The 521,477-nt window shown below is 40.9% G+C and overlaps 1 protein-coding gene and 2 long non-coding RNA genes across 14 annotated transcripts; 1 reads left to right on the top strand and 2 right to left on the bottom strand.

Moving 5' to 3' along the window:
* Nucleotides 1-48,818: 48,818 nt before the first annotated feature.
* On the bottom strand, nt 48,819-426,752 carry NFIA (nuclear factor I A). Of its 12 annotated transcripts, none has more exons than XM_045477608.1 (12): nt 426,629-426,752; nt 415,374-415,905; nt 232,602-232,667; nt 178,345-178,419; nt 160,943-161,060; nt 154,094-154,221; nt 129,690-129,818; nt 127,365-127,418; nt 107,943-108,121; nt 105,477-105,642; nt 86,983-87,074; nt 48,819-56,360 (listed from the first exon to the last, which is right to left on the bottom strand). In XM_045477608.1, the coding sequence occupies exons 1-12, from the start codon at nt 426,629-426,631 to the stop codon at nt 56,343-56,345; spliced, it is 1,560 nt and encodes a 519-aa protein (XP_045333564.1). In that variant the 5' UTR covers nt 426,632-426,752; the 3' UTR covers nt 48,819-56,342. The 12 variants fall into 12 exon arrangements, with proteins under 12 accessions (XP_045333564.1, XP_045333562.1, XP_045333563.1 ...); XM_045477606.1 differs by lacking the exon at nt 426,629-426,752 and adding an exon at nt 421,367-421,794; XM_045477607.1 differs by lacking the exon at nt 426,629-426,752 and adding an exon at nt 421,367-421,794 and having other exon boundaries at nt 107,958-108,121.
* LOC123597985 lies at nt 421,903-423,802 on the top strand. Its single transcript, XR_006712343.1, has 3 exons — nt 421,903-422,129; nt 422,291-422,341; nt 423,561-423,802. It is a non-coding gene; the product is annotated as an uncharacterized LOC123597985 (long non-coding RNA).
* An 88,765-nt stretch (nt 426,753-515,517) lies between the features above and the next one.
* Nucleotides 515,518-516,980, bottom strand: LOC123597984. Its single transcript, XR_006712342.1, has 2 exons — nt 516,606-516,980; nt 515,518-515,785 (listed from the first exon to the last, which is right to left on the bottom strand). It is a non-coding gene; the product is annotated as an uncharacterized LOC123597984 (long non-coding RNA).
* Nucleotides 516,981-521,477: the final 4,497 nt, after the last annotated feature.

The raw sequence follows: 521,477 nt of genomic DNA, 5'->3' as shown, positions 1-521,477 counted from the left end.
AAAAATACCAGTATTAATACCATTGCTACTAATAATACTAACATCAACTAGCAAACACTTCTGAAGGGCTCACTGTTTGTCAGTCACTGTTCTAAACATTTTATGTATAGTAAGTACCTCATTTCATTCTCACAGAAACTCCGTGAGAGGGGTATGATGATCGTCCTCATCTTACAGAAGAGGAAATTGAAGCTTAGACAGATTCAGTAACATGCCCAAGGTAACATAGGTAGTAATGATGAAGGCAGGACTCATACCCAGGCAGCCTGACTCCAAAGTCAATTTTCTTGACGATTCTGCTTATCAGCTGTTCATCTTGGACAATTCATTTAAGATTTTTTGAGTTGAAGTTCCCTCCGTTGTAAAATGGGGATTTGAGAGGGTTATTCTGAGGAATCAAATAGCAGTTATGCAAGAAAATAATTAGAAAACTGTAGTGAAAAGAATCCTGAACTAAAATATATCATAACAGTTTTTTAAATTGAAGTAGGGTTGGCATATGATGTTATACTAGTTTCAAGTGTACAACATGGGATTTGGCAAATCTATACATTATGCAATGCTTACAATAATAAGTGTCGCCATCTGTCACCATACAAAATTATTACAATGCTATTGACTATATTCCCTATGCCATAGCTTTCATCTTCACGACTATTTATTTTCTCATTCGAAGTTTGTACTTCTTGATTCCCCTCACCTATTTCAGCCACCCCCCTAACTCCCTTCTCTTTGGCAACCACTAGTTTGTTCTTTATATTTATGAGTCTGTTTTGTTGTTGTTGTTTGTTTCTGTTCATTTGTCTCATAACAGTATTTGTTTTTAATTTTTTATTTAATTTATTCGTAACGGTATTTTTAAAAGTTTATTTATTTTGAGAGAGAGAAAGGGAGAGAGAGAGAACAGGCGCAAGGGAGGGGCAGAGAGAAAGGGAGAGAGAGAATCCCAAGCAGGCTCCGTGCTGTCAGTACAGAGCCTGATGCAGGGCTTGATCCCACGAACTGTGAGATCATGACCAGAGCCAAAACCAAGAGTCAGATACTTAACCGATTGAGCCACCCAGGTGCCCCAATAGTGTTTGATTGTAAGAAACAGAAACTTATGCACTCACTGAGGCAAAAATGGGATTTATTGAAGTGATATACAACATTTTGTGGACCTCCCAGAAAACCATCTCTCAGATGGAGATGTTTCTGCAGGACGTTCCCTGGAGAACGCTCTTGGCAACAAAACCCACAAGGGAGTGAGCAAAGCAGGATTGGGCAGATGGAAAAGTTGAACTCGATCCCATAAGAATGGCCTTTCAGAACTATCCCAAGAGAGTCCACGCCAGGGAGGGTGCATAACCTTGGGCGAGAACACCCATGAGCAATGGGCAATTCTTGGATGAGACTTATCTGTGGCTGTCAGTAAGCAACACTTCTGGGAGCTGAGGGAATGAGTGCTTCAGTCCTGAGGGGGTAGCTGGACATTGCACCAAAGTAGCCACTGTGGGAAGTAATGCACAGAATTGAAGTCAATCTAAACGCTCAAGCTTGAGAATGGAAGTGGCTCGGCTGCACTGGGGAAGTAAGGTAGCAGGAATACAAGGACCGTCTTTCTGGAGTCATGATGCCACTCTGCTGGGTTCTTTCATGTGAATGTCACATTCCAGGCAGAGAGCACCTGGAGGGGTCTACTGCCTGGAGAGTTTACCTGCTGACCAGGATGGGTGGAGTCTTTGATGAAAAGTTCTACCAAGACTGGATTCAGAGTAAATTGTAGTGGAATTAAAAGAAGAAGTGGAAATAGATGGTAGGGGGACAAATAGCAGGTATCTATAATACTGAAAATCAGGAGACTTGGGGAGAATTCTTGGTAGAGTTAGGGTTGGATAGTTGGCAAAAAAATCCCTATTATTTCCATCCTTGTAGTCTGACCCCTAGAAGTGTGACATTAAAGCTCCTCCCACTAGGAGACGGAGACATTCCCCGCTCCTTGAATCCATGCTAGCTTTGTCACTTGCTTTGACTAATAAATAGGATGCAGCGTTGTAGTACCAATTCTGATACTAGACCCAAGAGGTACTTCCGTTCTTCCATGGAATCCTACTCACCCTCCATGTAAATAAGCTCAGACTACTCTGCTGGAGGATGACAGATCACGTGGAGCAGGGATGAATCATCTTAACTGAGGCCATCATGGGCCAGCCAATCCCTAGCACACCCTGCATCTAACTGCACATGCATGAATGAGCCCTGTCAGGGCCACATGAGCCCAGCCCCCAAATCCTGATCCACAGAACAATGAGCTAAATATATGACCACTGCCACTAAGTTTTGGGGTGGTTGGTACTTGGCAAATGCTAACTGATGCATGTCACAAATATGTTGTGTGACATTAAATAAGGGGTTCCCTGCCTGAGGAATGAAGGGTTTGTACACACGAGGATCACATAGTTCATGAATCTGAGAAGGGTCAGAAGTGGGGGTAGACTACCCAAAAGCAGAGCATGAAGCTAACATATACCTTGAGTTGCCACTTACCTAGTGGAGAGGGGCCTCTGAGCTGAGATCTCTTCAGGATCTTTGATGAGTCATGAAATATCATCAGGTGAGGGTGGGAAAGTGACAGTGTGCTGATGTGGTTATTTTTGATGATCAGTGAAACATAGGCTAAAGACCACACCACAGTCCATAGAAGGCAAGGACACACAACCATCCCCCTCTTCCTGTGACCATGATAACCTTCTGCACCGCTCTGTTTGCTGGGGATGGGGATTATGAATGCTTTCTTCCAGCCCTGGTGTTGTCATTCAAATTGGTACCTCCTTTCCTGTACATCTGCTTTTCCTTAACTGAAGGCAAGGGTGCAGTTAATCTCAGATTCCTTGCCACATCCAAATCCAAACCAGCCGTTATTTTTCAGATGAAGCCTGTGGCCCAGCATGAGCTGGTATGTGTGCGTGCATGTGGTTTTTTAGTTAGTTAATTAGTTGACTTTTTCAGTTTTCCAAGTCTTAGTAATAATTTTTTAGTTCTTGCAACATTTATTGAAAGCATGTTATGCACCATGCATTATTATCAGTTGTTTTCATGCGTATTACCTTATGATGATCCCCATTTTCCAAATGAGGAGAAGGAGGCTCAGAGAAAGTATGTAACTTTTCCAAGGCCATAGAACTAGCAAGTGGCAGAGCTGGAACCAGCATGAAGGTTTTTGGTGTCTAATTTAAGTATTTTTTTGTCAACCCAATTGACGAAGCCAGGGGCTTCTGCCTGGGCTGTGGGACCACTCCTATTGAAAGATGTGGGTTTTGAGCCCACCAAGTAGAAGCAAGGATCCCTAAAATGAGAGTGAGCTTATCTTTAAGCGAAATCTGAGATAATGACATTGTTATAGAATGGAAACATAACTTGTGTTTCACAATACATGTAGTTGATTTCATGTGGAAAATAAAGCTTTGTATTTCATCAGGTCCCTAAACGTTATGTATACTCATCTGATTCAGCCTCGAAGGGACATAGATTTCCTGAAGCCTGTTGCCAAATTCAAGTGAATTCAGGGCTAATGGTTAGGGGGCAGGTACCAGAATAGGTATATTGGTTGTCAAATGTGGCAATAATTCCATCCTTGGCAGCATGTTCCTGCTCTGAGCCTTCAGAATACTCTCACACCCCTCCCTGACTCAGCAATCCTGTTCCCTCCCCTGGGACCCTTCACCCCACCTCCCCATGATCCAGCAACTAAAGGGTTAACAGCTGGCACAGTAGGGCCTCTGGTAGCTGACTCTCTCCCTGCTGTGGGGCACTCTCTGTTAGCCCTCCACCCTAAGTGCTTGTATTTCCCTGGTATCACTCTTCTCTGCTTGATAAAACTTGGCACTTTAGAAAGATCTCTGATGCGGCTAGAGTTGAGGATGGGCTTGGGGTGGCAGAGATAGTGCAGCTGGAATTCTGCGTTCTGGAACTTCCCCCATCCTTTACCATGACCCTCAAAACCTATCTGTCTCATGCCTTATCCACTTAGGGCTCGTACTGTTCTTTCCATGGGGAAAGGACCCATCACCTTCAAAACATTAGTCTCCTGAAATGTCCTCTGAATAAAAAGGTTCTGTGGTCTTGGGAGTTGATGAATGCTTTGTACTATACCCTCATTTTAGAGCTTCACATGTATACATAGTAAAGGCTCTGAAAATACCTTCAGTACAGAAATCTACCTTGTTTAATCCAGCATTTCCTAACCAGGGGCAGAGAAGCATCTGCCCCACCCCCATTAGCCCACTGAATTTCTACTTTACCGTATGAGAGACCAGGGATGTATAATGGCCTTGAAGGAGGGCAAATGAGGGGTAAAGGGAGGGAAAGGAAGCTGGAAAAATGCTGCTGACATTGTACCTCATGAACCAGAAAGGGATAGGAGGGAAGGTAGGGAGGGTGGAGGTGGGAGAGAAAAGTGTTCAGGGGAGCATGTCACTGGCTCTCCTGCATCATAGGCATCACCCTGCTCTGAATCCTGGGCAAGCTCAGAGAAAGAAGAGGGCCAGCCAGCAGCTGGGAGTCTCCCCAGCAAATCTGGAAGAGCTCCAGGCAGATTCCAGTCTGCTGGTTGAGAGCTGGGTTCTTGTTCCAGCTCGGTAATTTTCCAGCTGTGTAACTTTGAGCATGTTATTTAAATTCCCTGGACCTCTCTTTCTCCAGTTCTAAAGATTAAATTAGACAAATACATGTAAAGGATCTCAAACTTGAACGTGCATGGGAATCAACTTGTTAATCAGACTTGTTAAAACACAGAATGCTGGCCTCCCCCCGCCCCACCCCACCCCAGGGTTTGATTAAGTAGGTCTGGAGTGGGCTGGTGAATTCACACTTCGGACTAGTTTCGGGTTCAGCTGCTGCTGGGACCACACTCTGAGGGGCATGGATAGAAGAAGTTGAAGTGCTTTGTAATTTGTAAAGTATACGTCTTAATTGATTTAAATTAATTCATCCATTCTGTGTTAACATAATGATGTGATCATGGGATAAGTTTTATCTCTTACTACCTGTGTGCTTTTGGGAGGAAATGCTTTTATTTCTCTGCCAGAGGAGCAGTTCCCATGATACAAGTTTTAGGAAAGCATCTGGGCCCCCGGAAGCCTCTGTGACACTTTACGGGCAGGCATCTGCTCTGGCTATGTCAGTCCCCCAGACATTCCCCTGACAGGACAGAGGTCATCTGTCATCTCCAGAAAGCACATACTGATGGACACACCCCTTGGCGAGTATATTTTGTGGAACTCTTGTCCCTTAAGATGTCCTATGGAAAAACTTTTCTATGGTTATACCCCCTTGGATATGTTCTATTTCCTCTTTGTGCTTCACAATACTTACCAATGCATAAAGGCTCTGTCAAGTCCTGCAGGAAAGAAAGCTAGTCAACTTTCCTACAGCGGGGTAGTGGTTAGAAGTACAGAGCCTGGATCTGGACAGCCCAAGACCGTTGCCACTAGCTACGTGTGGATATTTCAATTTAAGTAGTTAAGTGTACATAAAATAAAAAATTCTGTTCCAGGGCACCTGGGTGGCTCAGTTGGTTAAGTATCCAACTTCAGCTCAGGTCATGATCTCACGGCTTTCTGCTGTCAGCATGGAGCTGGGAGCCTGCTTTCAATTCTGTCTCCCTCTCTCTCTGCTCCTTCTCCGTTCATGCTGTCTCTGTCTTTCTCTCAAAAATAAATAAACATTTTAAAAAAATTTATTTAAAAAAGTTCAGTTCCATAGGCCTAGTAGCCACATTTCAAGTATTCAAAGGCCCCATGTGGTTAGTGTCTACCATTTGTATAGCACAGATACAGCATATTTTCTTCATTGCAGAAAGTTATATTGGGCCCAGAGGCAAGACTTTAAAACCCAGCTCTACTGCTTATCACCTGCATGAATTTGGACAAGTTCCTTAAATTTTTGGTCCCTTAGTTTTCTCATCTGTAAAATGGGCCTAGTAGATGGTACATACTTCAAAGTGTCATTGCCAGAATTAAACAACTTGGGGCTCTTGGGTGGTTCAGTCGGTTAGGCATCCAACTTCAGCTCAGGTCATGACCTCACGGTTCCCGATTCAAGCTCTGCATCAGGCTCTCTGCTGTTAGCATGGAGCTGGCTTCAGATCCTCTGTCTCTCTTGCCCTGCTAGTGCACTCTCTCTCAAAAATAAAAAAAATAGAGGGGAAAATGGGTGATGGGCATGGAGGAGGACACCTGTTGGGATGAGCACTAGGAGTTGTATGGAAACCAATTTGCCAATAAATTACATATAAAAAATAAATAAAAAATAAAAATAAAATAAACTTTTTAAAAGAAAGAATTAAACAACTTACATATGTAAAGTATTTAGAATAGTGTTTGGCACATAGCAAGCCCTCCGTAAATTGTGCCTATTATAATTTGTTTAATTTACTGTTCTTAAACCAATTTTGGAATCCTTTATCTATATAATACTATTCGTTTCATGGAACTAGTGTTCTATGGGAACACAATTTGGAAAACATTGCCCTGAATTTAAAAGCAGGTTTCAAGAAAAAGGGAGGTTCTTTACACTGTAGTTCTAAACACAGTCACAAAAAATCCCAAGGAAGAAGAACATGGCTCCCTAAAAGCTAGTTGAGACTCTTAAGATGGCAAGAAAGAGAGCCCACTGAAACAGACTTCAAATAAAAAAGGAATTTTTTTGGAAGGACTCATTGGTATCTCAGGGAGCCCAAGGAAAAGCTGAACACCTACAACTCATGCAGGGAAAGAATGGTAACTCTAGGATTATAACAGTAGGAATTGGAGGCCTTTTGTTCTAGAGTTCTTCCAACGACAATTCTCAGCCCAACTCCAGGTTCTGTCCTTCAGGTATATTTTCTATAGAAAGAATCTCCAACTCTAGTCCAGTCAACCATGGCTGAGGCTTAGTCTCATGACAGAAATAGTACTCCATCTATGTGATGGGGAGCAGGGATGTTTCCAGAGAAAGGGTGTCATCAAGCAACTCAGAGAAGTGACTTGCTCAAGACTTCCCAGCTCTCTCTGACACTAAAAGCCCTCACTCTTAATTCCTGGGAATACTCCCCGGACTAGAAGATTCACATCTGGGATTCATCCTGGCTTTCAAGCAGCATAATCCACAAACAATGAGCCTCTTTTATTGCTTTACAGGGTGCTCATCTATCTTTGGAATATCAAGCAAGGCCACAGAAATCAGAAGGAGTATAAGCAGATTGGAGGGGACCATAATAACCCTGCACAATGTTCCACGATTTATAGACCTTTAAAGTGAGACATGTGCATTGCTTCATCAGAGCCTCGCACCAACTCTTAAGGTAAGTAAGATGGTAGTTGTGATTCCCATTCCACCCATGGACAAATTGAGGCACAGAAAGGATGGGTTCATTGGTAGAGAAACTCAAGTTTTTTAACATGCTTCAGCTCTCACAGACCTTCACCTCTCGAGGAATGATCATTGTTAACTTTTTCCATGAATATCTCAATAGTCCTGCATTGTAGGAATGATGGAGATTATTATCTCACTTTTCCTGATGTGATGGCATTTTGGAGCAGGAAGAGACCAAGTAGCCCAACCTTTTTATTTCATGGATAAGAAAATCAAAGGTCAGAAAGAAGGAGATTTCTCAAAATCATAGTCACCGTACATACGTTCATTCACTGGGAGAGAAAGTTTGCTTGAAATGTATGTCTAAAGCTGTAATTGTTATGAGGGTAAGTTCACTTGACAAATATTTATTGAAGAATAGCTATGTGCCAGGCACAGCAGATACAATACCACCCTACCTCTCATATTCCACTAGTCCCCACCCCTTGCTCTCTCTGTTAGCCTCTGCTATGCCTCAAACAGCCCGTTGAGATCACACAGTGGGGCTTTACTCAGGTCCTCCTTTCTGTCTGGAAGACTTTCCCCAGATATTTGCTTGGTGCGCTCTCTCACCTTCTACACCTCTGCTCAGATTGGACCTTTTCAGTGAAACCAACCTTGACTGCCTTATTTATTATTGCAACGTAGACCACCTCCCCTTCTCTCTCCTGAGTTCTTCATCCCAACTTACTGTCCAGCTGAGCCCCTCTTAGCATATGTCCCGTGCTTTCTTAATATTTACTTGAAATGCTACCTTCTGTTATCCTACCTTTGATAAGAGCCAAGCATGGAGAAAGGGGTGAGCATGTGCTAGAAAGGAGATAGGGATAGAAAAGAAAATAGCACACCCTGCCACATATTCTGCTCCTTTAGGCTGTTATAAGCCTGGCATATTGGAAGAATTCCGTGTGACCAGGGCATGGAGTACAGAGGACAAAGGGGAAAGGATGGGCTTGGAGGGGGAGATCATCAAGAGCCTTACAAACCATACCAGGAAACTTAGACTCACCTTGAGGAGACTGGGTGTCACTGGAGGGTGCTAACTGCACAAGGGCGTGGTTAGATCTACATTTTAGAAGAACATTCTTTGGTTGTGCTATGGAGACTAGATTTGGAGCTACAGGGAAATCTGCAAACTCTGGATTCAGGGAGGCCCATTAGGAGGCTGGGTAAGAAATGATGGTGGGTGCCAGTGGAGTCAGAGAGAAATGGCCACATTTAAGAGCTACAAAAGAGATAACACTGTCAGGACTTGGGGCGTATTGGATGTTGAGGGTGCAAGAGTGGAAGATTTGGCGGGGGGGAGAGTGTTGTTAATATATTTTTTTAATAAATAGAAACCATGTCACTTCATTTGTTATAGCAAATAATAAATGGAGGGAAGTAATTCAAGAAGGATCGGAAAATTTTTCCATCCACAGAAGAACAGAAAGGATAAGCACCTTTACCACCCAAGTTTTGGGTTCATTGTTTTCTATTCTCTGCCCCCCACAGCAGCAGGCTGTTTCCAGAATGGAACTCTGCCTTCAAATTTTATACTAGCTGGGAGGCTGATCCATCATATGAGTCAAGAGAGGATGATGAGCTCAGTTTTTGGGCTGAGGGTCAGTGGGACATTCAATGGAAATATCCAGGAAGCAACTGGATATACAGGGCTTGATGTCCCAACACTGACTTCTCCATACTTTGTCATGGATGGGGTGGGGAAGAGTCAGAGAGTTTACAGTGGTTCTCATATATGTCCTCCTCCCACCAGGGGACACTTGACAGTGTCTGGAGACATTGGGGAAGGTCCAGTGTCTCTAGTGGTCAGGAATGCTTCTAAACACTTCTACAGTGCACAGAACAGGTTTCCACAGTAAAGAATTATCTGACCCAAAATGTCAGTGATGCTGAGGTTGAGAACCCCTAGAGTAGAAGTAGCTGGAGCCCCAGCTGTGTAGTTGTCACAAAGAGCACAAGCTGGAGTCTAAGAGTCAAGGTTTGAACTCTGGCCCATATGGCTCACTAGCCACATAACCATTGGAGTTATGGAGCCTCAGTTTCCTCAATTATATGGTGGGGTGGTAATATCACACAGGTAGAGTAACCCAGTTCCTGGCTCATAGAGAGCACTTAGCTCATAATAACTACACTGCTTGCGGCAGACCAAGAGTCCATTTATTCAGTAAAGAATTGTTGAGGCTGTGCTCTGTGCTATACATTGTGTCAAGCCCAGGGACACAATGGTGAATAAAGTGTAGTCATGGTCTTCATGGTTTCCACACCAAAAATTGCGCGCGTGCACACACACACACACACACACACATCATCATCATCATCATCATCCCAACCTCTATCAGGAAACATAATAGCCCTTGCTTGGCTCCTTCTCCTGGATCCAGTTGACAAACAACATCGTCTCTTCATCCCTCTCTCCCAGCTGAGTGTTTGTTTTCAGGAAAGAGAGAACGATGTTGGTATTTTGGCCACAGGCAGCCTAGGACTTCAAGGCGCTTTCTTTCCTGTACCTCCACCTTTGTCCCATTCTCAGAGTCCCCATGGGCATTACTAGCTGGCACCTATCTTCCCTCTCGTGACCTCTACTGGTTTAGGGGAGCTTGCTCAATTTTGAGACTTTAGTTGTGAAACTCTAAGGGGAAAGGAGCCTCAGACTTCTTCTTCTTGTGGGGATGTAACTGAGGGCTTCCTTGAGACAGGGCTTTCTACATGTGATCATTTAGCCATGGGGCCCAGAAACCTTCAAAGAGATCTAAACACTCACTGTATCCTTTAGTGGGAGCATTGAGTATCTACCAGCTGGGAATATTCTTCAACCTCAGTCTCTGTGGCCTTATCTGAAAAAAAAAAAGATAATATATACCTTATAGTGTTGTCATGAGATTAAATGGCATAGGGCACAGTGTCTAGAACATGGGATGTGCTCATTTATTAATTCAAATATTTATCAAGTTTCTTCTCAGTATCAGGCACTGCTCTAGCAACTGGAGATCAACAGTCTATAAACTGAACTAAAATCTCTCCCCTCATGGGGTTTATGTTTTATTGCTTAAGATTTGTGGCAGTTTGGTACTATTTAATAGGCTTTATACTCCAATTTTATCTATCTAACCATCTATCTACACACACGCACATTATGTATGTGGTATATGGATATACTTATATTTATATCCTGTTAATTGCTACTATTCCCTTTTATTTAGATCAAGAAATTGAGATTCAGAGGAATGAAGTAAATTATTCAGATTCACAGAGTCAGAAAGCGGGGGAGCTAGAACTGAAGTCCAAGTCTGTCTGCCTCTAAGCAGGCACTCTTTCAGTTACGCTACAGTCAGATACAATCAGACCCACTAAAACCTCAGACAGTGGCAGCAATGATCTGGAGACGAATGGTATTTTCCTTTTTCATTTCAGCGGCCCTTGCTGCACAAACTTTCTTTAAAAGGAGTATTAGAGACACTGACTTGAATGCTGCAATGATCGCTACAGAGCCCTACCGTGTGGGCCATAATTAATAGAGATGCCAAGTGCCAACTAACCAGAAAAACTCCAGCATCGTAAATCTGTCCCCTGGCTTCTCAAGAGAACTGATGGATGAGGAATTTAGCTTAAATATTTAACAATCAATAATTCAAATACCTATCCAACCATTTGCAAGTTGGCATGTTTATAAATATGAGGGCCATACTTTCTTGAATTTTACATGAAACTTACCTGGAGTTGAATGGAGGGGGTAGAAACCACCCCCTATTTTATGGGAAAGAATCTGGGAGAGGAGATGGAAATATCCTCCAGTCTTGGCTCCACTCGAATCTGCGAAAAACATCCAGCTACAATCTTGTACCATTGTTCACGCCCTCATGTTGCTGGTGAGCAAATCAACCACAAATAATGTGTTGGAAGGCCCAGTTGTGCAGCTGGAGTAAGATGCCAGAGACTGATTTCCTTTCCATCAGCAGCTCCTGGGATGAAACCTAACACACAGCCTACAGGACAATGAATTATTCACTTTGAACTTCCATGATCTCTCTGTCACTAGAATGGGTCATCTCTCAGGCTGTAATTCAACCTCTTACCTCTTTCCCCACTTCCCAGCAGAGGGCCAGGAATGAAGCCCGACTCTGGGAAGATATTCTAGCCCAGTGGGTGGGGGCCGTGAGCCGCGTGTGTCTGGATGCTGAAGAGGAGTATTGCTGTTTGAATTTAACTCTTTTGAATGAATAAAGTCTAAGTCAGCATTGACAGCTGTGATTTATCTGCACTTCACAATTATTGAATTTAGATGCTCCATCCACTTGCTGATTTATTAAACTGCTCTCCCCTTGGAGGGAGAATCAAAGCACCTCCTTTGGCCCTAATGGATAGACACTTGGGAGGCACTTAGGGAAGCCATTGTTGACAAGACTTACTACCTCAAAGAGTACCCTGTCTCATGTTGTCTCTGCATGGCAACAGCCTCCATTATTCCTACATTATTTCTTCACAGGCAATAACTCACCATTTCCAAAGAAGGGTGGGGCAATTGGCAAAGGCTTCTGATACTGTAGGGGTTGGAGTATCAGGCCTGAGCAATGAGCTGCCTGCCACATTTCATCCACATTTCCCGGTTGTGTCTCCTCCCAGCTGTGTAGCCCAAGGTCCCCCAGGGTTGAAGGAAGGTTTTGGGCACCAGCTGCCTATACTCTCTGTTCACAGTTTCTACCTTCCCTTGGCTGCTTCTAGAAATAATCCCAGCCAGTATCTGGACCATTATGAGCCCCTTTTCAAAACAGTGCAGATTCGGAAACCCAGAGGTGGAGATAGAAGAGAGGGGGACATGAGATGAATTCAGGCCTGGTAGGCTCACTGCCTTCAGAACTGGGAGGGACTGTGGCTTCTCTGCACCACCAGTAATTGATGAATCCTAGCGGTGGATGGCCTGTTAATGATATGAATCCCAGGCAGCAGCATATCTGGTGTGGAATTTTGGCTCTACCGTGGGAAAACAAAACTAGCTGGTAGGGGGAAAAGGACAGAGCAAAAAAAGCCAAATTCTCCTTGCAAAGACACCAGTTATAAGTCTGTCTTGATGTCGGTTTCAAGGGCTCTAGAGGAATAGATGAGGTGTACATCAGCTATGTTTGAAAGGAGGCGAAGGAAAAGCAAGTCTGGTCTAGGCCAATGATGAATGCATGTGAGAAAGTATGATATGTAGAATTTCTGGAAACTTGTATAAAAGACACAATAATAGTAACTAACTTGTGAACAGCATGTGAGAAATTCAGAGCATATTCACAATTGTTTTCATTGAGTCGGGGCAGGACTGATCAGAAGGAGAATCTGGAGGACTCTGTTATGGGAGGAGGAGAAGACATAAAATGTACTTATTAGAAGCAAAGTACATTATTAATACATTTAGGGGAAAGTGGACTAGTCACTAAGCCCTTATGGAGAACATCTGGGGACTGTGGACCTGTGGTTTCTCTCACTGACAGGAAGAAGTCAGCATGGATCATAAATCTTATGGCTGCACATCCAAGTTTTTGGTCTGTTTTTTCACCCATTGGTGTTGCTGCCTAGAAGGAGCCTCAGGCAGAAATTCCTTCTCACCTGTGTACCTTGGCTTGGGTTGAGAGCAATTGTAATGGCTGCTCTTTTATTCTTGCCCAGGAAAATGAGCCTGCTTGGAGCAGAGTAATTGAAATACAACGAGGAGCCAGGCTTTTCCTGTGAGGCTCATAATCATTCCAGGAAGTAAATATTATTGGTTCTATCTTTAAAACAAGCAAACAGAGGCAAAGAGGGGTTGAGCACTCTTCTCGATGTCACACATTCATATCATTTCTTGCAGAGCAGAGAGTTTAGTCTATGTGTTTCAATCTCCGCCCCCCCCCACACACACACCCATACCCTTCTCTTTTCTTCTACAAAGAAGAGAATCAGGAGCTGGGGTGGGGTGGGGGGAAGAAGGCCAGATAGGTGGGACCCAGGGCTCCTGCCTCTAAATTAACCAGAACATTCTCCTCTCTTTCACACATGACAGTCCACATGCAATATTAGAGAAAAGACCTTGGGCCACTAAAACACATTGAAGACCATTATAAAAGACAAGTTAATTTTCCTTTCACTGGCAACTGGATATAAAGATGACATGAAAAATCTGAATGCTAGCTGAAGACCTGGTTCTTTTATATTAGCCATTTTCCACGTAAATAATGCTTTTCACTAACCTAATACTACCATAAACCGGAACATCTGGCTGAAGCCGACTACTGAATTTCGTGCATGGTAGAGTTTCAAAAGTATTGAGTAAATTGAATTGAAAGTCTCAAATACATTGGCAAGTGTAGTTCACGAGTGAAGGCCTGCTTGCCTCTCTCAGGGTCAACAAAGGCCAGGCACTTACCTGGAATTCAAGATGAGACAACAAAGGGTCAGGTATAGACTGTTACTTCTCGAAGGACAAAAACCTTTCAACATTTTGGCAATTATTGAGAAACCACCCAGGGAGAAGGTAGTTTTAAACACAATTAGGATTCTATTTTAAGGAGAAATTCAGAAACTGCCCACTTAACGCTAATGTTTGATCTTCTGTGAAAGGGAGAAGGGAGAAGCTATTACAAATTTGCTAATACCATCAAAACTTATAAAGTGATAAAATGAAGCTGCATGAAGAAAAGGCAGTCATCCCAAGCATGCATGAGGCATGCTAATAGCTGTGAATATATACGAGAGCAGAGAATTATTCTGAAAATCAGTGAATAGATCAGGCTGTTTTATGGGCACGCAGCATGGTGACCAGAGGAGACTCCTGGTTCTTGACCTGTTAGAATGATCTACAAAGTGGAGACACGTACAAGGATTAGAACTTCTATTTGCATTTATTTTTATTTCTTCTATTAAAAATGACTGTTTTGTGTGATTTTTTTATAATGTCCATAATACCTTAGTACAGAAGTACATGAATATAATTTAAAATAAATAGATCTTTACTGTCTTTACTACCCAAACTCTTGTTATCTGAACACAAGAGTCGAATCAATTCAGCTAAATTTTAGGATGAATTTTCTGCTGTCCAAACTCAGACTACTTGCTGTTGGAAACTCAGGAACCCAAATAGATTTGGATAAGCTTGTATTCCTCACTATCCAAATATGGTATCCCAAGCCAGGAACCAAGATTTGGATAATGAAGGATAGTCGTGTGTAATCACAGAGCTGCCAGATTTTGGTTTTAGACTAAGATTCACTATGAAAAGAGTTTAGGAGACCACCACAGCGGAGGACCATGTCGATACGTTTGACTTTAAGTCACAGGGCTCACAAAATCCTGAGGTGATCTCTGCTAACCTCAGACCAGGCAAAATGCTCCTGTATAGAATGAAGCTGTATGTTTCTTGGGGACTAGGTTTTTTTTTTTTTTTTAATTTTTTAATGTTTATTTATATATTTTTGAGAAGAGAGAGTGGGTGTGTAAGCCTGTGAGAGTGTGGGGGAGGGGTAGAGAGAGGGAGACAGAACATCTGAAGGAGACTGCACTATCAATGCAGAGTCCAATGCAGGGCTGGAACTCATGAACCATGAGATCATGACCTAAGCCAAAATTTGAGGTTTAGTCAATTGAGCCACCCAGGCGCCCCTCAAGGACTAGGTTCTGATATCAGTGTATAGTGTAAAAACTTCATATAATCCAAATATGTTTTGGAAGTTGATGTACCTGCTGTTAGTAAGTCTGATGTGGTCAGGTTTTGCTTCAGTTTGAGGGTGGGGAATCACTATTTCTTAACTGAATCCCAGTGAAGATGCTGAGTTACACTTTGTGACCATGTGGTACCAGAAAGTCCTATCTTTAAATACTAGAATCAAATTCAGTGCAGCTACACACTCTGTGAGAGGCTGTGGAGAAGAGAGGTCCTTGAGAATGAGCCAACTCCAGGCCCCCTTCCTACACTCCCCCCGGGGCTAGCTGTGTTGAGCACAATGACTAGAATCTCCTCTACTACTGCAATGGAAGTCAACTGAGTGTAGTGATGGTTGCCTAACTCTGTGACTACACTAAAAACCATTAAATTGTATACTTTCAATGAGTGAATTGCACATATGTAAATTATATCTCAATAAAGCTGTTAGTTCAAAAAAGGCATACATCCCTCATTTCTGAACGAGTGCCACACTTTAGAGGTCTCTTTCTTTGGCCTTCCTAGGGCTGCATCCTCCCCACCGACTGAGTGTCCATAGGGCTAAAGGGACCTGCTCACCAGTCCCTCACTACCCCTTATAACTCATGTTATTGGTTCTAGGCTCCCTGGAATTCCTTCTCAACAGGCCCCAAAATGCTTTCCTGGCTTGTATAGTCTATTCACCTGTCCATTTCCCAAAGGCACTGGCAGATTTTGTCACAGGTATGTATACTCTTAATTTTGAGGGGGTAGACTGGAGCTTCTCTTTGCATTTGGGTGAGAGTATAGACAGAGCTTAGCTATTCAGGTTGGGATGTTCAAGCGTGTGCACAGGGCTCCTCAGAGTGCAGGGCTGAGTTGAGGGTAGTAAAAAGAAAGGGCTACCCTTGAGCCAGCAGCCCATCTATGTATGCTTGCTCCAGAACCCTCAAATATTGGAACATATCAGCCATGATGGAACAAGGTCTAAAATCAGAATAAGCATCAACCTACCCTGGTACTTTCTAATATAAACACATCTCTTCTTTATCAGAAATTCAAAAACAGTGATGGCTAACAGTATTAAATCTCCTAGGCTCTCTTTTATGAATTTAAATCTTACATTGAAGTGGATGCTGTTATCACCTCAACTTCTCCAATGAGAACACCAAAGCTTGTAGTGGTTAAGGAAATTGTTGAGTCAGAATTTGGTAACAGGACAATCTGACAAAATCCCACTGAGCCATACTGCCTCCCTGGGAATGCCTGGCTCAAAGATAAGATTGTGTTAGCAAGAAACAGGCTTCTTTTTAGCTTCTAACAATTCTGAGAGCGATTTGAAAGGAAAAAGAGAAAAAAAATGTGTGTCTTCCAACAGAATAGTTGACTAAGTTCCTTTCATTTGGACAAGACCGGATAGCACAGAATGTGCATAAGCATTGTAATATGAATCACCTTTGTAGAGGACACATTCATTTTCTCCACAGCCTGAAGCAAAGGGTTGTCAGTTATTCCTTCTAAGATTAATCTTTCTGCATCAGAGATGTGGAGATTAAGTGTTCAGGGTGTGATGACTTATGCACACATGAATATGATTTTCTATATGTTACTAAAAATTTGGTTCACAAAGCATTCCTTCCCTCTGAAATCTCAGTTCCATGGTTGCTTGAAACTTATTGGTGTGCCTAGATGTGGTTTTCTCAAGGTTGCAAGCCGGACCTCCAAATGTACCATCCTAAACTGGTTTTATAACAGCTGACTCAATTCTAGCATGGATTCCATTCAAACCAATTTATAATAAATGAATATTTGTGAGCATGTCCCATTATCAGGTGGCACTTCCATTCTACAAATGGGAAAATCAAGTCTCAAAGAAGTTGTGGAAATTGTCCAAAGTGGTAAGTAGGGTCAAATAATCAAATCAGTCTCAGGAGGCCACATGGCTTGTTGGAATGTGGCGTTTTTACAGGTATAAGGCACTGCCATTTTCATAATCTCATACGACTTTTATTTATTTTTTTTTTTTAATTTTTTTTTCAACGTTTATTTATTTTTGGGACAGAGAGAGACAGAGCATGAACGGGGGAGGGGCAGAGAGAGAGGGAGACACAGAATCGAAAACAGGCTCCAGGCTCTGAGCCATCAGCCCAGAGCCCGACGCGGGGCTCGAACTCACGGACCACGAGATCGTGACCTGGCTGAAGTCGGACGCTTAACCGACTGCGCCACCCAGGCGCCCCTCATATGACTTTTAAATTAACCTAGACAGTTGTGTAGGAATAGGGGCCATTTGGTGTGTGCTTCCCCAGCCCCCATTTTTCCACCTTTTTCTCCCAGAAAATGCACCTATGTCTTCATCTGGAGGGAAGTCTCTTCCTAGGCTTAGCTCCCCAATGTGGAGGGGATGCCATCTACTTCATCTCAGATGGGGGTTTGGTTGGCTTAGGTTGTTCAGCTCAGCCCACTCTGGGCCACAAGGGTTTCTCAGGATGGATATGGGACCCAGTTTGGCTGCTGAGGTGTGAGGAAATAGCTCTTGGGACTTCTAGGAAAGACGTTTCCTCTTTCATCCACGGTAACTACTGGAGGAGGCAAGTCTTCTTCCTTTGGAACATAGACTGTATGGAAGAGGGGTCTGACTGTCATTTTTTTGCTACCATAAGTGGAAGCACACCTGAACATGTCATTTTGCTTAATTTTGATTGAGTTGATACAGTAAGGAATATCTTTCTCAATTTTGCACATAAGAAACTGAGGGTCAGTAGGTTAAAGAACTTCTCAGTCTCCCACAGCTAGAGAGCCACATCTAGGATGGAAATACATGTTCCTTCACTTCAAGCTTGGGGCTTCCTCAGTGTTTTCAAAGATGCTTTCCCCACACTTGGGTCAGAGCAATACTTTTTCTCTTTACCCAGGAAAAATAAGCAAACACCCACTCCATAGAAGATTTATGGAGACAAGGCCAGAGGAATTGAGAAGAACAATAAAGCCATTGTAACAGAAAAAGTTGTACCAAAGCCAATAGAACCAAGAGAATTGGAAATAGCCAATCTTGGGCATTCAGAACAAGCTCTATTAAAAATGTTGACTGATTTATGAGAAACCAGGGAGGCCATTAAAAATTTTTATAATTAGTAAGAACCTCAAAATAGTGCTATTAAGATGCCAAAATTTGTGGAGCAAATAAGAAATGTAATAAAAAATAAATTAAAGCATAAAATATTAACTTTAGAATAGACCTTATACATCATTTCATCCTACCTCCCACTAGTGGAGAATTGCTTTCTACTATATCTCTAACAGGTAGTCATCCTACCTCTATTTGATTACCTCCATTGATGGAGATCTCACTATCTCATAAGGCAGACAATTTTGTTTTTAAATTATACTGTAATCTGATCTAATTAATGAAAAAATAAAAAAGATAAGCACAGACAGTAATGTTGTAGAATATTTTATATTATTATCTTAACTTATTATTTATTATGCTTTATTTTTATTTTTTTGCTTTTCAGTATTTCCTGTTATTCTAAAAACCTTCCCCTGATTTGGCAAACAGCTTGTATGTTCTGTATTTTCTGCCTTGGAAGAGGGAAGGTCACACAGAATGCAGAGAAGAAAGGAAAGTCAGGGCATAAGTAATAGATTCAGGAATATAGATGTAAAGCCAGACCATCCAGCCAACAACAACAACAACAACAACAACAAGAGATTCTCCAGGTGAAGAGGTCAGAAAGTCACAGGAGAAGCATGGAGGGGTTGGACACAGTGGGGTGTTGAGAAATGTATCCTACGTCACACTCCACCTTCAGTCAGGTCCTAGAAGAAAGGAGACACAGATATTCCAGACAGGTTTGAGGAAGTCAAGAGTCCTCTTTCCTTTCCTAAGGAGAGTCTGTGAAAGGAGGAAATACACCAGAGTAGAAATAGCCACCTGTATTGTCTAGGAAAACAGATCCATCATGTCCCCTCAGACTTTCCCGTAGCACCGCGTGATGGTGGGTGGAGGGACGTTTCCCAAACACAGAGAGAGAGGATGGAGCACAGAGCTCTTCTTGGTGGGAGGAGGTGGATTCCGTGGAACCTGCATGGACTCATGACATAAAGTCACATACAAGTAGCAGCATCTCTGTGAGTTGATGGAGGTGACTAATGACCAAGGATCAGGGTGTCCCTATCCCCCTGCCTCGCCCTGCCAATGTTATGCCATGTAACATCCCTGAAGAGAAGCCCCACCCCACAGCACTGATCCTTTTTCATTTTTTGGCTTCTCAAAACCAAACCCTTTCTGAGATTTTGGTAGAAGTCTTAAGTGGAAGTATTCCCTCTTTCCATCACCCTCTTCCCCACTAGAGGGAGGGCATGTGACCTATGGTCACTAAGTACTTCTACCCAGATGTTTGACTCTTCAGTGAGTGAAGCAAAGGCAGAGGGAAGAGGAGACCAACCACAGGGTGGCTGATGTAACTGGTTGTGACCACATCCTCGCCGATTTTTCTTGCTGCCTAGCTTTGCTTGGTTCCTGACAATTTTCCAGACCTGTGAGGTACCCAATACCTTCCAATGAATTCTTCTTTTGTGAAATGTAGTTAGAATCTGTTTCTGTTCCCTGAAATTTTCGGATACAGGAACGTGTATGTGCCACAGTCTCTTCAAGTCAGAAGAGCTGTAGGGTAGAAATTTCAGATTGATTATGTTGCCTCAATGGGGAGTTGATGGCGATGATCACTTTTATCTTTTTTTTTTTTTAGGATTCAGAGATAAGAACCTGGAAGCCCATGGTTCACAGGAGCAAAGCATCTTAATCATTACCTGTGGTGATTTGTTTTTGAAGGGCTCATGAAAAGCAAGTTTCAAAATCCCCCTAACCACTGTCATGGGACATTATAAAACACAGAAGGAGTTCGAAGACTGTGGGATGGGCTGGCTGCTTCTACTGGTCCTGGTTAGTCGATTAAAAGAGAATGATAGATTTAAATCCTGGAATTCTCAGTTTAAGGCATATATTAACATCCAGAAACTTACTATGACTGGGCCAAATGGATTTCCAACCTCTAAAAGCCACACAGCTGAGAGAATGGGGAAAAACTTTAAGTTGGATTCTGAGGTTTCTAGAATTATATCAGTTAAGTTCTCAGCCTTGTTATCCTCTTAGGAGAAAGTTAAAGCATGGATAGGATAAGACTTGAAATGAGGGTATATGGGACGGCCCAGAGAACTCACTAACCCTTCCATGCCAGCCAAAGCCTCCCTCCTCCCTTGACTGTTGACCCTTTTTATTTTTTGCCCAAAGGTACTATAACTTCCTTACCCTAAAGAGTTACACTGAAAGGAAGAGTCTCTTTTTAATGATCTGCAATGCAGCAACCTTCCTTTGTCTTCAGGATCAGACCAGAATACCCATGGGGGAGGTGGGTAGTAAAAAATCAAACCTGGGAGCAGAAGGCATATATAACACGTAATTTGCAAAACTTTACTAATTTGCACCTTCAAAGATCTGGGGAATATGTGTGGGAATGAATCCTGTAGGCTCTTGACTAAAGATGAGAAGAATATCATTTAGACCAAGTTGAAGTCCTTGACATGGATTCACTTAGCATAGACCCCAGATTCTGATGCAAGTTCCAGCAGCTGGGAGTAGACACCGTTGTTTGTTCAATTGGTTGACAGAAGTCTGGACTCAGTGGTGGCCAACACTAAACAGATTTGAGATGTCATAAATTCCTTGATATCAAGTAAAGGAAAGAATCCAAAGACTCTGAGAGATAGGAATGCTGGAGTGAATTTATCATGTGCAACTGACCCTATCACTCCCTGACTATGTCTCCCAGGGGAGTGCAGAGGACATCCTCCTTGCCAAAGTCTTGAGAAATACCTTGAGGAGGGGAACACCAATGTCTTCACCATGGCCACTGTTATCTGGAGGCTGGAGATTCCGATGGAAGCTGCAGTTGACATGGGGTTTCTGGGTTCAGTAGGGATGGGAGGAACGCGGGGCAGCCAAGGACACATCGTAGCTTTTCAAAGGCAGAGATGGGAACTGAAGGGGGATTCCTTCCTGTCCCCTCCCTGGGAACACGTGGCTTTAATTCAGCCACTGAGATTTTCCAACCCTCTGAATCTTTTATCAGGTGTTTCTTTTGCAAATATTTTCTCCCAGTCTATGGCTCACCTTCTCATTCTTTTGACATTGTCTTTTACAGAGCTGAAGTTTTTAATTTTAATGAAGCCCAGCTTATCAATTATTTCTTTCATGGATCATGACTTTGGTGGTTGTATTTAAAGAGTCATCATCAATACCAAGGTCACCTAGATTTTCTCCTATGTTATCTTCTGGGAGTTACATAGTTTTGCATTTTACACTGAAGTTTATGATTCGCTTTGGGTTAATTTTTGTGAAGGGTGTGAGGTCTGTGTAGAGATTCATCTGTGTTTGCATGTAGATGTCCAGTTGTTCCCACGCTATTTGTTGAAGAAACTATCTTTGCTCCATTGTTTTGCCTTTGAGCCTTTGTCAAAGGTCAGCTGACTATATTTATATGAGTCTATATCTGGGCTCTCTGTTCTGTTACATTTATATCTATTTGCCTACTCTTTTGCCAAGACCAGGCTGTCTTGGTTACTGTGGCTTTATAGTTATATCTTGAATTCAGGTGGTGCCAATCCTCCAACTTTGTTCTTCAAGAGTCAGCTTCTTGAGCAAGTAAAACAAAAATCCGGGTGGTGAGATTGTATTGGGGGACTTAAGGATATAGACCCAACCTAATCTCTGATAGTCAACCCTACCTAATTTGACTTTTGATTTTTTACAAAGCTCACTATGAGCAAAGTCTTAACTTATCTTCCATTTTCACCTGCTCCATTCTCCCACTGGTCTCCAACCACATTGGCCTTCTTCCCGTTCCTTAAACTTGTCTGGACTTCCCTTTCCCTACATCTTTCACACATGCTGTTTCCTTTGCTCAAAATATTTTTGTTCCAACTCTGCCCTGGCTAACTTCACTCATCCTTGCAGCTACAGGTAAAATAGATCTTTCTTAGTACACCTTTCCTCTTACATTCTCTTAGATATTTTCCTCTATTGCTCTTATCAGGATGTTAATTTTCTTTTAATTTGCATGCATTTTCTGTAATGTTTGTCTGTTCATGATCCTTTAGACCTGCTTTGTTCTTTGCTGTGTCTGTTGCTGCTAACCTCTAACAGTAGCCTAACAGAGATGGTGGTCAAAAATTATTTGCTAAATTGATGCTTTATTTATGCTATCTTGATAATTTTTCCTCCATTGTGTAATGGGAACATCTCATGTCAATAAATATAGCCAATAAAGTCATTTTTAACGGAACCATAGTGTTCTACAATAGGAATTATGATGATGATAATAGTAATAGCTATCTTTATTTATCATTACTATCTGCCAGGCCCTTTTGTAAGGGCTGAACATATGTTAATAATTTAAGCTTCCCAAACTTATGGGGTAGACGCTTGTATTATTCCTATTTTATAAATGTGTACACTGAGGCATGGAAAAATTAAGTAACCTTTCTTAGCATCTCAGAAACAGTATTTTATGCAGCCAGGATTTGAATCTGGGCATTTTGACTGTGACTTCTGTGCTCTTAATCTGACTGTTGCGTTGCATATAAAATTCTATTTCATGGGGCACCTGGCTGGCTCAGTCAGTAGAGCATGCATCTCTTCACCATGAATTTGAGCCCCATGTTGGGTGTAGAGCCTACTTAAAAACAATAAAATAATATAAAAAATTCCATTTCATTTAACCAATCCCCTTATTGGTATACATTTAAATTGTTTTTAACTTTGAGCCATTGCAAATATAAGAATTAATTCTCATTATCTTTGTACAGTTACCTAATTATGTTTGAAAATATTTGCTGACTTGTCCACCACATCAAACATATTTTCCATCAACAGCTTGAGCAGGCTCTTACTCCACATCCTTTGTGCTTTTTAGTACTGACAAATTTAACAGAAGACGTAGGGCTACCTGATTTAGCAAATAAAAATACAGGATGCCAGTTAAATTTGGATTTCAGGTAAATAAAAAATAATTTTTTGTGTAAGTATGTCCCATAAAATATTTGAGACACATGCTGTTTAGTGTAAGTGTGTCCCATGTAATATTTGGGATGTGTTTCCAAAATTTTTTTTGTTCTTAACTAAAATTCAAAATTAAATTCAAATTCCAATTTAGCTGGGTGTCCTGTGTCTATCTGATAATTGTAAGGAGGAAAGAAGTATTTAATTTAAAGTTGTCTACCTTTAGCAACCAATCACTACAAAATGTATTTATTACAATAGCCAAATTAGAAGCAAATTAGCAAATTAGAAGCAGCCCAAGTGAATGGATAAGAAGATATAGCATATATATAGATAAATGCATATGCAATGGAATATTATCCAGCCATAAAAAGAATGAAATCTTGCCATTTGCATTGACATGCACGGAGCTAGAAAGTATAATACTAAGTGAAATAAGTCAGAGACAGACAAATATCATATGATTTCACTCATGTGTAGAATTTGATAAACAAAACAAATGAGCAAAGGCGGGGGGAAGGGAGAGGCAGACCAAGAAATAGACTTTTAACTATAAAGAAAAAAATTGATGGTCACTAGAGGGGAGGTGGGGGGGGGATGGGTGAAATAGGTGATGGGAATTAAGGACAGCGCTTGTGATGAGCACTGGGTGATGTATGAAGTGTTGAATCACTATATTGTACACCTGCCACTAATAAAACACTGTATGTTACCTGTACTGGAATTACAATACAATACAATACATACAACAGTACAATACAATGAATGCATTTATAAAGCAGTAGCTAAGTGCTGGATGCTTTGACTATAAATAAGAATATTAGTGCACTGTCTAGTGAGGAAAAGACACATAGTTAAATCTAATACCAGGTCATAAGCATAGTGATAGAGATACAGACAGGGGTGTCCATGAGTGACACCTAAAACCAGATGGGTAGGCAGAAAAGAATTGTTAATAGACTCTTGAAGGTTTAGCTACCCTAAGGGGTAGTGGAGTATTTTAGGCAGAGAGGAGTATATAATCTAAAGCAAAAGCCAGCAAGCAGCAGGAGTGTGTAGGCGATACAGCAGTTGATGTTGCTGGAGCCAAAGGCGTGAGGCAGAGAGCGACAAGGAATGAGTGTGGGGATTGGAGTAGGAGGTGAATCGTGAATGTGGCTCATTGTATATACCATGTTACTGAATGGAACAAGATTTTAAGTAGGACAGTGGCAGGGACATCCTCTCTCTTTTCCTGACTAGCTGCTGCCTGCTTCTAAGGCTCATTTCTGGTGCTAGCTTCTCCATGAACCTTTTCCACGAACCTTTTCTCCATGACCTTTTCCTTACGGCTTAGGGTCCTCTCCTCCAGGCTGTTCTGGGGATAGATACTAACCACATCGTGTCCCAAATGCCTATTCACTATCTTCCTTGTGGGACTTCCTGAGGGCAGGAATCATGGGTTTTTTTTTTGTTCGTTTGTTTAGTTTTTGGCACCTCTGTACCCTCATCCTCCAATTTCATGTTGGTTTTCCTGAATCCTAAATATTTGCCAGAGTGGGTGCCGCATCAGTGACCTAGAGCTAAAGCACATTCTCTCTACTGCTAAATTGTAATCTGTCTGCCAGTAGTCTCCAATGTCCTAACCCTGCTGTCAGTACTTTCCCAGTATTGGGATCTCTCAGCCAATTCTACAGCTTGGAAATGAACTTCCTTTCCTAATTCTTTGTCATGGTCCCCACCAGTCTTCCTGCAACACAATGACTTCTGCTTTAGAGAATGTCCAGTGAGAATGACTTCTGTTAGTGATGTCCCACAGCAGCTGCAGGTGGCCGACAGTGCCCTGCTCACCCCAAGGAAACTCTGGTTGAGATATCCCGTGACCACCAACTTTGATTTTCTATCACCCCTTATTGTCCTTCCAGAGGTTCGTCCTTTCTCAGAACATTAGGTCTCGGACATATATTTGTTAGACCTTTGAACTTGCTCTGATTTAAGTTGGGGCTGTTGCTGTGTTATAGTTTAACTCTCAAGGACCAGCCTTACTTGCCTCATTGTCAATTTGTGTGTGTGGGGGGAGGGTACTTTTCTAACATTGCCATATGGCAAGGATATAGTAGTCCACCTTCAAGTATGCCTGACTGCTGATGTTGCTGTGACCTTTCTGTAGCAGGAATAAGTTCTCCAACTTCGCTCCTGTCCCAATCCAAGCCCTACCTTGCACCCTAATGGGCCCCACCCTCTGTTCTTTGCTTGCCTCCTCATCAGCTCTGGCTGCTTTGGCACGCTGCCTTGGCCTCTATGTCTCTCCAGGGTCTTGAGTTTCTATGGTTCAGTTATGAGAGCTCTGGAATCCGAGGAACCCAGCTTCGACTTTCATTTCATTATGCAATTTAACCTGCCCAAGAATACTACCATGACTGTATTATCATCTTCTGTTGACAGATAAAAAACAAAAACATATGGTATCTGTCTTTCTCTGTATGACTTATTTCACTTAGCATAACACTCTCCAGTTCCATCCATGTTGCTACAAAAGGCCGTATTTCATTCTTTCTCACTGCCAAATAGTATTCCATTGTGTATATAAACCACAATTTCTTTATCCATTCATCAGTTGATGGACATTTAGGCTCTTTCCATCATTTGGCTATTGTTGACAATGCTGCTATAAACATTGGGGTACAAGTGCCCCTGTGCCTCAGCACTCCTGTATCCCTTGGGTAAATTCCTAGCAGTGTTATTGCTGGGTCATAAGGTAGATCTATTTTTAATTTTTTGAGGAACCTCCACACTTTTTCAGAGAGGCTGCACCAGTTTGTATTCCCACCAACAGTGCAAAAGGGTTCCCATTTCTCCACATCCTCTCCAGCATCTATAGTCTCCTGATTTGTTCATTTTAGCCACTCTGACTGGCATGAGGTGGTATCTCAGTGTGGTTTTGATTTGTATTTCCCTGATGAGGAGCGACGTTGAGCATCTTTTCATGTGTCTCTTGGCCATATGGATATCTTCTTTAGAGAAGTGTCTATTCCTGTTTTCTGCCCATTTCTTCACTGGATTATTTGTTTTTCAGGTGTGGAGTTTGGTGAGTGCTTTATAGATTTTGGATACTAGCTTTTTGTCTGATATGTCATTTGCAAATATCTTTTCCCATTCTGTTGGTTGTCTTTTAGTTTTGTTGATTGTTTCCTTTGCAGTGCAGAAGTTTTTATCTTCATGAGGTCTCAATAGTTCATTTTTGCTTTTAATTCCCTTGGTTTTGGAGATGTGTCAAGTAAGAAATTGCTGTGGCTGAGGTCAGAGAGGTTTTTTTCCCTGCTTTCTCCTCGAGGGTTTGATGGTTTCCTGTCTCACATTCAGGTCCTTTATCCATTTTGAGTTTATTTTTGTGAATGGTGTAAGAAAGTGGTCTAGTTTCATTCTTCTGCATGTTGCTGTCCAGTTCTTCCAGCACCATTTGTTAAAGAGACTTTTTTCCATTGGATATTCTTTCCTGCCTTGTCAAAGATTAGTTGGCCAGACTTTTGTGGGTCCAATTCTGGAGTCTCTATTCTATTCCATTGGTCTATGTGTCTGTTTTTGTGTCAATACCATGCTGTCTTGATGATGATAGCTTTGTAGTAGAGGCTAAAATCTGGGATTGTGATGCCTCCCCCTTTGGTCAGAGAAAGACAGATACTATATGTTTTCACTCTTATGTGGATCCTGAGAAACTTAACAGAAGACCATGGGGGAGGGGAAGAAAAAAAAAAAGAGAGAAGGAGGGAGTCAAACCATAAGAGACTCTTAAATACTGAGAACAAACTGAGGGTTGATGGGGGTTGGGGGAGAGGGGAAAGTGGGTGATGGGCATTGAGGAGGGCACCTGTTGGGATGAGCACTGTGTTGTATGGAAACCAATTTGCCAATAAATTTCATATTAAAAAAGATAAAGACAATTTATACAAAAATAAAAAAAATAAATAAATTAAGTAAAAATAATTACTGGCTCAAAGTAGTAGATTAATAGGTAGTTTAGTCTTTAAAATATATTTGAGAGGCACCTGGGTGGCTTAGTTGGTTAAGACTCTGACTTGAGCTCAGGTCATGGCCTCACAGTTCGTGGGTTCGAGCCCCGCATCAGGCTCTGTGCTGACAGCTCACAGCCTGGAGCCTGCCTCAGATTCTGTGTCTCCCTCTCTCTCTGCCTCTCCTGGACTCGTGCTCTGTCTCTCTCTATCTCTCTCAAAAATGAATAAACATTAAAAAATATACTCAAAATATATGTGATACTGTTTTATATTAGAAGAGAAGTTATAGTTTGAGAAAGAGCAAGGGACATAAAGAATTACATATTTAAAGCTGAGTAAAAGAACCATAGCTTGGTTCTTCAGTTTCTTTGTGAGGGGGAAAAAAATGCTGATCTTGAAGATAAATGTTAAAAGATTTTGGTCAGGGTGGCGCCTGGTGGCTCATTAAGTTAAGCGTCTGACTCTTGATTTCTGCTCGGGTCATTATCTCACAGTTTCTGGGATTGAGCCCACGTGCACTGTCAGTGCAGAGACTGCTTGGGATTCTCTCTCTCTCTCTTTCTCTCTGTCCCTCATTTGATCACACTCTATCTCAAAATAAATAAATATTAAAAAACAAACAAAAAACTGTGGGCATAGAAAAGTTAAAAAAATTTTTTTTAAAGTTACCCAGATAGTGAGTGGCACACCTGGGGTTCAAATTCTTGCTCCACAACCCACATTTTCCCCGTCACATGGTCTCCATACAAGCAGAATGCACCGGCCCAGGGCAAGGCACTTCAGTTCATGAGTTTCGGCTTCCTCCTCTCCAAAACAGAGTTAATAATAGGTTAATGAGAACTACCTCTCAAGATTGGTGTAGAGATTAAAAGGAATTATGTAAATTAGGCACCCAGCCCAGAGCCTGACAACAACGGAGCAAGAAATATTTCCTTCCCTCCTTGCTGTGTCCATCTGGGTAGACTTTTCCATTGTCTTAGCAAGGGAGCAGCTCTGAGGAAATATCAACTTGTTAGCCTAGACGGCCCGGGAGGAGCTGCTTTCCAGAAACACAGGTGAATGAAGGCTCTGAAAACAAAACATGCGTAGGAGTCCCCATGGGCACCCAGAAAACACCCTGTCACAGATCAGGAGGCGTTTGCATCCAGCGGGATGGCCTGGGACGTGCCCCCAGCACCTGGGAGGCCAAGTTTCCACCAACCTGTGGCATCCCAGAAAGAGGTGACTGATAATGGGCTCGGCAGTGTTTTGGGAGAAATGCTCTTTTGGATAAAGCTGCTTTTTGGTATTTCCTATCTCCCCACCCCATCTGAGCATGCCCACAGCCGTGCTCTGAGTTACGAGCACATAAATCTCCATCACAAATTTATTGCCATCATTTATCAGCTCCTATCGCTCAATGGCCAAGCAGTTAATTTTAAAATGAAGTGGGGCTGTTTTCATTAATACCCGTGCGCTAACTACCTATCAAAACACTCAAAGACAATTAATACCATGTTGCTGAAGTACTGAACCAATAAATATCTTCAGTCTTGGCGTGTCTCTGGCAGATAAAAGACATTAGACTCATCCCCTGTTTCAGTAATATTCTTCCATTCTCTTCCTCTCCATAGCATCAGAAACATTTACATTTAAGAACGGGATTAAATAGCCAGACCAGCCCATAACATGAATTTAAAAGGCTGTTGTTTCATGACATCTAAGTAATGCCTTCAGGGTATAATGGTAATGACAACGTGGCTGAAAAGAAGATGGAACATTTCTGAGGAAGATACATCATCAATACCAAAGCCTTCTGGCCTCAGAGGCTTTCTGGAAAGCAAATGCCTCGCCTCTGATGGGGGCTGGAATCCAGTTTGATCAGCAGTCTGAGCGGTGGGTGGGAGTTGGAATCCACACTCTCGCAGGCTCAAAACCTTTAGAGACAGAATATTCTAGATTTTGACAACTCTGGAGCCACATCAGGGACTAACGGCATGTGGTCATTTGTTATTTACTAAGGCATGACTTTACACACCTCACATGGAGGCTGCTGTGCAAGTGATTTTCTCACTTGGGAGGCCTAGCAACCTTTTCTTCCACCAGCACCTTATTCGATCATTTTTCCTAACCGGTTATTTGTGGGTCCAATGTGTGCAAAATGCTGTCCTAGGGATGCTGCAGAACATCTCAGTCTTCAGGGAGCACATTCCTATCTCCTTTATCATTTTCCATGAGTCAGCATCATTTACACAACAACGCTCAAGTAATAAAAATTGGTGTCTTTTTTAGAAAATAGCCCTGAAAAGAAATACAGGTGTTGCATTAAAATAAAACATTTTAGGGGTGCCTGAGTGGCTCAGTCGGTTAAGTGTCCAACTTCAGCTCAGGTCATGATCTCACAGTTTGTGGGTTCAAACCCCGCATCGGGCTCTGTGCTGACAGCTCAGAGCCTGGAGCCCGCTTCAGATTCTGTGTCACCCTCTGTCTGCCCCTCCCCTGCTTGCACCCTGTCTCTCGCTCTGTCTCAAAAATAAGCATTTAATAAATAAATAAATAAATAAATAAAATATTTTATTGCTCCCCCCTCTACCCCATATTGCTTAACTAATGTGTTCTCCATGGCAAAAATTAGAAACTATAGGTGAGCAAAAAGAAAATAATTAGCTCCCTAAATCCTACCACCCGGAGATAACCATGGCTAACCTTTGCCTAGCACACACAGGGGCTCTCTTTCCTCTTTTATATATCTACTGCCTTTTTAAAAGCATGATTATTCTTTGTATAATTGTCTGCCCCTCATCTCCTCATATAAGGCTATACTGTCCCCATCATTCTGTCTTAATAAGCACACTTGTATTAAGTAGCGGCTGCAGACACTCTGAGAGTCCTACTGTTGTTTTTGTTTCATTTTCAGAACGTACCCTAGGGGCGCCTTGGTGGCTCAGTCGGTTAAGCGTCCGACTTCAGCTCAGGTCACAGTCTTGCGGTCCGTGAGTTCGAGCCCCGCGTCAGGCTCTGGGCTGATGGCTCAGAGCCTGGAGCCTGCTTCCGATTCTGTGTCTCCCTCTCTCTCTGCCCCTCCCCCGTTCATGCTCTGTCTCTCTCTGTCTCAAAAATAAATAAACGTTAAAAAAATTAAAAAAAAAAAAAAAAAGAACGTACTCTAGTTTGTCTATTCCTCCCTGTTTGGCTATTGAGGTCATTTTCTGCCCTTTTTAAGTTATAAACAACCCTGTGGTTCTGTTTGACTAGTCATTATTACTAGGTCCTGGTGCACACCCCGAATTATTTCCTTGGGATCAATTCATTGAATTGGAGTTTCTAGCTCAATTTATAGGCATATTTTTTTTTTTAATTTTTTTTCAAGGTTTATTTATTTTTGGGACAGAGAGAGACAGAGCATGAACGGGGGAGGGGCAGAGAGAGAGGGAGACACAGAATCGGAAACAGGATCCAGGCTCTGAACCATCAGCCCAGAGCCTGACGCGGGGCTCGAACTCACGGACTGTGAGATCGTGACCTGGCTGAAGTCGGACGCCTAACCGACTGCGCCACCCAGGCGCCCCTTTATAGGCATATTTTTAAGGCTTTTGACTTATGTGGTCAGACTGCCCTCAAAATGGTTCCAGTTTATGCTCCCAGACCTGCTTGTCCTCTGCCACGCCAGCAGTCTCCAGTTTCTCCCAGTACAGTATGGGGGAGGCAGAGGTCTCCCTTTGCCCACGGCTCCTTTCACCCGGGGCTCGGCTTCCTACCCCTTTGTCGGCCTCAGGGCTTTTCCTCTATCAGTGGTAGTCTCTTTCTCTGAGCTCTTTCTACAGCACTTAAAAATACTGTCTCTTCTCTTAACTGCAGAGAACAAAGTGAGAGTTGCTGGAGGGGAGGTGGGCGGGGGTATGGGTTAAATGTGTGACACGCATTAAGGAGGGCACTTGTTGGGATGAGCACTGGGTGTCATATGTAAGAGATGAATCACTGGAAGCCATGACAACACTGTATGTTAACTAACTTGAACTTAAATTAAAAAAAAAAAAAAGGAAAGAGTTTTATCACACACAAAATAATCCTGCTTCTTGTGTATTAAAAGAAAAAAAAATGTCCCTGACCTCTGTCATGGGCTGAATTGTCCCCCCTCTCCTCCCCCCCAACTCATAGTTGAATCCATAACCCTCGGTACAGCAGAATGTGAGCACATTTGGAGACAGGGCCTTTAAAGAGGTGATTCACTTAACATGAAGACTTTAAGGTAGACCACAATCCAGTCTGACTGGTGTCCTTATAAGAAGAGGAAATTTGGCTGCACGGTGTGTGAGGTGTATGGGCACACGGGAAAGACCATGTGGGGACGTAATGAGAAGGTCGTCATCAAGTCCAGGGGAGAGGCCACCAAAAACCCAAAACCTGCTGAGCCCTGATCTCAGACTTCTAGCCTATAGGACTGTGAGAAAACACATTTCCGTTACTTAAGCCCCCGGTCTGTGGTACTTTGTTACCCCCAGCAAACCAATGCATCCTCGTTATAGAAAACCTTTCCTAGGGCTGCCCTTGTAAAACCAAATTCTTGAACAAATTTGCTCTTACCCTTTATTCTCTTGTCCCATCTCACCATCTGGTTTCTACCCCCAATTTGAGAGACAGCTCCTACCAAAGTTATAGACCATCTCCACATTACCAACCCGATGAACACCATGCCTGGCATATATAGACAACTCACTCATAGGAGTTGCTGTTCTAATTATTTGAGTAAGAGATGCCAGCTCAGCCTGCCAAATTAGAGTGCAGGATAATAAATATGTCCATATTATTTCTTTACAAAATGTGCATTGGCCATTCCCCCTACCTAGCCCTAAAGGAGCCAGAAGCAGCAGGAAAAGGGTAGGGGAAAGGCCTTTTAATGCCTGAAAAGGAGTGGTAATTATGGAGAACATGTTCATAACAGGAAAGCTAAGGCATCTTTCCAAAATATCATAGGGGCGGGGAAGGGAGAGTCAACAGAATATGTTTAAAGGGAGTTATCGGTCAAAAGTAAGCCATTTTCTTTTCGAACCCCATCAATTTCAGATTGTTCCATTAAAAAAGGAATCAAAACACACACACACACACACAAATGGACGTTTGTTTTCATTTAATACTATATCATGAATATTTCTCATGGCATTAAATATTCCTCTACATCAAAAGAAGTGTGCATTGGTAGTTTTCCAAATATGGGCAGAAGAAGTATACCAGTTATAGACTTATTTGGAAAATAGAGTAGGCATACACATTCTAGACTATTTGGGACATACACTGTGCTATGTGGGTCAGTTTCCTCCAGATGTTTTTGTTGTTGTTGTTGTTGTTTGTTTGTTTGTTTTCTCTACGCAGAGTTGTTTGCATGCTAGAGTCTGCCACATGTTATCCTGAGATTATTTTGATTATTTTGTGTCCGCCTCTCTTCCTTTTTAGGTGACATTATAACTACACCTCCTCCAGCTATAGTCAGGTTATTAAAGAGGAGAAGGTAGCTAGTTCAGGGATCCTCCTTGCCCTCCTTTCAGTTTCTAAGAGTCAGGTTTGGGGAGGTTTCTGGTAGTGCTTTGGCCTCCACAAAAATTAAAAGCAAGTAGCTATCAAGAAGCAGCCTTAGGACTGTGAGCCTGGTGCATGCCTCTCCTCTCCCCGTCTGCTCCCAGATGTCTAGGTGTGTGACCGAGTGCTCCTCAGGATGACCGAGTGCTCCTCAGGATCACTTGGCAATGATGCCAAATGCCTTTCAGAAAGAAGGGTGAGCCAGGCAAGGGCTCTTGTATCCGGCACCTGGCCTGGGCCAGGGCTTTGCTTGCCAGGGGGATGTTTCTTTCATCAGCCGGGCTGTTCACCTCTGGAAGGAGAGACTTTAAGCGATCTTCCACAGACCCGGAGAGAGGTGGCTCAAAGCACTTGAAAGCACAGAATTTATGGCCTCATGGTACAGAGACTCCCTGGTTTGCGCCAGCAGAGTAGACCCAGTTCCGATGGGAAAAGAGGCAAGAATTTGGATCCTACCTTAGGGCATGGGTTGTTGACACCACATCCCCATGGGCACGCAGGGCCAGCGTGCAGGAGGCTGGGGTGGTAGGAGGTGGAGGGGTTTACCTAACCATCCGTCAAACTGTGACGCAGAGAACCAGACCCCAGAAGCGAGAGGGCAGTCTTGGACCCCGTAACGCCAACCTCCTCTTTGAATCCTCGCCTATGTTCCCAGTGTCACTCCTTCCTCATGCCTCTCCAGCTGGTTCCTTGGAGGGACATCTCTCCCTTAGCACATCCTGCCCACGTTCCCAGGCTCACCTGCTTTTCCATTGTGCCTTAAGCCCGAACAGATTCTTCCCTTAGCTTCCTGCCATTTGACACGGTCACCAATAGTTCAATAGCTTGTTTGCAGAATGTCTTTTCTAAGGATACAGAAATGTTCCCTGCCCTTAGAGGGGGAAAGACAGATATATACACTGAAAATGCCATTATTAATGGGGAGAGTGCTGCAGTGGAGGGAAGCACAGAGTTCTGTGGGGTTCAAGCCTCTGAAGACAGTCAGTCTTTAAACCCAACCAACATGCCAGAGTCCCCAGTTTCGGTCTCTAGCTTATTTGGTTTTCCCTCTGCTTCCAACGTTTAACAAGTGACTGCCTCCTAGACTTCAATGCCTCACATGCATCTGTGGCTTAAAATTGAGCTCCTAACCCCCCCACACACCCTAAAGTAGCACGAGCAGTAATACTCAAGCCCCTGTTACTTGTACAGGCATGAAGATCTCCAACCTCTGCCTGCTGGGCTGCCTCAGATTATTAAATGCTTCCACTATCTTCTCAGTTTCTGCCGTGTTTCTAAAACCTAAGATCTCTCTTTCTTCCTTGCAAGCTGGGCCATGCGATTCACTTTAAAAATTTTCAGATTGATCAGTATCTCTAGTTGTAGAAGATGTGTCAATTTTTTACACAGGTAGGGTGCTCTGCCCTGAGGGCCTTCATTGTATTAATTTTTTAACTTATGAAATATACCCCAAATACAGATAAGTGCACAAAATAAAGATCTATACTGCAGTGATTTATCCCAAGCAAACCTTCTCCTTTATTCTGTGGGTATGGTAAAGGACTTTGAGTTTGGGATGCTAAGGTAACCTTGCATTACTGGAATAAAACCAAGCTGCGTGTACTGTATGGCCTTTAACCATCAGGCTGGATTCGGTGTTAACATTTTGTTTACAGTTTTTGCGCCTCTGTTCGTGAATAAGATTGGCCTGTAACTTTCCCCCCCTATAATATCCTTGTCAAGTGTCAGCATCAAGGTGAAATAGATGGGTTTCTCTTCTATTTTCTAAAAGAGTAACAAACTGTTAGCATCCTTCCTTCTTTATATGTTTGGTAGAAGTCCCTGTTGGAGATATTAGGGCCAGGAGTTTTCTTGGTGGGAAGGTTTGTAATTTCTTTCATTTTGATAAGACCGTTCAGATTTCGATTTTGTCTAGTGTTAGTATCTTTAAGGAATTTGTTCAACATCAATTTGGCCAATATTTTCTAGTCCGTTGGGATAAAACTATTTTAAGAAACTTTTCTTATTATATTATTTTAATGACTACTTTAGCTACAGTTATATCCTTCTTCTCATTCCTGACATTGCTTAATGTGTATTTAAGCTGCACTTTTATGGGTCATTCTCCTCAAAGTATTCAATTTTACTGTTTGTTTCAAAGTGCCAATTTATGGCTTTGTTGACCTCTATTGTATGTTTGCTTTGTCTTTCATTATTTATCTTTCTGTTTATCTTTCTCTTCTTTCTACTTTCTTCAGGCATAATTTAGTGGTTAAAAAATATTCGTAAGTTGGATCCTTGGTCCACTGATTTCATCCTTTTCTATTTGCTATAAAATGTTATGTGCATATGGTCTAGCTAAATCTCTTGAGTTTTTTAATTTTTTTTTTTTTTTCAACGTTTATTTATTTTGGGGACAGAGAGAGACAGAGCATGAACGGGGGAGGGGCAGAGAGAGAGGGAGACACAGAATCAGAAACAGGCTCCAGGCTCTGAGCCATCAGCCCAGAGCCCGACGCGGGGCTCGAACTCACGGACCGCGAGATCGTGACCTGGCTGAAGTCGGACGCTTAACCGACTGCGCCACCCAGGCGCCCCTCTTGAGTTTTTTTAAAATTTATTTTTAGTTTACTTATAGTAAAATTAACTGTTCTTTGCTGGTGAAATGTCTGTTCAAATATTTTTCCTATTTTTAATTGGGTTGTTTGTTTTATTATTGTTGATTTTTGAAAGTTCTTTACATATTTTGGACATAAGTTCCTTGCCAGATATACTCTTTGAACATATTTTCCTCAGTCTGTGGTGTTTCTTTTCCTTCTCTTAACAGTGTCTTTTGACAAGCAAAATATTTTCATTTGAATAAAGGCAAATGTATTTTTTGAATGGGTCGTGCTTTTTGCTGTTGTATCTAAGAACTCTTGGCCAAACTCAAGGTCACAAAGATTTTCTAGTATATTTTATTCTAGAAGTTTTATAAATTTAGGTTGCACATTTAGTTCTGTGTTTCATTTTGAGTTCAATTTTGTACAAAGTGTGAAGTATACGTTGAGGTTGTTCTCTCCCTCCTCCTTCTTTTTGGCGTGTGAATATTCAATTTACTAGCATCATGTGTTGAAAAGACTATACTTTTTCATTGGGTTGCCTTTGCACCATTGCCAAAAATCAGGTTACTGTATTTGTATGAATCTATTTCTGGACTGTATTCTGTTCCATTGTATCTATTCTTTTACCAGTAAGCCTTGAAATCAGATAGTGTGAAACCTCCCATTTGTTCCTCTCTTTCAAAATTGTTTTGCCTTTTCTAGTCACTTCTCCTTTCCATAAAAAAAATTGAAGTCAGATTGTTGATATCTACGACATTGTGCTGTGATTTTTGTTGACATCGAATTGACTCTACAGATTAACATGAAGAGATTTAACACTTTACAACATTGAGGCTTTCGATCCAAGGGTGTGGTGTATCTCTGCATTTATTAAGATGTTATCTAATCTATTCACCAGTGTTTTTTGGTTTTCAGTATAGACATTTTGAATGTATCTGGTTAGATTTATACCTAAATATTTTGGGGGAGAAATAGTAAATGGTGTTTTTTTCATGAAAATATTTTTAAAAATATTTATTGTTGAGAGAGAGACAGACAGAACATGAGTGGGGGAGGGCAGAGACAGAGGGAGACACAGAATCCAAAGTAGGCTCCGGGCTCTGAGCTGTCAGCACAGTACAGCTCTGACCCACAAACTGTGAGATCGTGACCTGAGCCGAAGTCGGCTGCTTAACCAACTGAGCCACCCAGGTGCCCCCGTAAATGGTGTTTTAAAAATCGAATTCCAATAGTTCATTACTATTACATAGAAATATAATTGATTTTTGTATATTGACCACATATCCTGTGACTTTGTTGTTACGGACTGAATGTTTGTGTCCCCACCCTCCCCTGCCCAGTTCATATGTTGAAGCCTTAATACCCAATGTGATGGTATTTGGAGATGGGCCTTCATGGGCTTTCTGGTTAAATGAGGTCATGAGAGTGGGGCCCTCGTGATGATATTGGTGCCCTAATAGCAACAAGAGATACCAGACAGCTTCTTCTGTCTCAAGCCTGCAAAAAGAGGAGGTCATGCGTGCACACAGAGAGAATGCAGCTGCCTTCAAGCCGAGAAGAGAGACCTCAGAATGAAACCCACTTTGCTGGAAACTTGGTCGTGGACTTCTTAGCCTCTAGAGCTGTGAGAACTAAACTTCTGCTATTTCAGCCCCCCAGTCTGTGGTGTTTTGTTATAGCAGCCTGAGCGGATTAATATACTTGCTGATCTCATTTCTTAGAGAAAATTCTTAAATTTCTTTTTTTTTTTTTAATTTTTTTTAACGTTTTATTTATTTTTGAGACAGGGAGAGACAGAGCATGAACGGGGGAGGGTCAGAGAGAGGGAGACACAGAATCTGAAACAGGCTCCAGGCTCTGAGCTGTCAGCACAGAGCCCGACGTGGGGCTCGAACTCACGGACCACGAGATCATGACCTAAGCCAAAGTCGCCTGCCTAACCGACTGAGCCACCCAGATGCCCCAAGAAAATTCTTAAATTTCTTAAAAAAAATTTTTTTGTAGACTTTCTGGATTTACCTTATAGACAATAGTGCAGCCTGTGAATACAGATAATTTTCTTTCTCCTTTAAGATCAGTAACGGTGACATGCTGAGCCATACTGTAGCCTAGGACAAAAAGAAAAATCAGTAATATGGACTCTGTCTTTATTGAAAATTGTGATATTTTGTTCATCATGACTATCTTGTCTTCATTTATTTCTTTTTTCAAAATGAATTTTATTTATTTTGAGAGAAAGAAAGAGTGTGCCAGCAGGGGAGGGGCAGAGAGAAAGAGAGAGAGAGAGAATCCCAAGAAGGCTCTGTGCTGTCAGCAAAGAGCCCAACACAATCTTCCATCTCAGGAACTGCGAGATCATGACCTGAGCCGAAGTCGAGAATCGGACGCTTAACTGACTGAGCCATCCAGGCGCCCCTGCATTAATTTTTATTGAAAAAAATATTGCACCAAAATATTATTTATCTTGATTACTGAGTTTTTTGGCACCCTCTTAAAGTTTGCACCTTAGCAAGTACCCAACTTGCCGTGCCTGCGCCCCGACCCTTGGTCTACTCTGTCAATTAGGAGCCTGAGTGCAGGGGTCTGTTTGTCAGAAGGGCAGAGTGAGGAGATGGGGCCATCCTTACATTAGGAATCTCATACCCCCGTGCCCCTGGTCTCCAGCCATGACCTTTGCTCTCTCTGTAGTTGATATGGACTCTGAGCTCTGGGCCCTTCCTAGGAAAGAACAATCGACTGGCATGATGTGTGCCCTCACCCACACCGCACAGAACCACACCTCTGTTGTGATGCAGGCAGCATTTGCACTGGTTCAATAAATAGCATTGGTAAATGACTGGCACACCATTCTCCATTTTGGTAATCATACTTGTTATTACCTTTGTTGTTTTTACAGGACAGTTCACTCAGATATTATTCGTGGTTTGTCCTTGCTGTTACAGGAAAGTCGAAACCATGAGAAGTTTTTGTTTGTTTTTCTTCTCCCATCCCACGAAGTCAGTCCGCCTCCGAGTTCCGGCCCTGGCTCCCTGGACTCCTGCTCACCAGCAGCCCTGGACAGCCTGCGACTTCGCAGTTCTCATTTAGGCATGGAAAACATGTAATTGTCTTTCACTTCTGATTCTTAACTTCTAAGCTTTCAGCAGGCAACTCAATTTAGACACCTTGGGGTAAATTCAGGCACATCAGTGATTTCTGTTAACTTTAGAATGATCAGAGCCACAACCAGTTTAAAATCATTTCTGGTTTCTTCTCTGCCCTGCTCTGGTGTCTGTTCCAACGCCAGGGGCACTGGGGCAACCACAGCTGAGCAAAAGTGGAAAAAAGGGAGGGGCATCATGTTCCAGTCTCTCTTGTGTCTCGTTCGTATGTTGCCAGAGATGCTGCCGTCCCCACAGTCTCACCTCTCGTCACAGATACTGCCTCGGGGATGCTGTGTCCAGGGCACCTTTGGTTCCCTGGTACGAGTGATTCCCATGGAGGACACCTCTTTCTCCCTCACTCCCACAACCCATTGATGGGCATCTCTGTTGTGCATCCTTTCTGCCCCAGCAGGTAGTTTCCTGTAGATGGCACACAGGACCACTCTCCCAGGGTCCATGTCTCCAACAGGGTAGCCTGGGGTGGCCGCTCTCAAATTATGTCCCCTCTTCCCTTAGGACTTTCTTGTATTCATTGCCCTTCTTCCCCTCCCTCTCCAACAGCCTCTCCCCCTACCTTGCAAGACGAAGGGGGACATGAGATGGGCAAATGCTCATCACTGCTTGTCTCTCTTCTAAAACTGTTTCTACCTCCCGTTTTCCAGAGCCCATTTACCATTTCTTCCCTGGACAAGGGAAGAAGATAGTTTGGGTCTCTTCAGAAGGGTGTACAAATTAGTTAAATCAGACAATGGGGACGGTGCCCTTTGAGCTTTATGTATAAAAGACCAGGTCTTAGCTTTGGTCACAGGTTCTGTTCATAGCAATCAATTCACTTCCAGCAGAACATATGGATGTTTCTTTGGGTGTTGGTGGGGAGTGGGGAGTGACAAGCAACGAGTGGCCCCAAGGGAGCCGATGGGAGCACGTATCATTAATATTTCTGTGGCATCTCTTAGGAGGCACGGGTTATTTTATTATCTTCAATTCAAATGAGATAATACTTGCAAAGGAAGCCCTTAGCACACCACTTGGCATTTGGTCTTCATGAATGGGGCTAATTTACAGAAATAGTAAGTTGAAGTTTACTCTCATTACTATGTCAGGTCTGGAAATAAGGAAGATATTTTTGGTTCTCTCATTCCAAGAAGCTAGCAGACCCTCCATGATTTGAGCTCCTTTCCCTCAGAGAGTCATTACTCTCTTTTACGCTTCAAGGCCAAGTAACACAGTTGCTAGGGACCTGGAAAAAGCCCTCCACTCGACTAATTATTGGGAATCTGGCCTTAATAAGATACGATAAGGCAGGAAGTTGAGGAGGCGGAAGGGGCAAGGTAACCTTTTGTTCTATTACACTTGGGTCTTTTGCACAGAACTGGTAAGATGGGGAAATAAAGGGGGCTGGACCCCGCATCACAGCTCTGAAGCTTAAGCGAAAAAGCCCCAGGCCCAGGCTGGCTTAGAAACAACAGAGCTAACTACTTTCTGGAGGGACTCTCGGGCTTGGCCAGTTCATATCTCAGTAGAAGTGAGCCAGATATACCAAAGGGCAGGAGACCCTTTCTTGGGTTTTCTGGACTGAGTGTGCCGTGTCATTAGATGGGAGTGGGGAGTGAGGACCCTAATGACATCTTTCCCCTTGGCAGAGCCTGATCCAGGGATGCCATCTTTTTGCTTCATTTCTCACAGCCCTTAAAATCCATTTGTCAACTTCTTAGGGCCTTCCTTTGTTTACCAAGGACTTTTCACACCTTCGAGAAGGCTTTATTTCACAAAGGAGGGGTGCTGCGATTCAGAGATGCGGTGGCCAAGATGAGTGAGCCTCTGAGAGCAACAGAGGAGACATTCACCCCCAGGCCTCCTGAGCCGGGTGGTAGCTGTTGACTACCCCTCAGCTCTGAACTGGACCTTAAGTTCAGATCCTGTGTGTTTTCGGTTCCAGGACGACATGAGGCTCAGTCACTCAAAGGGCGGTGGGCCAGGGAGTGCAAATCTTGACTTCCTGTTGCTGTGCATTGGTGAGCCCCCGGCTTTCTGTGCCATGACTGAGGACTCTCCCTGGGCTTACCTTCTAGAGCTTTTGAAGATTAGGACTCCACTCATCCTTGTAATAGTCATGCCATGTGTCCTCAGGAGTCATGCTCCCCACTCAGCCCACTGCAGACCCATACTTCCTGTAAATGGTGCTCAGGGTAACCAGCGATTTCCTTGTTGGTTCACATACTAACCACCCACTGTCAAAAACACGAATTGTTCAACAAGAATTTAGCACACTTGAGTGGTGCTAAAATTATTCAGATCTCTCCTTAATTATTTCACTTTGTTTTATTTTTTAATGTTTTATTTATTTTTGAGCGAGGGCCAGCAGGGGAGGGACAGAGACAGAGGGACCAAGGATCTGAAGCAAGCCCTACACTGACAGCAGCAAGGGCTTGAACTTGAGAACCGTGAGATCATGACCTGAGTAGATGCCACTCGACCGACTGAGCCACCCCCACTTGCCCCTCTCTTTGATGATTTTGAAAAAAGTTAAGGGCTGTGAGGTGCCTCCAAGTCCTAATTAGGAGCGCTTTTGGGGTATAAATATTCCATAGTATTAGTTGGTACTTCTCTTTGTTGAAACAGATTTTACTCAGGTCTCAGGGCTCGGAGGTGAATCTCATGGTTCCTGCTCACTAGCTGGGTGATTTTTTTTTTTTTTTTAACGTTTATTTATTTTTGAGACAGAGAGAGACAGAGCATGAACGGGGCAGGGTCAGAGAGAGGGAGACACAGAACCCGAAACAGGCTCCAGGCTCTGAGCGGTCAGCACAGAGCCCGACACGGGGCTCGAACTCACGGACCGCGTGAGATCATGACTTGAGCCAAAGTCGGCCGCTCAACCGACTGAGCCACCCAGGTGCCCCTAGCTGGGTGATTTTGATCTTGCTGCGCCTTATCATATTTTCACTTACCAAATGGGACAAATCGCATCTACCTTGCTGGGTTCCTGGGAGGATTCAATGTGAAATGGGACTGAGCCAATGACAAAAGCCGGGCACCTGCTCCAGTGTTGACTCTGGGGTTTCACAGCTGTGTGTCTAGTTGAAGTAGGACTAAGTAAGGGCCGGTACAGCAGTCATTTATGCCTTCATGGGAACAAGGCAAAGGCCTCTTGTGAGTATGTTTACCAATCTAGGAACGAGGAAAACAAAGCATATCAGGTTGGAGAACACTTTAAAGATCTAGATACATGCTTTAAAATATGGAATTGGGATTGTGTGTGTGTGTGTGTGCATCGGAGTTTGGGGAGAAACTCTGAAATTCGGTAAAATTTATTTTTAAGCAATGGTCTGTGGGATCTGCGGTTTATCAGATCCTGGGGTGTATTTCTGGTCCTCGTTCCTGGCTGGCTCAGCTCAAGTCCAGTGAAAGCCCAGCCGGGTGGAGACTGATGAAGGGAAGCAGCAGAGGCCTGAAGGCTAATAGCAGGTTTCTGTTTACAAAGCAGCCGGTTTGTCAGAGCCGGTAAGTACCAGCAGATCGGCACCCTCCAGAATTCAGGGTCAGGATAACAGGCGGGGATAAATGGCCAAGCGGATAAATATATCAAAGGAGACGAAGAATCCCCCGTCACTCCTGTCAGGAACCCAGTCCGTGGTCTTTCAGCGGACGTTTGGAGTCCATCCCCTCCCCTGAGCAAACTCTTAGATCTCATTCTTGCAGAAGTTTGCTATGGCGTAGTGTTCTAGAATGTCCAGGTTGATGACCTGAGACTAGCATGGGCAGATGATCTGCTTTCATTGATCTGCACTTTGGAGCCAGAGAAGGGTAAAGACAATTTAATGCACATTTTCAAAGAATGAAGGATCTTTTGTTCAGTTCTTGCCAGGGAGCAAGACAAAGGCAACGGGCTTCACCTGTAATGGGAGGGGTCCGTGTCAGACAGGAGGGAGATTTATCAGGCAGGGAGTATGAAGACACTAAAATGAGTTATGGTATCTCCTTACCTGGAGATCTTCAAAGTAAGATATACTTCCCTCTGACAGGAGCAGTTGGGGGTGGTGGTGGGGAGGTGGGATTCCTAGCTGGAGGCAGGGAAATGGACTTCAGCGACCTTTGAAGGTTGAGTCCAGCCATCTGAATCTAGGATAAACTAAGATGGGAAAATTTATGGTTTTGACATCTATCAGGTGAATAAATCTGAGCCTCTGCTGGAATTTGAGGAGAAAGAAGTTTCCAGAAGCCTGCTCTGGCTTGACCACTCTATCAGGGTTCCAACAGGACACAGACAACACATTCAACTCAAGATCATTTGAGAGGGGTTTAATAAAGAGACTATTTACAAAGGTGTGGGTAAGATGTAGAGAAATTATAAAAGATGGTAACTCAAAGCTCTTAATATCTCCATGCCTAAAGGGGTGAGGAGTGGGAGGGGGCTGTTATCAGAACACGGAAGGAGAAATTAAGGTATGGAGAGCCATGTTGAGAGGAGCTTTGACCTTCCTTTGAGGAGGAATGTCACCAGCCAGAGAGGACCCAGGTAGAGAGCCAGGAGAATAAATACCCTGACATCACTGTCCTCCCTCCCAACAATCCACTACCAGTGTTTCTGACTGGCTCATCCCAGCTGGTAAGCCCAGGCCAAGAAAGCCCATTGACATGGTCCATATAGGTCAGCCTTCTGAGCACAGGGCAGTTTGGAGGAGGGTGGAGAGTAGATCTGAAGTGGCAAATAAAAGCTGACTGACCCAACCGTGGCTTGTCCTCTGAGAGTACAAAGTGCCTTTTAGGTACTGAGCATGATTCCAGGCACTTGGAAGAGGACGGTGAACCAGACTTACATTTGGACTAATTGTGATTTAGAAATGTTATCTATCCCTTAAGCCCGTTAACATTAAGGCGCCACACAGGTAGTTACTAACATAAGTAAGGCAAGTTACTGAAACTCTCTGTGCCTCACTATCTGCATCTGTAAAATGGGAATAACAATTATTTCTCTTTCATGGGGTTAGCTTATATGTGCTTGTGCATGTGAAGCCCTTGGAACCATGCGTGGTGTGAGGGGCTCACTCAGTACATGCTAGGTGTCATTACTATTAGCATATCTAATGCTATTTGTATCTTCTAGCCAGTCTCTAGAACTCTTGCTCATCCTTGAAGACCTAGATTGTACATCTCCTCCCCATGACTCTCGTTCCCTTGGGAATAGTTGGTCCCCCAGATTATGTGATGCCTTCCTGGCTTTTATAAGGCCATGATTTGATTTGCACGTCTGTTTTCTCTGCTAGACTCTGTACTCTTCTGGGCTGATCTCAGATTCATCACCGTTGCCAGCCCCAAGTTCTGGCACATGGGAGGTATTCAATAATGTTGGTCCCGTTTGCTTTGGATGAGATTTTGTACTTGCATGGAGAAGAGTGTGGCTCAGGCCAGTGTTCAGAGGCCATGATGGTGGTAGTGTAAATAACAGATGAGCTAGATGAAGTGATCTGCGGGCTCCAAAGATTGTTCCATAGAGCCTGATTCTCCATGCCCTGGGACTGACTTCTGCCCCCGAAGCCACACAATCACAAGGGAAGAGAATGCTTGTTGCACAAGGAGGCAAGAGCAGAAAGACTTTTACCAACCAGAATTATTTGTCTTGTTCCCCTTTAAGGTGGAAGCTGGCTTTTTTTTTTTTTTTCTTCTTTTTTTTTTTAAGGTCATTCAGGTAGACTCTCCCTTGCTTCTATGGTTCCTGGCAGAGAAAAAAGCTAGCTAGGGATGGAGTTGGTGAACAGCTCCTGGAGCATTTTTCACTTTGGTTCAGTTATTTTGTCTACAGCTTCCAGAGTTGGGCCACAAACACAAGGTGAATTCTTTGGTCCATTCCATGACAGTGTGTGAGGCAGTCTTGGGATTGCATCCCATGGATCAACTCCCAAGGTCACGAACATGCTTCCAATTTAACGGTAGAATGTGTTTATGCCACAGGGATGCAATTCACAAAACTGAGATGGAAAAACTCTTCAGGATAAATAACCCAGTTTCTTCAGCAAATAACTGCAAGGGAAATAAAAGGAAGGGGATGCTATAGATTTAAAGATTTAAGATACATAAAAATCAGTTACTGTATGCACTATAATTATTTGAATTCTTATTTGGAAAACTATTAAAAACATTGTGAGACAGTTGAAAATATTTGAACACTAATTGGTTATTTGATGATTTTAAGGAATTATTGTTAATATTTTGGGGTATGAAACAGTATTTTGAATATGTTTTATGAAAGAGTCTTTGGCTTTTAGAGATGTAGTCTAGAAATTACAGATGAAATATATGATACCTGAGATTTGCTTCAAAACAATATGGGGTGGTCAAGAAGTGGATGGGGTATAGAGGGGGTAGGAGTTAATTGTAAGTGATGAGTAAAAGGTACATGGGAATTCATTAATCAATTCTAGTTTGTACATACATGGTATTTTTCCATAATAAAAATTTAAATGTGACAGTAGAAATAAATTTACTTTTCATTTGTTTTACCAGGGCTCCCTGTAATGAACCTGAAATCCAAACTGAATGTGCCAGATGGAAACCAATGTAGCTTATGTGAGGGGCGCTTGAATGACTCAGTTGGTGAAGCGTCCAACTTCAGCTCAGGTCATGATCTCATGGTCTGTGAGTTTGAGCCCCGCGTCAGGCTCTCTGCTGACAGCTCAGAGCCTGGAGCCTGCTTCTGATTCAGTGTCTTCCTCTCTCTCTGCCCCTCCCCCATTCTCTCTCTCGCTCTCAAAAATAAATAAACATTAAAAAACACTAAAAAAAAGAATGGGCTTATGTGTTTCAGGGAGAATAGAAAGAAGCTAGTTCATTCCTCATAGGTCAAGGAAAGCCTGGTTTCTCCCTAAAGGTCAATAAGACCTCTATACTTTGGCCATGTTCTTTCACCAAAGAGCCAGGACTTGAAGGGTTAAAATGATGACTAGGTACCACTTCCCTTGGCCAATTTTCCCTGAGTGATGAGAATGGATTTCCCTGGCATTTAACACCATTGAGGGACATAGGAACCAGAGCCAGATGGGACCCTCCAGCTGGGTTCTAGTCAACACAGCCTAGTGCCTGGTGCTTGGAATTGTGCTTCCCTGCACATCCTCATCTGTATTCATTGAGCCATTTGGGCCTTTCTCTCAGTTGTAACTCAGGGAGAGGTATAATAACTTATTAATATCATACCAATAAATGGTGGAAGGGCTACTCACACCTGAGTCCTCTGGTTTCAAGCCCAAGCCTCTTTCCACTATATAGTATTACCCTCCCAGGTACCAGAGTTCTTCTCCTCAGGGATGCACCAACCCAGGGTTGCAAATAATAATAGTTGTTAGGTGGTTGATACTGTGTCAGAGGGCCTACGTACATTAACTCTTGTAACCCTCTTAACGGTCTCAGAAGGTAGGTACTATCCTTATTCCCATTTTGTAGACAGAAAACCTGAGGTCCCAAATGTCAAGATTTTAAACCCAACTGTGTCTGTCCTCAAACCTTTGACTACATTTTTTAAGCTACGTCTTGCTACTTAGTTGAGGCAGATGTTGAATGACAGTTTTTTCAGGATTTGCTCAAATAGAGGCCTGGAAATGACGAGGAAGAGGGCTTTATGCCATCAGTGCACTGAAAGAACGCCTTATGGCCACATTTTGGAACCACTTCTTTATCGTTGTAGTTACAGCATTCGATATAGCATTCACGATGTGCCAGGCCACACGACTCACCCCTTTATGAATGTTAACTCATCAAATACAGCAGCCTTGTGAGGTGGGTAGGGGCTGATTTTATTATTCCCATCTTACCAATGGGGAAACAGAGACACCTGCCAACATCACAGAGCTAGTAAGATGCAGGGCCAAGATTCAGCCCAGTCACTCCTGTGCCTGGGCCTGTGTCTTTGACCTCTACATTGCCTTCACCCCAAGCCCTGTACCTACTCTCGACCTGTCAACAAGAGTTGCTAAATGACTTTAATTCCAGTTTCGTAACTCTGAATAATAAAGACCAAAGTGTCTTCTATTGGCTGGAGTCGTCACTGAAAGGTAATGACTGATTCCATCCGACTTAAACTCCAAGCCATGCGTGTGTGAAATTGCTCTATTCACTTGAGTCCGAAATGTGTTTTGAGGACTGACTATACCTTTTTGAGAGCTGCAATAATAAGAGAGAAAATATGAAATTTAATGGGATAAATCACATTAAAGAGCTCAATACCCTGTAGCCATTAATATCCTTATTACCTTCTCTGATCTGTCCGCCCCACCAGAGGTACCACAGCCCGGGTGACCGTCCTGTCCTCTCTCTCGCTGGCCTTCTCTGCTCTGTACCTCCCCCTCCTCTCCTCAAGCTATAATCTATAAGAGTTCCCAGCTGCAAACTGATGGTTTCCGGCGGGGAGGTGGGGAGGGGGATGGGTGAAACAGGTGAAGGGGATTAAGAGTACACTTATCATGATGAGCACTGAGTAATGTATAGAATGGTTGAATCACAATATACACCTGAAACTGATATAACACTAAATGGTAACTGCACTAAAAAAAAAAAAAAAAAAAAAAAAGGGTTCTCTAACCCTCCCTCAGGGAGGATTCTCTCCTTCCTGGTCCTGTTGAACTGAGGCATGGTCACATGACATGCTCTGGCCAATGAAATGAGAGGGGCAGTGGTGTGTGTCAATTCCAGACAGAATCGTTAAAAGCCAGGCGGTGCCTTGCCATGCTCCATTTTCCTCATGCTAACACATCCAGCAATGGTTGAGATGGTAGCTGCTTTTCACCCTGGGTCCTAGAGTGCATCAAGACCCCCACACAACCCTTGATGGACACGCAAAATAAGATGCAAATCTTTACTGTTGTAAGCCACTGAGGTTCTGTACTTGTTTGCATCACAGCATAGATCCAGCCTAATCTGACTGACACGTGTTTTAGGATGCTCTCAGGGGATAGGACAAAAGTCCCTAATATGCCTGGAAGGCCTTGCAATATCTTGACTTAAATGTCAGGCTTCATCTTCTAACATATTTCCTCTCCTTTTCTTCTCTTCATCCAGACGGGCCATCCTTCCCTCCCTCAAAGGTGCCAAACTCCATCCACCACAGGCTGTTTGCACATGCTGTTCCCTCTGCCCAGAGCATTCTTCTTCCTGCCTGCCCCCTTTGCCAGTTAACATCTGTCTGTCCTACTACATCTCGATGGGCTTTCACAGCACTGTATATCCTTTATAAACCTCGTCACAACTACAAGCTTACCTTTGTTGCTATGTTTATTTGGATAATGCTTATTTTGCCCACTAGACTGTATACTTTATAAGAACAGTTGCTCAGTTTTTATTTACTTACCGTCCCTAGCCCCTGGCATAGTCTCTGGCACATAATGGGTACTAGAATAATTTTTATTGAATAGTTGAGTTGATATATTGTAGTGACTGTGGGATGGAAGTTGGAAGCCGACTTCTTGGATTTGAATCCCACCTGCTACTTAGTTGTTGTATGACCTTGGGTGACTTATTGAATCTCTTTCTGCCTTAGTTTCCCCATCTGTAAATGGGGATGAAAACAGTGGTCTGTCTTTGAGGTGTCTGTGAGAATTAAATGGATTGAGATATACGTGCTGCTTGTGCACTTTCTGTGTCTGGTCTGCAAGCTCACCTCTCTATACTCTGTTCTGGGCAGGGCGGGGGGGGGGGGGCGCTGGTAGTTTCCTTCCTACCTTTTCCGTACTCTCCTCCCAGATGGCGAGGCTTAGATCAAGCCAGAGACATTGGCGAAGTCTTAGAATACGAGGGAAGGGAGAGAGGGGATTTCTTTCCGGTTTCAGCTCCAGCCCACATGTGACAGCAGCAGAGGAGGCATTCGCCAAGAGCCTCCGCCTCCTTTCAGCTCTCCCAGCACCCACCGTGCCTCGCCTCCTCAGAAGTACTGATACTGTTGGTTGCTTCCCCCTCAGCGATCCTAGCACCAGCCACCCCACGTCCCCTCAGGAGTCTGTGACCATGCATGTGGTGCGTCCCACCTTCATGGCGCCCCCTCTCAGTAAAGACCCAAGTACTGGCTGCGTGGATTTCCTCCTTGGAATGCCTAGGTTCCGCTAGCCCAACTTTTCCTTTTTGTGTCCCCAGCTCCAGGGCTGGTGGCTGTAAGCCTACAATTATTTCTCTGTAGGCTACCGCAGAGCCCCCTCTTGGAACACCTACCAGACCCTATTCCTGATTCCTGACTGGGCCCTCACTGATACAATATCTAAAGCACTTAGAAGAGTATCAGGCACAGAGGAAGCACGGGGTAAACGCCGCATTTGTCTAAGCAGGTGAGAAAACCAACAGCGCCCATCAGACCTCTGTGGAGGGCGCGACGTGCTCGCCATTTATCCAGGATAATGCCAACTCCCCGGTGCAGAAGGACCCGTCCATTCTCTTCCCCACTCTTCCCCGTTACTCACACGAGCACCCAGGTGTGATTTAAGGCAAATGAGGACACAGCTTCCATAGCATTAGCAATTTTTTATTTTTCCTTTTTTGTTGCATAGGAAATGCAGTACTTGCTTCCAGTAATTGTATTGTAATGTGAGAAGGTGGTAGCACTAATGGTTGAATACAAGAGTTAAACTAATCCACACCAGCTCAAAAAACCTGTGGAGATTTAGTTGAATAAGAATGGACGCCCACAGTGATTCTCAACCAATTACAAATTTTCACAGAACACAGTAAAACTAAAAGGGTAGCTATGAGAGTCAATACAAGTATACTAGAGGCACAGGGGGCCCGGCTCATAAAAACAAATGTCAAACCAAGTTATTAACACGGGGGGGTGTTTAGTTTCACAACAGATCTCTTTTCATCTCTGGAAGTGTTCGGTCCCCTACCCCCCAACCATTTAAAATGAAAAAAAAAAAAAAAAACCAAAAAACCGAGGTATCTTGAGTGGACAGATTTCCAAGGGTGGTGGGAAAGGTCCCCAGAGAACTTTGTTCTGCATTAAGAGGTCAAGGGTGTAGGGAAGGAGAATCACGTGTTTGCCTTTGAAAGTCTTTACTAAGGCCCTCCTAGAACCTGACAAAGCTCCAGCTCTAGGCTGAGTTAGTATCTCAGTGGTGACTCTACCAAACGCCTTCACAGTGCAGACAGGCTGGTCTGAGACCAGGGAGAAAAAAATGGGAGCCGACCGCTCTCTCAAACCTCCACCCCAACATAGCCAGCGGCCTTGTGGCCTTCGACTGAGATGTTAAAACAAAACAAAACAAAACAAAACAAAAAACATGCTGATGTATAGACTAGTACTAAAAAAAATAAAAATAAAATAAAAAATTAAAAAAAATTGAAAATAAGAATAACACAAATAGAATAAAGGGGGAAAAGCTTCTGTCATTTTGAGAAGTCGAGCAGAAAACAGCAGGAAAAATAGCCCAGTTCATTGGGCAGCTATTTGCCCTTAAAAGCACTGTGCAGATACAAAAGTTCACCGGGCGTGACCTGGTCAGTGTTTCCTCTCCCCCCGCAGGTGCTCTGGTTGGATTAGAGGGGGCACTCCCACCATACAGTCCTGTGGTCCTGTGGACACACTTGGGAAATTGTGTTTTTTGAATTAAAACGCATAAGGAGCCCACATGTGAAACTCACGATGCCTGGCACACAGGCGAGGTCCTGCCCCCGCATGCTGCGGCCTCCCCGTTCTGGAGCTCAACTGCAGGTGATCCCCTATCTTCCTGAGCATTTCCGGCATCTACACCCCATCTCCCCATTCCCCTCATCTGGTTATGTGACCCTTTTGGGCAGAAAAGGCAGATGGGTGCTGGTTTAGGGTGGAGGAAAGGTGAGATGAAACATTTAATTTGGGAAGCAAGTAGTTTCAAATTTAGACCCAAAAAAAAGTATATTTAAAAAAAATCCCGTGTTAATAGCAAACTTCTTTTTCTTATGAATCGGGCCCAAAGTTTGTACAGAGTTTTATTTCTGAAGAAAATATTGCAACTGTGCATGAAACTAAATAGCCATGTGATTTCTTAAAGATTTTTTTCAATTTTTTTTTTCTTTTCATATGAGGAAGTCTGGTGTGAAGACGGATCAAGCATGGGTACCTGGCTGAACATTGTCCATTAAGAAAATGCTCCAGGGTCGGCATAGCTTCAGTCGAGGGTCAAGGAAAATGTCCCTCGCTTGGAAATGTTCTCAGAGTGTCTTCGTAGCACAGTTCTTGAAATACAAATGGTCGTTTTGAGACAAAAGTCTTGCCAGGGACTGATTTCTGAAATCAACCACCCATGCTTGTCCCCTAGGAAGAAGAAAACAAAAAACAAAAACGAAAACAAAAACACAAGTAATACTGAATTTAAGTAAATGTATACCTCCAAAATACTGAAAACAGCCGAAATCAAGAAAGACAGAATTTGCGTTCTCAGTGAAATACCTTAAACCTAGCTGACAAGAACCAAGTCAGAAAAAAAAAAAAAAAAAAGACTAACATAACTTTGAGTAATATTCATACAGTTCACTAAGCATTATGGAATAGCATGCATTAATATTGTACGGTTATTTTACATCACCTATACCAGAAGGTCCTGACTGACAGCAAAGGCTACCGGTGTAGAAAAATCTTACTTCAGAAGAGCAATATAATACAGATTTCACAGGCACTACATTTTAATATATCAGGTATTATGCTGGTTTTCTTATAATTCTTTCTGTCCTAAAGCTGGCATTATAACAATGACCAAAAAGGCAAGGATTGAAGTAAACGGAAAGTAGATACCAAAGTTGATATAGTTTTTTTTTTTTTTCTTCAGATAGATTAGTGCATAGTTCTCATGCAGATAAACACTGCTATGCATTTACACTGTTGGAAAGCAGAGTGAATTGAGCCCAAGTTGTCACATTGGTGTAAATCATTTTGTCAGCCTGTTATAGCACCATGTAATGGATTTGCATTAAACATTAAATTGATTTCAGAATTGGTGACACAGTATTCACTACAGTTAAGTGCTATGGAACAGCTTCAATGTTACCTGCTATCTATCAAAGCAATTTTCATCCCACTGCTTTTTTATTGGAAAAAAAATAAAAGGAAAACATACGCGACACTAATTAGGCAAATGCACAGCCTTGGACGTGGAGAAGGCAGAGCGGGTTTACCGTCAGACAGTAAATACATGCATTGACTTCAGGACGAAATTGGCCTCGGAAGCCGATTTGAATGAAAGCCCTGCCTGTGGGCAGTGCAGCTTTCTGAGACGAGACTGTCCTGGGACAGATCTCGGGGTTGTGGGGGGGGGGGTGGTGAGGCGCCACTGAAGCTCTCCTTACACTATCATGCCAGTGGTGTTTTGAATTTGTTCTATGGAGGCCTGCTACCGGGAAAAAAAAAAAAAAAAAACCTGACAGAAAGATAGAAGGAAAGAAAGAAATATGGGAGAGAGACAGAGACAGAGAGAGAGAGAGAGAGACCACCACCATTATGGACAAAAAGATATTTCCAGAGACATGATGCAAAGTACATTAAACGACATTCTTAGAAATCCCTCCCCTCCCACCCCCCCCCCCAAAAAAAAAATCACAAGGGAAAGAATGTTTTTCTTAATCCAGATTTTGTAAATACTTGATGATGCTGTAACTACAGAATTCAAGGTGTAGGGGGATAAGGGTTTGAAAAGCAAAAGACAAGCTTTTTGAGGGATGGGTTTTGCATATTGCTGTGGGCTGAATGAACACCATGACTCTGGAAAGTCGGGGTTCTCTTACACTTGGGCTGTCAGAGAATGAAGGATGCAAGCTTGGGGAGGTGTACTTTCTTGTTGTCGTGGGCTTGCAGGGGTGGGGGCGGGGAGGAGCTGACACCAATAGAGGCCATGCCAGGATGTGAAGAAACAGAAAAGTTTGCCCGAACCTCAAAGCAAAGTGAAAGGCTCTGGGATGGATAGAGTGGCATTAGGGAGAGGGCCTCTGCCTGTGAATGATCAGAAAAGGAGCATTTTAGTGGCAGGGGATGGGCCAGAAAAAAAAAAAAAAAGCATATAGAAAAATGATCAGATTTAGTGTTTGTGCCTCTGACTTCAGTTCCCAAAGAAAAAAACGTGGAGAGTGATTTGAGGGACTTCTCTTTGCCAATATTGTTAATGCCATTTGATGGGAGAGAAAAAATTCCAATGTGTCTCAGAATCAAGGGCGGGGCCTTTCCACTGGGCCAGCCCTCAGCCTGTCAGTCTACACACCCCAGGTAGCAAAGTCTTCCTCAAACATCTTCGCTTGGCTTTCATCTAAAAGGTAAACACTCAGCTTGTTGGTGTTTCTTTTTTCCTGCTTGATCACAACTGAACTAGTTTCCTGCTGCTTTCTGGACAATGAAACATGAACAAAAATGTAACTTAGTGTATTTAATACTTAACCCCTGTTCGTTATCACCCTAGACTGCCTCCTTAATGTTTTAAAGCCTTTAAAACATTTTTTTTTCCTGCAAATCTGTTCAGAGTTCCCTAATTTTAGCTTCATCAAACTGAATACAACAAAATACCTTCAAAAATACAGCATACCTGTAACGTCCATTTACAATGGTTTTTCAGTAGACCTATACTTCTCAAGCATAGGAATATGCTATACCATTGAGAGAAAAAAAAAAATAACTGTATTTAAATACTTACAAAAAAAAAAAAAGGAAACAGGAAAGTTTTAAACTTAAATCCAGTTCCCGAGGGGGGGGGGGGGAGGAGGGCGGGGGGCGGGAAAGAAAGAAAAGCAATTCTATGAACGCTGCCTTTATAATGGACAATCAGAAATTTCACTAGGCTAATTTGACAGAAATGTTTCCTCATTTAAACAACATTACAAAAGTCCTGCGTTATAAAATAGGGTAGAATAAATCAGTGTAATCAATAAAACTATACAACAATACAAATTACATATCTTCTGAGCGGGCAGTTTATCCTCTCTCTTTGCAGTCATGACTACAACATGCTCACTAGAAACAACTAAAACTGCCCAAACTATTGCTTAGTTTGTTTTGTTTTAAAAAAAGGGTGCAATTTTATTGTATATACAACCAATTTACTGGTAATACCTTGGCTTATAGCAAAGGTTCTGACAAAATGTTTGTCTAGGCTTTTTTTCCCTTCACTGTGAAGCACTGAAAGCTGCTATTTTTTTTTTCTTTTTTTTTTCTTTTTTCTTTTTTTTAGTGCACATATGTCATAAGAAAGTAATGCCCAGCTAAGTGCTATCGGGGAAGGCGAATTATGCTGGCTGGCTATAGGAAGTGACACCATATACTGACAACCACACCACACAAGAGCGTCAAACGACTATTCAACCACTTATCAGACACATATGAAAATCCAAAATGTTTTATTTTATTTTTTTTTCCTTAAATAGAGATAACCAGTAAACAATTTTCAGAACTTGGAAGTTTAAAAACGTGCATATAAAAATGGGCATTATATCCTTTTTATTGAATGTGGATTGACTGCGGTCTGCTAAGAAAAATGGGGTGTGGGAGCTGAAGAAAAAGGAAGTTGTCTTTTTTTTTTTTTTAAGGCTTGCTTGTGAAAGGAACAGTTGTAAAAACAAAATTGCTTGAAGCAGGGTCAGCTTAGTGCTTCACAGTTTGACTGCTTCTCTAAGAGGAGCCCTTCCTGCGCACGTGCATTCAAAAATCACAAAAAAAGTACAAAGACAAACACCTAAAACACACTGCGTCAAGTGCAGCACCGACTTTGGTCAAATAAAAAAAATAAAAGAAAAATTAATAATCGCTAAGCTTTTCTACACGATATAAGCAGGTATTGCATATTTTCATATATCTGGGGGGAAAATAAAGGAAGACTCCAAATAAATTGTAAAATGCAGCAACATCCAAAATACTGATATTCTAAGCCATCTACAGATCTCAGAATAGCACTGCCACTGACCACAGAGGACAATAAAGACTACTCCTATCTGCGGAACAACTAACTTTCTATTTAGTTCTAGATGTTGAAACTGACGATGGCTGACATAAAAGTCACATTTACAAAAAGTGTCTCCAAATGCTTGACTAGGGAAAAACCCCTTTCAATAGAGGAGCATATGTGCAACAATTCCACAAATAATCGCTATCCAGGGCAAGGCACATTGATATGGAATTTTTGTTTTCGTGCAAATTAAGGAAAAAAAACAAAACAAAACAACATTGTTTCGGGGGAAAGATGAGGAGCAAAGTGTCTTCCCAAGAATTTCAGTTACTTGATTGTATAGGACAGTAGTAGAACCCTTCTGAAGGGCTGAAAAACATAGTTTAAAGGCAAGTGCCTAGAGTAGGGATTACAATATTGTGTCTTAATGCACTCTACTTTATCCTACATTAACTATATAAAAATTAGTTACTAACACTAGAACATGCAGAGACTTTCTCTGATCAGCAGGGCTTGCCAACCAGAACGTATATATATGTATAGTATAGGAAACCTTCTTGAAGTTGCATGGGAAGCAAAGGGGTGCTTCGCTGTCTGGTAGAAAAATCACTTGCACTTTTTTTTGTATATTTTTTTGTTGTTTTTTTTTGTGTTTGTGTGTGCGTGCGTGTGTGTGTGTGTGTGTTTACATAAGATACAGGACATTTGGGGGTGCAAACTTTTTTTTTTCCCTAACAGGTACCCTTGATCTGAATGGGCACCAGCATTTGTGTCAGTATTGGTTTTATCATCATCATTATTATTATTATTTTCCCATAGCCCAGTTCAGGGGCGCAAAGGTCTTTAAAAGTTCTGGACAATCTCTGGTACAATGAAGTGTCTGATAACTGATAAATCCTATGTTGCTGGATACATGTAAAAATTTTCAGAATTGGCATAATCCATTATAGTGACTTCTAGCTTATAAAATTAACAGATACCATGATTTCATTTTAGTTATGTGCTTTGATAACAGAAAATAATTAATTAGCATTTAATGTAGTTAACATATCGTGGTAAAAGCACCATTAGATTTGTTTTTTGTTTTTTTTTTTTAATTTTCCTTCAGTTTTTAAAGGGATACAAGTTTAACAATAAAAAACATAAAAAGCAAAAATAGCTCCCCTTTTTCTTGCAAGGCTGTTTTTTTACCCCAATAATTTAGAGTCCTGGGGTGGAAGGACTTGAAAAACAAAAATAGAATTTTCAACAATCTCTATCTTACAAAGATATTTAGCTATCCAATGAAATTGCACTTTACTCATTTCAAAATTCGATTGTTTTGATTGATTCCTGTCAGTTTCTGTCAAAACAGACCATCTTCCCCATTTCCACGTGAATTTGTGTGTCATTGTTGAAATTGTTGAAAAAATGTTTTTTTTTTTTAAATGTAAGTGCAGCATTTCACAACTTTTAAAAAACTGAATAGTAGTAGTAGTTTGTCATTTCGGAATTGTTCTGCAACGTGAGTGGATTCACTGTCCTTGTGGGCCATGTTATATATTTAACTGCTGACTGCTGAACCAAAACCAAACTAAAAGAAAAAATAAAAAAGGAACATAACTGCATTTTCTTTCTCCAATATGTTACAGAAAAACATTGCCCTTTGACTGTCCCGTAAGTTATATATTGCAGATCTCAGCTACTACAAAAGATTTAGTTCTCCATGTGCCTCCCGATGACTCAAAGAGGCTCACACCTGTGTGGGTAAATTCATGAAATACTGTGAAACAGCCAGGCTCCGTAAGGAAAGTGTGTTACAACGGGAAGTCAGTGAGCAAGGGTAGACCTCCGCTAGCCACATCACCTAATGCTCACGCTACCACGGGAACACTCCACGTGTTACAAAGCCCAACCATTTCCAGCACCATATGAGAAAATTACAACAGTCCCTAAAGTATTTAAAAAAAAAATCCCAAAAGGTTATGGCCTTTGCTGTTTGACCATAATGCTCGCTGTTTCCATGTACAAGTTGATTTGATTCTCCCCTTCCACTGACAGTGAAGTTGTAACCGCGCTGGGTTGAGGATGCGTCCATGTTACAGAGTTGAGAAGGGGTCAGGTGGTCTGTCTGGTGGATGGTGGGACGCTGCGACTTTTATCCCAGGTACCAGGACTGGAAGACAAAAGGAAGAGAGTGATTAGAGGTACAATTTGGAAAGTAACGTATTTTAGAAGTTGCCCTTCCAACCAAGAAATTGGGATCTGTATCAGGAATGAAGGGGAGGAAGGGGGGTGGAATTTTCTGGGGAGGTAGAGGTTGACAAACAGTAGTAAATATTGAGTCACTGAAGCTGATCTTATTCCTCTGAAGTTAAAACTCAATGTCTTCATTGAGGTTTGCCAACATTCTGAATGTGTCTTAAAAATAAAGTATTTGTGTGCCATATATATATATATATATATATATATATATATATATATATACACATATGGCAGTCTACAGGAGGGCACGGAGCTCAATCACCTGGTCACTGAGTCTTCAGTGCCCAGCAGTGCCTGCAGTAGAAGGTTCTCAACAAAAAAGTGTTCAATGAATGGACAATGGGTGAGGGGAGAGGTTTCACGGGTTGATCAAGGTCTATTTTGATGATTTTCACATCTTTTTTTTTTTTTAATATTCCCTCTTTTTAGTTATTTACGTTTTATTTTAATCACCTGGTACTCATCATGACAGGTGCACTCCTTAATCCCCATCACCTATTTCTTCCATTCCTACCCACCTCCCCTCTGGTAACTATCAGTTTATTCTCTAGTTCAGAGTCTGCTTCTGGGTTTGTCTCTCTCTTTTTTCCCCCCCTTTGCTTGTTTGCTTTGCTTCTTTTTTTTTTTTTTTTAATTTTTTTTTTTTTCAACGTTTATTTATTTTCGGGACAGAGAGAGACAGAGCATGAACGGGGGAGGGGCAGAGAGAGAGGGAGACACAGAATCGGAAACAAGCTCCAGGCTCTGAGCCATCAGCCCAGAGCCCGACGCGGGGCTCGAACTCACGGACCGCGAGATCGTGACCTGGCTGAAGCCGGACGCTCAACCGACTGCGCCACCCAGGCGCCCCTGCTTTGCTTCTTAAATTCCACACACGAGTGAAATCATATAGTACTTGTCTCTCACTTATTTCACTTAGCATTATACTTTCTAGCTCCATCCATGTCATTGCAAATGGAAGATTTCATTCTTTTTAATGGCTGAATAGTATTTCAGTGTGTGTGTGTGTGTGTGTGTGTGTGTGTGTGTGCACGCATATACACACATTCTTCATTCATTCATCAAGCGATGGACAGTTGGGCTGCTCCTATATTTTGGCTATTGTAAATAATGCTGCTATAAACATAGGGGAGCATGTATCCCTTTGATGCAGAGTTTTTGTACATTTTGGGTAAATACCCAGTAGTGCGATAGCTGGATCCCAGGGTAGTTCTAGCACATCTCCTTTTCAATGAGATGTAGGCACTAAAGATGGTATTGTGACATTCTTTTAACAGGTACAGATGGTCAATAGTGATACAAAAATAAGTGGAGGTGAATTAGAAAAAGTGGCGTACCAAGAGTCCTGCGTATTTTAGGCAAGTCACAGCACCTCTTTTATACCCCGTCTCCTTATATGTGCATGAGGTAGATTTTATGACACAAAATGCTTTCAGCTCACTATTTCTAAAATAATATTTTCAAAAATGACAGATAACAATCAAATGATATCAAGACCGCACCCTATTAGCTGCCATGAGGTCCAAGTGACAAAAACGAGGCCACTGCATAGCCTGTGTTCATGCTTTTGCTCATTCAGCATTTATTTAGAGCCTTCCATATGCCTGCTGGGCCCTGTTACCAGTTACCTTTCCAAAAATCCTCAGGTGATGAGCTTTGGACAACAGTCTGGTGATACATCACTTTATATGCTGGGGTTTCTTTCTCTGTTGCCTACACAAAGTGACCAGTTATGGTCTAATATCAGAGTCAGTTTCTCAAGTGAAATACAGAAGCACGTGGCTTTCGCCAACTTTTCTCTGGTGATACCCTGACAAGTTCACCATATTCATCATCATTCACAGCAAAATCATCAACTTCCAGCAACAGTGAATGCCTGTGAAAATCACTGAGTTGGCACTCTCAGAAAGGGGGTACATTTGAGTTGATTCAGTCCAATGAAGGTTCATCGGTGCCCAGGAGATTCAATTAGGTGAATTAAGGACTCTGATACCAGGGATAAATGGCAAAGTGATAGCTACATGGAGGTGGGTATGAGATTTCCTGGTCACACAAGCTACCTTTGATTTCCAGAGGACTTGAAACACCTAAGCCTAAACCGTAAAACGACTCATCTTGGGTACTTTTCGATGTTCTTCTTTGACCACATGCTTTGAGGGAACACAATATAGCCTCTTGTGTCCCGAAAGGAAATCATCCTGGCAAATACACGGCCTAAATCCAACTGGACAAAAGGAAGAAGAGGGGGGAAAGAGAAGAGAGGGCAGGCGAGCCCCCAAACCGTATTTTTAGTAGGCCTCTCCTAGTAGCTGATGGACTCACGCTGCAGCTGCATTCTCTCGTCAACAAAACAGTCTCAAAGTTTGGGTGCGTCAAATCACGCTTACAGATTTTCTGTTCTCACACTTTCTAAGTCAGTTGTGAAATCCCAGCCTTCTTCAATCTGACACTGCATAGTAGCTCTTGAAGCAAACATTGGGGACCCAGGGAGTCAGCAGGGGGAGCAGTTTTCCATACCACGGTTTCTGGACACAACCTCAGAGTGCTACAAAAATCTGCAATGCCTCTGCACTTCTCTTAAAAAGCAAAGCAAAAAAAAAAAAAAAAAAAAGTTTCTTCACACATCTTACTATTCAGTGTGTGCCTTGCCGACAAGGTTACCCCAGAGCAGCTCTGTAATCCTTCACTGAAATAGGCTTTATTGATTGCTCTGGTCTATTGTTCTCTTTTCAAGTCCCCCAAGTTCAAGTTCATCCTGGTGTTACATCATGTCTGGTTGCTAAGAGCAACCAGACAGACCCAGACGTGACTATCATTAGCAAGAAACCCTCCGTTCTCCTCCCACCAACCTTCCAGTGGCTCTGACGTAGCAGGCCCACTGCAAACACATTGAAGTATTTATTCTGCCTAATTTATGACCTACACAGCAAGCAAAGACCCCCACTCCAAAAACCAACACTGTTGTATATTTAATTAATCTGTCTTTCTCTGGCACTTGGGAAAGTTAGACAAAGGACTAATTATTGTGTTTCACTCTCCATACTTTTCTTTGGTGGGGGTGTGTGTGTGTGTGAATATTTGCATGGGAAAGAAAACTACAAGGCCTAGCATTGCCCCCCCCCCCACTTTTTCTTTTTGCCCTATTGACATTTCATGAAATACTTTAGCTGCTTAAGGGAATTAGAAAAAAAAAATGTGATGTGAATGTTACTCCTTCTGAGTTGGTATTCAGTAACACAAATCAACTCATGACATGTTTAAATTTAAATGCTAACCACACACTCTCAGAGTTACTTTAAAGGTTAGTTTTTAATCAATAGAAGTTGCTGACTCCGGGTTTTTGAGCTGCGCACTGCAGCTCTTGGGCTTTTGTCTAACGTTAGAGCTTTCAAACTTTTTTTTTTCCTTGAGATGATTTTAGCAATGATTTTCAGACACAGAAGGCTATTGTGCTCTGACCAGCAACATGTCAATAGAGAAGCGAGTTGCCCTGTGGTGTGGTGTCAATATGACTCCTGAAGACATGGGTTGGGGGTCTTTAATAACCCGTGAAAAAAACTTAATTAACCCTTTCAGGCCCAAACCAAAACCTATTCTTAAACTTTTTCACTCCTGTAATTTGACCATTAGTACTTATTTCAACATCACACTAATCTTCATGACAATGAACCCAGCTACTTGACCAAGGCTTTCCCCAAATGGGAAGTCAATCCTTTAGGGGAGCCATACAGGGAATTTGTTTTTTGTTATTTTTTTGGTTTTTGAAGTTCTTGTTGGGCGGGGGGGGGGGGGGGGGGGGGGGAGGGCGGAAATGAGGTCTCTTTGATTAAATCATTCCTTTGCAGAGATAGCAGATAAACAGTTATAATCATAATCAAAAAACGTATCCATTTCACCGAATTATTTTCTCATGATCTGTTTGTAACTGAGACATTCCTAATTCCTTTATGGGGAATGTTATAGCTGCACATGTATAAGCCGCTTGATTTTTAGAGACTTCCATGAACTACTACTAACATCAAATGGACAAGATAGTGTGTGGAAAAGCCTGCTTTTCTCTTCTTGCGATATTTTGTTAGCAAATCTATTACGCAAGCAGTGCCAGTTTCAAAATATCACTTGAAGAATGACTCTGTGCATTTTCTTCTTGGGTCGTACAAGCAAAATATAAAAAACAGTCTGAGGTTGTTAAATTGTTGGGGTTGGGTAGCAAAAAATCACCAGGAAAATGGTGCCACACTAAACAAAGTTCATTGATGGAGAGTCAAAAAATGGTCTTCAGATATGCACTGATGCAAGCTTATATTTTATATGGTTTCTGCCTTCATACTTTATATGCCCTTAATCTAACCTACTGTATCCAGATGGACTACAAAGGAATCTCTCTGTCCCTTATCTGCAGCGAGTTCCAATATTACAATACAATATAGGATGATGTTATCTTGATACATTTACATTAAGGAAGTAAACACAGAGCTTTGATCTATTTTTTCCTCAGGGACTTTCAGCTCTAGTTGTTTTGGAGGTCCGTAAATCCACAACTCCCACAGAGGCGCTAGTTAAGTAAAATTACCCTGCTACACTCACAATTTCTACAGTTTGGGATGTGTTGGGGCGGGGGGGGGGGGGGGCGAAATGGCGGGGGAGGGTAATTGTCCTCTCTCAGTGTTCAAGGTGAAACATCAAAAGAAACCTGCAGTCCAGGACCGGAGCTCAGCTTTCCTTTTCTCCAGTCAAATGAAGAAGTAATCTCATCAGGTTGGAAAGTGCTGACTAAGGATTTAATAAAGTGCCTGCAGATGTGGCGTCTCTAAGGTATTCAACTCATGTAATGCAAAACAGCTCCACGCTGAATGTGCTTATAAAATTTCATTTAACCATTGCAGCGCGAAAAAAAAAAAATTTTTTTTTCAGCGTTCTCTAAGGAGTTTTATCACACTTCCCGCCCCTTAATTTACAGCTCCATGAAAGTTGGAATCCCATTCTGCTGGGATTCTGGAATACTCACAGTAGTCAGGTTTTATGAGCCATAAACAATATCTATCCGGCTGCATCCTAAACAGGAAGGCTGAAATAGCAGTTGGCACCCTCTGGCAGTGCCAGGCTCTCTCCTTCCTTATGCCCCACGGGGAGCAATTAGGAAACTCTTCCAAACTTTGGTCATGAGGTGGCCCGAGACATGGTTGAAGAAGACTCAACTCCTTAGTGAACGACACACATTCTAATGTGAATAACAACTTTTTTTTAAAGGCCTTTTATAGACTCTTCTCACTAAGAGGGCAGGATGTATATCTTAACAACAAAAGGAAATACAAGTCTCTTTGAGATAGCTAATATTTTACTTTAACCAAAAAAAAAAAAAAAAAAACCAACAAGAAAAGGGAGGGTGCAGGGGGTGTGGATGGGGAGGGTGGAACAGACTGTGACGCAGCAGAATCTGTTTTTCAAATTAAAAAGTTAAACAAAAGGCCTCAAGGGCAAAGTTGAACACTGCGGAAGGAGGCTGTTAATGTGGAATCCAGAACTGGGTGTGACGCCTCGTTTTCTTCTCCACACAAGGTGGGTTATTTAAGGACATTCACACACATAAAAAGGAGACATGCAGATACAGGGGGGCCTCTGTCCCCGCCCCGCGGGCAGGCCCACCTGTTCATCAGCCCTAAAGAGGACGCTACCAACCAGGACCACATGAGTTGTGGTCACCATTTTGACTCTTCTCTTGAGGAAATGCTGTATCTCTGCGGGGTCACACTCATCCAGTTAGTCATTTTTGGCTTCCTGCTCTTGTTTGGAGGAGCAAAAAGCCCAAGGTTTAGCCCAAATGAGTTGCCCTTGGCAAATCAGCCAAAAGCCCGGTAGCTCCCCCGCCTCCTTTCAAGACAACAGAAATGGACCACCTTCTGAGTTTCTCACATCAGTAGACACCATTTTGGAGCACTTCTTCCCCCAATCCACAAGCACTAGTGGCCTAATGTGTGCTCGGTGCTATGTACACTAGGCTCTGGGGGGAGACTCCTTGAGTCGTTGTGCAGAAAGAAGGCACTGAATTGCAGCGTTCTATAGCTTTCACTGCTGTTCTCACAGTAGGATCTTTATCAACTTAATATCAACGGATGAGGCTGAGCATCCAATGTCCCAGGGACCCAGGATTGAGTCCTACTTTTTCCCTTTACTAGCTGTGGGATTTGAAGTAAGCTGGTCTCTGTCCTCGGGCCCCCAGAGGGTTGCTGTGAGGGCCATTCTGCATTACAGGAGAGGAAGGCAGATTTTCACACTGGTTTCTTCTGAAAAAGGTGCCATGCTGTACACAGGTGTCAGTTATTGGTATCGCCAGCCATGGGCTTTGATCCCTGCCGTCATTTTTCTTGTCTGATTTTGTTAATTAAAGAAAACCTGTTTTCAATAACGCTAAACCAAGACTTGTTTATTGTACAGGAAACTGTTAAAACATTAATGGGCCATGATTGGCCCCACTTACCTTTGTGGCCTTATCTTTTCGCTGCTTGTACTCAACACTTGTGCTGTGTTAAACTTCTTCCAGATCCCCCAAAGCCAAATGCTTTCTCCCTGCTGGGCCTTGGCACAGGCTGTCCCCCTCTCCTTGGCTTGGCTAACACTTGCTAGCTCTTGCCTTCTCAGATTAGCATCCCTTCTTCCAAGGGGTCTTTCTCGAGGCCTTTCGTCCCGGGGTTTACCTCTGTCATAGTCACTGAGCTTTAATTACCTGTTTTCTCCCCAAGAAAATGGATACATTCTTGAGTGCGGCATCCCCAGTGTCTTGCCCAGTGGCTGGCACAGAGTAGGCACTTACTAAATACTGTCAAGGAAAGAAGGAAGGAAGGAAGGAAGGAAGGAAGGAAGGAAGGAAGGAAGGAAGGAAGGAAGGAAAGGGCGAGCTATCTTAGAGGTTCTGGAAGCCTGGTATCAGTTACTCCAACAGGGCATTTAGATGGATAACTTCTAGCATGGCTGTGCCATATCCGTGCTCACGTCACATGGCCATGCCTCCCCAAATGACAGGCGCTCTCCCGAGAGAGAGGAACAGGTCTCCACACACCGCCCCAGGCAGTTCTGACTAAAGAGCTGCTGCAGTGGGACCAACTGTGGCCAACTGCGTCAGTAGCATGTGCAATAGTTTTGTAACATGGACTGCTGCCTACTTACTACAAGCACAGAGGAGTTGTCCAAACCACCGCTCCCTGGAGAGTGACCGTGCTGCTCCCGGCCAAGACCTCTGTTTGGTTCAAACCTCAAGACGGGAAAACACTAATCTTTTTACCCAATGAGCCATCCGGCACCTCCAAACCTTGAGAGTACGTACACAATCCAGTTATTCCGACCGTTGTTCCAAAGTCTAACTCTTTCGCTGTATTCCAACTTGCCCTGGTGTTTGCCTCACCATCAAGTAATGTTTTTTGTTTTTGTTTTTGCCCCCCCCCTTTACATTTACATTTTCATCTGAGGAACCTTTTACCTCACGAGACCAGAGACTTCTGAATTAACAACGGCACTTGGGCCCACTCACATTTGCTCTGCAGACTTCCTGGAGGGCTGTCCGCATTGCGGTAGAGCTGGGGCCCTGGAGGCCGAGTTAGCAGAACCTCATCATTTAACTAGTATGCACCATTATGTACTAGTTAAATCATCTTAGGCGAGTTAGCATTCCCCAATCTTGGTTTTAGACTCCATGAAATGGAGATAACAACTTTATCAGTTTTTATGGGGATTAGATGAGCTAATGCCTGGACAGAGGCAAGCACAGAAAACCAGAACGCCAGGGTAACTGGATTCTCTAACTGTAGCATGTGGACAGGCCCTAAGGTCCACGTGAGACGCAAGGAGGACCGGTTCCCTTGGAAAGTCATGGCCCGACAAGGCGTTTTTCTCTCATTTAATGATATAATTTCTTAGTTAAAAGTAGCAGCTGCATCAGTTCCATTTCCCCAGTTGCAAGAGAAAGTTCTTGAGAAAATAAAAATCTGTCTTTAATTGCGGTATTAAAATCAGAACAGCGAAACCAACCACACAAAAGGAATTGGCTCAAGTTTATGAAAGGCATTTGGGCCCTTGCCTTGCAAGGCTCAACTGCACGCCTTGGAAGTTGGGGGTGAGCGGGGGAGAGGGGAGGCGGGGAGGGAGGGAGTAGTCAGGCAACCAAGTGGGACAGAAACAATCCTATTTTGGTTTTTGTTAGCGAACGGCATACTACATAGATCAGAGACTTCTTATAAAATACAAACCCCCACTGTACACAAAGCACAGGAAAATGTGAGGAAAAAAGGGAAAAACTAAAAGCAGCTTAGGGTGTGTTAACGCTGCTATTCTGTCAGCTTAAAGAGTATTTTATGCTTGATCAACAGCTCTTTTTTATTGTGCTTTTCTTTCATTCATTCAAGACATCAAAGCCGGGCACCACCAGTGTACCTGCCTTCTGGAGCCGCTTGTGAGGGGGTTCTAATGAAGCACGACTCTGGGAGCCGGAGACCCCCGTGGACACGGCAGTTCAAAGGGAATATTTCAACAATGATTACATTTTGTAAATCTTTTTATGAAAGAGACAGCTTATTTCCTGCTTTTTCATGAAAAATAGATTCTATCCATTAAAGTGAGCCCGCGCCACGGAAGCTGCTTGAGATCTGAGGTGCAGCGTGGAGATTAAGGGGACAACGACCCGATGAAATCGTCCAGAGTTCCTATCTGTTTGGCTGGGTTAGCACCGCCGGATTTTCTGGGTGGAGCCCAGACAGTGCCCGGATGGATGGCTCTGCCTCGGAAACGCAGTGACAAGGGCGCTTCGCGGTTTATTTTCAGGAGGGCCTGGCGTTTACTGTTTGTTCTTTTCTCTTTTTTTTCTTTCCTTCCTTCCTTCCTTCCTTCCTTCCTTCCTTCCCTCCTTCCTTCCTCTCTCTTTCTTTCTCTTTTCTTCCTTCCTTCCTCTTTCTTTCTTTTTCTCCTTCCTTCCTTCCTTCCCTCCTTCCTTCCTTCCTTCCTTCCTCTCTTTCTTTCTTTCTCCTTCCTTCCTTCCTTCCATTCTTTCATTCTTTCTTTCGTTTTTTGAGTCTACGAAGTCCAACCCAAATATCAGAAAGAATTAAGGCAAGCCCTTTTACCGCACAGAGGAAAGATGAAAGATTTTAGTTACAGATTCATTAAACGTTGTGTTTTAATGCCCTGAAATGGGACAAACCCTTTTGCATGTGGGAAGTTTGCCATTAAAAAACTGGCTCTGGTTTGAAGATACAATACAGGCTTTATTATTGGCTAATGTCTGCCCCAAAGGCCAAAATAGAGAAGGCAAGCTACCCTTTCGTGATTTTTGATTTTCAGTTTTAAGATCATCTTTCCTCTAGTCTTTTTTTTTCCTTTTTTTTTCTTTTCTTTTCTTCTTTTTTTTTATTTTTTGTTGTTTGGTGGCAGAGAGAGTTGAGTACAGTAGGGATGGCAGAGAGAATATGATTTCCTAGGGAGCTATGAAATGAAAAAAATGTATGTTTTCTACACATCAGATTCCAACTTTAATTAAATGCCTGTTGTCTAACAAGCACAGACAGTCACACTTGGGGCTGGCCCAATGGTGGCCGGGGGAGGTAACCTTTCTTGTTTAAAAAGAGAGGCGTGGGAGTGGAGGTCAGAGCTCAGCAGAGCGTGGCCACATTGTAATAATCATTCCACCCAGTGCTTCTCTGCTCCTGCTCTTCCCCCAGAGCGGAAAAGACCTTCCCAAACACCGCTCAGGTTCACAGCGCATCTATCATGTAGATTTGGTGTTGGGATTGTGCAGGTAGAGAAAGTCTGGAAAGGGGAAAAATAACATTAAAGCGAAAAGTAGTCCAGTTATTACAAAAATTCTCGCAGAGCTATCCTGCAATAGGATGACAGAGGATCTGGTTCTTTGCCAGGAACGAATTCCCAAACTAACCTTTTCAGCCAAGAAGCCCCTTTTAGGCACTGGATGGCATCTGCCACCTTTGCACCTTTCCACCCCAGCTGGCACCAACTGCGAAGGCCCAGAGCACAGGTCTTTGCTTCCTACCCCTTTTAGGCGCCCTCCGTTCACGGTCCAGGCTCCTTCCTCCCGTCCTTTCCAGCCTGGTTTCCGGCCCCCTTCCCACCCCTCCAGCCAGTCTCTTTCTCTCCCTCTCCACCTGCGTTTGAGCCCCCCACAGGAATGAGGGCAGACCCCTCCTCTCCCAAAGTCCACACAAACCAACAGTCCTTCCTACTCCATTCACTGGATTAAGAAAGGCCTCGAAGAAGAGCTCAGTCAGCTGCAACCACGACCACCCCGCCTGGCAGCTGGAGTGGAGGGCTTCTGGAGTGAGCCAAAGAAACGAGGCTCAGAAGCAGATTTGGGACAGAAGGTGGAGGAGGCTGGGGCATCTTAGTTCTCTCATTCACGAGGAAAGAGAGGCTGGGGAGATACACCTCCTCACTCACGGGACTGTGAATCGGGAACCCCCCCCCCCCCACTGCAGTCGCTGGTTGCCCTGGGACCTAGGCACACAAGGAGGCCGCTCTGATCATACTCACAAAAATCCCATTCCTAAACTTTCTTTACCTTCCAGGAACACCTGCGTTTCGATTTCACTAGTTCCAGGACTTATCTTTTCCTCGTTCACAGTGTGGATGGGATGCTGGGGTAAAACTGCTCATGTCCCTCATTGAGGCTGGAGTGAGCTTGGCCATGGAAAATGCCAGAGACTTAACTTCCAGCCTCTGTGACTTAGGGGGTCCAACTTAACTTATCTGCAAAACAGGCCTGGGTATACCAGTTATCTCAGCATTTGGGGCAGGAAATAACAAACATAAAAAGACAAAACTTTGAAATACTGGCCTAAATGACTTTGAAATGCCGGCCCCAAGCGCAAGCAGCAGCATCACGGGAGGCGTTGCTGGGATCTGGATGGCATGGGGTGGGGTCAAGGCTTCCTCTGGGCCAACTACCCTCCATAGAAATGGAATGGTTTCCCCGAGCCCAGTCAAAGCTCCATGTGGTATCCCCGAAAGCACACACCAGGGATCAGTGAACAATGCTTTCCTCCTCCTTCTGAAAATGTGGTGGGATTTAGGGTTTTATGGCAACACAACTTGTCTTTGTTAAGACGTGACTTGCAAAACAAACCCACATGGGGGAGTTGGCAGTTTCAAATGACAGTACTTTTTTTTTTTTTTTTAATGCTGAAACAGCAAATGCTTTTTATGTTCAGATTTATTTCCTTCTAAATTTGTAGATTAAATTTACAACTGAGCAATATTCATTACTACAAACAATTCGATTCTTCCTGAATATTTCTCAGGGAGGTGAGTGGGAAGCCTCTTGGTGGGGCTGGGGTGGGAGGGGGGTTGTTGAACAAAGTCCCACAACGTTAATACTCTGTGTGAAGGGTCTTTTCAATGGCTTGGACATAGACATGATATATATGACTGGCAGTGCTACCTGGCTTCCCTGTCAGGAGTCTATGCTTCTTAGAGAGAGGTAATATTATACTAACATAGAAAAATTGGATTCATTTTTATCTTTTTAGTCATGACTTTAGAGAGGGTGGAGATCTCCCAAGCAAAGATTACTGAAGACAGATTTAAGCATGTGTTTATACAATCAAGCCATGGAAACAAAATCACCTACTTTGCGTTCAGATAAATTCTACCTGGTAGGGCTCGTCCAGTAACTGACACTCAGGAACAAACCCACAACTTATGCACACAGTGCTAATCAAGAACAGCTATACATTCCACTATCATTTTATTAAATTTTAATGAAAGCAATTACACATTGGAGTGTTCTATGTTCATTGGCTTTTTTTTAACTTTTTTTTTTTTTTTAACATTTATTTATTATTGAGAGACAGAGAGACACAGAGCGTGAGCAGAGGAGGGGCAGAGAGAGGGGGAAACACAGAATCCGAAGCAGACTCCAGGCTCTGAGCTGTCAGCACAGAGCCCAACGCGGGGCTTGAACTCACAAACTGCGAGCCGAAGTCGGTCACCCAACCAACTGAGCCACCTAGGCGCTCCTGTGTTCATTGGCTCTCTAAATATCCTTTTTTTTCTTGCTAAATCACTATACAGATAGGAGATCCTATCGTTCATTTTGCATGAATGGTGGTAGTTTCAAGGGATACCTACTAGCTTTTGCTGGATTCTACAATCACAAAAATCTTGCAGCTAATACCACGTTAGCTACCTTAAAGGCACTGAGTTAAAAAATAGAAGATTTTTCTTTCTTTTAGAGAAGTGAATTGTCTGAGCTAAAATATGGCTTCCCGTCGTACTCCATCAGCCTCTCGGTGTTGTTCTTCAGGAACACGTTTAGGAGTTCAAGTTCAGGTTTGAACTAAATAAAACACTCCTCAGGAGTTTATAAGTGAGCCTCATTTACATGTGCTCCCTCTGAGCTCTGCCAGCCTCAGTACACCAGTTTCCAAGGCTTGGTGAAGGAATGTTTTACAGTTGGAATCTGTACTGCTTTCTCAGGCATTTCAGACTCTGAGACTGGGCAGCACAGCGTTAGCGAGTATTAAAAGTTTCCTCGGATCTGTTATAAAGTCAAAGAAAGAGAGAAAGAAAGACAACAAGACAGGGGCCGGGAGAACTAACTGTATCCTCTTAATTTCCTCTATAAGGCTTTCAAGTTAACGTTCCAGTTAAAAACTAAGTAACAGATTCTAGATGTATGTTCTAGAATGCCATAGCCATGGCTTCGAATTTCTTGGCGATCATTTTCAGCATTCTCAATGCATGTGTATTCCCTTCAAATATAAAAACTAGGGTTTGCTTAAACTGTTTTTCTGCCTTGAAAATGAAGATAAAGAGTGTTATGAAGATAAATGTGCCAGCCCAGAAGGGGCTTTTCAGGTCAAAAAGATCTCGGGAATTTTTCAGGCAATAAAGGTACACTAGAGAGGAAGAAATAGCTCTTTTGGGTTTGGAACCAGGAGGAGTTGAAGTGGGGATTCTAAATGCTATCATATGGAACCGACCTGGAGAGAGCTGATTTCGTGACTCAGTGGCGTCAAGGTTAAGTCCAGGAGTTCAGAGAAAGCAGCCATGGTCTTCATGGGCAGAAATGAAAAGAGAACCGGAGAAACAGCACCATGGACTCTGCCACTGAACTTCTCTCTGAATTTATCTAGCAAGAAAGTAGGTATAGGACCAATACACCAATGATGCAGGGCCTCAGGGTTACTTTACAGCATCTCTTTACACTGGAATGCTTCTTTCTTGACAGGTGAGCACATCCAGTGTCACTGCAGGTCCTGGTGTCCCCAGCTTCAGCAGCTGCCTCCCTGCAGAGTGGTACGTGAGGAGTCAAACAGTTCAAGGGTGAGCGCTGCTGGGGGGAGGTGGTGGTTAGAGAAGAATCTACCTGGCTGAGGGGGCATGGCCTAAGAGTCCACGATGAGTCTGTGTCTCAGTTTGTGCCTTGTGAAAAAAAGAATTAAGACCACCTTCCTGGCATGTGGTTGTGAGAATAAAATGAAATACTATATGAAAGTGCTGTGTGTCTTAACTAGACTATGCAGAACCGATGCTTTTTTTTTATGGCATTCTTTCCTGACATGGGGAAGACAGAAACCTCATCTTTATATGCCAGGCCACTGCTCCGCTTGGCCTAGTACAATGATGGGTAGTCGTTTTTCTTGAATAAATACGGTAATAGCATGAGTATGCTAGCCATATACTCTTTTCCCTCAATCTCCTGAACTTAGACTAGGTCGAATGCTGAGAAACATTAAGGATTTTCTAAAACCACATTAAATGTGAGTAAGCTTCTAAATAAAACTCTTTGCTATGAAAATAAGAAGTTTCTTCTTTTGGATAAGCACATAAATAAGAGTGGAATCATGTAGATGATAGTCTGAAGAAATGGATGGTAAAAGTAGTGTGCTTTCGGGCAGCGGTTTACTTATGGTGACTGAGTGGAACCTGGGCTTACAACCTTGAGAGTTTTTTCAGACGTTGGCCAGGAAAGACTGGCCAATTTGCAGAAAGATGATAATTTGCATCTGAGACAGTCTCCACTAATCTCATCGGTCAGTCAACCACAGATTACTGAGAATCATGCTCTTTCTTTTGCCTAGTTTTTTGTTTCTTTTTCCTTTTTTATAAGTATCTAATTTTGACTCACTCTACACTGCCCTTTGCATTCTGCTGTTCGAGGTCTCTATAGGAAACAAATTAAGCACAATTGCTAATGTCACTGGTGTGTGTGTGTGTTTTGTTTTTTGTTTTTTTAAGTTACTCTGGCAACATGGTGGATGGGAGGAATTTTAAACTCAAGATGGTGTGCAGATTTTCCTGAGGATTTAATTTACCAATGTGGACCTTAATTGTTTTGAAGATAAAATAATTTGATAGTTGACTTGATCGTTCAAACGGCTGTACATTCATTAGTGTGTCTGTAGGTGGATGCAAAGGTAATGTTTTTGAATGGATGCTGAATCCATGTTTTGATGCATATCCAATGCTTTGAATGGACGCTGGTAAAGGAGTAGCCTTATTCTTCTACAGTTTTCTTTAAGAAACAGAGAGCAAGCCGCAGTTCTTGGTCTACAAAGGTCATTGTGATGCAAGGCCCAGGGGAAGAGCCAGGCGGAACAGCCTTCCTGGAAGATGGTGGGGGTTGGGAAAGGGGAAGAGTGATGTGTTTAGGAGGGTGGGGTGAAGAGAACCTGGTACATCTTTAGACTTCAACAGGAAAAAATATTTGGGAAGAGGCCAACTGTGAGATACAGCATGGCCCTCGCTGGATGGTAATGATGTAACAAATAGCAACATTCAGAGCTATCCAGATACCAGAGAGAACAACTGGCAGATATTAAAATCATTATAAGATGTGAAATTATACCTCTCACTGCTTCATTATCTCTATATTTCATAATATTTGTCTAGAAAGGCACACAAAGCCTATCAGGTTAAATTAATCCTAATGATCAATTTTACTTTTATTCTAATTAAACAATTTCAATTTAATTAATGCGAGCACAGAAATTAGTCAAAATTACAAATGTAAATGTTGAACTTTAAATCAAAGGTCCTCCCTACTCTGCCTCCCGCGGAAGCACTTTAAAGTGTTTGCCTGTGAAGGTAGATGGGAATTTTAACCTTTGTCTCTACTGTGAAGGACAAAAGTTAGAAAAATGTGCAAGCAAAAGCAATCCAGGAGCACAGACAGAAATGCAGGTTTAATGCCCACCCACCCTCACCCACGTACGCACAATACACACACACATGGCGGTCTATGAAGACACATTCCGTGAGGTAGACTTTTGAACCGCGTGCTTTTGTTCCTGATGATTCCAACGCACTTGGGTCAGTTTAACGGATGTTGGGCTTTTATAAAACACCTTTGTAAAAGAGGAACCGTGTACCCATTTCCTAAGGCACATGTTAAACTACCAGTCCCTTTTCTCCCTGGTGTCAGATACCCTGCATCTCAGTTCCACTTTGCCTCTGATTGGCCATGTGCCCTTGGAAGTATTTCCACCTCCCTGGGCTTTGGGTCTCTTATTTGGAGGTGCCGTTTGATCACAATGATACACACTTTATTCCAAAATGCACTTAAAGTTGTATCTGGAAAATGAGGGCATCTAGAGTAGATCATCTTTAAGAAAATTACCAGCTTCCATATGCTATATTTCTATGACTTCGAAAGATACTGGCATCTTAAAACGGATTTGAAAATGGTATGGGGTATAGGTGTCTGAGTCATTCTCTCAAGATATTCAAATAACTTTTCTTCTTGCTTAATAAAAACCCAAAGTGGATGGAGCCCAGACTTCTAAAAATGTGAGGTTTCAAGGAAATGATGTGACAAATGAATTGTTTTTTCCTAAAAAGAAAAAAAAAAAAAAAGGCAGACAGGGTAGCAGCACATGCAAAAATGTGAAATAGAAAAGTTACACATGATAAAAAGAAATGCATTTCATGTTTTGTATTTAAAACTTTCTGTTCTGGTGAAGCATACTTAATAACGGGTCTGCAATGTCACAGATTCTCGGTCTTAGAAGAGTGTTATATGCAGCATAAGATTCTATGTTGTCACTCTTATATCCATAAAATAGCCACAACTTCTTTTCCCACAGGGAAGCCTTCATACATGATCTTCCATCCTGACTTGTTCACAACTGCATATGCGAATTATTTGATAGCAATCAATCCACTATCACTGTTCAGGGACATTATAGGAGAACAGCAGAGTAATTTAACAATATAGTTGATTAGTGTAATAATTATCATTAAATGTAGTAATGATAGTGGGATTCCCCTTACCTTGGTTAATGACCATGGACAATTCATTTCTTGACTGCCAGTGGTAGAAATGGTTTTTGAAATATTAACTTCTGCCCCATGGGAATGACACTTAGCCCACCACATTTAATTTTTGACCTTCACTGAACAGCATGATCCTAATCCCTTGATTTTATAATCTTAACTAGGAAACATTAAAATATGGATTGACTCCAGTTGGCAGGAATCTTTATGTTCTTTTCACTAAAAAAGCTATAAATCCAATGGTTGACCTTTTATTTCCAGGTCACAAATGACACCCACTCACTTTTGTCCATTCACCTAGGATTTATGTTAGGGTCTACAGGTATAAGCCATGAAAGTTGAACTTTAATGAAATGTCTTTCAAAGATGTGCACTTAGCCAAAAATTTTCCCACAAAAAATCAGCAGATAGCCTTTAAAAAATAGCTATTATATCTTCAGGTTTATGGTTGGCCTCAACTACCTCTATTTTTCACTTGTAGTAAGTTTTCTCTCGTACTATTATTTTTGTGAGGGTAAAAATTAGGCGTGTGTTTGGGATGATAATAGTACTTTAGTTCCCAATTTGGATTTCTAAACTGAAAGATTTCTGAAATGTTCTCTTTTGCCATCACGGTAATTCATCTATCTCCAGCTGAAAAATGTTCCCTGTCCTTTTTCAACAAAATCAATTGTATTGATGGGAGGCGTTCTGTGTTGTCAATCAGGGAAATGTGAGTTGATGGGACCCCAAAGCAGCGAGATAAGGGAAGGAATACCAAACCTGCTCAGGTCCACACCATCTGAATGAGATCAATGCTTTCCCATAATACTCTTCCTGTCATGTAGCACCCTAACTGTCACAATTAATAATGTAGAAGGGGCTGATTAATTTAAGTAAAGTGCTCTCTGCTGTGTAAACACATAAAGATCTATGAGGCAAAAAAGAAAAAAGAAAGAAAGAAAAGGAAAAAAAAAAAAAAAGCAAAAAAAGCAAAGGGGGGCAGGAAAGAACAAAACGTCATTTTTATTTTTCATGTGGATGTGTTCTCACTTTCCATTCTTCTCTTGTAACAATTACTGTACCAGCCACTCTGACAGAGTCAATAAATTGATCTGGGTCTTATGCAGCAGCAAAGCAGACTGATCTGATACACCATTATCTGCAGGGGAGCGTGGAGGTAGGGGGTTGGGGTGTGCTTGGGTGGCAGAGGGCAAGGGAGAGAAGTCAGCAAAGGCAAGTCAGCGTTGTTCTGGATAGGTAATTAGTGCTCTATGTGGAGTTTCTGGAAGACATAAATGCATACACGGTGTGCCTGTGTGCATGTGCGTGTGCATGTGTGTGTGCGTGCATGTGCGTGTTGAGAAGGGACAGAAAAAGAAGCCTTCAACTTGGCTAAAGGATGCAGCCTAAGTAATACCGTATGCACGACTTATTTAGGTCCCTGCGGTATTTCAGTCACTCACACGGATCTGCAATTCAATGAGGATCACCACCCCATTAGAACTAATCATGTCAGCTGTGTATCTGACAAAATAAACATTCAGAAACTGTGCTCCTAGGTTCATAACTTGTTTTTGCACTGGGATTTTTTTTTTCTTCTCTCCCTCATCCAGCATAAAGTTTAATAGTTTTTTAATATGAAATTGTAACATACAAAGAAATTCTCTGTATGCATTCCTCCGCGTATTTTGCCTCCCAACCAGAAACTGCAGCTGTTAGCTGAGCTTTAACTTGCTCCTTGGGAGTATGCTAAGTATGTTCTTAATAAATAAATATCATTCCACTAGCTAATGAGAGAATTAATGGCACAACTTATGGAAAACGGACGTAGAAGGATGGGGCAGGGGGAGAAGAAACTCAGCTTAGGGGGAAAATGACCAGATTACCTCTGGGAGTTTTGCCATATTAACATTTCTGGGTTTCTACTGGCAATCACAGGTCCCGGGTCCTAAAGATGAATGAGATGCATCCTGCCTGACCTCTGGTGCTGAGAGAGGTTCAGTTCTAAGGGGTGAATATGCAGCAACAGCACATATCAGCTTTCTGTGTGCCAGGGGGGTACTGGGGGGTCTTACAATCTAACCATATTGAATCTTCATAAAACTCTAAGTGGAATGCAGGAAGCAATTTATAATTTTATAAATGTGACATGTAAGGTTCAGAAAGGCTAAAAACTACCCCAAAATCACTATACTAGTCTCAGACTGCTATAACAAAATATCATAAACTGGGTGGCTTTATTTTCTCATGCTTCTGGAGGCTGAGAAGTCCAGCATCAAGGTTCCAGCTGATCTGTACCTGATTTGTACCTAAGGGTCCTCCTTCTGGCTTGCAGATGGCTGCCTTCTCACTGAGCTCTTGGGTGGCAGAAAGAGAGCAAACTCTCTTCTTACACCGGCATTAATCCCATCGTGACACCCCACTCTCATCTAAACCTACCTCCCAAAGTCCCCACCTTCAAAAAACCATTGCAGTGGGGCCCAGGGTTTCAACCTATGAACTTTGGCAGGGAAGGGGTAGGGGTGGGAGGAAAGGGGGAACGACACAATTCAGCTCAACAGCAGTCACGTACGGAGATAAATCAATATCAAGTCTGTCTGGCTCCAAAGCTGATGTCTTCTCTACTGTATGATACTGCCCAGGAGAGGAGGGTACCTCCTGATCATGGGTCTTCAAACTACTATGATCTGTAAAATCCTGTACCTAATGAGTGTTAAAGCAATCTAGGTTAACGTTTCTTCACATGCAGAGATCCCACTGTGTCCTTCACCTGCTTCCTACCGTCCACAGAATGAAGTCCAGTTGCCTTACCATTGTTTGAAGTTATGTATTTATTCATGACCAGATCCTAACTTCCCAGCCTCATTATTCAACATTCTCTGCCACTTACATGGACAGGTATGCCAAACAGAGTAAAGTTCTCCAAACACACACTACTACTCTTTTGCATGTGCCTGGAATGGAATGTTGTACCTACCAGGTATGTCTGTCTCCTTCAAAACCATGTGTCACCTCCTTTAGAATAGCTTCCACGACTCCCCTGCTTCTCTCCAGAGTTAATAACCTACTCTGTGTACTCCTTACGGATCATACATACTTCAACTTTTTCATTTATCATACTTTACTATAGTTTGTTTACTTTTCTCCCTAGACGTCTGTGAGCAAGGTGTGGAAGGGACTGGACACACACACACACATGTGCGCGCGCATCTCAATGGCCCTCTTCAAGCCTAGTGTGGTACCAAGAATATAGTAGGTGCTCAGTAAATTCTGAGTTTTTTTCCCCCGTCCCCAAGATTAATCACATGCTCATGAATGGGGGAGATAAGCTAGGCATCCAAGTATTTTGACTCCTAGTCTACCAAGATGCACAGGTCCCTACTAGACAGTTCCCTTACTAGAATTTTCTATCATACGGTCCTTCCATCTCCCCAGTACCACTCCTTCCCCACCCCCCACCCCCACCCCATAATGGCCAGGGATCCATGGAAGGGGGAATTGTACATGAGAGAGGCAGGAGCTGTGTGCCATGAGAGCTGGCCTTAATTTCCCCCAACTACTCAAGGCAACAGGACAGACACATTCACTTGGCCTATCCTGCCTTGGAAGGGAGCACTGAGCACGTTCTACTTCATTAAGGCAGCACTGTGGGGGGCTGAGGTTGCTCTTCAAGTTCATGCCTGGGCTGCAGCTCCGTTATCCCAACACATTCAGACTCCGGGAAGGGAGGGCGTGAGGGCAAGGAACACAGGGCTAGGACAGCCTGTCCTAACCCAGTGTCCCAGCCTCAACACAGGGCTCCAGCTTATCACAGGCTCCTGTGATTCATTAGTTAATGTGTAAAGCATTTGGAAAGTGGAAAGCTAATTAGAAGTGCTAAGTTATTTCATCTCTGCTGTAAAGGAAGCAATGTGAAGCCTAAGGAAAAATTCTCATGCAAATATTTTGGGGAGGCGTGTGCGGTGGAATGTAGCTCAGTGAATAGCCTCCATTGAAAGGCTAGATCTCAAAAAGAGAGGCCACTGATAAAAGAATGTGCCTCCATCCTCAATAAACAAACAGGAAGGTAAACAAGTGGGTGTGAGAAAAGTGGACAGGAAGAATCACTGAGGACTCACTTGAGATCTTTGAAAATCTCACTTTAGACAATAGGCTACCGGCCTTAAGGCTGTGTATGTCAGTGGGACCTTCAAGGTCTCAGGCTCATTAGAGAGCCTGGGAAAGCCTGTGTCCAAAAGGAACCCCTCCTAAATGTGAAAGCCTATTTTTTAGAGCTCAGAAACATTTGGTAAAGCAAATTCCTGGGGCATGGGAGTTTTCGCATGCAGCGGCTTTGGGGAAAGGGGGCAAAACCACCTGTATTGCCTTCTCGCCTCACAGTTCACGTAGCAGGGCCAATCAACTCATTTTCCTGTTCTCTGAACTCTGTTGACTCAAGCTCAGCAAAACCAGGCTCTTTTCTTTTGCAAAGGAAGCATCTGGTTCCAAGTCATAAAAGAGAAACCCAGAACCCATTGCTGACTGTTTGATAAGCACCTGGGAGGGCACATGGAGGGCACTGTTTCACAGAGTTCCCTTGCAATTACAAAGGCACATGTCCTCCAACTCAGTCTTTGCAGAATTCTAGTTTACCGGGAGAAAGTTGACCCAGCCCGTGGGAGCTGGTCTGCACAAAACTCCAGTATGTCTGCATGAATCCTGGACTCAGACAGATGGCTAAAATGACATGATCACTACTCTCTCTCTCTCTCTCTCTCTCTCTCACACACACACAGACACTTACACAGTATATATGTTTCTTACACACATGGGGAGCAAGTATAGAGGAAAGGCCCCGTAAAAAGACAAGCATCAAGATATGAAGGGAGTCAAGTGCAACAACAGGAGTTAAAAGCACATGAAACCCAGCAGAGAGTAGGAAAAAGGAATATGTCAAATACTGTTAACGGTTTACCTATTATTGATGGCCCCTTCCTTCTTGAGGCAGTTTTGTTTAGGGAGGACAATGTAACCAGCCCACGGCAACAGATCATGATTTTAGCCGATCAAGATAATTCTGTGCTAGCTTTCCCAGCATTCTGTGCTGCTAAAGATTAAAATGGAATCCAATTTTAGTCAGACCTGAACAGAAATTTGCTAACAGGAAACAGGGGAGGAGTATGGCAGGACCATTGTTTCCCTGATGTCAGAGGAATAGTGGAGAAGGATATGGGCATAATATCTGGAGCCGCAGCAGCCATTCTGCAACCAGAGGCACCAGGCACGAGGATGAATGGACAACATGCTGAGGATGGTGTAGTAGAATCTCTGAAAGAGCATGGGCTCCCGCTGGCATCATACAGCAGATGAAATAAGGCCAACAGCCACTCAGAATTTCACGTCAGGAAAATAACTCCAGTTGGCTTAGGCCACGCTCAAGTGAGTTTTTTTCTAGGAGGTAGAGGGCACTGCCTTCATTGCATAGATGAAGGCACTGAATTTTAAAGGCTAATGTCCAAGATCACGCTGATGAATGGCATAGCCAGGATGTGAAAATAGGTCTATCCTCCTCTTTAATTCATATTCTTTTCCCCTTTCGCCCCCACAAAGAAATCAGGCCATGAGTACCAAATATGTTTCCCTTGGTATCTTGGAACTTCTGCCGATCAGAAGCATCATCATCAAGAGCCATCTAAAGACTGGGAATTTTGACAGCAATTCTGCAACCAAAACTAGGGTTTCCTGGCTTCGTTGAAAGGCTATCATCAAATTCAGACCTCACTCCTCTCAATTCTCTGTACAAATTCTCACCTTCTGTTTTCTAGCTTTCCTCCCACCTCATTTTTTGGGCCCCCTTTTCCCACGATCCCAAGGCTAATTTAACGGATACCAGATTTTTTACCCTTCTTCTTCCGTAAAATCGAATTATTTCCTATGCAGGCTCCCTCTTATCATACCCTTCTCCGTGGCCACTGATCTCGTTTTAATACTGAGAAGAGGCAAGTGAGGAAGGAGCCAGTATTTATTGAGCACCTATTGTGTGCCAAATCCCAAGTAGGCACCTAATTCTTTCAATAATCATCCATTTGCTGTAACTAAGAAGCTTCCCCAAATCTTTCTGGAGCAAGGCAAAAACCAACCAAACAAAAAAGACTAACACCGCACGAACACACAGAGTTAAAGGTAATGGGATTACAGAAGCATAAGAATGGAGGGAGAAAAGGAGACCAGTATCTAGAACTGATGCCCTTACTTTGTCCAGAAGTGAAGTGTGTGGCTGAGGACATCTCAAAGGTGCTGCTAAATTAAAAACTGAAAGACTGTATAATGGGGGTAACAACAATAATGGGTCTGCCTACTTAATGGTTGCTCTTAAGATCAAATGAGAAAATAGTTTGTAATCCAGAAAATAAAATATGAGTTTAGTTAGGGGCGCCTGGGTGGCTCAGTCTATTGGGCAACTGACTTCAGCTCAGGTCATGATCTCACGGTTTGTGGGTTCGAGCCCCGCGTTGGGCTCTGTGATGACAGCTCAGAGCCTGGAGGCTGTTTCGGATTCTGTGTCTCCCTCTCTCTCTCTGCCTCTCCCCCACTCACGCTCTGTCTCCGTGTCTCTCTCAAAAATGAACGTTAAAAAAAATATATAAATATGAATTCAGTTATCAACCAAACAATAAAAGCTATCATTTGTTGAATGCTTAGTTGGAGTCAAGCATTTACTTTCTCTACACCAACAGAACTAAGACTTAAAACAACCATTAGAGATCACATAATCATCATTCTACAGTTAATAAACCAGACTAGAAAAAATTGAATTACCAAGAAAAAAGAAAAAAAAAATAACCAAAAAATGAAAACATATACTGCTTCTAACTGAACGAATAAAGTTCTACCCAAGTTCTGAAAAGGAAGCCCACAATCTCAGCTGCTCTGCTATCTGGTCTCTGGGCAGAGTCTAGCTGTTCTCACAGATGTGGACCAACATCATTAGTAAAGGTCTTTTTCCCAGACAGGATGACAGAATGAGCCTAGTCTTATTTTACAGATGCATGAACTACTAGGAAACTGGTCTTCAGAAAGACCAAGTGAGGCATCGGTCCTCACACGATTCCTAGGCTTCTGATTCCTTGATGTAAGAGGAGGAGTCAATCTTAGGCCATCTTAAAGAGAAAATGGTCAATAACTTTTCACTAACAGTAAGTAAGCATGCAGATGGCATTTGGGAAAGAGAAGTTTGAGAGACAAACCGGTTCAAATCCTGGCTACCTCAATGGCCTGGGACGAAGGTACTCTTCTGAAACGCCAGTTTCCTCATCTGTAAAATGGGGATAACAGCACCAATCTCAGACGACTCTGAGTCCGGTAGCAAGTTCAGGCACAGAACCTGGCACATGTGGGTACTTAAGACACAGTATTCATTTGACCAGTAAGTCTTCTTAACTTCGTCCAAAGTCACAAGGAAATGAAATTTTGTCTGTCATTGTATGGGCTTGTAACTGAAATGCTCAAATTCAATTCTAACTAGAAAGGGGAAGCTACTTTTTTTTTTTTTTTTTTGCCTCTAAGAAATCTTAGTTTCCTGCCTTTGCAGCTCTCTGACTGCTCCCTGAACTTCTGTGGGTACCCAACCTCCTACAGGCAGAAAGCACGGGGCACGTTGGGGAGGAGGCAGAGAAGGCTTCAGCTAACTTGAGTGTAATCTCAGGCGACCTTGGTGCCCTGGGCAAGGGCATTACACAAGGAGGGGGAGTTTCTTGGAAATGAAGGGTGACGGAGCTATAGGACATGACTGCGTATCTGGTTGGTCCAGAGAAGACAGAACTCAATAAACATGTTGCTCTTCCTAGGAGGGGCGAAATAAAGCCTTATCTACCAGCTCATGCATAGCATAAATGGGCAAAAATTAAAGGTAGGGGGGTAAAAAAAAGGGTGAATTACATGAAAACCAGAATCATATCATCACATCAAAATTAGATATGGGTAGAAAAATGGTTTAGCCTTTCTGCCCCCTTCCACTCTTTGAAAAGTTCTTATACTATGGTCTCAAAGCCTCTTAGGCAAATTAGGCAAATCTTATTGTAACTGGCATCACGCTGCATTATTAATGTTGTTGTTGTCATTACTATTATTATTATTTTAAATGTCTATTCATTTTTGGGGGGGGGCAGAGAGAGAGGGAGACAGAGGATCTGAAGCAGGCTGTGCACTGACAGCAATGAGCCCTATGTGGGGTTCGACCTCACAAACCGTGATATTATGACCTGAGCTGAAGTCGGACGCTCAACCGACTGAGCCACCCAGGCACCCCACTATTATTGTTTTTTTAAACATCTGTGTCTTCTACTAGTCTCTGAACAACTTGAGGAGAATTGTTACATCCTACATTCTGTAGGTGTTGGGAATACTATAAGAAATGGTGAGTAAGCAAAGAAAGGAACTTATGAAGAGTTTTGTGGATTGCCTATGCTTTTGTCTCTCAAGCAGAACTTCAGGAATATGACACAGAATGTCAACAGATGGAAATGCTCTCCATATTCGCTGCCTCCCCACGTTCCTTATGCATCCCCACCAGAGGCAGACAATGGGTGACATGCCCATAATTTAGCCATGCAGGGACCTCTCTAGATCAGGGGGTTTCCAGCACAGTGAAGTGTGTGGCTTGTGCCTACGTTTATAAATTTCATGAAGCAAAGGCAGTGAAGTCACACTGCTCGCAGGCCGAGCAGCTAAATGATTTATTAAGCAAAGGTTACAGCACCTGTGCCTTTTTGTCAACAAATCAGGCCCATGCCATGCCAAGCGATTCTTCTAATAACCCAAATGGTAATTTGGTTTTAAATAGCATTTCAGATACCACAATTCTGTTGATGCAGAACAGTGATAGATTTGGGTGGCAGGGAAGAAATGCCTGTTTTTAATATTGTTTGCACTCATTTTTCATCTTAAAGAATTAGTTCTCATTGGAGTTCTGCAGGTTAAGCATTTTATTTGAACATTCTGATTAAACTAGAACCTGAATCAAAATGAGTTCTTTGCTCAGTCCTTCTGTGTGGGAATTGGTATTTCTATTTATTACCTGATGATGAAATATTAACTTTTTCCTCTAAATAAATGCATCCTCTTAATGGCTCTCGTTTTCAGGGATCAGATTAAATTATGGGATGCAATTGAAATAGCCATTGGCTTTCTGCTATTTGAGATGAGAGCATGTTCTCTATTATATTATATCATTCAGTGGGCGTGCAGGGGACATTAATAGTGTCCAAAGTGAAGTAAAAACTCTATGCCCCAGAGACTTCTCTATACATTAATATCAACTGTTCCTAGGACAAATTTGAAAAATAAGAGATTTGGGGTGGGACCAAGCGGTCATGGTGTCTCAAAACAGACGGATGTTCTGAAAGCTGTAGGGAGATGGCCACCCCTATTTTAATGAGTTACGAAGTGGGGGATGCAGAGGGATACGAGTCAAATAATGATAGTAGCAGAGGTAGCAGGCAAGTGAGGCAGAAGAATGGGACAGATAACTTGGCAGGAATGTTCGAACGCAGCCACGAGCTGCGGTGAAATGTACAATGCAATTGCAAGATGGTTTGAAAGAAAACTAGCTCAAGGCAAGGCTAAAAAGAAGGCGATTCCATCTCAGTGAAGGGAGGAATTCACTGGAGGAAAAAAAAAAACAGACTGGAAGGGAAGGAGGAGAAAAAATGGCTTTCAATTATCCACGTTATCTTTCCCTACCAATCATTACAGATGATGAATTGGTGCAATAAAAGCCAATATTCAATTTTTCCAATTTACATGGAAAGAAGGCCATAATATATTGTTAAAGGGAAGAAACAGCAAGTTATCAAACGGGGTATGTAATATGATCTCATTTTTGCAATATACTTGTATGCATAGAAACAGTCTGCATGGATTTATATGGAAATGTTAACAGTAGGACTACAAGTGATTTTTATTATTTTTCCCATCTGTATTTTCCACAATTAACATGCATCATGACTGTAATGAGAGAAAGTCATTATTTTTAAACTTTCTTATGAATCATTTAGATTCAAGCAATGTATGCTGACTACCCACTATGTGCTGGGCATGAGAATCGGTACTTTGAGAGAGGTCAGCACACAATTACTGTGGATTTTGTTGATAAACTGCCTACTTTTCCTATTTGCTTTACAGAATTTCACGCTCTTCAGAGGTGAAAGGGCCATCGGAGTTTATCGAACGATTACATTTTAAAAGTTGTGGTGAAACACACATAACATAAACTGGACTGTCTTAAACTAATTTTAAGTGGACAGTTTAGTGTTATTCAGTACGGTCACGCTGCTGCGCAGTCATCACCACCAACCATCTCCAGAACTCTTTTCATCTTGCAAAATGGAAACTCCATACCCTTTAAACAACAACTCTCCATCCCGCCATCCTCCCATCCCGCAGCCACCCTTCTATTTTCTCTATGAGTCTGACTCCTTCAGGAACCTCACATACATGGGATCATATAGTATTTGTCCCTTCAGGACTGGCATCTTTCACTTAGCATGACATCGTCAAGGTTCATCCGTGTAGCATACGGCAGAATTTCCTTCATTTTTAAGGCCAGATCATATGCACTATACCACATTAAAATGGTGTAGGCACAACAAAATGTATATGCCATATTTTGTTTATCCTATGTGTCTGTGGATGGAGACCTGGGTTGCTTCCACCTTTTGTCTATTGTGAATAATGCCAAGTACGTGGGCGTACCAATACCTCTTCAAGACCTTGCTTTCCATCTCTTGGATATATACTGGTGATTAGATTTTAATACGGTCTCAGATTTAAAAGCAGGGAGCATGCTCATAGTATTCCAGAGCTGAGCATCAGTCAGTGTGGCTCACCAACATGTGAGGCCTTCGTGAAGCACAATGGTTAGAGAAAACAGGCCTTGCAGTCAGCAAACTGGGTACAAATTCTTCCTCTACTTCTCACTGCTTATGGCCATGGGAGAATGAATAATCTCTTTAGGTCTCAGTTTCCACATATAGAGTGGAGATAATTGTAGCTACCCTATTGGGGTGGCTGCAAAGATTAGCTGGGAAATGTACCTAAGGTACTTAGTACACAGAAAATGCTCAATGAATAGAAGCTCTATATAATTAAAGAATACTTTTTTAAAAGTTGTTGTTGGTTTTTTAAGATTTATTTTGAGAGAGAAAGAGAGAGAGAGCTGGGGAAGGGCAGAGAAAGAGAGGGAGAGAGAATCACAAGCAGGCTCTGCATGGTCAGCACAGAGTCTGATGTGGGGCTCAGACTCACGAACGGCAAGATCATGACCTGAGCCAAAACCAAGAGTTGGACGCTTAACCGACTGCGCCACCCAAGTGCCCCAAGAGTACTTTTTATAAACAAAGTTCCTACTTTCTTTATAAACTGCAAGCTGCCTATTTAAAAGGTCTACACAGTCGTTCAAGTTCTATCTGCTACAAAACAACAGAGACCATATCTAATCTGTCTCCTATAAGTCAATGCTTCAGTTATGTTGAAGAGATTTCCACTGGGAACTGGTCTTTTGGAGAAAGGGACACCATTTGACCTTGCGTTTGTTCATGCATTTGTGTACCTCTTCTGCATTTGTAAAGGTCAAGTACCTGCTTGGTTGACCCTTCAATTTTACTTCTCTAAAGGTAGAAAGCAAAATGTCGTCTCTCCAGAAAACTTTTCTATAATTCAGTTAATACACATTTCATGCCTCATCAACAAAAGCATCAAAGGTAGAAAAAAATGCAAGCTTGTGTAGAAAATTACTAATCTGCAGGCCATGTTCAAATTAGGTCTTAAAAAATTCCTGTAAAAAAAGAAAAACCAGACTCACTTCTGAACTAATGTCTTCTCAAAAAGGAGATTATTTTTTAAGAATATGACCATTTTTATCTACACCTATACATGTCTAACACTTTAAATGGTTCCGGAAAGTAGTTCCTTTTTTTTTTTTTTTTTTAAAGAGTTAACATATACTCCTTAAAATTAAAAGATTTTGAGCATAGGGGCACCTGGGTGGCTCAGTCAGTTAAACCAAGCGACCCTTGGTTTTGGCTCAGATCATGCTCTCACAGTTTGTGAGTTTGAGCTCTGCACCGGGCTGGGTTCTGCACTGACAGCTAGGAACCTATTTGGGATTCTTTCTCCCTCTCTCCCTGCCCCTCCTCTGCTTGCGCTCTCTCTCTCTCTCTCTCTCTCTCTCTCTCAAAATAAATAAATAAATAAATAAAAATTAAAAAAAAAAGATTTTGAGCGTATCATTTTTACCTTAGGATATATACACACACATTTTTTTTTTTTTAAATGACAACTCCATTAGTACAGTTTCTCATAAGACAATTGGGATGGTTTTCTTCAAGATGAATGTGGCAGGTGTAACTGTGGTAAGAAACATTTAAGCTGTTGTCCCTATGATGCCAAATATTTAACAGACACCAAAAAAAATTCAGTTCCAGATGCCAAAATTGGGTCTAAATGACATCATTCATCCAGATGCGTGGAGAATCTGGATTTTTAAGAATTGAATTTTTGCGGTCAACATCATGAAGACTCAGTTTCTGGGTTAAATAAGGCATTTGTGAAACAAAGCCTTTTGGAATATAACACGTTTTGATTATAGAGAAACAAATTGAAAGGAACACAGGGTACCATTTCAGTGCTATGAATCACAGATTGTATAAAAAAATACTATGTAAAGTACAAACAGGACATTTCCAAACTGCATATTTGAGGTTCTTAATGAAGTAACCCAAGCACTCTGGGGCTTCAAGAAAAGCAATCATTCAATATAGAGCCACTGTCCCCGGTTCCCCCCTCTCACTGAACTTGAACACATGAGCCAAAAGTACAAAATCAAATTTTAATGCATCTGAGGTAATTATTCAACTTCCAATTCACCAGTTAGGCATTTGAAGGTGTAGGAAAATAAGCAATAAACCGGAACAATTTTATGGCAGGTCCAGAGTAGATGTTAATCCCAGAAGCCAAGGATATGCCCGCTTCAGGAGGAACAGCAGAAGTGGGAAATTCAAGAGTTAACCTGCTGCCTCCCCTTTTTGCTCCCCTTCCCCTCCCAGCTGCCTCCTCTGAGGATGTACTTTCTGTGACCCCGCTTTGGCGTAAGGAAGGCTTCAGATGCAATGTAGTTTCACCTGCACTGTCGACACAGCAATAAACTAACATCCTTTACAGAGTGAGCAAATGGACCCAGGAAGGCAAATCTATCCCGTTGATAAGCATCTGGTCATATTCTTATAAACAAAGATGAGTAGTTACAAATTTGGCATCTGGAGATTACACACCCAGGCATATGCACAAAATATCCCAGGGAATTTTTTCAAACAACATGCTGAGAACCTCACAAAGAACATACTTTATGTCAATTATGATAGTATATAGTTCCATTCTAATTAGGAAATCAGAGAGTAGTTCCTTTCCAAACTTTAACCTAATTCTATTTCACAAACTTCAAATATCTCTACATCTACTACCTTTGAACTCCAAAAGCCTCTCACTGTTTCTTAATGAACAGCAGCCATTTCAAAACTTTTAAAAGGGATTTCTTCTCCTTGACCTATACTAGGACAAAACACAACTGTCTACTGAAAAACAAGCTCTAGATGTCGTCGTACACTCTTTTCTCAATCACCTACCTCAACATATGACATTATAGTCGCATATGTCCCCTCCCACCCCGCTGCACCTTGCTCTCTAGTGGCCAGCGTAACCAGTAACAAATATCACCTATTTCTGCACCAACACCAGCAACTTAATAGGACTCAGAAACCCTCTCTTTTCTTTTCTTTTTTCAGAAAGTTTGCCAGGTTCCTGGGGACCCTATAGTGAATACGGAAGAGTGGCTGGTTCCCCCATTCCCTGGATGCACTCTGATTTTAACAGCAACCAGAGTGGACTTTTCCGGGTAGAGGTATACTTCCATCTGCTTGCATGCAGAGAGACCAGAATTCCTAGACAAGGAAACACGCTATCTAGCACTGGGAAACCTTTCTCGCCACCGCAAAAGGAGTTCTGGCACAGAAGCCTTCCTCTTCTACCCTCGATACGAGAAACGAAAAATCGCAGACAGCGTTTTCCACGATTTCTGAGAACACAGGGAAATGTGGCTGTAGGGCCAGGAAGGTTGGGGTCAGGAGGAAAGGGGACCAAACAGGGGCTGGGAAATGCAGCCTGTTGTGCCAAAAGACGAATTACAATGCACCTGATGAATAAAACAAGCTGCACCACATACAGAAAAGATGAGAGCGGCCCACCTGTGTCTGTTGAGGGATATTTACAAAGCTTGGATCCCGTGGTCCAACACTGACGAATCGGTTTGCGGGGGAGGTGCTGGGTGTCGAGTAGGCTGTGAAGGGAAGGGACACATGCGTTCAGGAAGCAGCACGAGATTGCACACACAAACAACACCAAAACACACAGTCTCTGAGCCTACGCAGCTGATTAACAAGGAAATGTGCAAACACTGTAGCTAGCAAAAGGGATCTGGCTAGCAAGGGCATTTGAGACAGTCATAAAAGGGAAGGGGTGTTGGCTTCTAAAGACTGTTGGAGTAAAACGATGTCAAATTGGTGCTCAGATGAGTTCTTTTCTCCTTCCGTCATACAAATTAGAACATGCAGGACATTTTTGCAAACTATACTTTCTGAGTTAAACATGAGCTCAGGAGTCAGAAAGAGATATCCTAGTCCTTACGGCACAGGGAGAGAGAAATTAGGTAGAAAGGAGGAGGAAAGCAGTTCATTTTACAACCTTGCTTTTCACACTATTGCATTCCCCAAAATCATGAGACATTCCTGTGCCTCTATAGCTAAATACTGAAGAGGAGTCTTTATAGAAGAAATTAATGGGTTCTCCAGAAAGGAGGTGGAAAACCATTTAGAACCAGCTGTCTTTATAGGTCCCAGGAGAGTGTCTAGAATCTCTATGATGCACGAAATGTGCTTAAAATATTAATATTTGGGGGTGCCTGAGTAGCTCAGTCGGTTAAGTGTCCGACTTCAGCTCAGGTCATGATCTCACAGCTCGTGGGTTTGAGCCCTGCGTTGGGCTCTATGTTGACAGCTCAGAGCCTAGAACCTGCTTTGGATTCTGTGTCTCCCTCTCTCTCTGCCCTCCCCCCTCTCAAATATAAATAAATATTTAAAAAACATTAACATCTAGTCTTCCGAGCCTAGAACCTTTCTGTTAAAGGTACAAACTATCAAGATCCTGTGTAAACCAAGCTATCACCCTGGAACCACACTTCAGTTTCCTATCCTTTCACAGTAAAGTTTTGTTGTTGGTTTTTATATATACAGAACTGTATATATATTTTGGGTTTTACATTTATATTTGAGAGCTTCACTCTAGTTTAGTGAGAAAAAAACTCAGAGGCTTTGGTGTTTTGTTGGCTTATAAATCCAAATGTGCATTGGTGTCCTGCAATACCCTTCTCTATCACAAACTCCCAATATTTATTCGCATTCTTTCTTTGTACTAGAACTTTCAGATAGACTCTTGTTTCATTTCAAATCTGTTAACAATGCTTGTAAAAGGGGCCAAATTTTTCGAACGAACTCTAGACACACACCATCTAAAAGATGAAAAGGGTCTTCAATTTTGAAAAAGCACAGATAACTGAGGGAATCATACCAAATCCCTTTGCCAGATTTCTTTTTTCCTTTTTGGCATCATCTGCTTTGTTTTTGATTTTCTGTTTTACAGAAAACCGCTCAGACTTCTTGTTTCTTTTGTGAAGCACAAAAGATATCTAAAGATAAAATTTCCACCAGTTTGGCCCAAGTCCTGTTGGTCATCTTTGGTAAGAGCTAAGTCACCCCCACCGATCTGTGATGGTCGCATGGTGTGGCTGTGTTAAACCAGCATGGAACAGTGGATGGACATGAGGATCCTCTGATGTCTAGTAATAAGAAAGTTTTGTTGTAGTATTTGTTTTAGAAGGATTTGTCCAGTAATAGCTTTATATAAAACAATCTAGATGTATGATATGTTATACTGTCTAGTCATGTGAATCTACTGATTTCCTTCCCAGCCCATCCAACGTTAGACTAAATTGAACACAATGGAAAAATACCTGTCGATGTAGCCTTTCTGTATGTACCTCTCACTCACTGGTATGGCAGAAATTTAAGTTTTTAAAAGTTCAGTAAAAGAATTTTTGTTAATTGCTTTATTCAGCCTAGTGCTTTGCTTCGAGATGGTTTAAGAAGTTTCCATAGAAAATTATTATTGAAAATGATGGACTATAATTACCTGGTAGTGAATTTACCTGCTCCTAGGGCATAAAGAGGATGTGGGAGAGATAAGGAGGAAGCTAGTAGATGAAATAACCTGTCAAACCTCTCAGTGGTTGGTTGGGGGGGGGGGCGGGGGGAGTGTTCCTTCACACGTGAATAGAATGGGAGGGTGAGAAGGAACAATAAAAGTATGAGGAGTATGCAAAAGGTACGAGACTAAGTGATTGATGACAGACGCAGAGATCTGAATCCTAGAGAACTGTGTGTGCAGGTCTGCACTGGTCACAACAGACACACCACAGGATTTCCTATGATGCTTTTGCCGCACTGGTGACTTCAGAAACAAGCACGCTGACTGATCCCAGGATTCATGTTTTGTTTGTTTGTTTGTTTGTAAGTTTGTTTGTTTGCTTTTACTAAACCCGGAAAGGCTTGCACTCCATTCCATTCTCTATTGTTTGCCAGACCTAAATGGTGCCATTTGGAAGGTTTAGCATACAAATAATTTAGCCACTCAAAACTGCTAACAACTGGCTACTTTTTCTTCTTCAGGCATAGAGACAAACTTTGAATTCTCAATTTCAAAATATCCCAGAAGGCCTTTAATGCTTTCATAGGCATCCTAAAACTGTTTCAAAGTTTAGTCTGGTCTTTAAAACAAGAGCAACAGTGAGAGAGGTGGTAGTGTGTTAGCATTAAAAAAAAAAAAAAAAAAAAAGAGAGAGAAGGAAAAGAAAAGGAAAAAAAAAAAAAGGATATTACAACTACAAAAACCTGGGAATCTCTGAGTACCCAACTCATCAAATGGAAGAAATGGTGCCCAGGGAAATTTATTCTATAGAAATGTAGCTTCTGGGAAAACTCAAGGACACAGGGAAAACAAGGGAAGGAAGAAAGAAAGTCTGACTCATCTTCCATTATGGTAGTTACAATAGCCAGCGTGTTCACCTACAACAGGATGTAGTTCCAGAAATGAGGTGACATTAGTTAAATTTGATTTTTCCAAAGAAAAAGTGGAATAAGGGAGTTATACTATTGAATAAAAACCTCAATTGCAACTTTTTATTAAAACAACCACATATACCATAGCAAATCAATTATACATGCATAGTTAAGAGCTTTCAACATGAATATAAAATCAAGTAAAGGGGGCAATGTGGTAATTAATTATATACAACTGTATTTATTATGCTATTATATCACATTCATATCTTTCTTAATTATAATTCGGGCGTTATTTACAGCAGCAATAATCAAATGCTGCAGAAAGAGCTTCAGGGAATCATGAAATCCAGAAAATAATTTTCTGGGAAGATTATTATAGGCATTTTTTTGAGGATTCTGGAGGGATGATTCAGGGGCATTTGACAATTTTCTGATAAAGTCAATCAGGAAAGGGAAATCAATTTGCTTATATAATCTCATTGTAAAAGTCCTCATGGCAAAGATGACTATTAGAAATCAAATTATTGATTATTTGCTTCTGAAGCAGAAGCTTTGTTTGTTGTTGTTGTTGTTTTTGCTTTTTTTTTTTAAGCAAGTCTTCTTACCCACATGAGCAGTATCATCATGGACTATTTTCCTAATGTTATGGATGAACATTCCTATGAGAAGCTTTCACCATTTTATTGGCACTAATAAGATCATATTTTTCCTCTTTCTACTGTATTTCTTCCCATTATCCAATAGTCTTACTTTGGCCTTAGCCATAGTGATAAGTATCAAAATCCTAGACCAGAATTTGATCCTATATCCAGAAAATCCCATTCTTCTGCGTTACCCACTTACCATACACGTTGCTAATTATATTATCCTTCACTTAGTGCAAATCCTGTCTTAGTATGGTCAGTTGGAAGGATGGCTCAAGAACTGTTCATTCTTTATAAGTAATACTTTTACAAGGCCTCTTGAGGATGCCAGAATCTATCTCTAGCGGGGACTATGAGGCGGGCATGAGGCAGTGGGCAGGACAGTGGCAGAGATTGCCCTTTAAATCTGCTCTTTACCACTGTGCAGGTAGGTGTTCCCTGGGAGAACTTAGCCTTTTTGTCTTCAGAAATGATGTAACTGACTGCCTGCAAGCCTAAAAGAATTCCTACGTTTATTGTTCCCAAGGTGTAAGGCTTTGTTTTGTTTTGTTTCTTTTTCTCAATGAGAAGATGTAAGGGATGTGTCCAGATAAAGAAATCATGATATTTCCACATAAATCCATTTTGAGTCTGCAATGGCCTTCACCTATAAAATCAAATCTGACCACGGTGTTAACAAGGTGGTCAAACTGTCTTGAACAAAGATGCTTGGAGCCTTCCTTGTTTTTGGGGAAAAAAAAATATGACCGAAGAAAAAGATATTAAAATATTTGTACCATTGTCAGTTGACATTTCCTTAAGTTAAAAACTGTATCATTAAAATCACCCAAATCTGACAAACGAGAAAATTAAAAGGAGGCAGACAGAATCAAGGTCTAGTTCAAATTTAGCAACCACTAAAATATGTGTAATCACTGAAAGGGCAAAAAGGGAGAACATTTAGACAGATGTCTTTGCGGGGAGTGAGTGTAAAGGGAGAGCTGCCTTTTGGTTGAAGCCTCATCAGGACTCCCACAGGGAGGGAGTGCCCACAGGGAGTGCCCACAGGGAGGCTGAGGGGCTGATTCCCCTCTAGCTGAACTACCTGAGGGGAGCGATGGCCAGCCCCCCTGCCCTGACTAGGGGGAAGTGACACAGTGAGGCACGTTGGCAGAAAAGAAAATGTAAGAGACCTGGTGAGCTTTGAGGCTCTGTATTTGCTTCCACACACAGGAAGCAATGAAGTCCCCTAAACCTTGGTAGCCTGGCCTACAAACTGGCACGGAGTTTGCAGAGAGATCTGGGTTCTGTTTCATCAGACTCCAACTCTACAGAAGGAGTGAACATCCCCTTTTTCATTCCCTTAAACTCTACCAAGTCTAACCTCTAGAGTGCCACAAAGAGAGATATTTTAATATATTTAAATATTCATATTCATTCTCCCTCTCCATCTGTCTCTCTGTCTCTCTGTCTGTCTCTCATGAACACCTGCTCTGTGCCAGGCTCTGTACTGAGCACTATGGGAAAGCCAAAGATGAGCAAGACACAGTGCTATCTGAGAATGCTAGCATCTAGTGGTGAGAGAGGAGTGTAAAAAATGAAAATATGGTATTAAAGGTGATACAAATAAAACTCGGTGAGATGTAAAAGGACAGAAAAGGGACACACAGGAAAAGCTGTGCAGAGGAAATAGGGATGGCTTTTGCGACATGCTGTAAAAGATGGCGTGGGCTGACAGGTTCAGATGGATGGGGGGAGAGGGTCCCACAGGAAGCAGCATGGGCAGAGGCGTGGAAGCAGGAACTGGAGGCAGGAATCCGAGGATCAATCACAGAGGGAAAGGAGAAAAGACAGGACAGTGCAAACCACGTTTTGCCATTTAGCTCAGGAAGGTAACATGTTAAGAATCAGAAACCTGAACTATTTGAAAACGGAGGGGAAAAAGTCCATTGAAATTGTTTTTCTTTTAAGAAGAAGAATAAATAATTCATAAAATGAACAAAGTTATCAACTTCCCATTCTGAACACCACTAAGATCGCTTGACCTCCCCACACTCGAAACTTTTCCCTTCATATCTCAAATATCAATAGGCACGTCACATGTTCCCTCGTTTTCAGAAACTCAGACATACTCACATGTGGGGATTTCCCTCCAAAAAATACCTAGTCAAAAATTCAATTTCATAGACTTTAATGTGACTCTACCACCTGCCCAGGAATGTGCTCGTTATTGGACAGAGGTAATCAAAGCAAGTTCAGGAATGCAGACTTGAACAGATCCCTGTGTATTCAAGTTGCAATTTTATTAAATGTTTATCAGTGACACCTGACAGTGAAGAAAAAGTGCATGAGACAGCGTTCAGTGGCAAACTTGAAACAGTGAGATGATTAAGCACCTAACTGAAATAGTTTCTAGAATCTTAACTGCACTATTACATTATTAAAAAAAAAAAAAAAGAGAGAAGCCCCGTGAGAAAACTTTCATTTCTTAAAAAAAAAAAATGCAGTAACTATCAGGAAATAGATTGGCTAATTTCTAAATGAAACCCATTACAGTTTAACTCATTTAGGAACTTGAACAGCACTATTTCTTGCAAGGTCACAAAGAAATGCTGGAGGATATTGGCGTGTTTTTCCTTTAAAGAAATCTATTGGTATCGACAACTTTACAGGGCCTGGGTTAGCATTATTCATATCATTATATAGCCCAGGAAACACATACAGCTTTTCCTACACATGATCCAGTATTCAGAGATTTAGAAATTCCCACATGATTGGCTGGATATTGTAGTTGTCATCCAGATGTTTGGAATCTAGAAGATAACCACACTGAATTTCCAGTATTTTGATCACATCTGTGCAGTTACCTCCTTCTATTATCTCTGTAAATCTTTTGTCTGCACAAACAAGTTACCAACAACAACAACAAAAAAGACACAGCCCTCAGGGCATGAAATTAAAACCTACTTATTGCTAGTAAATTATTACAGAACAACACACCCATAATCTTTGTTCCTGAAAAGCTAATGAATTCGAACTTTAATATATTAGCATTACTTAACATGTATGGGAACAATTTGCATGACATGTCTAATGTGCCAGTAGTTCACAAAAATCTTGAGAAGAAGCAATTTAGCCAGATGGTTTTGCTCTGCTGGCATTTCTATTTGTATTAAGGATCCTCACAGGGAGGCAGGGGCTCTAGCTACATCATGATTTGGGGTAAAATATGCAGAAAGGAAGGTATAAGACCATTCATGTGTTTACACAGACAGAAGGGGATCAGAACACGTAAACCGGAGACGCTTTGACCTTCTGCTACCCAAATCTGTGTCATAAGCAGGCGCTTTATACTATTTCTTATATGCAGTCTATTTAAACTGCCTAGAACACTGTTTTTCATAATAGCTGTAAAGGATAAGAATACAGACTTGTTTCAGTTAATTTAAATTTACTTCTGGTGGCTAATCTAAATTCGAAAACTGTCATTTATTTTTATGTATACGCTGTGTGCTGTCCAATTGATAGAACATATATATTGATCTGAAGCAACAATGTACATGAGGAGGCACAGGTGAAAGTTATATTAAATAGCCATAGGGAATAAACTGGATTCAACTGGGGTTTACTAAAAAAAGAAACTTAGATCAATATATTGGATTGCTCCCTTTTGAAAGGCTTCTGCAGCCTCTCCAAAGGCAGTGTAACTCTGGAAACCTACTTCTGGGAATTTATCCTCAAAAAATACTTAAAGGTACAGATAAAGATGTTCATTACAGTATTACTTATAAAGAGGAACAAATTGGAACCACCTTATATGTTAGTGCTTCACTCATATGTTGAAGTATTTTGCAGTCATTAAACACATTTTAAAATAACAATGGCATCATGACATGTTTATAATAGGAGATAAAACGAATAAAACCGGTTTACCAAATGGTATATGTATACATATAGACACACATATGCACACACACATATATCATGATCAATTATGTTTAAAATATGCACAGAAAATGACTGGGAGATAAGCACAGAAAGCGGTTATCTCTGAAGAACGGCATTGTAAATGATTTTTAAATAATGTCCAGTAGTTTTTAATCTTAAATAAACATAAACAGAACCTGAAAACCCAAGTAACACTTTTGTTTTTCCAGCAGTGCAAGGTAGGTAGAAAATGAATTTTAGAACCAGAAAATCCTGGATTGAATGCATTCAATCTCTTCCTTGAAATGTGATCTTGGCAAGCCAATTAACCTCTCTCAGCTCCTACATATAAAGACTCCAGCATAATAAATATCATTTACTCACACAGGCATGGCCCTTTAAGGCGTCATCCCTCTGCGTATATCTAATGGGTTACATTTTCTACAGAAGCCATTCAGAAAGTAATCCCTAAGACAGGCTTAGCCAGCAAGATGGGAAATCTCCCAAATTCCATTATACTGAATATTAAAAGGATTGAAGAAAAATGCCAAAGGCATCCAATCGGGGACTATTGATTCCAATATCTGATTAAGGGTATTACACTCTGAGACATCTGCCTTCTAACACTTAAAATAAAAAATCCAATCAAGGGTTAATGTTATGATCAGACTCATAAGTAACTTATAAATCGGTACAACCCAGCTGATTGGTGATGTATACCAAAATGAATAGTCACACTGTTGGTACTAGTGATTCCAATTGTAGCAATCTATCCTAATGAAATTATTAAAGTTGGGGACAAAACGTATTTTCAAAAATATGCAGGAACCTATTTCATAGATTGGGACAAAAGTTAATGTTCTAGAGCAGAGGAATAAGTACAAATTGTTTAAAATCACATTTTCTAATTTTTTTATGAAATAAGAAAGGTGTAAAATACTAATTAATAGCATACAGAATATTATATTCAGCATGGTAGCAATCATCTTATGTATGTGTGTGTACATCTACATACAAATACACACATCAACATGCATTAAGGAGAAAATGCACCAAAATGTTAATAGTAGTTGATTATAGGAGAATATAATTTTATTTTTATTTATATGCTACCATATATATTAATTTTCTGAAGAGTATCTTAAAACTCATTTGTCATTTCTGTCATCTGAAAAAGTAAAAAGCTGAGGCAAAAGCAAGACTTGAACGGGTTATGAAAACCTAAATGAAGGGAACGACCTATTGCCTGTTCTCTCTGGTCACTCTTTCTTGACAACGTCCATCTCTTACTCCACTCTTGTTCCTCGACTTTTCACCAATTCAGTGTATGCAAGAGTCTGTTATTCTTGTAATAATATAAAAGTTCCTTATGGAGTGTCTTAGGGTTTTCAGAGGACAGATGTAGGTACAGTATTTTATCTCTAAACAAGGTATATATCCGCGTAGGGTAAGTACGAAGCATCAGAGTCCAACAGACCTGAGTTTGAAGCCCAGCTTCATCTCAGTTTCCTCTTTTTAAAAAGAGGACTAACAATCCCAATTTTGCAGATTTATAATCATAATCAAATGAAACTAAGGTAATGCTTATGAAAATACCTATCAAAGCACCTGCTTTCCAACAGTTATTTTTCCTTTGCATATTTAAACATGGTAAAATTACACTGTACACAGAAGAGGAATATTTTGCAAAAAGCATTTATGAAAAATTATGATTTAAGTAGTATGTGCCCATTTGTATTCAATGGGTTCCTAAACCAGAAATAGTGGCCAAATAATGGCAATGGAGAATGCAAATGCTAACCTTACACTTAACTCCCTGCTATAGGTGAGGGAAAAAGAATCCCTTCACCAGAAAGATCACACATTTTTTGCTATCATATCCAAAGTGCCGGTTAATATAGCTAAAATCTAGATGTATAAAAATTGCCAAGATTTTTATGGGATACCCCTCCCCACCCTGAGTTTTGGTCGCTGTAGTGATTAAGGTAGAAAGAAGAATTTCTGGATCATTAGACAAATATTTTTGAAAATAAAAAAACAATCATATTTGCTATAAAAGGGGGATTAAAAACTCAGTAATATCATTCTCTTTGGATAAGGTACCAAAGAGGTATCCTATGACAAACCAGTTTCTGTCTTTCAACACACAAGCAAATGTGTATATACATCTCCTCCCTATATGGTAGTATTCTGTACACACTTCTTAGCATTCTCCTTTGCTGACTTAACACAACCCCAAGATTATTCCATGAATTCATATAGATTTGTCTCTTTGTTTTTAAAGGGTTCCTAATGTATATAATGTTTGTAGATATTTAGGTTATTACTAATCTTCTATTATAATCAATGTTGCAATGAATACTTATACATCTGTGTTCAGGTCCAACTATGTTTGTCATTTACATTTAACATTTATGTACGTAAAGATATGTATGACTCACATATACTTTCATATACATGAAAAATTTAATTGTCTTCTGAAGTGGTTGAACCAATTTACAGTCCTCTAACAGTGCAAAAGACTGCCTATCTTCCACACACTTGCCAAGACTGTGGAAGATACTTTTTGATCTTTGCTGATCTGACGGGTAGAAATACCACCCAAGTCTTAATTTGTATTGTTCTTATGCTACATGAATGAGCCATCTTTCAAATGTTTTCCATTTCTCTATGTTTATACCGTTTCTTGGTCTTTCTATTGGACTGTTGGTGTTTACATAATTTAACCCTTTGTCACATGTGTGGCAAATATTTTTCCCACTTTCATTTTTGTCTTTTTGTTTGTTATTTTTTTCCATGCATAAATTTTTGATACTCTTAAAGTAGAATTTATCAGTCTTTCCTTTCATGGATTTTGGGTTTTATTTGTGTGTGTTATTTAGAAAGGCCTTCCCACCTCCAATATTATTTTAAAAATTGTTCTATATTTTCATGTGGCACTTAAGGCTTAACCTTTGTATGTTTGTTTTTTTACTCCAGCTAGAATTTATTTTGGTGTAAGGAATTTATTTTTTTTCCTGGACAAGTTACCCAGTTGTCTGGGTAACTTTATTGAATAATACTCTCCTTCCTCTCATATGAAATGCCACTATCATCAAATATTAAAATATTGCATATTATATAGGTCTCTTTCTAATTCAGAAGAATATAAAAAATTGAAATGTAACGGAGATAGCAGCAGAACTGGTAGAGAAATTAAAACCAGTGTGGAAAAACAAAACAAAACAAAACAAAAAATGATAGCAATGTGGAAATGGATTGCAATCAAGTTCCCTGGCACTAAATAACCTCAGACATTGAATTAAAAGTAGGTAAGAAAAAGAAGGAAGTTTTGGGATTGTTCTCTATCCTATCTGTAGAATTGGTTGCAAGAATCTATAATATAAAAACTTGTGGAAGTTTACAGCAAAGAATGGATTTTATTGAATGTAATTTAAAAAATTTAAAGGCAAAGAATAATGGAACAGTTCAGGCGTCACTAATGAAAAAGTGTTTTGTGAAAGGAAGCCACTAACTTATTTTTTCCCCCATTTTCTCTTGCAATTATCCATTGGTTTTTCTCTGAAAGAGGAAACAGTCCTTATGTCACCTAAAAATTGTGAAAATATGACATATCATTCACTAGCTTGTTCTGAATCCAATTATTGATTACAACAGTGTGTTATACATTTTAAGGAAAAGTGTTGGTGAAAAGGAGAGGGGTCATTATTTGGGTGGTAACTCAGAAAATAATTCTTCAAAGCACTCATCAACAGTCCAAGTTCTCGGGAGTCGTGGAGAATAAAGGAAATCTGCCTTGATCAACATCTCCTATTTTTCGTCTTTTTGCTGTTTTTGTTTGATCTCCTTCCAAATCTTCTGCTCTCTTCCTTTCCCTGATAACAAGAGTTACTCTCAGAAACAGAGACCAATTCATACTGCAGTATAAATGGCCAACTAACATCTTCTTCTATATTTTTCCCATAGGGTTTTCACTGCAAAAAAACACAGAAGCTTTGGACTAACGCAAAGATACCCCATAGGATGCTATGGCCAAGCATATGAACCACAGGGTCAAGGTGGCTGGGTGTGAATCATGACGCCGCTATACCTGGCTAAGAAACCCTTAATTAGGGTAACAGAAGTATTTACTTCATAGGATTATTGTGAAAATTAAAATAAGACAACACATACAAAAATACTTTTAAGGTGCGTGGCACATGAGTAAAAAGCTCAATACTTTGTTGTGCTGTGATTAATTTCAGATAAGCAGGCAGTTGTGGCTTAATAGCAACCAGAAATCATGTCATATTGCTCTGTAATTTGTACGAGGTATGTATGAGATAGTAGAAAGAGCATAGGAAGGCCTGCATTTGAGTCCAGTCCGGGTGACTATGGGAGTACGAGCTTGTAAAGTAATATGCACTTTTTTTTTTTTTAAGTTTATTTATTTATTTTGAGAGAGACCAAGGCAGCACAAGTGGGGGAGGGGCAGAGAGAGAGAGAGAGAGAGAGAGAGAGAGAGATTGAGAATCCCAAGCACGCTCTACGGTGCTAGCACAGAGTCCAAGGCGGGGTGGAGGGGTGGGGCTCAAAATCATGAAACTGAGAGATTTTGACCTGAGCCGAAACCAAGAGTCAGATGCTTAGCTGACTGAGCCACCCGGGAGCCCCAGTAATCTGCACTTTTTAATCTCATCTTCCTTGTCTATAAAATCCTGACCAACCAGGACTCTTAGGAAGACAGAACAAGATAACGTATTTGTGTACAGAGTGTTGCTAACCAAAAAGCATTGAACATACGTTAATTATTATACTGCAAAATTTCCATCCCCATCATAGATTATTGTTATATTCTTGGTTAACAGGTTCATACTCATTCGCATAATGAATGTATGTAAGATTCACTGTAGATATAAAAATAAATAATAAAGGAAACTTGTTATTGCATGCTTCTTCTTTAATAGAATTCTAGTTTTAAAAAAACCAAAAGTTCATGGCTAAGAAGGCATGGAGAAAAATGTTATGAGTCTTTTATGCATTCTTAAATTGAGTTTTTGTGTTCCTAATTAATTAAAAAAAAGAAAATATGCATGTTTTATCTTCCATCATAATCCAAAAGCATTTTTTTTTCCCTGTTATAATTCTAGGCTATGATGCCAATCTGCAATTTCTTTTCTGGATAAGTCCATTTTTATAGTATGATCTTGGTACTAACCTATTATATAAAAATTGGATGTTACAATACAATTAAGAAAAAGAATACTGCATTTGGAATCATCATATCACAAACAGACCCAAATGTAATGAGGTATTTCTCCTATTCTTCAACTGTTGTCCTCAAGACTCTGAGGACTATCCATTCAATGTATGGCATGTTTGAACAGGAATCCCTTCCCAATTAATGGATGATGCACATGGAAAAACTCAGTTAACTGCAAAGAGCTTTCATAGGTATCATGCTACTATAATTTGTACCAACTGGTAAGATACCTAATAGACATGTCAAACATAATTTGGTCAAACCAAACTCTGGTCCCTACCCCTCACCCAGAATGACTCTTCCTGCAATGTTCCCCTCTCAGTTCAGGGCAACTCCATCTTTCCAGTGGCCCAGGTAAAAAACCTAAGTCATTGTTGATTTCCTCTCATTTTCCCCCCCTCAACCCAATATCTAAGGTGTCAGCAAATCCTATCAGCTCTCCCTTCAAATAATTCTCACCACACCTCCTGCCCCGTGTTAGTTCCTGGATTCTGCAACAGGGTGCCACCTCCCCTCCCTATTTTAGTTTTCTCCATTAGACCTTATGGTCCCTAGGTTGCTAATTTACTTATACTTTGATTATTGTTTGTCCACAGGGAAGGAGACTGTTTTGTTCACTTTTGCATCCCTTGTGCCTAAAATAGCAGCTGCAGGTTGAAGACACTCATTATATTGATTAAAAAAAAAACAAACAAACAGCCTCTTAACTGGTCCCCCTGCTTTAATTCTTGCCCCCTACAATCTATTTTCAACAAAGCCTTCAAAGTGTTTCTGTTGAAAACTAGGTAGTTATCACTTCTCTACTTCCTGTCTCGGTCAGAGTAAATGCCCAAGTCTTTACAAGGGCCTACAAGAGCCTACATTATTTACCTCACTCCCAGCTCCCAGACTCATCCACCTTACCTTTGACCTTGCCTTCTACTTTTGCTTCCTCATTCTGTTCTCACAACCTCACCACCCTGGCCAGGTGTACTGGCTGTTCTTTCTGCTTGAAAAGCTCTTCCCCCTACAGCCTCATGGCTCATCTTCTCACTTCCGTCAGCTCTTTGCTCAAATGTCCCCTTCTCAGACAGGCCTTCTCTGCCCACCCTGACAGTCGTCCCCTACCTCCACCACTCCTGACCCCTACGTATGCCGACAGACAACCGACTTACATCACCCTACCTTTTATACTCACTATTTTTATTGACTTTCTTCCCTTCTGTAATCTGAGCTCCACAAGATCAGGGAATTTTTAAAATCTCTTTCATTTCCTGTTCAATCCTAGCACCTAGAACACTACTTGGCAAATAGGTGATGGTCAATTACTATTTATTGAATGAACGAAAGAAGCAATATTCTCTCAGTAGGTATCTAAACCCACCAAAGGTAGTTAGCGGGAACAGAACACACCCATTGTGAATGACTCTTACGGGTTATCCGTATTTGTTATGGTATCTGAAAAAGATCTGACATAGTAGTACATCAATCTTTCTCCAAATAACTGTTAACTCTACTCCCACGCCCCTGGTTTTGTTTGTTCTGTTTTGTTTTAGGGCACTAGTAAGGATTTCTCCCATTAAAGTGTATTTATTTCATAGGCAAATTTTTTCCCAAATCTGCCTTACCCATGTTTTTCTGGCCACAGCTGCAAAGTTGAATATTTGATGCCAGAGGCAACTGATTAGGTTAAAATACATACTCTGCTTTAGGCTGGCATCCATTTGTATTTCATTATAAGATGATATTAAAAATTATGCCTTGGACTCTTAACTGTCTACGGCACGGCACATCTGTCACCCCAGTTTGTCCTGTCAATCTGCCTAAGAGAGTGGGTATAGCAGCCAGTGATACTCCCATTAGCAGATAAGGGAGTTTGAAGCCCAGAAAAGTTGGTAATATAGGAGACCCTTGGCATGATTTCCTACTTGTATTTTGAAAATTTTATCTTACTGGAAGTCATCTCAAACGCCAGGTAGAAAAGGCTGTCCTGGATCATAAAATTAGTGTTTTTGAAAAAAGCCTCAATTTCCAACATGGTATTGGGATCTCGAACATCTGTACTTAATACCTTGTCATGATATTTCTTCTTGCTAATGTTGAGCTCTAATAAACTGGCAAAGATAAACAGGATCCAACCACCCTGTGATTTTAATTTCTAAGAAGGTACATAATTTATGAAACTATATTTTTTGCCCTAAATTTTTATTCAGTGGTAATCTAATTTTAGACATCCCCTCCCCCCACCAGGCTGGTTTCTGAAGAAAAGTGCTACCTTCCTCCTCAGATTTAAAATACCAGACTATTATCCCTACTAAATAGAAGTTACCCTCTCCAAAATCATCTTTAGCTAAGACTCTGTGCCTAGACCAAACTCCCTCCCAAGTGCTCCTGTAGAACCCAAGCCTTTGTCCCAGCGTTGTCTCCTGGGAACTGCCCATTTGCCAGCTGTCTCCTTCCAGAGGATCCTACATTTCGGTAGAGCAAGGATTAACCATCTCTGTATTCCAAGCAGCTAACATAGTCCTTGGCACATGATAAGTGCTCGCTATATGAAGGCTGAATGAGTGAATGAAAGAAGGTAGTCATCAAGATGCATGCTGAGAGAGGGGGAAGCGATTTTACTCAGATATTTGTTCCCTTCTATATCTTTGTGGCCTCTTTCCCTCTGATCACTTTCTATTTTCTAGACTGTAGAGTTTAGAAGTAAAAACCAGACATGACTTGTCCTGCTCCTTTCTCTTAGGAAGACAGGGGCTGGTAGGCAACATGCAGCCACCTGGACCTCCAAGCTATCAGCTCTAAACAGGAGGGCAGACCCTGCTTGGGAAGGCCTGTGGTGGTCAGACATTGCCAGCCACTAGAGATCGGTCTGTGTAACTCAGGGGTTCAGCATTAGGAAGCACATTTGCTTACAGTTATCAACTAAATTCTCTGATAGTAGAAGTGATAGTCTGGTCTTCTTTATGATTTTTTCTTGTATTTTATTTACCAATTGGTTCAGAAATCAGGGCATGGAAGAGGAGTTTGTGCGTGTGCCTGTGGTGGCGGGGGGTGGGGGGGGAGGTGTTCCTTAAATGTCTTCCCAGTGTGGACCAGCAGGCTTTGAGATTTTTAATTTGAAAGGCTCCCCTATGCTATAAATTACATGTCCTCCAGCCTATCAACTGTCTTATCAATAAAGGAGAAGATGGTAAGGCGAGCTATTGCTGTGAAACAACACATTCTTGTGAATTCAGCAAACCCCAGAAAAGCCCAGAAGCAAGTCATGATGATAAAAGCCTTTCTATGCCACCAGTAGAACATGTTATTTTGCCTACATTCCTAGAATCATATGGTTCAAAAGTATTAAATTACCTATGTCAAACTTTTGGGCTCCCTCTCCTGATATCCTCCTTTCCCCCCAAATCTTTAAACCCTGTTCTAATGGGCATGCAACCATATGAATTAGATCCGCCAGGACCCCATCCACGCTTCTTCACATAATGTTGAAGGAATGCTTGAGGCTGGGCATGAGAAGATGACAGATACCTTCCTATACAAGCCATTTGATTTAATCCATGGTGTGGAATCCAGAAGTATGGACCCAAAGGCATCAGCCTGATTTCGGGTTGAGTAGCTATATGTGTCCTACAGACATACTTCATCCTTACCCAAGCCTGGAAACTGTACTAAGAGTTTTGGCAGATAATAAAAGACTTCAACAATTTATTTCACGGTGGCGCTTATCAGGGCAGGTTTCACACAACCCTGCCAGGCAGGTATCATCATCCACATCCTACAGATGAGGAAACAGATTTGAAGAGACACACAGCCAGTAATTTAAAAGGTGGGGGGATTTGAGACCTTATCTTCCAGACTTCAGTAACTGCACATGGTATTCTGATTCTTCCACAGGGCCACAGGGGTCCCCTCCCATTACTGGAAAATGTACTGTGAATGCACGGGACACTGACAGTGGAGAGGAATATGTGTTTAAATGAAGAGGAAGAGTATTACTGGTAGGCTTTTAAAGGACCGTGTCATTGTCCCGTGCAGAGAGGGAGAGGGTGAACAGAAAAGTGGTACACGGAGGGATGTACGGGGCACAGTAATTATGTGACTACCAGTCTGTAGGCCGTTATCCCCCCGTGACTAGATTTAAATAGAGTTTGGGGATGGTGATTTCTCTAACTTGTCTGAAGACATTACGTTAATATACAATAAACAGGACACACCTATGAGCCTCTGCTTCTCAGAAGCTTATTTTCGAAGCTGAGCTTCCAAGATCTGTGGAACAGGCCTCGTTTGTTTCCTATGTCACTAGACACTCTGGGTTTTCTCCTTTGTTGACAAGGGTTGAACCACCTCTTATCAAGGGAAGTCGGTCTCCACAAAATTGCCCCTGGGCCCCCAATCTTTTTGCTGTAATATCAGAATCCATATAAAATGCCACTCACTTCTACAGGTGTTATCAGAATAAATAAATACTCAATAACCCAAAGTTCACCCTCAGACACATGTCCATGAGGAATTCCAGACATTTTGGAATCAGGGTCCCCAGAATTAAATCCAGTGACATAGTGTCAACATAGGCTTATTTTTCCTCTCTGGCCCTTTCCCTCCTGCACCCAATATCATTATGTCCCCCAAACTGAAAGTTAAGAACCTAGGAGGTCTAGAGTCATCCTTTGTTACACTCATTGCTGAGGTCTACAAAATATCCCTCCTCATGCTCCTGTCCATTCAACTTCTGTAACTGCTGCTCAAGTTCTCGATCTTAACATTTCTTTCCTGGTCTCCTCTCATGTTTTCCTCAATGGATTCCTTGCCTCCAGTCTCACCTTTGAAGACCTCCTTGAAGACCTGCTCTCCTTAGCATTAGTGTCACAATTCCTATCCTTTCTTACACTTTGATCCCTCAGTAAAGGTTTAAGGAGGTGCTCATCGCATCATCTGTCAAGGTTAGGTTGTCCATCCAACACCTCAGAACTCTGTCTCCGGCCATCACTCTTTTTTGACATCGTTCCAGGTACTAACAAAAGACAAATTCATGTGATCGAGCTATTCCTATCCCCTTGCCATCTTTAAAATATCAGGAAGTATCCCTCTAATTCAGCAACTAATCATTCCTATCATCTAAAAAGGTTTTTATCATCTGATCACATGTTCCCATACTATTCAGAGAAGAGCCAAGAGTTTCTTTTCTTTTTCCATCCCATTATACTTTCTATCACCTCCCCCTGCGACACCTGACCATGCACCACAGTTATCAGCTCTGATCTTCTGCCAGGCTCTTGCTCTTGGTGAGTGGTCAAGGTACACACCTTTGAACTGTTACTTTGATTCAAACCTTTTTTTCCTGTGTGATGTATGAGGTGCACAGCTCATCAAATGCATTTCTCTTGGACTGTAAGTTGCTGGAAGGCAGGCCTACACAAAAGCAAAAGGAGCTTTTTGCTAATAAGAATGTATGCAAGTAGATGCTGTCTGATGATCTCTGTGTTTGAGAGCGCTCACAGCTACTGAAATAATATGCAAAATTTAAGAGTCATATCTTGCTCTCAGTCTTGGGCATATCGTTGCACCACGTTATCCGCCCAAACACCCAGTCACTTCCACATCTGGTGTAGTTGACGGTACCCGAGAGCGGTGTTCGCTGTGATCTTGTCTCGGCCCTGCAAACCCATGCTACAACCGTCGCTGGGGATGAGTGCCTATCACTACAGCCTGTGCAGTTGGGACGAAACTTTAAATGAGGATTCAAGTACACAGAGCTTTATCAGTGACCGGCGCCTCGTCTCAGCCGTACTTACTGGGTGAGGTCGGGGAGGCTGCACCTCCTTCTGTTGATGTGGTTGGAGGCTTTGTGTCTGGCACCGGCAGAGGCACAGGCCTGGCCATCGGTGGTGGCGGCGGCGGTGGCAACATTGGGGTGGGAAGGAATGGGTTGTGCACTTTGCCTTGGCTACTCCCGTTGGGCTGTGAGGGCGGGAACAAAACAAACACGCAGAAGGAAAAGAAGAAACACATACCGACCATTAGCGGCTTCTGCAAGTGAAACATGCATTAGTCCATCTTTTTATGTAAAATTACGAAGTATTCTAGCTGCTTGAGTTCTTGCATAAGAGCATATGGATTAAAAAACTGTTGGGTTGTCCTTAAGGCATTCCGCAAAAGTGTAGTCTTAGGCACACATGCTCAACGTAGCCTCAACTTATCTCTCGAATTACTTTGGCCTTCTTTACATCCTGCTTCTGTAAAACGACCTGCCAACTTGTGCTTGGAATGTTTCACTTCTGTATGAACTGCTACCTTCATCATCATTCCCACGAGTATTATTTATTTCATATGTAAGTGTTTTATAGGTTGTGGAATTATTCCGTCATGTCTATTTACACAGATACAATAAGGTTTCCCAAATATGCGTCGGAAATTAAAAATAATATTTTATTTTCACTCTTCAAAGTTGATATTATATAACATTTAATAAATATGTTAAGTGAACATGAAAAATTTCTTTCACATATTGTATAACATCAGGCACAGAAACTTTAGAATTGAGCTGTCAAAATTCTGCTAGGGAAAAATATCACTTCTAATTTTGATTTAAATTATATAAGCATATGCCATAAAAGTCATATTTATTTGGCTGCCTGATGTTAGAACAACCAAATAACAGCTCTTTAACAAAAGAAAGTTCCCCTCTGAAGAAAGCAATAAGATCCATTTTATTTTCAAGTTTTTCAAAATAGTCCCACGAACAGACCTGCCTTAAACCCTATAAAATATTGATCAAACCACAAAACCAGGAGTTTGATACTTATATACGATAATGTCATGACTATTTTTAAAAAGTTAGAAATTTGAAAGTGAGATTCTTGATGCTGGTGGTCACTTCAGACTTTTCATGGTCTCTCAGGTGGCCTTTCTGACTCCAGACTTCAGTGATACTGTGCAACCAATAATAACACCTGGTATTTAGGCTATAGTCCCGAATCAAAATTCAGCTGAGGGAGATCCAGTTGTCCCAGGCTTTTGAGCGTAAGCTTAATAATTCTGCAGACGCAGCCTCAGTTAGACCCTCATCTACACTCTCTTATATATTTGGTATTGTTCCTCAAAGATATCTTGTCTGACAATCAGAATGCTGTGCTTTCTTGCTAGCAAACTTGTCCGTGTGTTATTTCTGAGTGGGCTGAAAGTCCATAAGTGAATGCTTTGGAATAAGCCAAGCAAATGAATACACAAGCAAAAAGAAAAAAGGCCCCATATTGATTTGTTGTCTAGACAGAAATGTATCTGCTAACACATCACCAGACATTAGTCAAAGCTGCCTGTTCTGTCTCAGATATGCAGAATCAGGTATTTCTGCACGGGAGGAAAATCAGTGACAGGGCCGTGTGATATAATATTCTAAATTAGGCAATAATAATTACGGCTCATCTGCGGCTTCGTGTGCAGCTATTAGGAGAAAAGGAAAATCACATGTAGCTTTCTGTTGGTCATTATTTACTATTCATTATTATTATTATTATTATTATTATGATTGGCTTTGGGATGCAGCTATCCAATTGTAAACATTTAGTTCCATTTTGAAACAAAATTTGTGATTTTCTTAAAATCACTTTTACATCTGGAATATTATTTCAAATCGTGATTATTTGGTTGCTTAGAGAAAAAACGAAAATATTCATTTGAAGCTGCCGAATACTGTTTAGCTTTATACAAAGATAAGTGGGAAAGATAACCTACTTGCAGAAATAACAAACCATAATAAACTGTACTTCGAGCATCTTGAGTTCAAGTACTGGTCAACTTGATCTAAAGTGTTAGAAGACTGTATTTTTAAAAAATATCAACTTAGCTGATCTGAAACATCTGTGCCCCCTTCATCCCCCTACCCCTCCCTTCCCCTCCAAATCATTATTTAAAATTATTTGGTCTTTCTATTTTGTTAACTGTGTGAGCTCGAGGGTTAGTGTGCGTGAGGTGGAATTATCAGCCCACAGACCTTAGAAGGTTATACAGTTCACCCTTGAGATGATTTATATCCATAAACTTGACAGTTGCGAACTTAACACAAACACTTTTTAAACCCTGGCCAATCACTCTTAGAGCAAGTTAACTTTCCCACAATCTAGAATAAATATGACATTTGCCTGCAGTCCATCAGCACAACATTAGAGCACAATGTCACATGGTCATAAGGTCTCCCCTTGTTATTTTTACATTCGGTTAATATTTCTAAAGAAATTGGAAAAAAAAGGAGGTCTCCTTACATTGAGGAACCCCACCTGTCCAGCCTGCTGACCAGCATCAGGGCAGACAAGTTGGACAAACTCTTTCAGCGTCTCCTGAGGGTGATAGCGGATGGCTGGGTGAGAGAAGTAAGGTCCAGGCTGCTGGATAATGGGCGACGTCGGAAAATGAAGAGTCGACGGTGTTGCATGCGGGCTTGCTGTAGGAAAAGAAAGCGTCAGAGTCACGAAGAGACAGACCCGCTCTGCCACAGCTCCTAAGCCCGGTCCAGCTTCCTTTTTCTTTCTTTCCTGACCCAACTCATACCACTGCTCATGTGGCTGAATTTAACACTGGGTACGTCTGATAGATTTTCTTCCTCAAGGCTCTAAGACAAACATGGAGGTTAGATTAGGGTAGAGTTTCAGGCTGTCTTTCCATTTTCAGTGGACATGAGTTATAAAGGCATTAATAATCCTTGGTGAAGCTGAAGATTATTCATTACCTTAAGAGCCTTTTTAATGAAGCAAGCAATAAAAAATGTATTTGGTAGATTAGACCTGATTTAACTGACATTACATATGACAAATTCTAGTTTGCACATATGGATCCTCTTCCATGCTGAGCTAACCCATAGACAATAATTCATTGTTAAAGCTCTTATACCCCTTTCAAGGAAATTTCTAGGGACTAATACAGGATGAAATTTTTTTGAAGTATGTAGTAAATGATCACTTAATGAACCTGTGTAATTTGGATGCCTCACTTTACATGGAAGGTTCACGTAGCCTTTTTTTTTCTTTTTCTTTTCTCTCTCTCTCTCTTTTTTTTTTTTTTTTTTTTTTTTTTTTTGGCCAATTCAAAGCCAAAGTCAGAAATGCATAAATGTTAGACAGGGGAACCCACAGGCTGAGTGGGCAGTGACCCCTGCTGAACTGTGGGCCTTCTGCCCATAAAAATTGATACAAGATCTCACACAACTATTACTCCTTTTTATTTGAGCCCTGCTAAATTTTATTTGTACAAGAAGATTACATTAGATTAAAAAACTTATGTGAACCGCTTGATAATGTTCCTGAGAGAACTTCTCCCCTTGAATTCGAAGGGTGATTGATAAAATCTGCTGGAGAATAAAAGCAGCACACAGGGAGGGTCGGAGATACTCAAACCAAGTGACGCCAAAGCAGCAGCTTTCCTCAGGGAGGGCCAGAGAAACAGCCCCCAAATAAAAGCAGGGGAGAGTGTTTATCCTGCCTTACTCTTTGCAATTTAAGTCTTCAAACTCTGGGAGTCCCCGCAAAGACCAAACAAAGGGATGCCCCAATGTCTGGGGAATAAGATTTTCCTAATACCGAGAGGGACTCATAAAAGTGTGGAACAAACGAAGCAAGACAGGCCACACTTTCTTCCACTACCCCGTAAGCATGGCTGAAGACTGTAAAAATCATACATCGCCATTGACCACTGGCCATGGGTTCTTTGTTCTTTACTGGGATATCTTTAGTATTGGGGTGCTTTGTAATAATTGAAATGGCTAAGGACTTGGGGGTTCAGAATAGCATCTGTAGCTTGCAAAGAGTGCAAATGGGGGTTTGGAGTAGAAGCGATAGTCTTAATCCACGTCTTGCAGATGATCTGAGGGGACCCTTCATTCATGCAACCTTTAATCTATCCCATAAACACTGATGGGGCTGCTACTATGGGCATGGGATACAGAAGGGTGCCAGCACACGAAGTTTCATCTTCAGTCATGCAATCGAGGGCATCTTGAACATAGCCTATTGAAACTAGAATTCTTGTGATCTTCTACCCTTTATACGTGCTCTTCTTCCAGTCTTTCCCATCTGAGTAAATAGCTATTTCTATTTACTTGTTCACTGTCAGATCCCCAGAACAGTGTCTGGCCCTCCATAAATACTAGTTGAACGTACAACCAGCGATTGCATACAAGAGTGGTACAGAAACCAAGAACCATACAGATAGACTTAAAACTTTGGTTTTTTCCCCACCTGGAAAAAAAGCCAGGGGGGTTATAGAAAAACTAGTAAAACTTAGGACTTCCCAAAATAAATGATAAATCTGGTGATGCATTACTGCCTCTGAGCTTAAACCCACAGGCTAAAACGTTAAATGGCTCTGGTCATCTCTTACTTGGCCAATTGTGCTTTAAAGAGCCAAAGGAGTTTTGTCTAACCTAACCATACCATCTGATATGGTATGGTTGTCTCTACTGGTAGCGAGAAGATGTGACCCAGCATCACATCCGACCAAATAGTTTCTAGTCAGGGGCAGAATGTAGTATTTCCCAAACAAGGCTGGGAACGTAGTAAGCACAAAAAAATGATAGGCTCGGTTTCTGCAGCACGTCAAACACAAACGTGGGAACTTCGTTGTCAAGAGTCCCGGGGAAGCAGACTTTAATGATAAAGCGGCAATGCTTCAGGTGCTCGAAGGAAAGTGATAAATGATTGTTCAATTATGAAATTGTAGTGGCCAACAGAGAATGCTGCCCAAGGCAAAAAATCACTTGAGTAAATACCAGGTGGATAAAAGTTAAAGAAACTTGACAGAGGGAATCATTCAACTCATCTTGGGATCCCTCCGTTAATGTTAATAAACATCCCTGCCCTTTTTGTTATTGTTGTTAAATGCGTAAAAGAACATCGTTAGCAACTTAAATTTAGATCTTAGTTTACTGTATTTTCCTAAAACAATTTCCCTTGTGGCCCCAAGTTTAACAGAAACCTAAGAACACATGGTACTACATGAAATTAATTCTACAATGACTGACTTATAAGGACCAATTAATCCTTAATTAGCACCAGGAAATCATTTAACCTGTAGTTTCAAATTAAGCAATTGCTGAGTCTGCATTTCAGAGGGTTATCCTTCACAACCCTTACTTTCTCATGCCTTGGACCTTCTGGTTCAGCCATTAGTTCACTGTGAAACTGGGTATAAATCATTCAAGATCCTGAGCTTTGATTTCTTCAAACAGAAAATAGTTGTGTTATAGACATCGCACAGCTCTCTTAAATATTATTAAATACATGCTATTTCTTTAGATAAACTGCTAGTATTACTCTTACTGGATGAGACCCTTGCTCTTCCGTTCTCTAAAGCTCAGCCTTCAGCAACATCTAAATTTGTATTTTCTTCTCTCTTATTTCTTGTCTTCTCTCCTTTCTCTTGGATTAGATGTTTTCAGTGTGCCTATATGTTTATGTCTAAGTAGTCTCAAATCATTTTAGCAAGTGTCATTGGGGTTAAACCAATCAATCGCCCAATCAGTGAAATTCATTAAAGGTACATTGAGATCTTCCAGTCAGGGATCCTACAGAGAGAAAGAAACTACCATTATGAATCTGGTGTGGTGCTAACGTAATGCACAAAGAATGATAAAAGTCCAGATTTTTGACAGAGGAAAACATCTCTTATGGACGTATGTGTGTGTGTGTGTGTGTGTGTGTGTGAGTAGTTGACACAATAATATAGCACATTATGTAAATGCATATTTAGGTCCTTTAAAATGTGCATTATTTACTTGAGAGTCAATAAAGGCTTTTCTCAAGTGGTTACAGTTTATTGCAGTGCATCCGTCTGTATCCATGTTGATGTTAATACAATTTTGTGTATTAAAAGGCACTACAAAATTGGCTGCTTCTGGGGTCTAATACTCTTAGTACCCTAGGCCAGGAGCAGCAGAGAGTGTCAGAAACACCCTGCTCTGGGTGGATCTCACTACCGGTTTAAACTTTAACCAGAGGCCAGACTTATTTAAAACAACTGCTAGGCTTTTCACAAACAATACGAGTAAGAAGGAAGGAAATTTGATCAGGTTTTCTTTGGCCAGAATAGCACTGCCTACACATTCTGAACAAAGTAGCCACAATTCAAAAAAACAGGGAGCCAGAATTTTCCAAAGGGTGTAGAGCTCAGTTATTTATTACAAAATGATCATATTACTAGATACTTATAAAAGAGAAAGCAGGTCAGACAGGTTGGTTTACTTGTTTGTACTCCATTCCCCTCCCCTCACCCCGCTTCTTTAAAAGATTTTCTTGGTTTTAGTTTGAAAGAGAAAAAGCTAAAAATTTGACACTATATATGTAAGTTAAAGATGCTTTCTCCTTTATTTTTTTTTAATGTTTATTTATTTTTGAGAGAGAGACAGAACGTGAGCGGGGGTGAGGGGGGTGGGGGGTGCAGAGAGAGAGGGAGCCACAGAATCCGAAGCAGGCTCCAGGCACTGAGCTGTCAGCGTAGAGCCCGACGTGGGGCTTGAATCCACGAACTGCGAGATCATGACCTGAGCTGAAGTCGGATGCCTAACAGACTGAGCCACCCAGGTGCCCCAAGATATTTTCTTCTTTAAAGCAGATTTAGAACTGGAGACAGAAAAGGTCAAGGTCATTACTAGGTTATTATGTATGTTGAGAGACTTTTTTGATCCAAGTGACTCTTGGTCTATGAGTCCTCCATAGCGGGAAGGCCTTATAGACACATATTCTAGCTCAAAATAAGATGACGTCAGGGAGGCATAGCCAGGTAAGTTTGGAAACTTGTATTTCATTCTTTTATAAATCTTGAGGAAACAAAAAAAAGAGAAGAAAGTAATCCCTCCTCACCATTTTTAGTTTTGCCCAAACTCATAGAACCTTCCCACATTTTTCTTCCAACCAAAATTTTATGGGTGAAATATGTTCTTGTATTTAACCTGACACAGGATTAATTGCTTTACTCCTCGTCCACAAACTGTCACAGATTCTCACAGATTGGACAGGGACTTGGATTCTTTTCACATTAGCATTGGCTTTCGAGACTCCAAAGAAAAGCTATCAAGAGAGCAGCGCAAACAATAAAACAATAAAACCTAATCCCCCTTCAGGTGTGTGCTTTTAAGACCGTGTTACACGCGGCCTTCTTCCCTCACAGAAGGAATGATCACTCCCAAGCCTTGGCATTTGTAAAACTTCACAGTCTTACCATTAATCAACACTGAGTCAGTGGCAACAGGTGAGAGTCCAAACTGTTTCTGTGTTAGCACCATTACCAGAAAAAGCCACTCATCTCTCTTCAGTAGTAAGATGTTCTTTACACAAAAATAACCATTTCCATCAAGCAATGGGTGGCATTAAGAACTCCTGACTACTCATGTTTAAGAAGTAAAGGTTTTAATAAGGCAGAACTTTAAAAGAGGAAAGTGGAAGAAAAAAAAAAATACTGCATTAAAGAAAAAAAAAAAAGCCTTCCACAAAGGCAAATGGAATTTGAATTATTTGGGTTGTCAACTACTATGTACTTGGCTTCCTCAGAAATTCAAAACCACAGTGTATAACACCACTGTAGCCTGCCCTAAAGCTGAGAAATCTATCTTAATGGTCCATAGCTGCAATTTATAAATCATGCATGATCAGACCTGCCACTTATGAAAGCCCAGGAGTTTGGAGTTATGGGATTTATTTTAACGGAGACGCAAGGAAAGGGGAATTAGCAATGGTTTTTAAACCATTAGGAGGTGGAGCCTTTTCTAAATCATAAACCTTTAAGTTGAGGCAAGCCAAGGTTTTCAAAACACACAGTACATACCTTTAACGTCGCCGAGATGCATGTGAAAGACCTGGGTGTCATATGAGAGAAACATGACCTTGCGTGATGATGGGGAAAGCACCAGTATTTTTATATTGCTGCTACCAGAGTAAACTTGATTCTATGCTACATTTCTAAAAAAATTTTTTTTTTTCAACGTTTATTTATTTTTGGGACAGAGAGAGACAGAGCATGAACGGGGGACGGGCAGAGAGAGAGGGAGACACAGAATCGGAAACAGGCTCCAGGCTCTGAGCCATCAGCCCAGAGCCCGACGCGGGGCTCGAACTCACGGACCGCGAGATCGTGACCTGGCTGAAGTCGGACGCTTAACCGACTGCGCCACCCAGGTGCCCCGATTCTATGCTACATTTCTAAGATGATTGGTGTATTCTGCTCCATTTTAATTAAGGGGATCTTCAGGTTGGAGACCGAATTCTAACATCTTCTGCAAAAGCAGACAGAAAGGGGGGCGGGGGGAACAGGTGAAGTTCTTTTAAAATTTTTATTTAGATCAATTTTACCTAAAGACTCTTCTTGCTCTGAGGCCCTGGCTGATAACCTCGGCCAGGGGTGGGCAAACGTTTTTTGTAAAGGCCAGAGAGTGAAGGGGTTAGGCCTCGTAGGCTGCACGGTCTCTGTTGCAATTACTCAATTCGGCAGCTATGCTTCCAAAGCGGCCACAGATATTACATAAACAGATGAGTGTGGCCCTGTGCCAATTACATTTTTATTTTCAAAAACAGGCTGAAGACTCTATTTAACTTGTGGGCCCCAGTTTGCTGGCCCCTGGTGTAGACCCACATAATTCCTGTTCACTCTCCAAACACTTGCTATGCTCTGCTCATGGGTTGAGCACCTGACAATCACTTTCATCTCTTCCCCATCAGACCCTGTTCTTGTCCTGATCAGCCTTTCTGCTGAAGCCTCACCTTTCGGAAGCTTTCAAAGTAATCAGCTTGCCTTCTGTATTTCTACTAACTACCCATCGCCACTCTTCTTTTCTATGCTGGGAGCTTGTACCTTCTGACCACCTATACCCACTCCTCCCATCCCCCACTGTAGCTCTTTGCTATCTCTCTTCACCATTATTTAACCTGCTTTGGTCTGTGCTAGTTTCCCACACCTGTGTGCGTATAATTTCAAGTTAAACATATGAGTAAAAAAAAAAAAAAAGGGAAAGGTATAATATGAGGACCATGGGCTTTAGAGCCAGATAGGTATAGATTCAAATTCTAGATCTTCCACTTAAACCAGTTATGCCTTAAGTTTCTGAGCTTCTCTATGACTCAGTATTGCCATCTGTATAATGGGGCTAATAATATCTCATAGATTTGTTGTTGGGATCAAATGAGACAAAGTGTATAAGGCACATGGTGTAGTTCTTGACCATGTGCGTAAGTGATCAATCAATAGCTTCTTTTATTGGTTATACTATCATAGGGATGGAGATGAGGATGGGAGATGAATAAATTGAAATTTGTTCCCATTTTCTAAGACCTGTTTGGATCACAGAATACACAAGGGAAAGAAAAGTAAGAATAAGAGGTACCTTCTGTTTACCTGTCTCTTGGACAAATAAATACATAAATATTGATGAAAGAGTATGTACTATCAAGTTGGACATGACATAAGCATCTTGAAAAGAAATCTCTAGATGACAAAATGCAAAACAAAACAACAGTAGCAACAACTTTGGTCTAATAGTCATAGATACCATAGATACAATGACTAGGTCATTGAAGACTCTTTTTGACCGAATATGCTTTGAATCTGTACCTTTGCTTAGATCTCAAACTTTTCGACACTTACCCTAGAAACTTACAACTATCTCCCTCTAGACTCTATTTTTCATTTACATCTACAATCCGTGAGTGTCCATACTGAACTCGCCTTTACCACGTAGACCCCTGCTATCCAAGCACACTTCAGAGCTAACCAGAGTCTACCCATGTCTTCCTCCTGGACTTCCCAAACCCGAATACAATAGAAATTTCTATCATTCCCTTGAAAGGGCCACCACGTCGGTTTTGGGGAATTGTTTATTGGAGATCTAATACATGTTAAATCTAAAAAAAAAAGTTTTTAAAGAAGATCTAGAGTACTTTTAAGAAAAATTTATTATTACTATTTTTTTTTTTTTGAAAATTTTCTAACTAGATTAAGGGACTTTTAGTTTTGTTTCTGCCACTACTTGGCTTATGAATATAGGCAACTTCTGGGTGCTTGGGTGGCTCAGTCAGTTAAGCATCTGACGTCAGCTTAGGTCATGATCTCGCAGTTTGTGGTTCAAGCCCCACATCGGGTTCTGTGCTAACAGCTCAGAGTCTGGAGCCTGCTTTGTATTCTGTGTCTCCTTCTCTCTCTGCCCCTTCCCTGCTCATGCTCTGTCTCTCTCTCTCTCTCTCAAAAATAAATAAACATTAAAATTTAAAAAAATTTTTAATAAATATAGGCAACTTCTTTCTCTTCCAGTTCTCTCCTCTGCAAAATGAAGAGTTTGAACCCAATTGCTGAGGCTCACCTAGCTTTACATTCCAGTGGAATCTCGTCTCTGGAATTACACACAAATACTGAGTACAACTGGTCCCTAGTGAGAACACGGAAATCTAAAACATCTGAAACAAGGGAGCACATGCCCTTTGAAAGAAATTATTTTTCAAATGTTTCTGAGATATCAAGGTATAGAGTATTTCTGGACTCAGTCTCTAAGACACCCTGACTTTGGGAAGGCTGTAATATTTAGAGCTTTAAGACCTCTGAGTGTGTTTGTTCAAGCTCTGTATGATAGTGCCCCAGCCTTTGGATCCTGACCACCTTCTCTCTAACACGTGGTATTTGTGCACTATTTGCCTAGGCTGCCATGATGGCTAAGGTGAGATGCGTTCAAACACCACACAACAGTGATGATTACTGGAAATATGAAGAGGGACTGTTGAGTGAGCAGAGTTGAAAAGAATCCTATTCCATGAAGGGAACGTGAGCTTTTTTAAAAAAAAAAAATTTTTTTAACGTTTATTCATCTTTGAGAGACAGAGAGAGACAGAGCATGAGTGGGGAAGGGTCAGAGAAAGAGGGAGACACAGAATTCAAAGCAGGCTCCAGGCTCTGAGCCATCAGCACAGAGCCTGACGCGGGGCTCGAACTCACAAACTGCGAGATCATGATCTGAGCCGAAGTCGGAGGCTCAACTGACTGAGCCACCCAGGTGCCCCAGGAATGTGAGCTTCTACGTAATATGTAAGCAATCCTACAAAATGAGAGATGAGGAATAAGAAACATGGCAAAACACTGGAGAAAAAAGCAACCTCACAGAATGGACAAGCATGGAGGTTAATGGAAATAGGCAGGGAGTCCTCTAACAACCGGCTGGACATGCACTGGAATTACAAACTGCAGTTCTGCAAAGGAGAATTTCCCAAGTAAAATCTGCAGGGGTGCTCCAGCCTCTTGGAGGATTACCAAGGGATGGGGCCTGGGTGGTCTGCAAGTGGTCTGCTGACATGGGGGGAAAAAAGGCAAAAAAAACAAGCAAATAAACAACAACAAAAGCCATGATAAACACACAAGTGTGGGCTGATTTGCGGCATCTCCCTCACCAAACTGTCAGGTTTACATTGGAGTTTAAGCCCCTATTTCTGGGAGATATGTTACTTTCAAAGTGTCCTCCTGAATGCCAAGTATCTTCCTGAATACACCCCGGAGGACTGAAGGGTTTATTCCTACTGTGGTAGACTGCACACACACAGGGAGGAAGTGTGAGAAGAGTCAGTCCGGTGTCTGAAGTCAGGGGTTCACGTTTTGATCCCTGGTTGGGTACCAACCAGCTCTGTGTCAGCCTCCTGGCTTCTTTTACTGCAAGATGGAAACTGTATGGCATGTGTGGGTTTTACAGCTCAACCACCCTGGGCTTGAAATCACCACTCCCTTTCCTAATCTGGGGAAAATTACTGAACATTTCTGAGCCCACCTTTCTTTATCTATAAATTGGATAAAATAGCACAGAAGAAAAGATCTGAGACTAGAATTAATTCTAGTACATAGTGGGGCTCACTCACTTAAAAAGTATGTGTTGAGGGGCGCCTGGGTGGCTTGGTTGGTTAAGCATCCAACTTCAGCTCAGGTCATGATCTCACGGTCCGTGAGTTCAAGCCCCGAGTCGAGCTCTGTGCTGACAGCTCAGAGCCTGGAGCCTGTTTCAGATTCTGTGTCTCCCTCTCTCTCTGCCCTCCCCTGTTCATTCTCTGTCTCTCTCTGTCTCAAAAATAAATAAATGTTAAAAAAAAAAATTAAAAAAAAAGTATGTGTTGAGAATCAGCTCTGTGCTAGATAGTGTATTAGACTGTGGGTTATTCATTCTTAGCATTGTTTTTTTTTTTTTTTTTTTTTAGAATAAATTAGGATACGTGAGAAATAATCAGGATCATACAATGCAATGTAGCAACATGAGATAACTGGGAATCAAGAGTTGAACTGTGTTCAACTGTTTTCATGGACCCGGAGTTTCATGGCATGGGCTAATAGTCACTTTCTAGGACCTGACCTTACCTGTGCTCTGCAAGTCCTAACTGCAGGAGTAAGTCACTTTGGCTGGTAAGAAAGTCTGGAAACAGAGCTCTTATGGTTTTTATTTTGGGGGAGGGGATACCTATCCTTCCCTCAGCCTCAGTCTATGTAGAGTGGCCTTAACCCTACCCCCTGGCTCCACAGGTAAGCATGCAACTCAGGCTACGCCAATAAGAAACCCCTTTATCTTTTAAACATAAGGATTGTTCCAAAAGTGACCCAAGCGAATGACCCAAACCGGGACAAACAGAGCCATAAGCATCCAGGAGTAGAACCTTTCCTAGATCTATTGTGAAAAGGCTGTTCTCTTTCCCTTGGGATTGTTAAATTGGTGAGAATTAAGCCTGGAGCTGCTCACATCATTAATGCCACAGTCCGAAGAGATTCAGCCTAAGAATGAAGTTCACACAGAAGACAGCAGAGCTGAGGGGAGAGAACAACATACAGATTTCTGAAGGTATCACCTGAGTGAGCTTCTGGATCCAGCTCTACCTGAAGCCAAAAACCCCTAGACTTTCTGGTTACAGGCACCACCAGTCCGTGATTTTCTTTCAGAGCAGTAGAGGGATGGTTAAGGAAGTTGGATGTGTTTCTCTCACTGACGAGAATATTTCACGTGAAAGAGTCTATATTAACATATCTTCAAAGCCATTCATTACAGGGTATGCAGTAATTCTGCAACTTTTCATGGTGTTCAGGAACTTGGATTTGGGAAGATCTGGAGATATCCCTCAGGGATGCCAAGGTTTTCTAAATTCATATTGCATGCCAATAGAAGGGACCCCCACAAATACTTTACATACCTGTGCTATATTATCGCTTTCTTGAATTCCCCTCTCATTAATCTCATCACACTAATAGTAATCTGTTTCATATCTGTCTGTTTTATTAGACTGCAGGCACAGGACTTGTCTGGTTTGCTCATCAGGGCCTAGCACACTGCTTGGTGGATGGGAAGTGCTCAATAATTATATGCTGAGTTGATTCCTATCAACAACAGACTCTTGCGAACAAAAACGGTGCTTCACTTTACCAAGAGCCATGCCTGAATGAAGACATGCCAAAGTGAAGTCCCTACCATGGCTGAAGGGCTACCCATCCCGGGAGGGAGCTATTTATTGCCCCACTGGGGAGATTCCCCTATTCTCCCAGTGTGACGGGGTAACCAGGCTGGTGCACTTCCCTGGGACCACATCTCCTGGTCTGGGCACATGAGGCTCCTCCCGGAGAGGACCCATGAGAGCAGGTAGAAGACAACTGGGGAGGAGGAATGGGGAATGAAGGAAGTAAGGACCCTCTCAAGAGAACCACATTCAAAGTGAGGATAAAAGACATCCCAGAGGTGGTGAACATTTAGTGACATCCTTGTGACAGTACCCAGCACTTTCCATATGTCATTTCACTTCCTCCTCCTCCTCCTCCTCCTCCTCCTCATGCTTTAAAGTTCTGTACGGGTGGGAAAACAAAAGGCAGGCAGAAGACAGGTGACTAGTTCAAGCACACGCGGATCCCAAGTGGCCAGCCAGGATCCGAATTCTATTCTGGCCGACTCTACGGCCCATGCACTTTTCACTGCACTCCGCTGCTCCCACTTGAATTATTTTTTGGAGGTCAACCGGTTTATTTCCTTTCAGCAGTGTTTGTTCTCGGGTCCCTTATTATTGTATTGCAACCTGGCAACTCTGATGTTGCTCATGGGTGTTTTGCACATAAGAAAAAGGAAGCGTTTGATGGGGGGGAAAAGGCAACCGCCATTTAATATGAAGAAATGGCACATGTCAAATGTAAATTTACTGTGGAAATATACATTTTAAAAACCATTCTATACGCGTGATTAAGTACACTAATTTCAACACTACAAAGGGTGCAGCATGAAATAGGTGATTTCTGTGATACTGCAACCACATTAATAGGGCCGTACATTCCCATTTCAAATATCAGTGCTCACCCCCCTCTGCCTACATGGATGATAAGCTGATACTACATAAACATTGTTAAAGCCACAGTTCCATGCTACAGTAATTCACTTAACTTTAACATGATTTATGGTTCTGTCAATAGGGGAGGTTGAAAACCGTGCACGGAAGCTTCAATGTGAGCTTCATATTTAAAACAGCAATTGTGTGCGTGTGTGCGTGGGTGTGTGTGTGACAGAAGAAAACATTCCACATAAAGAGGAGATACGAGTCCAATATTGACTTTGTTACTCTACTCCGAAAAAAAGGAAAATAAAGGAGTCCAAAACATGGAATCAACGTTACATTAAGCTACACCAAGAAGAAAGAACTGATAGGGAATCAGCTGATTACGTGATTTATAGTTCAAGCGATACCAGGAAGTCTTATCAATGAGAGGATTTCAAAGCAACCTTGCTCAGAACCACTGCCTTCACCATGTGTGCACATGTGGGTCTATGGTGGGGGTGCGGGTGGGGGGAGGTAGAGAGGGAGGGAAAGATGGAGAGAGCGATGGAGACAGGTGGAGAGAAAGGGGCAAACAATCCCAAGGGAGGGCAGCTTCACGATGAGTTTAAATCTAGGCCCACGTGGTTAATCACCCTACTTTTCTCTCTGGCACTCCACCTGGGGGCCTTTTGCCTCTTTAAGAGATTAAGGAGTCAACTGGTCTTTCTCCTGTGTCCTCCTTGGGACCACATATTAGCAGGATTCCCCTACAGAAGAGCTCTCTTTAGAAGTTTGCTGCCGGGATGACAAATTAACCCAGCAGGGTGTCCCACACATCTATCTCGGTACAAATTATTAGTGTAATAGAGCTTTTAGTTATGCATTTATCTAGTAATTATTGAATGGCGACACAGAACCAAGCTGAGCAGCCATGGCCTTTTATGAGGTTCGCTCGGTGGGTGGCCTTACAGTTAATTTAGGATAGTTTTCCACTAAGCAGTTCACTTGCAGACAAATTAGCTAAACAGCCTTCTCCTTTAAATATTTTCCATGTCATAGTGAAACTCTTTACAATACAATAAAGGTACAGTTTTAATTACACGCTTCCTGACTTTTGTTTAGTTGTAGTTTTAAAACATTTGCTGGCACTGTTTTTTCCTTCGGCTGGGCAGTAATAGCTGGTTGTAAGTATCTGGCTAATGAATTTAATAATTTCCTGAACTGGGACTTAAAGGGCCTTTGCTAAAAAGCTGCTTTTCCTCCTTACCTTCCAGATCCTTCAAATCCCACCGGCAGTGTTTCCCACTGGGCTGGACACCAGCACTTGAGCTTAACCTTGACCAGTGTTCACAAGCCCTCTTGTCTTTCAGTGCACTTCAGAGGTAGTGTTCTTAGGCCCATGATGCCTCCATTTGAAAATCAATTCTGGCAATTCCTATTGTACAGTGACAATGTAATGTCTTCTCAAATGGCATACTCCACTAATAAATAAACACCTTGCATCTGTTGGCAGATTATTTCAGCACCTTGTTAGCAACAGGTACTTAATTGCTTCTCGTTTCCCTGAGATGATTCAATTGCACTAAGCCAGGAGAGGCAAATTAGATTCAGGTCCTTTGAAAGGAGCACCGTTCTACAACTAAGTTAAAAGCTTTCCTAAGAGGCAAAGAAGTTTGCAGACCACTTAGGTACTGGGGGGGGGGGGGGGGGGGGAGGGGGCTATGCCAAGGGACAGGTCCCACGGTTATGGTGGTGATAAAGGGGGTATGTCTTCTTGTGGGTCCTTTACTTGAACAAAGAGAAACTGTAACCTTACAGCAGATAATCATTTTGAGCTCAGTATTCCTCTTAATGCTCATCAAGTAGAAGCTCTGCATGAAGACAAAGCAAATATATATTGAGCATTTATTCACTATGTAATGCATCTCCCTAAATGCTACCAAATACATGCTCTTGAATATTCTATCATTATTACACATGGGGGATGGAAAGGACTGTTATTCCCAAAATTTCTGTGTGCCTTCAATCAAATCCATGCAATCACTCATTTATTCAACAAATATTTGTTGAGTGTCTTCCTTACGCCAGGCACGAGGCTGAGGGACACAGATAGGAAGAATAAAGCCATAGTTCCTGCTCTAATGGGCCCTGCCATCTAGTGATAAGTGTTGCCTTCATATTTTACCTCTCCTTCCTTCCTCCTCTATTATTGTCTATGGATCTACACTCCTCCAACCTTTCCTGGTGACCTCAGCTTCCTGGAAGGTGATCTGAATTCTCATAATTCTCTGCAGTATGTTTTTCTTGGCCACACTGGGAGATATCGTTAACTGCAGACCCTCAGACATTTCATCACTGAGAGCAGGATCCCTGCTTGAATCATGAGGATCATGGACTTAGAGAGGTTTATAGAGCATATATGCTTCTGCCTACCTCTCCAAACCAAAACTGGCATGACTCTTTGAAAGCCGCACGATAAATCTTTGGTTTATACGGCTATTGTTTTAGCACATCTTATGTATATTTTCGGTACTAGGGCAATTTTTTAAATGTTTATTTATTTTGAGAGGGAGAGAGAGAGCAAGAGAGTGCACAAGTAGGGGAGAAGCAGAGGGAGGGGGGACAGAGGATACCAAGAGGCTCTGCGCCGACAGCAGAGAGCCCGATGTGGGGCTCGAACCCACAAATCGTGAGGTCATGATCTGAGCCAAAGTCAGGCATTTAACCAACTGAGACACTCAGGCACCCCAGGACAATTTTACTTCTAAACTGCCTTCATTGTATATGTTTTTTGACTCCTAAAGAAGTGGGCAGTTTAGTCTCATGCTCACATCGTGTATGTCTTTAATTCCTCAGTACTTAGTTGTATAAAAGCATGACTTGTTTGCTGTTGCTTTGTTTGGTGTGTTTGCAATTAGAAGGTACCCTGCTGGAGAACGGGGGCTAAGTCTTATGCCTGTTTGGACTCTCGCAGTGCCAAATGCCACAGAGGTCTCTGTCAGGATGCCCTTGTCCCCGACAACACCTGTGCTTCCCTTGTCACAGTAATACAACTGCTAGCTTTCTTGTCCCGTCATCCACCGAGAGGTCAGCACTCTCCAGCCAGAGTCCAAGCTGCTCGTGTTCACTCTATTCAGCAATGGTAGAGCCCCTTGTACACACTGTTAAGTGCTTGATAAATATTTGTGGAAAAAAATTAATGGGTCCCCAGACAGTAATGGGAGTCTGCAAGTCGATTTTAATACTGAAAAAGTCATACTGTAGAGCTAGTCAGGGAATACGGTGGAGTGAAACAGGGCCAGACGCTTGAGAGGGCTACTTGTAAATGTTTCTCCAGATGAGGACAATGTCTGAAGTATCTCTTTTGCGTCTATGCTGCAAGATGGCACAGTTGAAGAGGATTTCGTGCAGTCCTCACGTTTTCATAGGAATTAGCACATCTTCAGGCATGAGCTGAAGAGGTATGCCTGAGTGACTCAGCTTACCCAAGTGCTCAAGTTGAGATACCCTAACACACCTCTAATGAAACCTCTAATGAAATCAGATATGGTTTCTAGATTTTGAACTTCTTCAACTTGACCACTCCTTTTTTTTTTTTTTAAACAGTAAATGTATGCTTGGCAAAAAAAAAAAAAAAAAAAAAAAAAATCTAATAAAGTTGCTTGTTACTGTTAAAACAACAACAAAAAAGTCACACTGACCTCAAAAATTGTTTTTTGAAGTGATTTGCATCTAACAGAAATCCTACATTACCAGTAGCAAGGATTTGTGGGCTAATAAAAAAAGGTCACATGATATGTTTATGGCTGTTATTAAAAAACTCAGTGTGATAACATGGGTTATGTCATGCTTATCAAAAGATCTAAATGACTATGTTATGTCTTACTAATAAAAAATGTGAAAACAAATTAATTGTTTAAATAAATGCAGTTTATTTCTCCCAGTGGGTAGAAAAAGGTAGCACCTACAGATATAGTGGTAAAGGCACTGAGTTGGAGACTTGATTTCTATTCTTGGCTGAGATCTCTCTCATCTGCAAGAATAATGTGGAATAGTTACTAACTGCTAACCAGCAGAGTTCTCCACTACTTAGCTACTTATAAAGCCCCCTTTTATACAGAGTGGCAATATGTTCAGCTTAAAAATATATATATAGGGGCGCCTGGGTGGCGCAGTCGGTTGAGCGTCCGACTTCAGCCAGGTCACGATCTCGCGGTCCGTGAGTTCGAGCCCCGCGTCGGGCTCTGGGCTGATGGCTCAGAGCCTGGAGCCTGTTTCAGATTCTGTGTCTCCCTCTCTCTCTGCCCCTCCCCCGTTCATGCTCTGTCTCTCTCTGTCCCAAAAATAAATAAACGTTGAAAAAAAAATTTTTAAATATATATATATATTTTCCAGCCTCCCTTGCAGCTAGAGGTGATCTTGTGGAATACATAGTTCTGGCCATGCAGCCTAACATTCTACAAAAGGTAGCAGAATGAGCTGGCTTTTCTTTCTGCTTGGAATGCTAGTGTAAAGCAGGAGTGCAGTGGCCACATTGTGACCATGAGGTCACAGCATGAGGATGGACACAACTGACTACAGCAATGCTAAAAGAAGAAATCTCAATCCTTGGACTCAAACGGTCCTGAGTCACATACTTGTTTTTATATGAGAAAAAATATCACCTGTTTGGTGAGATTTTCTGTTACTTGCAGTCAAACGCATTCTTAGCTGATACAGGAAATGAATTAGACCAGATTTCCAGGGCACTCTTCTGAAAGTCTGTGGTTCTAGGGGAAGCTCCGTAAGTGCTTACTCGCTAATTACTTTCAACCTCTGCCTTGAGATGTGGACAGTGCCTGCCCCTCCCCATTTCTAAATTCCCTAGAGCACAGAGCTGTTTTACTTAGTGTAAAGCATTCAATTAAATGAAATACTTAAATTAAGTATCGTTCATTAGCTTGTTTTTGAAAATAGCAAAGATTTTAGGCAGACACCTAAAGACAAACTTTCAAGGAACTCTAAAATATTACTGCTCCAAATTTAAAGGACAAATTTACAACTGTTTAAAAAGCAAAGGGAAGACTTGTTTAAAAAGCAAAGGTTTTTTTTTTGATTATCATAAATCAAACTGTCGTGATTAAATACTTTGTTATGGCTGAAATTTTGAGTGCTTGCAAAAGAAAGTTTTTGAAAGCCCAATAATTCAGCTTAAAGTACACAATAATTGTAATAATATACAATGACATGTAGATGCTTTTATGGAAACTTAATGTCTTCTCCACTCCCCAGGGTATTCCAAAATGCTTTAACCCCTTTACCTAATTTTAACTACATAGATGGCCAAGTATTCTTCCCATGATACAGATGGCCAAACTGAGACCACAAGGTTAAATGATTTATCAAAGCCACAAAGAAAGCCAATATTAGAGAGGGGATTTGTTTAAAAAAACAAACACACACACACACATATTTCTACCTTCATGATGTACATAGGGAAGTGATTAGACTAGCATAAAATACGAAAAACCATAGTTTCCATGTCAAAGTTTTACTCATATAATCTTATAAAGGTTTTCTTCCCCATCGTGGACATTCCTTATATACATATTTTTAATTTTTTTAAACATTTATTTATTATTGATAGAGAGACACAGAGCATGAGCAGGGGAGGGACTGAGAGATGGGAAGACACAGAATCTGAAGCAGGCTCCAGGCTCTGAGCTGTTAGCACAGAGCCCGACGCGGGGCTCGAACTAACAAACCTCGAGATCATGACTCGAGATGAAGTCGGATGCTTAACCGACGGAGCCACCCAGGCGCCCCCGTGGACATTCCTTATAAAGAAGCCCTGCATAAACTATTAGCCATTTATCACCCTTAGTTCTTGTGAAGCAATGGGATCTTGTCAGTGTGGGGGAGGGGATGATGTCTTTTGTGTACATTTATGTGCAATCTGATACTTTTTATTTATTCAACCAATATTTGAGCATAATATCCATTGAATGAGACACAATGAAGGCAATAAAAAGTGTAAGTTACAGATCCTCCCTTTCAAAGGTTTCATTCTATGAGAACGACAAGGCATGTACATTAATAACAAAGCAAGGCACCAGTGGAGGAAATCTGTAGACCTGAAAGGCTATGGGACTTCACAGAGCGTGAGGGGATGGCAGCCTGTGTGGAGCTAAGGGTTTTCATGTAAAAATTGTACTTGCACCGGTCTTGGGATGGGCAAAATGTTGATAGGTGAAAGCAAGAGGGACGACATGAAAATTTTCAAAGCCTGGGTGAAAATGGGTGATTGAACTCTTTGTATGACTTGAGTACACGCTCTATTTCCAGATACTGGGCAAACAACTGCAAACACATGATTTCATTTGCTCCCGAGACAACATGATTCTCTTGAGGCAGAGATTACCATCTCCAATTTATAGAGGAGGAATCTATGACTCAGAGAAGTAAAGCACTGTACCAGGTTGACACGGTTGGTAAAAGTGGTGGAGACAGGATTCAGACACTGGTCCGTTTGACCCCCACACCTTTATGCTTACCCACTATACAATGCTGCCTCCCTCACGGTCCTATTTTTCTGCACTTGCTTTGAACTTCCAAAGAGAGGTTTCCTTTGTAACAACTGGCCACCAAATTTCCAAATGTGGCTTATATCTGTAGTCAAAAATAGGGCCACTGTTTTTTAAGCACGGTGACCTTGCTTTGCTGTTGCTCTGTTAAAATATCACCTCTGGCCTGAGCACTGAGATATGTCACACAGTTATTGTTTATGAACTGGGGTTTGTCTAGTCAAGGTATTTTAAGAAAGTTTTAAAGAAGGCAGCAGAATCCTTGCAATCTGAGTCCTACCCAGAGGTGAATACATCATGTGATTCTGAGCAAGGGTGCAGTAAACAACCCCACCCCCTTCCCCCATCCCTGTGCTCTAGGACCCTTTCTCTTCTTCCAGGCCCTTTGAAGTTCTGCTGTCTGTCTGGATTCTCTATAATGATTTACTGATTTGGGTTATGGCAACTCTTTACAATAAAAGGAACATGTGAGGTTGAAGTCTCCTTTATGTACACGTCACATTTATTCCACGCTGGCTCGTTCGGTCAGACTCTCTCTTTCAGTTTGGCCTCATCTTCCTAAAATATCAACTTTTAATCCTGTGATCCCATTCCAAGCATTAGCTTTCCAACTGGTTCAGAGAAGAATAAAGGACAATATGGCACCTGCAGCAAATATTTCTCAGACAGCCAGACGCTCAATGCCAACCCTAAAAAATATCTTAGCCCCCAAACGTCTCGTGTTAGCCCATCTCCACTCAGATTCTTGCCACAACAACACCACTAAAGAGTTTCATCTACGTTATTCCAATTCCCTTTACCAGACCACTAAGGGGGGGCAGGGTGCAATAAGAATGGGTACCTGAGTAGATTTTCCAGAAAGGAGAACCGAGGATACTGGGAACCATCTTGAATTCTGGTGAAAACAAAGAATCTTTGGTATTTCATAATTCTTAAACTAGGTGTCTCTTTTCCTCATAAACACTGTTCACGCTATGAATATAAGATCAAAAAAGCTCATTGTTCTGAAGGCTAGGGAGGTCCACTCTGGTTCAACCCAGCATGGGCTGTTTCAGCAAATATGTTTAAGTATGTAGCATGAAGAAGCTCCCAATCTTGGCACTCACAGGTAAACAGTAGAATTGTTTTAATAATTGTAGAACTACAGCTTTAAGGCAAGACACATAGAAGGCACTCAATATTTACTGGATAAATGGTAATATATGCACATTGCTTTATGCTCCTCAAAGAGTCTCTACAAATACTGTCTTATCGTGTTTCTACATAAGCATAGGCGGCTGGGAGGAAAAGTTCTTTCAACAATAGTATTGGCCCATTTTACTGGTGAGGACATTAAAAAATCCACAAGATAAGTGGAAAGGCAAAGAGGCACCTTACCCAGCTATCCTAATTGCTGCCATATTATTCTTCCCAATCCTTATTACTTTGCTACACCATGAATCTTTCCTCTGCTTGGAATGCCTTCCATTCACATAAGCACCTGTTTAAGATTTGACTTCAATGCTATCTATATTTTGAAATCTCTTTATTAGGTAAAAAGTGGTAATAGCATGTTCCACATTATCTTCTGAATGCTTATTTCCTTGTGTCTCTCTCTGCCCTAGACTGTATGCTTTATGAGGACAGGAACCACTGAACTCCCATGACAGGCACTCAGGGAACTGTTGTTGAATGAATGAATGAAATTCCATAGTCCCCTCCTCTGAGTTCCTGCAGAAATTTCTACTTTTAACATTCATTTAGCATTTAGAATGACCATAAAAAAGATAAGAAACATCACATGCCTTATCTCCATGAGACCAAAAATCTTCTGACTAAAAGGACTTCATATCTTTTATTTTCCACCACAGTTGAGATGCTTAATGACTGTGAGGATAATATCATAATACTACCCCCATTTAAACAGACTCATTTTGGGACTGTATAATCCAACTCAGATGTAAGGTTTTCAAGTCAGAAAAAAATACGTATGTTGCCTTTCTAATTATAACACACACACACACACACACACACATACACACACACACACGCATGCACACCACACAATTGAAAATAATAAGAAATCTTGAGAAAATTCTATCAAGATCACATGTTTAAAGATGGAGCATGTACGTTTTCATAATTGTAAATATAGTAATTGCTTCACGAAATAGTCCAAATACTTGTTTTCTTCAATGTGATTTCTGCACGTGTGCGCTGGCCGGCCCTCTCAACTTCCATACTTCCCTGAGATGCACCCAGAGTATTCATAAAGGGATTCAGATTTGTGGGTCTCACTTTGAGATTAATGCAAGAAATATCAGTTTCCCCAGGTGTATGTTAAGGTAGACAAGAGACCGTAACTTTCTAGGCTGTTTTATAACACCAGCTGGTAGATCACAGACCTACCTAAGTGATGATCTGGTGGAAGAAAGTAAACGTGGTTACAGTTATTCATACTCCTACTGTGGGGAGTTTCATAAACAAACTAATAAATATTTTCATCTTGCAATAAGATCGAGTTAAGTGATTTGCTGACATTCTCTTGAGGTTTAAAGCTTGTCTTTAATGCGAAATACAAATCATATTTCTTGTGGACACATTTTAATAATAAACTTAAAAGCACACGGGACAAAAATAATGAAAACATTGCAATGAAAACCAGACAAACTATCTACCACTTCAAAAGGAGTGAGTGAAGACTGCTCGTCAACACCGTGATGCAAACAATCTCAATGCAAAATGCCACATATTGAAATCAGGTTTTAAGGAAAGGGAATCAGCAGGGATGAGAGAATGAAAAACAGCTTATTACATGCAAACAGGTAACTAACTACAGGAAAATACACTCACCTAACCCCCCCCCACACACACACACACCCCACACACCCACACACACACACACAGTCCTTTTGTACAACCTGTAGGACAGATTTGATTTTGGTTCGGTTCCAATTACCTCCCACCTCTCTGCAATATCCCTCCGGTAACGAGAGGTTTTGGTCCCTTTTTGGCCTTAGGTACGGATCAAGGCTTTGGTGCCAAAGCTGTTCCCAAGGATGAGAAATTGGAACACTCACTGCCCTCAGGAGCATTCTGGGAGAGGCCTCCTTGTCTCTCACTTTGCTACCCTTGCTCCCGAGGCCATGATCTAAGCGCGACCAAGGGAGCCCGTGGAGCAGCTCACCTCTGGGTCCTGTAATGACAGGTCGGTGATGCTGTGTGAATGCTGTTCCCAGGGAGGAGGTCTGCGAAGGGGAGGGGCTGCTGAAACCAGACTTCTCCGACTTCTTCAGTGTGGTTGGAGATGGCATTCCTGGCAAGAAGGATGGAGTGATAAGCACACTTTAATTCATGGCACGACAGCTTGTACAACCTAAAAGATAAAACTGAAAGAATTAAAAAAAGAAATCCACCTGTGAGCGCAAAACTGGTTCCGAATTGCTTTGAATTTGTCATGGGAACAAAACAGGTGACAAAATGGTTCCCTGATAAATCCGACTATAACTGATTTCAACTTATTTTACTAAATCGCAGTCCATTTTGGCATTATTGATCTTTCTAATTACAGAGGGCCACTTTCCAGTGTCGCTTGAGAGTTTTTATATGCCTGTGGCTCCTGGGACCCTTGAGGAAGAAGGCTCTCGAAGGCACATGAAGACCTCATCTGCAGTCACTTCATCTTGCCAGGTACCTTCCTTAAGCACCAAGGCCCTTTCTCCACATTTTAAATAATTCAGCTATTGTAACATTAAAAAAAAAAAAAAAAAAACCCTCAACAATGGCAACTCAGTTAGTTGTTCATCTGATGGATCATTTATAGTAGAAAAAAGAAAGAAAAGATATAAGTAAAAACTCCTTAAATGCCTCCTAACAATTGAAACTGGTTAAATAAATATGATAGAACCCAAGGAAATAATACTGTAAAAGAATGACATGGCAAGATAATTAATGACATGGAATAAAGACATGGAAAGCAATAAAATAGGATGTTGTGCTATGATGCCATTTAAAAATATATTTCTATGTACAGAGAAAGAGCTGGAAGGAAATACACATAAACTCTAACAGTAGTTCTCTCTGTGTGTTGTATCTGGGTGATTTTCATTGCCTCTTTTTGCTTACTTGTTTTTTCTATGATGAACGTATATTACACTTTTATGTTAAGAAAATACAATAAAAACTTGTTTTTAAAAATAGTAGTTTTACTATAGTTTCTGAGGTTTTCATAACATTTCCAGCATAGAAAATGTTTCGGGAAGAAAATAATGGGAAAATAGTCTCTTGTAATTACTGAGTTTGTAATGTTCTCGGCAACCATGCTGACATACACAACTGGAGGCATCTATCAGTTTGGTAGGGTGCCAATTAAAACAATGAAAACTTGGATATAAAAATAAAGGAAATGACTTCTTGTCTCCACATCACAGGACAAATTTGGGCTCTCTTAAATTTGCAGCTCAAAACTGGTCTGTACTCGTGTCAAAAGAATCAGATCTCCTTTGCTTACGTATGTCTATATGTGTTGTATTCTATGACCAGAGAATTATTGGGTGAGCTGGAAAAATAGGATATAAAAGTAATAATGATATTAGCATGTACCTGTTATTGAGTAGTTACTGACTACAATGCACTGTGCCAAGCACTTTGTAGGTATAGATTTGTTCCAAAACTTAGTTCGGCCTGTATATAAATGTGTCCTTGTTATTTCCGATCACAGATTTCCTTAATAAGGTTCTACCACACAAGCTCCGAGTGTGACTACAGATTCTATAAGGATGGAGACCATGTCTGTTTTGCCTCTTCCGTTTTCAGGATATTCAACAGAGGGTCTAGGACACAGCAAGTGGCCTGAAAAGATATTTACACTACTTGTAACGGTTGCAGCTTTATCTGTGGCTTTACTCATTGATGTGTGGGGGCCTAGTAAAACTAGGGAGTGTGACCCCAAGAAAGAAAGAAATTGCAAGTTGGTGAGCATATCTGTGTGGTGCAATGGAAAGACAATATGAAGTGGTGTGTGATTTCACACCAACTTGTGTGTGAAACAAGTTCACCAATCTAGAACTTCACACTACCAATCTAGATCCCATCCATTCCAGATCAGTATCTATGTGATTTGAATGAAAAAGTGGGTCACGAAGCAACTTTAGCTATGTTTCTTTGCTCTTTGAATCAGTAACCAAAATCACACCATACCAATATCTTAACATCATTATGATGGGTTGAGGTTTTGGATCAACATTCATGCCAAGTAACCTAGCCTAAGGTATAATCACATAATTACATTAGAAAGGAGATTTCAAATTAAAAAATTAAAGGGAAGAAATACAAAGTTACCCAAATGTCAACAAACTTCTCGATTCATTTAAGCCTCTCCTGTGCAAAACACATTTTTAGGCTGTCAACCAGTCCACTGATTTAAAATCAGTCAAATGCCTGAATTATGTGTCACGAAACAGAAAGAGAACAGAAAATGAAAATGTCAAAACTTTTAAGATGGCAGGATTTTTTTCAGACAATGGAATCACTGATGAAATGCAGTATCTGAACTAACCTTACATAAGAAAGCAAATGATTGGACTCAAGGAAAAGTTATCATTTCTTTGAAAAGTTCACGTGTCCCATCCCATGCCATTCTAAATACTGCAGAAATATTGACACGACTTAAATCCACCATGTACGTTTAGTCTTTTAAAAAGGGGAATGAATATAGGTAAAATTTAGAGAATAACAAGCATAAAGAATGATTAAGTTGGTAAATGGACTCAAAAACAGCAAAATTGGAATCTTTTTTTGAAAGAGTTAAAGAGAAAAGAAATACTGTCTGCACGCAAGAAGAAGCCAAACTATGTATAATCTTCTAAATTTATCGCAGTCAAGTAATATGATCCCTAAGGCTGTCATGAATCTCAAAATTACTTTGTGTTTTCAATTTTTAAAGACTTGTATCGAGCACATTTCCTTATTATATACTTTAATATTTTCTCCATATGCATAATGTATGTTTTGGTTAATTTGCTTCGTATACTCAATTGACAGGATAAAATTTCAAAATGGTAGTAAACTACTTTATGTTAAAAGTGAGAGAACATTAATCCTGACTTATATTTTCGAAATCAAGTTTAGTTTCTGCCCCATAGATTAAAAATAAGCTTCTTGTTAGAATTTCTTTTACCAATTAGCTATGCACAATTGTTATGCAATTACTGTAAGGATTAATGACTGACTGGCTTTTTCTTAATAAATCAAAACTTTAATTTCAATGTATTTTTTAGAAGTATCAGATTTTTTTCAGAATGCAAGCTGGTGCAGCCACTCTGGAAAAAAGTATGGAGGTTCCTCAAAAAACTAAAATTAGAACTACCCTATGACTTAGCAATTGCACTACTAGGCATTTATCCAAGGGATACAGGTGTGCTGTTTTGAAGGGACACATGCACCCCCATTTTTATAGCAGCACTATCAACAATAGCCAAAGTATAGAAAGAGCCCAAATGTCCATTGATGGATGAATGGATAAAGATATATATATATATATATACCACATCTTTATATGGTATGTGTATATATATATATATATATATATATATATATATACACACACACACACCATATATATATGGTGTGTATACACACACACACACACACACACACAATGCAGTATTACACAGCAATCAAAAAGAATGAAATCTTGCCATTTGCAACTACGTGGATGGAACTGGAGGGTATGATACTAAGTGAAATTAGGCAGAGAAAGACAAATATCGTACGACTTTACTCATATGAGGACTTTAAGAGACAAAACAGATAAACATAAGGAAGGGAAACAAACATAATACAAAAACAGGGGGGGGGAATAAAACAGAAGAGACTCATAAATATGGAGAACAAACTGAGGGTTACTGGAGGTGAGGGTGGGAGGGCGGATGGGCTAAATGGGTAAGGGGCACTAAGGAATCTACTCCTGAAATCATTGTTGCACTATATGCTAACTAATTTGGATGCAAATTTAAAAAAACTAATAAAATTTAAAAAAAGTCTAAAAAAAAGTATCAGATTTTTTTTGTTTCATATTAAATATAATTTATTGTCAAATTGGTTTCCATACAACACCCAGTGCTCATCCCAACAAGTGCCCTCCTCAATGTCCATCATTCACTTTCCCCTGTCCCTCACCCCCCATCAACCCTCAGTTTGTTCTCAGTATTTAAGAGTCTCTTATGGTTTGCCTCCCTCACTCTCAGATTTTTTAAAAAGGATTATAAAATAATACTGCCCTTTTCCTGGAACAAACAAAATATTATTTCAAAGTTCTTTTCAATATGTAAAATAAAGAAGTTTATAGAACAAGAAGCAGAAATTGAGCAGAATGGTGTGTTTATTTATTTATTTATTTATTTTTTTCAACGTTTATTTATTTTTGGGACAGAGAGAGACAGAGCATGAACGGGGGAGGGGCAGAGAGAGAGGGAGACACAGAATCGGAAACAGGCTCCAGGCTCTGAGCCATCAGCCCAGAGCCTGACACGGGGCTCGAACTCACGGACCGCGAGATTGTGACCTGGCTGAAGTCGGACGCTTAACCGACTGCGCCACCCAGGCGCCCCCAGAATGGTGTGTTTAAATGGAACATTTTCTCCTATTGATTGCCATAAAAACCCCAATGGTGGTAAAGAAAATAGAAGATGGATTTCAAGAAGCATTTTGGCTTGTCATTAGTTCACTATTCACCAGACTTTCCAGATTTCTCTCACTTTGCCATTTTCCTAAGCTACCTGAGTCATTTCAGTGTCCAGAGGACACAGGCAAGCATGAAATTCTAGTCATTCAGTGACTCTATCCTTGAAGGCAGTGAGAAGCCCAACAAGAAAACTTTGAAAGTACAGGCCAAAAACAGTACCTGCAAAGATTCCATTACAGTTATCATTAATATTTGTGGTGGTCAGATTTCTAAGATTGCCCCATGCCTCTTGGCCCCTGGGGTACATACTAATGTAATCTCCAGTTGAATGTGGGCAGTACCTGTGAATATGATCGATGCTATTCTTGTGATCAGGTTGTTGTATTGCAAAGGTGAAGGGACTTTTGCAGATGTAATTATGGTCCCTAATCAGGTGACTTTGAATTAAGTAAAGGATTATTATTCTGGGTGGGCCTGACCTAATCAGGTAAACCCTGTAACAGAGGGACTAGAATAGAGGTCAGAGAGGTTCTCCTGCTGGCTTTGAAGAAGTAAGCTGCCACCAGGGGAAAGAGCCTGTGAGGGGGCCACATGGCAAGGAACTGCAGGGACCTCTAGATGCTAAGCAAGGCCCCTGGCTGATAGCCAGCTCTAAGAAAGGTGGAACCTTAGTCGTAAAGCTATAAGGAACTAAATTCTCCCAATAATCATGAGAGTTTGCAAGAGAACTCAGAGCTCCAGAAAGGAATGTAGTCTGGATGAAATGTTGATTGCAGCCATGTGAGACCCTGAGATGAGGGACAACCTAAGCTGTGTCCAGACTCTTGACCCATGGAAGCTGTCAGGTAATAAATGTGTTTTTTTTTAAACTGTATTTGTGGTAATTTGTTATACAGCAATAGCAAACTAAGATGATATTCAAATATGAGACTACAGTCCATCCTAGAAATGTGTGCATTAAAGATGCTGACTATGCACTAATTACTCTCTAGAATTCCAGAAGCTTCCATGATTTTTAGCAAATGCATCCTAGGTAGTGTGGTTTTCCACTAGTCTACACTCACCCAGAGAAAACAGTTAAGACATCTCTGCATGTAGCAAAGAGGCAAATAAGTGGTTATTTCCAAAGGCATAAACACTTTGGAAAATTTCTATTTCCCTCTGATTCTTAAAAAAACATACTAATAACAAAATCAGATCAAATGACATGAAAATCAACTCAAAAATAATTCTTGGGGTCTCATAAAAAATCAAGGGTTTTTTTTTTTTTTGGTAAGTTTTTCTATAACTTGATGTTACAAAAAGTAAAAATAAGACACAGGGAAAAAAACACATAATTAATTTCAACTCCCTCTCTCTCCCAAATTATGAGATTTACTAAACACTTTGACTAAGAACTTTATAGGGAAAATTATGAAGCAAGTCCTACAGGAATGAGAAGGAAGCATAATGCTGTTCTTTGCTTAAGGAAGCTTCTTAAAGGGGATTTTTAGGCATCAATGTAGGTACAATACTAATGGGAAGCAGGGGGAGAAGGGAGAGATCACACAATAGACTAGAACTATTCCAGAAACAATGGAACAACATTCTGGATTTGTTGGAGGACTTATCAAAAATTCATTGTCCTGTGAAAATTATCCCTGGTAATGCTGCTCAGGACAGCAGGACCTTATCTCATCTGTTGTAGGAGTTGGGGGTGCTGTAATTCAAGTTGTCAGGGAAGATTTAACTGGCATGTATTTCTTTCTTCAAACTATCAAAGTCAAGAACAGAAAATTTTCAGTAATGTTCATTTATAGTCGCAATCTGTTTGGGAAGAATGCTGGAAACAAGTAGACTCTGCACTTTTGTTTTAAAATCCAATATTTAAGCAGGTTAGAGAGGACTACAAAATGTTGCAAGTTTGGCTGTTCACGTTTGACTTTCTATATTCTCCAGATCATTGCCTTCATCTAATTCCCAATGACCTATCTTTACTACTGCTTTAGCAGAGCAATTACTATACCAGACCTAAAGACTACTGGAAGCCTCATCCATCTAGTGGCCTCAAGAGGGCTGGGAGGCAGCTAAGGAGATGGTCGTCAAACCTCTTATATTTATCATTTCCCCAAAACAGATAAATAGTAAAATCTACAAATTATGGAGTACCTACTATGTACCATGTATTTACAAACATCTCAAATGCTTGTATTTTCATGTATTAATGTACCATGTAATCATGTATTTCATGCTTCCACTTTAGGTATTAATATCCTGCCTACTTATAACTTAATAATGCAGAAACTAGATACCAAGATATGTCAAGCAACTTGTTCAAGATCATACAGCTATTAAGTGGTATTTCAGAGTCAGGTCTCTCTTGTTCTGAAACTTGTATGTTTTGTAATACATCACACTACCCTCATATAGTTTCCCTTGTATATTATAAAAACAGTGTCCTATTTAAGTCAATAAAGTATATTTATAGTTGAAGTTTCTAATTTGGTTATGCAGAGAAAAAACTCAAAGGAAGGTTGTATCAACTGCAAAAGAACATGCAAAAAATAAAAAAGAATCTGAAATATACTAAGAATCATTGTATCTTCTATACCAAAGGTTTTTCTTGGCATTAGTAGGGATTAGTTAGGATTTTATTAAACATACTGCATTTATTACCAGGAATTCTTTAAAAAAATTTTTTTAATTAAAAAAATTTTAATGTTTATATATTTTTGAAAGAGAGAGACAGAGTGTGAGTAGGGAGGGACAGAGAGAGAGAGGGAAGCACAGAATCCGAAACATGCTCTAGGCTCTGAGCTATCAGCACAGAGCCCGACACAGGGCTCAAACTCATGAACTGGGAGACCATGACCTGAGCCAAAGTCAGAAGCTTAACCGAATGAGCCACACACATGCCCTTATTATCAGTAATTCTAAAACAGAATCTCCAAGAAATAAATATCACAGTCTTAGAAGAACATAATGATCCAAAGATGTTAAATTGTAAAAGAGTAAATACATACATTTAATATTTACAATAGGTCTCTTGCCTATTCAACAAGTTGCTTCCTTTATAAAGCCTCCTACAAACATAAGAAAGACCAAAATTCTTTTTTGAGACTGGTACCTTCCAAACCTTCTCTGTGTTATAATGCAGTAAATACTACCTAAACCAGAGGTAGAGTCTAACACACACAATTGTCTAGAATTCAGTAAGTCTTGACAACAAGGGAGGCCCCTAAACTACTAAAGTCAGGATCAAAATAGGCAACTTAGCAGAGTCATTTAACTCCTAGGAAAGCAAAGTTTTATGGAAACCATTTCAAGGAGAAGGTTACGATGGAGTCAATCAAATGCTATTGAGAGATCACGTGTAATGAGAATAAATGAGCTCCAGGGGAGTAAGGCCCACGGAACACAGGTTAGAATGTTTTACAAAATCAGGAATGATGAAGCAGAGGAAATGGGCATAGTCAACTCTTTGTGAAATCAGCCTTTGGAGGGAAGCAGAAACTAGAGTATTAGCTCTAAGGAGATGCAGGGAAGCAAGGCAGAGCTTCTTGAAGATGGGAGGCAGTGAAGCATGCTTGCCTACCAGTAGGAACAGTCCAGGAGACGGACAGAAAGCAAAGACTCAGAAAGAGGACAGCTGAGGGAAGGAAGTCCCGAAGAAGGCGAGAAGCCACAGTCACTACTCCAAGCCGGGATCTGAACCCAGCAGGAGAGAACTCTTTCCGCTTCCGGTGCCCTGCTCCACCAAGGCGCCTCCTCCTGAAATAAGTTCTGATCATTTATCTATCTTCCTAATTCAGACTAATCACGAGCTCGTTTAAAACAGAGCTCATTAAGGATACTTATATATTGTTCTACAGCCTAAATGGCATGCTAACTGCTACTGTGGCTGTTTTCTTCACCGCTGGCCATTCAGATTCCCCTGCACCTCCTGGTGGAAGTGTGGGCAATGGGTACCCCAGTCACATCTGTTGGACTGAAGGCATCAGTGTCATTTCTCAGGCTCAGGATGAAAGTTGAATAGTACCCGTACCATATTTTACAAGTCATCTACCACCAGCAAATTTATGCTTGGCTTCACCTCTTCCAGCTGGAGAGAACACAGCACTCCATAAGCAGCTGCTACACAGGCAAGAACAGGACCTTTCTAGGACCATCTCATCTGTACCTTGTGATGGAGATGATCGTCAACCGTGATGCTAAATAAAGGCTGTAATTGCACAGATTAATCCCACAGTTAAAGGGCCATTCTGTTCCTCTGGGTAGAAACACATGCTGTGTGCTACGGGGAGTAGTTCAAGATCCTGCACTCGTCTTAGATTTGTGTCTTAATGATAAAATCCATTATGGTTCATTCCAATGTAATTTATTATGATTAACACACTCAACAATAAAAAAGGTAAAACATTCAGACTATTTTGACTTTTACCCTTTTTCAGTGAATAGAAACGTTTTAAAATCATTTTTATGATGGGGAGAATAAAATGGGAGTTAATACAGCTTCTGAGGTTCATCCTTCTTACTCTATACGCAACCATTTCAGATGAGCAGAAAGGACCCCCCAAAGAATTACCACATCATAAAGAAGTTCAGGTAATTTAAAAGGCTTGCATACAAGTGATTTCTTCAATTTTTTAAAATGGGAGAATGGAGTAAAAATTATATGGATTATTCAGGAGAAAAGAAATGATGAGTTCTCTAATGTATTCCAAATGTTCATTTGTGAGTGAAAATTTACAACCCGAGAGAGTAAAGAATAGACACAAGGAAAATGTCATGTAAAGATCTGGTTCCTGGGCCAACAATAAAGTTCCCTGATTTTTTAGGGGATTTCCTCTCCTTTCAGGATAAGTACAGACACCCCAGTGTCAGGACTGAAGTTTAAAAATTGTACTTCATGCTCCTAATATTTACAAGTTGGAGATTCCCTATCCATTCTCTCTTGCCTCTATCCCATCCTCCATGTGTTTAGGGAAGGATTGATTTTGGCTCAACACAGCAATCACACATATTCACAGAGGACTGAGAATAAACAAGAAATTACTGAGAAAACCAAGTAATTTCCTTTGCATGAAAAATAAATATAGTATAGCATAGCATAATGTTTTATTCATCCTGCCTAGATACCCAGCTGAAAAGTAAAAAACTCAATCATACATATGTTTGGTTCATATCTGCCCTATCCAATATGGTAGCTACTAGCCACATGTGACTACTTAAATTTAAATTAATTAAAGTGAAATGAATTTAAAAATTCAGTTGCTCAGCACAGCCACATTTCAAGTGCTCAAAAGCCGTATTTGACTAGTTGTTACAGTACTGGACAGTGCAGATGTAGAACATTTGCATCACTGCAGAAAGTTCTATTAGACAGCCCTGGTTTACATGCCACCAAATAATTTTTCAGTTTTTTGGTCCTATTGTTGTATAAGGGGTAAATCTTACTTTTATATTTTTTCAGCATGTTTAGCCCTTTTGTAAGTTACAAAAGTAAAACATAGGTACTATGCAAATACAGAATTACATATTGTGGTGGTGGGTGGGGGGGACGAAGGATCAGTAGCCCTCTCCTCCCCATTGCCAACAGGCTGGGGATAAACCAGTGCTCAAGCTTGGTGAACATCTTTATAGGTAGTTTTCTCTATCTAGAATACCAGTTTCGGTGATGTGAAGTTAAGTGTTTATTAAAATATGCTCACTGATTTTGTCAGTCAGAACATGATCAAAAGCTTGGAGTTTAAGGGTCGTACTGGTAAAATTTAATTTTAGAGATGTCGTCTGTGATGTTCCATGTTTGGGATAAGCCTGCACCGGGGATCTATTCATCCCTGCGTTCCTTGGATGCGAGCAGAACACCCATCACTTTACTTAAGGTAAAATTTGAAACTGACTGGAACATTTCATAGAGGAAAAAAGAAATATAATTTTAGGCCTCTTCAAATTGCTTGAAGTGTGAAATCAAGTAATGAACACTAGAAAAGGTTCTGTCAGCTAGAATCTAAGCTTAGTGTAGTCAGCATTTTCCTGCTAAACCTTATTATGGCAAAGCATTTGATTTTTCATCTCTGTACTGTGTTCATCCCCGCAAATAAACTACTTTGACCTCCACCTGTTACTTAGTGAAATCTGCCCACCATCCTTCAATAACCCTATTCTTTGCCATCAAAGGCGTTTGAGTTGTCGAGAAACTGGGAAGACAGAGCTGTGTAAGGAGCTGAACTGATAGGACTTTATAACTATGCAGTAGTTCATAGTTCAAGCAGGACGCTACACAGCAAAAGGAAACTTTTTTTTCCTTTTTTTTAAAGGCAATGCCTGTGGATGCTGGAAGGGGGCAACACATTTCATCATTTTAACATGGAATTTTTCACAGAAAGAGATTCTCTTTTGAGCTCTTATTTAATGCAGAAAACTCCTGGCCCTTTCTTTATAAGGAAAACCTCTCTTTCCAAGAGTTATGCCTTCATTTTAGACAGATGAGCCACAAGGTCATTTCAAAGCTTAAAAACACTGCAAGTTATGCTCATTATGTAAAACAGAATGAACCACGAATCTCAAATGCAGCTTTGTGGATGCAAAAGGACCACGCTCTGATTAAACACCATTAAAACAAAAAAATTAAAATTAAAAAGGGAAATAACTATACACAACTACATAAATCATTTTCCAAAATATCTGACAAAATAGTCTTTTTTTTTTTTAACAATGACATTTCAGGAAAAAAAAATTTTTCTGTGTAAAGTTGCACTTCTCCTGATTAATGCTACACTCAACACAAGAGACAGCGTCTGTCTAATTACACTGAACACTTATCTGAGAGGGATTAGCAGGATGTTTCTGCTCACTGTCATTCTTTGTGACAACGTAATGATAGATCCGTTTACTTAGGAGTGCAATTATTAAAAACCGTGCTGTTTTCTTAACTGTCTTCATATCTTGGAAATATTTTATTAAAAATTACTTAGCTGACACTAAGGGTAAATACTTGGCACAGTTTTTCATATCAATTAAGTCAAGGAGTTCGTTCCATTCAGTCACAGCCTTTGTAGAGAACCTTATTTAAGTTTGGTGATCACCATAATGCTTTTATATGGAAGCTAATGATTCACGCTTTTTTCTCCTTGTCTTATTTGTCCAAATCCTAAAGTTTGGTTTTCACTTAAACTAAAAACTGCTCGTGGCCGACATTCTCTCTGGAGTCATGATTTAGCGCTTCTCCTTCATATTCACGCCTTTTTTTTTTTTTTTGGATCCCAACACAAGGATCCAATTTTATACAGACAACTCCCCACAGGCCAATCAGAAAGGGCTTCTAGCAATATACCATCTTTTGCAGCTTTTTCTACTCGTGTAATTAACTTTACCCAGCATCTATTAGGAAAAGGTCTTTACACAAGATAAAAACTGAAAAGCAAACCATGTTGGGCTCTACAAGTGGGCTGGCTATTGTCAAACCAAAGGACTATTTCCATATGTGTCTAAAGAGACAAAATGAGGGTCCTTTCTTTTTTTCCCTTCCACTTTCCAATCTCAAATGACAGTTGTCAGCAACTGTGTCCCTGCACGTAAAAAACAATAACCAAATTTGTGTACTGAATGTAAGTTGCTGAACTGCTCCCACAAGGCAGAGTTTGTTTCTATGGCTTTGTCAATTTAAGACAACTGTAAACTAGTCCAAGTGGCAGATAATGACATTTAAAACAAACTATATCTCTGGAAAAGTCTCCAAATGTGTGGCCAGGACATAAATTTATGTAACCCAATATAATGATTATGTATTATAAAGATTTTTTTTTTTTTTTTTTTTTTACCTAAAGGCATGTTAAGGCTTCAATGCTGATGGACAAACTCATAAAAATATCAAGCACATCAAAAGGAGAAAAATTACCAGTTAAGTCTTTTGAGGATAAGATTTCTTTTCTGAAAAGAAAAAAAAAAATCACCCACTGAAAAAGAGAACTCTTAAAATTAGAAGCAGGTGTCACCACTATGAAGTGATAAATATCAAAGAATAACTGGCCCTGAAAAGCACTCTTATGCAACCCATACTACTTTTAATCCTTACATATGTATTTTGACATAAGAACACGAAGAGCTGCGTATATCAGTCCCTAAAGAGTGTTAAAACACAGGAGACGTTGCACAGCCATTTTGATAAACCCTCTCTTCAGTTGGGTTCATGAAATGGCTGAAAGGCAGATGGCAAATCCCGACTGGCATTGAGTCGTAAGTAATCTTGGTATACTAGAATTCATTAATCTTGGAAGCTGATCACAGTGAAGTGATTTCTGGGTTGGGATACCCAACAAGGCGGAGTAATCTGGTATTACAGAGGACACTTCAGATTAGAAATGGATATTGGGTTGTCATTCCTTGACTTCCTAATGGTCTGAGTGCATTTCCAGCGATGCAAATGAAAATTTTAACTACATCTCATTACATACAACCGCTAAAGACAGCAATGTTTCTTCAAAATGAAGGGCAATGAGATGTTCGGACCACATTAAAACCCGGAAGAGCTGCAGTAGTATCTGAATGACTACCACACATTCACAGCTGTCTGTAAAGCCCGCTCTCCACAGTGGGCTGAAGGAACCGGATCACAACACAGAGTTCTCACTCTAAATAGACCAGAGAACCAAGAACCAGAGTAACCCAGTATTTTAAATCCAGAAGTTTCAGAGGGGCTTTCAATTGTTAATAAAGGGAGGTCAGTAATACTTTTCTCTGAAGACACAAGCCAATTAACTGTATTTCAAAAGATTCAGTGTTTCTATGGCAGTTTAATTGTTCATCAAGGTTAAATGATGCTATGAAATAAAGTGACTTTTTGATTCCTGAAGTCTCCTATTTGAGAGACACACTTTGTGATTCAGCGCTGGAGAGAACCCTCTCCATTTTAGGACTTGTTGTGTTGTTCAGGAATCCATCAGGGGACAGCCCCTGATTTACTATGTCAATGTGAGCATTTCTCGTAATCTTGTGGGATGTAATTCACCCATCATCTCTCATCTTGAAATGGGTGCCATATCTTTGATTAATTGATGAGTTTATGATGTATTTGAAATCCTTGTTTGGATCGAGTTGGATAAATAGACATTATTGTAATCCTCTGCTGAGTAGGAAAGCAATTGGGATGTGGACAACCTCATCAGAAACTGCCATGTAGCACAGGCAGAAAAGCTATGGACTCTTGAGATCTGTGTGGGCAGGAGGGTTTCTTTCTTTCCTCTCTCCTCTAATCCCCACATAAAGCCCCTATTCTGGAGTATGGTGATACTATTCTGGAGTATCAGTGTCTTTAATAAAGTAAAGACACTGATGCCAAAAAAAAGATAACTTTATTCCTAGATAGACCGATGGTGTTGTATTTGATTATTTAACATTTAAATAGAATACTCAGTATGTGGGAAAAGTATAAAAAACATATGAGAAATGGAAGTAAGTCTGAAAACAGACTTATTACTGACCTGTATCATTTTTTACAAATTAAAAATATATATGTCTTAGAACAATATCTGGCCCATAGTAAGCACTCAATAAACAGTGGCTATTACTTATAAAACACATATTTAAAATTCCAGCAGCATTCTAATGACAAAATACAGGTTAATTTACCTTTCATTGTTAATCAAATTGTGGTACTATTTGAGTCTATGAAATATCTACATTATGTTCAAAGAACAGACGAAGTAAGAACACTGAAGAATTTTTTCTCTTTATATCAGAGTTTAAAACCACCTTCTGTTTGAGTTCTACAAATATCTAATAATGTTTATTAGATAAATAAAATGTATTAGATACAGGAAAACCAGCACAGTGAACTCTTAGGTAAGTCTGATCTGCTATCTATCTAGTTACCTATGAATACCTATCTCTTTTGTTTCTTCTCTTCCAACTATACTTTCTGATTATTCTTCCCCTTGGTGAATTGAATGTTAATTCAGAATAATTGTGTTTCCTCTAAGTAAACATTTGCATAGATTCTGCCCAATTTCATTACCCATAAATCAGAACACTCTTTTTTCAGGAAGGGGAGATTTGAGTCCATGGGTGCAGAAAGATCTGTGTATTTCCTGAGAGGTTTCTAGCACACTGGTTTTCTGCATGCTTTTTAGAGATAAAGAAAGATAAGACTTGTATTATGAAGGGACTAGCATTTACTGATGCTCCTTTAATAATGGAATGGTTGACAGAGTGGAGGACTGTGGCCCAAGCCAATGAATAAACTCCTACCCTGCATAAATCAACCTATTCTTGCCTTGTATTGTAGCCACTGGATACTTGTTTAAACAGTTACCCCTCCTTCCTTCGCTGGCTGTAAGCAGTTTGAGGGCAAGGTCTATCTTGGGTTGTTTGTTTATTTTTCCCTGTATCACCTTGCATAGTGCTTTGCATAAAAAAGACACAGATATGTGCAATATGTTTTCAACTTAATTTCACGTACAGGCATGCCTCAGAGAGGGGGTACAGCTCAGTGGTAGAGCATGTGACTACAGGTGTACCTTGGAGATAATGCAGGTTCGGTTCCAGACTACCACAATAAAGCAAAGATTGCAATAAAGCAAATCAAATGAATTTTTTGGTTTCCCAGTGCATACAAGAGTTATATTTACACTATACGATAGTCTACTAAGTGGGTAGTGGCATTATGTCTAAAAAAACAATGTACATAACTTAATTTAAAAATATTTTATTACTGGGGCACCGGAGTGGCTAAGTCAGCGATTGACTCTCAGTTTCGGCTCAGGTCGTGATCTCATGGTTCGTGGGTTTCAGTCCTGTGTCATGCTCCATGCTGACAGCCCAGAGCCTGCTTGGGATTCTATCTCTCCCTCTCTCTCTGCCTGTTCCCTGTTCATGCTCTCCCTCTCTCAAAATAAGTAATAAACTTTAAAATAAAAATACCTTATTTCTATGCTAACCATCATCGGAGCTTCCTACAACATAACCACTGATCACAGATCACCATATCAAATATAATAGTGATGAAAAAGCTTGCAATATTGCAAGAATTACCAAAATATGACACAGAGACATGAAGTGAGCAAATGCTACTGGAAAAATGATGCCAAGAGACTTGCTTGACACAGAATTGCAACAAACCTTCAATTTGTTAAAAACACAATATCTGAGAAGTACAATAAAGGGGAGCACAAACAACTGAGGAATGCTTGTATCTTAAACTCATACAGCACTTCAGAGTTTTCAAAGTATTTACCGGAACAAAAAGATATATAGGATTTGTATAAAGCTTTATGGTTTATTATGTCTACTTTACGTATGTTAAAAATATGTCTGGTGCCATGCACAGAACCTTGCACACAGCTGGTGCTTCATAAATGGCAGTCCCTACTTCTATTATCATCTCAGCTGATCATTTCAAACTTACAAATCATGCAGGCTAAGCTGTTCCCCTGCCCCCAGTTGTTTACATAGGAGGAAATGAAAATTCAGAGAAGTACTCGGCTAAAATTCCCAGGCGGGTTGGGTTCATGGCAGAATACAAGAATTGTAGAGTTTTGATTCTTAATTTGTACTCTTTCCTCTTTGCAACGCATTCTATTTCACTCTTATTTTCTCCCTCCTCAGCGAGCCTGTGAAGATTGTTGTGGCTGGAATAAAATTTGCTTTACGGTTCCTCCTTACTACATGCTAAATAAGGCCACATGATGAGCCAGCACTTTGCTAACAGAGGCCACTGGGGCTGTGCTGAAGATGGAGACAGGAACAGGGCAGGGCAGAAGATTTCACACACACACACACACACACACACACACACACACACACACACACACCCAAGGTATAAGCTACATCTCTTTCTTCCTTCTTTCTGGAATGTTTACACAGCCTCAATTTCAAACATGAAATTAAAAATTTGGAGATCTGGATAATTTATTTACTCAGACAAGCCCAGCTGAAATGCAGCATCTGTTTTCCTGGGAGCCTCTGTATTCACAAAATTGTGCATCTGGGTTCTCGGATACAAGTGAAGCTTCACTCCTTCGTACAACAAACCTACGCGGCACTCTGCCTCCAGAGCACTTCACCCTGCGCAAAGGGCGAGATCAGACATGCGTGGCCTCCATCTTATCGTTTATTTATTCAACGGATATTGATTGAATGGGTACCCTGTGCCACGTACTATACTGGGCTTCAGGAAAACAACAGTAATTTTTTTTTTTTTACTGTGCTTCCTCGTATATGATACATTTATGTATATGTGGGAAGAGTATTTCTTTTCTTTTTATAGGTAACCTTTTGGACTCCCGATTACAATAGGTTATTTTGGGCCCTTTATTTGGCCTTAAAAAATAAAAACAGCCTTGATAAAAAAAAAAAAAAAAAGTAAGGACATTTTGGAAGGGTGGTTAGAGTGCTACTGTGTAATATAGCTTTCCTGTCATAACCCCTTGTTTGGATGAAATTTCTCTGATAAAGGAGGGTCACTAAAGAACAGCCCCCTTGCTACTCTACCAGTGTTCCCTGGTGTACCCATCTCTAACGAGCAGGTGCCAATACTCAAGGGATAATGGAAGAAAATGTTGCTGCAGAATGATGCTTCCCCACTGCTCCATAAATGCAGAAGAAAAGCCAAGACATTGATCCTATGGCAGTGTTCTGTAACAGTGACTATTCTTATTACGGCAGGAGACTGTGGGAGATTTAATCACTGTCCCTAATATATGCTAGTGCAGTGGAGTGTCTGTGATCAATGTACTACTGCTACCAGCCTGCTGCCTTTTTATTGGCACTGATAATAGGCCTCCTCCTTATGTGTCTCAACTACAAGTTTAAGTTGGTAAACTTCCCCCACTCTTACAATTGATGGATGACGGCTGGCAGTCAAATTAGGACCAGCAGAGTTGGGAATCCAAGTGAACCTAACGTGTGGTATTTAAAGTTACAACGAATGAACAGAAGTCTGAAAAATGCAACTGTGCTGGCAGTAGCGGTGACACTGAACTCTGGTTCTAAAGCTCCCAGGCTAGGGGTTGACCAGATGTTTACGAAGCCATTCTTCCACAAATGCCTTTAAAAAATGTATTTCTTTACTTAATAATTATGGTAAGAACAGACCACATATTACTGCAGTGCTTGATTTTGACCTTCAAAAATGAAGACTACTTAGTCTTTGGGAAGAAGTTTATCTCTGAAAGAAGTTTATCACTGAAAGATTTTATGAAAATAACTACAATTAAACTTACTATTTATCAAATTTGACTTACAAATGTTTCACTGAACTGTGTAGAACGTCCAACAACGTGGCTAATGCAATTGTGTCTGTTAGCAAGGTTTTGCAATCCCAATATAATTGAAGGCCATGCTATTTCTGAACATTTTCTACAGGAGAAAATTGAAGGAGCCTCTTACTCCTGTTTTCAGGCACAGTACTAGATTTCACTGAAAAGTCCCATAATTTCATGTTTTTTCGCAACAGAAATTGATCTTAACTTCTGCTGCAACTACACTGAAATGCATATGCTTGATGCAGGTGTGGTCCTAAGCACAGTAAGTGGTGGCCCTCAGGAATCTGTGAAGTGCACTGGACCCTTCAATGAGTCACTCTGGGTGACACAGAACCTGAGAAGGGTCATAGGACAACCACAAAGCTGCCTTGCAACTTAGGAAGAAAGAGGCAGAAAGAGCACTTACATTTATATATACTAATAGATGAAAGGCTGCGAAATACCAAGTCCCACGTTCAAGTATCTGAATGTTTCTCATCTGGGTTCCAAGTGAAACCTCGTTCCATGGCCGCCGTTTGAGGAAAGTGTCCTTAATTCTCCAGTCAGATTGAACAACTGCCTTCTTTTACTTCTACAGGATTTAACCCTGCCTGTTTTCACCTACCATCAGCTGAGTACAATCTCAATGATACTTCGCATGATTAGAGAACATTAACTTTAAAAAAGGACTTTGGCACTTGGAATGTTCAAGTTCAAATTCATTACCTCATTGACCGTGGTAACTCTGTGACAGAGACGGGGCAGAAACAACAGCTCTCATCTCACAGACAGTGACTGACAAGTGAGGACATTTGATGTGCCCATAAAAACAGGGACTTGATGGAGTTGTCTTTGTATGTACTCCATAACTGCACCCGGTCGGCACTTAGTATTCAATGACTTGGTTTGACTTGAATTATACCAATCAACCATTCTTCGTGCACTTAAAGTGGAGGAAGATGAGAGAGAAGGCGAACGTTCTTTCTTGCAGTGAGGTATCTAAACACTGCATGAATCATTGCATGAGGGTACTACCTTCTCTGATATGTTTTAAAAGAGGTTAGATTTTTATCTATCTAGAAAAATGTTAAAGGCATTCCTATTTAAAATAGGGAGGAAGGTTGGGGAGTACAACATGGAAAGTTCAGGGTGCCTCTAGACAAAGACTGAGTGGTGAAAATAGTCACCACTGTTCACAGGGAACAGTCAAGGGAGGGGTCTGTGTGAGTGCTTTTCAATTCCTAACACATATAAACATCACCCAGATAAACATCATCAGCTATTAAAATTCAGTTGCTCTGGGTAGGGCCTAAAATTCTTTATTTAAAGAAATTTTTTTTTAATGTTTATTGATTTTTGAGAGAGATAGAGACAGAATGTAGGTGGGTTAGGGGCAGAGAGAGAGGGAGACACAGAAGCAGAAGCAGGCTCCAGGCTCTGAGCTGTCAGCACAGAGCCCGACGCGGGGCTCGAACTCACGAGCTGTGAGATTGTGACCTGAGCCGAAGTCGGACGCTCAACCGACTGAGCCACCCAGGCACCCCATAAAATTCTTTATTTTTAATAAGTTCTCAGGTGATGTTGCCATGTTGCCAGTCCTCTGACCACACTTTGAGTAGCTAGGTTATACCTCATACGATATAGTGTCTCATATGGGTGTTCCTCATACTTGTGTAAGAGAAACTTTGATATGGAAATCTGAAAAATATCAGACATAAACCAGGGTGGTTACATAAAATATTCTATAAAAATTCACTATTGTGGTTCTTGTTATAAAACTTGTAACACTGAATTATCTTAAAAAGAATTATCTTAAAAAAAATAAAGTACTATCTTAAAAAAATAAAGGTTTGATTCACTTAAAGGAATACCCTTGAAGGCAAGGGTATCTGTAATAAAGTCTGGCACACTATTACCTGTCCATGGGGCCCATGCTTGAGGCTCAGAGACTGTTCTGCTTACTTGTTAGTATCTGGATGTGACTAACGGTCTACAGATTGAGAATATAGTAAATATCAATTCTAGGAGGATTACTGGTGGCAAATTCTGTTTTCAGGTTTATTGACAACACCCCAATGGAGCTTTATAGGCTCCGTTCATTCAATCAATCAATATTTACTGAGTACCTATTACGTGTCAGATGCTATACGGATGCTGGGAATATAGCAGTGGGAAATACTCACTGAGTCCCACTGCTCATGGAGTGTACATTCTAGAGACAGAACACAGCAGCAATGGACAGTGGTATGGAGAGGAAAAATAGTAGGGAACAAATTATAAAACGATGGAAGAGAAACAGCAACTATTTAGATCACTGGGGGCCCCTCCAGTGAGATATTATTTGAAGAAAGATCAGGATGTTGAATATGATTGGATTTTATGGGAAAAATGATATTTTACTCTGTTAACAGTTAATACTATTTGCTCATCTATTGTGTCCTTTGAGTATTTCATAACCCACATTCCTTCTCTGGTTTCAGTTGTATGACAAGGGCTTGGGGTAAGGAAAGTGGGGGACTTTTTAGGTCTTTCTGATGAGTTTTTTGTTTTTTATTATTATGGTTTTAATTTCAATACAAGCCCAGGACATGAGACCTTAAATTATAAGCATAAACATTATGGTAAAAGGGGTTACTGAGCACAGAAGACAAAACTTAAACTCTGAACTTAGATTTAGGTTGAAATTTGGATCCTGTATCCACAGGTTTGCTATCTGTATGGCCCTAGGCAAGTCACTTATTCATTCATTCATTCTTTTATTTATTTATTTATTTATTTATTTATTTATTTATTTATTTAGAGACAGAGAGAGAGAGAGTGCAAGTGCATGTGCATGAGCTGGGGAGGGGCAGAAAGAGAAGAAGAGAGAGAATCCCAAGCAGGCTCTATGCTGTCAGCGAGGAGCTCAATGCGGGACTCAATTTCAGGAACTGTGAGAGCATGACCTGAGCCGAAATCAAGAGATGGATGCTGAGCCGACTGAGCCACCCAGGTGCCCCACTTATCCTTTTATAATTCCGTTTTCATCTATACAGAGGCAAGATCATTCTATCTTGCATAATTTAGAGTAATTAAATAAAACACCTGATAAACACTAGGTACTCATACAATCGCTAACTATAATTTTTACCATATATCCAAAAGCACTGTGCACAGTGTCTGATTCAATGTAGGCGCCTGCCTGTTGGTTTCCTTCCTATTTATGTGCATTATCAGTTTCTCTGCAATTTTTCATTTGTACAGATAAACAAGAGTTGATGGTATGTGAGTTTTTGCTTGATAGAATTTCATAGGACTCATTTCATCAGTGCATGATTAGCTTCAAAGCTTCGAATCTAACCCAGTTTTGAGATAACTGGGAAATGAAACTAAGTGGAGGGAACAAATGTAGCATTGTAAGAGAAGCAAAAGTCAGCTTGAGGTTGTCTGATGTTCTTAAACTAACATCATCTTTCATCTCCTATGCCCTTCTTCCCAGATAATAAGAGCTGTGCGCTAAAAGTGCTGAGATAAACTAATGGGGAACAGGATACTACAAAAGACATTTGAAAGAGCCCATGTAATTTACTGCATGTCTGGTTTGTTTTACTTTCCAAAGCCTTCCTGTTGCTCAAGGAAATTTGTCTCCTCTGGCAACCTTCGGCCCTCTTTTGGCCGGGAGTTCTAAAAAAGCATTTGAGGGCAGGTAAACAGATGCAAAGCTCTCTGAGTGAGGAGTAAGGACAGGCCTTGCTTCCTGTGTCACCTCTGAGGCAAAAAGAAAGTATCTTTTAGTATTTGTTTTAGAGAATTATCTCCAATGTAGGTAACCAAGATTCTGCCGGTGCATTCAGATATACATAACTCCCAACATGTTCTGAAGGTAATTTACATGAGTGAACCACTAAAAGCCTCCTACTCAATGAACTGTACCCCTGGGGAAAAGCTATGCAGGCCCGGATCAGTGTGGGAACAACATAAGGGTGTTCTCTGTGCCAAAAAGGGGATTGGGCTAGATGGAAAATCCCCAAAAAGGACCATCTGGCAGCATAAATTATCCATTTAAAATGGATGGTGTGAGTTAATGACACCAAAGTCACCACGAACATGTACAACATCCTTTGGTTGAGTTTTAATGTCCCCTCAGGCCCTGTTTCAATTATGACTTTCTATGCTGAATATGGCCACATATAAACGTATCCACTGTCCTCCCCCCTGCCCCACTCCCAACACATATACCATGAAACTGCATTTTTCTGTAATGAAACAGGGATAGAGAATGGAGCACCAATCCAAGAATATACTATAATTGTGGGGGATTTCTCTATTATGCTACATATATAGTATCATTACCCCAAAATAATCCAGCCATTAAACTTCCATTATTTAATAACTGTGAAGGATACAGGCATTCAGATGTTAAAATTTATGATCATTTAAATCACAAGGTGCAAACAGGAATAGAATTACTCTAAAAACAAGAGTCACTAGGTCAAAGTACCTGCCTCTCTGCCCCCAATAGGCTCCCCAAAAATGTACTTAAGGACCCAGAGAACAGTCTCATGGTGGGGGAGCTTCATGTATATCAACACAGCAAAGCAGCTTCAATATGTATAAAACTGCATTAGTACAACACTCAAACACAATGTACCAAACCTATCTATTTTGATTCTGATTTTCACTGAAGCAGGTGAACTGGATAGGACTCTAATTAGCCTTTTAAAAAGGGTTCAAAGAAGTTGTACATCTTTTAATTTTTTAATAGCACATAAACTTTTCATTGGCACTATCCTGAGGTCTTGCTGATGATGCCATTAGTGGCAATGAGCAGTCAGCAGTCAGCATTTTCATTTAGGCCTGGGTTTTTTTTTTTCTTTTTTTTTTTTTTTTTTGAGAGAGAGAGCATGTGTGAGCCAGGGAGAGGGGCAGAGGGAAGAAGAATCTTAAGCAGGCTCCATGCTTGGGGCAGAGCCCAACGTGGGGCTCAATCCCACATCCCCAGGATCATGACCTAAGCCAAAATCAAGAGTCAGATGCTCAACAGACTGAGATACCCTGGTGCCCAGCCTGGGCTTATTTCTTAGCCACTTCCAGTGAACTGGCATGGGCTAAGTGTGGCACGAAGCTGCACCTTGACAGACGGTCCACCACACCCTGAGTGCTGTGTTGGTAATAATTAGAAACAATGAGAAAAAGGAAACTAATGTCCCCATCTCCCTACTTGCCATATCACCATGTAATGATCTCCCTAAGCAGGTTTCCGACCCCCAATCATGAATTCCTTGAAAGCAAAAGCCACAGCCTTCCCATTCACCCCGGAGTTCCAAGAACCAGGCGATGTCTCATCCACAGAAAGCTCCCTATGAGGATGGCTGAATAAGTGAGTGAGCCTGCTAGGTAGAAGAAAGGCCAAGTGAAATTTCTGCCTTTTAGTAAGGGGAGTGAAATAAAGGACTCGTCCAATGGGGCCCGAGGTCTTGTTCGGTCTTGTTCTGTTTTCGATTATCATACAATAAAACTGCAGGGGTGGGGGGTGGAAGGTGTACGTTTCTGTGAACATAAACACACGTATACATGGATTACTGAACCCACCACCACAATCAGGATACAGGACAGTTCCATCAACCCCCAAATCTCCCTCATGCTATTGCCTCTGAGGACTCCTTTTTAACACGGCAGGGAGGAGAGACAGAAGTTAAGATCTGAAGACCAAAGGGTGGGCTCAGAAATCTCCTTGGTGCTTGTCTGCTCTTGCAAGGAATCACTCTGAGGCATAGGTGGGGGAGAACGATCAGAAAGCATTTTGTTTTAAACTTACTCTGTGCTATGTATAATTCTTAGATGGGTCATACATGTTACCTTATTTAATTCTCAAGAGCACTGAAACCACTATTATTATTGACAAAATAAAGAAATGGGAACATTTATGCTCAGAGAGGTTAGGCCATTTGCCCATAATCCCACAGCCAGCAGGAGCTAGAGCCAGGATTACATTCTGTCTATCTATTCCAAAGCCCACACTCTAACCTCTTGATTCATCTGACTTTGCAGATTGAGGAAGGCACTGGAGAAGACTCTCCCTTGTTCATGTGGAGGTTAGACATTGATTAAGGTTTCAAAAGGTTCCTGCTATCCAAACTATTCCTCTCAAGACTCCAGAGCCAAGACTAGACTATCCCAGGAGGTCAGAATAGCAGTCATCATTTGCTTATTTCACTAGAGATGGACATAAAGATAGTTGTTCCATTTAAATAGGAAAACAATCATGATGATAGCCAAAATTAGGAAAAAAATATTTAAACATGTCCTCCTTTTACACAAATCTAAGTATAAACTGTGGCACAGGGAGCCCAGTCGCCTAGTCCAGTTGAAAAAGTTGACAGGTTTCTATTTAAGATTGTTCCAAGACAATCCAAAAAGCCAATCCCCAAAGGCTCTTGGCATAAAGACAAAAGCAAAGGCAAATGCATATGGGATTGTAGTGCAGGTAAAAATATGGAAGCGTCAAAAACCACACACACACTGTTCTTCCAGCCTTTCATTTCAGTTGAATTGCTGCTTTGCACGGCTGCCCTTTCAAGAAAGTAGCAGCCAGAGACAAACAAGTGTTCGCGTTCAGCACGTCGACTGCTTCGAGCCTGCTTCCTTCACTGCACGCGGCATGGCCGCCATGTGCATTGTAGGCCTGAGCGCGCCCGCTCCACTTACCTGGCTCCACTTCATGCCATCCACTCGACTGACTGCCGCTTCCCGGGGAGCGCCCTTGGCCTGTGTAAAATGGCTCTTCACCAGGACTGTCCATTTCATCCTCCACGGACTTGAGGCGCTTTGTGGAGCTGAAATAATAAACGGGTACATGTTTAAAAGCCTTCCAAACCACCTCTCTTGGACACTGCATCTCTGGCTGAAAGAAAGCCAAAGGAGGAAGCAATTGGGCAACTCGGTGGAGTTCTAGGACTCTCTCTAGGCTCAGGTTCAGGTTAGTGAGTCACTGGAGGTGGAACAAAGTCGTGGGTCTGTGTTGTTCCAAGTGTCGGGTTTGATTTTTATTGTCCCTCAAGATGCTGCCACTGCCACATCCTGTTCCTTTCTCCTTTGAGGAACTGGTGGCTGGCTCCTGCTCTTGTCTCCACCGGGAAGTGTCCGGAGGAAGACCACATTTCGTGTCTCCTCAGGCAGCAGCTGGCCCCTAGCCATCAGCAATGTCCCTAGACCTCTGGCACCCCAGAAAGGGTAAAAATCAGGGCTGACAGCTCTTTGAGAAAAGCTTGGATTGCTTTTGTTTTTTTTTTTTTCCCCCCTGTGTTTTCTCATTTTCCACTTGGGTCTGTTCATTCAAAAAATATTTGCTGTGCAGCTACAACAGTCCAGGTTCTGATGTAGATGCTAGAGATAATACAGTGAACAAGACAGATAAAAAAAAAAAATAGGGGCAAGGAGTGCATTTCCCTCTGAGAATCGGGGACATGGAAAAAAGAGCAGCCCTATCCTTTTTATGCCCTTCCTCTTTTTGTGCCTCTACAGAGGTTCCCAAAATGAAGTTCTGGATTTGTTATTTTTGTAAAGGCATGGTTGGGAAATTTCCAGAATGTATCTCATTTCTTTCAGTTGAAGGACTGAATTTTTCTCCCAAGTTGAGGCTTCAGGAGTAAAAACACAGTGAAATGCCATGTTGCTACTATGTTCTAATTGTCTTAATTGATTATGTCACTAACATACTAGCGGAATGAATAGATTTCATACCTAGTGGGAGTGCCCACTGGGAAACCTCTTCCTCATGTGTCAGGGTACAGAATTTTTAATATGTTTTCATTTATCAAACACATGCTGTGTCCCTTCTATGTACTAGGGGCTGTGTTAAATGCTGGGAAATAGAGATGCATCAGACATGGCCCCTGTCTCATAGACGTAAATAAAATTGTGCAAAAGAGAAATACAGGTACTATCGTGCAAGCGCATGTATGACACAGCGGGTTCATCAATGAAAGAAGCAAACAATGATATGCCTGGAAGGTTGGGGAAAGCTTCCTGAAGGAGATAGTTCCTGAGCTGTAAGACTGAGTGTCAAGGAGACAGGGTTTAAGGAAGGAAAGGGCACAGAGAGGCTGCTTTTCAGCTCATGCACCACTCAGGCAGCCATTATTATTTCAAAATATTGAAATACTTCTATATCAATTGGCAAAGTGCCACTGTCTCAAGCCCTGTAAGTCTCCCCACCTTTGCCACCCTGGTATTTGCCCCAGGAGACCCTCATGATCCAAAAACTAAAGGGCTAACATCTCTGGTGCATCTGGGGCATTCCAGGACTTAGCGTGAGCACTGTGGCAGAGCGACCTCTGTTCTAATTGGTATGCTCACGTCACACAGGTTATCGGACATTCTGAACGTCACCCCCAGGAGGGAGGTGTGTATCCAGCAGAAGCCACATCATGAGGAAGGCGTGACACACACAGAGAACTGCCAGGTGTTTGGCCTGGCTGAAGTCGGGGGAGGGCCATCGTGAAAGAAGTGGGGTGGAGGTTACAGAAGAAATTACGTATCTGGATTCTGTCCTACAAGCAATGGAGACTCCCTGAAAGAGTCTCACCAGGGAGTGACATTAGAGTCGATTTCAGAAAGGTCACTCTGGTCATTTTGCAGATGATGGCTTTGGAAAAGCAAAGGAAAAAGGAGACGGAACCTACAGGCATGGAGGTGTTTAAGAGGCTATTGCAGCAATCTGAATAAAAAAATGTGGAGGACCCAATTTAAGGCAAGAAATTCTAACGATTAAAGTTGGTATTCCAGTATTCTTTGCCTTTTAGTTCTGTTCTCATTAAAGCCAAATCACAGGAAGGCAACACATCTGTAGCATGCTAGCTTAGTACCCAAAGGAAATACCTTTTGTAACTCATTTTATGTCCTTTGCTGGGCTTTCCTCGAAGTTCAATGAAAAATAGCCACTGGAACAACTTTTCTATATTTTATGTGAAACTACATCTAAGAGAAAAAATTTTTAAAAATATTTTTAATGTTTATTTTTTGAGAGGGAGAGAGAGAGAGAGAGAGAGAGAGAGAGAAAATATGAGTGGGGGAGGGGCAGAAAGAGAGGGAGGCACAGAATCTGAAGCAGGCTCTAGGCTCTGAGCTGTCAGCACAGAGCCCGATGCAGGGCTTGAACTCATAAACCAGGAGATCATGACCTGAGCTGAAGTCAGATGCTTAACCAACTGAGCCGCTCAGGTGCCCCTAGACATTTTTGATAGAAGGAAGTGCATATAAAAAAAAATTATTCCAAATACATAAGCCAGAAAAAAAATATGGACACTCTGAATTAATCTCTATTGTTTCCTTTTATCAGAAATGCACATTATATAACATAGTGCTTTCCCTTCTTGCCTTGGCAACCAGGAATCTCAGGATTAAACTCTTGGTTGAGGTTTCTGATCTAACAATCTCTCCAATCTTTTCACATGGTCTCTGGCCTCTCTTTCTATATTTAACAGTACTTGCTGTATTTAAAACTTGAAAGCCACTTGAAATCATTCTGGAAGCCGGTAGAATAGAAGTTAAAAAACAAAATACATATTTCCCTGATGTTTCCTGGTTAATAAAAGGCAAGACCTTTATGTTCTGATGTGACTGTGAGATCTGTAGGGAAAGGGCCTTCTTTCTTTTCTTCTTTTTTTAAATCTCTACTGCCTGTCTTTGGCTAATAGCAGATGTTCAAAAAACTGCTGAATTGGGCTGTTGACTTAGAAACAGCCACATGAGTACTTGTTACAAGCATTTGCCAAGTGTCATGATTCAATGAGATCTAACGCAAAAGGCCAACTCCACTCACTGCCCATCATTCTTCCGTTATTAATATTTTTCTGAGTTTCTAAAGCTTTTGATTTCCTTGATGTCCTTTAATAAAAAGCAAATTCCCTGTGCAGGTATTAAATCCTAAAGGTGGAAGTCTGTACTTATTAGCTCTCACCTTAGCATGAAAGCAAGGACTTTTCAGAGGTTTGATACAGGACAAATGTCTGCAGGGCAGAGGAACAGAGTGGAGGAGAGAAAAAGATCCAGGAGTGAAGAAAGTCAGCAGTGCCAAAATGGACAAGTGGAAGGCTTCGAAGACAAAGTTTACTGACTTCACAACCTTGACAGTTAGTTTATCTTGATGAAGTTCTTTGGGAGAAAAAAGTATATTTTATCCCAATTTTTATACAACCCCTTCTATGATTTTGGAGATGTTTACCATGAAGAGGTACAGAGCTACAGTTAATGCCTATCAATCTCCTTTATTATTTGTTTTAATGTAGAAATGCATCAGTCATTGATTATGGTTTCTTGCTCTTGACTTTTGAATACACTGATTCTATTCTCCCAGAAACATTTGAGGAAAATAAGAAAGTACCAGTAAGACCTCTACACAAGAGGGAAGAGAAATACTCTTTTGAGGAGTGATGCACCATCTCTTTCTGTGTGTATAATTTGTTGTGTTCCTAGAAAATCCACCTAGAAATTAAGGTAAAACTATTACCTTCATTCCAAATGTTTAATTCCTACTATATGCAAAGCATAGAAGCCTTACCTTGTACTCACAAAACTGCAAAATGCCTCTTTCCTGCACGTTCATAGTACCCTGAACTGAAATTTTTCATTTATTTGTCAGTCTCTACCATTAGATACAGAAGGTCCTATTACTTGACTTTATATCCACAGTGCCTAGGACAATACCCTTGTTACTTAATAAATGTTGCCGAATTGGGGTGCCTGGGTGGCTCAGTCGGTTGAGTGTCCGACTTCGGCTCAGGTCATGATCTCGCGGTTTGTGAGTTCCAGCCCCGCGTCGGGCTCTGTGCTGACAGCTCAGAGCCTGGAGCTTGCTTCAGATTCTGTGTCTCCCTCTCTTTCTGCCCCTCCCCGCTCATGCTCTGTCTCTCTCTCTGTCAAAAACAAATAAACACAATATTTTTTTTAAATAAAAAAATAAATAAATGTTGCCGAATTATACATCGTCCTCTATGGGATTTAACAGTCTGGATGGGGAGGCAGGACCTGTACAGATCTCAAAAGATGGTAATAATAATTCAAGGTAGCAAACACTAAGTATCCAGGAAAAATAGGGATAGTAGATATTCCTTTTTGGGGGGATTTATGTTCTAGTGTTCCTTACTGAAAGAGTGAGCCCCATTCCTCAGGGGATCCAATGGGAAAATATCATGTTTTTAATTAATTAATTATTATGAGAGAGAGAGAGAGGGACAGAGAGAGAGAGAGAGTGCACAAGTGAGGGAGATGGGCAGACAGGAGAGAAAGAGAAACTTTAAGGTTCCAAGCTCACTGCAGAGGCCAATATGGGGCTTGATCCCATGACCCTGGGATCATGACCTGAGCCAGAATCAACAGTTAGATGCTCAACTGACTGAGCCACACAGGCGGCCCTAGAATACCGTGTTTTTAAAGTTCCAGCACACCTGAATTTGAATATAGACTCTGCCATTTACTAGATCTGTGACCTTGGGCAAGTTACTTAACTTCTCTGGGTTGTGGGTTGATCCTGTCAGTGTTAAATGGCAACACTGTCTATATTGTAAAAGTATTGTGAATATTAAATCTTATCAGGTATGTAAAGCATCTAATACAGTGTCTGCTACAGAGCAAGTGACCAATTAATATTGGCACAGCATGAACAAATATTGATTGGTGGATGAACTTTTCTATATGTAAATCTGGGGTATTCTTCTGGGCACATTTTCTAACCTGTACACAGATAATTCTGCTGAGTCTATATATTTAGAGAATGATTTTTTTTTAAAAAAAATTATCCTAGGAGAGCCTAATGAGAGTAAAACAAACATATTACCAAGTTATTAACTACTGCTGCTGTTTATAATTAGCTCCTTATCAGGGTTAGTTATTTGCAGAATATGAGAATGACAGTAGCTTTTTAAACGACATTAAAAACCAGGTTTCCACTCAGAGAATCACAACAAAAGGCAATCAAACAGCTGGAGAAGTCCAAAGGATGGGGGTGAGAAGCACTGTTTGGGACGTCCGTGGTACATGCGTAGCACACATATGAAAAACAAACAGCCCATCAACTTTTAAATTAATCACTGCCACAAGTATTTGCAAAGCTTTTTCATGTTGACTGAGTGCCGTTACACACAATGTCCCTTCCATCAGCAAACATTCAAAATCCTCAAAATGTATTAACACCCGAATGCATTCACAATCCCATTCTTTCATTATAAATGTACTTTGGATTTCAAACTTTTTTTCCCCCCTGAGGATCTGATACTACAGTGACCTAAGGGGAACATTTAAACGACATGAAACATGAGGGGAGGATTTGGTGGTTGTATTTAGGGAATAACTGTTTCTTTAGCTGTCTTCGAGGTATTAGTAATGACTAAGCTGATTCTTTTTCTTTTTTCCCTTTCTTTCCTTCTTTCTTTCTTTCTTTCTTTCTTTCTTTCTTTCTTTCTTTCTTTCTTTCTGTCTGTCTTTCTTAAAGTAATGCTGGTTAAAATATATAAAGTCAAGATAAGAAGGAATCTCTACCAAGGAAAATTTCTATAATTTGGCCATTGTTTTAAATTATAAAATTCTGGGGCTTGCTTTAAAGAAGAATATACCTTTGTGAAACATTTTTTTTTTTTCTGCAAAGTACACAAACATTAAAGATCATTCTACACCATTCTTTTCTTTGTTGTCACAGTCCAGTGCTAAAGCCAATTTGTAAAAGAATACTGTGGGTTTAATGCCTAATCCCTTTCCTTCTGGTACCGGTTATCCAGAGACAACAGAGTCTTGCAAAATGCTTCGTTTTGATTTGGGCTTTGTGACCTCGAGGGGATCAAGAACCCTGGAATCATTATCTGGTTGTGCTCTTCCAGTTTCACTTTTTTAAAGGTCCCCTGGTGCAACAGAATGTATAATCCAGCACCCCCACCCCTCCCTGTGCCATAGGACTGCATTCATTTTTGCAACCTCACACCTAGATATCAATGTCACAGGCAACTCCAGTAGCCTGGATTTTGAGGCCTTTGGGGGAAAAGGGAAGGTACTGAGATGTAATATCTGCTGTGGGCATGGGGACTGGAACTGGTGTCGCCAGTGTCAACATTTTGCCAAACAAGCCAAAACAGGTGCCCTTTCCCCTGGTCAAGAGCTGTCCTTAATCTCCTGAGAACATGCTGTGTTCATCATGCAACTTTCTCTACGCTTTGCTCATGTCTTTACCCCACCCAGACCCCATTCCTTTTCCTTCCCATCTTGCCAACCCTAACCAACATTTATCACTGAACTCAAGTCTGTCTTTTTGAATAAAGCCTTAACTATTTTTAGCCTATGCCACACTGTGTGTGTGTGTGTGTGTGTGTGTGTGTGTGTGTGTGTGTATAGATGTTTGTTTTCTTTGTTTCTGCTGTATGTGCATTTGCTTTCTCTTCCCAATGAGACTAAAAGTCTGATGGGGCTGAACACACTTCTCTAGTATCTTCTACCAGCAAACACACATTGCAAGTGCCTCTAGGCTCAAAATCAAGGTGTGTAACTAGGGAGAGCCACCAATCAAATTACCTGGTAGAGGACGTGCTGGGTAAAGACCTCCTCATCGCTCCTGGACTCATGCTGTAGTATGAAGAACTTTCCAAATCTGAGAGAGAAAAATTTGGGCCAGTTCCTGCAGCTATTGGTGCTAGGAAAAAAAAAAAAAAAGTTATGTTCTGTGAATAAATGATCAACGAGGACACATATCATTGTTGCATTTAACACATTTTATTTCTGAATTTCTTTGATAAGCTTATCCAAAATCATCAGTAATGAACTCTGACCTCCAAATATTGTTGACAACAAAAATCACCTATAACAGAAGGACTCTGTTTTGTATTTTACCTTTTATCTTTTCTCTTTTTGTAATAATGGCAAATTGTCACCAAGACTGCAACATTCCTGGATGCTTTTAACAAAAACACCTCCATGTTTTGCTTTGAAACTTTTCTTGGATGACCAGCAAGAACATTCTCTGGACTTTCCTAATTTTGGCTGATCTTGATAGCTTTCACTCATCAGCATTTTGGAATTAGTCCAGAACCACAAACTCAACTTTCTGGGTTTCCCATTGTCAATTTCCTGTGATGAAAAATGTGTGATTTCTCCTTACTCTGAATTGCCATGGCACCTACATATGCCATTACTTTAGTTGTCCCACCTTCTCCCTGGAGGCAGTGTCCTCTAACCATGGTTCCTGGGGTGCAGTTCTTAATAAAGTTTTACTGGAAGATGGTCACACCCATTTATTTACATATTGTCTCTGCTTCTGCACTATAATAGCAGAGACAAGCAGCCACAACAGACACCATATGGCTCACAAACCAGAAAATATTTATGTAGAAGTTGCTGAGGTCTGATTTAAGGGATTGGTAAGGATAATTTTGACTATATGTGATTTTCAGAGCTGATCCTTAGGTGAGATGTGATTCTCTGTATTTTTTATGGTCTGGAGCCTCCAGACCACCTTGTTTACAGTAGCAGCTTAAATAAATATTTTTGAATGAATAAATAACATCTATCAATCTTCTAAAACAACTCTGTGCACAGCTAGTGGTACAACTATATTAGTACAAATATTCTCTTCTTTTGAAAGATTATGCAAAAGTGGGAGACACAGACTCATGTATTACTGTACTAAGACATTGGTTTGAGAGTTAAGCCCAGGTAAGTGGATATATAAATAAATTAAACAGAGGCTAATATCCATAAGAAGAAGGGATAATTAGAAATATCATGAACCAATGACTTTCATTGCCAAGAATGGTGCAGGGTAAGGAAGGCGCTTAGATGAAAGACATATCCCCACCCTGAAACAACTCTAGAGGGAAGGCTGGCGTGTTAATTTCAATACAGTGTGATAAGTCCTTTGCTCGAGTTATTCCTAAATTTATACGGTCACACAGAAGTGGGTATCCAACCCAGCTGGGGAATAAGAAGTTCCAGGGGGCAAAAAAGGCCTCAGAAAACATGATGCCTGGGAAGATGTTAAAAGGATAAGTGGGGCTCACCCAACTGAGAGGGATAGAGGCATGCTAGGTAGGGGGAACAGCATTTATAAAGGTAAGAGAACATAAAATGAATACCGGTTTTCTGATAACTTGGTGTGATAAAGTTTATAATACATGGGAAAAAGAGGGGAAGGTTAAGGTCAGTTTATGAAGGCCCTGGTAGGGTTCTTTAAGGACAGTGGATGTGAGTCCAGCACATTCCCTAGTTTATAAGCTATCAAAGCGCTTTATCACACTCTACTAATTGGGGGGCCATTGGGGTTATATTGCCAGCATCTAATATAATCCCTGACACCACGAGGCAGTCAGTAAGCATTGGTCAACTGGAACTGGTTGCTACTTAAAGGAGAACCAGCAGAATGTGAGAATGCATCATCAGACTTGCCTTTATAACCTAGAAACATCATCCTGTGGTGAGGGTAGGCATGGGGGACAGGACGGCAGTTGAAGAATATAATCAGTAAAGCCATAGAGGCCAGCGGAGTCATTTAAAAACGACAAGGTGGGGATGGGTCTAAACTCAAGGGATGAGAAGGAGGAGCCTAGTATAAGTTATTTAGGAATTAGAATCAGGAAAATGTGTTAACTTCTTCAGTGTAGTAATAACGGAAAAGGGGGAATATGGGACGGTTCCCAGGATTACCACTTGGGCAACTGGGTGAAATGTAGTACCATAAGAGAACTATGTAATCAAGGAAAGGGGGGAAGGGATACAATAATATCTAAGAATAAACACTGAGTTGTTGGGTTAATAGCAATGGCTAGACCTTAATCACAACTATATTAAAATAGTCACTGCTAAGAAATAGAAAGCTCTAAAATTCACATATACTTTTCTGAAATTCAAACATATCTCTTAATGACAGGCTGTAATGGAGGAAAGGCCTTTAGTTCAAAGACGAATGGTTAGACTTGACAATAAGTGTAAACAGAGTTCCAATGAATAATTTTGCTAGCCATTCCCCAATTTGCCTTTATACTAAATTTATCTGCATAGTTTCCCCTTTTATTCCATAATATTTTATGTATGAAATAAGCTCTGGGGGTGGGGAGGAGACTACTCAAATACATCACCGCTCACCTCTCTTAGCAGCCTGACATATAACAGGTACTTATTAATGTTTGTGCCTCCGTGGAGCTTAAAGATCCACACGTCTCATTAACTAAAGAAGAGAGATGCAGCTGATCAGTGTCGAGGGTATGGATTTAGATTTTTCTTTCAAAGCCTTGGGATGGGGCTCAGGCATCCGCCGAATGCAGCAGGTGCATCATGCCTGAGCACCGGCCACAGTGCGCAAGCCTCACTCCCAGTCTCGGAAGGAAAGATAAAGCAAGATGTGAGTGAGAGGCCTGGCTGGACTGAGAGAAGTCTGGGGCCCTCTGCCCAGCGGTGCTTACACTTAACATTCTATTTACCACATTCTACTCTGGAAAAAGGTCCTCTGCCTAGATTATCTTTTCAAAATGTCAAGGGAGCCAGAATAGGCGAAGAATGGAAGATACAGTGTAAATATAGTGCGCACACCTCTCAGAGAGACTAAAAAAAAAAATAACGAACCCACAGAAATGTTCCTTCGCTTGCCCATATATTGACTTCCTGTTAAAGCACTTAGCACAGTGTGTGTGATCTAGCAAACGGCATCAGGTGGACTGGCAGCGTTATGATGCTTCTCGAAGTGTCTACTGCAGTTATGGTGTGTAACTTCAGGGCCTGGCAAACTGGCTATGAGCGCCTGAAAAGTTTTATGACATCATTAGATTTCTGAAATGAGAATGGGTTTCACAACCTGGGTTACATCATCCTAATAAAGCACCAACCCAAACTCTGCGTTCTTCAGAACAGTTAGGTGAGGAAACATCCCCCGGGAGTGTCTGGGTGCATATGTCTCACATGAAGGTCAGCCGATTGGAATGCGATCAGATTCAGTGGTACGGTGAGAGTTAAAGAGAAAGCCTCAGACCTGTGGGTAGGGGTTACCATCAAGTGTCCCTGCAGTGAGTTGGGTATTCTCAGTGCCTCTCAACTGGAGAATAGGAAGAGCCTTAGAGAGGTAACTAGGAGAGGTGGGCTTTCAGTCGGCTTTCCTGAGTACCTAGGGACCATTTTTTCTTATACCTCACTCAATCCACAAATCAACCTTTTTTAGAGGACAGTACCTTTTCTACGAGAGAAAAACTAAGCCCTGAAATGAGGTTAACTTGCTTGCCATGGATCACAGAGAGGCAAGAAAGAGGGAGGTCCGGGATTAAAACTCTAGAATGTCTCACTGCGACACCCATTGCGTTTCCTATCATACTACCCTGCCACTCATTTACAATAGTTGCCTTAAACTTGAGATGATAAAAAGGTATACAGTGTCTCTGTCTCACAAGGTTTACAACAGAGCGGAATGATGAAATAATACTTGAACATCAAATTCAAGGCTGAATGTGATAAATCTCATAGGAGAAATGCAAAGGATGTGTTAGGAAAATTCAAAGGCATGATGGATCATATTGGCTCGCGGGATCAAAAAAAAGATTCGATTTCAAGAAGGGTTGGACACTTACACTTAGGCTTCAAGGATGGCAGGATTTGAAGAGGCAGAGAAGAGAGTTTCTAGGCAAATGACAGAGTATGTGCGTAAGTTTGGAGGCAGGAAGTACAGTTAGTGACCTGGGGGATCCATGACTGCTTGTGAGTAGGGAAATGATCATTGTTGAATTGAGAAACATTATACAGAATGCACAAAAGGGGACTAAGGTGGGGAAATCCGTTGGAAAGTTGATGCAGGAGTTGTGGCAAGAGGGAATGGAGGCCTAAACCATGGTGCCAAGAAAGAAAATAGAATTTTCACAATGGATGTTTGTCACCTTGGTAAACAGGTACAAAAGATCAGTGTCCAGTTGTGCACTGTGAAAGGGCATACACAAGCATATGGATCATACCATTCTAACAAATATAAAATATCAATAAGATGTATGTAACACAATGCACTTCTTAGCTAATAATAGGAATAAGTCCTTTTTGCAAATTGGGGAACTAAAAGTTGTCAAGGGTTAAATGACTTGAACAATGTCTGCCTAGGATGTCATGCTGGGCTTCTGAAGCCAAAGACTAACAGCCTGCTGATATGTCACAGAGATTATGTAGCCACTGCCAATCAAGGGTGGGGATGATAAGGAAGGACTGGACCAACCACAACACTTTCTGTCTGTTCCATGTAGTGTGAAACCTGATTTTGTTCCACTTGCACTCGACCCTAGGCTCTATCATTCTTAAATGATCTCATACATGACATTTTTTTTCCCCAGCCAGATTGAGTGCATTTTGAGGACCAGACATCCTAGGCCATAGAAAAAGTGCTGGTCTCGGCCTGGGTGAGACTGTCTAGAGTTTCAGCCTTGCCAACAACCACCCGTGTAGCTGAAGTCATTTAAACTTTTGGGCCTCACAACTCTCATAATAATTATGTTAGAAATGCAAACTCACCAGCACTGCCATGGCCATAACCAGCACAATGACAAAGCCTAATGTTTATTAAGCATCATTTACGGGCCAGATGCCGGTCTGAGCCCTTTAAGCACATCATCTCATTTAAACTCACAGCGCTCCTGGGAAAGAACTGAAGCACAAAGAGGTGAAGTAACGTTCCCTGGTCGTGAAGTCAGAGGGTCCTACCAGAGGACCTTTAATCCTACAGATCCAATAGCCTTTTCCGTGTTCATAAACAGCTCTGCAGAGTCTTGTACGACAATCAACACAACACAACAGATGATGATCAATAAATATGTCCTGAATTAAGGGGAATCAGCAGTCACCCTCTCCATTTGCCCTCTGTGCCCCCCAACTTTACACAATGCAAAACGAAACTCAGAAATCCATAAATCTACACAGGAGCGTGAGGACTGGTTCCTCGACTTTCTTAAGTAGCACTGCAATGACTCACACCTGAAGTTTTTGTGGATTTTGTTTCATAGAGGAGTTTTTCTCAAAAGATTAACTTTTGGGAATTGTCTCATCGGATGTCATTTCTAAGCCCTTTGTCCCTCCCCCCCCCACCCCCTTCTTTCCTTTCACGAGTAGAATGCAGTCTTTGTGTCATTTTTTAATAAATGGTTTGCTATTAAGGAATCATTATAGTAATGTGGGCTATTGGAAGAAAGGGGTTACTTTAGTAGCCAACCCTCTTAATGACCTGCTCTTCTGTACACATTAGTAGTTGGATAAGGTTGTGGTTATTGAACTTCTGCCATCCACCAGAGACAATCTGCTCGGGCTTGCGTTGTTGGAAAAGAGAGGGTGATGGAAAAAAAAAAATTCTATCCAAAATTTCAAGCTACTCTGCCTGGGGGATGACCGTACACTGAGTTTACAACTTGTTCAGCAGGAATCCGTGGGGAGCATTAACTGAGTGACTAGTGTGGCCAGCCTATTGCTAACGACCCATAGTCTCTGAGATGCTGCCTCTTATGGGATTCGACAAATTTCATGGAGCACTTTTCATGTGTCAGGCGCTGTTCCAGATGCTTGAGATCCATCATTGGACAAGATATATAGGGCCCCCTACCCTTGTGGGGTTTACATTTTAGAGATGAACGATCATAGCTGCCCCTTCCTCGAAACTCCATGGCAACTAAGGAATATGGACGCATGGCTGATAGGTAACTCTCAAAAAAGACTACCAGGATATAGTACTCCATTTTCAACGTATTAAATAAGTAGGAAAAAATAAGAGAGGTGTATTTCTCTCCAGATTGTGTAATCTTATGTACTCACTGGGACTTTGGGAACTTGTCTATTAAGGCTTGGGGGTAAAAAAAATTCCAACAACAAGCACACAGTTCTAGAGGCCCAGCACAATTTAGTGTTGTTTTGCATTCTAGTGGCAAAGATCTCATAAGACAGTCCATGTCACTGGCACAAAAGGAGTGAACATGGGAAAATGCTTGGTCTTCTTTCTATCAAAGGCACAGTTGTAAAATACACAATGCTATGAACACTCAAGCAAATCTGGAATCATCGTTAAAGGGAATTAACTTGGAAAGTAATTTATGGCAAGAAAATTCAACTCCTTTGTTATCTTCCTTTTACTGTAATATGCTTCCTGAACACTGCCTATGAGAGAGGGCTTTTAGAAAGAAAAAAAAAAACACATAAGTATAGTAAAATTAACTCATTTTATCAATTTGTGCTGTTGGCCAGAGTTTCCTGACTGTGGCTATGAGGGGCTGTAAAACTGATGAATTTGCATGGAAAAAGAAACCAGTGTAAGTAATTTGTGTAAGAGGTAACACGGACATACACGGCTATAATTCAGACACCCTGCAGATAGCAGACCGCCGCAGTGTGAGCAGTTATGGGTTAGAAAAATGACCACACTGCAGTCAGTCTGACTTGAATGGAAATCAATCATAAAGGTACGTTCTCTGCAGCTTCTACGCCGCCGTCTTCAGCAACTCCTCTGCCAAGCAGATTTCTGGTCTGTAAACCGCGTGCTGATCTCCTTTTCCTACCCTGCCTTTCTAAAAGGTCTGACCAAGGCAGGCTAGGAGTATGGTTTTCCAAGATGGAACATAAAAGAAAGGCACTGGACCAAAACAAGGATTTCCCTCTATGTGGAAATGAGCTTCCCTGCTATTATGAGATTTAAGCAAGGCTTTTTATGAAACGTAGTATTAGGTGCCAAAAGCGAGCAGAATGTTTTAACCCCGTCAACGGCATCTGCGGATGCAGACAGAGCACCGTTTTCACACATCCACATTTGTGGACACAAGTTAAGAAATATGTGGGTTTGTGGTGTCAGAAGGGGGAGGAGGAGGTGAACAGAGAAATTTTTATTTCGGAAAAAATGTTTCCTTCCCATTAAAACAAGAACAATTCTCTGATACCCTCTTCCTCCCCACTCTGAATCTTGAAGATGGTTTATCTTTGATGATTGTGAATTCAGTTTGTGAAGTTAGTGTATTCAGTCACTTTATTGCCATGAAGGAAGCTTAGTCTTGGATTTCAAGAAACTTAGGTTATCTACTTTATAAATGAGGGAACTATTTCTACTCATTTCTGTATTCTCCTCAGCACACAGCATGAGATGCTTCATATATCACACATGCAACAAATGTTTGCTGAATTGAATGAAAATGATATGAGCTTATTAATAAAAAACAGCTAAGAACTAATATTTATTGATCGTTTATCATGTGCCAGGCTGATGTGCTATGTGTTTTTACCTGAATTATTATCTCACTTCAGCCTTGCAGTATCCCCACAGAACATGTATTTGTTTATTCTCATTTACAAATGAGAAAATTAGCTGTAAGGTTAAGTAATGTGTTCAAGATCACACAGCTAGGTCAGAGAGCCTTAAATATCTCCAGATATCAGCCCAAAGAAACAGAAGTGAAACTTAACATTTCTACTCTGTCTTTCCTTCATCATCAGTAACTAGAGAGATAGATTCAACAAGATTTATATAGAAAAAAAGATCACCTATCAATTAAGTGGGAAACTTCTATCTCATCATCTTCCTTCTTTGCGTTTCCAGGGCTTTCCAGCTGGGAGTATTGGCCAGGGCTTCCCGGGATGGAGGGCCTGACACTGGTCGGGCAGAGCAATCCACAGTGGGGTTGGCAATGCTGACTGAGCTCCTGCATTAGTGGCTTCTGCCTTTGGGACTGAAATCGATTTTCTGCATTTTAGAGTATCATCTCATCTTAGCTTTTGGTTGAGGTCAAATGTGGTACCCGTTTAGTATCTGATACAGCCTCAGCCATGGGATTAAGTCTTCCCTGACAGGGGATGGATGTGATGGCCTAAGACGCCTTTCCACCACCGTGATCTATAACCAGGGAAGGGCTTCTAAACATAAGCCCCTTTACCAAGAGTGCACGGGGACTGTCTGACCATTAGCTGTTAGGAAACCAAACTATATCAACGGTCTCATCCCAACAACCTACAAATCCAGCTGTCTATACTAATAATTCTCAATATTTTCACTAAGAACTATTTTGTCCCCCTCCTCCATCCACTGGAAGATCCTGGGTGTTAATAGGTACTCCTATCAATCACAGACTGCATTAACTCAGTTCCCGTGTCAGACTTAACACGTGGCTCTGCTGAGCGGGGGCTGTAGTGATCTCATCCTGGACGTGCCGATGGTGTCACCAACAAGAGTCTTTCTAATCAGCAGGTGTTAGCTAGGGAAATATATGCCAGCCAAAATCTCAATAATATTTGTGGTCTTATTGTGCTGGTAATGTAGAATTTCTGTCAGGCTTTTGAAAATCTCAAAAATACCTTTTAGTTTTCCAATGTTACCTATTGGATAGGAATATCTGCTCTTAAAAAAAAAAAATTGAGGCTTATGAGTTCATACGGAAAAGTTCATGAAAAAATCACATTGCTGGCAATGACCTCAGGGTGCCCCTGTTCCTCACAGGGAATTTTTATGTCCATAATATATAAGAAAGCAAAATTCAAATACTATAGAATTGAGTACTATTTAAAAAAAAACTGATTACAAATAACCAAGGTGTGGCTAGTGACTTAAAAAGTTGTTAACGTGTCAGTGTTAGATTGAGAATTTTAAAACATCTTGCTACCCATTAGGATACCCTGGAAGAGAAATTTCCAGAATAACGCAGAAGTACAGGTTGGGCTGAAAAGTTGAGGAATAAGAATTTTCTGGCTTCCTAAAGCAGACGAATTAGATCTCATATCGGCATGCTCTTATTCCATCAGAATTAGTAACTTGGAAGGGGTCACAGGAATGGTCCTTCTAATAAATGGACTTTTAGAACTTGAATCTAAAATCAGTCCTTTTTAATTTATACATGCACACAGAGCACATACAGACACACACACACACACACACACACACACACACACACACACGTTTTTGATAAATTTGCTGATAGTGTGATCCCCTAAAGGATCAGCTCTGAACACACACAGTAAAAGACCAGGGACAGAGGCTTCTTTCAATAATAACCATTGTAGTCACCACTGTTGAGCATCCAGGATATGCTAGACACCTGACATTCTCTCACTTAATCCTGAAAACACTCCTGAGAGGTGTTACTGCGTTCAGATACAGGCCTAGAACACAGCTGGTATAGAATGGATTTGCTGACTGAATAAATGATTGCTGACTAGGAGGAGAACATAGCTGAGAGAGGGGGATCAGTAATGCCCCAAGTCATATAGTGGTAAATGGCAGGGTCAGATCCTCACTTCTATATCCTGGGCCATGATACCACGCTGCCGTCTTAAATATGGATTTTACATAACGTATTACATCTAGAGAGCATAACCCACGAATTAGCTAGAAAAGATCAGAAATAGACGAACATATGATCAGAGATCACTATAACAAATTCATACATATGCTGAGGTGTTACGTGTTTTGGGGCGCCTGGGTGGCTCAGTTGGTTAAGCTCCTGACTTCAGCTCAGGACATGATTTCCCAGTTTGTAAGTTCAGGACCCGCACTGGGCTCGCTGCTGACAGCTCAGAGCCTGGAGCCTGCTTCAGATTCTGTGCCTCCTTCTCTCTCTGCCCCTCCCCAACTCACACTCTGTCTCTCTGTCTCTGTCTCTCTCTCTCAAAAATAAATAAACAATAAAAAAATTTTTTTTAAATGTTAAAAAAAAAGTGTTAATGTATTTTGCTTCTCTCTGAGCCAAATGTTTAAAATGAGAATGCTCACAGTCTGGTCACTTTAGCAAGAGCTTCAGCTAAGAACCAGAAACATAGGGTCCCTAAGATCCTGCCATGGGAACTCTCTATAACAGCTTTAATCAGGAAGGTTGTAGGGATAGGAGTGTCACAGAAAAAAACTGGAATTTGAAGCATAGCATTGTCTAATGGATGTGCTGATGTCATAAGCCTCTTGTAACCATAGTTTTTTTTTATGTTTATTTATCTATTTTGAGAGAGAAAGAGAGAGCAGGGGGAGGGGCAGAGAAAGGGAGAGAGAGAATCCCAAGCAGGCTCTGCACTGCCAACGCAGAGCCCGATGCAGGGCTCCAACTCACAAACCGTGAGATCACGACCTGAGCCGAAATCGAGTCAGACACTTAACCGACTGAGCCACCCAGGCGCCCCTCTAACCAGTTTCAAAATCAGTGGAATGGTGGGCATAATGCCACTGACAGGGCCACATCGAACACAAGGTGTCTTGTACATTTCAATTTGTGGTAAGGATGGGGACACCTCTCACTTTGTGTGGCTCTTTCTCTGCTCGATGAGAACAGAATGGGAATAATCACGTGTGCCCCCCCCCCCCTTCTGTGAGCTGGGATTCGAAAGAAAGAGTTTGATGAAAATTTCTATTACTGCCAGTCTAGTCCATTGGCCGCTCGCTTTGCTGTCCAAATAGTCACCCCAAATATGTCAAGAAAATTAAGAGAAAAAAATTATACAACAAAACTGAACTAATTCAATTTCAGTATTTATTTTGAAAATGTATTGAATTAGAGTAGAGGAAACCTGCTAAATGAAGCCAGCCAGACTGATATTTTCCTTCCTAACAGTATGGTAATATTTGTTATTTTGTATCTCCATGAGGGGCTGATTAAAACTAGAAAACATTTGCAATGTCATAATATACTCAGAATAAGGTGGCTTAGGGAAGCAAAATGAAAACATATACAGGGCCAGTCAGTATTTTCTATTCCAGAACTTAACAGACTTTCCTTAAAAACTGCATTTTAGCGACAGGCATTATGATTTTTTAAAGGGTCGCCCACCCTTTCGTCCGCGGCACACCGTACCTTCAATGTGGAAGAGGTGCCATTGACTTCTACAGATAGAAAATGTGTGATGTTCATTTTAAAATTACTAGTAGAGCCTGCTATTGACCATCTAATTATGCCGAGTTCCATTTATAAACATAGCTAACCACTAAGTTTATGGAGACTTTTTGTGCCGCTTTAATAGGATATTGATCGAGAGCATAGTTTGAGTGGACTGCCATTGAATTGTGTAATGGCAAACAAAAGGCAAGGTCACAGCCACTGTTCATGCTAGGGCTGAAGTCTATTTTTTATTATAATCTTTTTGTTTCTTCCTTTAATGCTTACACCCAAATGGCTTCTTTGGAAAGAAGGGCTTGCTTAAGAATATGAATTTTAAAATTAATGCCCATGCAATGATCATAGCCAATAGGCCACTTGTTCAGTAAAGAAAGTTTCAACTCTCTTCTCTAACAAGGATCTAAAATCTTGCAACTACTTAAATGGCACCCCCCAAGGCCTGGACGTCTGGAATCCCTCATCCTATACCGATTTCCTCACGCGTCCTTCTTTGCAAGAACATTTTGTAATTTCCAAGTTTGGGCTTGTTCGTATCAAAGAGCTGCATTTTCATACGGCACCTTGGAGCTGAGTTAATTCTGCTGTACGAGTTCCATCGTGTCAGGTTAGAATACTGCCAGTTGTTCTTACTGCATTGCTGGCCAGAAAATCCGTGCCTATGGATATGGGTTCTCAGAGACACACAAAGGACCTAGAGACTTCAAAAAGAAGTTGAAAAGGGAACTGCACCTCGGATCCGAGTGATGATTCTCGTGTGAGAATACAGAAAGAGTGCACATGCAGAAGGCAGCAAACAGCCACTAGGGTGCTACCTCATGCCAGGCTGAGGCATATGCCTGGCTCCGTTCACTCCCCCTCTCCATTGACAAACAAGTCGGGAGTCCTGTAGCCACCCAGCAGCCGGGCTTTGTGGTAGAGCCAGGACAATTCAGCTGCCGGATTTCGTAGATTATGCAGCAGCGTGATAGGAACCAAAAATTCGGTCTGGGTAACTGAGAGTGGTTTTTACACCCAAAGGCGATGCTAAGGCTGGCCACAGTGTACTGGGAACCCTGGCTCTTCCAAATTCCAGGGCCGTGAAGTCATTCCTAGCCACGAAGTTTACTTAACCCTTGCAGCCTGCTCGGGTGTACAAACCACGGCTGGAAAATGAGACCCCGCCAGGCCAGAGTCACAATGGCCTGTGTGTATTTGCGGTTTTCCTCTTTCCCCACGAAGTAGTTACGGATTCAGAGCCACCCCCACCAACTTCAAAGTAGAAGAGTCAGCACTTGAGAAGGAAATGGGCAGAAGCAGTGGATTTTTCGGGAGGATTTTCTGGGTTCACACCAGGAAGGGTATTTGACGGCCTCAAAGCACACCCTTGGAGGAGAACACCCATGCAAAATAAACAAGAGCGGGTGCTGACCGAGTCGGCCATCAAAGTGGGGTCATTTAGCAGCTAGCCGAGTGCGCTCTCTTGGTGGCAGCTTCATGGGAAAGAGACCCATCTGAAAAACGCTTCTCGAGGGCTTTGTTTGAAAATGCAGCATCACGCAAGAACCATTTCAACAGATGGTTCCTGTCCTTTTCCTCACAGTGTTCTGCTGAAACAACTTTAGTGATTCTGAACTGCGTTGTTAGCACTTGGAAACCCCCCTCCCTCGGAGCAGAGAAGACCTCTCTCTGCCTCTGGCACAGTGTCTCGCGATCTGTATTCCCCCTTCCCGACCCTCTCCTGGAACAAAGTAATAAATTACTCGAACGACTTTCAGATGGCCCTGTCACAAGGAGGACCACATATATACATCTACTTTTATGCTGTGGTACTTCCTTTGCTGCTAAGAGAAACAGAACTCTCCTTTCTTGCCTTTCGTGGACTCGACATAATGCAAAAACTGAAAGGGTAGGTGGGTAGGCGGGAGGCGAGGGTGAGAGGGGAATTAGTGAGAGACCACAGCGGGAGCCCCTGATTCTAACAGCTCCATGCATCTGATCACTATAATCTAATGTCAAGCAACCTCGCTGCCTGACCCTCACCTCTGAATGTGTGAAGCTAAACCAGCAGCTTTTCTCTTGAGTTTCTCTGCCATTGCCACCCTGTAGTAACACGATTATGAACAACAAACTTAGCACGCGGTTATTTCAGTGAATCCTCAGGAGGAAATGCTGAAATAGCACCTCCCTCCTCTGTTAAATTTAAAAGGAGGAAAACGAGAAACAGAAACTAACTGGAAACCTGAGGAAAGTAAATATTTACATCAGCAGATTTTAACATTGAATACTAAAGATTCAGGAGGAGGGAAATTTTTCGAACTGAGGCCACCACCAGTTTGACATTTCCAGGCCACATATGTGGTCATAAGTGTGATGGGGGGAACTGGGTGGGGCTGAGATCAGTAAGAGGGGGTTAAGAAGAAACGCGCAGCAGAGTGGAAGAAATTCTAAGACTCTGAGGCCATTAAAAACATCCAGTTAAAGGCTGAACTATTCACAGAATGAGTAGTAATTCTGGAGACTTGGGGAGATGACCGGCTGGAGGGCAGGTGATTTTTCGGGAAGTGAGACTGTTCTGTATGACACTGCAATAAAAGATACATTTGTCAACACGCGGAATCTAGAACACAAAGAACTGAACCCTTATGTCAACTATGGACTTTTGTTAACAATAACAGGTCAATATCAGTTCCTCCCTTGTAACAAATGTACCACATGAACAACAGATGTTAATATATACAGGAAACTATTTGGGGAGGTGTAAATATTAAAATTCTGTACTTTTCACTAACCTAAAGCTGTGAACCTAAAATTGCTGTAAAAATAAAGCCTATTCATTAAAAAAAATATATCAGAACTGAAAACCAATCCAGGGAAAGAAGTTTAATTAAGTGTTTGAGTTTACATGAAAGTAGCTTCACCCTTTTTTTAATGCACAGATTAACAAGCTAAAAGTTTATCAACTCTAACAAGAAGTGGTTTTTTAATAAAAACACAGAATCCAAAGATTCCGTAGCTCTCTAATGCAGTTACAGGAGAGGTCACGACAAAAATGTCTGCAGTCAGTTAGCTGAGCACAGCAAAGTCAAAAGAGCAAGTTTCTTAACCTCTTTGAGCACCATCATCTTCTTCAACTATAAAAAGGACAATAATAGCAACCATGGGAGGACTGAACGAGATGATGTGTACAAAGTGCCTAGCACAACGCCTGGTACATAGTGTATGCTTGGTAAATACTAGCTACCGTAATTTTTCATGTTAGTGTTGCATCATGTTCCTAACAGGCCTAACATGGTGCATTTAATCAACTTCTGTGCCAGTTAGCTTGTTTCTATTTCAAGGCTGTGGAACGCACCCCAGCCCTGCTCATTTGTAAAAAGTGCCCACTGCACCTCTAACATGGACCCTTAGCTCTTCCAGCTCAGGGAAGGGGGCAGTGCTGTAAGGAATGGTGAAGGGTTTTGACTCATCATGTGGCTCGAGTGTTAAGTCTTTCAGAAAGGTGTGTGGGTGAGGCAACCTGAGCTGGGGGTGGGTCCGTAACCCCAGCAGCCAAGGCAATCTTGTGACATATACCCTGACAAACCTGGATTACAGATCTGCAAGAGGGAGGGGGGCTCTGGACAGCAGTTTGGCTTGAAGCCATGAGTTAGCTGACACAGCCCAGTCCCACTCTTGCCAAACAGTTTTAGTCAGCACGAGGCCATGTGTGAGTGAGTCCTACAGCGATTACACAGCAGTGTGCAGAATCGAAAAGCATTCAAGAGCCGAAGGACGCTCATGATGCCGGGCATCAGCAACATAACCCCCTAAATGGGGACAGGAAACAAAACCAGGTCCCTCTGCAAATTCAATCTGTGGTCTGCCCATACCCTCTGGCAGTCTTGAAGGCAGGTTTAGAATTCACTTGGCAACCATGCTATGTAGACTGAATAGAGGGCTAATCTAGCTTGGAACTGATAGGCCTTGGGATAGAAGACCTTAAAGGGGCATACAGAAAATGGAAGGGGGACAAGATGCCGGGGACGGTCTTGAGCAGCGCGGGCCTCCTCATACAACATCCAGGCCTTGGGACACTGATGGTAATGAAGACCAAATGTAAGCATTACAGCAGCCAGGGTAGAATAAAAAGCTCGAGTGCGCCAATCCTAGAGTTAAGTAAGGGCTCAAGGAATGTATTTACCTGGAATGCCATTACGGTAATTACCCTCTGAAAGGCATATATTCTACATTACTATTATTATTAAAGTTATAAGAAAATGTGGGATAGCGGTCCTTTTTAAGTCTTACAAAGTGAAAAACAATTTTATTCAAAAAAACCTTTTTTTTAATGTTTACTTATTTTTGAGAGACAGAGAGTGAGCAGGGGAGGGGCAGAGAGAGAGAGGGAGCCACAGAACCCGAAGCAGGCTCCAGGCTCTGGGCTGTCAGCACAGAGCCTGACACGGGGTCTGAACCCACGAACTGTGAGATCATGACGTGAGCCGAAGTCAGACGTCTAACTGACTGAGCCACCCAGTGCCCCAGTGAAAAACAGTTTAAAAAAATTGCATTATTTATCCATGGCAAATGACTGGCTAGTCAGCTGTGCTAGGCACATATCCTCCAACCTAATCTAGTCTCTTCCTCACCAGTTGATACTTGAAGCATACTTGATAACATGGAAGCAACGTCTCCATTCCAACTCATACCCTCACTGCTCCTGACACCTCATTCCCTATGGTTCCACCTCCCTAACACCAGAACACCCCCAGGATCAACCGAGGGTCCCAACTGCCAGAATTCTCATCCACAAAGTTACCTTTCCCCTAGTCTCCCTGTCTAGTCTCACATTGTACACTTTCTCAAGTTCTGTTGGGCCCATGCAAGAGTACACATCTGTAAGACACAGACTTAGCTTTAACTATTTGCCCACTATTTGACTTTGGTGAATGATTTAAATAGACACCCAATTTAACTCATTTGTGAAAATGAGTGTAAGTACTTACCTAACAAGTTTATGGCAAAGATTAATTTATATAACACACATGAAAACACAGCGTCTGGCAGATAGTGACTGCTCAACAGTCATTGGATTTTTTTTTTTTTATCTATCCCTCAAACTCCACATCCTCTGCCCCCACATCTTATATCCCACTTTCTGGATTCTTCACAGCCTTCCAGCATTAAGAAATAAGAGGAGAGAGAATCTGAGCTTGTGCGATTGGGATGGCATGGCTTGCGTGACCCGACATCTTGTCAGAGATTGACTGGTTTACTCGGTCAAATTTGCAAGACTGTAATGAAGTGAATGGGGGGTATGGACTTGAAATGAAAATATTTATTTTTACTCCACCTCATTCCACAAAGGATTTGATGCAGTTCGAAACCAATGTTGACATTGTAAATTTTATCTATAAGCAGTATTTTGAAGTAGGAGGGGAATAAAAAGTAAAATTGTAACATTTGATATTTAAATTTTCCTCTTGTTATTGCCACCTATGACACTATAGTCATTGTAGGTATGCATTTAAATAAAAACAAAGAGATGTTTTTTGAGGGAAGGCAACAGTGTGTGTGTGTGTGTGTGTGTGTGTATGTGTGTGTATGACTGACAGAGACAGAGAGACTGAGGGAGAGAAACACAGAGACAGAATATCCTATATCTTCTCCTTGGACTGTCTGGATTATGTCATAGCAAAAATATAATCAATGACCCTTTTGATCAATGGAACAGGGTGGTGACAGGTACTCTTAATTCATTGTTGTTGGTGATTATTGACAACTGGGTAATGATCATGCTGTACTGTGTCACTCATGCTGAGGGCATTAGCATTCTTTAAAGGTCAAAAACAAATTCTTTTAAAATGCAGAATTTCTTAGAAATCAGGGAAGACTCAGAAAATTTTTTTAACCAGGTTCACACTATAAAGTAGGGAATATGTGAGACAGTCAGGATTTCAGTTCTTTCCCTATGTCTCACATTAAAATGATATTTAATTTTTCCTGATTTAAATTCTTGGCTGTCAAATAAACTGCGTGGCGAAATTCTTCCAATGGGTGAATGAAAAAGGGATTCTGAAAGCTATTTATGTCTCTAGGAGGCCCAGGCAGAAAGTAAGCACAAACCCAAGGCAAATGTGTACCAAATCAAAGCAAAATTATACTTACTCTGTGACACTCTTACTAGCTCAGTCACACTAAAAACACCTGATGTGACAAAACTGTCCTGGAAGCCCAAATGTCCTGGGGAAACAAAAACAAAAGAAACGGTGTCATAAATAGAAGACATTTGACAAGAGAATTCTAAATATTAGTTTCATTGTGATTAAAAAAGGCAAGGTCTAATTTCATATTCTGCTCTACTTAGAGTTTATGTGGGAGGGTACAGTCACTTCGTTATATAGATGGTTTTTTGGTTTGAATCTGGGGGTCATGGAAAGCTATGACACAACTGGGTGATTTTTGAAATGGTCAAAAAAAAAAAAAAAAAAAACAGGAAATCTGAAACAAAAGATTTAAAATAAATGGTTACCTTGGCTGATCTCTGAGACCTTCACAGCTGGGATGAAAACAGCCTACCTATGAATCAGCCAGGATACCTAAGTTCCATACCAGTTTTTAAACATTATTCTCTAAAGAAACATCTGATCAGCATTAGCTATCCATTCATTCAAATCAAATAAGATTTAAGGATGTTCTCTTCATTTTTAGAGGCACCACAGGGTGAATCTTTAAAAAGCCATCGTAGAAAAAGCAAACCCCAACCCTTGCCAACCCTTGAGACGTGAAAACAAAGACTTCTGAGCACAAACAAAAGAGTTTTTTCATGAGTGGGTGGGTTGAGTCTTTTTTTTTTTTTTTTTTTAGAAAAGATAATAAATCAATGGTTCGAAATGGCAATCTTTGAATTTGCATCTGTTTTATTTTTGCTGGATCTAATTAATTCCTTTAACATATCTATTACATCTCTTTATCAACTGCTTATTTATTTTTATGGTGCATTTAGGAATATAAAACTTATAAATAGCAAGGAATCCATAATTTATGATATGTTGTTTCTTTCTCTGCCTCTCAAGTTTTCTGATTTGGAGTCTCACATAGGTAAAATCTAGCTGAGATCTGTCTATAGGGTTAGCATAATCACCTGCTTTAAAATTAGGGCCAAACGAGAAGTTGGCCAAAGGGATTTTGAAAAATTTCCTTTCATATTAGAAACATACCTTAAGAAATGCAACATAAGAAACACTTAATACATAACAGTCCATATATAAGATTTACTGATAAAAAATAGATTTTACCCACTACTAAGCAGAAGCAAATTTACCTGTGGTATGGTTTATACACCAATAAATTCATTAAATATCACACACATAAACACATGCAACAAATCACTACGTTTGGAGAATTATAAAAGTATGTACAAATTATCCTTTTTCTTTTGGTTGCATTAGAATTAGAAAGATATTTTTGTTTTTGCTGAGTTTAAAATTTTTTTCAGTTAATTTTTGTATCAAACATAATCTATGATATTTCAGATAAAACAACTCTAATTTTTAGAATGTGCAGTAGCTACATACAAATTGTGTTTTAAAGTAAATGGGCAAACTTTCACTTGAAGATGTGCTTAAGAAATTTCAACTCTCAAAACAACTCCCACCCAGGTCTTTGATTGACTTTTATTCGGTAAGCACCTGAGGTGTTGTCTCTTGGATTAAGATAATTGAGAAATAAAAATAAGCAAATAAGTCAAAATTCTCTAAACTGGTCTTGGCAAAACAGACTATAACATCTCTTTCTATTGTGACGACATTAACATTGCATTAACCCCATGGACTCTAACAAAGGGAATCCAACCATAATGTACATTAAGTTTGACTTAAAACACATCTAACAAGGACAAGGAAATGCATAGTTGAATGGGAAACTCTGGGTTGATTTCCAACTCTTGTTTATCTCTGCCTGTGTCTCTTGCTTGCGGGCTGATTCTTGTCTCAGTTCCAACCTTTGGAATTCCTTAAGGACAACTCAACAAGAATTTCTGTACAGAGTGAATGCGAACACGTGTACTTCAATCCTGCCACCAAAAAAGCAAGCACTATATTTTGAAAACTAAGTTTACTTGGGTGCAAGGACTTGGGAGGGAGAAACACCTGCGCTCATTCAAACTATCATCTCTTGATGGCCCCTTTTCTTTTGTAAGGTCACCTCTTAGATGTGGTGCTCCCCGGGGTTTGTGCTCAAAAGGTGTATTCCTAAGCTAGTTCCTCTATTTCCATGATACCAGTCACCAGTCTTGACTGGGATGTTTCTAAAAACTAGAATAATGTTTGTTTCATTCACCACTGTATTTAATGCCTGGGACAAAGCAGTTAGTAAGTGAGTATTTGTTCAATGAGTGGATGAACGACTCTGTCGGCCAATGACTCTCAAATCTTGGCCGTTTACCAAGATCTCTCTCAAAATGTTTATTGGATATTTAAACCCAGATAGCCTACAGGTATCCTCAAACCCAACATGTCCAAAGTCGAGCTCATTTTCTTCTCCCCCCAAAATCTGTTCTGACTCTATGGAATTTCCTTCTTTAGTGGACCATCTACCACCATCAAGCTTTCTATGTTTTGGGGCCATCCCTAACTCTTGCTTCTTATAAAACCCACATCCAACTACTCCTCACTGATTCCATGCTTTACCATTTCTTGACTCCAAGTACATCTCCCATTTCCACTCCCTCCATGACTGGCCCAGACATTTCCCGATTCTCACCAGACAGATGGGGCAGCCTCCTAACTATGTTTTCTATTATCAGTCTTGGTTTCTCCTTAGTCCATTGTCCACTCTGCAGCTAGAGCTGTCCCTCACAGGCAAATCTGAAGGCTCATTTATTTATTCCACAAATATTTTGGGGGCACCTACTGTGATCCAGGCATTGTGCTAGGGGTTCTAGATACAGTCCCTACATTCAGGGAGTTTATAGTCTAAGATTAGAGACAGCTGAACACATAAAACAAATGAATAAATTTAAAAATTATAAATGGTACAAATGAAATGAAGAAAACAATTAGGAAACACTTTAGAAAGGGTGGTCAGACAAGGTGTCTCTTAAGAGCTGACATCTGAAAAATACTAAAGAGAAAGTCATGAAAAGATGGGGAAAGAGCTCTTCAGGCAGAAGGATTAGTAATTTGCAAAGGCCCTGGGGTAAGAAAGAATGAGATGCTGGGTAATCTGAGATAAATCCAATGCCCTGTCAGAAATCTTGCCAGAGCCCCACAGAGAACTCAGGGCACAGTATACATTCCATCATATGGCATACCACTCTTGACATAGCATCTCTTTTCCTCTCTAGGTTCATTTTTTAAAAAATCTCTTCTCTCTCTCTCTTCTAGCCCTACCCTCTTGGGCCTTTTCTACCATGGCCCTGGTTCACTCCTCTCCCCACACTGTTCCCTCTTCCCAGACTGTCTGTCCTTCCTACTCTTTGCCTGGCCAACCTCCCACTTGTCCTTTAGGACTCAGCTTTATTGTCGTTCTATGAAAAGCCTTCTCTGCTCACCGGCACTGCTGGCAAAGACTCCTTTTCTCTTTTCTCAATATTGACCAGGTCTGCAGAGTATGGCTCTCATCTAGGAGCTAGCCCACTGAACTGTCATTTTGTCTTTTTCTCATATTAGGCTGTGAGCCCTGTGAGAAAGAGCATCTTCTGTGTCTCCAGGCCCCCCAGGTCCCTAACACAGTGCCTGGTCGGCAGTAAGCACTCCAGAGGTGCCTCTGAGGGAAAACAACTCAATTTGGGCTTGAGGATGTTTATTTTCCTTTTTATAGAAATGTTGACAGAACTTATTTCTGTCTCTTTCTCTCTCTCATCTCTAGCAATACAGTTTGAACTAAGTTGGAGCTACTGTACATCTGAAAACTGTTAAAATGAAAAATCCAAACCATCCCTCCAGACTAAGGAGGACAAGGACAGAGGAGACCATCCATGCAGGGTGGAGCTTCCAGTCAAGAAGGTGCCATCAGGTCCTCTGCTGAGAAATGCCTGGGGGTTGTCCTAGTGTGATTGTGGTCCCTATTTTGGGGGGACTGAGTTAAACTAGAGTGTTAAAGGGCAGCATGATTTAATGGACATAAGCCCTGCCCCCAAAAGAGTCTAATCCCAAGCTTCAACTAGAATCTCGTGTGATCCTGATAAAGTCGCCACAAAAATCACAACGGGATCCTCCTTGTCCTCTCAGCAACCTGCTCCCTCAGGCTTATTTTAGTAGAATGTGTATAATTTAGAAGGTGAACTATATGTGGATGTAAAATAATCAGAAAAAAATAAAATAAAACGTAGAATGATTGTACAAGCCCTGATGTGACCATCTTGTCTATAAAGGGTCCCTGGGGAAAGGTCTCTGTAAACATTCCATGGAACTTGGAGGGACTATGAAACTGGTTTTGTTCCTTCACCAATTATTTGGAAACCCGCTGGTGAACTCTAGAGGAAGACAGCAACGAGAAATGAAACCTAAGAAATGATGGAAAAAGTGACACGTCTAATGTAATTACTAAGCAAACCTGAGCAGATTAATATTTCGTTCTCACTAACACAAACCAAGTCGTAAAAATGACTTGCAGGGAAATAACACTAATCTGGGTGTTCTACTTTATTGCCAGATGAGAGAAAAATGGAAAAGAAAATAAAAAGGTCAATTCCAGTAATTCCAACCTTCAACATTCACATGAAAAGATCCTCAGTTGGAAAGCTGATTAAACATCCCTGAAAGGTCCCAAGATTTACATTTTGAATACAGCCTCTCAGAAATGAGCGCAAAACATACTTTTGTTAAATATGTCTTAGCTGAAAACCCGAATTTCGCAGTGATCTCCTCCAATCCTGAACTACTGCTCAGAAGCAACCGTATTGTAGTTTCAGAGGAGGAGCAGAATCTTTTCCATTTTATAGGAAATGGCCAAAAAAGTTCATTCACTGAAGTCTTGTTCAGTGAATTCCCAATTAGAGTACAGATTTCAATACCTTGGAGTCAGCCATACTCACAGTGGGGAGATGAGGCTTTCTAAGAGAGGCAGCAATATAAAAAGCTAAATTCTTTTATGGGTGGTTAGGAAAAGCAGTTCTCTTTGCCTCGATGATATCAGCAGTTATTAGGGAAAATGCCATAGTATGGGGACCAAATCTCATCTTATAAAGGGACTGAACATCTATCTACCTTTTAACAGGCAGGGAAGGAAACAAGTTCGATTTGCAGAGACAGGTGACCTTGCAGAACTGTTCAGAGGTCGAGGGGAAGAAACAGCTGGGGACAAACCATCCAGAGGGTTGGCCTTGAAAGGAAATTTGAATGTCCATGAAGCAGAGGATATATCTGAGGAAGAAAGTTTACACACTAGATGGTATTTCTGTTTGTCTTGTTAAGCAAAGGGCTCTCAGCTCTGAATCATCAAATCTCATCTGGCTAATTAGGATGCAAACTGCAATACACAGGTCATTTCATCAAAAAGAATGCCTCTCTATTCTATTCTCCCCTTGGTAAATAAGGTTCCATCACTAGGAAAAGATAAGCCAAGGACCGGGCTTTTCCACATTTGTGCGTCTGGGCTCCTCAAAAGGAAAAGGGTTCCCCTGTTCTCATGCATTTATATTGTGAAAGTATTAGAGATGACAGACCCTGACTACGTCCTGAGGACACTGCTCTCACAGAAGTTACATGCTCGTCCTCTAAAGAAAAGTCTACCTTCACGACTGAATTTCTCCTTGCATAACCTCCCCACTGGCCTATGAGCCACCTACGGAAACGGAATGTGGCTCTTACACTTTCCCCATTCCCTACAGTCGGGGCACTTCACATGTGCTCAGCCAACACTGTTGAGGAGAACTTCTACCCTACCTGTCTCACGTCATAGCCTCTTTCTACCTTACATGGGAGTTACTTGTTTATCTGCCTTAGCTCCACACTGGTACCAAAAACCCAGCAAGGCAGGGTTATAGGTTGTGATTGTACATTGTCCACAGAGCCCAGCACAGTCACTTTGTCTAGGTGTGTAAGAAATATTCATTTACTGATCCAGATGAGCAACTCGAGGTACCCTGACTTAGTAGCCCTCTAAAGCACAGTGCAAATTATTCTTGGCTCACCTCCAGTGACACCTTACTTCTGTCCTCTTGATTTGGAGTATCTGAATGTTTATTTATTTTTGAGAGAGAGAGAGACAGTGTGCGAGCAGGGGAGAGGCCGAGAGAGGGAGACACAGAATCCGAAGCAGGCTCCAGCCTCTGAGCTGTCGGCACAGAGCCCGACGCGGGGCTTGAACTGAACAATGGTGAGATCATTACCTGAACCGAAGTCGGACGCTCAACCGACTGAGCTGCCTAGGCTCCCCAAGATTTGGAATATCTTAGAAAAAAGGGTTTAAAAATTTTTTAATGTTTTTATTTATTTTTGAGAGAGACAGAGCTAGAGAGAGAGAGAGAGAGACAGAGACAGAGACAGAGACAGAGAGAGGGAGGCAGAGGATCCGAAGCGAGCTCTGTCCTTAGAGCAGAGAGCCTGATGTGGGGCTTGAACTCACCAACCCTTAAGATCATGACCTGAGCCAAAGTCAGATGCTCAACCGACAGAGCCACCCAGGTGCCCCAGAAAACAGGTGTTTAAAGGATGGGGTGGTCCAGTAAGCCCAAATTCTAAACTTTGGGTCTCATTTTTGACTATACATTGACGACTTAAATTATTCTGTCATTCGTGGATAACACTTGAGATATTATTTATTTTTAGAATAATTCCTAATATTACAACAAATGCCAAAAATTCAGACATCTACTAAAAAGAATGCAGTAGTAATAAAAATATATAGATGTTCTGTTTGTGTGATTAATCTTTACAACGGTGGAGATTTCACTCAGTAGTCTGCTTACAGTAAACATGAAAAGAATGACATAGGTTGTTGGACCGTCAATGAGACCATAATACTTCTATGTCTAGAAAGTTGTGTCTGAGAATGTGTAAAACAAAGAAATAACATTTCTTTGTGTTTTGAGAATCTCAGATGAAAAGGGTTGTCATAAATGCATTTGGATATGTCATGATTGTCATTTTGGTTTATCACAACACAGCAAGGAACTGTCTCTAGTATGGGAATAACGTAGTCTTAGCTGAAAAGGAGAGTGAGACAAGATAAGGTTTTAGAAGTATGGGTCGTGGGACTTATGTACTGTTGATTCCTTTTTTTGTTGCCCCAAATTTCCCTGCCCTGCTCAGGTACTATTATCTAATTATTATTCGATAAAAACACAACACTAATCTGTGTTTTTAATTTGTTTGTTCTGCCATATCCATAAAGTCAATATTTGGTTTACCGCTTTCATTCATCAAATATGTACCGGATGTCTATTATGTGTCAAGCACAGTCCTAGGCCCTGGGGATTCAAGAAGAAATACCACAAGGTCTTTACTATTGGGGGTTGATGGGCGGCGGGGGGGGGGGGGGATATGCTCCTAGCTAAGAAACATGTTTACACCAAGATTTCACTAATGTATTTATCCAAAATTGGGTCTTTTTAGGGGTGCCTGGGTAATTCAGATGGTTGAATGTTGAACTCTTGATTTTTGGCTCAGGTCATGATCTCAGGGTCGTGGGATAGAGCCCCGCATTGGGCTCTGTGCTGAGCATGGAGCCTGCTTGAGATTCTCTCTCTATCTTCCTTTCCCTCTGCCCCTCTCCCCGGCTTGTGCTCTCTCTCTCTCTCTCTCTCTCTCTCTAAAAATAAAAAAAAAATACCATATGATTTCACTCATATGCGGAATTTAAGAAACAAAAACAGATGAACATGGGGAAAGGAATGAAAAACAAAAACAGGGAGGGAGGCAGACCATAAGAGACTCTTAAATACAGAGAACAAACTGAGGGTTGCTGGAGGGGAGGCAGGTGGGGGGATAGGCTACATGGGTGCTGGGCATTAAGGAGGGCACTTTCTGGGATGAGCACTGGGTGCTATATGGAAGTGGTGAACCACTGGGTTCTATTCCTGAAACCGATACTACACTGTATGTTAAATAACTTGAATTTAAATAAATAAATGTAAGTAAACAAATAAATAACCAAATAAATAAGCGTATCACCATATAAACAAACAAACAAACAAACAAAATGGGGTCTTTTTATAAGACCTTTCTAGGAAAGGCTATAGCAAAGACTCTTGCAATGTCCTGTATCAAGCCTGCTGGTTGTCCATACATATCCTTGGCTGACAGTTACAGACCGTAGTTCTCAGCGTCTTTTACAGTCAGAAGTGGCCACTACTTGGAAAGTCAATGGAAGTGATACAATCAACTCCTACCCAACCTGTCTGAAAAGAAATTCCTGCCCTAGACACTCTTTCTTCTTCTTTTTATGAGCTAGAGCAGTGTCAACCATGAAGACAAAGACAGTGCCCATAGGAGGGCAGAGCAGTAAGGCAGAGGGAGCGAAGGAGCAGGGGACCCTGAATGACAGTGTGAAGTAGAACCACCCTGCCCACTCAGCCTGCTCACCTGGAAGAGTTGACAAAAAGAAAAAGAGGGGCGCCTGGGGGTGCTCAGTCGGTCGAGCGTCCGTCCGACTCTTGATTTTGGCCCAGGTCGTGATCCCAGGGTTGTGGGATCAAGCCCCACATGGGGCTCTGTGCTGAGTATGGAACCAACCTACTTAAGATTCTCTCTCTCTCCCTTTCATTCAGGGCACCTGGGTGGCTCAGTCAGTTTAAGCTCTTGATTTCAGCTCAGGTCATGATTTCGCGCTTCATGAGTTCGAGCCCCACATCGGGCTCTGCACTGACAGTGCGGTGCCTGCTTGGGGTCCTCTCCCTCCTTTTCTCTCTGCCCCTCCCCTGCTTGCTCTCTCTCTGTCTCAAAATAAATAAATAAACTTTAAACAAATAGATTCTCTCTCTCTCTCCCGCTGCCCCTCTCCCTGGCTCACATGCTTTCTGTCTCTCAAAAAATAAAAAAATTAAAGTAAATTTAAAAAAAAGAAAAAGAGATTTTAGTGTACTTAAACCACTGTATTTTTTTTCTCTTTGTTATAGCAGCCTACTACTTACCTTAACCAACAAATGCCAACCTTTCCCTTTAGAATCTAAAGTGTTGCAAATTAGCAGCCCACAGGCCAATTCTGGTCTGCTGACAGATTTTGCTTGGCTAGCACAGTACTAATTTTTTTTCTTTTTTCTTTTTCTTTTTTTTTTTACATATGGATGTTTTTAAACTGGGCATGAGCTTACAAATGTACCACACTCCCCAATACTCTTTATTGTATTTCATTTATTTAATGATCTGTAAGGCCCCTGTAGGCACATAAATTTGTGATGCCTGTTAGGCATTTTCTCTCCACGTTAATCTGCTAGCACAGTAAGGAGAGAATGGATGGATGGTTGGTGTCTTTTGTCTGATGATTAAAAAAAAAAAAAAAAAAAAAGCCCATCAGTTTTTCATGATTTCTTTGAGAATTAAGTTTAGACTCCTTTGCTAGGTATTTAAAGCCCTTCAAAATCTGTCCTGTGGTACACCTTTCCAGTGTTTAAGATATATTTCCAATACTACCCAAATATATGCTCTCTATGTGGCAAGCCAAGATATCCCACCTGCTGATCTCCAAATTTTGATATGTTATATCCTTCACGTTGGAATTCATCTCAGTGCTTCCCAAAATGTGTGATGTGCAACAGTCTCCCCAAATCCTCCACCACAAGCAAATAAGCACAAAGATACACATATACGTAAAATGAAGATTTCCATAGTAAGATAAACTCAGGAAACACAATCATACCCACCCTTGGAGAATGACAACAAATATTCACATGTTAAAGCCTCTGAGAGTTCCTGCAATAAATACAGTTTCTTAGTATTACTTAACTCCCTATTTCTCGACTAACTTGACAAGGATACCATTTATTTTTGGCAAATGTTGTTCTTCAGCTAGATTGTTCTCCTTTTCCCATTTTCCCCACTTGGTTTAGGTACTGATGTGCTGAGGGAAAAGTAGAATCTGAGCTCTTCAAGCAAATTCACACTTTAATTCAAGGCCGAAGGACATGCCACATCTTTACTCCCAATCATTTTAACATACCTACATTAGGAAAGTGGATCCAGCCAGGGACAGGTGTTGTAAGGTAGGCTGCTTATCTGAAAATTCATTCCCAGAACGTCTCAAGATCATATTAATTTTCATCAAAAGTATAGCTTTCCTTTATCTGGTATTTCTGTGTTTGGCCCCCTGCTAAGCAACTTAGACATATTAGCTCCAATTCCTGCTGCAACTCTGTGTAGTTGGCAGTAGTCTGATTTTATAAAAAAAGGAAGCTTATGCTCAGAGAGGTTAAGTGACTTGCTGAAGGTCACACAGCTAGTGGCAGAATTTAGGATTAGAACACAGGTTCCTTTAGTTCTCTTTATATAATAAATGTTATTGGTTTTTAATCCATCATAAATAATACCGGAGACTTGATTATCCAGTCTAACCCAAAGGCCTTATCATATCTTTTCACCAATTCCTGCACTTAATAAGGGAAGTGTAGTATTTCATTAAATTAAATTTGACTGCTCAATGACTTCACATAAAGAGGTTTTATGAGTTTGAGTTACAGGATTAAGCACTTAATTAAAGGACGATGTCTAACAGCAAAACATCTAAATAAAAAGTGAAAAATGATTTTTACTTATTTGCATGCTTGGAAATACTGAATGTATGACAATGTGGAATGAACTAGAAGCAAAGATATTCTAAAGATCGTCCAGTAACAGAGCAATCATCATTGCATTGTAACAAAGATAAGTTTGCCTTCCCATAACTTCTCCTCTTTACCTCAATTTTATCCTCTGGAACAGCCCAGAATAAATCTAATTTCTCTTCTACTTTGCTACCCTTCAAGTATTTGAAGATAGTCTCTCAGCCTCTAATTTTCTCTCCTCAAGGCTAAACATCCTTTCTTTCATTTTCTTATCAGGTCAACAGACTAATTTCCTCATTGTCCCTCAACACTTGGAATCATACATTTACAGGGCCTGTTATAAGCAGAAATAAATACTTTGCAAGTGGACCCAACAAATTAGTTGCATATAAGAACACAGAAAACACTTGCTTTACAGAATATTTTTTTAAGTACCATAAAAAAATTTAAAGAAAAGAAAAAAACTTTTGCTTCATGTAAGTAAAAGTAAATTCCTAAGTATAATAAGCATTATAAAATTAGTATTTTATAAATATTTTTAAATTATGTTGTTGTTTTTAATGTACTTAGAGGTACTTTTTAAAAGTATTTTTTAATTAACCTGGTGTTGAACTAACAGGGGTTTTTAAGCAACTTTATTGTTTTGATGTTCTGAATCAACGTTTTCTCTAAACTTGGACAGTAATACCTGGTAATCTACAAATGGATCAAACTATTTGTAATAGCTTCAGTTTCTGTTTATGAACTCATACATATACTGGAGGAAAAATAAGGAAATTTATTCCCTGAATACATGAGAAACTGATTACCTTAACTGAAACAGACATGAAACTCGATCACCCGAAGGCTACCCCGGTTTATGGATGTAAAACAGCGAAAAAACCTTAATGTGCATTGTCCTGTTCTTCGTTTTTAGGTTTAATTCACACGGCTGTGAAACATTACAGAGAGCCCTGCTTGCTAAACCACCTGAGGACACACGCAATGACAAGGAAAGAAGATGACCAGGGGCCATGTGCTAATTTTAAGACAGTCAACACTGATTTTGGTTCACCAAGCGTGGAAAGAAAATCATTGATGAGTTGAAGCGATATATTTTAAAAGAATCCTTGCAATTACTTGTCCAAGAGTACAAGAAGAAAAAGAAAATTACAAACAGGTAGATGTAGTTTTCCAAATATATAATAAAATTAGTTAATGTTTACGACCACAAAATACAAAGAGCTTTCATGTTTTTAAGTCACTCGTTTCATGCAATTCTTGCCTGCTTACCCGGCAATTACTTAATTACTGATGCCATAATTCACAGCGTTTATTAAATTATAGACTCTATATTATACATTTATGCAGGTACTACAGCATGCCACAAATCGTGTGGGCCACTATACGTTGAAGTTTGCTGGCTTAGCACAAACACAAAGTATTTTAGAAGTACCAGAAAATTCTTTGTGAATATAACAGAATGAATTACACTTTTCAGGCCATGTCGTGCTAGCACAATGGAGAAACACTTTTAAGACTTTAAAGTCATGTAATACAATTCTAGGCTGGATTTTTCTTGTTAAAAAAAGTAGAATGGGAGTGATTGGAAGAGAAAAGGGCCAATATTTGACAACAGAAATCAGCATAACCTTTTAACTGCAGCAGCCATGGGTGACTGCCCTTTGACCTTGAAAGATTATGTGGGATTTCAGTGACAACAGCTGGAAGTGAGCATGTGTGAATAGAGAACACGGATCTGAGGCCTCGTACAAAAGACTGCACAATCTCTGCCCAGATCGGAGTGCTGATTAGAAATTGTTTCCTGGTCCTGGCTTAATAGAGTGTGATAATGAAAGGTTTTTTTGTTTTTTTTTTTTTTTTTAATTCTTCCAACAAGAAATCATCGGTAGATTTCTTCCATACCCACGTTCTCCTTCAGCCCCTCCAATCTTCTGAGCTTCCATATGTAACCGGCCCATCCTTCTTATGGATAGGGTTAAAACAACTTTGTTTTACAACCTACTTTTTCAAAGACAAAACTTCTTAAAGTGCTTGAGTTTCTCTCCTGAGTTTCAAAATAACCCTATCATGGCATTTCACATAGGGTATCATTTTTTTGTTTTTTTGTTTAAGGATGTGTCACACACACATGTACACACACACACAACTTAAATGAGAGCTCAGTGAAAGTGGGAACTGTAGTTCTCTCATCTTTTTATTATTTTTTTATTATTTTTTTAACGTTTATTTATTTTTGAGACAGAGAGAGACAGAGGGGGAGGATCAGAGAGAGGGAGACACAGAATCTGAAACAGGCTCCAGGCTCTGAGCTGTCAGCACAGAGCCCGACACGGGGCTCAAACTCACAGACCGTGAAATCATGACCTGAGCCAAAGTCGGCCGCTTAACCGACTGAGCCACCCAGGCGCCCCATTCTCTCTCACCTTTTTAATGCTACCATTTGTACAGTGTGCACCAAATGGTGGGTCTTTGCAATACGTAGGACAAATGGGCAGAGAGATGAAACATTTATTCTTACCCATGTAGTCTTTTTATCCTTCTTGAGACGCATAGATAGACTCTTAAACACACAGTCAATAATTTCATCTTTTCCTTCAAGCAATTTCACATATTCATTAGCAAATTTGTAGTGACGTCTATACATGTGTTTACCCAACAAGAGCATATGAAGAGGTAAGTAATTATTTCCTCTCAAAGATAAGGTAACTTAACCTAGTAGATAGAGAGATTTGACTGCTTGTGAACATGGTCATTTCAATCCACAAGACTCTCAATGAGTGGCATTCATTGAGCAGAAATGCACCTAAACCGACCCAGATACAATCTCAAATTCCTCTGTAGGATCCTCATACTTGCTGACATGGTTCTGAAACCACCAGAATGATGCCACATGATTACTGAAAGGACATTGGGTTATGACTCATTTGTGTTGTTTTGGTTTTACCATACACTCTATCTTAACTTCTACTGCTCCAGATTTTGCTAACTCCTCTAGCTCTGGATTTTGCTAACTCCTCTAGTTTCTATACCAAATTAGCAACTCCTTAGCTTCAGTAGAAGGTGGCCTTTCTTTTATGCAAATCATACCTCGAGTCGGGCAAAAACCAACCTGGCTATGAGGTATGGGACAGACAGAGGCTGGTGAAACTGACTTCCAAATCAGACATGGGTTGTCTGCTTACACCCTTCTATAGCAACTCTAGATGTTATTCCAAACAAGCCATGGGACAGATTGTTTTTCAGAACAGACCGAATCCATTCGCTGTTTCAAAATTCTATAAACAGAGTATTAAGGAATTCAATTCCCACAGCAACTATATGAGCGCTGGCTTTGGCTTTATGGGAGTTTCTGCCAAGCTCAGATATTTGTAGAACTATTGGTTTAGAGTGTCCTTTGCAACTGAGAGCAGAAGGGACCAATGCTTGTGATCTCAGTTCACTTTAAGGACTGGGTCTTGCTGGTGACAGGTATACATGATAAATGTTCCAGAAGGCTGACCTAATTTCCGTTGAAGTGAGTGTTTTGCTAAGAACATTCCCTTAAAGTGTCAGCTTGCAACCAAGGATTCAGCCTGCCAGTGTCCATTCTTCTCAGCAAGTTATGACCATTGCTTATGAAAGTTTGCTCAAAATGCAGCTGATGCTGCCTCACTGAGCAAGCTTCTCCAGACTTACTTTTAAATTTTTTTTTTCAACGTTTTATTTATTTTTGGGACAGAGAGAGACAGAGCATGAACGGGGGAGGGGCAGAGAGAGAGGGAGACACAGAATCGGAAACAGGCTCCAGGCTCTGAGCCATCAGCCCAGAGCCCGACGCGGGGCTCGAACTCCCGGACCGCGAGATCGTGACCTGGCTGAAGTCGGACGCTTAACCGACTGCGCCACCCAGGCGCCCCCAGACTTACTTTTGAAGTTAAATAAATTATATATCTAATTTAAATAAATTATCAAACACACTCAGTTTCATTTAGTCATTTGTGATCAGAAAAACCAAACACTCTAGGCTAAGCACAAATCAAGACAAACCTGCAATGTATTTCTTTTCGCCCGTAACAGGAGTGATACGGCAACATGTTCATTTATCTTGTGCTTCAAAAAATTATATTTGCAAGGCATTATTTACATATAATAGAGCAGGAGGGATACTATTATGGAAATTAGAATCCTAAATATCCTAAACCTCAGTTTCGTCATCTGTAAAATGACACTAATAGTCATTCCTACCTCGTAAGTTTGTTAGGAATAATAAGATAAAGTACTTAGAATGCTTAGCAAAGAGCCTAAAACACAGAATGTATTAAAAAAAAAGAGTAGCTATTCTTATAAATAATAGCTATGTTCTTTAGATCTTAGATCTTGAATCATATAAGAAACTTTAAAAAGAAACAACAGGTAGAAATAACTATGTTCTTCTGACATGGAGTAGTAAATAACATAGCTATTCACAGAGAAGTGTGCATCTAAATAACAATGTTGATAATATAATTTGGGGTGAATTTTTGAGCAAAATAGAAGTATTTTCTAAAGCAAGTAACACAAAACTTATCATTAAAAGCAAGTCCTCTGGCATTTCTTAGGTTTTTCTAAAGTGGGATATAAGAGTACATAGTATCCATTATTTTAATAACTAGAGTTAAATTTTAGAAATCAAGTTCTATATTTATTTACAAATACGTTTACAAAAATATAGTTATTTGTAATTCTTAAAATAATTTTAAATATAAATCTATTCTTTAAATGCACAGTGACCATCTACATGGGCTAAGAATTAGCCCACATATGGAGACACTAATTTTGGCTTTACATTTTTACAGTGATAACTACAGATACTCAACGTAGAAATGAACCCTAGGTCAATTTTTTCTCAGTCGATCAAGTTTTACCTAATTTTTCAAATCACAATATATAGGAGAATTTAGAGAAAGACAAATTTTTTAAATGGCTACTTTTTTTGTTGTTTTTGGTTTTTGCTTTGTGTGTGTGTGTGTGTGTGTGTGCCCAGTTATGCTTTATTTTTAAAGAATTTGGTGTGTCAAAAATTCTTATTGGTAACTAAATGCATGCTGCCTGTCTGAGAAAACAGGTATTTAGAAATCTAATTTTGTTTTCCAGTATTTTTCACACAAAAAGTATTTAAATTTTTTTAAAATGTGAAAATATTTTGGGTGGTATGAAAGTCCATATACAAAATAAACAATACTAACATTATATGTAGAAATACCATCTTGAAATGCACCGCTCTCTAGTCCAGGGCCTCCACGTTTTAGCTCCTCACTTCCATATAAATGGAGAGCCATCAGAAAGCATCATTAAAGAAAGGGTCTTGATTCCTTATTGCTTTAAATCAATGCTAAAAGAATTTGCCCTTTTAGGCAGAAGAATGATCGACATGTTTCACTTCACTGACTTTGATCACTGAAGCTCTTTATGATGCAGGCCATTTCCTTCATTTTAGGGAACAGGATCTTTGTTTGACCCACAGAATGGACCAAGCACATCTTCAACTCAGCTTTAGCTAAGTCAGAGCCCTGGAGTTCTCGGAATTTCTTCAGTGTTTCTCATCAGGGTTGTCAGCCTTTTGAGGGGGGACTCCTACCAATGCTCGGAACGACCTGTATAGTGTAGGACACTCAGCATCCTTGGGCCTTCACCACTGACTGCCAGCAACATCCCCTCCTTGTGACAACCAAACGTGTCCTCACACATTCTGATCACCTCTCATGAAGGGCCATATTGTCCTTTGATGAAAAACACTGTAGTGTATAAACAGTGTCTTATGGATCTCATTAGGTATTTAATACTGCGCAATTTCGACCTCAACTGAACTGACTTATTGTCTCTATAACTAGAATGCAAACTCTTACCGGCCAGATTATTACAATTCTTTCTAAATTCCCCTGCAATGCTGGCCATGCCCTCTATCCTTCACCCTTAACGGAGTATCTAGTTCAGATATTAGAGTTAGAAGTCGATTTTTAAAAATTAATTATATTTGAATTACTCTGTTCTGTTCTGTTGGCAGGGAGGGCTCATACATATGGTCCGGAAGTACAAAATACACACTTTGGACTTTCTGGAAGAGTCTTGATTTCAAACATTGGCTCATCAGTCTGTACATGTATGTGAACACGTTGGCCAAGGCTCCCTGATCTCCTTTTGTTGCTGAGGAGATGTGTTCACTGTGAACAAACTCTCGTGAATCACATAAATAGTATTTTGTCTGTTCACGACAACATCATAGCATCTAACATCCACAGGCCCTGCAGAAATAAAATAACATGTAAAGCTTGAAAATAAATATTCATTCTGCTCTCTGCTCTCAATGAAAGGACCTAGGTGAAATAAAAGACACAGAGTCAAAACGACCTAAGCCCTTGTTGCCAAAGCCAAACCAACAACACTCTGAAAATAAACAGGAAACAAAACTAAGCAACAACAGGCTCCACATTGTCAAGCAACCAGGAATTCGAATGAATGCCTTTGTCTCAACTGCTTATTCAGGAGGAGGGCATCTCCTCCAGCTCTAATTTTTTTTTTTCCACTAATCATTCTGATACTTTATTGAATACCTGTCATTCTTCCAAAAGTAAGAGCCAAGGGCAGCTCCCCAATGCGAGGTTGCACGGAAGTCCTTCTGCTTACCAAGGGGCACCCCTTTTGCTCAATTCTTATCCTTAACACTAGGGAATCCATAAAATCTTCCTAGGTTGTAGAACAGTCACAGACCAGGTGAGAACCCTATGTGCATGGATGTGTATGTGTACTCATATACGTATGTGTGTTTAATTTAGTTTACTCTCTCGAAAATTGAGACAGAGAAAAGCACTTTCTTGTCAGATGTAAACTGTCAGGAGCACTTGAAATAAAATATTTTTTTCCACTAACATAGGCATTTCTGGCCTTCAGTGTTGCCATTAGCAACAATACCGTGAGGGACATGATTTGTGGCTAATTTGAACATGGAGCCCTTCTGGACACAGCTGGTGAAGCCAACAGCATTCTGCTCTATTATACAGTAAATCGTCTGAAAATGTCAGTAAGCTCAATGGCCAATTGTGAGGTTCCAACGACCACCAAGAGGGGTAGGGAGAAGCTAAAAGTGTTTTTTAAGGTGCGTTCACTATAAACTTAAAGTTCTCTCTACAGCCTGATTCGTTCATGTAACAAATATCTGTTGATGCCAACCTATGAGCTAAGTATACAGATGATGAACTGGGAACAAATGTCAACATATTCCCTGTCCTCAAGGGCTCACAGGCTAGCAAAAACACCCTTCAAAGAAGAACTAGGGAGAAGACCTGATTCGCTTCTACAAGACTCAATTCAAATGTCACCACCTTTTGATTTCATTTCTGTACCCTGAGAGCATCACAGACCTCTACATTGTAGCCTCAATAAATATTGATGACTGCCTGAGAGGAGAAGATGAAAGTGTAAGTCACACTATGGGGCTCAACAAAGATAACCCTATAGCTAGGGAGCCACGTGCGTATGTTGGGGGCAGGGGAGACAGCAAGTACTATTGCTAGATGATAGCAATCGTGGACGACAAAACTGATTCAATCAATTTGATTCAATCAATTTGGATGATATCCTGTAAGTAATGGTTAGCCCTGAATCATAAGTTAATCTATTATTATTAGGGGAATATTTTCCATAGCTTATTATTTTATAAGCCAGACGTGGCTCCCATTCAGTTTTGTGATCTTCAGTAAGTTAACCAAACTCTCACTAATTAATCCAAAAATAAAAATAAAAACATCTATTGAATATCTATTCTGTTCCAGGCACTGTGGTAGGCAGCAAGGTGTACCTCTTTGACCTTCAGGGACTTGCAGGCTAGTTGGGGAAGAAGGTCAAGTATTGGGACACTTATCATTCAACATGATACAGCCGTGTTAGTGGAAGCAGTCTCTGGCACAGAGAGGGCACTAGACTAGTCTGGGAGGGTTAGGGAGGGCTTCCTGGAAGAGTAAGGATGGCCTATACAGTCCCCAGTGACCAGCAGGATTAGCGCCATGAAGTGGAAGAAAGTGACACATTTTCTTTGTGGGTGTAAGAATAACAATAAAATGATGACAGCGAATATTTACGGAGTACTTACTGTCTGCCCGTTATTCTTCTCAGCCTTTTCATGTGCTATTTTCCTATAATCTTCTAGTGCTAGGAGGTAGGTACTATTATGTACTCATTTTACAGATGAGACCACTGAGGCACAGACAGCCTAACGAGGTGAGTCAAGATCAAAGAGTAACTGGTAGAGTTGGGATTTCAAACCAAGCAATCTAAGTGAAGAGCCCATGTTCTTAACCCTGGTACTATCCCTAATTGCATGGACAAGAATACCTACTCCAGAGGCCCAGGCACTGAGAAAGGGCTCAGGAGATGATGGCATGATTGTGAGGACCAGTACTGTCATCAATGTATATATACAAATCCCTGATCTGCAGCTCTAATCGACAGATTTTTTTTCACCACCAGATGAAGGACCCACTAGATGCTACTCAAACTGAAATTCAATTTTATGCTCAAAGGGAAGAGTAAAGTAAAATTGTTGTTCTCACCCAACAACTTTGTGGGTAGGTTATTTCTTCCCTATCAGCAGCACTAAAACTACGATCTCTCGAAACAATGTGTATCATTTTCGACACCACTTCTCTCCGGCCTCTCTACCATACATATGGTTTTGATCCATCCTTGCCTACTACTTAATTAACTGTATTTTTGTTCCTTTGTGCAAATATAAAGCTGTACCAACTGAATAGTGGAAGCTGTGACTGAACACTTGGGGAACAGAATTATTAAACAGAATTATTGTATTTTTTATTCATCAAATGAAACTCTGTATATAATTAATCTTACTATAAAGAAATCCCAATTTGATTTTTGGTTTTGAGTCAAAATGTTGGGGAGTGGGTCAGCAGCGAATTATAGAATGCCACTAAGAACCACAATTTGAAAACTCATCTGGCTTTGCCAATCAAGTCAGGTAATAAAGAACTGTAATAAAGAACAACTTTGGCAATGCTGATACCTCTGTTTTCATCTGAGGCCCCGTTCAGAGATATGGACACTGCACTTACTTAAAAAAATTCTGGTGTAGGGAAAAGATGACACCAGAATTGGAAAGGTATAAACCCACGCTGTACCCACAAGTCCATATAGCTGGGCTAATCATGATCAGGTATTTATCAGCTTGCCAGAGATACAAAAAAGTAGAGGTACAGAATAGGTAACAAATGTCTCTCCACGTCTTGATGGTGGCCAACCTCTAGACAGACGTGGGCAACCTCTGTTCTGCACTGAGTTGAAACATTCATCTGAGAGGTAGGCAGCATGAAAGAGCCTAGGTCTTGCTGCCAAGCAGACGTGCACTCCAATCCCAATTCTTTTCTACTCAATGGCTGAGGACCTTGCGCAAGCTGTTGGACCACTGCGGTCCTCAAATTCTTATTCTACTGCTGGAGAGTTAAATGAGATAATGCACAAACCCCAGCACAGTACCTGGCAAAGGCTGTGGACATGCTTCCATGACCAGTGTAGCGGGTACCATTTCCTAACATTTCTGGTGCTATGTTTAGACACCGGAGACATCCACGGTGATTCTAAAGGGCTCTTCACCGTGTACAGAGGGGCTTCAAGTATCAGAGAGACATTGCTGGGTGATTTTACAATACTAAAATTCTGCCAGGAGGGGATGATTACACACTACTCAAGCATTAACAGTTAAGACCACAAGCCCAATAATTTGGAGAGAGCTCTATATGCATTTACTAAATGAATTAATGAACTACTGATGCCACAAGATACGTACACTTTGTTTCTTAAATGGAATTTAATGCACGTTAGTTCTTCCTTTACCTTAATCCTATGGTTTCTCTATTGGGAATGATTTTGCCTTCAGGCGATACTTGGCAATGCCTGGATATGTTTTTGGTTGTCACAACTGGGGAGGGGTGCTCCCGGCATCTAGTGGGCAGAGGCCTCGGTGCTTCTAAACATCCCACAAGGCACCAGGACAGGGGCCCAGAGGAAGGAGGTGTCTTGTGCAAAGGGTCAATAACGCTGTGGCTGAGAGACGGTGACCACATTTTTACTCAACTCCAGCATAGTATACATATTTTCAGTTACTTTCAGAAAATGCAATGCGATACTGACTGAACTGCATCCATTCACTCCACTGAGCTTTACTGAGGGCCTACAATTTGCCAGGATCGTGTTAGTACTGGGGACACAGGGATGAAGACTAGGCACTTGCCCACCAGGAGCTTACACGGTCACAGAGCAGTAGAGACCTCATGCAGCGGATGAGGATGAAGTCGTGTATTACAAAGGGCAATGCAAGCACAGAGGAAGTGGCCCCTAAGAATATGTGTGGGGGTGTCTGAAAGGCCTCCCAGAGGTGGGGGACACCTGTGTTTGTTCCTAAACGAGGTATAGGAGATTCAGGGGAAGGAAGAAAGAATAGGAGGGAGGCAGGGAGGTGGGCAGGCAGAAGAGGGGAGGAGAAAGAGGAAAGAAGGAGAAAAATGAGGAAGGAAAGAAAGCAGATGGTCCGCATGCTGGTGGGGGCTGGAGCTAGGAGCTGGGAATGCTGATCTAACTGAAGAGTCTGGGGGGGCCTTACTTAATGGGGACACTCCTGGCATTTGGGGCAAGTTAATTCTTCACTAGGCGGGACTACCCAGAGCGTTTCAAGATATTTAGCATCCCTAACTGCCCCCTACCTGACCCCCACCCCAGGCACTAAAGAGCAGGAAGAGGCTTCCTCCCCAGGCATTTCGACAAGGAGGGAAGCCTCTTTAACTTCCAATACCCCAAAGCTTCAGAATCACTGCTCAGTCTGAGCTGGGCTGAAGCACTGCAGGGCACCCAAAGAGTGTCAGGCTTGCAGCCACGCGATCAGACAGAAGGTGAAAACGACACTTCAAACTGGAAGGAGGTTGAGCCCCTCCGCTTCCAGTGGTCTTTTCCTACCATTGCACCACGGCACAGACTTGTCAAAGTCTAATACCGCATCTATGCTGCCAGAAAATGTGGCCACCGGCCCAGCGCACTAAAGCGACCTTTCACAACACAAAGACGCACTGAATGGATAAACATTTCACCCGAGACACATCTTGAATGAACAACTCCAACCTGGTGTTACTTTGTCAATGATCTCGGCCACAGTAAAACTTTCTTGGTATCCTTATGCATTTCCCAGTACACAGATTTTAAAACAGGCTTCCGCTTTACTAACAGGGAAAAGGGAAGCCATTGCTTCTACTTCGTGCAATCATTCTACAAAATAGCAAAGAAGAAGGAAACGTTCACCTAAATTTCTACACTCTTGAAGGTTTCTTTCCCTTCCTTGAACGGAAGGGAAACGTCTTAACCAAGCCTTTATATACATAAACCCTCATGTGAATTTTCCGGCTTTTCTCTCTCACAGTTGAAAAAAAGAGAAAAAAAATTGAAGAAGGGAAAGAGAATATGCCCAGAAACATGAGAAGACTGACATAAGGAAGAAGCATATACAGATTTGTGGGTCAGGGAGAGTTTTTGGCGTGAGGTGGTTGGGAGGGGGTACTCACATTTTGCCAAAAATGAAAGATAATGGATATTGATATTGAAGGAGGAGACTGAGATTCTGGGATTCACAGGGGCAAACAAAGGGATCATGGATCAGTGTCTCTTTGCATTCAACTCTGGCAAAGCCCCTCTATACTGTTTAGCACTGCCTCCACATAATTAACATGATGTACAGAGCATCTGAGCTCAGATGAAAAACACAACAAAGGAGAGGAAGAAGAGAAAAACTCTACAGGGTGCTTACAAACAGATAACACACACTTGGTCTCTGTCTCTTCTGATGATTGTGCAAATGGAAAATGGTTTGAGAGTTTGGCCCCACAATATGGATTACTAAGCAACGGGATGGATTTCTTATGGCTCCTGTCCAGTGCTGGGTTTGAGGAGTTTTATATGAATATTGACTTCCAACCATTCAAAATAATTAGGTATGGGTCCTACTTGGAATCTAGCATAGAGTGTCACCACCAGGGCTCCTGAATCAAGACAGTAAGACCAGCAATAACAATGGCAGGAACACCAACAATGATCATTTATTGAAGACTTACTAGGTACCTGACACAAAAGCATATAAAAAAAAAATTGAGGGGCGCCTGGGTGGCTCAGTCGGTTGAGCGTCCGACTTCGGCTCAGGTCACGATCTCACGGGCCGTGAGTTCGAGCCCCGTGTCAGGCTCTGGGCTGATGGCTCAGAGCCTGGAGCCTGCTTCCGATTCTGTGTCTCCCTCTCTCTCTGCCCCTCCCCCGTTCATGCTCTGTCTCTCTCTGTCTCAAAAATAAATAAATGTTAAAAAAAAAAAAAATTGAGTCACGTTTTCACTTCTTTGCTTCCTAACCGAGAAAGCTAAGACAGAAAGTTTAAGTGATTTGCTTGAGGTCACCCATAACTAAAGGACAAAGCCAGGATGTAAACCTAAATTATTTTAAGCCTATCTTTCAATTTTTTTTAATGTTTATTTATTTTTGAGAGAGAGAGAGCACGTGAGCATGAGCAGGGGAGGGGAAGAGAGGGAGACACTGAATCTGAAGCAGGTTCCAGGCTCTGAGCTGTCAGCACAGAGTCCGATGTGGGGCTCAAACTCATGAACCACGAGATCGTGACCTGAGCCAAAGTCGGACGCTTAACCGACTGAGCCACCCAGGTGCCCCTAAGCTTATCATTATCCCATTGGGATACCTATCTCATTATATACCACGGTGTGGCTCTATGTGAAACTACAACTTACTAACTCCAATAGCTCACTAATATACGACAGGCTCTATTTTAGTGTGAACTTGAAAGTGTGAACTTGGATTATACACGCCTGGGAGGGAAATCTCATTTCATTCATTTAAAAAATAAATCTTTGCTCCTTCTTATGGTATGACACCCAATGCGACCTCCAGTAATTTTTATTATCAATGATGATGATGATGTCCTATGTTTTTCCCCCATTCATTGAATCCTTTGACTCAAACACAAAAATGGCAAAGCATAGGAGAAACTGCATTCATTGTTTTGCTAAAGATTGTCACTACCACCTGCTTTCTATCATTACCAGTAAGAAAATGTGACTTCTTTCATATCTGTCCCCCTCTGCAACATTCATACAGAGATAACCTGGCTGCTATTGCATTTTTCCAGCTTAAAAATTTAAAGCCAATAAATTCCAAGTACCACTAGGTTATTCTGCTAGACTTGTCCTTCATCCGGTTCAGCTACAGAAGGGGATAATGATCTGTCATAAAGGTAAATTCATTACCACAAGATAATATCATCCTACTTGTACTGCCCATTTCCCCAGCAAGGCGCGCTCTGTCTGTGATGCTGTATCTCAGTTCTCAAGGGAGCACTTCACTGCTGACATAATAATAATAATAACAACAACAACTTACATTTATAGGGAAGACGAGGCTGCCTATATTTTCTAGCTCTTGACAAAGAATAGCTCCCAGTTCTACTTCAGATGCATCAGCTATTACCACAAAAGGCTCGGGAAAATCTGGAGTCTTTAAAAGATGCCCGCAAATGGATCTGCTAAGGGTTCATAAAAGTTTAGCTATCACAAACAGGTGACTCAATTGCCAACTTCATTGTGCTGGGGAAACACTCCCAGTAGTATTACTCCAGAGCAACTTAATAAAAACACAAAAAGGAAACACAGTCACACCTAGATACTGGAAATGATTCTTTATGGATTAATGGCCGATTCACTTGATCACTCAACACACTTATCCAGGTGACTGATTTTCATTATAGTTAAAAAAAAATCACATTTTCTGGTGTTAGAGTGCCATGTGGTTATTGTAGAATGCATGAATCCTTCCATGCTGATGCCATACCACCAGTTTTTTAAAAAAAAAATTTAATGTTTATTATTTTTGAGACAGAGAGAGAGAGAGAGAGAGACAGACAGACAGACAGAGAGCAAGCAGGGGAGGGGCAGAGAGAGAGGGAAACACAAAACTTGAAGCAGGCTCTAGGCTCTGACCTGTCAGCACAGAGCCTGACGTGGGGCTCAAACTCACGAACCGCGAGATCATGACCTGAGCCGAAGTCAGACCCTTAACCGACTGAGCCACCCAGGCGCCCCAACACCAGTTTTTTTTGTAAAGACACTGCTTTAGTCTAAAATCTAATCTAGTCTCCACGAATCAACCTAATACTTCCTGAACCGTGAGTAAAGTAGTGTGCGAGATGTGGTAAATGAAGGTAAGATGAGTTAGAAAAGGATGATGCCCAGAAAGACATGCTAAGGGCAGAGTGCTTCCTGAACTTTGGCACGGGATGAATTTTCTTATAGCCTAGGAGTTTAAAATATATTTTTTGAGCTTTATTTATTTATTTATTTATTTAGAGAGAGAGAGACAGCATGTGCACAAGTGAGGGAGGGGCAGAGAGAGAGGAAGAGAGAGAGAATCCCAAGCAGGCTCCACTCTGTCAGCACAGAGCTCGACCCCACGAACTGTGAGATCACAACCTGAGCTGAAACCAAGAGTCGACCGCTTAACTGACTGAGCCACCCAGGTGTCCCTAGCCTAGGAGCTCTGAATAGCCTGATGTGACACAATGGACTGTGCACGGACTTGCTGATCCCCTGGTACAAGTCTTCTAGGACTCCCAGGCCAAAATGTGGGCACTACGTGTTTGTGAGGTTGGGTGGGGCCAGTGAAGAATCTCCACAAACCAGTTGATTCACGCGCCAAGGTCACTGTATGGGTAACCCCAGTAATCAATAATGGTAAGCAGTGAAGTAGAGGTGGATGATGGGGAGAAAGCACTCTCGACACAACAGATGAGGAAAAAAAGAAATTCAACACCAGATCCTATAGTTCCCATTCAAGAACAATTCCAGGGTGTAAGGGTGAAAGAGCCAAAAGGCAGGCAGAGAAGTGAGAGAAGCAAAAAAGCTGAGTAATGAGTTCCTGAAAACAATCAAAAGAGAGTTTCTTGCTAACAGAAAGGCAGTCTTTAAAGCCAGAGTCCAGTTTTGAGTTTCCATACCCCTTTACAAACCAAGCCTCACAGTCTCCATCTGCTAAATGCAACCAACAGTGCCCTTCTGAGCATCAAATCAGAGGGTGGGCCCTGAAGGGATGGTGGTTGTTGTCCTTGTCATTTCCATCCACTGGAGGAGCAGGTCACACAGGGCTTGGCCCCAGGATGTGCAGAAGAAGGGATCCTGGTCCTCGTGTGTCTACGGGGGACTTTAAAAGCTGTCTGCGTTCTCAGATGATCTGACCAAGAGGTCTGCATGGATCTCAGATTTCATGAGTCTACACGTCACAGACACCGCAGCTAACTAAGTATTCTCCAAAGTCTAAGCTGCAACCTGTCTCATACCTGTCATGCTGTTTTCTGCTGCCCCTCAAAACTGTAGAGACTTGCACAATGCCAGCCAATGGCCCTCCTGTGTGTAACGGCGGCTCCTGAAGGGACACCTGCCCTGATGCCATTTGGGGCTTGGTAATGAGTTGCCTCAGGGTCATCCCCTGCTCTGCTAAGCAGTTTCAAGACCTTGTGGTTCTTCTCACCTTACCATTCTTTCTTATCCCCCTCTTTTTTTTTTTTTTTTGTTGCCTCTGGTTACCTTAACACCTCTCCTGCCCATTCTCCACTTTCCATATCTCCACTTTCTTCTTTTCCTCCTCTCTCCCTCATAGGGTTACAGCTGCTCACTCCCCCATGCCCACCATGCATTTTAACATCTACAGCTTTTCCACTCCTTTCCCCCTTGTCCCTCATTTTACGTTACACTATACCATTTTTGTGTATAGTGTGAATTTTGGTAAGGGACCAGGAAATGTCAGATTTGAAAAGCCGATGGATGGAAATCTACTTAAATTTCATAGTGATAAGAATGATAGCTACAACTAACATGTGATGAGTATCCTCACGCGACCCCTACAGCAAGACAAGCACTACCATTAAGCCCATTTGCAGATGAGATTGAGAGACCAGGCCCAAGTTGCACAGTTATTAATTGGAGACTGGGGACTCCAAGTTCAACTTTCTTTTCCCTCACTGCTTCCCTCATTTTGCACATCAGGAAGGAAGCAAAAGGCGGTGTCACATTTCAGTTCTCTCTTTCCTTATTTAACCCTTACAGATTTGGTGTCTCAGGGAGCCTGTGTAGGCACTACAAACAGCATTTCTTGAGACGCTGGGAATTTTCACCTCTCCAGCCCTACCAAGGATCAGCTCGTAGACAGAGTGGCAAGAAGCTGAAGGCCAACTCTGGGTTCCCTCCAATCCCCCATTCTCACTGCATCCTCACTGGTGTCCCCACTGTCTCCACAAGGATCTCTTTACAAAGTTCCGTGTTCCTAGGCAGAGCCTTGTCAGCTCTATTGAAAAAATGTCTCAACTCTCAGCTCCCCATCTTTTTGGTCCTTTTCACAAACTTGTAGATCAGCAGCTTTTTGAAGAGGAATTCACATAATATTCAAGCTAAAGATTTAACCAAAGGAATTTTAGGTTGAACGTAACTGATGCTTAGCATGTTTTGCTTTAGAGGACAACCTCAAATAGACTTAGAATGGAGATAACAAAAGCTTAATGATGTCACCATGACCTCTTACTTGGATTACTGTGGGAGAGCCCTAATTGGTTTCCCTTCTTCTGGCCTTGACACCTACAGTCTACTCTCAGCAGCGCAGAGACCTGTCTCTCCTATACTCCCAAGCTCCCAACAACATGCATGCTATTGACAATAAAAGCCAGACTCTTATGACAGCCCCAGTGGATCTCAGCATGTGATCCCTGGACTCGCAGCATTAGCATCACCTGAAACCTTGGGGAAAAGGCAAACTTCTGAATCAGAAACTCTAGGGGAAGGGATCAGCAACGCGCGTTTTAAAAAGACTTCCAAGCGAGTCTGGTGCTGTTAAGAGCTTTCGAGAACCACTGTCCTGCATGAACTGCACCTCCTCCCCAGCCCTTCTGTTCTCATCCTCACTCACTGCACCCCATCTACCCTGCTCCCCCCCCCCTTATCTGCAAATCCCACTCACACACCTTCTTCAGGGCTTTGCTCAAATGTCAACTTCTCAGTGATGTGTCTGTGGCCATCTTTTACGAAACACAAACTACCCCTGACTCCCTCTTTCTCTTCCTTTTGTTAATTTTTCTCCACAGGACTTCTCACCATCTGACACACTATATTGTGTTTTGATTCTCTGTCTCCGTCAACTAGAATGCAAGCTCCTTGGGGAGCAGGGAGTTTAGGTGCTCTATTTACTGATGGACTCCGTGTAACTAGAAAGGTCTCTGGCACAAAGCAGGTGCTCCATAAATATCTGCTGAGTGTTGGAGGCAGGAATGATTATGTTCTGCTGCTTGGTAGTCATTGACTTGTATTTAACATCTCGGAGCCTCAGTTTCTTCATCAATAAAAAGAGGATTAAAAAAGATGAAAGCATGCATAGTGCTCAGTTCATTCTACTCACTCAACAGTAGCAATTGTGATCACAGGAATAGAAAAACTTATTTCAATATCCTTAGAACCAAAGGAAGGGTAATGGTTTGAACTTTTAAAAGTATTTAAAGTTTGCAGAACATTTGGGGGTGGGTAGTGGGGCTGCTAAAGATACATCCCCCTTTCTAGGAACAAGTTGGTGGGGACACAGTTTTCCAAAAGGCAGCATTGTGATGAATTAAGAAAAAAAAATTACAAACATACAGCTTAATTAATCTTCAGAAACAAAGTATGTATTGAATAGGAAACACATTGAAAACTTAGGTTTGTTTTTAGACGTTTGTATTTGTTGTTTTTTTTTTTTCCCCCAAAATAGTGCAATAAAATGTTTGGGAACATCTAATAAAACTAATATGCAGCTAGATTTTCCTGCCCCAAAACTAATTTGTGCTGATTACAAGATAGGTCACAAGGTCTGCATACTTTATTTTTGATGCATCCATTTTAATTGTTACTATGGATGAAGACTAAACACAAAAAATAAAACATCCTGTTGGGGAATGATCTACCCAACGCACACCACATGTTTTCTTTTCTATCGTTAGTCTGAGGGGGATTTCCACCAAAACGAAATTCTTAGAAACTAAGCTTTCACTCGTCATTGCTGCACATTCCCACTTAGTCACTGTCCTGGGACCTCCCGGGTGCTCTCTGGTGAAATAAATCTGACGTTGTACACGAAAAAATAACCACAGCTAGGGATTAGATATTTGGAGAGCAAAACCCTCTTTTGGTACTATTACACTTAACAGCACAATATCACGGTACACAGCTCAATAATTTATCATTACTGTGTTCCATACGGTTTTTACTATGAACACAGACTTCTCTAGACTTTGCATCCCAAGTGCCCAGGACCAGATGAGGATACAGGTACCAGCCTCTCTCTGCAGTGAGTGGACAAGGTCAAAAGAAATGGGGAAATGGCAGTTGTCAAAACTCATACCTTCGCACCTAACACGCTGTCCCGTGTGTAAATAACCCTTTTGGTCCTTAGCAACAGTAGCACATTCACGTAATACTGCAAATGGGAAAGTATTCTCTCAGAGGAATGTTATGGATGGAACTCAAAGAAAAGGTCACCAGGCCAGCAGAGACTGAGAGCTGCCAACAAGCCCCTTAGGAAGCAGCGTCGGTATTTGCTTTTAGAGGTAACCTGGCTCAGACAGAACCGACCCTTTCACTCCCCCTTGAAGAACCCGAAGTTCTTTCCACTTGGAGAAAGCGCTTTCAGACAACAAACTGATATCCATCATTTCTATTTGGAGAAGAATTAAATCAGCTTGTTCTCACTCTCTCTCAAAGAGCTCTGTATTCTAAATCTTGTTTCTCTTTAGCCAACAATAGACTTTATTCACTGCTAAAGGAATCTTCAAGCAACTGGGGAGACACTTAGAGGGGATTTTTAAAAATAACCACAAGGGCAAATACCTGTTCTCCTCAGCAAGACTCTTCCTAAAAAGCCACAGTTTCTACCTTGTGAAGCCAACTCTGCTTGCCTACTGTGTAAAGTATATGGATCCAGTCTATAAGCAAGTCTCAGTTGTTTAAAAAAAACAAAATCAATGGGAATTGTTTATGGCTCAGCTTTAATCGAAAGTCTAGCTGTGAAGAATATTTAAAATCACTTGAAGACCATGAGATCTACCACTTATATACAGTTTGTAAAGATCATGATGTAAAGTCCTCTAGCTTTTATACATTTCGTGATGGATTAGGAGTACGTTACCTTCACGGATCACTCAAAATTATTTTCACTGAGTTATACTTTTGCATTAGGTTATCAGCTCCTAGTTAGTGGCCCTACAAGAAGCTATCTTACCAAATCCTCTGCTGCATCAACTTCAGTAGCTTTGAATGCCCCTTAATCCCTCAGAGTCCCCCCGCTGAAGTTCTATAGGAAAATATCAGACCTATGTGCCAGAAAACTCTCTCCCTGAGGAACTGCTATGTATCACCTTATAAGTAATAAGAATCACATAATTAATTATGTATATTTCTCTTTTGCCTTTGGCTGCCAGGAAATTCAGAACCAAACATAATTCAATGTTATTAACTATGTAGATCCATATGGTAGAGTCTTTGTTCAAGTTCTTCTTTGATTTTACCTTTCTATTTTAATTTATATATTTCCCATCCCTCGTTTTTTAAAACTTATTTATGCTTTCCATTTTACTGTATACTTATTCTTTGTAAGCCATCTGAATCTGATCTTTACAAAATGGAGCTTTATGTATATATATTTTATTATATATGCCAAACAGATTACATACATACAAACTATACACATACACACATACTCCCCTTTTATGTAAGCCCCGTAATTAGAAAGATTACAATTTGATAATATATTTATTTTCATGGGAAAGAACTGTTACATGAAATAGAAAGAAAATTGGTTGTACTGGATTATTCACTGTAGAGGATTATTTGAACAAGTTCAATAAATCTGTGGGCTACCTACCAATATGCAGAAACAGCTGTGTCACACTTTAACAGCATTTTATGTAGTATTATTTTACCTAATACAAATGAGCATTTAGACTTCATGGAATCTAATTTCTTTTTGAGTTTTTAGATTTTTTTACTGTTTGTTTATTTTTGAGAGAGAGAGACAGAGCATGAGCAGGGAGGGTCAGAGAGAGAGGGAGACACAGAATCTGAAGCAGGCTCCAGGCCCTGAACTATCAGCACAGAGCCTAATGCAGGGCTTGAACTCACGGACCATGAGATCATGACCTGAGCTGAAATTGGATGCTTAATCAACTGAGCCACCCAGGCGCCCCTTAATTTTTTTTTTATGTTTGTTTATCTTTGAGAGAGAGACAGCATGAGCAGGGGAGGGGCAGAAAGAGAGGGAGACAGAGGATCTGAAGGAGGCTCCACGCTGATAGCACAGAGCTCAAGGTGGGGCTCGAACCCGTGAACCGTGGGATCATGACCTGAGCTGAAGTTGGATGTTCAGCCAACTGAGCCACCCAGGCACCCCTGGAATCTAATTTCTAATGGCCTTGTTCTCAAAATTTTCAGACAGGTGTCAATTTTGAGAAATTCACTATGTTTATTATTCATACTCCAGTGAAGTGGGTAGAGATCTATTTGAATCCCATGTAATCACACGTAGAAGAAGATAGGCAAGAAGATAATGCATAGGAAGGTATTTTGTAAAATTCCAAGGTATAATACAAATGTTAGCTATTGTTGCCATTGCCCATAATCATGTAAAACATGATTATCAGAGATGCACTGGGTCTGCTCATGGAAAGTTTTCCTGTAAGTTCCTTTATTGGGTCTCTACAAAATAAGGATATATTCAAGAACCCTCAGATATTTGAACATTCTTTGGTCTCCTGGGAATGGGACTCAATGTCTAATTTTAAAATATTTTTCCTATAAGACAGAAGTAAAAACAGAGATATTTTTAGTGAAGTTATTTGCCTGTTTGTTCCTTTCTTTCTGGTTATTAAATACAATTGAGCTATTCCCTAATAATCCAGGAAGCACAGAACTAAGACATTAACCAGCTTGTGTTCCAAACTAAAAGGAGGTTAAAAACACAGCATTGTAATACAAACACAGCTTATAAGTACAGCGTGTGTACCTACTGTTCTGCCATTTAAACTTTGAGTAGCTGTACAAACAAGTCTATCTTGAGGAAACAGACTGGGTAATTTTCCATTTGGACTGTTTGAAATTTCACCGAGAGCTTCAAACTTGCAGAAGTCTGTGCTGCCAGACATTCTCCTCAAATTTGTTATCTCTCCTTCTCCCCATTAAGATTTCCCTTTAACAAAAACGCTTTTCTTAAAGGTTGTGCTTTAAGTAAAAGAAGAAAAAAAAAAAAAGACTTTAATTCAACAGACACAGAGATTAAATTGAAAAGTGGAAGAGGTAGCGTCCCAGTTTTGGAACATGCGTTAATACTCTCCCTTGTAGCCTCAGACAGATCCAGGTCAAGCTTTCATACTCTGGTGTCTTTTCAAAGTTCAGAAAAGAATTCAAAAGATCGAAAGGGAAGGTAAAACACGAATCAATGAAAAGATCAGGGTGCAAAATTGCTGCATAGTGGCAGTAAACGCTAGCGGCAATGTGAGGGATCTTTAGAACCTCTTGATACAAGATGGGAACATGCGAGAAGGAAAACTTCAGCACTTAGTACATAACTAGAGAAGGCCATCTTCTCCGGCTTCTGTAAACTCACTGGAACGCTCAGGAACAAGTGTCAGGCAATGAAAAAGAGCTGTATTATACGATTATCTTAGACATGCACGAAAGTCCAATTTCCTAAGCTTCAGATCTCGAAATCTGCAAAATGCCTGTTCTACAAATACAAGCGAGCCTACTTCTAGGGTGCTTTTTATAGGGAAGGAAAGAAATAGGATCTTATTTCTAAATTAATGCAACCATTAATTTTTTGAACAGAGAGATTTTTTTCCCCAGTGTGATATAAGTTATCAATAACTAAAATAAAGTCCAGTTCGTTTAAGATGGGAGATGATTATTTAAATATTCTCAAATTATTTAATGTGATTGAAATTATTTAATACTATTGAAATATTACTTAAAATTAGTAATTTCCATTTTTTGAGCACTAGCTACATGCTGGGGGCACTATGCAAAATACCTTTTATGCATTATCTCATTTAAGCTCCTAAAAACCATGAGGTAGGCACTATCATGACTCTGATTTACAGAAAAGTAAATCAAGGGTCAGAGAAGAATAGTTACACATCCGAGAACACAGCCACTTAAGAGCGGAGCCAGCAATGAAACCCAGTTTTCTGGGTTCCTAATCCAAGGCCGTTTCTAACACTCTGGTTGAATGACGGGGTGGGATTAAGACTTAAATTCTGATGACAGTAAATCTACCAATGTGTGTGAACTGATAGCATCTCTGATTTATGTTGCAAGGAGAACCTAAAAGGAAGGCTGAAACATGAAGGCCACACTTGTGGACACCACGCCTTCTCATCACCCCTCATCGTCACCTTGCACAAGTCATACCAGACTACCTGGCTATTTTCCACCTCACCATAAACCTTTGGGCCACACAGAGCCATTGGGGGCTACTTCTATTGATGTGGAATGTGCTTCCTCCTCTACCTTCCTCACTCTTCTCTGCTGGGGTGAAATCTAACTTTCCATTCCCTGTCTCTGAAGTCAAAATTCAAGCATTCTCTTTTCTACCTTCTCAGGGAACTTTGTTTCCTTCTGGGAGCACTTAGCATCTTTACCCTATGTTATTATTAGGAACATATATGCCCCTCCCCATAGACAAGAGTGTATTTCTTAAAGGGCTGAACCCAAAACCATCTTTGTAGCATCCGTGTACCCTAAACAGCACCCTGAACACAGCAGGCACTCAATAAATGTTTCATGCATAGTTAAAATAGGAAACTCAGGGCCTACTACTGCAACATTTATATCAAAAAGAGGGCTACTCCCAAAGGAGGCAGCAAGTATTTTTGCCCACTCTTCTTTTTGAAAGGATTTTTCAGACAGGCTATCGCCATTCCAAGGAAGGTAATGGGGCTATTTTTCTGTTTAGGAACCAGTGGTTTAAGTAATGTAAGCTATGGATCAGTGGTTTGCAATGATGGGGCTGATCGAAAGACAATCACACTCAGCATTGCTAAGGTTAATGGCATTGCCTCTGATAGGGGAAATATAAAAGTGGAAGATAGGGAAGAAACCAATAAAAACATTTACACACACCTTTAATGGTATGCAGCGTAGAACCCACTTAAATGAATCCCAACTAATGAAAACATCTTGAAAAGAGAGTGATTTTTGTAGAGAAACCTTTTATCTACAGGTCTTATATTTATAGAGCAAACCTGTTAAATGAATACAGGGCAAAAAACGAATTAAACTGGTAATTGTTGTGATTCATTGTGGTTCACGTAACTTTCATCAGGCCAGTGAAATGAATGAACCATTTAACGAAGACGGCTCTTCTCCACCAATTTATGTCGTATGTGTCAGATTATAAATAGCCTGTTCGGTAGGTACCACGAAGCACAAACAAGGTCTCGGGAATGCCTGAATCTTGACTGTCTTGTTGCACCTCTATGTGGACATAGTCAAAGACTTTTCTGAGACGGGGAGGTGAAAGAACTTGCTTCAACCAGAAAAGTGCAGGAAAAGGCAAATGTACCATAGTCCTCCCAATATATACTGGACATTTTCTGTCTATGAAACTTACTATCTTTTTCTTTTTTAAAATGAGCTTTGATGTATTGACAACACAAGTGTTTGGTGAGTAGAAATGGAGGCTCAAAAGCAGAGATAAAAGTTGGAATCAAAAGGTGCTCAAAACTTCTTTCTAAGACCTTAGACATAATTTGCTAAAGATTTAAACGCTATGCTTGACAGATCTTTCAGACCAGTGGCTTAAGAAAGAAGACACTAATATTTCCTTTTAAGACGGCTAAAAACACATAAGAATTACCAAAAACTGCTGTATTCCTATAGCCCTCACCATCTGGTGAAATGTATCTATTCGCCAAAACCACATACACGCTGGGTTCAAGCCTATTTGGTCTCTGAGGTGACTGTCCCAGAAAAAGAAAAGCTTAAATAAAAGTCAACTAAAAGTGGATCTAAATGCTACTGGAGTGAATATATTTACTGCAAACGAGAAAAAAAGGTTGGGGACTCAAAGGAGTTTAAGAATAAAGTCAAACACTAATATACTAACATAGTCTAATGATTGTTTTAATGTATTCTGGATTAAGTGAAATATTATTATTAGACACTATGGGTTTCATTTATTTATTTGGGCTACTTGAGATAATTCTGGATGCTTACATTTTTAAAAATTACCTTCGAAAATTTTAGAATTCCAGGTTAGTTCAGAATAAGGGTAAAAGCAGTGAGTATGGAAAAGAATACCTTTAGGTACCCTTACCACTCTGTGGGCATGGGGGTGAAATTGTGGGCCAAATGGTAAAATGCTGCCCAGAAGAGGGGAGCATCCATTTCCCATGCAATAGCTTTGTCACCATACTCACTTGAAAATGAGTCCCGTTAGGTTGTCCGAGAAAAAGATGTGGGATGTATTCATTTTGTCTCCTAGCATGTGTCAGGAGACCAGGGCTGGAAATGAAGGAATTCCTGATGATTTGATATTATTGCAATAGCGCATTCTATATATGGCTTGATTTCTTAAAAAGTGCTTTCAGATATCTCGTTATGTCCTTACTGAATGCTTGGGAGTAAGAAGGGCAAGAATCAGTAGTCCCATTTCATAGATGAAGAAGTTAAGGCACAGAGGAGTTAAGTACCTTTCCCAAGGTCAGGTATATTTAGTAAGTGGGGAAGTTCAGGTCTGAATGTTTTAAAAGCATTTCACAGCCCAGCAAGGGACAAAGTCAAGGCTCCGGCCTAGCTTTCTCAACCCTCTTCTACCCATGCACCTGTCAGCGTTCAAATGAGAGGACCGTACTCTTCCTTTCAAAAAAACAGTTCCTCCAGTAAGAAAAGTTATCAAACTCATCACTACTTCAAATTTTACCCACTATCTGGACCCTACAAGATCATGAAAAAGGAGAACGCACAAAAGAGACACCATGTCTTGCATTTATGCTTCTCCATAAGGTATGGGCTAAGTCACTCGAGAAAATAATTTGAGCTGGCCTTTCTTTTCACACCTGTACTTGCTGAGATGCTAACACAGAGCCCACTTCTGTTTATTCTTGCGTCCCTTTCTTCTGCTCAACCACTTACAGCACGAAGTTCTTTTCATGTCAAAGTCAGCTTTGCCACATAACATGTATTTATCTCACACTTTGACCATTTACACCCAGTTGTGTCTCACACACCATTGTTTTGTTGGAGGGCTGTGCTCAGGGAAGCGGATGGCCACGGGCAGAGGATGGCAGTGGTGGTGGCGAAAGGGAAAGACTGTCAAACGTGCAGCCTGGACTCCTGCCAGTCCCAGCCAAGACCCAGGGAAAACCTTTCCTTTCTGACTGGCAGCAAACGTTTCACGCCTTGCTGCAAAAACCACCTTGCTGTGTCTGCTCCAGACAGCATCACAGGCACCCACCACCATCCAGCAAGCAAAACGGCAAGCTGCTTGACTGGCCATCTAAGCACTGAACCTAGGCAAAGATGGGTCGGGAAGTTCATGCTCGAAGCAGAGGCCCACTGAATATGGACGACATCATTTATGATCTTACCTGCTTCAGGCTTTTATGGAGAGTTCACACTGCATACACACTACACCAGGCAACAGAGATACTGTAAGGCATGAGAGATTCATCTCATTCTGCATTTACAACAGATAACTGTCGACACATACTACATGGGAGGCACTGTGCTAAGGAAAAAAAAGACAGTAAGTAAAAAAGGATACACAGCCCTTCCCTTCATGGCGTTTATAATCTATAATAATATTGGCCTTTGCAGACACTCCTCGGAGAATCACAAAAATGGTGATATTAAAGGGGCTCCTGGGTGGCTCAGTCGGGTAAGCATCTGACTTTGGCTCAGGTCATGATCTCACGGTTCGTCAGTTCGAGTCCCACTTCAGGTGAGCCCTGCTTCTCTCTCTCTCCATCTCTCTCTGTCTCCCTTTCTCTGCGCCTTGCTCACTTGTGCCCTCTCTCTCTCTCAAAACAAAACTGTGATATTAAAACAGCAATAATTCAATTCAAAATTCTAAATAAGTGACTTCCAAATGAACTTCACAACTCGTTGGCAAATTAAGGGAATGGTTTCAGTAGCCTTTCTTTTTTTTTTTTTTTATTTTTTTTTTCAACGTTTATTTTTTGGGGGGACAGAGAGAGACAGAGCATGAACGGGGGGAGGGGCAGAGAGAGTGGGAGACACAGAATCGGAAACAGGCTCCAGGCTCTGAGCCATCAGCCCAGAGCCCGACGCGGGGCTCGAACTCACGGACCGCGAGATCGTGACCTGGCTGAAGTCGGACGCTCAACCGACTGCGCCACCCAGGCGCCCCAGTTTCAGTAGCCTTTCAAGTAACTTTCCAATTTCAGGTTATTTTGGGGGGAGAGGCAGGAAGACGAAGAAAAGCAGCGTAATATAAGTAGAGTAGAAAGAAATCAGGACGAGGGGATGGGCACCAAGTGTCTCAGTTCTACCACGAATCCATGTGTTATTTCAGGCACATCACTCTATTTTATTTTTCTTAATTTTTTTTAACGTTTATTTATTTTTGAGACAGAGAGAGGCAGAGCATGAACGGGGGAGGGTCAGAAAGAGGGAGATACGGAATCCGAAGCAGGCTCCAGGCTCCGAGCTGTCAGCACAGAGCCCGACACGGAGCTCGAACTCACGGACCGTGAGATCACGACCTGAGCCGGAGTCGGGTGCCTAAACGACTGAGCCACCCAGGCGTCAGGCACATCACTTTAATTCTTCATCCAGAGAAGTCCTGTAACTGATGCCTGGCACAGTGTCTGGCAGACAGCAGATATTTACTAAATAAATGTTGGTTGAGTGAGTTAATATAATATGTGAAGATCTGGTGTGAATATTTCTGCAGTTCACAGTACACATGAAGAAATTAGAGATAAGAACAGTCAAGTAATAGAAATTCATGTAATGCGCGTATGCCCCAAATGAGACTGCACTAGTAAATAGTGTCAAAGCGGCCAAGGGCCAACAGGAGAATGTGGGACTGTGTCTGCCCTTTATACCTTCGTACTGCATCCCTCAGGCTTGAATTTTATAACAATTTAAACTCAACAAACAGATTTTTTTCTCTGATTCCAACCCGGTAGGCTAGTACCTTGGCTAGCAAATTCACCGGTGCCACACTAAGCCTTCTTTTTCAATATTTACAGAATAAAAGGCAATTTCGGTTTTAGCCTTGAGCACATCAGATTTTGACAGCTTGGAAATGTCATCCTTAGAGCAAGGACTTTTCACATTCACAGGATTCTGGCTCTAACTATTCTCTAAATGCAAATGCAAATATCCTTGACCAGAAAACCTTGAGCATCATGTTCTAAGAATGTTAGTGAGATTACATGAAGTTCTTTTTAACTGTATTAGTTTCCATCCAACATCTACTAAATTGAATTAGAGTAAAGTGGGGAAGGCCTGGGTTCGAAAGGTGGATGCCAAAGAAGTCACATTTTAATTTCATCTCCATCTCTCCCTTAACGGATGCTTTCTATCTGTCAGCCAGTCAGTCAGCAAGCTTTGTTCCAAGGGAGACCATTCAAGAATTAAACAGGATACAACTGGTGTATCAGAGACTGTTCGGAAACACGATGCCTTAGCCAAACTGAGCCTTACGTGGTGGGCTGAATGTTCTTTTTGCTTAACAAGGACCTTGTATTTTCCTTCTCACGCAGGCAGAAACTGTGAATCCCATTTATTAATCAAGAGTGCTAGAAGTCATTGAGTAGGAAAATATAGCGGTGGTACTTTTTTTCACTGATAAAGCCGACTCCCAAGAACATATATCTGCAAAATTCAAGGAAATAAGAGACAGTGCAACTCCTCTGCATTTAGAACTTAGCAAGAAGAGGCTCAGACACAGCACAGTGGCCTAAGTGGTTTTTAAGAACAGAACTGTTTAAAATCAATGTCAAGTGGTCTGTGTGTTCTAAGACATGACCCAAGTACTCTCTCCCCAGCCCTGCTCCCCTACAATTTCACCAAAGTTAACTACCTACATAATTTCTATGTGTACACAGCACAGAATTAAGTATGAGGAAGGGGCTGATACGTGGGGTGCAGGACAGGGAAGAAAGCAGGATGTGGCTGTGGAGATCTGTCACTTAACCTAACCCAACAAATGCAGGAACCTAGAGCTGGAAGGGAACTTGGGCCTGAAAGCCCTCTTAGAAATATGCAAAAAATCCTGCAGTAGGCGCGTTACATTTATCTCTTTAGAGTGTGGCATGGGGCTTTTGAGCTTATTCAAAGGGGCAATGAGACCCTAGGTAACATCTGGGAATATACATACATTTGTGTTCTTTTATTATTTTTTAAATTATTTTTAAAGTTTATTATTTATTTTTGAGAGAGAGAGAGAGAGAGAGAGAGAGAGAGAGAGAGAGAGAGAACGAGCACGAATGGGGGAGGAGCAGGGAGAGAGGGAGACACAGAATCCAAAGCAGGCTCCAGGCTCTGAGCTGTCAGCACAGAGCCCGACGCGGAGCTTGAACTCACGAACTGTGAGATCATGACCTGAGCCGAAGTCGGATGCTTAACCGACTGAGCCACCCAGACGCCCCTACATACATTTCAATGTTTAGATTAAATACAAAATAAATCTCTTCTATGAAAACCTAAAACCTAACTATTGCTGCCTCTTACACGGATTTTATCACTTGTACCTACTTTCATCACATGCCCCAAACACTACTCAAATACCTTCAGGAGAGCACAGTCACATTTGATGGCAAACGTATGTTTAAATACCTGCCTTCCTTGCTAGAATATGTACCCAATGAGAACTACCTCTGCATTTCATTTATCTTTATAGCCCCATTGCCTAACACAAGGACTAGCACATAGATTAATAAATACATGTATGATAAGGCAAGGATGAATTGAAAGGAGGGGGAATTACCTATAATTATGTATTATTTTTCCCTTAAAAGGCTTTAAAATCCTAAATTGGTGGTTGCCGGGGAGGGGGAACAGAAGAGATGCTGTTTAAGGGTGCACAGTTGTAATTAGCAGATAAATAAGTCCTAGAGACCTAACACACAGTACAGTTATTATAGAAAACAACTGCATTATAAACATTATTAGACACTAGATTTTAATCGCTCCCAACACTGGAAGAAATGGTAATTATGTAATGAAATAGATGTGTTAGCTAATGGTATGATGGCAATCATACTGCAATGTGAATGTATCAAATCAATATGTTGTATACAATTAAACTTACACAAGTTAATGTCAAATATACCTCAATTTTTTTGAAAAAGACTTTAGGGGCACCTGGGTGGCTCAGTCGGTTGAGCGTCCGACTTCAGCTCAGGTCATGATCTCACGGTCTGAGAGTTCGAGCCCCGTAACGGGCTCTGTGCTGACAGCTCAGAGCCTGGAGCCTGTTTCAGATTCTGTGTCTCCCTCTCTCTCTGCCCCTCCCCTGCTCATGCTCTCTTTCTCTCTCTCTGCCAAAAAATAAATAAACCTTAAAAAAAATAAAAAAATAAAAAGACTTTAAACTCCTGAGGACAAGATCTATTCGTTCACTCATTTACTCACTAATTCACTCACTCCAAATATATTTATTGAGTGCCAGACCCTGCACTTAGAAAACACAAACGTCAGTTTCTGCCCTCAAGGAGTATATACAGTTATAACAGTGGTTTCCTCAAAACACATGTTAGGGGTACCTAAAGAAAACAACGGGGTTTCTATTAATATCTATTTTGCATAATAATTAGTTACTAGTAATGCCATCTCCCTCGCTTGGTACCTAGGTCAGATGGTCACGTGTTGCCCATAATACACAAGGTATCCCTGGAAAAATGCAGAATAATTCTGCACACCTTTTTTTTTATGAATATAATTTATTGTCAAATTGACTTACATACAACACCCAGTGCTCATCCCAACAAGTGCCCTCCTCAATGTCCATCACCCATTTTCCCCTCTCCCCCACACCCCCATCCACCCTCAGTTCGTTCTCTGTATTTAAGAGTCTCTTATAGTTTTCCTCCCTCCCTGTTTGTAACTATTTTTCTCCCTTCCCCTCCCCCATGGCCTTCTGTTAGGTTTCTCAAGATCCACATGAGTGAAAACATATGGTATCTGTCCTCCTCTGCCTGACTTATTTCACTCAGCATAATACCTTCCAGTTCCATCCACGCTGCCGCAAATGGTATGATTTCAATCTTCCTCATTGCCAAGTAATATTCCATTGTATATATAAACCACATCTTCTTTATCCATTCATCAGTTGATGGATATGTAGGCTCTTTCCATAATTTGGCTATTGTTGCAAGTGCTGCTATAAACATTGGGCTCCAAGTGCCCCTCTGCCTCAGCACTCCTGTATCCCTTGGGTAAATTCCTAGCAGTGCTATTGCTGGGTCATAGGGTAGTTCTACTTTTAATTTTTTGAGGAGCCTCCACACTGTTTTCCAGAGCGGCTGCCCCAGTTTGCATTCCCACCAACAGTGCAAGACGGTTCCCGTTTCTCCACATCCTCGCCAGCATCTGTTGTTTCCTGAGTTGTTCATTTTAGCCACTCTGACCGGTGCACACCTACTCTTAATGTTTGCGCTTTCAACACACTGTGACATATTCCTGTTTCCAGGTGCCAGGATTCAGTTAAAAGAACTGGCAGATAGTCTAGTTTTAACTAGTTAACCACCATTGCTACCACCATCACAAGTGTGTCATTACCATTGTCATTACCTAACCCCAGGTTTGTAATTTCCCTGGGGGCAGAGGGGACAGGACATACAGAAAATGCATCAGAAACCTTACAATACAAATTATTTGAGATTATTATAGTTGCTGGGTGTCAAGCCTTCCAAAACATTTCAGAGCTCCTCACTCTCCATGATCTCTGTTTGGTCTCAGACTCAGACCTGAGAAGATGAAGCAGCACTTCACTTCCCCTGACACTCACTTGCTGTTGACCATGTACTTGTGCCTCAACATCCCTGAACCTTATGTTTCTTGTCCTCTCTTAGATTTATTATGCCAAGATAAGAGAACATACTCAAATGGCTTAAAGTTTCTAGTACACAATATTATTCAACCACGGTTGATCTTCTTGTCTCTCCTATGGATCACAGAAAGAATCCATACAGAGAGAGATCTAAGCCCAGAACGCAAATATTCTACACAGTCATGTATGATTAGGCTACCCAAACTTTTTTTGGATCTTGTACTCCGAAAGTATGTTTTCCTGATCAATGTATGTAGAAAAGTGCTGTCTCAGGCTCCTCCTGTGAGCTGCCTTTAGCCCTGACCCTCACTATCCATTCTGCTCAGGGAGAACTGAATTCGACAATATCCACTGTAAAAATGAATGGAGGAATATAGTACAGAGACGACGGGCAGCCTGTGGGCACAACTAGTGTTCAATGACTCTTACTGGCACCTGCTTTTCTCTTCTTCCCTCTCCTTCTGTAAGAGAAACATAAAGGCTACTATTCAACCACTGGTCTCTCACTGAGACTTCTGTATCTTTTCTTCACTAAGGACACTTTATAATATTTTCCTGTCATGGAGCCTGTTTCTCAAAGTGTTTAATTTGCCATCTTTATTAAATAATGGGTAATTCATCTGTTCCCCACCTTTTATCACGTGAATCCAAATTACAAATCTCTGTAAGATAACCAGTGTGTTCACAGAGTCAAAAGCAAAAATCTTTAGCCCACGTCGCTTTTTCGGGGAGGGGGGGGGGAATGCATAATTTCTTTTAATATTTTTCTTTTGCCCCCTTCAGCGACCAGTTGGCAACCACTGGTCAAAAGAATGTGTTAGTGTGTGCTGAGTTTTACTTATATGTATTTCATGACATCAATTTGCAAATCCACTAGAACTCAAAGGACATGCATATTCTGAACACTGCCACTTTTAGAACTGGCTGATGCTCTGACAACAAGGTACCTCATTGTCTCCCTCTCTGTCGTTAAGGATCTTTCTTATAGTCCAAAGCTGCAAGAATGCATTTAATGGAAAAGCTTTCAGTTTGGGCAGCATTTGCAATTTTAAAAGAAGATAAACCTCTCTATGGAGTTAACATGATCTGTGAATGTGGGACATGCTAGGAATCAGATATCCTAATGAACTTGGTCTTCCTCACTTGAAATGGAGAATTAACTGATTCTTTTAAATAATTCAGAAATCTAAAATCAAAGGGATGAGGGTGCAAGTTTCGACTGTACTGCACAAAAAATGGGGAATGGCAATAAACATTTTATATTTTCAATAAATACATTCCAACACCTTGTATCATTGAAATACTTTCAAATTTATTGCAAATTATAATTGTTTTATGCTATTCAACAAACATAATGGCATCTGTTATAAATACCTTACAACTCATCCCATTCTATACTTTCCATCTCCAGCAGAAAAATCAAGTGAAAATTTAGTCCATTGTTTAAAACCATCCATTAAAAGGGTGCCTGGGTGGCTCAGTCAGTTAAGCTCAGCTCATGATCTCGCAGCCCGCGGGTTTGAGCCCTGCGTAGAGCTCTGTGCTGACAGCTCAGAGCCTGAAGCCTGCTTCGGATTCTGTGTCTCTGTCTCTCTCTGACCCTCCCCCACTCGTGCTCTGTCTCTCTGTTTCTCAAAAATAAATAAACATGAAAAAATTAAACCATATATTAAAGAATCAAACACTCATAACACTTGAGATTGTAGGGAAAAGAGTAAAGAATGTTAGTAAGAAAAATAAGAATGTAATTTTGCTCTCCAAATATCTAAAGCAAGAAAAAAAATGTGTTCTGGATTGCCACCTGGCATATAGCTCACGTCCATGAGGCAATGAGGTGGATGAAAGAGAAGGCGGGCTACACTTTATTGAGTATCTACTATGGACCGTTACAAGTTCTGGGTACTTTACATGTGCATACATACATTCATACATATAATCTGCACAGAAACAGTCCTGTTAGTTCTGATGACATAATTCAACCTGTGGGAGCCTCAGCAAGGCTGAGGCAGATACCTGGGAGGATGAGATAAGGAATAAAGGAAGAGATGACAATCCCAGATGAGAGAAAAACATGAGGAAGGAAAAGGAACTAACATTGTTTAAGCTCAAAACAAAACAGCGACCAAAACACACTTCCTGGGAAGGTGATGACATCCCACCTTACAAATGAGGAAACACAAGTCCAAGAGTTCAAAGTGCTCACCCAAATTTACATAATCAATAAGTTATGGAACTGGAGGTTGTTACCATTCTTTCTATAATACAGTGTAATGGATATGCAAGTAGACTCTGGAGTTAGAATAAACCTAAATACACTTTCCACCTTCTTGACTGTGGGCAAACTATTTAAATTCTTTGTGTCTTAGTTTCCTCACATGTAAAATGGGCACACCAATGCTACCTCTCTCTGTAGGGTGGCTAATTACGATTAAATACGAATAACAGAACTCCTAGCATAACATTTTGCCATGGTGGCCATAAAAATGAGCCATCAGATCACTTGCTGCAAGGAGCCTAATGGCCTGATAACTCCAGCTACCACCCCTCTGTTCAAAAGTCACCCTTCCTCCAGGCTCCCAGACAATGACTAAGGGGGAGAATACCCCATTTCTATGGGACACAGAACTCTTATAACAAGTAACTTTGGTTCAAAGACTCTCCATTGGCCTATATAAAACTTTCTTAGAAGCTTACTGCTATGTGAGATTCTTCCCATTCAATCCTCCTCCCTTCCCCATCTCCTTTCACAGTTATCAGGTCAGTAGAGTGGTCTAAAAGCTGTCCCAGCTGACTTTTGCTCTCTCTCCTTATATTTCATAGGCTTTACCCCCAATAAATCCCTGCACATATAATTCCATCAGGGCACAGTCTTCTTGGAAGACCACCAGGCAGAAAGTAACAAAACACCACACAGAAAGTCCACAATGAATGTAAGCTATTATGATTATCACCCAAACCATTCTTTTTATCATTTTCTGGCTCTAAAGCCCAGCAGAGTTTAACCGTAACTTTCCAAACTGTTTTCCCTGAATCTGTGAACGTTATTCTTTTTTTTTTTTTTTAATGGGAGGGTTCAAAGATCACACTGCGTTTTTGTAACATATTCTGATAAGTTTTGTCACACCTCCTCAATTACAAATGAAAACATATATATTTTGTTTCCCACACAGCACACAAAAAATATGGCACCTTCTATTTTCAAGTCTATTTGAAATGCCTATTCTCTACTTCATCTTTGAATGTGGAATTTCCCAGTGCTTTACTATTTGACTGATTTTCTACTTTCATCATCTTTCAGGAAGCAAATCATCTGCTGGTAACTAAATCTTGTAACAGAGTATACTTCCTTCGTACTTGCTCTGAAGAAGTGACTCACATACTGTCCAATGGCTTACTCAATTGATATCCCACTAATTAAACTTACAAATTTACTTGCATAGATTCAATGGCTCTCAATTCTTATACTGTACCTATTGACTGTGCCTTACAAGAGGCTTATTGTTCCAAGATAACTACTGGACTAGGTACCAGCAGATGCAGGAGGAATGGAATTTAAGCAGTCAACTCATTAGAACTTTGTGGTACTCTTCCCAGGGTTCATTTTTCAGTGAGTTAAATTCCCGTGGTTTGACCCTTTGTGATCAGTGAAGTCATCACAGACTAATCAAACCTTTTCATATGTTGCTGTCACTACTGCCCATGGGACCGTGGGGAGAATTGGGACTGGTTACCAGATAAAATATAGGAGTTAATTTAGATAAACAGAGATTTTTTTTTTTGTATAAGTATATCCCATGTAATACTACAAAATTATTCACTGTTTATATGAAGTTCAAATTTAACTTGGTGTCTTCTATTTTTATTGCTAAATCTGGTAACTATTAGGGAGAAAAATGAAGCTTCAGGATAAATGTACTTGAGACCTGGGGGCTTATGATCTAAATGGTGTCAGGAGATAAGGGATAAGTTGGAAGCCACAGATTTAGATTTCTATTAAATGAAAAAGGAATCGTTTGCATGAGTGGGTAGTATGTGAAGTCAAGTATCCCATGTAAGTAACTCAGCTTTTAGTATTACATGCATAAAGAAAAAACCTTTGGGGATACTAAAGGATGTTGCCATGGTAGATGAGAGAGTGTCTCTCTTTGGCAATGTTACAAATCAGGCCTTTGTCTACAGCTCCATACTAGACTCTATGCTTGCTCTGCCCACCACTAAACATTAAGTATCTAACCTATCGTAGGGGCTCAAGATACAGTTCCTATATCAAGAAATAAATGGATTTGGTATGTGCATTCCTCTGTAGGGCATATCATAGCTTATCGAGGATTTGCCAAGTCCTCTCCTTGGCCTAGAAGGTCTGATACAATTTGGTCTCCTGCTACCCCCATCTCCAAATGCTCTCTCCTTCATTCATGTCCCTCAAGCCACACTGACCCCTTATTGTACCCCCAGCATCCCTCAAAGCCTCCACATTTACTGTTTTCTCTTCCTAGAATCAAAGTCCCTAATGTCTGCATAGCTCTCTTCTTTGCCTTCTTTAGGTCTGAGCTCAAATGTCAACAGATTAGAAAAGCCTTCCCTGACCACACTACATAAAATAGCACCCATATTCTCCACTGTTTATCCCCTTATTGGGCCTTATTTCCCTTCATAATATTTAATACCACTGGGCACATTACATATATACTGGTTTATCATCTGTCTCCTCCCATCAAAAGATAAAGCTTTGTCTGTTTTGCTCATGGCAGTGTCTGGTTCTTAAGATGCACTAGATAGGGGCGCCTGGGTGGCGCAGTCAGTTAGCGTCCAACTTCAGCCAGGTCACGATCTCGTGGTCCATGAGTTCGAGCCCCGCGTCGGGCTCTGGGCTGATGGCTCAGAGCCTGGAGCCTGTTTCCGATTCTGTGTCTCCCTCTCTCTCTGACCCTCCCCCGTTCATGGTTTGTCTCTCTCTGTCCCAAAAATAAATAAACGTTGAAAAAAAAAAAAAAGATGCACTAGATAAAAGTTTGTTGAATGAATGGATGAATTAAGTCCTTCTCCCCTTACTAGACTATCAAGTCCTCAAGAACAGGATGTCTGATCCATTGTTGTATTCCCTCAATGCATCCAGTCCATAGTCCAAACAGACCCAGCAGTCTTAATAACTCTCTGTTGAATCATTTATGAGAAGACTGAGGCACAAAGTCTTTAAGTGACCTGGACAACTGATTTTCCTTTAGCAGATGCTCAGTGTCAGGCTTGTAATGGCCAACTCTCCTTTGCTAATCTGACCTATTCAGCAGCTGTGATTTGGCTTCTCCTTCTTCTTCTCTTGAGTTTACAAATGCTGCTTGCTGAGAAGCTTTCTGGTTGCAAAATACCTAGAGAGATCTAAGAAAACACGGACTCTCCTTCATGGAGAGACTGTTGGAAGCCTATTCCTACTTTGCCACGACATCCTTTACACTTCTGTCTTGGGATATTCACCATACGATGCCTGAAGATAAGGCATATGAGACTTCCTTGTTCCCTCTAGGTTCAAATCAACCAAGTACAGATTTTAACAACAGAGATGGGGCAGAGTAATCTGCAGTAAATATTACCCCTTCCCCCACCTCTGTTTGAGATATCCCAGTAGATTTCCTTAACGACAAGCTAATGCCAAGGGAACAGAGTTGCCTGGAGCTGAGTAAATCCTAAAGAAGAGAAAAAGAACGAGGAAGCTGTAGGGAGAAAAGGTGCCAAAAATCCTTGTGGCCACATGAATTTTTGTAGCAGACAACTAATCAATCTGGATTAGTGACTCCAAATCCCCAAATAAATTATTTATATTACAGTCAGATTTCTAATATTATCCACAAATGGATAATTCCTTCCAAAAAATAATATACAGGCTTTAAGTCAACAAATTCACACTCAAGTGTCAAATCAGACCCTATTATTTGTGGCAAGGAAAAGCTCATACGCTATTCCTGACCCACACCAGTCTCCCTGATATTTCCCTGTGCTGATTTTTAACTCACGGGGAGGTATGCGAAAGTGACCATTAAAAGTACACTGTAGGTCCTTCTAAGGTCCTTCTTTGTCAAAGGGTCCTACCAGAGTTGTTCAGGCTTACATCACAGGGAAAACAGAACAATAGCAGATGGGAGCTGCAGACACACTCCAGGTGTACCTTCTACCACACTGTGATTTGATGACGGCTCCTCATTCGGTCGCTTCTCTGAGCCCAATTCAAATACTACATGAATTGTATTGCTTCCTATTTCTGGAGTCAAGATCTATGGACAGATGGACACCATCCCATATAAATTATAAATCAACACTTAAAAATGCTTTTCTACTTAAAATGTTACATCCACTAGGCACTCAAATGACTGTCTCTCCCGGGACAAGAGTTACAGGCACAAATAAATTTGAGGACCAGAAAGAAACCCCTTTACCTCTTCTTTCCTCTGTTAACTATTTGTGCATGAGGGACTGGGGGGGGGGGGCGCGTGGAGGAGGGAAGATGTCAGAACTAGACCACCCATCCAGTCCATTTTAGAATTTAGACGTCAGGGAACGTGGCTCTAAAACACTCCCTATTTTGGCTCCTAGCCAACCACTTAAAGTCTATTCAGCTAGCTATCCTCTGTATGTAGACAATAAAATACCCATAACGTGTGAGGTAAAACTACTTCTTTAGAACGACTACAAATCTCCTCTCTGTTTTTCCGTTGAAAGAGCTCCTTTACTGCACTGGGTCCTGTGGTCAACTCAGCATTCTCTCTACACTGCGGGATGCATGCGGGGGAAACCCTGCGGCCTCACCTGGTGCCTCATCTTTCAAGAGGCAAGATCCAAGAATTTCCTTTGTCTGGAGGCATTTCTAAAGAGCCTCTGCAAACAATGATGAGTCACATCTGCTAACAATATTTAAGAGAGCACAATTCACCTGGTCTCGGACTGATTTTTCAGATCAAACCAAGTTCTGGTTCTCTGGGCTCTTAAAGAAGAGAGACCAGCTCCAGCATATTGCCGAAAACCCATCAATCAGAATTTAATTACACAGATCTGGAAACCAGAAGGCATTTAGGTTTTAATGTCTCCCTAAGTTGGGACTTTTACATATTTTCGAATATTGATCATTACTGTTATTGCTGCTATTCTGGTGGTCACTCTACTGTGTCTGTCCCTGCATTTTCTTTTTCTTTTTTTTTTTGAAAGAACACTGCAGAGAATAACTGCTGCTAGGTAATTGTAAAGGAAACTCATGCAAATTATGAAATATTGATAAATTGTATTTACAAGTCAATGGTGCTAGAATGCTCCTGCTTTCCCAGTAAAGTGCAAATTATAAGGCTGCATTGCCTCCAAAACTCCTAAAATGACCCAACTAAAATGACACATGAATCAAAACAGTTCCTAAAACGAGCAGTCCATCCAGCAGTAAGCAAGAGACAATTCTTAGAGTTTGGAATTATGAATTTTATTGTGACTTTCCGCGATGCATTAATATTGTAATATGACATTGCAATATATCTACTACATATTTGAAGAGGTGTGAAAAAAGTTAAGTATTGGGCCTACAATTTTTTAAGAGAATGCCCTCAGATAAAAGGATGTTTGTCCACAAGAGAAACAGAAATTCACAGTTCTCTTATCTCACCCCCCAAATTACAAAGTGGATCCTATACATAAATCTTCAGTCAGGGAGTTGGTGGCTCTGGGCTCTTTCCGAACTATTGAAACCTTCAAAATTCTCACAGAAATGAGTTAATGGATAACTAGTGAGATATGGCTGGAGGATAGTCCTTGCTCATCGAGAAACATTCAGCAATAATATCTAGTGTAGCGATACAAGGCAGAAATGACACAAATGAAGGTGGTGACCATGAAAGCCACACTCGACCAATTCTCCCGGGGTTATTTTCAAATTGGCAGGTAGAGCTGGAAATTTTCAAAATCTGGGGCAAGCATCGTGATTAATGGCTTTCCACTGATTGCAAAGGCCCATCTGAGGGTTTACGCCACCAACATATGTGCGACTACCAGATAAATGAGGAAGAACAAACATGATTAAGCCTAAAGGAAATAATCCAAATACCAACTCCACTTGCCTGTTATAAATATCACATTTTAAAAACCACTAAAATGAGGTTATTAATAGTAGTCTGTGCAGGTGATGAGACAGAGTAAAGAGGGGAAAAAACATGAGAACACAGCTTTTCTTTTTCTGGCAAGGGAACCCCACATTTTCTTTTTTCAGTTAAGGGTGTTTTCACAGAGAGTCTCAGCGGGGAGGGTGCTCTCAGAGTGCCAATGCTGAACTATGCTATTCCCTCAGACATGGACTCAGTGTGGCCCCACAGAAGCATGACTTGAATTAAGTAGGAGGGTTATTACGTGAGCTTTTTCCTCATTAAGGACCGACCTGATGCACCACAGAATGCAAGAGGACTGTTCACAGGTCCTGTAAATATCGAGCAGTCATCTCAAATATTCTGTCCCACAAATATTTTAAACAGTAGCCAAAGTACCTCATGGGAGTTCACGAACAAAGGTGGTTTGAGTAGATGCTCTAAGTCAAAGTCCAACAATTAAGGCTTATAACCTTCAGGTTCTCTTGAAAAGCCAGAAAGGAGGTTTCAGTAATATGTGAAAGAATTAACTGTGTAATTCCAGTCTGAGCTGAGAACTTCGTCAGAATTTCATTCCCTGTGGTAAGCAAGCATAAGTTAACATGATAGTGCTGCATATCTTTGCTCACACCTGTTCCTGTGAGTGGGGCAGAGGTGATCTGCTATGGACATTAGTATAGCTTCTGGCTTTGGCCTTCCTAGCACTATCAGCCATGTCTGTGCATGTATGTCCATGTGTCTGTGTACAACCTTCCTCCACACCCAAATTAGAGTTTTGGTATCTCCAGTTGTCGGGTTTGTTTTTGATATTTGTTTCCTTAAAAACCTCTTGGTAAAATCGACAGTGAGCAGACACTCACAAAATATTTGGGGATAATGAGACCATACTCACCTATTTATTAATTCTATTCATGAAGCAAATAAATACCAGGTACCTGCTAAGTTCAATGCTGTGCAAGATTTAAAAGGAATTTGCCATGAACCCGACCCTTAATCAGCTTAGAGTTTTTAATAAGACAGAGTCTATTTGGTTTGTGCCAAGGAAAAAAACTCGGCTAAAATTAAACCCATCTAGGTGGGGTCCCTTCTTTCCAGAATCACCTTTTCTTGCAGTGCTCATTTGGAACGTTCTAGCAACTCTGAATCACTTTTGTGGTAGTCGACTCCTCGGAGGTGAAGAAATGTGAGGATTAGTCCACATAATAAAACAGATGTGGCACTGTGGGAATTACGGACAGATTTAAGGAGATGTATGTCTGACGTTCCAGAACAGAGTAGGTACCTACAAAGGATGTCTCTAAAAGTCTTGGTTTATTTCTGACACTATCCCTCTTCCATTCCAAATCTCTGAGCTTCTGGTCTCTCCAATATGTATGCTCTATACAGATATGAGCTTTAACCAAAAGTAGTAATAGCTATTTTTCTTTGAGTCTTTATCGTGAACCCGGCATGATGCTGTTTCATGTACATATTCTTATTTTAATACAAAGTATGTTGTTTTAGTACTCTTACTTTACTGATAAGAAGACGGATATTGGGGCAATAGTTTATTCAAAGTCACCCAGCCATGATTTCATCTGAATTCGGGTGTGTCGGACTCTAGAGGGAGAGTTTTTAATCATTATATATTATACCAACTTTGAGTTTCAGAGATTCTGATATTTTATCTCTGGGCTTCAAATAATTCCTTCAAAATTCCCATCTAATACTCTAATTGGACAAAGATTTGTTTTCTTTTACAGTTGAGTCTTAAGGGAGTACAAGAAAAGAAAGCAAAAATTCCACAGGAAAAACCAGACTAGTTGGACAGGGAAGAAACAGCTGCATCCACTTTAGGTAAAGTTACATGGCCTAGTTTATGGTTTTGGATGAAACGGCATGTTACCATTTGTCTATTCATTCTCCATGGTTTACTAGGAAAATACCATTCGTTTCCCATTACCTTTCTCCTCAAGAGCTAGGATAAAAAGAATATTATTTCCCCTCGCATATATACATAAAGAAGGAGTAATGTGTTCCCGCTTTATTTGAAGACGAGAGTCTGTCCCTTGTTCACCCACCAAGATTCTCAAAGTGCTTAGAGTTTGGTTGATACATTTATGAGAGCTGCCTTTTTAAAAACAAAAATGAAACAAATGAAAACCTTTCAGGAACTTGTCATCCATAGCCTAGGTAATGAAAAAGAAATATCGCTCTTGGTCAAAGCAACACTAGAAAGTTCTCTAATGCATGTAAATACCTGGTCCTCAACTCTTCATTTATTTTCCTCTAGGGATTATGTGTCTTTAGAAAAGAGGTAAAATCACATTTCCTCCAATAACTTCATCTGAGATTGACAAAAGGCAGGTAGAGGATACTGAGTAGGCTGATCTTCCTCTAGGCTAAGTAAGCTTCAGTTGAGTTCTCTAAGACAAAGCAGCTTCGACTTTTTTCTTTGCCATGAATAGAAATTTGAAACATAGGAACTTATTACTTTCCCTTCTAGATACCAATGCTTTCTTTGAACTTAGATACGATCCTCCCAAAATAGTATTGTGGATCCTTGAAGTAGCACCAAGCAATTTGGGGTTAAAAGTGAACTTGGCTAATAGCTCTGTGCCTTTGGCCGAAAAATCCAGGCTCAATCCTGGTTGCTTTTTGGAATGGGAAGCGCACAATATCAGTATTGCAGGCAGCTCCAGAAAGGCATTGCCAGCCTCTCGTGCTCTCAATTTATATTTGCATGTGAACAGCTTGTCGGCCATTTTATGAAGACAGATGAATCGCAGGCCTGCTAGTGGGGCGGCCAGACCTACATACACCAACCACAGACCCGTACGGCCCACAAATTTTTAAAAAGTGAAATGAGAATAAAGTGAATATCTCAGGCAGATTATATAGAAATATAAACTATGAGAAATGAAACGTTCAAGGTATCACCTACGAGTCCAGTGGAAATAAATGATGACGCTAATGTCACCTTAAAATGTCAACAAAAAATAAGATAGAGATATTTATGATACTAAAAACAAGACTTCAGGGGTCCCTCTTTTTTTTTTATGCTTGCTATGAAAAGACAACTTTGATAAGAAAAATACCATTAAAACACCAGAATGAGAAGGGAATATAAATAGTCAGATAGTCCATATTTAAGGCTAGAATCCATCAATGATATAAGGAATTTACCACACGTGTGAAATGAAACAAATCCTATAAAATTAGTGAGAGGATATCTAATGTGGTAAAAATCCTCCACTGCACAATGCTGACAGAATTCAGTCTACCTGTCTGTTCCAAAAGATCAGATGGAGATCAACAGGGAAAAATGTACAGAACAACAAAAGAGAGACCAGAGGAATGAGCTCATTCTAAGTAGATGAAAAATAAGTATGGTAAGGATGATAATGACAAGAAAAATAATGAGTAATATTGAAGAGCCAACAATTTTTAGTAAACTATATGAATATGTATGTCTCGTTTAGTTCTTCAACAGGTAGGCTATTATTATCTATTTTTACCATACTATTTTCAAGATGAGGGAAAAGTATACACCCTGAGAGGTTACATAACCTGTTCAATATTACACAAGTAAGAAACAGAAGAGGCAGAATTTGAACACAGTTCTGATGCCACAGCCCGAGCTTTTAAGCCCAATGCCATAAGCCCTTCACAGACCCCTCAAGGTCAAGCCTCCCCATTACAGCCTTTAGTATTATCACTGAGGAAGAGCACTTTGGAGTTGTAGGAGATGGTATCTGTAAAAGTACGTAGTACAGCGTTTCCTATATGATAGGCACTGCCGGTTCACTTCTCAGCTTTTATTGAAACCGATGGTTTTACTCAATCTTAAATTCCAACCTATGACCATCTGTTTTGTACTTGGAGCACATACCACAAATTTAGTATTTTACCGGACACGATCACATTTGTATAGAATGTGTGTGCATTCTATGTTAATCAGGTTTCTGCAACAGAAAATTTATAGAATTCTGCAATTTAGGAATTTAATGCTGCCATGTACTGTTTTATTTCAGACAAGTTAAAGTGGAAAATCCTTCAAAGGCAGAGATCGTTTTCTGAAAGCACTTAGGAAAGGGCTGAGCTCTGAAAAGGCTACAAAAATATTTGTCGGTCAATGACTTATATCACCAGGGAAGAAGATCGCGGGGCACCTGCCACCTCAGAAGGAACTAAAATGAAACCAACAGACTGTGGCTCCTTACTTGTGCTGTAGAAGATTCTGATTTGGTAAAGCAACCCCACCTCTCACAGTCCGGTACTCACAAGAACCCTGACGGTGCTTGGGAGCGGGGTGGAGGAAGGCTTGGGGCTGCTAGAATGATCCAGAGAACTCCCTGACTCCTCAGAGTTGTTCCTACTGTGAGCTGCCCATCAGACAGACCCCAAATCCTTGTACTCGGTTGGCTCTTGGCTACTGTTGGACTCTGAAAACAGCAGCAGCTAGAGTCCCCAACTACACTTACCATTTTCTGGCTGGTCCTTAATGTCAGCGTCACTTGGCTGGCTGGGACTTTCAGATTGACTTGAATCTGAAAAACATAAAAAATACAGCCAAAAATTACAGGGTCTGTGAGGGAAAAGCAGAAGTGCCAGACTTTCTCAAAAAGTTCAGCATGTAAAGCAGGAATGAGAACGTTATAGAAATGATGAGATGAATGAAAACAAAAGGTGGGGGGGGGGGGAGGGAAAAGAAGGCAGCAACAGCAGCAGCAGCCCGTGCCTTTAGAGAGGACGCTCCATTCTGGGTACGCCTCCAGCGGCATTTGGCTTGCGCCAGATCATAACTTGAAACTCCTCAGAAACCATCCTCTTACAGAAAAGCCATTTCCAAACTGCTCTTCTCCATTATTTATACACTAGAGTCTGATAAAGACTTCATCCTTCATTACACACATCTGAAGCTTGATTCAGAACATAATAAAGTGTCAAAACATATTTTGAAGCTGGTATATAAAAGCAACCCAAACAACAGTAACAAGTTCTGTTGATATTTAGCTCTGTATTCTAGCAACAGACTATGCAGACTAACACCATTAAATACAAGAGTCCTAATATTCTAGCGCATTTACTTGAAATCGCAGGATAACTCAAAGGCATCTTTCCTGAATGCTACACGTTTCCTCCTCCGCTTTATAAGTATCATTTTCCTCTCGTACCAATGCCTCCAGGAGCTCCTAAGAGGGCTTGTTAGCAAAAACAGGTTCTTGAACACCTTCACTGAATTCCATCTATTTTTTACTTAAAAAATACAATTATTTTCCAAACTAAAAAATTAATTCAGTTAATTTCTAAATGGGATGATTTTTTAAAATAACATTTAATTTTTAAAAAAAGATAAAATTCAGTTAGAGCAAAGGAATTTCATAGAATCAGAAGTAAACATACTTAGACATTTCTTGGAGAGAGGAGACAAAAATCAGGCAAAATATTTCCAGGGTAAACTTTTGTAATGTGAAACATATTCTGAGACTTGAAATGGTATATAACATGATCTAAAAACAAACAACCCCCCCCCCCCACCTTTTTAAAGGAAAACCTCTCTATCTATGGAAAATTTGGCTAATAACTTTACCTGGGCCTCACAGGGTTAGAATTGGCTGTCTAAAGTTTGACCACATTTCAGCAAGAAGTTCAGTGCAAGATCAGAAGGTCATGACACTTAACTATGATTAAACTGAAAATACCACTTCTATTTCAACAGCGTTGTAAGCATTACTATTCTCTTTCTTGGAGATACTGCAAAAAAGAAGTACGTTCCTAGTTATCCTAGGCCAAGAAATGCTAATTTATTACTTTAGAAAGGCTCTCTGCTTTTAAGCAAATGAGGATTTTAATTACAGGGAAGTACTATAAGGAAAATGTCTACCTTTAAGTTTCCAAATGATCTTAACCTGGTGACTAGAGCAAAAATCCTATGTTGATCCAAAGGTGCAAATAAAAAAAGATGTGAAGATGTGAGTTTTTATTTAAGTCTGGCCAAGTGATTGCTTTCATCACTTTGTAACAATTGTCATGGTGAACACACACACAAAAAAGCATGACAGGTCAAAAAGGCTTCAGATATCCCACAGAATGATCACCCAAGTTAAATATGGAGGCTGCACTGAAAATTGGGAATGCAAATTTATGTTGGACCGTATTTGAAATTTTAACTCCATAAATTACCATTTCTTTTACAGCAAACAATTAAAAAATATGGCATGACTACCTTCTCTTTTTCTAAAGAAAGATCCTACAATTTTGCCATTAAAAATTACAAATTAAATATTCTGAGAAGTATTTCAACATGTTTTAGGAGAAAGGCATACTTTGATTATTTTTGTCCTAGAAAATTTCAAATCATTAATACCCATAATTAAATTTAAAAAAATTTAAATTTTGTTTTAGGGAAAGCTGAAATTCTTCTTGATCATATCCAGAAAGGATCCATAGAATTCTGCCAAACAGAACATTTATGTTGCAGTAATACTAGCAAATCTAACTTTCCATATGACAGCTTAGCCCAACGACATTCTTCTAGGTGTATCTTTACAACGAATCACCTCGTGAACAAACAGAGAAACATGTTTCATCTCAATTAATTTAAATATGCAAGAGCCAATTACTTCTCTGATACGTACCCACTATTATTAAGACAAGGAGGATAAAGAGATCAAAAAAAATGTTTTTTAATAATAGAGAAGTGGACTTCTTTGTTCTCTTTTCTTTTACATTTGGTTCACCATCCTATCTTTGTAGAAACGTAACATGTTTAGAGAAAACATGGACGGCAACAGAAGGTGGCTGTAGGTCTGTTCAAAGAAAGTTTAAAATTCCAGGCCCCAGAAAAAGGAGCAAATAAACAGCAAATGACCGAGAGGCAAGAAAAGACTGAGAGTTGGCCGGAAAGGGGCTGAAGCGCTCTTGTGAAAGCTCAGATACATACACTGGAGGAGGCATCTAGCCAAACTGAAAACGGAATTTAATTTCTCCAGTTTTATTCGAAAGCTGGAGACACTGTTATCCACCGAGGACAGCACACTAAAGCACAGCATCCTGGTAAGGGATAGGCAGAGCCAAAGATCTACAAGGAAATGTAAATGATCTAAGAATTTCTGTAATTATTTCCTACTACAGGCTGTTTCATGCCGTTTCTTTTTTGAACCAACAAGGAACAAAACTACCCAGTCCCGGGGCTATTCTATGCGGAGGATGCATGGACACTTTCCCTGGTATTGCAAAAGGTCACCGATGCTGCTAGGTATGGAGCCAACCAGATGACCAAAATTACAAATTAATTTCTACCCGTGCATAATTGATATCAATGAAAGATTTCTTTTGTAAGCATTTACATTAAAACACTCTCATGAAGGTTAACAATTAATTTCTCTCTTATACTTGGTAGGGACCTGTCGGAAGCCTAGGTTAGCTTTATAGCTTATTTTTTTGGACAATTCTCCCTTGGTCAGTTGATTCCCACCTCCAGAAATAATTGGAGGCCCCAGAAAACAGATACAACAGCATGGAATTGGATGCCATATCTCATAGCTTCTATCATATATCTGGCAGTGACTTCCTCTGGTTCTCTGGTTGAAAGCCAGAAGATCTGTATATTACAATGAAGAGAATATTATTTAAAGTATGTTTAAATGATGGAGTTGGAAATGCTATTGTAAGGAAGTACATTAGGGTCATCAATTTTTTTCCCATCTAGAGACTTGCTTTTTGTTTAAGGAATCTCAGACTTCAACCTAACCTTGAAAAGCAATGTTTCTTTTGGTTTTTAAAAAATTTATGAGCAGAAACTTAAACCTAAAATAGACAGGGTTTGCATATAGGAGGCTGGGTTGAGACCTCTTAATTGAACTGGTAGCCATCTATCTATGCATTTTTATGGCGCCTACAGCTATATTGCTGGAGTGCTCAGACAAAGATATTTCACTATCAATATAATCACTGGGGAAAGGAATAAAATAAATCCTAATGCCTACATATTAGTCTCTGCTTCCATAAGCTTGTGCAATGCAAGAACAGAAGCCATGTACTGGATTTGCTACTTATCCACTTATTCAGCTGCCCCAACCTCAGTTTTGCTCCCCCTCAGCATGGACTTCCAGAGAACATTCCTTTTGGAAAGGGGAAGAATGACAAAAACATGTCAGTATGGTAAAACTGGGCAGGAAAAAAGAAATACAGATCTCACTTCTGTGTAGTTTATGTTCTTTAGGCACGGAGCAGAGGTGGGATGTTGCTAAATCTTCCCTGTGCTCGACTTAGCATCCAACTTTCTCCTCTCCGCTCCTTTCACTGTACATACATCTCTTATGGTAAGCTTCATATTATGTTATACTAAGGTGATCTTAAATGATCTCCTATGAGAATTTGGGTTCCCTAAGAAAAGAGTTCCTTTCTGGGGCACCTGGGTGGCTCAGTCGGTTGAAAGTCTGACTTCAGCTCAGGTCATGACCTTGTGGTTCGTGAGTTCAAGCCCCACGTCGGGCTCACTGCTGTCAGCCTGTCAGTGCAGAGCCTGCTTGGGATCCTCTGTCCCCCTCTCTCTGCTACTCCCCTGTTTGTGCTTTCCCTAAAATAAATATTAAAAAAAAAAAAAGAAAGAAAGAAAAGAGTTCCTTTCTTATTCTTGTCTTATTCCCAGTACCTTCCAAGGGTGCCTGGCCTCCCCAAGGATTCACTAACTGCTGAAATAAAGAGATGAATTTTGAATAAGATAAACTTGTCGTTCAGCTTTCTAACACTGGGATGCTGCCAACAACTGAAAAACATACTAAATTCACACCTAAAAGGAGACTGGGACTCTCATAAAATGAGGAAGGAGGGCAGAAAAGGACTTTACTTCTGCTTGATGTTCCCCTTCGTTGGACCTGGCAAGAGAGAGACAGGCACTTCCCTCTGGTTCGGGGGTGGGAAATCTTGCCCAGTGTTTAGAAGTTGCAGACAATCACCTCCTATGATCCCCTGGCCAACACTGCACGAGAGGCTTCTCGGAATAACAAGAGGGGAGGACAGTGTCTGACACCTAGGAGGCCTCCCAGAAATGTGTACAATCTGAAACGACGGACGACACAGGACCTTTTCACACATGCAAAGAATATAAAGCTAAGAGAAATCTGCCGACTTCTAACACCTGAAGAGTATACCAACATCCCAGGGACTTCTGTGAACAGTTGATAAAGGAAGAGCAGACCTGCGGTGGTGAAGAACCCTTCCCACCCTGAAACAAACCAATATAATTCCTATTCAGTTAACATGATATCAACAAAAGTCGATGGACCATGAGAGTAAAATTCTGTTTCCACTAGAAAAATAATTTAGCCTAAGTTTCAACCTCCTGACCTGCTTTGGCTAAAAATGAAGTTTGAAAAGCCTCTGTTAAACTTCTGTGTCCAGTTCTAAATCTCCTAAATTTAAAGGTGAAATGAAGAAGCCAGAAGGCATCGAGGAACATAAATGAGTTAGCCAAATGAAAGAAATAAAGTGAAAATTCCACCTAACAGAGTTTGGAGTTGTGATGTGTAAAGAAAAGGCAAAGACAGGAATGAGTGCTTTGCGGCAAATAAATGAAGAGTTAGGAGCATTTCAAGAAGACAAGAAAATAAGGAAAGGGGGTGATTATACTCTGAATATAATTAACAGTTACATTCCACAACTGCAGCCCTTGAAGATATTAAAAAAAATAGGTTAAGTTATATTTCTTATGGTTCAGGAAGACAGAGTTCTTCGCAAGAGTCAGGCCAAAGGACACCAAGATTCATTTTTCTACATCCATGATGTTATAATAGAAAAATAATTCTCCTTCTGATTGCTACTTTGTTTAGAATCACTCTACTGTGACCATCCGGTATCATAACATGTTATGATAGTAAAGAAATCTGGAAAGTCAAATGGCTATGATAGTCACATTTGTTTGTTAGTCATATTATAGTTACAGTTATAAAAGAAATACGACTTTATAATATTTAAGACGATTGTCTTTTCTTTTTTTTCCAGCATCACCTTAAAAGACTCAGGTGTAAGGAAATATTTGACCTTAAAGACTCAGGTATAAGGAAATATTTGAAAAACATTTATTTGAGAATGTAGAATGTCAGTGTATAGGTGCACATATGTAGATACAATTTGTAGCTTACATGTGAACACTGATGAATACAGTACCATCAGCTAAATCTAACATTATCCATCATGGTCTGGAGAAGAGCAAACAGAAATTTATAATACCATCATTCAGTCTGGGGCCTCTAAATATATTCAATTATTATTCGCTTTCCAGAGAATGGCAAAAATCCTTTAAGCTCTGTGAATAACCAAACCAAAATTTAATGTCAATTGTTGTCCACAATTGTGACCCACTTAATGAAACATTAACATACAATAACTTAGTTTTTAACACAGATAAATCATGAAGTGAGTCACACCGTGAAAGTTTTCTTAGCTTTAAAAATGGAAACATTCCCCGGTCCTTTAAGTGGGAAGTCTTATCTTTATTGTATTTAAAATACAAACTTGGATCTCCATAACTTTCCCAGGAAGCTAGAACGGAGTGTTCGTATGGATATGTGCATGTGCCTGATAACCACAGCAATCAAAGTACGCAAAGTTCTTCAGCAGAAGGGAGATGGGGAGACCTAGCAGAGGAAAAACAACTCGTTCCAAAAGAACTAGGCTAGGGTGCTCACGTGGGTCTTCTCCTCTAATCCAGACTCAGGCGGAGGGGGCAGGCTGTGTTCAGGCGGCAGTGACTTGGAAGGACTCCCCCAGACCACCCTGGGAGCTGCCAGCTGCTCAGGACATCCACCTCTTAGACATTCCCCTGGATAGCAGTTTTAGGGCATACTTAAGAGTGTTACACAATCTAGGTTACCACCATTTCTTTTCCTTGAAACTTTTCTTTTTTAATGCCTTTCTGAAGGAGAATTTGTGAAATATTAAGTTTGCAGGAATTCGAGTTTTTGGCATTAGTACTGGTATTCAGAGCCCATCTGTTTGGTCGGGACTGTGTATGATGATGAGGCCGTTAGGATGAAGGGTTAGTCAACTGTCTTATCACCTACTCATAAATGTGTTATTTTTCTATGTGCACAGGGAGGTTGCGGAATGATACAGTTTTAACACGTTGAGAAAAAAATAAAATGGCGTAACTATTGTGTTATGACAGTGAGGGGGAATCATTTCTAAGCTTTAAAAATTACAAATTCAGTCACTCTGAAAGTAACGACAAAATGACTCAATCCTAAACCTTCAATCTTTGCATGAGGCTGATTTCAAGTAATGATCAGCGTTTTCAATGAAGTTATAAATGAAGTCGATGGCAAGAATAGGATTCTGAAAGATATGCAAGCACGATGCTAAATCTGTAATTTCTTACATTTTCTTCGATGAGGGTCTGTGACTAAAATAAGCTATAGTATTTAGATCATCATTTTGAGTTTTGTTTTTCCCATAACAGGAAATGTGATGGTAACCTGTTGATCAATTCAGAACTCCAAAGTTACTGTGTCAACCTGTTCACCCACCCACTCGTGTGTAAACAAAGGCCTGCTTAAAAAGCCCTCGCATCCCTTTTTAGCCACTTTTGTCACAAACAAAATTGATTATAACAGTAAGTTGTTGGAGTTCTTAAACAGAAGAATATATACTTGAAGGTTACTCATATAGTCACCTACACCACTTAAAACAGAAAAGTTCCCTGTGTACTCTCATGTTATAAAAACAAACATGTCAAATGAAAATGAGGCATAATTGAGTTATAGTCTATATGCATTATTTTCCTGTATCTGACTATCTATAAAGAAATTTATTACAATGACAAAATGCCCTCTCTCAAGGAAAACCAGGCTATTTAAGTTTAGGATATACACTAAATATTAGCTTTTCTTGCATTCCTATTTCACTACCAAAAGGAGTACGGAATGATTGACCAAAAAAAAATGGCGTCTTACAAAATCTCAGCTACACAATTTAACTGCTCTTGATCTCAGTTTCTTCATCTGTAAAATGGGGACACTAACTACCATTTTGCCTAACTTAACAGGATTGCTGCAGAGATCAAATAAAAAAATACAAGAAAACCTGGTTTTAAAACTATAAGGTCCTCTCCTCCCCCAAATGTACATTTACCACGACAGTATAAATCTTCCCATCGATATGAGTTTTTGTTTCTTTTTAAAAATCAGTCCCAACCCATGCATGATGTGATTCTGGTATAAAACATCAGCACCACAGACCTGGTTTTAAAGAAAAGGTTCTTAATTCCCATATACTGGGAAAGAGATTATCTCTGCTAATGGAAATGTAAATCTCAGCTTGCCGTTGTTTATTCCAGACAGACATTTGTGTGTTAAGTCTGTTTATCAGGCAACACTTTGTCTAAGCCAGGAAGTAGTCAGTCTTTGTAACAAGATGTATGCAAATGAATTTCCCATGAGTCTCTGCAGCAAACTGTAGCAAGAAAAAAAAAAAAAAATTCCTTGTTACTTTACCAGCAAGAAGCTACCTCAAAAGTAGACTAGAGACAGAACTATGAGCTAGACTATGCTGATTAGTTTAAATGAGTCCTAAACATGTGCTCACAGTCTGTTGCTCTTTATTCTAAGCAGACTTGGTGTATTACATCTGTTTATCAGACAACACTCTGTCTGGGTATTCGGGCTTTGTAACCTGTGTGAAAATGAACGGTGACTGTAATCCCATGAAATAACCTGTCTGAGGCAAAACTCCAAACCTCCCATCGCTTTAAGAATCCCCACCAACAGAAGCTCCCATGAGACCTTTGAAACCTTACAAAAATTCCCTGAGCTCTAACTTTTTATCCACCTTCTATCTTAAATAACTTTTCTACATTCATTCGCTCTCCTGAGGGCATGACAGACTCAGGACAGAATGGTCAATTTTTATCATGCAACATGGACTGATTAAAAAAAACACAAACTGCTAATATGCCCTACCTAATGATCAAAAAAACAGATTTTTAAAAAAGAAAATACTTTTCTAGCATAATAAAAACGAATTTATTCTTTAATCCTATTATTATTTACCCTGGGATCTTTTCTTTTCTTTTTTTTTTTTTTTTAATCCTAATATAACCAACTTAAAAAAAAAATCTATACATGAAGCATTGAACAGTGTATTTCTTTTCTTTTTGTTTTTCTTGTTGGTTTTCTTCAGGGTTTGAAAACCTTACCAAAGGAATCGAATTGGTCTAGCTTGTCTTCCTAGACAAAATAAACACTTTAGGACTCAACTTGTTTGTATTCTCCTCAGTGGTGCTGTATGCATCAGCAGCTAAAAACAAAGAAACTTTTTAGCTGTTCAGACAAAATGCAGAAGCTTCCCAAACAAGGAGGCAAGGGAGGGGGCATGGTTGGAGGGGAGGGTGGGGGTGAAGTGTGCAGAAAGTCTGACAGTCCATTCAGTACAGGGATGATGGCTATAATGCATCCAGGGGCCCCTTGCTAATTAAATATGCATTGGCACAGTTCTGATCAATGCAAGCCATGGATCAGGTGACACACCTGCAAAATCTGGAGTCCAGAGCTCCCAGGAAAAGGGAAAATAGTCTTGTCTCCTTATCTTTGTTTTCAAAGGCTCTCAATTTCTGTGCTTAGATATCTAATTTAATTCTCTCACCCCTCAGCAAACTGGATTAGGGAAGTCAATACTGCCTTTGTGCATCGACAGGAAAACACAGCTTTCCTTTTATTCAATTTAGCTATGACCTTTAGACAAAGATAATGACAACTGTCTAAAAGTAAGGTTAAGGCCTCACGAAGAAGACCCCCAGAGCTCAGGCCCCCACGGAATTTGGGATGACAAGGTGGTGGGGTGTGTTGTGATCTTTTCCTGCTTGGAAAGGCAAAAGGGAGGAAAGGGGATTAAGAGTGGGTTGTGGGGGGAGGCGAGGGATGAGGTGCACACAGAAAAACTCAAGGGGAAGAGATTTAAATCCACTGACTGTACAACTGAACTCTCAATCAGATGACTGGACCCTGTCACATCCGTACCAGAAAGTACTTCTGTGAACAACAGGAGTCAGAATGGCATAGTAACAATTTGCCTAAAAAAAAAAAAAAAATGCAGACACCTTTATGAGAGGGTTAAAGTTTCTGTGGTTGGGTAAATCAGGAAGTTTGGGGGGGGGGGTGGTCTTTTGTTTCTTTTTGGTCTTTCCCCTGAAGCATTTGAGAAAACAGGACTGTCTATCAGTGTGTGTGGAGTTCCACTACTGGTGAGAGATAGAACTAGAGATTTTGGACAAGCCTGGGATTCTGCAGTGTTAGCAATGTTCACACCACTACTCCTAATCAAAGGGGACAATGATACTGGGACATTCTCCTGAAGAGTACTGCTTCCTTTTAGTTCCTTGTCATTGGGCCTACTATTCCATTCATTAATTCATTGCATTCATTAATCCATCTACTGCCTGCCTTTCACCTTGTCTACCAAGAGACACAAAATGAAAAACAAAATTATTGTTTATTTTTGAGAGAGAGAGAGAGAGAGAGAGAGAGAGCAGGGGCAAGTGGGGGAGGAGCAGAGAGTGAGGGAGACACAGAATCCAAAGCAGGCTCCAGGCTCTGAGCGCTCAGCACAGAGCCCGATGCGGGGCTCGAACTCACGAATGGTGAGATCATGATCTCAGCTGAAGTCTGATGCTTAACCGACTGAGCCACCCAGGTGCCCCAAGAGACACAAAATTTTCTCTGTTCTCAAGGAGCGCTCAGTCTATCTGGGTAATAATAATACAATCAAGATTCTCTGGCATCTCCTCTTGATTAAGTCCTGTCTCCTGATGAAATCAACGTACAGCAACATGTTATTGTGCACAATGTAATTGCTTTTATTCTCTTACTGTTAGCAGGAATCAGTACCACTAAAGGTAGCCTTGTAGCAAAATTTACAGGATCCTGGTTACTAACTAACTACTGGTGGTAATGGTTGGGATTTGTTTTTCTAGTGAGATACAGGAAGTTTCGGCAGAGTCCTTTTAAAAGAAATAGGGAGCTATTATTATATAATTATCATTGTTGGGCATGGTGTAAAATACCAAAATAGTTTTTTAAAGTAAGATTTTCCCTGTAGAAACAATTTCATAGATAGTACCGAATGCTATTCCTAATCAGGCCTGGTGTCCTCCCTTTTAATAGAAACAACAGCTCTAACAGAGGCAACTGTGGTACAAGTGAAAGACGGAAAGGTTTTAGCAAGCCTGGGTCTGAGTCCTTTCTCCGCAATTGGGCAAGTCTCGTTGCTTCTCTTCATCTTTTGAGTGCCTGAGTTTCAAGGCGAGAAGAACTAAATGGCATTATTTACAATGCCTTGTGAATTATAAGAGTGATAATTCTCTAACTGCACACTGCACAGAAGCAGGTTTTCTAAAGTATATAAACTGGTGAAAAAATCACATTGACTACCCACTTTTATTTCCTGCCTCATTATTTTATTGCCAGATAGCACAGTATCTAGAGCATACAGGTACTAATAAATGTTTATTGAAATGGAACTGAAATCAGAAGGTGAAAAAAATAGCTCTTTTAGGGCCATGAAATAAACCAGGGCTTATCTTAGGCGATGTCAACAGATGTTTTTAGATGGATTTTCTGGCTCTGGGGACCCTACAGGAGTCAGAAGGCCTGCTTTCTGGACCAGAATGAGGGGGTGTAAGGGATCCTGTAAAGATTCTTTGCAGCCCTAGAATTCTAATTTTAAATAGATCATAAGCAATTCAGTTATTGGTCTTCTGGCTGCATATAAGCCTGGGACCCCTATTTTATCTAAAGGGTCTGGGTAATCTTTTTTTTTTTATTTACTGCTGATCATATTAAGCGCAATTAGAAATAACATGAGTGTATTAATCATTGTAAGTCAAAGACTGTCTCTTCTTTATAAATGACCACAAATAGCTCGCTAAGAGTCACAAATGTTTATCTTCAATGACTTGGCCAATTCTGATCACAGAATAAGCAATGTTTTCTCTTTATATCTTTTTTTTTCTTTATATCTTAACCCACTATGTCATCCAGACCACCAGAAAATGTTGTGTGTTAGGAGGTACTGAATAAGGTATCCTTAAAGCATTTCATCTAGGTCCTAGGTCCTAGGATTTAAAACCATACCTGTTAAAAAATATATACTTCCATACACACACACACACACACACACACACACACACTATACACAATAATCTTTAAAATAATGTGCTTTCAATTCTCACATTGATAATAACTTTTCCCTAATAACTTGGTTTCTGGGCCTATAACAAACATGCATGAATATAGGGAGTTATCATTTGTCCAACCAAAAAATGGTTCTCCATCCTCCCATAGTATCATAATAAAGCTCAAGTGATACCTGATTCTGTACAAATTCACCCAAGCCTTTTGCAAGCAGAAATAATCATACATGTTTTCTATGTCTTTATGATAGATAAAATGACTTAAATGTACTGAATCATTTCACTTTCAGGAATTTCCATTTGGATCCTATCATGGCTTTCTCCTTGACATATGCAGTGCTAAGTTATTTAAAATTAATTGCAGTACAATATTTTAAAATTTCTTCACATGGTGCTAATCTCAAGTGCTTTGGATGTTTGAACCACACTTGGAAGCCATCAAGTTCTGTGTATCTTTCAGGGAGCAGTTGAACATGCTAAAAAGATTAGTCAGTGAACTTTAATCTATAACCAAAACTATACTGAATTATAAAATTTCAAAAATGTGTGACTTGATACAAATGATAAACTGCAAATATTCTACGTAACAAGAAAAAAAAAACTAGGTAATTAAAACATATGAATCCACTTGCGTGGCTCTGACATCCGTAAAAGCTTTCAGGAATCCAACACTGATTGTGGGGTCCTACCTACTTAAACACAGTTAGGTACCAGTTGAGCTCATGTGTTCTCACTTTCATGTAAAGTTCATTTGTCTGCAGTTTTGTTTTCATTTTAGGACACAATCTACATTCTTTTCTGTAGTGATGCATAGTGATGCTGACATGAGGGATAAGAACTATCCATTTCAGTAACTCAGTATGGATGAACAATTTGCTTAGTAATAATCCTAAAATTAAATTGTCTTCCATACAATGCCTGCTAATAGTTTGGGTCAGATTTTCCAAATGAACTCTCTTCAGGATGTGCTATTAAAATAAGCGTTTCTTGTCACCTGGATTTATTTTGATTTTAAAAATCCTGTGTTCTGGGAAGTCTTATATAGGTGCTATTTCAAGAGCTACTCCTCATCAAAAATTCTAAGTGGGTGATTGGAACTTGGCTCTGATTTCTTGTTCAAATATCATCACCACTCTAAGCAATAGCTAATAATCATTCTTAGAGGGAAGATACTTATTTCAGTCCATCAAACATTTTTTGATCACCTACTGCGTGCAAAAGCACTGTGGGCTTTTATTCAGTCCCGAGGTAGCTCACAATGTTGACTAAGAATTTCACTCATTCAACCCTATGCCATTTAGAAAAGTGTTCAGGGGCGCCTGGGTGGCTCAGTCCCTTAAGAGTTCGACTTCGGCTCAGGTCATGATCTCATGGTTCATGAGTTCGAGCCCCGCATCGGGCTCTGTGCTGACAGCTCAGAGCCTGGAACCTGCTTCAGATTCTGTGTCTCGCTCTCTCTCTGCCCCTCCCTTGCTCTTGCTCTGCCTCTGTCTCTCAAAAATAAATAAATGTTAAAAAAAAAAAGTGTATGCTACTTGTTTTTTTAAAAGGAGCCACTTCCCCCATCTCTACTGGTGATAGTTAACAGTATTTCCAAGTTAGAGCCCTTTCCAAAGTTTATCAGGGGAAAATGCGGGAGGTAACTATTTCTCTATGTAAGAAATGGCTTATCTGTTTGTTTTATAGTCAATGAAAATGAAAAATCTCTGGGATGTACGGTTCTTCCCATTTTTTAGCCATGATGGAAGCCCATGTATAAGCAAAAGCTTATATGGAAGGGCAACAACCAGCGTATACAACAAAAGTTAGCTACCTTCCCATCATGCCTCCATTTGCACACATTCTCACCTCTACACCCTTTCCCTGCTGGGCTTCAGGAGGCAACATTTAAACCCCTACAGCATTGACTTCAGTATCACCTCCATCTTTTCAGATTTACAATCTTTAAGATTAAAGATCGCAAAGAATAAAGAGTGGCTGGATCATCGTTTGGTTGGAGCCTATGAATGTCCTCTCTAAACTCTATCTTGTTTTATTTTGGGGTCACTACAAAAGAAGAGAAAAACAAATAGTGAGTGGGGAAAACAAAGAAAAAGAAGAAACAGTAAAAAGAAAAAAAAGGAAAGAAAAAAAGAAGCAGTAACAAAAGAAGTGCTATCGTTCGAACAGGGGTCGGAAATAGCAATTCTTCCAACGGGATGGGAAGTTTTATTTGCAATAGATATGGGTGAAGCTATGAGTAAAAATCAGTTTATGCAGTGAGGAAGGGTTAACTAACACCCCGCACAGGGTCTCTGAACTGCCAGCTTAGTACTGGGCAATGGATGCAGTAGAATCAGCAGCCCCTTCACATGGGAAGGATAGAAGAGACGGGATGAGCACTTTCTTTGCTTTTCTTTGATTCTGGCCATCATCTCCAAAAACAGCACATAATTTCCTAAGACTTTTCCATTTAGTAACTTGAAGACAATTCTCTCTTGTTAACATTTCACCCAAAATGATTTCAAAAATATCACCGAGCTGATTTCCATTTCCCACTTTTAGTTTCTACTGTAACAACTAACCTAACGATTGAATGATTTCCTTTTTCCCTCTAAGTGGAAATCCTGTAGAAAGAGGAAAACGTCTGGAGTCTCAGTCACCGAGGCCATACGCGTCTTTACCATACAAAACTGCCTCACATCTACACCACTGCAGTCACATATTCTGCCAACTGGTCTTAAAATCAGAGAGCACTCTGTTTTAATACTGCCACCGTGGTATTGTAAGGCCATGCATAGACTTCACGGGGGAAGCCTTGAAACAAACGTATCCGGAAGGAATTTCATTTTAAAAAACAGACAGAAAGAAAATTCGAAATTAACAGAGAGTAACATCTCACCAGTAGTAGATAGGGAAATGAATTATTCAAAACGATACAAACACTGATGTCATAATGAACAGAGGCAGGCCCTCAGGAACCTTAGTGAGAAAAGCTGGTATTTACCCAGTAATTGGGAGCAAAACCAAACAAGATAAAAAAGATTTCCCCATAAAGAAAATCTGACACACTGCTTTTGAGGACCCCATCAAAACTCATTTTGTGGCACCCTCAAGGCACAAACTTTTGATTTCCATAAGGAGAGAAAGTATGGACAACAAGACTCCCAGAGAAGAGATTCATGCAGAACATCAAATGTTACTCAACATTTTCAAGTAACCATGATATGTCAAACAGGCCACATGATGCAAGTACATTTAAATATAAGTTTCTATTTCTGCTTAAAAATAAAAAAGATCAGAAGTCTGAATCTGGAAAAGCAAAATCTCTTGCAGGTTTAGAAAAAGCATATACAAAACCTGGCAAAAGAAAACAGTGTTCACTGCCACCATCTGCTTTCTGGCACACGGAAGGAACTTTTACTCACAGCAACATTTTCTTACATTAGAAAATCCACTAATTAGTTTTGTTGTAATAAGAAAAATAACCTTTCCGTGGAAGGCGGATCTCCAGCTTGGGTTTTCTATTTTGGGCGGTTTTTTTTGTTTTTTTTTGTTTTTTGTGAGTTTTTTGTTTTGTTTTGGTTTGGGTTTTTTTTTTTTGGTTATTTTGTTGTTGTTGTTGGCTTGGCCTGTACCATTTCCACGTGACATTCACCTCTGAGCTCTCTTGTACTGGAGTACTTTATTATTCCCTGTTTGGTCTAAAGAAAGTATTCACAAGTGAGAGATCAAATGTGAGAGCATCAGAGAGGAAAAGCTTTAAGGTATTTGGCTTACTATCCAAAAAAAAATCAAAAACCAAAAAAACAAAAACAAAAACAAAACAAAACCCCAAAACGAATTAAAACAAATAAACAAACAAACAAACAAAAAAACCCACGAGGTTCAGAATCTGGAAATCTGGGATCCAGAACCGATCGTTAAAAGCTTGTTAAACCTGGGTTCCCTTTACCTCATCTTTAAGGCCATGATAGTAAATGAGACATGGTTTTTTCCTAAAATTTCTAAATCCTTTAAGTCTAAATCATGTTTTCCCAAGAACTGTATGTCCCAAGAAACTACTGATTGCAGAAGAGTAAATGGGGCTTCAGATGACACTGATGAATCTGAAATAATTTATGGAACTTTGTCCTACACTGATTAAAATATTACAAATCTAGCAACCAACGAAACGCAAGCTCACCCAAAATTCCTTAATAATATACTCTAATCATTCAGTAGCCTATCATTCCATAAGTAAAACCAAGTATGTGCTGAGTACCTACTGTGTGCCAAACACTCTTGGGAACACTGGACACAGGGCAGTGAGTGAAAGGCTCACAAAGGTCTGTACTCATCACACATACTTTATACTAACCCTGCCGTCTACGGAGTTAGGACATTTATCCTCTGCAGAATTCAACAGCAAATCAGCATGCTGCTCAGAACAGGAGAGTACAGACCACAAGAGAAACACAGTCCTTGGTGCTCACTTCACTGAAAGATCTGCTCAAAAGTTCCTTGAGAAAATACAATAAATGGGCACAAGCATTTGCTGAAAAAATATATGGAGAATAGGCATGATGTCTTTCAAACTAGCAACACAAAGCATAACCGGGAAAGCATAGACACAGCCTTCCTGGGAAAGGTGTCTATGTTGTAAGTTGTTCAAACCCGACCTCTGCCCTGATTGAACAAATTCATCGAATCAAAACTCAACTTTTTCCATTAAAAAAAAATTTTTTTTTTTTCAGCAGACTCAAATTTAGCTGAATTTAAAAACAAAACTGGGGGCTCCTGGGCGGCTCAGTCAGTTAAGTGTCCGACTTCGGCTTGGGTTATGATCTCATGGTTCAGGAGTTCGAGACCCGTGTGGGGCTCTGTGCTGACGGCTTGAGCCTGGATCCCACTTCGGATTCTGTGTCTCCCTCTCTCTCAGCCCCTCCCCCACTCGCACTCTGTCTCACTGTCCCTCTTTCAAAAATAAAGAATAAAAAAAATTAAAAATAAAGAAACAAACAAACAAAACTGCAACACAGGATGATCTATTGCAAACTTGAAAGTCCCTGTGCCTGAGGGATGTGTGACAGCTACTGCAAAGTTTAAACAACCCACTGGTATTACACAAACAAGCCCACACTGCTATTCCCAACTGTACAGCCATGACATGTTGATAACTAGGACAATGCCCACTGGGTTTATTAACCCTCACTTGCCATTAAAAGACATTAAAACTGTAACACTTAACCCAAGGCCTTCGATCAAATATTTGAAATGATTTCAGTCAATTTGTACAGTTCTGACTTTGCTTTCACTCTGTTTTCACCAACACCCTATTTAGGCACAGTAACTGCATCCTTCCCCGATCCCTGTTGGTCATTTATACAGCGCCGATCCCTGTCCTGAATTTAGAAGGTAATTCGGTATAGAAGAGGATGAAGACAGAATCCTCTCCCTTCCTCTTGGCAGAATTAATCACTCCTTCCTCTGGCTCCCTACAGCCTGGTTACTAAGAACAGGGCTCAGCTCCTATATCATTTCTCCGTGTGTGTAATCCCCATCTGGCCCTCCCAACAAGCTGTAAACCCTTGAGGGCACAAGGCTCCTACTTGCCTAAAGAAAGTCTGCACATAATAAATGCTCAATAAGTGACCTTGAACAGAGGGACAAAAGAGAGGGGCCAGGCTGGGTAAGGCTTTTAAACAAGGGCTATCCCAAAGATGGCTTACAGACTTTTCTGTCTCCTAGCAGAACAAAATCCAGTTAGAACACATGCTGGATGGGCGCCTGGGTGGCTCAGTCCATTAAGTGTCTGACTTGGGCTCAGTTACATGATCTCGCAGGTCGTGAGTTCGAGCCCCGCGTCGGGCTCTGTGCTGACAGCTCAGAGTCTGAAGCCTGCTTCAGACTCTGTGTCTCCCTTTCTCTCTGCCCCTAACCCACTCACACTCTGTCTCTGTCCCTCTCAAAAATAAGTAAACATTAAAAAAAAATTTTTTTAATAAAAAGAGGGGTGCCTGGATGGCTCAGTCGGTTGGGCGTCTGACTTCAGCTCAGGTCATGATCTCGCTGTATGTGGGTTCAAGCCCTGCGTCGGGTTCTGTGTTGATGCTCAGAGCCTGGAGCCTGCCTCGGATTCTGTGTCTCCCTCTCTGCCTCTCCCCTGCTTGCTCTCTCTCTCTCTCTCTCAAAAATAAACAAACATTAAAAAAATTTTTTGTAATTTAAAAAAAGAAAAAGAAAACATGCTGGATTTTTTTTCAATTAAGGCTACAATTCATGAAATGGTTACATATGAGAGGGCGATTTCTCTCTCTCTATCAGCAATGGGCAAATGTCTCACCTCGTGCTCACAATAATCTTATTAATGTAATATCTGAAACATAAGCCAACAAAAATAAGACTCTAAAAGGGAAGCAGATTACTGAAATCATGAGACAATTCTGACAATTCTTGGGCAGATATTTTGGGACCAGTCTTTAAAAACATTTCCTGTTATCTGTAGCAGAAGAAATAAAGTTAAGTTTAACTTTTTATTTAATGTAAATCCTTTTATTTCAATACTATAGACAATTTCTGTAGGATGTGATGACAGGCTTCTGCATCTCTGGCTTCATAATGACGCAAGACTCCTTGCTATATATACCCGAAAGGAAGAACACTTTACTAACTACATGAAGGAGTGACGTAGTGTGTTTGGACTGGTGTATCAGTAAAGCTGCTGGCAGTGAGAATAACAACAACAACATCAAAGGACAACAGAGGTTACATTTAGATCATTAAAGATAAGATACGGTTTTCATTGTAGCATGCATTTCAGGAGACAGCTATCAAAATGGCGTTGAAAAAGTTGTTAGGCTAGAGACCAATTCCGATATGTTGCATGTTTCACACTCTGTTTGACTCAACAGAATTGCTTTTACCTTTCGCTTGATATAGGCTCAACCTCAGATACTCTTAAATCCTCTTCTCAAAAACCTGGCCTAAAGTTGAGAATGCTATCTCTAAAATTAGCCAAAAGTTCTGAAAATGGCCTATGTTTAAGAATATTCACCTTTTATTAGGTGCTACTTACTAACAGACTACATTTAGAATATCCATGAAGTGACGTGCTTTTGTACAGATGATAAAACAGTATATGGCACATTTTCAAGGCAGGTAAGGACAGATGATAAAGGGTGCTGTATTAAGAGTGTAGATTAAGCATTTAGGTAACATAATGAGAGGGAAAGAAAACGTCACATAAGAAGCTAAATAAAAAATGGAAAATTCATGACCTAGGACAATTTCCCAGCTCTGCATGTGTATACCACTATAGAAATTGATGATTAGTTATCTAGCCTTAGGCAACACACACAGACACATTTCTGTCACATCCCACCCCCCACCCCCACCTCTGCCCCCCGGACCTATTCTTCCCTTATCTTTCTGAGTAACGGAAATAAAATTCTGCTAAGGGTATTGGGTTTCCCTCTGGCTGAATAAAGGACCTGACCTTGAAAAATATAAATAAAAAGAAGCTAATTATTGGCAAATTTGCTAAAATGGGTGCACTGTATAAACAACAACTGGTAGTTCCTTAATAACAACCCTTGAATGCAGCTCTAAAGTTGGAAATTTTTCATTTATTTACCAGATTTATAAAAATGGCACATATCCCGTGCTCAAGCCTTACAAATTCTCTTCCCTGGCCAGCATGAGCACATACACGCAGTCACACACAAGCACACAAATGGTGACTGCCAACACTCTTTTCTTGACCAAAACAATAAAGCATGCAGAAAATGAAGTCCGTGTCCAGAGAATTCTTATTTTCTGATCTAAATTTAACAACACTTTAGGGACTAAAAGGTATGCTACATATAGGGAGGGCTAGGAATACTTCCTACTGGGCTTAAATTTGGGTCTTCCTGAGGGCAGACCAGCAGTAGCCACATCAAGGTCACGTGGGAAGCTTAAGTCTCAAATTCAACATCAACTACTGAAGAGTCTGTATTACCAAGTAAAGCAACAAAGTACCATGGCTTCCACGTCTGTGATATGGAAAATCTGTGGCAGCAAACCTATGACCCAACATGAGGGGCCACGGAAAAAGACGCACCTTTTCTACTCACCCCAGCAACTGCCAGTCAGGTTCCAAGGTGACTAAAGACCAGAACCTTCCACCAAAGCTAAAACCTCGGGGAGGGGGGGGGGTCTGTCCTCACTGTGCAATACAACAAAACACTTGTCTGAAAAGGTTCTGACCCTCCTAAAGTAAAATACTTTTAATGGGACCACATTTCAAACAGTGTACCCATCACAATAAGAACTGAAATAAATATGGCATGTCTCCTTGGTCCATTTCCTTCATTATTCATGCGGTTTCATCTTTCTAAATTTGGACCTCTACCCCATTCTAGAAGGGGACGAGAATGTAATACATAATGCAAAAGTATTTAAAGCAAATCATAGGATATCTGTACTTGATACTTTTTCATGGTTTGATACCAAAAGAATCACTGCCTATGGAGGACTAGACATTTTTTAAATGCTAGAACACTGAGCCTTCCTTTCATACAATTCAAAGGAACGGGCATTTTGCTGACACAGCAACACTGTGGTCTCAGAGAGACTGTGGGAAATGTCAAATTTATGGTCCTGGGGGTGATTGGTGGATGGTTTTGTGGTGTGTATGGTGTTTTGTTTTGTTTTGTGTGTGCTTTTTCTTTTCTCTTTTGAGCCTCTGACAGAAACAGAGCTCTACAAACTTTCTGGCGACCTCCCAGGAAAACAGAAGGAAGCTGTATCCTGTACTTCCCCTGGGATCTAATGAAATATACAGCCTCTGGGCTTCTTTCAATTTGGACTTTCAGATTGCTAAGCCAGTGAAAAGGGGATCCTAGCTGTCACAAACGTCACATGCTCGGGGTCACCTGCTGCTTGGGAGTTCTCATGCCAGTTGTTGACATAATAAGAACCCCTTACACTTTAATTACAATTCACAGTGTGTAAACTATGCAATCTGCTTTAAGGCAGACTGTCTTTTAAATCAACACTAAAATTCTATTACTAATATGGCAATGAAATGTAGCAGGGGAAGGGTGTGTCCAGATGAGTAACCAAATGCAGATATCTGCCATTTGAAGAAGATACGGGGCAACATTCGCCAATAGATAGGATGGTGTTGCCGCTCTTAATCCTGGAAGATGGGACTCTACCCTAACTCTGCCCCAAGACTTCCTGAGAGTGAACCACAAAAATGAAATGCAATATGCTTCATATGTAGCATTCTGACATTTGCAAAACTAGCATGTGGGGGCTTAGCTATTCCATTTAGTATCTTGCCTACCCAACAGAACTGATCAACCGTTAAAGAACAAGGAATTTCTGCTTTCCCCCTACCGTCCCCTCTAAACCTAGAGCAGTGCTAGAGATGTTCAACACATGCTTTCAGAGTTGTGTCGACGCTCTATCATTTACTAGATCCTTGTATTTTGTTAACTACAGACCCGGGTAAGCTATATTCTTGCAATCAAAACATAAAAGGTTATTTTAAAACAGAGCCCATTTAAAATAATATGACAATGCAGGGAGCTGTTTAAAAAGTGCTAGCACATAATTATAGTCTACTGTTTTCTCCAAAAACAACAGTGGAAATTAGTTACAATTATATTATAGAGAACTACTATAAACATAGGTGGGCTAGCCTTTGTATGAACTGTCCCAACCCTCTGGGAATTACAGTCTCACTTTTAGTGCCGCAAATGATGTAAAATGAAAGACATGAAATAAACTCATGCAAGGTTCATTTATGTTTATAAAGTCTGACTCAAACACCTCAGTTGAGCTGCCGGTGTGCCCCACTGTAAAATACCAGCGGCAGCAGCAACAACAACAGAATAGTCAAAGAAAATAGAAACCCAAATTTACAAAAATAGTAAACATTTTAAAAAAATAATGCTTGCACTTGTTTTAAGGAAGGATTGTATATGAATTACAAACACCATCAAGAAAGGTCAAATTAGCCAATAATTACTGATTGCTATTTTTTGCTGCCAAGCAATAGTAGATGCCAAGACAAAAATCAACAACAGTAACAACAGAAGACAAAGAGTTTAACCTATTTAGATGTGGTTATTCTAACACGGGACGCAGATGCATCTTCCACTGTCCTTTCAAAAAGACTAGTTTCTTTGGGAAAGCTTTCACTCTTTGGCTGTTGGGTTTTGTCGTCATGAAGACATACATGGAGCAATGTTATTTTCTTTCCCATTGGAACACTGCTAGTCCTCCTCTGGCGCTCCCCAGTTAAACCATTTGACATCCAGTGGCACAACAGTCCCCGTCTGTACACACATCCACCCTCAGGAGATAGGAGAGGCTGTGAGAAACTTAATTTCACCAGCATGAAGCCACCCCTAGCCTCTGACCTCAGGCACCAATTCTGGTACCGGTAATTTGTGCCACGGTCTCCAACCAGTTGGCTCCGCTTTAAGTGCAAACTCTTTCCTGTACCTGTGCTTGGTCGAGCACTGGAGACATTAATTTGGTTTTCATCCCTCCTTCTCAAGAACAAGATTCTGACACTAAGACCGAGACTGGCACCTGGACCCCTATTAATGGCTGACAGATTTCTCTGATGCTAACTATCTGCCTGGATTAATGTCACCTGCCCATGTAGTCTATTTATGGGATCTACCCAACTTCTGGGATACTCACTTTCTGCCAGTCAGACCTCCATGGTGTCCACTGTTCCACTAAGCTACCAGTCGATTTCTGTTAACAGACCATCTGGAATCTCTTTTGGCTGGGCTGAAGTTCTTTAGGGAACCCCCAAACTAGACCAACTTTAGACTATCAACTCCCACATAATAATTTCAAGTTGTGGCCATTTATGAATCTAATATCCCAAGGTATAAACTCCCTCTGTCAATTCCCTCTAGTTTTCCTTGGTAGGAAGGAAACAGAACATCCCTAGGACTCTGAAAAGAATACAGAGAAGTAGAAGCACTCTTGCCCAGTACTGTTTGGACTAGTAGCTGATTGGTTCTTTTAAAAAACTGGATAAAGGGGTGCTTGGGTGGCTCAGTCGCTTGAGCATCTGACTCTTGATTTTAGCTCAAGTCATATTCCCAGGGTCGTGGGATCGAGGTAAAAACAAAAATTCTCGGATGTGCTAGTAGGTAACTACTGGCCATTAGCAATCAACATGCTACAGGCATCAGTAGGTTACAAAGAAAATAAAAAGACTTAGTGAATCTTGCAAGCTGATTAATATAAAGCTTCTACGGAGAGGGTCCACCCGAAGAAAATAAAATTCAAATGGTCATTGAGTGGATATTATGAGCAGGCAATGATGCTACATGCATGGTGCTTGATGATGGACGCAATATTGAAAAAGACATCTTTCCCTGCATTCTCATATAGCCCTAATTTCCAATAACGTAAGAAATAACCAGAAGACCGTTTCAAAGTTACTGTATTTAGAATGGTAACTGAATTGGTATTTCTATCCACTTGTTACAGAAGACAATATTTAAATTGATCCAAATGTATTTAAAAAGACAACATCAACAAACTTAATTGGACAGCTCAGCTCCTAATACAGTATTTTCAAATTATAAACTATATTTATATTTTGTTATTTTGTACAACTACCAGAATATCATTACTGCTGTTTTGATTTAAAATTGTGGTTGGTGAAACATTTTTTAAAATCAGAGACACTGTGATAATGGAAAACGTTAATTCCCATTTTAACATCAGTTGGCTTGACAACTGAAAATAGTCACAAAGATAATATTGTCATGATTTTTAAAATATTTTATTATTTTTAGATTAATGTAACTATTACTTTTCATGTGATTACACTTTAGATCAATTTTTTTAGGAACAAAAAGCTTAATCTCAACTTTCTGCTTATTATTCATTAGCTTATTATTATCAGTTTATTATCAGCTTTAAGATAAATGTATTACTTGCATCCACATATGATGACGATAGTAACAGCAAGCATTTACTAACTGCTTAAAAATGATAAAAGTGGCCGGCACTGTAAGCTAAGTGATTGACATACATGTAACTTTCCCAGCAACTTTGCAAGTAAGTATTACTTGTCATAGTTCAGGTTGAGGAAACTGGGGCCACATGAAGAGAAAAATTGGGATCTCAAAAACAGATCAACTCCAAGCTTGGGCTTCTCACTTCAACGAGGGGTGGATGGGTGGGTGTGTGGGTGTGTGTGTGTGTGTGTGTGTGTGTGTGTGTGTGTGTGTGTTTAAAGTAAACCAGAGATCACAGACTTTCCTTTCCAGTGAAATTTTATTTGCACAGATGTGTGTGTGCATGATGGCATGTACACACACACACACACACACACACACACACACGCACACACACACACAACTTTAGTAAATTAATTTCATATGCAAAAGAAAAGTGAGCCAGGGCTAAGTTATTAAAAGAAGGCTTTGAAGCAAGGAGCGATGATGTGTGAAAGACATACCACAAAAGTTTATTTAAACAAAGAACAAGCACAGAGGGATGGAACAAAAGTGAAAATAAGGGAAATGAAAGCTCTCCATCTTTTCCATCTTTTTTCTGTTGTGTATGGATTTCTCATCCACGGAACAGACAGGAAAAGACATCTGGAATTTATGGACTATCCAAAAGTAAAATAAGTTTTACCAACTTATAATTCAGATGAACCAAATCCACATATTTTCACTGATTTTTTTTCTAGGTGAAACATAATGATATTATCCTCCAGTAAAATCCATAATTTTAAACATAATTCCTCACTTGTAAGAAAAAAATTTCAAGGTAAGATTTTATAAAATATTTTTATAGTATCTTTTTCAGTGGTAAGTTATGAAAGCAAAATTTTTGACTTGGCTTCAGAAAAGAGATAGAGAGCCTTTTCATTTTATACTCATAATGCTCTACATTTTAATATCCCAATGTACATTTCAATAGTACATTGAATCGTCTTCTTAAAATTGCAAATTTTGTCTGGTATGTATATATAACATCATAAAAGTTCAAGTTCAAATCCTGAAAAAAAAATCTATGGTGGGGTGCCTGGGTGGCTCAGTCAGTAAAGCTTCTGACTTTGGCTCAGGTCATGATCTTGCGGTTCGTGAGTTCGAGCCTCGCACTGGACTCTGTGCTGACAGCTCAGAGCCTGGAGACTGCTTCAGATTCTGTGTCTCCCTCTCTCTCTCTCTCTCTGCCCCTCCCCTGCTCGTGCTCTGTCTGTCTGTCTGTCTGTCTTCTGTCTGTCTCTCTCTCTCAAAAATAAATAAACATTAAATAATTTTTAAAAATACATCATCTGGCATAGGCCATTTAATTTCTAAACCTGTTTCATGTATATGCCTATATATAGATGATAGAACTTTATAACTGAACAGTTAAATCTATATTATCAGAGGTACTTTTAAAAATAAGGTAATGAAGTCTAAGTTATTCCTCAATGCAAACATTTCCAAGTATTATGCTACAGCAGACACCTTAACTTGAAGGTGAAAAATTCTCCCAATCATATAGAAATTATATTTATGACACACACTTCCCAGTGCACATGAAACTGACAAGGTACTTGTAGAAATAACCATTCCCTTTTTGGCAAAACAAAAAGTGACTTTTAAATTGTTCTTAGGAGCAGAAATCACAAAAGTGGAAAAAAAGTTGCAGAAGAGAAAGATGAGGTTAGTCCGCTAAAGTTGAAAATAAATTTTGTCTGCTTGCATTTAAATAAACAATATTATAAAAGTCTTGTAGAGACTATGCTTACGAAAGGTTCTACTGCCTTTACGTATAAATGGAAGCACATTTCTAGCACTTATATTATTGCAAATATTGAAAATGGCCTCCAGAAGCTTTTAGCAATGTACTCTTTGTCTTGTTTCCAAAGAAGCAATCCAATTAAAATGCTCATTTTCAGCACAAAGGGCTAGGACAAGGACCCATACACTACACCCAGCATCTTACAAACACTATGGAAAATAGACTGAAACTTCCATATGATTTCTGTGTGCTTGTACAAACCAAGCATAATTTACAAATATTTTCCTAGAAAAGGAATTATATGGGTTTTTTTCTGCCTCTTCTAGGAAGTATCCATCCATGATGATTCCAACCTACATTATGCTTGCTTCCTTGAATTTTCTATCACTAGCATATCTTGTGTATTCAAACATGCCAACAGGAACATGGTAATGAATATTTTTCAGTTTTGATACATTTCCTCCACATCCTCCAGTCATATTTGCCAAATTAAGCATACAGAAGACACTTAATAAATGTGTTGATTGAATTCGTTCCCTTACAGTGGGGTTACTTTATTGTTCATACTAACTGTAACATTCTGCTTCCTTCTGAAAAGAAATTATTCATTTATTTATCATGTTCTTATGTTCTTTTTTCCTCACTTAATTTCATAAATTTAATTCTTATGGCCATCTCTTTTCAATCAAAAAATGGTTTTTGAGCATCTTATATAAGCTGTGGGTTGCACTACAAACAACAATGCAATTATTAAATAAAAATGCATTTTCTATCCTCCAGTATGTCTGTCATACAAAAGATGGATGCCTTCCTTTCAAGATATTTGAGTGGATCACCAAATGATTGCCTACTTCTCTCTCACAGCTCAGATAAATAATTAAAAGGAGATATACACAGATTGGTTGCATACTTAAGAGTTAGAATCAATTAAAACAAAATTGTATGAATGCTCTTACAATAATATATCACTTCAGGGACTATGAAATGCTACCTTTACATTTGTAAAATCACTATGGTTAGATTAGAGCCTTAATGTTATGTCTCCACGAGCATTTAGAGTGGGTAATCAACAGAGAAACATGAAAATGAGGGGAGGGGGCTTTAATTGGCAATTTTTTAGTTACTAATATCTTTATAATTAAATGTTTTAAAAGTGTCGTCTAATACCCCAGAAAGGGTCATTGAATATTTATTGAGCACACCCAAAGTCAAGTTTCTTGTTTAAGTTGGTATTGAAGTTAGGATGGCAGGATGGGTATCTTCTGCAAGGACGAACTGGGTGACTGGTTTTAAATAAACGTGCAAATCCTCTTCGTTAATGGTCTCAGAGCTTTTCCAGTGCGATTTAGCAACAGGCTACAGTTCTGCTCTAACCAAAAGAACACAGAGCTCGAGGAAGATGGCATTTGTGGAGGAACAGAGGATCACAAGGGAAGGTACTCACTTTTAATTTAGCTCGGTGGGCAAAACTCGAGTTTGGGGTTTCAGACAACCCGAAACCTTTGCTCTCAAGAGTGTTTTAATAGTAAGGAGCTGTCTCGTTTGTGCATCGAGAAGTTTGCATGAAGCTTTCGAGAAATCTGTCTCACCCAAACTTTTAGTTAGAAGCACTATCTTGCACTGTTGTGCACACGGATAATTGTACTCACACTGTTACACTTTTTATTTCATTTTTCATGGAATCACAGTCCGCCTGATGTTATGGTTTATCATGCATGGGTCTGCCTCTCCAGAAAGAGTGTGAGTTGGTTGAGGTCAGGCCTTTAATTTTCCTGCACCTAGTTCAGTGGCTGATACCGAAGGGCTTAGTGAACGCTGGCTGAGTAAGATTTTTCAGAACTTCCTCAGATCAATGTTTGCTTATCACCCTACTACATCCATACAAGAAACATTTGGAACTCTTGAAAAGGAAATCTCATCCTTTATGGGTTCAGAAGTCACGACGAAAGATAACAATCTCAACAAAAACCCAAAAGTTCACAACCAGGAAACACATAATAGAGGAGGTCCCGAGGATACTGATTCTCTCAATAAACACAAAAAAAGTTCTCAGGGTCATGTTGGCAGTACATTGTCTCTGGCCCTAAGAGAAACACCCCTTTTCCAAGCTAAAATCATTGCCCAGCTGTGAAATCATGATGGCTGCCAGCAATCCAATGGTGGCAGCAAACTCAACCCAAAGGTCCAATATTTGTAAGCACCAAACAGACACTGCAGTGAGACAGCAGTGCTGACCAGATGTCAGTAGTGGCCTAAGGGCATCCTTTCACCTCCCCGCCCCCATGATGCTGCCTTCCTCCCCCACCCATTAAGGGTGGCATCAAGAGCAATTACAGCTTACCCCCAATGGGCTGTGCCAGGCTGGCAGCTGTAACACCTGTCACAAGGTCTGCATGACATTAACAAAGACCCAGAAAGTAGCTTTAATGAGCTGCCCCTACAACAGACAGAGCCTAGTGCAGTACGGTGGATGTAGCGACTGGACAGAGGACTATTTCAGCAACTATTGACTTTCTTTAGCACCTAGTACTGGGCTAAATACATACAGTTCTTCACAGCGCCATCTTTCATCTGGAAATGAAACATGAAAATCTACGAAGCACACACTTCACTGTCAGTTTCAATATCTTGCTCCTCTGAAAATATTTCTCTGTGCCATTTAAGTGATGAATTTATGCATTTGGTGATGAGCTTAAGGTGTGACACCTGTGACCTGTAACGCTGGGAGTTGTACGCTCTTAAAGTAGACAGCATTTCTCTCTCATTGAGCTCTCTCCAGTGAGCAAAAGGCTGTATCTTTCAAGTAGATGGATGGGCAGATGAATATATGAAAACTACTTAACCCTTACAAAACTTATCAGGCGACGAAACAGTCAAAAAAGAAAAAACGGTTATGCGATTGAAAGAGGGTCCTCATTTTGATTAACTATCAACATTGACAGAGAGGGATGATTTCAGGATTCTTCAACACATAAGGACGCTGGACTATAAAAATAGTCATACAAAATGCCTAGTCAACTCAGTAAAATCATTCCTATACCAAGATCCTAAGGCTAATGAATAACTACAGAAGGACCAGTGAGCAAATTTTCATGAAAAGAGCACACAATGTCTAAGGCAGAGTAGCCACTAGGTATGTGATAACTATGGTTATACTTTTGATTATGGTGATTAATAAGTAAAGTTAGGCTAGTGATTTATAAGGTGTCCTCATGGATCAGTCACCTCCTCTTCAAAAGGGATATAATGAACAACGATACAAAGATGGTTGCTTCTGGGGATAGGCTTTTGTAACCAATAGCGATAGTATTTCCAGATCTTTTTTTATGAGTTGAAAGGAATCTAAGAAGTTCAATCTCCTCATTTTTCAGAAGAGGAAACCAAATTTCTATACCTGTATCTGAAGTCACACAACTAGGTGGAAGCCAAGTGACATAATGGATCAGTGATTCTCTTTTTGCATAAAGGGACCAATAATACTTACGCCTATCTACTCACACTTTCCCAACAAATGATGTAGCACAAGTTTTATTTGAAGTATCTGGCACAAAGGCTCAGTGTGAATTCAAAATAACATTACTTTTTCAAAATACTGTTGATGAAGATCTTACTATCAATACCATTACGAAAATAACCATTACTACTACAATATTTATGTCTCGCCGACTTTGTAAGAGATCCCGGGAGTATTAATACACGTAAGGACGTTCTATTCCTTTTCTGAAACGGCAGTATTCTCAGACCTTCACAGCAATATAACTGCATCTAAATACTTCATAGCATATGATTCATACCTTCCAAAATAAAATAGCTCACTTCCAAATTTAAATTTTGTCTTCAAATTTCAGACACACAGAGCAGCAACTAGAAAACAGTACATTTTAATTAGATGCACCAGAGTTAGTGATTTTCATTCTCTGGGGTTCACACAGCATTTACAGGACTTCATTCCATTTATGGGGTTCAGACAAGGCTCAAAGTGAACTTTGCCTGGAACTTTTCACATGGTTTGAGCATTAACCAGGGATTGAGTGGTTTATAGATCATCCAAAAGAATTTCTATCTTGGAGTCTTGCTATGAAGTCTAAGTATTTAAATTCCAAGTGAGTTTACATCAAAAAGTGACTGCATGTTTTTAGTATCTGTTTCTGTTTTCTTATTTTTGCTCTTTTAAAATGAAAACTATAAGGTAGATACATGGAGAGAAGAGTCTGAATATTTGAAGTTTAAGAAAACAAAAAAGAAATTTTAAAAATGTAATGTTTTAATATTTAGCACTATTTTACAGTTTTACAGTTTACAAAGGGCTTTCACATGTATTAACTTGCCTGAATGCTAACCACTGACCTTTGTAGGATGTGATTAGATCAGTTTCATCCTAATATTATCTCAGACTCTTCACCTATGTAATTATACATTCTCTAACTGAAATATTTATAAGGAATAATAATCAATTATTAATAGGATTTATTTTGTAAACAAAGTATTAAATAAAGTCAGTTTATAGCATATTTTGTTTTCCTGAGGAACAAAAGCTTGGACCATAATATGTGGAAAATATTTTGGTGCCCCACAGTGAGGACTTTGAACTTTGAAAAATATACTTTATATTTATGGAAATGTTTTGAGGGGACGTTATAATGAAGTTGTGTGTCTACCACATTTAAAGATCCAACACAATGAACGGGTACTTAAGGAAACAAAAGCCACACCTCTCAATTTAATTCTGCACACGGAGTTTATTAGATTTTAGCAGGGTGTCCTTACTCTAGTCAAGAAAAAGCCATCTGAATTTATGAAGCTGAAATCATCAAAGGTCCTATGACGAGGTCCATTTCAATGTATGAAATGCCATTTTTGCTCACATTTTGGAGATTCCAATTGATCACAGGCATTTTTGCTCTATCGATAATATATATCTGAGGTGGAAGAACCTGGCAAGAGGACGTTGAATCCAACTTATTTCAATCTATCCAAAGTATTTCATGACCAAAAAGTATTCAAACTTCTAACATATCTTAAATAATAGGCTAGCAATTCATATCTCTGAGTCCACTCACCAGTGACAATTTAAATCTAGACAGGTAGAACTAAAATCTTTTAGGACTATTCCTTGAAAACCATTAGTGTATGTAGAAAATAGTTTACGTGAGGCAAAATATTATGGCATTTAAAGTAGGGGACTGGTACTCTTTTGTTTGAGGAAAAATGCAAGATTCGGGCCTACAGCCAGAACTCATGAATAATCTACGGTTTTTAAACAATCAATTATGAACAGCACTACAACATTGTCACATTTTCTGAATGCTACTTAGAAGTAAGTAATAACTAGTCTTCTGAGAATTTCTGATCCAAACCCAGGTGACTACAGTATACTAGATTCATCATTTTATCCAGGCCCATCATTTTATATATAATTCATGACTGTATAATTAAACTCACATTGATTCAAGGTGCACCACAGCTAACCCCCTAGCCCTTTAGTCTCACTGCATACTGGCGTTTAGTGAAGGGTAGCCAGCTTCTCTCACCTATCCTGGCAGACCCAGGCCTCTGGCTGTGAAGAAAACCACAATGTGGGGAGGAAAGCCTACAAAAGAATGAAAACAGAAAGTGTCTAAGGCCTTGGCAGAAGGACACTAAATAAAATAGAGAGTGGTGACTCATTTTGGCAGTGAATCCACCTCAACCCCTTCAAAGCCTTTGGCAAGAGTCCTCAGAGGAGACCCCAGCCTTTTGCCAAGCCACAAAACACCACAATTATTATCACAGCAGTCATCAACAAAACAGATTTTGTAAACTGACTTGTTGGCACATAGATTAAAGAAGCTATAAAAAGGAATAACAGCTGTTTGGGTTGCCCTATGCAGAAAGCTACTATATAGAAAGTAAAATTTATATCTCTATACATACTCGGGTAGACACAAGCACACAAGGACACCCCATGTACTAATTATACACATATACCATGTACAAAAGGGTAAGATCCAAACACACCATGACATAAATTTAAAACACAAACAGCTCTTTTGAATTAAAATACTCACTTTGGAAGGACTAATAGATAAATTTCCCGAAAAAAAAAAAAAAAGATTTTATAATTCACCAATTTAAAATATGGACTATGCCTAACAATGGCAAAATAAATAAATTTTTTCTTAAAATACTGAAAAAGTATGGTGCTTTTTATATAAGCAAGAATGCTGATGAATTCTTTGAGAATTTTCAAAAATATCCCTTATTCCACCTCCCTAGACATTGCCTGATTGGCGTTTTATACTATAAAATTTAGAATTATCTCATGTTTCAGGTGATTTGAAACAATTCTACTTGCTTACATATTCACAGATATAATCCATTATGGATGAGGTAAAAAAATGTTTAATGATTTAATTTTTACCTTTGCTACAATAATATGATTCACCTAAATACGTTGCCCATGAATAACATGGAATAGAAAAGAACAGGAAAAAATGACAGGTAATAATCAGTACTACTTACAGTTCCTAACTTGAAGATGAAAAATGTACTTTGATTTACTATAAAGAGGCACAGTCTCCTGATTTTTAATTTAAAAAGAAAGGTTTTACTCAGGTTCCTTGTCACCAATTGACAGCAAGATATATAAGAATTAGCAAGAAAAATTCTTAATGAAACTACCTTACATTTGTAATATCATACATTACGAATATAATCTGTAAATATGTATTGAAGGACCTGCCGTGCAACGTTCATGTCACACATTTGGCCCAGCTAACCTCTAAATGCCTGTGTAGCTCAATGTTGAAATTTCCAGAGCTAAAGCATCTTAATGGCATTGATCTTTTCCATTGAAGGATGCGGAGTTCAGATTTCAGCACTGTCAATAACATTTGTTTTCACCTATTGAATGATCAGGTCTTGGTTGGTAATTGTCTAACACATTAGAAAGGACTAGAAAGGAACTTACAAGAGTCCTAGCTACAAACACTGTTGACTAAACAGCAAAAGGAAATAAGTAAAAAAAAAAAAAAAAAAAAAAGGACTGAAAAATGACATTTCTTGGCTACCTCTTTCAAAAAGTGTATACCAAGTATCCCTCTCATCACCCAAGGGCTCCATGGTTGAACACATCCTAAACTGTAGATTTCCAAAAGTTCAAACTGTATACAGTATTTACTATTTATAATACTATAACTGGAGGATTCCACTACCTACGGACATAAAACCACCACCTTCATGACAAACAGCTTTCCTGAAAGGCTACTTAAGAATTAAATAAAATACTCATATCAATTATAAAATACCTTTAGAAATTCAAATATCGATCAGAATAGAAGACCAAGTCCACAGCTGATGTGAAACAGAAGACCTACTTCAGGAATTCACCGAGTAAACTGCCTGCCTGGAGAAGTTAATTCACCAGTACGTTTTTTAAAGTGTCACACGGAGAAAATTTTTCACAAGGTGCAGAAATACATTCGCTATTAGATCATTCTTCAAAATACCACAAACTCTACCGTTCTTCAACTGAGTTTGGTATTAGTTATTTACACCTAATAACCAAAACACACAGTAAAAATTGCATGGGGCTTAATTAAAATCCTTTTCTCCAGGCTTTGTTTTTTGAGTTCAAACTATTTTCCCTTATTATCATTTCCCCAGCGTCTCTATCTACCTTGGAACTGAAGCACATTATGCAGCCAGCACAATGAACTAACATGCCAGCAGAAGTAGTATGCTCCACCTATCCAAGAATTTTAAAAGCATCCAAGTACACACACACTGTCTCCTGTGTGTAGCCTGGAGATCCCTATTGAGCTCATGCCAAGTGTCTGAAAAGTTGGACCCTGCATCCGGTATTTACACTAAGCTAAAATTCTAATCAGCACTAACAGCAGTATGTTTTAATTCACCCTTATGATTTTATTTCAATCTGCTAAGTAGCACAACTGCCAGAAAGCAATTGCTATAAACTTAAGTAAACAAATGCAAAACTAAAATAAATCTTAAACCTGTTGTATATAAAGTTTGTGCCACTTTAGGCAAGCAGTACAAAAAGGCACAGCCTGAAGTCTTGGTGAACGCTTTTCGATCTCATTTAGAAAGCTCTTTGAAAGTATTGCCTTTTCTAGTCTTCCCCCAGATCTCTTTCTAAATAAGTATTTGGTGCCTATGAGATCAGGTAGAGAAAATGGCCATGTTATTGGACGGTGGTGTTTTCACCTCACGTATTCCCCTGAATAGTCTTCTGCCAAGCATGTGAAACAAGTAGTACACGGTGACTACTTGAATATCTGGATGACACTACAACCACTCGTGCCAAGGAGTTGGTGCCAAGTCTTGCATCTTCGGGGTTCCCCCCCCCTTTCCTGTTTGGGTGGTATTTGGGTGGGGGAGAGAGTGGCGGTGGGGGAATGTGACCAACAAACCCTAAGAAGTTGGTCACCATTTTGAACCTGTTCAGTGTGCTCAGACCTTGGCAGCCATCTTACAGCTTGGCAACCATTTTGAGAATTTGCTTGGCAAGCTCTCAAAATTCGCTGACACTGTTTAAATAGAATGCTAGTTAAAAATAGTCCACGTTAAGCAATACAATGTGATATCAGGTAGAATAACCCTCAATAAATCTTGCCAACAAAACAATTTATAACATCTTCACTGAGGTAAATGACATCCAAATTTTCTTAACTACTTAGCGCTAAAGCAGCTTAAAAGCTGACTCTTTAACCCTTTAGCAGACAAGTTCTTAAAAATCAATATTGGAGGGGCACCAGTGAGTAGGAAAGTGGCAAGTATAAAGAATGAAAGAGATGGCCGAAAACATAGCCACAATTTACATCAAAACATTCACAAATCCATTCTAGTTCAAGATATAAAATAGATGTCATCTTACTCCGTGCAGTATAATTCTAGAAAATGATCCCACAACTTCAGAATATATCCTACTTAATGTTTTATGAGTTCATGGAAACTATCTTAGGGAGCCATGTAGTACAGAACTCTTCCTTTGGTAAGGAAATTACCTTAAAAAAAAACAGTAATCTTAATATCTTGTGTAAAAGAAAACAAAAGGAAAAACTTGTAGATAATGACATTTTTCCAAAATCAAGAGTTATAAATGTTTTCTGATAATGCTGTTATATTTAACCTCACCTCAGTTTCATTGGTTATAATTGATGAAAAATAAGTTCTGTACCTGAAAACCTTTTTTGACGGCTACAAATCTGAAATACAAATGATAATTATGCATTGGTATAACTTTGGCATCATTACCAGATTTATGTAGTTTTGTAGAAGGACAAATTACCTGAAATGATATCAGATAACTTTACCACCATATGGAAAATGAAAATAACAGTCTAATAATCTGAAATATCCTTTCCATACTGAAATAAATAACATTTTAATATAGAATTTAGTATCTTCCCTTCAATGTCATAAATATTTAATATCATATTAGTATGCAGTGTGTTTATGGTAAAAAGACCATATTGTTTATAGTTTGAAAAAATCTAAATGCACTAATCTTCCTATGAATCTACTATTATAGTTAAATCAGAAATATGAAGATAAAGCCTAAATAATTTTGAATCTTGTGATAAAAAAAAATTTTTTTTAATAATTTTTTTAATGTTTATTTTTGAGACAGAGAGAGACAAAGCATGAATGGGGGGAGGGTCAGAGAGAGGGAGACACAGTATCTGAAGCAGGCTCCAGGCTCCGAGCTGTCAGCACAGAGCCCGACGTGGGGCTCGAACTCACGGACTGTGAGATCATGACCTGAGCCGAAGTCAGATGCTCAGCCGACTGAGCCACCCAAGCACCCCAAAAGAAAATAATTTGAAGTCATTAAATAATATCCTCAGCCAAATATTTGTCATTTAAACTTTAATGCGTTATGGGGCAAGAGGGATAGCCGGCTTGTATTCTCTTCGCAACTAAGATATCATTCATAATAGCCCCTAAAAAGGCTAAATCCATGCACTACTCCCAATGTTTACAATGTTGCAGTGCTTTTTGAACTTGAAGACTGAAGTTTTAAATTTCTACTGAAATTAAATCAGGAAATAACTTTACTTCACATTATATCGTACAAGTGAAACAATTCATTAATCCATGATCAAAACTAGAACATTACATGGGAAAACATTATGCTGAAATGGATCAGCCTTAAGTCTTGATACTATTAGATGTCTCTTTATTGAATGACAGTATCTGCAGCAGATGACGTAAACGGTGCTAGCATACTTTAGAATGCATTGATAAATTGCTCTATTGATTCCGTTCTGCTTCACTTACCATAATTATAGCACAGTAATGGAAGACATGAATGATATATTTTTACTAGAGAGGAAAGCCCAGAGTTTGCCTGTTTCTTTATGAGATTATACTAAATCCTTTCAATTAATACAGCATGATGGATATCTCACACTGTCTGAGAATAAGAAGCCTGATTCTAGTGCTCGTCCTTAAATATTATTGTCCAAATATTTGACAATTATTTCAAATAAATGAATTTAGTATTTTAAAGACCTAGCATTTGTACTTCTGTAATGCGGCTTCCACACAATTTTACAGAAACATTTCCATTCCATTTAGAAATTGATCTCTCAAAACTTGAAGACATCTTACAAACACAACTTTATTATCTTGTACTCACTGAATATACTAGAGGTTTACCTTAAAGCTTTTCAAGAAAAATTTTGACAAGAGTTATTACGCTGAAGAAGAATAAATATTAGACTGAAAGGGAAAATAGGTGGGCAACTTAAAATATTATTTTTAGAAGAGAAAATTTAATGATTTGCTAATGCAGACAGCAAGAGATTTAACAGAAAGGACTGAAATGAAAATGAAAACTTTGTAGTAGACATCATTTATAATGAGTATTTGTCATCTATAATTATTCAACATCTGTAAAAGCTACCATATTGTTTCCAAGAAACCAGAATCTGCATTAAGACCACATATAGTTGGTGACAGTGACACTTGCCACCTTCTTCCTGATATCACCAGTCCAGAGTATCGCTAAGAAAGGACACCAGGTTTTCCCAAATGGATACATTTAAAATTAAAAGCGTCTGTCATTCCAAGTCATGCAAAGAGAATTTGAGAAATTCTGAACAGGATACAACTGGGTCTTAACAATTCAAGAAAGACCTGAATTATTTTTATTTAAAAATATTCTTTAATGAAAAGGCCTCATTTTAGTAGCTTCAACTGTTTCAAAGAAAAATACATAAACATGGTGAATTTGTAGAAGAACAGTCAAATTGTGGGAAGAAAATCTCCCCCAACAACTAAATGGTGTAAAAATTGATCTGCACTTCCCCTTTCACATTACAAAAGCTGTCACAGGGAATAAAATGTAACCCAGGAGGGCCGCGGCAGCTAGCAAACCTTCCCTGATACATTATAATGTCTGAAGCCCAGGCACCAAAGGTTTACATCAGAAAAACTCCATCACATAGCGAACAACTCAAAACCAACTATCGACCACGCTATTGATTTTTCGTGGGGAAACCAGGAGGGGAAAAGCACCAGGAAAGATAGAATTTCCCCTTTCTTCTCTCTTCTCCAACTTAGTGGGCTGCCAACCTTAGGTCTTCCCAGTCTTGAGCCCTCTGAGTTTTGCATTGCAGGATCCAGGATGTCTGCCTGAGATAATTCAAGCTAAAGGCCTCGGATCTGCAGTAGAAGCCGATTCTTCATTGACTTGCAATGGAAACTAACTCAGACCCAAAAGTGTTTCTTGACAGAAGGGTACAGGAGGAGACAGGGAACAACCAGAGAAATAAGACATAGGATTATCTTTTCAGCTGGTATTTGAAGGTATCTGACTTCAAAAGTTCACAAATTAAACTGGACTCAACAACCGATAGAAAGCTAAACCAATCATATTTGAAACAACGTATATGTGTATTATAGAGAGCCGCCCACTCTCAAATTCCCAACTAATTACACAGAGAAGTCCAAGTTAATAATTTTAAAAAGCTAACTTTTCCCCTTCACATAAATTAACACAAAATGGGTTATTCGAGAAGCTGAAAGGTAACAAAGCAAAGTGCTTGCTTTAGCTCCTTGGGGTCTTAATCACGTAATTTTGAATTGGTTGAGGATCATTTACTTGGATCATTATAATCATATCCTACAAGTATTCTGCCATTTAATTTGTGAAATGCACGACCACAGATCATGTACATGGAAAGAATTATTAGATGCATTCATTTTACTATTAAATTTAGAGATGGCTCTGAGCCATTTAAAAATAATAACAATAATAATAATGATTAATAACAATGCACTTCCATTCTGACTCACAGAGCTCTCAAGGGGTTTTCCAGCTGTTTGCTAATTAAGTCTCATACCCCCCTTGCTAGTAGATGAACATTGTTAGGCCAGTTTTACACCTGGGAAAGCTGGGGCACAGCAAAGTGATAATGGTAAACCAAGATCCCAGGGCATACACAAGAATGAAAATAAGAATGTGGGAAAGTTACAGAATATTCCACTTTTTGAATTTATATTTGAAGACAGTGATAGGAAAAATAAAACAACTTGTGTAACTCACAAAAAAGCAATCTGGTTTATCTCCTGTTGATTTTGTTGCTTAAAAAAAAAAAAAAAATCAAACAATGGGTCTTGTTTATTTGTTTGCTTTTACCTATTCTGCCCCTAAAAAGGTTGTAAATTTTTCTGAATTCCATTTCTAATTTACTTACGCACAATATTTTGCCCACGATAGAGACTTAAGAATTTATTTATTCGTTGATCATTAAAATAATTAAGGCTATCACTAATAGAACCCAACAAAGATAAGGTTCTCTTATTCTGTTTGGTTTAATAAAATGACTTAGAAATTATAAAAGTAAGTATATATATTTTATAGAATTATGTGAAGGCTCTTACTTGAAACAAGGCTATGTGAGTCTGAGGTTCTTGATACCAGGAATTAGAAATGACCACACGTGATTGACTGTTTTGAGGGCGAAGGAATGCTTTGAACCCATTCATTCATTCATTCATTCACCATCGGGGGCAGTGAGGAGAGGTGCGGCACACGTATCACACCATGTACCATACGGCATTCTAGGTGTTAGGAATATAGTGGTGAACCAGAGACAAAACTCCTTGTCCTCCACAACCTTACATGACACTGTAGTGAAAAACAAAGATTCTAGGGGCGCCAGGGTGACTCAGTCGGTTAGGCATCCGACTCTTGATTTCGACTCAGGTCATGATTTTGCAGTTTCGTTGAGTTCGAGCCCTGCGTCACACTCTGCACTGGCAGCAAGGAGCATGCTTGGGATTCTCTCTCTCTCCCTCTCTCTCTGCCCCTCCCCTCCTCGCATCGTCTCTCTCAAAAATAAAAAATGAAAAAACAAAAACAAAGATCCATCCATGCAATAGTCGGCAAACATCTTGGGCCTTGGAATGAAAACATGAAAAGGTCATTGGCAATAGCTTCATAAAGTTATAAAACTTCATAAAGTTTTTCTAAGGGTTAATTTTCTAAGGTTTCCTCACTGATGCAAAGCAAGAAAAAGAAGAGCTATTGACATAGCTCACTGAGCTGGACATAATTAGAGAAGTGGACAATATCTGCCTGTAGACTAAAAAGCACAGAGTCCTGAGATGTACCCTTCGTGCATTAATAGAGCAAATGAATCCACAGTCATTGGAAACTAATCAACAACAGGGAAAAGAAAGGAGTCACGAAAATAAAGGCATTGAATGATGAGAAACCAGAAATAGGTCATTTTTAGGAAAACTCCTCTTTTGTAACAGTTAAAAGGTATTCAAGTTAGAGCAGGGGGGCAAAGTATGGAGGGAAGGTATCTGTCAACCCGACAACTTCAGGCTTTTCTATTTCTTTGTCTAGCTAACGTTTTTGTAGGTGAGGATCATGATTTGCGGTTTGGATATGATAAAGCGCCTCGTGACAACTTGCATCAAAGAAAAGATATAAATATTATATACAACACCTGCCCTAAAAGAGGCCAGCACACACTGTTATTTTTTTCCAGGATACCTTGTGCTACATGTTCAGGGACCCTCCCTGGCAGGACACTCAAGATACACCCTCCACTTCACACCTATTCAACTGAAGAACTCTCTCACGTGACTGTGCTTGTCAGCTGTTCCCATGTTGACACCGATCTAGAAAAAAAATGACTTCTCTCTTTCCCCTTTGCCCACCTTCCTCTTAAAGATGGATCTTTTCTGAAATGATAAGTAGATCTTGCATTGGACACACAGATGATTCAGGATGCTTTTAATGTGTTCCGAATCAGCATTAGAACACGAGAGCAGCCCCCATGTTCCGTCACGGAGCAGGGGCTACAGAGAGGGAAGGGAAGATGAGAAAACCATATGAATAAGAGAACAACCTTCCCCACTGATCTATAGCCTACACTGTCAGATACTAACTCTAAAAAAACAATGAGTCCACACGACAGCAAAACAATCCTTAATTCAGTAGGGGAACCCACCTAGTCCCTTTCCGTTCTTACAAATGAAATGACAAGGGCTCCCTGGGTGGCTCCACTGGTTAAGTGTCCGACTTCGGCTCAGGTCATGATCTCACGGTTCGTGTGTTCGAGCCCTGCATTGGGCTCTGCTGACAGCTCAGATCCTGGAGCCTGCTTCGGATTCTGTGTCTCCCCCTCTCTCAGCCCCTCCCCTGCTCGTATTCTGCCTCTCTCTCTCTCAAAAATAAATAAAAAAACATTAAAAAAAAATGAAATTATAAGCTGATAAATCTACTTTTTTTTCACCCTTTTTAAATTGCTTGTGATGGAGTTGGTCCATTCCCTTATTCACTTGACAAACACTGGTCCTCCTGGCTACCATATCCTTCCCACAAGTTGTAACTTCCTTTAGTGGGAATAGCTGCTTCCTTGTGAGTGGAGTCTTATAAGCGGTATAAAGGCTTGACTCTGTTTAAGAGAGGACCCACCAGGGAGAGGGAGGGACTAAAACATGAAGCCAGGGAAACCAAAGACAGATGTCACAGCCTTCACACGCCTGGTATGGCTGTCACTATTACGGCTCTATTTCCAGGAAATAACCCAGTTGTGGTCATTTTTGAAGACAAAAAAAAAAAAAAAAGAAAGTAAAAATACTGTAACACAAATGTGTTTCTTCTTGTCTTTTAATAAAAATCTCATTCTCCAAGTACTGGCAGTCAAAATACATATTCAGTCTTCTTGAATAACGTGTAAGTCATCAGATCTTTAACTATTTGAGCAGCACAGCTACAGAGGCAGGAATAGTGACAGTTGTATGGTAAGAGGAAATGCACAAACTTTTTATTTTTTATTATTATTTTTTTAACCTAAAGCCGTTAGCTACTGTCTCTATTGCTGGGGCTGCAGCTAGCGACCAGGGGCCTCTCTGAGGGATGCATTTTGCTTCTATGCCAGTATTTTGAAGGGATTCCCGAGGGCCAAGTAGCAGGATAGGTGTGTAGAGGCGAGAGACGAGAGCAGACGCTGTAGCTCAAAGCAGAGCTGGCACTCAGAGAACAGACACAGCACACAGGCACCCACATAAGCAAGGATGAACCAGCATCAAGCACTCCAAACTGCAACTCTAGGGTCAGAATCTGAGGATCCACTCTTTATTTTAGGTCCCTGAGAACCAGGCCTTTCAAAGCACCAGGAGCCACGGCAGACTCTTCCTCCCCTTCTGTCCACATTGTTTAGATTGAGAAAAAGTTAAGAGTTCAAAGACTGCTTCACAGCTCTCTGTGCATCCACCTATGGATTCCAGAAGAAAATAATAAATTATGCCAAGCAACTATTGAGACCAATTTAACGGAAATAGCGTTGGGGACGTGCCAACCTATGGTCACTCTACACAGGCTCAGAAAAGTCAAGTCCCAAGATTTCAACCACCTCCGTCTAACTCTAAATTCAAAGGCGCATTCATTTATTTATAGAGCAAGTATTAAGCACCAACTATGGCATTACTCCTCTGACCTCTCCAGTTCCAGTAGATTCCCCTCCCCTGGACTCCTTAAACACCTGGAACATGTTGCTATCGTAGGGCTTTTTAAATAGTATAGAACAACGAATCACTTTATGGAACTTTCTCCCCTCACCTATAAACTGGGGTTTCTCCAAGTCTGTCTGTGAATTACCTATTGTTTAGAAGTATCGATCTTTGGGTCCCTGGCCAAAACCTCTGGGTACAAGGCTTAGGGATATAACTGCTTAGCAATTCCTTCCAAGGGATTGTGATGCACACAAAAGTTTGAGAATCATTTCTATATGCTCTTTACTAGACAGCTTCCCATCTCCAGTAGCCAACGGATAGCTTAGACATGAAAATGGCAGGCACTCAAATGATGCCTGTGGAAGGAAGGGAGGGAACGAAAAAGGACAGTAAAAACAAGCAAAATACGTCCTTAGAGCTCAGGGACAACATAAGACCACTGAATATCCTCTCTTAGAATTGATTTGGCAAGAGAGAGTGTATTCAACAGTGTAATAATGAAAAATTGCAAATTAACAATTTAACAATAAACTACAACTAACAGTGGTTTAAAAGGAATAAAAAAAAAAATTGCCAAAGGAATTTGTGAGCAATAAGTGAAAGGAAGCATGCAGAAAAATGAGATCAAACTTAGGGGTAACATTAGCCATGGAGAGCTCTTCGGAGATGGGGCTTCAGGCGCTTTCTGAAAGGAGAAAGGGAGGGGCCTGGGTGGCTGAGTCTGTTGGGCATCCGACTTCATCTCAGGTCATGATCTCACAGTTGGTGAGTTCGAGCCCCACATGGGGTTCTGTGATGACAGCTCAGAGGCTCTCTCTCTCAAAAATAAATAAATGTAAAAAAAAAAAAAAAAGACTGAAAAGAGGAAGGGATTTACAAAAAAAGGGAAAAGAGGAGAAAGCATTTATACTTAAAACCAGACAAACTGGACTAAAATTCATTTAAAAGAAAGACCCCTATCATGAGTATTTTTTCTAAATCTGTGTGTTAATTTTTACCACAATTAATGGAACTAATATTTACACGCCAGCAAGTTTGAAATATAGAGCCAATAAAAACTTTTACAACTCTGGAAATTTCTAAAATTGGTTCCCTTTAAATTTGTAGCATAGGCAGAATCCCGGATGATGTGGTACAGTAAAAACATTTTATTGGCATTTAGTTGAGATGGCCTGCATAACTCACTTGTGGCTTTACCACTTATCGTGTCACCCAACTCACAGCAATAAAATGCCGATGTAATATTACTCGACTATGCTTTACATAAATATGTACATATATAATGTATATGGCTTAATTTCCCTTTTAGTGAGAATGGGTCTAGCCCAATCATTCATAGGAATATTTGTGAAGTTAGATTAATTAGTTTTTCTGGAATGCCTACAAAATACAAGAGACACCCAAATGCCATCCTGTAATCATTCAGATATAAATGACTCAAAATTTACTTCTATAAATGCCTAAATAAAATAGGGGAAAACAATTAGAAAAATCATGAATCAACTGTTCTGTTTCTTGATCTTTGTGGGCTTGTTTTACATTTTTCCAATTCGTTAAATTAATTTTTAGCATATTAAACTCTCTTTTGAGCCCTTCAACAGGATACTGAAAACCTAGGTCCCAGCCTCAAACCCGTCGTGAACAGCTGGTTGTAATGCTAGTGAAATCACTACACTTCTTTGAAACTCAGTTTCCTTATCTATAAAATGGGGATGATGATACTTGGTTTCTCAGGATGCAATCCCCTTTTGTTTTTGTCTTGGTTTAGCTGTTATATAAGCAAGTCTTAACCTTCTTAAAGATGGATTTGTTTTATGCCTTTCTGAAGCGCAACAGCACCAAATTCCTTCCTAAGCATACAAAAGAATTTGAATAAATATTTTAAATGGATCCAAATTTTACATATCTACGATTCAGTGTCATTTATTACTTTAAATAAAACACTGTTATGTGATTGCAAATGTCAGCAAATAAGCTAATGACCTTAACCCAGGCATCTAATAAAGAAATGATTAGCATTGACAATATAAACACAAATTATAGCCTAATTCATAAAACTTTATTATTTATTCCCGAAAAAACATTAAGCATGTCATACGTTAGCTGTGACATAAAATATGTGTGTACTTATATTTTATGTCCAGTCATTGTTTAGTTCCAAAATGTCAAAAAACTAAGAAATTTTAAGGCAGTTGTCCCAGAAAATAATTATATAGCTACAAAATTATCTCAGAAACACAGACCTTCATGAATTTCAAAGTTAAGGGATTTTTTTAATATTTGTTTCAGCAAATAATAGAGTGTCCGGTTATGTTCCAGTCACCGTGCTAAATGTTAGAGATGCAATGAGTTTCATACTCTAATGGGGGCTACTGGCTACTTATGGCTATTGAATAGTGTGGTAATTGCAATGACAAAAGTATATCAAGACGCTCACGGAACAGAGACAATAGTCTCTATCTTTACAAGAAGGTGTCTCCAGTGGTCTTCCAAATGAAACGGTGCTTTCACTGAGTGTTGCAGGAGGACCTGGAGTTTTGCAGGCTGTGGAACCATCTGGATGGAGAGCATTCACAGCAGAGGAACTACAATATGCAATGGCACCACACTGATACGCAGCATTGAGGCAGTGAAAAGCACAGAGCCTTGGTAAACCACAAGCATTTCAGCAGAGAGCTGGAGAATAATGTATCCAAATGTGAAAGGTGGGGTGTGGCAGTAATGACACCAAAGAGGAAAAGAGGGACCAGACTATAAAGAACCTTGTATGGAATGCTGAGAAACACGAAATTTATACAGCAGGTGATGGGAGCCATTGAAGGGTTGTCAGTAAAAAGAGTGATAATTCTTTTTTTGGAAAGATCATTCTGGTAGTAGCATAATGAATGGAAGGGATGGATAACAGAGAAAGAATGAGAGCAAAGAGAGGAGGCTACAGAGAGTGTGAGGTAGACATAATAAGGGTCTAAAACTAAAGGAATCATAGGGCAAGATGGGAATTGATTTGCATGCTAGTAAGAAGGCCGAGTTGGCAGAACTTGGTGGTTGATTAGACATGAAGCACTATGAAAGGAGAGTAAGAGGTAACTTCCAGCTTGCAATATGAGAGAAATGTGTAAGGGGTAAACTCATCAGATGCCATTCCCTTCCAATCCTATAACCTTTTTAATTCAGAACACTAACTTCAAGGCAGGCTTTTTCATCAAATCACTGCCAAATTATTTTAAGATTATTCCTAGATATTTTGTGCTTTTTCTTCCTGAACAAGATCTTTTTTCCACCATAGCTTCCTAAATGGAGATGGCTGAATGAAGAAAACATATTGCTTTAGGGCTTTTATGTTTTAGCCAGATATTCTATTAAATTTTCTGATTGATTCCACATGTTTTTGGTTGAACCCTTTGCTTGTCTAAGTTGATAATTCTATCATTTGCAAATGGTGATAATTTTGTCTTCTCAACAGCCCTAACTCTTATTTCTGATTCATATATTATTACACTTGCCAAAGCTTCTAGGAGAACATTAAAGAATAATCTTGATAATGGTCATCTTTGTTTTGTTCCTGATTTTAGTGAGGATGACTCCAATGTTTCATAATTCAGTGTGATTCCTTCTGTTGATACGACATAATTTTATCTTGTTAAGGACACTCTTCTTTGTTACGGGTTGACAAGGAATTTTGAAAGTCTTGGAATCAGTGTTGCATTTTATCAAGTCCTTTTTGTCCACAATGATTTTTAATAAAGTTTTTGCACTTGTATCCTAGATTTTAATAGAAAACTCAACCTTTAAGGATTTTTTGAGGAAATGAGATTAACGGCTAATAAATGAATGTTGGGGAGGAAGGAAAGACACATGGCTCCTGACTCAACCATACATTCATCTTCCACAGGGCAGGGATGGGATTTATTGCACCTACCATAGTAGGCACTCAATAAATAAATCCATAAAAGTTATCTCACTGAAACAAGGTCTGGCTTAAAATTCCATGTCTGCTGGATAAGCTCATCTACTTTAGTGAAATCAAATAAAGGGATTTAAAAACAAAAAACAAAAACACCACCCATGGATCTTGCCTAAGACATCAATGATGTGTTGGGGGCCTCTGAGTATGGGAGAATATTCAAGAAATGGGATATAAATCTCACTGCACTGTAAATATGTAACAAATTTTTAGGCATAAATACAAAAGATGTTTCTTTTCCTTAAGAATATATGGTTGAGTAATTGGCTTGGGAAGTTGTATCGGGGAAACAGTACAGTTGACCCTTGGACAACATCAGAGTTTAGAGGTGCTGACCCCCAACACAGTCAAAACTCCATGTATAACCTTTGATTCCCCCAAAACTTAACTCCTAGTAGCCTCCTGTTGGGAAGTCCTACTAATAACAGAGCCGATTTACACACATTTTGTATGTTATATGTTTCATATGCTGTATTTCTATAAGAAAGTAAGGTACAAGAAAAAAGCATTAGGAAAATCATAAGGAAAAGAAAAATTCATTTATAGTACTTTATTTATCAGAGAAAAAAATTCCGCATGCAAGCGGACATGCACAATTCACATCTGTGCTGTTCAAGGGTCAACTGTAATTTGTTTTTCCAAGAATACCTGTTAAGTGACAGGCTCTTTAATTCACTCTGATTTGTATGGAGGAATTATGAAATTTTTTACCCAATAAGGGAATGAATCTTGCCAGGTCTGCCTTTTATTTTGCTCTGACCTCATTAATGACTTATTTTAGACAATTCAGATGAAACCTATTCATTTGCCCACATTAAACATAGAGATAAATACAGTATGCTATATATCATTTGCCTATATCAAAAAGAGGGAGAGAAACTTTATATTATTTGAGAGGAATATTTACATTCTTGGTTATTAGTGGGTTCCTATAAGGTTCTTTTAAAGTTTTGATAAAGAACCTTAAAAAATACAAATAATCAATGGCCTTTTCTTTGTCCAGAATCATTGAGTTCATTGTGTTGTACACAAATGCTTTCAAAAGAAAAACTGGTATTCCAAAATGAATGAGGAGACAATAAATGCTGAGGAGCAGAGATATGTAAGTAAGATGACTACCTATTACAGAAAGCTTAACTCATAAGCTAAAAACATGAATCAGGGAAGACACTACGAATATGGTCATCGGGATTCTTTTGCACTTAAACATTATGCTGAAAATCTTCATGTACATGTGAGAAAATAAACTGAAAGCCCACTATTTCTTTTTAGTATGATCCAGAAAAATAAGCAAAGGAATGATTATTGCAGAAATCTTAGAATTTCAGAAATGCCAAAGAGCCAAATCTTAGTTTGTGGAATATAACTGCTTTCGTCTTTAAACATCACCCCCGTCACATTTGGGTCATTATTATCTGAACCATACCATCCATTCCTTTTGAACATCTTTCTAAGTGTTCAATACTGAAGCCCAGACTAAGCCAAGGATGCACAGATGGGTGGTTACAGCTGCAGTTCCTCTCACAGACTGCAAAAATCCGCTGGGACACTTCCCCCAGCTCCGTCTATCCATCTTGTGAGCTGGTGTAACTCCACCTTGCTCAGGGCTTTGTTGAGTGTGTCACAGGACTTTGGCCAAAATGTAACCATCCGAAAGGGTCTTATTAATGGAATGAAAAATGGGCTCCCAGAATACACACACACACACACACACACACACACACACACAACACGCACACACACACACACACACAGATCACATGTTTCTCCTGAAATGACAGACAATTCTAATCAAAAAGAACATTATAATAGTTTTTTTTAAACCCTCAGAAATAGTGTATTCAGACTCTCTTCAGCAGGGTGAATGAGTCAAGTTACTCAATAGGATCCATTCAGACTGATTAAATTGGAGCCAAGCCAAAACAGATCTTCAAGATCTGAGAGATAGTGGTCATTGAGCCAGGAAGAGGAAAATGGCATCAACTGAGAATGTACAGACCACAATACTGTTGGGAAATAATAAATTGGCCAGTCCAAAGGCTACCACGGAAATTTATAATAATGGAGGTTGTAGGCTGAAATCATCACAACCTCCTTTATTTAAATCATGTGATAATTAATCTGAGTCTGCTGCTTATTACACCAGAAAAGTCCACTTAAAGATTTTAATTAGAAATAGACTAAAGTTTCTACGCTGAGTTTATATTTCCCTCTCAGTTATCACACCTACCTTCTCAAAACGATTCGAGATGTTTCACCAACATATACTAAATGCACATATGCATATACAAACACATGCAAATCTGAGGCTGTAAAAGAAAAAAAAATCTGAACAAAAACAACAGGGGTTAAAGAAGAGAAGTAATGAAGGCAAAAACCTAGGCTGATGTATTTACTGAGATTAAGAATTAAATCTATTTCTGAGTTTCTTGCAAGCCAAGGCAAAAAGGGACAACATATTTATATACTTCCTATGATCTGCCAGAAGAAAGAATACCACCTTTTAGGAATAAAACTTTCTCTACTGTGACTTTCGAAAAGAACAGATCAGTCTTCAAGATTCCATCGACGATTTTAAGGCTGCCTGTTCCGCAGAATTCCTGACCTAGATTGCCAAAGATTATGAAATCAGACTTGATAAATAAATTATGAAAGAGCACAACCAATTTCTAAACTAAACAGAAAGGGAAAACCAAATGAACAAATGTTTCCAAACATTTAAAACTTAGAAGCGCCCAAAATAAAAATTGAAACCAGCGGCAAATGAAGTCAACCTGTATCTCCGCAAACCAGAATCACAAAACCCTGTCACTGCAAGCTTGGGAATAAATACTGCTTGTCAGTCAAAGTGTCTGTCTATGGCATATGGGTAAAGGTTTCAGTCTGCTATCTCCAGACTCATCTTATGGCACTGGTTCAACACCAGTGAATGGTGCTCTAAACAAAAGGGGAGCTCATTCAAAGTGGGCGTTTGTGAGTTGCTGGTCAGTGTAGCCGTGCAGTGTGTCTGAGCGGAGACTATTGGCACGAGAGAAATGAAGTGCAGCTCCAGGCCTTTGGAGTTTCCTAAGCGCTGAAAAGCAGCCGGGAGGTTAAAGCTGGCTGGTCGGAATGGCATACTTGGCTGAATGCACAGCCAGGTGGCTTGGGCATATTGGCAAACAACTGGCAATGTGCCCAATACATATGGCTTAGATTGCTTTGCTCTTCCCATGAAGCCTTCTTAGACTCTTGAGCAAGCATTCGTTTTAGAACAAAATGCATGTGAGTGTTAAATAAAATCTTTTAATAATATCTGTCTGATGTAAAATCCTTTTCCCAAAAATAAAAATAAAAAGATGGGAGGGGAGTGGTTGCCAAAGGCATAAATTAAGCCTTTCCTTTTTTGGGGGAAGATTTTGCAGATCCCTTCTCAACTGTCTTTGGACTCGATTATTTGGAACGTCCTGTTTCACAAGGGTTAAAATGACCCCTGCAATCGCCGGGGAGCAGGGTTAACACACAGTGTACAGAAGGCTGCCAAGAGGTCAGGTGACCATGGATTCTTAACGAATACATAAAAATACAAAATAAGTAGGGTGACTCAATGGAAATGAACACCAGATACGTTTTATCAAGGAACATTATTAAATCTTGATTGACAGATAACACTACAAGGTGTGAGTATGGTCTATCATGTAAATCCATATCTGGAGACTTGTTAAAACAGTCTCCACGCGCTAACTGTTGAGGCACATGGTACTCTCCAGGCTTTACCAAGTGGCTGCCTTAATGTCAATAGCATGAGGCAAACTTGAGGTTTAATAACCCCAGCTGGTCACTAATCTTCTGTGTTACTGCTGTAGCACCACATTAGATATTCCACAAATACTAGTTTCCTGCTGGGGTTGGATTTCCTTCTGTCAGACATGTTTGCTGGTGTCCAACATTTCATTCTAGTTTACTAGATATCCTGAAAGTATTAACAACTGATACATTAGCTAATTAGATTACATGAATTATTGTCAAGATCCTGTTTCACGTATAAAGTTTAAAATGTATGCTTATGGTCTTTTAAAATGGCAAGTCATTTATCTAATAAACTGTATTAAATCCTCTGGAATTATTATAGTCTACTTGGTGGGAAGATTATAGAGTTGGTGTGGTATATGTGGTCGGTTGTGTGTGTGTGTGTGTGTGTGTGTGTGTGTGTGTAAGATTTTTTAGCTTGGTAACAGCTCACACACTGACATAAACTCTTCTCTCATACTAGTGAGGGCTTCAGACATTAATAATCTAAAATCTTTTATAGATGCAAACATATATATTATGATATAAAAAAAATCATCTGTGCTTATTCAGCAAATCCTGAAGATGAAAACAATCTAGATGAGGACAGCAAACTTCTTTTTGGTGATTAAAAAAAACAACAACCAGAATTCCCAGCTACAGTTGCTCCTTTTCTTTCCCATGTAAAAAGATACTAAGTACATAAAAATTCACATAATGGCTTTACATTGAATATTTACTGAGTTTTTGCTTAAAATCTTCAAATCAATTTCCTTTTCACAGACTTTTTTTTTTTTTCAAAGAAATAGGAGGGATAAAAACATTTTTTAAGCAATGGGGCAAATTAAAGCACAAGTGTTCAATGGATTCCTAAGTCATGAATCTCAAAAATAGTGTCTTTTAAAAGTCTGTTTCTTGGTAGGCATAACAAAAAAAGAGCTTCATTAACAAATCTTTCCAATACTCAAAATTACGGGGTGAAAGGAAAGGAGGCCTTTAAAAATGGACTTTAGGATCACACGAAATGACCTTTGTAGCATCACACTGTCACCACCCTTACCCTCTCCTCTTGATCAGCAAGTAGTACCACTTAGAGCTTTATTGGAACATCCCTTTGCCAACTTGGAACGGCTCCAGGCAAATCTGTCTTCCAAGGACGCAGTTTGAAGTACTTAAAGTAAATTGCAATGGACTGGATGGATGGGTAGCAGAGGTGGGACAACTGAATCAAGTGGCCTTGCTTCTGAGATAAAGTCCCCCTCCAGGGGGCACTTGGTACACAAATGGAGACTGGAACGTATTCATTTCTAACGGCTCCTGCTGGGCAGCAGGGTCAGCCGGAACATAATTTTTACAGCGAAAGGGACTGAAATCCTAAGTTTCTTCACTTAAATGCAGAGAAAAGGTTAAAAGCATAATTTCGCAAAGTGTGTTTTGGGGGGTTAACAAGGGTTACAAGCAAAAAGTTCTGCTGACAGATAAATTTGGGAACTGCTAGGTTAAACTAAGTTCTCCGACCTTTTAATGTATTAATGTGCACTGTGACTTTTCAAGAGGGACAACAGTATGCATTTATATTTTAGAGGTATTTCACGCACACACGCGCACACACACACACACACACACACGCGCACGCACACACAGCTCCCTTTTTCCATAGAGCATACCACAAGATGCAAATATCGAAAAATGGATTTTGGTTGGTATAAATATGAGGGTTTTAATTAGGATAAATAAATTTTATTTTACTTCAATAATCTATTTAATTTTACTGAAATGTATTAAGTAAAACTGTTTAAAATTGAAAAGCCCAATTCAAGATAATAAACTAATTTAAAAATTTTTACAACTAATTGAAATTCTTTCATAATTTTTCCTAATTTGAGTACCTCATCTAACTAATCTTACCGTTTTATACCTCAATAAATAAAATGCCATTCTATCAGCAGTAAAAATCACTCCACCTCCCCACTAAAGCTCTAACTCAAGCCTTTCTTCTCATATTAGGCAAGAACCATCTGGTAATTTGCAAGTGGGAAGGCCAGTTTTCAAACAGGCTGGTTTCTGAATATGGGCTTTAAATTATTTATAGCAAAATTTAAGGTTAATGTTCTTGGAAGGTTCCTCCAATAAACGTTTAGTTGATATCCTCAGAAAACCTCAGAGTAAATAAATGTTAATACAGTTTAGCATCCCCAATTCCCTTGATTTTGACCATAGAGTTGTCTGATAAAAAACATAAATTTGAATAAACAGAAATACAGTGGAAGAGGTAGGGGATAATAACCAACATTCCAAATAAAACTACTGCTTGCCATCAAATAAGAAATCCACACTCTTGGACACATAATCAGACAACAAAAAATTAAAACAAACAATACTGCAGTTATGTGGAATCTTTAAAAAAGTCACAAAGTGATTTTAGAGACTTTTTAAAAATGCTATTTGAAATGTTGATCATACATTCCAAAACCAAGTTAAATTTTATGGAGCTTCCAAGCAAACAATCTCATTTTATAGTCTCAATTCCCAAAAGCTTAAGAAAGTATAAGTTTGTGCAGGTCAAAATTTAAATTGGGTTTTCTTGCAGAAGTACAGAGAAGACTGATTATAGCTGCACTGAGTGCCTTAAGAAAAGCTACTTTCAAAAAATGATACAAGAATCTGCCTGGATCACATCACACTTTCTTGGTAAACATTTGTTTCTGTTTTATTTTTGCTTCTGGACTCTGCCTATTTCCTGCCCAAAGTCTCACCTAATGGTAACAAAGGATTTATTTCTTGGTTCCAACTCCTGATGAAAATGTCCTTTAAATAGTATAATTTTATTTAATTTAATTTAAAAAGAACTGCTGTTAAAAATTCCAGCTAAAAAGAAAAATCAAACAGTTCTAAAAATAAACAATATTTGGTTAAACAAATACACAGATTTAAAGCATATGGGCAAAAATGAATGTTAGTGTAAACATACAGCAACATTTTTTTTTCCTTGAAAAAATCCCAGAGAAGAAACCCCTCTCCCCCAAAAAAGTTATTTTGGTTTAAATTATGAGCCATTTTTAATAAGTAATCTTTTTTATTCAAGGAAAAACATTTCTATGTCCTCAGAAATCTGTTTCATTTCAGTCTTTGTGTAAAACTGCACATGAGAAGTATATTTATAAAAGAAATACCAGACTTCAAATTATTTATGTGATTGTAGCACGTATACAAAATACACGAGAGTCCACTGGAGATATATACATATCTCACATACGTAAAGGCTGAATTCTGTCCTAAAACTTATTCTATAAGTTTTCTTTTGTACTTGAATCAGATTTTAACGTCTCAGAAAGCTTTATTTCAATATCACACTGTCTTACCTATACTTTGGCAAAGAGGATTCTAGCTTTTTTACCAGATGTGCTACTGACTCTAAAAATCTACCATTAAAGTTGGTAAGCTTTAAAATATACTGCTCTTGGACCGGGGTTGAGTTCTCTCTTCTTCCTAAGTTAATGGAAGGCTACCAGGACTCCAATCTTAGGCTTCTGGTAACATTCACCCCAAAATAGGAAACTATAGCTGTATAAACCTGCTATTCACAGATGTTTCAAGAACAAAAACAAACAGGTTGAAAATATACTAATGAGGAGAAAAGCCAAGGTACATAGAAACCCAGCTCCAAGACTCTTCTTAAGGGTGTATTGGAAACCTTAGGAACAAAGTGCAAATGACTTCACTTTCTCTGCAATCTGACACTCTTGGTTTTATATTTAATATTTTACATCACTGCTGTGTATGAGAGTGTTCTTTGAAGGTGTTGCTTCTGCCGACTACATCGGAAAGATGTGTCAAGAAGGAACACGTGAAACTTCTAAACTTCTCTGTAACGAAAAAGAGGCCATGCTACCAATTTCTAGTGAAAACTAAACAAGCAGATCATTTTAAAACTCCTCACAGTGACGGTGTGTGATATAACTTTCAAAAAAAGTATCTTGTTTTAGGAAAATTTTTGAATAAAAATGTTGTACTGAGTTCAGAGTGCTTTTGAAGCCCAAAGACCAACTGTTCAGTTTTCACAAACCAACAATGTCTGTTCATTTTGCCCAAATCTTTTCAGCTTAAATATTCACAATGTGCCATTATTACTGAATCATTATCTGCCTTTAGCTCTGACAACAGCATCATACGGGCTATGAAAGGCTCCTTTCTTCTCATGATTAGGCCCTAAAACATTTCCTCATCTTACAGTGCTTTTCGACTTCCCAGAATGCATTGCTCAATTACAGTGCTGAAATTAACTGTATGCCACTCTTATTTATTGAGAAAAGAATAATCAAGTACTCCAAACCATGTCATGGGTTGCCCACAATTTTATATCAAATTTCAAGTAATAAAAATATTAACCCTTTCTGGACACCAAGTTTTTAAATCTACTATTTGTTTCTTTTTCAGCTGTGTCTCACACACACAAAAAAAAATCAAGATTTTGGATTTCTGATGTTTTCTATAACATATAGCTTATACAATGAATTCTAAGTGTCCATGGAAGGGCTACTCTTAAAACAAAGACCTGTCTGAATTTTTCAAAGTAAGTTTTTATCAGAGCTCTCTTCAAACTTAAATTCCTCTCTTCTTTGCTTAGAAAAGTAGGATTTCCTTCCAACTTCTAGAAAGGCACAGTGTGAAACTACAGCAAATTATCTTTCTGAAAGCAGGAAAGAGAAAGATGGAAAAGCCCCAAGATTAAAACATAGAAATATTCCAATTCCAGAGTAATTTTGTTTATACCACTAGATAGCACTTTGTCCTCAATAATAATTGTAATCTTGTTAAACAGAGAATGTGAGTAATCTTTTTACACATGCTCTTCAAATAAGTGTGATTCCAATAGGTATTATTTTAGAACACAACATTATAAGTTAAATTGGCCAATCTTCAAATATTATTACATTGATTATTTTTATATTTTGGGGAAGCTATATTCAAAATACTTAGTGAATTTAAAAACGCATTACATATCAAATACTATAGTTGCAATATAATTAAAGGATATGCACTGGGTAAATAAAAACAGCATAGAAAGCAAGGAAAAAGCTATGCTTGTACTCACATTGCAAATACTTGTGTGAAAAGGGATGGGAATATTTAACACATGTGGATTTGTATTTATTTGTTTTATACCTTCAGCCAACAGAAGAATGTAAATAAAAACACTTTTTAAACCTCAAAGATACTTACTAACCCATGCATACATTAATCATTCATACTGCATGATTATTGTTCAGTATTTTCTGCAATAACAAATTGGAGGGTGTGGGGGTTATTGTGGGTTTCAGCAAACCACATTCTATTTAGGCAAAGCCAAGTATTAAAGAAAGGCCTAACTTGCCAAACCAAGATAAATACATGCCATTATTATGATTACATAAAAGCCACTGTTCTCCGCGTTACAATTTCTCTTATAATTGGCACTATTATAATTAAATGGATTCATATGTTTACAATTCTTCTTTGAATTGTTAAGTGATTTAGCAATGATAGTGTCTCTAATTTCTTTTAACTATACTGACAGACTTCACTTAATCAGTGGTCTAAATACCGCATTGCCACAATAAATTAGGTAAATACCCAGTAAGGCCTGAATTGCTATTGAGTTTAAGTATGTTATAATAAGGTAGCAAGTAACTTCTCCAAAGCCTGCTGCTGGACTAGGCCACAAACCCACAAATTGGAGGGGACAGGGTAAAGTATTCCAATGGCATTTAAGATATTCTATGAGGGATAGAAAGGCACATGGGCAAGGAAAAACACACACATGCAGTTAAAGCCCCATAGGTTTTGGAAACAGGCAATGAGAGATTATTTTAAAAATATAAACACAATTACTGTGGATTGTGTGGTCCCTCTTCTTCCTTAAGACCCAAGAAATTCTTCACTTCTCACCAGACAGACAATGGCATAAACATGCTCCCATGTTACTGATGGAAAATGCCCTAGTCTACCTGCCAGACACTATCATAGACTTTGTTCTATTAGTGAAAATAATGTAAGATAATTGGTATTTTCCTTAAACATAAGATAGCCATAAGCTTAACAACTCTATTAGTCATACAACATATCATAACTACATGGCTAATAAATTTTTTTAAATAGCTTTAAAATAACTGAGGTTAGTAGTTTGAAAAATAATTCTTACAAAGTGTAGTTTGAAAAATAATTTTTACAAAGTGTATGAACAGAAAAAGTATACAAGGGATGAATTGACCAATGCCATCTCACTCAATTTTTTCTAAAAAAAACATCAATGGCAAGTTAATACCGCTTTTTTATAAAGCTGATCTATAAATATAAAACTGTGATGGGGCACCTGGGTGGCTCAGTTAGTTGGGCATCTGACTTCAGCTCAGGTCATGATCTCACAGTCCCTAAGTTCGGGCCCTGCGTCAGTGGGCTCTGTGCTCACAGCTCAGAGCCTGGACCCTGCTTCAGATTCTGTGTCTCCCTCTCTCTCTGCCCCTCCCTGTTCATGCTCTGTCTCTCTCTCTCTCTCAAAAATAAGACATTAAGAAAAAATAAATAAATAAATAAAACTGTGTACCATGTTGATATTAATTGCCACATTAATACAATAGCAAAAATTTGCAAACAAACTCAATATCCAATTTAGCATGGATTTCACAAATAACAGCCAATCTATATTATGAAATATAATGCAGCCGTTAAACACGATGCTGTAGGAAAATAGACAATGAGAGGAAAAGGTCTTTGTGGCATAGCGTCACATTTTTAAGAAGGATTTTAAAACTACACACATATGTTTAAAAGGCTAAACCCTGAAATGGCAAAATTTTAACAATGGTTTTCCCTAGGTGATCTTTATTTATAATCTTTTCCCCTAGGTGGTTTTATTTTCTTCTTTTTACTGGGATGTACGATGCAGATTATGATGAAGGCAGATAAGTCTGGTAGTAATAAACAGGGGTAAGTTTTCGTTGTTGTTTAAAAAGATGAGGCACAAGGCATTTGTGTTCCACACATTGAAATCCCTCCTCTCAAATTCAACCCTAATAGTAGATGCATTTTAGACATTGTTAGTAGGTTTTCTAGTGTGTGTTGGTGCTAATCACAACTTACTAAACTGTGCTAAATTTCCAAATGCAACAAGGAAGACAGGTTCACAAACACAGGACATGCAGACTGTTATTAGATAACTACCATGAAATTCTCTTCTAGAAAAATTAAAGAATAACTCTTAAAAATTAAAAACTGTCAAGAAGTAGACTGAGAGCCATAAAGCTTATGTGATTTTGTTCAAGGATACATAATTCAGTTAACATTCTTAGTTGAAAAGTGTATGATTATTAGGCTCAGTTCATAAGAAGCAAGTGAAGTCAGTCTTATTTGGTAAAAATTAAAAATAAACAAAATATAATGAATATGCAGAATTAAGACAAAATTGGCTTCTTCACTTTGACATTCTTTGACATTCTAAATGATGAATGAGAACCTAAAGCTGTCTGGTTTGGTTTCCAAGTTTCAATAGAGACACCAAATTTCCAGCCAAAACAAAGCAAAAGTCTTCTGTATTTCCCTAAAAATTCAAAATCCTTTGAGAAATCTTCTAAAGATGGCTCTAGAAAAACACCAATTCTACTACAAACACTTTATAATGCACATTAGATGTGAAACTTTAGGGGCTCAGGGGTGGTCAGAAAACGGAATATTCTATTTGATAGTTACCACTTTCGATGCTTGAACACTGACAAAATTACTGAATTACCTTGTTCTCTCTCATCTATTCCTCTGGACAAAACACAGTTAATAATTCTAAAATGATGTCCAGATGTGTACTCTTAACAACAATGAACTAATTCTTGGAATACAGAACAGTGTCTTGCACATAATAGCTGTTCAATGCTTTTACAATGGATAAGTGAATGCATGAAGTTTGAGGGCAAGTGTACAGAAACCATAAGAAATGCATAATAGATGAAAAGAATTCTACCTGTGCTCCCAACAAAAGTAACCAGGTAAGCCAGATGGCAAACACCACTAAAACTGACTCTGCAGAGGTGCTGTGACTATATTATTAACAATGTTTAAAATACAATAGACATAAAAAAAAAAATACCCACATACAGAAGAGCTATTTCAGGAGATGTCCAGTAAGGCTGACAATTCTAATCACAGCAAATACAACCTTATCTCCGACTCACAAGTCTTGATAATTTCAAGCTATGTACATATCATGATGGATCAGTTCCACAACAAACCAAGAATTTGCTAAATCCCTATATTAAAGATTTCCTCAAACTGGCCAGTGTCCAAATATTTGGCCCTATGTATCATTCCTAATTTTCCCAGCTATAAATGGGACACTTCACGACTGTGGGTTTTCTAACCCATCTGAATCTTCCATAGATTATCCCCCACCCCACTCCCCACTCCCATAGAGGGGATGAAGGACAAATGCTAATCTTTCTGGCAATGGTGGTCTTCGTGCCTGTTAAAATAAAACCCTAAAAACTGAGGTTCAGGGCACACCATGATTCATGAAATGAATCACATCCTTTAAATGCTTTAAAAAAAAAAACATGAGTGGGGCGCCTGGGTGGCTCAGTAGGTTAAGCGGCCGACTTCGGCTCAGATCATGATCTCATGGTTCATGAGTTCAAGCCCCGCTCTGTGCTGACAGTTCAGAGCCTGGAGCCTGCTTTGGATGCCGTGTCTCCCTCTCTCTCTCTCTGCCCCTTCCCCCCCTCCCTCTCAAATCGATAAACATTAAAAAAAATTTTTTTAACTCAAGTATCTTTTCTACATGGTATAAAAACACTATTATTAAATCATTATAGTCACATAGTTTAGAAATTACGTGTAAAGTGAACAGCAGAATTAGCTGCCCTGACTTGGGCCTTCTATAGTGCCACGGCAAACCGTGCCGGGGCTTTCCATTCCTGAGCATGCTAAAGAGTCTCTGTGAACTTGAGGTTCATAAAAGGCCCAGTTTCCATTAGCATAAGACATATAACAAGCTTAGCCCAGTATACAATAAATCTTCAACAGATATTAACAGCAATATTTATATTCTTGGACTGAAAAATGCAAGTAGGAGATTGTCATTAGAATCAGTATTAAACTTTTGGAGTCCCCTCTCTCTTCCGGAAAGGATGAAAGCCATGGCCTCTTTCCCTGAGAAAATCCATATACTCACAAACACAAACTACTCTGTGTGACAATTCAGGGAGTTCTCAGATACTGCGAAGTCAGTACACAAATGAAGGTGAAGAACCTCCTTTTCAATCAGAAGACTCCCAGATGAGGCTATCAACATATCTTAAAACTGTGAAACATTCAGCTGTGCAGAGGCAAAGACTCCAAATGCATCACAAACAATGAGTGATGCCTTAATTATAAAATATGTATCTGCATATTTAGATATGTGTATTTCTGTTTTAATTACTTAGAAACAATAAGGTAAATACGTTTGGCAAATGCTACTGAAGTAATGAAATTTATAAACATCCCCACCAGCTTTCTCCTTAAGCTTTTGCTGAACAAGAAGGAAACCAAAATTTATTAATATCTTCTGTGTGCCAGTGACTGTGTTAAACACTTTCAGACATTACCTCATTTCTTCTTGGTAACAATGCCACAATATAGATATTGTCATTACCCTTTGTAGAGTTGAAGAAATTGAGGTTAACAGATAATAAGAAGCATGCCTAAAGTCCCGAAGTTCCTAAGTGGCAGAGGTCCGACTGCATGCAATGTGTGATCTTAAGCCTTTATTCTGTTACAGTTATGAGTCTATAAACCACTGAAGTCAGGTTTGCTCTAATCTAATGCTATTTCAGTAAGTCTGAGAAACCTTTCCTCTCCAAAATAAAGGTTAGTCATGTACGGGGTTATGGGGCAAATATTTCATATCCTCCTTTGACCTGTGTGTCCAAAGTTCTATTTCCCAATCTTGAGCTTTTCCCAGCAAAATCCAGCTCGGGTCCTGTGGGACCCATCCCATCCTGACTTTAGCTCTGTCATGGATTATTAACCAAAACTTGTACTCTAGAGCAGCTCTTAAAACACAGCTGAAAGAAGGCTAAAAAGGGAAAATGTACAGATCACCTGTTCTAACCATAATTTTTAGAATTACTTATAGTTCTCTTCCCAGGCATAATTGTGCACATTAATAGAGTTCATACAATAGATACAAGCTATTTCAAGGTTTAATCAACCTCCTTTCTAGAGAATATATACACAGACAATTAAACAAAATAGGACAGTAAAGATTATTACTACACACTGATACCAGAGATAGTACATGAATAATTATACCAAACATTTGTCTCAGAAGCAACTTGCTTGAGCAATCAATCACATCTTGTTGAATTGATCAGTTGTTTTAAAAACTAAACTGACAATTCAATGCCGCTGAAGCAGTGAAACTTTTTCAAGTTTCAAGAACAACTTACATGTCCCACAGTGACATTTCATCTACTACTTGTCGCCAGAATAAGAAATAGATGCCTTTCTTTGAAACTCCTATACTCACCTTAATTTTATTTTATTTTTTTACTTGGAGGCTGTGGGGGTGGTAGAAAAAAAGCAGGAACCCACAGAACTGAGTTTGGTATCCCAATGTTAAAAGCTATTGAGGTTATATAGACGCACCTTCCCAGAAAAGATTATATGATGATAGCACTGGATTACGACCCAACCCTCCCAGCCCATCTAGAAATGTGGGCTATGTACCACCAAGAATGGTATACAGTGATGCTCACTAAAGGCCTAAATGCTGATGGAGTGAATGTAAAATGAACCAAGAAGGCTGAATTGTGCCAAACAGCACTACTGGAGTGCAGCAGCACTGTGCCAAGTTCATAACCATCACTATTTTTTCCTTGCACTTGGTAACATCAGCAGTCTGGATTATCAGGTTCTTGGTAAATAAGCAATCAAATATATCAAGGGTCAGGGCATGTGGGTGGCTCAGTCGGGTAAGCATCCAGCTCTTGATTTCGGCTCGGGTCATGATCTCACACTTGTGAGATGGAGCCTCACGTCGGGTTCCATGCTGGGCATGGAGCCTGCTTACGATTCTTTCTCTTCCTCTGTCTCTGCCCCTCCCTGCTTGTGCATGTGCATGCGCGCATGTGCTCTCTCTCTCTCTCTCTCTCTCTCAAAAACAAAACAAAACAAACAAAAAACAAAACACGTATATCAAGGGTCTATTCAACCAAAGCAAGGTACATCACATGTGCCTAAGTCCTCACATTCTCCTGTTTAGTTTACCTGTTTGGGGTGGGAGTGACCCTGGCAGAGCAGAAGGCAGAATCTGATTCTGAGTCATGTGGAAAAGGGATGAACAAGTCATGAAACACTTCAGACCATCATGTTACTGAAATAAGATAATAAACAGCTATTTTGTAGTGACCTGATGTGTACAGGCAATACAAAAAAATAAGTCATTTATAGGTCAGATATTATCATCCTTGTTCAATCACAGCTTGATAGATGGAGAGCTGGTGTATCTCACCTGCTTGAAGAAGTTACACTTCTACAATGTAAATGGTGAGGTGGACTTTACAAGCCTTTTTGTTCAGTGGTCATGACTGGAAAGGATTTTTCTATTCATCAGCTACAAAGGAACTCAATTTTTATCAGTGGGGCTGTCTTCTGATTTTTTTTATCTAGTTTTGATGTTTTCCCTAGTTCTAAATGTATCTAATGATGTCTCCTAAAGAAATTATGGTCTTTTGTCTTCAATAGGGGGTGATTTTAATGCTTTTCAGAACAAGAAAATTTGGAACAAGCTTATCAAAAATTTATAGCATTACATAATCAGTAGTTGAACAGACATGGCTCCGTTAGAATTTTCCAGCTGTGTTACAAATAAAGAAAATATCTGTATATGATATACAAGATTTTATACCTCAAATAATGGTATAATCATTTTTTAGAAGTTTGGCAATATTGAAGAATCTATCAAATGTACTTTTTAATTCTCTTCATTAAAAGCACATTGTAAAGCAATGCTACAAATTGTTTTCTCAGCTTTCAAAGAAATTTACTCACTGGGAAACACTAAATTTTGATACATATTATCACTGCAAGTCATGTCTTCTGCTAAAGACTTCAGACATGTCACAGCACTACCTGGTGTTAGCAAAGGGGAAGAGTATGTCTCTTAATATTTGCAGTGCTTAGCAAACTTTATAATAATATAGCAGGGAAGCCTTAGGGAGCTAAGAAAGTTTACACGAGTTTAGGCCTATCTCACAAAGGTGCTGATTTTAGCAAGCAAAGAATGCAACTTTGGTGCCATTCCCTATATTGGCTATGGAAGTATTAAGTAAAATATACATTTATAAAACATCTTTAGTTCTGCTAGAATGCCAAATATGAGATAATAAAAGACAGGGAAGTCCTCAAGAAGCTAGATGACAACTTCGGGTCAGAGACCATGTCATGTACCCAAATTCAGAAGTGACAGTTTAGGAATTTGAGAAAAATCTCTTAAATTCTCAGAGCCTTAATTTTATCATCTGTAAAATGGAATGTGATAGTGGGGATAATAGTAAAAATAATGATAACAGCTTCTTTTCCTCAGTGAGCAGTTATAATGCTCAGATAAGGTACGTGAGCCAGTTTGCAAGCTGCTAACTGATATGCAAATGTAACTTATTATTAGCCCAACTTCTAACTTCCATCAGTCACACACCACTCCCTGGCTCCTAATCCCTATTTCCGTCATTGAGATCCTATACAAGATATTAGCATAACCCTTCTTTTCCAGGATTTTCTTTTTTTACTTGCAAGGCTGAGGGTGGGGCTCCATTTAACTCAAGTGGGTTCAATCCAAACCAGAAAGGCAACATCCAGCAGGAAACATCCAGATCAACCCTAGTAGAACACAGGGGTGAGCCCCACTTCTGACCACGGGGTAGAATTCTCTCTCTCAGATGCCATCCATGAATTTATATCTTTTTTTTTTTTTAGTGTTTATTTATTTTTGAGAGAGAGAAACAGAGCACAAGCAGGGGAGGGGCCGAGAGAGAGGGAGACACAGAATCTGAAGCAGCCTCCAGGCTCTGAGCCATCAGCACAGAACCTGACGTGGGGCTTAAACCCATGAACCGTGAGATCATGACCTGAGCCAAAATCAGATGCTTAACCGACTGAGCCATCCAGTGACCCCCCTCAAATTTATATGTTTTAATCATCTGTCCACTCAAGCTTAGGCAGAGTCATGAAACAATGTCCTCCATGCACTTATAAGAAGAAAGCCCAACCTGGCTGACGACCTGCATGTTTAGGGGATCACCTCCAAACTTCCATGCTTCCAATGAAATGCGGTGGTGCTATCTATCTTCTAAGTCAGGCAGGTCGGTAGTTTGATTCTCACCTTCCTGGCATACATCCTTCACTGCCAGAGTCATGAAACGTATAACCAAAACCCTACATATCCCTGATGCGTCAGCAGGCATTACACTGTTTGACTGGCCGGGGGTGGGGGGCACCATCCGCGTGCAGTGTGAAACAGCAAGAGCAGCCAGAGGTTGAGTAACGTGCACTCTGACCATATTTCAAGCCACCAGAATTGCAAAGTTGTTGGTAAATGCTAAAGGGAAAAGTGGATTTTACTGCCCCTTTACGAAAACCCTGACAGCCTTTCCAAGAAACTATACTCGAACAATAATAATAAGTATTCGGCATACAGTTATTTGGTATCAAGGGCATTTTATCCAAGGAAAACAGTAAAATAAGATCACCACAGAGCTGAGGTTCTTCTAACTCGGCTTCCACCTGGGTAGAAAACAACGCCCATGTGACAGCGAAGATTTAAATGACATATCATCAACTTGCGATGAAAGTGGAAAAAGGAAAACAAAACAAAACAAAACCCAGGCCCGTCATGAACAAGGTTATGTACACTAGCTCGTCCTTGGAGATCTGGATTTGCAGCCTGTCCCACAACCTTCCTCTTGTGCTGACATTGAAACATTCACACATAGTCTGTCGCAGGCATGCTGTGCCTCTAACTAGAATGGTATCCGAGTCTGGAGCATCAGGACTGATACATCAGCCGGCTCAAATATCAACTGCCCACCAGAAATTTCTAAGGGTCTGAGTCAAAGTATGTGAAATGGCCGGAGGGGCCAGAAGCATTTTCACATGCTCTAAATATCTGCATAGAGTCCGACTCAGGCCATGTTAAATTTAAAATTTCATTATCGTTATCCCTGATAAAAATAATTATGCTTATTATGTTATGCTTCCCCAATTTTTGTCTTTCTTTAACTTCTTTTGCAAACACAAAAACTGATCTAACTCCCTGATACCAGAGAGCATGGCGAAGTCAGGGAAAATGCTGGACTGGGGGAAACCATCAGGGAAGAGCCATGGCGAGCCTCCTCAGAGGCCTCTGCCAGGTCACCAATGGTGAGAGGGCCACAGTGTGAAGACAGCCAGGGAAAACTACACACTTGAGGAAAAAGCTAATGCAGCTGCCAAATTGAAAATAAGTATGGTCGACTTTCAATTATCCCAAGTGGTTTAACCACACGGCTTCCTTCTTCCCACTGCCCAACCTCAGTCTGGGCTGCAACCCAGACACCAAGCAGGGTGGGGGTCTGCAAGTCTGAATGGAGTGTCTGTGTTTGAAGGTGTGGTCCCAACTCTATTGAATTGTGAATTTTCTTTCATGAACCAAGATACAAAGTTCTCTTTTAACAATAGGGACAACTGCAATATATATGAATGAATACCTTCTTTTGAATGTTATATGAGATTAAAGTTCTATAAAGTTCTAGGCAGATGCTTAGTAGATGATAGGAGAAAACTATAAATTTTGCTCATTCATTCCTTCACTCATTTATTAACTCAAAAAGTTTTATTAGACCCATACCATGTTATCTGTTGGACACTGTCTCAGGCACTCTGGACATAAAAATAAAGATAATTCAGTTCCTACTCATGGGGCTCAGTCTACACTGGATATGAAACACACAGAATTCAAAAATAATGCTTTCTAAATCTAAAATATCCTTTTAGATTAATATTGCACTGTCCTTGAAATAAATGTAATTTATCTGGCAGCTCTATAGGACACGGAGTTTTAGTGTGTGTCTCAAAGGCGACATATAAAAAAAATTTCATTGGGGTCAAAGGTGAAGTTTTAGCAGTAGGTGGAATCTGTGTTTGATGTTCTGCCTCATCCTGTGCCCTTGAGCACAGAAACCCAGCCTGAGTGCTTGTCCCTCTCTTAAATGTATGTTTATTTATTTTGAGAGAGAGAGAGAATGAGAGCAGGGAAGGGGCAGAGAGAGAATTTTAAGCAGGCTCCCTGCTGTCAGCACAGAGCCTGATGCGGGGCTCAATCCCACACCCATGAGACCATGACCTGAGCCAAAACGAAGAGACGTTTAACCGACTGAGCCACCCAGGTGCCCCGGCTTATCCTCTTTTAAAAACAAACTATGTTAACCATCACCCCTCTCCTTTAAATCTCTCACAACCAACCCCATTCTCCTACAACACATCCAACAACCCAATTTGCTCATTCAAATTCACACCATGAGTGTATCTGATTAATGAAGACTAAAACCTCTACCGGGTTTTCTCTTTTTAAAAAAACAGGCCTCTTTTCCAGAAATCTCTAACTGATGGACTATGTGGGAGAAAACATGTTTAGTTGAGGGGAATATTTCCTGGTATCACTTACTCTAGATATTTATGACCTACATTCTAAAAGAAGTTACCAAAGCTATCAAAAACAAGTTTCTTCAGGGTGCCTGGGTAGCTCCATTGGTTAAGCGGCCTACTGCTGTTCATGATCTCACAGTTTGTGGGTTCGAACCCTGCATCAGGCTCTGTGCTGACAGCTCAGAGCCTGGAGCCTGCTTCTGATTCGGTGTCTCCTTCTCTCTCAGCCCCCTCCCCACTCGCACCTGTCTCTCTCTTTCTTAAAAATAAGTAAGAAAAAATTTTGTTGAGTTTTTTCATTTGTAAAATGGGAATAATGATGATAACACTTAAAAGGTTGTTGAGCAAATTACATGAGGTAATTCATGAAAGCATTTACCTTGGTATCTTTTAAAAAATAAGCTGTAGGGGTGCCTGGGTGGCGCAGTCGGTTAAGCGTCCGACTTCAGCCAGGTCACGATCTCGCGGTCCGTGAGTTCGAGCCCCGCGTCAGGCTCTGGGCTGATGGCTCAGAGCCTGGAGCCTGTTTCCGATTCTGTGTCTCCCTCTCTCTCTGCCCCTCCCCCGTTCATGCTCTGTCTCTCTCTGTCCCAAAAATAAATAAACGTTGAAAAAAAAAATTTAAAAAAAAAATAAGCTGTTACTGTTTATCATCATTTAAATATTACTGCTATTAAGTAAATAGTAACTTGACAATTTCTTCTCTTTTTTCAAGCTTCATTTTTTTTTTTTTTTCAATGTTTATTTATTTTTGGGACAGAGAGAGACAGAGCATGAACGGGGGAGGGGCAGAGAGAGAGGGAGACACAGAATCGGAAACAGGCTCCAGGCTCTGAGCCATCAGTCCAGAGCCCGACGCGGGGCTCGAACTCACAGACCGCGAGATCGTGACCTGGCTGAGGTCGGACGCTTAACCGACTGCGCCACCCAGGTGCCCCTCAAGCTTCATTTTTTAAGTAATCTCTACATCCAACATGGGGCTCAAATTCACAAACGCAAGGATCAAGAGTCACACGCTCTCTACAGACTGAGCCAGCCAGGTGCCCTTTGGCAATTTATTCTAAACTGTAACCAACCACTGATTCAAAGAGCAAGACAATCATGGAACCAAAATTTTCTCAATATCATTAAAGCTTCTCAATGACTGGGAAGCACAATTTGATTGCACCATTGTAATCGTCTCCTTAAAAAATGGGTACTGCTTGTTTTTTAAGTTAACATGCGATGCATTGCAAAGCCCTAGAAAATTATAACTATGGAGGCAGCATTTATTAGAGTGTATCTTCAGGCGAGACGCGGGGGAGGGGGGGCGGGGGGGGGAAGGGGTAGGTTGTGAATGTGTGTGTGTGTGTGTGTGTGTGTGTGTGTGTCTGTGTGTCTGTGTGTGTGATGGGGGTAAGTTCCTTAGAAGAAAGTCACAAATAACCACGCACCATAATTCTGTTCAGTGTAACTTTTACATAGTTTAGTGTAAAAAAGAAAAAAGAAAAAAAAAGCTTATCCCTTAACTGGCCAGACACATGAACAACCCAAAAAGTCTCTGAACTTATCCGTTTCAGTTCACTCAACCAGGGAAGTGGGAAGAAGGTTATACTAAGATACCAATAAGCCACAAGAGTGTACAAACTTCCTTCCTAATACAGCATACTCCTTGCAATCTATTTCCTTGCTTGAAATTTATTGCTATAAATACAGAGCATGAAAAATGTGAAATGATGCCAGTTCAGCCATCACTTTGGCCCCGATCCTTTGCTAAATTTATGCATCTCTCTAGCTTGTTTAAATGCCAAAGAGCTAGGCAAACTAGAAGAATATTATGCTCTTCCCTTCAGTAAAGAAGTCCACCTGAGCAACGCATTGCAGATGGAGATGAGAGCCAAGGGAAAATGAATAAAAACGTTCACTTTGCAGATGAGAATAACAGGTTTGAGGTGTCCAATCAGGAAGGACTGCACGAAAATTACCTCTCAATACGATCTTTGGAAACCTTGCACAGTCCCCAAATGTCATATCCATTTTTCCAGTCTTTGTACGATAATGGATGGGTGTGTGTATGTGTGTGCGCGCACATGTGTGTGTGTGTGTGTGTGTGTGTGTGTATAACAGAATTCAGTATGATTCAGCATGAGAAAAATCAGAGATTCATGGGCCATACAAGAAAGCATCTATAAATAAAGATATAACTCAATAAAAATAGTTTTTCATGATTCAGGACTGTGATAGATGCTGCTAAAATATGTATATGCTAACAATTCTCTCACGTTTATGTCCACCTCCCGTTTGAAGTTAACGATAATAATTTAAGCTCTACTGAGAAATGTTCAGAGAGAAAAAGTTACGTTCAAAACTTGGACGTGTGGAAACTAATGATTTTTTCCTGAATAACAGGAACACCACAATACAGCAGAACTGGGTTGTTGTACTGCCCTGGTGACCTACCACAGGGGCAACTGGAAGATTTTTCTTGAGTTTGCCTCCCTTCCCTTTACAATCTTATTCCACACGAGGAACCGCATTTCCCACTGCAGAAAGGAGGGAGCCTGGGCTGAGGAAGCCAAGGGTATTCTATCTTTCCCTGTGATTCTGTCATCCTTATTATTGTGTCTGGCTACCACCAGTTTCTGTCTAACACCACCTGGCCTCAGTATGAGAAGATCTTCGAGGATCTTACATATGTATTTATAATCACGAGTATGTACAACAGTGCTGTGTACAAACAGAAAAAGATCTGGAAGGAAACACACCAAGGTGTTAATGATCATTGTTTCTAGCTTGTAGAACTGTTATGATTTCTCTTCCATTTTTCTCTATTTTCCAAATGGCCTATAATAAGCTATTATTTTTTATAATAGAAGTACTTAAAAATTAAGATATTAATTTTCAGCCTAGGTACATACTGTGCTGTGTACTTTGAAGGCTACCTGATTCTTCAAAGAGATTATATGGAATAATGAATTAAAAAAAAATGAATAATGTACTAACACCTTTTAGGGGAGAGAAAAGTATTTAACGCTAAACGATTCATGACAGACTCTGGAAGAGCAAATCTGGACACAAATAACTGCTTTTACAGAATAAACAAGTTTCAGTTTCTTCAAAATCAAACAGGTAAATGTGACAGACAATGCAACCCTCTTGAGGGACAGCTATTTTCCTCTGAAAAAAAAAATCAACTTCTTAATATCAGTAGAATGCAATAGATCAGTTTCTGAAAATAAAAGAAATATTTGATTTTTTAGTTTCCAAGCTCCCTTAATTCACAGGTTCTTTGGGTCCTTCCTACTCCATCCAATGCAGCAGGAGATCCGTCGTCTTCCCAGGCAGCACTGGGAATGACCTCTCTATCTGGTCATCTAATCAAAGGGTCTGTTACTATTATGAACCTCATTCACTACTTTCTCCTAAACATCTCATGAAATAAGTATCTTTCAACTGCCCACTACTAATCAGCAAGAAACCAAGGGCTCATATGTAAGCCCTTTATAAAGTTTTAAATCTTAGACGCTAGATATGTTTATTAAAAATGTTAAATCAGAGAGGGTGGGTGATGGGTATTGAGGAGGGCACCTTTTGGGATGAGCACTGGGTGTTGTATGGAAACCAATTTGACAATAAATTTCATATAATAAAAAAAAAATGTTAAATCATATGGGGCGCCTGGGTAGCGCAGTCGGTTAAGCGTCCGACTTCAGCCAGGTCACGATCTCGCGATCCGTGAGTTCGAACCCCGCGTCGGGCTCTGGGCTGATGGCTCAGAGTCTGGAGCCTGTTTCCGATTCTGTGTCTCCCTCTCTCTCTGCCCCTCCCCCGTTCATGCTCTGTCTCTCTCTGTCCCAAAAATAAATAAACGTTGAAAAAAAAAATTTTTTTAATGTTAAATCATATTCAATCATAAAACTTAATATGTATTTTATGAAAATTAACCATGGGAAGAAAAACCAGGACAAACTTTGTTAATACAAGAATAATTGCAAGCCCCCTATTACATGCTATAGACGTTATAGGCAATATTCTTCTCCTACCAACCCTATTACATACTACTATTGTTCCTATTTTACAGACATCCAATTAGACCTTGCAAAGACTGAGTAGCTTGTCTAAGGTCACAAGGCACAGCTCCAAACTCAGATCTTCCAGACTCCAAAGACCATGCTTCTCATATGTCAAACTGCTTCCCTTTGAATAAAAAAGAGGGGGAGTTTGGATCTTTTCAAAACTAAAAAACAGGGGCGCCTGGGTGGCGCAGTCGGTTAAGCGTCCGACTTCAGCCAGGTCACGATCTCGCGGTCCGGGAGTTCGAGCCCCGCGTCAGGCTCTGGGCTGATGGCTCAGAACCTGGAGCCTGTTTCCGATTCTGTGTCTTCCTCTCTCTCTACCCCTACCCCGTTCATGCTCTGTCTCTCTCTGTCCCAAAAATAAATAAACATTGAAAAAAAAAAATTAAAAAAAAAAAAAAAAACTAAAAAACAAAGCAACCAAGAAGACAGAAAAACCACCAGAATAGTCTTTTCCTCTTCATGCTTTTAAACCACTACCTATTTCTACTTCCTCTGCTGAGCTCATTCTTAGTCTGACATGAACCCAGCTGTATTCAGGCAGAGAACATGGCAGAAAGAATGTCAAATTGGTCAGAGCCTTCTTGCAGCAGGATCTTCATAAGCAAGGATTTATTGGTGTATAAGAACAAGAGTTTGACCATAATGTTGTGAACAAAAAGAAAAAAGAAGAAAAGAAAAAGAAAAAGAAAAAGAAAGGAAAGGAAAGGAAAGGAAAGGAAAGGAAAGGAAAGGAAAGGAAAGGAAAGGAAAGGAAAGAAAAGAAAAGAAAAGAAAAGAAAAGAAAAGAAAAGAAAAGAAAAGAAAAGAAAAGAAAAGAAAAGAAAAAAGAAAAGAAAAGAAAGGGGTGATCAGTTGTAAGGAAAGCTTCAGAGCAGCTAAGTGGTCTCTCTTGGCTAAATATTGAAGAAAGGAAGCACTTGACCCAATCCTACTATACCATGGCTCTACTGAGAACTCTCACTTTTAAAGAAGTACTTCACATGTTGTAGATAGTGCCTTTCCTTATCCTTTTATGCAAAGCTGAGTAAAAAAAAGAAAGGGTTAGTACATTTCCAAGGCATGCCTCCTATCCCACATGCTGAATGAAAGTTTGTTCGATTCTGTTTTCCCCAGCAAAACCCCACACTAACACCAAGGTGGGATGTGCACATTTGCCCCCAAAATGATAATTCATGGAATACTATTAACATGGAAGTACACCCTAATCTCTGAAAAACTCGTGTGGGAATAAATAAAAGGCCTATGCCTAACCAAAGCAAAGGGAGGCAGAAACAGTGAATGCAATGGTTAACACCAGAGAAGGCTTCTCATTCATGAATCACTTTGCTGTTGGTGCCACAAAAGTCCCACTTCATAGGAGAGAGAGTCACAAGAATTCCATCTGGACACATCTTAACAGTGTCTCTGTGGCCAAAGATGAGTGCTCACAGTTCCCTCTTTCCCTGGGCTCCTTCTGCACGTCCAGGCTGTCAACTGACCCCTAAATGTCCTAGGAGTACCCAGGTTGCTTTTTAATGATAGTTACCAGGTTGGGAAGGGAGTCACATGTGAGTGGCATTAGTCAAATTTTCTAGGATAATATCATAAAGTCGAAAAGGGAAAGGACAGGACAGGAAAACATGTACATCACAGCTATACAGTTTTAAATTGCCTCGTGCTCTTGTTTTTAAATTTAAAAATCATGGGGAAAGAACAAATAGGGATATATGTGAAATGAGTCTATTGCTCACTACTCAGGAATAATTAATTCCCCAGTGAGTGTCTACTTAAATCTGAGAAAAAATAAAAAGGCCAAAGAAAAACACCGGTTGTTCCGCAAACCAATTCACTAAGTTTCACTTTGAAATCTTACAAATTGTACAAAATTTGGAAGGTCTTCTTATCCAGCTTCTCAAGCCATCTCAGCCTCAAAATCTCTGAACCACTTCACCAGAACCACTGCCTCCCAGACACGGAGTCCCCAGCTTCTCAACAAGCCACGTTAGACTCCTTCGTTTATTACAATGACCTTCTTCATACTGATCTGATTTCGGTCTGCCTCTAACTCCCCGGCATTAATCCTAAATACGTACCTGCAACTATCAGAAGTCACTTATTCTTTCATATGACAGCTCTTCAAAACAACAGGGATGTTGGTCTCAATGCAAAGGTTTGCAAACTACAATGCAATGGTGTGTGTGTGTGTGTGTGTGTGTGTGTGTGTGTGTGTGTTTCCATGGGGTGTGTTTGGGAGTATAAAGACAAGCAGAAAATAATAGTTCTGAAAGACAAATCAGAGAAGAAGAGCTCTGTGACTACCTTCGTTCTTTTCAAAAGTTAGTACCTAATGAATTCGTATTTATCTAGAACACACCTTGCATCTTTAAAATGCTTTCTGGTAACATCCAAAGTAGGAGAGATTCCATCTGGTCAAAGGATGCACAGCAAAGGAGGAAATATGTATCTCTGAGGTCACACTAACAAATAGGATCAAAACTGGGGAAAGACAATTTTCAGATTGATTTCTAATCATGATTATGACTGGAAGAGATAACATGCCAGTCACTGGGTTCATAAAGCTCGCAGAAGCCCAACCAGTCTTCTGTGCTGTCAACACAGTGAAATTGGGCTGATCAGAAGTCTTGCTAGCTGCCAAGGTAGTATCTATGCCTTTTCTTCCTAGTAATGGCTGATATGAAACCTTGAAAACTTCTCAGCAAGAAACCAAGTGTCCAGTCAGACAAGATTTCCTATGTTGATAAAAAGACTGGTTTCAAATGAAGATAAAATATTGAAAAATAAAACACTTTCACCCATGAAAACTTACATATAAATGGGGGCTCCTGGGTGGCTCAGACGGTTAAGTATCTGACTTCGGCACAGGTCATGATCTTGTGGTTTGTGAGTTGGAGCCCTGCGTCAGGCTCTGTGCTGACAGATTGGAGCCTGGAGCCGGCTTTGGATTCTGTTATTCCCTCTCTCTCTGCCCCTTCCTGACTCATTCTCTCTCTCTCTCTCTCTCTCTCTCTCTCTCTCTCTGTCTCTCTCTCTCTCTCCCCCCCAATAATAAACATTAAAAACAAATTTTAAGTTACAAATAAATGAACTTTGTGTCTACAAAATCCTGCAAAATAGAGTAAAACCTTACTGCAGGACATTTGTTGAATATTGTAAAACTAAGAATTGATGTAAAATATTGAGACCTATGTCCACAGTGACATAAACACCACAGTGAACTGCGGTTCTCAGTTCTTTCTGCAAACCTCTTGGTCCCATCTCTTCTGATAACCGAGGATGTGAGCTGTGCCAGTCTCATAACCTCCCAACCTTCAACTTTCACATTTTAATATTTTTTGATGTTTTATTTATTTATTTTGAGGGGGGCGGGTAAGGGGGGGCAGAGAGAGAGAGGGCGAGAGAGAATTCCAAGCAGGCTCATGAACTGTGAGAGTATGACCTGAACTGAAATCAAGAGTCACACGCTTGGCTGGCGAAGCCACCAGGTGCCTCCAACTTTCACATTTTTAAAATGAAGAATCCAGGGGCTAGATCACTCCAGGGACTGTAAGTTTGCATGATTCTAAAACTTGCTGTATTTTGATATCATCATTACAATACCTATGAGAAAGCCTCATTTCTGAGAGCTAGCGTTTCAGAAAATCTGCTAAATGAACTTTTAGAAAAATTGCAATGCTATGTATCATTTAGGCTAAGGCTTTCTAAAAGTCTTAGGCAACTTAGCATAGTATCAAGAGTACCAAAAAATAAATAAATAAAAATAGAAGGGTACAGACTCAGAGTTGAAGACTAGCCAGGTTCAAATCCAGCTCTACAACTTATGTACTAGCAGCATGACCCGGAGTAAATTGATTCACCTCTTGTGTTTCAGTTTCCTCATCTGTCGAAGGAGGAAAATAATGGCATGGCTTCATAGGGTAGCCACTGAGGGCACACCTGAGTCGACAGCAAAATAAACTTATAATTGGCAATGGGCTTTAAAGCAACCATGTGTCGTAGCACTAAGAAGATTATGTTTGAGCTAGGAGAATGCAACCTCAGTGCCTACAAGAGTGGGGATGGGGAGACTAGCTGCTGAGTGAATGAATGAGCACGCTCTGAGAGAAAACAGCTCTACCTAAGTGTTTGCAGGATCCTCCTGCGCAGGCCAGAGGAATGTTCGCACAGCAACAGAACCGCAGGCTGCTGCTGTCCACAACTCACCGGCCCTGGGAGGTAAGAACAGTAGCTAAGTTTGTTCTACTAAGTGAAGCCCAGTATCCAATGTCCACACAGCTTCATTATCTTCAGTAACTGCATCAACCCAAGGGGTCCGTACGGTGGGCCAAGGCAGATACGGTACCGACAAACATCCACAACTAGAAATTCAACCAAACATTAGTGCATGTCTGCTTCTTTGTCTTTATAAGAAATGAAGATAGAGACAAATAAAAGGAAACTCCCTTCACAAGCCATCTAGGATTACACGGTAAAGGCACTTTAAAAAAAAAAAAAAAAAAGGTGGTCCTCCTGCTGTGCCTGATCTCAGGGTCTACCCTTTAGGGTGCCTTACATGCATGTTCTAAATCCAAATGAATGTACGGGTCAGAATGACCATAGAAGTTCTGTGGCCCAGGACAACCTCCGAAGATTGAGGTGTGAATCAGCTCAAGCTTGAATAACTTGGAGTCCATCAGCTAACCAGCTTCAGCTCACTCACTGCAACCTAAGTTTAATTCTGGTCCTTTGAGCCTGTGCTCACAGAGATAAAAATCTGAAGACAGTAAACAAATCAGAGGTTTCTTCTAGACTAGATCCACTTTGAGGGGGGCCGGAGGGAAAGTGGAGGTCACTTTGATGAGACCTGTCTGAAGAAAGGCCCTTGTTCATAAATTGCTAGGTAGCTGGTGGGGAAAACAAAATCCTTTAGAATTTATGGAAGGGGGGATTCATAGGAACATCTGCAAAGAAACAACTTCTTTGGTCAAAAATGAGTATTCACAGGCACCAGCAAATGCACGCACCTTAAAATCTACCCTGAGACATGAGGTCAAACAGTCCTATTGGAGCCTGGCAACTGGCCATGATCCTGGAGATGTACAGATTTCCCTAAACGTATCCTCACCACTTTATGGTCTGGCTCCTACTGAAATAGATTACTCTCATTTTTCCCCTTTCAGTCCAAACAATAGTTATTGAGTATCCACCACTACAGAGCTGTCACATGTGCTAAGAAAACAGATCCAGTGTGGAAGACCAATTCTCATTCATTTAAATACAAATGCAAACCAGACTAAACTACCATATGGCAACCTAAGGCATGTGCAGTAGGTAAAAGGATAAGGAAGAAGGATAATCATGGGGCATCTGGGTGGCTCAGTCGGTTAAGTGCCTGACTTCGGCTCAGGTCACGATCTCACTGTGAGTTCGAGCCCCACATCAGGTTCTGTACTGACAGCTCAGAGCCTGGAGCCTGCTTTGGATTCTGTGTCTCCCTTTCTCTCTGTCCTTTCCCTGCTCATACTGTCTCTCTCTGCCTCTCAAAAAATAAATAAATGCTAAAACTTTTTTTTTTTTTTAAAGAAGGCTAATCATGGGAGGCTGGGCAGAAGAAGAAACATGTATTCCCTGCCTTATTCCACAAAAGGTTGGAGGCAGCTTGAAGGCTGAGCAGGATTTCTACAGGCAGAGGAAGAACTGAGCACTCCAGACACTGAACAGGCAGAGAAAAAAGGGGAGAGGGACAAGTCAGGTATAAATGATAGATCTGTTTTGTAAACAAAGGAGGGTGGTGAGCGGTCTCATGTAACTTCATGCTTTAATTTTGACATGTACACTTGAGCATTTGAAGTGTTAGCATTTACACTGTCTCCCTATTAATAATATTACTGATAAGTTCAAAGTATTTCTGAACGCATTCCAGTAGAAAATTCCCCTGCCTACAATGTCTTTTCTACCACTTGACTCCTTCATTTAGACAAGGCAGGCTTTAACATGTGGCTCATGGAGAAAACTGAAACCATAGGCACCAATGGATCTCAGAATAAAAAACACATTTTGAAATAAAATAAAGGTTAAGCTCTCATACCAACAGACCTTGCTAGATCAGCAAAAATGTAGGTGTTACAGGAAATCGCTATATTGTGTAATCCCCATTTCACTCTCCACAAAATTGCACTATAATTCAAAATAAGTGAAGCAACAATTGGATGGATGACCAGTTTTTGTTGTTTACATAGTTTAATGCACAAATGTGCAGTTTCCATGACTTTCAGAATGACGTGATTTACATGAGGCTTTAACAATAAATAAACTTGAAGTGCTGTATATAGTTAGCATATGGTGGAATTTTTAAGCAAAACTTTTTCTTCCATTCCCTGCAAGACGTTTAAAATATTCTCCCCTATTGAGGGCTTCTTTTTCCCTTTGGCCTTTAATTTACACCCTGCTAATTTTCCTGTGCAAATATAAAAATTTTGTTTTATAAATAAAATTTAAGCGTGGAAAACAAACAAAACATATTCTTTACACATTAATGCCACAATAATCGGTAACAACTGCACATAGACTGTATAGATATTTATAACTTTGCCATTCTAAAAGTTAGTCATGGATACCACAAATACTTATATTACTATGTAATAATTTATGGCATTTCCATAGACCTGGTATATGTCATCCTTCTTTAACCACCTGGCATGCCAAAATACCTAGAAAAGATTAACAGAATTACTTGCAATAAATCCCAAAAACATACCTTCTGAGGAACAGACACAAATCCTTAAACAATGAAGCATTCTATTGTCGGTTTTTAAAAAAACCCTTCCATAGAAATCTTTTATGAACGTGATTTCCTGGAGTCTTACTGAACATATTTTGACCAAGGTTAAGGTTGTGTCTTTTTTTTCTTAATATTTACTTACTTTTGAGAGATAGAGATAGAGCATGAGCAGGGGAGGGGCAGAGAGAGAGAATGGGAGACACAGAATCTGAAGCAGACTCTAGGCTCTGAGCTGTCAGCACAGAGCCTGACGCGGGACTCAAATTCACAAACTGCGAGATCATGACCTGAGCCGAAGTCGGACACTTAACCAACTGAGCCACCCATGTGCTCCAAGGTTATATCTTTTATTGCATCCTCCTTTCCCCAATTTCACATAGTGCTTTCCTTCCTTCTCACCTACTTGAATTTTTATTTAAAAGAACCTTGATAAAGTTAATGACCACAGTTACTACAGGGAGGTAACACTTTAATTCCCTCTTATCAGAACCAGAAAACATTCCTTGACGGCATGTTTTGAATCTCAATTTTGAGATTTCAAATCTCAATCTGAAGTCATCATTGGCATCTACCATTCTGGAGTATCAGGACAGATGATGAGTTTGCAACACTAAAGTCGGGTGTGACGTATCACACGTCCAAGATGGGAGTCACATGCACAGCTTGATGTGCACTGACAGACTAAAGAATGCACTGGCATCTGATTTTTAAAGAAGAAAGGAAAGGATTACCTTGCTGTGATAGCTGTTCACCAAAATCATCATTAAGGAATACCAATGTTCAAGTATTTTATGAAATACTCTTAATTCAGAAATTGCCACTGGAGCCTCTTGACAGTTTTTGCTTTGCACTACATTTCTATTCCCACTTGCTACAAATATTTTACCTGAAATACTTTGTGTGGAAACTCATTAAAATTCTCTTGTGAAAGGAGAGTGCGACGCACAACACTACCGCCTTCCCTTTGTCTAATGGCACAGGATCTCTCTCATAAATTCATTCTAATTAAATTACGCTTCTCAAGGTGCTCCCTCTCATGCAATCCTTATGTAATTGTACCTAATATTTTCTCCACAATTGATGTTACATTAAACAGGCTTTTACTACCTGCTATCCTCCTAATGGCCCTCACTCTTTTTCTTTTTTTTTTTTTTCTTTTTAAAATTTTTTTAGCTCAAAGGAGGCAGGAATTTGACATGACAAATTCTATTTTAAGAGTTTGCCTTGAGCTTTCATCAAGTTCTTTGTAATTTTCTTAATGATACATAATATACACAAAGGCTCAAACAAATATATCTCTTTGAACACTGGAGAGAGCGCTGCGTTTTAAAGCTCAATGAAAGAAAGAAAACAGGTCAGTTAATGGGTCATTAGCCAGTTTTATCTCAAGGCAGTGATGTTCTAGGTGGGAGGATGTGTGGATTAAAATAAGTATTATGAACCCTACAAAAACTATCCACAATCACTGTATTTTCCACAGATGTAGTAAAGGATATTGATTCTCTCAGCTATCAGGACGTATTTCCTTCCATATGATACTTGGGGTTAAAAAAAAGAAAGCCAAATCTGAGAACGTGTGTGAAATCATAATACATATCTTGGCCTGTGTTGCAGATTCTCATCAGAATTTTCTATTTTTAAAGAAAACGTAGAGGGAATAGTTGTTTTCTCCTTCACACTCTGCTGTGTTTCAGCAACCCTGTGGAATACATGGGAGTTTTACAAGAAATGAATGGTTTGTGGTTGAAAAGATTATAGATGATAGAATTTCATAACTTTGCTAAGTATGTAAATAACTTGTCTGGAGCCATAAGAGAAGCTACTTAAATGTGTCCCGCCAGTTTCTACTACTGTTACTACCGTTGTTAGAAATATTACTACTAGCATTATATACGTTAGCAACATTTCTGGGCATTTTTTGTTTGTTTATGTGTTCAGCTTTTCTTCATCACTGTGTCATTACTGGGCGATGCGTATAAATTTAATTACGTGGTTGTGACAATTCACTGTACTGAACATGTAAATATTCTAGAGCACTTGTTGAAACCTAAGTGAGTAGATAAGTCTTGTCTACCCAACATGACTGATAGCTGTTTAAGGTTTGTGATGATATTTTTTATTTTGGGTATTCCATACACCATTTCACAGCAGAAGCTCCATGTACCCTTGTTGACTGGCAGATCAAATTAAGAGGGTAACTTGTTTTATTTAGTCAGACACTTTTAAAAAAGGTTTATGTTTTCATATGAGAATTTTCAATAGAATGGATTGACTAATCTTCCTGAAAAGTAACTTCTTTTTCTGTGTCAAGTGTTAAATGTGAAGATTAATTGGAGCTAACATTTGTGGAGTACTGTAATGTTCCAGGAGCAACATTCTGAAGCGTCTTACACGAATAACTCCTACTAATATCCCTCTCATACAGATGAAGAATTTGAGACACAGAGAAGTCACCTGGCTTGCACAAGATTATAATGCTAGTAAAACGGGAGGCTGGGCAGCGCGTGGGTGGCTCAGTGGGTTAAGCATCTAACTTCGGCTCAGGTCATGATCTCACAGTTCACGAGTTCGAGCCCCATGTTGGGCTCTGTGCTGACAGCTCAGGGTGTGGAGCCTGCTTCGGATTCGGTGTCTCCCTCTCTCTCTACCCCTCCCCCACTTGTGCTCGTGCTCTCTCTCTCTCTCTCTCTCTCTCTTTCAAAAATAAATTAAAAACGTTAAAAAGAAAAAGAAAATTTCTTAACTGGGAGGCTGGGATCTGGACCAGCAATCAGGCTCCAGAGTCCATACTAATGACCATGCTGCCTCCTTAGGTAGTCAACACCCTCCTAGATAATAGAAAGAAAACCACTTGTACACCTGTTTCTGTAGATGAGTGGCCTCACCATTAATCACAACGTAGTAAGTAAATAAATAAATAAATTTTATGGGATGGGTTGGATCAGCCATGTAAGCCTGAGCAGTGACATCTTTGGCATGAATGTCCTCCTAGAGATTAATGCTGGAGTTCATCAGAGATTTAAAATAAACCACAGGCACATTTTACCATGAGACAGCATGATCCCAACCTGGTTGTGGTTGAAAATACCCCTGGCTCATCATCATTGCAAATGGTGGCTAGGAGTTGATAGGAAATAAATCATGTAATTCTAGCTCAACTTCTCAAGCATATCAGCAAAACTTACTAAGATGACACACAAATGCTTATACTTGGAGGTATATGCCTCCTACCTAGGAAACCTGGATTGGAATAAACCAGAAAAAAACCTTGCATTTTCTTTCCAGACAGGAAGCAGTATAATCTGTCTCCAAACAGATCTGGGTTCAAATCTCATTTCTGTTACATACTAAGTATGTTAACTTGGAAAAGCTTCATAAGCAAGCCATAGTACGTTCATTACGGACATGAGGACCCTAGCAGTCGCGATATAGCAGGGATGGTGTGATAATTAAATGAAGTGAGACATACGTAAGTTGATTTGCACTTCCTTTAGCATGTTGTAAATGACCAATAAATGGTAGCTATTAACAGCTGAGATCTCCAACCAGTAGTATGTTTTTCTGCTTTAAACACAGGGACCTATTTCCATAGAATGTTGCTGTTATTGTTTTCCAGTCGAATTGAATCTAATCCTTTCTTAAAATTTCAAATGTAAACACGCAAAGATAAATATACAATGTACATATGATACATAGACACAGAGAATGGAGAGCGCAAAGGAAATACATGTACTTATTAACACCACACTGTCTAATCCAAAAAGATAAATATTTATCATAATAAACAAGCTTCATTTAAAAATTTTTACACTATGTTTAAGGGATAGTAATATTCACTTTTTTTTTTCTTTTGAGAAAAGCGAGGTATAGACTGAAGGGTAACCTGTACAACCTACTGGTGACACAGGGACCACATTTCTGGTCTTTAGAATTGTAGTAGAGGCCACCAGCCACATTTGCTCACACTCCTCCTTGTCCCTTAAAATAGAGACTATTCTTACTTCAAAACGGGAGGTGAACGAATGAGAGAATGCTGGTTTTTTAGTGAGGAAAGGCCGTTCCCCAACCCATGCCTCAGGATGGCAAACATAATACCTCAGAGTGATGCAGGAGGGGGGACAGGCTGGGGTGGGGAGGTCTCTGCCTTTTAAGCAAGCCAGCCAGCAAACACAAATGCATGCAATTTGAAATTTTAATTAGGGTGCCATGTGCTGGTGACATATGGCGACACACTGACAGCTGGGCGTCCAGGTTCAGGAACAGACCTGGGTTCTGAAGTCACAGTTGGCAGCAGCAAAGTTCTCCGCTTGTGCGCTAGGTGCTAGCATGCCTGGAAAGTGCTCTGCCAACATCACCCCCCTAGGCAGCACTGCCTTCCACCGCTTGTAGACGCTGCCTGCCAGGGACCTCTGCTGCAATTCAGAGTGAAGAGCAAATAGAAAGAAATAAAAAGATTAACTCCCCCCGCCCCCCCCCCCATGCCTCGTTCACAGTTTTAAGCCAGAAAATGTCCCCAACAGCAGAGCCATTGATTTTTGGTGTGTGTGACTTCTCAGTCTCAGAGACCCTGGGACGTTCACACTAAATCATCCTTGCAGGAAGCACCCTGTGTCTGGGATAGGACACATCAGGGCATGGCGATTAAGAAGTGCGTTACCTGCTCCAAAGTCCAAAGCATTAAGCCCTTACATAAAACTAAATATGATTTAAAAGTCACATTTACATAGATTAGAAGATGAATCATGTTAGCAAAGTATCAAGATGGAATAAAAACATTTTAAGACAACTTGTTAAGCATTAAAGGTCAAGTTGGCTAACTTTTTTCTTCTACCAGAATTTTTTTTTTTCCATGATGAATTAAATGTTGGTCAGTTTGACCTTTGAAGCTGAACAAGTCGTCTGAAATTGTCTTAAAATGGGTTAATGAATTGCCTTGTGGCTGCTTCTTCCGCTTTTCCTTGCCCGCTGTGCTTATGTAGTCCGTTTGAAGTGGGAACAGTCGAAGTCTGCTGTTTCTAGGCAAGTCGAGGACTCACTGGAAGCAGAGTAACAAGACGGTTTCCTAGCTGAACCATGCAATGTTAAGGGGATCATTCTTTAGATCCTTCTCTACCTACAGACTCCTTCTGGGCTATAAATCTTTGTAAAGACCCAGAGTAAGTAAATGTACATGCCAAATTGTACCATCTACAACTCTGTGGGATCTGAGTTTCTAGCCAATAAGCAATGAAATTCTTCTGGGATATTATAAACATGAGGGCCAAATCCTTATCTCTTCCTTGCATTCCAAATACTGCTATCGAATCAGCCAAATGAATTTAAGGTAGAACTATCATTGAAGTGGAAATTCAAAATTCATCAATTTGATTAAAAGCCAGTAATTTACTGCTTCCTCCTATTCAATTAAACACACACACACACACACACACACACACACAGACTCCTTTCAAGTTTTTAAACAGTGTGACATAGAGGAAATTTCACTTTATATTTTACTATTGGTATTGCGATTATTATGCAGAGCAATTGATTTACATCACATTTTATTCTTCTTCAACTTAATTTTTGGAAAGCAACAAAACAAGCTGAAGATTAACATCAGCCGTTTCAGGCTTCAGACAACACTGCTGCAAGCTGGAAAATACAGATACTAGAATTTACACCCTCTAGTTGTAAGCCCATTAACTAGTTTGGACAGCAAATATGCATTCTGCATACAGCTACCCTTAAAAAAATAAAGCCTGCTGATAAAACAAACAAAAAAATACTATAGCCTTCTACATATTAGCATGAGCTCTCTGAAATAAAACACCACTGTTCAGTCATATTGCCTGTAAGATTTGCTCTGAGGCAAATATATATTCTCAATTCTAGATCTTTACCGAATCTATCTCAAACTAGATTTAACTGGTTCGAATGAAGATTCCTATAACTTGAGGAAGGGCTCCACAGCCATGACCAAGGAGTTTACTAAGTAGTTAGTGCTGGATACGGCCTTGGAGACACAATTTTTTGTCCTACTAAAATCTTCTATAAAATTGATCCAAATTTCTTGTCTAAATCAACGGTTAGGAACTGATTCCCAACCCTAGGTTTTCAATAGCACACTGTAGCTGTAATTTTCTCAAAAGATACCACTAAATTTCATTTAAAACCCACCTCAGCACCTACCTACACACAAAAAGAATAAACACACCCCCAAAGCAAACTCAGTTCTAGTTTTCTTTATAAAATTAAAAACTTAGAAAAGTGTGAACTATAGAGTTTAAAATACACATTCCAATCAAAATTAGTAGACACAGAATCCACATGTAGATAGATAAAGCAAAATCAATCCAAAAAGATCAAGTTTGTGTTACAGAAAAAAATTCATTTACTCTATAAGAAAAACCAGGCTCATTAAAGTACTGTTAAATATAGTATTTTACTCTGCTTTATTTATACATTAATTTTTTTTCTGTGAATATAACTAGGTTAATAAAACCTAAAACTGAATTTCTAGTCTCTGAAATATGATAAAGTAACATTTGAAACAGGTATTTTCTGGGGTGCCTGGGTGACTCAGTAAGTTAAGCGTCCAACTCTTGATTTCAGCCCAGGTCATGGTCTCACAGTTCCTGTGTTGGGGTCTGTGCTGAGGGCACAGAGCCTGCTTGGGATTCTCTCTCTCTCTCTCTCTCTCTCTGCCCCTTCCCAGTGCTCTCTCTCTCTCAAAATTAATAAAAATCAACTTAGAAAACATATTTCTTATGGTTTAAAAAAATCTACTGCTAATTAAGTGTAAATTTTCACTGCATCTCACAGAATGCCAAATTACAGAACATCTACAAAAGTATCGCCTTTAAATAGGTTAAAACTGTCAGAGGATAAAATAATTCATAAATGTGATACAAAAGTAAAATGTTTAATGTTTAAAACAGTTCAAATACAGATAATGTGGAGAAGGCCATAAATTGTATTTTTAAATTTCTTAACTTTTGGCGAGAAAATACAACGCAAAATAAGAAAAAGACAAATGTACACAGGCAAGTATGCAAGAAAGGGGGTAAATGATGGATTAGACCTTGAAATGCAAAGGATCCAAGGAAATGAAAGTTTAGGTGAAAGCCCTTTGGGCTCCCTTTCACATATGAATCGCATATATTGGTAATTTTCTTATGTGGCTAAGATAATAGTAAGTAACAAGGGGAAGATATTCATGATTGCCTAAGACTCTGGGATCAGAGTGGTTTTGACAAAGGAATCCGAGTTGACCAAAATTAACATTTGACAAAAAAGAAAAGGGAAATCTATAAATGCATACCTAGAAGCCCAGGAATGTCCCTACTGCAGACTAAATATGAACGAATGGCAAATCTTTCACTATAGGTTCCTAGCTACCATTATCTTCAATGTGACAGAGCAGCATATGTGACAAGCAGTGGTGATAGAAGGAAGCAGAGGTCTACAGAATTGATTTGTCAGAGAGCTACAGAGAAAGAGCCAAGATTTTGAAAAGAGGAAATCGGTAGGAACTTGTTATGGATTCTATGCTGCACTTGCTTTGGTATCTTTGAAACTGAAAGGGGCTCTATATGGTCAGAGTGTCTGGATTTCATCCAGATACACTCATTAGACAGTTTGGGGAACCCCTAGAAAGTAAGAGCTATAAGCAACTTGTCAATAAGAGGCCAGGGATAGGGCATTTTTAATTACACAGAGAAGTGATCAGCATGGGGTAGGAGAGAGGCCACTGAACTCAGACCTGCTTCACCAGCTCTGCTACTAACTACACAGAACCTGAGCACAGCTCTGCTTCACTTTACCAAATAATGGTGGAGCCGAGGCCACCATCACTATGACCTAAGCTCCGCCCTGACTACCTTATTGGGTTTTTGGGAAATTAAAATAAGCTTGCGTAGAAATTATCAAGTGTTCTTCTTTTAAAATATAGAAACTATTGTTAGGACCGAAAGTTGATGTGAATGAGGGAGGGAGGAGTGTTTCAGCTGCAAAATGGTGGAGACAGTTGAGAGACGATGTGATGCTTGCACTACTAACGTCTTCAGAGACAGAAGGCACTCTGTTCACCCAGAAACAAATCTGACAGCCGTCTGAGACACGGTGTCTTTTGGAGGACACATATTTTAAAATCCTAGAACATAATAAAAGGTACTGTCGTATACCAGTGACTTTGGGCCAAGTGTGCTAAGCACTTAACTGATTTCACTAAGCCTCCCAGCACTCTTACGGGGTACGTGCTGTTAACGCCATTTTAACAGATGGGGGGAAACGACACTGAAAATGTTTAAGGCAAAGTCATCTAGCTAATATGGATTTGAACCCAGGTCTCTGACTGACACTAAATTATCTTGTTAATCAAATTATCAAATGAATTAATTATCAAATCAAATCAATCTTGTTAATCTTAACTACCGCATTATACTAATGCTGTTCCTCTCTGCACAAGCACTTCCCCTGTTTTAATTAAATTCATCAGGCCAATCAGTTAATTGGGTCAAAAGTTACGTTGATTTTGGATGTATACAGACAAAGTCCTGAATAAAAATGGAAGTATAAAGAGACCTACTCTTAAGAATCCGTACTAGAATCATCAGTCCTAGTGCATAGGATGCTTGCCTTTTGGTATTTCCATGAAAGACATTAAAGGGGAAATTTTTAAAGGGAAAGGTGGGCAGATGATGAAATAAGTACTTTAACCATCAGAACTTATTTCTGAGATATATGGTTTATAGCCTGTCCAGTAAATGTATCACGTTTGTATATCCTCTTTGGTAGAAGCAAAATACAAATGACTTTGGAGGATAATCCTTCATCATCTCTTTTCTACCACATAAACAGAGAAACATTCACAGAATTAACACTGAAAAGCTCCTACTGCACTTTTTTTTCAATAGAGAATAGAATGACTAATTTTGATTTAAAAAAATTTTTTAATGTTTATTTATTTTTGAGAGAGACACGGAGTGTGAGCAGGGGAGGGGCAGAGACAGAGGGAGACACAGAATCCGAAGCAGGCTCCAGGCTCTGAGCTGTCAGCACAGAGCCTGACGCGGAGCCCGAACTCCTGAACTGTGAGATCGTGACCTGAACTGAAGTCGGGCACTTAACCGACTGAGCCACCCAGGTGCCCCGACTAATTCTGACTTGATATTAGAAGCCGTTTATTTGCTATACCTAATTCAGAAACCACTCTATCCTTCTTTGGATGGGGAAAAGAGGGGGTCATGGAGAAGACAGAAGAACACCAGACATAGTAAGTTCAGTTACCACACTATGCAACTCTAAGAGACTTAGCAAAAGTTGTAAATGAGAAAGACTCTTCTCATAGCACTCATGGATCAAAGGAGAAATACTGGAAGTCACAGAAAAGCTTCTTTTCTTAAGCTTTTCTGCTCCATTTTATACTCAACTATTCTGAGTAGCAGAGATTAAAATTTTCATAAACACATGAACATTTTACAAATTGGTCCAAACCAAACACATGGTCACCTGCCAACTTTGCTACGTTTTGCAAGCACACTCAATGATAATAGCCATGTTTTTTTCCCTCATATCAGAGGATTCTGACAGTGCCTGCCAGTTGTGAACTCTATATTAGGTTAATCTGGAGAATACTTAATAGAAGATTTCAAGAATCTCAGTACAAAAGTTTTCAAGAGTGCGAAACAAATGTTCAAATTCTGAAATCCAGGTTAGGGCCAGGTATGTGGTCAAAAGCCAGGATCCCTGATGAAAGTGGTCAACACCTCCTTGGAATACCAAATGAGACACATTACCATGGATGATTTATGGAATTTCCTCTTTACATCAGAAATACTTCCAAAACCACCTCCCACTTGGTGCTTTAGCACTTCCAGTAAATGAAGTCAAAAGTGAAAATATACACAAATCCCTCCTTATTTTGACATTTCAAACCTCAATAAAGGCTCGGTTCCACATGGTGGCTTAAAATTAGACAAACTTTGGTAAAATAAAGAAAGAAAAGGAAGTTTTTTGTTGGGTTATTTTTAATACGTTTCAAAGCTTGTTCAGACCTTTTTTGTAAATTTTAAGGCACAGTTTAGAAATAGGAGACAGGTCCCTGCAGGGGCAAACAAAATTCCAAACTCACAAGCTCAAAGTATTATTATTTAGCATCTAAAAGAAAATTAATGGCTTCCTAATGATTTACCGGTATTTGTAACCCAAGGCAGGTCTTGGGTTTGATCAGTGCAATCACCTCCACTTTTTGTGATGAAGGAGGAGGGAGGGAGAGAGAGAGAAGAAGAGAGAAATGGGAGGAGGGAGGGAGGAGAGATGGGGAAAAGAGGGGAAAGGGAGAAAAACTGATTGACTCATTGACTGATTGATTTGAAAGTCATCAAGAAGGGATTAGACTCCAGAAAGATGCACATCACAACACCCTCACAAAGTTTTCTCAAACAGAGCTACTGTCTACATACCAGAAGCTGATGGAATCAAAAACCTTCAGCACTCTCTCTTGCTAATTGAATTGGTACATGTAATGGGAGGAAGCTGTTTCTCAGAACCGAAATGAGTGGTGCTGGGAAAAGGAGGCCAACAAGGCAGGCTGGGGACAAACAGAATTGGTAGAACAGGCACCCAGATTCTCCAGAAAGCAAATCCTGTTTAGCCCTTATCCATCCAGGTCACGGTGAAGCCTGTATCATAGCAACTTGTGCCTTTAAATACTACTATTCATTTGGTCATTAGTTTCTCTTGGTTCCTTTCATTTGGCCGTATTTTTGATAGCCAAATCCTTAAATGAAAGCAGAGGCTATGAGAATGTTGTCAAATTTCAATAATGCTCAAGGGGGGGAAAAATCGCCAATCTCCTAATGGTTTGGTCTAACATTCTTTCTGGAGTTACCCAGTAACAGATTAATGTAGCTAAGCATTGTAACATTGAGTACTGAGAAAACATGCCTGAAATTTACAAGTAGGCCCTACTCGCTAGTTTAAAAAAAAAAAAAAAAAAACCCCACTTCCCGCATTTTCACTGCCATGTTTCTTTATTTATTTATCTTTAATTTATTGTGGTGTCAAAACCCATGTCTGGTCTTAGAAGAATTTTGGCACAAAGTTGGCTTTTTATAGTACCAGACCATTAAAACTACAAAACCTCAATTAAAAAAGTGCCAGAAGAGTTTGGTGCTCAGTACCAAAAATGATATAAAGCCTGCAGATGGGGAAGGAAAGAAAAGGAGCTACTCTTGCAAGAAATCCAAGTCTAAGTCATGTAACTAAAATCCCTAGTGCTACAGCAACCAAATATAGTCTATGTTTTAAGTATATTATCCAATTCATATTCCTAGGTCCTGATTTTTTCACATATTCTAATCCCAAACTTTGTAACTCTCTAAAGGGCAGAAAACCTTTTTGTTTGTTTGTTTTCTTTTATTTGTTTGTTTCGGTGAATGCCCCAAATCCAACCCAATCAGTTACCTCATAGGATGCATAAATGATAAAATTTGCAACAAATCCTGATAGAAGATTAGCTACCATTCTGCCCCTCTTGTTCCCAGCAGCTTCGTGTTTGGAGCTGCTCTGCAAGCCTATTAGATCTGGTCCATAAAGCCAACAGAAATTTGAACAGGAATCACTGCGATGATCCCATGCCCTGATAAAGCCCAACCCTTATTTAAAAAAAAAAAAAATCAATGATTAAATGCAAATCATTCTTGTGATGTAAGCATAAAAATGAGGTAAGGTATATGTGTCTGTTTTACAAGCACAAGAACTTGGATCTTTAAATTGCAGTTCTGACTGGAGTCCTACTCAGGAAAACAATCTAGCCTCCAGGAATGATTCCACATTCCAGTCCATGCCTAGCTCAATACCAGTAGCACAAGAATAATAAATAGCACGGGAGGAATAATAGTACCTCGCTCAGGGGGTATTGTGAGGATTAAATAAGATAACTGACACGGAGATTTAGAAGACTGCCTGCTTGCCACACAGCAGCATTGGATAAATGTTAGTAGTATTATTAAAATTCAATAGCATTATAATCAGAAACAGCAATATGGGACATTTTCCCTTACCCTACAACTAAATATGAATGAGACGTCCCCCAATCCCAGATACGATCCAAACCCAATCAGTCCATCAGCAAGTGGTTAATGAGTCCTATGAGCCAACATCCCAGCACTCCTGTTAGCCAGCACTCCTCACAGGTAAGAAGACAAGAAGTTGTTTTTAATATAAGCAAATCACTCTGTATAACAAAACACTGCTGGTGAACCTCCTGATTTAGATACACAGTCCTTATTTGAAAACTGGGGAAGCGACGTGTGGCAGATCTTTGAACCACATTTTAGAACTTTCTCTCTGTACCTATACTCTAGTTCTGAAGTCATGTGCCACCTAAACAGAGGGCAGAAAGAAAAGCAGGAGCCCAGGAGCTGTTGCCCAAAGATCAGGCCCCACCCCCCTGTAATGTTCAGGACTCCTGGCCTCATCTGCCTTAGTTTCCAAATCTGCCTCCTCTCCATCTTGTGCACACTTTGCCTTGCTTTCTCCTGGCCACAGAAGACTACTCACCTTTTCTACCATCTCATCCTCCCACACCAGCAGACTCTAGGACCTCAAACTGATCACAGATGATCCATCTGGCTCCTTACCAGCTCGATTGCCTGACCAGCCATGATGCCCCCAAGTCTGTGAAGGGCACCAAATTGGCTATTTTTGCCTGTGTTATGTGTCATCTTCATGATGAGCCTATTATGAGACTGTTATGGAGGTATTACTATCCTTATTTTATAGACAAGGAAACATTTACTGTACCTACGTTAAACAACTTGCTCCTGGACAGAATCAGACACACCGGACTTTGAATAGAAGGCTGTGACCTCACGTGATTTATTTAACTTGGAAAAAATACACACTAGGTATGTCCTGGCAGCAAAAATTATAGTAAAATGGTGACTAAAACTGGCCCAAGTGTTTAGGTACAGTGAGTGACTTATTACTAACTTAGAAGAACAGATTTCTACCCATTGTAAATGCCCCCGAAGATTACAAAATGCACCTAAATAGCAATAACAACAATAACAACAGCACAGAGCTAAATAATTTGCCTAAAATCAAACAGCTGCCAAGTGATCAGCCCAGGATTGGAACCTGCATTATTAAATCATCCTGTTTAAGACTCCAAAGTAAGTGCACTATACATGTGGGGAAAACAAATTTTTCAAGCTAAAATTAAAAAAGAAAGGGAAGAAAAGAAATCTCTAGTATCTTGTTCTTGGTTCCCCGTTTATATCTTGCTTTGCAGTACACCACACAATGGGCACTTTTGTTCAGCTCAGCAGGGCTATTTATATGTTGTAACTCTCAGTGCCTTTGGGGACTGTGTTCTTCCTTCTCTGAAATCTAAAGATGGGCGTTTAAGAAAACTTCCAGGATGAGCTAACTCTGTTTCAACTAACCACGCCAGTGTTTAACTCTGTTAAACAACTAGCCACGCCAGGCCCACCACGTCTGGAAACACAGACCCCACCTCCACCTCCACCGGGAAACCAAAGTAAGAGAGGTCGCTTAGCCTCCTCCTTGCAAGACTGCCCTGTCCCAGTCACAGAGAGAGAGGGCACAGTCCCCTCTCACGGAAACCCACTTCGACAAAAGGGAAATAGAAATTGGGCTGTGATGAGCCTTGCCCTGGTTTTTAGCAGGCACAGAACACTAGCTTTCTGAAACAGGGGCATCTATCCAGTTCGAAAAGTCTTGAAGGAAAAGAAACGTGAGATGCCTCTGTAAAAACGTGCACCAGAGAAACGAGAAACAGAGGCAAGTTGTGGGCAATCAATACTTCCCTACTCCTGCAGATAAGCAAAGTCATGGAGGATAGGCCAGTCTGCAGTACCAAGTGTGTGAGGGGAAGGAACAGATCTTTCTGAGACTGTTCTCTGACACTGCTGAGGGAGTGGGTGGCAATATTGAGTCTAAACCGAGCGCGTCTCCATACCACCACCACAGCTCCTTACACTTCCCCAGGAAAACAAACTGCCTCACAGATGCATCGATTTCTGAGTTGAAATATAAAACGGGAAGAGTAATTTTTAAATACTAAGGCAGCTATGGCAGTTGGAGAGGCAGCTGAGGGACGATGCTAGCAACCTGGGTAGCATGCCATTTCAACTGCCGGGATCTTGCTCTCTTTGGAGGCGGATATCCCAGTGTGGAGGTGAACATGAGGAGAGAGGCTCTGGACGGTCACAGGGGATCACGGATCTCATTTCAATGTGGCTAAATAATAATAATAATAACAATAATAATAATAATAATAATAATACTTACTGCAAACATTTGTTAAATGTGTACCATATGCCAAGCAATATGCTAAGCACTTCACCTGAATTGTCTCATTGAAGCTCATAATCACTATACAAGGTAGGTGGACATTTTACCAAATAAGTCAACAGGGCTAACAGAGTGAGACCTGCTCTTGAAGGAATCCTTTGGGGGCTTCCATACATTAAGAAAGCAAAAGTGGAGCGCTCCTAGAATGCCCCAGTGCCCACGTAGGGGTGGTACTTAAGTTCTAACGACAAAAATGCATGTGATCCCAGGACTGACATTTAATAGCTGTGTGACCTTGAGCAGGCCACTTGACCTCTCTTGGGCTCAGTTTCCTTCTTTGTAAAATGGGGAAGATGATCTGATAATAGCACTACTTCACAGGGGTGCTGAGAGAATTAAATGAGATAATATATGTACAATGCTAAGAGTTTTGTGTATCAGTAAAAGAATTACATAGGTATAAGCTATTACTTTATTATTGTCTCTAAGAAACATATTTTACCTAGGGCTACTTAATCTGGCTCAAATGCTACTTCCCCTAAAGCACCTTTCCTGTCTACCGAAAGGTAGTTGCCTCCCCTTCTGTGTTTAATACTCTGTTGAGATATTGTTAGAGCTATTGGCACAATGGATTATAAGGGTTTCACCTACAGTAGGTAATTTACATATACCTCTTCTCTGCAGACTGAACTATTTAATGGAGAGGACTGTTTCTTAGTACAGTTGCACTCCAGCTGCCAATACTGAGCCCACCGTACTATTACTAATTAGCAGCAGCAACAATCGCAATAAACACTTTTGTCATAAGAGTTTTAACTATGACATCACATTTAATCTTTACACTAATCCTATAATGTAGGAATTATTTGGAATCCTACTTGATAGCCAAGGAAACTGAAATGTAGGGGCTGACTCACCTTGCTTCAGCTCACATAGCTCATCAATGGCGGGGCCAAGATTCAAGTACAGGCCACCTGAAGATCCACAAGTTTTGAACTCTCTGAACAAATATGATCTACTGACTCTCAGTGGATAAGTGAAAGCATTAGTCTAACAAGGCATTTTATAATAAAAGTTCTGTGAATATAGGTAATAAAATATGGGATGCTTCAGTGAAATTAAGGCATATGAAGTGCAGATTTTGGAGTGCTCTAACTTGCCCAACATTTCACTCCCAATGTGCTTAGGTACAAAACAAAAAGTAGAAAACAAAGTGGTAAATATGATTCCTGTCATTGTAGGACTAAAAACAGGTATCAAATGAGTAATCAAATAAGTCAACAAGAATGTTTCAGATTACTAAAAGTTCTATAAAAAAATATAAATATGAAGGACAATTTTAGATAGAACGCTCCTCCACAAATTTATCCTTTGAACTGAGGGCTGAAGGGTGACAATAAGCTAGCCATAGAAAGATCTGGAGGAAGTGCATTCTAAGCAGTCAACAAGTAGCAAAGAGTTTGGCAGGTTCCAAAAATTAAATGGATATCAGTAAGGCATCCAAGGAGTCAGTAGAATACAGTGAAGTTGGAGAGGGAGACCATATAGCATCTTTATGCCATGGAAACAAGTTGGATTTTCTTCTAAATCCATAGGAAACCGTGAAAGGTTTTTAGGCAGAGGAATGATAAAAACTAATTCTTTAAAGACCAGTCTGGCTACTGTGTGAAGAAGCAAGAATAGAATAAGGGGGAATACTCAGGATCACTGACATAGTCTCAGCAAGGATGATGGCGACTTGGACTAGAGATACTGTCTTTTTTTTCTTTCGATTGACAAGTTTCCATACAAAAACAGGAGATGCGTTCTATACTTACTCTAGTTATTTACCCAAATTCAACTTCTAGTGTCTTCAGAGTGCAGAGAGATCTTACCTTTCTTCTCTATTGCCTTCATTGTACATACGTAGAAACTGAGGTACAGAGAGCTTACTGGACTCGCTAACTTCATGCAAGTAATTTATAGCAGACTTCACTCACTTAAAGTCAGACATCAGGGGGCAAAGGCATAATAAAACATGTAAGTTTACAAAATGTTCTGTTGTTCCTTAGAAGCCTGCCAAGATTCCATATTTGAAATCTGCAGCACTCCTTCCTTTCCAGTTTTTTACACTGTTTAAACCTCACATTAACTCTCATTATGAATATTACGTAGTCCAGCATTCAGCTCAGACACGTAGATGGAACCCACAGGGTTAAAAGACTGTAAGTAGAGTCAAGTCAGAATTGTGGGTTATGCCTGGGAGAAGTTCATAAAAGTAATTTTAAACTCTTCTGTTTTCTTTCAGTTCCGTCCTTCGTGTTTATGTGTAAATTATACCTTACTCTCTAGGTTGCATTTTGCCATTTTTCTCTCGTTTCCCCAAGAAAGCTCCCCAAAGTGACAATGCTTTAAAAAAAAGGGGAGGGGGGCCAGTATGAAGTTCCTCTGAGTTCCTGCTCTCTTCAAGCACGGCTCCTATCACACAATAATGTGTTATTTTGTTGAATTTTGGCATCCATCTAGCTTGTTTGGTCTGAAGCCAAAAAATTAGAGTGTGTCGGTCCACCAGTTTCTCAGCAGAGAAGCTCTCTTCTCACCCAGCGAGTGTGCTGTACCCTTGGCCTCTGGCCAAGAAGGGAAATCCATTTTACATAAAGAATGCACAAAGCTCAAGTGCTCAGAGACTTTTTACCTACTAAAATAACTTTATGGACAAATGCCAGTCTGCTAGACACATTCTGCAGGAACATTTGGCATGCAAAACAAGGTAAAGTGCTCTGTGGAGGTAGCAAGTTTTTTAGAAACAAGGAAATGGCTGTGCGTGCCCTCGTGGCACGTCACGTGGCTTGGCACGGCCGGCGTGATTGGCTGCGGCCGAGTAAATACAGCCGCCATGTAAGGAGCGGAACGTCGCCCTTCGCTGGCTTCTTAAAATGGCGGCCTGAGCCCGCACCAGGAGAAGCAAGCTGAGTCCCACTCTCAATTTCCCCCCTGAAGTTTTTTGTTTTTGTTTTTGTTTTTAAATAAACCTTACGGATTTGAGTAGAAACAGATTTCTCACAACTTGCTTCCCCGGCTCAATTTCACAGTTCGGCATACACTCAGGCTCTGTCAAAAGCTTGACAATGTTCCAGGGAAAATATTAACTGTAAACTTTCCAAGAGGAATTAAAGGAACAGGCAGAAATGTCAGGAAGCCCTCCTTTTTGAAAGCATGTCCCAAGTTTGCCGCCTGTATGCGTGTTGCAAAGAAGCACATGCAGCCCGAGCTCAAATGACCTCCAGGATGGTCCCACTTCACCATGTCACACAGTGGAAAGGGAAAGGGAAAAAAAAAAGAAAAAAAAAAAAGGACACATCCTCTTTGGCGAAAAGGCACGGAGGTCTCTCCCTCTCCCTCTCAGGCCTGACCAGTTGAACACTGCACACTCTGATGTATAAATATTTGCCTCTGGCTAAAGTTCAAGCAGCCCAGTGTGGCTGCCAGACACAACAGAAAACCAACATCCAAGGGAAAGTGTTTACTGCAGTGGTGGCCAAAGGAGCAACTGCCAGCAAAAGATCGCTTCTGATTGGCTGGGCCTGCCTGTGGTGTTATCATAAAGCACCTGGCCTCTGGCCACTGGCCACTGGAGTGTTCCCACCCTTTCAGTAATGGTTATGTCCTTTAATGCACAGCCTTGCCACAGTTAATACAAGACCAAGAGACATGCTGATGGTTTCACATGTGTTCCTCCACAGCAAGGGGCCTGAATGAGCCAAACCACCCATATATCTGCTACCACTACTGCAAAACAAGGGTTTGCTCCTTGCAACTACCCTGGTGGGGCCGGTGACCTTTTTACACACTCCCGCCTCACAAAACCACGGGCATTTCTCAGGTCCAGGGCCGCCTGCACACCTCCAGTTCTCATCCCTACGTATTCTACAATTAGATTCCTCCGTCAGCATCACTGGATGAATTTAAGCATCTTTGAAATTCCTGCAAGAAAATAAATTAGGAGCGACCTCTGATAGATAGCTACAATAGGTATTTTAAATAAAGCCACGTATCCTTCAAATGCTCTCTCCAAAAAACAAAATATACACCGCGCTATTTTACTGGCTCTATAGTTCTGAAATACGTAGAAATAAGAGAAGCTGCCCATCAAAAGATTAAGATCTTCAATAAGGATAAAGGAACTGAATGAGAAACAGATCTCGAAGAGGATCTTTTCAGAGAAGTTATGAATTCATAGTTTATGCTAAGCATGTAGCCAGCAGGGCAAAGTCTTTTCATGGTGTTCAGTATTCAGGGCAGTTCGAATACAATCAACATAAGTCACAAAATTTTTAAATCATTGTCATCCATATAATATTTCTATCTTCATAAACAATAATGAATGAATCAAACTTTTCCTTAATGTTGCAAAAGAAATGTTTCTGTTTAGTTGAGCTGAAAAGTTATATGCAAAACGGGACAGCAAAATCAAGGAGTATGAAGGTAAGAACTTCTTTTAAGTAAAATTTTTGATGTAATGGAACAATAATTTAGGTAAAGCAAGCCAAGCTGTTATGATTTCATCTGTTTTGAATAAAATACACATTTGCTTAATTGAAACATTTGCTGTTTGTTGAAAATAAAGATTTTACATCCGTACACAATTTAGAGTTCTAACTTTGAAAATTCAAGGTCCTGAATCTTGGTTGATCTTAGGCTTAAAGAAATTTCTGCATCTGAATTTGTTGCAAAACAAAAAAAAAAATATACCAAATAATTCCATATTCGATTGTCTGTAAAACTTTAACGATTATATCGGTCCTGTGTAATCTAACTCTTAACCAAATGTGTCACTAAGGTTGATCTGTGTTTGACCTCAGAAGCCCAGGACTTATAGTATCAAGTTTGGCTTCCAAGAGATCCCAACGAATCATGGGCAAGCGAATCACAGAGGAATGTTCTGTTCCCAGCTGTGAACAAGACAGAATTAACTCTGAGACGCTTCTTCCTGCTGCCCCGGGGTGGACAGAAAGGTCAAGATGGTTAGCTCCTACAGTCTCAGTACCAACCGTCAAAACAACACGCATGTTAAAAATAGATTGTCTGTAGGCAACTAAAATATAAATGTAGAAAAAATTTTATATAAAGATAGTTTTAATATATTTAAATTTCAGCTTCAAGTACCTTGAAGACTGTAACATGAAACCAAGGAGAAAAAGGATAGAACAGTAATTTTCCCAAGTGTATTAACTTCACAAACTTTGAGTCTTAAAATTTAAAAAAAAAAACAATCATTCTGACCCATGGATGACACTTTTCTTAGGAAATTCCTTGGATTCACAAGTAATTCATTGGGAATTAAAGCACAAGAGGCAAATTTACCACTTTTATTTGTTTGTATTTTGATAACTACATTTTTCTCAGCTCAATTTCTATGGAAATAAAAATTCTGTTTACTGTCAGAGGAATTTCTTTATCTATCAGTGGGGAATAGAGTTGAAATACTGAGTTGTTGTTGTTTTTTTAATACAATGAAACGATCAAGTCATTCTAAGGTGCTATGATACATTGGTTCTATCATAACCACATAGAAAACCAGGGGCAACTGCTGTTTTATATATAAGTAGATACTTAAGACTTATCAACAAACGGCATGTTTAATAGTCTCTGGCATTTGCATGATAAAATGTTAAAACATTAATAAAACTAAACTGGTGATAAAAGTAATTCTGTCTTACAGACTTTCACACTGAACAAAAATGTACTTTCTAAATAAAAACGTTACAAATGTAAATATTCCTTTTAAAGCTGCTGAATGCATCACTTTACTAGGAAAGGCTTAGTTATGTTATTTGCAATTCCCTCATTGCACAACAATGTACATTACTGTCTGTAAGCTCTAATTTGGCATGGCGCATCATTAATGACCTGAATGGTGGCTGTTTCACACATACATATTTAATTACAACAGCTGAACAAATTACATATTTATGCTTTATAAAGGGGATTGCCAGTCTAATTCATTTGCTATGCATGCAGGTACAGGACTCCATCTGCAACAGCATCTGCACAACAAGAGCTAACAATTATCCATTGTACAGCGAGTAAGCATATCTGGGGAAACCTGTAAGGGAGGCAGTCATATTAACCATTTCATTGCCTCAGGCCCTGTAATTTTTCTAGGGGTCAAAATCTTTTAAGACAAAAATTGTACCCCTTATATTGGCCACAGTCATTTAACAGAATCGGCCAACCCTCTCATCCATTCTAATTTCCAATGGGCTTAAGATGAGAGGGGTAAATAATCTAAATCCCACAGGGAAGCTGTGCTTCGAGTGGCTTCTTCTAGCGAGCAGACATTTTCTTAGGATACTTTCACCTCCAGAACTCAAGCACAAGTCCTTTAACGGCCCAACAACAGCCTTTGCCACCGCGTCAGTGGGGCTTATCTTCAACCAAGACAGAGGTTTTGTCTTTGCCACCACACCCTCCATCACACCATAGACCTGGGTGTTTATACAGGATGGGCCTGAAGAACTTTCTTAAGAGAAACCACACTCTGAGCCCCTTCTGAGAGCCCTAAGACCTCTGCTGGGCCATTCTTATCATCAATATACTTTCCAGCTAAGCCACAACTAAAAGCTACTATTCCCTCTTTTGGTAATAAAGTCCTATTCACCAGTGTTGCAACCTCATCTTAAATGGCTTCAGGACTTTCGTATGTTTAATTTAATATATCCAATGAGTAATATAAATATTCTGGACCATCACTTCTACTTCAAAACCCAAAGAGGAAGAATTAAGAGTCAGCCAATCAATAGTGAGGTTTCCCATTATCATTTAAGGCTCTTGCTAGGCAATAAAGAGGCTCCATGGTGATGGCCCCTAAAAGCTCCTTACGGCGTCTTTGCCTCTTTAGGCCGCAAAATCAAAGCATGAGTCAGAGGTGTGGGTTTTTTAATGTTCCCTCTTGAGTGATGGAGTTCAAGCCAGGGTCTGACTGGGTGAGTGGGGTGAAGGAACGGCGGTGCTGGGCATGGCGCTGGATGTGAGGATGCACAGTCAGGGCCTTCTGCCCTCCTCCTTGGAGTCTGACTCCTGAGGAGCCAGGGGGTACTGAAGGACGGACCCCAACACGTGCTCCCAGCTATCCATGCAGTTCTTGGCTATGTTAGGGCCAAATGCACACGTGGAGAGAGTCCTGATTCACTTGACATCAGCCACCTGTGGATGAGTCGGCCTTTGGTCAGAAACCAAAGTGAGACTGAGAGATGAAAGTCTCACTGACATCTTAAAGGCTGATGGACCTTTAGAAGAACCAGTGCTTTGGTTTGTGAATTCGAACCCCGTATCGGGCTCTGTGCTGACAGGGCAGTGTGCTTGGGATTCTCTCTCCCGCTCTCTCCCTCCCCTGTGCTCACTCTCTCTCTCGCATGCGCTCTCTCTCTCTCAGAATAAACACTAAAAAACAAAACAAAACAAAACAAAACACCTCAGTACTTTCTCAAATCCAAATCTTTCACCAGAAAAAAAAAAAAAAAGAAAAGTGCCCTCCATAGGAAACTATCGGAAATACAATCTCACTATGGTGCAGAAGTGGGGTTACCAATTCTCAGTTGGCCAGAAACCATACTGAGAAGGAGGGGCCTAGATAGGCTCTGAACTCACCCATGACTTGTAAAGTGTCAGAATATTAGAAGACAGACTTCCTGAGGTGTTGAGAGGGCACTCTTCAAGGAGCTTCACATAAAGCAAACAGTTGCCCTCAAATTCTACTAGCACCCAGTACTCCATCAGACGCCTCAATCAGGAGCTCCAGTGGGAACAGTGCAAAGGCTGCATAATTTACAAAGGCTTTTATGAACCCTGTAAGGCAGCTGTGTCCACTTTATAGATGAGAAAAGTGAGGCTCAGAGAAATGAAGTAACTCACCCAACACACAGCTAACGAATGGCAGAACTGGGACCAAGCCCAAGACTACCCGACTACTCCAATTCCTCTTTTCTGCCCCTAAGTCTGATTTTAGCTTCACTGCGCCCCCCTCCACCCCTACCCCACCCTTGCTGCCTAGCTTTACTTATATAAGGTTGTCAACCCCCTAGTCAGGGTCACCAGTCTGGATGCATCTTTATCAGCACTAGTATTGGCTTCAAAAACAAAGGTAACAGGAACTACTGGTGCCCTTCCCACACGCTGCCCCCCACCCTGGAGGTCACTCGCAGCTGGATGGACATGCTTTCCAGCCTCAAACACAAACACCTGAGTCTCTCTCTCTGCCTTGGGGCTTTCTCTGTCCACAGGGCAGGCTGGAAGTGCAGGATAATTAATGTACCCAAGAGCGACCCTGAACCAGTGAAGGATACAAGTTGGCCCTTAGTGAAACAAGTGTGAGTTATGTTCTGTAGTCTCTAAGGGAGTGTGGGGGTGGGCAGAAGGATCGAACCCCAATTGCTAACGGCTATAATCTGCTCATTGAGACCTCTTTTATTGGACTTACCTCCTCCCCATACTTCCTGGGATCATCTCCCAAATAAACTATTTGCACCCAAACCTTTATCTCAGGGTCTGCTAGCAAGAAAACTCGAACTATAAAAACAAACATCAGCACGATTAGCGATGTAAGCTTGGCTCCCACGTCCACTATTAACTGTAACCGAATACTAGTATTCTGCCTTGATTAATTTGTTACCAGAATGTTACGTACAAACATCCTTCAAACAGTGAGTGATTCTAATAACGCTGTAGCCTTGCCAAAAGATGGTCACAGAGGCAAATGTTGCAGGCACTTGGTTTTGACTCCTGATGCTGCCCTTTTGTTTATATATTCTTCAGCACATTATTTAACCTTAGTGGTGATCAGCTCCTGTGTGAGCAATGAAAATAATGGTTTCTACACCATGGCCGGATTGTTAAGAAAAAAATAGGGCAGTTGTAAAAACACCCAGCATATAGCCTAGGTTCATAACAGTTCATCGTTACCATTGTTACAGAACTAACGATGAAGCCAATATGATGTGGACAAATGTTAAAGAGGAAAAAATTCTCTAACAGTAGGATACGAGGTAAGAAACTTTTTCCCCTACTGTTTTGTCTATCCTCTAAGCCACCTTTAATTAACCAAGAGTAATTCAAATGTTTTAGCAAACTAACTCCTTTGCTGGTGTTGCGTGATATCACCCTAAAAGTTATGGGTGATACTCAGCACCGCTCTCTGTAAGTCAATGCCACAGGCACCTCGGCTGACCTTGGCAACTTTCAAAGCACAAAGCCATACTCTAATGCACTCCAGCCTTGATCTCGGGCGATCTAGGGGAAGTGGGCAGAGGGAATAACTAGGGACCCACGTAAGATAAATGAGCTCTTGTAAGGTGCTACATACCAATTCATGCGCTCGAAAGAAGAGATGAATGGTGCCTTGAAAGAGCTGATTTACTGTCTAAAGAGAAAGTCTCCTATAGATCTTCATTAAGAATGCTAACTTCCCAAGGTTGATTTGCAAGAGTGGCTACTGTGTGGGACAAAAGACAAAAAAAAAATAAAGTTTGCAAATGTCAAGGTCTTACAGAACCAATAATAGAGATGGTTTATTAAAGCTCGTCTTTATTCAGGATACCTTAAATTTGAGGAGGAGGCTTATGGACAGGGGAGTCTGACTAGCTTAAAATCAAGGAGGATTTGTATAGAAAGCACAGACTTCCAAAACATACCCTCGGGGGATAGAAAACATTTTTAATATAAACACTATACTAAAATATAATAGAACTTTCTTTAATGATTCAGAACACACCTGACTATCGTGGTATAGGGCTAATTTCTCAATACTGCAGAGTTTTCCTGTCTTTAGAATCGTGATAACAATAATGAATTGTTACGAATTAAATGAAATAATGTACATGACATCACTAGGTAAATGGTACTGTATAAATGTGTTTTAAGTCAGGGTTATTACTATGACTGTCATCATGAATTTACTAAATACTGTTTAAATTCTACATAGAAGGTATGGGAAACCGGAATAACTTAACCCCATGACATACATTTGAACTTATTTTTCAACTAACTCCTGATAAGCATCTTCTGAATTTTCTCATAAATACAGAAAACTAAATGCAGGAAGGAGAGAGATACAGATAATGCTGCTTTTCTCATTTTGGTATTCCCAATAATTGTCAGAGTTTCCTATAAAGGATTTAGAAGGCTTATTTTGCCATGGAAACATAATAATACAAATATCTCTTGAATAGGTAGATTTTTAAAATCAATTTATTATACTATGATCCCACTTTTATTTAAAAGTGCATAGAAAGAAAGAATGGAAGAAAAAACGAAAAAAAGGGGACAGAATTAGAGTTACTTTTAATATTCCTCTATGCGTTTTTTCTAGATTTTCTATACTAGAGATAATATTACCTGCTTACAATAAGAAATACATTATTTTTAATGTCAACACATTTATATGAAAAAACTTTATTGTTTTATTTTTATTTTTTAATTTTTTTAAGTTTATTTATTTTGAGAGAGAAAAAAAGAGAGAGCATGAGGGAGGTAGGGACAGAGAGGGAGGGAGAGAGAATTCCAAGCAGGCTCCTGGCTGACACAGTGCAGAGCCCGATGTGGGGCTCTAACTCAAGAACCGTGAGATCGTGGCCTGAGCTGAAATCAAGAGTCGGATGCCTGACTGAGCCACCCAGGTGCCCCTGGAAGAAAACCTTTAAATAGAAGTAAGCAGTTAGGAAGGAATTCATTTCTATCCTATAAAATATCTACTGAGATGAAAGAAGGAACTTTTAGAACTGCATTAATAAGGAGATTTAAAGGCATTTACCATTCACTAACTCATGCCTGCCCCCCTCATCCTACAAAGTTTATGACCCAACTTAAAACAATAACGTTTACAATAAAGACAATGGCAACATTTACAAAGGGGGGAGGGGCGCTTCAGATTCTGTGTCTCCGTCTCTCTCTCTCTGCCCCTCCCCTGCTCATGCTCTTTCTCTGTCTCAAAAATAAATTTAAAAACATTAAATATATACATACATACATACATACATACATGGGGGGGGGGGAATTAGTATCTGGGAAAGAAGAAGTATGGCCCATCCGGTGGCCCTTCACCAGCCTCCCGGTAGCTTTGGCTCTTGGTGACACAGCCATTCACCAAAGGTGCAAGAAGGACACAAGGGCTTTCACAAATGGACTCTTGCCTCCCTCTCTGCTTTTCTTTACACACGTTATCCTTGCTACCCCCACCCCGTGACAGCCCTTTGTGCCTCTGGATTCCCACTCATCCTCTACAACTGAGCTAGAGGAAACCCCTTTCAGAGACAGCCCTGAGAACCGCATGTAAGTCTCTCACAAAGAAAGCTGTATCATTCACTTTTCTGTCTCTTCGTTGGACAGTGAGCTCCTTGATGACAGGAGCACACGAGCACTGCGTGTGGCACACAGAAGGTGTGACAACGACCCAGTAAGAGGCTGTGATTACGTGACGTTACACAACAACACAGAAAGGCTTAGTTTAAAAGTCAAGAGTGAATAATGTTTTGGCGACTGGTCTGTTAACACCCAACACCAAGTCTTTGAGATGTATTTTTTGAAACCCTTGACACTGTCATCAGGGAGAAAGCCACATTTTCAAGAACACCAATATTTAAAACACACTCTAGCTACAGAGGGTGCTCTTCACTGCATGCCAGCGTGCCCCTCAAAAGAACAAATCATCAGTGCCCTAGCAAAGAAGTTCCTCCCCAAATCCGAACTTTTACAGTTCAAGGTATAACTTCGGCCCCCTCAGGTGCGGCTCGAACGAACCTTCTCAAAGACAAGATCTGTATCTTCCCTTCTTATTCCCTGGGCACCTATCACAGTGCCTGGGACATCAGAGGTTACCAGACAGAACCAACCCAATCTTCCCTCCCACTTCACTATGTGGGGGTCAAAGGCAGAAACATACCCTCTCCTTCTCAGTTTTCAATGCAAATGACAGGTGCCTGGCTACTAACTAGTCCTGGACCACATGGTAGTGCCCATCCACTCACTTCCTCTTCCTCATCTCCCCACCCCACAGCCAGACAAAACCGGAGATGACAAATTCTTCTAAAAGCTGTGGGGTACTACATCTCTATCCTGGTACTGGAATTCCCCAACCCATTCCATTAAAAGTCCATTTCATTTTTAGACCACACGGAAAATAAAAGAAACCATCTGCCTCATGAAGTATGTGTGGGCACACACGTCACTTTTGGAGAAGGTAACACTGCCTGGGGAAAGCCTCCCCAACAGCTTTGCAAACTCCCCTGGCCTGCTGAGAGTGCACGTGTTCCAAGACTGAGGAGGGTGGAGAACAGGCCCAGGGCACAGCTTCGATTAGTGCATTTGGCCCTGGACCCCTCCATTGGCGTGACGCCTTCACCTCCGAGGTTGCCTTTTCCTTTAAGACCCCTCACATCTGGGAGGAAAAAAAGATGGGAGACAAAATGAAAGTTGAAAGATAATTAAAAAAAAACAGTGCTTAAAGTGGAAAAAAACGGCCAGATCCCAAAGCCATCCCTCTCTCCATCTACTTCTCTCATCAGCTCTGCCCCTATCATCAATCTCTATTCACTTTTCCCTAATACGGAGTAATATTTATTGAGAGCACATTGAGTGCCAGTCACCACGCATCCATTCCCTCACTCAGTCCCCTCAGGTATCACCCTCATCCCTACTTGCCGGGGCAGTAACAGGATGAGGGAAGTAAAGTCACTTGTCCAAGGTCACACAGCTGCAACGTGGCTGAGCCGGGCTACCTGGCTCTAACTCTGATGTTCCTTCCATGGTGCACCCTCACCTCTCACAGGAAACACTTAGGAACATCTTCACCAGTCCTGTCTGGAAAGGTGAGAGAAAGAAAACACAGGAGAATCACAAAGAGTAAAGGATTGATTGAAGGCAAATAAAGCAATCCCTTACTCTTCCCTTGAGGGTAGACCTGAGGGCTCTATAAATGGAAAATGATTGCTTCTCCACCTCACACGTCAAGTGTACACAGTGATACCACCTTTCACATAGGAATGTGCATCTTCCCAAGGAACACTCATAGAAATTACTTCTCTGTCACCTTCACCACAGAAATGCAGGATGGCACGGCTGTGGCAGATGAGAGACTGTCGCCTTTGGAGAAATCAAAAGAGAATTCTCCGGCATGGAGAGGGGAAGTGACTTGCCCGCAATCACACAGGGAGTGGCCCAGGGAGAGAAGCCAAGTCCCTTGACCCCCTTGGTCTTTTCTCATTTTACTTATTAGCCAGTACAACTCTCTCAGATCTGTCTCTCCCAGCAGACTTCCATGTTCCTCAGCAAGAGCTGCCAATTTTTCTTTCCTAGATGAGCAATGAACCTTCCAAGGGTATCAAAACAAACAGTGGAAAGAGCACTGGCCTCTGAGCCAGAAGAAAATCTAGGGGGCTCAAGGCCCGGGCATTTTACTGGTTGTGAAACCCTGGGCAGGATTCACAAGCACTTAGGTTTCAGACTCCTCATCTGTAATTTGGAGGTAACAATACCTGCCCTCTCTACCCCATAGAGTTGTCAGAAAAATCAAATGAGGGAATGGATGTGAAGAGTCCCTTATAAAGCTGCAAATACTGTACAAATATAAAGGATTATTATTTTTGGATTCAATAGACTTTCTCAATTGAAAGAAGCCCTGTGTAGCTGGATGGTCAAGTTATGTTATAAATAACCAAGAAAAATGTTCTGGTTCCTGAAACAATTTTACCAGCCTGCTCGCTCCCACGAAAGGACACTGGTTGTAAAATGAATTAAATCAGCACTCTTTGCTATCTTCGGGACATAAATTGTTACTAGCTGAGGATAGGTAGGGGAATGGCTATTTTCAAAGGCATACAGACCTCTGCCTATAAAAAGCTGACCTTCCCTAGTCTAGAACACAGAGCATGAGGGCAAGATGGAAAAACAAAGGGGCTGCCTGCTGGTTTTACAACAAGAATTATCCAACATGGACTGCCTTATCTCCAACAATGGTTAAAAGAGCTCCTATGCTAAACTCAGCTTCTTGTTAAATATTTCAAGGATGCTAATGGAACCAAAAGATCAACTCCGTTATGCATCAACAGGCTGGCTTTATCCTAAAACCAATTATAAATAAACTTCTAAATACAGCCTGCTTTAAATATGCATTTAAAAAAAAAACATATCCAATCTTCATGCCATCCGTCACCAGCACATATCTGACTCATCTAAAACCCACTGTCTTCAGGGACCCAGTCCTGTACCTCTGTGACCATTTGCCTTCAGAATCATAGCTAGTGCAGCATTATTTCTAATAACTTCTAAAGGTTCCTTTCTCTTTAGGAAGCAGAAATTCACTGCCAAACACACTGCTTCCATTCACAAGATTATTTATGGCACTGATAATTGAATTCCGGTCACATGACTAAGGAAGACTGGGTTCAGAGGGAAAAGAACCTAACCATAATTTCTAGAGAGATCCATAAATTACTGCTTTTCTCCCCTGGAGGTTGAAGTCCTTGGAACTCTATGGATTCTTCCCCGGCATTTACGCTAAGTATGGAATCCTCATAGAAATTCTTCTCTCTGCACTCAGTGGCAAAGCTCCTAAGGTAAATCCTTTCAAATTACCCTTTGCATCAAACCCTGAGAAACCCTAAGGGGGTGGGGGGCGGGCAAAGGACATCCCCCCTTTTTTCAAGGATCACATGTTGCTGTCTCCAGTAGAGCACAGCCTTCCTAAGGGGGATGGCAGCTTAGAATTAAGGATATATTAACCTACTCCAGTATTCTCTTTCCCCAACAAAAGCACACATCTCATCCACACCCAAATAAGCACAAGACTGTGGGCATGGTGGCCAGAGAGAGGTGGATTCTCTTATGCTTTCTCAGATTAGATCAGCAGGGCACTTCCTTCATTTCTTTAAGGAAGACCTACAAAAAATCTTTCCTAAATAAGCAACTCCTCCTCCTCCCAAATCCGATATTTAATGTTTTAACAAAGATGGGGCTTTAATGATTCAATGCAGCCTGAATTACAGATAACATTTACCTCTTATTATCCTTTAGCTCAACCAGAGAAGACATGTCACTATAGTTACTTTCAAAATATTTGCAAATTATGCTTAAAATAAAAATACAATGAATAATGCCAGTCTAGAAAGAACATCAAACATTTTTTTTTTTCCTCTAAGAAGTGCCCTCTTAAATATATCACATTTCCATTTGCTTGGCTTCTTATTTCAAGTAGATGGGTTAAACAGCATCATCCTATTGTAATACTTTCAGCCTGGAATAAATTTAGCATTTTAGAATTTTTTCCACAGTCGCTTTTATTTAACATCTCAGAGAACATAATAAACAGTATTTGATAAAAGATTGGGAATAAAAGAAATTGAGAGAGTAAATAAATCTTCCAAGGTTACAGAGCCAATCTGGTATCCATTCAAAGGCTTAGACTAAGTATGAACTCAGGCAGCCATGTGTGCGTGCACACACGCACGTGCATACCACACACACACACACACACACACACACACACCATGGAGCAAAAGCAAATACTGTGTTAGTTGCTTAGGCATTATTTTCTATAAACTTTCTGTCCTTTTCTATTTAGGAAATAATTCTCTCTCTCTTTTTTTTTTTAAGTGAAACTGAAAGAGTCCAGTAGCTAATTTAAAACAAACAAACAAAGTCTGCTTCTTCAGAAGCTTATCAAGACCAAACACCTTTGCGGGTGCACCATCACTGATGTTGGCACAGTGTGGTGATAAGTGTCCAGCCGTTGAAAAGGCAGTGACACTAATTTTTGCTCAGCTCAGAACATCTTAGGAAGTTCCAAAGTAAAGAAACAATACTTCCCACTACACTCAGTGAAGAACACCACTTTGCAGGGAAGTTCCAATGTTACTGATAGTTATCTTATTGTCATTTAGATGACAGAAGCAGGTTGGGGGATGGAGGGAGCATATTCCCAGGCAAGAGTTCCGGTTAGGTTACAGTCCTAAACATGCAGAAATCCTACACTGGCTGGAGTACAGGGAAAATGCCAAATGCTACAGTCAGGCTGTAAGCTACCGTCACAGACCATTTACTAGCAAGCTGGATTTCTGGGGCTAGCCTAATAATGTAGGTCTTAGTCATAATTTGCCCAAGATCCCTACAGCTCCAGGGAAGTCATCTTTAGTTTGACTATCTACCTACATTTACAGGTGTTACTCCTCCCCGCCCCCCCCCCCCCCCCCCCCCCACCATGCAGGAAAGAGTAAATTCTGCCACATTGCTATGGATCGGAGCAACTGTGAACCTGTCCAAATGCTACCTACATGTTTGGTCCTTCAGGGAGACAAGTGTTAACTTACTCATTCACTTACCCTCTTCTGCATCACGGATGCCTTTGGGAACTTGACGAAAGCTACGGCTGATGATATCCAGAAGCTGTAGTTGGAAAGTTGTCTCTGCATAAGGATTCCAGGGTAGCCCTGTGGGGCCGGATGAAGAGGCCAACACAGTGCCTACTGGTACTCAATAAAATTCTGACTGTCTGGCCTATGCTAGCTGTTGCCATGCCTTCCAAGATAAATAGCAAACATCTAAGAGTACATGGCAGGAGCAGTGGGAAAGTCTTCCTTTATATACCACAAAAAGATCACAGTATAATTGGAGATGGCATAAATAACATTACTTTAATTCAAATCCCAAAGAGGAAAGCTAATCTCTCCTGTTAAAATTCAATCTGGAAAAAAAAAAACAAAAACAAAAAACTGGTTTACTCAATGATTTGACTAGATGAACATTTACTGAGTAGCTACTATGTGCAAGAAGCCAAGATTTGCAGGGGTTATGAAAGAATCACAAAGCTTTTTCTACCCATTGGAAATTCAGAGCCAAGTTGGGAAGAGAAAAGACCAAGAGGTTATGACCTCACAGGACACGTTTTTCAAACCTTCTGTTTTCTCCCATAAGTAATATCTAATAACTACCTGTTGACCCCTGAACACTACTACATACACAAACACCTAAAACACAAGGCAGAAAAGGAGCCACAAAGTCGGTAAGGTGACCGCACTGCAAAGCACAGACCCCTTTCCAAAAGGGAGAGTTGGGGGATGAGTAGAGACTTCGGGAAGAGATGGCATTTGCTATGCAGACTAACGTAGAAGAAGTGAGGGTGGAAAAAAGGGCATGGCTGGAGGGACTGAGAGACCACGGTGTGAAAAGTGTCCCAGAAACAAACAGCGAGTGATCAAGTTGACTAGAACACAGAATAGATTAAGGGACAGGGCCGGGGGAAATACATATTTAGAATCTCTATTCTGTGCTTGTTACACAGTTGGAAAAACCAGGCTTCAGACTGTCTATGTTGCTTTTTAAGCTTGCAGCAGCAGGGGGAAAAAACTTGTAATATTTATCTGGAAGCTTTCAAGATCCACGAAAATTACTTCCCCCCCCCCCCCCTTTCAGGAGGAATCAACTGAATTTTGTAAATAAAAGATCCCCTTAAACAGAGTCAGGGCTAAGTTTAACAAGTTGCTATTTTAACCATTTAGGCTTGCCGCGAACAGAGGGCCCGATATGAGGAGCAAAGGATTCACAGGTTTGTTCTTTGTTTTATGTAGCCACATCTTGTCTCCAACAAAATTACGATAAGACAGACTTTGTTTTCTAAACAAGCTTGGGGCCTTCCATAAGCAAAGGAAGCAAGTCTTGCCGCAAAAAAAGCAAAATGCTGATAATTGGAGAAAAGGAGAATATTTAACAGCCATTCATAATTAAGCTTTAAAAACCTTGGGATCAAAGCTATGAGTTTATAGGAAACACCAAGACTATGACAGCCAGGGCTTAATTTTTCAACCCCTAGGAAAGAGACACATACCCTCCACCCCAGAAGCTTGAAACCATCCTAGGATAACACAAATATAATGTCGTTTTAAATAAATCTTACAGGAGAAGTTTTCGCTGAATATCTTCAAGAATCACAGCCACAGAAAAATGCTAGTGTCCATTTATCTGCACATGTCTCCAGTTTGGGAAGCTAAAACTATTCCTTAAAGGGATCTCAAAAAAGATTTTTTTTTTAAGCCTCACCCAGCTGTATATTTAGCTTGAGTTTATGTTATAAATAATGCTCTTTTATTTTTATATAATCTCTCCTCAACATAAAAATAAAAGTGCAATTTACTTCGGTATTTTTTTGTGTCAAAAACTATTATCTTTTTATCTCTATTTCTCGATATATACCTATAATACACATGCACACACAGAGATAGAGCACTTGTACAGAAGCAGATGTACCTGAAATCACTTGCTACAGAAAAATAATGTACATATAGCTCAATTCTTCAACTTCAACAAAAGCACTAATTGTTACAGGTCTTGTAGGTGGTATTTGCACAATTGGTTAAGACCTTACATGTATCAGTAGGAGTTCATTCCACAAGCTTGTATGACTGCTGATGCCTCAATATTTAACATAAATGTATTTGTCAAACTTGGCTTACGTGTGTATGCATAAGGTAACACAGGAATCTTTTCATAAAAAGCCCTGATAATGTTCCTCTCTCTAATCAAAACCCAGACCCATTAACACTTCCACAGTCCTTTGTCTGATCCATCATGTAAATGAAAGGTATCAATTGGCATGAAATCTTCATACCTTATTAACTTTACATCAAAATCTGTGAATGTGGAGAGCATCCAATTTTGGAATTTAAATAACCTTCAAGATTTGAGCTAGGGGGGTTTCCAGACACACCCAGAAATCTACTGGAAATAAGGATAAGCTGTGACATGCTTTTGAAAGATCGGAGGTAGAGGAAAGAAAATTAAAAGAGAACTAAAAGGACCATAACACCTAAAACCTGAAAATGTTTTAATGAGAAATAACACCATTTCTGGCTTATGGAAATGACAGGATTAATCACTGCAGATTTGTCCCTTCTACTGAGATCCTTCTTCAAATTATTTCAAATGAACACATGAAGGATTGATTTTTAAACCCATGTAAAATTCTTAGAGACAATGCAGACTGACTTAATTATAATCAATAGAATCTACAGACATTGATGCAACCCAGCAGAAACGCTGCCTACCAAAAAGCATGGTATAAAAATCACTCCATGGATCCCTTTGTACGCAACAGTGATATGACCTTAATAAATATTTCATTACTTACAGCGAATAACCAAGCATCAAGATGGCAAATTTTAATAGCTAGGAAACAATACCATAATGATTCTACTAAGAAAATGCCTCATTTAGATCAAAGTAAACTTATTCTAACTTCCAGCCGTCATTCCCAAAATACACTGCAAATCAGTTTGTAATCCTAAATAAGAGTACACTTACCCATCTCTTCCACATACAGATGGATGAATTGCTTAAAGAGGTTTTACAGGGGACTTTTCTCACTATAGCAACATTTGAAAAGTCATATGGGAAAAGATGTAAGTTCAAGTACATTTTCTTTCCATCTTCACACAAGGAAGTACTGAACAAATACTCTTCGATTAATTGACTTTAGGGGATAGCCAATGGTCAGGTCCCACGACAGCCTATACATTGGCTTTCAGGTTTCTTTTGTTGAGTTGTAATTAGTAGCTAAGAGCTCATATCCTACAAATAGTTTGGATGGTTTCTTTGTTAAGTACATTATCGAACATTTACCCACACTTAAGTCCTTCTGCTATTTTGCGTCTCACTTGCCCAATGTGGGTGGATCTTCCGATGTAGGGGAAAGAGACTGCATATGGAACACAGACAGAGCTGGGTTCAAAGGTCAACTCCAAAATGGACAGTCATACTTCAGGTAAGTGACTCAAGTACTCAGAGCTTTGATATCCTCATCAGGGCAATGGGGGTCACAATACCCAATTTATAAAATTGCTTTGAGGATTAAGGGACAAGTTTAATGCATCTGGTATAATCTCTCACATTACGGGTACATACTAAATGGACACACACTATATTTTCCCATACAAATAACTCCCCTGTTCTTTTCCTTGTCTCTGGAATAGTCCCTCTTTACAAGTCCACTCTAAAGTAGACTGTGATATAGCATCTGGACAATATGTTATGTTTAACACTAAATAGATTATTTAGGGCAGTAGGCTGGTTTACCTATCTATTTACCTCCTTAAATAATTCATAGATTGTCTTGGCATAGTTTCCCCAATAAAAAACACTTTTGCCTCTTACCTTCTAGCTTATGGTTACTGAAATATTTAATTATCCTAGCATTATGAGAGATTTCACTAACTTACTGGGCCTGACAAAGTGATTATATGTTGGAATTATATGAATGTTGTAAAGGTCTCCATGCTTCTGGGTACTCAGTAGGTGGCCCATTCACTCTACAATACCTTCCTAGATCAAGGAGGAACCCCTTCAGACAATCTAGAGTTGTTGTTTTGGTTTGGTTTGGGATATTTTTTTTTTTCACTTAAAAAAATTAACATCTAGATCATGAAAACCCAAATTTATAACCTTGAGAAGAAATGATCAGGATCAAATTGGCAGAAATATTTTCTCTCAATTTATGTACTTATGGTGGCTTCCCGAATTTGTCAAGGGCATTAGACTAGCTAGCTCAGCGATAAGCTGCAAAAAGGCGTAAGCAAAAATATTACTGATGAGTCGATTGGCTGGAATCAAACAGATACGGTTTTCCTTTGGTGCATGCTTCCCTATGATTAAGAGTTCTTCGAAGTTCCATAATTCTTGAGTTTAATCAACTAAAAAAGACACCTGGTTTGGAGCAGTTCAACTATATGCGTACATATAAAACATACTTTGAATCATCCTGAAATGGCTGCTTTTTTGTAAAGCATTTTGGAAGAGTGTCCCAGTGTTTGAGTTAAATATACAGATAAATAAAAAGAAAATATTTCCTTCCAACAAAAGTTATTAAGATCTGGGGCGCCTGGGTGGCTCAGCCAGTTAAGCGGCTGACTTTGGCTCAGGTCATTATCTCACGGTTGGTGAGTTCAAGCCCCGAGTCAGGCTCTGTGCAGACAGGTCAGAGCCTGCAGCCTGCTTCAGATTCTGTGTCTCCCTCTCTCTCTCTGCCCCTCCCCGCTCATGCTCTGTCTCTCTCAAAAATGGATAAAACATTTTAAAAAGTTATTACAATCAGAGGTGAATGACTTATAAAGCAGATTTATTGTAGAATAAAAATAATTTTTTCAAAAATGTAGTTTATCCATAAATTTTTAAAAAAGGAAAATATGAGTTAACTTAGATATTTTATTATAATGCAGTAATACAGAAATAACATTGAATGGTATGTTCTTAACTTTTCTACCAAAATTCTACATATAAACTTCTCCGAGAATTATATAAGTTCATTTACTATTCCCAACAGTTTACTCATCATTAGCAATGACCTATCCCATATAATGCAGTAGCATTTTGTTAAAAAATAGGGGCACCTGGGTGGCTCAGTTGGTTAAGCGACCAACTTCGGCTCGGGTCATAATCTCACACTTTTGTGAGCTCCAGCCCCGCGTCAGGCTCTGTGCTGACAGCTCAGAGCCTGGAGCCTACTTCAGATTCTGTGTTTCCCCCTCTCTCTACCCCTCCCCTGCTCACGCTCTGTGTCTCTCTGTCTCTCAATAATAAATAAACGTTAAAAAGATTTTAAAAATAAAAAAAAATAAAAATAAACACCGGCCTTCCCCTAAACGATACTTTTCCTTTATAATGGTAAAATCTGGAGATTTTGATACATATTGGAGGTCTCGGGGTCTCCAGGCCCTGCATCTGGGTTTCCTGTTGAGTTAGTTTCTGTGTCATGCCCTGTTCCCTGGCAAATACCGCAGCTATTTACAAACCCCCCCCCCACCCCTCACCACAATAGGGACTAGAAAGCTGCATAGTCATTTCCCTGAATTTCCTTACAGCAAGTGATCCAGTTTTAACCAGTGAATCATACAGAGATGCCACCTGTTAAGTTTCTAGAAAAGTTTTCCCTTCTCTGATAAATGGAACAAATTAGGCTAGCATGACCCAACACTCCCATCCTCCTGCCTTAAACATACATATGGCAACTGTAATATGACAAGAATTACAAAATATAAGTCAACAAATAAGCATGTCAGGACAAAAAAAAATGGAAAGTGCCTGAATTCTTACTGGTTTGAGTGAGCAAATAAACCACTGCCAGCTACTACCTCTGGACTTACCTTACCACAATGTAAGAAAAATTTATCTTCATTTCAACCACTGGTTTTTGTTTCTTGCAACCAACAGCATTCTCTCAAGACTCAGCTGCCATTATTTAAAATATTCTTTAATTCCTATCAAAATCTGGATTTCCAGATTCTTGAAGGGGGGGGGGGGGAGAAGGAGGAGGAGGAGGAGGGAAAGAAGGAGGAGGAGGAGGAGGAGGGGAAGAAGGAGGAGGAGGAGGGGAAGGAGGAGGAGGAGGAGGGGAAGAAGGAGGAGGGGAAGAAGGAAGAGGAGGAGGGGAAGGAGGAGGAGGAGGAGTTGGAGGAGGAGGAGGAGGAGTTGGAGGAGAAGGAGGAGAAGGAGGAGAAGAAGGAGAAGAAGGGGAAAAGGAACTGAGACATTGGGCCAAGGTTTTCATAAAACACCCAACACCAACTGGCTAGAGCTAAGGGGCTTTTCAAGAGGACTTGCTGGCTTTCAATGGGACTTGGGCTCCTCTGTCCATAGACTACTTCTTTAGTCACCTCTGTAGCTGCTTCAAGCATGTGAATGTGAGACCCTACACACAGCGTACAAAAATATATACTATGTACTATGAAAACAAAGTACTATTATAACCAAAAAAAGATTTGCATCTTTGCTACCTACAATCCAGATATCTGGCATAGGCAGTCATAGTCAAACTCATGAAAATATATTTTCTTTTTCTGACTCCTAACTTTTTCAGTAGATGTACCGTTTTGGGTTCTCATAGCACACTTACACAGAGAGGAGAAAGATACCATGTCACCAGAGGGCTATATATTACCAGTTATGGCTAAAGACCACACAATAGTGATAACGATGGTAATAATATCTACTATTTACTGAGATTTTTATGAGAGTGTAGGCAGTGTGCTAAGTGCTTTACAAATACTATGCCACTTAATCCTGAAAGGAAATATATTAGGTAAGTATCATTACCTTTATTTTAAAAATAAAGAAAGTGAGTTGTCAGAGAAAGTAACTGTTCCGAAATCACAACTAACAAGCAGTAGAAGGAAAATTTGAATCTCAGTCTTTCTGAGTCTAAGACACATACTATTTAACCACAGGTTATATTGCTTTACAACGAAGTCCAAGAATATCAGGCTTTTTTGAGAAATAATCAGTAAGATTCCTAAGACCCTACATCTCACTCCTATGAAACTACATTCTAACATGAACATTATCTCAATATTTGATTTTTAATACCCACTAGTAGAAGTCTTGATTCCGGTATAGGATTTTTTTTCAAGAGGCACTTCCTTCTTAAGTATAACTGACCTGGTACAGTAAATTCTCAAGATTCAAAAGTGACTCATTTCCAAAGCTCCACACATTAGCAGCTGGTATTATTCAATCTGAGATTTAAATTTATAATGTACTCTTGATAATGTACTCCCAATACATTTTTCACTTCTCTATCTCTTGAATGACACAAGATAAAAGATCTTTAAGGTATAAATATTTTATACAAACTTTCACTCTGTTTTTCCTCAGCCATTTTCCATTTGCAAACACTAGACATCATGCAAAAAAAAAAAAAAAAAAAAAGAAGGTTGAAAGAGTTTTATGGATTATGCTGGGGGGGCTGAGAACTGCTTATCCATTCTGCTGTGGCAGCAGACATCACAGCTACCGGCCTAACGGCCCTTGCTGGCTAATCAGAACGTTCCACCCTAAATGGGGTCTGATTCAAAGTACTATTTTTTCACGGGGCAGAGAGTGGGCTGGAAGGGAACAAATTCCCAGCATCATCTATAGAGATAAACTAAGTTTGTGCAGGGCACTGGTGGTGCCAATGGAACCCTGGTACCAAGGCACCTCATTCCGCTGGAAAGGTCAGGACATGGCCATTCCTCCCAGGCATGATCAGAGGAACAGAATCTTACCAGAAATCAAAAGACTTGCACAAGGCATGTGGCTTCTGGCAATCAGTTATTAAGTCCAAGGCTCTCTTTTCACATTTGTAAAATGAAGAGGTTGACCCATTGAAGGTTTTCAAACTATCTACACAGATCCCCTAGGGCCTTGCTACTCACGCTGCGGTCACTGTCTGTGTAACACCTCAGGGGTTTATTAAAAATGCAGAGTCTCAGGCCCCATCCCAGACTTACAGAATCATAATTTCCTTATAAGGGGTTTCCTAGGTGATTTCTTGCCCTAGGGATCAGTTCCAACTAGGGTTACTTTAGGAAGGCAGGCTAGATGGGCCAAGCTGACAGGGATCCAGGACTCCCACACTTTTTCACGGTATGTATGTATGTATGTATGTATGTATGTATGTATATACACATACGTGTGTGTGTATGCGTGTGTGTATATATATACATACATATATGGGTATATGTATATATATATATATACAGTTTTCCCATGAATTTAGTTTTGAAGACCTCTATTTAAAGAAAATCTAAAACTACTGGATAAAAGGATCTATAAGGTCCTTCATAACTAGAACTGTCTATGATTTTACAAATTTGCAAAAGTACTCACATTTATCAGTATAAGGGCTATTTGTTTTCTACATTAACTCACTGTGGAGAGAAATATTCTATAATTTGCAACTAATATCCTTATATTCAGAAACATAATTTGATCTTTTCCTAAAGATATCAAGAACATGAGTTACATGAGGGCCCTTGGGTGGCTCAGTTGGTTAAGCATCTGACTTGGGCTCAGGTCATGATCTTGCAGTTCGTGGGTTCAAGCCCTGGATCAGGCTCTGTGCTGACAGCTCAGAGCCTGGAGCCTGCCTCAGATTCTGTCTCTTCCTCTTTCTCTGCCCCTTCCCAACTTGTGCTCTGTCTCTGTCTCAAAAATAAATAATTGTTAAAAAAAAATTAAAAAAAAAAAGAACATGAGCTACACGGAAGTGTTCTATTACTGTTAATACCCAAAAAAGTTACTTAGGAATATTAGTATATAGGATATTTGTAGTGCACATATATAAAAATAAATACATATGTGTAAATAAATACGTGTATATTCATATATATACATGTATACCTGTATATATTTATACATGCATACACGTATACACATACGTATACTATGCATTTAATTCTTTATATGCAAACATATACACATATATATGTACTATCTATATTTATTTTTATATTGTACACACGTACACATGTATATATATGTGTATATCTAGAGAGAGAGGATCTCAAGCTATTAACCCTCTCGACCTCGTATCTGTTCTACTTTTGACAGTGTCTCTCTCACTGTTCAAGCTGCCAGCTAACACCTCTCGTTTGTTTCCACTTTCAAGGCTCAAGCACCTGTCTGCTATGACTTTACTTGCTAGTCTGGAATAAAATGTCAGATTCGGACAGGAGTTAGGTTCACTGATGAACATAAGATCAAGAGCTTTAGTGCTTGAACCTGATAAAATCTACTTTGGACAACTGGAGGCTGGCTGTGCTTTTTTCCTGGTTATCAGATGTATTCCCAAATATCAAAACAGAAAAGCAAAACCACAGGAATGTGAGGTCTGTCTGTAAATGACTGTAAGAAAAAGATGTATTTTATTTCCTTGGTTCTCATTATCTCCTGCCTATGCAAATGGACTGTGATAATCTTTGTGAAAGTGCCTGAAAAAAATGTCAGTTGGTGCTGCACTGTGCTGACCACCATCAGGAGAATTGGAGGATAAGGAGGAGAATGAGAGAGAACTCCTCAGCCTGCATGTTCTTCTCTGGCTTAACCCGCTGTCATTGGGCCACTAAAGCAGTCAGTCCCAAGGCTGGGCTAAGCTAGGAAGGTGTGGGCCAGTGCAGTTATGATCTGTTCTGACTTCCAGGCAGGCCAGGCTTAAAACCCGGATGTTCATTCCTCCTTTCCACAAGTGCAGCGGGCACCCTTGGAGAATACTCAAGTCCCAATTCGTCTCTGCCTATGAGACAGGATACTCTAGATCACACAGAAAGGCATTCCCACGACTGAACCTATCCAGAGAAATGCTTCAATATCGCATTTCAAAGTTGTCGGACACTTGAGAGTGGTTCTCAAAATTTAGCATGTATTAGAATCACCAAAAGTACTTGTTAAACAACAGGTTGCTGGGCCCCATCCCCAGAATTTACAATTCGCTAGGTCTAGGAAGGGACTAGACATCCGCTCGTCCACCAAGTTTCCAAGTGATGCCGAGGCCACTAGACTTGGAGCCACACTTCAAGACCCATTAATCCAGGTCAAGCCCTTATTTTAAAGAGGACCAGGAGGGTGGAGTGATCTGGCCAAAAGCATAGAGTGGTTGACGGAAGTGAGGACTCCAGTCTCTCTCCCCTATTGCACAGTTCAGGATGCTTTCTAGCACAGGAGGAGGCTCACACTGATTCCATGAAAGGTATGCCAAGAATGTCTTTATCTATAAGCAAAGATCCTTGGTGTCTTATACGGAGGTAGCCTTTTAAAATTTCATCTACATTATCTCATCTGAGTCTCATAACAGCCTAATGAGACAGGCAAAGATTAACGTCCCTATTTGAGAGATTAGGAAACTGAGATGCAGAGCTGTTAAATAGTCTCTCCAAAGCCACCAAGTTCAGTTGGTATGCGCTGTAACAGATTGCTGCTATGCAGGGTACGGTCTGGAGCCCTACAACTTGGACATCCACATGGCGGGAAGCCTGTTAGCGATGCAGAATCTCGGGCTGCACCACGCACCTACTGAGTCAGACTCTGCCGTTCAAAAGTATCCTCAGTTGATTCATATGCATAGTGAAGTCTGAAAAGCATTGGTACAGAGAGGCCTGGAAACCAGGTCAACTAATTCGAAAATCGATGCTTTCTCTCCCCTCTTTCTGTTCTGAATGTACTGCTCAGTGTCATAGTTTGACTTATTTTGGAACATAACCTAATTAAGACGTTAACTCCTATCAGGAGACTCTTACCAGATAAGAAGTTAACTCTCACCAGGTAGAGGACACTTAGTGTGTTGTACTTTAAGAAAAAAAAAAAAAAAAAAACTAAACCAGGTTAAATTACCTTGATTACCAGTCTTGGTAATTCCTCTGTAGTCATTTTCTTGACTGATGTATAGACCCCTATGAAATGAATCCTCTGAGAAGAAGATGGGGGCAGGGGAGATACAAGACAGTGATCAATGGATTCAATTAGTTACAGTAGAATTCTACTAAGATGAAAAAAGATCAAGACGCAACGCATCTACTCGGGGTGGCTAAACTACTTTACCCAGAAAGTACACCATTTCTTTCTGACCTTCTTCAACTATTAAGTTCAGAAAACCCCAAAACGGCTGCTCCTGGGGAAATAACCACAGTGAATGCAAGGTTCCTTACAGCTGGAAGTATTTAAATACTGTTTTAGTGACCTAGGCAAGATGACAACTGCATTTCTTCACATACAGGAAGTGTTCTACAGACCAATTTCTCTAATGACAGCAAATAAACCCCTCTCGCGACATACAGTCAACCAAGAAGTAACTCAGTGGTTACCGTAAGACCACAGTTTTGAAACATGTATGCAGGTTTTTCCTTCAACTTTTCAAATCAATTCTTTCGATTGACATTCTTTGTTGAACAGAAACCAGAATGCTGATACAGTGCACCTGTGAAAAGCTGCTGACTTCAGCATGGCAAAATGTAAATTCAAATGATTTTTTAAAAATATATCAATCCTAGGCATTCAAAGAGTACATATAAATACAAACACACAAGGGTTTTGGGGTTTTTTTTGGGGGGGGGGTTGTTTGTTGGTTGGTAATTTCTTTTTTTTTTTTTTTAATTTTTTTTTTCAACGTTTATTTATTTTTTTGGGGACAGAGAGAGACAGAGCATGAACGGGGGAGGGGCAGAGAGAGAGGGAGACACAGAACTGGAAACAGGCTCCAGGCTCTGAGCCATCAGCCCATAGCCTGACGCGGGGCTCGAACTCACGGACCGCGAGATCGTGACCTGGCTGAAGTCGGACGCTTAACCGACTGCGCCACCCAGGCGCCCCGGTTGGTAATTTCAAAGTTGCTCTGTGCAAACACATAATTAGTTCATCAGGGTAGTAAGAATCCAATCATTAAAAGTAATGGTCAGGGCACACCAATAACTATTTATAACAGCTGAGGAGGTCAGCATATGAAACAACACCTCTGCGATGCAAAACTATTATTTTAGAAAGATGCGAATCTATTAAAAGGAAGGTTTCTTCTCTAGTTTAAAAATAATGTGATGAATTAATAAAGTTGATCAAGTGATTAATAGAATCCACAATCTTAATCTTATTATTTGCAAAGATGAAAAGGCTTTTCTGCCAAGAGCCAACTGTCTCCATTTGCTTCAGAACAATAAAATCTGATTGACTGTGATCTGCCTACTCTCTCTGAGATAATTTGGCATGGGCATACCTTTAATTCTCCTTGTATTTCTTTATCAAGATACACAAAGCTGTTAGTGGTTTATCCCTCTGAAACCTGGGGATTCGTGTAAATAACTTCTAACGGTGGGATCGCACATAACAATTTACAGAGCACTGTGGCATAATGCAATTCAAAGTTGCTCTTGATTTAAAATGTTTAAAGTCCAACCACAGTGTCAGTCTGCCCAGAGAAATCTCTTATAAAAGTTTTCACACTCTGTTGGGTTAAGAGACAGTGGGTATTAATCCTATGGCTTCTACGCCAAACTTCCTTTTTGTGGTCAGCAGAGAAGCTATGTGGTTGGTCTGAAGGAGTCCAAAGTCTTTTTTCTGTGTTAAAACAAGGGAAAGTGGGCCGGTTACAGAGTAAAAGAAAAACCACAGCCAGCTCACTCTGCTGTAGCGTTTCCCTTAAATGTGGCCTAGAGCTATTCTGCTTTCCAAAAAAAGGTTTAATTTAAACCATACACAGTGCTGCAGGCTGCCACGTTTCCAAACTCAACATTCCTTTCTAATCTGTGCACTTCAGAACCAACATTCTGTTTCCATTGGTACTCAGATGAGCTTTAATAAATAAAATATCACTGCCCATCCATTACTTAATTTGAAAATAATATGCCCTTCTCTCCCCCCCACCCCCACTGACATTATTCTAAGTGCTTGTATTCAAGTGTGTTGAACTGTTGTAAACATCACCCCTGAAAAATCGGTGCCGCTCTCTTTCGGGGAGTGAGGGGAAGGAAAACGGGGACTGCAGCGTGAGGGGACTGAGTGTTAGCAAGTGGTCCGGAGCTCAAGAAAACTGCTGCTCTGTGAGAAGGTTGAGTCTGCCAAAAATAACTTATTATCTTTACGTTAAGGAAGAAAAACCTTGTTTATTCCTCAGATGGGACACCAGACTCTGTGCCGTTATTCAACATGTCACTAGGAAAGACCACAGTCACAGCAGCTCACAGCTACAAAACAGCCACATGACCGATACGGGTCTCTCTCTGGTCATCGGCGTGGCTGGTGCCGATCACCACCCTGGCCAGAGCGAGCAGAGTGAATACTCCACAGCTGGGGCCCTTTCAGTTTTCGCCTCCGTGTATTCACTCGGATGTTCATTAAGAACTCCAACCCCAGCGGGAAGGCCGGCACACGGTTTTCTATGTGAGTCACCATGCTCTATTATACATGACACTTGTCAATTAAAGAGGAAACCCTTTTAAAGCAAACTGATGTTAAGCTGGTACTTTCTTCAACATCTGATTTACCGCTGCTGTTATCGTCCAAAGGGAAGTTTGTTTTAGAACAATGATAGCGGTAGTAATCCTCCTATTTCAGTAGTGAGGGATTTAAACACATTCAGGGCGCTGGGGACCAGTCAAAAGGTTTCTTTCAACAGAACTATGTATTTTCAGTAGGAAAAGGAAGGTCTTACTGATGGGATAACTGCCAAGATTGGGCAATTTTTCAGCCTAACAGTTTAGAGAATATCATTTTAAACTACCTGGTATAATACAAATGTGGCACCATAGATCAATGCAATGAATTCTCTGTAGTCAGTAAAATGCTCTCCCAAATAATGGCATCCATTAATAATGATTATTGCCCCCGTGCCTTGGCCACAAAAGTAATGCCCAATGCTACATCTCCATAGTCTCTAATAAATACCCACAAGTCCCACGATAAGAACATAATCACAACATGGCAAATAAGCGCAGATTCCGGTGAGGGGGCAAATTAAAAAGCCATTACGTTTAAAACTTACTTTACCTTGTAAAATACACTTTCCTTATCTGTAAAATGGGGCTTAGAGGACATGATCGCGTAAGTCCCTTCCAGCTCTATGAGTCCATGAGGGTTTCAAGTTTTCTCCCGGGTTTTAATTCTTAATGCACCCACTTTAGGATTCCTACAGCACGCCAATAATAATTAATGCTAATAAGGAGCCGTGAAACTTTGGCAATGAAACTTTAATTTGGATTGATCTGGAGGGAAAAGAAAATGTAGGAAAGAAGATTTCAACCTTAGGTTTTTAGACTCAAACATTACTTGTTTCCTGAAAAAACTGAAAGCAACACATCTGGACTGTTGAAACGTACAATTTCCTGGAAAGGTAGGTAAGTGGCCCAGCATGGATGGACACTCTTAAAAAAGCATATCTTAAGTATACCTTTAAACTCTTAAAAAGAAAACCCCAAAGCTCAGGAATCTATTTCAACTATGTCCTGGCTAATAATGATAATTAATATGCATTGTTTATTCTATGACCAACATGATGCAAATACTTTGTGTGAATTATTCCCCTTTACTCCTTACAACATGCTATAATTATCCTCAGATTATAAATGAGCAAACTGAAGTTTATGGAGAGTTAAGTAATCTCTTCAAGGTGAGAACTGGTAAGGAACCAAGACAGAACTAAACCCAAATTAGTAGAACCCCAGAGCCTAAACTCTTAGCCACAAAGAAGGCGCTGCCTCTTGTTAAATTGTATCTGTGTGATACTCTGGGTCAATCAGTTTGCTATCTTCAAAAACCCTTTACTTCTGTGTGGTATTGACCACCTTAAGTACCTAAAGTCAGGCCTCAGATTGGTTTACATGCAAGATTACGTCTATGCTACAGATCTTTAATTTGCTCTATTTAATTAAAATGTGTGCTGTTAATTTCTCAATCCACAATAGTCACCAACAGCCTGAGTTGAGATGGAAAGGTTCTCTTTAGCTTGGGAGTCAAAGTATCAAATTGTCTTCCACTCTTTTTTTTAACAACCTTCCAAAATGCCCTTGACTGAAGGGAACAAATGTAACAAGGGCCTGCAGGTAACTCATATTAGGAAGCTCTTTTCCTTTCATCAGATGCAAAAGCCAGCTTGTATAGAGACTGCCCTCTCTAAGCTGACCAGGAAGGCCACATTTTGAAACACTGGCACTGCGTATTTGGACAAACAACTTACTTGAGGCTTTGAGGACAAGAGTAGCCCAGCAACTCATAAAAGAATAAACTAAGCGCTCACCTAGAGTCTTTGGAACTTCACATGTCTAAAAAGGCAGGAAGATCTAAGAGCTATTTTTAGTAGATCAAAAGCTCACACAGAAACTATAGGCTTACTCAAGAAACAACTGCACAACCTTGCTAAAGCATCAACCAACTCATTACACAAAAACTATTTCATGCCCTTACTGCTGATGGCTTGTTTGTATCTGTGAGCGCAGTTGCAGATGTCTGTTTGCTTTAAAAATAGGAAAAGAAATTAATTATTAACCAATGCAGTTTGTCTACAAGACAAAACTTTTCAAAGCATGGAGTCAAAAATATTGGTTGAGGTTCTTGGTGAGAGAAAGAATTGGAAGTGAGAGAAGTCAGATTGCATTGAAAGGCATCCCAGGCCAACCTGAATCTCAGATTTAGATCCTTACAGTAGCGACAAAACACAAGGTCCCATTATAAAGGTATCACTACGAGGAATCATAAACACTTATAGACCATGCAGACAGATGACTGAAGCGGCTGCTAATACCCTATACCGGGGAATGGCAGGAATTATGGCCAACTAGAAGGCCCAGATTCCATCCCATAAGGTGTTCAGATTAAAATGTTTGAAAGCACTGTGCTGGCAGCATTCAACTCACAGAACACCAATTTACCAGGCCTGAACTTATTTCAACCATCAGGAAACTTGTTTTCCAAGAAGTAAAGTGACTTGACTAAATGCACCGCCTGGTTTACTCCCAGCTATGAACAACTCTAGGACTGGAAAGGATGTTTCCTGCTTCCCATTCTTGGGTGCATTTACTGAACAAACCCAGCGCTGACATGGGGCTATCCTCTCTGAAAAACACAGGGCTCGAGAGACAAATGATTTAAGTTGCCTACTCTCACTCTCCTTAGAGGAGGAGACACAGACCAGGAAACAAACATCACAATACAGCATGAACACTACAATGATTCTCTGTTCTCACAACTGCAATGAAAGGGCAGAGGAGGGTGACCAGAAGCCACTCTAGGCGATGCGGTCCTCAGATTTTAGCGTCCAACCTTTGCAGGTATGTACTACTGTGTGACAGGCTTTCTGGACTTAATAATTACATATATATATTTTAAGAAATACATTCTACAAAAAGAAAAAAAAAAAAAAGGTCTAACATGACACTCTTGGAAAGTCTTAGCCCAAGAAAACTTTAATGGCCCAGTTATAAATCTTCCAAAATGAGAATCTGTAATAGAAATACTGACAGACCTTAATTATGGCAGCACTATGGGGCTTTGTATAATAAAGCCCACATATTTTCAGCTTAGATCATTATTTATAGGATGCCTTGCAAAGGATTTTATTTGCAAGTGCCTGCCTGAATCAATGAGGTGAAGTTTTACACAAGGAAAGGAAGTGCAAAGTACACTGTGTGAAAAAGCAGGGATTTACCTCCTGGGGTTCAGGAGGCCCAGGGACCAGGGGCTTCAGGCAGTGAATGATGATTTTGACTCCTCCAGTTTGTATAAAAGGTTGAAGTTCAGTCTGGCGCAGTGCAGCATTCCACGAGACCTGCTGCCTCTTTGAGCAGGCGATTAATCTCATGATCGATAGACCATATGATTAGGCACTAATAGCTGATAGGAGGAGAGAATAAACAACCATAAATTTGCTTTGTACCGAGTAATCCAAGTGTAAGCGGGGTCATTTAATGGCCACATTGGGTCATGTTACCTAAGGGGCCATATGGAATAAAAATGGACCATACATACATTTTTTAAGATCTTCAGTTATTAGCTCAGGGTTATGGGACCAGGGTGGGGCTATGGGAGCAACACCTACTAGTTTAGTATTCTTCGGTGACAAGATGCAAGGATTTCCATGTACTGAGCGTGGAGGGCTGACTGCAGAGAGAATAATGGAAAAGTCCCATTGTTGAAATAATTCCTCTATAAGCACCATCGTCAATCACCCTCAGTATAACATGAGTGGCCCTGGGTGGTCTGTCTCATCAGTGCGTGGAACACTGGATTCTGTGCCTACAGGATGAACTAAAGGGAAGCGAGGCTCAGAATCCAGGACAGGATCTTGTGTGTCTCTCAATCAAAGCAGTTGCTGGACTGTTTAATTCCTCCTTTGCATGCAGATCACTGCTCCGGGTTCCCGGGCTGGTTCTCAGGGTGTCATGAACTTCCAGTATTGGGAATGGTTACGCGACATAAAAGCTGGGATCCAGAAGGTCATAAATCTCATTCTTTCTTTTCTCCTTTTCCCTGGCTTCTTCCCTAAGACGCTGACCTCCTCCATCAGCCCCTTGAAAGAAAGAAATCAATCACCCCCAGACTAAAATGAAAACCTGAGCCTTCCGTAGGCATTGGATGGCTTTCCCTTGTTTGTGACAAAATTCAAGAAAATCTGCAAAATGTCAATTCCCTCTTCCTTGCGTCCTTCTCTCCACCACACCCTTAGCCCTGGGAAGCAAAGATCCCTTAAGCTCTTGCTATCAATGACCATGAAAAAGAAAAGGAAGACACTTTGTTAGCCTAAAAGGAATGTGCCAGAGAAAAGTAACTGTTGGATAAAAAAGAACATCAACTGGTCCTGTGCTTCATTCTCAGCCCCTGGCAAACTACACAAATCTCTTTTCTTTGAAAACTATCTGGGAAACAAACCCCTCCAAATCACCCTCCCCACTTGTGAATTGTCCCTCCCAGCCCCCATTCTCTTCATATCCCCCCTCCCTCCCTGCTCCTACTAATATGGCCTTTGTTAATTTCCAGGCCTTTAGGGACAACTGTTCACCACCGTTCCTTCTAGTCTAATTGTTCAATACTGCTGATAGCTCTTGAGCTGACAGAAGAGTTTTCGATCGGCTCTTTGAGAAGAAAGCGGGAGCGTCAGACACCCTGGGGTTTGTTGGGGGAATGTTTGTTGTTGTTGTTCCCAGGAAGCTGGGAAATTCATTCCCCATTCAAATACAAGTATTATCAATGCCCCCAAAGAAGTTTCATGTGAGAAGGAGTTGTTACAGCTGAACCACAGGAGAATTTTTAAATTTACCCTGAAAATCCCTTCTACGTTTACATTTATTCAAAGAGTTTCCACTCACAGAATATCTGAGCTGGAAGACTTTTGGGCCAGGTACATTGAACACAAAAGGATGCCCCCAAATGTCAAATCACAAGGGATATTCCAAGATCTGGCCATTTCTCTGCTGACACTTTTTGGAACAATAAAACCAGCCCAGCTAGGGCCACCCATCCTAACTCCCAGTCAGGAAGAAGGACTTGCCTTGGGAAGAAAACCAACCAGAGGGCCAGATAATCTTCTGCTCCAATGTGCTCCCAGCTGGGGGGATGTACAGCACAGGGACGGAAGGGGACTTGGCAGAGAATGTGGAGCTGAGCAGAGCCTTGACCCCTGGGAACATGGGTCAGTGCTCTCACCTCTACACCACCCTGACTCCTAACGTGTATTTTTTAAAGTTCTTCCTTAGTAACTAGGATCAATTTCTAGTCAACTCTGAAACACCCAGAACAGAGGGAAGACACTCAGTTCCCTTCTTAAAACGATGTGAATTCTTCCCAGAGGGGGTAAAAGCAAAAAGAAAAAAACCAAGGGTCCTTTGCAGACAAAGGAGTCTGTTTAGATCTAATTCAGCTGTCCTTCCCTGATCTTGGTAGCTACCTGTAACCATGTCCTTGTTGAAACCCTCCAGGGCCTATATCTAATATGGTTTACAGTAGTAATATTCATCATAATAATACTTACCATTTACTGAGCATCAGATATAAACTAGGACACTTACAAAAGCGTTTCTAATTACCGAACAGTCCTGAGTTAATATTGCTCCCTCATTTTACAAATGGAAAAAAAAAAACAGAGATGAAGGAACGCAGAGAGGGTGAATAACCTGCCCACAGTCACACAGCCTGGCAGCAGAGACAAGATTTAAGTCACACTATCTTGTCACAAAGACTGATTTGTTTTCCAACAGATTATGCTGTTTTACACACTGTCTTAAGAATTTAAGGGTGAGATTACCCTATAGTTCTCAGGAGTTACTTGGTACTGGTACCAATAGCTGGCCTTTCTGGCTAATGTTTTTCCAAGCATGAAAGCAATACAGTCTTATACCATTCCCATGGATACCAGAGTCTCATATCACTAAAGCAATCAGAAACAAGATGAGTCAGTCTTAGCAAAAGCACTAAGTATAGACTGAAGCTAGGGCTATGTGGGCAAAAAGGAGTGTGGAGTGAAAGAGACTATCTAAAAAATTTTGAATCCTATTATAAAGCAAAAAAATAAAAACCTTTCATCCTCAGGAAATGTTGGCCGAGCACCTACTATGCACCAACCTTTCCTAAATTGAATTAGAAAGGAAATGGTTCAATTTCCCAACTTCTATTTGCCTTTGGACCCTTTGGTATCAGGCACACCAAAAGTAATACATCAGTGGTTCTCCTTCATCATCCCATTTTACCCTGAGGCTGATGCTCTGTAAACGCGAGAGAATTGGCTGCCTCACTGGACTACTTCTGCTCCTGGTACTATAGAGCCATGTTTTGCCCATTGCTAGACACAAAGTACTGGGTCGCCTGGGTGGCTCAGTAGGTTGAGCGTCTGACTCTTGATTTCAGTTCAGGTCATGATCTCACAGACATGGGATCGAGCATCACACTGGGTTCCACGCTGAGCGTGGAGCCTGCTTGGGATTCCCTCTGTCTGCCCCTCCCCCACTCACGCTCACACTCTCTCTCAAAATAAGTAAACATTTAATGAATGGATAACCAGATGACTCAAGCATCTGACAATTATCCACATTCTCCTGAAAAGAAGGTTCAGATAGATACACAGATTTCAACATGTCCACTAGTCAGAAGCGTGCTGCTGTTATTCAAAGGTTCAGAGAGAGATGAAAAACCAACCAGGCCTTCAATCAGATACTAGCAATGATGCCTCCTGAAAGTCTTCTGGAAGGCACCAAATCATAAAGAACCAACAGGAATCAGCCAGACAAAGGGATGGAGGTGTGGGGGGAGAAGGGGCTTGAAGGAGAGAAGACGGAAAGTAAACAGGTCCAAAGGGAAGAAGAATGTAGAACATTGAACAAGCTACAAGTAGTATATTATGGCTAGAAGGTGGAAGGCAAGATGGCTTGAGGGGTAGGCAGGGGCCAGTATTCTTAAGAGACCTTGTAATAGCAATCTTTCATTCATTCTTCTATTCATTTCACAAATGCTAATGAGCACCTACCATGTACCAGGCATGATGCTGGACCTCAGAGGTACTGAGATGGGTTAACCATGTCTCGGATACTTGTTGCCACCACTCAACGATGAGCTGTACGTTACATGGCTGGTTCATGTTCAACATACGAAACGTGAACTGGAACATAAGAAAATGCCCCTTGCTTTTCCTAATCCACCTACTAAATTAAACTATTCACACCTGCAGGGGAAGGACTCACTTGCATTGGTTTACAATGAACATTAGCGAACCCCCTAGGATAACATTGGACTTTTGCCCACTCATCAATATTAATTGCAACATATATAGATGCACCCTGTGTTCTCCCATTTCTCCAATTTCAGCCCTCACACCAAGGTAGGCTCTTAATCCAACTGAAGTTTCAGGGCACACACTTCGGTGCAGCTGGGACCATAAAAATTCACATGGTATCATTAAGCACCACTAGGTGAAAAAAAACAAATGAAAATTACATGCTTTCCAACAACATAAAGCCCAAAGTCTACTTACAAAGAAGAAAAAAATCAGCCCGAACATTATAAAAGAGGGAAAATGAATTTCTAACAGTAACCACGCAGGACTCACAGATTTCTCCATGTAATAAGATTCTACTTTTAAAAACTGAAATAAAGTAAAATATCTCAATGACCAGAGGTCTGATTCCATTAGAGTAACCCTAAAAGTTATCAGGCCACAGAATGTTCTTTGGTAATGAAAATTTATTTTAGTATTCATTCACCCTGATTTATATCAGTATTTCCAAATATTAGGAATCTACCTAATTGTAGCAGATTTATGATGACACTGAGGGAAAAGCGTGCACAGCTTCAGGATTATATTCACCTGAAAAGAATTGTCCATAAGAGTCACTAACTCACCACCCAGTCAGGTGTCCAAATCACGTGAAAAGCCACATGGTGCCAGTCCTTTCTGAACCCACCTGGCCACACTCCACTCCCAACTTCTAGTAAATACCTTATCAAGTGAAATTAAGTGAGACTCATCTCACACAGTTTCTCAAAAATGTGTGAGAGAAAAGAATCCCTCCATTGCTACAGAAACTTCTACCAACTATCTTCTAGTGCCTAGCAGATATAGTGCTCTGTAAAGAGCACACTTTTTAGGGGAAGAGGAGGGGATGTGGGGGCCAGGGGGGTGACGAGTAAATCCACAAAATCACAACAGCAGAGGTGCTGTCTTGTAGTCACTTGCGCAAAGAGGGCCAGAGAGTCTCAAATGAAGAACACCTCACAAGCCCAAGATAACCCAGGAAGGCTTCCTGGGGGCAGGGCTTTTGAGCTCAGTCTTGTAGAAGAAACAGGAATCATTAAGGAGATTTTCTGGTAGTTATGCATGTGTAAGTGACTCTGCTAAGTTAGTAATATTTGCATTTTAGACTGTGCTCTGTTGGGGTGGGTTTTCTAGAATGGAAGAAACTACTTTAAAAAAAATCCTGCCTATCAGCCAATGAGCCTAAGGACACTGGAATCTCTGGCAGGGTAGACTTAGCTGAATAATGAGGCCCACCTACCCGAGATGTCTATGTCCTAATCCCAGATCTGTGAATATGGTAAAAGGGACTCTGCAGATGTTATCAAGTTAAGGACCGGAAAGTGGAGAGATTATCCTGCATTATCCAGGTAGGCCCAATGATGTGATCTCAAGGTTACTTATAAGAGAGAGGCAGGAGGATCAAAGACCTGGGAGAAGGACGCAGAGACTGGAGTGATACGGCTATGCACCAAGGAGTGCCAAACCAGGCTCTGGAAGCTGAATGAGCCATCAGGGTTCTTCCCTGGAGCTTCCAGAAGCAACCAGCCCTACTGACACCAGCCTGGTTTTTAGACTTCCTACCTTCAGAGCTGAAGAAAATAAATTTGAGTCACTTTGCGGCAAGTGAGTGAGGGCAGAGAGAGAGAAGGAGAGAGAGAAGCAAGGCTCACCCTAAGTGGGGCTCGAGCTCACCCAAAATGGGGCTTGTGATCATCTGAAACGGGGCTTGTGATCACCCCATGCGGGACTTGAGCTCAAGAACTGTGAGATCATGACCTGAGCCGGAGTCCGATGCTTAACCAACTGAGCCATCCAGGTGCCCCTAAACTTGTGTCCTTTTAAACCACTAAGCTTGCGGTAACATGTTATAGCAGCAATAGGAAACTAAAACAGAGTTTGCAGTAACATGAAGAAGAGCTAAGTTAAATCAGCACTAACGTCACCTCACAAATCCAGGGCACGAGGATGTGCCAGAGCAGAGAAACAGTGACAGTTGTCACTGCTGAAGGAGTTAAACTTTACACATAAAACCTAAAACAGGTGGTTGCTTCTATGACCGGAAGGGAGTGATCATGTAGCAGTGAGGGAGTTCATATCTGAGCACCTCTATCACGTGCCCTCCACCCCAGACCCAGCTTCTGGGTAGGGCGCCCCATGCCACAGACATCCAAACACACTCCCACCGGTGAAAAAGAAAGTAACCAAGCACCTGGAGAGCAGGTATTTTTGTCCCATTCGTTCGCCAGCATCTGGAACAATGCTTGGCACGCGATAGTTGCTAATAATATTTAGTGAACTAATGAAAGTCTAAAAATAAAAAAAAAAAAAAATCTGTTTGTGAATAACAACCAAATCTCTGGTGGATACTCTTTCTTCTGAAGGGTTATCTGACTGGCAGACACCGCAGATTTTGAGAGAACAGCCTCCTCATAATTGTACTTCTGGTGTTAGCCATACAACGTGACATGTAATAAAAATGGCAAAACAAAACTTCGGAAAGTCAGTGAAACCAGGTTATATGGCAGTATGTTAGATTCGTGTTCTTACTGTACTTGAGGGAAGCATTAATTTCCTTGAGAGTTTTTCTCCTTGGCTTAGTGCTGAAATGGCATAAAAGAGGCAGAGGTTTGATTCTCTTAGATTTACTATTAATGCCACCAGCATTTCAAGAATAAAATATGTACAAGCAGATATGGAAGAGCCTTAATTAAATAAGATTTTATAGGCATTTGAAATATCCCAAAGTTAACAGCCAGAGGGAAGGCAACCTCACTTAGACAGATGAGGATTAAGTACCAGCAGTGGCCACACTGAGGCAGGTCAACACACATTTCCAAAGGGAACGTGTGCGTCAGGTATGTTCTAATGCTGGGTCTCATTATTCTGGTAACTTCTGCTAAAGATGGACAAAGGGTAGGAATTAAACAGCTGCAGGTCTTAGGCTAATGGCTAACACAAAGGAAAATAAATATCCATCCATTTTCTAAAGAACATTCCCTGAGCACCTACCCTGTGCCAAGCCCAGGGCTACATCCCAGAGAGAGAAAAACAATTATACTGAGTTACTGAGCATTTTTTTTTGGTACCGAGCAGCTGCACCAAGCATGAGGTATGGTCCCTTTACTAATACCTGCATTTGCACAAGAAAACCAAAGTTCACAGAGTTCTCATAATTCTCCCGAGTTCGTGTGGCTAGTGCTTGGCAGAGTGAGAATCTGAATCCATGTATGTAGGAGTCTAGGGTCCATATTCTCACATGTAAGTGCCCTAGTGCCTCTGCCCAGCAAGCGCCCATCGTTGAATGCCATCATGAAGTCAGACCTTGACAGACAGACAGACACACACATACACACACACACACACACACACACGGGATAAATTTGGCAACAAAATTTTCTACAGAGCTACCTGCTTCAAGAACACAAAAATGTTGTTCTAAGCCCTTTAGAACAGTGATTTTCAAACTGTAGCATACATCAGCATCACCTAGAGGGCTTGTTTAAAAACAGATTGCTGAACTTCAGTCCCCAAATTTCTGGACTGGGGACCAAGGATTTGCATTTCTGACAAGTCTCCATGTGAGGCTGCTACTGCTGATCTGAGGACCACAGTTTGAGAGCCACTAATGTATAAATCTGTAATGCAATCTCTCTAAAGGGCAAGATTCTTTTTTGTTTGCCGTCTCTAGAAGAATACTTGGCACATAATAGGTTTTCAGAAAATATATACTGAATGAATGGATCTGCGGTGTATTTGAAAAACAGATAACCGACTGTATTAAAGTTGTGTGCAAATTAAGTGTAAGCAGGTTCTGGCTGGGACCTGGGAGATTACCTACCTCATGATTAAGGGCCTGAGACTTTTGTGAATGTTGTGCCATATCCTTTGCCAGTTCAGAGGCATAGTATCAATGTATGGGTACTGCTATCACAGCCTTTCTCCATCATGGTAATGTGGCATATTGGAAAGAATATGGAATCAGTGTTAATTCTATACTCACTAAGCACAGAATCTCCAAGGCTAATGCTATACAGCTGAATATCCCAGGGCAAGCTCCTAACCCCGGAAAGCCTAGTTTTCGCTTTTATAAAATGGGCTCTCGGGAAGATTAAAAACAACAAATATCAAGTGTTCAGATACGGGTGGAGCACACAGTAAGAATTCTTCAACAGGAGTTATGATTACCTTAATCGCAAATAAACCTCCGTCAGGGTCATCATAGGAATCTTGATCTTCACTAAATGGTTGTTCACTCGACAATATTTCGCAAATATTTACCGAGCATGCCAGTCACTCTGTGGGGCATGTTTGATTCTCAGATGCCACATGGAGTAATGGGTTAAGGAAAAAAAAAAAAAAGAAAGATCCCTTCCCTAGATTTCTTGCCACCCAAAGGGCTTGTTCTAAAAACCCTGGGAGAAAAGGCCCACAAGAGCTCTCTGCAAGAGCGCGGAGGCAAGAATCAACAAGAGTTCTGTAAAGAGGTGAAGCCAGGTGTTTCTCCTCTCTGAGGAGGCATGAAGAGGGTTGAGTCAACAATCCTACTTGCTCTTGGGGCAAACAGTCACCACACAGGCGGTTCTGCTGGCAGGCGGGAACGGGTCAGAAGAGAAGCTACACTGTCCGGTGGCTACAGCTGGAAGGTTCTATCCCAGGCTTTCTCTTAAGCTCTTGGCCCAGGGGCAGACACTTTGTCTCGGCCAGGAGAGTCTCCGTCCGCGCCTTCCCGTCTCCTTAACCTGAAACACGAAGGGCGACACAAAATGCCCCTCCCTAGAGTGCAAGCCAGTGTGTATTGCCATATGTTTGCATCAAGTTCTACTGTTAAGAAAACCAAAATGACAAGTATGGGAACCGGATAGCAGAAAGCAACCTTTACGATTTTGTATTCCTGTGTTCATTCATAATGTAAAAGACTTAGAAAGGTACCCATTTGGACTCTTGAGAACAGGAAAATCCCAAAACCATAGTTTACTATTTTCAAAGGAGTTTCAATATGGGCAGAAATCAAGAATACTGTTCTTCAGGCTAAGTTTATATCCTGAAATATGCTTCTTGTAAGAAATAATTTAAAAATGTGGAATCTAAAATTAAGCAAAAATAACATACAGTATGTTCAGCTTTGAAATTTGCCGGGACTCAGCCAAGTTTACCATAAACAGAAGGCAGAACTGTCTATTTTTAACTTTACAGCCCTTGGGTGATTAAAATTTTGAGCCATAATAAACAACTTTTTTCATCTTTGCAACATAATTTCTCATTTGAAATTGCAGTCTTTTTAGTTGTTTAGGAGATATGGATTGAGCACTTCGTGTTTTTAAATTCTTTCTTAAACGGAAATTTCTTGCAGAGACTAAATGCATTCATTAGCATGCCAAAAGCACAGATTTAAAAAAAAAAAAAAAAAAAAAAGGGAAAGGAAAAGAACCTCACCAAGGCCCAGAACTAAATTGCCTTCTCTTCTTCTGTTTCAACTGTTGAGCAATTAGCACCTTTGGCCAGTTGCATTTTAGGAGAACACAGTAAAAGATCCCACCATTCTGCCTATGTAAGTGGAATCACCACAAACACCTCACCATCACCCAGCAGATTATTTGGCAATTTGGCATGTTTGCAGACCTATTATGTCAGCAGAAAGTGTATCTTCCCACCAGGAAAGACAGTTGCATATGCAATAAACCAATAGCCTTTGACACACCAGTTAATTACATCAGTTAACTACTATCTCCTGTGCATGATCATAGTGTTAATGAAACTATTTTGGTGTGGAAATGAAACAGGTCAAGACAAGCAGATCAGGAAACAGAAGGGATTTAGGGTCACAGAGGATGATAATGTGCTGAGTCACACAGAACTTAACCTCGGCCCCCAAGAAGGATATTAAATTATTCCCTCTGCTGTGAGTAACGCTAGTATTCTTTTTCTTTGGCATCACTTAGTGCTAAATAGCTCAAAACTCTTTAGAAATTATCAAGTTTAACAGTTTGCCTCCCTATCAAAAGCTATTAGCAACTGAGTTGTTAGAGAGCAACAGAAGCCCAGTCCAGAGGTGCTGACTTTAAATGCAACATCTTTTTTTTTCCCTGCGTGAAAGGGATGAGTGAAAGATAATGCCCGATTTCTGGTTTGGATGACAGGGTGAAGAATGGAGACAGCCACTCATTTTGAAACACAGGAAGATGAGCAGATTGTTGGGAAAAATGGGTCAGGCAGTGCAAGATGTTAACTCAGGTTTTTGTCTCAGGTGTTTTCATGTCAGGTGTGGGTTTGAGGCTCCAGAGGAAAACCTAACTCCTACAAGAGAACAAGAGAATGTCCCAGCAGACACTTAAATATTTAAGCTCATTCTTAAGGTCATTCTAAGGAATCTCTGCTCCAGACTTTAGAGCCATGTTTTTCTCAACTGCCCCTCCTATGATATGATTTCCTGATCCATTAGCACCCAGGTCTCCATTTTGCTGGCATTCCTTTTAGCATGTGTACCAAAACTGGGCAAAAATATTCCAGCTGTGGTCAGACCACAGCCCAACATGGCCTTCGCCTTTTAAAAGGCAATGTCACACTGCTGGCCTCGATTAATCTTGAGGTCAACTTACACTCTTCAGTTGTTTTCACATGAACTTCTGTCAAATTAGGTTTCCTCCACCCTGCCTTATATAATGAAATTTCTATTCTAAAAGTAGGATGCCCCATTCCTAGCCTGTCTGTGTTTAAACGGATTTTCATCCCGTTTTCATTTCATTCTTACCGATTCATCCCCCAACTCTACCAGAACACCCAGAGGTACAGTCTTTGGGAATGAACTTTCCCATGCTACACTCCAAGAGTAAAGATGCCTGAAAATGTTCTATACCGAGTAAAGACGCCTGAAAATGTTCTATACCTCTTACCACTGGATCCTCCATACCCCAGGCTACTTTACAAATAACGTTTTCCCCTCCAGAACACATGTAAAGCCATTGAGGGGTGGGAGCCCTACACGGAGAACAAGATCATCTTCCCCTGGCCTTGGAACAATGCAGATGTACTGTAAATAATTTCTTTCTTATTCTAGGGTACAACATGTGTATGTTCACAATATAAATGTAGATATCGTGCACTGCCTCATGCTTCCCACCCCCCCCCCCTTTCCAAAAAGAACAACCAGATATTTACCAACATCCTGGAGGCCAGTAAACAATTTAGGTCTTTTCTGTAGGCAGTAGTAAGGAATGTTGATTGCATTTCCTTAGCTATCAGTATGTAACAGGCTGTGTAGGCTTCAGGGCAGAGGTACAGAAAAAAGTGTAAAGGAGAGAGCTATGTCTTAAAAAAAAAAAAAAAAAAAAAAAAAAAAAAAAAAAAAAGTACACTGGCCAATTTCCAGCACTTATCTCTGCTTTGCAGCCCCTCCGCCTGGCAGTCTCAGGGTCATGTAAGGATTCGGATAAGTGAGCAGTCTCAATGCTTCCAGCTCCCTGGATATTCCCATCATCATTTACTGGGCATCCCTCAAGTTTGGTGGAACCTAATGTCTGGATTTCCACCAGGTCATGGAGCTGTAGGGAAAGCTACTCTTTTACTGAGTTCTTTTAACATCCTGAAAATTTCAACCCATTCACCCATACCAAAATTTCTTTGTAAAAATCCCTAAGAGGTATAAAAAGCAATTTTATACCTCTGTGGAAGATGGTAACAGTAGGAAATATGCTTGACCTGATGCTTATCAACGTCAGAAATTAGCATGAACTTCTTAATAGTTAAACCGGTTACATACTCTTTTTAAAGAAGAATGGGAATACAACGTTTGCGGTGATGTAGATGTAGCTGTGCCTGAAGGCAGGACCAAAGACAAGATCCCTTCCCAGTAACTGTCTGCGTTCATTTACGGTGCCACCAGGGCAGGCATCAGCGACTCAGAATTAAGCCCGAGAAACAGTGTTAGGAAATCTCAAGTTAGGGAATGCTGACTCGTATCAGCAACTAACTTCCCAGACCAGCTTTCAGGAAAGGCATCCTAACTTCTTTCCTTACTCTCTGGTCCGTAAAAACAAGATACCCAGGAATCTCTTAGGGAAAAGAAAAAGGTCTCTGTGAATGGCAGCATCCAGGATTACAAGAGTCAACAGCAGGCCTCCTTGCTCTGCAAAACCAACCAGCCCCACAGAGCCTCTCAGAAAATGCTCAACCTGACCAGTATCCGAAGATACTTGGTCTCAGTAACGTAACAAGAGGGGCTACACGGGTCAGGTTCCAGATTGTCCTCTGCAAATTGTTTTCTTTCATTTGATCCTCAGAGTAACTGAGTTAAGAATTATTTCGATTGGGGGCACCTGGGTGGCGCAGTCGGTTGAGCGTCCGACTTCAGCCAGGTCACGATCTCGCGGTCCAGGAGTTCGAGCCCCGCGTCAGGCTCAGGGCTGATGGCTCAGAGCCTGGAGCCTGTTTCCGATTCTGTGTCTCCCTCTCTCTCTGCCCCTCCCCCGTTCATGCTCTGTCTCTCTCTGTCCCAAAGGTAAATAGACATTGAAAAAAAAAAAATTATTTCGATTGTACAGATTAGGAAACCGAGACTCCATAAGTTTAAAATGACTAATTCTTTCATTAGAAAGTGAGAGCTCGGGATTCATCCACAAATCAGTCTGACCAGAAAGGTTTTCTCCCTTTCTAAGGGAGCAGGTGTCAGGCCGTTATTTTGAAAATAATTTTTGTTTTAGTAAAAACAGATGAAAAAATGCTCTTGTCTTCAGCTCTCTGAGGGGCAAAGTTGCCATAATCATGTTTCTTTCCTTTGTTTTTCTTGCCATAATCTTCACTCCATCTAATTTAGCCTCTTTCAACTGGAAAAAGAGAAAATAAACTAACAGTAAGAATAAAGAACACTTAATTTTTACATGCTAATTAATGCATGAGCAACATCTATCACAACTGGAGAAGATTTCAGGGCTTCCATATTTCTTCCTCTAGACAAACAGGAGGGTCATAATCGACTCTGACAAATTACTAGTGACACATAGGCTACCAAAACACCTATGTCTGAGGTAGACGTCTCTGAATGCAGGCTCTTGGCCCTGACTGCACACCAGGAATCACCAGGAGAGCTTCGAAAACACTAATACTTAATCCCATCCCACGTGATGTTAAAAAGCCAGCAAATGCTGAGAACCACAGCCCAAAAGCAACGGAACTGAGGGTTAACCAGGACACAAAATAAGTTCATTTAGAATTCTTCCGGGGCGCCTGGGTGGCTCGGCCTGTTCAGCATCTGGCTTCGGCTCAGGTCATGATCTCACAGTTTGTGAGTTTGAGCCCCGTGTCGAGCTCTGGGCTGACAGCTCCGAGCCTGGAGCCTGCTTAGGTCTCTGTGTCTCCTTCTCTCTCTGCTCCTCCCCCCGCTCATGCTCTCTCTCTCTCTCTCCTTCAAAAATAAATAAAAACATTAAAAAAAAAAAAAAAAAAGAATTCAGCCAAGGAAGAAAAGGGAGAGAGAACTGTGTATCCAGTAACTTATATGGCAAATCTGATTTTTAAAGCGATACAAACATCTGCTCTAGCCTGCCACCCAAGTGCCCCAAAGAGCAAGCATTCGGGAGCCAAGCCAACCCTGAGTTCCAATTTTGGCTCTCCCATGGTAACATGCGACCAGTGTTTCTGAAGCTCTTTATCCTTGTCTGTAAAACTAGGTAACACCTACCTTGCAGAGTTGTCTTCAAATAGGTATATAAGGTGCTTAGCACACAGTTCTTAATAAATGTTTCAACCTTCTGAAATGTCTCTCCACTTGGCAGCTGTAGGCACCAAACAATTCATTAGGTATGTTTGAGTCATCATTCTGTCCAAAAACTACAAGCTTCTGTCCTCTAGCATTTTCCCTTAAGATGATCTTGATCCATAAGATTATGTGTAGAATATTTACATTCATAACCTAATTTTCATGTATTTATAGGATAGTTCACTTAAAACCACTCTTGACTAAGTGGAAATTTCTCTTAAATATAGAACACCTACTTTTGAGCACCTATTATGCACCAGGTATTGTGCCAACCCTTCTGTATACACACAATCCAATTTAATTTCATTGAATTCTTATAAAGCCTGTTCAGGAAAAGAATTATCTCATTTTATAGATGATGAAATTGGGTTTCACAGAGTGAAGTAAACTTGTACATACACACACGTGTACACATACACACACATACACACGCACACAGAGCTAATGAGGGAACTTGTAAGAATTTGGACCCAGGTGTGTCAAAACTCCAAAGTCAGACCATAACTGCCTCTCCACTGTACAAAACAGTTCATATATAAAGTGCATACGAATAATTTATATACAAAGTATTCATAAAATACCTTGTGCATGTGCCTCCATGCCAAACTTCAAAGTATTTTTGTTATATTTTTTCACATAGAACAGCATCATAAAATTAATTTTTAAATCAATGTGGAAATTCATCTAGCTTCTGTGTTTAGCAATTGGTGTTAATTTACCTCTCATAAGTGTTAGAAAGGCACTACAGCACCTCCCACCCCGGCTCTTTCATACTATTCAAGCTTTTTATTAGCCCTAATGTTGATTGCCTTCCCAGGGCATCTACTGGTTTTCGTATAATTTGTCTAATTAAATTTAAAGAAGAGATGTTTCAGGGAGCACCATTTCATCATTTCCTCTTATACTCCATTCTTTGGGCTTTAATGAGCACCTAAACCCCATCTTAACTCAGCCTTAGTTTCAGCACAGATGAACTGTGCTTGTTAAGACAGTCTTCAGTTGTCAGGAAAAATAGCTTTATTAAGGTCATGGAATGCGGAGAGTTTGATTAAAGCTAATCAAGGAAGAAAGCCAGGCTGCAGCACTGTGAATCAACTCTCAGTACAACATGTTTAACATAACTTAACCTAGCCTATCTGGTAAAAGCAGACATAAATAAGATCAGGTTTCCAAAAAGAATGCATGAACAAATGCAGGCATATTACACGGTGTAATATATCTTCTGCATTGAACTTGAACAACTCTTTGAATAAGCAGTATATATTTTAAACCACATGGATACAAGTGACAGTGGAGGGTTGTCAATAGCCCCTTATCATTTAAAAGTGGGGGACAGGAGAATAACTTACGTTCTTTCAGATGTAAAATGTGTGATCTGTGGATGTGTCTGGCCAGTGATGGCACATAGATACCTACGTCTCATTATTCTGTTAAGTTAGGCTTCCAGCTCAGTAAATCTGAGTGACACCTACTAGCAAAATGCAATGCTAAGGCATTCAACACTAACAATATTTTGGAAAGCTCTTCTAAGTGGGGTGATTAGTATTGTTTTAGTTTTAAGAAAATTAACAGTTGTGTATGGGGAAGGGATAGTTGGAATGTGGAAATCTAAAGACCTAGGGCTGTAGTCTAGACTCTAAAATAACTGGTTGTCATGACCTTCCAAAAGATTCCTGGCCTGGGCTATCTGGGCCTCAGTTCTCCTAAGATCCAAATGAATGTACTTACACTAAATGGTCTCCTAAAGTCTTAAAAAGTTCTATGATGCAATGGAAGTCTACCTCCAAACGTAACTTCTATGATACTATTAAAGCTTACTTCGAACTTCAAGCCATTTCTTCCTAATTTAAGACAATATGTTAATATGAAGGGCCATCCAAATTTGTTACTCGATATTTAAATTTAAGAATAAGAATCCTGGGTGGCCTGGGTGGCTCAGTCGGTTGGGCATCCGACTTCAACTCAGGTCACGATCTCTCATGTTCGTGAGTTCGAGTCCTGCATTGGGCTCTGTGCTGACAGCTCAGAGCCTGGAGCCTGCTTAAGATTCTGCGTCTCCCTCTCTCTCTGCCCCTCACCTGCTTGTGCTCTGTCTCTCTCTCTCTCTCAAAAGTAAATAAACAAAAATAAACAAACAAACATTAAAAATTAAAAAAGTAAAAGAATAAGAATCCTAATTGAAAAAATAACTGTGGAGAATGAATGAGTATAAAGCCTTGAACAACTATCCTAAAGATCATGATCTCTGACCATGATCTCTTTTCTCCTTGTTAATATCTTTCTACTTGTTACTTTCTATCCTTTTCCCTTCCAGATATGCAGCTTCAGGACATATTATTATTAACGAACGTACACATTTTTTTAAAAAATCTTTACAGGTAATCCCATGACACTGATTTTAGGTCAACTCTAGGTTAAATTCATGATTATTCATCTATAGTATTAATGACTAATAAATACTTTAATTTGCTCATCAAAGAATCTTGAAGTGGTCATATCTAGGAGGCCCCAGGTCATACCTAACATCTTGTATGGCTGAAACAGGTAAGACAGTCCATGAGATACACGCACTGGAGAGTTTGGAGTTCCACACAGTGAAATGGTCATGAGAAACAGCAGACCTCGCCTTCTACAACAGCCTGACTCACCACCTTTTTCTGATTTACTAGAGGTAATGGAATACAGAGGCTTAGGAAGAGCAGAGGAGAGCTATGCATAATGGGATTTAAATAATCTGATTTTCCTAAGAAAAGAAATTGAGAAGCAAAGAGATAAAGGATTTTCTGTACATACACACACATATGCACACTCATTTAAAGCACCCTGCAGTTTCCAAAGAGCTTTTATACCCCTTAGGTATCATTTAATCATTATTTTAAAAACAAAACAAAACACGAAGGCAAGGGTTCCAGCTTTTGAGCCACAGAGGAGCAAAGAAATTAAATGACTTAGGCAGCTCCTCATACTTTGTTAACGGCAGTGCTGGAAGTACCCTCCAGGTCTTCCGAATTCCAATCTAATGCCATCCTGCTATATGGTGCTGCCTATTTATTTATTTTCGTATTTGTTTAACTCAACAAATATTTATTGAGTGGCGGTCACACGTCAGGCACTGTTCTAGGTACCAGGAAAACAACAGGGAGCAAGCTCAATAAGCTCTTTTCCCTCCTAAAACATTCTAGTGTGCACATGCGTGTATTTACAATACATATAGTTTAATATATATGGCTTCTCATACACTTTTCTGTACCAGCCACTTTATGAGACTCATTAAAAATTAAGATCACATATAAATATTTATTATTTTTTAAGAACTGCACTCATTAGGTCAACACAGAACAAATAAACCCCAGCTACTCCTGCCTCCCTTCCTTCTTCGTTCCTCCACACAACTAGCCTTTTAAAACAATCTAAGCAAATAGCAAAGTAACATCTATTCGAGTTACACATTTGTTCACATGCTGAGAAGGAAAAAAAATGACTATAAAAGTCTTTAGAAAAAGGAGAGGTTCAAAATTATGGAGAGAGCTTTTTTTAAGGATCATTTTAAGCACACATACAGGATCTTAAAGAATGCACATGGACATTTGTTTGGAAAAAGTTTGTTCTTTTTTCTTTCTTCTTTTTAATCTACACAAAGCACAGTCTTAAAAAGCCTGGGGGGTGGGGGGGTGGGGTGTCTGCTCCCCATCTCTAGTTCTGTTGCTGAATGAAAGATCGACAGGAAATTAACACAGTGGTAGGGAGTTTCTGGCCAAGAGTGAACTCTGAAACAAAAGACCCACTATTGTGTAAGAAAATCTGACATCTATACCCTCAGCCATGTTTAAAACTTTAGTAATCCTTTAGTGTGATCTATGATTTGTTGTAAGTTTTTAACATATATATCTGGTGTGTTGTATTACTCCTCATCTTCCAACTCCTCCTGAAAAAAAAGAAAGATTTTTACTTTCTTTGTTCCCTCCGTCCCTCCTTGTTTGTCTTTTTAGCCAGCAGCAGAGCAAATGAATTCAACTAGCTTCCTTCCTTTACCATCCATGTCAAAAGCACACTACCTTCAAGGTTTACAGGATTTCCATTGCTACCAAGTTACCTGAGATTGTAACAGTAACGTTTTATTTTGAGCTGATGTTACAGAAAATGCTCATTTCTTCATAAATCTGTCAACCTGACACTGTGTGATATTTCCCCATTTCTAATACCACAGAAAGAGTACTCAGGCATGATGGTGGGAATCAGTAATCTAAGAAATTAAAATCAAACCACGTGCTGCTCAGGTAGATCCACTGAGCATGATCCATTTATGTGAGGAAGTTAAAAGGTGAGATTCTTTTAGTCTTGGTAGCGGATTGTCCTTGTTTCACATTCAATGCCAATCTCTCAGAGAACTTTTTACATGGATTTTCTTGATTCGTTTTGTCAAAAATGTATTAGCAAAGCTGGCCATATCTTCACTGTATTCCTTTTTTTTTTTAATGTTTATTTATTTTTGAGAGAGAGAGAGCAAGCGCCAATGGGGGAGGGGAAGCAAGAGAGGGAGACACCGAATCCGAAGCAGGCTCCAGGCTCCGAGCTGTCAGCACAGCGCCCGACGCGGGGCTCGAACTCACGGACCGTGAGATCATGACCTGAACCGAAGTCAGACACTTAAGCAACTGAGTCACCCACGTGCCCCTTCACTGTATTCATTAAAAGCAAACTGGGCTTACATCATTTCTATCAATTACAATCAATGTTAGCTTACCCATATTTAATTGTAGAGAAATGTATAAAACTGTGACCTACCAACACAAAATCATGCTCCTCTGCTATTTAAATAGGTGCTGGTAAAGCTAGAAGTAGGAACAAGTCACCGAAGTATCAGCTGTAGAAGTTTTCTGGGCACATTCCAAAAGTCTACATCTGCTTGGCAACAACTCAGAAAAGAGATACGGTTACTCTTTTTACAGTAACATAGCTTTCCCAGGCTTCAATGTATAAAAAACAGCTTGCTCTGTATCAGAAGAAAATCCAACCAGATTTGCAAAAATCACATACTCACTATTCTACCCCATCAACTTAAACTTTACTGCCATACATAGAACCAAAATCATCAATGACATGGTTATCATATATTGTCCTGTTCGTGTGGTCTAAGAGTCCAAGTGGGATTTTTTTTTCCTTTTCTTTTTGCAACATAAACACTTAAGCATTTAGTGATAAAATATTAAAAGCGTGAGGCTCCAGATCCAGTGAGTACAAGTTGCTGATATAGCACCAGGCACCAAAGAAAGGTGTCAAGTATGTTAAAATATGGCTCTAGCTTAGACATTATGGGCCCTATTCTTTCCCTAATATGCTTGCCTTGTTCCTACTGTCCACAGCTAAATGCGCACATCAGCACTAAAATGCATCCCCTTAAAATCTAGAGAGGAATTTCAACACATCTATGTCAATGAACAAAGTAATTGTCACATTTGTTCACCACAAACAACAGATCTAGACACTGTTTTTAATTATAACATTAATTGATCTTTTGTCACCACTAATTAGAGCAATAACATCACATTTAGTTACTTTACTAGCAGGAGTCAACTTTGAGTTGCTGGATAATGCATCAGTCGGGAAGAGGGTGAAGCAGGCAGAAAAAAAAAAGAATTTAGGGAAAAAAAAAGTCTTACTATTTTTAAAGAAGAAATGTTTATCACATTGGGTGCATTTTTATATTTTAATCTTATGTCTTGTGAAAACTTCATTTGGTCTCTTTGCAAATAGAGTTCATACTATCATAGAAAATGTTCCCTCATCGTTGGGAAATTACAGACAAGGAAGAATAGGTTGACGATCAGAAAAACTACCTTTGTGCCTTGAAAAAGACAAGTCACATGAACCTGTCATAGCCCTAGTCTGTGAGAAATGTAAGGGACTTTAATGGGTGTTTTAGTAGAACCACTTAAAATTAAGTGATGAATTGGAATGGGAAAAGTTATTCCAATAAAAGCAAACAAATTAACTAACCTGACCTTGGTCCACATAAAAGATTCATTTTCTTAATGGAAACAAACTCTTTGAGTCTAGCTCAGGTTTAACCACTGAAGTGTATGTGGAACCTAAATTAAGCTATAGAAATGTATGCCTCCAGAAACTCAGGTGTACATGCACAAGTAGGTAAGAGTTCTTATAGCTGTGGGATATGCTGCTGGCATGGTCTAGTATGACCCACTTCTACAATGATTACCACATGAGTCAGAAACCTGTTAAGACCCAATTAACAAAAATGTTATGCATCACTGATGCATGTTTTGTCCAGAGCTTAATTCCACTGTTTTCCTAAGTAAATTCTGTCTTTTCTATTCATTAACTTTCTCTTCCCTTGGGTACAAGTAGCAGCTTCTCCCATTTTGTTTAAAAAGGTTACAGAAGATCTGAAAGTTACAGGGCAACGGGCACGTCTTTGTGTCCATTACTCAAAAAGAGTAAGACAACACTGTCTTCATCACACACTTGGCATCTCTGATGTCATAGAAACCAGGAATTTTTATTTCACCAGCAGTCTGAAAGACAGCATCAACGTAGCCCAAGCAAACTGGAACGGGATTGGTCTTTCCTCTTCTTCCTACCTCAACGACCAAAACTGTTTTAATAAAAAGTAGAAGTAATTACCAAAGAAGTCATTCTGGGAGCACAAGAAAGGCTTAAAGTCTAAGCTAGTGAGACAAGACAATCGTGTTTGAAGCAATCAAAGACACTGACTTTGACTTTTTGAGAAGAGTCAAGGAAAGTACATCATAACGATACGAGAACCATTGCACTGGGTCAATTCCCTTGTCCATTAAGCCAGGATTCTAACTTGAACGGGGGCTCCTCTAAGAGATAGTTTGAAGGAAGTTATGGCTGCACTCTGAATTTTTCTCAAAATTCCTAGCTTTATTAGAAATCTTTAACATATTCAATATTTTGAAACTCCCCTTGGAAAATAGCCCTGATGGAAATACAGCAAAGAACTAGTCACTTCAGATAAGAAAATATGACTGCTTTTCTTTCCATAGATATATTTCACTTGCAAAGAAACTGTCCTTTAAAATCAAGTTGTGTGATGGGGCACCTGGGTGGTTCAGTCAGTTAAGCATTCGACTCTTGATATCAGCTCAGGTCATGGTCCCAGGCTTGTGGGATTGAGCCCCACAGTGAGCTCCACATCAGACTCCATGCTGAGCATGGAACCTGTTTAAGATTCTCTCTCTGCCTCTGGCCTTCTCTGCCTTTTGCACGTTCTCCCTCTAAAAAAAAAAATTAATTAAATTTGAATTTAAAAAATAGAAATCAAATCGTGTGGATTTATGCTTGATCTGTAAAACAATGGCAGATATGCATACAATAAACTAATCCTGGGGCAACTGGGCTACTTCATATGGCCTAAAAATGACCTTTACTTAATCTTATACTTTTAACATTTGGAAGATTTAAAAAAAAAAAAAAAAGCATGAGGTAGGCACCACCATTTGTTGGAAAACGTACTATTATACTGAATGTGTGACCTTTGGAAGGTCACTTCACTATCAGAACCTGAGTTTCCTTATCTGTAAGGTATAGGACACTGTATCAACTAACCTCCCTCAGGTTTCAATTCCTAAAATGCTCTTTTTATGTATGTAAAATCATCAGTTTCCATTTCATGCAGGCCAGTGCCCCTCTTCAATAACAACACACGAAGGAGTATGTTAATAAACACTTTTCCTCAGGCTACATGTTTTTTATTTCATACATAATAAAACTCATCATTATTAACTGGGCTCTTCACATCTCATTATGGTCCATTATTCTTCCTCTTCATTATTTATTAAATTAGTTAGGTGTTCAGTACAATTGTATTATTACACCATTCACCCAAAATAACGGCACATGAAATAAGGCTAACTAAAATAAACAGCCCAATCCTAGAACATGGGCAGTTTCATCTGAACCATTCCATTCAATTCATAAACTTCAAGGGTCTGGTATTTGCCAGTGGCTTAGAGCGAGAGGGTCAAGGACTTGCAAAGGCCCCTGCTCTTGAGGAGCTCCCAGTCCACTGAGAAAGCCAACTCCTATTCCACTATCGGTAAGTGCTGGGTGTATACAGGAGATGCATCAGTATTCCACACATTTTCAAAGGTCCCTGAAGAGTAAAAGGTAAGGTTTTGGTGAATAACACTTGGGCTTATAATTTTAAACAGAGAATAATGGAGGAAGTTTTCTACTTTGAATAGTTACTAATTTTTCACGGTAAGAAGTTCCCTTAAAAATGTGGCAATCTCCATCAACTCTCTTCCCAGAAAAATTCGCAGGTAGTCTAAATTCTGCATTCAATTTCAGGAACTAATACACAGACCATGAGTTAACCTAGCCTTTTTGTCCCGTTCACTATTAATTAATGGCTTATGCATGGCTTGAATGATGGCATAGTAACAATTGTTGATGAATCAGACAGGGTGAGATGAAACTAAGGTATCTTCTAATGCTCATGATCTTTGAGTCTAGACCTCTAAAGATTCAAAAAGAGTTCCATATGTTGGAAGGTGAACTAGAATCAACAAAAGGACATTTGTGTGTGTGTGTGTGTGTGTGTGTGTGTGTGTGTGTGTGTGTCTGTTGTCAAAAAAACCAACTAAGTACGAGATGGCAGAAACCATATGGGCAGCAGTCGTTGTTAACATACCTTCATGACAAAAGAGAACTCCATCAACTCTGTGTCATTCCTGAGGTGGAATCGGGACCAAGGAGAGATGTTAATGAGAGACAGATTTCAGCAAAATAAAAGAAAGCATTTCAAACAACGTATATTACTAAGACAGAAGAGAGTGCCTCATGAGGAAGGAGCTCTCCTCCAACCTGAGTGTAGTACAAGAAGATGGAACGAGGCTCTAATTTCAGTTTTGCCTTAATCTAGACACAGGAGCTGAGGCAAGCTTCCCTACTCGTAAATAACTTAGTTCCCTCACCTGTAATCTGGAGGTTATAAACCCACACGTAAGTCAAATGAGACGGTGAGAAAGTGTGCACCCCAGTATCTTGCAGATATTAGGTATTCAACAGAAGTTCCTGCCAACCTTCGTCCCTACTCCCCCAGTCTCTCAGTTTTTTTCTGGAAGTATTTAAGTAAAGGCTGTTGGGGATAACACCTAGGAGGTTCCTACAGAGGAAGGCAGTTAGACATGATGGCCTTTAATATCCTTTTAAGTCTAGGGTTTGGTTAGCAAAACTATTCTTAGGTGATAGCTCTTCTACGTTATGCATACAAAGTCGGAATGATTTACTTCCATCCACCTCCCTTCCTTAAGCAGCCACCTAAAAATCAGAATGAATGCTCTTATTTTTCTTCTTAGGTATTATATGCTTGCTAGTTCATTCCACTTTATTTCAAAGAATTTTCCATAAGCTCTTAAATGTTTCCATATGACACCATATTCGGCAGGTAACCTGAGTTCATACCATTCCCTAAACACGAGTCCCTATAAAACGTTCCAGAATCTCTTTGTGTGCTCTGAATAGAATTTGTTAGGCTGCCAAATCATTCGGTCTTCTCTAGATAGCCTTGCCGTTCCTAACTTGGTTATCGAATTCTTTTATCAGCATATTTTAATCAAAGCCTTTCAAAACAGTCTGAGGGTTAGGAAATACCATAAGGTCTAAATGAAAAAGGCAAGAGGGCAAAATATAACTACTGACGGGGACAAAAGCAAAGGGCTACTCTGAGTTTGCTTTAGGATACAACAGCGGAAGCTACTGTCATCTTAGGAGGAAAAAAATGCCAGCTCAAATGTCACATGTGAATAAATTATTGGCCGTTCGTAAACAACAACAAAAAGAAGGTATTCTGGTCTTATTCCCAGCCCATGAGTTTACACAAGAGCCTGAGTTAAAATAATTTTAAAAGGGGGGAAATCTCTCTTTTGTCAAGAAATCATCATCCACCACTCAAGCGTTTTAAAAATAAAATGAAAAATTAAAAAAGGAATTAAAGTCCCAGGCTCCATGCCTCCTAAGGCAGCAGAGATTCACTCCTCTTGTGGTGAGAAGCAGGGATGGTGGGCGCAATCCAGAGTCACAGCTGCTTTGGAAGCCGCCGGGCTCTCCTGTCATTTCAGAAGCCTTGCTGCACGCAGACACATTTGAACATGGCCACCTGGATTCCCTCCTCTCATGGCGGGAGGCCAGGTTACAGTGGTTCCATCCACTGCTGCTCCGGAGAAGGAAGAAGGAAGGCCTCTACACAGTGTTTGCCACCCTAGATGCGGGCTGATTTTTCAAACAGGGCAATAATTATAAAGAGAAATACTGGCGGCCTCCTCCCATCCAGCCCCAGTTTTATAACTAAAGGAAATCATTGTTTCTTTCATTATTATTTTCTTTCGAGCATGACAATAAACACTCTTCAGCGAATAACTCATCAGTGGAAAGCTATTCAAAGAATTTTACATTGATAACACTGCAAATGTGGAACTGGAAAGAACTTTGTTGATAATTTGTTCTGAACCTCTCACTATTCGCATACCTGGAATGTCTGCTCCTCTGCTGGTCAAAATAGAAAATCCTTATAAGAGATTTGTACTACAAATCTTCCTGTCTATTCCAGACAGAATGTTTCCTTCCTTTGTGAGCCAGTGTCTCCTATATAACACTCACTACATTATTCAGTTGTAATGTCTGTCTCCATTGCAAGACCTTAAGCCTCTTGAGAGTAGGGTTCAGTCTTATTCAGCCATGGATCCATAATGCCTAGCAGAATGGTTGGGTCCGAGAAAATTCTCACGGCGCCTCAAGAAGTGGTTGCTGAATTAACTTGGACCAAAGGACACTGAAGGTCAAGAAGCTAAAATGACTGGCCAAAGATCACATGGCTAGAACAAGAACCCAATCCCCAGCAGTGTTCTCAATTCTTCCACATGGACTCGCCAATGCTAAACGAGAAGATGTTAATGGCTATAATTTTATTGTCCCTCCAAACCCAATTATTCTTCCTTCAGCAACTTTTCCTCCAATAAGGTTCTCAGATTCAAGAAAAAGGATTCTGTTTTGCCTCGTATTAAACAATTTGATAAAAAGCTAGTAAACAGAGAGGTTTTACACATGCAAATCTGCCCTTGCACCCAATTTCAATTCTCTTATTCTCCTGATCTATATTCCTGCTCTCCAGATGGACCATCAGCTTTATACCAATGCCAGCAACAGCTTGTGTATTGTTTGTTTAAAACAAAGATGATGGATTAAATATCATATGCAATGTGAGGAAAGAGGTTAAGGCTAATATTCCTGTTCTGAAATATATCATAAACCCAGTCCATGTAGCTTTTTTCCCCCAGTGGATTCGTATAAATAAAGATTTAATTTTATTTTTCAGACTCATAGGAGGAAGCATGCATTCATCTAGAATATGGAGCCTTTCCATCGCTCCAGATTTATTCTCGTTCTAAGGCATCATTACCCTCCAAATTATACAGACTTATGTCATTTCATTGAAACACTCATTCACCCATCACATGCCCAGATCCAACAGTAACACTTTTGTTTTAAAATTATGCCAAAATGAGCAAACTTGAAATTCTTTCACCTATATTTGAGTACTCTGCAAAATGTCTTTAATCATCTCAAATAAATTCCAACCAAAAAAACCTACAATTTCAATGTGAAATACATAAACCAAAGAAATCACAGCAGAGGTCTCTTTTTGTACCCTATGCGTTATTATATGAAGCTGCCTAAAAAGTACTTGCCAGTAGGGTGGACTATGTATCAAAACCAGCCCTACTGTGTAGGTTTCCTGCCATGATTATGGATTCTGCTTGGCATATTTATATGTCATCTCCATTAGGAAAATGATGGGGGCGGGGGGGGGAGGAAGGACACTTCTAGCTTTTAGAAGGCAAGATGGAAGAACAGTGCAAAATGCAAAGATAATTCTATTAAGGGATTCTGATGATAGGATATCATTTAAGTAGATTATCATCAACAAAAGAATACTGGGTCCAGAAGTCCCATGCAGAGTATCTCTAGAAGAAGAAACTAAAGGTAGAACTCTCTCCGTTTCCTTATGGCTACAAGGATGTGCGTATAGAGTAGAAACATGGAGCCCATCTGGAAGGGTTGCAAACATACAGTCTAATCCTTGACACAATCCAGGTATCAGCTTCTTGGCCACAAGTTCTATTACTCTGCCATTTCTATCAACTAGTCAGGTTGAAACTTTATTTAAGGCTGGAATTTGGCCCTCCCCAGTTGCACCATGAAGAGAAAATATTTAAAGAAAGGTGTTTTGCAACTCCTATGTTTGGAATGAGTGATAAAATCTGTAGTGCTACCAATGCTTTCTAGATGCCAGTTCAATGATATCCATTTTATACGTCAGGACAAAACAGCAGCAAGACTGTATGTCTAAAGAGATACTCCATAGCCCTGTATAAACTCTGGGATACATGTGAGTTAGTCTAAAACTTTAAAAAATGACCCTTATGGCAACTTGACTGTAAAAAGCATGACTAATCCAGTCTTATTGCACTATAACTTTTTCCCCATTGTTTAATACTGGATTGCCATTTTCTCTTGTATGTTTGCACGTGTGAGAGCATTAATAGACAAACAGGAATATACAAGCATCCAGACAAATAAAAAGATACTATAATACAGAATATGTTCCCACTGGTAATATAAGAAAAAGAGCCACAAATACATCATGGGCAAATAAGCAGACACATTAGTAAATTTAACTTTCAAATATGGAAAAATGCCATTCACAATCACAGAATATTTTTTTTTTTCTAGGATCTTGAAGCTAAAATTTCGGTTAAATGAAACCTAAGGTCCCTTACAGCTATAACATTCTATGATTCTTTGAGTGTATTTTTATTTATTTGTTCCCTTGAATTTTTTCTTGTCAGGGAAGGTGTCTCTAGCCTCCCTTTAGAATATCTTTCCACCTACACATCTTCCTACTGCAATAACACAAGTTAAGCTGAACGCACAGTTATGTAACTTTAAGATCAAAAGAAAATGGAAAAGAGAGTTCTACCCCATACCCCCATGATATCACCACCAAGGCCCAGCTAATGAACACTTAATTTTACCAATATACTAAAGCCTGCATCGAAATACTTCCCAATAGGTTGGGAGAAAAATTCTCCTGGATTCTTTGGATTTATTGTGGGGGGAGGGAGGGCAGCGGGAACCACACCAGTGGAAGTTACCTGAATGATGGCATCTGCTGTTAAAATTTCCTTCACAATCCTCTTTAAGGACAGCAGAAAGGGTCTTTCATTTGTACACATCTACTTACTGAGTGCAAATTCTTTGCCTCATAAAGTGAACTTTATTTGTGCTTAATGTATATTCACCATTTCCTGCTAATGAGGTAAAAACTGATTCCAGATGAGAAGAAAAATGTCTTAGTTTTCACCGAAAATTAATTCCAGGACAAAAACTTTTAAGAAAGTTAAAAAAAAAAAAAAAACAGCTATAACTCTGTAAATCAATTTCTGGTATCTTGCGCATGTATTTTACTCCCTAGAATTTTTTTTTTTTTTTTGGAAGAGAGTCAGTTTATGATAACACAGTATACTTTTACATTCTGAGCATAAGGTTGCTAATTTCCATCCAGAATCCGAAGAGAGCCTATGTTTTCTTGCCCAAAAGAGAACACTTTTTTTAAAAGAGCAATACAATAGGGGCATAGACTATCACCTGAAAACACGAGCGTCCAAAAACCCCTGGAGAAAACAGAGTTAAAGATGATCATCTAATCAACCTTAACTCACACTACAATATTAGCTTATTGCATCATCGGCAGAACACAAGTCACACGCTGTACTCAGTCCACTCCATTGAGTAACAGACAATGCAATGCTTTAAATTTGATTTCCTAATGTCCAGGAGGTCAACCTAAGACCTCACAATTTGTTAATATATTTACTGTAAATGTATTTGAGATTTAAAAAAAAAAAAAAAAAAAAAAAACAGGATCTGGCATTATGGCTAATAGATGGCACGAATTAGCCATCATAAAATGCAAAGCATTGCCATGTTCAAGTTAAATCCGATTTGGGCAGTTACAAACCATAAAAGCATCTTCTGTCCGGAACTTCTTTTGACTATTTTGACTATTTTGAACTTCTTTTGAACTATTTTGACTATTATTTCCCAATATTTTCATTTTTCCTTAAATTTAGAACCAGCTACAGTATTTAAAGAGTAGTTTGTGTGAGCATTTTGTAACGAACATAATTGTCAAATCACTATGTCAAATCACTACATCAGAAGGTACTATAGTATTGTATGTCAACTATACTTCAATTTAAAAATAAATAAGTAAATAAAATAAAAATGTCTGTGGTTCAAAAAAGGCGGAGGAGGAATTGTGGGAGAGCCACTTTTCCGCTTGAAATGGGCTTGAACTGCAGGTTGTTAACTTCAAACACCGGAACTGGAGAGGGCCTAGTATGTGTTACCCTGATCACTTTTAAAGACATTTTCAATAATATCCTTTGAGATGGGACCAGAAATGACTTTATCACTTTCCCAAATACTTCACTTAAAAGTGTATCACTCTTTTTTTTTTTTAATTTTTTTTTTTTTTCAACGTTTATTTATTTTTGGGACAGAGAGAGACAGAGCATGAACGGGGGAGGGGCAGAGAGAGAGGGAGACACAGAATTGGAAACAGGCTCCAGGCTCTGAGCCATCAGCCCAGAGCCTGACGCGGGGCTCGAACTCACGGGCTGCGAGATCGTGACCTGGCTGAAGTCGGACGCTTAACCGACTGCGCCACCCAGGCGCCCCAAAGTGTATCACTCTTTTGATAGCAGCTCTGTGTTGCTGAAAACATCAGTGTCATGGCAGACGTAAAATGAGTGGACATAAGAATAAGACCATTAAAAACGACCAGAGTTTGCCTGGAATGCCCAACCCTGTGTAGCAACAAACGTTGATTTTGATTCTAACAATATTTCCAAACAATCCTTAAATCTGGCAGACAGAAAGAATACTAATCACCTAGATAAATGTGTTTCTTCTACATTCTGGAGAAGCGCCATAAGAATATATCAAGTTTAGTAAGCTTATGTGAGTAGAGCACTGTCCCACTTGGCATTACTCATTGAATTTCATATTATTTTATTAGGATTTGGTACAAACACTATGTAAAACTCTACAATTAAGTTAATTCAATCTTGTCATCTCACATAATTACAAATATTACAGAGCCCAGACCAAACCTACAGCCATGTGTACACCACATAAATTTAGGTCCAAGAAATCTAGTTTGACCTATATAAACCAAAAAATATAAATGGGTAAAGGAAATTCCTTTTCCTTGCCCTTGATCCAAATAGGCTATCTATACAGATCGGGTTCCCCCTGAGATGTGCATTTACCCACAAAGGGAATCAACTACCAAACTTCTAAATATGCAAACTTTCTCCTTCCACTATTTGTTTGTAAAACAATATCAAAGTTAAAAAAAAAAAACAATAATATCAAAGTTGACAAGGTCACAGATAAGATGGGCTGAGGCAAAGCTGTTAAAATTGAAGAGCATTAAGCATAAGTATCTATTCACCAGATATAAATCTGCTATTTGATTAATAATTTTTCATTAACAATTTACCTACTCTCACACATTTCTTCCCCAAAAATGAAGCAAGCAAACATTTTGAGGCATATATATTTCCACAATAAAGATTTTCACTTATAAATGAGTCAAACTTTCAAACCTAAGGACTGAATTTTTTTTTAACTTTCCTGAGTTTTAGCCTGAACAGATGCAAAAATTTAGCAAGAAATATCACTAGAGTTATTTCAGCCATACAAATTATTTAATGAGTACCCATGCAATCTATGCCAAATAAAAATGAATAACACAGTGTAATGCCAACTTCTCTGATTAATGCATCCTTAGCTTACATTTCCATACAGTTTCTCTTAATTAAGAACAAACAGAAATTTCCTCTCAACCAAACACTTTAGGTTCAAATTTACTTTCTAGAGCTATTTCTAAAAGTGTACATCATTTTGTTTTGCTGAGTAACTGAATCGCCTCATGTGATAAAGCATTAATTATGTGGACCTGGTAATGAGGAGCACTCACTGGGCACAAGAACAGAGGCTGAGGAGCCTACTACTGAGATGGACTTTGGGAGTTGGGTAAGCAAGATTTTGTGTTACTAGGGAGGAAAATACCTAAATAGCAAAAATCATCACCAAATTACATGCATAAATATTTGAAATTTCATGGGAAAAGATCATCCAGTAAAAAGGGTTTAGGTACATTATGTCTTTCAACTCAAGATCACAATTTATCTGAAAATGAGCCTGAATAATTTTCTGCTTATATTATAGGAAGAAAATACCTATAGTATCTTTCATATGCTATACACTTTCTCAGAGAGTCCTGAAATTTCCTCTAGATCAAAGTGTTTGGATTCCTATAGAAATTATTTCTTCCACTAGTCTTTGGCGTTCACGCTCTGGTGCCTGAATCACGTGATAGTCTACCAGCATAGTCTGGAGTCAAACGCTACCTTCACCCCCACTGACTTGCTATGTGATCTTGTGGTAAGATCTTGTGTTTCCTCCCTGGAGGAACTCAGTTATCTCTCTTTAGACCAGTCTCTCCAACACACCACCAACCACAACGGCCTTCCTTTCTTCAGTCCCTGCGAGACAGACAGACAGAAAGGCGCACACACACACACACACACACACACACACACACACACACCCATCTCCCACCAAATTCTTCACACTTGATCTTGGCCCACGAGAAAAAGCCTAGAGACTGGGTTCTACTTATATCACAAGATGAAAGGCAATTTGAGATAGGGACTGTGTCAAATGCATTAAACTTAGAACCTTATACACAGTAGGTATTTAATAAATATATTTGAGAGATTTAATACCTAACTGATAAACTGCAGTCTGTCAGGACAATGAATTATTAAAGCAACTATTATTAGTGAAGAATATGATGATCTCTTAAAACATTAAAGTTATGCCCACCAAATAATATTAAGTAAAAGGAAAACACAAAACTATGTAGTGCTGAATCATTACATAACCCCAAACCATGCCTACACATGAATCCATATTGCTTTTCTATGTTCTTAACATTATTACAGACTTGACCACAAAGAATTAGGGTAGAGAAAGACTAGTTACTAAATATAAGACCTTAAACTTTCAGGAGGAAAAAAAAATAGTATTAGGGAGACCAAGTGAATCCTGTATCATAACCCAGTGATTCATTACAAACATTCTTTTCTCTAGGGCTTGTTCTTCCATCACTATGGAGGGAATTATATCCATAACCTCCATTAACATTAATGGAAGGTAGCCACATTATTTCAGCAGAACTCCACTAGTGAATCGGGCCTGTAAGAAAAAAGCTTTCATTTATTAAGTTTATAAAGAATTCCTGATATAACACAAATAGCAGTGCCTCTGTTAATTTCCATGATGAGTGCACTCATGCTGGAGAGAGTGAAACAGAACAATTAAACTAATTCTGCTATATCCACAGAAAATATGGTTCATAAAGCTATATGCTTCTAACGCCTTCTAAACCCCTCCACTCTCAACTATAGACTATCCTCTGATACTCTACTGTAATTCCAAAAGGAAATGGTAGTTTTCAAGTATTTCTCATCATTAAAAAAAAAAAAAAAAAAAAAGCATGCTTTAAAATGGAATGTTCTAACAAAATACACTCACACATGCAGGGAATAAGAAATTTACAAGCCAACACAAGGTCATTATTTAATTTTTAATTAGGTTTCACCTAACAATGGAAAACTAAGTCTTCCTCCATCCATTTAACAAAATGCTCATTTAGAATACTCCATGGCTTAGAAAGCTTCTGAACAGATGTCTAAAATGAGAATTCAAGACTCAGGAAAATATGAAACTCACTTTACTCTGTTCTCAAGTGATCTGATAAACAAACAGCCTCACCCACTGCAGTCATGGTTGATAATTTATTTCTAGAGTCTGATGACTATATGGCAATTCACTTTGCTGATGAAACATTCTTTATTTGGGTGGGATGCGCACAGATACCAACTTAACGAATGTCATTCCCACAAGATAATAGACCATAGAAAAGACGCATGCCAGGCAGCACTGCATTGAAAAACCACTTTTCACCTATCAGAAGATGCCTTAACAACTGACAGTGTTTATCATATTCAAAAAACTTCATTCCTGCTAGGCAAAGATCCAGAGCCAACTTTGTTTCTTCATTAAGGTCATCAAAACTTTCTAATATCCATGTTTTCTGCATATTTGCAGTTACTAAGAATCCTTACCTTTGCAATTATTTATAGCAGCACTGGGAGGGACAGATATGTACTGTGAAGTTATTTTAATTAACTCAGGGTCTCATTTTCACCATATACAAGACTTTGCTCAAATCCATAAGACAATTCTATCGATAACTGAAGAATTCTTCTCCAACTTTATTCTGGGATCTCTAATTTGGGCCTCACATTTATACCACTGAACTCTGTTATAACTGGGCAGTCCCAGAATGAGAAAAAATCAGCATCAGACCCAAACTCTCTTGGGGGAAAAAGAAGGGGATTCCTCACACTAAAGGAAGGACTAAAGATACAGCAGATACTCCACAGATCACCCTTGGAGGGAAGGAGGAACAATCCAGCTGCAAGTGAAGAAAGGAAAGGAGCAGGGAGAACAATGATCTTCACCATCTTTTTATAGGTTTGAAAGTTTCATGCTTTAGTGAAGGGAATGTGAACATTTATTTATTTTTTAACGTTTATTTATTTTTGAGAGAGAGAAACAGAGTGTGAGCAGGGGAGGGCAGAAAGAGAGGGAGACCCAGAATCCAAAGCAGGCTCCAGGCTCTGAGCTGTCAGCACAGAGCCCGACACAGGGTTCAAACTCACAGAGCGTGAGATCATGACCTGAGCCGAAGTCGGATGCTTATCCACCTGAGCCACCCAGGTGCCCAGGAATGTGAAATTTTCAATATGCTCTTGAACCAAACTTTAAGTATGCCAAGGGATAATATGCCAAAGGTACCAAATGTGGACCTTCTCTCTCTCAGGGGCAAAGGCAACTGGACAAACCCTTTCAACTCTGTCCATGAAGAAGCTGGTGGGTTCCTTACAGGTAGCCTAGCTCAATGGGTGGCACAAGGTAAGCGACGGGTGTTTGCTGAACAAATAAGGGCAGACGTGAAGACATCATATACACTGCATGCTCTGTGCTTCATCTCAGCCATGTGCCATTTCCAGAACACATGCCATAAACCCCCATCTGCGTGCTCGATCCCTTCATTTTCCTGCCAACTTCCAAGACCCTGCTTTGATGTCATCTCCTTCACAGAAGTATTTCTCTTTCTCCACAACTCAGAATCAATACTGTCCTCTCTTGAGTCATGTGGGTCCCTTGAATTCTACTATAAAACATACCAGCGGCACCTGGGTGGCTCAGTCAGTTAAGCGTCCGACTTCGGCTCAGGTCATGATCTCGCAGTTTGTGGTTCGAGCCCACGTCGGGCTCTGTGCTGACGGCTCAGAGCCTGGAGCCTGTTTCAGATTCTGAGTCTTTCTCTCTCTCTCTGTCCCTCCCCCACTCACACTCTGTCTCTCTCTGTCTCTCAAAAATAAATAAACATTTAAAAAATTAAAAAAAAAAAGAAAAAAGCATACCACTTCACGTGTTTTGCCTCTTCTCCTACCAACCGATGAGCATCTGGAAGGGAAGGACAGCTTCTTGATTTTATGTTTCTCCATCAACATGACATGTTACCATATTTCCAGTAGAGGATTAGTATGTATTCCTTGAATATTGAAAATAAGCACTTCTATCTATGCCAATCTACCTTCCTGTCTGAATACAACACCCAATTTTCTCCTGAATATGTTAAAATACCCAAAATGTGGTGTCTGTGGCCAGATCTTTCCTAGTCTCCTGAAGGCACTCTCAGATTACATACTATGAATAAAGTAAATATAGAAAAGTGACAAGAAGAATGATAAAAGTCACCATGTACACACCATGTCCAACCTTATCAAATATAAGCCTTTAAAAGATAAGAAGAAAGGTCCAGAACGTTCTCCTGAGTAACTCTGACATGCCCTCACCTTCCAATAAAGATCAAATATTGGCAATGAAGTAATCTGGCCATACTCAAAAGAAACAGGAATGTGTTCTTTTAAAAGTCAACTTTTAAAAAAATACATGGGAAAATAATCTGGAAATCAATTTCCTCTGAAAGGTGAAAGGAAATAATGTTCTCTTTTTTTGTACACACACCTTTCTAAATCACAGAATTAATCACTATTAAAAATTAAAAGAAGTAAAATTTATTTTATGGAAATATATCTTTTAAAAGGTTTTAAACACCACTTAGAATCAGAAATCACTAACTATTTTTCAAAAGCACACTTTCATTTCATGTATTTAGCTTATTATATTGCTCAGGGCATAGGAAATGAAAATCACTATTATTTTTAATCTTGTGCCAACACACCTACAAGATCTACCACTCACTGCCCCTAACTCTACTCTGTCGTCTTTTACAAGGCTCCCTGCATTTCAGCCTCATGATTACTCTTGCCAAAACACTTCCTGAAACACGTTATGCTCCTGTTCAAAAACCCTACCTGACTTTCTATTGTCTAAATCTTTCAACTGGCACTCAATGTCCTGCCCTACAGGAACCCGTCTCCTAACCGAATGTCTCAGCTGACCCCACCTGGGGCAAAACTGCATATTCCTGCTTCCACAGCTTCCCTCATGCCTCGCCCCTGCTCTCCAGGTCTTCTACTAGTCTCTAGCAGCACCCCTCCTCACCCACTAAAAATCCAAACAGTCCTTCAATCCATAACTCAAATTTCATTTTATCCAAAAGCTTTCTAGACTGTCCCAATACTTCACAAATTCTCTCCTGAATTTCCACAAAACGTGTTCTCACCCGTACTTATTTTTATATGCCTAAGAAAAATATGTTTCATACAAGCAAGGTGACACTGTACAAGATTACATCCTTCACCAAACCTAGCATAATGGCTCACGTGCAGTTGACAATACGTATTTGTAAATTAACTACTTCTAAGACAGTAATTTGTAAACTTTACATTGTAAGATCAAATTAAAGAACAGATTTAAAGACTATCACAATTAAATTAAGATACGCTCTATATCACGAACAAATAAAATGCTTTCCAGACTGACAATCTTCAAGTAAAACTTTCATTCTAATCATATTCCTAACCTTGTCACAATTTCAGGGCTAATACGACATTGGAAATACTAACCAAGCAGGATAATTTAAATTCCTCAACCCCAAATGACTACAAAAATTAACAATAAAAAATCCTAAACTCTGCTGGTGACATTTTATTTCCATAGATGCACAATGTCGTTAAAGCAAACTCACTAGTAACAATAACTGCATATGAAATGAGTAAATGTCAGACCTACAAAGGAGAGCAGAGTCTTGTGGGGCAGTATGAAAACTTCATTAGTCCACTGTATGCAAACATGTCCCTAATTTTAAATAGGTCTTAGAGAAGAAGAAGACGGTGTACTGTACTAAGTCACCCTCGAGGCGGCTAACTGCATTTGGGTGGCCACTAAAAAGAAAGTTTTCTGACCTGAGATGTGAGCTATCACACATGTAGAAGACATGGGTAAAAACTACCTTTAACGTGTCCTCACTCACAACAACAAAAAGGAAATAAATACAAGACGTTGAAAACAGCTGGACGCTCTGAACGAGACCAGCCTACACTAAAAAATTTTAACTAAACATGGATTCAGACAGGAACACTTTACCAATTCCTACACACGGCACATACACACACACACACACACACACACACACACACACGCGCGTATGCACACATATGCTTCACCATGCATCTAATGAGTCATGTTACTCTCTACCACAGGTAAATGGTACTGTACCTTGATTTTAATCTCTACTTATTAGTGATTTAGAAAGCAAAGTATAGCTTTTTCATTTTAAAAGTGTATTAAATATGGAAGATTCTAAAAAGGACAGAGAAATATATTCTTAAGCAAATAGAAAGCATTTATTTTTTTAAATGGCACGGCTCAACATACTAAAGACATACTCAAGCTGCCAATTTTTAGAGCATGGTTTTTTTTTTTTTTTTTTTAATCTTTCTATTTTGGACAAATAGGATTAGGCTTCTTAGACAATTCTTTGTTGTTTTGACTTCAACAATTTATGCAAATGAGATGTTAATTAGTGTGATTGTAACTTAAATTATGCTTGTGTAAACCTCTCCATTGGTAGAAAAGTGTGGGAATCTACACAACTGGTATTTAAAGTAGCTGTACTAACCCCCTTCTGAAAGCCCAGTATAGCAAGATCACTTTCATGTCTTTACAATTTGTTTTTATGAGGTGATAACATTTTTACAAATACCATCATTTTTGGTTTTTTATATTGTAAGTGACAGTCTGACATTTTACAACTGGCTTATTGAAAACAAGAATTGAGCACTCTAGCAGTAACGGACATTAACTGCTGAATAGAGATTCAGATGCTAATGAGGTGAGAGGGGCTCCAGAAAGTTTTGATAAATGCTACACACACTCTAACTAGCTGTGAATGTGGGTTGACAAAGAACATCTACACCAGGGTTCAATAAAATGTAACCCTTTAAATTAATCATACTGGCAGTATTTAATAGAATGCACAACAATCTCCTTTTCTGTTGGCTCTAAAGCTGGAGAAATGCAAAGTCTTCACAAATGAATGCCCCCACATTTCCCACTCCACATTGCTACTTTCATTTGAACGTCTACAGCTGTTTCAAAAGTACTTACTGTAAATAGCAAAGTAGAAGCATAATTCAGAGCCTGACTCTTTCACAACATTTTTCTGTCTAGATTTTTCCTCATTTTTCTGTCTAGATTTAAACAAAAACTAAATTAAGAAAAAAAAAAAAAAATTCTGAGGTTTGAGTGCCCGGGTACAGAACCCAGAACATAGTAGTTTCTCAATAAACGACAGTTATTGTTATAGGAAAGTTCTGGCAACATATAAAAAGAAAAACCATCTGCTCACACAGGAAAAAATAAGAAAATTCAGGAAGTAAGGCCTTCTGTCTTCCGATTCATAAACTTAAAGTAGGCCTTTGTTCTTTGGGAGCTGTTGGGCAACCTATTTTATAGGTTGGGTGAGGAATTCTCTTTATACAGAAATAATAATGTCCTATTAAGTAGAACTATAATGAGCCTTATTATCACAAATGTCAGGGAACCTTGATTTACTTTATTTAATTTTTGATGTGCGCATGAATAAAACTCTTCTATTGATTGCAAACTTGTAGATTTCAACAGACTACAGCTCAAGAGATCAACCTTGTATTTCTTGAGCAAATGCAGAGCATTAACATGTTATTTCTTCTTAAAGTGACAATCCCTAATATCCTTTTTGGTTTTTGCCAATTTTAATCTTGGCAGGAAGTGGAAATCTGTGCACTCAGCAACACTGCAATCTTGCTGGCTGTCAAAATTATGTGTCAGCCAATGCCTGAGTGGTATTCCTGTCATTTCACCATGGTAAGAAACTTATCAGTCTGACATATAAAGCCTCTAAAAGCAGCGATTTATGCCAAAATGTAGATGTACATACCCACCACTTAAATTTCATTTTTATAATTCCCACAATTATTATAACTTCCCCCAAATATATATTCAGATTGTAGTTCGACTTCAAGGATGCTTTTAAAAATTCAAGGAATAATTATGACTTTTAAAAAGCTTTCGATTAAAAGACAACTAAATTTTAAAACACACATGGGTCTCCATGACACGTGCGTGTACAGTTTGAAAATATGCTTGCCTACAGGTATGGCATACTTTTTTAAAGAATCATTTTCTCCCAAACTCTCCACGTGAACTACACATCTCCAAGACAAAAAGCTAATTGTTTCTCAATAAACTGCATAAAAATGATACCTTTACCCTTCAGCGGGCACTGGTTACTCTCTGACTTTTCAAGAGTAAAACCTCTCACTTAAAAAAAAAAAAAAAAAGTGAGCAAGTGGAGAAATGTGTGCTATGGTTTAGAAATGGCCATTTAGCCAAATTGCATACTTGTGCTGTGTCAGCGTCCTGGCAGAGTCAACTCATTCCACCGGTCTAATGGATGGCAATTGAATTTAATTAACAAAACTCCTTTGACTTAGTTTCATACTGTGCTGAATGTAATGGAATCTCCTCTCTCTCTTTCTCTCTCTCTTTCTCTCTCTCCCTCTCTCTCTCTCTGGCATTCAACTAAAAATGTCCTTAACTGCTGTCCACTTTAAGAATATTAAAGGCTATACATTATACTTAGAAGATATAATAAAGTCATCTCCTTCCCCATGACTTAAATTTAGTTACTGAATTATGCAACATAAAATAATTAAAAAGATACTTTGATAGTGATACACAGTATAGATTCAATTACCACAATGTATCCATTAAAGGTACTTTTATAGTATGAATAAAATGCAAATCCTCTTTATGGATCAATACCAGAACATAATTCTATTCTTCCTCCTAAAAAAAGGAAGTTAACCATTATAAATCATCTTCACATGAAAATGGTAAAAAGGTGTTCCTTTAAAAGTGTTCTGTTAATTTCAATATAGTAAGAATGTTACTTTCTCTGTTACACCCATTTTAAAACTGTATGCCTAAATTCCAGCAATATTTGATAATCAATAAACAGAAAACTTATTTACCAATCTTCTTCATACTTATCTAAATTCCTGACACTAAATTCACAGAGGCATTCCTATTAATTAAATAATCTTTTCTATATAAAATCAAGAACACACCAAAAGAAAAAAAAAAAAAATGCTCCTAAGGGATTCCAAGTAAATACTACTCTCCCTAACTTTTGCCTGGCTGGGCACTCTGAGACAAGTTCCTATGATTGATTATTGTGGTATCGCGGAATCTTTGACTTTGAACCATAACCTTTTTTTCGAACAATGACAGTTGGGACCTACCATTTGCCATCTGTAGAGATGGAGGGGGGAAAGGACTTCACGTACATTAATCAACCAATTAAGAACAGACTTAAACAAAACACTAAAGCATAATAAACCCCTGACTGCTTAATAGCTTTCTACTTTTAATAGTTGTCTTCCTGCAGGCTGCTCACAGGATTAGGAGGAATCTGTTCAAGTCTTAACAAAAATTGCATGAGCAAAGGGAAAAAAAGTGAGCCATTCAAACCAGGCATTTTAAATTGTGAAAAATGCTACTGAAGGATTGATTCCACAGTTCAAATCAAAATTTAAGAGGCTGATGTACACACCACCTTATCAAGGAATCTCAAGCCAATACAAACTATGGTACTTGTCTCCACTGAAGTATCCAAAATGCTTAGTACATACAAATGATCCTCTTAGTTTGAAATTTTAGGTGACTACATTTTTAAAAGCACCACTCACTCAATAATTTATATGATTTATAGTATATCACTTGACATAAAGTAATTTTCCAGGAGAGTTTGAGGCTTTGGTTATTGGTAACACGGAGAAAACATAGTCATAAAAATTGGAGAAAAGTTAACAAAACAAGGTAAGGTCTCACGTTTTCTCTGATGAAAATGTGATCAGCAAATGTAGTGTTACACAGTAAGGCATTAATTCAGTCTTGTTCACGAATAAAAAATAAATAGGAAACCAAGGGGAAAAAGTCAAGGATGCCTACCTTCACAGGTTAATTCAATACTGAATTGAAGGTACTAGCCAATGAAGTGAGAAGTGCAAGGAAATAAAAGCGTAAGATTGGAAGAGCAGAAATGAAAATGCTACTGCTTGCATTTGATATGATTAGCTGCACAGTAATAAAAAAAAAAAATTTACAAACCACTGGCTGAAAATATGTAACAATAGCTGGATATAATAAGATCATTATACAATAATTGACTGTATTTCTATACCAGAAACACACAGTTAAAAATATACTTTTAAAAACGCGACTTATAAAAGTGGTTTCCAAAAAGATGCTGAAGACCTGGGTGAAAAATAATTCAACTTTTCGAAAGATAAAATCTAAATAAATGGAGAGGCATACCATGTTCATAGACGTAGTAAGATTTGATAATAATAAGATGTCAATTTCCTTTCAATTCAAGGGTAGATTCAATACATTTCTAAGCAAAATCCACACAGGATTTTTCATGAAACTTGACAAAATGATTCCATTACCTCACATGTATTAGAATTGCTATTATTAAAAAGGGAAGAAATAACAAGTGCTGGTGAGAATGTACATAAAAAGGGAACTCTTGTGCATTGCTGTGGGAACGTAAACTGGTGCAGCCACCGTAAAAACAATATGGAGGCTTCTCAAAAACCTAAAAATAGAGCTACCATATGATCCAGCGATTACACTTCGGGGTATTTACCCCAAGAAAATGAAAACACTAATTCAAAAAGACATATGCACTTCCGTGTTCACTGCAGCATTACGTACCCTTGGCAAGATACAGAAACAACCTAAATGCCCATCCACAGGTGAAGAAACAAATGTAGTATTATTTAGTCATAAAAAGAAATCTTGTCATTTATGACAATATGAAGGGACCTTGAGGGCATTATTCTATATAAGGTAAGTCAGACTGAGAAAGACAAATACCATGTGACATTTTATATATGCAATCTAAAAGACATAAAATAAACCAAGCTCACAGGTATAGAGAACAGACTGATGACTGCCAGAGATGGGGGCTGGGAGATGGGGGAAATGGTTGAAGGTGGCCAAAAGATAAAAAGAAAGTTAAAAAAAAAAAAAAAAAAAAGAGGGGCACCCAGGTGGCCCAGTTGGTTCAGTGTCCGACTTCTTTGGCTCAGGTCATGATCTCAAGGTTCATGGGTTCAAGCCCCACATTGGGCTGGGCTCTGTGCTGACAGCTCAGAGCCTGGAGCCTGCTTCGGATTCTGTGTCTCCCTCTCTCTCTCCTCCTCCCCTGCTTGCGCTCTAATCTCTCAAAAATGAATAAAGGTTAAAAAAAATTTATATCAAAGCTAATTATAAGGGCTTAGCAACTGAACCAGCATGTTGTTGGTACAGGATAGACAGATTAATCACTAGAACAGAGAACCCAAAAACAGACCCACAGAAATATGAAAACTTAACAAATGACAGAGGTGCCATTGAAGATCATTTGGGGAATAGACAAACTATTCAATAAGTGATAAAGTGGAAACTGTTATTCATATAGAAAAACAAATGAAACTGGATCCCTACCTCACATGACACACAAAAATAAATGCCAAACGGAATGCAAATGTAAATGTCAGATGAACATTTAAGGATGTATAAAAAATACCATCTATTTCCAAACTCAGAGTAAAGAATGGTATTTTAAACAGGACACAAAGCACCAACTGTAAAACAGAAGATTAATAAACTTTTACTATATTAAAATCAAGAATTTGTGTACATCAAAGATATCTTAAAGAAAATGAAAAAATAAGCCACAAGTTATGAAAAGATATTTGCAAACACATAACACAAAAAAAGTAGAATCCAGGATATATATAGAATTCCTAACAAACCAACAAGAAAAAGACAAGCAACAAAATAGGAAAAAAAATGAGTAAAAGACATGAGCATTGATTTCACAGAAAAAATAGTGGCTTACAGATATACAAAAAGATGTTTCATCTCATTATTAATAAAATTAGAAATGCAAATTAAGGCTGCAATAGAATATCATTTTATAGTTACCAGACTGGCAAAAAGTAAAAAATCTGGCATTGGTGAGTGTTGGAGAAAACAGAATCTTTTGTACAGTGCTACCGCTAGTGAGAGTGTAAACAGATACAAATAGTTAATAAAATAACAGCATCTTTTTTGGAAATGTAACACTTACACACTCTGTGATTCAACAATTCCACTATTAGGTACATACCCTAAAGAAAACCTTATACATATGCTCCGCTAAACATGTTACCTACCATACATAGCACTTGTTAGTTGCAAGAAACTAGAAATATCCCATCAATCCACCACTAAATGGCATATTACACAAAAAAGAAGAATAAATCACAGTACACTTAGCAACATTAGAAACATAATGTTGCATGAAAATGCAATTTCCAGGATCATGTACATATGTATGTGTATATATACGCATACATGTATGTATACATAATTTTTATAAAACTTAATAAGACTTAACAAGATATTTGATACACATATATGTGGTGAAAACATTTTTTTTTCATAGGAGGGGAACAGTAAACACAATACTCAGGATAATGGATGATATTTTCAGGGAACATAGAAGTAAATGTAAGGTATTGGTAATATTCTCCTTCTTGAGTGCAGTTGTAGATTCACAGGTCTTCGTTATAATATCTTACATATATTCTTACATTGAAAAACAAAGTGAAAATAATGAAATCAAACCAGTAATGTTTATTAAAATAAAGGATTTTTCACAATATCTTAGAGTCTTTCAGCAACAGTCCTAAAAAGTTTTAAAAGAAATACAACTGAATATCTATGTTGACTTATTTTAATAACACTGTCCCTTTTTTCTCTAAGAAAATGTATGAATAATCAAATTGAGGGGTGGGAATCTTCATTCTTTTTTACTTGAATGATATAAATAATTTGTATTTTGAATCCAATCTCGGCTCATGCCAACAGGGAGGATGCTGTGATAAAGGAGGAAACTCCAGTATGGACAAATTCAAACAGCAGATAATCCACATTTCTGCTTGACTTAAAATGCATCAGTCAGCCTTTTAACATTGCATTTTATGTCCTGATTATACTTGGTTTCAATGAACTTCTATTCCTGGGAAGGGACTAAGAAAGGACGATCCACGTTTATTGTAGATGGTTGGGCAGTAATACACACACACACACACACACACACACACACACACACACACACATCATATACTGTATGTCATATATCACACACACACACAAACATCTCTCTGTGTGTGTGAAGAAATCAACAAGGTGGTATTGTTGTGGTTTGGCAGAGAGGGGATGATAGAGGAATACAAAGCTGCCTTCCAATGAGAATGTCTTATTATACATAACTCAGTTAAAGAACTGAGTTTCTATGAATTGTCTCCAAGAGAAAATTTTTGAAAACCTGACTGAGCTGGAGTGGCATGCAGTCCACAAGGATGAATTTAACTGAAAGGAGGCCGTCCCTGTTTCACTAGGAGCCTGGTCAGAATTCCAGCACATGTGTTTTACAGGTACACAGATTACACTGTTCTTTAAAAAGACATTCTACTTCAAAATGCCTTCCCAGGTATGCTGAAATAAGAAAATGAAATAGCAATGTCTTTCCATCCATACTTTGCCAGAATAAAGGTGATCACCAGATGCAAAAATATAATCAGAGAATTAAGTAATAATTAAATAAGTTAGAATTTCACTGATAAGCATTATAGCAGCTGATATAAAGTTACTGTCTACTAGTCAAGATCCCTCCACTATATGCCATCTAAGTACACATTCCTCACCCTGAGAGGTGCTCAGCTAGCAACACCAAACAAGAGAAGATGAATACAAGAAAGGCCATGAATTCATCGTGATAGCTTCAACTACAGAATAAAACTGGAAAATAACCAATTTTTTTCCAGATGCTATAATTTCACTAATTAAACATCTCCTTTAGAAATCAATAATCCACTAAGAGAGAAATTAGAATGCTTTCTAATTCAAGTTCTTAAACATAATTTTTCCTACAATTTTAAGAAAGGAAAAATAGATATTTACTTCTTCAATACAGTCTGGGGCTAGTGCTTCTGTCATTCAAAGATAATTTCTGAATTATTGTATGACAATCTACAGTATCACAACAGATATTTTTCCTTCTCAAGATTCTTATTACATAGCTATGCATTGACCTTGACCTGAATCTTATACTTCAGAAACAAGAATGGAATTGCAAGGAGACACATATTAAAATGCAAGTTTTTTTCATTAGCCTAACAGTTATAAAATGTTCCAATCCTACGAAGTACACTGGTCAAATCCCACACTTTCTACCACTTTGCAAAGTACAGGCGGGCACACTATCCTCTCTGCAGCTCTGAGGTCCAATTAGGATGTAACTGAAAAAAAAAAATTACATTCTAGTTTTCATTCCCCACTAGGATATTTTTAGTGACTCTTCACCTAAAGAAGATGTCCAGATTTTGGTCCCCTTTAATAGTCTATGAAAGCACAAAAGAATGTGCTTCATTTTCAGTTTTCAAGAAAATTGATTTTCATATGATTTCAAAAGTTCTTGTTTCTCATTATTTTTAAGGTTTCAGAGAAAAAAAAAATGGAAGACAGTAATGTATATTCTGTCAAAATGCTTCCATTATCCTTTGCTGAAACCAGTAGGAGGTTTTAGATATGAAGACGGGGCCAGACGGAAACACTTTACGGGAAAATCTGCAGTGGAACGGTGTTGATAATGAACATGCCTAGAGAAATAAAATCATGAATGCTGTATGTGTTGGGGGGGAAGAAACTCTTATCTTCAGTTGGGTTCTGTTTCCCTTAGAGAGGCTTATGTTACCCTACAATCAATAGGTCTCCAATTAAACAAAGAAGATTTACATATGCTGGTGCATTTTGGAGCTAATGAAATTGGTCTAACAGTTTTAATGAGGGCACAGCACTGGCTAGCAGGGGGAATTTAGAGGAGTCACCACATACAATGGGGCCCAACGCCTTCATTCTGATCTTTAACTCTTCTACTACTACTGCCTCTGGCCTCTCAAACCATGCCAAAAGGTACCCTGCTTCGTTAAGGACAGACAAGCCTGGAAATTCTCACTTGAGGTAAGGGTATGATCCACAAACACTTTCCCTGCAGAGCAAGACAGTGCGGGGTTCAAAAACAAGCAAAAATGGGTGCCATCCTGAGCAGAGTGCTCCATTTTTAATCAAGACCATGCTTTTCAAAAATTCAAGCATGAAGGGGCACCTGGGTGGCTCCGTCGGTTAAGCGTCCGACTTCAGCCAGGTCACGATCTCGCGGTCCGTGAGTTCGAGCCCCGCGTCGGGCTCTGGGCTGATGGCTCGGAGCCTGGAGCCTGCTTCCGATTCTGTGTCTCCCTCTCTCTCTGCCCCTCCCCCGTTCATGCTCTGTCTCTGTCTGTCTCAAAAATAAATAAACATAAAAAAATTTTTTTTTTTAAAAATAAAAAAAAAAATAAATTCAAGCATGAAGCTGATATCCTTTACTCTCCCTCGCAGCAGGGCACTGAGCACACAGGAGGTACTTGATAAATGCCTGCTGGTGGATAAAGGGGACTCCCTCACAAAGAAGTTGGAGCAGTGGCTTTATTACTTGATCACTTTCCTAGGTACACAGTTCAGATAAAAGTCAAGACCAGGATCTTAGATGGGAAAACAAACAGCCTGAATGTTTTTTTATAAATAGTCTAGCATCACAAAACCTTTATTTTCAGAATTAATGATTATTCACATGTCAGTACCTCCTTTGGGTTAACATGAAACTTTGGATTTTGGTGAAGAAACAAAAATCAGTTAACATGATAAAGTGAGAAGGGAAAATCATTCTGACCAAACAACAACAACAAAATTAAGCATAAATTCAGTATTCCTGAGGGAACAAAAGCTACATTATATGTCACCTCATTTTTCAATCCATATTATAAACATCTCACAACTTTTTGCTTTGTTCAAGCCTGATTTTCCACTTTGGTCACTAGCTCAACAAACGTACTGAACACACACCAGGTGGTGAGCCCTACATACCCGTATGGGGGAGGGTACACAAAAATAAATACAACTCAGTCTCTGCTTATAAAGAAATCACAGCCCAATTTGGAAGACAGATCATTTTATTACGATGCATGAAGTTCTAATGGTGAGCACTACCACAGTGCTAACAGGACACTGTGGAAATGTCGGGAAGGGGCCCTCAGCCAGTGTTGGGGTCAGAAGAAGGCCTAAGCAATGTTAACCAATTAAAGGTGAGTGAGGATGTGCTCAGTAGAAGGAATGATATATGTATATATATATATATATGTGTGTGTGTGTGTGTATATATATATATATATATATATATATATATATGTTGTATATATTATATATAACATATGGGTGCCTGAGTGGCTCAGTCGGTTGAGGGTCTGAGTCTTGATTTCGGCTCAGGTCATGATCCCAAGGTTGTAGGATTGAGTCCTGCATCAGGCTCTGTAGTAAGTATGCAGCCTGCCTGGGATTCACACTCTCTCTCTCCCTCTGCCCCTCTCCCCTGCTTGTGCTCTAAAATAAAATTTAAAAAAACAGAAAATATATTAAAAAAAAATATATATATATATATATATACACACACACACACAATGATATAAAGTGTGACCACAGCCTTCGGCAAGAAGGCAGCCTGTCCCTGTATACTCCATGCACCAAAATTCTCATTTATCACCTCGCATGTGCACTCTCCAATTTCAAGGTTAGTTGTATTCACTGTTAACTCAATCTAGAAAGGGAATATACTCACTTTAATTATCCCACATTTGTCTAAATACACCTTACCCTCATTTAAATATGGCAGCTACTCTCTTGATTACAAATAGGAACATTCGATAACGCACAGCATCGTGAAAGTGGCCTTGTCAGAAGCATGAGTCATTCCACACACTAAGTTCCTTACATCCTGAAACTCCCTCTCAGAGGTCAGCTCCTACCTCTAAAAGTTCAAGGATCCAAAGCTGACACATTAGAGTTTATTGAAACATCACCCTGGTGGGAATCTGCAATTGGGGATTCAGTCCAAATTTAAAGACAAACAATTCCTTTTCCAGATGTTGGACCCAGACAATGAGAATACTCTGAAACAACTTCCTCCTAAATAACAGATTTAAAAACAGAAAAGGGTATTATATTGCAGAGTCATAATTCTAATCTGAATATATAGGATTTAAAATATACTACATTAATGAAGTCTGCTTAGGGTTAATGTGTTCAGCTTTACTCCTATCACGTGAAAGAAACCAGAATAAGGCCAGAACTATAAAAATGTTATTCAAGATTACAAGGAAAGAAGGTATAGGGGAAGTGAAGGGGGGAGATTCTGAAGATGAGTTAGCAAAAACAGAGATTTTCAAACTTGTTAAACTTCCATTATCTGGAGATAAAACACTCTTAGAATAAAAGGGAACATCAGCTGTTGCTAAAAGCATCAGGTAAATTCTAAAGTCTGTATCCAGGTGGCTTATTTAATCTGAAGACAACATGGTTCTCCCTGGAGGAAATGAACTGCTAACATCCCATGAACTCTATCAAGTTTGCCTCACTTCTCTTACCGCCTGTAAAACAAAGAAATCTGTCTTCAGTTTCATGATGTCCCACATGGTACTGTGACTAATCCCCAACCATTTTTATTTACAGTGTTCAGAGTGAGTTTCTATGACAATCCCCTGCCATTCTCAATGTTACACACAGATTTTCTGCCTTTTGAAAATAATTACAGAACAAATCATTTGTTCTGCACTCTATATAAAGAAAAGCACACTTATTATTGGCTGGGCAAACAGATTTCACTCTCAGATTAAACAATAAGCAGATAGAACAGAGAACCAAAAAAAAAAAAAAAAAAAGGAAAAAAAAACACAAAAAACTCCAATATCCACTGTTTGGGACCACCAGATTTTTGGGTCGTTATTTGTGTTTCATTTATCAGACATGCGATAGTTCTCCTTCCTATCACCATCTGTACACACTTTCCCAGAAGACCCTCACAGCTGTCCCATTAACACACTAACACACACTCGCACATATAGGACCTCTTCTGTGCTTTCTGTCTGAATGCAATCCATATCTGTTTTCTTTTCACAGGAGAAAGAAAGGCAAAGCAGCTTGAAACCTCGGACAACTTAAAATCCACTTCAGTGTAAAAGTCTCAAGATTGCTAACTTTCTTCAGAGATAGAGGAAAACAGAGAATTTAAGTGGCTATAATACTGAGACTTGGCTGTGTTTTAGGAACTACCACCAACTGCCAAATGAATTCACCATGGCTTGCTCTCCAAGGCCTTCCCTTCCTTTCTGTTTGTCACTCCCTCATTCTCCTGCTGTTTAGTTTTCCTATAACTCTGTTTTATCCTTCGGCATTACAAGAAGGATGGCCTCTAAAGAAGAAATAGAACTTTTTTGTGCACCAACATGCCACAGTGAACTATTAAGTAATAAAAAACACCTGTGCCCGGTCCTGTATCTGCTTGGGTTTTCTTTCCACTTCCATAGATAGTTTTGACATAAGAAAACTGAAAATTTAACAATGTAGTAGAAGTATCATCAAATTAGAGAATTCCTCAACATGTACCAATGGTACAGCAAGAAGGCAACAGCAACAGCTGGTCCTGCAAATGTTTAAAACTTCCATGGGGCGCCTGGGTGGCTCAGTCGGTTAAGTGTCCGACTTCAGCTCAGGTCGTGATCTCACAGTTCGTGAGTTCGAGCCCCGCGCTGGGCTCGGAGCCCGGAGCCTGCTTTGGATTCTGTGCCTCGCTCTCTCTGCCCATCCTCCCACTCATGCTCCATGTCTCTCTGTCTTGAAAATAAACATTAAAAAATTTAAACAAGGGGCGCCTGGGTGGCTCAGTCGGTTAAGCGTCCAACTTCGGCTCGGGTCATGATCTCACGGTTCGTGGGTTCGAGCCCCACGTCAGGCTCTGCTGACAGCTCAGAGCCTGGAGCCTGTTTCAGATTCTGTGTCTCCCTCTCTCTCTCTGCCCCTCCCCAACTCGTGCTCTCTCTCCCTCTGTCTCAAAAATAAATAAATATTAAAAAAAAAAAAGCTTCCTATGGGCTATTAGTTTGTAAGGATCCTACTTCAAAAACATCAAAAGCTTTGAAATCTTAGTTTCTGGATCAATTTCACCTGAGATGGCATCAGCTCGTCTCATAGTATTTTCTTCAGTTTTGTATCCTTGGCATCTAGCACGGTGCCTAACAGGTAGCAAGCGCTCAAAATATGTTTCCTGAATCAAGTTGCCAGTGACGTGGTAGAATCTGTCAACGAAGGCAACCGAGGTAGATTTTCTATGCCAACACCAACCAAAGAGCCTGTGGTAACAACAGGCTACAGTGGTACTCCAATTCACACAAGAATGTTCTACCTTCGGAGCTCCTGGGATGCATGCACTTAGTATCTTCACCTTGTAAAATGAAGACTGCTTCCTTCAAGGTTTGAAACGCTGAAATCTATTAACAAACCAGAAAAAGCTCTAGTCGCTCACTATTTTTTCAGCTTCAGAGAAAACCAGGGCTTTCAGCACTGTTACATACTTCCAGTGAAAACTTTTACCCCATCCATAAATTCAGGGGTGGAGCTCAGAGAGCCTGATATCTTGGGGAACACCCTGGAGATAAAAAGCCCTAACCACTAACTAACCATCATACCACGGAGATGTTACTCAGCCTCTCTGCGTCTTCATCTGCAGAAAGGTAATTATAACAAAAAGCTCCCCTACCTAAATTTAAGGTTTATGTGAAAAGCTAATAAAATAATATATATGAAAAGCCAATTTAAATATTATAGAGGTTAACCACACAAGTCTGGGTTCTGATGGATCTGGCTTTAATCCTGGTTTCGCCACTTACTCTTGGCAAAACCCTGAGTGAGTTACTAACACTCTCTGAGCCTCTGTTTCCCGGAATAATGGGAGTAACCCACAACAGAAGTCAACTACCATCTCTGCTCACCCCCGCCACCCAACATGAACAATTCTCCCAAACTTGGAGAGGTCCAAAAGGAAAACAAAATAGAAACAAAGAAACCCACATAAAACCAGAGAAGCCCGTATCCACAACTTAGAAAAACCAACGAAGCCAACCCTAAGAAAAGGCACCCAGATACGTAAATTCCTGGAGATGCCCAAAATATTTAGAGTCTATCACAGAACGCTCTGCATACAGAGCAAAAGGCACTGTCCTGTCTTCACTTTCAAACAAGGCGATTGGTAATAAAGGCCCAGAAATGTGCATCTCTAAGTGGGAATCTGTGCTCCTCCCCAATCTATCTGTTTCCATCCACTTCTGCTGTCTCATGACACATCTTCACGGATTCAGCATTACCCCCACCCCAGAACCTCTGAGGCTCAACTGTAAATAAAGTAAAAAAGCTGTGCATAATCAGTCTTTATACAGCAAAATTGAAAATGTCTCTCTTTGAAGAATTACAAAGCTTTCTGTCTGAAACCTCTGACCTTTCTAGAGAAATCAGAGTCACTGTAGTTTAAAAATGTAGGTGGTAAAAGTACAAAGGATTACATTTATCCATTTTGCATGTTTGCCGTCTTTTCTGAGATGAGGAGCAAATATCTTTAGAACAATTAGTTCTTCAACCCTAACATTTCAGGCTGTCATATCCTCATTCTCCAAAGAACTGTGTACATCCTGGCCCCGATGAGATGGCACTTTTCTGTTAATTACTTCTCCCACTTTATTTTACGGAAAATCTAAAAGCACACGGATTCCAGAACCTTCCTTGAAAATAAGACTTTTGTCCATACAGTGGATACACCAAGAAAATAATTTTAAAAATCATTTGATTGTTATTTAAAACCTCTGTAATTCTTGACTGGGTAGGGAGGAGGAGGGACTTCCAAAAGTACATCTAACAGAAAAAAAAAAAAAAAAAAAAAAGAAAGAAAGAATTCTTAATAAAAGTCCTTGTCACATACTAAGAGCCCATACAATAAAAGTACTGCAATGACTATCCTTCCCTGACAGGAACATACAACAATAGTTATGCTGTTGAACAGCATCAAGTTACAAAGACTTCATTCTCAGAAGTTACTTGAAACTCCTCTCCAAAAAGAGAACCTCCACCATTTAAAAGAAGGGGAGGAAAAGCCAACTAAATGAATCAGAGACGTTAGTAACCTACTAATTTTTCATACAATACGCGTCCGTGCGAAAATCTTGCTATGGTCACACAAAGATACCGAGCGACTTTTGCCAAATTCTTATCCAGAACCCTTGCTTGACCTTAAACGTTTGTAACCCACTCATCTTTAACTCCCAATTACTTAATGCTAAAATTATGTTCTCAGCTCTATGTTGGTTTCCATCAACATCTTTAATATCTAATACTATTTACAAATTGTGTTCAGCATAAAAGATATTTATGATTTTCACTGCTAATCTGCCATGGTGTCTGAGCCCATACAGCTCTGTTGAATAGGATGCTTACAAAGGTTTACATGCAGATACATAGTATCTTAATTACTCATTCTATAGTGAGCTCTTTAAGCATCTCCATTCCTCACTCATTTGGAATGTTTAAAAATGCCACGGAGAAGGGCTTGATGTCATCTAAACACTGAAATCCATCTGTCTATGGCCCTCTTTTGACTTTACTCCTTCTGCAGCCAAATTTTTCACAAAAGTTGATGAGAATTTGTCAACCTAAGGACTTGTAATGTCAGCTCCTTTGAAAGGCAATGGAATATTTGAAAGTGACAATGATGGGATCCTGCATGTAGAATATTCACTGCATGTAGGAGTTTAAAATTAAATAATCCCTTTAAGATTAAAATACGCAGAATTCGAGATGCTTCCAATAGGGGAAGAGGCAGGCACGTAACAGCAGAGACAGTTCTGAGTTCCCCATAGTAAATAATAGGTCCCTAATTTTGAAAATTAAATAATTGATATAGTAGCACAAGTTCCTATTATCCACTGACAAATAAATAGCTTTCCATACCAAGAATTACCACTCAGATCAAGCTATAAAACTCACCACAGATACATCTTCCCCAACAGCATGAACATGTTGCACTATCCAATCATGGGCTGGCAAAATTACAAAAGGAAATAAAATCACCCAAACCATAGCAACAAAGACAACAGCCTGACAATGGCAGATGCTAAACAGACATACATACAAATTTTGAAATTGTATTCGTTTTTAAAGATACGTCTTATTGTTACTTTTGTTTCACCTCACATTTTTAACCTACGAAAACAGCCATTAAAATATTTATCTGAATATATATGCTCTGAAAACTATTTGGTCTGGAAACTCAGAGGTTATTGGGACCACCATAAACACTCATCAGAGACATCAAAAGGGATGCAGTATGGGACAATGGGGTATGAATCCTATTTTTTTGTTCCAATCCTCTTGTTTCCAATTTATACTTTTACTCATACACTTCAGTTTTCTCTTTCTGGCATAACTGACAGTGACTCCGAACAACCCAACTTTTAATTTATTAGCATTTCTAAAAAAAAGCAACTTAAAAAGAAAGCTACATTTCTATTTCATTCAATATAAATTCAGCTCAGCAGCTTATTTTTTAAATAAACCCTAGAAGAATTAATAGACATATAATGAATGTAGTATAAATTATAATTACTGGTCTTTTTTTCTATTTACAATTAGAAAATTCATGTTGAATGGGGCTTTGAATTTTTACACTGAGGTCATTAAGAATTAATCTTGCTTAAGTTTAAAGATATGAAAATAAGGGTATTAAATATATCCATCAATTAATCAGTCATTTAAGGGCATTAAGATGAACCTTGTTCCTCTTTTCATTTTTTCATTCTCTTTAATATTAAAAAACAATTTTAACAAATAAAACTCAATTTTTGTTTTTTTTTAAATAATGATACACGAGGCCGTAATCAAAGGATCTGTTTAGAGTAATGTAAATTTAAATTTTTTTATCTAATCATGAAGAGAAGTTAGAAATATACCTTTTGTGCACATAAGAAAATATGTACAAATTTTACCTTGTAAAATATTACATGCAGTTCTGATTTTTAAACTAATGCTTGCTTTAATTCTCGGTGGCTTCCCAAAACACCTAGAACCAACTCATCTATCTTAGAAAAAGGGGGGGAGGGGATCTTAAACCTGTTACAGTGCTTGTATTCACTGAATTTCAACATTCTAAAAACAAGAAAGAACAAGTCACTCCAGACTTTGGACCCCAACACTGACAAAAGCATAAGAACATTTTCTCCCTCTCTTAGCCAAGTATGGACTCATTCTGTGCCTCAGAACTGGACTCCACAGTTAAAACGTCTCCATGGGAAGGGTCTGGATTTTGACTTTTTTCTTTCCCTCTGATTCAAGGTAGGTGTGGGATACCATTTAAATGACACCCAACCCCCACACGACAGGATAAGAGAGAGGGATACAGAGTGGATCTTAACTGTAAGTGGAAGAGAAGTGGGTTTGGAAGCAGAAGGCCTCGGTTTTAATCTTACTATACACATGTCACTTGGACACTCTGAGACTTTATTTTCGCCTGCACAAATGAAGAACGCATATTTATTTACAATATTGCCATGAATTTTTTAAGAAAAGAATAAGAAAGGAAGAGAGAGAGAGAGAGAAAAAAAAAAAAGAAAACTACCATGTATGGCAAAACTCAGGATAATGCTTGCCACAAAACAGACAACTCAATAAAAGTTCACCTTCCTGCCTTCCTTTCTTCCCCCATGTCCTTTACTTTCAATTGATCTAGGTCCAAAATATTTACCACTAGGAAAGCGTGTGAAAGACATGAAGAGAAGTAAGTTTAAAGGTCTCAAAGAACACTAAAGCTATTCTACTTCAATCTCTAGCTATTATCATTGCCCTGATCATTTCTAGGTTTGGGATTAGCAATATATTATGCTTTAAGGAAGACCAACACAGGCCAAGGTACGTATCAAGAAAAAGAGAACTTTTTTCTCTTAATTTTGTCTTATTTAGTTGCTTTTGCAAACGGAACGGCAAAAATATCCTCTCCACGTGGTTGTCACAATTTGTCAACTGCAGACTTCTTTCTCTGCCTCACAAGCCATGTTTATTTAACTAGAATATTCATAGGAGGGCTAGTGCTGTTATCAGAGAAAATATACTTTTACACTGTGAAATGATCGTAAGGACACATGAAGCGTTGTTTGCTAATATTCTGGGAAAGACCTAGGGTAAAAGTTGTTTCTGTCTTGGCAGCAGCTAGACAATTCTGCTAAGTTCAGAGGGACTCTAAAGTTTAGATCAATAATCTGTATCTTACAGTTGCCTAAACAACAGCCAAAATTTTGATAACACTGTAAGTTATCACTTTAAAAAGCAAGATGGTAATAATCATAAACATCTCAACAGTCCCTTTCCCAAGTTTATGCATGTCACAGTGTCCCTTACGGGACCCTTCAAAACATAAAAATAATTTTCGCAAAAGTTTTCTTTTCTAAAATTTTGAATAGGAACTCCGAAAGCCCCAAACACTCTCTGAGTCTGAAACAAATGGTGCCAAAACACGCACGCAGGGGGACGGATTATAAAATTCTCCACTTGATACCTAGGTGCTTGGGATCCTTTTACAGTCACTACTTAAACCAAAACACTTTGAGAGCATCTCCATTTGCGATTAAATTCACAGTTTTGTGTTTCTTAACAAAGCATGCCAGTTCATTCATTCTCTTCCTCCTCCACCTGACTTCTTCCTTCCCCTTACCCCACACCTCCCACCTCGCAAGGATGTAGAGTTTATAATACATTTAAAAACAAGATTTAACTTCTAAATAAAGGTGGCGAAATTACTGCTGAGATGGTAATAAACTGGTGTTTAACATTTTCAGTGAATTCAATCTGTATTTCATGTTTTTGCTTCTATTCTAACCTCAGAATTGCTTTCAATAATCTATATTAACATTTGCAAGCAATTAGAACTGTTGCTGCTTCTGTGCAAGTTTTTAAAAACTGACAGGCCATTCTGCATCCTGTGGAAGCAGCTTGAGGCCTTAACCAAGTGAAACACCCAGTCCTACTGTGTACAGCAGTGACCACAACAAAGGCTGTGGTTTCTCCCACACTAGCCCTAAATAGGTTTAAATTAATGCTATTCATCACTGGGTGGAAAAGACGACAAGGCAAATCTAAGCCAGCAGCATTGGGAAATTTCTTACCAACATTCAAACCTCTTAGCCATAAATGAGCTGACCTCCGTTCATAAGTTTACTCCGAACAACCTTTCCTCCCTATTCCTATACCCTCTCTGCCTTTGAATTTCCATCTTTTTCACTACATTCTAGACAAAGGATATTGTTACTACCCTCAAGTTACGCAAACATTGAAGGACATAAAAGCCATATTTATCTCAAGTTTGTTGACTGTTGGTGCTATTTCCTTTAAAGAATTAAAAGACAAAAAAATAAATGAAATTTTCTAAAACGGTGCATATACCAATAATTTGGAATGGATCAGTCAGCCACAAAATCTACCTTGAGTTTAGCTTAAGATTACGGTTAGAGTTTGAGACAGGGTGGTACTTACTCTTTTAATTTTAAACGTCACTGTATATTAGTCTTACTCCCTCTTTTTCTGAATACAGCTTATTATTCTAAATCCCAGAAACTAGCTGCACACCCTTCTACTAAGGAGTTTACTGAGGTACTGAAAAAGCGTAATTACATAATGCGTCGTCCTAAACTTGAACATAAATACACACATATGCATGTATGCCTGCTAACAAAATATACTGAACATATTTTAGATATGCAATACTGATGCAAACTAATGCACTAAGTCACTTAAAAATTAAGAAATTACAGTAACTAATTCAGCATAAAATTATAAACTATAACAATCTAACATTAGTCACTTAAAAATGTTTACAATCCTTATTCTATATGCTCTGCTAACCTTACACATATAGTTACAGTGTATTTAAAGTAACAGCTTTTTAAAAAAAGAAATCATTTGCAGTGCTCTAAAGAGCACTCTGTGTGCAGCCTGAATGTGCACACACATGCACACGAAGCACACACACGCTCATACACAGACACTCCCAATCTTACACCTGCTCTGAAGCAGTAGGAAGTGAATTCTCAATCTGTCAACATGACCATCTGGTCTATCTGCATATCACGGCTTTCTCTATTACTATATGAAGGAATGGCAATCATGAAGCCAAAATAAAACTAAAATGCACCTGAATGGGACTATCTCTCCCTTTGTTGAAATGGAATAATACGTGGCACATCAGAATAAAACTGGCCGAATGTAAATAATTTAAAGGGAGCATTCACAACAGCATGATTAAATGAACAATATGGTGCAAGTAATGTGGTCATCAGTAATACTGGCCGTACAGGTTTACAGAACAGGTACCAGACTTCCGACACACCGCAAACAGCTCTTTCAGTGAGTGACAGGACCGTTACTATTCCTGGTCCAAGCAAAACTAAGCAAAGGGAGCAGCAGGGCCAGCATGGAAGCAACCAGTAGCTGCTGTGCTAAAACAGTACTGTGCAAAATTGGTCACCTTCTACCTTAAAACTAACACTACTCGTGTTAGGACACTGGGACAAATTCAATTCGCTCTGTCACCGGCTAATCAACAATTACAGTAACTACCGGACAAATTCCGGTCATTTATTAGTCTTTCAAAGCAAATTTTAAGGCCACTAAAAATACTTCCAGTCTTAGGAAATTCCTCATCTGCAAAAAGTGAAGATGCTTATTGCAATTTAGCTTTGGGCCTTATGCCGCTCGAAAATTAGCAAAGGCCTTACTCAGTTGATTTAAATATAATTCTATTTATTTAATTTTACTTTTTAAATGTCTCCACACGGCTGCCTCAGAGCTTTCATTCCACCTCACAGCAGGTAATAGCTATCAAAAATAAATTGTGACACTATCATTCTATAGTTTAGATACAGCAACTCACCTCTAAGAGAGGAGTCCTTAAAAAGTCGAACCTCCCAACAAAATTTACCGAACTCAACTGAGAATCTTTCTAGAATCTGATTACATTACCAGAAGTTATACAGACGCAGTTAAAAAAAAAAAAAAAAAAAAAAAAAAAAACTCTCCAGAAAGTTCTCGGTTGAGTGCCTACTAATGAACAAAGGTTAACTTTATCTAAAAGGTCAAATGCCTGGTGGCTAAGGTTATGACCTTAACAACTTAAATTGTGACCTTGCCACGTGCCGGGTATAGTGTAGATTCTGATTCAGATCATCTGGTAAAGACTGGTCATAAATTAGCTTTACTGTTACACGCCCACAAAGAAAGCCATTTGCCACAATTCCATAATATCTCCAAGTTGTCATACGATACATACGGAAGGACAACTCAAATAAAGACCAAATTAAGGGCATAAAATGGTTTTACTCTTTTATACTTTTAACGAGATGAAATTCTCAGGCTTATGGAATCACTCCAATTTCATTACCCTTGTTACTGTTTATCAGCCACAAAATTCAGACAGTTCTCACACCACTGGATTTAGAGGGGAAAAAAGTTGGAAGGTGGTTTATGTATTGTATTTTAGCATCTCAATCAGTCTTAGGAGAAATCACCTCCACTTTTAAAGAATGATTGATTCTGCACTAGCTTCCAGTATTTATACTGGGTGTTCTAAGATTTCAACTTCGTACCAATGATAAGGCTGAGGCTTGAAGCAATAATTATTGTACAAGTTTTTAAAAGGGAAAAAAATCTTATTTTGGGAGCTATGTAGTGGGGGAAATGGCATTTTGGAAGAAAAAAAAATCCAACATTTTAAGAGAGTGGGAAAAAAAATTTACTAAAGGTGAAAAGGCCACAATGGTTTTGGCATGTTTCTTGAAGCACGTTTCAGAGTCTCTGCCTCCTGCCAATACTGGCAAGTTCTCAAAACTTTTAAGGAGGTAAAAACATTGTTTAGTGTTTACAAATCTTCAGTATTATAACAGATGCTTGTCAAATCAGTTGTATGTAAGTTGACCGATCTACCTCGTATTTGTATTGGCAACTAGCTTCCCGTCCACAAATAACAGGTCTCTAAATCTCTTAAATCAAATTTGAACTATTGTCAGACAAAAGGCCCTTAATATTTTCTTCTGCAGCCGTCCTGTTGCGTGCACAGAGAAGCAGCCATTACTGCGCTCCGTGAAAGCCAATGGCCTAACACTTGGCTGCCATTCAGGCCTAACAGGGGATTCTGGGATACGTCAGGAAAACCAAACCGAGAGGTAGTCTGATCCACGTTGCTGTCAATAAATCTTTCATAAGCAATAGGGATGCTAACTCTCCTAAGCAACCTTCTACCTGTCACGTTACCCACATAATCCTTCAGGTATTGAGACAACCAGCCACCGTGTGAGCTCAAGGATTTGCAGCAACGGCACAGGAACAAACGGTCAACAACGAAGGAGAACACATGTAATGGCAATCACCGGAGAGCCTGCGGCTCTTTCAATCTAAGGGAAACGTTTGTATCTTACACTGAGAACGATTCTTCTCACCCCGACAGAGGTCACCGGTACTTCACCTCGACGTACCTGGTAAGGAAGCGCAAGCCACGGTGTGTGTCACCTGTTGGTACCCTCGTTTCTCTATGCTGGCCAATTAAAGCACTGGCGACAGTTTATAAATGATTGACTTTTCTAAATATCAAAAAGATTAACCCCAACATCTTAAAGGGTGCTCCCTGAAAGCACCTGTAGCACCCATCCTTTTTTTTTTCCGCACCTTGCCTTTCCCTGTCAGAATCTCCACTTATGTACGCAAATAAATTTCTTAAAAATTTAACTCTGCTTTTTCAATAGAGAGAACAAAGTAACAATAGGGTGAAAGGGGGATTAAGAAAAGGATACTTGTTCCTGTCTAGAGGTCATTGGAGAGGTGCTGCCTTTTCATTTTCACTACCCAGAACTGGCTAAAGCAACAGGCGCTTCTTACAATTAAGTACACATTCTCCCAAACCCAAATATTTGAAACACTTACAGATCACATCCTCTAAAATACTCATCTATCCCCTGCCAACAGAATGCAAATGATAATGTGACATGCTTGCAAAGTTAATTTCTCCAGTTTCTTATGTAAGGACAGATGGGTAACAAAAGTTCTCTTTCTAAAACATATATTGAGGAAAATAATAGAGAATAGGCTATCAGCTGACTTTAAAAAATAGCTCGCATTTTTAGAATTAAAAACATTCTGCAAAACAGTACAGTGTTGATCTTACAGGTAACACCTCTCTTCTTTGTGGGGAGAAAAACATGAATATATGAACCCCAAAAGAGCCTACTGGTAGGATTCCACAACCTTCTTTCTTTCATCTGGCTCAAGTAACTGCCATGAAGGTAAAATCCAGCAAGACCGATATGTACATATAAAAAGTCAACAAGTTACACAAGACCTGAGCTTTCACATAACACAATGAACCTTTTGTCTAAAACGAGGCAAAAGAAACAAAGTAAAAATGCATTCTTTTAGTCAGCCCTCAGTAGTTTTATCCTGAATGCTACTCTAGAATGGTATAACATACACAGGTAAAACATGCCTCGAAAACAGCCTTGAAACAATAAAGAATTTTATCACCAATCAAAGCAACTCACTCCATCAATGATCAATATCAATTTCTCAGCGCATTCATGCACTACCCAGGTTGGTTACTTTTAAGATTAACCTTACCATCAATTGCGTAAAGAGTTGGTTTGTTTTTCCTTCAGCTATCTTAGACAACAATGCGAATTCCTAAGTACAAAGCTACTAAAGTTTGCGTATTAATGTGATTCTTTCTCCTTCATAAATGATCAGCAATTTGACAGTAATTTTACCACATCTTCTTAATAAGCATGGGGTCCAAGAGGCCCCAGTAGGTTAAAAACACTCCCAGAAGATAAGCAACTAAAAATACTGCCTCACCACCAAACTCAGTGCTTTTCCACTAGATCACCTGCCATTCAAAATACCCCCTTTATGAGAAAGGCGTTATGAGGCTTCTCTCGCCCATCATCAAAAAACGTGGTTTAAACATATCACAGAACTACCAACACCTCTGATAACACTACTCGCCAAGAGAACTGAACTTGGGGAGAATCCTCTCAAAGCTACGCTCTTCCACCTGAGTGAAGATGTCCCCTCAGACACCGGGGCTTCTGGCTATTTTGACTTTGGTTCACCTTTGCAACCACACCTGTCTCTACGCATGTGGCCTGCCACTTGGAGGGGGCCGGAATGGCCCGGCATATACAGAGGTCAGCAGAAAAGAAACACACGAGAAAGCAGAACAACGTCTCACCATTGCACTTACCTGCTGCATGCACAAAGTATGCCAAATATAAATCGAGTTCCTTAACAGAAACCCCTATGTGATGGGGCTGCACACAGAGCCCTGGATTCGAGCACTGTGGGGACTTTACAAGGCGCTCACCATCAGTACTTTCGAGCGGAATACCTTTAAATAAAATCACCATAACGAGGTCCAACCTCCAGACTTTATCTGCCTGGCGAAGGCAGTCAATTCTTCGCATCTTGCCTTTCTGGTCTGGGTTGGAAAGAACACAACATGGAGGCTTTTTCCCTGTAACTGTAAGAACAAAATCCTCTCGGTACTCGGGGCGGATATCTTTCCGTAACTTGGCCAGAAGTCGAGATGCCCACTTCTGCTTGACCTCTGGTTTTTCACTTAGCAACTCATCCTTCACGGCTCTCTCTTCTTCTTTTGACATACGCTTTTCATGTTTTTTGAAGTATTTTCGCTTTCGGGCCTGCAGGTTGAACCATGTGTAGGCGAAGGCTCGGACGTGGGGCAGAAGTGCTTCAATGAAAGGATGAAACTCATCCTAGAGAGATGAACAAAAACAAAAATATAACTACAATGGAGACAAAAGGAAACAACTTTTCTTCAGATAGTCATTTAAAAAAAAAACAAACAAAACACAACAACAAAAAAAAACATGCTTATTTCACTTGAAAGTCGACTCAAGCATTACCTTACCAAAATTATACAGAGGATGCCTATAGGGAGTCTGAGGGGAGGGAAAAAAGAAAACTATCAGTATCATTTCTCACAATCTCGGCAAAAAAAAATTGCTAAAAATCTTAAGATGTTTTGATATGTTCACCAAAGTGCACCAGGTTCTACTGCCAGGCTTAGGTCCCAAATCCTTTAGATAGTAAGTGAAGTTTATTCAAATGCTTATAACGATATATAATCTTAACCCTATTTCAAGAAAGGCATATCTAATTTTGCTCCAGCCTTGACCTCACTACTTGTAGCACAGCCAGGGCTCGGCCGCCAGATTGGCAAATCCTAAACATTTAGATGCCAGTCAATGTTTATGGAAGTCTAGGAGCAAAAAATCATCTCCACGATCAATGAAAACAAAGACTTTCCCTCTAAAAATATTGCCTGTAGACTCTAATCTGTTTCTCAGTCATTTTGGTAACATCTTAATTCCTTCTTAAGTATTACAGTTGCGTATGATTTTTTTAGTCAAAAACTTAGAAAAATTTGGCGTCTACAAAAGAAGAGATGAATTTGATATTCTTCAGGCTGAAATAAAAGATCTATTTCCAAGACATACTTGCTGATACTGTGGGAATGAAACAAAAAGGAAGAAAAGGGGGGAGAAAAACAAAGAAAAGCGTACATGCCAAATAGTAAATAGAATGCGTCATTGTGACAACAGGGTTGCAACTAAATACAGTTAATTTCGTGAAATGCCTTCAGGAATAATCGTCCCTAAAAAAAGAGAACTGTTATTTAATTTTTGAAAATAATATTTCAGGCTTTTTCTCACAAGGAAATAGAGAAGCTGGTACATTTAATGTTTACGAGACTCCAGGAAAACCCTCCACGGTTGCCTCTTAAGATGCAAGTAATTTGAAAATAAAATTCAATTTAAGATGTTCACATTTTTCTTACTGTCCTATGAAAATGTCTGATTCTTTTACTTGATGTTTTCTTAGGAAATATAAATACAAAATTAAAGAAAAATTAAACAGTAACCTCCACAAAGCTTTCTGAGTACATCTAACTTTTGATTAACCAACCCACACTGATCTTACATAACTTCTCTCCACCGCACAAACCCCCAAAAGATAAATTATTTACTTTCAAATGAATGAGGATAAGAAAACCAAAGAGATATTTGATGACTTTTTAAAGAAGGGTGTAGAACAGACAAATATTATAAAATGCATTCTTTTTCAGTTTGTAATATCCATCTAAATATATACTTTGGAGGCACAAGTAACTGTAATGTCCAAAATATTATTACTATAAATTATTAATTTTGTAAATGTTCAAATGTAAATGGAGAGGTTAAAATTGGAAAAATATTTTTCCAATTTTCCAAGACTGTTAAAACATTATAAATTATAATCTATCATGTAAACACTAGACGACTATTTTTAAAGCAAGTACATAATAATGTAATACATAATAAATCATTTCACTAATTGACATTTATCTTTTTCTTCTATGAACCAATTCTAGGCTCTGCATTTCAAGTTTAGCTTTGAAAACTGCTTTTATTCAATAAAAATCCAAAAGAGAAGTCAGCTTTTATAACATATGTGCATTCTTTAAGTGGAGAGGAAACAGAGAAAAATACAAGAATTATATTACCCTTTATCCATAAACATTTTTTAATTTCTGATGTCTGAGAATCTTTCTCACTGCCATACTTTAAAAGGCAGAAATGGGGTGGGGGAGCATTTTTCAGGTCACGGTTTATAAGGTATACACCAAACTGCAAAGCATTTAGACATTACTAAATTCTGAGCTCATCCTTGAAATGCTCTAAAATACATAAAACTGGGGTTTGGAACAGTCCTTCACATTGGCTGATTTTCTTACATACACAGGACATGCTAGGGACCAAGGCTCTGTGGTATCCTGCAAAGAACTCCTGGAGTCTGCCCTAACTACAAAGTGAGCTTTCACCAAAGGGAGGATTTCATTTTGAAATCTCAGCCCCATTTTATAAAGCAAAGCATAACTAGACTCCAAACAATCCACATTTATGTTAAAATGTTATCTCACTCAAAAGGTTTATTAATGACAATAAACATTTTTTAAAAAAGCATTCTGATATGGCATTTAAATGTTGGAAGAGACTCCTACTAGTAAGCTTCTCACAGAACTGTGAGCTGCGTTCATTCGTGTTCAAAAGGATTTTGCTTACCTGCCAACCAAATGCCTATCTATCTCATCATAAAAACCCTTAAACGAGGCCAACTATGTCAACTAATCATTAAGAATAATCTAAGTCCCCAATTTTGCATCAAAAGTATTTACGACTTATTACTCCCCAAAGGTTTCAAGAATGTGCCAATAAAAGTCCACAATATTTTGTATAACTTTACTCCCACGTACCATTAAAGTGCTAGTTATCTTTCTCACCTCACGATCAGAAATATTCTAGATCATCGAAAGTAAAGAATATCGTCAACTTGTAGGTAATGTCGAGGCACAGCATAAATTAATTTTGAAAAAAAAGTATGCCCTTATAAATCATGTTGCTGCACATACTGCCATACGCTATGTAACATTCCAAAATAGTCAAGAGAAAATAAAGAATATTGTACATATGTACTCAGTGAGAAAGTTAGAGGCCACCAATGAAAACAAACCTGAAAACCTGTTTCAAAAGCGGTATGACTTTGAATCAGCATCTTAAACGTTGATCTGTTTGTAAGTAAGCCAAGTTTAAGAACCACTGAGCGCTGATATTTCTGGAACTACTTTTTAAAGGTTCACCTATAAATTTCTACTGGGTTATATCATTCTATGGCCAGGTAAAGGATGGTTACGATATGCTTGTATGGTTTAAAATAAGATGTCTGACATTTTCTTGATAAAGTTTTAAAAATTGCACACACATACATGGAGTTCATTCTTTCATTTAGAGTACTTTTATCACTGTGCTGACTGGACTTTTCTTTAATGACCAATAAACTACCTAAGTTTGTCTTTCTAAAACTGGCTCTAGAGCTTTGTAGGTGTTCCAGCAAGTTGAATAAAACTGTAAATCGATTTTTTAAAGAAGACCTCAAAATCTATGGCTCTCATTCACTATTTAGTGTACCTTTGCTTCACAAAGTGTTACACTAAGTGTTTCCTTTAGCGGTGTTTCCAGAAGAAGGCCTAGTGAATGTATCAATCACACTGCCAAATATGTTTAAAAAACAAAGCAAAACAAAACAAAACTTTCTTAATGTGATAATAGCTCATGAGCCAAGAGAATCCAGCTTTGTCAAATACCTGACTCTGCCCTGGGCCTACACAGAGACACAGGTATTCTCACATATGCACCAACCCCAAATATAAATGTATCTTTCGAGAGCTCACTTGAGAAGAGGCTCATGGGTCTGCTCAGGTCATTCCCCACTCTTGCAGCACCCTGGTATTGTCTACACATTCTCTGGGTGGCAAACTTTGGCCAGCAAGAACTTGAGGCTTCGTACTCAGCGTTTTCACTGAAGTCATAACTCACTCAAATTCTCTGACACTTTGCATCTTATCCATATGCAATTGTGAACCTTGCCAGAAGTGGTTGGAAAAGTTTCCTTCCTAATTCCACCAGTTCCCAAAATAGGAACTTTGGAAGTTTGCTAGGGAAAAATAAAAAAACTTTTACAATAACTACAAGCAACTGCTACCCATTACTAAGGCTAGGCCTAAATCCCAAACAGACCATTTCAACATAAAAGATGCATTTTTAAGAGTCTTCCGAGATCAAATAGCCGGTATGATTACTGTTCGATATTGGAATAAGAAAGGATGTCATATGAAAAATAAATCCAGAATCTAGAAAGGAAAAGAAAAAAATTATTGGCACTTTTTTAGCCTTTCATCAAGTATTCCGGTTAAACCGTTATCTCCTGCTAAATGAAAGCGATAAGTGGTAGCAGGTTTTTTAAGGGAGTGGTAAATAAACATTTTATATGAAGCATACAACTTCACGTAGGTGATTAATGGTCAGATTGCAATGTACCAAAACAGTATGAAAGCTCACACTTTTTTTTCCAAAAAAAAAAAAAAAAAAAATGTTTTTAGCGCAAAATCACTTTGACTTCATGCCTTTTACTCAAAGAAAATAAATAATATATTCAAAAGGGTCCAGATTTGGAGCCGTGAAATAGCAATATTTTGCCTAGGGGTGGTGCAGACAAGAGAGGGATGAAAAGGGAGGGCATGGGAAGGAGGGGCGGGGGGCGAGAGAGACCCACGCTCCGAGTAGAGTCAGCAGAGTCGGAGGGGAAAAGTTGCCCCCGTCCTGCGCGCGGAGCTGCCCGAGTCGCGCGGTGGCGGGAGGCGGCGGGGGGGGGGGGGGGGTTGGGGGAGCCGCGTCCGGCCCGGGTTGCTGCTCGGGCTCGCGGCCCAGAGCCCAACTCCGCCCGGCGCTCCCCGGCCCGCGCGGCCCCGCGGCCTCCGCCGCTCGCCGCCCTGCGCAGCGTGGGCTCGTCCCGGCACCGAAACTTTCACTCGGGAAAGCGAGCGGGAGCCGAGCTGCGAGGACGCAGGCTCCACCCGGCCGGCGCTGGGGGACGCGCGTCCACGCAGCCCCGCTCTGCCGAGCTCAGGGGCCGGCTCGCCGCCGCCCGCCCGCCCGCCCGCGTCCGAGGGGCGCTGTCCCGGCCGGGGCCCGGGACGCCGGCCCGCGTCCCTCCCGCGGCCGGACCCCAAAGGCTGACAAACAATAAACAAAAGTAAGAGTTTGGGGAGGCTGCCGCGGCGCGGGCTCCGCGCGCGGGCCGTGGGCGCAGAGGCGCGAGTTCTCCCGCACCCGGGGGTTTCGGTTGCCCCGAGCGTGCGGGGCGTGCGGTGGGCTCCGTCGGCGGCCCCCTCCCCGGGCGCCGCGGAACTACAGAAACCGGCCTGCCGGCTGCAGAAACGCTGAGTCCAGATTTCAGCGTGTCATGGGCTGCAACCCCGCCGAAACACGTGCGGGGCGTCCGAAAACACCGCCGTTCCGCAGTCAATCGCCCCGATATTAATTAACGCATTAATAAGAGGGCGCCATTAGCCATGTGCCCACACAAATGGCCGTGCAAGAGGAATGCACCCGCATGGAAACAAAGTTACTTTCTTAAAGCTGTATTTCTCCCCCCCCCCCCCCACGAGCACACGCGCACATACACACAGAAACACGCGCAGACACGGGCACACACCAACACACATTCCCCGGGCCCGGCCGGCGCGACGGTCCCCGGCACCCCGTGCCCAGCCCCAGGTCTGCCCCCGCAACCCCGGCCCCCCGCCCCCCATCCCGCCGCATCCAAACAGCTGCTTACCTGGGTGAGACAGAGCGGAGAATACATAACTGCCGGGCGGTGGGGTGTGCGTGTGCGTCTGGGTGTGCGGTTTGGAGGTGTGCGTGAGTGCGGGTGAGAAAGGAGAAAGAGGGAGAGAGGAAGAGAGAGAGAGAGAAGGGGGGAGAAAAAAAATCAAGCCTGCTTCTTGCGTTCACATTTCCAACTCGGCTCAACTGCAGCCAGCCAGCCAGCGCGATTGCCGCTCCATGAGCTGAACTTTAACCCCGCCTAGAGTTTCCCTACACTCCACTATACATGTCTACTGTACGCGGGCGTTAAAGGCATAGCGCACCCTTTCCCGCTCCCGCGCCCGCCCGGCCGGGTGCCCGCGAGCTGCCCGCGCGCCCGCCTCCGCCTCCGCTCTGCACCGCACCGCACAGCCGCCGCCCGCTCGCGCCGCCGCCTGGGGGGGGGGGGGCGTGGGGGAGGGGGCGGCTGCGGCGCCGCGCGGCCAGCCGGGTCCCGAGCCTCCGCGGCCGCTCGCGCTCGCTCGCTCGCTCCCTCTCTCGCTCCCTCGCTCGCAGGCTCTCTCGCTCCCTCTGCCCCCCCCCGCCCCCGCTTCCCCGCTCAGCGCATTACTGGGTAACGCAGTGAGGAGCAGTTACAGTCTGTACTCCCGGGCAGCTATAGGCTGCCACAGGATGTGCTTAAGCAAACAAAACTACTTTTCCTCATCCCCATCCCCCAAGCCCCGCCGCAGACCTTCGCGGACCTCGGTGGAGGACTTGGACAACTTTGCCAGGTTGCCCTGCGCTCCCGGTTCACTGTGTGGGCACGTAGAGAACCGAGGAGATGGCCGGGGGGGGGGGGGGGGGCAAATTTGCATGTATGCAAATTTTTTAAAAAATCAGACCTCCTAGGTAACTTTTTTTTTTCCCCTCTGAAATGCGGTACGGCTCAAAGCATTGTAATCTCTCCAACGAAGCTTTCTGTGGGAATAGATCGTCGGCAGAGGTAATTATGCACAAAATCCTGCAAACTTTGTGCAGCTTCAGTCCTGTGGCATTCAGAAGCGGGGGTGGTGGGGAATAATTTCACACAGAAGAGTCACCGGATTTGGGGGGTGGGGGGGGGCTGTCTGGAGAAAAAGAGGCGGAGATTAATGAGCGTTCTCCCTCCCAGGACTGTGAAACTGGTGGGTCTGAACACAGACGCCATAGAAAAAGTTCTATCACGTTCAGAAACAACAGTGGTTTAGCTGTGACATCTTTTTCTCTTTAGGAGGAAAAAAAAAAAAAAAAAAAGGAAAGGGATGTCCCCTAAGGGAAGGGAGATATTCTGGTCCACAAACGCGTGCCCAGAACTGGACACAGGCTATCATTACCGTTCCTGTTCCTGGGACACCTCTGGAAGGGTGCCTTTTAAGAATCCCCTCTTTTTCCCTCCCCCAGGTAATCGTTCTTAAAATGGAAAAGAGCTTCCTGCAATTATTCTAGGTTTGCTAAAGTATTGTTTTGGCAGAAAAGGGGGGTGGTTTTTAGGGTTTGGCAAGTTGCCAATAAGCCTGCTTTTCCAGTTTTTTTAACCTCATATTTTCTCTCCAGGCTTTCCTCCCTCATGGAAAAAAAAAAAGAAAAAAGAAAAAAAATACCTTCTTCCTCCTGCCCCCCATCCCATCTCTTCCTCCTCCTCTTCCTAACTCTACTTTGCAGCCTGCTGCATTTGCGAATCCTTCTCAAAATTCCAAAAGGAAAGATCAGGTTGAAAGACACTGGCACACAGACAGAGGAATCTGCACCTTGGTAGAGGTTAAATAGCGAGAGAGCCTCGGAAAAGAGGACCGTCCTGTAGGAACCCCCACTCTGCAGGTGGGGATGAAGTGATGTGCTAAGGCCACGCTCATTCAGACTACACCACCCACCTCCACGCCCCCCCCCCTTTTTTTAAAGTTAGGGGCAAGAAACATGCTACTGGAGAAAACAAAATATAATCCTCTAAAATATTCTGCATCTGTCTAAAATTATTTTATGCTTGTTCTCCGATTACTTTATTGCTAAAATAATTTCTGAATGCTTCAGATCATTTTCACACACCCTGCTCCTAAATATCCTTGAAAATCTGTCAAATTATTTATTAAGGGGTGAGGGAAAATAATGACTTAAATCTTTAATGAGAGAGTCCCATTTTCCCCCAATTAAACAACTGCTTTTCCTTGGTTCCTCTTGGATTTCAGGAGAAGAGAAATGTCCTAAAAGCTAAGCCGAGTTACAGAGACAACCTTCCTGGCCACGGAACCCTTTGCTGGGATCTATAACTTCAACTCGCTCCAAGTTTCCTCGATAGAAGTTTCTGGCTGACGGTCCCAACATGTAACTGAGGCACAGTGAGAAGTTATTGTTCCGTGTGTACTCTTGGGAAGCTCTCTTCCAGAGCAGATTAAAATCTTTCTTTTGGTGTATTAAAAGATATACTTCACATCTGCCTCTTTCCAAAACCAGAAAGATTCTTAGTTTTAACTGAATCTCAAGAAAAAGAAAAGGATTTAAAAAAAAAAAAAAAAAAAAAGGACTGGCACATCGCCCTGGTTTTTAAAAATAGGGAAAAGTAATTTAATGCTGATATTTCTAGTTTAAAAACTTCTTTTGTTGCAGCAGTGAATGTGCCCGCGATTTCCAGCTTTCTGCGGTTAGCAATATTATCTTAAGTAACTTTTGGCGCCCTTCGTAAGACTTTTGGATATGGGACGATTGTTTGCGCCCTCTAGGCAAGGGCTGGATCCAAGTTCAGCACCAAAGCCCTTCACATCCGCTCCTGCTTTCTCTCCTATCTCCGCCAGCTCCCGCTCCCTCCCCCGCGGGATGGGGGGGGGGGGGGGGAGGCGGGGAAACACTACAAAGCACAGTTCCAACTACAGCCTTTGGAAACAAGACTGAGAAAAATACAGTAGAAGAGTTACAGTTACAGAAAGGCTTCTGGTAACTTTCTCTCCAACAGGCATAAATTTAAACACACACACAAAGAAACAGATGTTCCTCAAAGGGCAGTCTGGGGGTAAAAAACATTTCCAACTCTCTCCCCTCTTCCCAAGTTGCAAAAGTAAATCCTTGTCCAGAGTTCACAAAGATACTACGACACTGGAGAGAGAGCAGGGATGGAGGGGGGAGAGAAGAAAGAAAGGATAGTAGAGAAAACAGTGTAGGAAACAGGTGAAGTACAAAAACTAGTTTACTGCAATCATATAAATGACCCATTGTTAGGAAGGATAAACCCCTTATTGGAAATAACCGCTCCAATCATTTATTTTGCAAGTGCTAGGAGGCTGCCTTGAAATGGGATTGTCTTTGCGCAAAGGAGGCTCCTGTCATGCTCTCTGCTATCCATATTCTTCCTGGCACAGAGCCCAGCCTTGCATTTACTGTGTTTTATTTGCAGAAATGTTACCTTGCCAGCTTTAGTGAAATCCTCTTAGATATATAAATTACGTCAATAAGGTTTCACTTATATGTACATCTCAAATACCTCTCATTTCGGAGGTTACTTGATAGGAAGATCTTATTAATATGATTTAGATTTTAATGCCCAAAGCAGTGAAGATAAAATTGGGGTACATAAGTGACACTGCCATTAACTCTGTAGTTCTTATCAAGACCAACTTTATCACTAGCATTTTCCAATATTTTTCTTCTCTAGTTTTTCGACCCACTGGTCACTTGCATGCAGATTTTTCTTAGATGCGTATAATACTAAATTGGATAATGTCAGTGAACTGAGCATCCAAGTGGATTTTAACGTCAGGTTTCCAAACCAGATTTGATTAGAAGGCCTAAAGCCTTGGGAAATAGCTCGATGGGAATTTAATCCAAAGATGGGAAAGAGCCCATACTATTTTCCATTCATTTCCCAACAGAATTAGGTGTCTACAATGCTCAGTGGGAAGGAAGAGATGGATGTATTTTAGTCAGAGGCTGCCAGTTACTGCCTCCAAGACAAGCTGCAAGTTACTGCAGTTGGTTTCCACTGGATTGGTATCAAAGACTTGTCCAAGAGGCCAGACTCCAACGAAGAGTTAGCAAGTCAGCAATCTTCCACACACACCCTCCACAGGGGTTGTTGTGGTAACAAGAACAAATGTGAACTTGGCTAGTTCTAATAGCCTATTTGCCACTGACCATATATTTAAATAGCAGAATTCAAGAAAAGTGGAGAAAGAAACAGTCCTTCTCCCCCTCTTCCTTTCAAATGTATAAAACAGCTGTCAGTCCACCTGTGACACATCCTCTCCCCCCCTTAAAACTGTTGTTTCCAGTTCAAGAAGAGAGACTTGCCTATTCCTTCAAAGTATTTGAAAAGCCAAAGCTTCTCAGATAACCAGACAGAGAAGTGTTGTAATGCTGAGTATTCAGTACACTACTTTCCAAAGCTCAATACAGTCCTGTAGTTCAAGTTTCTAAGCTACACATTTTTTAAAAGCTGAACCTCCCCCTTCACAACAGTTAACAACTTCCCTGAATTTAAAAATAATTATTAATGCAAAGTTAGTATTTCTCTGGCAGAATTTTTCTAACTTTTTTCCAAAAGGCAATTAAGAAAGCATTACAATTCATGCAAAAATCCCCCAATCCGTTTTTTTTTTTCCCCCTTTAAACTCAAAAACTCTTTCCTATTGTGCTTGCTAAATCCGGAAGACCTTGTAGCTTTGACAGCTTGAACCACACCATCCCCTTCAGAGCCGCAGAGAACTTCAGATCTTTTCTGCCCCGCCCCCTCTGGCTACTGAGAACCATTCATTGTACACCCAAGCTTCCTCATGATTGGCTGAAGCTTTTGTCAATCTCCCATGTTGTCCCATTGATTAGAGGATCGAATCGTCAATTATTCGCCGGGTCCAGACATTTCTTTTCGAGTTAGGTTGACTGCTGAGGCCAGACGTCTTTTTACAGAACAGAGCACGTAACAGGATTTTTTTCCCCTTTTCTGGAACCGAGCAAGCGCTAGGAGGAAAAAAATCTGTCAAGCTCAGCATTTTTTTCAAATCTCGGGGAAAAAAAAAAAAGAAGGAACCCCGATCTGTGATGTACATAGCACAAAAAAAAAAAAAAAAAAAAAAAGCCATCCACAAAGCTACATCTTTAAAACAAAACCATCACAATAGACATTCACCCAGCAATCACTTAAAAGCATACGCAAGCTAGAGAAATTTTAAAGTCTTAGCCATTAAACAAAATCATTCTACCATTATTGTTGTTTATAAAACACACATCGTATAAACGCAAAATAGAAAGTTTAAGATGTGCCACGTACCATTGCAATGTAAAAAGAGTACGTGAGAAACTTTAAAATGTTCAGACGAATTGCTTCATTTGTTGTCCCCCTTTTTTTTGCATTAAAAAAAATCTAAATAAACTTGGAACCGTTGAAAACCCGGAAGAGATTTTTTTTAAAGCTGTGGGCCAATTGCAGGCTTCTTGGAGATTTTTTTTTTTTTTTTTTTTAACTCCAAATCAGAAGGCTTTTGCAATTGCAATGCGCGCTCTCTGCCTCTCTCACTGTCTCTCTCTCCTCTTTTGATAGCGATCCAACCCGGGCTGGCTGGTTCTCAGATTCTCTCTGGTTTTGCCTTGTGTGCTTTGGATTGTACGAGACTTTGCAGAAGTTGCAATCGATTCGCAGTCCCTCTCTCCTCTCCCTACCCCCTTGTTTATTTCCGCAATCGCTGCAATTTGCATAGTAACCACGCACGAGGCGCCGGCAGCCGCCAGCGGAGGGGGCCGGGAGGGGGCAGGGAAAAGGCCTTGCCCCCTTCTCCCCTCCTCCCGTCTCTCTCCCCGCCAGTCTCCTCCTCCCCCATGGTGCGTGGCCAATAGGAGCCCCGGCATTCAGCGCAAGCTCCGGTCGGGACACCGTTCGGAAGAAAAGCTCCTGTGTTACTAGGCCCTGCTCGCAGGATCGTGTTTTTGGCGCTGTGGAAGTTCCCCTGATTGCGGACCTCGCAGCCGGTACTAGGGATCTACGAGGATACAATACAATTGCCTGCGGTTGTGCGGGTTTTGCACGTTTTAATCAAGCCTGCACACCTGCTTTCTCGGTTTCTTTTTCCGTAGCCTCTCGTGAGTTATTAGGCTAGTTCATGATGGTTAGTGAGAGATTTAACCTTTATTTGCACTGGTGTAGACCAAGAGTTAAAGATCCTCTTTGGTGCATTAAATCACGAGAGTGCAAAATGTCACAGAGAACTTGCAGTGAAATAAAGCCTCTACTCTAGGTTCCAAAAGGAAAAGACTGGCTGTGTTCTCTGCAGATGACTGAACATAAAATTGCTAGGGGGGCTCCCTTAAGAATAAATTTGTTCATTTAAAGGAGGAGATGCAGTGAAATTCTAGTTGAATTGCCAAGCATCCACTTCGTCAATATCCTTACAAAACCTGGATTCCACAAAGTTGGACGCCCCCCTCCGCCTCCTATCGCCCCGAGAGAAGGGCTCTGTTTAGACATTTGAAATGGGGGGGGGGGGGGGGGGAAGGGGAAGGAGACTGTTAAAGTAGTTATGGAACATTCAGTCCTTCATCTCACTGATCCATCTTATTTCATTAACCCAGACTCGTTAAGACCATTTCAATGTCAATCTTTCATGCGTTTGTTTCAAACAACAGACTAGCCACTGGTGCAGTGCTGGTGCCCGGAAGACAACTCTAAAGGAAGGGAGTGTCCCTTTAAATGGAAAGCATCACCACCAGGCTACTGCGTTTGTTTGCTTTGCGTCAGTTAAGTAGCTTTGGACGTTTTGCTGAATAACTGAGTTACAGGAAAATGTGTGCTTAGCTCACTTGATAAAAATGATCCAATGAGAAGTCCAGAGGAATAGGAAGCCACCTGGCAGTTGTCTGATTTTCTTAACTGTCCTTGGTGAAGGTACCTATTAATTAATAACAGGACCTTGCACAGCTAAATTAGAGGTTAGAGAAACCTCCTATTTCGTTTTGAGCCACATGTTTGGCTTCAGGCTTGCACTGTACTACTAGCTAACTGATGCAGCATTACTGAGAGGTATGGTTGTGTGGCCACTGCTGGTGTGAGACAAGCTTTGCTGTGCTGGCCTGCCCCTTATAGTTTCTGATACTCTCTTGCTGCAGAAAGTCTGTGGCATTTAATCCTGGCCCCTTCTGCTCAGCGTCGTTTTCAACTTGGCATACTACTTTCACTCTAGAAATACATTTGATGGGATGCAGTGGCTTCAAAAAACAATTAACCAAAAACCTTCTAGGCCTAGTACAGCTGGTGCTAGGCTGTGTAACCTTGAGATAGTTATATAACACCTATAAAATAGAACATCAATCTATCGTGAGAATGGGGGATTGTTTTTTCAGGAGCTAAGAGCCTTTCGAATGCACAAGAGCGATCAGTTTGTACTGCATTGCTCTGGAGATGCCATGGTCTGAATAACCTTCAAGGCTAAGCAGCCAGGCCTTGTCAGTAGGTGGTAACTGAGTTTTGTGTCCATGTCTGTAGTTCATTAACTCCGCTTAATGTGGTAGGTTAGTACTGTTTCCAAAGTGACCTTTTATATCTCCATCTAGTCAACAACAACATAGTATAGCTTTAGACTTGAACTTAGGTATTAATGTGAGTCTTATGTGACTCCAGACAAATTATTTAACCTCTGTAAGCCTTTTATTCCTCATCTGGAAAACAGGAGCTATTCAGATAACATATATAAATTACCTAGTACATTATGTGTGCTGAAAATATTGTATCTATAGCGATACCACTATTACTGTTTAATATGTACCATATTCTAGGCACATTGAATGTGCTAAGAGCTGGAGATACAGAGAATAAGACATTGTCCCTGCCCTCAAGAAGCTTTCAGTCCAAAGGGAAAGACAAAGTAATAAGTAATAATATAATGTGGTAAGTGCTGTGTCCAACTTAGATATACATAAAGGGCAATAGAAATACAGATGATAGAATGGTTTTGCTCGGATAAGTAGATAGGAAGAGTCACAGGAGTCTAAAAAAGAGGAAATGACGTTTGTGTTGGGCATTTGTCAAGTAGACAAGGGAGAAGCAGGACATTCTTGTCCAAGAAAGCACAGTGTATACACAGGGCCAGAGAATGAGGATGTATTTAACTGTGGCTTGTTGGTCTAGCTTATATCACAGTTACTAGAGACAAAATTGGAAAATCAGGCTGAGGCAAGATGGTGGAGGACCTTGTAAGCTGTTTAAACTTTCACTTGAAGGACTTGGGAAACATCAAAGGTATTTAACCAAATGATATACAAAGTAAATTTTGCAGATTAGAAAGATCATTCCAGCAATGGAGGCAAAGAGACCAATTAGAAAGAAGTGAGAGAAGGTGAAGTTCTGAACTATGCACCGCAGGAATGAATGAGCAAGAAAGAGAAAGGGAGGGAAGAGAAGAGAGTGAGGAAGAGGAGAGAAAGGAAGGAAGACCCACAACTCACATTAGTTTTTAGGGACTTTGATCAATAGGGACAACTTGGGAGTGCATTTTTTCCAGGCTCTCCCAAGTCCAAATACCCATAAGATATATAATAAGAGCTATTAGTGAAAGAGGCTCTCCTTACTCCACACGATGCCACTTCTGTATCCTTAAACCTACCAATGTCAACTCATTTTGAAATAATACCAGCAACAGTAACAATCGCTCACATGGATTCAGTGTTTATATTGGCTCTTCTCACCTTGTGAATTTGCATTCCAGTAACATCAGCCCCACCATGCCACTGAAAATCAGCTGCACATTGAATAGTGTGACTTTGGATTGCCAACCCTATTGAGAGCCTCATGCTTCCATGTAGACTGGCTTTATGCCTTGAAAATAGTAGGCTCTTCCAGGAATTCTGCTTTTTTGACCCAAATAAAAACTTAATCCTCTTTCAGTGCATTGATAGGAAGACTACAACATCAGAGTCTTACAGATTTAGCAACATGATTCAAAATTGCAGTTTTTTTTCTAATGTATTTTTTAACGTGTGAACTAAGTTGAATGTTGGACCATACGGATATATTTCACATTTTTTTTTAAATTTTTTAATGTTTATTTCTTTTGAGAGAGAGAGAGAGAGAGAGAGAGAGAGAGGCGGGGGGGGGGGGGCAGAGAGAGAGGGAGACCCAGAATCTGAAGTAGGTTCCAGGCTCTGAGCTGTCAGCACAGAGCCTGACTCAGGTCTCAAACCCACGAACCATGAGATGGTGACCTGAGCCAAAATAGGACGCTTATCTGACGGAGCCACCCAGGCACCCCTATTTCACATTTTCTTGATTGGGTAAATCTTAGATCATCCAAAGCAATTTTTAGGCTAGGTAATCAACATGGGCATTTAGAGGACCAACATGGCAATATAAATGATAGATACTAGAAGAAAATACAAATCTAGGAATTGATGAGACTCCCTAATAAGCAGATTTTGGCAGACTGTTTCCCCCCACATCTGTCCCTCTCTATTTTTGGATACATAAATGAGCAGTTTGGAGCCTATATTTCCTAGCCTTCCTTGCAGATAGGCATGATACATGATTAAGATCTGAATAGAATGGAGAAGAATTATTGAGTCAACCTTTCGTGTCACTTGCTTAAAAGAAATTTATCCTAAACTTGTGGCCTTTCCAAAGGCTGCAGTGAGGTCATGTTAGGGACTCAGCTTCAATTAAAAAGACCAGGGACATGGGGCGCCTGGGTGGCGCAGTCGGTTAAGCATCCGACTTCAGCCAGGTCACGATCTCGCGGTCCGCGAGTTCGAGCCCCGCGTCAGGCTCAGAGCCTGGAGCCTGCTTCCGATTCTGTGTCTCCCTCTCTCTCTGCCACTCCCCCGTTCATGCTCTGTCTCTCTCTGTCCCAAAAAATAAATAAACGTTGAAAAAAAAATTAAAAAAAAAAAAAGACCAGGGACAACACCTTGGGAGACAAGAAAGCAGCAAGATGGAGGGAACATGGTCCCCAAGTGACCTTATGGAGCAGAACTTCTTCTCTAGTCTAGATCATATTTAAGCCACTGTGTTTTGAGATCCCTGATTTGGCAGCCCAGCCTCTACTATCATCATCATCGTCATCATCATCATCAAGGTTGTAAATCAGTTACATGGTACCTTTGGATTATTTTCTGTATAAAAGCATATGGCTTTCCCAGCTTAATAGAAAATACATTTGTTTTTTGTTTTTTGTTTTTTTTTTTTATTTTTAAAACATCAATTCATTTAAACTAAAAAAAAAAAAAAGTTCATCCATTTCTCCTATTGATTTTATTATCAGCCCCCGATTCCAGACTTTCCCCCTGCCTAGTCTCCCTCTACTACCCTTTCATCCACACTAAATGAGTCACTTTTCTATTTTCACCACTTTCTGAATACACCATGCATGTTCATCCCTCTCTTCCCTTGTTTGTGTGATATTTTCTGCCCAGAAGTCCCTAATGTCTTCTCCCTGTTCCGTTATGTTTTTTCAACAACCAGTTTAATGCTGCTTCCCAACCGCCGCCCCCCAGCAGAATTGGCCACTCCCTCCTGTGTTCTCTAACATCTTATGCTCATCTCTAGGACAGTTATGTTCACAGTGTACGTCAGTTATTTATTTGTGTGTTTGTCTGCTAGACTCTGAGCTCCTTGAAGGGGCACTACCTTTATTCATCTTTGTGTCCCTACAAGCCAAGTGCTATAATCCTCAATGGATGTGTGGTAAATTAATGTGTGAATGAAAAGATGAACAAATGGTTACCCTTTCCAGTCTTGCACTCTGATATAATACAGTCTCAGGAGTGTGACTGATGCAAGGCAGGGCATTATCACTAGGGGGAAATTTTAAGTATAAATAGCAGGATACTGAGTTTGCTTTTTATAGACCTTCCACACATGTTACCACTGTTAACCTTCCTTCTGGATAGGTAAGTTGGGCACTGTCTTTGTCACCACACAAATGAGGAAACTAAGGCACAGGAAACTGTAGGGAGCCACTCAACATCATTCACTTAGGTTGAATAGAATTCAACTCATTTAGCATTCTTCCCCAGAGGTCTAGCTATGATGTTTGGCTTAGGAAAGATTTCAGGCTTCAATTTTTTTTTTTTTTTTGGAGTAACATTTTAATGTTTAGCTGGCTGTAATCATAATTAAAGGTAAACAAATGAACCCATCCTTTGTTTTTTAAACGGCTTTATTGAGGTACAATTGATATACAAAGAACCACACATATTTAATATATACAATTTGATGAACTTGGACAGAGACAAACACCCATGGTATCATACGCACAATCAAGATAATAGACATATCCAACACCTCCAAGAGATTCCTTGTGTCCCCCCAACCCCGGACCATTTTGGGGGGTAAGAACACTTAACATAAAGTATACCTTCTCAACACTGCATTGTTAACTACAGGCACTATGCTTGCACAGCATATCTCTAGAACTTACTCATTTGGCACAGCCAAAACTTTATACCCATTGAATAATAGCTCCCTGTTTCCACTACCCCACAGATCTGTCCTATCGTGGACACACAACACAGTACGCTGCAGAGGTTCTTGAAGACCACAGGTGATGTCACGCAAGTGAGCTGGTAGGATAGTCAGAGAGAGGAAGCCTGTATCTCGACCAAAGCCAAGGCTGCAAAGTATGAGTTTACAATTCACAGAAGGAGAGCCGAAAGGGAGCTCAGAAGGCTCCAACCACCACATTTTACAGCTGATAAAACCGAAACTAGCAGAGTGAAGTAGCTAGCTCATGGCCACACAGCTGGTAAAGAATTAATCCCCGGTCCAGGGCCAGTGTCATTACATCATGCACAGGATATTTTGCAGGAATGGAAAAGGAGCGAACAACTATCTGTGGTATCAGAGTGGAAAAGAGGCCTGGGCAAGTGAAGAAACAGTGAATCTGATAGGAGACAGAAAACGGTTATTCATCTAAACCAAAGGGATGGCTATAAAATCGAGGCTGGTACCTGAAAGATTTACCCAAACATGTTCAGACAATTCAAGGATAATTTTCAGGAAAAATAAGGGAGGGTCGAGATGAGAGCAACAATCTAGAACTGTAACTTGGTGTTAAAAGTTATGAGCTGAACTGGTTCACTATTCTGTGCTGTTTGTGACCTTGGGCAGTTCAATCTCTCCCTCTGGCTTCCTTCTCAGTAAAATGTAAATATCAGCAGCCTCACTTCTTGGGGTTTTGATAGGATTCAATGAAATCATGAGTGTGAAACTGTTATAAATTTAGGTTTCTATTCCATGAAGGCCTATACCACCAACAATTGTTTATAATACAGCACAGAATACAGAATATAGATAGTCGCATTTATCCAAAAGATTTTGGAATAGAGATTGTGTGTGTGTGTGTGTGTGTGTGTGTGTGTGTGTGTGTTTATCTATATCTATCTGTATCTATGCACACATACATATATAAACATGCACACAAAGTCTCCATTCCAAACCTTTGAATAGAGGTAGGATAAATCTGATTACCTACCTACCTATATATATGAGAGAGATAGAGACACCATTAAAATGGAAATAAGGTGACATCAAGGCCAAGATTAGCAATCAAAATACATTCAATGAGATTCTATGTACTTTTTTAGAGTTGACTTGCAATTTTCCTTTGAGTTTCTTAGTAATCAACTTAAAAAAGAAAAGGTAAAAACTTATGAAATATATGATATTCATAGGATAATAAAATTCAAATCCAAGAAGGGTTGTTCAAAAGCAACACAGACATTCTGAGGTCTGAGAAAATGGGCCCCGTGACCTCCTGCCACCCGCATCACCATCACTGCATACAGACAGACAGACCAAGGTTGTCCTGAAGAGGACTGTCTTCAATATGACGCATTGAACCAGGTACTCAATCCCTGGATGAAATTCCAGCCAGCCTAAGGACAGAGGGAGTAGGAGGATGCCGGCTTCTAAAATTACAATTTTAGGAACTCCTTGGCTATACCTTAGTGCCCTGGGCTAGTGGTGCTAGTGCTCAGTATCTGGTAAATTAGAATGTGCCGTCAGTGTCTATAGTCCCAGAAAATCAGCAATAAAGAAAGGAAAGAGCCAGTTGAGGTCGACTCCTCTGACCCTGGGGTTTTTCACACTCACTCTAATATTCCTAAGATTACATCCCACCCCCCACCCACCCCCCGAAAATAGTATGGAAAGGAATAGCATGGGAACTGGCAAACCCAGCTGGCATGGATGCTGAGTCCAGACTCTCTTTTCCAGCCCATGTCTTTAGCTCTTCAGCCTCTCTTGACCTCTCTCTTTCATAAGGTGACTCAAAATGGGATCAGGAAAGGGAACTCCAGCAAAGGAAGTTATAGAATTGGGGTTATTGTTGTTTCGGACACACAAGCAAAAACAAGTAGGTAGCTTGTCTCAAAGCCCAATCAGTAGGCTAAGAATTAGGCTTACACATCAGCCAACAACATCACAAAAGGAAAAATAATGTCAAAAGCCTGTGTGGGTCAGGATAGGGAGATAAGTTACTATACTGGTAGATCCCTTTTGGGAAATGACAATCTTTTTTTTTTTTTTTAAGCTTTTTTTTCCCCATTTTTTAAAGTTTATTTTTGAGACATACAGAGAGAGAGAGAGAGAGAGAGAGAGAGAGAGAATCTGAAGCAGGCTCCAGGCTGTGAGCTGTCAGCACAGAACCTAATGCAGGGCTTAAACTCACCAACCCTGAGATCATGACCTGAGCTGAAGTCAGAGGCTTAACCGATTGACTCACCCAGGAGGCCCCCCCTTTAATTGTGATTAAAAAGTACATAGCACTTACATTATAAGCATTTTTAAGTGTACAGTTCAGTGCCTTTAAGTATATTCATATTGTTGTGCGGCCGTCATCACTATCCATCTCTAGAACATTTTCATCATCCCAAACTGAAACTCTGCATCTATTAAACAGTAACTTCCCATTCCTTTCTCTCCCCAGGCCCCTAGAAACCATCATTTTACTTTCTGTCTCTATGAATTTGACTACTCTAGGTACTTTGTACAAGTGAAATCATTCCGTGTTTGTCCTTTTGTAAGTAGCTTATTTCATTTAGTATAATGTCTCTAAGGTTCATGCCTGTTGTAGCATGTGCCAGAATTTGCTTCTATTTTAGGTTGAGAAGCATTCCCTGGTATGTAGATACCACATTTTGTTTATCCATTCATCCACTGATGGACACTTAGGCTGCTTCCACCTTTTGGCTATTGTGAATAATGCTTCTATTAACATGGTATATAAATATCTATTTGAATCCCTGCTTTCAATGTTTTTGGGTATATCCATCAGAAGTGGAATTGCTTAATCATAGAGTAACTCTATTTTTAACTTTGGTGGTGGGGGGGAACAGCAACCTTAGTTTATCTTTGGGGGAAAAAAATGAACAAATTCTTTAATGAATTGCTTCATTTATGGAGTTGATTTCGTGAGCATCAGGAATCTTGGATTCTTATTAACTGTGTGCTCTTTGAAAGTCATTTGAGTTATCAGAAACACTCTCAATTTCCTTGTCTGAAAAAAATGATATCTTTGAAATAGTTGATATCCAAGGTCTTTGAAATTCTAAAGATCTACAATTCTGCATATTTCCTTGGTGTATGTATGGGTTCATCCATTTATGTCTTCATTCATTCACTTTGGAAATGCTGTTTGAATGCCAGAGCAGGTTCTTCCCCCCTCAAAGATAAACATGAGTGATGGGGAGAGGAGTAGGAATGGGAGGAAGAAGGCTGGCCTGATGGTTGAAAGAAGAAATAGAATGTACTGCAAGCCAGTAGGAGAACAGTACTAAGATGAAGGGATAAACATGGGTTGGGGACATTCTGGGCTAGTGACCAACTTTCAGATTTTACACTTTATCCTAACATTCATGGGGAGCCATTGTAGGGCTTAAAGAAGGTGGTAACAAGGTCAGTTTTGTTTTAAAAAATTACTCTGACAGCAGTGTGGAGAATGGACTGTATAGGTTCAAAACAAGTTATCTATCTTTACTCCATTATCTCATCTTTTCCCTTTTATTTTGAAAGCGGGGAAATTAGTCAAGGTGTCCCAGGACCCATTGTTTCATCTTGGAGAATAATGCTGTATTATCCTTCTCTCTACAATAAAAAAATATTTGGTCGCCATTTTCCCTGAACTGTGAAAACTACTCATCATGGTTGTAATATATTAATATCTCCAGGTCATTAGTTTGCCAATTAATATTTTAGGACCATGACATTACAGCGATTTTAAAAAGTTTTGACCAGAGATTATTATCCCTTTATGTAAACATTAGAAGACTCAATATCACATATTAATATATTTTATGAAAAAACTTAAAATTCGTATTTGATTAGGTAAATTTTTCCTTAATTCGGATGCCAACATAAAGCAAATGCTTTATATAGAATTCTTTATGTAAGTAATGTAGTATTATAAAATCTTAAAATTCCTGAGTGATACTGTTTTCCTTTTGTATATACCTCTTATTTTCTGTGCTATGCAAGTTACGAGGTATACTACACCAGCAGATTGCATACCCATGAAAACAATGTATGATCCCTGAAGGACATTATTTTTAATGGGTGAAGAAAATAATTTGGTTTCTATCTTAGATCACATGAGTGCAGAAATGAGTTGTTTGGGAAAATACTCCAAGTTTTAATATGCAAGGGTAATTAATGCCTTGATTTACTGCAGGTATTAAGATTGATTCAACTACTAATGCCCTCTTCAGTAAAATAATGTTAGAAAGACTGGCATTTATCTTAAATAATTTTTGGCAGTTTGGCATAGTTTTTACTTTGTGTTTCCCAAAGAAAGAAAACCAAAATGAGAGCGAGGAGAACCAATGATAAAGAGTGGTTTAGTTTGTCGAGGATGCTTGAAACAGCCAGTTTGTTACAAGCAGGGCCAGGCTGAGAACTGCAAGATTAAAGTTTGAAAGGTACCTGGTATATTTTTGGTATATTAAAAAAATAAGTGCTTTTTCAAGAAAGAAGCCAAAGAATGGTACGTGTTTCTGGTTTTAACATTATTCCTATGAGTTTGCTAGTCCTCCCAAGAGCTATAAAGTTGACAATAAATCAAACTTATTTTAATTTGTCATGAGATAGCAGAGAGAAACAAAATTTTTCCAACTGGTCCTCTGCCAAAGTATTTCTACCGGTCCAATTCACTTCCGAAATTTACACTTACTATTTAAAATTAAGAAAAAATTGAACTATCAAATAAATTCAAGTCTGGAAAACATTTACTGCGTGCCACTGTAGCCAGGCACTATATCAGGTTCTGGAGGTGCAGGAAAAGTAAGTGGTGATCTGGTCTTCAAAGAGGCAAGTGACTCTTTAGGCAGGGCCGGGTTACCTTATATGCCAGAGGTCAGAGCAGAATAGACTTCCCCAGGTGACTAAACGTGTATGACGTGTTATACCAAATATCGAAGCACATCCTACCTCGCTGCTCACCTTCCAGTACCTTATAATTAGTAGGACTATCTTTTGAAGAGTATTTGAACATCAGATTGCGATAAATCCTATATCCTTATGTGACAATATAATATTTGAGTAAATTCTGAAAATATAAAATGCATGATACTTGCTTCAAAGTGTGTTTAAAAAATACAGCCATTAGTGTTTGATTTAGTTTCTCAAAGTCAAAATTTGAAAAGACAATTGAATTTTATGTGACAGAAAATTGAAAGAAAGACTCATTGCAGTATCACTATCAGGTGCTATTTAAAATGCTTTAATTTTTTTTTTAAAAAATTGAAAAAAAAATTGACAAGGCAAGAGTTTTTCTCAGTAGATAGCAATGATACAGACATCCCTATTTCCCAGCTAAATGTCCCTAATTGGAAAGGCATGAAGAGCTTATAAAACTTGTCCCTTTTCTTTTTCTTTTGTAAACGTAAATGTAATGCCTCAAATCCACAGTTTTACAAGTGTCTATATTGTTTTGACATTGTTACTTGATCACTCCAGTTGTTTCAGTCAGCTCAAGTCTTGTCCTTTAAATTTTTTTTAATGTATAATGTTACTATTTGTCTTAAAGAGTATGCTAGGTGCAGTAATGATAGACTTCTATGGACTATAGATAAAATAATTGGATTAACTTTGTAGTACCCTCCCCCCAAAAAACCCTCTCCATTTTTCACGGGTTATGGTATGAAAGTTTAACGTAATAATCCTCAATTGAAATTAAAAAAAAAAACCACTTCACTGATAGAGCAATTCCAATATGAGGAAATCTGAAGTTTTTTACTACCATATTTTATGTTACTTTAAAATAAAAGCACGATCCATTAAGAAATCACCATAATTAATGTTTATAATATTCAGATATGTATGAGTATCATCAAGTGAAATGCCTGCTCACTTTAGTTCTGAAGCACCAGCACAGGAACAATTTTTACTAAAATTTCCTATAATAAGAAAGCTTAGTTTGCAATTTTTCCCCTGGAGGCGGGGGGTGGGGAGGAGAACTTTGATACCACAAAAGTTTTAAAAGCAGACTCTCTTGCCTGAATAGGGTCTCTCTAAGGGACAAACCATAGTTATGTAGAAAATACTACAAAAAATATTCATTCAGATAAAGATTGGGGGAGAGCATTTCCAAGTTTAGAGCCCTGCCTAATAGCCAACAGAGTCTTTTTTGTTAGTTTTACTATGTTCACATGGGAATTCATACATTTTGGTGTATCACTTTTATAGTTATAAATCAGATTTATGTCCAACTGCGAGGCCCTGGAATCTGGGTCTTTAAGGAAAACAGACAGTGGAGGTGTTGCTGCCATCGAAAGTGTGGCTTTCCTCCGAGTTGGTAGGCCGCTGCTCTGTGGGGCTTAGACGTTAACATGCTTTCGTTTGTCTAATGACTGAATTAAACTACTCGTCTATCTCCAAGTCATTATAATGTGGAAATTGTGCACTGTGTACACATCGTGGGCTGTGAAACACCAGCCCAAACACACGACCAACTTGGTGTGTTTTAAATGTCGGAGCACATGGGGTGGTTGGTTTTGAATTCATTTGCGCCTCATTTTTACTACTTGAGACACGCTCATTAAAAAGCTGTGTTTCAACTATGTTGTATGTTCACATTTAACTGAGCTGGATTTTTCACGGCCCTGCTGCATCTGGCTTTTTAATTTGCCTTGAACAGGAGTATTCCCTCGTATCATAGACAATCCAGGCAGCCTTTACCAGGTAAAGTCAAGTCATTGGCTTGGCCTCTCCTTTCTCAATCTCTCCAAGGAAAATGGGCCTCTTTTCCAGCACACCCCTGGTACCCACAGGTTGGGATTGCAGACAGAGATAGGAATTGCAGAACCCCCACCCGGAGGGCTGAATCACCCTCACTTTCTGCAGGGGCAAGCTACTCATTTGCAATCCTCTCTGCACTTAAACCCCTTAAAGTTACAAACAAACTTTGGGAAAGTTACATCACCATAAACAAAGACACAGTTCCTTAAATTATTATTATGCAACACTGTGTCATTACTCACACATCGACATTGCAATTATCTTCCCACTTTGGCAAATACCACTACAGCGTTGTAGGCTGCTTCAGAAGTAAAAATCTAGGCTAAATATCTCAGTGCCACCTTTACACACAGAAAAGGTTTCCCACCCTCTGGAAAAACACTCAGGTTTTATCCTGCAAACAAAGTGAGACGCCAAAGCTGTCTCCTAAGTCTTCGGAATCCCCTATTTTAAATGCAAATTATCAGTCTGGTCTGACCCACAAGCCCGGCGATAGAGAACTACACAAAAATGAATTCGTGGAAGTGAACTTCTGGATGTGGTTTTGTAAAACTCGCAGGCATCAATACACATCTGGTAATCAATTTGTTAATTACTGTATCCCTCAAAAAAAAAACAAAACAAAACAAACAAACAAACAAAAAAAAAAACAACCAACAAGTTGTCTGTGATCGCTGGGTTGTGTCTCCCCCAGGTGATCTACAGATCTGGTAAAGAGACTGTCCCCGCTGCCAACCCGCGCTGCTGTTCAACCGCTGCATCGCTTGGTGTTTAAACAGAAGACAAATCAAACATATTCTGGACACATTTTTATTAACAACTTGAATCCAGATAAAAAGGATCAGGTTGTAAAAAGGAAAAAAAAAATTGGTAACTAGTTGTCCAAGAAAAAAGCGAGACTGAGGACAAATGACCCGCACAAGAGCCTAGGACCATTTTTTTCCCTTGCTGTCGCAGAGCTGACAGGAGGCGGAATGGGGTTGAGGAAGGGAGGGGGGAGGAACAGAGGGGGGGAAAAAGAGGATTTAAAGCATCATCTCCCAATCTGCAAAGGTCTGGTCTCCCCAGTGCTCAGGAAGCGGTGGTAGCCATTTTCATTTTCTTTCTTTTTTTTTTTTTTAAAGAGCGTAAAAGGAAAATAAAACAGAAAAGGTATATATCCCCCTTCCTGCACCAACAGCTCGGCTCCTCCCTCCAGAGAAAAAAGTATTTAAAAAAATCTCAGGTACAAAACCCAATCCACAGGCATCCAGTGAGGCTTCTGCAGTCAACTCGATTCGATTTGGCGAGTTGCACTGAAGGAGACGTGATCTTGAAAAATCAATCCGTGCTCGCGCCCCCGCGCCGCCGCCGCAGCCGCCGCAGTGGCCACAAAATTAGCGGCTCCGAGGACATTTTTGCCGCAGTGCACGTCCGCCGTAACCCGAGTGCACCGAGCGCTCGGGTGAATAATGGAAATACAGTGTGGAGACAATCAAGTTGATTTATCACGCAAAATAATTCACTGCTCCAGTCCAGCTCGTGGTCTGTCACTTTAAATCACAAACGCGCGGATACACAGATCCGTAGGCCCCACACATGCATGGCACACGTGTGTGCGCGCGCGTGTGTGTGCGCGCGCGCGCAGAGCCGAGGGGAAGGATTCCGGGCTGCTTCGAGCGAGCGAGCGTACGCGGGGAGGGAAAGAGCAAAAGGGCCTGTCACCCCGACCCCCTACCCCCACCTTTTGCAGCGTGGACAAGTGGCTTGTAATGCAGCTTGGAGCAAAATAAAGTCTGAACAAAACTAGACTGTGAGACTAGCACGTCCCAGAGTGAAAGTGAGTGACGTTAACGCAGACTCTGTAAAGAGTCGGATCACTTGCAGGCAAAACTAAAATCCTTTTTTTTTTTTTTAAATATATAAAAGAAAGCAAAGAAAATCATTAACTAGGTTCAGATCTAAAATACTGCTTTTAAAATGCACGCACATGTCGAAGACTCAGCGACTGTAATTTCTTGGGTAAACATCTGGTGAAGACATTCCAGGAACACATCTGAAAGGAAGAAAGGCGTAAGACAGCCCCTTCTTTATATATCTTGGGTCAAAAAAGGGTTGTTAAAACTTTTTTTTTCTTTTTTAGAGTGTGCTCTCGATCTAAATACCTTTATGAGCTCTAAGGGTCAGTTTGGTTTGGGAGAATGGGACCGAGCTGGGAGTGACGAGTCCTGGGTTCCAAGACACAATGGTGTGTGATGTTCGGGCAGGTCTCTTTTCCTATGGCCCCATTTTTTGCCCCCTTTTCTTGCTGATAAAATCTCAGGCGGTAAATGATATGCTTTCTGTGTGTGTGTGTGTGTGTGTGTGTGTGTGTGTGCGCGTGTGTGTGTGTTTCACAGATGCTCCATGATTCTATCTAAGATGCAGTGATGATGGGGTGGAAGAGGTTTTGATGTAGAGACAAAAAGAGGTCACATTCTTCAGGTGGCATCTGTGGACACTGGAGGTAATGAAAGTGATGAGTCCAGTTTGCCTGAGTCCTTAACAATAAAGATTGTGTCTATATTAAGAGCTACTATTGTCCCAGCTCTGAAGTATATATAGCATATAATGAGTGCTCTTTGAGAATGACAATGTAATCTTGTAATTATATTGGGGAGGGAGGGTCAGCCAAAAGGATTTTGAGACTGGAACAATATTCAATATTCTTGTTTATTTGTAGCCTGTATATGAAATGCATTAAATCCCTTGGGTAATTCAGAGAATATTAACTTTTTAGTGGGTAAGAGTTCTTCTGTGCCAGATCGGCTATCTAGATTGACCGGATTAATAGGATTAATTACTCCCTATCTACTTTTTCAGAAAACAGCTCCAAGCAGGGTCACAGGCAGGGGCCACTGTTTGACACCCCCCTCCCCCTTATCTCTGAGGTGAGCCGGTCAAGAGTGTGAGTGCTAGAGCCATACCACTAGCTAGTTTCGATGTGCACTAGCTGAGTAATCATAGACAAATTATTTGCTTTAGTTGTGCCTCAGTTTCCCACATTTATATAAGGGGGATTGTAATGACAACTAATTCATAGGGCTGTCGTCAGGATTAAATGAGTTATCATATTAAAGTGCTTGGAACAGAGCATGGCACATGTAACAAACAGCTCAATAAATGTTACAGGTTATTATTACTCCAATGTAAACACAAGGAGAGCAAGGTCAGATATAATAGAGGAATCTTTGAGCTGCTCCTGGATTTCAACTAAGGCCTCTAAGCACTTTATTTTATCTGGCTTTTATGTCAGCTTAAAGCAAGGAGCTCAGCAGTCTTTATTATTATTAAGAATAGGCCAGAACATTCCCTACTAAAACTCCATTCCCATGCATACAGTAGTTATGAAACTGAAGAATTCTCCACTTGACCAGCTCAATGTAAATATGTAATATTGGCTTTATATGTTGAGTGTGTACTTATTGATGTGTGTTTTGACTATCCAGGTGGGAAGAAGCCAAGTTTTTTTTTTTTTTTTTTTTTTTTTTCTTTTCCTTCCCCCTTTGGAGAGAAGTTTCCAAGGCATCAGTTCCTGACTGTTTCTGTTGTAGTATTCTTTGGTACACAACTTGTTACCTTAGGCCTAGCCGCTGTCATTGAATTATGAAGTCAAAACAACCCCAAATCTCTGGCGTGCTCCCTTTGTATCATTATTAGTTTAAAGGGGAAAAGCAGCATCCTGAATTTCTCTCCTCTCTTAATGACTCCCAGAGTCCAGACTTGAACAAGGCTTTAGGAAGGGTCACAGGCAAGGAATGCTTAAGGGAGCAATTCCACTAGTGTTTGCAATTTGGGATTGGAGGCGAGCTGCAGTTAAGCTTTATAGAGGAAGTGGAGATTAGGTGTTTTTCCAGAACAAGATAGGCGCTGGCAGGCCTAGTTAGTTCCCTGCTTGTTGGAAAGTCGTGTCCCCCTTCTTTCCTCCAGTGGCACCTGAAGCCCAGGTGCACTAACTGTTCTAGCAGGGGCCGGCGAAGAGACCAGGCTGGCAGGCCTGGGACGTCCGGAGTGGCATCCGACACCAAGTTTAGAGGGCGGCAGGCGCATGGGTTTTAAGTTCAACTTTGGACAGAAAGCGTCAGCGACTGTTGCTGAGAGCGGCGAGAGAAAAGTTGATTCGTTCTAAGCGCTAGCGTGAGCGCTCCAGATACACTTGGTCAGTTAGATGAACACAATATCCTAAATAAATAAATCAATAAAAGACGGTGCGCTGCCTTCTACTCCACCTGCTTGCCCTCTTCCTTCCCTTTGTGGACGCAGAATGAGACTTTAGCTGGTGAAGACTCCCCCCTCCCCATTATCACAGGCGCACACCCTTCTAAAGAGGCTCTGTAAGGTGCCAGAGAGGAAACCCAAGGTCCCTATATTTCCAAAAATTTCGGGAGCCAAAGATGAGAAATCTGGCGAGTTTCTCTCCTCCCTGCCCGCAGCAACTTAGCATCCAGAAGCTGTGGGCGTCTGGCCGCGCAGAGCTTTCCAAGACGTCCGGCGTCCGGGGGACGACTTCACTGATCACAGTCCCTAGTGGACCGCGGACTTTGCCAGTTTCAGAGGTACTGGGGAAACTGAGAGCAAATAAATTAAATCTACCCTCCATCACCACCAACCAGGACGACGGGGATCCCCCACTCCAGGCCTGGAGGGGGGTTGGGGCGACGGCAGGTGGACCGAATAAGCAGGAGGTGGGGAGCAGCCCGGCAAGGTCATGACCGTGAGGCCGCCAGAGGAGGCCGCGGTGCGCAGCGGCCGGGCGCCGCCCTCTGGCCCCGGAGCTGACCCCTGGGCGCGTCCCCTTCTCGGCAGCCCGCCTGGCGCATCCCTAGGGGAAGGAGGGAGCGACGCGGTGGAACCGACCCTTACTTTAGCGGTGGAAGCTGAAATCCGCGGGGCTCCCGGATGGCTGTCCCGTAAGGATGTTCGGATGCTCAGCACAACTGAACTTGAGAAGGGGCTCTTTGCACTGGTCCCCCTTTTTAATGGCAACCTGTGAGAAACTTTTGTGCCCTCCCCTCCGTGTCTTCTTGCCCCGGGAACTTGGCCCAGACGACCTAGTTCTCCACATTAATTCGTGGTCCCACCTACTCAGCAGCCCCTTCTGTCAGACAGACTTCTAGGGTGTCTTGTAATGAAGGGAACAAGTTCAATGCTTTTTTCCTTTGGGGGGAGCATTCTGTGATTTAAAAATCTCCTAGGTGGTACAAAACAAGCCAGACCAAACAACAAAACCAAAAACAAAATGCGCTGCTTTCACGTGAGTGTAGAGTGGAGTCAATCCAAACCTTCCTTAGGCCAGTCTGAGTCTTTGGTCAGATAGTCGAGTTCCTGAATCTTTCAGGAAAACAGAGAGCCCTTTTCACACACTTCTGGAGGGGACTTAATAAGACGGCAATATATTACCACGTTTAAAAGGTTTTTGCAGAGGCAAGATTTCCTAAAAGCGACTTGCCAGCGATGCATGGAAAAGCAAATCCGCTTATAGAGAGGAGCCGCTGAAGAGGAAGGGGGGAGAAGGAGCCCCAATTAAAAACCGCAGTTTCCAACTTTTGAACCACAGCACTGATAATTGTGGGGCTGTGGGGGCTGCTGGAATGTACTGACTGCCTCTGGAGCAGACAGGTTGTAGACCTCCAAGGCTGTTTTCAGTGTTGGCTGGAAGTCCCCAGACTTCTTTTCCGGTAGCCTTTCCCCTCAATGGCCGAAGTGAAGTCCCCCCTTTTGTGTTTTGTGGGTGTGTGCTCGGACCCTGTTGTGTGTGTGTGTGTGTGTGTGTGTGTATGAAAAGCCTTGCTCCTCACACACTTGAAGTGCATACGTTTTTGTTCTTTAGCTGGCAGAGTGTGGACCCAGGATGGGGATGTGGGTGCCAATGCGGGTGAAATCCTGTGTTTGTGCCGGTTTGTTGTCTGACCCCTCACCCTACTGCTGAGGAATGGGCCTAACACAGCCTTCATCTCCAGAAACTTTTGCTGGAGTTTCTCTCTAAGACAAAGCATTTAATTATTTTGATCTGAAGGTTTTGGTATTTTGTATAATGAACTCAAGAGAAAAATCGCGGAGTGTGTAAGTTTTGTGATTTCTCTGAGCTTATAAAGGTTCTGGATCCCATAACTCTGAAGGGAAAATTACTGAGTCTTTTGCTCAGAAAGTATAACCTTCTGGGTTCATGAGGGTACCGATAAGGAAGGACTGCTTTCCATAAACTTTAACACATCCCAAACCAGTGCACCAAGTCTCAACTACCTCGCCTTTGGGAACACACATGCATCCCCCAGGTATTTCTGGTCGTCTGGTGGTTACCAGGCTATTTTGCAGCATGTTCTCAAACTATCTCTTTGAATGGCCATTCTAACTTTTACAAAGTTTCTTACTGTTTACCATGATAAGTTGCACTTGCCCTGTGTGCAGCACAAGCTTGCCTTTGAGCCCTTGACATGCTTCCAAACCTGTACTGGGAGTGTTTTAAAGGTTACATTTTAGTCTTAAGGGATAAAAATGTTGCTTTCATCCTGTATACCCAGAGTGCTGGGGGTAGAGTGGCCAAGTTTGTAGGAAACCCGATCTCTTAGCTTTGCTAACATCAGGAGGATAGTTTCAACACACCAGTCCTTGCCTGCTAAAATGTCAGAGCAGAGTAGTCGGGGGCGCACTGCATACGGGTCACCTGTTTCTGCCCACCGGCGGGTCCCGCCTCCAGCGCCGGGGATGCTGGGCGTTAGGGATGTTACACACACCTGCAGATTTTAAAGCAGCCCAGGAGAGCGGGAGTACCCCTTTTTCCGTCAGGGCTGCTTAATGTAGCAAGTGCTAGACCTTCACAAAAGGGAAAACATTTTAAGTCTGTCCTTTCTTAGGAAGCGCTTAGAGACCAGGCCCACCAATATTCCGGATAAAGTTAACGCTACAGAAATGTGTGGTGCATTAGGAGGCCGACTGGGGACTCAATGAAGACCAGACTCTTACAGTTAATCTCGCCTCCCTCTTTTTGTTTCCATGGCTCTGTTTTTTCCTTCGGTCTTTTTTCCTTCCCTAAAGGGTTTCCTAACCCCCCTCCCCCTTTTTAAATGAAGTAGACACTAAATTTGAGAGTTAATGTTGCAACCAAACTCTTCGGAATCCACCGCTCAGTTCGCTACATCTTTGCTGCCTGTAATGACAGCCACTATTGTTCTTAAAATTCACCAAACTAACTCTTTCAAGTTCTTTGAGAAAGTGTAATAAGTCTTAATTGGAAAACACCACCACCGCCCAGTTCTCACGTATTTGATTTCCTCAGATCAAGGAAGAGGACCCCAAGCGAAAGAATAAACTTTATGCAGATTATTTTTTAGCGATTCTTCTTACTAAATCGTGCAGCTCCACGCGATCCCCCTTGTACCTCTTCCCCCGGTGTCCTCACTAACCCACTCAGCAATTGTCCCCAGACGACTCTGCGGGTAGTGAAAGCCTCCTCCGAGAGGAGCCTCCACGTACTTGCTCCCTCGCTAAAGCGCTCGGTTTCAAAAGTTCTGAGAATATCTTCTTCAGAAACTACAAATGGAGCAAATCATTTACCTAAGTCATTCAAGAGCCTCTATAGGAAGGACTTTGCAGGATGATGATCCTTATAATGCGGTACTAATGAAAATCCCCTTAGTCCCTCTCTCTTGGCCTCACGAGGGACGGCGTCCGCTCCCTGTCTGCGGTAGAGAGGCCCCGGCCAGCGGCGGTCCGGCGGCCCCTCCTCAAGTGCCCCCAGATGGCACAACCAGCGCGCAGAGCGACAGCGGCGGCTCCAGACGCCGCCGGGGCCACTATCCCATCCGCCGTCCCTGGCCACCCCCTTCCCGCCTCCCCCCACCGAGCGCGGGCCACTCCTAGGCTTTCCTTCTCGCCCTCCCCAGTGATTTTATGGGGGGGGGGTGGGATGTAAAATGGGAACGTTCCCTCCATCGTGATGCCCAATTGCTCAGCTGTCTCCCACCGGAGTGGATTGTAATTAAAATCCGGGAATTCAATTTTGCTGCGAAATCTTAGTTTCCTAGGGAGGGGCTGGAGGGAAGGAAGACCCTGCGGAGATCGCGGGCCAGAGCAGCCCCCCACCCCGCCGCCCTGCCTTCCCGTAGGGAAGATGAAAGCGAAGGGTCCCTGGAGGGACTAACAGGCTCCCCCGCCCGCCCTCTCCCCCCCCCCCCCATTGGGGCCAGGGCTTTAGGGAAGAGGAGGCCGAGGCCAGGCGGCGAGTGCAGGGCGGGGGCTTCAGGTCCCGCGGGCCACCGAACCCCCCTTCCCAGGCTGGGGAGCTCTTGGCCCTGCAGGTGCACCCCCGCCCCCTTTTAGGCCCCTCCTTGGAAACCGCCTTCCGGCCCAAGTTCTGTTCTCGGAGGCTTTGAACGAGGCCTTTCAGAAGTTTTTTAAAGCTGCCCCGCCCCGCCCAGCACTCACGGGGTCACACTCTCCCCCATCCCTCCACCCCCGCTCCAGCTGCCGGCAAAAGGGGGTGCGGGGAGGGAGCGGAGGGGGCAGGCTCAAGGCCCGGGGATCCAAGCACAAAAACCAGGGGCGGCTGGCTCGGCCTAGAGCGCTTGGAGATCGGCGCCTGAACCCTACCTCGGAGGAAGCTCAGGCTAACTGCTCGCCCGGCGCGCCAGCCCCGAGTGGGGGAGGGCGGAGAGGTGGAAGACAGACCGGGCAGGGGGGCACGGCCACATTGCCAAGGTTCCTTTGCAGAGCTCGCCAAGAGACTATTTTAATTGGCCTTTAGGGGAGGCAGCTGGTGACCCGTGTCCACGTTCTCCAAGTTCCCCTGAGCGAATCAGGGCGCCACCTACAGGCGAGCTCCAGGTAGCAGGAGGGAGAAGGGAGCGCCGGTCAAGTGCTGCGGCCCCTCCAAGCAGGGCCTGGTTGGTGCAGAGCTGCCTCTGAGCTCCAGCGTCCGAGTTCTGCCCTCTAGTTACGGGTCTGTGGGCAGCAGCAAGCGTCCCGAGGGCCCTGGGGAGCGGGGAATTGGGGGGGTAAATACAGGAATTGGGTTATTATACCAGAGAAGTTTCTCCTCCAGGCTAGTCTCAGGGAGTGAGTGCAGCGTGTTTCTTTGAGAAGAGTAGCTGTGTGGCCTTGGACAAGCTGCCTAATCTTTCTGAGTCTCGGTTTCCTCATCCTTTAAAAGGGGAGCAGTGGTACAGTTTATCCCTCGCTTTTGGAAGTGTGAGCCAGCCACTTCACTTTCACCAAAGACCCACCTTGGTACCTGTTTTCGAAAGCAGAAAGAAATGGAAGAGGACTCTTGCAAAACTAGCCATCAGCGTTTGTGTTATGGCCAGCCCTCAGCCACGCAGCGAGTCCCCTGAGCAGTTAGAGTGGCGCCCCCAAGCTCCTGCCCCGGGAACTACAGTCAGCATCTCAGCATCCAACCCGTTAAGCTTTGAATTCTCTGTGAGCCTCTGTGCTTATTTTGTGAGTCCTTTTAACAAGATGTGTGGTAAGGTATCAGAACAGTCTAGGAGAGCTTATTTTTTTGGGTTTGGGAGCACTAAAATTTTTTTCACATAGAATATAATAATAATTGTCTCTGTTTCACACCATTTCGGTCTACAAAAGTTTTCATAGAAACGCTCTACCTTCAGAAGGGGGGTGGAGGACCTTTGTCTGGCGGGGTCCTTGTGAAAATGAAATGAGATAACGTAGGTGACTTGTAGGGAGTTTTCAACTATTTCTAATATGAAAAACGTTTTTTTATCCTAAGAAATTGAACATACAAGACTTTGGCTAGCTGCGTGCTGTTTCTCAAAGATTAGGGCCTTAGAAGAAGATAAAGGGAACCGAAGAGGCTTGAGTGTCTGATTAGGATAGAAGGATGGGTTAGTGGAGGTTTTAACAACTACTCTCTAGCTAATCCCCTTCCCACAGACAAATAATAACCTATTTGTGGATCACTTACTATTACCACATACTAGTACCTCACTTAATTAAAAATTTTGCTACCACCTTCTAAGGTATGCCTTACCCCATTTTAAAGATGAAAAAATAAAGACATCAGGTTGCGAGGTATAATTGGTTCACCTTTTTTTTTTTTCTCTACTTAAAAAAATTCCCATTCCAATGTCCTCTGGCTGGCTCAGTCAATAGAGTATGTGACTCTTGATCTCAGGGTCATGAGATCAAGACCCATGTTGGGCATAGAGAGTAGTTAAAAAAAATTCCTGTCCCAGATATTTCAGAATCTACCCTTAACGCCAGTTCGTTAAGCACATCCTGTGTGCTTGGTTACTATATTAAATAATTGTACATGTGAGGTCTCCTGTAATTCTCATAATACCTCTGTGAAGTAAGAGTTCAAGTTCTCTCATCACAGAAGAGGAAATATTGGTTCAGAAACTTCAGGGGAATCCGTTAACATCCCACAGCCAAGCGGTGCAGCCAAGTCATGGAGAGCCCAGATCTTCTGACTACACATCTAGATGCCTTCTGATGCACCATGACTTAGGATGGTCCCAACTAGTGTTAGCGCACTTTAAAAAGTTATCTAGTGGGGCGCCTGGGTGGCTCAGTCGGTTAAGTGTCCGACTTCAGCTCAGGTCACGATCTCACGGTCCGTGAGTTCAAGCCCCGCGTCGGGCTCTGGGCTGATGGCTCGGAGCCTGGAGCCTGCTTCCGATTCTGTGTCTCCCTCTCTCTCTGCCCCTCCCCCGTTCATGCTCTGTCTCTCTCTGTCTCAAAAATAAATAAACGTTAAAAAGTTATCTAGAAAGGTCTGGCAGGAGAAGGGGACACCTTGGTGTTTTTCCTGTGTTGAAGGTATAGTAAATAGTAAACGATGGTGCAAATAGCCTTAGTAATGGTGGACCGTGACAATGTTTCCTAAGGAAATACTGATGGTGGAAGAAGGGGGCAGGGGTGCGAAGGGAGAAGCCAAAGAATGAGCTGACTTACACTTTTATAAATATGAATAACATTAAAGAAAGAAATATGACCGAATCAATCAAATATCACTATAACAGATACCATTACACGGAGAAGGTTGGTACAGTGTGGCTATTGCCAAATCCTGATGTTTGACCTTGGCAGATAGTGCTTTGGTGATTCGGTTATAAAAAATATTTAGTAAGTATCTTTGTACATTAACTATTTCTGCTGGTTCCTGTCCATGTAATAGCAACATTTTATGATGAAGGGACTGGACTGTTCAGGGAGGAGAGTTACACTCCTTTCATTGCTTTTGTTTTTCCATTGTGTAGCAATTACTCATTAGTTCCCTTTCTTCTTACCTACCTAAGTACCAAATCAAACCACCATTCCTCCCCAGGACAACTGCCTTTCACATCTGAGAATAACTAAACATACACAAGGCCTGAGAGTTAAATGATAAAATGCTTTGGCTTGGGGCATTGTGTGTAAATTCGTGCATTCCACTTTCTTCTTTGTCCTACTGGGCCCCGCCATGATTCTTCTGCTTGCCAATGCATTGCCAAGACCTCAGACTTCAACTGCGTTTCACCTTCAGCTTCTATACATTGTTTCTAATGATATAACAGATTTTCATTTTGAAACAAATGCCACAGGAGATTCTTTAGCAGGAAAACCCAACTGGGTAACTAACACCATAAAGGTATCAAATTTAAGGTCAGATGGCTTTGGATTGTCATTTTGGGGAACCAGTTGGTAATTAGTTAAGAAGGAAAACATGTTGAAACCAATACATATTTGTGGAATGTATTTGACATGTTCCAAATGTTCTAGATGCTAACAGAGACATAACAGAGTTTATATTCTAAGCTTTAGAGTAGAAGCTTCTCCTCTCTTCCATTCCCTGGAGCCATGCCTTAGTGCTGTTGTAATAGTGATGTATATCCTAGTTCAAATGTCAAGCTGAAATATTTCCTTCTGAAATTACTATCTTCAGACTAGAATTTTAATGTAATCATTTCGTCATCTTTAGGTATGGTTATATAAATGAATGAATGGAGAAAGGACTTCAGGAAAGGTGGGAACTATAACTATGGCCTCACCTCACATAGTCACCCATATATACATTTATAAGAGACAGCTTTGCACTTGAGACACTATTTTATTCTCTAATGTGGAACTGTGCTTCTATGTCATGGAAACACCTATCAGTCATTGTAAGTGTGTGTATGGGTGTATATCTATATCTTGGAGATATTAGCTACTTCTTTTTGGTATACTTCTCCAACAGTGAGCAATCCAGGGCTCTTTTTAGTAATGAAAGGGTGGATTCAATCTATAAGCCAGTTTGAAATTCATTAGTGTTGACCTCCCCCAGTCCCAGTCTTAGAACTTTTGACTGTGGGTATCTCCCCAAGTCAATTGCAGGTCAGCTCTGAGAACGAATATACTTAGTAAAATGGAATGGCTTTTTACAACAGACAGGTGTAGGGGTTTGTTTGAGATGCTGAACTGCTGTTCCTGATCACGGGGAATTGAATTTTCTGCCAAAGCCATTGGTGAGAGTCTAATAAACTGATGTTACGTATTATTGGCATTAGATGGCCCAATCTGATGAGATAGTTGCTCAGAAAGTCAATTACTAGAATCCTGTAGTAAAAAGCAGTATTTCCAAAGAATTTTGATGCTACAAAAGATAGTAGTATAGCGTGGACTCCTGAGTGCCTGGAGACAACAGAGCTGACTGAATTTAAACAAGAGGGGCACAGCCACATGTTTATTTGAAGAACCCTTAAAGATGCCCTGAAGGAGCTTAAAGATCATGGGAGCAATTCTGAAATATTTGAAAGAGAAGAAGGGGTTATATTAACACGGAATGTTTTCAGGCTGTAGACATTGTCGTATTTGACCCATATAATCTTCACTAACATTGCAGCACAATGCTCCCATTTCACAGATGGGAACAGAGACCCATAATTATGTATGGTAAGAGGTATAGATGAGACTTAGACCTAGTCCAGTCTGGCCCCAAAACACATGTTTTCCTGCTTTATTCACTCAATGTCCAGCCCCTCAGCCTTCTCAATCTGGCCTCAGTTTACTTGTCCAACTTTATCTTCCAATAGGAATGATTGGCTTTTTTCCTGTATGTTTGAGTTTGAGTCTTAATTATTGAGTCTGAGCCTACACAGAACAACCTCTAATCTCCAAGTCACTTGCAGGGACACCCAGGTACAGAAATTCTGAGACTCCAAGAGCCAAGTCTAGTTGTACTCACCCTTTATTGGTACATCCAGCCTGGCGGCACCATTTGAATATTGAATCAAACCAATTTATTCCTTTTCTGAAGTTTGCCCTCTCTAACCAGCTTGCAAATCCCTATTTTCACTCTCAACAGCTGCCGGTGCCTGGGTCAGTGCTTTACACGTTGTTGTCTATCTAGAAATATTGGCTGGTTGCTTGTAAGGCATCCAACCTGCCCTTCTTGCTCTCCCCTGTCCCCCACCACAAAGGCTGGTGCAGAAATATGACAAAAGGGGCAGGTTCAGCCAGCTACTCCTCCCTCCGTCCCCAGGCTGTCACCCTCAGGCCCCAAATAAAAGGTTTAAGGAGGCTAGCTTCTTGCCTCAGCTCTAACAAACCCACACTTCCCTGTGGTCAGAAGGTTCTTTCCCTCCACAACCGCTGGGGCTGAACCTAGGCTCTCTTACTGGTACACCGACTGGGAAAGAGGAAACACGTGCGTGCTGTGGGTGTGTGTTGCCGGGGTGGGGGGGGGCAGGAGACGGTAGCAATGGGGGGGGCACAACGTGGGGTGGTGGCAGCGGGGAGAGAACGTTTTTCAGGGAACCCGAGAGCCACACTACTTGCGACTGCGACCCCCAACTGTCCCAAGGGAAACAGCGGGCCTAGCTCTGTTGTCAGTGAGGCATTTCAATGGCAGCGCGGCCGGCTCCGCTCAGGTGGCCTCGAGGGGTTCGCAAGCCTTCTCCGGGGGAGTGGGGGGGGGGGGGCTCGGCCCTGGACGATTCCAACAAAGTCTCGACGGCAGGCACCAGGCAAGGAGAGGCTGAGAACCGCCTCCACTCCTCTCCCGCCATCGCAGGCCCCCTACTCGCGGGAGCTCCCCAGCGGCCCGCGGAGGGGCAGGTGCGGGGCTGAGCCGGGCCTCCCGCATCCGCTGCCGTCCAGATGCGGGGTTTGTCTCTTTCCCGTCTCCGAATACCAGGGTCCCCTCTCGCCCCCCGCGCTGGCCCCGCGGAAGGCACGGCCGGGGGAGCCCAGAGCCCCGGCCTGGGCAGCGCGCTCGCCCGGGGACGCTGCCGGGGTGCCCGGGGAGGGGACCGATTCCTATCTCCACCCCAGCCTCCTTCAGCTGCGCGGTGCGCGCACAGAACGTCGGCGGAGTTGCAAGACACTTTCTCGAGTTGGGCTTTCCGTTTGTGAACGGGGTGAAAAGTTTATCCGGCCCCTAAGCGCGCCTCCTGTTACCCGGCGGCCGCTAGCGGACACCAGAGGGCGCCCTTTTAATGCGCTTCGGTCGGGGACCCGCGCTCTGGGAGAGCGGCCGCAGGAGGCTGCGCCGGGACGCCGTTTCCCCGGGGGGGAGCTGCCATCTCGGGGACACAACGCAGCGCCCTCTTCCCCGTCGCGTTCCCTCCGTGGTGGATAGGGTGTGTGTGTGTGTGTGTGTGTGTGTGTGTGTGTGTGTTTGGGGAAGTGCTGACCCCGCATGGCTCAGAACGCCCTGCGGCGAGGCCCCCTTTCCCTCTTCGCGAGAGGCGGGCTACTGTAGATGTTCACTCCCTGGCTCCTGTCACCGAATGTGAATGAAGGGTGCCTGCGACCTTCCGTGTGAGGAGCAGGAGGGGTTCCCCAACTGAAGCCGTGCCCCCCTCTAACTGCTAAGGAACAAGTCTGCAGGCGTTGTTCAATTGCAAACGACTAATTAATTTTCCAGCACTTGTGCAGAATACTTTAAAATGGAAAAATGAAGGTCTTCAATGAAAATGAAGCTTGATAGTGTGCACCTGCCACTAATGTACGGTGCACGGTAACTTCCCCTCATTAGAGAGATGACTTGGGTTGAGAACAAGTCATATAGTGAAAATCACTTCAACACGTGCCTGTTCATATGCATAAACTCCTGTGTACCAGATGGCAAAATATAATGACATCTTAAACAGCTAATTGCATAAACCTTGTAATGCAGATAATTGCTGTACCAAAGTAGGAGTTAATAATTTCCCACTGTATTGCCTGGCTTCAGAGTAATCCTTAAGGAAAGTTGTGACAATTCTAACACACTAAAGTTCACCAAGCGGTAATTAAAACTAGCACTTAAATCATTTGACTTTCAAACCCTTAATTATGATGCGAAAGAACTGCTTTGTGGAAATCCAGAATTTATGGATAGTTACATGATAACATTTAATGCCTATATTTCATCAAGTTTTCTTTCATGGGCCTCATGTGGCATAATATTATAGGGAGTCCATGAGGGTATAGTCTATTTCCCAAAATTATTTCAATAGTGGGAGCTTTGCATTTGGGGGCGTATTAACCTCTGCTCCCAGATGGGTCTGTTGATTACTTTCAATTTACGTTTATTTATAGAGTCCCTACTATAATAACTAATTCTAAGCCTCACCCTGTGCCTTGCATTGTTCTAAGCACTTGTAAGTATTATCTCATTTAATCCTCGAAACAGCCAACTGAAACATGTATTGACATCCCCACTGTCCAGATGAAAAAACCCAGGCATAGAGATGCTCTGCAATTTGCTCAAAGTTAGCTGGAAGCCACGGAGCCAAAGTCAAGGCAGTCTGGCCCCAGAGCCCGCGCTATTTACCATACTGCTCTCCTGTCCCCTGGGCTAAGCCAGGACCTTAGTAGTACAATATTTCTTACTCATTTATTTTCTGATCATATTTAGTAATAATGCTAAAATAACATTGTTAGAGTTATAAAAGACGGTTGGCAGGCAGGTATATCGTTGTTGATTTTAACTTACTAGCTTACATCATGACATATTTCAGAAATAGATATCTGCTGTTTTCCATAGGACAGTTCTTCAACAGTACATAAGCCAAGAAAAGTAACTCACTTTTGAAACTCAGTTTTGATTATACCAACATCTAGTGTAAAAAGCAGGCGTAGCTTAGTGTTTCTACTTCTCTGTCTTCACAAAGACTAAGATTAGGTTTCAACACCTTAATGAGGATATACAAGAATGAACATAGCAAAAATCTTCTTTATAGAATAGTGACATATAGTATTTTTTCTCCTTGTTAATATTGCAGTTTCCCTTTCCTCAGTGTGAGCAGGCATATGTAGCATAGGATGAGAAATACCAGTTATTTCCCTAGTATGGGGGCCATAGCATTTGAACTCCCACCAGTAGATTCCTTTCTGTGACTTAAGCACTCTCTCCTCTGGGCTGCTGCTAAGATCCTTAATTCAGTGGGAAGCATGTTGGTCTAGAGGCCAGAAGGCTGTAGTCTCATTCTAGTTTGGTTGTGAGGCTGCAGTATGACCTTGGGCGAGTCACTTCAGCTTCCTGAAATTGTCTCTTTGCCGTATAAATAAAGGGCTTGGCTTGGGATTACCTCACATCCCTCCCAAGTGGATCATTCTAGAATGTTACGCAACTACAGCCCACCATTACTTGAGTGGGAACAAGATTTTTAGGTTGATTTTCCTTACAAAAGAAAATGAAAGTCCTGGATTTGGGGGGAATGAATGGACAAGTGTCTCTGGGGGGAAGAAGAGTTTAATGAGCATTTTCCCAGGGGCAGTGCTCAGGCTATTATCAGTGAAATAAGACATAGTCCTGGACATCATGAGTTCTTTTTTTAAAAAATATTTTTATGTTTATTTATTGATTTTGAAAGAGAGAGAGGGAGAGCAAGTACATGCTAACGTGAGTGGGGGAAAGGCAGAGAGAGTGAGAGAGAGAGAGGGAGAGACAGAATCCCAAGCAGGCTTCACGTTGAGCATGGAGCCCAGTGCGGGGCTTGACATGGGGCTCAATCTCATGACTGTGAGATCATGACCTGAACTGAACTCAAGAGTCGGTCGCTTAACTGACGGAGCCACCCAAGTGCCCCTCATGAGTTCTTAATGCAGCGGGTGATACTGACAAGTAAGCAGAGGAGTACCATGAAGAGTGATGGAGATTAACTATAGAGACAGGAGTGACTCCTATGCCAGGCTGCAGGACTCATGGGAAATTTCCTGGTGGAGGTGATTGACTCCTGAGCTGAATTTTGAAGGATAAGTTGAGGTGACAGTGAATAGTAGAAGGGCATTCCATGCAAAGGACACTATATCCATGGTATAGGGAAGAAGAGAGAAAGCATGGGTCTATCTGGGAACTGAAAGGAGGTCATTATTTCTGTCTGTTAAAGTGTGAGTTTGGGGAGGAGAAGGTCTAGGCAGTAGAGGTAGGTCAGATCTCAAAAGGCTCTCTTAAGGAGTTTGGACTTTGTTAGTACAGGGTAGTCCAAACCGAAGTTTGTCTATTTTAGGATGTTGCTTAGGTATTATACTAATTTCCAAGTTACCAAAAAGAAGTTTTTTACTCATTTATTTTGTCTGCTTTTTTAAAAAAAATTTTTGTTTAATGTTTTTATTTATTTTTGAGACAGAGAGAGACAGAGCATGAGCAGGGGAGGGGCAGAGAGAGAGAGGGAGACACAGAATCTGAAGCAGGCTCCAGGCTCTGAGCTGTCAGCACAGAGCCCGACGCGGGGCTCGAACTCATGAACTGTGAGATCATGACCTGAGCTGAAGTCGAACACTTAATTGACTGAGCCACCCAGGCGCCCCCACATACTCTTTATTAAAAAGCAGACAGGGGCTCCTGGGTGGCTCAGTCGGTTAAGCAACTGACTTCATCTCAGGTCATGATCTCACAGTTCGTGAGTTCGAGCCCCATGACGGGCTCTGTGCTGACAGCTCAGAGCCTGGAGCCTGCTTCGGATTCTGTGTCTCCCTCTCTCTCTCTCCCCCTCCCCCGCTCATACTCTATCTCTGTCTCTCTCTCAAAAATAAATAAACATTAAGAAAAAAATAAAAATAGAGAGTATGTGAATATACACCAGAAGGAGGAGCCCTACTTTGGCCACTGGAGGGCTGGAAGTCAGTTTTTCCTCCTTGGTGATCCTCAGTAAACCAGCTTTCATACAGTCCTACCCCCGTGGAAAGGGTTGGCCTCCAATGATAAGCCTCTAAATCCCTCCAATCCCCAAGCTGGTGGTTTATTTTACATACCAACAAAGAAATCAAAGTCACAATGATAGCAAAAGACAGGACAGGGAACAGTTAGAATCCTTTTTAAATTGCTTTAAAATGGCAAATCTCACCTACGTTTATAAGGAAATCATTTCTCAGAAGCTCTGATCTGATTTTAGGAGTTGAACATTATTGCTTTCAAGCACTGTTGTTGGAAGTGTACATTGATAATGCTTTTCCGGAGGTCAACTTGACAGTATATATAATGCGTTGTATCTTTTGAACCTGTAGGAATTTGTCCTAAGGAAATAATCATGAACTGTTCAAATATTTGACAGAATAAGGTCTGTGATAGTGGTTTTATAGTGATGAATATTAGAAAAATTTTGATATACACTTTTAGAGAATTATTCAGATGAATTATGGTATATACATACTAGAATACCATAAAGCTATCAAGATGTTGTGATATAGTAAATGAATAAATTCTATTATAAAATAAGTATAGTGTGATCTTATTTTTGTTAAAAATGTATATATGCATAGGAAGAAGAAGGAAATATATTTCACAATGGTAAACTTGTAAGTGGCTTTTATTTTCTTCCTTTTTATGTTTCTATTTTCTAAATTTTTGACAGTGGGAATGTAAACTTTTGTAATAAGAAAGCAATCATAATAAGAAAGCATAACAAGAAAATATGTAATTTATGATGTATGTAAATGTTATGTATATGTTTATGTAATATAAATTATGATTACTTGTATCCTTCCAGTTTTTATCAAAACAAATGGGACAGACTTGTACATCTATCAAGTAATGATGGACAAAGTAATTTGGACTGATCATCTTGCTGAAGACAATGAGAAGAGCTGATGAAAATACAAAAATATCTGCTTTAAGCCATTACAGAAGTGACAAGGTAGTGAAGAATGACCTGGGCAGGGTCTAGAGGTGAGGGAAGCCCAAGAAGTAAGCTCAGCATTTGGGCTTACTCTTCCACAAGGGGACTTTGCCAATTCAAGAGAGGGTAGCCTGAGGGGTGGGATCAGGCAGGGAGAGATTGGCAATTGGGAGTATGAGTGAACCAGAAACAGAGAGGTCCAGCAGGGATGGAGACTAGTTCTGAATCATCCTTAAGTTGGATCGAAGTGATTATGGCTTGAAGGCAGAGACAAATGTAAATCTTCTGTGGGCGAGCTAATGTCATCCTAGGCCACAAATTAATTCTATAAACAAATGCTCAATTACAGTAAGTATTATGCAATAAAAGAAAATAAGTAGGCATGTGAGGAGACAAGATGGCAAGAATGGAAACTCACAAAACCACTCGGCAACAGAAACAGGCCCACGGAGATTCCAGATATAGGAATTACGAGACACAAACTTTAAAATTGTTATGGCCAATGTATTTGTAAGAGACATACCTAAGCATAAAATATGGAAAAGTCAGGACACCTGGGTGGTTCAGTCAGTTAAGCGCCCGATTTCGGCTCGGGTCATGATCTTGCAGTCTGTGAGTTTGAGCCCTGCATCGGGCTCTGTGCTGACAGTGCAGAGCCTGAAGCCTGCTTCGGATTCTATGTCTCACCCTCTCTCTGTCTCCCCCGTTCACGCTCTGTCTCTCTCTCTCTCAAAAATAAACATTAAAAAATTAAAAAAAAAAAAAGAAAGCAATTTAAGCTAAATATTAATGAGAAATATGTGTCTAGACTCGTGGGATACAGTGAAAGCCATGCTGAGAGGAAAATCTGTAGCTTTAAAAGCATATATTAGAAAAGAAGAGAGGCTGAAAATCAATAAGCTGAGTAGCTATTGAAATAGTGTAGAGATAAAGCTGAAACTTAAACTCAAATAAAATAAAGTAGGAAATAATAAAGACAAGAGCAGACAAATGATATAGAAAACAAACATAGAGTAGAAAGGATCCACAAATCTGAAAGTTATTTGAAGGGCTAATAAAGTTGATAAATCCCTCATGAAGTGAATTGAGAAAAAAACGGAATGCAGAAAACAATGTCACAAATGAAAAAGAGGATATGATTACAGATACTACACACACTAAAAAACTTCATGAAAGGATAGTATGAATAACTATGCTAATGCATTTGAGAGTTTGGATGAAATAGACAAATTCCCTAAAAAACACAACTTACCAAAATGAACTAAAGTAGAAAGTGTGAATTGTTCGATAATTATTAGAGAAATTGAATCCATACTTAAAAAACCTTTTTGTAAAGAAAATTCTAGAATGAGATGGCTTTCCTAGCAAATTTCACCTATAATTTGAAGAAGAAATATTGCCAATCTCCCAAAAAACCCTTCCAGAGAATAGAAAAAGGGGAGTATTACTCTATTTGATTTATAGAGTCAGCATTACCTTAATACCAAAACTTGATGAGGACAGTTTAAGAAAATAAAATTATATGCCAATCTCTGTTATAAACATAGATGTAAAAACTCAAACCAAAATATTAGCAAAGAAATTTCAGCAATATATAAAAGGATAATAAATCATTACCAGTTTGGGTTTATTCCAGGAATTCAAGGTTGGTTTGCTACTTCAAACTCAACAAATACACTGCATTTGCTGAATAAAAGAGAAAAATTATGTGATCATCTAAATACATGCAGAAAAAGTATCTGATAAAATTCAACATCCATTTATGATAAAAAAAAAAAAAACTAGCAAGCTAGAAATACAAAGAAATTTCCTTAATCAAGAAAAGAATAGCTACCAAAACCTAACAGCAAACAATACACTTAATGATAAAATATTAAAAGCTTTGAGACTGGACACAACATAAGGATGTCTACTATCACTAATAGTCTAGTCCATTCACTATTGCACTAATCCCAGTTAGTATAGCAAGGCAACAAAAGAAATGAAACATATGAGGATTAGAAAGGGAGAACTCAACTATTACTTGCATATGATACCATTAGGTATGTAAAACCCAAAATATGTATGCATTATTGGAATACGTGAGCTTAGCAGATCACTGGATACAAGATCAATATACAAAAAAAAAAAAAATGACATTTCTATATACCAGCTTCAATTATAAAATTAAATTTAAAAATGTGTCCTTTTTAATAATATTAAAAGTTTCAAATACTCAGAAATAAACCTCAAGAAAACAATAATATTGTATAAAAAATGCTTTGATAAAAGGAGGGACAGACCATGGATGTAACTGGATAATCCCATTTTATAAATATGTTATTTCTCTTCAAAAAATGCTGATGCATAGGGGCACATGTACCACAATGTTTATAGCAGTGTTTTCAACAATAGCCAAGTTATGGAAAGAGCCTCAATGTCTACCAACTGATGAATGGATAAAGAAGATGTGGTTTATATACACAATGGAATACTACTTGGCAATGAGAAAGAATGAAATCCTGCCATCTGCAGCAATGTGGATGGAACTGGAGAGTGTTATGCTAAGTGAAATAAGTCAGGCAGAGAAAGACAGATACTTTCACTGTTTGCTTTCAGTCTTTCGTGGATCCTGAGAAACTTAACAGAAGACCATGGGGGAGGGGAAGGGAAAAAAAAAAAAAGAGAGGGAGAGAGCCAAAGCATAAGAGACTCTTTTTTTTTTTTTTTTCAACGTTTATTTATTTTTGGGACAGAGAGAGACAGAGCATGAACGGGGGAGGGGCAGAGAGAGAGGGAGACACAGAATCGGAAACAGGCTCCAGGCTCTGAGCCATCAGCCCAGAGCCTGATGCGGGGCTCGAACTCACGGACCGCGAGATCGTGACCTGGCTGAAGTCGGACGCTTAACCGACTGCGCCACCCAGGCGCCCCTTTTTTAATTTTTTTTTTTTTTCATAAGAGACTCTTAAAAACTGAGAACAAACTGAGGGTTGATGGGGGGTGGGGGAGAGGGGAAAGTGAGTGATGGGCATTGAGGAGGGCACCTGTTGGGATGAGCACTGGGTGTTGTATGGAAGCCAATTTGACAATAAGTTATATTAAAAAAAATAAAATCCCAAGCGAATTTTTTAAAATGGAACTTTTGAAAAGATTATTCTAAATGCATATTTTAATGCAAATGGCCGACAACAACCAAGACATTTGATGAAGAGGAATAATGGGAGGATTTGCTCCACTGGATGGGAAGACTACAGAAATCACTATGGCATTGCCACCTGGATACAAAGATAAACTAGGAATCCCAGGAACTCATACACATATGGCCACTGGATTCGAAACAAAGACACTGCTTCAGAGGAGTCTTTTTCAATGCTGGATCAGTGGCTATGCTTTCGGAAAGAATGAAATGACTCCCTGCTTCACAGTAGATCCCCAAACAACAAACAAATGAGTAAATTCCAGGTAGCCCTAAAAGTGAAAGATAAAACAATGAAGCCTCTAGAAAATAATATAGCATATCTTTACAACCTTAGGAGGAGGAAATGTCTCTTAGAGTGGACAAAATAAAGCACAAGCTTTAAAAAGAAATATTGATATAAAGGATCACATAAAATTAAGAATTTCTTTTCCTCTGAGTACACCACTAGGGGAGTGGAAAGGAAGCCACCAACAGGAGGTGCTTGTAACAGATATAACTCATAAAGGCTCATGTCTAGAATAGATAAAATTAACTCCTGTAATTTAAAAAGGAAGACGACGAATCTGGCACATGGGCCTGAACTGGCATTGCACAAAAGAAGATATTCAAACGGTCAAAAATTATATAAAAGAAGCCTATTAGTCATTAGGAGATAAAAATTCAGACCATAATAAAATCTCACACACATAGGAGAGGGGCTAAAATGACTAGACCACAAAACGAGCCGTTGGTCAGAATGTGAAGCACCTGACATTGTCATACATTGCTGGTGGAAGTGACATTAAGCAACCACTATGGAAATCAGTTTGGCGTTGAACATGAGAGTACCTTATGACCTTATGAACAATTACTCCCTAGGCATAGATCCAACAGAAAAGCGTACTCCTAGAAATGTGTATAAGAAAATTCACAGCCACATTATGTAAACTAGTTAAAAATTGGTAACAATCTAAATGTCTGTCACTTGTGGATTGGACAAATAAAATTGTCATATATTCACACTTTTACTCCAACATTGAAAAATGAATGAGCTGTAGCTACCTGCAGCAAAATCGATTAAGCTCACAAACATAATATTGATCAAAATAAGCCAAACACAAAAGAATGTATAGTATATGATTCAATTTATATAAAATCCCAAAAAGAAAAAGAAACAAAACCAAATCAAACTTTGGTGCTTGGGGATACGGCTTAGGTGATAAGACTGTAAAGGAGAGCAAGGAAATGATATCCTTAAATATCAGGCTAATGGTGGGCAGGAGGGGGCAAAAAAGAGCAGTTTGTAAGAAACTGATCACGTTCTATTGCTCGACGTGGGTGGACAAATTGTTGAAGTCTGTATGTATATCTTCCATATTTTTGTTTAGTAATATATTTTAATATATGTGTTTTATTTTATAATAAGAAAGTGAAAGGATGGAGTCATATGCACACAGTTTATAAGGTAAAGGATGATGATGAGCATTTAGATTGTGCCAAAAATCTTTAAGAAATCCACAGTGAAGGCAATAGCTCTCGGGGAAGGTGTATGTAGGCCCTCGTGCCTTCCAATTGCCACATCCTTCATGCGTGGTCGGTAGGCATCACCAGTAGATTGTGCCTCATTTTCCCACAGAGCTGAGCCAGCCATTCTCAATCAACCTGACTTTCCAATCTATTTTCCATCTGTTGTCTACATATCCTGACTTGCTAGATAAAGTATAATAATCAGACCAGTTTGTGTATGAGCTTGGCATACCCTTGGAAGTACATATTGACATGTATAAAGAAATTGTGCATAAAATTAGCACCATCTCACACCTCAGGAAACTAAACAGAGGACTCCAAAGACATATTCTGTTCTTGGGATATAGGACTAAACATATAAATAATAAGTATGACTTAGTTCTTTTGAGAAAATTGGAGCACATTTTATTTGTTTATTGAAAGATAAAATGGGCACACTGCTGTCACTTGGCACCAAGAGGGAGCATCACAAATATGATCCCTGCCCTTGTGGAGCTTCCCTCCCAGTCTTCCGGCCCCCTTGCCATGTGCACCATTTTTCCTCGTTGTCACCCTCCCCTGTATCTCCCACTGCTACTGTTGTTTATTGCCATCGCCCCTGTTCAATTCATTGAGAATCTGTACACTGCCATCTTGATGCTTAGAACTGTGCGAGATGGTATGAGGGCACAGGGTGGGGATGCAAGCCATAGTTTCAGTCTTCAATGCTTTTTCATGAACTGAGGGCCAAAAGATACATGTATGTGTTAATGAGGTAAAAATATGGGTATGTGGTTAAGGGCAACCTGCCCCTGGGATGGAGAACAGCTGCTGTAGGATTTTCAAGGCAGCAAGGATTAGAGAAAGTTGAGGTGGGTGGGGAAGACTTCATAGATAAGAGTCACAAGGAATACATTTAATGTGATTAAAATAAAATCCAGCCTTCTAACATGCCCTTGGGGCTTTGTGACCCTAGCTCATGACGACTTCTCCACCTTCAACTCCTCGTGTGGCCAATTCACTCTTGACCTTCCACTTCAAGCCAGGTGCACCTCCTTAGGAAGCCTTTCCTGACCTCTCCTCAGAGAATCCCCATGGTGATTAGTTTACTTATTTTCCTCAATTCTATAACCTTAGCATATAGGCTCAGTGACTTTTACTTAATAAGTAATCAATAAATGCTTGTGGACTATTGAGACAATGAATTATAGAAGGTAAGGAAGTATATGAAAAGGTGCCTCAGAAGTGGTGATAATGACACAGTGCATCTGCCTAAATATGGCAGCCTGGAGAACATCAGGAGAAGGATGGGACAACACTCTTTTCAATAGCGCATCTGGGGGTTAATTCTAATGACTAAATTCACATCCTCATGCTCAGTCCAGTATTATATTCCTTTTGCGAAAAATCCCTCCTAAAGGGCACCTGGCAGGTTCAGTCAGTAGAATATGAGACTCTTGATCTCCTGGCCATCAATTCAACCCCCATGAGTGGCACAGAGTTTACTAAAAGTAAAAAATCCCTCCTGTCATGCTACCTGTATTTGGCTTTGTGTAGTTCAACATTTCTATCAATTATTTGCATAAGGAATGGATGTTTCATTTAATAAAATCTACAGATGACAGAAAGCTGGGAGGAATAGCTAATACTGCAGATGATAGAATCAAGATTTAAAATAATCTTGACAAGCTCCGACATTGGTCTGAAACCACAAGATGGAATCCCACAGGGATATATGTAAAGTTTCGTATTTAGATTAAAAAAAAAATCAATGGCATAAGTATACAAGCCCAGGTTTCTATCAGCAGACTGGAAAACTATTTAGGAGTTTTAGTTGATCCTTAAAAGCGGTTCTAGGCATCAACAAGGGGCCCTCCCTCTGCCCAAATCTAAAGACTTAAGTTACAGGAGCAGTACCTAATGGATGGGATTAGATACGTGCGAAAGGACTTTCAAGAGGAGAAAGTGGAAAAGCAAATGGAATTTGGTAGTGGCATAGTTGATGGTGTTGTACCTAAAAAGAGAAGGTGTCTGTGGGAAGGGGAATTGGTTGGTCAGGGTGAAACATAGGAAACAAAGAACCAATGCAGACTGACTGGTATGGTGTCAGAGGACAATAGCCTTTCCCTATGGTGTAGTCAGTGGATAAGTACACAGCCCTGGGGTCAGCCAGCTGCCTGGGCTTAAAACCAAGTTTGCCAAGTGCTAACTATGACAATTTGGGCAAGTTACCAATGCTGTGGCAATTCTCATTTGTAAAATGGGGAGAATCATGATCTCTACTTACAGAGTAGGGGGTATTAAATGAGATGGTGTGGGTCAGGGTTCAATACACATTAGTCTTTATTACCATTATCTTTACTATAGATCAATATAATGGTCTTTTAAGTTTCTATATCATTCTTTTGTGAGATTCTGCAGATGATTCTTTTCACAAAAGTCTGCTTCATTTTGGTGAGCTGAAAAAATAATCAAATTCCTGAATGGTTGACCTTGGAACTGTAGTCACAGTTATTTTTATTATTTTAAAATAATATTCATATCATGTAACTATGCTAAACAGACCATAGTGGCATATTTCATTCATTTATAAAAAACCTGGCCTCTAAAAATGGCATGGACAAACCAAAGTCCATCCAGGTTGCCATGGCCTAAGAATGGCTAAAGAGCCAGAATGTTGAAGGGAGCAGTGCAGTTGTCTTTAATCCTTGAAGGATTGAAGGCTGAAAGGAAGGCCTCCATTTTGGATGGAGCTTCCATCCATGAATGCACACATTGCAAACCCCCAAAGGACGGCCAGGGCAGAACAGCTCTTTGGCTCTGTATTTCTGTAAGTTTGGGTAAAAGCAAAGAACTTTACCAGCCATTATAGCTTTAGTGTCCTCATGAAAACCTTGGGAAAATGAATGGGATCTAGGATTTGGTCTTTGGCCTCGAAATCCAGTATTTTCAAAAAGTGTATTTTGAAGTCACTTGCATCAGAAGTACCCTTCACAGGTGTTTATTAACACTCCAGATACCCAAACCACATTCATAGAGATTCTGATTTGGTATATCTGGAGTGGGGCCCAGGAAACCTCATTGGTCCAGTCCAAAGTGCTTTCTTCTACCAAACTTTCTACTATAATACCAATTTTAAGACTTTTTTCTTTTAAGGAGTGCCTGGGTGGCTCAGTCGGTTAAGCATCTGACTTCGACTCAGGTCAGGATCTCAAGGTTTGTGAGTTCGAACCTTGCCTCAGGCTCTGTGCTGACAGCTCAGAGCCTGGAGTCTGTTTCAGATTCTGTGTCCCTCTCTCTGCCCCTCCCCTGCTTGTGCTCTCTCTCTCTCTCTCTCTCTCTCTCTCTCAAAAATAAACATTAAAAAAAAAAAAAGACTTTATTGTTCTTTTGATGGATGTTTATCATTCCAACTATGCACCAGACCTGTTTCAGGGGTCTAGTGAATAAGACTATATGGGTCTCTTCTAATGGGGCTGATCTTTAGTAGGATGACACAGTTGCTAAATAAGCAAGCCAATAAAAATCAAGAACCATATCAGTCAGAAGAGCCATGTCAATAGCTAACTAGGATGTAGGGGCACCTGGTTGGCTCAGTTGGTTGAGTGTCCAACTCTTGATTTATGCTCAGGTCATGATCTCACGGTTCATAGGATCCAGTCGAGCACCGGGCTCCACACTGACAGTGCAGAGCCTGCTTGGGATTCTCTCTCTCCCTCTCTCTCTCTCTCTCTCTCTCTCTGCCCCTCCCCTGCTTGGGTGTGCGTGCGTGCGTGCGTGCGCGGGCTCACTCTCTCTGAAAATAAATAAACTTTAAAAAAAAGAACAAAAGAGGGCGCTGTTGCCGAGAGTTATTGGTGACTCCCCTGGATTGGGGTGCCTCTTCCGGAAGGTGATGTTGAGCTGAGAGCTGCATGAGACCGCCTGCAGAAGGTCAGGGGCAGCACGGGCCAGCCAAATGGCTGCCTAATTCCGAGGCCCTAAGCGGAGAGAGCACCTGTTGTGTTTGAGGAATAGAAACAAGCACGTGGCTGGAGCCTCCTAATGGGGGGAAAGTCAGGTCAGACAGGTTGACAGCACCCACATCGTGCCCAGCTTTGATTTTATAAGTACGAGACGGGAAGCCATTTAAGAGTTTAAACCAGGGAGGAAATAATCTGATTTACATCTTAAAAAGGTCCCTCCTGCTGTTGTGCAGATTCTATAAGTGTGTGACACACAGCTATTAAATATAGCATCACTACCACTGGAGAGAACTTGTTCTTTATGGGTTTCACTGTTAACACTTACACAGCACTTTATAGTTTACAAAGCATTTTTATATACCTTATTTCTTTGGATCTTCCAAAAATCCCTAGGAGACTCAGCTTCCTATAATCATCATGTTGCTGATGGACAAACTGAGGCTCATAAAGGAGGAGATTCTTTTTAGGCTGCACTTCTTCCTCTTTTTTTTTTTTTTTAACTTTTTAAAATTTATTTTTGAGAGAGAGAGAAAAAGAGAGCCAGAGTACAAGTGGGGGAGGGACAGAGAGAGAGGGAGACACAGAATCCGAAGCAGGGTCCAGGCTCTGAGCTGTCAGCACAGAGCCCGACGCGGGGCTCGAACTCGTGAACTGCAAGGTCATGACCTGAGCTGAAGTGGGATGCGACACGGACTGAGCCACCCAGGCGCCCCTAGCCGCGTGTCTTCTAAGGCAGTCATTTGAAAAGGGGGGATTTTATGTAAAGATCTGGACTGTTTGCTTTAAAAAAAAAAAAGATGTGTCTTCACCTCATGGGGACAGTGAGCTGCTGAGGGGTGGCCTGTGGGATGACAGCTTCCCCCTCCCTTCCTGTAAAGCCAGATTGGCTTCAATTCTTTCCTTATCTGCTGACCCAGGCTGTATCTGAATTCTAGACTCCTGCTCTCCTGTGTCCTTAGCCTGTTCCTTTGGCACCTCTCTAAAAGCCGTTTTCCTCTTCCCCTATCAAATCTATTTCCATAACGGAAGGGGCGCTGGTGCAGCCTCATTATCCCCAGTAGGGACTGTGAGCTTGTTCTCTTGCAGGTTTAGTCCAGGACAAGCTGTGCAAACACGGAGGCTGTTTTGATGTATGTGTGTTAGCTTACAAATTTATGCAAAAGTTGCTTTCACTCTATAATACGGCTACTTGAGATACTGATTCTCCAGGGGCAGGGGGACATCCATATTTGTCCTATACTTTCACATGACTTCATACTCTAGATGTCTGGGAAGCCTCCTAAAATTATATATAGAATTTTGTGTTTGTGTGTAGTTGTCTAAGGAGAGGGTTTATAGCTTTATTCAGGCTTTTGAAGGCATCTTCATCTAAAAAATGGATTTATTCATGCCGGGCTTATGGAGGATTGGTTAAATGAGATGATATATGTGAAGTGCTTCACTCAGTTGGCGCACAGGAGACATTCACTAAACGGCAGGAATTACTGTCGTCATTGCTGATGTTCGCCTGCTATGGACTGAATTGTGTCCACATGTTGGAACTCTAACCCCTCTATATGGAGCCTGGACGTTTAGAGGTAATTCAGGTTAAATGAAGTCATAAGGGTGGGATCCTCGTTGGATAGGACTGGTGGCCTTAGAAGAAGAGGAAGAGATAGCAATCTCCGTCTTCATGCATAGGCACCAAGGAAAAGCTGTGTGAGCACACAGACAGAAAGCGGCCATCTGCAAGGCAGAAAGAGAACTCTTACCAGGGCTCAGCCTTACTGACACCCTCATCTCAGACTTCCCACCTCCGGAACTGCGAGAAAACAAATTTCTGTTGTTTAAGCCACCTAGGCTATGGCATATTGTTATGGCAGTTTGAGCTAAGACAATGCCCAACCCCTTTCTTTTCTGAGCCGGTCCCTTCTAGAGCAGGGAAAGAGGGGACCCTCTACTCCATCCCTGGGGGTGTGGTTGGTTTGGAATTAGTCTTGCTAGTGTATGGTCTAGATTCATTGTGCCTTCCTGCGTGTTCACCAAGATGTAGTCTTTTTTTTTTTTTTTTTTAAATGACTGGTAGGCTGACCTGTGCATTCATCTGAGCTTCTGGCCGTCTCTCATTGAGTGTTCCACTTCCCCTGTTGACTACAGCATTATCCTTATCATCAGCTTTCTGAGGAAGTAAGGTGATTTAATGATTAAAGATGTAATTCCAGAGCCACTCTGCCTGGTTCTGAATCCCAGCTCGGCTGCTCACTCTTGGTGTGACCTTGGGCAAGTTACTTAACCCCTCTGTGCGTTAGTTTCCTTGTTCGTACAATGGTGTTAATAATAGTGCCTATGTGAAAGGGCCACTGTCAGGATTAAATGAGTTAATGCATGGAGAGTGCTTGGAACAGTGCTTGGCACATATTAAACCCTGTAAACACTAGCTGTTATTATAATTACTCAACTTGGGCTTTCACCCAACTTTGGTTGGCCCATTCCCCTGATGGTCTTGGACTTGTTTCCTATTACAGCAGCTACTTTCTGGATTCCCACTCCAACTGGATGTATCAGGTGCTTGATGTTGACTATTACCTTGCCTAGAACATCCGGCCACTGTAACCCACTCACTCGATTTGAACTCTTTGTGTACTGACTTGAATGTTGAATTGCTCTTCCTTCTAATGTAATGCCTGACCTAACTCCGACAAGAGGATGCAGATGTGAAATTAATGCCGATAACTTGAGGCCTTTCTTTGTCCCTAAGTAATAACAAACAAGCGGGCACTATTTACTGCATCTCTATATAAGGGCTCTTCTGCGAAGACGACTTATATAGTAGTATTCGGATTGGAGGGTGTAGGAAGGAACAGAATTCTGTGGTTCTTAAATGTGATGGCTAAGGATCAAAACCACTTGAGAAACTTATTACTGAGATGTATTCTTAGGTTCCATGACCAGTGCTCTTATTTTAGTAGGTCTGAGGTGGGGTCTAGAAAATTGTATTTAAAAAATTATTTTGTTTCTTTATTTTCGAGAGTGAGAGAGAGACAGAGTGAGAGTGGAGGCGGGTCAGAGAGACAGAGACAGAGACACAGAATCCAAAGCAGGCTCTAGGCTCTGAGCTATAAGCACGAGCTGGATGTGGGGCTTGAACCCAGGAACCACGAAATCATGACCTGAGCCGAAGTTGGATGCTCGACTGACTGAGCCACCCAGGAACCCCTGGAAAATTGTATTTTTAATAAGCCCCTCATGTAATTCTAATGCAGCTGTTTAGCTGACTAGTGTTTGAGAATCACTTGGCCGAATGTTCTTTCAAGGTCCCTTTTAGCCTTTGGTTGAATAGATTCCAGAATAGATATAAGGACTGGGGAATATAAGGAAATAACTTAAAACAAAGTTCTACTTCCCTTAAAGCATCTCCCAGGTCAACACCTGGCTGGTAAAACCACAACCAGGCAAATGTATGTTAGGTTTTGTCTAGATTTTAATCTAAACGGGAGCTAGATGTTTCTAGTTTATGGCAACCAAAGAATTTACAGTGATCATGTCAGAAAATGGAATCACGTTGTAAGTTATCATAGAGCAATTTACAAATAGCCATTCTCCAAAAGCTTTTAGCCATGCATTTTGGGAAGAGTTTCTGGAATGGTGGTCCCATTTAATTTACTATAAATTACCTTCTGGGCAAAATGGATAGCTGACAGTTATGGCAACATTTATTTGCAAGAATGAACTATCTGTGTAGCTAAGATCTTCCATGTATTAACTAGAATTTCAGAGTAGTTGGAACAAGAAACATCCTTTTACGGAAGACTTAAATCTTAGAAACGACCGCCTAGGAGATAAAATGCCATCCTCATGTATTCAGCGAAGACAGCCTGGGATTTGTTGAGAAAGCTAGCTGGTGTCAAGGAAGCTACAGGCACTGCACGTTAAAAGGCATCTCCCCTTTGACGAGTGTTTAATTTGGCCTTGTAAAGTGTATGAAGTGCAGGCTTTTAATTTGTTTGACAGAAGCAAGCCCAAAGCACCTCCTGTAATACTGTGCCACTGGGTTTCACGAGTCTTACCACATGTTAGGCGTAGTCTGAGAGTCTGTATTAAATGAGCTTCAAGTCAAAACACTAGTATGACAAAGGTCTGTTTTAATTAAAAGACAAAAACCCCTCTCCTCTGAGCCAGATGGAGGGACATAAAAGAGTGTACCATCCACCGTCTTGTCCGAAGGAACACTTTGCTGTCTCCTGTAAGAGGACAAAGATGCTCTGGGGCAGACAGGTAGGAATCTATCAGTGGGTCCTAGGATGCTTAGTGTTGCTGGCCACCTGTGACATTCTCTTTCTTCCGACAATGCTGGCCATCTGCCACAATATCAATTATCTCTAGCTGAGACAGTAATAATCTAGGATACCACTTTACAAATATTATGTTTTAACAAACCAGAATTAGGAAACTCTACGAAATTCACGCACTCCGACATCCCATGCATTAATATCCCGCTGCTCATAAATCAACCACAGTCATCAAGCTTTTCTGCCTCAAGCACGTGAAGTAACCATATTTTAACAATATATGAAATATTCCCCTAACCTGAGTATTCTGCTGCTCCCTGTCCTCTGCTGACGCTTGGCCATTTTTCCCACGAGAAGACAATAGCTCTGCATTCTTAGAGAAGTGTAGCAAAGTTGGCTAGCTCTAATGTGAAATGCATGTATGGTTTCTTTTTGGGGGATCGTAGTTTCTGAATTTCCATTTCCTCATGACATGGCCCAATCTTCCCTTTTCACCTCCTCTTCTGTCACTTTCCCCCTTCTTCCGTTCCCTACGTTCTTGAGTTTCTTCAAAACGTGATATATTCTCCTGCCCCAGGACCTCTCTACTGAGAAATTCGCCCCTCCCCCTTATTTCTGGTCCCTATACCCCTGAGCCCCTTCCACTATTTCCTTTGTTTGTTCGTTCATTCATTCAACAAGTATTTACTGAGTGTTTTGTAAGTGCCAAACACTTGACTTAATGAAACTAATTACAGAAACCTTATGGATCTTACATTCGAGTTTTGGGGAGGGGGGTTACTCAGATTAAAATAGACATAATAAATAAGTAAATTGTATGTTAGAAGATAATAATTAACATGGAAGAATAGAAAGGAGTAGGGTGTATGGAAAGTGCTTGCAATTTTAAATAAGGTGGAAGAGAACTCCTTACTGATATGGTGAAATTTAAATCAATCCTCAATTGGATGTGGAGAAACCACAACCCTCCTGCACTGTTGGTGGCAATGCAAACTGGTGCAGCCGCTCTGGAAAACAGTGTGGAGGTTCCTCAAAAAATTAAAAATAGATCTACCCTATGACCCAGCAATAGCACTGCTAGGAATTTACCCAAGGGATACGGGAGTGCTGATGCAGAGGGGCACTTGTACCCCAAGGTTTATAGCAGCACTCTCAACAATAGCCAAATTATGGAAAGAGTCTAAATGTCCATCAACTGATGAATGGATAAAGAAACTGTGGTTTATATATACAATGGAATACTACTTGGCAATGAGAAAGAATGAAATCTGGCCTTTTGTAGCAACGTGGATAGAACTGGAGAGTGTTATGCTAAGTGAAATAAGTCAGGCAGAGAAAGACAGATACCATATGTTTTCACTCATATGTGGATCCTGAGAAACTTAACAGAAGACCATGGGGGAGGGGAAGGGAAAAAAAAAAGTTACAGAGAGGGACGGAGGCAAACCATAAGAGACTCTTAAATACTGAGAACAAACTGAGGGTTGATGCGGGGTGGGGGAGAGGGGAAAGTGGGTGATGGGCATTGAGGAGGGCACCTGTTGGGATGAGCACTGGGTGTTGTATGGAAACCAATCTGACAATGAATTTCATATTAAAAAAAATAAATCAATCCTTAATTATTCTTAGAATTTAGTTGAAATTAACTTCATTAGGGATATCTTCCAGATCAATCAGTGAGATTTCAAGTGTGTATCTAGGTCATCCTCTGTTATATGCTCTCATAATTCCTGATAACTCTCAGCACCGTTTGTAGTTACATACTCATGTGATTATTTACTAACGAATGTCCAGTCCACTACATTGTACACTCCATGAAAGCAAGGATGAGAGCCTTTTTGATTACTTCCCTATCTCGAAAGCTAGCTCAAGACAAGTGCTCAATACACATTTGTCAAAATGAATGAAAGAGCCTGAGCAGTACGGATAAAAATGCACATTCAGCCTATGGTATGGGAATCAACTGAGATAATGAATAGCGAATAAATGATATGAGTGATAATGAAGGAGTGCTTCTTTATACATTTTAAAGTTCGGTAAACATGGGGGCGTGTTTCATCCATTTCTGTGGATGAAAGATCCTCTTGTATCAGTGTGGTTCTGTGTTCATTGATATCATATGACCTTGAATCCCCTTTACAGCGGCAGTGTGGTTTCGTGGATAAGAACATGGGTGGGTGCTGAAGCCAGACTTCCTGCATTGATTCTTAGCTGTGCCACTTACCTTGTGACCTCATCATGCCTCTACCTCCTCACCAATGAAATGGGATGACAATGATACCAACCTCACAGGGATGTTGCAGGATTAAAAGAATTAATATCCCTAAGGTGCTTAGAGGAAGACCTGGCATATATTAAGTACTCAATAAACATTATCATGATTATGGTTGGTATTATTAACTGCCATGCATTCTACTACAATTCAGGGATTTATCTGTTGATGGAAATCCTTCTTGGTTTCTTCTTAGAGACAGACTACTAATTCCTAGTTCGGTGATGTTTTCTTTAACATAAATCAAAGAGTAAGGATGACTCCCAGGCCCCATCTTACAGGTTTTAGCAACTGTTCTGGTTCCCCAATGACTTGTTTTATCTTTGTGGTGCTTTTCCAATTGGCTTGGCAGATGGAGGTTAAGCTGGAGCTATTGATGGCCGAGAAAACTGGGTCCAAATCTTGATTCTGTCACTTACTGGTGGAAAGATCACTGGCAAGATATTAAACGCTTTGAGGTTCACACGCTCATCTATAAAACTGGACTCATAATTATTCCCGTGTGGGGTTGCTGTGAGGCCTGAGTGAGATAATGTCCATGAAGGGCCAGCTCAGAAAGCAGTTATACAAATATCAGTTCTGCCTCTCTTGTCCTTTGCTCAGAAATAAACGTACATTTTAGGTTGTTTGTTTGTTTTTTTATGTAAGCTCTATGCCCAGCATGAGGCTTGAATTCACACCCCGAGATCCAGAGGCACGTGCTTTACTGACTGAGCCACCCAGGTGCCCCACTAATGTACATTTTAAAAGGAGCCTTCTGGAGACACAATGACACTGTGGTCTGTGATGGAAGGCTCTGACAAGCATTCAAAATCAGGAAGCCAAAGTCAACACATGTGGAACTCACTGCTCATGAGTGTAAAATGATTCATGTTACTGGCAGAGATCAGTGCAAGCCCAGTGTTCATTTGTTATCCTACAAGGAGGAGGAAATAGCTATTTAAAAAACATTATTTTTTAAATGGCAGAATGTGTCAATTTACATAGAACTAACAAGAAATGCCATATGAAATATACTTTGTGGATTGCAGAAAATTTTATGAAACAACTTAGTATTGATCAACAAATATTAGTTAGGAATATTTATAATGTAACAGTCATAGGAACTCAGGGGAATCTTTCTGAATGTTCAAAGTTACTGCTGGATGATTGTAATCATATGTTACTCCAGGTTGTGTGTGTGGTTGCGACAAAAGTGAAAATAAGCCCAAAGTGTTCCCTTCGCATGCACAAAGATTCCTTTTTTTTTTTTTTCCCCCTCTCCTGGACTTTTTGCTAGCCTTAACTGATGATTTTCACCAATTGTTCAATTGCAAAATATGCTTTTTGATATGTCACAGTTAAACTCTTCAAATGATGTCCCACTTCAAAAGACCTGGTTTAGTTTCCAAATCTTTTTCCCCATGTTGGGGATTTTTGATCAACAAATGTTTATTGAGGCACCACTGTGTAGGTGGCAGGCTCCCAGAATAGCTTTTCCAATGGCCTTGGCATTCCAGATGTTGGATCAATTGGAAATCTACGAATTTGAAGTTAAAGCAGAATTAAAATTATGTGTGAACATGAACTGAACGCTTAGAAGGCAACATGCTGTTCGCCACTGGCAGCAGCAGAATTGGGGGATTTATTTTCCACTTATTGGCTTAGAATGTGAAATCTAGATGTGAGGAGGCCTAGCATACCTGTCCTTAGGGGATCGTCATGCCAAAGCTTCTCATTCTAATTCATCTGACATTCTTGCTCGTTTGGTGAGTGCTTAAGCCATTCACCATCGTTCTAGTCAGGGCCTTTGATAGCACTTCATGGTCTATAAAATAAAATTTGGCATTCAAGGCTCTTCACAGTATGGAGTCTGCTTACCTCTCCAGCCCTATTTCCTTTTGCTCCTCTGCTAGCTCGCAATAGTCCAGCTGAAACTAACTTTCTGCTCTCCCTCTACATTTCCTAAGTACCTATTCTTGGCCAAGCACTGCTTCATTAACTTAAAGGAATATTTTATCTCCTCAATTTTCCTGGGAGGTAGTTATCGTTATCCCCACTGTATAGATGAAGACACTGAGGCTCAGAGACATCGGATGATTTGTTCAAGTTCATGGGCAGTCATGCAGATGTAATGTTGTGTGCACCCGGGTCTCTAATTTCAAAACCACAGGGGAAAGAACTCTTTCCATCACACTATAATGCTTTCCTCCTCAAAATGCCTAACACTGACTCATTCTGCGCCCTTATCTCATGTGGTGGCAGAATAATAGTCCCCCAAAGAGGTCCATGTCACAATCCCTGCCACCTGTGACTATGTTGCCCTCCATGGCATAGGGGAATTCAGGTTGCAAATCAGCTGACTTTAAGACAGGGAGAGGATTCTGGATTAACCAGGTGGATCCAATGGAATCAGGAGGGTCCTTAAAAGTGGAAGGGGGCAGTACTGCAGAGAACACTGAGAGAAGGAGATTGGGAGATTGGTCAGAGACAAGCAGCATTGCTGACATGGAAGATGGAGAGAAGGGCCAGGAACCAAGGGCTATAGGTTGCCTCTAGACACCAGAAAACACAAGGAAATGTATTCTCTTCTAGAGCTTCTTTTCTAGGGAACACAGCCCTACAAACGCCTTGATTTTTAGCCCAGGGAGAAAGCATGGTGGACTTCTAACCTACAGAACTGTTAAGATAATAAATTTATGTTATTTTAACCTGCCCAAGTTTTGGTAATTTGTTAGAGGAGCAGTAGGAGACAAGTCCACTCCAAGAAGTCTTCCTTTTCTGCATACTTCAGGTGCTGGGTGTCATGCTCAAGGCTGAAATCCACCGTCCCCACCAACCCTCCTCACTATCAAAGCCTGCCCTTGGGAAGGATATGAAGCTGACCTTGTGAATTGTACCATTCTAGACAGGGCTGATGGAAACTGTCCAAGCCAAGCTCCTCATCTTCGAGAAGTGCAATGACTTGTCCAAGGTCACACACACAGCAGTGCGGCAGTGTTAGGGCAAGACTCAAATCTACAACCCCTGCCTTCCACTTTTCGCAGCTTACAAAGGAACCCTAATTCAAAAACATCAGCATTATTTGGGGGGGGGGGATCAGTGCTCTGAGATTTAGCTATTGTCCATATCAGAATTTCCAGATCTAGCAAACAGATTGGATCCTTGCAAATCACACTACATAATCTATGAAAAAACCCGTGACTATTGGAATTCGCCTACCCACCACCACCCTGTTCACTCATTCGTTCAACAAATAGTATACAATTTGCCAGATACTGTGCTAAGTCCCGAGAATTGAAAATGAGTAAAAACATAGTCTGCACCCATCATAAACTCATGGTTTAGTGGGACAGGGGGAAGGTCAGGGGTGGGGTGAACAGGTAAATAGGAACTACAATGCCTTGTGATAAGTGATAAGATAAGGCGATAAGCAGTGATACCATAAGGCGAAGAAGGCTAGGCACACTAGGAAAAGGGGCTTCAGTCAGGTTTGAGGCTTCTGGTGAAGGCAATACTTTGGCCTTGGCTGGGTTTTGAAGCAGGAATAGGAGTTGCAGAGAAGCAAAGAGCATTTTAGCTTGGAGGGATGGTAGGATTGGATGGGTCATGTTAGATAAGCAAATCATAGAGGTCTCCTATTCTCTACCAAAGTCCCAAGGTCAGTTCAAAGAGTTGTCTGATAATCCATTAGATTCCAGAATGTTTAGCTTCACTTGTTTTTTTTTTTTTTTTTTTTTTTTTTTTTTTTTTGTTTGTTTGTTTGTTTCAACTTCTCTTGTGAATGAGGGCCCAGCCTTGGATGGTCAGTGTGCAGCATGCAGGAGGGGAAGGAAGTTTTACACAGGGGTATGGATTCTGACTCCACTCCTTCCCAGCTGTGTTGACACAGGGCATCCCTTTGTGCCTTAGTTTTCTTGTCTCCAAAATGGGAAAGCAAATTCCTTCTTTGCATGGGGGATATGAAGACTAGAGGCAGTGCACCTGCTAGCACTTGCCATGGGGTGTTATGTAAATGGCAGCCATTATTATGAGGCCCAAGGATAGGGCTCAGATGCTCTCCCCTCTGTCCAATGTTTTGGGAAGCATTGTGTTGCACTGCATTTCTTTCTAGTCTATAATTCTGAGTCCAGGGGGTTCTCACAGCCGGTCTATAGCAGGTTGGGGGAGGAGGTCCTAGAGTGGTCTGGCTTAAGCTGGAATAACAGAGTCTACCATTAACCTTACAGCTGGTAGGGTCATCTTTCTGCAGTGGAAGGCTGGCTGTACCTACATTCCCCAGAAGGCCTTACCTTCCTGGTGCCCGGTTCCCTCTCTAGCATGACCTGCTATTCCTCCACCTCGGACACCCAGTGCTTTAACTGCTCTTTACTTCCTCTGGTGGATGGATCTGCTCTGGTGGTTATATTGCCTGGAATGTCCTTGCCCTGCCTTGTCCGGCACATTCCCATCACCTTTAAAACTCAGCTTACACATCACTCCGTGAAACCTTCCCTCACTTCTCCATGAATCAGCCCTGTTTTCCTCTGGGCTACTATAGTGTCTTGTACATATGTCTTAATTCATTGTGCACATTACACTAAATTAACTATTTATTCGTCTACCTCCCCTGTCAGACTGGGTGCTCCTTGAGAAAAATGTGGTGAATTATTCATCTCTGTATTTCTAGCACATAGAGACTCAACACCTGTTTGTTGAATGACCGATTGACTGAATGAAAGGCAGAAAGGTTTTCAGAATTTTCCAGAAGCTAACTCTTATAAAAAGGCAGATTGGGAGTCCTAGAAGTAATTACCCTTTCACATTCTGTAACGGATTGGTGCTAGCTGGGGAATGACAGTATGTCCAAAAGGTAATGAATTAAAACCTTGCTTTGGCATGTTCCCTTTCAGAAATGAGAGCAGTCTTCAGGTGACTTAGAAAACAGGATTTAGTAAAAGTGTAAGAAAATATATACAATTAGACTCAATCAATAATGTTGTCCCTGACTAATGTCTACATTTAAGGGAGCTTAATTAAATTATGAAAAAGGCCTTTCTGATTCAACTGTCATTCTGGCTTATCATATATGTATACAAACTGTTCATAGGGCTTTCTTTCAAGATTTCGAGACTCTCAACCAACTCAAAGATACAGAGAAGTATCAATACACTGCTCAAGAGGGGAGAGGCTGGTAGGTGAGTTTGAGAAAGCGGGGAAGCCAAAACAATGTCTAGGTATGTCGACAGAAACAGAAAGTCTGCAGAATGCTTTTTCTCTCTCCTCATTCATTCGTTCAGAAAATATTAATTCAGCACCTACCATATGCCAGGGACTGCACTAGGCGCTAGCACTTGACTGCAGTGGAAAAGAAAGACATCAAACACAAATATATATATGTATGTATATACGTATATATATATATACATACGTATATATGTATATACGTATACAAATATATATATGTATATACATATATGTATACATATATATATATTTGTTAAGTATTATGCTCCTCTCTGACCCCCACCCAAGCCCAGAATGCCCTTTCTTATTTTGTTTATGTAAATTCAACATCCTCGCAATAAATAAGAAGTACGGAGTAATATATGTGTTAAGTCTACGATGTGTCAGATGTGGTGCCAGGTACTAGGGACACAGAAATACCTTCAAAGAGCTTCTGGCTTTACAGGGAGAAACAGACACGTGAGCAATAAAACTAATAATGTAGTAAGAAAAGTGTAGTGATAGAGCCAAGGGTAGATGCTGCCGGAAGAACACAGAGCGCTGGAACTTCCTTTCTCTCTCCCCTCCCACAGGCAAAAAGGCTGGGGAGGGGACTGGTGGGCGTTGAATAATATCATCAACAAGTTTTCTTAAGGAGAGCCAGCTCTGGATGGAATCTGTACTTCTGCCTACCTTCTGTCCTGCACAAGCAGGGGAAGGGTGAGGCCGGCAGACAGGATCATCCCTCCTGGGAGGATGGGCGAGAAATAAAAACTGCCATAGCCAGGAGCTCCCAGACAGGGCAGAGGGGCTGCCCAGAGTCGGTGGTCCTGAAAGCTGCATTCAGGGGCTAAGCCCTACAAGAGTGGCCAAGAGTCCACTGGCACTGGCTCTATCACGCGTGCCCTTTCCAAGGTGCCCCGGGGCAGAAGGGACTGATGTCAAAGGCAGCGGCCGAACCAGTACCAGCCAGGGGATGCTCAGCTAAAATCTCACACTTGAAATATATTGAAGTTCACTGATTGTATTTAAAGCATTCTGAACATTTCTGAAATAAAGGGCCCCTTATATAAAATAAGTACTGAAGTACCCGTAGTATCATTTTGCTTTGGGGCTGTAATCGTTAGCCAGAGTTCACAACGAGCAGTCCCAGGATGAATTTGGATTGCAGGCGCATTTTGCTGCTCAGGCATGTTTTAAAATTTTAGAATAAAAATGCCTTTATGGGTGGGGCGGGCTTTCTCTGCTCACCCGCAGTTCCGAATACGCCCTGTTGCCTGCTGCTGTATATATATGTTACCTGCCTGGTCCCAGAGGGCAGCTGAGGTTGTGACCTCTCAGCTAGGTTGACCTCTTCATTCTGCAGGCTAGGAAGCTAAGACTTGGAGGGAAGTGTGACTGGAATACATCAGAGCTAGGACTAGAATCTTGGGTCCCCTACCTCACCGGGCTCCTCCTCTGACAGGGGCTGCCTCTCAGAGAAGCCCTTTGGGAATATGGTGTGGCCAGGCTGTAGGCAGCAGCCATCACAAGCTGCCCTCTGCAAGAGAAAAATCTTCTCTTTAGTACCACCGATAAGTGCAGACAGCGGGGTTTAGGAGGCGGGCACCTATGTCAAAGTCTCTGTAATCTATACCACTGTTTGGCCTTGCAACCTGAGATAAGTGACACACTACTTTGCATGGGGCGGGCACATGCCCTCTCTCCCTTTAGGGTGCCCGTGCAGGTGAGAGATAGCGGGGTGGCCATGGAATGCAACTCGGGGTAGGGTTTGGCTGGGAACACATCACTATGAAAACCCTCTGAGCCAGGGTCACTTTAGAATGCCTATTTGCAAACTCAGACGTGGATGGGTGGGGAAGATTATGCATTAGGGCTTATCTCTCCCTCTCAGCTGGGTTTCTGTTATTCCCAGGCGTGGAGGGGGCTGGCAAAGGCCCTGACCTACTCACTTGGCAGGTTTGATCTGCATGTGTGTATCTTTACCACTCTCAAGGAGGCGCTTGAGGGTGGGGGTGGGGTGGGGGAGGTGGGGTGAATTTGATCAGAAGCCAGATAGGAAAAAGAAATCAAATCCATGAATCCAAACACAAATTTGCAAAATATAGAATGACTGGCTAGCTTTAAGTGTTTGGGCAAGCCAGGCCAACCAGTTAAGGAAGAATATGCTTCTGGGAGAAAGGCTGATAATCAGCCTTTTCCCCAATGCCAAAGCATGCCGTCGCCCTTGGGGATTTTAAATTCAACTGATAAACAGTTCTCTCAATTGGCCCATTCACTGCCACTACCCATGGGTGGCATAAGGTTGTGAGTCCCTAAAATTGGGTACAAAAATCTGAAGATTTCCCACAGATGACGTGGGCAGCCTGAAGGGTGACAGGGAATCAGCCCATCTGCTGTCACTTTTCCCCAAGGGCACACTGTCACCTACTTTGCAGAGGCCTTGTAAGTCACTGCTGGATCTTTCCCTTAGCCCTATCACCTGCATTTAGGGACATCTGGAGGGGATCCCTCCACCCCTGTAAAAAGGTCTTGAGTTCAGCACTCTCACCACTGGGCTGACTGATGGCCTCTGAGGGCAGCCTCTTTTGTAAGAGCCCTGGTTGTGGAATCTGGAGACCTGGATTCTATTCTAGCGGCACCTCGCTTTCTCTACAGAGAGGTCTCAAAATGTTCACTTTAGCAGATTAACACTGGACTTTATAACTTCAGAAAAAGGTAAAGAACTCTTATCCTAGACTATGACATTCTTACGGGAAGAAATGATGACTTACGTATATATCTTTGTTTCGTAGGACCTATGCAGTGTTCAACACATGGTTGGTACGTGGCAAGAATTCTAAATAAAATTATACAGTGTCAGTTATAGGCTATAACGTCATTACATCGTGATAATAGGAAAAACGAGGTGTGTGCTTCACCCACAAAGAGCTTAAAATTTCATAAGGGAAAAGATGCAAATGAGGATTTCCATACAGGGAGAAGAAGGGAAGATCATCTTCTGTTGAATGGAAGAGCATGAGCGTATGCAGACAGACAACTTCTCCTGCCCCCGCCCCACTTCACGGACATCACTGGCTCACTTGTAGAGAAACAGCACGCATCTTGCACTTGAGTTTCCTGTCTCCCAGCAGAACTAGGTTGGGCCAGTTCATAGGTGACGTGTCTCATATACCTGGGCTCAGGCCCATTTGCTCAGCCACTTGACCTGCTCCTGGTGATCACGTTCACTTTGAGAAAAAGTTTTTCAGATGTCTTTTAGAGTTCATTTTTAAAAGATGGTCCACCTGGTACCTGCTCCTCGGCGCTGGATGGAGGCCAGAGGGTGACAGCAGCATGAACTCGCTGTGGATAACAAGTCCTCTGTTATGACTGGGAGCGCTTGCAATGCTATAAATAACTCTATCAATATTGTGATAATGGCACTTTAAAGAGGTCTATTTTACAAGTGCTGAATGTAAGAGAGACCACAGCTGCGCTCATTAATTCTGAAGTGTGCCTCCCTCTATGTACGACTTGCAGGTGTAACAATAGGAGTGTTGACTCAGTGGAAGTCTAGATAATGTTTAGATTAAGAAAAAGGTTAGAGTAACGTTGTTAGTTTTTCCATTGTGTTTGGCATAATGAAAACAAATTATACGAGCTTAATTGGAAGTGGGGGGGGGGAAAGGGCAAAACATAACTTTGGTACAGATTTCAGATGTTCACAAATAGCTCCTCCCCCTCAAGAGCAAGGATCGTAATTGACAGCAGTAGATCTTTTGATAATTAATTGCAGTAAATTATCACTTGGCACAAAGAAGGCATAATTGTAATTAATTTGCAACCTTCCCAGCATAACACTGAATTAGAAATGGCACCGCCGTCATTTTTCCAACGGAGGAAATTGAGGGTAAGAGAACAGTGTACCCTCTTCCTTTGATGTGCATTCAGAGTTTTGAGGCCAGCCCTGGTTGTAATTTTTCTGGTATGATCGTGACATCTCTGTGACTCTCTTGGGTTAGGAGTGTTTAATTTAGATTGTGACTGTTGGCTGTGGGCTGTGATAGTTAGCAAGAGGGATCCCCTGCTGACTTCTGCCATGGCCTCTCATCACTTAAGCCTCCAGTCAGTCACTTAACCTCAGCGTATTTCTGTATCCATCCCATTCGCCAGGGTGCTGAAAGACCTAATTAATTCAGATAATAGGCATTGTTTCGGTGCAAAATATTATATTTGTAATTGAATGAATTAAGAAAGATTTTCCTTCAAAGTAGTTTCCCTCTTTTTCCAGTGCATCTTACTTTTGGGGGTGATGCAAGATCATTGTTAAGAACCTTTGCCATGGTGCAATTTTATAGTGATTGCCACAGATCAAGGTTCAATCTAATTGCTCAACAATTAATTAGAAACAGAAATGAGGAATACAAACTAGTTTCACCGGATTCTAGAGAACTGTTTCTATTTCATCAGAATGCCTGGGAGAACAAATCATTAAGCCATAAAAGAGTACATCTGGGTTAGAATTAAAGTCAAGTGGATTCATTAAACCAAATGATGGCCCAGAGATTACTGCCTTGGTATGCCACACTGTTGACTAAGGCTGCAAGGGGTCATGGAACTTTCCTTCTTTTGCTACAAGATGTCCATTTGAGAGAATGAGGAGAATCATACTTCTGACAATAAGGGCAAGGAATCACTTTGCCTAGTGGCTGGTCATAAAAAAAAAAAAGATATAGATCATGGCCCTATTTCAAGCAGAACTGTACAACAAAAATAAGCTTTATTAAATTGTGGACACTCTTCAAAGTTCTTCTTAGCCCCATTGTTATAAACGTTGAAATAAGGTGAATTTATAGCTAGAGTCCTTCACCATTGCTGCCCTGCCAATGAACTCAGGTTTGACCTACATGTAACACCTTCTCTGGGGGTTAACAAATCATTCAATCTTCATGCAACTTTACTTTCTCAAAAAGCAATGCCTTAAGTAACCCCTGCTACCCTGTACCCTGCCAATAACTTCCTCCAGTTGGGTTGAATTAGTCATGATAGTTTTACTGTGTGAGCTAATATTCACAAGTGTCGGAGTTCAAACCACCCAACATATTTCACAGGAGACTTCAAATTGAACTCAAACCTTAGTCCTAGCTGCCAAAGGTCCTAATGTTTATTTTACTGAACTCCCCATAGGGAGACCTAAAGCGCCTAACGAGGACAAAGAGACACCACCTACGAGCGCCGTGTTTTGTGCCCATGAACCTGGGCTGCGGGAATCTTTGCTGGGGACAGAACTCCAATTTTCTGATCTAAAACTGAGGCATGGTTTCCACGGAGCAAATGGAGGGAGAAATTTTCTTATTTGAAAAAGGAAGTAGACTTAATCTGTATATCCTCAGAGGAGAAGAACTAAGGTTCATGAATGGATGGTTCCGAGAGGTGGGTTTTGGCTTCAGGAAGAAGCATGTTAACATCTGCGGTTGTCTGAGAGGCGAAAAGACCCTGTCCCCAGGGGGAGCTGTAGTAGAGAGTGGAGATCAGTGGGCACGGAGCATAAAAGAGATTGAGGCATGGGGCTTGAGAGAGGAAGATGAAGGCTTCAGACTACATGCTCTTAAAAGCCTCTTCTAGGGGCGCCTGGTGGCTCAGTCAGTTAAGTGTCTGACTTCGGCTCAGGTGATGATCTCATGGTTTGTGAGTTCGAGCCCCACATCAGGCTCCCTGCTGTTAGCACAGAGCCCACTTCAGGTCCTGTCTCCCTCTCTCTCTGCCCCTCCCTCATGCGTGCTCTCTCTCTCTCTCTCTCTCAAAAACATATTGACAGTAAAAAAAAAAAAAAAGACTTGTATTAGAAACTTAGTATGGGTGTTGGGTTTCATGACATATGTAGGACAACAATGAAGCCCAGTCATCTACCCTTGGCTGTGGAAGGTGGGGGGGCAGGTGGCTTTTAGTGGGTGAAGCTCTACCTTGATGCCGAGGGCCTTCTGAATTCGTCTCCAGTCCTTTGGGAAGAATCATTAACAGACGAATGGTTAAACTGAAGGTCACTCATTTATTCTTTTAGTCATTTATTTATGCAACGAACATTTCTGCTGCATCCGCTGTGCCAAGCCCTCGTGTCCTGCTGCTCTGGAATTATTCAGGGATCACCCTTGCTCTGGCACTTTCCTTGCTCAGCCTGGACCAGGGTGCCCTAATTCTTTGGTATTTTGCTTTCTCATTCTCACTAGTGTCCAAATGAAGGAAAATACACTAGCTGTTGAGGAAAAAAAAAAAATGAAAAGCCAACTTTCTGAATCCTATGTAAAGTTTAGCTTGGTCATGAGATTGGGGTCTGGCTTCCACCTGCCTCCCTCACCAAACTCATATCATGACTCTCTCCGCTGTTCTTTCCCTCCAGCTTCACTGGCCTTCTTCCCCCCCCCCCCCCCACTTGTGTAAATACTCCAGCTTTGTCCTGTGGTGGGGTGTCTACTCCTGCTGTGCCCTTGGCCTTCCCTGCACCCCTGGATCCTTTACTTCTCCATTATAACTTCCTCTGGGAAGTCTTCCCTGTCCCACCAATCCAGAGCAGCCCCTCCCACCACCAGGACATCCTCCAGGCATCCCACAGTTTTCTTTAATAACGCCTAATAATAGTTTGAAAACATTTGAATTCAGTAAAAAAAATTGAAACATGATTTCATTGTTTACAGAACTCCTGAAACATCATTTGAACCACGGTTTGAGATTCAGTGGTATAAAAGATTGGATTAATATCCATAGCACCTCTAGGAAGATGTCAACAAATTTGTTAACAAATAATAATATAGTAGAATAATAATAAGATCTTAAACTTATGTAACTGTCATGGCTTACATGTATTTTTTTTTTTTTTTAGAAATGTTTATTTTTGAGGGGGGTTGCAGAGAGAGAGAGAGAGAGTATGCGTGAGCAGGGTTAGGGACAGAGAGAGAGGGAGAGAGAGAGAATCCCAAGCAGGCTTCATGCTGTCAGCACAGAGCCCACGTGGGGCTCAATCTCACTAATCGTGAGATCAGGACCTGAGCCGAAACCAAGAGTCCGATGCTTACCCGACTGAGCCACCCAGGGGCCCCAGTTTGCATGCATTTTAACGCATATTCCTCTTCTGTTCCTCAAAATGAACAAGTACAGAGGCACTTACATGTCTCCCATTTCACAGGTAAGTTGTCAGAGGCTGCACAGCTTGTGAGTGGGGAAAGGGCTGAGAAATCAGACCTCGTTCCGTTCACAATGGCAGTCTCCTCCTTCAGTGTGTTTTACATTTAAGTCAAGGGCACTGTGTGTTTTTTTTTTTTTTTTTTTTTTTTCTCTTCTTTCATTCAAAGTTGCCCAGACTCCAGTCTCCTGGGGTGTAACCAGGCCCAGTTGGGGCAAAGGAGAACTGGGATTCGCCCTGTGGCTGGTCTATTTTCGAGTAAGCATATTTCCATAGTCTGCTGGAACTGGAAGGGGATTATGTTGTCCAGTGATACTTTGAGCTGTGCTGTGTGGAGCTTTACAGCCGCACCGCCCCACGGCCCAGCTCCGGGGGGGGGGGGGGGGGGGGGTGGGGGGGGGCGCAACTGGCACGTGGCAATCTATGGGAACGGTGCCCTGTGCGTCTGTGGGTGACTTAGGGACTGCCATGGCCACCTTCGCTTTTTTCCAGCCAAATACACTTTGATCTGTTCTGTATACTGAGCTTCCGAATAAGATTTTACTTGAAGGAACGGTTCTGCTCCTTAAGAAAGAAAGCACTTGGAACCTCATTACTAAATAATATACCAGCTGAGGCTTGGGTAGCCGAATGCTCTATTCATGGTCACACAGCCAGAGAGGGGCAGAATGGAGGCCTGAAACCAAACCTCTGGGTTCAAGGCTAGCACGGCGGCCTCTGCCCTGGGCTGCCTGTCTAGAGATGTGGCAGATTAGAGGGACGTCGTCTTGCGAATGAACCTGGGTTGCCTATTGGAAGAAACCTCATGATGCAGAGGGGTAAAGGTTGCAAAGCTTCAAACTAGCCACACGCTGGGGCCCTGACTGCCTTGGTTAGGCATGCTCAGTCCTTGGATCGGCTCTGAAAATATGCATCTCCCCTCCCCTTATCCCAGCCACCTGCTACCCCTCTCCACCTCCACCCTGACGTCTCCTCCTCAGGGAAGGCTTTTCTTTTTTTTTTTTTTTTTTAATTTTTTTTTTTCAACGTTTATTTATTTATTTTTTGTGACAGAGAGAGACAGAGCATGAACGGGGGAGGGGCAGAGAGAGAGGGAGACACAGAATCGGAAACAGGCTCCAGGCTCTGAGCCATAAGCCCAGAGCCTGACGCGGGGCTCGAACTCACGGACTGCGAGATCGTGACCTGGCTGAAGTTGGACGCTTAACCGACTGCGCCACCCAGGCGTCCCAGGGAAGGCTTTTCTGTTCAACTTTGAGAACACTGGAGAGCAACACTAAGGTCCTTTCTCTGTTTCCCGAAATCGCTGGGTGTGCCAATTCCCCCTTATCCTCTGGATGGACCTGACTTAGACCTCACACTCAGCTGCGGCCTGCATTTGTAGCTAGGACTTTTCAATAGCTCTGAGGATCTTTTTCAAAGGATGAGAGTGTTTGTTATTGCCATTGTTCTTGATCACAAGTCATAGCAAAAAGGTGAAATATTCTGAAAGCCTGTTTTCTGCTTTTTGCTTTGAAGTGAGACAATCCTGCCCTGATCTCATGACTTCACGAATCACAAATGGCCCTGTCAGCACTTGGTGGTGGTGGTGGGTGGGGGGGAGGGTTGGGCTGAAGAAGGATTCCTGGTAGTATTCAAACCCAGGCAAGCACAAATATACTAAATAGAAAGAAAGACCATTACTCTGAATGCGTCTAGTTTGCAGTCAGAGTCAGCAAATGTTACCAGCTTGAATTAATGACTATTACTTTGTCCTAACTCACCAAGTCCACTGACAGGTGCCGGCAAAATGTGTGTTTCTACAGTGTTATATGCTACGGCTAGCAGATAAATAAATTGGACATCAGATGGTGTCTTCCCACCCACTAAAATGGAAACAGACAGACTCAAACACCCGTTTCATGGAGTGGGTGAGTACGAAACCCTCCCCAAGATGCCGGGGCCTTGCTGGAGCCTTCTGTTCTTGTGGTCAACTCTGGCTTTGAGCTTTAATTTAATTACCTCTGTCTATGGATTTTCTCACTACCTGGCTTATGTGTCTGCTTCCCCAGCATACCAACTGAGATGTGAACTCAGCAATTTCTCCTGACTTCTGCCAGGAAAGCCACCCACACACAGCGAGGCTTTTGGGTATATAGGAAGCTTTCCTGGAAGTGGGGAAATGGGAGGAATCTTCGTTGCAGCAACACAGATAACTTAAAATTTTCCCGTGAAGGGTTTTTGCTTTTGAAATCCCTTTAGTCATTTTGAGAAATTGGCCTCCAACCCCCTGCCAGGTGCCAAGCTTCCACACCCCCACCCCTCCCCTGTCCCTCTATCCACTCCCTCATCTCTAGCAAACAAAATAAAACAAACATCCCATTTTCTCGTGCAGTGAGACTGAGTTCTCTTCAGCCTTTGCCCTAAGACTGAGCCCTAAATTCATCAAGGTCCTGAGCAGGATGAAAGACCTTTGGTGAAACAAGGTCTCCTCCCCTCACTGCCCCCCCCCCCCCCACCTACTTGGAAATAAAATACATAAAAGCAAATAAAAGTTGCCCTTCGTTCCATGGAAAATCAGTGTGGGGTAGCAGACGTGAGAAAAGGCCTTTGGTGGCACAGGGTACCCCAATTTCCAGAAAAAAGGCCTAGGCTTTCGGGCATGGTGAGGAGGGACAAACGGTGTGGGGTCACCGCAAGGCCTTTGCAGGCAAAGTGGCTTCCCTTGTGCTGATTCAGCATTCCAGGCTGCTGTCACCATTTGCTCCTTGGAAAGGGGACTGCAGAAAAACGTGCCCTGCTTAGAAATGAAAAACTCACCAAGCCTTGCCCGACGCTGAGGATGGCTGCTGAGGGGCAGGGCAGGGACCTCCAGAGGATGTCCTCTGTCCCTGCCCAGAGCCCGTGGCCTGGGCCAACCACGATTATCATCACTAACATGAATGGGTGTGGTTCTGTACTATGTTCCTGAGCAAGAACTGCCTCTTCACACTCCCCTCAAGACACGGGAATTCGAACGATGGTCGGCAGTGTTTGTGAAAATAGCAAAAACACGTGTGCGAAGCAGCTAGAGCCAGTGGGACACGTGCAGGTTGAGTCAGGAGACACCGTTCTAATCCTGGTTCTGCCTCGTACTTGATGCGTCACCTTGACTAAGTCGTGCCTCACCCTCTGGCCTCGATTCTCTTACCGTGAAATGAGGGTTCCTGGTTTTCAAAGCGTGTTCCTCAGGGGTTCCGTGAGGCTCTGCACGAAAGCAGAGAGCTGAGGGCAGAAAGAGGCTCCAACACGAGCAGGTCTGGCTTTCCCTGGTTTGTGGCTAGTGGTGCAAAGATTTTCTCTGCATAGAGGATTTGGCCATAAGAGAAGCCGGCAAACTATTGCTCTAAAGGATGGCTGTCTACAGCCTCTTCTAGTGCTGACATTACTTGATTCTAGATGGAGGCAAGAAAGAAGAATGGATGCTGGGAAAGACGCAAGCCTAAGAAAAAGAAGTTCCTGCTACAAATAAATCCCCGGCCAATCTCTCTTCGTCTCTGAAAGTTTAAAGATTTAAAATCTACTTTTTTTTTTTTTTTGTTGTTTAAACTGCAGTTCTCAGCAAATAAAGACTACTTTAAATTATTCAGGTTTGTTACACCCACAAATCACCCATACAGTACATTCTAAATAAAAAACTAATAACTCTCTTTGCGAGAAGTGTCCCTTCCAGAGGCCACGTATAAGGCATTAACCTGCACTGGGAGAAAATAATACTAGTGATTTCCAAATTACACTCATTTTAGGAAATAACTTAAATAAATGAATTGGGCCCAATGCAGCCTGCTTATTTCCTCTGCATTTCAATGCAGAGGTAATATTTTTCTGCCAGCAAGTATTGGAAACAAAATCACTTACAGCCACACTTAAAGAACGTTTTAGAATCTTCCATGCAATTAGTTTAGTTTCATTTCCAAAGCCTTTGCTTTTTACAGTGCTCAGAAGAGTGGGGAGGGGTTGAGGTAAGGAGGGTAGGAAAAGGAGGGTCCCCTGGGCTATGAGATAAGCTCCAAATGTAGAGACCTTAGCAGACACCTGAGGCCCCCCATATCACATGCTTCTGTGGCTGCTTGTAACATTCCTCCCAGGTGCTCACCCTGCTTCTAGAGGACCCTCTCCAGGCATGGCCCCCAGTCTATCCTCTTTTATGACGGATCTAGTTGTTGGGAAATGTCTGGTGGAGTCAACATTCAGTGTTTGTGAATCAATGAAACTGCTCTACCGTCTGGTTGTTTCCCATTGTCCCGGGAAGCCTTCTGAGGAAGTGCACAGAACAACATTCCTCCCAGGGGAACCCACAAGCATCCTTTCTTGAGAGATGGCAGAGGCATGCTGAGTGGAGGGGGTGAGAAGCCACGGACACGTTCTTTCTCCCTTTTGCCTTGGGTGGCGCTGAGTGGCAGGGTGAATTCACTGTACAGCCCAGATTGAAAAAGCCGGAGTCAGAAGAAACATCCAACGCTGAGTAAGGTTGTGGCAGTGCGGTGGGTGCTGGGGAGAGTAGATGTGGGTGTCAGTTACAGCATGGAAGCTGGGAGCTGAGTTCTAGACCAAGCTGGGGACCTACTTGATTCAGGGTGTGAGCCTCCATGCCTTCATTTGTAAAATGAGGATGACAATGCTCACTTTACAGGATAGTAGTGAGGATTCAGTCCAGGAACATTTATAACCTAGTGGTTTACCCCAGGCCATGTGATGTCCCTGCCTGTAAAGAGTTCAAGGTCTGGGGGCGCCTGGGTGGCTCAGTCAGTTAAGTATCTGACTTCAGCTCAAGTCATGGTCTCACGATGCATGCATGTATTCCAGCCCCACGTCCGGCTCTGTGCTGACAGCTCGGAGCCTGGAGCCTGCTTCGGATTCTGTGTCTCCCTCTCTCTCTGCACCTCCCCCACTCATGCTCTGTCTCTCTCTCTCTCTCTCTCTCTCGCTCTCTCAAAAATAAATAAACATTAAAAAATTTATAAAAAAAATAAATAAAGGGTTCAAGATCTGAAGAGGAGACAGGTAAACAACCGCAGGAATGTCATGTGGAAAGTCCTGCTCGGTAAAGGACAAGGCGCCAGGGAATGCTGCGGCAGAGCCTTAACCCAGCCAGGGGGTGTGGGTGGATCAGAGCGGACCTCCTGGCCGACAGAAAGATGAAGTGAGGGTTGTGATCTGCGTTGGGAGAACACGAAGCCAAAGCGATAAGCAGTGCCAAGATCATGAGAACCCTTGTTACGTTATGCTAAGAACAGAGGTTGCATTCTGGGTGCTGGGAAACCACAGAAAGGTTTGGTGTAGCAATTCAGTTTGCTGATATATTGGGAAGCACCTGGCACATCGCAGCATCTCAATCAATGCTCATTTCAAAATTTGGAGCTGAGATTACTTTTTTTGTTTGCAGGAGAGTCCCTGCACCTCTTTGCTGAATGCATATGAAGAAACTCGTGATAAGAGAGCTTTAGCGCTGTAAAAAAAAGCACTGGACCAGGAGTGAGGAGACAGAAGTTAGCCCAGGTGGCTGTATTCACAGTCTGTGTGTTCTCGGGAAATTCACATAATGTCTTTGAGACTCAGTTTCATGATCTGCAAACTGGGATTTGCAGCACCCACCCTACCTTCACAGAGAGTGCTGTGAAGGGTCACTCAATATCAGGGGTTCCTGTTGTATTGTTTGTGGCTCCCCAAAGGGGGCTGGAGATCTAGGATCAGAGGACAAGAAAGAAGCGTTCGGGCAGGTTTGTGAGAACAGAGATTTGAGAGGGGGTTAACAAGTATCTTCCTTTACTTTGTTAACCTGCACCTCCCAGGTGAGTAAAATGTATGCTGTGTGCATCTCGAGACGGCTGAGCGGAGTGGCTGAGGACAGAAATAGCCCTGCTGATTTATGAGCAGGAGGCAGATTTGCTTTAATATCGCAACACAAGGAAGTCAGGTCTCTTAAATAATATGGCTCGCAGATTTACAGCTGTGTTGCATGTTCGCTTCAGTGCTGTCTCTGGCCATGGACGGTGCTTTACTCTGGAAAGGCTGAAGTCAGCAACTTTCAAGACGCTGGCAAATAGATCCAGTGGCAGGAGCCAGTCCACTGGGTCAGCTGTTTTCAGTGGGGCCCCTCTCCCTCCCACCACTTTGTTACATGTTGTTAGGACTGGTTGTCCTACGTTCCCAGCAGGCTTGGGGCTGGTTCGGGTCTTGTGAAGCCAGAAGTATAGCACAGAGAAAGGGCTGGTGCTTCTAGGGTGCTATTTGGGAGGTAGCAGGAAGCTCCAATATTATGTCCAATATTGCCCCTGTCCTTTGGTTTATGCCACCAAGGTAAGGATTGTTGTCCCTTGGGCCTTTTGAACAAATGCAAGTATTTCAGGAAGCAGGGACGCAATGAGCCCCTGGTTCCTTAAAAATAATGATGTATCTAATCCACAAATATTTAGATAGCGCTATTTATAGCCCAGGCACTGTTCTCAGTGCTATGTAATTATTGACTATTGTTCCTAACCGCCCTCTGAGGTAACTCTGTTATTATCTCCGTCACACAGATGAGGAAACTGAGGTAAACACCTGAGATGAGTGACCAAGGTCCCAGGGCCAGCGAGAGATGGAGACAGAATTTGAATCTGACAGGCTGGCTCCATTGTCTGTGTTCATAACCATCGTGCCGTAAATAATGGCACGACACCGATTACAATAGCTGTGAACGTTCACTGGGTCCCATACACCAGTCATTGTACTGAGTGCTTGTTACACATGTCATTTCATCCTCACGGAACCCTGTGGGGGTATGTACTGTTCTTATCATCCCCTCTTCGTGGAGGAGAAAGCTGAGGACGCAACTTGCCAAAGACCCCATTGGTCGCAAGTGGCAGTGTTGGGATTTACACTCAAGCAATCGGACTCAGGAACTTGTGTGCTAAATGTCAATGTGGTGACTGAATTTCTTTCCTTGCACTTTTTGGAAAGGAAGTGATAAAAAGAGGGAGAAAGCCGTTAGGGCAAGAATGGGAATAAAACTGCACCTATTTGAGTTTCTGCCAAGGGATGGCCCCATCGATCCTGCCACTAATAAGTCCATTCCAGGTTTGGTGGGTGAGGGCTGGCCAAAACGCCATGGAAACTAACTGCACAGTGTAATGAGGGACCAGGCTCCTTGCACAGCTTTGTTCTCGGCCTCAGGGGCAATTCGACACTCTTTCCATTTACTCTCTCCTCTCCTGGCTCCATCAGTAATCAGAAATCATCCTTGTCTTGGGATCTTCCGGCCTGCGTTTGAGACCAGTCCTATCTCTCCTTCTCTAGTTGTGGTACCTGGGTTCCTGACTTCTTCCTTCTACTTAACCATCCCCCCTGATGATCTGTGCATGGTCTACTTCTTGCAAGACCAGCCCCTGTTCTGCTTTCTCCAGCCTTGTGAATGCTGGAGGTTTGGCTCAGACCTCCAGGCCTGTGAGTGTGGCTTGCCCCATCCCTGCTATCAAACCCGCCCCGTGTTGATGAAACACCTTCGTTCATCCCGTCATTCATCCGGTGCATGTGAACGGAGCTGAGAGAGCACCTATCAGTGCCGGGCACTGTTTTAGATGCGAGGGGCACAGAAATGCACAAGATCAGTCCCTGCCAACACAGAGCTCCCAGTCTGGTGAGGATAAGCAAGTCAGTCATTACAGCACAACGGATGAAGCAGTGCACTCGTTGTGAGCATGCAGAGAAGAGTGTTTTTTTTCCAGAAGTTTTTTTTTTTAGGTTTTACTTATTTGTTTTGAGAGAGATAGAGATAGCACAAGCCAGGGAAGGGCAGAGAGAGAGGGAGAGAGGGAGAATCCCAAGCAGGCTTTGCACTGTCAGCGTAGAGCCCAATGTGAGGCTTGAACCCATGAAGCTGCGAGATCATGACCTGAGCCGAAACCGAGAGTTGGACACTTAACTGACTGAGCCAGCCAGGTGCCCTGAGAGGAAGAGTATTTAAAACCACATGGTGTGTGTGTGTGTGTGTGTGTGTGTGTGTGTGTGTGTGTATGAGCATGTGTATGTGAACTGGGGGTGAGGGAGGCATGGGGAGATGCATGGTGGTCTGGCTTTGACACAAGCTGATTTTTAAACTTTGGGGGAGGGATAAAGAAGGAGAGGGATCAGTGTTTTGCACAGAGGAAATAGCAAATGTGAAGGTTCTTAAGTATGGAACAGGCTGGCCAGTTTGGGTAGCTCTCAGGAGCCTGGTATGGGTGTGGGACACAGGAGGGGACCCAGGAACACTTAGGGGCCAGAACAGGCAGGTAGGGGCATGAGCAGAATGGGCCTTGGGCACCGAGCCAATGGATATTAGCTCATCTCTCTCAATAGAGAGCCAGTAGGAGATCGGCATGCTCATTGTCACCTCTCCATGTCACCTACTACCTGCGCATGGCTTACTCAACTCTCCTGCTCTCTCCAGATGCACCATATTCTTGTTCTCCATCCACTTCAGACAAACTGGGTCCCACCCACTAGACTGGACTTCCTGAAGGTGAATGCCCTGTCCATTTGTAGCCCTGGTGAACTCTGCTTCTGTGGCCCCCTACTTCTGGGCCATCTGAGGAACAGCAGGAGACCAAGGGGGCAGGTCCAGAGATGGGGGGAAGAAGAGCTGAGGTACATGGTAAGACAGGTAACGGGGCACACCGTGACGGCATCGTGGGCCTCTGTAAGGACGGGGACTGGTGCTTTCGTTGAGATGGACAGCCATCAGAGGGTTTAAGCTCAGATGACATAATCTGATTAACGTCTTAACAGGATCATGCCAGCTGCAGCGTGGAGGAAATACTGTAGAGCGGCAGGAATGAAAGCCAGGAGACAAGCTAGGGGGCTGTTGCTCGATTCTGATGAGAGGTGCCGGCAGCTTGGGTGAGGGTGAATGGAAATGGCCCAATTCTGGGCATCTTTAGGAGGCACAGGAAGTAGAATCTCCTGCCGTACTGGGTGTGGGTGGTGAGAAAAGAGAGGAGCCGAGGTGGCTGCCACGTTCATGGCGAGTACGAGTGGAATGGCGGGCTTGCGGTTACCAGACGTGGGCTAGACTCCTAGCTTTACAGCCTGTCTTTTGGGGGCTCTGGCATGAGTGTGGTCGGACAAAGATACCACGGGAGAGGCCCAGGCGTTACAGGGATGCTGAGGGAGCAGCACCATGGCCTGTGGCTCGCACTGCGGGGTCTAAGGTTTGGAATATCATGACAGGAAACCTTCGTTTTGGGAAAATACGAGTAACTTACTTGCTTTGGTCTATTTTCTATATTTAGCTATTTCCAGGCACCTGCACGCTGCATCTGCCGCCCCATTATATCTCTGAGAAGGTGCTGTCTTCTGCCTTTTGCTAAGTGACAGGATTTACTGTGGCCTCTCACGTTAGGCTTAAATCAGGCTTGGGGATGTGGACATTTTGCTAAGCAGGAACTCTGGTGCAGGGACCCAGTAATGAATGGGTCTTTCCACAAGCCTGGAGCAGTTAATAACCTCCAGGTTGTCCCCAAGCGATTTCCATGGGAGTGGACCAAAAATTGCCTATCAGTCCAAATGAAGTATGCCACAATTTCCCCTACTTTCTAGTTACTTTTTAATTTCAGCACCACCTGCTCCTAATTCTCCCAGGGCTGACTCTGCCAGCATCGTCATTACGGGTTTTGTCTGTCCGTGATGTGTAACTCATCATGTCACGGGCCTCTTCCTGCTCAGCGGCTAAACCAAGTACTTGCCAGTGTATCAGCCTCTCTGGCTCGAGAGGCGTAAAATGTGCTGCCCTCCTTATATCCAGATGCGCCTCTGAACCCATTGGCAAAGGCGTACCAACATCATCGCATTGTCTGTGCGCTAATTATTCTTGGCGTCAAGGTCAACTTGACCCAGGCATGGTATGTGGGAAAGGCAGTGGTTTTAGTGTCGGAAGGAACCGGGCTCAAATGCTAGATTAATGGCTTACCCCGCGGGTGACTTTAGGTAGGTTAATTCTGGTAATTATGTCACTTTGGGTTTTCCCAACAGTGACATGGGTGTGGTGCCTGTCTCATGGGATTGCCATAGGCAATACGGCAGTGTATGGGAAGCAGGAGAAATGGCTTGGCATATTTGGGCTCCTGGTGCATGTTAGTTTCCCTCCACTGCCTTCTCTGTGCGGTCTCATGACTTTCCTCATCTGTAAAATGGGGATACACTGGATTTCGCTAGAGGTTACAAGTGCTGGCTGTGGTGCCAGGGCACTTGGGTCTGAGTCTCTTACTAGTTGTGTGACATTAAGAAATAACTTAATCTTGGGGAAGGGAAGGGGAAAAAATAGTTACAAACAGAGACGGAGGGAGGCAAACCATAAGAGACTCTTAAATACAGAGAACAAACTGAGGGTTGATGGGGGGTTGAGGGAGAGGGGAAAATGGGTGATGGGCATTGAGGAGGGCGCCTGTTGGGATGAGCACTGGGTGTTGTATGGAAGCGATGAATCATGGGAATCTACCCCCCAAACCAAGAGCACACTGTAAACACTGTATGTTAGGCAACTTGACAATAAATTATGTTAAAAACAGAAATTACTTAATCTCCTTATACTTAGCTCTTCACTTGAAAAACAGAGAAAAATTTTAGCTAGCCTTCGCCAAGATTCCCTTACCATCAAGGAGATATTTAGCTTGTGGTGAATAAGCTCCCATATTAACTTTGCAAAGTCAACTTTGATACTTGATTCCACTTGAGTCTCATAATACTTGGGAGGTAGAAGAAAGGTCCTTTTTTTTTTTTTTTTTTTTTTTAACTATCATTTAACATATGGGAAGTTGAAACACAGAGCAAAGAGGTAAATCACTCAAGGGCATTGACTAAGTTAGTGGCAAAGCCCAAGTCAGGCCATGTCTCCTTAAGCCCTATTCCCCATTCTCCTCACTGTATGATAGTGACTCCCATCGCCAGCAGGGTAGAGCACATGGGCCAAGTCCTTGGAATGCTGTTAAGTCTGGTGGCCCATGTAACTCTTGAATCTATGACTCCAATCTCATTTGGAATGGTAGAAACACCATGCATTTATTGTGCAGGTACTTGAAGAACTCCACATTCTTTCTATCCTTGACAATGATGTATAAAAAAGACTTTGCAAACAGGGACACAGTTAACAACCCTAATCTGTTTTTTTTTGAGAATTAATTCACATACCATAAAACAAAACCTTTTAAAACATGTGATTCAGCGGTGTTGAGAATATTCACAAGGTTGTGCGACTCTGATCATTATCTAATTCCAGAACATTTTCATCATCACCCGAAGGAACCCTGTAAACCCTAGAGGTCACTTACTCCCTATTTCGACCCCCTGGTAATCACCCATCTACCTCTGCCTCTGTGGGTTTTTCTGTTCTGGATTTTTCATATACATGGAATCATATAAGATGTGGTCTCTTGTGACTGGTTTCCTTCATTCAGCATAGTGTTTTCAAGGTTCACCGTGTTGCAGGAGGCATCAGTATTTTGCTTCCTTTTTATGGCTAAATAGGATTTCGTTGCATAGATAAACCACCTTTTGTTTATCCATTCAGGAGCTGGGGGCCATTTGGGTTGTTTCCACTTTGGGGCTATTATGAATAATATGGCAATAATATTCATGCCTATATTTTTATATGAATATATATTTCCTTTACTCTTTTTTCTGTTTTTGTTTTTGAATATATGTTTTAAATTCTCTCAGATTATATACTTAGAAGTGGAATTGCTGGGTTATATGGTAACTCTATTTAAAATTTTTGAGGAATGGCCAAACTGTTTTCCAAAGCAGCCATGCCATTTTACATTCCTGTCTGCAGTGTTTGAGGGCTCCAATTTCTCCACATCTTCCCCGATACTTGTTACTGTCTATAAGGTATTCATTTTATAAGGACATATTTTCATTCTGAGAACTTTCCATCTTGAATACCATTAAAAAGATCACACTGCTTAGTCAAATAGATAAAAGAGAATCTTCAAAGTTCATGGGTACAAGAAAGAAAAGTATGTTTGCTTCCTTGGATTTTAAGAACAGCTGTAGGGGCGCCTGGGTGGCTTAGTAGGTTAAGCATCCAACTTTGGCTCAGGTCATGATCTCACAGTTAGCGAGTTCGAGTCCTGAGTCGGGTTCTGACAGCTTAGAGCCTGGAGCCTGCTTCAGATTCTGTGTTGCCCTCTCTCTCTGCCCCTCTCCACCCCCCCCACCTTCTCTCTTTCTGTCTCTCAAACAAATAAACATTAAAAAATTTTTTTTAAAATGGCTTTAATGGAATAGAACACTTAATTATTGGGTTGTACTATGTATTACCATTTGCCATTATTTTAATATTTCTCCTTTGTACCTTCCTGTTTTAAGAAATCATTTTCAAGAATGTGCATCTTGGAATAGAATTATCAACAATAGCCCAATTACGGAAAGAGCCCAAATATCCATTGCCTGATGAATAGATAAAGAAGATGTGGTATAATTACACAAAGGAATACTACTCAGTCATCAAAAAGACTGAGATCTTACCATTCACAATGACTTAAATGGCACTAGAGTATATTATGCTAAATAAAATAAGTCAGAGAAAGCAAAATACTGTATGATTTCACTCACATGTGGAATTTAAGAAATAAAGCAGATGAACACAGGGGAAGGGGAAAATAAAAAGAGAAGGAGGCAAAGTGGAAGAGATTCTTAACTGCAGAGAACAAACCGAGGGTTGCTGGAGGGGAGGTGGTTGGGGACATGGACGAAATGGGTGATGAGCATTAAGGAGGGCACTTGTGATGAGCGCCGAGTGTTATATGTGAGTGATGAATCACTAAATTCTACTCCTGAAACCAACATTACACAATATGTTACCTAACTAGAATTTAAATACAAAGTTAAAACAAAACAAAGAATGTGCATCTTGGAATAGACCAAGCTACACGCCCCTTAGGTCCGTTAGACTGCCTGTTGTAGTAGCCATGTATCTCTATGGTGTGGCATTATTCTATGGGATTTCGGTATGTTAGCACAATCTTTACAAGTTTGTGAGATAGTTACTAGTGAAATCTTCATTACACAGATGAGGATGTTGAAGTACAGAAGGCTTAAGTAACTTGCCCAAGGGCACACAGCAAGTAAGTGGTAGAGGAGAGACTCAGACTATAAAGTCCATATACTTAATCCCTGTCCACTGTGGTACTAATTTTTACAAACTTTGTGGTCTTGACTTATTCTGGGCTGATACACTCTCATATTCAAGGCCTTTGGGTAGAGCAGAGTACCAGGACCATAATATTACTGTACATTTGAGTTATCCTGTGAACTGAATAAACGTAAAGAAAATGCCAGGGAGCCTGGGTGGTTTAGTCTGTTAAGCGTCCGACTTCAGCTCAGGTCATGACCTCACGGTTCCAGAGTTCGAGCCCCTCGTCGGACTCTGTGCCGACAGCTCAGAGCCTAGGGCCTGCTTTGGATTCTGTGTCTCTCTCCTTCTGCCCCTCCCCCACTTTGCACTCTGTCTCTCTCTCTCTCAAAAATAAAAGTAAACATTAAAAAAATTTAAAAAAAAATGCCAAGTTAAGACTTTAAGCCCTCTGACAAGAATTCCTTGATTCCCTCATTCAGAATTATCTCTCATTTCTTATTTATACTTTGTATGACAGTTCAGGCCAACAAATATTTTTGCTCCAGACATAGTAATAGGCGTGAGGATGCAGAGATAAGTAAGACAACGTTCCTTCTAGCACTTATAATAGTTTGGCATGTATTATTTACACGTTTCTCTGTCTCTTCCCTACTCCTTCTGTCTTCTCCTTTCTGCTGGTGAGTCATACTGAAAATAAAATCTAAATTTTAGGCTGAGCCTTTATAACCTTTCTGTTACATGTCTATGATGAAGTTTCCCCTTATCTCTCCGAGAAAGCACGGGATCCTCATTTCTTGTCCTTCTTCCTGAAGATGACTTACCTATTTGGAGAGATCGAGGGAAGGAAGGGAGCAGGTAGGTCTCACTCAGCACCTTTCTCCCCACCGAATGTGACACCTCGCCCTCCGGACCCTGGGCCTCTGCTCGTTTCCGTCTGAGGAAATGGCATCACCTTCTACCCAGCAGCTCAGATCCTGGACCTAAGAGTGTCCTCGATTCTTCTCTCTTCCTCATCACCCACTTGGAATCAGACACGCGTTTGTGACCTCCTCCTCCAAAAATCACTCCACATCTGTCCACCTCCCTGTACCCTCTCTGTCCCTGGAGTCCAAGTCTCCCATGCCACCATGTCTCACCTAGACCCCTGCCATCATTACCTCCCTCCGACCTCCTCCTTGTCTCCTGCAGGCCATTCACCACACAGAAGCCAGGATATTTTTAAAACTACTTTTAAAATATACTCCTTTGCTCAAAAGCAGGCGATGGCTTTTCATTGCAGGAAATAAAATCCCAACTCCTGATAAGGCATTAGGCTGTTTGTAATCGTGCTCTTGGCAACACCTCCCCCCTCTTTTCCTTCTATTCTTCTGCTCACCCTCTCCAGCCCTACTGGGTGGCTTAGTCTTCCTCAAATTCTTCTTGAACATTGCCAGGGAGTTTTGTGTTAAAGTCTCTGCATTTGCTCTTGTTGCTGCTAAAATGTTTTCACCTATTCCTTTTCTCTCAAATTTTGGCATTTATTCCCTCTTTCTACCTGGGCCTCTTGTAGGAATGCCATTTCCCGAGTGTGACTTTCCCTTGACCCTACCTATCTGTCCACTCTTCTCCCCTGTCATTGTCTATCCCCTTCTCGCCCTTTTTAGTTTACACTCCTAACACTTTAAAAAGTGTCCACGTCTGTCTCTTCCGTTAGAATGCCTGATCCATGAGTTTTGTTCATGGCCTTGGTGCCGAGAACAAAGTCTGGCACAAAGTAGGTGCTCAATAAATTTTCCTTGGGTAAAAGGAAAACAGCACCATTCTCAGAGCCCTGCCCATTTTCTTTTTCAGAAGTCCTGTTCTCAGGATGTACACAGCTTTTGCTCCGACACACGGGAAGCTTTCAGGTTGCTGTTAGGTATCTCTGCCCTGCGCAGGTCATTTGCCAGGGAGAAAATAGGCATCCATCAGGTCTCAACTTCAGTGTGAACTCTTGAGTGGACGCCTTCCCCGAGTACCCTATCCAAAGTAGATCACTTTCGCCGAAGATGTTCTCTTTCTCAGCATCCTTTGGTTTCTTTCTTCACAGGGCTTATACTTGCTCAGTTATTTGTTTATTGACTTCATACCATAGCCTCTCTTACTGTTGCAAAACTAACTTGTGCCAAGAACCATGTCATCTCTCCATCTCTCGCTGGAGATCTGACGTGGTCTCCACCCTCAAATAGCCTTTGCTTTAATAGAGGGGCAGAGAAAGCAAGACAGACAGATGTCACTGTAGCAGAATTCTGAAGTGTGGAATACCAGACAGGGAACATTTGTTGTGGATGTTCATGCCAGCTAAGCTAAATTCACTTACAACTGCAAGAAAGTGTAAGACACAGCTCAGCCAAGGACTCACTACATAATCAGCTTCCTCGTCTATAGGATAAAGATCACAATAATGCCAACTTATTGGGGATAAGGATACAATGGAACTGTATGTGGAAAAACACTATAAAGGGCTGAGACTTGGTAAGATATGTGTTAACTTACAATGCTTGTGGTTGGAAACAAAAATGCCAGTTCCTTCTAGCAGAATTTGATTCCTTCCCTCTCTGTTGTTGGTGCTGCCAGCTTAGTATGTATCTGCAGTGGATTCTTGTGGGTGCAAACCAGGTTGGTGGGAAGACCCAGCGGTGCAAAATTCCTCTCCTTCCCCGCCGAGACACGCTTGCCCTGCAGCTGTCCCTGACTTCTTGGAAAGCCGGCCAAGATAACGTCCCTTGTCACAACCAGATATGCAAGACCTGCTCCAAGATCTGCCCAAATTGGGAAGAGCCAACAGAACAACAAAATCGAAACCGAATATGGTGCATGCTACCCTGGAAGGCACACAGGTGGGCACATGGACTGACAAAAAACGTACGCGTTTCATCTGGGGCTTGATACAAGTAGTTCCAGAAAAAAACAGTTTGGAACTATTATTAGTCAATTCAGTATCTAAGCAGTGTCATAAATGAGGGATCTAGTCACATGGAAATCTATCCAGTCCAATGGAAATCAAGTTTTCATTTCAGTTTGGCAAACATTGAGTGCTTATTTCATGTCAGGCTCGCTTCTAGGAACTGGGGTAAAGAAAACAGATAAAAATCTTTGTCCTGATGCAGCTTACATTGTAGTGGGGAGGCGGTTAACATATACAATAAAAAGGTTATAACATATGTAATAAATAGGTTATAATGGATATAATAAATAGGTTATAATAGATATAATAAATAGGTTATATGTAATTTTAAAGAGTCAGGGATAGGGCAGCTTGACTAAAGAGTATAAGATGGGCAAGTAGCCATGCATATATACCTAAGCTAAGGGCATTCTGTACCAAGGGAAGGGTCAGAGCAAGACCGGAGTGGGAGCATGCCCAATGGGTGTGGGGAGTAGCAAGGAGACTGATGTGGCTGGAGGAACACTAGGGTGGAGAGCGGTGGGAAGTGAGGTCAGGGAAGAAATGGGCATCTGACCATGCAAGGTTGTAGAGAATCTTGAGACTTTGGCTTTTACTCCTGTGAAATGGGAGGGTTTGGATCAGAAGAGTAACATGGCATATTTAAAGAGCCATGACTAGATGCTGGATAGAGAGTGGGCTATGGAAGGGGGCGTTCATAGAGAGAATGATTATTGAACTATTCCAATAATCTGGGTAAAAGAGACGATGCTGGATTGGACCCAGAAGCAGACTCGCTTTGGATATATGAGGAATACACAGCCAACAGTGTCTTCTGCAAATTATTGTGGATTAATTAAACAGTTACCGTGCTTAAGAATACTGTCTTTTTTGAGCTTTAAAAAAAGTTTCGGTGTGTTATCTCGTGTGATCTTTAAAAAATTTTTTTTAAATGTTCTATTTATTTTTGTGAGAGGAGAGAGCGATTGAGAGAGAGAGAGAGAGAGAGAGAGCAAATAAGGGAGTGGCAGAGAGAGAGAGAGAGAGAGAGACAGAATCCGAAGCAGGCTCTAGGCTCTGAGCTGTCAGCACAGAGTCCGATACAGGGCTCAAACCCACAAACTATGAGATCATGACCCAAGCTGAAGTCAGATGTTCAACCAACTGAGCCACCCAGCCTCCCCTCATGTGATCCTTATGACAATCTCGTGATGCAGGGCTGGGTGCGGGGGAGGGCTGGCAGCCTCATTCCCAGCACCGGCTGTGAAATGGTTGTCCTGGGGCCACATAGCGTGGTCAGTGGCTGAACTGGGACTCTCAGCCTCTCAGTCCCAGGCTCCTTTCTTGTCTCCTTTCTGCTGGCTGCCTTTGCATCTGAGCTCTTACTTAGGTCTTACCCTCTAGTTTTCGAGCTCCCACTGGACCATCATCATCTTTAATGGCCTCACTCATATCCATCCAAACCTCAACAAGGACAAACGGGAGTCAACAAAGACTTTCTGGCTCCCAGGCTGGACCCCACCCCCACCCCTCTTGGCCTTTCACGTCCCCCACAGGTCTCTCCCCCTCTGACACTGCTCGTCTGGACTGAATTCAATTATTTCTCGTACTCTCATTACAGTCTGACCAAGATTTATGAGTTGATAATTGTCTGAAAGTAAGACCACAAAGTATCATTTGTGTTTGAGGCTAACCTTCCCGGTGACCTTTAGGATTAAAGGCAAAATGAAAAGTGTGATTTCTGCAGAGCCAAAGAGGGTAATGTGATCCAACCCGGCTAATGATCCAAAGCCTCAGATTTCCCTGGTGGAGGACACATTAAAGCTGGCACAAAGGGGGACAACTAATCCCGCAGGTTCATTTCACAAATTAATTTTTTGAAGGCGTCACAACCTCCCTCTCTCACTTTTGGGTGCATTCTGAGTGACGTTTTCCAAACAGGATGATGACAACAGCTCACACCTCTAAGGCCTTTATTGGATTATTTTTACAGGCTATTGAAAAACACTTTTTTGAGCAGCCCTAATTGAAAACAGACCTCTCCCCTCGCCCGAGTTAGCAAACGGAGCATCACGGAAAAAAAAAAAAAAAAAAAAAAAAGAATTCATGGAAACTTTCCCAGGTCGGTGGGTGAGACCTGATCGCTCACTTCCCCGAAGCACTGTGTGCGAAATAATGGCTCTTCCTCACGTGCCCCAACTATTCAAAGACACGGCTGCAAAGAAAACACTTCTTGAGCCTCAGTTTATAGCTTCCAGCCAGCCTGAAGCATTTGGGAGGCATTTGTGGTTCTCTGTCGGGAATGTGCAATACTGTGTCATTCTGAGTTAGAAGGCCACTTCCGAAGGGAAGAGGGGCAGTTGGCTTCTGTCCCATGTAGTGAATCATAAAATGAGAAGGCCTAATAAATATGAAGCTGTGATAATGCCTTCCGTCTGCTCTGGCAGGCTTGATGTTCAGTTCAACAAGTATTTATTGTACCAGGCACTGTGTTGGATCTTGTGAAAAAATTTCTGCAAGACCTCAAGGAACTCACAGGCTAGACTCTCCTCTCAAGGCGAGCAAGGACCGAGGACTCTGCTTGGGCTGGGGTTGGGAACAGATTGGGGTGATTTGCAGGTACTGGCCTTGGATCAAGGGGAAACAAAGACATTGTGCTTGGAGGAAGGAGACTCAGGAAGAAGTATGGACTGCTCGTAGTGTCAAATCCAGGGGGTTGGGCGTGGGGTTAAAAGAGGAAGACTGGAGCTTCATGAAGGCAGGGACTATCTGTGTATTTTCCATCATTGTACTCATCTGGTTCACCAAAAGGTAGGATCAACCATTGCTTAATTTCACAGTCCTCTCCCCCCTGCTCCCCGCTCCCGCCATAGGAACGTGTGGTGATATCTCTGAACACGTATATTGTTTTGGACCAACTATTGGAACACACTGTCAAAAACATGTATTTATTCCACTTTGGTGTGTTCCTTCAATGTGTTGTTTGCTTTCTGTACAGCATTTCAAACCAGTCTAACACAAACATGCACCTGTATGGCTTAGCAGATACCACGGTAGCCTCTGAAGTTCGGCCGTCTGTTCCATCTGTAAAATGGGGCTATCAGTAGGGGCAGAAACCATGTAAAGCACCTAAAACAGTACCTCTTGTAAAGGCTCAATAATGGTTATTAAGTGCTCATGAATGATTCTTAAGATTATTCACTAATAAACATAAGCAATGCTGATCTCTCCGATATCTGTGACACCTTCCAAAAACCTTCTCACTTCCCCCCCACCTGTTTGTTCTCTTTGTTCTCTTTCCGACCATGACTTGGCCTCCAATCAACTCTGCTCTTGTGGTCTGCTGTTAGTACTTTGTCTCATTTATGTGTCTGGCTTCCCGTTCCCCTTAAATATTGGCTTGGCCTGTACCCCTACCTCTTACTGATCCACATGGCTTCAAGTAAGCTCTCAGCTCACATCTGGCCTCTTGAACCCCCACCCCACAGCTGGTGCCCCGGTCAACCCTCCGTCTGGGTGAAGTCCATCCAGAAGCGCGCTAAAGTGGGTTGAAACCACTGGGGAAAGTCAATTGTTAAAAATTATAGGAATTTTGCGAGGTGGTTGTTAAACATAGCCACCACTACAACTTAAATGATATCAATTTGCAATCAAATGATAGGGATGACAGAGTTAATAAGTACTCCAAATTGATTGCCTCCAGATTATTTTATTATGTTTTACTCTGATCTGTACTTGGGATTATACATGGAGTACCATGTAGTGGTTTATTCTTGCACATCTTTTTCCAGCCCTCTGTTCTGTGATATATGTTGCTAGCTTGAAATTGGTCTCACAGGGATTATTTATACCATGGCAATTGGCATGAGCTACGTATTAGAACTTCTTCTCCCTCAGAGAGCTGGTTGTTAAACATGGCCTTGCACACCACGGGGCCCAGCTCTCCCAGTGTGGCCTATTGAGGCTGCTCAGACTTCTGCCATAGCAGCTATGACACTGTTTGCAATTCCTGGTATATCAGTTGTATCCTTTACTGCTCTATGACCAGGTGGAGGGTAGGGACCAGCATCTAGTCATCTTTGGAGCACAGTCTCCCTTTCCCTAGGCTGCCCTTATCCCAGCCTATTTGTAGAATGAAAACTTGAATGTGGGCTTATGAAAGGGTGGTTTCTGGTAACATCTGCCAACCTTTCCCAGCCCTTCTCCTTGATCTCACAGTGTAACAAATGGAGAAAGGGAAAATGGCATCAGTGACTGTGACTTCATTCTTGTAACTGGAAGGACTTGGTTTTCAGTTGGGGTTGAGTTCTTGAGGACACTTCATGGCTAATGTACTGCACCAACACACCTTAAACCAGGCTGTTTCTATCAGCAGTGATTATGTTTTCAAAATGGGTTAGTGCATGTGTGTGTGTGTGTGTGTGTGTGTGTGCGGTATAGACAGGAGGAAGATTCACATTGTTGAGCTATAGGAGGGAGAAGGTAAGAATAAATAATCATTATTTATTTTTTTATTTTTATTAAATAAGTTTTTTAATGTTTATTTATTTTTGAGAGAGACAGAGAGAGAGAGAGAGAGAGAGAGAGAGACAGGGTGTGAGTGGGGGAGGGGCAGAGAGCAAGAGAGACACAGAACCTGAAGCAGGCTCCAGGCTCCGAGATGTCAGCACAGAGCAGAACTTGAACCCACAAACTGTGAGATCGTGACCTGAGCTGAAGTTGGATGCTGAACCGACTGAGCCACTCAGGTGCCCCTAAACATTATTTAAAGATGCTAAACATGTTCCAAAGTTAGAAGAGTTTTTGGTGATCAGACTATTAATACAAATGTTTCCATTCAAGGCTTTTGCCTTGAATTTGATGCCTGCATTGGAATGTCTAAATAGTGAATACCAGCTCCTTGTAACTGGGAATTCTTGAGGGGTCTAGGAAATAATATACAGCCCTGGGCCTGGTACATTCATAAATTTCATATAATGATAACTAGTTAACACTTTCCAAAGAGTCCTAAGAAACAGCCCGTATGAACCTTCACATTTAAAACTCAGCTTCACACATTTTATAATTAAATAGCCTTCCAAGTGACTTATAACTTGAGGTTTTTCTTTCTTCCTAATAGACAGCCTTGGCACCTTTTAGGGTTTGGCTGTTAACCTGGGTGGTTGCCTTTTGGGAATAATCCTGAGTTCTGGAGAATAAAAAGCCATTGCTTGTGCTTATGCAAAAGGATCACAAGGGAGACCCAGGTGGCCTCACTCCCCAGTAACCTGAAACATGTTGTTAGGTAAGTCTGTTAGGAATGTCACTTGCTCAGGTTTCTGACTCTGGACACAGTAAGACACTGTCAGAGATGAAACTGCTCTTTGGTTGAAAAGTTGTCTTCTAACATACAGTTTGGGACAACTGAGATCTGTAGGGCAATTGATCTGATTTTGCTTTAAAAATTGCTTCAAACAACATGTTGCTGGCTTTCTTTCTAAAATAGTCATTTTGGCAGGGCTCCTGGGTGGCTCAGTTGGTTAAGCGTCTGACTTCGGCTCAGGTCATGACCTCGCGGTTTGTGGGTTCGAGCCCCACATCAGGCTCTGTGCTGACAGTTTGGAGCCTGGAGCCTGCTTCCGATTCTGTGTCTCCCTCTCTCTCTGACCCTCCCCCGTTCATGCTCTGTTTCTCTCTGTCTCAAAAATAAATAAAAAGTTAAAAAAATTTTTTTAAATAGTCATTTTGGACCACCTAGGTGGCCCAGTAGGTTCAGTGTCTGACTTGTGACCTCAACTCAGGTCTTGATCTCAGAGCCATGAATTCAAGCCCCACATTGGACTCTGCTGGGTGTGGAGCCTACTTAAAAAATTAAATCAAATCAAATCATATCAAATTAAATCAAATCAAATAGTTACTTCAGTCTTGTAGCTCAAAGACTATGGACACAATTCCTATGTCTGACGTCTCCTCACTAAATCAGAGCCAGGCATTAAAGTACCTTAGTGAAAGTTAATGCACATTTACTGTTATTTCTACTCAGAATAATCATAATGATAGCTAACATTTCTCGGACTATTGCTATAAGCTGGGCATACTCTAGGAATTGGATGCGTCCAAACTCATTCAGTCCTATATGAGCTGGGTGTTATTATCATCTCCATTTCTCACCAGGAAGAAAATCGAGGCTTAGAGATATTAAGTAGCTTGCCCATGGTCACACAGAGACCTAGTAGCTGAGGCTGACATTGAACCCAGAGCAGGGTAGGATGGAGAGGGTGGGGGAGTAGATCCAGGAGGGGAAAGGGAAGATAATCTGGCACAAGATATAACTGTGTATCTACTTCCTGTAGTATACAAGGTATACGACACAAAGGGTAGGTGCTGCTTCTGAAAACTGTTGTTTCAGTTCTATGTGCATATATTTGTAAGTGCTGGGTTACCATGTAAAATCTATTTTTTACAGTAGATGACAGCAGAAAAAAATGTTTGAAGAACATTTTTAAAGACAACAGGGACTCACAGGTGTTCAAGCAGGGAACTGACCAGATGACTCGATCAGATCTGTCACTTAGGGTGATCCGCCTGGCTACTTTATGCAAGGTGGACCAAGGCCAGCCAGGTGAGTTAAGTGTCTGCAAGCGTCCAAGCACCGACTAATTTCCTCCTAATTGTGGGAAGGGTGTCCATTGCGCATCTTAAAAATCTGGTTCATTCTGTTCTCTTGAGAGGCAGGGTGACATGGGCAGTCTGAGCATGAACTCTGGTTCGTTGGTCGTGAGCAAGGTCTCTGAATTTTGTCTGCCTGCTTCTTCACTTAGATAATGAGGGTGATAATAGTACTGGCCCTGTGGGTTTGTTGTGAGGGTTAACTGAGTCTGGACATTTAAGCTGCTAGACCAGGGCTCAATACACGTTGGCTAATATAACTTTGAGATTGACATAAATATGGCAATATTACAGTTATGGATTCATCTAGTCATTGTCTATTCAAAACCTGTTACCGAATAGCCATTGTGGGCCTGGAACTTTACCAGGCCTGGAGATAAAGGTCGGTAGGGGAGACAAAAGGTGATGCTATAGAAATAATAAAAATAAACTAATTATGAAGACCAATGATATAGGGGTGCCTGGGTGGCTCAGTTGGTTAAGCGTCCAACTCTTGATTTTGGCTCAGGTCACGATCTCACCGTTTGTGAGATGGAGTCCCTGTGTCGGGCTCTGCACTAACAGGGCAGAATTTGCTTGGGATTCTCTATCTCTGCCCTTCCCCACTATGTGCACACACACACACACACACACACACTCTCTCCAAATAAATAAATAAACATTTAAAAAAAGACCAATGAGGGGTGCCTGGGAGGCTCAGTCAGTTAAGCATCCTACTTTGGCGCAGGTCATGATCTCATGGTTTGGGGGTTCAAGCCTCATATTGGGCTGTCTGCTGTCAGCACAGAGCCTGCTTCAGATCCTCTGTCCCCCTCTCTCTTAAAAATAAAATAACAAGCTCGCACACACTTGTTTTCTCTTTCCCTCTCTCTTAAAAATAAAATAAACATTAAAAAAAAAGACCAATGATATATATTTATAGGGCAATGTCCCCACTGGACTTTTAACTCCATGAGGACTTCGATTTTTTTGTTTGTTGTTTTTATTCATTGCTGTTTTTTGTTTTTAGCAATTAGAGCAGTTCCTGACACATGGTAAATATTTCTTGTTAGATAAATATGCCAGCCACTATTCTAGATTTACATGCAACAAAGCACCTGTTTTCACAACAACCCTATGAGGTACAAACTCTTCATATCTCTATTCTAGCAATGAGATCGGTGAACCCTAGAATCACTCAGTAAGATGTAAAGCTGGTATCTGAACCACAAGCAGCCTGATGCCCACTATCCTTGCTTTTAACCACTTTGCTACACAAAAGAGATAGTGCATTAAAGACCTGCAGATATTCCCATGGCATCCAATATGGGGCACGACTGATGCACAGAGAAGGTCCACTATGTGTCACCATGTTTGGATCTGAGCTGCGATGATGGGGGAGGATCCTGATGCGATTCCACTCTGGATTGTCTGCCTTCTAGGAACCATCCAGACAGAAGGTTCCCAGGGCCATCTTTTTGTGTACACCTCCTTTCCAAAGCACTGCCATCAATAAAATAATTCATTCACTGTGTGCCAGCATTGTGCTAGGAGGTGTGGGGATGAAAGAATGAGATTGAGTTTGTGCTTTCAAATTCCAAAGACTTCATCTGAGAACGATCTCTGCACGTGGAAAGATCACTAAAGACACAGGTACTGGTGATGAGCTGTAGGAGCTTTGAGGTGGGGGCTACTGCCTTCCAGGTGGTAGTAAGGCCTGAGATGGAGCTTGGGTTAAAAATAACACAGGAGGCCCCAAATGGAGTCACTTATGCTAAGGCCCACATCACCAAACCAAAAACTTCATTACAGTTTCAGCTCTCTTAGAAATGGAACCTTAGATCAGTCAGCCAGGAATCACCTGATCAGCACTAGTTAGGTCATCTGCCTGATAACCGCACCCCGCCCCCCCCCCCCCCCCCCCCGCCAGCCAGTAAGGAAAGTAGCCTTGTTATAACCGATCTGCTTTTTTGCCGATATTTCCTTGATCCTGCTCCCTTCTGCCCATAAAATTCTTCCATGTGTATAGCTCTACATCTCCTCTCTGTCTGCTGGATGGGATGCTGCCTGCTTCATGAGTCATTGAATGAAGCCAACAAGATCTTTAAAATTTACTCAGTTGAATTTTGTTTTTTAACACTTGGAATTACAAATCTCCCAAAGTGCCGTGAGATGGATGAAAACCCTCTCTCCACAACTCAATATGGCTGCTGCCCACTTTTCTCCTCGGCCATTGGTGTCTACTACTCAAAGGGCACCCTATCAGTTCTGGACAGCTTGGTTTCTCACAAATTGTTCTGACTAGCTGGAATCTACCTTCTTTTGGTAGATTTTGGTGAAGACTAAGAATTGGAAGAGTAGTTGGGGAACCTCTGGCGGGGGGAGGCTGCTTGATGAGCAGACAGCATGCAGTACCTGGCAGTGAACGTTTCTTGACTGAGGAGCGGGTTTCCCGGATGGTAGTACATGTGAGCTAACGTCTCTACTAAGCTGTGTGCCTTTGAAAGAGAGCTATTACGGATGTTTTCCCTTCTGATGACACACACTAATTTCTCCACCAAAATAACAAGTCCTGAAGGCTGACATCTGCTGGAAATTGTATCCTCTGGGACCATTTTCTGTGTATAAGTTCATTTGGAGTTTTCCCCTGTGCTGTGGAGAGGGCCAGCTGACTCCGCCTCTCCTGATTCCTTGTGATTCCCTGAACAAAGCCCAGAGTTATGTTTGCTGTTTCACAAGTTTGTGAAGCTCCTGGTGCCTCTGGCCTCAGGTCTGTGCTCCCCTGGGTGTAGGACTCACTGAGCTGTCTTCTCCCCTCGTGAACCCTGGGAAGCCCCGGCGGAGCCCAGAACAAGCTGCTGAGTGGCTTGTTTTGGTTCGTGGGGCCGACCCACCAGTCATCGGGCCCCATGATTGATGCAGGGCCTGTGCACTGGGTTGTGTGAACTCAGGCTGTTTTCAAGGGAAAATTTTGGTCATAAGGCAAAGCCTAGCCAGATTTGAGATAAGTGTGAAAAACACATTGCAAAAGGAAACAGACTTGAAGTTTCCTGACAAGGGAAACATTTAACCCTATGTTTAAGGAGTGTGAGAGGCACTCACGCAGAAACCATGCATCTCTGTGTGTGCACATGTCCCTGCCGGAAAGCACGACCGAGTGTGTGACAGAACGTGTGTGTGTGTGTGAAAGGGTGTGAGTGTGTGGTGTGGCTGTGTACATGTTTGGGGGTGGGGTGGGGAGAGAGACCGGGAGAGAGAGAGAGAGAGAGAGAGAAGCGAACGTGCCTCAGGGAAGGCAGGGATATTAATCATGCTAAAAGCAATCTGGCCCCACGGGAATTTATAAGGATCCAGCTAAAATCAATGGGAAGTTTTATGAGACAATTTTCTTCTCGCCGGCTCTGGGGATTGTTTGAACTCTCATTGAGCTTCGGACGGCGCTGGCTCAGAGCTCCCCCCGGTTCTCACACCTGTGCATGAGACAATACACATTTTCCATGTTAGCAGCTCTGAGCTGACTCATCTCAAAGGGCTGCCGCGGAGGGGGCCCTGGCCTCCCGACTGCCTGGCTCTCCAGCTCAGAACTGCAGCATCTGCTGGAGGCCAGGAGATGTGTGGGGAGGAGAGGGGTGGCCAGTGCCCTTTGTGGGGTCCAGGTAATGGGGGAGGCAGCCAGAAGCACACAGGCTTACGGTCCTCAAGGATATCAGCGGTTCCCCATTGGTTTCGGAATGCAGTCCAGATACCTTGGTCTGGCCTGGCTGGTGTCCATTTCCCTCCCCCCCCCCCCCCCAAAGCATCCTTCGCTCCCGTCAAAGCCGTGCTATGTGCCCTATCCAGACCAGGCTGGGCCTTCATTATTCTGTGCTCTTGCTGTGCTTCCCTCAGCTTGGAAGGCCAGCCTCTCCCCATTTCTCAGCCTGATTTGGGGCTTCTAATTTAAACAGGATTCATTATGAGCTATTTCACGTTTCTATCCAGAGAGCAGAAATTGTTTCCCAGAAACTCATATGCCCATCACCCAGCTTGAAGAGATGTCGACATTTGGCGAAGGCCCTTATCCTTCCCCTCCCCAGAGGTAAGCTCCATGGTGAAGTCGGATGTAATCATTCCCAGTGTGCTTTTACTATATCTAAATGCATCCACAAATCATCCATAACATTGTTTGTGTGATTTTATATTTTGCATAATTGTATTAATCTGCCCATGTCCTTTGGGGAGCCATTTAGCAATACCTAGTAATTTTATTCACAATTGTCCCTGATAGGCAAGGATCTCACATGTGACCAAAGCATGTACAGGGATAGTCAATCTAACAGTGCACAAGTGGTAACGGCTTAATTGTCCCCTAGTTGGCAAATATACTGTGGTTTAAAAAAATAAAATAGCATATCATAGTTAAAATAAATAAAATCTATGTGCGTTATAAACATAATGTTAGGTTTAAAAACAGGCAAGTTGCAAAATTCTCTCCTTGTTTTTCATGGCTAGGTCAAACATGTAATCCTTCTCTTTAATGAAGCATTCTCTGAAAAATCCCATTGAAATGAAATGAATTATTCTTTTTTTTTCCCCATAGAACTTTATTTATAACTTTCTTTTGTTTGCTTAAGGATTACTTGTTGCCCTCCATTCTCCATTATAGGTTGCACTGTGAACTTCTTAAATGCGGAAATCGGATTTTAGCCGTCTTTGTATTCCCAATGTCCTCGCCTGACAGCTTGTTTACAGCTGGCGCTCAGTAAATGAATTTCTAGATACTTCCACATATTTCATGACTTTCTCTGTCATGAGATCTTTATTATCTGATGAGGAAACTGACTGTAGTACATTCAGTGACTTGTCCTCGGCCACCAAGGGCAGTGACGGACAAGATTCCAGGTACCTCTCTTACGCCATCTCTCTGGCGCTAAACTGCCTTGTGTTAGACTTCAAGAGAGTGGGATGACATGAATTTTATGTCACTTGCCTAATGTATTTGGGAGAGATGGTGGAAAACTTTCTTGGAATCAGAGAGCAATATACAAAGACCCCTAGAGATAGGGTGAGAAAATAGCCCAGAGAAGGAGAGCCATTTCATTTCAACTCAGCATAATTGAATACATAGGATTGCATCTCTATGTTTGTTTATTTACTTACAAATAGGAAATTTATTTATTTTATTTATTTGTTTGTTTGTTCATTTATTTACAAATAGGAAATTATTTTTTAAAGTAATATCTACACCCAATGTAGGGCTTGAACTCACGACCCTGAGATCAAGAGTCTCTTGGAGACTCAATCAAGAGTTGCATGTTCTATTGACTGAGCCAGCCAGAAGCCCCTGAATAAATAGAATTGAATATTTATAATGTGCCAAGCAATTGTGTGAGCTCACCCAGGTAGAGCAAATGGAGAACTCGCCGGGGAAGTGCCTCGCAGAGCATGGACACAGAGTAGATTTCAATAAAGGTCAATGCTGTTTCCTTCTTTAAGGGCAGAGTCAGAACTAGACCCCAGATCTCCCGATTCTAAGGTCAGCATCCTTTCAATCCTATCAGGGTCATGGAGAGGTGCGACCAGGAAAATGAATCTGTAGGGAGATCATGCTCTTTCTGGTAAAAAAGTGATACCATGCTTTTTCAACAGCTCTTTCACTCTGTCATCCAGCCCCTGTCTCATTTTATGCTCACATGGCCATTACTCTCTATTAGCATACTAATAAATGTTTATGAGATTATACTGTATAAACTATAAACTTTTACATATTATTAATTAACCTCATACATTGGATTGGGAGCTCCTGAACATTTACTGACTTGTAAAACAGGAGAGTGGCATAGAGAGAGCCATGTCTACAAAACTGGTCTTAGCGGCTCTACCTGGAGACAGGCGTGCATTTCATTTGTGCATCTCTGAAGTAAAAGCCACAGACAGCATTGTATTTTTAAGTGGCAGATCTGGGCTTACCTCTTAGGTAAATTGCCTAACCTCTCAAAGGTCTAGTTTTTTTTGTTTGCAAAATGGACATAATAATAATACACAGGGGTTGCTTGACACATGGCAGGGACCCAATAAGCATAAACAGAAATTGGACCAATGCAGAACCAATGAGTGGACATGGCAGGGAGTCAGAATTCAATTTGCTAATGACAGAAAGATCAATGCCAGGGATTTTCAAGAGTGGAAGGCCTGTACTCTGATGTGGTGAGTAGTGCGTTCTCACTGGAGAAGCTGGACGAGGGGAAATCTGCATGGGTTGGGAGGGTACACTCTACATAAGGTTTCTTCTATTCCTACCATCTTAGTATTCCATGATTCTGTGATTTTTCAAGGCAAGAGACAGGGCCAAAGGGGGAGTGGTGACTCAGGAGTTGTAGATTCTACGTTTAACTCAGTTGCTGACTAGTTTTACAGTTTAGTCTAGACTCGGGACACATAAATGCTATCTCCGCTCTCTTATCTGTAAAATCACTACACAAATTCAGTGTGGCAATTAAAAGAGTATAATTAAGAAAGCACTTTTATTTTTTTATTTTTTTATTAAAAAAAAATTTTTTTTTTCAACGTTTATTTATTTTTGGGACAGAGAGAGAGAGACAGAGCATGACCGGGGGAGGGGCAGAGAGAGAGGGAGACACAGAATCGGAAACAGGCTCCAGGCTCTGAGCCATCAGCCCAGAGCCTGACGCGGGGCTCGAACTCACGGACCGCGAGATCGTGACCTGGCTGAAGTCGGACGCTTAACCGACTGCGCCACCCAGGCGCCCCAAGAAAGCACTTTTAATAACATAAGGTTGATCTTTAACAATTAAGTCAGTTCCGCCATATTTGATATGGACGGTTGAACCTCCTTGTGTTCAATCTGCAAAGACATTGTAAGAAAGGTCCAGACCTGGGATTCAGAGCCAGTCCAAACTCTGTCACTAATAAGTCCTGTGACTTTGGTTGAGTATTTCTGCCCCTTGCGTCTCAAGTAACTGATGATGTCTCATAAAATGAGACTAACAAATCTGCTATGTCAACATCATTGGAGTGTCTGGAGAATCAGATAAGAAAATGAATGCGGTTTAGTGCTTTGTAAACAGAAAAGGGCCATGGGAGTGCAGGGTACCCTTAGAACACCTTGCCTTATTTCAAATCTGTTATGTTCTCATTTCCTACTCCACCAAGTTATGAGACCTTTATGCACAGAGCTGTCTTTCAGATCTTTATATATGCCAGTGCCTAGCTAAGTGAATTCATTGATTCAATACACATTTATGAAACACCTACTATGGGCCAGGCTTAGTGGTTAACTATTAGCATTGGAGATGGAAAAGATACGGCGTCTCCCCTCCAGAAGCTTGCTTTCTGATAGAGGAATGAACTATGCACGTATTCAGGAATAAAGTTAAAGGAAACAGGTTCTGAGAAGTAGCCTTCAAGGAGGCATTCTGTTGGTCTACATTGCCACCTGCAAGGCAGGAAAAGCTTCATCCCCTCTTTGCTCTCTTGTGGCCAAAGAAATGATGGCAGCCACCTTCTAAGTTGTTGACAGTCATCTTTCTTGATGGCCAGACAATTGTTAGTTTTGTGTGTTTCACTGCCCTTGGACACATTCTGATGGAATACCTAAGGGCAACTCCCTCTTGGGGTCCACTCACCAGGTGGCTGTGCACAAAAGATTCGTGGAATGATTTAAACCTTATAGAAATGGGTGAGCCCCCAGGTTCTAGAAGGTACTTTCCAACGAGGAAGAGGATGCCTCTTATAAATACAATTACTATTGATTACGGTCAGATTCTTTTATCTGATTCCTGCCCATTAGGCCCTCTCTTGTTGCTAGAAGCTCTCTCTTGCCCTCTGCCTCGCATTACCTCTGGAAGTGCCTCTTAAATGGGTCCTGCGGAATCCTGGTGATCCCTGAATAGCTTGTAGGTGTTATGAGAGCATTCGGAAGACTACTTGAAAGCTTGGCAATAAATAACCATTTTATGATTATGACATAAGTGGAAAGAAGGGCCACATCTCTTGAGTGCTCCGTCTCAGAATGGTGGCAACCACGGCGAGGTTGGTTACTCTCTACACAGCTGCTTAGCAACCAGAGGCTTTGAGTGGCTCCCAACTGCAAAGTATGTTGTAAGAGACACCTGGAGTTTGCACCCAGTATATATTCCCTTTGCCTTGCTTAATGACTCCACTGTTGCTTTAAGAGAACTGTCCCTCACATTCTCATCCTGTGCCTTTGGGGGCCCCTGTGTGCGTCTGAAGTTGCTAGTGGTTGAGAAGGAGACTGCAATGTGAGCCTAAGGGTGGAGCCTGTGTAAGAGGAACCAGGCCAAGATTCAGACCCTGGGGACATCATCATCCTGAGTCAAGCTGTGTCTGAAGCCAGATCGGCTCACATTCTTTTCCTAGCTTGAGCCTGTTTAGGTTGGCTTTTCTGTCATTTGGATCCAAAATATTCCTAATACAGTACAGTGTGTGATGATCTATGGCCTTTTTCAACGTAACTGGTTGAAACAACATATATTAAGTTATTTTACTTAATTTTCATGCAAGGTTAGACGACAAACTTTATGATCTTGTTTTATCAATAGGGAAACTGAGTCTCAGATAGAACTAGTGAGTCACCTGAAGGAACAAGCTAGTCAGTGATTGGGATGGGCCAAGGACACAGGGCTGGCTTCTGATCACAGTGATGGCAAAGACATATTTCCCCCCCAAACCTGATACTGATGGAAATATAAAAGGAATGTGAAGGAAACTACAAGTAAGGCTGATCACACAATATGTTATTTGCTGGGATGTTTTATCCAAAAATGCATGATTCTGTCCAAAATTAAAAGACTATCAACCGTTTTTTCCTATGGCCATTGCTTTGGTCCACCAGGCCTCCTCCCTTTCTCACCAAGCTTACTCCAGCACTTTTCCAGGTAGTCTTTCTGCCTCCAGTCTCACCCCCCTCCTGTCTATCCTCCACCCTATGATGGGTCCTTTTTCCAAATGCAAACCAGATCATGGCGTTGCTTGCTTAGAGCCCTCCAGGAGCTCTCATAGCTCTCAAGATAAAATACAAACTCAGTTTTGCACACAAGACGCTTTGTAATTTGACTCCTGTGTCTCTCTTTCGCTTTGCCTTCCTCATTCCTGTAGCTGTGATGAGGGACCAATGGTTCTGCAAATGCTGATTCACTGCTCTGCTTTTGTGTCTGCCATTCTCATTGCGTGGAAATTGCATCTTTTTTTGCCTGGCAAATAAACCCCTTTTTTCTTTCTTGTTTTTTTTTTTCTTTTTTTTTTTTTTTAATGTTCATTTATTTGGGGCAGAGAGAGAGAGAGAGAGACAGAGTGCAAGTGGGGGAGGGGCAGAGAGGGAGACAGAATCTGAAGCAGGCTCTAGGCTCTGAGCTGTCAGCACAGAGCCTGAATGACTTTTTTTTTTTAATGTTTATTTTTGAGAGAGAGAGAGAGAGAGAGTATGTGTGTATGTGAGTGGACAAGGGGTAGAGAGAGAAGGAGACACAGAATCCAAAGTGGGCTCCAGGCTCTGAGCTAACAGCACGGAGCCTGACGTGGGGCTCCAACCCATGAACCCAAACCGTGAGATCATGACCTGAACTGAAGTCAAACGCTTAACTGACTGAGCCACCCAGGCGCCCCAAACAAACCCCTTCTTATCCTTAAAATCACCTTCACCCTCTGGATGTTGTTTCATTGGGGGAGCCTTCTGTGACCCATCAGACTGATTTGAACGTTTCTTCTCTGTGCCCTCGTTGTGCTCTGGACGTATCTCTCTCATCTCCTGTCTTATGCTGTATGATAACTGCATATCACCTGCCATTGTCTCCCTTAGACTGTGGGAAGCAATTGGGCCACATTCAATTTACATCACAGGACCTAGCACGCTGCCTGGCACATGACAATCTGTAAAGATTTCTTGTGTGGATATCAAGAAGGCAAGAAAGAAAGAACTAAGGGAGGAAATGTGGAAGAAGAGATCAGTTCCTTTCCCTTTTGTTTGACACCTTTCTTTAAAATATCACGCACTATCGGTATACATTCTCTTTTATTAAATTCAGATAACATGTTCTTTATGGCTTTAACATCTGAATCAATTGCTTTGTTTTTGCTGTATGAGTTTTTTTTAAAGAAAAATTTCATGGTGTTTCAGATGAAATAGGCAATGTTTATTTTTCTGTGATCTCAAAACACTTAAGCCACATTGCAGGATGAGGTGGGGCAGGGGGTGGTGAGGGTTTTGTGTAGGGTAAGAGAGAAAGTAGGCATTAGGAAGCTGAGAGCAGGGGCTCTCCTGGTCCCATTGCTGGCTGAAGACTTTGGCAGAATGGAAATGATTTATGCTAGAGAACTCAGAGCCACTAACTTCAGTCTCCATGGACAGAAACGTTTCCTTCCCAAACATTTCAAGTTTGGGGTCTTGTGCTTACTGAGTCTGACAGTTGGTAAAGAATCTTGTCTCCATGGACCTTGTCTTAAGTTTGCCCCTGGAAACTTCCAAGGGGAATGGCATTTGCTCCTCAGGCTTATGCATCTCCTTCTAATTATGTTGCTTACCTGCTGTTTCCTGTGAGTATTAAGTGTGCAACGTGCTGTGCAGGAATTTTCCATGCCAGGTCTCTTATTCTATGAGAATGAGCCTTTTCATTTATTTACTCCCACTATTCATAGAAAGTTTAGCTTACATCTCTGATTTGAGTAATTTATGCCTCGTAAGAGACCCTTCATACTGGTCCCAAAATGTCAAAGGAACTTTTGACAGATTGATTTCTAATTGGGATATCTGAGCTAACCACCCTTCCATCCTTCCATCCATCCTTCCATCCATCCATCTTTCCATCCTTCCATAACCATTTTCTGAAATCCTATGTTGTTCCATGTACTACTATAGGAGCAGTAGGAGAAATACCTAAACCAGAGTAGGGATGGGTGGGAGGTAGGGGCAGGGAAGTCTTCCTGGAGGAGTAGTCATCTAAGATAAATGAGAGTTAGCTAGTCAGCTAGGTTGGTGGATGGGGCAACATGGGTGAGTCGCTCAAGGACATGGGTGAGCGTGATGAGTTTCAGGAACTGTCAGCAGGAAGAATGAGCTCTTTTCTTGTGTTCCAGTGCTATACTGGGATCTCCTGGAATGAGCTTTGCTGTACGAATCCTACAGCAAAGGCCTAGTGCTTATTTACCAGTAATACATGGAACATTTAATGAATAAGTTATATGTGGATGGCAGAGGCAAAGGAGAAGCATGAAGGGGGGGGGTATAAATTTTATTCATTGTCTACTATGTGCCAGCAGTGTCACATTCAAATCCTCTGTGATGTCCCATGTACTGCTGTAAAAACAAACCCTATGAGAGAAGAAAGATAAAGGGATGAAGCCTTGGAGAAGAAAAGAAGATACATATTGCCAGCTTTGGGGACTAAAAACATCCAGAATCTTTCCACTCTACCATTCTGTCTATCACCAGGGAAGATCTTCCCTTTGACTAATGGCTCTGGGGACATGGATCTCACTTCTTTTCCCCTACAGCATCAGAAGCAGAGCCTAAGCATGCAGGCTGTGGATATAGGGAGAACCTTCTGAAAGGAGGACCCCTAGAAAGGGAGACTGGTCACGTCACTTTGGTGCTTTGTGGCAACTAACCATCTTCCAGGATCCACCTTAAATCCTCCCTCCTCCTATAAGCTTTCCCCAAGGACTCCAGACACACCCCCTTTTCTGCCTCATGACTTATTGTCTCTATATTATATTTAGCAACTAATCACATCCGGCCTTGTCACGGCTTGCCTACCATTGCCTAAACTTGATACTTCACTCTGGCCTCATAATTCATCTTTGTGTGTGTATGTTTTTCTCCCAATTAGATTATGAGCACGTTGAGGGCAGAGGTTTTGGATAAACATATTTAAAATCCTTCCTTACTCTTCAGTATTTAGAGCAGGGTTGGAGAGCAAAGACTCAACAAATATTTCTTTAGGTTCATATAAAAGGCCACCGCAAGGATTTCTGAAATGAAGATATGTTAGAAATCTATTCAGTTTGAGGGCCAGGTGTTTCATATTTATTACCTATGGTAGAATTCAAAAATTGCCACAATAGGGGTACCTGGGAGGCTCAGTCTATGAAGCAACTGGCTTCAGCTCAGATCATGATCTCGTGGTTTGTGAGCTTGAGCCCCACGTCAGGCTCTGTGCTGATAGCTCAGGTCTGGAGCCTGCTTCAAATTCTGTTTCTCCCTCTCTTTCTGTCCCTTCCATGATCTCATTCTCTCTCTCTCACAAATAAATAAAAGCATTAAAAAAATTTCAACGATAATCTTAAGCAACTTTCCTCAACAGGCAGGGTCTGTTTCCCCACTCCTTGAATCTGGACTGGCATTGTGATTTGTTTTGGCCAGTTTAATGTGGTGTAAATGCTATTTGAGTTCTGAGCTTCAAGAGCCCAGCTGAGCCCAGCCCAAATAGCATACCCACAGACTTGTGAGCTGAACAAGCGGTTGTTATTGTAAATCAGTAAATTTGCAGGTGGTTTGTTAGGCAGCAAAAGCTGACTGATACGTAATCTCCTTTACTTGTCACAATAAACCCATGAGGTACGTGTTATCGTCCCTACTTTACAGATAGGAAAGCAAGGGCTCCAGTTACTCAGTTGCCCACGGGCCAGAGATCTCTCTGATGAGAAAATCTGTGCTTTGTTGCTTCTACATTGTGCCGTTTCCTTTCTCTAATGTG

Source organism: Leopardus geoffroyi, chromosome C1, assembly GCF_018350155.1.
Source record: "Leopardus geoffroyi isolate Oge1 chromosome C1, O.geoffroyi_Oge1_pat1.0, whole genome shotgun sequence".
NCBI lineage: Eukaryota > Metazoa > Chordata > Mammalia > Carnivora > Felidae > Leopardus > Leopardus geoffroyi.
The sequence above is the reverse complement of the archived record's forward strand: the minus strand, read 5'-3'. Positions and strand labels throughout refer to the sequence as shown.

Coding starts and splice junctions, on each gene's coding strand:
- NFIA (XM_045477606.1), bottom strand. CDS start 421,393: ATGTATTCTCCGCTCTGTCTCACCCAG. Junction 232,668..415,373: donor ATACTTTGTGCATGCAGCAG/GTAAGTGCAATG, acceptor TATGTTTTTCAG/ATTCAAGTCAATCTGAAAGT. Junction 105,643..107,942: donor GACAGGTGGGGTTCCTCAAT/GTAAGGAGACCT, acceptor CCGCCCTCACAG/CCCAACGGGAGTAGCCAAGG.